Genomic DNA, 437,207 nt, shown 5'->3' with positions numbered 1-437,207 from the left:
ATTTCAAAATAACTTAGTCCACATAAGAACATAAGAACGGCCATACTGGGTCAGACCAAAGGTCCATCTAGCCCAGTATCCTGTCTGCCGACAGTGGCCAGCACCAAGTGCCCCAGAGAGGGTGGACCGAAGGCAATGATCAAGCAATTTGTCTCTTGCCATCCCTCTCCAGCCTCTGACAAACAGAGGCCAAGGACACCATTTTATCCCCTGGCTAATAGCCTTTTATGGACCTAACCTCCATGAAATTATTTAGCTTCTCTTTAAACTCTATTATAGTCCTAGTCCTCACAGCCTCCTCTGGCAAGGAGTTCCACAGGTTGACTACACGCTGTGTAAAGAAGAACTTTCTTTTATTAGTTTTAAACCTGCTCCCCATTAATTTCATTTAGGGTGTGTCTAGACTACATGCCTCCTTCGACGGAGGCATGTAGATTAGCCAGATCGGAAGAGGGAAATGAAGCCGCGATTAAAATAATCGCGGCTTCATTTAAATTTAAATGGCTGCCCCGATCTGCCGATCAGCTGTTTGTCGGCAGATCGGGGGAGTCTGGATGCGATGCCCCGACAAAGAAGCCTTTCTTCATCGACACAGGTAAGCCTCGTGAAACCAGGTTTACCTGTGTCGATGAAGAAAGGCTTCTTTGTCGGGGCATCGCGTCCAGACTCCCCCAATCTGCCGACAAACAGCTGATCGGCAGATCGGGGCAGCCATTTAAATTTAAATGAAGCCGCGATTATTTTAATCGCGGCTTCATTTCCCTCTTCCGATCTGGCTAATCTACATGCCTCCGTCGAAGGAGGCATGTAGTCTAGACACACCCTTGGTGTCCTCTAGTTCTTCTATTTAGGGAACTAATAAATAACTTTTCTTTATCGGCCCTCTCCACACCACTCATGATTTTATAGACCTCTATCATATCCCCCCTCAGTCTCCTCTTTTCTAAACTGAAAGTCCCAGTCTCTTTAACCTCTCCTCATATGGGACCCGTTCCAAACCCCTAATCATTTTAGTTGCCCTTTTCTGAACCCTTTCCAAGGCCAAAATATCTTTTTTGAGGTGAGGAGACCACGTCTACACAGCAGGCAGTTATTTTGAAATCGTGTCAAAACACTGTCAAGCTGGAGGACGTCTTACTCAAACTCCTGTACCCTCATTAAGGAATAAGGGCAGTTGGAGGAAGAGTCCTCTATTTCGAAGTAAGTGCTGTGTAGACGCTCCCTATTTTGAAATAAGCTTTCAAAAAAGAGCTAGATGGGTTCATGGAGGTTAGGTCCATCGATGGCTCTTAGCCAAGAGGGGTAGCAATGGTGTCCCTGGCCTCTGTTTGCCTGGAGGTGGGTGATAGCAGAGGGATCACATGAGGGTTCTCTGTTCTGTTCACTCCCTCTGGGGCACCTCGCATTGGCCACTGTCGGCAGACAGGACACTGCGCTGGATGGGCCTTTGGTCTGACCCCATCTGGCCGCTCTTGTGCTCTTAAGAGACGCAGTTGCCGTAGCTCCATATGTGTAACTTATTTCGAGCTAAGCCCTGCAGGGTAGATGCCCCCACAATGTGTGTTGGCCATTTCCCCTTATGCCGTGTGATCGAGGGGAGTAAAGTCGTTCTGTGCAAGCGTTCCCAGCTCTCGCTATTTTATTGAGAGTCTTCCAGGCGTGGGTATTTCTCTCCAAGCCCTGGCACCCGGAGTCACCTTTCTCGCAACAATTGGGTTCCATTTTAAAAACTTCCTGGCCCTGTCCGTTAAAAATACGAACCCTTAAAGGTCCAACGAAGCCCAGAAGGCAAAGAGGAAGAAGTGCAGCTCTCCAGTTGCTGATGGCGGGGAGTTAGGCCTGGAACCCTTTGGGGCCAGTCACACCCGTCCAAGGCTTCTAGACGCTTTCATTCTGGCTGGATAGCACGAGAAAACCCTGTGCAGCTCCTCTAGATAGAGGCTAATTACCCTTAGGCAGAGGGGTCGGAACTGAGCTTGTTTCAAGAGCCGAGAGCAGTATTTTCTCATGCAGTGTTAAACAGAGTGAATTAACTAACTCCCCAGATGCTGAGGACTGAGTCGATTCCAAGCAGCCTAAAGCTAGCAAGGGTGTTTCTATCAACAGGTAATCTCTGCAGGCCAGGAAAAAGAAATGGGTCCCAGCATTTGTCCCTCCCTCCTCCGACTGGCTAACTTTCTGGGATCCCTCTTGCTTATCCCTCTGGATATGAATTCAGCCGCTGTAGCCAGACGTGAGAAGGTCAGTGAAATCATACTTAGTAAAGAAAGCCCCACATTCCGAAATGGATTCTGTCGATCTGACCTTAAAAAAAGGTTGTAAAATACCAAAATTTGCACATTTGCAAGTGATTCACTCCAATTATGCCCGGGGGAGAGGGAAGTTATTTTGCATGGGGCCATGGCTGGGAAGGAGCCAGATCAGAGAAACCAATCTGAGATGCGGCTCCGGTACCCAACTCCAGAGGCAGTGCCCGTGTGACATTCATTGCAGCATCGAGGCCTTTATCTGTACCCAGGCTTACTCAAGAAAGAACAATAAAAACAAAAAACAAGGCTTGCCGGGAACGCTGAATAAATCCCCCAATGACACGATCAGCCAACGTCTGGCTTCTCCTCTACTAGCGATGCCTTTTTGAGATCGGACTAAGGGCTCGGAGACAAGTGCTGATCCTAGAATCATTGGTCTTTTTACTGGAAGGCCTTAAAGCATCTAGTGCAACGCGATGCCTTGGCATGTCCCTGCTCACGGCAATAAGGGGCCACGTGCGCCAAGTTTCACGTGCCATTTCGTGACTTTCTCTGTTTCCGGAAAAAGGGGCGGGGCTGTGGTTTGGAGACCATGTGATTGATGCCTGAGCATCTGTGGCGCACTATGGCACCAACCCTACAGAGCTTGGGACTCCTTGCCCGGCATCCAAGGGGTCCCTGCTCAGCCCCTTCTCACGTGGCTTGATGCTGCCAAACATGACACGGTGTGGAATTGCCAGGTGACCGTGTCTCCTTGGGAGCCCCACTCCCCGACACCTCGGGAACGCCAGCTCCACAGGGAGAAGTTGGCTTAGACTGCAGCACCTGCATTGGACGGGGCACTATGGGTAAGAGCTGCCCACCAGCTGGAGGGGAGAGGGTACAACTGTCCCAAGGCTCAATGATCCAAAAGTGCCCAGGGCTCCTGGCCGCCGCCCCCCGTGTGGAAGCAGCAGCAGGAGCCGAAGCCCTGGGCAGCACATTCTGGGTGGCTCTGAGGGCTGGCTGAGGGAGAGGCAGGCATGGCACAGCTTGGTCTGGGAGGGGCTGAGGGCTGGCTGCCCCCGACCCCCCCCCCCTTTCAGGAGCATGGAACAACCCTCATTCTCACACACACACACTGTGCCCAGGGGTCTGGCAATTCTGTCACATCCCCCCCCGCCCCCCCATATCTGGGGAAAAGTCATTCTGTTTGGATGCAAACTGCCGCATTTCTGGTAACCGTCCTCTTCCCGAATAGCCGGTTTAGTTTTAAACCCATGGAGTCCTCCTCTTGGTACCCAGCACACAGGGGATGAAACATGGACAATGTATTCAGCATGCCACTGGGGTCAGATGTGTTTCTTTGAGCCTGAATTCCCCAGGGGAGTACCCCTGGCCACCCGAGCTTTGCTCAGACCTTACTCCTTGATGTACTGTTGAAATACAAGCTACTTTTCCATGACCAACCTTCCACGGATGTTGCCCATGAAGAAACAGCCTCTCACACGAAGGACTGCGCACCACGCTGGCAGGTCCCCTACCCCAGTCACTCTGCCCCGTTTTGCCGGGCTTTTGTTAGCCCTCCGCATTCCTCCCGGCTTTTATCCCAGGGTGTGTTTGTGACAGACCGGGCCGTGTCTGGGCACAGCTGAGTGCGTCCGCTCAGGGCGGATTGCTCAAATCCGGGGCTCTTTACAGTCCCCCTGACTGGCGACCTCTCCAAACAGGCCACAAACCAGTCCCACAGAGCGCTTCAGCTGCCTGCCTGAAGCCTCCCGAGCAAAACCCCTCTGACACCCCAGCAATATCCGTGCCCCAGATGGCCCCGGGCCTATACACAGGTGGGGGGTCCTAGCACCCAATCCCACCTACCCCGAACAAGTTCTGTCCGGTTCCAAGAAACCAGCCACAGATCCCTGGTCAATTTACCCTCTGGATCTTACCCACAAATCACGCTGGGCCAATCCTTTAGAATCTAAAACTAAAGGTTTATTATTACAAGAAAGAAAAGCCTGAGAGTAAGGTTATTAAAGTACAGTACGTTACATGCACCGAATCTCCCAGTTCTCGATGCAGGCTCTAGCAGAGATGTTGCAGCTGCTGGTTAAAAGTCCTTGTTGCGCATCCTAGCATCAGGATGGGTTCACAGGTCTTCCGGGCTCTTCAATCCCTGCAGTGCTGCCTCTGGGATGAAGTGCTGAGCTGAGAACAAAATGGCATCGACCACATGGCCTCTTTATACTCCTTCCTGGCCTCTTCTAGTCTGCAGCAAGTCACCTGGTCAGAGGCCAACCTCTGTGTTTCCTGCTGGCTGCCCTCAGGTGACAAATCCCATTCTTTGGGTGTGTCCATAGCCTATTGAGAGTCATTGTTCCACAGGGCTTTGCTACTCAGCCTGTCCATAGCAATGCTTAACCACATTCACAGAAATATTCAGCTTCCACACAGATTACAGATTCCTACCTACACGCACAGACATTATATACTCACATAAATATTGTACATAAGATTAACAAACAATAATCTCCCATTCAATACCCCACATGGCTCCCCCCATACCAATTTCTGGGGCCAACATCCCCACCTAGGGGTGCAGCAGCGATCTGGCTGCTTCCCTCCAATTCAGCAACGTGACACCCCCAACGCAAAATTGATGCAGGAAGTGATGCCAGTAACATCACTGAGGGCATCACAGGCCTCCCCAACCAAAATGGTGGTGTGCCTCAGTTTCCCTTCTTACACAGGACCTTCTGGCTGGAACCCTTTTTGTCCTGTAAGAAGTTCCAAGACCAGTTACAAGTGTTAACCACGAAATATCAATATCACAAGGTCCCCTTACATACCGTCTGTCGTTTGGTACATCTCCAGACAGATTGCATGGTATTTCCATAAGCTCATGCACACTGTATACCGTTACAATTCTCTGCAACAATAATACATTGGTTACAAGAATTAACATCAGTAACAAGAACAATCCTATATCAGATGTATATTGACATTCTCCGTCAGGCCCCTTCTCTGGCCCCACACCATTGCAGTTTTGGCCCTTCAGGTTTAAACTGCAAATCTTCTTGGCCAAAACAAGTCCTGTCCCTCCCCCTTGTCCTCTGGGCTCCAGGCCTGAAACCTCTGGCCAGACCAAGACAAAGGGCTGGCTGGGTGTGACTCCCTGGCTCACAATGGCCCTGGAATTCTCCTCCTTCCCCCACTCAGTGGGGTAACAGCAGTAAGCTGTAGACTCCCAAGTCTCTCCTCTGTCCCTCTCTAACCTCTGTTTCCACATGGAACCAGATATCAACCTCCCTGATTGATTATGAGTGTCCACAGTGTCCAGAGATGGGAGCATAACTGCCATCTCCTGCATCCTAGGGAGAGTGACCACACAGCTGTTCTGCTCTGCATACTTGGCTACCCAGCCCTTCTCCTGAATCTGAGACACTAACTTCCCACTCTCCACATTCACCTGGGAACAATCCTGTCCCACACACACTGACTTCCCAGCAAGCTGGTCACACACAGTCACTGGGTTAGCAGCCTGCTCCAGTTCTCTGGATGTTCCTGCCTCATCTGGAACAACCCTCAGTCCCTCTGAGACCTCTCCAACACCATCCACACTGGGTTTCCCTAAACCCAAGTCAGTGGAGTCACTGTTAACAGACAAATTCTGTCTGTCAGGCACCAAAACAAGTGCCTCACACAAGAAGCTGCTGCCGTTTACAGGCAGAGCTTTCTCCTGAATGCCTTCTCCCAGCAAGGCCCTGTCACCTCCCTCAGTCACAGCAAACTGCTTGCTACAAGCACTGCCAGGACTCTCCTCCCTATGAGCTTCCTTAGGCAGCAGTTCACCCTTCCCTGGCTCTGCAGCAGCCTTGCCCTGCTGAGCCACAACCAACTCCTCCTGCAATTCCCTTACTCCCTGAGTCATCTCTGGCCCCTCAGGTGGATTCACTGATAATCCCCTCTCAGGCACATAGACAGACTCACAAGAGACAGGGTCAGAGGCATCTTCACTCCCTGTGCAACTCTCTAGATGGCTGTAAACATCCACACCATCATTAGGCACCAGAGTTAACACACCCTCATTCTCTCCTTGTGCCCGGGCTAAGGGGTCTCCCTGCTCCCACCGAGCAGCTCCCCCCTCTGCCAGCAACACAGCAGCATCAGGCACAATATCAGGGTCACCACTGTCTGGTCTCTGGGGTTCTGGTAAAACACTGACTGACTCTACCTGAGTCACCTCATCCCTCTTCCCAGCAGACACAAACCTTGGGCCACCCCCTTCCTGGGCCTTAGCCATATCCAGACCCAACTCTGGGACAACACCACTGCTCTCAGCCTTCACAGGCTGTGGGGCACTTTCCTCAGACAAAGGAAGAAACTCTTCCCCACACACAGCCAGACCACCAGAGACAGCTTCTCCCTTGTCCCAACACCCCTGGCTAATCTCAGGCATACAGCTAGCCACTGGGACAGCTTCCTTCCCTTCCCCATAGCTACTTCCACCCTCCAAATTGCCAGCTTGCACACACTGTGCTTCTTCACACAAATCACTTTCAGCTTGTGCAGGTTCAATTCCACAAACCTCACCAGCCACCAGCTCCTCAACTAAAACTTCACTCTGGCCAGCCACTCCAGGCTGCCCCAGAGAAACATTTCCCTGATTTCTGGGCTCTCCTTGCCCTGGTTCTGATTCCAGCCTCACCTCTGAGGCATCAGACGGGCCCTCACCCACAGGCTCACTGCCCCCCTGAACAGACACACAGCTATCTGCCACAGGTACACATTTAGAGACACTTTCCCCTTGGTTACAGGGAGACTGACCAGCTCCAGGAAACTTTTCATACCCACATGCACCCCCTTCCCAAACCTCCCTGCTAGCTACAGGTAACACAAAAGGTTTGCATTTACACATGCTTTGGGGTTGGGTCATCACATCAGCTGGGTAAAATACGTCTGCCATACCATAAGCATACCCCATACCCACAGAGTTATACATTGAACCTTCAGGAGGATACAGTCTCTCTTGTTCTTTTAGTCTCTTAAGCTGGAGGTCAAGTCTAGCATTTTCCTCCCTGGCTAGGGCCATCTTCTTTGCATGCTCTGCCCTTCTCTCTGCATACTCTGCCATTCTCTCTGCATGTTCTGCTTTTCTCATCTCAAGTTCCCGATCCATCTCCTGCTTTCTCTTAGCAATTTCTTCATCTGCCTTCCGCCTTCTTTCAGCAGCCTCCTTGGCTTGCTTCTGCTCCTTTTCATCCACATCTCTGGTTAATAACAGCACTACCAGATCTAGTTTAGAGGCCCTTTTCCTAAAGGCAATGCCTCTCCCCAAGCACAAATCCTTCAGAGCACTTTTGCTCAGACTCTCATATAATTCCGGGTTCATCGCAGCGGCTCTTTAATCAACCAAACTCTCAACACCAAAAATCAAATTTAGACAGCGTGGGGTCCTGATCCCAAAGCTCAATTGACCAGGATCTGTGGATCCTGCCGACTACGCCACTGTGACAGACCGGGCCGTGTCTGGGCACAGCTGAGTGCGTCCGCTCAGGGCGGATTGCTCAAATCCGGGGCTCTTTACAGTCCCCCTGACTGGCGACCTCTCCAAACAGGCCACAAACCAGTCCCACAGAGCGCTTCAGCTGCCTGCCTGAAGCCTCCCGAGCAAAACCCCTCTGACACCCCAGCAATATCCGTGCCCCAGATGGCCCCGGGCCTATACACAGGTGGGGGGTCCTAGCACCCAATCCCACCTACCCCGAACAAGTTCTGTCCGGTTCCAAGAAACCAGCCACAGATCCCTGGTCAATTTACCCTCTGGATCTTACCCACAAATCACGCTGGGCCAATCCTTTAGAATCTAAAACTAAAGGTTTATTATTACAAGAAAGAAAAGCCTGAGAGTGAGGTTATTAAAGTACAGTACGTTACATGCACCGAATCTCCCAGTCCTCGATGCAGGCTCTAGCAGAGATGTTGCAGCTGCTGGTTAAAAGTCCTTGTTGCGCATCCTAGCATCAGGATGGGTTCACAGGTCTTCCGGGCTCTTCAATCCCTGCACTGCTGCCTCCGGGATGAAGTGCTGAGCTGAGAACAAAATGGCATCGACCACATGGCCTCTTTATACTCCTTCCTGGCCTCTTCTAGTCTGCAGCAAGTCACCTGGTCAGAGGCCAACCTCTGTGTTTCCTGCTGGCTGCCCTCAGGTGACAAATCCCATTCTTTGGGTGTGTCCATAGCCTATTGAGAGTCATTGTTCCACAGGGCTTTGCTACTCAGCCTGTCCATAGCAATGCTTAACCACATTCACAGAAATATTCAGCTTCCACACAGATTACAGATTCCTACCTACACGCACAGACATTATATACTCACATAAATATTGTACATAAGATTAACAAACAATAATCTCCCATTCAATACCCCACATGGCTCCCCCCATACCAATTTCTGGGGCCAACATCCCCACCTAGGGGTGCAGCAGCGATCTGGCTGCTTCCCTCCAATTCAGCAACGTGACAGTGTTGCAGAGAATCTCTGTGCGCTGGGACGTCTCTCCCACCAAGGGCTGAATGGAGAGAAGGTTCCATGAACCGCAAGACACGCTGCACCGGGAGGAGAGTCACAGCTGGTAATGGCTAATGAAATCCGGCTGGGGAAGAGGCTGAGACAGGCATGAGGAGGAGGTGCTGGAAAGAGAGGAGAGAGGCGCTCTGGAGTCACTCCCTAGAGAGGAATGGGGCAGTAAGTCCTGGGACGTCCTGCCTAGGAACACAGACTCAGACGAGAACCCGAAAAACGGTGACCTGGATGAGGGGATGGGTTGCACCCTCAGCAAGTTTGCAGATGACACTAAGCTAGGGGGAGAGGTAGATACGCTGGAGGGCAGGGAGAGGGGGCAGAGTGACTTAGACAAATTAGGGGATTGGGCCAAAAGAAATCTGATGAGGTTCAACGAGGACAAGTGCAGAGTCCTGCCCTTGGGACAGAAGAACCCCAAGCATTGGTACAGGCTGGGGACCGACTGGCTAAGTAGCAGTTCAGCAGAAAAGGACCTGGGGGTTACAGTGGATGAGAAGCTGGCTATGAGCCAACAGGGCGCCCTTGCAGCCAAGAAAGTTAATGGCATATTGGGCTGCATTAGCAGATCTAAGGAAGTGACTATTCCCCTTTATTTGGCTCTGGTGCGGCCACATCTAGGGTATTCTGTCCAGCTCTGGGCCCCCCTTACAGAGAGGATGTGGACGCATTGAAGTTCTATGTCAATGTCTAAATTTCCCATTGTAGAGCGTGTGTGGGGGCCATTCCCTCTGCTTAACCGTGTCCCCCTGTTGTGGGGTAGACCCCCCCCACCACGGTCTCTGGGTTTCAAGTACCCAGGTGTGTGGCTGCTGTCCAGTTGGCAGCAGCATCCCACGTGGTCCCTGGGTTTTCTGGTTACCCAGCAGCTGCTTCTCTCTGGGACTGTGTGGCTGCCGTCTCCTGAGTGTCTGGGTCGCTGGCTGGAGCAGCTCTGACTGTCCTTCTCCTTCAGTGGCCAGCCCAGACTGAGCTGCTCTCCTGCCTTTTATGCTGCCCCAGCATTTGGAGCATGCCCAGTCTGGGCGAAGGGGCGGGACTTCCTCTGCCCACAAGGTTTTCACCCCCCCTGCTTCAGTGCAGGGTGCACACGCCCCGTCGCAGCCCCAGTACAAACATACATCTGGATGAAGTGGCATTAGCTTAGCAAGGAGGATTTTTAAGAGGGTTTGTTCATTCCTACCCGTGACGGGGAACGTTCATTGTGCCAATGCGTGTCGTTGCCCCGGGAAGAGCCGTGCATTAGGCTATTGTGCCCAGTATGTAGTGGCTCCTAGAGAGAGAGAGATGCATTTTATCACCTTGAACCTGGGCCCACCTGCAGGTAGATCAGATTATTGGAGTACTTGATGGTGTGAGAGGCTGTAATGGCTTTCTCGGAAACGCGCCCTTCTGCATGTAAGCGCCTGTAATGTCACCCCCTGCAGGGAAATGTTCTGGCGCCGCTAGGAGAGAGGGAACCTTCCTGAAGGCCAACCGTGGGAGAGAGGATTGACTTCTCTCTTTAAAAAAAAAAAGCAGCGGAGTGAATCTGCAGAGTCACACTAGGGACGTGAACGATCCGACAAGCCAGTGCTTATCCATCGCTCGACTAGTCGCTTCCCTGCCCCCCTGGCTGCCTCGATCAGAAAGAGGCAGCAATGGGGGAAGAAGAGGGGGTCCTTCAAAGAGGCAGCCCCGCATGGGGCCCAGGGCCAACTGGGGACTCCCCCACAGACCCCTGACTCCATGCGGCGCTGCTGCTTTGAAATGCGACAGGGAGCCCAGGGTGAGTGAGAGGGCTGCTCGAGTCTCCTGCTGCCCTTTGCTCCTGCAGCGCTTTCGCCTTTGGAGTGGAATGGCGCTGGGGCTGCGGCTACACTTCAAAGGCGGAGGCGCCCTTATCGGCCAGTCGATGCAAATGGCATCAACTATTCGAGTAGCCAGTGGAGTGAAATTTTACATCCCAAAGTCACTGGGGGAATGTCTACACTACAGAGTTAGTTCGAACTAACTTTCATAGGCGCTACACTAGCGCTCCGCTAGTTCGAACTTAATTCAAACTAGCGGAGCGCTTAGTTCGAACTAGGAAAACCTCATTTTACGAGGATTAAGCCTAGTTCGAACTAGCTAGTTCGAATTAAGGGGTGTGTAGCCCCTTAATTCGAACTAGTGGGAGGCTAGCCCTCCCCAGGTTTCCCTGGTGGCCACTCTGGGCACCACCAGGGAAACTCTATTGCCCCCCTCCTGGCCCCGGACCCCTTAAAGGGGTATGGGCTGGCTACAGTGCCCGTGCCAGGTGCAAGCCTGCCAGCACCCAGCCAGCAGACCCTGCACCTGGCACAGCTTGAGCCAGCCACCCGATGCCCCCCAGCCCTCCCCCTCTTCCCGGGACCAGGCTGGCGGCTCCCGGGAGCTTGCCCGGGACCGCAAGAGGCGGGCACCCGCCTGGTCTAGTGCGGACATCATGGACCTCGTCCACGATCTCCGCACTAGGCACAGGAAAGTGGCCGTCTAGGGCAGGAGAGCTGCCAGCCTGGCCACCCAGGAGCAGGTGTGCATGAAAATCAAGGGGGTCTACTGAGACCCCCGACCCTGAGCCCTGAGCTTACAATGGCCGTCCTGGGTCAGACCAAAGGTCCATCTAGCCCAGTAGCCTGTCTGCCGACAGCGGCCAACCCTAGGGACCCTGGAGGGGATGGACCGAAGACAGTGACCAAGCCATTTGTCTCGTGCCATCCCTCTCCAGCCTTCCACAAACCTTGGGCAGGGACACCACTCCTACCCCCTGGCTAATACCACTCCATGGACCCAGCCTCCATGACTTGATCTCACGTCCCTTTAAACTCTGTTCTAGTTCTAGCCTTCACAGCCTCCTGCAGCAAGGAGTTCCACAGGTTGACTCTTTGCTTTGTGAAGAAGAACTTTCTGTTACTAGTTTGAAGCCTGCTACCCATTCCTTTCCTTTGGTGTCCTCTAGTCCTTCTTTATGGGAACTAATGAAGAACTTTTCTGTATGCACCCTCTCCACCCAACTCCTGCTTTTAGAGACCTCTATCCTGTCCCCCCTCCGTCTCCTCTTTTCTAAGCTGAAAAGTCCCAGTCTCTTTAGCCTCTCTTCATATGGGACCTGTTCCCAACCCCTGATCATTGTAGTTGCCCTCCCCTCTCCCACCCTCTCTCTTCCCCCTCCCACCTCCTTTTCCCAGTCTCCCCCAGTTTTGTTCAATAAAGACAGATTCCATTTTTGAACACAATTGTCCTTTATTTTGTACATCAAGAAAAGGGGCTAGGTAAGGGTAAGTGGAAGGAGGTGAGGGAGGAATGGGGTACGAGCCCCCGATGGGGAGCACTGGGCTGGCTCTGCGGGCTTCTGGGGGTGGAAGCTCTCCTGCAGCCCCCCAATTACCCCCTCTCCCCAGATGGCAGCCTGTGGCAAGTGCAGCCGGTCTGATGGCCGAGTGCTGTGATGTGCCCAGTGTGGGCACTCCGGGCATTCCAAGCCAGGACTGCTTTGCAAGCAGGGCACCCCTGAGAACTGTCTGTCCGGGGTGGGGGTCGGGTCCCTTTAAGCACAGCCCTCGGCTAGCCTGAGACAGCAGCTCCACGCTCTAAGTCCTCATCTGATGCCCTGCCGGCACTGCTTCCGGCCATCCTTAAGCCCAGTTCAGGGTCCACTTAATGTGGACATGCTAGTTCGAATTAGCAAAACACTAATTCGAACTAGTTTTTAGTTCTAGATGCGTTAGTTCGAATTAGCTTAGTTCGAATTAACTAATTCGAACTAAATTAGTTCGAATTAGCGCTGTAGTGTAGACGTGCCCTGGCTGGGGGGAGTGCCAGGCTAGCGTACTCCGCTAACGCGCGTGACACAAAGGCTCCACCTCTTCTTTAAAAGCAACTACCTGGCGACGGTTTTAGAACTAACCAACACTGAGAAAAGCACAGAGCGTCCCGCTCGAACGCCGGCTCCACCCGCCGCAGCGGGACGGAAGGCGCCTGAAACCCTTCGCGCCCCCAGCGAGACGTGTGTGGCAGTACCACAGGACACATCCATACGCTGAGCTGGGGTAAACTGGCTTCTTGACCTCACTGCTCCTGCGGTTTGCACCAGCCACGGGTCTGGCCCAGGGAACGGGACTCAAGGCCTTGCAGGTGGAACTGTACAAAGAGCCTCCCTGTGTCAGGAATAAGGCCTCCGCTGAACCGGCTCAGGACTCCGGGTGCCCTACGAGCCAGCTAAGCTGCCTGTGGCCAGGCTGAGAGAGCTAGCAAGATGACTGTTAGTAATAGCAGCTGCTTGGCACATACCCGGGGACTCGCGGCCTTCCTGCAGCCCTGCACTGCAGGGGTGGGCAGTGATTTTTGGAGGGGGGCCACTTGCAGAATTGTGGTAAGAATAGTGACTGCCCGCACTTTTCTGTTCTATCAATGGAGGGGGTGCAGGGTCTGGGAGGGAGTGTGGGTGCAGGAGGGGTGCTGACCTGGGGAGGGGGTGGGGTGCGGGGTGTGGGAGGGAGTGTGGGTGCAGGAGGGGTGCTGACCTGGGGAAGGGGTGGGGTGCAGGGTGTGGGAGGGAGTGTGGGTGCAAGAGGGGTGCTGACCTGGGGAAGGGGTGGGGTGCGGGGTGTGGGAGGGAGTGTGGGTGCAGGAGGGGTGCTGACCTGGGGAGGGGGTGGGGTGCGGGGTGTGGGAGGGCGTGTGGGTGCAGGAGGGGTGCTGACCTGGGGAGGGGGTGGGGTGCAGAAGGGGGTGCTAGGTGCAGCCTTTGGCCCTGGCCCACAGGCGCTCAGCACAGGCAGCTTCCAGTCAGCAGTGCAGTGGGGCACTCGGGCAGCAGGCTGCCTGCATGCCATGGTGGCCCCATGCCCTCAAAGCTGCCCCCCCCCCACACCAGCTCCATCCTCACATCTCTGATTGGCTGGAAAGCAGCCAATGGGAGCTGTGAGGATGGAGCTGAGGAGGGGCAGCGTGTAGAGACCCTCTGGCCCCTTTTCCCTCGGGGCGTGCGGAGACTCGCTTGCTAGCGGCGGCCGGCTGCTTCTAGGAGCTGTAGGGCAGGGGCTGCAGCAGGCAGGCAGACTGCCCAGGCGCCCCACTGCGCTGGGGGCCATTTTCCTGGAGGGTCGTGGCAGGCCAGGGGAAAAGATGTGGAGGCTGAATCTGGTCCGCAGGCTCTCTCCACTCTGTGCTCTCCAAGCCCTGGTCCTGCTTTGCTTCTCCAGACGGCCCTGCCCCGGCCTTGTTCCCATCCCGTCCCAGCCACGCTCCGGTTTCTGCCTTCCTGACTTCTGGTCATCTGGTTCCAGGGCTCAGCTCAGACTCCCGCATCACACGCTGCTTTGGCCCTTGGCTCTGACATTTGGATTCTGACCACTAGGCCTGACTCCTGGCCCAACTACTAGGCACAACCACCTACAACCAGGTCCCCTGACCCCACTGCCTAAACAACCCTCCCTCCCCCCCAAAACAGGAAACAATTGTTGCAGAGTGAATCAAAATTAAAATGTGTCATTTTTTCAGCAAATCAAAAAAAATTCTTTTAAAGTCGAACAAAACGTGTAGTTTGACTCACCATATTTCATTGTGTTTTGAAAACAGAATTCAGGGAAATTCTGAAAAGAAATGCTTTTCCAAAACAAAAATTCCCCAGGCTTCACTTTTGGAAATGCTGAAGTGAACTGTTTTGACATTTATATGAAAAAAAATCAGCCTAATAATTTTATCAATCCACCCAAATGCGCAAAATATTTTGGTTGACCCAAATCTGCATTTTTCCAGAAAAAAAAAAGGTTTTACACAAATATTTCATCCTGCTCCGCTCAGAATACATGTTCCTGGCATGCAGATGCTATTGCTTTGATATTTTCTTTTGACTTCTTAGAGAAGAAAACAACAAAAGAAATTCACATCCATTGGCTTTTATTCACTTTTCTCTTGATACGTTCTACGAAGATTTCCCAAACAAGAGTGAACATGGGAAGCCGATTTGTGTTTGATTAACTTCTTGAAATAAGCCACCTCCGCTTAACTGACATGACTGTGTTTCTGAGTGTAAAGCATAACTTCAAACAGCTTTGATTTTAAAGGCTAAAAAGAAATCTGGCAACTATTTTATTGCTTGTATTTCCCTCTTGCTTAGCAGCCTTAGCCACAACCCTCATTGTGCTACCTGCTGCGCAATCACAGAACAAAACGACAATTTTTGCCCCAAGGCTGCATCTAGACTGGCATGATTTTGTGCAAATACTTTTAACGGAAAAGTTTTTCTGTTAAAAGTATTTGCACAAGAGAGCGTCTATACTGGCATGTGCCTTTGCGCAAAAGATTTGCTTTTGCGCCAAAGCATCCGTGCCCAGAGTAGACGCTCTCTTGCGCAAGAAATCTCCGATGGCCATTTTAGCCATTGGGCTTTCTTGCGCAAGAAATTAACGTTGCTGTCTACACTGGCCCCCTTGTGCAAGATTACTTGCACAAGAGGGCTTATCCCTGAGCGGGAGCATCAGAGTATTTGCGCAAGAACCACTGATTTTGTACAGTACAACGTCAGTTTTCTTGCGCAAATACTCGCGGCCGGTCTAGACGCAGCCCAAGAGTTTACAGTCTCCCAGAATACAAGAGCTGGAAACAGATGATCAGGATGAACATTACCAAATTCTCAGTGATCAAACAAATTGGAGATTGTGATGAGGCATCTGTCCACAGGGGCCCTATAAGGGTTCAAACCCAGCCCTGGGAAAGGGCTGAGAGAGCAAAGCCTAGCAGCTGAGGTGGTTACAGCCAATGAGGGCCCAGCTGGGGCTGTATAAATAAGGGCTCCTGGAGGGAGGAGAACACACACTCTTGCTAGGTGCCCTGGCTTCACCTGACCTCACTCCCAAGCTGCAGGACCTGAGGCAAGGCCTGAGGCTACTAGGGCTGCAGGGAAGCAGCCATGGTTGGCAAAGGCAGCAGGTCCACACCTGTTTGCCAGTGCTGAGTGGCCATGTCAGGCTGCAGTTTGCCCTGGAGGCAGGGGCTAGACGGAGACTGGCCGTGGGTCACTGAGGCAAGGCAGGTCTAGGGGAGTTGGAGGTTCCCTGGGAGGGGAGGGGCCCTGACCTAGGACAGTCTGAGGAGAGGGCATCCTATCGAGGACGGGACACAGGGCTGGACCTGCGCCAGAGGCTGGGCCAGCGGCCAGCAGAGGGCGCTCTGAGGCAGGCGCGCTGATTCCCGGAGCGACTAGCGGGAGGCGCTGTGGGGGTGAGTGTTCACCCCGCCACAGAGATGCAAAAACTACTTATTCCTACTCCTTGCTGTTTTACCCGCCATGTCTTTTTTTATCAGCTCTCCATAACAGATGGAATGCAAACCAGCCAAGTGACTCTCTGCAGAAGCATTGACTTGCATGGGACTGCTCATGATGTACACATGTAAACCTGAGCATATAAAATTGCAGGATCTGGGGCTGTTGTGGTAACCTCACCTCATAGTACAGTGATTCCATGTAGCTCAGTTGTGTGAGGCTAAATTTATCAGGTGCACTGAGAAACACCAATGAAAACCAGTATAGGAGCACAACGAATAATGTAAAACAAAAATCGAACTCTCGTCTTTCACCGACTCTTATGTCTCCAGTCCTGTACTGGATTCACCAAACAAGCTGTTGTGTTCTGGCAGTCAGAATTTTTGGGTAGGCACCAATGCACGAAGCCTGTCGAGAGAAGATGCGTTTAAAGGAAGAGCTGTTAGCTGAGAACATGAAGATGAATCATCCACCTTCAGAACAGCAGTTCTCAAGTTACCAAGCAGGCAGGTTTTTCAAAATAATGTTGATCTTTGTTTCATGTTGTGTTATTAAACGTACAATGCAAGAGCGCGCAAAAGAGACCCAAAATCTTTGAGTAAATTGTCATTTACTGTCTCTAATTCTGACGAGAAGACTGAGTCGTGACCCTGAACTTTTGAGGAACGGAGAGTGAATAGCGAGAGAGGCACTGACCCTCCCCTGCCTGGCTAGGGCCGGTCAAGAAATTTCCACTGACGGTTTCTCTCAGCTGAAAACAAGGCATCTGCTACACTGGAGTTTTCCAGTGGAAAGTTTCAGTTGCACTGAAATGGTTCAGTTTTCCAGCAGGAAATAAGAATGTTTCAGATGGGGCCGTCCTGACAGTGCTTTTTTCTTAATGGAACCAAGTCAGAGCATTTAATGTGTGGTCTCCCCTGTGTCTGAACTGCATGACACACCATAGGGTGCGGTGATGCTAGTACATCAAGGGCCCGTACTCTAGCCAAGTCATTTGACGTGCAGAAGTGGGGGCATGCATGACACACCCAAAGGGCATCTCCAAGGAGGCATTGCCACAGTGTAGACAGAGGCAGTTCGATGCTGAACCGACCTAAAACGAAATGGTTTCACCTTTCCAAATGGAATTTGTTTTTCAACTTTCTGCTCTTCGAAAAAAGGGATGTTTTGACTTTCTGCCCTGATTCAGGACAAAAACAAGTGCTGAAATTTTGGCCTGCTGACATTTGATCAGCGCTGCTACTGACCAAAGACCTGGTCCTGAACCAAAGGCGAGCACAAAGCTTTTCAGTTCCTCCTTGCAATGGGGTAAACCAACGCACTGGGCCCGAAGGCGTCAACCCAGCTCAGGTGACTGAGGAGGCCCCGCCCCCATGGCCCCATGGGGCATGCTCCAGCTGGAGGCCAGCTATAAAGGCCAGTGGAGCTGCTCAATCCGGGCTGGCTGCCGCCAGGGAAGGAGGTGCTGGTGGAGCTCCTGAGGAGGAGCCATAAATGGACCGAGACGAGGAGGCCAGTCAGTGGGAGACTGCAGACGAGGCACCCAGTCCAGGGTAATCTCTGCGGGTATGTCTACACTGCCACCCTAGTTCGAACGCGGCACGGAGTAGGTAGTTCGAATTAGGATATCTAATTTGAACTACCGTTACTCCTTGTGGAACGAGGTGTACCAGTAGTTCGAATTAGATATCCTAATTCAAACGACCTACTCTGTGCTGCGTGTAGCCGCGGGCACGGAGTCCGCACTAAGGGGGATTTAAAAATGGTGGCGCCCGGGTTTCATTCGCAACTTCGAATGCCTACATGAGCCACCCTAGTTCGAACTAGGGTGGCAGTGTAGACATACCCTGTCTCCCCTCTGAAGACCTTGGTAGGGCAAGGAATTGTTCCCTGGACGCTCAGGCTATGTCTACATTAGCATGATTTTGCGCAAAAGTGGGTGCTTTTGCACAAAAGCACGCTGCCTGTCTACACTGGCGGGGAGTTCTTGCGCAAGAACACTGACAATGTGAACAATGTGTGAAATCAGGGCTTCTTGCGCAAGAGCTATGATGCTCCCGCTCAGGAATAAGCCCTCTTCTACAAGTGTTCTTGCGCAAGAGGCCAGTGTAGAGAGGCACCATGAATTTCTTGCGCAAGAAAGCCCTTTGGTTAAAATGGCCATCGGAGCTTTCTTGCGCAAGAGAGCGTCTACACTGGCACGGATGCTCTTGCGCAAAGGCACATGCCAGTGCAGACGCGCTCTTGCGCAAATACTTTAACGCAAAAACTCTCGCATTAAAAATATTTGTGCAAAATCTTGCCAATGTAGACGTAGCCTGTGTGTGTTGTGGTGGGATTTCCCACCCAGCTACTGATGGTCCACTCCACTACTGACAGGGCCCTGGATTGGGACTTGGTGGAGCAGGTGGGCCACACTCCTGTGGTTATAGACTCTGGCTGTTAGACTCTGTGGCTATAGACTCTGCCCTGAAAGAAGGGGGGGCATATGGACTCCAGCTACTAGGCCACGCTGCCCTGTGAGAGCAGAGTGACATTACAGACTTTGGCTATTAGGCCGCACTACCCTGAGAAAGGGGCATTACTGTAGACTTTGGCCACTAGGCTGCACTGTCTTGGGGGGGGGGGAGGCATTGTCACAGACTCTAGTTATTAGGCCATGCTGCCCCAAGAGAGAGAGGGGCATTGTTACTGACTCTGGCTGCTAGGCCACGCTGCCCCAAGAGAGAGAGGGGCTTTGTTACTGACTCTGGCTGCTAGATGTCATGGCCCTGAGAAAAAGGGGTCTTCTTATGGATTCTGGTCACTAGGCCACACTGCCCTGAGAGAGAAGCATTGTTCTAGACTCTGCCAGGTCATGGTACCCAGCGAGAGGGCAGAACTGACGTCAGTGGGTTGGAATGCCGTTTAAACAGCCACAAGACGACCCGCGACCCTCCTTAAGGATGGAAGGCAGCTGTTGTAAGGAGCGGCTGTGCAGACAGACCAAGCATCCCAGATTGGCACAAGAGAATCAGCGCACCTGGGCGTGTGGAGAAAATGAGCTCCTCCCGCCCTCCCAGCTTCTGTGCACTTCACTGTGCTCCAGGGGCCCAGGCTCTCGCTTGGCTTGGTGGGCTGCAGGGCTACCAAACCAGGCGCAATCCCCCGCAGGACGATCGGCTGGTCCCACGTGTGTCCGCTTTCTGCACAGTTACTTCAAACCCGGCAATGCAGCTATGTTGCAGAACCAACTTGTCTCTGTTTCAATGCACTTTTCGGGGGGGGGGGGGGGCGGTGCTTCGGTTCCATGGCGGAAATGCTAATGCGGCTCTTTTTGGCCTGTCACGTTCCTTTTTCCAGCCAGGATCTTTTGTCTTCTCTGTCTACGTGCAGCAGCAAGCCCACGAACCAGATCTGTAATGCACTCTGACTGTAAACGCTGCATTGTAATTGGGCTGCCTGCCCTCAGCTCGATAGGACGTGATATCTGCTCTGTCGAAATGTCTGGGGATGTCAATTCAGGCACTTTCCAGCCTCGGGGTAGTGCAGATAGGGACTCCAAGCAGATTTCCCCATTTCACATTTGTGGCGAGTGTTATGTCCGTAGAAATCAGCGTAAAATATGGGAGGAGTCCCAGGGCGAGCCAGGATAGCTGCTCGTTAGATCTAATCCATTACAATAGGGGGAATAAAACAAGCATGATGGGCTGAATAGGAAATCAGAGGTAAGTGGGTTAGATTACAGTGGGTGTGGAATCGCCAGGAGCTGAGGGCCAGATGCATCCGTCAGACTTGGGCGCGCAGTGTGTCCTGAAGCACCTCGCTTCCTGGCTCCTGTCTCAGTCGCCCAATGCCGAGAAATCCAGTCGGGCCCCATCCATGTTCCGCTTTATCCCTGAGCCGCCGCTCAGCTGGAATTTGTCAGCGCTAATGTTGGTCCCGCGATAGAACGAGACTCCAGCGCCGCCAGCAGAGGAGAGAACATGTGAGGCAGGGGCTAGCGCTGGGCTGTGGGGCTCTCAAGACCTGGGTTCTCAGCCAGACTCGGGCGCTAGCCTCGTACATCCTCAGACAGGCCACTCCACCGCCCTGCAGGCATCTCCTTGGTACAGCGCTTTGAGCCCTGCTCTGAAAAGACCGAGGGCTTGTCTGCTGTTACCTGTAGGCTGGCCTGCCAAGCTGCTCACTGAACAGGCAACAGGCGAGAGGGGCTTGATTCAAATCCGAGACCATCTCTGGATGGCACATGTGCTCGGCAGGAAGAGCGTGGGACTTCCCCTGGCGCTCCATGCACCCGCGGTCCATGCTGGAGGCAGTCGCTGCGATGGTTTCCGCGGGGGGCTGCTCCAGCAATGCCCTCGGTGCAGAACGCGCACGGCTGCTTCGCCCAGAGCGTGCGTCACCTCTGCTCCAGTTCAGAACTCTCCGCGCCGCTCACCGGACACTGGACCCGAGCCGTGAATCTCCAGACCGGCCCCTCCCCTTGCTTTCCACCCCAGGCTCTGAGTTCCACAGAGAGGCCTGCTGGGGCGTGCCTAGACTGGCACGTCTGGGACGGGGATGAGGGTTTGCACCAGTCTCGCCTGATGCCCAGTGGCTTTCAGCTGGCCGCAGATATCCCAGGAGTTTGGCTGGTAACGGCTTAGGAAAGGAAAATAATTTCAGCTCCGCTTCCAGCAGGAACGCCGCCACTGACTTGGTCCCTGAGCACCCGTGTAGCTAGGCCCGGCTCCCCACCCCGCCCCCTCACGTCCTTCCTGTGGGGTTCCCTCGCACTCGATTGGCCAGCCCGCTTGTGTGCTACACAAATAATACATGTGGTAAGTCCTGGCTGAATTCTGGGCTGGGGCGAGGCCGGGCTGGGTTGGAACTGCACGCAGCTGCGGGCTCGCTCTTGGGGCGGACTCCGGGCGCGGGGAAGCCGGCTGGGCACGGTGCTAGCTGGAGACCGGCAGAGCGCAGGCTCAGTGTAAACCGCTGCACGTTGCGCTGTCAGTGCAGCCAGCCACGAGCTCCCGCGCCTCTTTGCAGGTCCGCAGGGGCCGCTGGGGACTCCGGCTGGCTGCTTCAGCTGGCTGTGGCGCCGGTGTTTGTAATGCCGAGGGAATGTCCCTTGTGGGCTGGGTGGATTTCAGCCGGGTAGGTGGACTCGCACCAGGGCTAAGGGAGTGCGAGTGGCCGGGCTGTCAGGACTCACCACTCACAGCAGCTGGCTCCCACCTGGTACAAGGTGTCAACTGCTCTGTGGCTTGCAGGGAGACCCGGCTCCCAGCTGCCACCTTCTCCCCACAGCTTTGCCCATGCCCCCTCTGCGGAAAAGCTGCAAGAAGAGTGAGATAATGGGACGGGCGCCTGGGGAGGCTTCGAAAGGAGGCCGGAGCCATCTCTCTGGCGTGGTTCAGACACGACAACTCCTGCCGGTCGGCGGGGCAGACGAGATGACTCTGGGGCTCCGGCCGAACCCCGGGGCTCCAGGATCCTGTGACCGCTAGTCCCTGTTGCTCCCCGGCAGGTCAGGCTTGAGCGATTGAGCGGGGCGGTGGGAACCTGGCCATGCCCAGCTGCCGCATTCTGCCTGTGGCTGGGAGCTCTGGGTCTGGCACAGGCTGCACAGGTGCGGGCGTGGCAGAGGTGTCTGCTGCCTCCGACCCCCTAGGGAGGTGAGCCCCCAGGAGCTAACCAGAGAGACTCTCGCTGTGGTGGGGTAGCACCCCCTGCGAGGGCCAGCCCGGCTCAGTCTGAGCCAGCTGGGCAGAGGGCAGGCAGTCCCCGAAAGGAGCGCTCTGCGGGAGGGAGGGCGAAGGCTCGGATGGTGCAGTTGGTGCTAGGGAAGGGAAGGGCCTAGGAGCGAAGGGCACGAGGCTGAGTTCTCGGGGCTGGTAGGGAACCCGCCGGCCTACACTGGCACCGGGATGGGGCCAGCAATGGAGGACAATTAACCCTTCACCATCCCCGAGTCACACCGGACCCCTCCGGGGCGAAGGGTGGGCGGCTGGCCGGACAAACGAGCTCTTCCAGGGCGGCGCTCTGGGCGGAGGCAGCGACCGGCTGAGGGACGGAGGGCCTGGAAAGGGGGGTCCTGAGGGAGACGATGGACGTGCAGGGATGGCAGGACGTGCTTGCTTGGCAGAGGGGGCCTCTGAGGGCAGGACGTGCTGAGGAAGAAGGACACACGCAGCAAAGGAGAGAGAGTCCAAGGTCTGGAGGCGAAGGCATAAGCTGTGGTGGGGGTGGGGGTGTCCTGACCCCCGCCCAAGGAATGTTCCGGAGTGATGAGGGAAACGAGGCATGTCCCTCGTGGCGGGGTTGTCGAGGCCTGTCTCACCCTGGTGCTGTCTGGAAGGAAGAGGTTTGGGGACTATGCTAGCTGCACGGTGTACCCCAAGGCTGGCGCTCTGGAGAAGGGTGTGCGTGAACAACTGGGGGTCTGGGGGGCAGGTGCTGGGGACTAGGGCAGCTGGACAGGCTGGACTAGGAGGTTCCATTGCCAGGAAGGGAGAACAGCCTGTGCCCCCGAGAGGCCAAGGGAAGAAGCTGCGCCGTGTCCGAGGGAGGCGTAAGGTGAGCCCAAACCAGCAGATGGGCAAGCGTCCCAGCGGAGGAGCTGGACCAGGGCTGTGACAGCCGGACGCAGCATCCTCCTCGGGAGAGCGCCGTTCCGGGCCTGTCTCGTCGACAGGGGGTGAGTTAAAGCACAAACTCCTTGGCAGCAGTGGCTGGAGCTGCTGCAGCCGCGCAGAGCGGGGAAGAGCAAGGCCTGCGTTGCTGCCCGGACTCCCCGCGGGAATTAAAGATGCCCAGGGCATGTGTGTTCCTGCACAGAAATCCACGAGGGGCTGCCACACCGCTCCCGCCTGCCACGGCTCAGCGGCCCGGCCTGAGGGGAAGGCGGCGGAGTCCGGGCAGAACCCTGCCGCGGGGTCGTGTCTGGCCGGCGTCCGTCTCCCGCTGCAGCGTCCGTCTCTGGCGCGCCACAGCAAGCGCCCTCCTCTGCCCTCTCACGTGCAGCGTGGGTTGGCGTGGCCACCCACTGACCCCAAAGGGGAGCGCCCCTCCCAGAGCCTTGGTGGGCTGCACCTGGCCAGAAGCCAAGGGGCAGGGCCAGAGAGGTAAAAAGCCGCCAGCCAGGCCCGTGAGACCCCGACCACTGAAGAGGCCAGAGGACTGCCCTGCACCTCGACGACGGGAGCGAGCCGTGGTGCAGGGGAGAGCTGCCGTGGGCCACCGGGCCCCCTGCTGCACAGCGGCCCAGAGGAACGGCAGAGGCCAGAGTACCCCGCCGTACACCGCGGAGCGGAGCAAGCGCCTGGGGAGGTGGGGAGCTGGTGTGGAGCCCCGGACGACCTGCAGGAACCACCGACTTCCCCGGACGTCCCAAACACCCGGCAAAGCAATGAGGAGTGGCCCATGGACCTAGATCCCCCTGACGCCGCGGGAGACCCACGCGACTGTCAGGGACGCGCCACAGGGGAGGAGGGATGTGGCCCAGGGGACAGCATGGACGTAGACATGCCCGGATCAGCGTGTTTCAGGGTGAAGCCCCCGCTGGTCCAGCAGCAGTAACCTACTGCTTCTAGGGCCCTGGCCGGGGCACAGTGGAGTGGGCGGGCCTGTGCCCCGCCCCCCCATTTGGGTGGTAGCGTTCCCCTCTCCGCCATTGCCAGCGAGCTGCCTGCAACTCTCCTGAGCAAGGAGACCTCCCTTGTGTACTAGGCCTTGATAAACTGCTGGGCCTTACAAACCGCTCCCTGCGGCCCCACCCTGAGCCAGGGCTGGGCCTCGATTGACTGTCGGGGGCTTATAAACTGCTTTGCCTGCCGCCCCACCCTGACCAAGGGCTGGGCTTAGAGACGGTTTACAGGTGGCCCCCACCCTGAATTAGGGCCGAGCCTGCCTCACCATCCACTTGGCGGCCCGCCCTGAACTAAGGCCAGGCCTCTGCCTCTCATTTGTTGGCCTGCCCAAACCCAGGCCGCCTTAATGGGGAAGCACTGGGCTGGGTTCCCCAGGGAGGGGGTGGAATCTCCATCCCGAGGGGTGTTTAAGTCCCGGCTTGACCAAGCCCTGGCTGGGCTGATTGAGTTGGGTGGGTCCTGCCTTGGGCGGGGGGCTGGACTCGATGGCTCCTGAGGTCTCTGCCCGACCTGGGATTCTATGAGCAACTCCTTGAGCAGGCGCCATGAACTCTCACCTTGCTGTGCTGTCCAATCCGCTGGGGATGCAGCAGGGCAATTCGGTGCAGAACAGCCCCGGTTCTCCACACAGCAGCATCACGTAGTGGTGAGACTGGACAGGTCGGCCAAGCCAGGTAAGCGTGGGGGAGATGCCGACCAGCCTCTGGGCACATCCTGCCGAGGAGGAACTGAGTCACGCCTGTCTCGCTGTAACCCAAAACGCCCCACTGATTCTGTGGCCATTCACTCAGCTACTGCTGGGGGTTTGAGCAGGGGTGCTCGCGTCTCGGGTGTGTCGCCTTGGCTGGCTGGCAGCATGAGCCCAACAAACCAGCATGCACGCGTACGCCTCACTCTCCCCGGGAGAAAGCGATTTGTGCGTTTTAACGAGCACAGCAGGTTTATGTCTTCACGCAGCGGAATTGTTGGTGTCATGATGCCCTAGAGTAGAAAAGGAAACTGTCTCTCTGGGGTTCTTTAGGAAACTGGTCGCAGTGCCCTGTGCTAGATTTTGAATCTGGACTCCGAACATTTGGTCTTGGGTGGCTGGCGCAGTTGCTTCTCAGCATAAAGATTCTGTCTGGTTAAATAAAGCTGCCTCGGAGATGTTTGGGACGGTGTGTCCCCACCTCTCCACCCCCGGCTGTCACTGTTTGCCTTTCCACTGCCTGGAGGGACACCATGTAGTTTCTGAATGGTGCTTCTGAGCCCGCGTGTAAACCAGCCTCCTGAAAGGTGCAGTGAACATTCAAGGGCTGACTTCTGCAATGCTCTGGAACTTCCTGTTTCACATCATTGCTCCACGATGAACGTTCCCACGAGCTGCCCCGCCCCGGGCAGCAATGGGCTCTCAGGGCAGGCGTTTTCTGCTCTCAGCGATGCCCAGACCTCAGTGGTTCAGGAGCCACATTCGCGATGGACGTTACCCACAAACGCCGCCGTCCTGTGAATTCATTTCCCACCGGCTGTAGGTCCACACTGAGCCGTAGGCCGGGGGAATAGTCCGTCTACATACGTGTGTGTTATTCTCACAGCACACTGACTAACTCCTATTATTTTATCAACTACAGTCAGGTCGCTGGCAGGGAGGGAGTAGAGGGAGCAATTGCCTGGGCCCTTTAAATCCCCACCGGAGCGCCGCACGCTACAGGCAGCTCTGAGGGCTGGGGGGCACCGCGTGCCAAGTGGCATGAAGGCCCCACCCCTTCCAGAAGTGCAGAGGGGGCCCCCTACACACACCTTGGCCAGGGGCCCACAGAGGCTGCCAGCTCCCCCGACTCCCACAGAGTAACGGCACCCTGGCTGGTTAATCGCTGAGCTGGGCTAATAATGAAAACCACCAGGTGTTCAAAGAGACACATGGGAGCAGCTTGCAAGTCTCCGGCTGAGTACGACGGGCCTGGCGTTGTGGCTGTTCCGACCTGGCCTGGACAAGGCTGCACCGGCGGGCTTGGTAGACTCAGACCTTCGTTCTCTTGCGGTACAGACCAATTAGAGCGCGGGATGTGCTACGGAGGGTGAGCACATCCCCCTTAGCTTTTCCCCCGTCCAGGGTCCACGCGCATCTACAGGCCTGGCACTGCGGGGGCAGACAATGACCCTGGATCGCTGCAGGGACAACAGACTGGAGCAACCTCTCTCCGTGCATTAGTGCCTGAGCCGGGCCAGCCCGGGGGGAGGAGAACCCCTCTCGCTGTGGAAGGGGGCAGCGGGGCCCTTCCTGAGGGGTAAGTCTAACTGGAGGGGGGGTGGAGCTAGAGGAGGGAGGGGCTCGCCTTGTCAGGGCAGCTGGCCCGTCCCTCGCAGTGCAGATCCATCGCCCAGAGCTAGCTCGGCGCTGCTTCTGTGAGTTGGCACCTGCACATTCCTGCTCCACATGGACAAACCCTGTGTGCTCCCTCATCCCCGCTAGAGCGCGTATCGCCTGAGGCCCCGCCTACTCATGGCCTCCCGCCTACGGCCGCGCCACCCGTCTCCTGTGGCATTGCTGGGCAATCTTGCCCTTGAGTCTGGTGTTCCGGGGGAGGCGATGGGGCAGGTACTGTCTGCAAGGCAGTAGTCAAATGTCTACAGGAGTCCTGACCCCTAGTGGACAGTGGCCATTGAAGGTCACACTCGCTATGACTTGTAACGTGATGTAAACTAAATGGCCAGCTCGGTCAGCCCCCACCCCCTGCTCTCGCATACGGCAGTGCAGGCGGCCCCTGGTCATGCTGGATTGCCTCTCGTTCGTTCTGCTTCCAAACACCCAGCGCTAACCCAGCTCTGAGCTTGGGTGCGAGTGTAGCACTGACAGGTGCAACCCAGCCTGGGACCTCTGGAGGGGTATGTCTACACTACCACCCTAGTTCGAACTAGGGTGGTTAATGTAGGCAACTGGAGTTGCAAATGAAGCCCGGGATTTGAATTTTCCGGGCTTCATTTGCATGTTGCTGGGCGCTGCCATTTTTAAATGCCCGCTAGTGCGGACTCCGTGCCCGCGGCTACACGCGGCACGAACTAGGTAGTTCGGATTAGACTTCCTATTCCGAACTACCTGTACTCCTCATGGAACGAGGTGTACAGATAGTTCGGAATAGGAAGCCTATTCCGAACTACCTAGTTCGTGCCACGTGTAGCTGCGGGCACGGAGTCCACACTAGCGGGCATTTAAAAATGGCAGCGCCCAGCAACATGCAAATGAAGCCCGGAAAATTCAAATCCCGGGCTTCATTTGCAACTCCAGTTGCCTACATTAACCACCCTAGTTCGAACTAGGGTGGTAGTGTAGACATACCCGAGCTTAGTGCACGAGCCTCTACAGCACTGATTCCCAACCTTTTTTCCACGGAGGAACCTTTAAAATAGTTTTTCATATCCCAAGGAACACTTACCTATGAAAACATTTGCTTGGCCAGAAAAAGTTGACAGTGGGGAGCACAATTCAATTCCTGCTAAATTGTTTCAAGAAAATGTATTTGTAAAGAGCTTTTCTCTCTCTCTCTCTCTCTCTCTCTCTCTCTCTCTCTCTCTCTCTGTATATATATATATATATATATATAATCAGCTTACATTGTAAGAAAAAAAATCGGAGCATTTTTCCTGTCTTTTTTTGTATTATCTAAACTTTTTTTCAAATATCAAATCTCCTCCCCCTCCTGCCTCACTCTCTCTTTCTCTTTTCCTCCCCCTCCTGTCTCTCACTCGTGGAGCCCAAATGGCCGCTTGCTCCTGCACGGTGGCCCGGCTGAGTGGCACAGAAGTCAGCCAAGCGCCGGGGCTGGAGGCGGAGGCCGTGACAGAGGCTCCAGTCCCCGCCCAGCATTATTTATTCCACGATTTCTCGTGGAACCCCTGATGATGGTCTGTGGATCCCCGGTTGGGAAATACTGGTCTACAGCCTGGGCTACAAGCCAGCAGGCTCCCAGCTAAGGCTGTGGAGCAAACTCCGTCTCTCTCTTCAAGTGGTCTAAGTGCCGTTCCATGGGCCAGTGACCCGCCCCCCAGCAAGTGCCTGGGTTACAGAAACAGTGCAGGGGGGGCCCAGGTTGCATCGGAATGCTTTTAAATGGGATGCATGTGTGCACTGTGAGTTATTCTGCTCCTCTAGTCTCATCTCTATGACCAGCGATCGCAGCCCTGCCATGAGGCTGCCGTTTGTGTAGAGGCTGACTCAGCACCTTGGCAGACGATGTTCCATTGCCATTTCTGAACATCCTGTCACGCCTTTCCATGGCACTCAGACCCCCGCCACGCCTAGTTCTAGTGCACGGGGATGTCTTCTCAGAAAAACCACGTTAATGTGCATCTCATATGCTTTCCCATGAATGGTGAGGTTTTAAGCCTGGTGATGGATGGGAAGGGTACTACCCTTTTCTAGACTGCCCATTCAGTAACTAAATTGCCAGTAAATGGTTAAACCCAAAGTCAGTGGGTATCCAGGAAGTGTTGGCAGGGAGCCAGGAGAGCCAATGTGAGATTTGACTGAAACGGGTTCTGCCTGCTTCACTCCTTTTGTGTGAGCTCAGAGCAAGAGCTTGGGGAGAGAATGACTGAACCAGGAACCAAGCATGGAATTTTCAGCAATACCCATGTCTAGAAAGGACTGAACCGTGGAACAAGGGATATGTAAGTGAACGGGGAATGTTTAGTTAGATGCAATCAGGTTATTTTCTTTATTTTCTGGTCTGTGAAGTCTGCAAGCACAGGTAACTCTCCCCCTCCCCCCATACACTGAATCTGAATCCCAGGGAAGCAATTCTCTGTGCATTTAATCGGCCATTTTTCAGTTGCTCTGTAACACCTCGCAATCAGGTAAGCTTTACCAAATGTATATTCTTTTATGTTAACAAAATCGCCTTTTTGAGACTGTGATCTGATTCCTGTGTCCCGCAAGGCAGGAAGTTCTGCGTGTACGTGTCTGAGACTGAAGGGCAGCTATTAAGAGATTACCGCTTGTTTTCAAGTTCTCTCCTAAGGGAGAGTTAAAGAGCTTGGAGTTACCCCACAGGAAGAAATTCCCAAGTGCATCTTCCTGGCTCTCAAGGGAGGGTTGCATTTGAGTGGTGTCAACGTATCACCCAAGGTCAGGGAATCTGTGATCTGGGGGAGTATTTTAAACAGAAGCCATTAGTGGCAGAGTAGTTAAGGTCTCTTGCAGGCCCCCACCGTCAGCACTCAAAATGCCAGAGTGGGAAACTGCCTTGACAAACCTCAACTATGGTTTTTTCCTTGTGTCCTAGAATTCAAAGTAGAGCTGTCGATTAATCACAATTAACTCACATGATTAACTCCAATTAATTGTGATTGAAAAATTAATCATGATTCATCACCATTTTAATCACACCACTCAACAATAGAATAGAAATTTATTAAATATTTTGGATGTTTTTCGGCATTTTCAAATATATTGATTTCAGTTACAACACAGAATACAAAGTGCACAGGGCTCGCTTTATATTATTATTTTTATTACAAATATTTGCACTGTAAAAATGATCAGTAAAAGAAATGCCATTTTTAATTCACCTCACACAAGTACTGAAATTCAATCTTTTTATTGTGAAAGTGCAACTTAACACATGGTTACATAACTGCGCTTGAAAACAAAACTAATATGAAACTTCAGTGCGTTCAAGTCAATTTTAGTTCTATTCCTCATTCAGCTGATTGCTAAGACAAACAAATGTACTTACATTTACGGGAGATAATGCTGCTAGCTCCTTATTTACGTCACCTGAATGTGAGAACAGGCGTTTGAGTCACCCACACTCCTTCTGGGTGTGATTCACTGTCCCATGGAGTGGCACTTAGACCACTTACAGAGAGACAGAATGCATGTGCTATACAGCCTGAGCTGAGAGCCAGCTGGTTTTAGTTCAAGCTATACAGGCTCATGCACTAAGTTTCAGAGGTTCCAAGTTTGGTTCTGCTTGTTGGTGTTACATTTGCATGCACTTTTGTAGCCCGCATTGCAAAGTATTTACAGGTCAGATATGCTAAATGCCATGGACGGTGGGTGAAGGTAAGGCTGGGGGAGACAAGCCCCCATCCTCGCCTCTTCTGCCCAGGCCCCACCCCATAGGAGCCAGGCTACTGCCCCACCCCCCCATACACAGCACCACAGGGAGGGCGGGCCGCATGCAGCCCCAACCTCCTGGCCCCAGAGCACAGAGAGGGAGGATGGCACTTGGCTCCAGCCTCCCCGGCCTGGAACGCAGGAAGGGCAGGTGCTCTAGGGCAGCAACATTCTGCCCCCAGTAGGCATACAGCAGGCAGTCTGGGGGCAGAGTGCAGGCAGGGCCTGGATGGCAATGCCTTCCCCTGCCTAGTATACTCAGCGCCCATGCTGAATAGTCGTATGCCCTTCATGCGTCAGCCACCATTCCAGGGGACATGCTTCCATGCTAATGGCACTCGTTAAAAAATAATGCATTCATTAAATGTTGACTGAACTCCTTGGGGGAGAACACGCTGTCTCCTGCTCTGTTTCATCCACATTCTGCCTTGTATTTTGTATTATAACCATCTCAGATAATGACCCGGCACATGCTGCTCATTTTAAGGATCCTTTTACTGCAGACTTGGCAAAACACAAAGAAGGTAGCAATGTGAGATTTCTAAAGATCGCTACAGCACTCAACTCAAATCTGAAGCGCCGTCCGAGTTCTGAGAGGGACGAGGTGTGGAACTTGTTTTCAGAAGTCTTACAAAAGCAACATTCCAATGTGGACACTACAGAGCCACCAAAACAGAAAATCAACCTGCTGCTGGTGGCTTCTGATTCCCATGAGGAAAGTGAGCATGCCCCAGGCTTCACTGCTTTGGGTCGTTACTGAGCAGAAACCATCATCCGCATTGACGCATGTTCTCTAGAATGGTGGTTGAAGCATGAAGGGACACGTGAATCTTTCACACATCTGGCACATAAATATCTTACAATGCTGGCTACAACAGTGCCATGCAAACGCCTGCTCTCACTTTCTGGGGACATTGTAAACAAGAAGCAGGCAGCATTATCTCCTGCAAATGTAACCAAACTTGTTTGTCTGAGTGACTGGCTGAACTAGAAATAGGACTGAGTGGACTTATAGGCCGTACATTTTTACACTGTTCTATTTTTGAATTCATTTATTTTTTGTACATAATTCTGCACTTGTACATTCAACTTTCATGATACAGAGAACGCACTACTGTGCTTGTAGAAGATTAATTTAAAAACATTTCCCTTTGTTTTTACAGCACAAATATTTGTAATAAAAAATAGTGATCACTGTACTCTTTATGGTCCATGCTATAATTGAAATCAATACATTTGAAAATGTAGAATACATCCACAATATTTACATACATGGTATTCTATTATTGCTTATCAGTGCAATTAGTCGTGATTAACTTTCGTAATGGTTTGGCAGCCCTAATTCACAGTTTAAATGTAGGTTTGCTCAAGGATATCTTCTTCATGTCATCGTTGTGACTGTGATAGATCATAAGGCTTGCATGGGGTTGGAAATAGCAGTACTTTACAGTCAGAGTTTGCTTTTTTTTCTTCAGCGTTGCTAATATAACCCATGAAAACTCTGGTGCCCTTGGGAGTTTTTTCCTGTTGTCACTAAGTTTCCTTTGAAAAACCTGTGTGTAATTATAAGCATAAGGCCAGAGCACCACCCTCTGGCACTGCACTGAAAAGCAAGCGCTCGAGGCGCAGACTCTGAAGTTTTCCATGTATCCCCTTAATCCCTGTGCGCCCTGGAGCAGTTTCCCTCTCAGAAACAGACCCCCTTCCCGTGCAAGTTGGAGTCTCGGCCCCCCTCCCCACAGTGCTCGGGAACCTGCCCTTGTGCAGCTGTCGGTTTGCTCTGGCTAGGGCCGGGGGCAGGGGGTAAGCCAGGGGCTTGCTGGAGTTGTGAGGGGAGATATTAACTGTTTGCCTTGTGGCTGTGGTTTGGTCTATCCCCGGGGCAGGTGCCTAGTGGGAGCAGGGTGCCGTTGTTGTACGTGTTGTACTAGCACTGTCCCTTCCCTGGCCTCTGGGTCTGAGAGCAAAGCCCTTCAGGCAGACAGCCGGCCTGGTCTAATCAGCAGCCATCTTGGGCTGCCTGGCAATTAACCCCTAATGCTCTGGCCCGACGTCCGCTGCCAGGGGCCTCCCCAGAGGCTGCAGGGCTCCGAACCCCCCGTCAGATGCTGCTAGTGAGTCATGTCTTTGGGACCCTTTCCCAGAGGTGCAGGCTGCTGTTACTACATCCATGACAACAGGCTTCCTTCGCACCAGAGCCTCCGCAGAGATGGCCCCTTCACCCAGGCGAGCTGCCCAGCCCACCATATTCCCCCCAGCATGCAGCGTGCGTAGCGCACAGCCTGGGGAGGCAGGTGTCTCCCACACCTGCTGAGTGATGGTGGGAGGCAGCGAGGCGGCTCTGGAAAGTTGTTTCGGAAAGACCCTGGGCAGGAGGGGAGGGTGTGGCTCTTCAGGGGACTAGCCATGCGGAAAGGCAGTAATCCCTAGTGGAGAGGCATAGCTGGCTCTGTAGTCTATTCCATTTTGGTTTAGCTGCTAACTACACTGGTGACAACGGAGACTTGTTGTGAGTCCTCGTGCTGGGTCTTGTCTTTAAACCCTTCATCACCGATTCATGGCGATACTAGTCAGGCCCGGGCAGCGGGTAATGCAGGCGAGGGAAGGCATTGCCTTTCCAAAGCTGCCTATGCACCCCAGCTGCCGGGAAAGGCTGAGGCTGTAGCCCGGCAGCGTCAGCCCTCCAGGTGGCCAGGAAGGATCGGGCTGGGGATGGGCGGGGCTTGGCTCCACGGGGGAGGCGGGGAGAGGTTGCTGAAGCGGGGGCCTTCCACAGCTGGGCCTTCCCCGGCCGGCCATGTGCTCAGGCCATCTCAGAGGTCCGCTTCCAGCTTTTGAGGCCCCTTGCCCTAAGAAAACTAAAAACTAACGCCAGTGATCCAGCACCACCAGCTCCGAGCAGTGGTCTGTTTACACCCTCAGCTGATCTGAGAGGACACGTTCCCCACGGTCTCATCTTCTGCCATCAGAACCGATCGATTGTTATTCGAAGTTATGAACATGTTTAACTTCTTCATGACGAACTCTGTGTCCGTTCACAAAGCAGGACGTCTTTTACCAAATCCCGTCTCTTAGTTGCTTAAACGTGCAGCTCTCAGCCGAGAGAGTGGGTCACATTTTGGTCCCAAAGGGATGCGCATAAAAACAAGTGAAACTTATCAAATGCCAAAAAATTAACAAGTGTCTGAACGTGAGGCTTCCTTTGAGCATGAGGCCCAGGCCAAATGGCCCTCCGAGCCCCTCCTCTTGCTACAGCAGCCTAATGCAAAGGGGGACTGTAATAGAGCTAGGCCCTAAGGCCAAAAGAGCCATAGAGAAGTCCTCCAGGAGGCTAGAGAGGCTCTGGAGGAACCAGCCACTCAGGGGCCAGGGAGGACTACAAAAGGAGCTGCAGAACTAGAGGCAGCTCAGTTGCAGTCCAGACCTGAAGGAAGAAGGTCAAGGGGGCTGGCTGGCAAGACCAGGGACATCTCAGAGTGGAGATCTGTTCTGGACACTGTCTCCAGGAGAGGAAGCCTTGGAGGCACCATTCTCCTACTGAGTGGGTAAACAGTCTGAGACTCGACTCAGAGAGACACTCTACAGAGAGCTCCGGGATGGGCCCCAGTTAGGCGCGTCCCCCACAAGGGTGTTGTGAATTCACGCGAGGCTGTGTGGCTCGGCCAGAGGGCTGCGTAGCCACAAGGCTTTTAAATGACTGAGGCAGCGCAGGAACCTGCGCTCGGCCAAGGGGGGGCGCTTGCGTGAGGTGAGTGCCGACCCTGTTACAGGGACTTTTAGAAACGCTGTGGGGGAAGGGGAGCTCCCTTCTGCCTCCCCTTCTCTGAGACTGGATAAACTGACGGCTTCTTAAGCCGACGGGGTGGCTAACGGCAAACGTTATGGGGCAGGCCCATCCACCGCCATGAGAGTGGCTGGATAAGCACGAGCTTTTTCACAATAAATTGGGGGCTATTTTTGTTTGCTTCCTGACTCTCACTGTCAAGGCACTCAGTCTCCTGCATGCAGTTGGCTCCAGTGATTAAAACGTCTATGTACATTTTGTTGGGAGGGGGAGATAAGTTCCCTTCAAATTTTTTTTCCCACGGCAAATACTGACCATTTTCTGACCAGCTCTGGGGAGAAGAAATAATCCGCAGAACAAGTGACAGGGCGGCAGACTCTGTCAAAGGAGTTCTCAGGGGGTGGGGAAGGGGCTGAGCTATTCAGGAGGGAAGGTCTATTCAAGCATTATTGTAGCAGGCTTGTTTGTGTGTGCGCACCTGCATGTGTATCGCCACCAGGCAGAACCAAACCCAGGACCTCTGGAGCTTGGTGTATAAGCCTCTACAGCAGGAGTGGGGAACCTAAGGACCAGCGGCCAGACACCGCCCTTGACTTGCCTGGATCTGGCCCCCGAGTCTCAGGGCTCCCCCCAGCCTCCCTTCCATGGGGCTGGAACACACAAAATCTATGAATCTGGGCCCCTCGAGGCTCTGGCATGCAAGGGGTGTGGGGTGTGTCTTTCTCCTTCTCAGTTGGGGGCCACGTGGGTGAGGGTTTGGTTTAGTTTTTGTTTGGGCTTTTTTGTTGTTGTTGCTTCTCATTTGTGTGCGGCCCCCGACTGATTTTTCTGTAGGTCAGCAGGTCCCGGCCCATAAAACATTCCCCACTCCTGCTCTACAGCATAAGCTAAAAGCCAGCTGGCTCTCAGCTAAGACCTAAAGCAAACTCATTCTTTTTCCCTGTAAGTGGTCTAAGGCCACGTCTTCACTTGCCGCGCCAGAGATCGATCTTCTGGCGTTTGATTTAGCAGATCTACTTAAGACCAGCTAAATGGAACATCGAGGGCAGCGCTGATCAGCCTTTGATCCCGTCGGCCTCCCTTTGTGAGGACCGCGCCAAGCCCTGCTGAAGATAAGCTGACTCTAGCTATGTGTTTTACGTAGCTGGAGTTGTGTACACTAGACCAGCCTTTCAGGTCTAGTTTAAACCTGGCCTAAGTGCCACTGGAGGGGACAGTGAACCACACCCAGCAGGTGTGTGGGTTGCACTTGCTTTATATCTACTTGGAAAAGCTCCGATGGTTCTTTATCGTCCTTTTAAGAGGCAGCTGAAGAAAGGAAGGGGAATTTCATCGCGTCCTGAATACGGCGCAGAGGACAAGAAAAAACGTAAAGGCAGTTTGAGAACTGCAGACTTGCCGGCTGGCTCTCTGAGTGCATCAAGCTGCAGAAAAGAGCCGCTCACAGGCCACGTCTATAGGCAGCCCTCCCCCGGTGATACAGCTCAACGCGTCCATTGAAGCAGGTGGAAGGAGGCGCAGTCGGCTCTGATAACGTGCCCGTGCGCCAGGCAGCCAGCTGGCTCTGAGGGTCAGACCGTTCTCGGCTAGTGGCCGGGTGAGGCTGGCCTGGTTGGATTCAAGTTGAGAAGGAATCCAGGCTTCAAACGAAACCAAAACTCGAAGCAGGTCCAGGGAGGTAGCCAGTGGAGAGAGGAGGGGAGGGGGGTTATCCCTGATCTGTCCTCACTGCCAGCCATGCCAGCCCCCAGTTCTAAACCCAGTGCAGAGGTACAACCGGCAGGGCGAGAGACAATGCCACAGGTGCAGCTACATTGTATGGAGGTTAGACACCCGACTCGTGTGCTCATCACCCTGAAATGGCACAACGAACGTGTGTATTGTGTATCCTCTCACCTCCTGTCCTGCATGCTGGGCGGTGGCTTCATTTGCTGTCTAGAGCCGCTTTCCTATTCTTGGTGTTACGGCATGACACCGAACAAGGCCGGGCCTCTTTATCCTCGACCGGCACAGTCTCTGCCCCAAAGAGCTTCCAGCCTCATTAGACAAGCTAGACGGTGTCCAAGTTCATATAGGTCAAGGCAGCGTCAAAGAGAACTTAGACTCCTGGCCAGGATTCTGCACTATCCACTAGGCTGCACTGCCCCCAATAGCTCTTGTGCTGTCCATGGCAGAACCCAGATGTGCATTCAACCCCATGGGCACCACCGTCCCTCTGAGGTGTCCCCCAAGTGGGGAGAGGAGCCTGACAGCAGCAGGGGGCCTTAACGATACTCGCCTTTTCCTTCTCTTCTCCCCAGGTGTTTTTCCCCCAGGGCAGCGCCCGCATTGAGGAACACTGGTGTATTCACCCACATGTGGCTGAGGCTCCTCCAAAGCAGCCACCCTCGTGCGTCTCCTCTCCCTGTGTGGACGGGGTTTCGAACAGTCGCAGACCATGGGTTGGCTCGGCTCCCTTTTCTGTGCTTGGTCAATGCTTACTGACACTCGGATCCTGCTGTGCAGGCTGCCACAGTCAGTCACGGCTGGGGAGTGAACCCGGCAGCTCCCCGACCCAGAACGTGAGCTCCTAAAAGACCCAGGGCCAGATTTGTAAAGGGCTCCCGGGGGAGTCTTCCAGCTGGGAGCTGTAGCAGCATCCACGCCTCTGGAGATCACGTACCATGTGCACCACGCACTAAGTGGTGCCTTGCACTAGCATGAACCCCTACGCCTGGGCAGCAGCCCCGTGGTGCTCTGCACAGCAATGGGAGTCCACACGGATACAGCCCAGGGCACTATTGGGAGCTATTCGTTCTCTTACCTCCCACAGCTCGGCCTGCCGTCACCGACAGCATTTCAATGGGGTCTCGGCTTCGGTCTTTACAAGCGGGACTGTTGCTGTCCCTAGTGTCAGTCGTGCCCCCGGACGCAATATCCGGCTAATTCTGGCTCTGCTGCTACTGTAGCACATGCAAACGGTGCTTTCTCAGCCCATGACGAAGGCAGAAACCCTTCATTGAATTCCACTCCGGCGCGGTTCAGCTCGGAGTGTGACATTTAAATTAGTTAATAATACAGCACTGAGTTAACTTTGAGCTGCACATGGCTAAAATTAAACCAGCAGGCAGGCGCCTGGCATCCAAGTAACCATGGGGAGCTGATTTAAAATAGGCGCATTCAGTAGGAAGCCTGAAACACCAATCTTAGCCCATCCCCTTGTACTTCAGCTTCAGAACGGGTTCTGCCCACACGTTTCTTCAGTGCACATCTGCTTCTTTCTCTGGTTCAGCGGTGCGCCTGACAATGACTCTGGAGCCTAGGGGTTAGCACCTCGCTGTGGGGGTGACCCCCGGATCCAGTCCCCCTGCTCCAACCGCTCTGTCATTATTTCTCCTCCATGCATCAGGCTGCATAGCGCTCGGAGGCCATGCTGTATACAAGAGGTAGTTAGTTATAGTTACTGACATTATTGTCTGCTCTTGATGTCGCCTTGAAGATAAAGCTAATTTGTTCCATAGAGCTTTGTATAGGGATGGGGATGGGAAGAGCTCCCTCCGAGGCTGACAGGGAGGGGCGGCCAGGCACTCAGACGCACACCCGTCCCCTTCCACCAGCGCATTCACAACAATGAGCGGCATTTTGATGAAATTCTTGGGGGTTTTGCCAATTTTTGCTTTGAAGATGTAACATTTTTCCACCTAAAATTTTGGAATTTTTTGCAGAAGAAAAATCAGATTTTTGTTTTCAGGCATTCTCCACGTGCTGTCTCTCTGGTTCTGCCGCCTTTCTCAGGGGCGTTTCCCTTTTCCGTGTATTGGGGCAGCCGAATGCCTTCACGTTGCGTTCTCTGTCTAGGGCAGGTTCCCCAAGGGCCCAGTGCGACTGGCACTGACGTCACTGGCAATTTTTGCCAGGCTGACCCTCACTCTCCGACCGGGAGCGGAAACTGCTTTGCACCGACAGCAGTCGTAGGCCCCGTTTCAACAGGCTGCTGCCGACGTGCCTCGCTGGAAGCATGAGAGCGATGTAACTACTAACGTGTGGCTCGTGCTTTGGGAAGAGATGTTTTCGAATGGGGAACAATCACTTTTAATGGGAGGCCACGCCGAGATTTTGGGAAGTGACCAAGGGCTGCTCTTCTATTGAGGCAGGCAGACTCTGCACAGAAACGCGCCTGCATGTCGGGAGGACAGCTGAGGTGGCAGATGGGCAGCACCAAGGGGAGTTTTCTCAGCTGCTTGATTGCCTGCCTCACCGAAAGCTCGGCACGGGGCCGTGTGGACCCTCCCCTCGGCGGCTGCGCCGTGGGCCGTGCTAATGCTGGTGCCGTTCCTTGCTGAAGGAAACAAACATATTTCTCTCCCGACAAAGCAGTCGGGTTCACAAGTGGGATCAGTCTGGGGAAACCTCAGCCGTTTGCCCCAGACGCCGCTGAGTCGCGCCCGAGCCTGTTGTGTCTTCCAGAGAGGAACCAGAGCCACAAAGCGCAGCCCTACAGTGTCCCCAAGCAGGCGGCCGTGCAGCAGTGGCCAGGATGGGACGTGGATGGGCCCTGATTTAAAGTGGTCAGACAATGTGAGGCCACCTCTCCCCACCCTCCAGCTGGCCATGGGGAAGGGAGGATGATACACTGGCCATGAGCCCCGTAAAAATGGGGGGGCCATAAACGTGTGCCTCACACTCCCACCAGGCAGTCGGGGCGTGGCCTGCACAGCCCACAGGGCATTTCCAATGGGGATCGGGGGCTTGCAAGGCCCTGGCTGCCTGGCTGGCTCTGGCCAGTGGGGAGCAGGGTGGGGCCACTGCGGCTTGCCCCGGCTCCAATGATCCAGCCACGAAGCAGGATCGGGGGCTGGGGATTTGCCCTGTTTCCCCTGCCCACCCCATGCTCCTGCTGGGGAGCAGACTTACAAGCCCCCAGCTCCACTCCCCGGGCCTGTTAGTGATTGTGAGGGGCCCAGCAGCTACTGTGCGGGGGCTGCTTAGTCTAGGGACGTGAGTGTCTAACCCGTTAACCAATCAAAGAGGAGTTTACATCCCTCGTTTAGACAGACAGCCGGACCCGTCCCTCTCTCCAGGGTGCCTGCTCCGCCCGCAGTACCCCCTGGGCTGATAGGCAAGGCACCTCTCCATGGCCCTCTTCCCACAGCGCTTTGCCCGCCCCCGCTCTGGGCTATTAAAGGCAGGAAGGCCTGCCCGGGGCCCACCCCGGTGTCTGCATGTTGACTGTGGCGACTGTAAACTCTTTGGGCAGGGCTCTGACTAGAGGCTTTGGATACATTTATACAGCACCAAGCACAGCCTGGGGCATGAGAGAAACCATCGTCCTTTAACTGCAGGACCTCACAAAGACTCCACAGCCCATGGGAAGCCCAGTGACATTATATGTTAGCAGGGCCAAGGGGCTCTTTCTTTACCATGACGTTCAATAAGGACAAATGCAAAGTGCTCCCCTTAGGAAGGAGCAATCCGTGTCTCACACACAGAACGGGAAGTGACTGACTAGGAAGGAGCCCTGCAGAAAGGGATCTAAGGGTCAGAGTGGACCACAAGCTAAATGAGTCAACCGTGTGACACTGTTGACAAAAAAGCAAAAAACATGATTCTGGGCTGTTAACAGGAGAGTTGTGAGCAAGACACGAGAAGTCATTCTTCCGCTCTGCGCTGGTTAGGCCTCAGTTGGAGTCTTGTGTCCAGTTCTGGGCACCGCAGTTCAAGAAAGATTTGAAGAAGGTCCAGAGAAGAGCAACAAGAATGATGAAATTTCTAGAAAACATGAGCTATGTGGGAAGGCTGAAAGAGCTGGGCCTGTTTAGTTTGGAAAAGAGAAGACTGAGAGGGGACATGAGAGCAGCTTTCAAGTATCCAAAAGGGTGTTCCAAGGAGGAGGGAGAAAAATTGTTCCCCTCGGCCTCTGATGGCAGGACAAGAAGCAATGGGCTTAAACTGCAGCAAGGGAGGTTTAGGTTGGACATTAGGAAAAAATTCCTGCCTGTCAGGGTGGTTAAACACTGGAATAAATTGCCCAGGGAGGTTGTGGAGTCTCCATCACTGGGGATATTTAAGAGCAGGCTGGACAGACACCTGGCAGGGATGGTCTACATGGTGCTGGGTCCTGCCGTGAGGGCAGGGGACTGGATTTGACGATCTCTTGAGGTCCCTGCTGGTTCTAGTTCTATAATTCTACAGTTGGCCACTGACACCCTCCCTCTCCCCAGATAGGAACTACATGCACCAAAGCAGCAGGGCCCCCTTCTAGACATGCAGTGAGGGATTAAGTGCAGTGCCCAGGGACGTGGCTGATGGGAGGCAGAGGGGCTGCCCAGCAATAGCAAGGCGGGGAGGGAGGGATCCCGAGGCAAGACACTGGCAGGGGCTGGTTGTGAGCGCCTGACAAATGTGGCTCATGGCTGGTGACACCAGGAAGGCAAAGTCAGCCCTGGGGCGAGCTGGTGCAACACCTGTTCATGCTAATGGGAATTGCACCTGCTAACGCCAGGCCTGAGGGTGCAGAAACTGCAGGCCGGGCTTCCTGAGTCCTGCTGAGCTGTGCTGGCTCCAGGCCTGGGCGGGCCAAGGGCGGTGCCATGTTAAGTGTAGGGCTCCCTGAGCCAGAGGGTGACTGGGGAGAGTTTGGGCCTTTGCACGACCTGGAGTAGACCCCGGGCTGCCCGAGGTTATGCCCAAGAGAGCTGGGGATCACAGCAGCACTCCCATCGCTCTCCCGTTGACCTGGCCATAGGCCCTGGGCCTGAGCGGGGGGACGGGAGGGAAGTGGGCAGCGCGGTAGGGCCACCGCTCTGCCTCTGTCCCCCCGGGGGGGGGGGGACCAGTCCCGCCTGCGTGAGGAGCAGCTTGCACATGGCTGGGAAGAGCTGGCGCTGGCGTCCACACCCCCCTTGTGTTCTAACGAGCCAGGAAACATGCACGCAAAGGCGTGTGCCGGTTGTTCACACCCCACCCGGCGGCAGCTCCAGCCCACCCAGACACGGGGCCGCACCCCGGTGGGATTTCCCGGGGCGGCGAAGGCGGCGAGACTGATTTCTTCCCTTCTCCTTGGCCCAAGAGGTCAGCCCGCCGCCGCGGGGACCTCTGGCAGGCGGGACAGGGAAGCCAGGGCTGGACGGCTAGTCACGTCTTGTGTGCTCAGCACTTACCACAAAACCTGGTTTGTGTTTCCTCCGCCCGGGCTCTGCCTTCGGCTTGCCGCCCCGCCACGCAGCCACGCGAGAGCTGGCTGGTCCGGGCCAGCGTGAACGTCGCCGCAGCCACTTCCACCGTGCTACTAACCTTGTGCTTTTACATTTTTGTCTGCGGGGACCGTTGCTTTGAGCACGCAGGTTTCCAGCTTCACTCGCTCCAGATTCACCCCTGGCCTGGCTGCAGTGAGGGCCACTCCCTGGCCCTCGGTGAGTGTACAATGTGCTTTGCACCAGGGCCCTGTGACCACGTGCTGCAGCCAGACGGCTGGGAAAGGACCATCAGGGGTACCGGCTGGACCCCTCAGGACCTGACCGGTCCCGGACAAGGGGAGGTCAGGGAGGTGGGACTGTGCCAGCCTCCCTGCGGGGCGCCTCTCTCCCACCTCCCCCCCCCCACGAGCTGCAGCAGCCCTGCCACCTCGCCAGGGCTCACAGCAGTCCCGCCGATTTGCTGGCGTGTGCGGAAGCCCGCCCAGAGCTCGCGGCACTCTCGTGGTGGCACCCAGCCTCTGTGCTGGTGCTCGTGGCAGCCCTGCTGGAGCTCACGGGAGCCCTGCCGCCCTGCTGGAGCTCACGGGAGCCCTGCCGCCCTGCTGGAGCTCACGGGAGCCCTGCCGCCCTGCTGGAGCTCACGGGAGCCCTGCCGCCCCGCTGGAGCTCACGGGAGCCCTGCCACCCCGCTGGAGCTCACGGGAGCCCTGCCGCCCTGCTGGAGCTCACGGGAGCCCTGCCGCCCTGCTGGAGCTCACGGGAGCCCTGCCGCCCCGCTGGAGCTCACGGGAGCCCTGCCGCCCTGCTGGAGCTCACGGGAGCCCTGCCACCCCGCTGGAGCTCACGGGAGCCCTGCCACCCCGCTGGAGCTCACGGGAGCCCTGCCGCCCTGCTGGAGCTCACGGGAGCCCTGCCACCCCGCTGGAGCTCACGGGAGCCCTGCCGCCCTGCTGGAGCTTACGGGAGTCCTGCCGCCCTGCTTGAGCTTGTAGCAGTCTCATGGTGGCCGCTCCAGAGCTTGTGGCACCCAGGCACTCCGCCGGAGCTCCCATCAGCTCTGCTGGCTATGGGCTCTGCTGCCCCATGAGCTCCACCCCTTCCGCCTCCAGCTTCCTTGCCCCTCCAGCTGTAGGCTCTGATGCCCCCCAGGCTCCCCTTTGAGCGACCGGCAACCCCTGCTGCTGGGGCTCTCTAGTCCTACAACATCCGTGGCCCATCCCAGCGGTTCAGCCTGTATCATTATTCTCCTTCCTGGTTGTCAAAGCATTTCGCACAACAATGAGCCACTCCAGTCGGAATTGGCAACGGTTTGCTTAGGTTGGGGGGGAAAGGCTGAATACTTTATACTAGTCTCCAACCACCCACTATATTTCTGCGACACCCAAACCATGCTGTTCTGCTTGGCTGGGAACAGGAAGGTTAACAAGATTCACTCCGTAGAGCAAACTGAAAACACCTGACCGCACCCTGCAACGACAGGAGTGAGATTAAAGCCAGAAGACATGTTGCTATTTTGCCCCTGTGAACTTGGCACAAATATAGCATTGAGGTGGTGAAACCCTGTGCACACCTCCCTTTCTAGCCTCTTCTCCTCAGCAGCCAGCTTTGCTGATGCTTAAGGACATCTCTAAATAATCCGTCACAATATGCAACCTTGTAAGTGTCCAAGCTGTCACAGGAAATGCGGCTTCCTGCTAGTTAGTGCTGTGCTGACAATCTTACTGATTTCCTGTAGCATCTTGCAATTGCTGTGACTCTACTCAGATATATACAGGGGGACTGTTTTCCGAATGGGAGGGCAAAGATGTAGGAACTGGGGCATGATTCTGATCTTTACTTGTGCTTGGAGTAAATGGAGTGACACGAGTGCAATCCAGCTGTGGGCTCTGGGTGATCCTTAAGATGTGAATTTTAGTGAGATCATAGACTCACAGGAGTGGAAGGGACCTGAAGAGGAGTCTGGCCCCATGAAATTTCATTTCTCTCGGTAACAATATACTCAGCCTTTTCATTTCTCTCCGCCACTGGCAAAGCGCTAAATTCAAGAAGCTCTTCATGGTTTGGTTTTTTTCCAACTCCTACGGAAGTCTGCCTTTCCCATTAAGATGACATCATTGGCTTTAATAATTTAGAGACCACTCTCTATTGTCCTTAATGCAATCTGTGGGCCATGCAAGCTGCCAGAATAAAAGCACGAGCTATCTATTAAACACAGGGTCATTAGTCAGTAATTTGCAGTCAGATATTTTGCCCTATTGTTTTCTGCATAAAAGTGCAAGGTGCCAGTCAAGTCCCCCCTTATCTATTTATTAGGAGAAGCACAAAACTGCCTCAGGATGTGCCAGGCATTTTCTGCCCATTCCCCTTGACCATCATCACCAGCTTGGCTGCTACTCCTGACATCACCCTGTGGTCACTTGTACACCCACAGAGAATGAGGACCTACCAGGTGTGTCCTTTGGCTCCCGTGCTAGAGGTGTGTGGTTGTGGAGCTCAAGGCTCACATCTGCCTCTGAAGGTATGCTGTGAGTATGCCAGGCAGCCTCCAGCGTCGACTGGCCTCACCCCACAGGCTGTGGGGAGCACTCCACTTTTTCTACTCTGGATTTCAAATTCTAGGCCTTTGTTCCAAGTAACGTCGTTTCTGAAGGCCGGTGGTCTGTGCTTTCCCCACGCTATCCTCCCCACTGAGTGATGGGTTACAGTCAAGTCCAGTGTGTCTTAAACTTTTTCAGACTGAGGAGCACCAAACAGTATTTCTTTTATGAAGAACACCAAGGATCTTTTTGTTGAGCAAGAAAAAAAAAAAGAAGTCAGGGGAAAGTAATTGAGCAAAAAAAAAAAAAAGTGGCCATTTTGAACTCGGTTGTTCTCCGTGGCACACCACTGATCCCCGGAACGCAGTTTAAGAAACACTGGTCAAGTCTGAACTAGATTCTTGAGCACCTGGGGCCTCATTAGAAGAAATGTTTCTCTTTCTATGTAGTACCAAAGAGATTTCCATAGAGATTACTTTGATCGCTTCTGCCTCCCCCCAGACCTTCTGACCACCAGGGGCCTCCCCAGTGCTGCAGCTAGGAGCTGGGGAGGGGGGGAACGGGTTTGGAACAGGGGAGCTACATAGCCGGTTGGGTGGCAGGCGAGAGGTGCTACTCCAGCCTTGCTGGCTACTCTCTTTGGTGCAACTTCCTCCAATGGTCACACTGCAGTATAACTACCCCTCTGGGCTCGCTGCCCCAGTGGTCACTCTGAATGTCACGTCCCTCCTCTCTGTGCCCCTCCCTGTTAGGGAAAACAGTCCCATTCCCCACACTTCCCATTTTCCAGGCACAACCAATCCCTGACCTTGCTTTAAGTTCGAAGAAAAGGAAGCTGCTTCCCAAATTGGGTGGTCCTAGCTCTCACCATTTAGGAGGAGTTCTTAAACAGATGGACTCACAGACAAATACAGAAACAGACTCCTAGACAGATGCACAAATTTCATATCCAAAATGGAACTAAAGAATTTGTGTGTCAGCTGTTATTCATCGGTCATGTACCTCAGGATCATGGGACTCTGAAACAGAGCTTTGTGGATCTTCTCTGTGTAATCACTGCCCTTCCTATAAAAGCTGTATGCACAAGCCACTGAAGAACCCTCCAAAAAACACAAAAACCAGAGAAACAAGTAGCTGAGTCATTCAACAGCCCCATTTATCAATGTCATGACACTCTTTGGTTCTCTTTTTAATGGTTGCTGCTTACCTTCCTCTTTCATAACACACCTAGCTCCACCCTCCGCCTGCCCAGCTAACCACATTTATGGGTTCTAGAGCCATATGCTTCAAGAATCAATCTAGGGCAGAAGTGGGGCTGTCCTGCATTATCCTCCACACATTTCTGTCCATGCTCTTGCACTGGCATTCACCAGCCAGTGGGAGCGGGAGCTGCAAGACGTTTTCGTACGAATGGATAATCCAGGAGAGCAACGGTCGAGCTGAGCTGGGTAGTAACTGTGGGAGAGAAATGGCCGCGGTGCACCCTCCAGGCTGTTTGTTCGGGATGTGGAGGGGGCTGTGTGGGCTGTGGTAGTTGGGAGGGAGGCAGCGTGGGGCTGAGGAGAATGGACGAGTGGAGGGCTGACTGATTTAACTCTTACTTTCCTTTTGTGGGTCCTTGTACTTACTTTGAGTCATGCCCATGTCACTGAGGCAGGGCTGCAACTAGCCACTTGACGGGCCAATAACGGTGCAATCAAGAGAAACCTGTCAGCCTAGGAACAAAGTTAAAAAGTCTCAGTGGAGTTGCCATGTTAGTCTGTAACTTTAAAAACAAGTAGTCCTGTGGCTTTTTGCTAGTCTCTTAGGAGGTGTCTACACAGCAGCATTATTTTGGGACCGGCTCTGTTCAATATCTTCGTCAACGATTTAGTTATTGGCATAGAGAGGACGCTTATTAAGTTTGCAGATGATACCAAGCTGGAGGGGTTGCAACTGCTGTGACGGACCGGGCCGTGTCTGGGCACAGCTGAGGGCGTCCGCTCAGGGCGAATTGCTCAAATCTGGGGCTCTTTACAGTCCCCCTGACTGGCGACCTCTCCAAACAGGCCACAAACCAGTCCCACAGAGCGCTTCAGCAGCCTGCCTGAAGCCTCCCGAGCAAAACCCCTCCGACACCCCAGCAATATCCGTGCCCCAGATGGCCCCGGGCCTATACACGGGTGGGGGGTCCTAGCACCCAATCCCACCTACCCCGAACCAGTTCTGTCCGGTTCCAAGAAACCAGCCACAGATCCCTGGTCAATTTACCCTCTGGACCTTGCCCACAAATCACGCTGGGCCAATCCTTTAGAATCTATACCTAAAGGTTTATTATTACAAGAAAGAAAAGCCTGAGAGTAAGGTTGTTAAAGTACAGTACGTTACATGCACCGAATCTCCCAGTTCTCGATGCAGGCTCTAGCAGAGATGTTGCAGCTGCTGGTTTAAAAGTTATTATTGCACATCCTACGATCAGGATGGGTTCACAGGTCTTCCGGGCTCTTCAATCCCTGCAATGCTGCCTCTGGGATGAAGTGCTGAGCTGAGAACAAAATGGCATCGACCGCATGGCCTCTTTATACCTCCTTCCTGGCCTCTTCTTGTATGCAGCAAGTCACTTGGTCAGAGGCCAATCTCTGTTCCCTGCTGGCTGCCCTCAGGTGACAAACCCCATTCTTCGGGTGTATCCATAGCCTACTGAGAGCCATTGTTCCACAGGGCTTTGCTACTCAGCCTGTCCATAGCCATGCTTAACCACATTCACAGAAATATTCAGCTTCCACACAGATTACAGATTCCTACCTACACACACAGACATTATACACTCACATAAATAGCGTACATAAGATTAACAAACAATAAGCTCCCATTCAATACCCCATATGGCTCCCTTTCATACCAATTTCTGGGGCCAACACCCCCACCTAGGGGTGCAGCAGCGATTTGGCTGCTTCCCTCCAATTCAGCAACGTGACAACTGCTTTGGAGGATAGGGTCATAATTCAACATGATCTGGACAAACTGGAGAAATGGTCTGAGGTAAACAGGGTGAAGTTTTAATAAGGAAAAATACAAAGTGCTCCACTTAGGAAGGAACAATCAGTTTCACACACAGAGAATGGGAAGTGACTGTCTGGGAAGGAGTCCTGCAGAAAGGGGCATAGGGGGCATAGTGGATTACCAGCTAAATGACAAATATCAGAGGAGTAGCCATGTTAGTCTGAATCTGCATAAACAACGGGAAGTCCTGTGGCACCTTATAGAGTAACAGATTTACTGGAGCATAAGCTTTCGTGGGCAAAGACCCACTTCATCAGATGCATGTCATGCTGTTTACACAAGCTAAATATGAGTCAACAGTGTGACCCGGTTGCAAAAAAGCAAACATGATTCTGGAATGCATTAGCAGGAGGGTTGGGAGTAAGACACGAGAAGTCGTTCTTCTGCTTTACTCTGCGCTGGTTAGGCCTCAGCTGGAGTATTGTGTCCAGTTCTGGGCACCGCATTTCAAGAAAGATGTGGAGAAATTGGAGCAGGTCCAGAGAAGAGCATCAAGAATGATGAAAGATCTAGAGAACATGAGCTATGAGGCAAGGCTGAAAGAATTGGGCTTGTTTAGTTTGGAAAAAGAGAAGACTGAGAAAGGATATAACTGTTTTCAGGTATCTAAATGGCATTACAAGGAGGAGGAGAAGAATTGTTCTCCTTGGCCTCTGATGACAGGACAAGAAGCAATAGGATTGAATTGCAGCAAAAAAAGTTTAGGTAGGACATTAGGAAAACTTCCCAACTGTCTGGGGCTATGCCTATACTACAGAGTTTTTGCGGAAAAACGACTGTTTTCCCACAAAAACCCGTGGAGCGTCCACACCTCAAGCGTGTTTTTGCACAAGTAAATCGAAAGATCAGAGGGGGTTTTTGTGCAATTAGTAATCCTCATTCTACAAGGAAGAACACCTTTTTGCACAAGAGCTCTTGCACAAAAAGACCTGTGTGGACAGGGCAGTGGGGTTTTTTTGCACAGGAACAGGGAAGAGGAAAAAGCACAGGTGCCCTGGCGGCCATTCTGTCTATAGCTATCACTGCTTACTTGTGAGAGACCATCCAGGCAGTCTGGATGCTCTCTTGCGCAAAAGCACATTGCTTTTTCGATGTCCTTTTCCAGTGAGGACGCACTCTTGCTCAAGAGTTTTTGCGGAGGATCGCTTCCGACAAAAGCTTCTTGCGCAAAAAGCGTGCAGTCTAGATGTAGCTAGGGTGGTTAAAGTCTGGAATAAATTACCTAGGGAGGTTGTGGAATCTCCATCACTGGAGATATTCAATAGCAGGTTAGATAGACACCTGTCAGGTATGGTCTAGAGAAGATGCTTGATCCTGCCATGAGGGCAGGGGACTGGACTCTTCCAGTTCCAATGTTCTGTGATTCTATGATTCAATGATTTGGGAATAACTGATCTTATTTCAAAATAATGGCGAGCTGGAGGACTTTTTCCTCTGACTCCTGTAACCCTCATTTCCCAAGGAGTAAAAGGAGCTGGAGGAAGAGAGCTCTTCCTTTGACTTCCTGCTGTGTAGACAGCATCGAAAGCTGAATTAAGCTATTTCGACTTCGACTGACGTCGCTGAAGTTACACATCTTGGTGTAGACATGCGCTAGGGTGCCACGGGACTACTCTTTAATCACATAAGGCGTCAGGTGCTTTAGGGCAAGGGCTGCCTGTCCCCTAGCTATTCCTACAGGCTGCGTCTAGATTGGCATGATTTTCTGGAAATGCTTTTAACGGAAAAGTTTTCCGTTAAAAGCATTTTCGGAACAGAGCGTCTAGATTGGCACGGATTCTTTTCCGCAAAAAGTGCTTTTGCAGAAAAGCGTCCGTGCCAATCTAGACGCACTTTTCCGCAAAAAAGCCCCGATCGCCATTTTCGCGATCGGGGCTTTTTTGCAGAAAACAAAGCTGAGCTGTCTACACTGGCCCTTTTGGGCAAAAGGGACTTTTGCCTGAATGGGAGCAGCGTAGTATTTCCGCCAGAAGCACTGATTTCTCCCAGTAGGAAGTCCGTGCTCTTGCGGAAATTCAAGCGGCCAGTGTAGACAGCTGGCAAGTTTTTCCGGAAAAGCAGGCGAGTCTGGACCCAGCCCCAGTGAGCTGCACAGCGCCCCGTGTGGGACAGCGCTGGCCCAGGGGAGCCCCCACATCCAGGCTGCGGCCCTGCCCCCCCTTGCCGCAGCTGGGCAGGCTCTGTGCCCCGGGCTGCAGGGGCCCCGCCCCCCACTTCTCCCCGGCCAGCCCGGCTCCCCGCGCGCCAAGGCAGCGAGCAGCCCGCAGCTCCCGGCCCGGCCGGCAGGGGGCGATCGGGGCCCGGCTCCGCTCCGCCGCCAGGGGGCGCCCGCCCGCCGCGCAACCCCGCCCGCCCCGCCCGGCGCCTCCGCCCCGCCCCCGCCGGCAGGGGGCGGAGCCTGCGCGCGCCCGCCCCTTCCCCGCTGCCCTCGCGAGAGCTGGGCGGCCCCGCCGCTGCCCCAGCCCCGCGCCGCCCGGCCCATGGCGTCCGACAGCGACACCGAGGAGTTCTACGACGCGCCCGAGGACGTGGCCCCGGGGGGCGCCTCCCCCGCGCCGTGAGTACCGCCCCCCCCCGCGAGTACCGGCCCCCCTCTCCCCCCCCTCGCGAGTACCGGCCCCCCTCTCCCCCCCCCGCGAGTACCGGCCCCCCTCGCCCCCCCCCGTGAGTACCGGCCCCCCCCGCGAGTACCGGCCCCCCTCTCCCCCCCCCGCGAGTACCGGCCCCCCCCCCCGCGAGTACCGGCCCCCCTCGCCCCCCCCCGCGAGTACCGGCCCCCCCCCGCGAGTACCGGCCCCCCTCTCCCCCCCCCCCGCGAGTACCGGCCCCCCCCCGCGCCGTGAGTACCGGCCCCCCCCCGCGAGTACCGGCCCCCCCCTCCCCCCCCCGCGAGTACCGGCCCCCCCCCGCGAGTACCGGCCCCCCCCCGCGAGTACGGCCCCCCCCCGCGCCGTGAGTACCGGCCCCCCCGCGAGTACCGGCTCCCCCTCCCCCCCGTGCTGTGAGTACCCCCCTTCTCTTCCCCCCCGCGAATACCGGCCCCTCCCTTCTCTCCCCCCCCCGCCCGCGAGAACCGCTCCCCGCCCCCTGCTCTTCTCCCACCCGCGCCGTGAGTACCCCCCCCCCCGCGAGTACCGGTCCCCGCCTGCACCGTGAGTACCAGCTCCCCCCCCCCCCCGCGAGTACCGCTCTGCGCCCCACCCCGCCCTCCGAGTACTGGCCCCCCCTCCGCCCTGTCCACTCTGTGGACCCCCCCTGCGTCCCGAGTACTCCCCAGTGCTGCTTCCCTCAGCGCCCCCCTCCCTTCCCTGCTGCTGTCCCTGCCCCTTGGGTCTTTCCAAGGAGGGGTGCCCCTGCCCCTCCCCCTCCCCCAGGCCCGCCTGGCACCCCTCATTCTACAGGCGGGGGGCTGAGCTCAGGGGCACATTCAGAGCAAGAGATGTTGTGAGGAAGCTGCACTTCCCCTCTCCCCAGAGTAGGGCCTCCCCCTCCCCCTCCCCCTCCCATGGGCAGTGCCCTTCCCTACCCTGCACCTCCTCTAGGCACTGCCCTTCCCTACCCTGCACCTTCTCTGGGCGCTACCTGTTCGTCCTACCCCTTCTCTGGGCACTGCCCTTCCCTAACCTGCCCCTCCCTAACCTCAGCTGCCTCAGGTTGCCCCAAGTCTTATTGGTCTGTTAGTGAGTAGGACTCCCCTCCCCAGTTATTGGGAATATGGGGTGCATACAGCTGGATGGCATTGGAGTAATAAGAGAACGATTGAGGCTGCTTCCAAACTCTTGTCACAAGGTGCTGTGTTCCTTGAAGAATTATACGTTTGCTTGGGTATCTCAGATATATGTAATAATAAAAACATACATGGAATAGAAATGGCTTCCTACAATATAAAAACATGTAAAATTAGGTCTTTAAAATAAAATTACCTTGCTGTGTTTGCCAAGGTCCTGCGACATGACCTCCTGAAAATGACACTGACTGTCTGTGTTAATTGACCATACTGAGGAAATCTGTTGTGAAAAGCCAATTTGATATTTATAAATAGGGAAGTGTTAACCAAGTAAGAATTAACATGAATGTGCACCATTTTGAACTTGATAGTGTTCAGTTTGAGGCCACCTTATGAGTTGAGATGCAGAAAGTAAATACAGTTTCATATGTATTGACATGACATACAGCATTCCTAAGCTGATTTACAGGTTTTGTAGACCAGCTTCAAAATCCTATTTTATGCTAGGGATATAAGCCACTAGTCGACAGTCCGATAAGCACAGTCTAGGACTAGTGACATGACTAGTCACTTCTCCCCAGGTGCTGGAAGATTCCCCCGCTTATCAACTAGTTGATGAAATTCCATCGACTAGTCGATTAGTTGATTAAACACAATTTAACATCCTTATTTTATGCTTGTATGTTACTGTACTTTTATTTCATGAGACTGCTTGTAGAAGTACCAAGCCACACAAGACCCTGCAATATAGATGATGTCATCTTTCATGCTAATGTATTTGTGATACATCATTTAGTTATTCATTTCATAGGACATACTCTTGCTGATCTAGTTTAATGCCTTTTGTTTTGAATTAGAGAGGATACCATTATCAATGTTCAAGCCAAACCATTACTGTTTAGTAAAGCCAGATTGTCTACAGCTGTAATCTGTTTGTTTTGGCATTTTTTTTAAAAATGGCTACAGCTGGATAACATTTGAAAAGCCTAGGTCTCCTAGGATTTCTCTGCTTCAGAAACAATTCTCTGTTACTGAAAACTAACTATACATTTTTGTTTTACAAAAATCTAAAGTTTTAGTTTTTATTTCCAATATAAAAAAAGCCTTTTAATTGGCTGTGCTTGATGACACAACTGCTGTTGGAGAGAAAAATATCAGAGATGACAAATGGGAAATCAAAAAAATTTTAACCCTATTTTTAGTAGCCATTACAATTTTTTTATATATAATGTCTTTATAAAATCATATTTGTATGTCCTGGCCAAATAAGGACAAAAATATTTTTATGGCATGCAGTAGAAATTGGTAGAGACATTACTTCTATATATAATCTAGGAAACCTACATTAGTGAACCACAGAAGTAAAGCAAAATCAATTCTGTAGAAATTGAGGCTTTTTTTTTATGAAGTTAATTTTACCCTGTGTGAACAACAATGTGTATGGTGCTTCATACCACTAATGTATACCAAATCTTTTTATAAACTAGTATAGTACTTTTCAGGCTGAGCTTTCATAGGCAAAACTCACTTCCTCAGATGAGCACAAGTGAGGAAGTGGATTTTTCCCAGGAAAGCTAATGATATTATATACAGGGCTTGACAAACGACGGCAAAAGCCGCTCGCCAGCCCTGCACTGCGCATGCACAAGAGCCGCATTGCGCATGTGTGCACTGCTGGTAAACAGGGCGTGCGGCTGGAATCTACTCGTCACGGGCGAGTAGATTCTATAGTTTGTCAAGTCCTATATGTATATGTATATGTATATATCAACTAATTGAGTAGTCGATGGAATTTCCATTGACTATTCAATTAGTTGATAAGGGGGGTGCTCGCTATCCTGCTGCACCTCTGCCTTTGAAATGTACAAAGATGCCGCCCGCATCTCTTGTATATTTCGGAGGAAGGGGGAAACCAGAGCAGTTCCCCTTTGCGCCTCTCCCATTGAAATGTACAAGAGCCATGGTTGGCTGCTTCCGTCTCCTCTGGTGCCGTTTCCATGCTGTGCCTCTGCTTCCCCTGCCCCCTCCCCCTCCTGTGAAAATGGTGCTGGGAGGAACCGGCTTCTAAGCTAGCTCCCCCCAGCACCAGTTCCTGCACCCTGCCTTGCTGCCTCTCTCTGATTGCTTATCAGATAGTCAATTAGTCGCTTACATTCCTATATAGGACTACTGATTGTTTTTAAAGGTACAGACTAACATAGCTACCCCTCTGAAACTTTCTTCCTTGCTGTATATTTTAAACTGTTACTAGCTGGATCAGTTATGTTTTGGCCACAGTCAGAACGAAAAGCAATACTCCTTTTGATCTTCCAGTGGGGGAGACAGTATGTAGCTGTTGAAAGAGCAGTAAGATATGAATTATGGGATCCATTCCATTTTTAACATTTTGAGTTAGCTTTAGTTGTGATAATCTATATGTCAACAAGAAGCCAGTGTCTAAAGCAAAGCAACAGACACAACACAGTCTGCACCTCTTCTACACTGAATTTTTGACAAAGCTAGTATATTCTGCACTATCAACTTTTTACATGCACTGGGCTATCTTAATATCACAAAGATGTATTAGTATTACTAGATCTAGTATGTCACTTACCCTGATCATGCCTAGGCTGGATGTATAATTTAGAGGCCACATTCAGAAAGTCCCACAGAATAACTGAGAGAGATCTAGAGAATTATTGATATTACCCAGGGATAGACAATAAGCTGCCTGTGATTCACCGGACTTAGCCCAGGTGGGCTGCCGGCATTTTATTTGGCTGCTTGTCCACAGGTACAGCCACTTGCACCTCCTACTGGCTGCAGATTGCTGTTCCCTACCAATGGGAGCAGCAGGAAGCAGCGCTGACGGGGATGCTGCTTCCTGCAGCCCCTAACTGGCCAGGAATGGCAAGCCACAGTCAATGAGAGTGGACACACAGGTAAATGAAGTGCCGGTGGCCTGCCAAGGGCTAATTCTAACAAACTGCATCCAGCCTGCTGATCGCCTACTGCTGACCCTTAGTCTTACCCCATCTTGCACCTGACACAGCAACTCTAATATTTAAATTAGCTGGATGACTTCCATCTAGAGCTGGTTGGAATTTTTTTTGACAAAGTGGGTTTTCATTGGAAAATGCTGATTGTTCGTACTAAAGGGTTTTTGCAGGAAAGGTTTGATGATGAAACTTTCATTGGCAAGGTTTCTCTGGCCCAGGTTGGATTTGAGAGAGTGACCAATTTACAGCCCAGAATAGGCCACACACTGGTAATCAGGGAATCACTGGGAAAGTGGTAGACCCAGGTTCAAGTCTTTGTCTACATTTTTTTTTAAAGGCTAAGGCATAGCAGAGGGCCTAGTGAGTCTGAAATGCTGCTTTCCTCATTGAAGAATGTTTCTTCCAAGTTAGTTTTGAGGGTATTTGAGAGCTGACTTCACTGAGAGTTCCAGGCACTTAGTAGTACTTGGTGATAGACCAGGGGGTGGCCAGTGTGGCCTGCAGGCTGGATGTGGTTCACCACGGTTAACTCCTGGTGGGCTTCTCAGCTCATGTTGGTTGTGGATCGCTGTTCCTGGCTAACGAGAGCCGTGGGAAGCTGTGTCCCAGTCCTTGCCAGTTCCTGCAATTCCTGTTGGCCTGAAGGGAAATCCATGGCCAACAAAAGCTGCAAGTGGCCATCCATGTGGACACGCAGGTAAATGAAGCGTCCGGCGGCCTGCGAAGAGCTAACCTGGGCAAACCATATATGGTCCATGGGCCAATTATTGTCCACCCCTGGGTAGATGCATAGGTTGTAGTTATTTTGTAATGTGTAGGATCCTACCAAATTCATAGCCATTCAAAACACGTCATGGACTGTGAAATCTGGTCTTTTGTGTGCTTTTACCCTATACCAGGCAGATTTCACAGCGGAGACCACTGTTTCTCAATAGGGGGTCCTGACCCAAGAGGGAGTTGCAGAGGAAGTGCAAGGTTATTTTAGGAGGGTCACAGTATTGCTACTGTTACTTGTGCACTGTCTTCAGATCTGGACAGCTAGAGAGCAGTGGTTGTAATGTTGACTGGATGCCCAGCTCTGAAGGCAGCACGCCACCAGGAGCACCGCAGAAGTAAGGGTGGTAAAACCCTACATGTTGCCCTTACTTCTCTACTGCTGCTGTCGGAGCTGGCTGGCCAGAGAGTGGTGGCTTATGACTAAGAGCCCAGCTCTGCAAGCCCCACACCATGCCAACCTTACTGCTGCTGGCGTTAACTCTGCCTTCAGAGTTCAGTTCCTGGCCAGCAGCCCCGCTTTGAAGACAATGCTGCTGCCAACAGCTACACAGAATAAACTTAAAAGACAACAAATGGTCTGGTAGCACTTTATAGACTAACAAAACATGTAGATGGTTTCGTGAGCTTTCATGGTCACAGCCCACTTGTTCAGATGACCGGAGTTTGAGTTTTGGTTGTGCAAACCCAGAATAGGGGAAGAAGGGAGAGGGAGGAAAGGAAAAAAATGGAAGGGGGTGGGAAACAAGGAGCAGGTATTAAAATATCAGAGGGAAAACCAACTAGGCAGAACTGGTAACCTATAAGCATCTGAAGATTGAATATTTAAAAGAAGCAGAAGTAAGAGTAGCCAAGTGGCTGACGATATAATATTTATCATTTACAAAAAATCATATGACTGTGAAATTGAACAAAATGGACCATAAATTTGGTAGGGCTCTAGTAAGGTAGTATTGTGATTGGTATCTGTTTTAGGGATGTGGAAGGTTAACTGGTAAGCATCACCCTTAATGGGTGATGCTTGTTGTTTCAGCTTAACCGGTGGGGGCTGGAGTCTCCCCCTGCCCATCTCCTCTAACCCTAATCATAGCAGTTTGATCAGAAGAAAAGGTTAGCAGAGCCATTCAGTCCAAACATATAGTGCTCTGGTAGTTTGTCTGACATGTTGTTGGGAGTTCTCTCCTCAGCATAATGAGTCTTGTGAGAGCCTCTGAAGACTGGTACTTCCCAGTATTTTTCTTGCTAATTTTTGCAGAAAGTCATGAAAAAATTTAGTTCATTTGATTCTTGGAAAGAAGTTGATTGCACTTCGAGAAAAAAAGAAAAAAATATTCTTCAGTGAATTACAGATCTAATTATATAATCTTTTAGCATAGTGAATACTATATGCAGCTGTAGTCCCTTTTATCTAAAAAAAAGATATCTTGGCAATGGAAAAAGTACAGAAAAGGGCAACAAAAATGATTAGGGGTTTGGAATAGCTGACATGAGGAGAGTGTAATAATAGCTAGCAGATTTAAAACAAAGAAAAGGAAGTATTTCTTCACACAGCACACATCCAACTTCTGGAACTCCTTGCCAGAGGATTTTGTGAAGACTAGGACTTTAAATGGGTTCAAAAAGAACTAGACAAATTCATGGAGGATAAATCCATCACTGACCATTAGCCAGGTTGAGTAGGAATGGTGTCCCTAGCCTCTGTCAGAGGTTGGGAATGGGTGGCAGGGGAGGGAACACTTTTTCAATCTGTTGAGTTCTAAATCTTAGTGGAATTCAAGGGCTGTTGTATTGCCTAGAATGCCTTGTGTAGCTTTTTAAAAACTAGTTTGGACTTAAGTATAAACAGAATAGCTTTGAGGAATAGCAAAGATGCTGTTTTATTTTTGAAAATATCTGATTAGTTATTTTCAAGCTGTTTTGTTTAAGCAGCTGTTGAGCTTTTAACTACATTACTAGATAGGAACAGTTGGTATTTTAGAGAATGGAAAACGTGTTTTTTCATATCTAGCAGTGCTATTGGAAAGGCTGTATTTAAACACTCCATGCTGCTGCTGTTATTGATAGGCCAACTTTTCTGCAGATGTCTTCGCTTACGATTTGGGAGGAGCAGTGAACAAAGCCAGTAATTGGGATGTATGACTCTGAAGCACAAAGCCAGCATTTCAAGGAAAGCAAAAATACAAGATGAGTCAGAGTATGTCGGGCCATCGTTACACTGTAAACTCTTCAAAATAGTGACTTGATTTGGTATTTTTATCCATTGCATAGTGATACTCATAGTAATGGCATAAGTGATTTTAACAGGCATTAGAATTAGCAGTGAGGGTTTTGTATGACTACGCTGTTGTGCTTAGAATCAGTCGACTCTCTCTTATGGGCTGCATACAGTGCAGGTTACAGTGTTACTCAAAAACTCTACTTGTTGCTCATGAAAGAATATTGTGACTAGGGATGTGAAGGGTTAACCATCTAACTCAGTGTTTCTTTAACTTTTTAAGACTGAGGAACACCAAACCATTTTTCATATGAGGAACACCAAGGATTTTTTGTTGAGGGGAGGAAAAAAAAAGTCGGGGGGGGGGTGAAGGGTCAGGGGAAAATTATTGAGCAAATAAATAAATAATTTCAGCTGCCCCTTTAAGGGCGGCCATTTTGAATTCTGTTGTTCTCCGCGGCACACCTCCGACTGCCTCGCAGCACACCGCTGTGCAGTGGAACACAGTTTAAGAAACACTCATCGAGCTGGAGCAGCTCACTGCCTACCCGGCAGGGGACAACTGTGGACAGGCGCTGCTCCAGCGCAGTCCCTGCCTCTGGGGTGTGTTTGGTGGGCGGTGTTCCAGCCCAGCAGCAGTCTGCTTTAATTAACTGGTTAAACAATATGTTTAATGGATTAGCCAATCAAACGGGATGTTACATCTCTAATTGTGACTCATAACTTTAAAATCTAGTGGTTGTATTCTGTTTAACTCCGCTTCACTTTTGAGTGAAGCCGGATATTAAGCCATGCCCTTAAAGAAATGTTTACGCCAATATTACTAAGACTTTGTCCGTATGGGGATATCTTTCAACAATTTCCCATTAGCAATGATAGTGGTACAGTTCTTCTGGTGTCAACAACAAACGCAACTGCTGCTGTTTTAAGGACTACATTGTCTAACACTCACCCGGAGGTCATCCTAAATCTCATTTTGCTTTGATTGCAGCTGTATCTATCTTAAACAATGTCCACTCTGAGTTACGTGGCAGAGTATAGTAACCTAAGAGTAAGGATAGACTGTGGTTCATATCTGCAGCCTCAGGAAGCCTAGCCACTCTGGCAAATAATGAGTTAACATGGCTATGAAATTTCTCATTCTCTATGTGAGAAGTGAGATGAGTTTTCAAGTGTCTGGTCTAAGGATGTAAAGGAGTAGTCGATGACACAATAAGCAGGAGGTTATCGGATAGCACTTCCTTATTTCCCTCTACCCTTCCCCCTCTCTGCTTCCCTATAAAAATGCAGTCAGGAGAGGATGCTGATTGAATCCCTGTTCCTGAGTCTCAGCGCGCGCACACACACATGTCCCGCTGCTTTGCATTTTTAAAGGAAAGCTGGCAAGAGAGGACACTGGCTGAATCCCTGGTCCCGGGTTTCAACACTCGTGCCGGCTTCCCTTTAAAAATGCAGCACGGCAGGGGGCAGGAGTTATAAGTGTGTTTGTGCTGAGACCGAGGAATACGGATTCAACCAGTGTCCTGTCCTGCAGGCTTCTCTTCAGAAATTCAAAGCGGCAGTGGGAGGTTGTGCTGACACTGCCCGCCCGTATCAACTGATCAATGGAAATTCCATTGACTCCTCGATTAGCCAATTAACCACTACTTTACATGCCTAGGCTGGCCTGCATACAATGTGTAATATTTGTGATTCTGTATTCTAATGGCAAAAATCGGTTTCTCTCCCTACATGCCCATGAGATATATTATCTCCATTTTACAGACAAGAAGACTGAAGGATAGAGTAAGGGATTTGCTCCAAATTGTTTCCACCTCTCTTGCTGTGTTCTGAACACTTTTCAGGCCTTGTTGCTCCCTTGGTTGCCTCTTCCCACTCTGGCCTTTGTGCTTCTTGACACGTTGCTCCTTATGTCTGGAATGGCATGTACAAGTGTATCAATTTGTAATTTTCTCACTATATAATTACTCATTGTTCTTTTAACCTTTGATTCTCCTTTCCCTTGACCCTCCCTTCGTCTGTCACCTTGCTGAGACCTAACTTCTATGACGAGACTGACCTTTTCCAAGGAGGCTTTGGCTCCCAACTCCCATTGCAAGTCAGTAGGCGTTGGATGCATAAGGCCCGTTTGAGAATCACAGCCTCAACTGCTTTGGGGAGCATCATGCAAAACTGTGGTCCTATGTTTAGTATGGATAAAAATCCATAGAAGTAACTGCAAAGATCACAATTTATCCCGAGGATTAAGAGCTGAGCTTGCCCTTCCAGATTGGGGACTTCAGTAAGATTAAATACTCTAAACCAGATGTTTAGGGAGCTACGGCATCCCCTCTGGCTGAGCCTATGTGCTTCATTGCTAAAGTGTATCATCTTTGATATTTATTTGTAACTGTGCTCCTGGGCAGGACATACGGAGAGAGTCAGTCTGTCAGATAACTGGATCCTGGACCACGTCAGCCTTAATTAGCTTCCTATACGTCATCATGGGGTGGGGGAGGGAACCATAGGTGGTGTTACGGACTGATCACCAAGAACAGCTGCTCTGTGTGAAGCTAGGATCAAAATGCATTCTAGATGATAGGCTGTATTAATAGAGAATAAAACTGAAAATGCTGTCACGACCCTCTCTGAACTGATTAAATGTCTTATTTGGGCTTCTTGTTTTAGATTTTTGTCACCCCATTTCTAAAAGGGCATAGTGATAGAAAGGGGTCCTAGAAAGATCATTAGGATTAATAGAGGCATGAAGATTTTCCTAAGGGGAAAGTGATTTGGGCTTTTTACTTCAGAGAAGCGGCAAGTGAGATGGTAGAGTTAGGATAAATGTATTCCTGAGAGTAACCTTTTCTTATATGACAAGAAGAAAGAAGGGCACCCAATGAAATGAAACTGTAGCAGACATCCTATTGGTAAGGGGATTAGGGGTGTTAAGGGTTGGTTGGTTAACTGATCGAGTAGTCGATGAAACTGCGTTGACTGCTCAGTCGGGGGCACTCCCATTGTGGCTCTGCACTGTACATGTCGTAAGTGCCCGGTGAGCTCATACTGCTTAAGTGCAGAGCCTCAGCAGTCCCAGGGGCGGTGTGAGCTGGGAGCTAACCCTGCTCAGGCTCTGGGGCAGGGTTAGCTCCGGGGGGCAGCTCTGCCTCTCCTACCCCCCCCCATGCACTGCGGAGACAGTGCTGAAGGGAACCTGCTTTTAAGCTGGCTCCCTCTAGCTCCTGCTTCCCCTGCTTCCCTTACTGCCTCTGATACAGAGGCAGCGGGGCGGGTGGAGCAACTAGTCAAGTAGTTACTTGACTATCTGATGAGCCTGTGTTTATTGGGTAGTTAGCTACTCCACTAGTCGCTTACATCCCTAAAGGGGATACTTTCTGTCAATTACGCAGGAAACCTTGGAACTTCTTGTTACAAGAAATTGGGGTGGAGCAAGATAGGATTCAAAAAAGGACTAGACTTTGCATGGACTGTATAAAATCCTTAGTTACATTAACTTGGTAGGGTAAATATTTGAGGGTTTCATCTCATGTTTGTGGATGTTAGCCAACCCCTAGTTTTCTGTGGTTACTGTCTGACTTCACCAAGACTATTAAATTATTGGAATTTTAAACTTTGAAGCATCCCATACTGGTTACTAGTGCAAACTAGATAAGACACAATATGATATGTATGATGATTCCTTTGCTCCGATACTTATTTTAATCAATATCAAAAACTGCACTCAGGCTGCACTGCACTTATAGCAGCAAGTCAACTTAAACTGTGCAACTCCAGCTATGTGAACATCATGGCTGGAGTCGTTGCACCTTAAGTCTAGTTACCAGGACTCTACGCTGCAGGTGGTCAATGAAAAAACTCTCCTGTTGACTTCCCTTACTTTTCTTGTCAGGGACAGAGGAGAGTCATCTTCGGTCACTTTCACAGGTCTTCACTAAATCTACTGCCAGTAGATTGATTTCACAACATCTGTGTGGGTTGTAGTGTAGATGTAGCATCAGAGTGGATTGGAAGTCTGTGCAGTGCATGGAGCATTAATTACATCCTGGTGATGGCTCCCCCCTCCTGACTAATGATGTGAAATTGCAGTTATATGGCTAATTGTGTAGTCGATACACGATTAGTCGATAAGAACCGCTCTGCAGAGGTGCAGCAGAGGTAGCTTCAGGAGCCATCTCAAGCTGGGAGTGAGCAGTCCCGGCTTGTACTGCCTCTGCATTTTAAATGTGGTGATGATGGCAGAGATATGGTAATCCAGACAAATTACCCTCTGGGCATTTCACCTGGGTTCAACTGAAAATCATTGAATAATAGAAAATTAAGGTTGGAAGAGAGCTCGGGGTCCTCTTGTTCAACCCCCTGCCAAAGCAGGCCCAGCCCCAACTAAAGGAAAGGATTTTTATGATCTGCAGGGATCATCTTCTAACTGCTAGTTAGCAGATAATGGGATTATAGAGCTGATACATTTGCTGGATGAATATCCGATTATATTCAGCCATACATTCATAACTAATAACATCTAGCGACTTCGTTTGCCTTACGTTTTTGTTTAGTATGTTACATTTTATTGTTCCTATAACATTAAGAAACTTCTGATAGAAGTTTGTCTGCATGAAAAATTCAATAATTAATATTGTACCAAATATATTTGTCTTCTGTATACTTATTTATAGAACAAACTGCTTCTGTTCAGATACACTATGTATAAAATCATGTCTGAAATGAAACTGATAGATCATTTCAGGGGCTGGGAAAGAAAAGGAAACTGTTGGAGTAATATTAAAAAAGCCTCTTATGGGTAAAAGTGCCTACTAGCAAGTTGTTCTGTGATATGCTTGTTATCTTGAGTTATAAAGGCATGTGAATTACTCATACTTTGGAGGGACAAGTAGTGACATTTATGAATAATTGAAGTGCACACTAGTCTAATGAACAGGTTTTGTTTTTTGTTCTTGGGGAACCATTGAATGATCTCAGAGAATTATGCCACCACAATCAAGATTAATTTGGCAGATAATGTGAATGCCCTATTATGTGGAATAGTTGCCATATCAACAAAAAACTTTCATCTTTAATGTGACTTTTATTCAACAGCCTTTTCAAATACTTGTATCGTTACACCTTGTGATATCCTTGACATTCTTATTGTATTAGTCTCAGTATTCTCTTGGTAAGCATTCTGTGCTCTCCAGTAATATCACAGAAGTTGAAAATAATTAAAGATCCAGGACTGGTGAGGCCTGAGCCCTGCCTGGGGGGGTGGATGGGAAGAGAGCTCGGGCTGGCGTGGCCCCATGGCCGGGGGAGAGCCAGGGCTGCCTGCTCCCAGAGAGAGTTGTGCAGGGGCACAGCCTCCTAGCACAGGGGTCTCCAACCTTTTTAAGCATGAGATCACTTTTTGAATTTAAGTGCAATCTAGGATCTACCTCAGACCCAAATACCCTGGCCCCTCCTCCTTCCTGCCCCTTCTCCGAGGCCCCGCCCCTGCTCACTCCATCCTCCCCCATTCTTCCTCCCTTTCACCAGCCAGGGCCAGTGGGTTGGGACCCAGTCTCTGGTCTTGGGCTAATGGATTAGGAGTGTGAGAGGGGTTCTGAGCTGAGACTGGGGCAGGGAATTGGGGTGCAGGAGGGGTTCATGACTGGGCAGGGGTTTTGGATTCTGGCTACAGCTGGACACTACTTACCTCTGCCCTGGCCCTGTACCACTCTCCCTTCCCTGCCCTGCATAGCAAGCAGGAGGCTCGCAAGGTGGGGCAGCTCCAAGGCAGAGGGCAGGAGGTGCGCAGCAGTGGGGGAAAGGGCAGCTGAAGTGCCGGCACTTGACAGCCTCTTGGACATACCTGTCAGGATCCCCTGTCAGAAGCTCAACGAGAAATCCTGTGGCACCTTATAGACTAGCATAAGCTTTCCTGGGCAAAGACCCATTTCGTCAGATTCAAGTGGGTCTTTGCCCACGAAAGCTTATGCTCCAATAAACTTGTTAGTCTATAAGGTGCCACAGGACTCCCCGTTGTTCTTGCAGATTCAAACTAACACGGCTACCCCTCTGATATTTGTCAAACTCCAAGATCTACCAGTAGATCCCGATCTACTGGTTGGTGACCCCTGTCCTTGCAATACTAAGGAATGAAGTGCTTGTAAGATTTGTGGCCATAGTGACGTGATACTGTGTGCATCAGTGCTGCTTTCTCCTTTTCAAAGTGTTTGTGGGTAGCGGCTGGGGCGGATGAGAGTTTTGCAGGGCCCATTGAAGCGCAGGGCTCAGGGCAGCACAATTTCGCGCATGCGCCACAGCCAACAGGTAGTAGCGCGTGCGCAGGGCCTATTCAAGCGTGGGGCCCGGGGCAGCCACCCCACTCACCATGCCCTATATCCACCGCTGGGTAGCGGCTGGGAAGAGGAATGAGGGAGGGAAAGCGTGATAGGTCATCTTCCCGAACAGCAGTAAGAGACACACACTGGTTTTTTAGTTGAGAACTGATTTATTGATCTGAGCACCTTGTACAGTTACTCACAGTAAATGTTGATCATCAGCAGTTGCTGAACTAAGTTACTATTTGTATTACAAATATTTTACCTATCTTGGGCGTAAAAACCTGGAAATCTCTCTCCGGTGTATTGATGAATTTCAAAAGCATAGTGATTTCTTATGAAAGAGATGCTGTCAACTTGAAATCTAGTCAATTTTTAAAAAGAGCTAAAAGCAGTTTTGGATACTACACTCAAAGCAGAAATCTCACTCCGTTCTTTGAAGGGCCTTAATGAACAAGCAAAAACTTGATTGAAGTAAACAAAGTAAATATTTTTCTCGAACCTTTGAGTGTATTTTTTTTAGTTGTCTGTGGTGTACCAATCGTAGTCTTTTTAAAAAGCAAACTAAAAAAGATGGCAATTACCTGTTTTTCAAGTTGAAATTGTCCCTTGAAACTGTCATACTTGAAAAAAGATGAAGAGGGCTGGAAAAAACTATTCTCTTAGGCCTGTCTACACTAGAAGGGGTTTGCTGATATGGCTGTATGAAGTTGCAGCTTATATTGCCAAGAGTTCTTTTGAAGGTGGCATGTTAATTTCCTGAATTAAATGAGCTATTACTGTCAAAATAACTTTTTTTGCATGTATAACTCTGTTTACAATAAGACTTTTGCTGGCACAGCTATATTGGCTAAGTGATTATTTTTTCATACTCCTGACACAGTTATGGAGGCCAAACTTTTACGTTTGTAGTAGCACTACTCAGTTAGGAAGTAAAGATTTTAATTTTGTATGTGTCTCATCAAAGGTGTAGTCACTGTCCTCTGCAGCAGTAAAAATGCTTGAGTAATCTGTTCAACTTAGTTTCAGATTTTGATACTCTCATTGGAGGATACAAACTGTGGGCACACAGCACAAAACAGACAGAGGTTATGGTGGGTTTTTTGCATGGAAGTAACTTTAAAGGCCCCAAATCAAAACATTGATGCAGCACTCTTCAGTATAAGAATACCTTCTAGAAAAGCAAAAATCAAAAACAGGTTCCGGAATTTGGGTTCATTGCTGAAGTAAAATAAACCAGTGAACCTGCTCTTGCTGTCAGTCTAACGTATGGTTTAACCAGTAACGTGAAGATGAAGAACTCGCTAGGGCCCATCCCCTGAGGTATCTTGTCCCTTTCTCTAATTAGGTCTATTAGAGGCTGCCCTTCAGGGTGGATGCCAGTGCAGCTCTCTGGCTCTGGAACAAGCTTCTGAAGGCCAGGTGTACAAGTGGCTTGTGTCATTCCTCTGGGAGGTGCATCGGTGTCTTTATCACATCACAGTCCATGCAAGTGGGACCTCTGGTTGCAGCCTTTCTGGAGAGGCTGGGGATTGAATGGATGTGCTAGAGAGGAGACACTCTGTCAGGGCTGTGGCACTTGACTGCTCTTGGAGTCTGCACTGCTTTTCCTTTCAGTGAGGGCTTCAGTTTCTTAAAACCCCTCTGGTTAGAAATGAGAAGTGGCCACAGAGATGGGGTAGCATCCCATAGAAGGATGAGGTACAGGAGAGTCCTAGTACTTAGGTGCTTAGAAACAGTTTGGGGCTGGGGTTTTCAAAGGAGATTTAGGGACTTCTTTTCCCAGCTCCTGTCAAATTTCAGTGACATTTGAGCATTGAACTCCCTTCAGCTTCTCTGAGAAATCTTTATTGTAAGTGCTGAGGAACTTGTGGTACAATCGTGTGTCTGTGTAGAAGACAGACACAATCTTTTTAAACTGGAAATTCAAAGTAAACCACCAGTTTAGAGAGATCCTTTGTCATTGTTCATTTTGTACAATGGGAAACATGCATTTAATAATCAAGGGAAGGATTAATTTTTGGAGCTTTGGGATTCTTTTGCATACTTTGATCTAAATCTTTTTTTTTTCTTTTGTCCAGCAGGTCACCGACAAAAGTTGGGTCCCATGTATTAAAGGTGTGTCTCTCTCTATATATAATCTTAAATGTTTGTAATTTGACAAATGCTTATTTAACAGGTTGGGTCTAAAGTCCATAATATTGGGTCATGATATATAGCTGCACATGTAGGCAGAAAATGGCAAATTAAAGATGGAACTTTGCCCAAATCAGACTTTCCTTGTTGTGGGTTTGTTGCTTTTTTTTTTTTTTTTAATGCTTCCACTGTTTTTGAAGTTTAACCTCTTCTTTTAAGCCCAAGGAAACAAAGAAAATGGACTCACATTGTTTGATCAAAGAGCTTATACATGATATCTTTAAGTTGGCAGAATTTTTAATTACTGTATTCAGACAGAATGTAGAGATACTGGACCCATTGATTTTGTGTTCTATTCAGATATAAGACTATGTTGAAGAGTTTTGGACACCCTGGTTATGTTGACTTATTTCAAATAATTGACTTTCCTGAAATTTCTGTTTGTATTTTGGTGACAGAAGGCAGTAAAGTGTTTATACTTCAGAAGCTACTGCTTCATGTTAAATGACACAAAACTCTAAATTTAGCTTATTCAGGAAGCGTCACCACTTCCCACGCAAGTAATTAGTATGCTGCTTCTATGCACAGTGACAGTGCAGCTGAACCTCTGGCATTTATTATGTGGGTCTGGAATTGGTATATGTACAGGTGCAGTTCATTTCATGAGTTGGGAGAAGGGCTAAAGGCGGTGTTTTCTGTCCCAGAAGTGTTGGATAATCGGTTGTGAAAATAGCAATATTTTGATTAATCATTTGTACAGTCAACAGCAGATCTTCATTCATTCCACTGTAATGTGATTTCAGAGAAAAGATTTAGAAGAGTCGGTGACTTCATTCTGTTACACTGATAGATGTCTTGCCTGTTAGCCTGCTTTTATTTCAAGGTCTCCTTGACAGGTGGTATTAAAGGTCTAAACTTTTCAGAAAATGTACTTCTGTTTAATCCTGATAAAAAGTAGTATGCAGACATGGATTGAGTTGGATTCCAAGTATCACTGCTAACTTTTGTGAATTTTTGGCTATAAACTACTTTTTTACATATCTGCAGTGGCTGGGCACTAATGCTTGTTGCTTATGGGGTCCTCGCTATGTTACTATTTTTAATTTTTCGTTAAAGAGCATCTTCCTTAAATCACTTCACCTTCAAAAATCAGTCTTTCATAAAAACACACTATCAGCTTCGCTGCTTGGTACCATTATCAGTTTATTAAACTTGTGACTAATCATATAGTTGGAGCAGTTTGGGATCTTTCACAAGTCCAAAGTCTAATGTTTTAATGTCAACACGAGTGGAAATCAATACAGTAAGCTTATTCAGGCAAGGACTACAGTGGAATGTATTTGTGTCAAAATGTGTTTGCTTCTTATCATCTTGTCAGTAATTTAGGATATTCTTCAAAGGCATAAAATGTTGTATGAATTCATTATATGATGTCTTCTCACCAAGAGCAATTAGAAACAGTACATTAAAATACACAAGAATTTTTCTTGTGGGGAAAATGCATATATAGTCTCCTGTTGAATAATTTTGCTTGTTAATTAGTCCTTTGATAGAATAACTGAAGGTATTTGTTTGTTTTAAGCTGGTGTACGTTTCTGAGCCAGCACTTTAAAAAACGTGTACCTAGAGTTAGGCTTTCAAAAGACAACTGAATTCCACTTCTGGATGCTCAGCTCGGTTAAAAATCAGGCTTCTGATTTAGGTGCCTGCATATGGATTTGGGTACCTGAAATCAACTACCTACTTTTCACGAACTTGCCCTTATTTTCTGACTTTTCAGTTTTAATTGTTGGGATGTATTATAGATCAAACTCCTTCCCCTCCCTTTCCTTCTCAGGCCCTAAATATGTTGTCTGCTGATTTTTTTAACTGATATTAAAATATTTAATTGTAAACCAAACTGGATCCCATTCAGCTTTTAAAACTTGGACCAATTTTTTGACAAGCTTGATATTACTAGGTTACTAAAAGATCTACAAAATATAGACCAGCGGTTCACAGACTGGCTTGGGACCCCAGAGTGGGTCATGATAACCCCATTATAATGGAGTTGCCGGGGCTACAGTTAGAATTGCTGAGACCTGGAGCAAAAGCCTTACCCATGCCACCCAGGGCAGAGGCTCAAGGGCTTCAGCCTAGGATGGTGAGGTTCATGTTACAGGTCCATCAGCCCAGAGAGGTAGTGCTTGGGCTTCAGCTCTCCCACCTTGGGCAGTGGGGTTCTGGCTTTGAGGCGGGGCTTAGACTAAGTTCCCTCCCCCTAGCCCGATCCCATAGTAATTTTTATTGTCAGAAGGTGTCTGTAGTGCAGTAAAGTTAGAAAGCCTCTGACATAAAACACAGCGGCTTGCAAATTCGTACCAGGATGGTCGTCCTTTAACATTTCTATCAAGATGCAACAATCTGCAAAGTAAAGAGTCTCAGCCTCTGTCAGAAACAATAAATATTGAGCTGCAGTAAAATGCAAAAGTGCATGTATTATTAATATATACAGCATGTCAAATCTTTTCACTTTGGCTGTAAATTTCAGATTAAAACTGCCAACATATTGGCACTTTAATGAAGTAAGAGTTTTTTGTTCCCTTAGCAGAGTGAGGAAAAGGGGAAAGTGAATTTCTACTAAGTAAATTGCGATAGCAGATATGTAAGGAACACTTTCCACTGATGAGTGACATCAGTTTTCCAGTGCAGATTTTTTTTCTTTTCCCGAAAAATGTTCATTTTTACTCCCAGGGTTAAACTTGATCAAATGGAGGTGGTGGTTTCCTGAAAATACCCCACAGAACGCCATGCCTGTACAGCCAGTAACTATTAGAAATGCTATTCAGAAAGGAACAGGCATAACTCTAACTAAAATAACGTATTTCAGTCGCCCAGTTATAGAAATACTTTTTCTTTTGAAAAAATTTGTTGCCTTTTGAAATTCCACACTTTTAATGTGCAGTTGTAGATCTTCCCACAATCTCTAAAATGTTCACAATTATATTTAGTTACTTGACCTAAGTAAATGGCTAAAGTGTTAAAGCTGGATTCTAAAAGCTACCGTTAGGTCTTAGTGTATTGCATACACTTAATATAAAACATCATTGGATCACTGCTTTCCTGGAGTTGCTATGTTCACTTGTTAAAATGTATCTTACTTGATACATTCTTGGCTAATGGAGACAGGTGGTGAAAGAGAATGCTCTAAGAGTCTAAGGATTGCATTGCTCGCTTGAGACTTTCTCATAAAGTTAAAACATGCTCAGTGGAAATACTATTCAGATAAATGGTGTAAGGTGTAAACTGCCTTGGATGTGAAATATTTTCTGATTACAACATTTCTTTTATTTGTAACATGGAAATAACTGACAAAGATGACATCTAGTGATTCTCAGTTTAGGGTGGAACAGTTTTGACTGTTTAAGTGGTAAACAATTGCTTAAGTGTTGTCTTGTTTATGATGATTGAACCTCACTATGAAAGGGGTTTAGTATACTGTGTTTCAGTTACATTCTATTCCAAAAATGTATGAGTGAACAAATTTTTGTATTTAGTTGTATTAAATAGTGTTGCTTTGCCAGGTGTTAAGCTGTGATAATTAGTTAGGACGGAATATGAGGTTGTGAATTTTCAGGAGCTCAGAGATCTATTTGTGATTGTCCAATGTGACTAACCTGATTTAACCTGGCAACTACTAATCACATTACACTTGCTATTGTGGGTGAGGGAGTACTAGGTTTTTCCAATGTGAAAATACTGCAAGTACCCTAAGAACACTTGTACTGAGCTAGTTTTGCATAATCAAAACAAACTTCATGTGAACTACTATACGTTTTTGTAGTAGTTCGCAGTTTTGTAGCTGTGTTGGTCCCAGGTTAATCTTACCTTGTTAGAAACAAGAAGATAAGATGGTGTCTGTTATTGAACCAACATGACAAATGACTATCTACAAGAAACCCATGGATCGCCAAACTTAGCTTTGCACATCCAGCAACCACCCCAGAGACACCACAAAATGTTATCTATAGCCAGGGACTCAGCTACCACTAAATTTGCTCTAGAGCAGCGGTTCCCAACCTTTTCCAGATGGGGGCCCATTTTGACAATTCAGGAAGACTTGGTGACCCAGGGCAACTCAAAAACGGGGGGGGGGGGGCAGAGCCCCCTGGGGAGACACTTGGAGAACCTTTTGAAATATAATAGCGACCCATATTTGGGTCACAGCCCATAGGTTGGGAAACACTGCTCTAGAGAGAGTCAGGAATACACACAACTCAACACAGTTAAAACTACCTGCACCAGGCAAGGATGGCCTACCAGAGAAGTAGATCACAAAATGGAGAAGGCAACCTAAGTATCTTGGAAGAATCTATTTCAGTATTGGGGGCAGGGGAGGGTGAAGCCACTGACTGCTCACTCCTAGTTTTCATCTATAACCCCACACTGGAACTGATTGAGGGTATCATCAGACAGTTAGAATACAAATTTGATGGGGACCACATCCAGAAAAATCTTTCCTGAACCCCCTTCTCTGGTTTTCAGCCAACTCCCGAACATTAGCATGCTCCCCACAGACCAAGATACAGCACATCAAAATCTCTCCAGGCTCTGCCATAACAATGGATACAACAAATCTAGACAAGTCTCCACAGCTAGGAAGATAAATACCTCTCATAATGCCCCTTTGTGAAGATTTTATGGATCCTGTACATGCATGTTGCAACTTGTACTGCACCTCATCTGGTGCACCAGAAGCCCCAATAACTGTGTGGGTGAAAGCAGACTCATTGCGCTCCAAATGAGCTCACAGACAGATAAAACAAAAACCCCATTTCGTCTGTCAGCGAACACTTCACAAAATGATTGCTTTTATATCACCTCGCATTCCTCATTCTCAAGGACACCTGCCAAACTACTTCAAAAGCAAGACTGGGAGCATAAATTCATAACACTGCTAGATACTACAAACCATGGACCTCACAGGGAGACCGGTTTCCTGGCTCATTATGACAATCTGTAGTGCACACCTGCCTGCTAGCCCTTAATGGCCCACTTCAAACCTCTCTTGCTTAACAATCTAATCCTTATCGCCCTCTCCTCCCAAGAGACCTGCAGCATGTTACCTCTTGCACTTAGCTATCTATCTCATTATGATTTTTTTTCCTCTTAGACCTAAAGAACTCTGCTTTAAAAGCTGTACCTTCCACCAACAGAGGTTGGCTCAGTAAAAGAGAACACCTTGCCTACCTTCCCTCTTTTATAAATGGTTAATTTTTCCTCCTTTTCATTTGCAGAGTATTAAATGTGCTTTCGTGTATTTCTCATAACTCAACATTCTCTCCAATTGGGTTATTTTAGCAGTGAAGTCAAAGTGGTGTTTTTGTGACATTAGAATGGTAAAACAGTTTCATAAGCATGAGAGCCCAATTTCTGGGTAGGATCATTGAGATCAGTGGTCCCCAACCTTTTGGGGCTGCCGGGCGCCCGGGGGCGGGGCCACTCACATGCCAGGCGCCTGGGGGTGCGGCCACCCATACGCTGGGTGCCTGGTGCCGGCACCGTCCATACACCGCACGCCCAGGGGCGGGGCTGGCCCCAATCACTCGGCAGGCGCACAGAAATGGCCCAACGGGCGCCATGGTGCCCGCGGGCACTGTGTTGGAGACCACTGATTTAGATGGAAGAAAGGTTATTTTGTGATAGGCAGAGTTTTATCAAGCACTCCTAAAATATCAAGAGAAATGAAATGACAGGAGTTTTCTATTATTTCTCAGTGTGTTGTATGTTTATTTCTTTGATTACCCCAGTGTGACACACCTTTTTCAGTGTGTCCTATGAACTAGTCCTTAAACTTCTCTGTGGCAGCAGTAAAACCAGTCTTCAAATGTAGCAGACTGGATTAACTCTTGGGATATTTGGCTGCTTTTCTATGTAGCTTGTATCATTGTAAAATTATCTTTGTGATGAATGTCTTATTTCTTGCCTTATTTATTATTGATGGTGCTTTTTACAGGAAACAGACAGCAGTATACACAGAGTAGCAAATGAGGCCCTGATACAAGAAGTAAAACAAGATGACTCTAAAGAGGTTGGTCAAAACTTAGATTTATTTTTCTAGTTTAATTAAAATCTTTTTAAAATATTTTAAATATTTTAGCAATAAATTGAAATTAATAAAAGTTGTAAAGTTGTCTTAATACAAAGTTTCTAAAAATAATTATTGTAAACAACCCAAGTGCTGTCATTTTGTGGTGGAAGGGGTGAGAATTAAGCAAAGTATGTTCAAAATAAGGATTCAGGAGCTGTGCACTCTAAATCATTTGGCTACTTTATAGCATAATAGGTGAAGTGAAGGAGATTACACATGTCCAAGAGTTAATCCAATTTGATTTTTCTGTGTTTTGTTAAATCTAATTTTTAAAAAGAGACAGCACTAAAAAGCAAGAAAATTCCATCTACATTTTCTTAAATCTCTTACCCTTATTACCTCTCAATTTGTTCTTCCGACTTCAAGCCCCGAAGATTTAGTTAAAAAATGCTGGAGGGTAATATTTACTGTTCTTGTGTCCTTGTTTTCATTATAAAAGCAAGATAACTTTTCCACGGAAGCTGAGACATATCTTATTCTGTGCCATGACAAGTATGTTCTAAGAATTCTTCCTTCCTATATTTGTATGTACAGGCAGTCCCCGAGTTACGCGGATCCGACTTATGTCGGATCCGCAGTTACGAACTGGGCCCTTCCTCTCCCTGGTCTCCAGCAGACCAGGGAGAGGAAGCAAAGTGGCGGAACATGCGGCAAGCTGACAGCCCAGACGCATCTGGGCTGTCAGCTGGCCGCGTGCTCCGCTCTGCTCCCCCTCCCCCTGGTCTGCAGACCAGGGGGAGGGGGAGCAGAGCAGAGCAAAGCTGTGGAGCCCGAGGGCAGCAGGATAGCCACGGTGCGTCTGGGCTGTCCCGCTGCCCCCGTGCTCCGCGGCTTTGCTCCGGACGCCTGTGGTACAGCAGCTGGGGCGCTGCCGGTTGGTCCCGTAGCGCCGCTCTGGGCGCCACTGAACCAACCCAGCAGCACCCCAGCTGCTCTGCCCCAGGTGTCCCCAAGTCAGTAGCTGCTGAAAATGACCAGTGGCTGACTACAGGAAGCCCCTGCCCCGGGCTTCCTGGAATCAGCCGCTGATCAGTTTCAGCAGCGGCTGAATCTGGACGCCAGTTCCGACTTACATACAGATTCAACTTAAGAACAAACCTACAGTCCCTATCTTGTACGTAACCCGGGGACTGCCTGTATTGGAATTTTTTGTTTTTTGTTTTTTAGATTATTGACAGTATTATAGAAGAAAGCCAAAAGGTACAACTAGAAGATGATCCTTTGGCATCCAAAGGAAAAGAAGTAACTGATCAAACTTCAGATGCAAGTACTTGGATTCCTGGAGCAGATATCCTTAGTAATATTCCTGAATTACTAGCTACAGAATCAGCATTACAAGAAGATACTCATGAACTTGTGTGTCAAAGAGCATGGAAGGAGACAGAATTGGAGTCCAGAAGGGGTTTTTTTCCTTCTGACCATACCATCGAACATCAAGAAGGTGAAACCACTAAAAAACTAGCAGAAAAAATAAATGCAACCGAAGAGCTTAAAATCACTGAAACTGAAGTACCAAAAGAAACATCTAAAAATGAGGAAATCAGAGAAGGGAAACAGACAGATATTTTAGAACAGGTGACTTCAGACCTCTTATCTACCAAAGATCTTACAACAGAAGAAATGCCTCCGGCCAAACCCCCAAGGCAAGCTAGTGTTGAACCTGATATAGTTGCTAGCACTAAGAAATCTGTTCCGGCACGCCCACCGCCTCCAACAAACGTTCCTCCTCCTAGACCACCACCACCGGCGCGGCCTGCTCCACCACCGCGGAAGAAGAAGAGTGAACTGGAGTTCGAGGGGCAAAAATTATCTGGTTTAGAAGGCAAGTAGATACTTTGCTCTGGGGTATTCTGCCTGGATTGTGAGTCAACTTTCTGTCAGTAGTTGCCATTTTTCTGCTTTTCACTCAAACTGGAAGTTAGTGAGCCTCTGAGTTCCTCTGATCTTCAGCTAACCTTGAATTGAAGAGGCTCAATCAACTGAATATTCACATGGGATTTTCAGATGCCTATGTGAGTTAGGAGCCTGAGACCCTGTGAAAGTTGTCAAGATTTGGGCTGTTAACTCACAAATTATTGCACATGGTTTTAGTTCCTGCTGATGCTAAAATTATAAATGACCTGTAAAATAGTCTGTAATAAATATTGATTTTCAGAGGTTAGTGTGGGGAAAACAGTTCGAGTTGGCAATTTTAAAAAATGATATTAAGGGCACAAAAAGAGCAAATAATCCTACAGTGTTGGAAGGATACGAAATCCGGCTTAACCAAGAGGTCTTCAATGACCTGAAACTTAAAGTCCTGCAAAAAGTGGAAACTAGATCAAATTACAGAAAATGACACTTACCACCACAAATATGTAGGAACAGAATCAGAAAGGCAAAGGCGCAACACAAAGTGAATTTAGCTAGAGACTTAAAGGTAACAAGAAAGCATTCTACAAGTATCTAAGAAGCTAGAACAGGGCAGGCAAAATGCCGTATGTGGGCTGCATTGGACCCATAGCCCAGTAGGAGCTTCAGCTAGGCTCCCTGCCTGCCCTGCCCCCACACGCCAATCAGAGCAGCTTCTGAAAGCGAAAAGGCTTTGTGAACTGCCCCCACCCCCAGCACAATCTCACAGCTGTTTGCAGACCTGGGAGCGTGAAGTACCCCTCCCTCTCCGCGCTGGCCGCATTCAGAGCATCACATGGCCCCTGCAGCCAGCCAGCCGCTCTCGTGTGCAGGGGCATGAAAGTCAGGGGGCCTGGCTAAGGAACCAGCTAAGTGCCTCCTGACTCAGCCTGCCCCTGGCACCCCAGCCCCGATCCTATTGCCTGCCAGTCCCTATACCTCAATATCCTGCACACCAGCCCCAGGTCACAGTCCCTTCCCAGACTCTGCACCCCCTTCTGCACTGCATTCACCTGTCCTGATCATGATCTCTTCCTTCACCCAAGCTCCGTTCCAGATCTCTCACCCCCTCCTGCACCACAGTCCTTTACCCCAAGCGTTGTTCTGTAATCCATCTCCAGTAGATGTGGTATATAAGTTTTGATACTGTCTTGCATGATCTTCTCATAAACCAACTAGAGAAATACAAGCTAGTTGGAGCTACTATAAAATGGGAGCATCACTGGTTGGAAAACCTTTCCCAGAGAAGTTTGTGAGGTAGTTGTCTGTGTTTGTTTTAGCAAAAACAACAGAATTCTGTGGCACCTTAAATCCCAACAAATGTATTGAGGTATGAGCTTTTGTGTGTTGGAGCCCACTTCATTGGATGCATGAAGTGGAATCTGCAGTTTGGCACACATGCAGAGATGGGAGTGTGACATTACCATGTGGAGGACCAGCTCTAAAGAGGCCAGGCCAGTTAGGCTGGATGTGGCTTACTGCCAACAGTTGAAAAGAAGGTAAGAATACCCAAAGGGGGGAGAACACTTTGTAGTGATCTAGCCACTCCCAATCTTTATTCAAACCCAGTCCTACAGTGCCAAGCACGTCAACCTCCCTGGACACTCAGAAACAGACTTGCAAGCTGCCATTCTTGAGCGAAAAGCCATCAGCAACACAAAAGCTCATCACCTAATAAACCATCTTGTTAGTCTTTAAAGTGCTACATAGTCCTGTTTTTTGATTAATCAAAAACAGACTGCAGCATAAAACTGCTGAGCTGGAGCTCATATGCAAACCTGATACCATCAGACAAACAACAAGGACAAATGCAAAGTACTCCACGTAGGAAGGAACAATCAGTTATACACACACAAAATGGGACATGACAGCCTAGCAAGGAGTACTGCAGAAAGGGATTTAGAGGTCATAGTGGATCAGACTAAATAAAAGTCAGCAAAGAGACACTTGGAATAAACAAAACATCATTCTGGGGTGCAGTGTTGTAAGCAAGATGTGAGAAGTAGTTCTTTGATTCTGTTCTCTGCTGATTAGGCCTCAGCTGGAGTATTGTGTCTAGGTCTGGGTGCCACATTTCAGGAAAGATGTGGACAAATTCGAGAAGTCCAGGAAAGAGCAAACAAAATTATTAAAAATGTAGAAAACATGATTGAAAATATTAGGTTTGTTTAGAGAAGAGAAAGATGAGAGGACATAACAGTTTTCGGTACATAAAAGGATGCTACAAGGAAGAGGAGGAAAAAATGTTCTTTTATCACTGAGAATAGGACAAGAAGCAATGGGCTTAAATTTCAGCAAGGGTGGTTTGTGTGACATTTTAAAAGAAAACTTCTTGATAGGGTGGCTAAGGACTAGAATAAATTGCCTAGGGAGATTTTGGGATCTCCGTAACTGGAGATTTTTCAGAACAGGTTAGACAAACACCTGTCATGCATGGGCTAAATGATACTTAGGCTTTGTCTTCACTACAGAGTTTTTAGTGGCACGGCTGTGTTGACAAAAGTCAGGCTCTATGGCCGCTGTTCGTTGGCTCTTTTGCCCACCCCAAATGAGCACTGGCATTTGCTGTGGCAAAACTTTTGTGTTTCAGAGGGGTTGGAGGTGGGTTAGCGCCTCCGAATGATGAGTGCAGGGATCTGGGTTAATGACTTTTGGATGTCCCTTCCCGTCCTAGGATTCTGTGTTTTACAAAGCTACTATATTTTTTTCACCAAAGTACAGCATTTGTGCTGCCTGTCTGAACTCTTTCTGCTGATCAGTAGAAATAGTTACCTAACGAAGTCTAGCCCAAGGAACAGAACAATGAATAGTATATACAGCAGGTTTCCCAGAATTGTGCAAGTCACAGCTGAAGCATGCATAAGCTATATCTCCGTGCTGCTATATAGAAGTAAACAAAAGCGAATGCTTCTGGGATCCGGGGGGGAAAACAGAAACATACGCACTTGCTGAATGGAATGGAAGTTAGTAGCAAAACTTACTCTCAGGCTTAAACGGTCACCTTAACTGTGATGTTGGAGTCATGTGCATAAAAAATCTAATTGGCAATAGAGAATATTAATAGTCTTTGGTATTTATTTCTGTTTGGAAAATGTGGTTTATCAATGCAACTTTGACTAAATGATGTCTATTTTGGTATTGCATATAATAATATCCAACCTGCAGTTGCTTTACAATTCCTAAAGAGAATTTAACAGCTGGTGGTCTCTTTGCTTTGAATACAGTGACAGAATGCATGGCCAAAGATTCTCAGCCTTCTTTGGACCTGGCAAGCGCAACCAGTGGAGATAAAATAGTTACAGCACAGGTTAGTGAACTGTTATATCATTCTGCGCTGTGGTTATCCTATGGAGTCCGCAGCCATGCATCAGGACCCCATGAACAACATTAAGAGAGTCCTTGCCACAAAAAGCATACAAAGGGAGCCAAACTTTTGGCCAGCTTTAATAAAATATTTAGAAATCTTACCAAATGGATTAATTTCAATAGATACTTTCACATCATAACAAACTTGGAGTAGCTAATACTATGTATAGCTAAAACTGTATAAAACACAGCTCAGCAAAAGGAAAATAAAAATAATAGTGACAGCAGGTTTTTAATTCTTGGCAGTACTTTAATGCAGATAGAGCCTCCTACAACTGACTATGTGTAGCAGTACACTTAAATGCTTTCTTTTCCTTCTCCAGGTTCTCCTTAACCCCACTTACCTGTGTCCCAGCTAGTCCTGGGTGTGGAGAGCCCAAAACAATAGAAAAGACATTTACTTTTCAGTGAAGATTTTTTTGTCTGAATAATATTTTTCTCTCTCCCAATGCATCTTTTGTTTGATTGTACAGTAGGTTTTGACAAGCTTGTTGAAATTATTGTGGCCAAATGCATTTCCGGGTTAACTCCACTATAGCCAATGGAGTTGCGCATGGATTTGTTCAATCCTGAATTTTCATCACAGGATGTCACAAGAAAAAATGAGATAATCGAAAGGTCACTTAAATATAAGCCAATCACACTTGGTTGGGATAGAGGCCAGGGGAGCTATGTAAAATCTGGCAAAAGTGTCAGTAGATCTTGGGGGCTCAATCTTTTACAAATGCTCAGCACCTACAACTCTTAAACAGAAGTCAGCTGGAGCTGCAGGTGCTCAGCTCTCGCACATACCAGGCCCATAGGTTTAAAGTATTGTGTATGGCTGGTCGGTCTATCTAGCTATTTGTTCAGTGTTTGGTTAATTTCAGAGTACTCAAACCTAATCGTAAACATGAAATGTACATTTGTCAATTGGAAAATGGCTAATGTCTCTTCTGGAAATCTTGTGTCATGTAATTGGCAATTTGCTCTTCTGGATTATAGGGAAACTAATATGCTTAAAGGATGTTTGCAGTAAATGCATGTATTAATGTATCTCTGCACACCTACAATTGCAGGAAAATGGAAAAGCTGCTGATGGACAAATAATACCAAGTGAAGTGCTTGGACCACAGAGACCCAGATCTAACTCTGGAAGAGAACTCACAGATGAGGTATTACTAGAACTTGTACCTCATTCTTTCTCGTGCATACTTTTTATTGGCAGTTGGAGAGAGGTGGGTTAGAATAGTCGTGCCCATCACCCCTGCTTGTGTGTTGTCAAACCATGATATAGTGAGGCGGGGAAAAGGAAGGCACGGTGGGGAATGTTGTAGAGCAGCATTATTTTTCTGTGCAAGTTATGTGTTCAAGTGAGTCGGGGGCTGTGAATGGCTCCCCAAATACATTAAATGCCTCTGTGTTGAGCGTACTCAAGTTCCAAGAGCGATTGGCTCCATATTATATTAGAACAGCATTTCTCAATCTTTTTTTATAAATTACCCCCGTTAAAAAAAAAAAAAAAAAGTACCCCATGTACCTACAGTTTTCTGACACAATTTTTTCTACAATTGCAACACATTTGTTTAAACAACTTAATCGTAGCTGGGCGGGCGATGAAATTTTTTGGGTGTAAAAAGTACAAAAATAATAAAATGCTGTAAAACTTAAAACAAATTCAGTTTTCTCTAAATTTCAGTAGTGTTGATGTACCCCCCAGACTTCTCTCGAGTACCCCCACGAGTACTCACACCACTGGTTGAGAAACACTGTATTAAAACATAGAGTATTTTCTGTTATACTTGTGACTTGTATTCTTGCAGATGCTTCAGAGGGAATGAACGCAGTTGGGCAATACATTGAGGCTGTGCCTAGACTGGCCAGTTTTTCCGGAAAATCAGCTGCTTTTCCGGAAAAACTTGCCAGCTGTCTACACTGGCCGCTTGAATTTCCACAAAAGCACTCACTTCCTACTGTAAGAAATCAGTGCTTCTTGCAGAAATACTATTCTGCTCCCGTTCAGGCAAAAGTCCCTTTTGCGCAGAAGGGCCAGTGTAGACAGCTCAGCTTTGTGTTCCGCAAAAAAGCCCTGATCGCGAAAATGGCGATCACGGCTTTTTTGCGGAAAAGCCCTTCTAGATTGGCACGGACGCTTTTCTGCAAAAAGTGCTTTTGCGGAAAAGCGTCCATGCCAATCTATATGCTCTGTTCTGAAATGCTTTTAACGGAAAACTTTTCCGTTAAAAGCATTTCTGGAAAATAATGCCAGTCTAGACGTAGCCTGAGAGATCCAGCCTGTTGTCCAGTCCCCGGTTTAGGGACATCCAGACATGGGGTTGCATCCTTGATTATCTTGGCTAATAAGGATAGGTGGACCTGTCTTTAAAATTATTCTTTCTTGGATTGCTTTCCCCCACTCTGTTCTCAACCCAAGTAGCATCTTGAGTGGGAATTCTAGCAAATTTAACTTGTCATGCATCTAAAAAGAACAGAGGAAAACCGTTCTTCGGATGTCATGAATGGCTTCCTAGAGTCATTAGGAAACAGATGGCTTATTAATAAAGTAAAGAAATGAATGGTAGCATGAATAAGCCAGCCTAGGACTTAATCATTGCTATCGTGAGCTGGCAGGCCATGTTGACTGTCTGGGACATCAGTAGGTTAAACTGTCTTTCAAAAGCTGTCCTTGTGTTGTCCTGGTTCAGACTCCTGGTTGTAGCCCACAGTGCCCCCTGCTGAATAGAGATTGGCAGTTGGCAAATAAGATGGTAATCTCTCCCTTGCTTTTGGACATAAATCTAAAGTAAATTTTGAAGAGAAGGATTTTGGAATTCTCCAATCTGCATCTTCTCCAATATGCTCAATTATCCAGTTTTCTAATTGTATCATAGTGCTGTTGACTATTAAATAAGACAGTAGTCGTTACCAAGTATCAGTTCAGAAATCTGAAAATAATTTTGTTTGCATGTTGTAAAACAGAAGGCAAGTTAGGTTGAGTTCTGCAGAAATCGTTATGAATGCATCCCTTCACACATCTAAAATGTGTAACTCTATATTTCAGTTAGTTGTCATTCTAAAAAAAAGCTATCCATATTCTGTGTGTTGTCTAAATTAAAACAATTTTTGAAAAAAATTCTAAAACAGTATTGTAAGGCATAGAGCATATTGCAGAGTTTCCTACTAAAAAAATGCAAAATATTCTAGTGTATATGGTGTTCTTTGTTTAGAATTTTCTAAAATCATTCTTTTAAGTCTCAGAACTTAAGGAAGACCCATTATGTTAGGTTCTTCATATTTTTCTTTGCCACAGGAAATTTTAGCAAGTGTAATGATAAAGAACCTGGATACAGGTGAAGAAATACCACTGAGCTTGGCAGAAGAAAAATTACCAACAGGCATTAACCCCTTGACGTTGCATATCATGAGAAGAACTAAGGAGTATGTCAGGTATGAGTGAAAATGGCTTCTAGTTGTTTCTCTGATAGCTTGCGATATATTGCTCTGGTTCCTTACTCTAGTATTGCTCTTTTGTTTCTTTACTCATTATTTTGTTGAAAGCCTTTTTTTAACAGACGCAAGAAAGTGTATTTCAACCCATCCATCTGTTCCTGACTTATTTAATTTGGTCCTATTACCCGCCTCTCTCTGGTGTTAGCTTATTTAATTAGGTAACAGAGGATGTCTGTTGAAGTACTGTATTGGAGGATATTTGACTGTTGGACAATATATGTCTGACTGGATCTGCAGGTGTTCTGCATCTTTGAAAATCAGCCCCAACTTCAAACCACACAGCAGTAAATATATGCAATGCTCTGTTGCTTCTGATTAAACCAAATGTATTTTATTACAGCACAATATGGGTGCCGAAGAAGTAATTACAATATATTTATGGGAGAATATACATTATCAATTCGCAAATTTAAGAAATCATTTATGCTTTGAAATTCTACATATTTAATATATACAGTCATAACCAAAGTACGATCATGGAACGGAAAATGTTACATTACAAATAATTTGTTTGCCAATTAATGTACTTGGTCTGCTTCAGACGTTCTTTTTTTTTCTCTTGTGGTTTGAAAACTGTGGCCTTTCACGGTATTTGAATGTCCAGAAGGTGACAGATAACATGTACCTTTGGTTGGTTACTTTAGAGAGAAGTATATATTGTTTTAGTCTTAACATACCTCATGCATTGTATCTGCTGACTAAAATTGTTACTTGCTGAATCCGGTGGTGAACGTTTTTGGAGGCTCTTGAACTTATTAATGAGAGTCCTAAATCAAGAAGTAACAAGACATCAAGTTTGAATCTAAAGATACGGTTTATAATGCTTCATAGAATGATGCTAGGACCTTAATTTGTGGTGTGATGGTATTGTATATTTCACAGCAATGATGCAGCACAATCTGACGATGAAGACAAAATGCAGACACAGCAAACTGATTCTGATGGCGGAAGGTTAAAACAGAAAACGTAAGTGTTTAGACTTCTTTGTTTCCATATGTTTTATGTAAACTACCGGTATCTGTAGGAGTACAAATATTTTATTATGTAATAATCTGCTGTCTGGTCACAACCTGTCCCCCCTCCTTATGTTTAAGAATGACTTAAAATCAGTTATGTCTATTTCTAGATATTAAAAAAAGGAGCTTTATATTACTCTAATTATTGAACCAGCAGGTTTAAAACAAACAGAAGGAAGTCCCTCTTCACACCATGCACCGTTAACCTCTGTTACTCATTGCCAGGAGATATTGTGAAGGTCAATAGTATAACTGGGTTAAAAAAAGAATTGAATCAATTTGTGGAGGATCGATCCATCAGTGACTATTGGCCAAGATGGTCAGACATGTAACCCCTCGCTCTGGGTGTCCCCAAGCTCCTGGCTGCTAGAAGCTGGGACTGGACATCAGAGGATGGATCACTAGACAGTTGCACTGTTCAGTTCATGCCCTCTGTATCAGGCACCAGCACTGTTGTAAGACAGGGTACTAAGCCCGCTGGGACATTGGTCTAACTTAGTATGGCCATTCTTATATTAAGATGTAAAGTTGCAAATGGAAAGAAAACACAATTTCAAATCCCAGGTATTTGGAGAGCCATGCATTGCAAATACTCTATGTGACTGGGCGTTTTCTTGTTTTTTAAGGACTCAGCTGAAAAAGTTCTTCGGCAAATCAGTAAAGAGGGCAAAGCATCTCGCCGAAGAATATGGTGAACGTGCTGTAAATAAAGTTAAAAGCGTTCGAGATGAAGGTCAGTGAAATAGAATCATTATCTACTAGAGTCGAGTCTAAAAGCCAGCTCTCCAAGAGATCGAGGATCTTCCTTTGCGGGGGGGGGAAATTAAAAATGAATTATGCTTTCACCAAAATGCTTCACTATAGTACAGGATCTTTAGACCAGTGTTTCTCAACTTTTTTTTTAAATAAAGTACCCCTTTTTCAAAAAAAAAAAAAAAAAAAAGTATCCCCCAGTACCTGCAGTTTTCAGACACACAACATTTTTTTCTACCATTGCAACACATTTGTTTATACAACTTAATCATAGCTGGGCGGGAGATGAAATTTTTGGGTGTAAAAAGTACAAAAATAATGAAGCGCTGTAAAATTTAAAACAAAAATTCAGTTTTCTCCCAGTTTCAGTTGTTGATGTAAACCCCGGACTTCTCTCGCGTATCCCTGAAGGTACTCGCACTACTGGTTGGGAAACACTGCTTTAGACTAAGGTCTGTTTTGCAGCTCTCTGTGCCATGACATGCTAACTATGGCAAACCGTTTCCCCACACCTGGTTTATGAAGTATCATTTGAAAACTTGAGAGCTGCTGGACATCATTATCTTTTGAATATGTGTCATTGCGTATGCTGTTATGAGATTTTGTGGTAGTTTGTTACTGAACTATGCAAATCTGGGGAACGCTCACCAACAAGGTCTTTAAAGATAACAAAAGGACTGTAAACAAAGGCCTTCCCTATTGTCCGGGATGGTAACTCAGAAGTCAGGTACACAGAAGGTGAGAGTGAGAGAAAGTCACAGTTCATCTGAAAGACACCCTGAATCTCATACACCACAGATTGTCTGCATCTGGCGGGGGGGGGAGGGGGGAGTTCCTTAAGGAAAGGAGGAGTGTGTAAAGTAAGAGGGGCAGAGAAGCCATTGTCTATCTCAACACATGAAAAAGCAAGATTGTTTGGAAGAAGAAAAAGCATCATTCAACTGTGGGAGGGGTCGTCCCAGCCTGTGGGAATGTATTGCAGTGTGGGGCAGCCTAAAGTTTAGGAATTAGATTGGGATTTTATCATTTTTATAGCCAGTTGTGACTTTGATGCCGTTATCACTGACAATCAGTCTGTTCCTCTTTAATACGCTGGTTTCAGTGTTTTAATCTTAATCCAGTGTTTGGACTGAAATGTCAGCTGTTGGGGACACTGCAGTCTAATGTGCATGCTTCTGCTGTCTTCTGCTTAGTGTTCCATACGGATCAGGACGATCCCTCTTCGAGCGATGATGAAGGAATGCCATATACCAGGCCAGTTAAATTTAAAGCCGCACATGGCTTCAAGGGGCCTTATGACTTCGAACAAGTAAAAGTGGTTCAGGATCTCAGTGGTGAGCACATGGTAAGTTTACCTTTGATGTCAAGCTCCACTTGAACTTAAAAGAAGGAGAATACGCTGCTTGCTGAGTAGGTCCGTCTGGAATCCAAGTGTTTTCAGAATCTCCCTGCTCATTTACTTCATAGACTCGTTTCTTCCGTCTGGGCGAGATCCTGCAAGTGAATTGCTCTGGATTCATTCCTAACCCCCCAAGGAGCAGCTTGCAGGGTGTAGCCCTGTACGCAGCAGGGCAGTGTTCTGCTGTTTCCTCATACTTTTGACTTAAGTGTCCCTATGGGAGCTGAAAGGCAAATCTCACCTTGCTGGAGAGTCTTCATGCCTAACTTCGATGTTCTGTCTGAGTGCCACTGCATTAAGTCTTGAGCTAGGCATAGCCGGGCATTGATACTGGCGTGGTCCTTCTAGGTGGTGTACTACAGCATAGGTTGCCCAACTCTTCCCTTTTAAAGACCCTGCTTTCGGTTGCTTGTAACTTTTGCTAAATGTTAACCAGGCTGCAGGATTCCTTGCTGGGTGTCGGTGTAAGGTTTGCCACTTTTTTTAAAAGAAAATCTTAGCCAATAAGGCGAGGTTCAAACTACTTGGAAAACATGTTTTACCCACGTTTTACCTCTACTGCTGAAAAGCTCCAGCACCTTATGTTTGCATTCAGCGGGAGTGGGGCGTGACTTTTCTGTTGGATGTGCCTTTTGCCATCCCTGTGAAAATCAACACACATTTGGCCATATTACAAGCCTTTGCAAACTTGCATTTTGCCCCTTCCATAGAGATTTGCTAGCACTTCAGCCATGTTCCTCAATCATTCTCCCTCGGATGCTCCAGCCAGAGGTTGAGCAGGACTGGGGCTGCAATCGTAGCTCTGGGCCGATGCACACCAGGGCCTGGGCACAAGGACTGATCAGGCAACCTCTGCCTTGCTGTGCTGTCAATGGCTGCTCACCCTAAGCAGACTCCCAGGCAGCACGAAGAAGCTGCCTGATTCAAATGCAGAGGAGACAAAGGCTTAACTATGGCAGAGAGGACCAGATTGGAAGCCAGTGCAGAGAAGGATTAGTGGGATGATCGGAACCGAAAAGGGAGAACCTGCCTTACAAGAGGAGACTCGAGGAGTTTAGCCTAAGCCTGAGGGGCGATATGATCGCTTTCTGGCCACACATCCGAGGGAGAGGAATTATTTAAATGATGGGCCATTGTTGGCACAAGGACAAGTGAGCATGAACTGACCATCAGTAAGTTTAGGTTTGAAATGAAACCAACATTTCTAACCATCAAGCAATGGTACGGCTTCCCAAGAGGAGTAGGGGGGTCCAGAAACCAAACTTGTTTCTTGCCCCCTCAGGACCCCCCCCCCCAGCATCAGGGACCCTGCACTGACGCTCCAGCCCCCCGCTGTCCCACCATGGAACAGGAGGCACAAGATCTTCTAGCCTGGGCCCCCTGAGCTCTGGTGTGCAAAGGGGATTTGGGGCGCGTCTTTCTCCTCATTTTGGGGGTCACTCAGCCCCCAATTGATCTTTCTGTGGGTCAGCGGCTCCTGGCCTATAAACAGCTTCAGCCCTTCTTTTCCAGGTGAGGAGCTTAGAACTGGGAGTGGAGGCCTGGACTCTTAGGGGTGGAGCCTGGGACTCCTGGGGGAGGAGTCTGGAGGGGGAGGAGGTGATGCACAGAAGATGGGCCTTGGGAAGGGAATGGGCAGAAGTCTGCCCTCTAGAACAGGTGCCGGAGTTTGGCAAGGAACAATTCCCAAGTCTCACCAGCCTCAGCGGTCAGCAGCTGTCTGAGATACCTATGACAAAGGGTGTGTCTGAGCCCCCTGCAGTGCTCCGTCACCCAAGTGATGAGAACCTATTTCTGTTTGCCGTGACTCCCTCAGCTCTGCAGTGGAGCTAACGGTTTCAGACCAGCTGATGCACCATATGGACGCCAGTACAGTGCTGCATGATAGAAGTGCCTTTTTAAAAGCCTAGGGCAAGGACATGCAAACTGTGTTTCAAGAAAATTAAGATTGCAAAGTCAAGCCTGCAAAGAGAGAGAACGGCAGAACTAAGGTTGCCTCCCCAACCCTAATTCAGCTCCTTTGTCTGCCTGCATTAATATACGGTTGCTAATTATGGGGCCATATAGTATTTTTTCCCTGCAGACCCCCGCCCCGGTCTCATTTAATGCTCAGGATGGAGCTGCTCTGGAGATGAAGAGGGTTGTGTAGTGAAGGAGGCTGTCGTCTGTAACAATGAAGCAAAAGTCTTAAAAACGAGGGGTGCACTGGGGCTTACAGAAAGAGAAAGGAGGGTCTCATAAAGGCAGTTGAATGGTGCCCTGAGGAACTGGATTCTAGCCTTTCCTCTGCCACAGAGTAGTTCTGCTGTACAAGTCAAGTCACTTAAAGCAAACTTTTCAGAAGGTCACTAGTTGGTAGTTTTCATGTTCTGGGTTCCTGACTTGAGCCCCAGAGGTCTGATTTGCAGAAATGCTTAGATCAGGAGGAGCTGTGCTTTGAACATAGCAAGTGCTGTGTAACACTTCGTATTCTGAAGCAGCGAGTGGTAGGTAGCTCAAATTAGTGGATGCTTTTGACCCTTAACCCGTCTGTGCTCTGTAAAATGTGTATAATCACCCACTCATCTCACAGAGGTGTAACAATTTCACTAATGTTTATGAAGCACTCAGTGCAGTGAGTGCCATAGGCAAGCTGACGAGAAGTTGTTAATTCTGTCCCTTTCACGGGGTTGGAATAGTGTGCAGTAAAGAAGGCCCAGGGCTGTATACTGAATAATAAGGAGAAAGAAAAATCGAATAGCTGCACTTTAAGTGAAGACTGCCCGTCTGTGCACTGAATGAAGCCAGGGGTCCTATGTCAAAAGTAGCATGTGATATAATTAGACTATCACAAGGTGTGTGCTCAGGGGGAACACATTAAGATTGCACTGTTCTGGGATTTCCTAACTTTTTGATGCTTAACTTCACAGTCTTAATGTTCTTTTGACATGGTGTGTCAATATATGCCAATTCATGTAATGATGTTTCTGGTATGGGAAAAGGTACTTATATTGTTTTATTGTGATGTCTTCTTTATTTTGACAGGGTGCTGTTTGGACAATGAAGTTTTCTCACTGTGGTCGATTACTTGCATCAGCTGGACAGGACAATGTAGTGAGAATATGGGTTTTAAAGAATGCTTTTGACTATTTCAATAACATGCGACTGAAATACAATACAGAAGGTACTTCTCCAGATCTCACTGATACTTTAAAGACATTAGAAATGTCTCGCGTTTTTCCTGTATTTAAAAACAATCTATTTAAATAGTTTCTAACTTTCTGGGTTTTAATCTGTGTTCTAGGTCGTGTGTCTCCCTCCCCATCTCAGGAGAGCCTGAATTCTTCCAAGTCAGACACTGATGGAGGGGTATGTGTACCAGATCACGTAGGAGTTGTCAGAATGTGCCCTGTTTCTGTCATGCTGTAGATTTGGACTGCTGTAATCCAAAAACAGGCTTCAACTCTTGATGGGTTCAGACTCAGAAGTCTCAGTTCTGCAGTCTAATTCTTTGTTGTCTTCTAAGTTAGTTTCCCCTCGATAAGAAAGCAGGTTTGGATCCTGTGAAATATGAGTCAAATCTTTATTCACTCATTCCAAAGCTAGGATCTGACTGATGTTGTTTAGCCAATGTATGCATCTGACATAGGCAGGAAATAAGTTTGAGCAAACTAGAGAAGGGGGGCTATGTCTCTACTGCACTCTTCTTGCACAAAAGTTTATGCATTCACCTTCCCCGCCCCCCTACCCCCACATCCCCCTTCTGTTCTGTAAGGAAGGTGAATGCCAGTGAGTTAATGATATTAGAGGTGGGGAAGGGGAAATGTCTGTGAGTTAATAGAATTAGAGGTGATAATTGGGGAAGCTATCTTTGTAATATGTAAGATAGCTGGGGTCTTTGTTAAGTCCCGTGCGGAGAGTGTCGAATTTTAGCATGAATGCCAGTTCAGATGATTCCCTTTCAAGTGCAGATTTGAATGTCTTCTGACCTCTGAACTGGCATTCATGCTAAAATTCGACACTCTCCGCACGGGACTTAACAAAGACCCCAGCTATCTTACATATTACAAAGATAGCTTCCCCAATTATCACCTCTAATTCTATTAACTCACAGACATTTCCCCTTCCCCACCTCTAATATCATTAACTCACTGGCATTCACCTTCCTTCCCCCCCCCCCCACATCCCCCTTCTGTTGTGTAATGTGATTTGTCCTTTTCATGTGTGTTCATTTTTTTTAAATTGTATCCTTTGGTATATATGGTTGTGACTATTTTCTTCCACTATTTGATCTGAGGAAGTGGGTCTGGCCCACGAAAGCTCATCATCTAATAAACCATCTTGTTAGTCTTTAAAGTGCTACATAGTCCTTTATTTTGTTTCAGCTACACCAGACTAACACGGCTACATCTCTATCACTATTCCTCATGTAGATGTTCATTCTAAGACCTAGTTTTTTAATCAAATGTCCTATGCAGAACCTAGCTATTTTCCTTTCATTTTATTTGTTTACAGCAGAAAAGCTCATGCATCTCTGCAGTTTCTAAGTGCCCATTCCCAAGAAGTTCTAGGAACCTTCATGGTTTTTTTAGAACTTTTCTCTTTGGGTGTGTTTAGACTACACACTTCTTTTGAAAGAAGCTTTTTCAAATTTCAAAAAAGCTTCTTTCGAGAGTGATCATCTAGACAGCGACAACTTTTTTCAAAAAAGCCATTTGTTTTTTTTTTTTTGAAAGAGAGCATCCAGGCAATCTGGATGCTCTTTCAAAAAAAACCCTGTTTGCGGTCAAGAGCGCCTGTTTTCAAAAGAGCTCTTTTGAAAAAAGGTGTTCTTCCTCGTAAAATGAGATTTACCACTGTTGAAAAAACCACTGCAGCCTTTCAATTTAATTTCAAAAGACAGCATCGGTAGTCTAGATGCAGGTGAAGTTTTAAAAAAAAAAAAAGCCCACTTTTTTTTGAAAATACCCTGGAATCTAGACATAGCCTTTGAGTGGTAATGAAAAAAAAATCCAACATCTGAAACCTAGGTTATGCATTGTAGCAAGGTGTTTGATTAATGGAATTGCTGACCTGCCTTCTCCCTTTCTGTAATGAAAAATGCTATAGTGTTTGACACTTCAGAATAATTTATTTTGAAAGTTCAAGTAACTGACATAAATCACTTATTTCTCTGATACTTGGCACTTAAGTTTTATGTCTGTGATAAGATCATCTGGGGCACATCTGCAAATCAGAAAGCCATACCAACGTGTTCTGCTACCCTGGTTTCTTTCTGTTGTGTTGATTGATTCTGATCTATTTATATCTGATAGGTTTGCAGTGCAGCTGATGAAGATCCCGATGATAAAAATGCACCATTTCGGCAGCGGCCTTTTTGCAAATACAAAGGTCATACAGCAGATCTCCTTGATCTCTCATGGTCTAAAGTAAGACCGCTTTGATGCAGACTATACAGAACTTCCTTATTTCTCCCCATGTTCTACTTTGTTCCTTTTCTTCCACCTGCCCCTGACACTTTATGTAAGCGAACAACTGCACTGATTAGGCCTCAACTGGAGTGTTGTGTCCAATTCGGGACTTCACATTTCAAGAAAGATGAAACTGGAGAAGGTCCAGAAAAGAGCAACAAGAATTATTAAAGGTCTAGAGAACATGAGCTCTGAGGAAAGACTGAAAGAACTGGGCTTGTTTAGTTTGGAAAAGAGAAGATCGGGAGGGGACATGATAGTGGTTTTCAGGTACCTAAAAGGGTGTCACAAGGAGGAGGGAGAAAACTTGTTCTTCGTGGCCTCTGAGGATAGAACAAGCAGCAATGGGCTTCAACTGCAGCAAGGGAGGTTTAGGTTGGACATTAGGAAAAAGTTCCTAACTGTCAGGGTGGTTAAACACTGGAATAAATTGCCTTCGGATGTTGTGGAATGTCCATCATTGGAGATGTTTAAGAGCAGGTTGGATAGGCATCTATCAGACATGGTCTAGAGCATGCTTGTTTCCCGCTGAGGGCAGGGGACTGGACTTGACCTCTTGAGGTCCTTTCCAGTTCTAGTATTCTAGGATTCTGATTGCTCTTTATGGATATAGGTTCAGCCCATTCATGGATTGGCTGATAACTGTCTAAAATGCTTTCAGTAGAGTATACAGCATAAGAAAACAATCATTCATTCTAGCTCCACTACCGTTTTCAGGGGGCTAGATTCTGACCTGGTTTTAAATTGGCATAGTGTCATTGGACTCACTGAAGCTGTGCTAGGTTACTCTAGCTGAGGATCCGATCACAAAATATCCAGTTCTTTCAGACTGGCCATTTCCCTGAGCTCCAGTTGTGTTGTCTGTTGTGTAAATGTGATCTTAGCTGTTGGTCCGTGAAGAGCTTATTTTATTTCACCCTTTTAGCCGTTGCTTAGTCTGTATTGGCAGGACGCCGAGTCCACGTGAAGTTTTCCATCTTTCATGTGATTACATCATGTCCTGCCCCTACTCGCTGCAGTTTAATTATCTGAAAATGTTGCTCATTCGTAGTCTCCCCTACTTTTAAAAGATGAAGAAAACTCAAACTGGCTGTTTCAAACCTTTTTGACTATTGAATGAAGAATAAGCTACATAGAGGAGAGGCAGGATTGATTGTTAATATTACCGGAGTGTCGTGTGGTTCAATTGTTAGATCCAAGGGAAACCAGGACACTCCAGAGAAACTTCACCACTTATTTATTACTTTAAGCAATTAACATAGTTGTTTAAATTTTACAAGCCTTAAAAACAATTACTATACAATTTAAAATGTGAGGTTTAAAATGTAAAGCAATTAATAAAATGCAACGCAATGCAAAAGCAATTAATAGAAAATTATTCTAATACAATAATTAAGCCTAGTTCACGTACACCACCCATATGCTACCTACAGTAGCAGGCGGGAGGTCGTAGTTCCTTTGATTCCCGTGTGTAGGAACGCCATGCCCTGGGGTCGCCGGCATGAAGGGGTCCATTACTTCTAGTTACGTCAAAAGCAGGACCTGCTCATTCCCGCCCACTGATTATCTTTTCTACGCCTGTATTTATACTCGCCTTGGTCTTTCTAGTCATATCTACCAAACAGCTGCATGTTGTGTGCGAGACGTAGTATACCATTATTTAGGATACATTTTGCTGCGCCAAAATATTGCAAAAGCACGTACTTAATAGGTTTTTTTGGCTGTCTCTGGAATTTTTCTCCTATCAAAAATGGGATGTACTAATACCAGGTTGTTTCTGGTCATCTGGGCCTGTACAAGTTATGCATAATTGGGCAAGTGCTCCTGACTCTCTCGCCCTTTTTGGCCTAGCCTGCATGTGTGCACCAGTCTCGAGACACGTCTAGGGTTTGCTTGGTTAGAGATCCGTACTTCGGACAAGGCTGGGACGAGGCCTAGCACTGCAGACGTCGTTGTTCTGGTCAAGGGAAGGCCATCCTGGCTCCTCTACACGGAGGTTACCTGGCACTGGTTGAATGAGTGTGGTTGAATGACAGCTAATTTAAAAAAAATCACGTTTTCAATTCTTGCAGTTAATTGTACAACCCTACTGACTTGTCTTGATGAGATCTTACTTATCACACGGCTAATTGTGGTAAAATTTCCTTTACTCACGTGGTCCTTCACAGAGCGCACAAGTAAAAACTAAAGGATACAATAGAATTTTCAGCTGGTAAAAGGCCCTAAATAGAACCAAGTGAATTATGTATTCAGTACTGAAATAACTCTGAAACACTCTGAATTTGAGGTGGGAGGGAAGGGGAATTTCCACTGATCTATTAAGTGGTTTCTAGTTCCTCAGCAGTGTTGCTATTTTTGTCTTCCATCCATTCCACTGTTCTTGTGCAAATTGCGTAGTCCTTGAAGCCGCTGCTGTATGTCAGCAGTTAAAATGAGAAAAAGTACCTTATATCGCATTTTAAAACTATTAGCTTTTTTCTCAGTTATTTGTATCGAAATAAAGAGCAGAGCAGTTTCTTAATCAATGCAGATAAAGGAGACCCAGGCAGTAGTGTCTCTGCCGTCCCTGGGGTTTTTTTCTTACACCCATGCATTTTTCTACAAATACTTTTTAAGAATGAATTGTTAAAACCAGTTCACTGCCACTTTCCTTGATTTTTTTTCCTTAAAAAAGGGAATTCTGCCTAGCTTTCTTTTAAGTATTGAAAATACAATAGAGAGAATATTATTTTCCTCTTATTTCCATGAAAAAGGACAGTTTGTTTCTGAGGAGTTAATTTTCTCCTGTTGATTGTTTCTGTTCTGCTACACAACTTTTGCAGTTAATTTCTACTGGAAATCTTGTTATAATATGAACTGGAAGTATTAGATACCAAACTGCATTTGTGCCGTGTATTATTATATTTGATAAATCTTTGAATTATTTCATGCAATTTCTTCCACAGAATTACTTCTTGCTTTCTTCTTCAATGGATAAAACAGTCAGATTATGGCACATATCCAGAAGAGAGTGTCTCTGCTGTTTCCAGCATATAGATTTTGTCACTGCGATAGCTTTCCATCCAAGAGTAAGTAGCTGTCTGCTTTCATATACATAGAGGGGAATAGTTTTGAAAGGGGGGTTAAGCACCTTCCATTGTTATCAAACTTCAAAATTGAGTCTCTGTAAAAGTTGGGTTCATGAGTGTGCTTTGTGCCTCTTGGAAATATTCCCCGTGCCCTTAAAATTTGGTTCTGAACACTATTGCTAAACCCTGATCTCAGCTGAGTTTAACCATGACTCGCTGACATGATATAGAACATGAATTGTTCTTGTCTGCACTGGCCACAAAGAATATGGCAAGTATTACGTTATCTAACTGGATTGTAAAATCATGTTTCAACATGATAAAACTTCCTAATGTTGACAACCAAGGGGGAACGTTTTGCATCATGCTCTGGAAATTCATCCCAACCACTTGGGAGAGTGTTGTCACAGACTCCAGAAGAACCTGTGTCCAACCAGTCAGGAAAACATCAGTCCTTGCAGGCTCCGATTGGACAGTAAAGAACCCCAAGTAACACGTGGTGCCTCTCAGAGGAATTGTGAAGTTAGACCATCTTTCAATAGAAGATCTTGATGATGATGCTTAATTTTAAAAAACCCACTAGAGATGTTGCATTGTACATTAAATGATTTTTCAGATGGTGATTTTTCATTTGGGATGAATGCTGCGGGTGGGGTTTCCGGTATGTATTTCGGACCATACACATCTTTTTACACCCCAGCTAATGGTTTCTGCTCTTTTAGGATGACAGGTACTTTTTAAGTGGCTCGCTAGATGGGAAACTCCGACTCTGGAACATTCCTGACAAAAAAGTGGCATTATGGAATGAAGTGGACGGGCAGACAAAGCTGATAACAGCAGCAAACTTCTGTCAGAACGGCAAATATGCAGTGATTGGCACATATGATGGCAGATGCATTTTCTATGACACAGAGGTAAAAATTAGTTTTGTATGTGGGTTATTTATGGATATGACTTCCATTTGTTGATGGAACAGTTGTGCTTCTAATTTACATTATATCGGGTAAACAACTTAGTTTAGCCTTTTTTTGCCATTTGTTTACAAAAATATAAGCTTTTACAAACAGTTGCTATTTTTCAAATTCTAGCAGACTTACTTATGCTGCCTGCAGTTTTATCGAACGCTTTCCAATCATTAAGAATCAGTGTCATTTCCCTCTAGCACTTGAAGTACCATACCCAGATACATGTGCGTTCTACCAGAGGACGGAACAGAGTTGGAAGAAAAATTACCGGCATTGAACCCTTGCCTGGAGAAAACAAGGTACCGTAACGTAGGCCTAATAATCTCTCTCCTGCATGTTCAGCGAGGCGTTCGTCTCCGGTGCTTGGCGCTCTTCCCAGGTCTATTCTAATAGCTATTTTTCAGAGGCTCTGGACACCCTGGCCCCTCTGATTTCTGAATGACCCTTTCTGGGCACTATCGCCGTGTAAACGTTTGCGAAGATGCTGTTCAGTTGATAAGATGGTACCACAGTCGTAGCAGAGACATGAATGCCATTTTTAATATTAATATTGGAGCAATCTGACTGCAGCTCACTGCTGGTGCTTCCCCAGTGCGTGTTTGTCTTACCTTTCAAATGACTAACTTACTTCCTATTCATTGGGTTTATTTTTGGAAAATGTGTTCAAGTTGCCAATTCGTACAGTTAACCATAGCACGTCCCCTTGTTCAGCACAAGGAACAAATGATCAGGAATCAAAGAACACGTCTTGAAATATAGTACAGCACCCTGAACTTCAAATGTGAATTCTCAGCTGCCACTAACATCTGCTCTGTCAGGGCTCTGCTGCTCTGCTGTCTGCACTCCTGGCTCTTGCTTAACTGCGGGTCACCAGCTGCTCTGTCGCTTCTGTGGTTCTACTCCAGATCATTCTGGAGCTGTAAGCTGCACTGGCCCAACTCAAGGCAGTGCAGAAATCTCCGAAGTCTTTGGCTCTGGAATGAGCCATGCTGTGTTGTGTGACTTACAACATAGTTGAGGGCTTTTGGGGATACGTTGTGCGTGACCCTCCTTGTTTCTGTGCAGCAGTGGGTGCGCATGGTAGGATTAGGGAAGTGGAGGTGAGGCGCTGGGGGGAAGAAGCAATGGGGAAGGAAGAGGTGTATGTAAAAGGCAGGAGAGGGGAATGTGGGAATGAGGGGAAGGGATGGAGAAGAAAAGGGGGCAGGGGAATCGCGGGGGGAGTGGTATCCCCTCAGCAACAGCTGGGTGGCCTCTTCTCTCCTACCGCTGCTAAGCAGGCCCATTGAACCTTCACCTGACAAGCCCTACACCCTGACCCTCACCCCACTGGTCCCCAAGCAACTGCACCTGGCCCCCCACTCCATGAGGCCCTGCACCCCTATCCTGGGCATCCCCCACCACTGCCTGCTGAGCCTCAGCCACATTCACCTGGATCCCTGCTGGAGTCTCATTGCACCAGCACTTGGAACCTCCCTCCCTCCCCTCTCCCAAGCTGCATTGCTTCAGGATTTCACTGAGCGGCCCGCTCCCAGATTGCCCCATACCTGGGTCCCCTCACCAAGCCGTGCCCCCTCCATCTTGCTGCGCTAGGCCTGCCTGTCTACACCTGGTGCAAAGGGGCAGGGCCCTGGGGGGTTTCTGGAGAGGCCCAGCCCTTGCACCGTGTCAGGTTCCGGTGCAGCCTCACTGCCGAGTCCTTGCCCTGAGGTAGGTGGGAGCTTTGGGGTGATTTCCCATCTCCATGCAGCCAGTGGCCTGTGCTCCCCTGGAGCCCCACTTACTGGCAAATACAATTGGGCAGACTATGGAGACATTGTGCACGTCGCTTAATTGTTTGGTGCAGAGCTCCACAGGAGGGTCTCGCTCGATACTGAGCCATTGACTCCCTCCTCCACGCAGCCGAGAGAGCCAGCCTCGGGCGCCTGTGTGCTTTCTCCCACGCTGCCCCTCGTGTCTGGGAATAGCCATCCCCGTAGACCTCTGCAGAGCTACCTCATCAGCCTCCTGTAGATCTCGCCTGAAAACTCCCCTTTGACACCGGTTAGGCCACTGGTAATGCTGAGACTGCTGTCTGTCCTGCTGACTGATACTGTCTCGGTTCCACTGTCTCCCGGGGCTGCTTCAGCGGGAAGCTCTTTAAAGCAGGGATTGTCTCTCTTCCGTGTTTGTACAGCCCCTAGCGCAGTGGGGGTCCTGGTCCACGACGGGGGCTCGTAGGTGCTAGAGTAGCAGCACTCATGTATTTGGCTCAGTCCATAACTAACACGGGTGGGGTGTCCTGTATCTGCCATGTGACATAAGACCAGAAAGTGGAAATGGGATTATCCCAGTTCTTCTGGGACAAAGGCAGGTGACACAGGGAGAGCCTGGAAATGCTGCTGCTTTGTGGTTTGTCTTGGCCCGATCTATCGTCTGTGTGCGTTGCTCGTGCTAACGGTGCTAATCGTTCATTGGAAAGCGGTTTCTAAACCCCTGCTACGTGTTTGTCACCTAGATACTAGTGACCTCCAACGACTCCAGAATCCGACTCTACGACCTAAGAGATTTGTCCTTGTCCATGAAGTACAAAGGTTACGTCAACAGCAGCAGCCAGATCAAAGCCAGCTTCAGGTGAGCCGCGGGAATCTGCAGCGTGCTCCAGCTACACGCGCGGCGACTCTCCCAGAAACCGGTGCCCGAGAATGCACCAGTTCTGTGTGCAACCTCCTCTGCCATGGAGCAGCTGGTGCCGGTTGGCTGGGACTCCCGAGTGGGCGGCAGGGAGGGGCGGCAGCGCTGCTCAGGGACGAAGCGGTCGTGTGCGTAGGCTGATCTCTCCGCGGCACCGTTACTCCCGGCCCCCGAGCCCCAGCTCATCAGGGCTTCCACAGCTGCATGCCAGGGACACGCCCAGCCGCTGGAAGGCTGCGGTAAGCACTGGGCCTCGTTCAGGGGAGGAGGAAGAGGCTCTTTAATGAAGAAAGTCTCTTGATGGCTGCGGATGTCTTGGCCCTTCCTTCCCCATCACTTGTAGGGCAGCACAAAGGCTCTTGATTCCTGCTGGTGGTGCTGCCCCTGCGAGCACAGGAGGGGAGGGTTCTCCTTTTCTTCCCATGCCTCACATGGGGGAGGGGAGGAATAGTTGGCCACTGTGCACAGAGTAGTCCCCCTAACGGAGCTTCCTTGGGCTCCTGGCTCCCCTCTGCAACAGTGGTGCCTGCTTAACAGCCTGGGGGGCTTGAAGGGCGAGGGGGGGTTCTGACGTGGTGAGTGCCCTGTTGTGTCCATTCCCCATGTAGCATCCGGCTCCTGGGCTAGAAGGACCTTTGGTCTGACCGGGTATGGCTGCTCTTGGGCCCTTTTCCTTCAGACGCGGGCGGGCTTGAATAGCTGCTTGCCCCAAAATCTCCATTGGGATTCGTTTCTGCCCCAGAGGAACAAAATCCTAGGTACCCTGTGGCGGTGAGAGTGGGGGAGGGGAGGGGTGAATCAGGTCCCCCGGCGTTCATGCTAACAAGCCTGTACGTTGTGTCAAGTTCAAATACACTTGGATTTAAAACCCAAAACCATGCAAGCTTTCGTACCCAGCTTTGTGCTGCGAGGTCCAGGTCTGAGACAGACCATGAATATCGCCGGTGTACGATGGCTGCACAGTCACTGTCCCGTGCAGCCCGGAGCAGAAATCACACTGGCCTGGCCTGGAGTGTGTGAGTGTAGCAGACTAGGATAGTGTCCTGCCCTGCAGTAGCAGCCGGAGAGTAACTTCTTTGCAGCTGCTCCTGTCAGCATTGGGGGAGCATTTTGGGAGGATTGGGCTGGCTAGACCGTCGGTCACTGGGTATCTAAGCGGGCTGCTGATTTAGAGCAGGACTACGCTGAAAATCTGCAGTGGCATAGCTGTGGGGCTTTAGGGAACACAGTACCATGCCAGTGGGGGAGTTCTCGCGCTGGTCCCTCGGCGAGAAGGGCTGCTTCCCCTCGACAGAACGCTGTGTGCACCGGGGCTAGGTCGCTGTAATTGTGTTGCTCAGGGGGGTGGATTTTTCCCACCCTAAATGATGTAGCTGTATTTTTTGTTTGCAGCACAGACCTGACCTGAGGCTGGGTTTCTTGCTTTGGATGGCTGTTGTGCAGCCACGGAAGCAAAAGAGCTACTTTGATTGTAACTTCCTCGCTGTCTAGTGTCCAAATCCTTTTCTAGGTTCAGATCTAATCACTTGGTGCATTCCAATTGCTGAACTGATGCATTTCCTAGGGTTTGACTGGTAACTATCCTTATATATGGGATGCAGTAACTTCCAGTTTCTGCTCTTTAAGGATTAAACGGCAGGTGTATGCTTTTCTGTGATTTCGTGTCCTTTTAATGAAAGCAGTGCAGTGTGCTGAGTGGAAGAGCCAAAGTTTACGGTAATAAGTCTTTCTCTTTTGTATCTTTAGCCATGATTTTACATACATTGTAAGTGGCTCAGAAGATAAATATGTTTACATCTGGAGCACTTACCATGACTTAAGCAAGTTTACTTCAGTAAGGAGAGATCGTAATGATTTCTGGGAAGGCATTAAAGGTGAGTTACTTGATCGTTTATATATTTCGTTTTTAATCTATGCTTGTACAGTTTTAGGAATTGCTGGCTTTTACTGTCTTTTGGCTTTTTTACTTTCGCCAGCAACAATTTAAAACTGTAAGGAAGGTCATGCAGATTCATTAAGCTAATGTAACATGCGTTGCGTTAATAGAAGCAAGATGTAATCTGTAAACTTGAGCTTTGCTCGTAACGGAACGTCACTGGAAGAGCAGAGGCGATCATTCAGTTGTGCTTAGTCAAACAGCCTGCAGAAGAGGGATGATTAAAGATCGAGTTAGTTTTCAAATAATCCTTATGGGTTAATGCAGCTTCAGTCAGGATGTGGGCCTAGGCTTCTAGAAGCTATAATAATTTATAATAATAATTATAATATTTACGCAGGTCAGCAGAACTTTCCAGCTAAGTTGTAGAGCTCTAGGGTAGTCCATATTGAAGAGTATGTTGCTTGGTGTCTTATTTGTTTAAAATTTCCAGGGGGTTCTAATGGATGAAAATAGTAATTTGACTGAGAAAACACAATGAATTGCTTAAACTTTGCAACTTTCCTCTCCTTAAAATAAGAAACCATGGCATCAGTATAGAGAAAATAAGAACAGCAAAACACCCCCCCCCCCCCACCCTCCTCCACGGAGCTAAAGTGGAGTTTCTCGTGTGTGTGTGTGTTTTTTCTTGTCTGAGCACTTACTCATATAGTGTCTCACAACATGCACCCGTAGTGACATTTACTTTCCTCCAATTTTTAAGATGGCAATAATACTTCCTGCCTACCTCCAGAATTTCCAGAAAATGCAGGTGTTGACTTAGCCCAGCCTACATCAAGTTACTGTAGCACCTTGGCTCTTGAGGTTTTTTACTATATTTATACATATGCTGTAATTTATTGATGTTCCTTTAAATGAATTAATCTCAAACTGTATTTTTCCCTCTTAATTTAGCGCACAATGCGGTTGTCACATCAGCAATCTTTGCCCCCAATCCCAGTTTGATGGTATCATTGGAAACCTCTGAAAAACAAGAATCTGAAAGCAAGGGAGATGATCCTGAAGCAGCAGACACTATACCTTCTGGTAGGTTGCTGAAGCCCACCTGTGTTTGATACCAATGGAGAAGATCAGGGGCATGAATTGATCCGTAGTATATAAATGTCTCGTCTGAATGCTCTTGAGGAAGATTGTAGTTCATCCCTTGGCACAAGCACTTTTGAATGAGGTGCTTTAATAGATCTAAAAATACCCAACTGTTACTCTGTGGCAAGTTTGGAAATGTGCAAATGAAAGGCAGCCCACGGTTCTCATTGGGAATAGCTCACTGGCATCCGGTCCCATTACAGAGATGTGTTTTTCCATTCGGACTGAGGCCAGTGCGACCCATTTGGTGATAGAAGGGCATAACAAGTGGGTTTCACAGGGGTCTGGTTCTGGGACCAGTTCTGTTCAATATCATCATCAGTGATTTAGATATTGGCATAGAGAGGACGCTTATTAAGTTTGCAGATGATACCAAGCTGGGAGGGGTTGCACGTGCTTTAGAAGATATGGTCAAAATTCAAAACTATCTGGACACAATAGAGAAATGGTCTGAGGTAAACAGGATGAAGTTTTTAATAAAGACAAATGCAAAGTGCTCCACTTAGAAAGAAACAATCAGTTTCTCACACACAGAATGGGAAGTGACTGTCTAGGAAGGAGTACGGCAGAAAGGGATCCAGGAGCGGACCACAAGCTAAATATGAGTCAGCAGTGTGACGCTGTTGCAAAAAAACCAAATCTGATTCTGGGCTGCGTGAACAGGAGTGTTGTGAGCAAGACACGAGAAGTCATTCTTCCGCTCTGCTCTGCGCTGGTTAGGCCTCAGTTGGAGTATTGTGTCCAATACTGGGCACCACATTTTAAGAAAGATGTGGAGAAATTGGAGAGGGTCCAGAGAAGAGCAACAAGAATGATGAAAGGTCTAGAGAACATGAGCTATGAGGCAAGGCTGAAAGAATTGGGCTTGTTTTGTTTGGAAAAGAGAAGACTGAGAGGGGACATGATTACGGTTTTCAGGTATCTAAAAGGGTGTCACAAGGAGGAGGGGGGAAATTGTTTTCCTTGGCCTCTGAGGATAGAACAAGCAGCAATGGGCTTAAACTGCAGCAAGGGAGGTTTAGGTTGGACATTAGGAAAAATTTTCTAACTGTCAGGGTGGTGAAACACTGGAATAAATTGCCCAGGGAGGTTGTGGAATCTCCATCCCTGGAGATATTTAAGAGCAGGTTAAACACACACACCTGTCAGGGATGGTCTAGAAGGTGCTTGGTCCTGCCGTGAGGGCAGGGTTTGGATTTGACCTCTCGAGGTCCCTTCCAGCTCTAGTGTTCTGTGATTCTATAGGTGCTATACAAAACCCAAAGGCAGCCTATGATCTTGGCAAATAAGAGGCAACTGCTGACTAACAAATGGGGCTTATGGAGAGGGCACAGTCTGTTGTACCTGCTCTTCAGCTGAAAACTGCACTGGGAGCTTTCTTTCAAGAAGCACTTCTCTTTTAAATCAACTAAATACTTTCTCTTCCCTAAGGTGCTTTGAAGACAGACCACACAGAAGTACTTTTATCTGCTGACTTCACTGGAGCAATCAAAGTCTTCAGCAACAAAAAGAAAAATGTATCTTAACTCTTTGTACCCTGCAAGTAAAATTCCATAGAGGACATGGACCGAAGCAAAGTATCTAATGTAATAGCATCACAGGCTGATTTAGTTTTAAATCATTATTTTAAAGCTACTCATCAGCCCTCTTGGGAAGCAGTCTCACTCTGTTAACAGCCGGGCTTGTAGAATAGACGGGAATGTGTAAGACTAACTTAGCCAAACAAATAGGCTCTGTTTTCTAACTACCATTACTTTGCTACATAATTGTGAACATGCACAGATTTCTGCATGACAACATGTTAATATATTCACACATGTGTGTGCCTTTTGGGTTACATGTACTAAATTGAACATATATCAAGAGTTAATTTATTTAGTGGTGCTTATGCCACTTGCTGGGAGAGGGGAAAATAAATTAAAAAAATGTTAAATGGTCTAGCTTGAAAAGAAAATGCAATCTCTTTGCACAAAGTTCCATTTCTAAGGGAGGTAATCTATTTTGAATTTGTGGTCGTTATGGTTCAGAATATCTAAGTTATGCAAGTTTCTGATGGGTCAGCAACCATGTGTTAAATGTTTTTATAAATTTGTCAACTTTCAGGACATGTGAAAATTTTTGTTGTCTTTTAATTGTGGATTTCGATTCCTTTCTATATATGTGTATATATATATATTTTGCACACTGGAGCACAATATTTCTATATAAAGAATTCTCTCATTCCTTATTCACGAGCACCGTGCTATGCTCACCTAAAAATAAATTAAGCTGCATTAGAACCAATTCTTATATTTTACAACAATGTAAAATAAACTGTTTACATATTTTTTTTAAGCATTGCAGTTTAAACAAGGTTTCAGTTGTCTAGTTGTTGAGAGCTACTGATTTGAAAGCCTTTGTAAATATTCATATAATGGACCAATGAAATAACTTTCTGGGCAATATAATCCTTGAAACGTTATTGATGGTTAAAATTGTTTCAGAGAACAAGGATGTATCATTAAAAATTGTCACAGATACTTGGAAAATATCATTCATGTTCAGATGTTTTTTATGTTTGCTTCTTTGCTCTAATTGTTTTTTTCTCAGATCAGTGTTTGTTTGGTGTGGGTTTTTTCCTCCTCTCTCTCCCCCCCCCCCATACTGTTGTTCTCTTGACCACTTCACTGTCCCTGTTGGTTTTCCTTACCTGATTTTAAAATAATTTCAGTTTTCTTGAAAGAAGCAGTAGGGGACTGGGAGTGGGTATTAATTAGGTGGAGATGCTGGCATTACTGCATGATACTACACATGCAAATCTCTTCTGAGAAATGCATGAAGTCTTGACGTTTGTAGCAGCATAGGGAAAGAAATGGGAAAGCCATGAAGAAAAGCAAAGTTAGGCAAACTTTCGTTGCTCTGATTTCTTATTTCTGCTTTGCCGCTGCTGGGGCTGTGAGATGAGTGTGATCCCAGTGGGAGTGGAGTTAATATCGGAGGAAGTGTCGTAAGCAAGAAAACGGATAGTTGAAAAGAACCAGAGTAAAGAAATCCCTGCCTGTGACACTCGATTAGTAAATGCTAATATGGGAGTTGTGCTATGGAATATCTGGTTCACCTTCAAGACCCTGTCACTTGGGATAGGCCTGCCTTGGGTAATGTAGAGCAGCTGACAACCACCTGCAGTTCGGATGTTCTTAGTAGGTTTATGTATTCTGTTCTTTGCCACTGCAGTGTCTCACTCATTGGAGTAGAAACCTGAAGAACATGAAGAAAAGCACGGCTTGTGATGAAATGAAGAGGGTGAATACACACTGGCTGCGTCTAGACTGGCAAGTTTTTCCACAAAAGCGGCTGCTTTTGCGCAAAAACTTGCCAGCTGTCTACACTGGCCGCTTGATTTTGCGCAAAAGCACTGACGTTCTACTGTCCGAAATCAGTGCTTCTTGCGCAAATGCTGTGACGTTCCCGTTTGGGCAAAAGCCCTTTTCCAGAAATGTTTTTGCACAAGAGGGCCAGTGTAGACAACTAAGAACTGTTGTGCACAAAAAAGCCCCAATGGTGAAAATGGCGATCGGGGCTTTCTTGCGCAAAACTGCGTCTAGATTGGCACGGACGCTTTTCTGCAAAAAGTACTTTTGCGGAAAAGCGTCCCTGCCAATCTAGACTCTCTTTTCCGCAAATGCTTTTAATGGAAAAACTTTTCCTTTAAAAGCATTTGCGGAAAATCATGACAGTCTAGACGTAGCCACTGTCTTATACTAGACCAGTTTGCTTCCTGGAGCTAGATCCTGGATTTTGTGAATCTGTCACCGCATAGGCTAAGTCTACGTGCCACTTGACTGTCCTACAACTTTCTGGCTCGGGTGTGAAATTGTAAAGCTGCAAAGCGCCAGTGTAAACGGGCTCCCAGCGCTGGTAGGAACGCCCCTGCTGGAGGTGGTTTACATAGCGCACGGGGAGAACTCTCTCTCTGTGCTCCTGCTGTGGCCACACTTCCACTTGAGTGCTACCACGACTGCGCTTTAATGTTAGAACAGACAAAGCATCTGATTCCAGAAGATTGTTTTCATAGCTTGTGTGTTTTGGCAGTATGGGTTGAACCCCTCTAATCCAGCGCACTCTGATTTCGCCACACCCATGGGCCGGCAGGATTTCAGTTCGCCGGATGTCCACTTACTATGTTTGTGGCTACGTTTCCTGTGGTCCCATAAAGTTTGTTTCCAGCCACCAGTTCTGGCTCTGTTCTGTGCTGCTGTTTAGCTCCAATTTACCCCCTAAATGGCTTCTCAGAGCCCAGTAAGCAGCGGCAGTGTTGGTAATGCCACTAGACCATATCGACCTCCTGTGATTCGGCAAATTCTCTCACTCAGCACTGGTCAGGTCCCGAGGATGCCGGTCTAGAGAGGTCCAACCTGTACATGAATACCAAAAATCCGCTGTCTCGCTTCTCGCTGTTGTGCTGTGCGCCATCAGCGTGTTACTTAGCTGTGATCACCCTAGGAATAAGAAGGCACCATCAACAAGGTCTCTTAGGGAGCCTGTCCTTGCTACGTTGCTGCAGGTTCTAATTCAAGTGGCTTTATTGGACCCCAGGGGAGGAATGGTCCATGTGGGGGAGCTCATTCATGTACCTTCCGCTGAGCTGCAAGCAAAACCCCGTCTAGTCAAAGGCTGACTGTAGTCCTTACAGGTAAGTGAAACAAGGGCGAGGTGCTACTTCAGTCCGTGTGTCAGGATTGCTCAAAGACTAGACTGAGCAGGAAACAAATTCTTGTCCTGCAAGAGTTTTTGACATTTTGAAAACTGTTCTTGTCCTGAATCAGAGGGGAAAACCAGTATCCTGAAAACATTCACATGCTGGAAACCCCCCCCCCCCCCCCCCCCCCCAAAAAAATCAGATTGGGTCAAATGAAAAATCAGCTTGTTGCCATTTTGATAGTTTTTTAAATGCAACCGTATTTGTACATGTTAATTAACATTTCAAAACACAACCATGTTTTGAAAGAGTCTCAACATGCCAGTTTCATTTTTAAAATGTTTTGAAATATTTTAATCAGGACACTTGAGAACTGACCTTTTCTCACCACCAGTTTGTTTAGACAAATCCTCATTTTTGACCAAAAAACCCATTAATCAGAAAATTCCCAACCAGCTCTGTTGAACAGCTCCTACCTGAAACTGTAGCTAACTTTATTTTTAAACATCTACTTAGAGAACTTCATTTCCTATAATTGGTTTAAAAAAAAAAACACATGCTGCAATTTAGGGGAAATAAATTTTCAGTCTACCACAGTCCAGCAGCTGAGGTGAACTGGCTTCTTGCAAGTACAAGTCATCAGTACAATCGCTGACCTTTGCATGTACAATCCCACCAGTGAGCAAGAAGCGAGGAATTGATTCCTTACAAGTTACTTATTCTCACGCCTGAGAGCCAGAGCTGTTGTGCACAAGCCACCTCACACCTAACCCTGTAAGTCTCCCATCTTTCCTTAAAGACCTGGAGGATTTTCACGTGTTTGGGTTGTAGTGAAAACCTCCCCTCTCCTTTGGAATTTGATGAATAAAACATTTTTTTCTTCAGCTGCTGAAGACATTTAAGTTTGGCGTGCTCCGATTCACTAAAGTATTCAATACTCCTTCATAAAAATCACTGGTTACAGCCATCTTCAATTATTTGGCTCCTTTTGCAGTATCTAGCAATGAACAAAGCACTAACAGACAATTTCCAGTTGACCGCCTCGTACACTAAACACATTTTAATTTGGCATTTGTGTATCTAAGCAGCAATCTATTAAATACAGGGAAAGACCCATGTGAAATTGGATCCATAGGCTGGAGGCACCAAAGGGCTATTCATGTGTCTTTTGATGTGTGTGCCTTGCAGAAGGAAAACAGACTGATGGTGTGTCTCTTGAGCATCTCTTTAAATGAGATTCAGAGGTGGGGTTCAGAGCCAGACAAAATTACTAGTAGCTTGTGTGCTCAAGCTTTAGAAGGTGTATTTTGTGAACACTGATGCTCTGTATAAGGTGGTGGGAATCTGAGCATAATTTAGTAGAGAAACTTCAAGAAACAGCACAGTGAGATATTTGACCATCTAACATTACTGCAGAAGGTTGAATAACTAAATTATTTGGCAAGTTTCACGAAGCTTTGTAAAAAATTATGCACTGATTAGGTTTGCTCGAACACAGAGACTCCTTCCACGAGCTGGTGGGACTAGCTAATTTGTTTTATACAGCTGGTAACCAGCGGTAGGGACAGAGAATCCTGGAGATACAATCCTTGTTTCCAGCAGATGGCGCTCAGTGCCCGGACTCTAATGAAGCTGCTTTGCCAGGCTTCATATTACTGGAGCCAAGGGTTAGATTGCTTGCTAGGCAGGGAAGGAGTTTTAGATTTGTTACACACAACTTGGGGCTTCTGCATGGCCTTAGCTTGCACCCCTGCTGCTACTGAGACTTGCAGCCCATCCCGTTCCTCACCAAAATGTAACTTCTCCATTTGTGCTGGGATCTGCTGTGACGACAATTGTGCGGGTAGGACCTTGCTCGCGCCAGGCAGCTGCTCCCCAAATAGGTGCTGGGCTGTAGAGTTGGTAGTTTCAGGGATTTTTCAGGAATAAACTCATCTGGCAGTTGGGGGGGAGGGGTGTTGGGGGTCCTCCAGGAAGCACGTGGGCAGGCCAGGTACAGACTCTGGCGCCCGGCAGCCCCACTCCAGGCGGGAGCCATCCTGGTATTTGTTAAACATGAGCCCTAAGGGGCCACCCCTGCCCAGCTCCATGCCTGACCTCCTTTCCCCAAGGCCCTGCCTCATCCCCCCCAGTTCTGCCCCCTCCCTCCAGTGCACCCCAGTCCTGCTCCGCTCCACGGTCTCCTGCATGCCACTGAACAGCTGATTGCAGGGCACTGTGGGGCAGGAGGCGGGAAGCTGGGTGCTAAGCACCCATTCAATTTTTGCCAAGGAGTCGGTGCGTTTGCTGCTGGAAGAATTTTCAATGCTGAAGATTTGCCAGACAGACGTTCGCCATCCCCCCCTCAATAATTTCTACATCTGAGGAGGTTAAAAAGCAAAGGCCATTTCTCCTTGGAGAGGTGCGGCCCACTCGGTGCCCTGCTCCGCAGGTGAGGGCAGCCCGGTGCCATGGGTCAGATTGTTGGGGTAGCGTCCGACAACCCCACGTGTGCTCCGGAGCCGTCTTGCTGGTGGCTGGACCTGTGGCCGCACAACTCGGCCGCCTCGCTTCCCCCTCAACTGGCCTCAGCCTTACAAGGAGCCTCCGCAGCTGTGTCCAAAACCACCTAGGAAAAAGAGCCCGACGTAACTCGCACCAGGTTTTCACCGTTTCGATGGGCCGCATCTTTTTGTTCCCCTTTAAGTAAAACGACCTCTTTTGTTTGTTCCGTTTTAAAATAAACGCCTGGCGCACCACTCAGCCTTGTGCAAGGAGGCGAGGCCGATCCCTGGCGGCCACTCAGCCTGCGTCTGTTGCATGGGTGAGTTGCGAGGATCCCAAAAGTGCGCTCCCTGCAGTAACGTCACGGCTACAGCCAGTCTGGAGAGAGTGACGCGGTCGCAAGGGGAAGCCGCTTCCGTCAGCTTCTCGCCCCAGAGCAGAGCCCTTCGCCAGGGACTCTCCGGCCACGTTGGCGTTGAGAACGAGAAGTTCTCGCTCCTCCAAGAAAGCCAGGAGGGGAACCAGCTCAGCAGAGACCCGTTGACAAGCAAGGCGTCCCAGGGGCCCGGCCATGCCGAGAGCGAGTTCCTCCGATGCTCCAGGAATCCCCGGCACCCTTTGCAGCGGGGGAGGTAGGCAGTCTGGGGGCAAACACAAGCCAAACTCCTGCATGGCACAGGCAGTGCCGGAGAGATCTACGGCAGCACCACCGGCATCAGCCAAGACGCCACATGAACAATCAGCCCTGGTCAGTTACTGCTTCAGGTGAGTAACTTCCGCCTCTGCCAACAGGCCACCGAACTACCTCCCTGTGTGCCTGAGCTGCACGTGCCATCTCTTGGAGAATCAGCAAACAGCCGCCTGCCTCGACACGCCTCCCAGAGGCTCCAGGCCCAGAACAGCAACTTTAACTATGACGTAACAAACCGCTTCAAAGCCGAAAGGGAATGGGCAGCTGTGCTTGAAAAATCACAAGTACTGATTGAAATAATTTTAAACATACTGGCTGCACTTTTGACCTCTACAGTTAATCTAAATAACTCCCTAGAACCTCGAGGGGCTGGTTATCTGAATCCAGTACCAGAGAAAGTCCTCTTGAGTTGTTTAAATAACAGTATTGCATCAATCATGTGAGCTCTTACAGTGCAATTATAGCAAAGCCACTATTTAGTGTGGATATTTATATGCTTTCACTAATTACAGATACGTAGAGTCTTAGCTCTAGGCCACAACACAACAAACTATAAATATTAAAATCAACCCAGCTTGGTAAAAAAATACAAATGTTTAAGACATGCCACCAGCCCAATCCTTCTCCGGGGATCAATTACACTTTTACAATCACAACCCACAACACCTGAGGTGCCAGTCCTAATTTCTAACCAGTTCTGTTCTATTACAGCCTGGGTCCCTGCTAGCTCTTTAAATAGCTCCCTGCTGGCTTTTGCTGCTGCTCAGCCGGCTCTTGCCAGAGCTGCGCACCAGCGTGTCCCCGCTTACTGTCACCTCTGCGTAACACAATACACAAACCTAGAACAATGGGGAGCAGCACAGTATTGCAGGGCGCTCACAAGGAGTCTTTCCCCTACTTTTTTGTGTGGCCTACCAACCAAACTGGACAATAGCCCATATTCCCAAAGCATTGTGGTTACACGACACACGTTGCTCTGCTCTAGGCCGGTGGTTTCACTGCCAACCAGCTCTGTCACTGGAAGCAGCTTTTGGAGCCAATGGCTGAATGTAATAAGCAAGTGCAGCACTTTAGAGAGTTCTACCAGGGCTCAGATGGGGTGAGTTGAGCAAGCTGGTGGCATCTGATGAGACAGCTCTATAACAGCGTGTTCATTCACTGTTCCCTGTGGCCCGGGAACCTGCGTTCCCACAGCTGCGTTCCATCACCATCCTGATTTAAAACCAGTGAGGAGTCCTGTGGCACCTTAGAGACTCACCAAAATATCCAGAAGCATGAGCAAAACCCATTTCCTCAGATGAATTGGAGTGGAGATAATAAAACCAAGAGATCCAACAGCAGCAGAAATACCTGTCAATTGTAGGACCCATGTTCATGAGGCTAATCAAGTGGGCTGGCTGTGTCCCCTACAGATTTATTTGAGCACAAATTTTTGTCGGTAAGAAACACTTCATCAGATGCATGGAGTGGGAATCACAGGTAGGGATATAGAGAGAGAGAGACTGACTCACGGGCATATGGAAAGAAGGGAGTAAGGGTAACACAGCTACCCCCTGCGACTCATCCTAATTCAGTAGCTGCAGTGAGGGGCTGATGGAAACGCTTGGGCTGTGTCTACACTGGCCACTTATTCCGGAAAATCAGCCGCTTTTCTGGAATAACTTGCCAGCTGTCTACACTGGCCCCTTGAATTTCCGGAAAAGCACTAACGATCTACTGTAAAATCATCAGTGCTTTTCTGGAAAAACTATGCTGCTCCCATTCGGGCAAAAGTCCTTTTCCGGAAAACTGTTCCGGAAAAGGGCCAGTGTAGACAGCACAGATTTCTTTTCCGCAAAAAAGCCCCGATAGCGAAAATGACGATCAGGACTTTTTTGTGGAAAAGCGCGTCTACATTGGCCACGGACGTTTTTCCGGAAAAAGTGCTTTTCCAGAAAAGCATCCTGCCAATGTAGACGCGCTTTTTCCGGAAATACTTATAACTATTTCCGGAAAATCATGCCGGTGTAGACGTAGCCTTGGTGTGGAGCCGAACAGCCGTCTGGAATATGCAGCAGACTCTGGGGCATTGTCTGGTTGGCTCAGTCTAGTGACTCTCTGGCAGCTGGCCGGGTTGGGCAAGAAGCGGGTGGTTTGGTCTGGTTATTGATCCGGCCAGAATTAGGTCCCTGGCCCTTCCTCTAAAGCAGCCTGGGGCTCAGTGTGACCTTGTATGACCCCGTGCCGAAGGGCAGCGCTGGAGGTAGCCCAGAAGCATGGGGGAAAGTGGGGGCTGTTTCCATAGGGCAGCTGCTGCCAGGCTCGGTGTGACTCTGGTACTTTCCCCCCTTAGCAGGAAATCAAACCCAGCCTCCCCCCCACCATGTGTGAGCCGGGTTGCACCAGCAGGGCTGTGAGCAGATGTCCTGCTCCTACCCCCGGGGGCCTGCCCCAGGAATCTCCTAAGGACCCCTTGCGGCTGAATGGGGAGAGCTGCCCCGTGGGGGAGGGGCTAGCCGGGCTTAGCCCCCCCCCCCCCCGTTTTGGGACCAGGGTTCCCTGCCACCCGGCTGATTAGCAAGGCTGCAGCCTGCGCACGTAACATTTATTCCGCACAGGGATGGGCAACATTCGAGGGGGCCCGGGACTCCCAGGGGTACAGCCCCACGGCAGGTGCCCTAGAGGCAGGCCGGGGAGGCTCTTGAGCACAGGAGCCCGCTCTCCTCCTCCCCCTCCCGGCGCCCCTGCTCCGAGCGGCTGGGGCCGGGAAGCCCAGCCCGCCCCAGGGAGGGACAAAGGCCCGGCCAGGCGCAGGGGAGGAGCGAGCTGGGGCTGGGCCGCGCAGCATCCCCGCTGCTCCGGAGACGGGACAGGACCAGGAACAAGGGGCTGGCACCGGCCCCAGCCGCTCCGCCAGCATCTCCGCCCGGGGCGCCCGCCCCCCCGGGTCGGGGCAAGGGGGCGTCTCCTGCCCGGCTGCGGAGCTCGCCCCCTCCCCGCCTCCCTCGTGACCCCGCCCGTGCCGGGGCGGGGCCGGCGGCGGGAGCGCAGGGCTGGGGGGAGCCTGCGGGGCCGAGCCGCGCACCATGGCCGAGGTGCGGAAATTCACCAAGCGGCTCAGCAAGCCGGGCACGGCGGCCGAGCTCCGGCAGAGCGTCTCGGAGGCGGTGCGCAGCTCGCTGCTGCTGGTGAGCGCGGGGCGCCCGGGCGGGGCGCGTGGGGAGGCGCAGGGCGCACGGGCAGAGGCCGGGGGCGCACGGGGAGGCGCAGGGCGCACGGGGAGAGGCCGGGGGCGCACGGGGCGCGCCCAGGGCGCACGGGGAGAGGCCGGGGGCGCACGGGGCGCGCCCAGGGCGCACGGGGAGAGGCCGGGGGCGCACGGGGCGCGCCCAGGGCGCACGGGGAGAGGCCGAGGGCGCGGCCGGGGCGCACGGGCAGGGGGCGCCTTACTGGGCTGGGGGACCTAGCCTGCTGCCCGGGCGCTGCCCCAGCCCCTCCCGGGGATGCCCGGCGCTGGCCCCGCAGCGGGGGCTGTTCGGGGAGCCCCTCCCCGGCACGTGGGCGGCTCCCCGCGGGTGTGATGGGAGGGGAAGAGCCGCGCCCCGCTCGGCCGCTCTGACAGCGCCGGGCGGGAGGGGAACTGGCGCTTCCTGCTGCGGGCGCCGTGATCCGCTTAGCGAGCCGCCCTGGTTGCCCTCGGCCCGGAGCCAGGCGTGCCCCGGCTCTCACAGTTGGGTTCCCCTGCCGGGTGGGTCCCTGCTCCCCCGGGATCCCAGCCTTGTGCTGGCCCGGGCCCAGAGCCAGGAGCGCGGTGCCCTGGGCACTCGGCCGAGCCCGCGGAGCTGGCGGTGGGGTCCCGGGCAGAGCTCGGCCTTTGCCATCCAGTGGCGGAGCGCGGGGCTGAGCCTGGGACGAGCTGCTGCGCGGGGTGAAGGGTGTTTCTTTGCCGCCGTGGGGCAGGGGAGGTTTTGGGGGGGGCTTGTGTGGCACGTGGGCAGATGGCTCCAGACTGGCAGGGCCGAGGACTGGCTGCTGATCTCGGTCCTTTTCTGCCGCGCCCCCTCTCGCCCGGGAATGGACAGACCGGGTCGGACCGGGGCCCAGGCCAGCCAGCCCAGCGTCCCGCTGAGACTGGGCCGGTGCTTAGAGGAAGGTGGGAGAAACCTCTGGTGAGGCAGGCCTGGGGCTCTGTGCCCCCACCTTGCCTGTCTAGGTTCTGAGCCCAGCGGGGCCGTGATCTCCCAGTCGGGTTTCTTGCACCGCGTGGCCGGAGAGCTCGGGCATCAGGCTGTTCAGCCGTCTGACCCTCCTCTCGTCCCGACACCCGCGCCCGTCGCCCTCCCCACCGTCCAGCCGCCCGTTGACACCCGCGTCCCTCTGCGGATCCCTCCAGGGCGTCAGCCGCACCCTGCCTGGGCGCTCCGGGGGGCAGAGCCTGGTGCAGCGGGGTCCCGCTCCCCGATGGGGGCCTTGGATGTTGCCTCAGTGCACCCAGACCTCAATGGGGGCCCCCTGCTGCCCCAGCGTGCGGCGCGGGCTCGTCCCGGTGTCAGTCACCCGGCTCTGCACATGGCTCAGGCAGGGCTGTTTGTGTCCTTCTGCCGGGTGATGCTGGGGGGGCAGGGCCGGGTGTGGGTCGAGGGTCTTTATCCCTCGGGATGGAGGGAGCTGGTCGGGGGTGCTGCCCTTTGGGGCTCTAGTGCTAAATACTTTCCAGGGGACTCTGTGTTTGTGCCTCCAGCCCCGCTGGGCGAACCCAAGAATCCCAGCTCCTGCCCGCTACAGCCCTTCCCCTCCCTGAGCCAGGGGAGGACCTGGGAGTTCTTGCTTTGCGCCGCCCATCCCAGCTCTCCCCACTCCACCGGCTGGGACAGACCCTGGGAGTCCTGGCTACCAGCCGCTCAGGGGGGCCGGGCTCAGTTCTCGGCAGGGGGCTGCACACGCATCCCCGGAGCCAGCTGGCTGCCCTGGGCCGGGCATGGGCGGGGCGCGCGGCGTGAACGTCCCCGTTCCGTATGGAGGCCGGGGAGCGAACGTCGGCCGCGGGGCCGGGGCCGAGCCGGCATTTGACGTTAGGATCAGATCCCAGCTCCCCGGGGCCTGCGTTGGCTTTGCTGCCCTCTCCCCTGCTGAATGGCCTTAGGAGGCAGCAAGCTGTGGCCTTGCGCGGGGCGGCCTATTACCCGCACCTACGTCCAGCCACACGCACGGTTCATGCAGGCGCTTTCCAGGGCCGATTGTCCCTCCCAGCCCTGACCTGGCAGCCGGCGTCTCTGGCAGACCTGAGGACTTGGAGACAAACCTTTGAAAAGGAAGGCGGCCGAGATTCGGATCTCTTAATGGGACGGCTTTCTTGCCTGACGCTCCGCTCTGAAGGCCCGACGGGGGGATTCGAATAATGGAGCCTCGTTCCCCGCCGCACGCGGCCAGGGCGTTTCCCCAGATCACCTGGGTCTCTCGGCCGGCTCGGCTCGCGCTGTTTCTCTGGCAGTGCGCACGACGCTGCGTTGGAGCGGCTGGCCCCTTTCTCCTTCCACTTGTGATGCTCGCTCCCGGCCCGGGTCTGCTGGGCACCTGAGGGCCCGATAGGGACACGGCCCCTGCGCTCGGGGACTTGCGGACCAAGCAGACGCTGGCTGGGAGGAAACCCAAGTCCCTGAGCCGGGGCCGCTCTGCCCCCATCTGGCATGTTCTTTGTGTGCCCCCCCCACGCTCTCCTCTGTCCGTGGCGTGAACACGCGTGTGCTCCGGTGCCCATTGGTGGCTGGGTGTGCACAGCCCAGAGCCGGGGGCAGGCGGGGCGATTCCACGGGTTGGGCTGTGCAGTCTCCGCAGAGCCCCCAGCTCCTGCCAGCGGAGCAAACCGTGTGTCCCTTGATGCTGCTCCGCCCCGGGTCGGCTGTCGGCAGCCACCTTCCCCCTGGGACCTTGTGCTCTGGTTCCGGCCGGGAGCGGGGGCAGGGGCTAGAGTATCCCCCCTCTGCCAGATACCACCGAGCCTGGGAGGGGCTGTGCCCTGGGCATCCAGGGGGAGGAGTGGCCGGATCGGACACGGCGCGGGGGTGGCCTGCAGGGCGCCGAGGAGGCAGGAGAATCATCCCGCGGGGGGGCCATAAAACCTCCCGGGGGGCTGCCCCCGGCGGGTTGCAAAGGCAAAGCACAGTGCGGGCGGTTCCTGCCCTGGCCGGGCGCTCAGCAGCCATGCCAGGCGCAGCGATGGCAGCTCTGAGCGCTGCTGTCTTGGGCACGGAGTAACTCCAGCATGGCCAGGGCAGTGCCTGCTTCCCCGCGCCGCCCTCTTCCCGGGGCCGTCGGGCACCTCACTGCCTGGGCCCGAGGCTGGCAGCCCAGTGCCAGGGGAGCGGAGGAGCTCGGCACGTCGACCCCTGCCCTTAGGAACTGGCCTGTCCCAGCCACCTGTATGGCTGCTCCGAACCGCGCCGGGGTCAGCCTGGTGCCCACGGAGTGAAAACCTCCACGGCTTGTGGCCGGCGCCAGCAGTGCCGGGCAGTGCGCAGGCAGGAGGGCAGGTTCAGCCGGCCAGAGCGCGCCGTGGAGGTCCGTGCTGCCCACCGCACAGCTGAGCGACGCCTCTTCCGCCGGCTGCCGGGACGTGTGAGATCCGGTCTCAGAATCCCCGCCTGGCTCCCAGCTGCTTAGACCAGCGAGGGATCTCCCCATCCGCCTTAGCCTTCCCCTAAAAACAGCCAGGCATCCTGTGGCTCCCTGCAGATGAACAGATTTCTCAGGGCATCAGCTTTCGTGGGTGGGAATCCGCTTGGCCGGTGACAGCTGACACCCAAGGGGCCACGGGACACCCCGTTGTTGAGGACACAGACTATCCTGGCTTCCCCTCTCGTACTCTCATGAACCACCATAAGGGACAGTCCTACGTAGGCACTTGGCCAATTGTCCACGGAAGTGGACGGGAGTCTTCAGGGAGCTCAGATGGGCCCAGCAATAGGAAACTCACCGAGCCTTTGAGTTAGTTTCTCTGCCCAGAGGGCGCGCCAGGAAGAGCCGCATCTGCCTCCAGAGCGGGGCGCCGTGTCTTTGTACCGTGGCCTGTGCACATCGCTTGACATGCCAGCGTCTGCCTCGAGGCCCCGGCGCTTTGAGCTGCGGGGGAACGGCCTGGTGTTACTGCGGGGCCGCTCCAGCTCGACGGGCTGCGGGCGGGTCCTGGGGGCTGGTTAAACAGCACTGGCCGCGTTCCCGGCGTGGCTGGGCCTTACGGCGGCTTAGTTCCCGCTGTCGGGTTTCCCGTGAAGCTGAGCTCGGCGGGCGATTCTCAGCCTGGTGGCTTTTGGTTTGTGTGGGTCTCCTGCTGTTCTACAGCCAGTGAGCTCTGGGCCCCTGCCGTCAGCTGTGTCCCCGTGTCTGTGGGAAGCTGCACCAGCCTCCTCCCACAGCTCGCTCAGGGTGGAGGCACGATCCAGCGCTCGGGATCCCGCTGCTGCAGCCCGGGGCTCCTCCACGTGCAATATGCTAGTAGCTCTAGTCTGGGGGGCAAGTAAGGGATTTTGCCCTTTTGACTAGACACTAGATTGGGCCCCCAAAGTGGATTCTACTTGTGCTGTGAAATGGGGTGTCCCCGTGTTCCCTTGAAGCTGGGCGGCCGCTCAGGAGAGATTCAAATGCCACCTGGCTGATTCGCAGAGGGAGGTTTGTGTTTCTGCTGGTGGTGCACATCCGCACCTGCCTTGGTGCATGTCACATTATTCCGCACATGGGTGGAAACGATTATCGGGGCCATTGGTTGTCATCCCTGTCTCTAGCGGCGTAAGGGCTGCTTGCGGCCCAGCCTGGGCGTTCCTCGCCAGGAAAGGTGGAACGGAGCTCTCAACCCGCACCGTTGCGCCTCCTCCGGCCCTTAGCCCACCGTGGGATCCGTCAGCCTGGCTTCTCCGCGTCCCTCCCCTCCCAGGAGAGGAAACCGGCCGTGAGCGGCGGCGCGAGAGGGAGGCTCGGGGAAGCCGTCGAGAATCCTTGAGCACAAACCCAAAGAGCCATGGATACTGCGCAGGGATTTTCGTTCCTGCTGCAGGCTTGAGGTTTCCCACGCCGCTGCAGGGGCAGATGGGGTCGGTTGCAGGCTCCTCTGTTCCCCGGGGCTGCCGGGTCGTACGTGAGCAGCTGCCGGCTTGGCAGGAGAGCAGCTAAACAAAGTGGCTATTGAAATAGAGAGGGAGGGCGGTGAGCGGCCGGCTGCGGCGCACGATGGCCGTCGGGCTGCTCCGAGAACAGGACTCGGAGAGCTCCGTGGTTCCAAGGGCTCCGTGGTTCCAAGGGCTGCAGAGTGACTCTTGGGGGGCCCTCAGGGTAAGATGCTGCCGTCTGATCTCCCGCTTCACGCCCAGGTGTAATGGGGGAGTCCCTGCCGACGGATCCACGGACCCTTGTGGCCTAGAGAGCACAGCAGGAAGCCTGGGAGAACGGTAGAGTTTGGGTGTTGCTGCTGGCGGCGCGGTGGCGTAGGGAGCCGTGGCTCAGGCTGGCCCCGCGTGGCCTGCAGCTCGGTGCTTGCTGGCCGTGGCAGTGCGCCTCCCCCCCTTTGGCTCCCGCGAGTCTCTGCTTCCCCCGGGACTCATGGAAAGAGCCTCCCGCGTAGTTTAATGCCGTAAAAATCCCCAGGCGGCGTAGGCTCCCAAATGCCACGTCTGGCACAGGCAGGAAAGCAAACGGGCTGCACCCGGGCAGTCGATCCCGCCGTGCGAGGCAGCCCAGCGCGATTCCAGCGCCGTGGCGCCAGGTTCCTGCTGCCCGGTGCCCTGGCGAGGCCTGATGGCATCCGAAGGAGCAGAGCTGCTCCCGCTGCAGGATGTCGAGCAGGTGGCTGCTTCGGAAGCATGTTTCTTGCCTTCCAAAGCTGCTGGCCCCGGAGGGGGAAGCGGAAGCCAAGTGCATGGAAGCAGGTAGATCAGGAAAGTAGGAATGTGGGGTCGAATAGAAGCAATTTCCCCGGTGGTGGCCAAAATAGCCAGTGGCGGCCGTTTGAATTCAGAGTTAGGCCAACTTTTCTGTCGTTGACGTCGTGGGATCGTCAAACTGGAAGGGAGGTTGAGAGGTCGTTGAGTCCCGTCCCCGCCCGCACGGCAGGCGAAGGGCTATCTGGCCCCCCCGACAGGTGTCTGTCAAACCTGCTGTTAAAACTCCCCAGCGATGGAGATTCCACAACCCTCCGGGTGATTCCTCGCTCCGCAGGAGGAGCGGACGTTATCGTAAGGAGTGAAACGTGTTGTCTTAAGGACTGGCAAAGTAACTAGGTCAGGGAGGTAATTCAGCCTCTTCGCTGAAAGCCCACAGCTGCACCCGCACCTTCAGAAACTTCAGCCAGCCACCTTCTCGGAGTCTGGGGCCGTGCTTTCCTGCGCACGCCTGGGTGGTCGTGCACAGGCGTGCATGCACGCTCACACGTAGTGCTTCCGGGATGTGAACATCTCTGCTGCTTTTGCCGTGTTACACTAAGGCATCTCCCCCCTCGGGTGTTCTGACGCTGATGGAGAGGCGCTGCCTGACCCCTGGCCCCTAGAGAACTGGCAGAAAGCCAAAGGGAGGCCGAGTGGGCCACGTTGGTGCGTGTGGCTTAGTTTCCAGCCGAACCAAAGCAGGAGAAGAGCGACTGAGGCAGGGAAAGGGGGAGACTCGACACCAGCGGGAGCTGAGAAGAGACTCAGCCGGGAGCCCGGTGGAAAGGGAGCGCTGGTTTGTGTCTCTGACGTAGGACGTGCAGGGTGGCCAGAGCAGGCCAACAGCCTCCCCCGCTTTCTGAAAAGGCAGCCGATCCCAGGCAGGCCTGCGAGTCTGCTCCCGCGGTCTCCAGAGCACGAGGGGCCAGGTTAAGCCAGGGGCTGGAAGCCATTCGCCCTTGGTCGCTGTCCAGAAGCGTCTCGCCCTGGTGCCAAGCCGTGTCCCGAGGAGGATCACGAGGGGGCCGTTGGCAGCCCGGCGAGCTCACGGAGCGGCGCGTTTGGCTTTGAGGGAAACGCTGGGAAAGCTGCCACGGCTCAGAGCAGCAGGTGGGTCTGAGCACGCTCCAGCCCTGGCAGGATTCCACCAACGGCCCCGCGTTGGTCCACGGGCTGAGCCGACGCCCCCCTTCTCCTCGGGGCGCGGGGCAGGAGTCAGCCCTTGGCCTCTCCTCCTCAGCCTGTGTCCTGGCACGAGGGCCCCCGCGCGCCTTCTCCTGCGAGGGGCCCCCGGCAGGCCACGGGGTCGCCCCTGGAGCCCGGCGTTACTCCGAGAGAGGCGGGAGGCAAAGCCTGGCCCTCGTCAGTTTGGTGTGGGGGATGGGTGAGATCTTGGCCACGCTGCCAGGCCTGGCAAACGCCCGGCGATTTCAAGGGGTGCAGGTTTGCACTCCTGGTCTGTCACACACACCAGTTCGTGGCCAGGCCGGGGCCGCTCTGAGCCTCAATCCAGCCAGGCAGGTTCCACGCTCGCTCGCCTGCCTCGCTGCCCCGCCCCGGCCGCACCCTCTGAGTTGTGATGGTTTTGGTTAGTTTATGAACCCCCGGGCGTTAGTTAATCACAGGGGCTTAGGCCCTCGGCAGGCTGGTTCCTTGGCAGACAGGCGCTCTCAGGCGCTCCCTGCGGGGGCCCAATCCCACAGCCCGTCTCAGTGACGACACCGACCGAGAGGCGAACCGAAAACAACAGAACGTCCCCTCCAGGCACCATTTGGGTGCCATAAAACAAGGCAGAACAGTGATCAGAGGGGTGGCCGTGTGAGGCTGAATCCGCAAAAGCGGCGAGGAGTCCTCTGGCAGTGAGCAGCCCCCAGCCCTGCCTCTGTGTGTGTCAGAAACGTCGTCCGGTGGAGCTCGCTAGACCTGGGGGGATGCAGCTTCCGGAGGGAGACTCCCCCAGGCGTGTCAATAGCGAGCGAGCTGAACGAGCGAGTAGCAGGCGGTGATTCTCTCTCTCCGTGTGGCCTGCTGAACCACAGCTGGCCACGGCGGGATCCCTGCAGTAACTGTCCCTCCGCCGCATTCGGTGTCTTCAGGAGCCCAAGTCGCTCACCGTTTTCCAGCCCGTTAAAGCCAATTCCGTTGGCGAGTTAAGCCCCTGACGTGGTGCCATAGAGGTCGATGACAAAACTCCGATCAGTGGCAGCAGGAGCGGGCTGGGAGTCCCCGGGAAAATGAGAAATCCGGAGCAAGCGGGGAAAGGTGGTAATCGCGGCAGACGTCGGTGCGCGGTCGGGTGGGGCAGGCGTGCCGAGGGGCTCGGGAGGAGCCTGCCCCGCGACGCGAAGGTGCATCTAGATGCTGAGGATCATGGGCTGTGCTTAAAGAGCCGGCAGAATGCGGTGACAGTCGGAAGCAAACCGAGAATGAATCAGTGAGGGCCCTGCCGCAGTCACGGGCTGTTGGTCAGTTTCACAGTCAAAGGACTTAACCGATGATCAGTGTCGTGATTTCAGCCGTTGACAGCTGAGCGGGGCTGGTGATGTCATCACGGGAATTCCCACCCCTGGAGGCGTGGTGGGGTCACAGGGTTATTGTGGGCGGGGGGCGTGTTTCTACACTGCCTTGGGCGGCAGGGGAGGGATGTCTGCGGCCAGCCCCCCAGCTCTGAAAGAGCCGCTGTCCGTATCGGCGCAGGCGGAGGGGCGCAAGGTGAGGTATTGCCACTCTGACGTCTGTGCCGCTGCCGGCAGCGGCGATACCTTGAGAGCTGGGCGCCCTGCCCGCAGACCCCTTTCCCCAACCGCCCAGCTCTGAAGGCGGCGCCGAAATAATGGTGGCAATTCCTCCATCCCCTCGACAATAACCTTGCGACCTCCCCCCAGCAATTCCCTTTTGGGTCAGGACCCTCCATTTGAGAAACACCCGTCTCCCCTGTGAAAGCCACATAGCCTAGTCACAGCTGGAAAGGGCCAGATTTCCAGACCAGGTTGCTCCATCTGGGCGTGCGTTCGTGGTTGTGAATTTAGTAGGACCCTCCCTGTCTTGTAATAGGACTTTCCTTTTTCACCGTGTTGCACGAGGATCGGTCCACACCGCGCCCGGAGGGCAGGGTTCTAATCCCCTCGGGAGAGCTGCGGAAACGGAGACACAAAGGACCAAGCGCTGTTGGCCCAGCTCTTAGACTCAGAGAATCCCGGGGCTGGAAGAGACCACAGGAGGCACCAAGTCCAGCCCCCTGCCCAAGGCAGGACCCACCCAACTCAATCAGCCCAGCCAGGGCTTGGTCAAGCCGGGACTTAAACACCTCTAGGGATGGAGATTCCACCCCCTCCCTAGGGAACCCAGGAATAGTTTTTCCTCATCTCCAACCCAGACCTCCCCCACTGTAACTTGAGCCCATTGCTCCTCCTTCTGTCATCTGCCACCACAGAGAACAGCCTCTCTCCAGCCTCTTAGGAACCCCCCTGCAGGGAGTTGTGGTGAGGAGGTGAAAACAGGCTCCTTCCTCGCAGCCTCTTTCTGCCCTCGACTTCCAGGCTTTCCACACGTCCAGCTGCTCCTGTCTTTCATCTTTCAGCTTGTTGGTCAGGCCTGCCCCAGGAGCAGCCAGCGAGGTGCATGGACCAGTACCGATGTCCCTTCCAGTTCCATCTGTGATTCTGAACGACCTTAGCTCCATCAGGGGTGGACGTCCCATCACCGGGCCTGACCTGGCTCCTGTGAACAAGAGTGGGAAAACGAGGCATGGGTACTTGACTCAGAGCAGTCCTCTGCCTCGTTACTGCCCCACCCGTGCATCTCCTCCTGCACCGTGGTGCGTTCACCCTACGCTTCATCGTGTCCTGGCCCCGAGTACTTCCCTTTGCAGTTCGCACCTTTCGGGTGGAGTTTGTTCAGATTGGAGCCTCGCGGGCCAGCCCCGGACGGGATGTTCACAAGCGCCCGGTGGGGACAGAAAAGAGAGGACCATTGTTGCAACTACTTTTCCACCTGCACCTGGGTTAATTCAGGCTGGGCAGGCCAAGCCGCAGCTGGCACGTGCAGCTTCCTGAGGCCGGGTACGCTGCTAGTGCTTCTGGGACTCTTGTGCTGCGGTTGGGTGGCTCTTAGGCGTGATTGAGCCAACCCGAGGGGTCTGTCGATTTCCCGGCATCTGCCTCAGACTTGTGTATAACGCTGGGAAGTCACTTCGCTGCGCCCTGCTTCGGTTGGCACAGCTGCCCGGTAGGTCGGTATCGTCTCCCTACCTCCCGGGGCGTTCGGCCCCTTCGAAGAGCTTCCGTGCCGGGGGCGTGGCCCGGTGGAGAAACGGGGTTGGTCTGTCAGCACGCGGCGGGTCGATGTGTCGTTGATTGTTTTGTTGTCCGGGGTCCTGCTGCTTCAGCGCGAGATGCCAAATGTCAATTCCAATCAATGGACGCTGAGGCGTCATGGACGTCCGTAGCGCGTCGGGGGCCGGAGACAGAGGCGCGCGCAGAGTGCTCCGACTTCTATTCATTTTCATTTCCCTTCTGCGTGTACAAAACCAGGCTGAGAAGTGAGCTCTGGCAGATCCCTGAGTCCCACGGAAACAAGCCGCCGCCTGCCAATTTCTAATCCTGGGCCCGCTGGTTCCCGAGGAGAAAATCAAACAGCGTTTTGTTTACATTCCTCCTGGCTCCAAAGCGCCGGGGCTCCGTTCTCACCAGGGCCGATGTGTCCAAGCTGGAAAGCTCCGTTTGGATCTCGCCTGGGAGGGGCCGCACCGGGCTGCCAGGCGCCGGTCCGAGGGCAGAGGATGCCCTAGCAACTGTTCGCTATTCTGTGGAATGCCACGGTGGCCAGTGACCCGGGTAGGATCTGAGCTGCGTCGTGCCACGTGCAGCACAAACACGCAAGCAGGCCTGGGAGAACAAGCCAGTGGGGTCGACAAGAGGGTGAGGGTAACGGGAGTAAGGTCAGGGGTGGCGGGACAGCGTGAGGTTCCACGTCCTCTTGGATACGCGTTGAAAACCGTGGCCTTGTCTGGCTCAGGGCTTTGCACGTTCCATGGCGGGGTGCCTGCCCTGTGTAGCGATGGCAGCTCAGACCTAACCTCCGCCTGGTTCACCGTTGCACTTGTGCGATCCTTTTCACTAGTGCACCTCTGTGCACACGAGTGTTTGAATTCCCATTGCCCAGCTCACAGCTTCGCCGGTGTAGCTTGAGTCCCTCGTTATCTGGTGTTGGCCTTAAAGCCCCAGCTCCCGGAGTCTGGGGATTGGGTGAGACTCGCTGCGTGCATTTCCAAACCAGGGCGGCCCCGGCTTGTGGGGGAGAGCCCCCAAACCACAAGGGAAACAGAGAGAGCCCTACGCGTGCTCTTCTAAAGCTCCTGACTCGAAGCCAGGCTCAGGATGCTGAGAGTGTGAATGCCGGGGCTTCGCAGAGGTGCACGGCGCAGAGAGCCCAGCTGCTAGTGTAGACGGGCAAGAGGTTATTTGCAGGGAAGGAGCTTAGCCCTGCTCGGAACTGGAGTGAAGACTGATTGTGTGCAAGGCTGCACGGGGTAGATGCACAGTGGCTGCCATTTATGTCTACACGGGGGGATCCGCTCTGGTTACAGGCCAGGCCTGAACGATCCGCTCTGCTCCTCAGCCGGCCCCCATCGGCCGGTGGATTGTGTGGCAGGCAGGAGGAGAGATTCTTTGGGAGGCACTACGGAGGAGAGCCGTAGGATCGGCCCCTCTGCCATTCGTGCGGCTTTGCGGTTTCCAGTGGAGCGCTCTTTCCGAAGTTTGGGGGCGAAGGCCGGGGCCGCAGAGCCAGGCGGGAGCACTGCAGGTGAAGCCCTGCGACCCCGGGTTTCCCGCTTCCCCCCTCTCTTCTCCAGAGTCGCTTTGTGGCCTGGTGTCCCCTCGGACAGCCCTGCCGGGAACCCTCGCTCGGGCTCTGCCTGGGCCACCCCCACACGCCCGCTGCCGCTCGGCTCAGCCGCTGAGGTCAGGCAGCCGCCGAAGCCCCGTTCCGCTCCCGCTCGGCGGAGTCGGGGCTCGTTCCCAGACCGGCTCCACGGGGCACCCGCCACAAGAGCGCGTCACTCTCTGTCCGCGGCGCGGCCTGCGGGGCAGCTGCAGGGAAATTATTTCCAGCAGCCATTGAAACCGTGACTTAAGTGACCAAGCGGGAAACCTCGGTGACATCGTGTGAGAGGGCGCGGTGGGGTCTGGAACCTAGACACAGCGGGGAGTCCTGTGGCCTTGGAGACCAAGAGAGAGAGATTGACGTAGTACCGGAGCGTTCCTGGGCAAACCCGCTTCCTCCAGTGGGGAGCGATTGAACGTCGCTTATTCACTAAGGAAAGCTGCAGTCTCGTTGCTTGATGGAAACATTCAAACAGGCTGCTTTGCAATTCAATAGACTCCTCAGGCCGCTTCTGGCTACCTGGCAGGGTCCCCGTCACCATGCGTGTGTATTTAAGCAGTAGCAGCGCTTAATATTGTTTCTTATTAAGTGTCCGTTTTAGCAGGTGGCAAATGCTCTATTGCTTGTTGGCTAGACAGCTAACTTTGTGCTCAGGATTTGTCAGGATAAATCTATTTTCATTAAGCATCACCAGCCCTCAGTCCAGTACCTGCCCTGTTGCGCCATATTTATAAAACTGGACGTCAAAAGTTAGATCCCCCCCTCCCCAGTTTTGTCTTTGAATAAGCAAAAGTTGTTGAACTCCAAGTTAACTCAAATATAGTCGTGGATTCTGCATATTTATTTGAACTGTTACGAGATTATAAGAGGTTGGGGCCCTGAGATACTTTGTGTTGAATCCCGGTTTCATTTCACAGGTTTTTTTAAAAGAGGAAGTCTCTGGGTGATTGATCATTTTACAAGAATTATTCCTTGTCACGTAAATGACAAAATCAACCCGGGTTTAAATGGAAACAAATCTTGATTTCAGAGCCGCCCCCGGTGTCTCCCGGGACGGCCTTTCTGCTCGCTGAACTCTGGGCAGGTTTTCCCACCGTCCCAGCCAGCGGGATGCTGATCGGAGGCAGCTGCACCTGTTGCTGTCCTCCCCACCGCTGCTGCGGAGCTGTGCTGCCCAGCCCCTGGCAATGCTTCTGGCAGCATAGCGCCTGCCCTCCTCTTACTCCGGGGCCGTCCGGGTCCGCCCAGTGCAGCTCCCGAGCCCTGCCCAGGCGACAGTGACTGCCAGCAGGCCTGCCCACCTGGGACCTTTAAATCACTGTCCGAGTGCCACGCGGTGCATTCCAGGCAGCATTAAGACGGGGGAGCTGCTGTGGTGCATTCGCTGCCTCACCACTTCTGGGAGTATGCCCCCCCCCCACCTTGCTTAGGGGCCCGGTGTGGCTCTCGGCTGCCCTGTCGGACAGTCCTTTTGTGCCACCAGGGCTGCACACGGAGCAGGCCCAGCCTCTCTGGGCGTGCCTGCACCTCGTTTAAAAACCCGCAGCTGGTCCGTGCTGGCTCGGGCTCGCAGGGCGCAGGCCAGGGGCCCTTGGATTGCAGTGGGGATGGTCCAGCCAAGGCTCGAACGCCTGCACCGCGGTTAATCAGCCCTTAGCCCCAATCAGCTGGCGCAGGCCGCAGGGGTCCAATTGCAGGGTAAACACGAGGCTCTTTTCCATCACCCCTGGAGTGGAACAGAAGAGCAGCCAGGCTGGGTCAGTCCAAAGGTCCATCTAGCCCAGCGACAGTGCCAATGCCAGCTGCCCCGGGGGAGGGGGGAACAGAACAGGGAATCATCACGTGACCCCTCCCCTGTCGCCCATTTCCAGCCTCTGACACACAGAGGCCAGGAACACCATTCCCACCCATACTGGCTAATACCCATTGATGGACTGAACCTCCATGGATGTATCTAGCTTTTTTTTTTGAACCCTGTTAAAGTCCTGGTCTTCACAACACCATCTGGCAAGGAGTTCCACAGGTTGACTATGCGCTGCGTGACGAAATGCTGCCTTTGGTTTGTTTTAAACCTGCTACCTGTTAATTTCATTGGGTGACCCCTAGTCCCTGTATTATGGGAGTGTGTTGCTCCCAGCAGTGTATGTGCGAAAGAAAAGGGGTGGGAATGGTTGTAGGTCTTTAGAAGATGTCCCAGAAAAGAGATCCTGTGAATGGCTGGTCTGAGATGACCACATGGAAAGCAGGAGTTATGGCCCACGTCGGAGAGTCACTATTACCAACCCCAAAAGTGCAGAAGTCCTGAGCCCTGCCCCAAAGATCATGGAGATTTTTTTTAAATGCATTTGGATTGTTCTTATTTGGGTCTGTAAGTCACATCTGGTCAAATCCTCTGCAGACGTGAGGGCCAGAAAGGGACTTTTTGGTGAAAGGCGGGATTCGCCTGGTGGGGTGGTCATGGCGCAACTATCAGTACCTCGGGGCTGGCTTATGGTTTAACAGCTGACTTCTCAGTGCTCTAAAATCCACCTTTAACCCGATTTTTCTTGCACGTTGTTCTGCTTCACGGGGCCCCGGGCTCGTGGGAGGGATCCAGTGTGATGTCCTTCGAGAATGACCCTGCGGGGGGCTCCTGCTGCCGGGAGCCCCGCACACGGGGGGCAGGATCAGGATCAATGACCCCTAAGGTTTAACCGGTTAGCTGGGATTTTCTTCCCGAGTCCGGCTGGGAGTGCTCTCCCTTGCTGGAGCAGTGCAAAGCTGTTCGAGTGCGGGGGGGGGGGGGGGGAATCATCGAGCCCACAGCAGAAGCACCCTGGAGTCTCTGACCCGCGGGGCGTGATCATGGCAGTGACGAGCTGCTTTTCAAACCCCCCGCCAGGAAAACCCTGCGGCTGTGCCTAAGCTCCAAGGCCCACAGCTGTGCCAGTTTCCCGGGCACGCAGCCGAAAGTCAGCGACCTGGCCGAGTACGGCCCCCGTACGGGGAGCCCACGTGCTCGCCAGCAAGCCCTGGCAGTGCTCTGAAAGGGAAAAGCTCCAGTGTCTAGGATCCCCTTTGCGGGGTGGTTCTGAGCAAGGCAACACTGGCTGGTACAGGCTGAACCGCTCCAGTCCGGCACCCTCGGGACCTGACTGGGCCCGAACCAGAGAATTTGCCAGCCCAGGAGGGCTCAATGTTGTCTAGCAGCATCGCCAACGCTTCCACTGCCTGCTGGGCTCTGAGAAGACGTTGAGGGGTGAATTGGAGCTAAATCACAGCCCAGAGCACTGAGAGCCGGGCCTGGGGGCTCTAAACAGACTTTATGGGACCGCGGGAAACTCTGCCACAGCCAGGATAAGGGGCCATCTAACATCCTGCCGGCCCGTGGGTGTGGCCAGGCCAGGGAGAGCCGGACGAGGGAGCTTCAACCTGCAGCTTGTGGGCTGCTTCCCAGTCTGCTCACCAGGATGTTCCTGCCCTGGGAGGTCTGCTCAGCTGCTGGGAACGGGCCGCCGGACGGGTCAGGTGGGGGTGAAAATGCCCCGACTCCCCTCCGCCCTGAGCTTGTTGAAGGGGCTTTCGGCCTGGACCCCTGGGGATGTTTCCAAGTGGACTGCGGGATCGGAGGGCTGCTGGCTGCTGTTGCTCTGGGCTGGGGCTGGCAGGGATCACTGGGCGGAGGGGTGAGGGGGGCTGGGTGGATATTGTCCGGGCTGCTGCTGCAGCGTTTGTTCCCGTAATCGACCCTGGCTGCTGGTGCTGCTGCAGCTGCCTGACCACGTCATTGTCCTTGGAGCTGCCCCCTCCCCCCAAAGTAGGGACTTTCCGTCCTCTGGCCAGGCCTGCCGCTCGCACCCCCTGGCCAGCAGCCGCGGCGGAGAACAGGGAAGCCGCTGTGTTAACTCTGCTTCCCAGGAACGTCCGGGCCTGAGCAGACTGACCCGGCCGCCTGGGAGCGGGGGGCTGCGTTGGCAACCCTGCCAAGCTTGGCCCTCGGCTGCCGGTGGGTTGTGCAGCACCGCCACAGGCAGGGACGGGCTACAGGCGGCAGGGCTACAGGCGGCAGGGCTACAGGCAGTCAGGCCCAGGCCCTGGGTAGGCCAGAAGGAGGCAGCAAGTGGTGACAGACCCGTGTGGGAGAAAAGGACTGGGCGGGGGGGTTATGTCTGCCTGAGCCACGGCTGGGGGAGGGCGGAGAGGGCCCAGAGCTGACACTGCGGGGATGGGATGTGTCCGGTCTGGGGCAGCAGGGCACGGTTGCCGTCTGGCTGTGTCTGCTTTGGCTGGCGGGGAGAGCCCCCCCCCCCCCACGGTGACAGGGCAGAGACCCTTGGCTTAGGCGGCAGGTCCCCAGAGCCACGTTTTTGCTGCCGGCGGGGCCACAGGTGGCTGCTGTGACAGTGAAATGAACGCTGGTCTGAGCTCTGAGCTGTCTGCAGCCCCTCCCCCTGTCCTCCCCTCCCCCCGGGCCACTCTGCCCCGGCCACTTCATCGAGAGCCTGGACCACGGCCCGTATGGAGGAGTCTGTGCATCAATACGGGCCCTTCGCTCCGCTCCACACCGTCCCGATTCAGGGGGAGCCTGGTGCGCTGGGCTCTCTGGAGGTTTGGGGCTGGGGGGGACAGGAATGGAGCAATCCCAGGGAGCAGGGGATTTGGTAGCCACAATTGCCTGGCTTACGAGGCCCGGCTCTGCACAGCTGCCCGGATACTCGTCACGTCCTTAGGCCACTTGGGTTCCACTGAGTGGAGTTAAACGAGGTGCTTCTGGGGGCCGGGGAGGGGAAGGGGAAGGGGAGGTCTTCTGTGGGACCAACAGCTGCTGGGGAGGGAGACGCGCTTCCGAGCTGCACAGAAGCTCTTCTGCAGGCCCGGGAAAGGAGCTGCCGCGTCGCAGCAAACGGGGGGAGGGGGCATATTTACGAGACAGAGCCAGGCCCCCGAGCTCCTTTGCAACCCGAGGACAGACAGGGGGTGAGCGGGTTGCAGATGGTGCGATCAGCCGTCCCTGCGGCCTCGCTGGTCGCTCTGGTTTGTGCCTGGCAGAGTGAGGCGTTTCTGGAAGGTGTTGGGCAGGCGTCCTTTGGGGATGAGGACAGAGAAGGCAGCCGGCGAGCGATCGCCTGCGCGGACCCCTGGGCAAGGTGAGGGGGTGTATCTCCATGTTCCCAGAATGGGCGGGGCCTCTGGAGAAGGGGTGGGGCTTAAGACAGGCAGCTCTCCACGCCTCCCCTAGCCCTCAGAGCTGCACAGAGCACACAGTGCGGGCTCCAGCGGCAATTTAAAGGGCCCAAAGCTCCAGCCATCACTGCCCCAGTAGCAGCGACAGAGGCTGAGCGCCCTGGGCCTCAGGCAAGTTCCCTTTTGGCCCCCACCTGTCGGTGGGCCAGCCCACAGATGCTTTTTGCCTGTTAGCGTTGCCCTCTGCTTCGGGGATGGGGGGGGGAGTCCATAAAATATCTAGAGCATATACATCAGGAAGGGATGCAATGTTCCCTTGATTTTTTTCCCAGCCATGTGCAGAATAAATGCTATTGTGTGCACTCAGGTATGAGCAGATGTGCACCACTGGTAGAAACACATGCAGCTGGCTGTGGGCACTTTGCCAATCTGCTGGGTGGCATTTGAATCTCTCCTGGGCAGCCGCCCAAGCACTCAGCTCACAGGGGGAACCCTGATTGGCGGGGTCCTATTTCAAGAGGATCCCTCTCTCCGAATCCCCCGTTCCCTCTTCTAGAATGTACAGTCCCTGAGTCGGAAGACCGACTCTGTACTCCGGGCACAGGGCTTGATGGTTTTCTTTACGCCCCAGCTCCTGCTGTCGGGAATTACATGAGAATCTCAACTCGGTGGGTTTGATTTTTTGCTAATGAGAAGTTGTAGCTCCTACGGCAGCAGCGAGAAGCACGACAACGTGGCAAAGAGACTCCAAGCTGGCTGAGGATGCAGAACGCAAAAGAATCTAAAAGTTAGTGTGTGTGTAAAACAAGCAAAACTTGTGACTTTTAATCCAATCTCATGTAATTGGCCGGGGGGAGGGACTGATGGTTTCTGGGTGTTTGGTGCTGGAAATGCTTTCCTTTCGCGTGGGTTATTTGCTGGTGGAAATTCCTCACTTCTCCATATTGTATTAATTTGAAGGTCGATTTCCCCAGTTCTCGAGTAAACGGTAACGCTTTCCTTTCCTAACACATGGCATGGACGACAGCTGAGATGTGATGCGACCTCTGTGGTTTTTATAGGCTTATGTAGCTGGGTTAATTTCCCTTCTGGGAAGTTGTTTCCCTTCTGAAATTAGAGGTTGCAAGTTTCAAACCCCGGGTGAGTGTCTTACACATGCACACGCCTGTTCTGTCTTCAGTGTCCCTCACAGGGCCGCTGTGGTGAGCCTGTCCAAAACGTGTAATTACACGTTGTCGTTTTCATGTATCCAAACACACCCTTTTCAGTCCGTTCCTCAGCTTAACGCCTGCTTCCTGTTCTTGATTGCTTCTAGTTGAGATCTATTTTTAAATTTCATTGGCACTGGGTTGTGTCAGATGCCCCCTGTAAGCGATTTCCTCCATAACATGATGCAGCATGGACTTACAGTGGAGAAAACAGAAGAAGATACACCGTAAAAAGCTGATTGGTTTGCGAGCAACATTGACAGGCCTGGAGCCTATTTTTAGCTGTGTGTGTGATCCGTGCTATTTCCCCTTTTTTGTCTGGCGCGCTTCGCAGCTGTCAGTCTTTATACTCAGATGATTGGTCTGTCCATTCAGCAGGCAGTCCTCCTTTTTTTTTTCCTGCGATCTGTCACTGCTTAGTTGAGTCTCATGTCAGATCTTTCTTCAGAAGTCACAGGCAGGAAATAGAACGTCTCTTGTTCACAGGCTCATCACCAACCAAAGGAGTTTGGTGTGAGGTTTGGCGATGAAGCCGCAGTAAAGCTGACTTGAACTGGGGGAGAATTGTCTACGGACAAACGCTTTTGGTGTGAACAGGTTGGCACGTGCGCATCAGAAAGTGGGTCTGATCTAGTGCCGTTCCTACGCTCGGCGGTGGGTTACAGAAAGGCCCGCTTCCGCTCTGGCACAGGAAATGGGAGTTGACGGTTACTGACAAGTCTTTCGCTTGCTGTGTAAACACACTGAATTGATGGATGGCAAAGCAAAAGCCAGCTTCTTGGTCAGGGTGTTACAGCTGCAGGCGGACAACAGGCAATTACTCTTCTGGGGGTTTTGTTTTTAAACCTGAGGCACCCTGGCATGCCTGGCGTTGAGGGGGCTTGTTATATTGGTTCCCTTGGCATATTATTTTGAAAACCCTCAAATTTGTCCTTCTGGTTATGCTGTAACTTTGTTCACGTGCAGGGTGGTTTGGAAAGCAAAGGGTTCTGAGGAAGAGGCCTTGGGATACGTTTCAGTTAGGGAGCGCGTGTTTGTAGAAACTCAGCAGGCTCGGAAGGGAGGCAAGAAAAAAGCTGAGGGGTTTTGTACGGCTGCCATGTGAAAAGAGATTAAAAAAAGACTGGGACTTTTCATCATAGAAAAAAAGGAGACTTGGGGGGATAGGATAGAGGTCTATAAAATCATGACAGGAGTGGAGAAAATGAATAAGGAAAAGTTATTTACTTCTTCCCATAACATAGGAACGAGGGGTCACCAAATGAAATTAATAGGCAGCAGCTTTAAAACAAACAAAAGGAATTTTTTCTTCATGCTGCACAGTCAACCTGTGGAACTCCTCGCCAGAGGATGTGGTGAAGGCTAGAACTTTAACAGGGTTAAAAACAAAACCTAGATACATTCATGGAGGTTAGGTCCATCAGTGACCATTAGCCAGGCTGGGTAGGGATGATGTCCCTAGCCTCTCTTGGCCAGACGCTGGGAATGGGTGACAGAGGATGGATCACTTGATGATTCCCTGTTCTGTTCCCTCCCTCTGGGGCACCTGGCATCGGCCACTGTGGGCAGACGGGACACTGGGCTGGGTGGTCCTTGGGTCTGACCCAGTCTGGCTGGTCTTCTGAGGCCAGTAGGGAGAGGTTATTGTACTGGTCTGCAAAGTCAGAAATGGTTCTCCTCTCCTGTTCTCAAGCCCCTGGACTTCCCAATGATCGAGATCGGGTGGCTCATGAAAGCTGGGCTGGTAGCATTTTCTGGAAAAGTGCCAGATACCTCGCTCTGAAAATCCATTCCATTGATATTTGCAAATGGCTACGGCTCAGGTCTGTCTGACTCCTCCTCAGCCTGCGGGTCCCTCAGTCTGTCCGCCTGATGTATCTGCAATTCACCCACCTAGCCTGTAAGGCCTCTGCGACTGTTTCCCGTGGCTACGTAGCTTGGTGTCCGTAAGCTACATGCAGGGGAGCGGACAGCCCCTGGGTAAGGGGAGGTGCAGCTGACGGCGCAGGCCGGCGTATCTGAAGGCCGGTTGGTCCCTGGGGCGCTCCCTAGCCTATAATAAGGTGCCCGCCTCTTGCTTGTACCCCCCCCCCGTCTGTGAGTGGCCAAACAAGCCACCTGCTTGGTGCTGCCAGGAGCTGCCAGTGCAGCAGGCCGGTGGGTGGCTCTGCCCCTCCCGAGCTGCCAGGGAAGAGGGGGTGAGCCCGAAGCTGGCCTAGGCTATCCCCTGCTGTGATGAGGGGCTCAGGCGCTTGGGTTTTTCAGCAGCGCTTCGAAATATCCTATTGGTGCACACTAGCCACCATCCCCCTCCCTGCACGGCATGGGCATCGGGGCAAGGGAGCGGCCAGCAGGCGGTGGGGCATCCGGAGGCCAGTGGGGGACGGGGGCTGGCTCCCACAGCAAGGGTCTGCCCCACCCCCACGCTCACTGCCGCAGCAGTGGGGGAAGCGGAGTGAGAGGGGGCTGCCTTGTTCCACTTCCTCCGCCGGTGAGTGCAGGGGGACCCTGGCTCTGCTAGTCTGGGGCTGAATGGGTTGGGGGAAGGGGCGGAGCCAGGGTGGGGAGGAGGCGGAGCCTGGCCAGGGAGAAGTGGGGCCTGGAGCGGAGGAGGATTGATCCGGCCCCTTTCCCAGACTGGGGGGGTCTCACGTGGCAGGAACCCCCCATCACCTCTCATCTCTCTGCTGAGCGCTGCGCACGAGGGCGGCGGCCAGAGACGGTCCCGCTTCCCGCTGCTGGCCGGCCTGGCCTTCTCCCCGCGGGCAGCCCCAGGCGCTCCCTGGCGAAGCGAGAGCGGCTCCGCGTGTTGCAGGAACTGCCGAAACCTACGGCTGGCAGGGCTGTGCCGGGCGGGGCCAGCGCCGGGCCAGGGAGGACGCGTCCCCTTGCGATCGGCGCAGGAGGGGCGGTCCAGCCGGGGAACCGTCCCTGCCTGGAGCCGTGCGGCCCAGTGTGAACGCCTGCCTGCGACCCGCCCTCTGTTTCAGTGGGACTGTCTGGACGGTTCCTGGCGGAGCACCGTGATCAGGGTTGGGACCCGGCCTGCCTAACGCTTGGATCCAGCCGCTGACTGAGTCTGGCTGTTTTCTGTGTATATCCGGCTGCTCCTGCCACCCAATTTCCAGGCGCTGGCTCAGGCAGTAAGATCCTATTTAAACGACTCGCGGCTCCCAGCCCGGCACTCCCAGGCAGGCAACACGGCAGCGGCAGAGCTGGAATCCGGCAGCCCTTGACTGTGTGTTTAATTCAAAGCCTCCAGCGCCAGACAACTCTGGGGGAAGGCTAGTCCTTTGCCCCGCCCCTGCTGCCTCAGACTCCGCCCCTACTGGGGTGGATTCGATGCAGGACCAAGTACCAAAATTCATCACGTGGCCTCCCCCACAGAAATGATTGCCCACCCGCCATGTCATTGCATGCAACAGTGTCAGCTGACTGCAGAGGAACATGTGGCTTCTAATTGAATAATTGCTTGATGCCATTGGTCTCTTCCACTTTCACAGCTGGATTAGTGGCTGCCATCTGCTGCTGTACTAGCAAAAGCTGACTCATTCACACCGGTAGGTGGCTGTGGGCTGCAGATCCACAGAGCTCAGCAAAAAACCCCAAAGACATTTGAAATCTTCCAGTCAGGGCTTAAAAAGCTCTGCCGCCAGCCCTGTTAGACCAGCACGCTCTGCCGTGAGCACAGGGGTATTTTTCACACTGGTCGTGCCCCCGAACGGTTTGCAGTTATCACTTGCATCCAGCACATAAAACCACCGCGCTCTGACAGGGTGATGGTTTGTCGTTTCGGGTCTAATGGGGGGGGGAGGGGGCGGAGGAATTCAGGTTCTCCCGGATCGTACCGTGCTGGGAGCGAACAGCCAGCTCTGTTTGCATCTCTCAGTCTCCCGTTGCTGGAAATGCTGTCTTGACTGGTGGCAGCCGGTTGCTTGGTGTGTCGGTGATAAGTCGAGCTAGTGTCATGTGGCTTTGCCAGCGCTGGCTGGAGCTTTCTCCCCAACGGGACCTAATGTCGTTTTCTTCAGCTGTCCTAGTCCCGGGAGCGGTGTCTCTTCTGGGAGACTACCGGCAGCTCGGGTGAGGTGACGCTGCCACGTGATCCGATGTGGTTATTCAGCCCAAAGGGTTCCCGGGCCAATGGGGGTGCAGGGAAGGCAGGGCGGGGGGGATGGAGGGTGATTTGAGGCCCTGGAAGGAGCTGTGGTGTTATCCTTCCCGGAACAAAGGGTAAACTGGCCTCAGACCTGGGGACCTTGTGTCAGCTTCACGCATGTGGCTGAGCAGCTTTCAAGCTTCCGGCCTTAGGGCAGGGGTGGGCAGTTACATGTTGGCGTTCATCAGAGTTAGCCCTGGCGAGCCACCACCGCTGTATCGCAGGTACTGGTGATCACAGCTCTCATCGGCAACGGATCGCCGTTCTCAGCCAACGGGAGTGGCGCAGACCGGGGCACCACTTCCTGCTGCTCCCATTGGCCGGGAATGGTGATGTGCAGCCAATGGGAGCCGCGATCGCTGGTAGGCATGGCAGCGCAGGTAAATATAGCGGTGGGGGCCTGCCAGGAGCTACCCCAATGGACCAGTTCCGGCCCGTGGGCCTGTATGTGCCCACCCCTGCTTTAGGCACTGCTGTTCTGGGACTGCTGAAGAGCAAACGCAAGTGCCCTCTCCCGCCTCCACGGGTAGGTTCTGGCTCCCATCTCCCGGGCTGGCATGGCAGAGCCTGTGGCTAACGGATCCCGCTTTTCAGAGCTCTGGGGAACATGAACCACCCTTGGCTCTTGGTATTGAATGGCACCACCTGGCAAACCCTTGGGAGTTCCTTGCAGGGGGCTGGACGAGACAGCTAATGGCTCATTGCCACAGGCCTGTGCCGGTTCCCCACACACAAGGTCTGTTCCCGAAAGGCGCTGGCAGGAGCGGCCCCAGGCGGGCTGCGGCAGCTGGCGCCCCAGGCGGAACGCGCGATCGGCGCCCCCGCCTGCAGGGCCGCCAATGGACTGACATCATCGCCGGGCACCCCCGTGACGACATCATCGGGCACCCCAGGCATCGTCGTCCTAGGCAGCGGCCGAGTCCGCCTGTAGCCACAGGCTGCTCCTGGGTGCTGGGTGTCCTCAGCTCTCCCTGAATCCTCCTGGCAGGCCTGAGCCCTGGCAGGGACTATCGGAGGACGTGTGTCACATCAAGCGCTTTGTGGTGAGTCAGGAACAGTGGAAGAGCTGAGGAACCACTGGGGTATTTTTAGGAGCTTGGTGACCCCAATTCCTATGACTTTACAGGCAGAAAAGCCTCCCAGGGGAAGGACCGAGGCTCGTTTTCAGGCATTCACGTCTTCGTCATGTAATCGTCACCCGTACCGGTAAAGGTGCCCATGGTGGGATGCGGCCTGGAAACTCTCATTTCTACCTCATGGTCCGGCACAGAGCGGGAGAGAAGAATTTGTCTGTGGTAGAAGGAGTGTGGGGGAGGAGGGGTTTGAAATAGCTTTGGAATGCCAGGATCTTTTTTCCTTTTGACTTGGAAAATAGAAAAGGGTTTAAAAAAAACCCAGCCAAAGCTTAAGTCTGAATTCTCCGGACACGGCAGCCTCTTTCCACAGCCTCCCCAGTAGAAAAGACCCAGAGTGGCTCGGATTTGCGGCCATCCCTGGCGTCCGAGCAGCAGAAAGAGGCCTCCGTGCGAAAGAGAACGCAGGCTCTTGGATGTCATGTAGGATCTGATGTACTGAGTGACTGGAATTGGTGCTGTAGCCAACGTTGCCTGTTCAGAGGGTTGGGTCAGAGCTCCGAGAAAGCCGGCTTCTATTTTTGTGCGTGCAGGATGTCGAGCTGCAAGCCAGGAAAGTGCCTTTGAGTACGCGTCTGCCAAGCGCGAGCAAGGATTTGGCGCATTGTCAGACTGAAAGGAGAGAGCTGGTTGGGGATGCGAACCAGCCGCTACATGGACGGCCTCTTCCTGCCCCTGTGCTGGATCCCATCTCGGGCAGTGGGTCCTAGCCCCTTTCGGCGCCCGTCCCCTCATTTCACACAGCTGCGAGGCCGCGGCGGGAGTGGGAGAGTGGAGGAGTGGGAGGCGGGGTTGGCTTTCATCCCCTCGGCATTGCTGTGGTGTAAGTACGGCCAAATCCAAGCAGTCAGAAAGCATGAGACTGGCTCGAAAGCCACGAGACATGAGCTGCAGGAAATCTCCGGTTCTTCTTATTTGCTTGCTTGTTTTTGCGCTTTCGGGGTCCCATTTTCAGGCTTGTCTCTGCAATCATGAAAGCTAGACACTGTCTTGTTAAAATGTTAATTAAGAGTCTCCAGGAGGCAGGGTCTTACAGAGAGGAGCAGCTGTAACCCACGTGCCTAGTGTGTTAATGAGCAAAGAAGTGGTATCTAGACCACAGCAACCGTTAAGATTAAAAGACCTCTACAGCATGGGCTGGGAGCCAGCTGGCTTCTAGCTTTGAGGGTAGAGGCTCCAAGACTTAGCTCCAGAGGTCCCAGGTTCAAATCCACCTGGTGGTGGTTACACAGCTATCACAAGACTAGCAATAAAACAAACAGAAGGACTAGGGGTTACCAAATGAAATTAATGAGCAGCAAATTTAAAACAAACTGAAGGAAGCGCTCCTTCCCACAATTCTGTCAACCCATGGAACTCCTTGCCAGAGGATGTTGTGAAGGCCAAGATTCTGACAGGGTTCAAAAGAAAACTGAATAAGTTTGGATACATTCATGGAGGATAGGTCCAGAAAGGGGGAGGAATGGTGCCCCCAGCCTGTTGGAACGGGTGACGGGGAGGGATCACTTGATGATTCCCTGTTCGGTTCCCTCCCTCTGGGGCTCCTGGCACTAGCCACTGTGGGCAGACAGGACACCGGGCAAGATGGACCTTTGGTCTGTCCCAGCCTGGCCGTTCTTATGCTCTTATGGTGGTGTTGGCAGTTGGTGGTTGGTGCAAGTGCCAATTTGAGGAAGCTCGAAGTGGAAAGTGGGTATTTTGAAAGAGCTGCGGGTAACAGTTAAGATCTCCTTGTTTTGTTACTTATCACATTTAAAAGTGATCCTGCATGACTTCCTGACTGAGCCTTCCCTAGACCATGTGACAGCCCGCGCTATGGGCGTTGTTCATCTTCTCACCATCTTAAAGCCAACCCGACGTGGCCCCAAAGGTACAATTTGTGCAAACCAATTGGAGGCCGATAGAAACATCTCCCTTTGTTTGGTTTCTAAAACCGAGCGAGCACTGTTGTGGGTAATTAAATGCAAAACCTCATGGGGATATGGCAGCCCTTTAAAAATGAAACTAACTTTAAAGCAGCGTGACAGGCACTTAATTGATTTCAGTTGTGCACAGCGAGGAAAATTGGGGGAAAAAAGTAAATTAGGAGCAGTAAACGATGATTTTCACGTTGGATAGTTAAAAATATTTCATTTTAATAATCAGACTTCTTAGGACTAAGTAAACTCCATCCCTGGAGATATTTAAGAGCAGGTTAAACAGACATCTCTCAGGGATACTCAAGCTGCAGCCTGTTTGCGGCCCACGGTGCAGTGTGGGTTTACACGGGGCTCAACACACGGCGTGGGCAGGATCCTTTGAATGTGGCCTCCCCGGGAACATGCCCCACAGCGGCGAGGTGTCTCCCAGGCGGGGTGAGCACTGAAAGATGCAAGCGGATGGGCTGGCTGGAACAGGCGGGTGCAGGGTGTCGGTGTTTCCAGCCCCCAGGAAGGAGGTGACGGGAGCGCCGGGGCATTGTGGGAAGTGCCGGCTGCTCTAGCTTTGTGGGCAGAGCCAGAGAGGTGCCGACTGGCTCACATTGGCCGCGTTTGGGTCCAGTGCTGCAGCTTAATCTTTGTATTCATGCCCATCAGTGTGAAAGAAGCTATTTGCATATATTTGCATATATATTTGCATATTTATGCAACCACACTTAAGTTGTGGCCCTCAGCATGTGCTGCGAGTATCACTGTGGCCCCTGGGGCTTCCAACGTTGAGTAGCCCTGCTCTAGACGGTGCTTGGTCCTGCCATGAGGGCAGGGGACCGGACTCGATGACCTTTCGTGGTCAGTTCTAGTGCTCTAGGATTCTATGAAACACATTTTTATTTATAACACTCAGTGTAAGTTATCAGCAGCTCAGTCATATCTGGAACAAGTTGGAGTCTTGTGTCCCGTTCTGGGCACCGCATTTCAAGGAAGATGTGGAGAAATTGGAGAGGGTCCAGAGAAGAGAAACAAGAATGATGAAAGGTCTAGAGAACATGAGCTATGAGGGAAGGCTGAAATAACTGGGCTTGTTTAGTTTAGAAAAGAGAAGATTGAGAGGGGACATGAGAGCAGTTTTCAGGTATCTGAAAGGGTGTCATAAGGAGGAGGGAGAAAACTTGTTCATCTTGGCCTCTGAGGATAGAACAAGAAGCAATGGGCTTCAACTGCAGCAAGGGAGGTTTAGGTTGAACATTAGGAAAAAGTTCCTAACTGTTAGGGTGGTGAAACACTGGAATAAATTGCCCAGGGCAATCGTGGAATCCCCATCTCTGGAGATATTTAAGAGTAGGTTAGATAAATGTCTCTCAGGGATGGTCTAGACAGTGCTGGGTCCTGTCATGAGGGCAGGGGACTGGACTCGATGACCTCTCGAGGTCCCTTCCAGTCCTAGTATTCTATGATTCTATTAACAAAAAAAGATGATAAAGCAATATAAAAAAGCAGTATTTTATAGCCCTGTTTTATATACATAATAAAGCATGTTTTACACTGTAAAATCTCATCTAAAACTTAGTTCCCCTGGAAATAAATTGATACTGCTGAATTTGAGTGTGCTTTTTTACCTCAACCATACTAGAACAATTCAAGGGTCGGTTTTCATCTTACTGGACACATGGTCCATCCAGTAATGTGAACTGGAGTTATCCGCAGGTGTTAAAAGGAAATAATATCACCTTTTAGTCAAGCTGATGAGATTTTATATGTAAGGGGACTGTTACCCCTTACTAAAACTCTGTGGGAGTTTTTTGGTTTACCAACTTCAGAAGGGGAAGGGTTCATGAGACTGACAGACCCCAGAGACAATGGAAAGCAGTCAACACTCCAGCACAGCCTGACTGACAGGTTGTAAGTGGGGATTGTTCTGGCTCTCTCTGAACAAACAAGCTGTGTGCAGAAGAGGTCCTGCAAAGACAGAGAGCTGAAAGAGGAGTACAAGAAGAAGTCCAGCAGCGACAGAACCAGACACAGACAGGCCAAGCAGTGCAGACCCTGTGTTGAGCAGCAGACTGGCAGTGCTCAGAAAGCCAAAAGGAACAGAGAAACAACACAAGGAGCTGGAACTGGCCAAGCAGCACAGCCTGCAGCTGGATGTGGTGAGCTACTGGGACCTGCAAAGTGTGGGGAAAGGCTCTGGACTGGGAGAGGGGTCTGGCCACTTAGAGACTGAGGCTGTGTGGTCACTGCCAGTGCAAGCGTGTCCAGCCTGCAGCCCCTTGCAGCACATCCAGGGCTTCTAAGGAAGAGACTGTGAACTGTCCTTACACTCTGCAGACTGCTGTGTTGATGTCCCTGTGCTACAGAGCAGGGCTGTGTGTTCTCATTTAACCATTCTCATTGTTTCTTATTCTTTTCTCTTTAATCAGTTGATGTTTAATAAATTGTATTTGCTTTGAACCTTATGAAGTGATCACTGGGCCAAGAAGGCCTGCAGTGTAAAGAGAGCACCTCGGAGTGGGGACACCCTAACTCCTGCCCCTAGTGACTACAAGGTCAGGGATTAAGCCCCAGGAAACCTGGGCCCAGCCTTGCTGGGGTTTCAAGGGCTCTGCTACTCAGGAGAGTGGAGGGGGAGCCCTCAGGATCAGGGAGCCGTGGGGTAAAGGAAGTGGGAGCGGGGACTCAGATCCTTTCGCTGCTTCATTTCACCGGGGTGTATAGAAGCCAGGAAAGTTCCCCACAAGAGCGGGATCATTCCCCCGCTTACATATAGATGGAGGTTAGTTAAAATGAGTAAAGAAAAACCTAAATTATAGCACATTTGTCCTTAAAATAACATCATCAGAGGTATTCAATCTGTGAGAGCATAGAGAAAAGTTAACGAAAATAAGTTTCTTAATACTTTGGTTTTTATAAAGGGAATGGAATAGTGTACTAATTTTCTAGTATCACAGTTAGCAAAATAGTTTTCCACAGCACTTTGCACTGTTGCAGAAGAATATGCAAATCCTATCGAGTGTATTTCAGTTTTAATCAGATGATACCACTTCCTTTTTTGCGCGTAAGTGGTATGGCCACAGCATTCCGCTGAAGCAAAATGGCATTTCTGCCTCTTTGGTTGCAGATGCGGGGCCGTACCCTTTTGTGGGCTAACAGATCAGATATACAGGCTGACACAAAATTATCCTCAAAGGCACAAAGCCAGATTCTTTCATAGTGTCGTCAGGGGCAACTCCGTGAGGTGGCAGAGAAGAAAATCCTCGGGGGTCACAGGCCAAAGGACAGGGTACCTCCGAAACCACAGAGATGGGTACAGCATGTGACCCAAAAGAGAGACCCAGAGAAGCAGCATCTCCTTCTGCCAGAGAGCGAGGCCAGAAACAACGGTTGAGCTGGTCAGCAGAGGGAATTCTGGGCCAGATCCATCAGTCTTTACTGGGATCAAATTCCCCTTCACCTCCGAGGAGTTCTGCTTGAGTACAGCTGGCAGATGTTGGCCTTTTGCTACGCACGTGGCTACTGCCTTATGGACACAGGAACAAAATCCTGCATAGGCCGGAGGGCAGGGTTTGGCCTGGTCAGCCCCTCAGCTATAACGTTACTGAACACGTCAGTGCGGGCTCGGGAGAGTCTTGGGTGTTTGTTTTAGCTGCCCCCCTTCCTGCCTGTGTCCTGGCATCTCTCTCTGGCTACTTAACACCCCTCCCCAAAATCTTAACGGGAGCGTGTTTATTTTAGAAACCAAATAGTGGCACGTAAAAATGGTGCTTGCCCACGAGGACAGTGAATTGGATCTGTCAGCCGATTGGAATTTACACTGATTGTGCAGTCCTGCCCTGGTGCAATGTGGCGACAGGCAGCTTAGAAAAGAGGAGACTAAGGGGGGATAGGATACAGGCTGGTGTGGAGAAAGTGAATCAGGAAAAGTTATTTACTGGTTCCCATAATATAAGAATTAGGGGTCACCAAATGAAATGAATGGGTAGCAGATTTAAAACAAACAAAAGGAAGTCAACCTGTGGAACTCCTTGCCAGAGGATGTTGTGAAGACCAGGACTTTAACAGGGTTCAAAAGAGAACTAAATAGATTCATGGAGGTTAGGTCCATCAATGGCTGTTTGCCAGGATGGGTAGGAATGGTGTCCCTAGTTCCTGTTTGTCTAGAAATGGATGACGGGAAGGATCATGTGAGGATTACCGGTTGTGTTTGCTCCATCTGGAGCACCTGGCATTGGCCACTGTCAGCAGACAGGACACTAGGCTAGATGGACCTTTTGTCTGACCCAGTCTAGCCCACTATTATGTTCTTAGGGCGGTCTGTCTGAAACAGCTGGCGTTCCAGTTTCTCAAAAGCAGAAAGTCTCTTTGCGGTAGTTCGGAACCATTCCTGCATTGCCCCAATGTCAGGTAGATAAGTAATGTGGTCATTCCAGTATGGCTAACTTTCACTAGCAGTGGTGTTTTCCTTCAAGCCCCAGCTGCTGGAGTCCCGTGATTATGTGAGACCCACATCCACTCTGATTTGATTAGCGCGGAAGCTTATGCTCTGATACCCTAATAAATGTGTTTGCCGTTGAAGTGCCACCAGACTCCACAGTTGTTTTAGCATTTGGTAAGAAAAAGGTCAGTCTCTAGCCTGACGGGCTGTAGAGGAAAGCTTGAAAATACAACCCCAGCCTACTCAAAGGTCCCAGAAACCGGAAGGCCAAGAAAAAAGAACGTAATAATTTATTATTTAAAACACAAACCCTGGCAATATTTAGGGTCAAGGCTCTTTTAGCATTGGGGTTGCCAGTCCTGCTGTTTGGGTAGCACTCTCAGGGTGTTTTGTGGGGCACTTCAGAAAGGCATTTGGGTCTGATCTGGTGCGGTGCTCCGCACCCCCGGCCCTGTGTCTGAAAGCCAGATGGGGAGCGGTGGGTGCTAGGAACCACTCTTGCTCAGGCTATTGGTCTTGCAAGCACGGGCTGTTATCTGGGGGGGCTTGTCCCAGGACAGTTGTTGGACTGTTGATGGTCGTAGGCAAAATATAAGCTGCTGAATGCTTCACCTCGTGTTCTTTGAAACAATTCTTCTCTGGGCCTGGCTTGAGAGAAACTGCCTCGAACCTCAGCAGGGCAATTTTCAAGTTGCCAGGCATCCCGTTTTTGACCAGAAGACCCACTCGAAAAGGGACCCTCGTGGCTCTGCTCAGCGCTGCTGGCCAGGCCACTAAAAGCCCGGTTGGTTGCCTATAGCAGGCGCCTGCCAAGTTCTGCGTAGCTCCCGGGAGGCTGCCGGCATCTCCCTCGCGGGGGTTCCACGCTCTAGGGTCCGCAGCTCCCATTGGCCAGGAGCTGCAGCCAATGGGAGCAGCGTCTGCAGACAAGGGTAGTGGATGGAGCTGCCTGGCCACACCTCTGCCTTTGAGCCAGAGGAAAATGCCAGTAGCATCCTGGGAGATGCCTGAGGTGAGCTCTGCACCCCAGCCTCTTCCCATACACAGACCCCTCATCTCAGATCTGCACCAGAGCTTGCACCCCCAGCCAGAGTCCTTACCCCCTCCTAGACCCCGAGCCCCCGCGTTACCACGGCACAGCTGCCGGGCCAGCGCCAAGCTGCTCTAGTGTATAGAACATAGGCAAGCCAGTAATCCCAGTGCAAAATCTCTGGGTCTGATTTTTGTTCTCCATCACTCTTGCCAGAAACTGTTGCTGTAGACTGCATCTGGCGGAGTGATTTATTGCCAGGCCTTTGGGCTTCAAGTGTTGAAAGAGGCTATTGTGTTGCTCTTCCTTTCCCTCCTGCAAGATTCCCAGCTAGAGCGCGGCACAGCTGCTTGGCTTTCATCCTGCCAAATGGCCGGCTTCCCAAGGGGATCAATCTTGTCAGCAACATGTAGAAAGGCTGAAACAGAGATGGCTCCAGCAAAACAGAGATGGCTCCAGCAACGCCAGGAGCCGGCGCGTCCCTCCAGTGGGATTGTGTTAGACTCACGCCGATGAACTGCTGCTAAGTGCCAGCAACGCCCCTCTGCCGCGTCCGCTGGCCAAGCGGAGAAATGGACACCCGTCAGACCTCGGGAATGCACCGAAACCTGCGAGGAGAAGGACCTCGGAGTCCTGGTTGATTATAGAATGACTATGAGCCGCCATTGTGACATGGCCGTGAAAAAGGCTAATACGATCTTGGGATGTATTAGGCGAGGTATTTCCAGTAGGGATAAGGAGGTGTTAGTGCCATTATACAAGGCATTGGTGAGACCCCATTTGGAATACTGTGTGCAGTTCTGGTCTCCCATGTTTAAGAAGGATGAATTCAAACTGGAACAGGTACAAAGAAGGGCCACTAGGATGATCCGAGGAATGGAAAACCTGTCTTCTGAAAGGAGACTCAAGGAGCTTGGCTTGTTTACTTTAACCAAAAGAAGGTTGAGGGGGGACATGATTGCACTTTTTAAATATATTAGAGGGATAAATGCCAGGGAGGGAGAGGAATTATTTAAGCTTAATGCCAGTGTGGACACAAGAACAAATGGATATAAGCTGGCTAGTAGGAAGTTTAGACTTGAGATTAGACGAAGGTTTCTAGCCATTAGAGGAGTGAGGTTCTGGAACAGCCTTCCAAGGGAAGTAGTGGGGGCAAAAGATCTATCTGGTTTCAAGATAAAACTAGATGGGTTTATGAAGGGGATGGTTTGATGGGATAACAGATCTTGGTATCTAATTGACCATTCATTATCAGTTGGAAATAGGTCAATGGAGGGATGATAGGAGTTACTATAGAGAACTTTCTGGGTGTCTGGCTGGTGAGTCTTGCCCACATGCTCAGGGTTCAGCTGATCGCCATATTTGGGGTTGGGAAGGAATTTTCCTCCAGGGTAGATTGGCAGAGGCCCTGGAGGTTTTTTGCCTTCCTCTGTAGCATGGGGCACAGATCACAGCTGGAGGATTCTCTGCATCTTGGGGTCTTCAAAGTATTTGAAGGCTTCAATATCTGAGATACAGGTGAGAGGATTATTCTAGGACGGGTGGGTGAGATTCTGTGGCCTGCACTGTGCAGGGGGTCGGACTAGATGATCATAATGGTCCCTTCTGACCCTGGAGTCTATGAGTCTATGAGTCTATAACCTGCCTGGCCACTCGATCGTGGATTTAAAAGTAGCCGTCCTGCTACAAAGGGCTTTCCCCAGCCAGTCACGGAGAGGGTGGAACTGGCATCTATCTGCAAATTTGACACTGCTTCCCTGGGCTTGAACAAAGACATTAACTGGACGTCCCATTATAAAGCCAGTCTCCCCGGCCTTTAACACCAAAGGCGAAGCATGGGACACGCCCAGCCCGTTCGTTGGCCTCGTTAGCACCGGTCCTACAATTGGTTTTTTTTCTTCCTGTTATAAAATATCCGGTTTCTGTTATTTCTGCTCATCTGAGGAAGCAGGTTGTGCCCACCACTGCTCATGGTACTGTCCATGGTTTTGTCGGTCTCTCGGGTGCCACAGGACTACTCGTTGTTTTCACTGCTCCTGGCAAAGCCAGCCGCTTTAGCACCACAACAGCTGTCCTGGCCAGGCAGGGCGTGTGAAATGGGCCGGCTGCCGCGAAGAGCAGGCGGGATGCTGAGATTTGATTCTATAGTCCTGTGTCGCCATGGGCGTGTCACTGGGCCTCTGGTTTTCCTCCCTGTGGCGTGTGCGTAGTCCTGGCCCCCTACACGGCAGGAGTATAGGGGAATTAGTAAATCGCTGGTACCGGGCTTGGAAATCCTCAGGGGCACCCAGCGAGAGCAGGGCCGAGGGCTTAGAGTCCCTCGTGTGATTTGCAAAGGGTTCCCGGCGCAGCCTCTGGGCGCAAGGGGAACTGAGGCCTCGTGCTGCAGAAGCGAATCTCGGCTCCAGCCGGCATGCCTCAGAGGCCGGGTGCGTCACATCTTCGTCTCACTCTCTGTTTTGTGGTTTTGCTTTTCTTTGCCTCCAGGAAAAAACCAAAGTGGTGGAGCCCCTGGACTACGAGAATGAGGTTCTGCAACGGAGAGCCCAGATCTACAGCGACCCGCTCCGCGACCTGCTCATGTTTCCCATGGAGGACGTGTCTGTGAGTGTGTGGCCGGCCTGTTGTCATGCACAAGGCCTGGCTCCTGCCCCCCGCAGTGCTGGGGAACTCCCTCCCCTTTCGGCATGGACGTCGCGCGGATTTCTGAGGCGTTACAGCCGGGGCCCGGCCTTGAATCCAGCCCGTCGGCTTTTCGCTGTCGGTGTGGAAGGTCCCAGGTAACGTGACATGGCTTTGTCCGTCCTGCTCCCCACAGATCTCGGTCATCAGGCGCCAGCAGAGGACGGTCCAGTCGACGGTGCCCGAAGATGCCCAGAGAAAGGCTCAGAGTCTCTTCGTCAGAGAGGTAGAGCGCCACCCGCCGTCGCAGCCCCTCGCCCCTTAGGGGAAGCAGAGAGGCCGCCAGCCTCCATGGGCCCGTGGGCAGAGGGAGGGGGCGACACAGCTCCGTGCTCCCAGAAGGGGCGGCCCTTGGGTGGAAGGGGCGGGGCCAGGGCCACCAGCCTGGAGCATGGCGTGTCCCCCCCACACCTCCCCGCCCTCAGAGCTGCACAGAGCACACAGCACTCCGGTGGCGATTTAAAGAGCAGTTGATTAGCCCCCCCACCCTGTGCTGTCCCCCCCCCGATGTGGGGTGCAGGATGCCCCCCAGGCCTTAAATGGCAAAGGGGGATGGCGGGGGCTTCACTGCTTCTGCCTGGCATGGCCCAGCGCCGCTGGAGAGGCCCCCATGCGGGTTGGCAGGAACAAGACAGGGAAGGGGGAGGCCTGAGAGCAAGTGGAAACTGAGCTGTGGGGGCTGCTGCCCTGGACGGATTCCCCTGGAGGGCGGTTCCTGGGCGCGGCAGGTGGGACCGATGGGGAGCGTGGCGCCAGGGCTTTGGGGTGCCGTGGGGGGGGGCTGTTTTGAGACCCCTTTGGAGGAGCCCGGCTCTCGGAGGCAGGTGCCACAGAGGTGCCTCAGGCTGGACGCTCAGCGTGAGTGCAGATCCCGGCAGCTGGCGTGGGGCGAGCTGTGCCCTGCGAGTCGGGCCCAGCTCTCCTGCGCAGTCCGGGCGCACCTCGTTTGGGTGGCGCGGGCCTGGGGAGTCCTACATGGGACAGGGCCTGGAGGCAGGGAGCCCAGGGACCGGAGCCCGGGCGGAGGGAGCACCAAGAGGTCCCTCGTCGAGCTGAGGAGCCAGATCTGGCTGGGGAGAGGAGCAGGCCGTCGTGGGCCACCCCCAAAGCTCCCCAGCCAGAGAGGCCTGGAGACGGTGTCAGAGGGAGAGGACTCCCGGCTCTGAGGCAGGGCTCCAGGCCAGGGAGCGGTGAGGCCTGAGTCTGTCCGTGTCTCTGGGCAGGAGCGAGAGGCAGCCCCAGGACAGAAACAGGGAGGAGAAGGCCCCCCAGGTAGAGAAACTGGCTGAGGCACGGGACGGTGGCTGCCCCAGGAGGGCTCACCTGGAGACTGTGTGCAGGTCACCAGCCCCTTAGAAGAAGGAAACTGAGGCAAGGTGCCACTTGCAGAGACAGGCGGAGGCCACGAGGGGTGTATGGAAGCCGCCACCCTGTCTCTTGTGTATTAGATTCCCAAGGGTTTACCCGCATCATGGAGTCTCTCTGTGCAGCCTGTCGTGCATGCGCCTTACCTTCCGGCCAGCCTCCGCTTCTCACGGGGAGCGCTCCATTCTCCGGCGCTGAGCGTGGGTTTGCTTAGCGTGCGGTGATTTCGAAGCACACGTGTCGTTGTTCTTGCAGTGCATTAAAACCTACCACTCAGACTGGCACGTGGTGAACTATAAATACGAAGACTACTCGGGTGACTTCCGATCGTTGCCGTGGTAAGTGTCCTCTTCCGGAGTGCCTTCAGCTCGGAAAAGAGGAGACCAAGGGAGGGTAGGACAGAGGTCTATCAAATCATGTCAGGTATGGAGAAAGTGAATAAGGACAAGTTATTTGCTTGTTCCCATAACATAAGACCTAATTGATAGGCAGCAGGTTTAAAACAAACCAAAGGAAGTTTTTCTTCACGCTGTACACAGTCAACCTGTGGAACTCCTTGCCAGAGGATGTAGCGAAGGCCAAAAGTATAAGTGGATTCTAAAGGGAATTAGATAAGTTCATTGGAGATAGGTCACCAGTGGCTATTGGCCAAGATGGTCAGGGATGCAACTTCCTGCTCTGGGTGCCAGAAGCTGGGAGCAAACATCCTGATGGATCACTCGAGAATGTCTCTCGAGAATGTGTCTGTTCTGTTCATTCCTTCTGAAGCACCTGGCACTGCCACTGTCAGCAGACAGGGCACTGGGCAGGCTGGGCCATTGGTCTGACCCAGTCTGGCCATTCTTAGGAAGTAGTGTTATTGGTCCAACCATGTGCTAACATTGCCCACCGGGCTTGCCCCGTGCCCAGTATATTTGAGTGAGATTTACTTGCCCTTTATTTAGGGTTTGCTCGTCAGAGGACTTGGGGCACCTTAGTGTGGCCCAGACTGTATCGGGGAGTGCAGGAGATGTCGCAGGGGTTTATGCCTTACTTCCCATCATATCTGTTACTGTGCAAACACTTTCTTTCTGTAAGACAGGAAAGGATTGTTCCAGACGCGTGGTAGAATAGATAGCTTCAGTGTAGCCTGCTCATCCTCAGGTCAGGTTGCAAGGGAGTCCTGCATTCAAATCCTGGTTTTCACAACATCCTCCAGCAAGGAGTTCCACAGGTGGTTCCATGTCAGTTTTTGCAAATATCTGTTGTTGAGCCTACTCGTGTGTTCCCAGCAGGGACAAGGTAGACCGGTACCTTGCTTGGCTATTGTCCTGGCTTCTTCTCTCTTATGGCTATCTTATATGCTCTGTTCTATTTTCAGCAAATCCTTTCGGCCGGAGAAGATTCCAAGCCATGTATTTGAGATAGATGAAGACTTTGAGAAGGACGAGGTAAGGGGAAGATGTGTGGTTCTGTAGCACTGCGCAGGCGGTGGGGCAGGAAAAACTCGCACCAGGGGATGCCTTTGCTGGGGAATCGTTCACTGATGGCCCATTCCCTTCTGAGCCGCTGGGACAAGGCTGCAATCACCCACCCACTGCTGTTACAAGATAAGCTTCTTGGCTTTCAGAGATGATCAGTTAGAAGGCAGGTGCCTCCTTTCAATGAACCCGGCTGCGTTCTCTGGCTTTCCCGCTGGTCCCGTGCAGCAGTCCGAAACGGGGGCTAAGGAAATGACACAGCAGATCTTCGTGGGAGGGTTGGAATCACTTCTGTCTTCAGCAGAGTTCAACAGGTCACGTGCCGCGTGCCAAGCCATCTTGCAAAGTGGTGTTGCTGCTCATTTAGGCGACGTCTGGCTAGCGGGGCTATCTGGGGACACCGGAAGTCTCCTGAAATAGCACTGCCACGCCCTTCAGTGCGCCCGCTATTGTAAAATATAGTTTGAAATAAAGGGTGCGCTATCCCGGAACCCTCGTTCCGTCGCACTAAGGGACTGGCTGGGATAGTGCTTTGTTTTCAAACTAGCCAATTAGCCCAGCATGAGATGGGATTTTCAGGTCTTCTTTCCTGAGCTCTCTGCCTCCCCCCCCAGCTCTCCTCCTCCTGCCTCTCTCTCCCCTCCGTCTCTCCCTGCCCCCCTTCCCCTCCCTCTCGCCGTGCGCTTGGCTGAGTGCTGCCTGCTCAGCCGGGCTGCCGCGAGGGAGGGGGGCGGGGCGGTGACATACATGGCCAGGGGGCGGGGCCATGTATGTCCCCTCCCTCTTTCTCCCACCCCGGGGGAGCCCAAACAGCCCCTTGCGATGCTGGCTCCCCGGCGGCCCGGCTGAAGGGCGCAGCAGGAGGGGAAGGGGGCGGTGACGTACATGGCCCCGCCCCCTGGCCATGTACATCACTGCCCCGCCCCCCTTCCTGTCCCACCCGGGCTCAGCTGAGCAGCGCAGCGCCAGTGCCACTCAGCTGGGCCTTGGCCAGGCAGCAAGAGGCTGTTTGGGGTCCAGCTGGGCCAGTGGCTGCACCCTCCCCCCCACCAGGTCTGCTTCCCACCCCCCTCCTCCCGTCCAGCCCCACGGCCTCCAATCCCCCCCCAGCTCTGCTTTCCGCCCCCTCTTCCCGCCGGCCGGTCCCCCGGACACCCCCCCACCTACTCCCCACCAGCTCTTCTTCCCTCCCCTTTTCCTCCAGGCCCCCCCCATCCTCCCCTCCAGCCCCACAGCCCTCAATCTGCCCCCAGCTCTGCTTCCTGCCCCCCTTCCGGCCAGCTCCGCCCCCTTCCCCTCCTTCTGTGGCACGCTGGGCCCAGCTGAGCGGCGCTCCCGCCGGGGGAGCAAGCGGTGGCAAGTGGCTGTTTGGGGTCCACGCTGCACCCCCCCCCCAGGTCTGCTTCCCGCCCCCCTTCCAGCCAGCCCCTCCCCATTCCCCTCCCTCTGTGGCACACTGCACCGCTCAGCTGAGCGGTGCTCCCCCCGGGGCCCAGCTGAGCACTGTGGGGCTGGAGGGGAGGATGGGGGGGCCCTGAGGAAGGGGGGAGGGAAGCAGCGATGGCTGGGTCTGGGTGTGTGTGTGTGTGTGTGTCCAGGGGGCCAGGGGGCTGGCCGAACCGCCACGGAGGGAGGGGAAGGAGGGCGGGGCGCTGATATACATGGCCAGGGGGCGTGGCCGTGGCCGTGTACGTCAGCGTTACAGACTCTCAAACAATGGGCTACTAAATATATGAAGACTTCGAAATAAGCTGCGCGATTTCCGCAGTGCAAATTGTGTAGCTTATTTGGAGGAAAGGTTGCAGTGTAGACACACCCATAAAGTCCAGGGTCTGACTCTGCTTTGCCTTGCGATTTGTGCTAGTCACGTACGCCTGCCCACGGGTAGAACGCTGCCTTACGTCATAACGCATCAAATCCAGTTTAATGTGCAGATTGGGGGAGGTAGAGTATGTGTGGGCCCCTGGGGCTCGATTGCCTTACCGGGCCGGGGCTAGACGGCTGCACCCAGGATAATGGCAGCTGGAGTGTGGCTTACTCTCCTACCCCTGCGGTGGGGGCTGGAGGGAGCTGCTGGCCCTTCCAGCAGCCAGCAGGGTCGGGGGCCCCACTGGGTGCAGAAGGTCTGGTCAGGTGAAGAGAGTTAGGGTCCTGGTGGAAGAGTGTATGTGTGGGGGGGGTGGGTATGGGCACACTACCTCCTGATGCTCCCATTGACCACATCTTGGCCAATGGGAGCTGCAGGGCAGGCCTCCAGACGCTGCTCTGCTGTTCCCCAGGGGCTTTCTCTCCCCACCAGCGGGAGGCTCCCGAGGCTGATGCCTTATCCATTAGGCACTGTGTGAGCCACGGGTGGAAAAACGTGGCCTGCGACATGCTGGGCAGAGGCGAAGGCCCGGCTGATGCTGGAAAGCTTTACGGGTGTGGGATGGGGCTGTGATTTTGTGTCTGCACAATATTATACCAGGAAAAGCTCTCAAGTGCACTCCTTATACCAGTGAAAGGGTGAGCCGGACCCTTTCTGCACAGGAAAATCAGGGCCATTACAAAACTCCCATGTATCAATATAGCTCCCCCACACACACACCCCCCTCGGGGTCGTGAATGCGAATTTGGTGCAACTTTCTGATGTAAACGAGCCCTGATGTTCCCCTGACGTTCCTCCACGGAGCTGTCTGCATGTGACCCGGGGCAGGGGTACGGGTCTGGCTAGCGCTGACGTCGCCTTTCTAACCTCCGGTTTCGTTCCAGGACTCCTCCTCGCTGTGCTCTCAGAAGGGTGGTATCATCAGACAGGGCTGGCTGCACAAAGCCAACGTCAACAGCACCATCACGGTTACCATGAAGGTGAGCTGAATGCCAGACGGGGCCCTATCAGAGCAGTGATGGGGGAATGGGGTGGAGCCATGTCACTGAGGGTCTCAGTCCAAATCCAGGTTTCCGAGAACTAGGGGCCATCAGATAAAATGAATAGGCAGCAGGTTTAAAACAAACCAAAGGCAGTTTTTCTTCATGCAGACCACAGTCAACCTGTGGAACTCCTTGCCAGAGGAAGTGGTTAAGACCAGGACATTAACAGGGTTCAAAAAAGAGCTAGATAGATTCCTGGAGGTCAGGTCCATCAATGGCTATTGGCCAGGATGGGTAGGAATGGTGTCCTAACCTCTGTCAGAGGCTGGGAATGGGCGACAGGGGAGGGATCACTTGATGATTCCCTGTTCTATTCACTCCCTCTGGGGCACCTGGCACTGGCCACTGTGGGCCGACAGGACACCGGCCTGGATGGACCTTTGGTCTGACCCAGTCTGGCTGCTCTGATGTTCTTATGGGTCTGGTCTGGGCCCCTCTGTGGCTCTCACGGCACCTCGCTCTGGAAGAGTTCCTTTCTGTGGGGTGGTGTCTGCTGCTTTGAATCCCCAAGGGCAGGCTAGGCGAAGAGGCCGTGCGTGTGCAAGCCAGCCCACGACCGCTTTCTGGATCCGCGTCGGAGGACAATTGAATTAAGCAGACCAGCTGTTCTCCAGAAGGGGGGGCGCCTCTTGAATGCTGCTTGGCTTGTGGAAGGAGAAGAAGCGCTCGGCCAGCCTTGCTGCCTCTAAGCAGCGAGTGTCCGTGCGGGACGCAGCCCTCGCCACTCAGCCTCCCCTGCGGCGCCTTTGCCCAGTCTGGGATCCGCTTGTCACGCCAGCAAACAGCTGCGTTCGGTGCTGGAGGAGAGACTGAGCCGGTGACAGCCCGCAGAGGGGCGTCCAGTCCCAGTGGCTGCAGGACTCGGGAGAGAAGACCCCCCCCCCCGTCTTTGGCTGGGCAACTCCACACGCTCACAAGCGTTGGGTGCCTGGCGTTCCCCCGTCCAGCCAGGTGCAGAAGCAGCGGCCTGACTGCCAGCCCAAGCTGCGATCACCTTGTCTGACCTCCGGCGGCCGACAGGCCAGCGGGCCAGTCACTGCGGCAGTCAGCCCCTAACGCCTGCTTGCGCCACAGCGTGTCAAGAGACAGCCTTTGGTGGGAGGCACGTGCTGCGGGAGGCCTAAATGCTCAGCACCTCGGGGCTGAAATTCAGGTGCTGAGCAGCTGCAGTCCCATGGACATAGCTGGAGTTGAGGGGGTGTGCCTAACCCACACTGGGTCAGTGCAGGGAGGAAGCCCCACCCCCCGGCTGCACTGGGCATGCTCCAAGGGCTAGGGTGGTATAAAAGGGAGCAGCTCGGCTCAGCCTGGGCTGGACGCCGGAGGAGAAGGACCTGCTGTAAGAGCTCCAGAAGTGGACCAGCCAGAAGGCCTGGACAATGGGAACTAGAGACTACATGGAGCGTCCCCAGGCTGACTCCGGTAGGAAGTGCCCCATGGAGGGTGCATGAGTGGTATCTCCCACCCGAGTGAGCTCCGTGTGTTGCGGTTGGATTCCCCACTGAGCAAGTAGTGGGGCAGTCTGCCACTCACAGGGCCCTGGGTTGGGGCACAGTGGAGTAGGGTGGGCCTGGACCCCCCTACTGGGGCTGCTGCCCCAAACTACTGACTCTAGCCATTAGGCTGTGCTGCCCTGACCCAAGGGCCATCATTACGACTGACTTTAGCCATTAGGCTGTGCTGCCCTGGGCTTAGGGCCGTTGCTATTGACTCTAGCCATTGGGCTGTGCTGCCTCGGGATGAGGTGTGCTTGTAATGCGACAGTGTGCAACACCCCTACAGATCAGGCTCATGTTATTTATGGGTTGACTCAAAAATGAAGGCACCCAAATCTAGTGTCCACTGGTGGAAACTTTGGTTCTCATCACGACCCATCTCTGATGCCTGAGGCTCGAGTTCTGAGAGAGCAGCAGTGCCAGGACGGTCTGATGCCCTCCAGACCGGCCCGTTGAATTATCATTGAAATGCTGCAGAAGATTTGCCGTGATCTCACTTCCAGGCTCCTCCCTTACAGCGACGTGCCAGGCAGCGGGGACTGCAGGCTGTTGCTAAGCTTGTACAGAATGTTTTCCATGGTGAGCCAGTTTAGGAACAAAACTTAATTAGGCTCCAGTGGACTGCGTTTGCTTCAGAGTAATCTTATTCCTTGCAGTGCACAAGCAGCAATGGGCTGAAACTGCAGCAAGGGAAGTTTAGGGTGGACGTTAGGAAAAACTTTCTACCTGTCGGGATGGTTACGCACTGGAATAAGTTGCCCAGGGGGGTTGTGGAATCTCCATCCCTGGAGATATTGAAGAGCAGGTTAGACAGACACCTGTCAGGGATGATCTAGACGGTGCTTGGTCCTGGACTTGATGACCTCGCGAGGTCCCTTCCAGTCCTAGTGTTCTAGGATTCTGTGATTCTGGCAGATGCATTGTCCAGCCTGACTCCGGTTAGTTTGGATTCTGGTGCTCCCCGATCCAGTTTAACTCATGGCATTCACTTTCTTTTTTTCCTTTTGGATCTCCCCGGTTCTCTGGCTAGCCCTGTACAATTGTTTTGGCTGCATCTGAAACTGCCCCAACTCCCCCCGCCTCTCCCCCCCCACACTCACACGGGTGGGATCCTGAACCAGCTGTCTCATCTGATGTGGCATTCGCACTGTACCTCAGTTCCTGCCATTCATTCCAAGAGCAGTACGGCATTCCTAACAATTGTTTGTACCCAGAAGACCTGCAAAGGAAAAATCCACATAAATAATGCAGCATATTTGTGCATGCTTCTTGCTTCTGCACTTTTCCATTGGAAGGCTGTTAAATGTTTGAAATGCTTTGCATGAAATCAAGCATCCCATGAGAGAAACCTCATCAGACTCGCTTTCCTGTCTTCTGAACATGAGTTAAATGCACATCTATTTTGGCAAAGATTTGCTATCGCACCAAGCCCAGACGTGTGTATCTAAGGGCCCATTCTGCAAGGCGCTGAAGTGGTGCTTGACTCGGAGTTCCTGCTTAAGTCCACACATGCCAAGTGCTTTCTTGAAGCAGGGCCAAAGCGTTCTCACTATTCTCTCATCTTAAAATTCATTGGCATAAAGTCCTCAGCACTCACATCTAATCCCTTACAAAGTGTTACGTTTTAATGGGTTAGATTGAATTCACTTGTCCTGGTCTCAGCCGTAAGCGAATAGCTGATCAAATATGTGATGGATTCACAATTCGCGGCGACACAAAATCACTGGTAGAACCTGATCTGGGCAGTTCAAATGCTGCATTGACCCATGTTTGTTCAAGGCCATCATTACAACGAGAATATTTTCAAAGTCTCAAAATGGGAATGCGAGCAGCGTTTCTCTTTTCCCTGTGTTGGCCTCCTGGGCCTGCCCTTCTTTCTTCATGCAGCGCACAGTCAACCTGTGGAACTCCTTGCCAAAGGATGTTGTGAAGACTAGGACTTGAACAAGATTCAAAAAAGAACTAGATAAATTCATGGAGGTTAGGTCCACCGATACTTATTAGCCAGGATGGGTAGCAATGGTGTCCTTAGCCTCTGTTTGTCAGAAGCTGGGGATGGGTGACGGGAGGGATCACTGGATGATTCTCTGTTCTGTCCACTCCCTCTGGGGCATCTGGCATTGGCCGCTGTCGGCAGACAGGACACTGGGCTGGATGAACCTTTGGTCTGACCCAGTCTGGCCGTTCTTATGTTCTTACTCCTTGGTCTCTTCCAGCCCTAGGAGTCTGGGAAGCACCTTCTGTGGGGTGGAGGGATCGCTGGATGCGAGTGCAGTGGGATGGCCCAGACTCTAATGTAACCACCTGGCTTGTTTTTCAGAGGTGTTGGGGACAGGCGCGCGCGGCGTGGCGGGTGGAAGGGAGGCCCCGCCTGTCACGTGCACAGCTCCCTCACTCCCCTAATCCAGGGCTTCCTCCTGAAGCACGCTCAGCGCTTGGCTTCCAACCCGGCAGGTGCTTCGTGTCGCCAGCTGTAGTGGGACCGTGGCCGGACCAAAGTGCTTTGCTAGGTCGGCTCAGTGCAGCGCCTTGCAGCCGGAGCCATCGTGGGAGGGGGTGCAGAGGGACAGAGCCGGGTCCGAAGGGACCATCACGCTCCAGGGCTCCTCGGGGCAGAATTTTGGGTGGCCTCAAGGTGCAGTAACCCCCTCTTGTGGGTGGCTGCCCTCACACTTCCCCCAAAGTCCTCAGTTGTCGTTCCCTCTAACGCTTCAACCTGCATGTTCCCACGGACGGAGCCGCACCATGGCCTGACTGCTAGTCCCCCCTTCCACCATCCCTGCCTCACTTTACCCAGCCCGGGTAAGAGGGCTGGAGCCTGAAGTCCTGTGCCCCAAGCCTGCCACCCCAGGGCTGCACCCCACAGGGCCCAGCTCCTCCTGGCGGCCCCGGCAACCGACACCATGGCGGGGCATCCAGGTGCAACGGGGAGGGGCTGCTATTCCCCTTCCCCTCCCCCAGCCTAGCAGCTTGTGGCCACAAGAAATGTCCTGTGAGAAACCCTGATCTCGGCTGACCTCTCCGGCCACCGCCCCTCCCCCGCCCAGTGACTGCCCCGTAGCCTCCAGCTGAGTGACCGGCCTCCAGACTTCACGTTCCAGACAGCCCGCCGCTTGCACGACTTGAAATCTGCAGGCCACCCAGATCGGGGCGGGGGGAAATGCCTCCGTTTGCCAGTGCGGGGGGGACAGCATCACTTGTGGACTCTGTCCCTGCTGCGGGGTTGGAGCTGCCACCTGAGGATGGGTCTCAAATTGCCAAGGGGCGGGCGGAGGGTCTCGGGAGCTCGTCCGGCACTTAGCGTGTGGGGCACAGGAGCGCTGGGGGGCTGTGGGCATGCTGACTTGTGGCACGTGCTTCCCGCCTTCCTTCCTTCCAACACCCGAGGGGGAGCGTTTTTAATCCACCTCGGGAAGCGTGTGGCACTAAGGGGGCGCCCGGTTTCGTGCAGTGACGGAGAAGTGCAATGCCGAAGCGGCGTATGATGCAGAGCGACCTTTGTACACAGCCAGCCTTCTGCTCTTGCAGGTCTTCAAGCGACGGTATTTTTACCTCACGCAACTCCCGGACGGTTCCTACATTCTGAATTCCTACAAAGACGAGAAAATTTCAAAAGAATCCAAAGGCTGCATCTTCTTGGATGCTTGCATTGACGTTGTTCAGGTAGGTTGGTGAGGGGGGAGTCCTGTCGGCCCCGGCTGTGAGTTCCAGCACTTTCTGCCTGTTCCGTCTGCCTGCTCAGGCTCGGACAGCCGTGCTGTCCTTCCGCTAGCGGGGGGGCGGGCGGCAGAGCCTCCGCTGACAGGGCAAAAACTGGGCCTTAAATTGCAAGCCTTTCTGGGCAGGTGGCGTCTCTCACTGTGTATTTGTACACCGCCTTGCACTGGGGGACTACGACAGATTGAACCTCTGTAGTCCGGCACCCTGGGGACCTGACCGGGGCCGAACCAGAGAATTTTCTGGATGACAGGAGGTCAATATTGTCTAGCAGCATCACCAACACTTCCACTGCTTACTGGGCTGTTAGAAGACGTTGCAGGGTAAATTAGAGCTAAATAACAGCACAGAACACTGAGAGCCGGGACTGGGGGCTGTAAACAAACTTTGTGGGACCGCAGGAAACTTGGCCACAAACGTAAGTGAACCCCCAGTGAACGAACACCCTAGCCAGACGAGACTAGAGAGGTTCAGCTTTTATTATACAGGTAAGAGAATGCCCACGAGCTGTGTTTGCTGTCTGTTGCTCTTGTGAAAGAAGAGGAAGAGGAATGAAAGTGAGCATGGAAAATGTCCCCAAACTGCAACAGCGTAGAGTCTTTTGTGGGAAGCAGTTTCTATCAAGGAATTGGATAACGTAAAAACCCCTGCTTTGAAAAGGCCCCATCAGGCATTCGTTGCAGGCACTAGTAGTGGTGGATGGAAAAACACAGCTTCTGGAGACTGTGTGTGTGTTTAGTCCTGCACTTGTGCTGTCTCTAGTGAAGCTGTTTTCATGTGGGTTTGGGTGAATTCTCAGGTGCACACAGCAGAAATTCCATGAAGATTCCTACACGAGTTTTCATAGATGTCTTTGTAGCCTCCGTGACTCTGGGCCGTGTAGTCTGTACTTTACATGTTGCATTATGGGATTTAACAGGAGTGTTGTGAGCAAGACATGAGAAGTCATTCTTCCGCTCTACTCTGCACTGGTTAGGCCTCAGTTGGAGGATTGTGTCCAGTTCTGGGCACCACATTTCAGGAAAGCTGTGGAGAAATTGGAGAGGGTCCAGAGAAGAGCAACAAGAACGATGAAAGGTCGAGAGAACATGAGTGATGAGGGAGGACTGAAAGAATTGGGCTTTGGAAAAGAAGACTGAGAGGGGACATGAGAGCAGTTTTCAAGTATCTAAAAGGGTGTCATAAGGAGGAGGGTTAAACATTGTTCCCCTTGGCCTCTGAGGATAGAACAAGAAGCAATGGGCTTAAACTGCAGCAAGGGGGGGTTAGGTAGGACATTAGGCCCACTATATTTTGGCACCTGAGATTGGGAGTTCAAATGACGCCCCCGTGCCCCCTCGCTTGGGCCAAAGCTTTGAAAAGTCTCAATTCTGCCTCCTTCCTGTTCTACTCCTCTCATGGTACCACTCTGCTGCCTACCCCAGTGAAGGAGAGAATACATATGCAGGAGCAGCAGACATAATTTTCTACACTCTGGGTCCTAGTGGTGCCTTTCCACAGTCTCTCACCTGAGGCGGCCGCCTCAGTTCGCCTCATGGTAAGGCCAGTCCTGACATTAGGGAAAACTTCCTGCCTGTCAGGGTGGTGAAACACTGGAATAAATTGCCTAGGGAGGTTGTGGAGTCTCCATCTCGGGAGATAGTTAAGAGCAGGTTGGACAGACACCTGTCAGGGATGCTCTAGATGATACTGGGTCCTGCCGTGAGGGCAGGGGACTGGACTCAACGACCTCTCGAGGTCCCTTCCAGTTCTTGTGCTCTAGGATTCTATGACGTGCCTGGATTTCTCACTGCAATATTCTACTACTGGAGAAGCAGAGGTTGGAAAAGAGAGAGATCGTTCAAGCTTTGGGGTTTGATTAATGCTCCTCACTAGAGGGTCAAGCTGCAGGTTTTGGTCGGTTAGTTGGCCGAGTCTTTAAAATCAAGCTCCTGGGTTTGCTTTAGAACGTTCCGTGGCACTCGGGTATAACGGGAGGAATTTGTTCTTGTGACTTGGGCTCAAGTGTCCCCCGGTGCTGGTGTAACCCACGTGCCTGCTGGGGGTGGGGCACTGGCCCGTGGAGCGGCAGCAAGGCCACTTACAGACAGAGAGACGGGAGCCAGCTGGCTTGTAGCTCACGTTGTAGAGCAAGGGTGGGCAATACTTTTTGACGGGGACCACTCCGAGATGGTGGAACGTGGTTGAGGGCCGCACTCTTCCATGATATTAATGGAGGAGGTGCGGAGTCTGGGGTGGAGGTTGGGTGCAGAAAGGAGCTTGGGATAAGGGATTGGGGTGCAGGAGGGAGAGTGGGGTCTGGGAGGGAGTTTGGGTGGAGGAGGTGGTTGTGACCTAGGGCAGGGGCCTGGGGTGCGGGGGTTGGGGTTGTGACCTGGGGCAGGGGCCTGGGGTGCTGAATCTGGGAGGGAGTCTGGGTGCAGGAGGGGAGGGTTTGTGTTATGTGGAGTAGGGGAGCAGGAATGGCGGGGGAGCTGAGGGGAGGGGGAGGGGAGTGGCTGGGGTGCCAGAGGCAGGCTCTGGCTGGGAGACTTACGTGGGTGACTCCTGGCCAGCAGCCCAGCAAGGTTCTCCGGCAGCCTGCCCGCCCTGCCCCATGCAGGCTGCAGGGCCGTGTGCGTATGTGAATAACTACGAGCTGGAAGGGCGGAGAGGATGCTTCATGTGCTGCCTGTTTTTCAAACAGGAGCTCCCATTGGCCAGAAATTAGCCAATGGGATTTTTCTGGGGGCGGGGGCAGCTCATGAAGCCTTTTCCTGGGCTCACAGTTTGGAAAGCCGCTTTTCTCAGTGGTGTGCGGGGAGGGAGAGCACGTAGGGAGCCTGCGTTGAGCTGCCCGCTGCGTCTGTGGTCCGGATCAGGTGGCTTGGCGGGCCAGATCTGGCCCATGGGCCGTGTTAGGCCCAGGCCTGCTGTAGAGGCTCATGCACTAAGCTCCAGAGGTCCCAGGTTCGGTTCCACTTGTCAGCACAACTACTTGCTACACTGCACCCCAGAGCTAGCTGCATGTCGGGGGGCTGAGCAGTGCATGTCTGCGGTTTGGGATTCCTGTTGGGAATGAAAGGTGCGATGGCGCGTAAGGCATTTGTGTCCCTGTTGTTTTTGTCTAATGGGATTTACAAGGGGGAAACATCCTACTCGTCGTCTGCGGAGCTGAGCTGTCCAGCAGAGACCGTATCAATAAGCTGGAACACCGGTCCCGCTCTCTTCTCCCTTTGTGCAGTGCCCCAAGATGCGGCGCTACGCATTTGAACTCAAGATGCTGGATAAGTACAGCCACTACCTGGCAGCCGAAAGCGAACCAGAAATGGAAGAGTGGCTGGTCACGCTGAAAAAAATTATTCAGGTCAATACGGAGAGTTTGGTGCAGGAGAAGAAAGAGGCGGTGGAATCGGGACAAGGTCAGTTCATGCGGGCAGCCAGACTTCCTTCCCCTGTCCCCGTCCTGCGCGGAGGCCTGTCCCAGCACTGACATTTTTCCTGCCTTAAAAATAAGTGCAGTAGCAAGCCGGCGCGGGCGCTGAGGTGAGGCAACTAAACGATAGTCGGGGGATACACGCGCGCTTGAAACTCGGCTGTGCTGTTGGCCGGGGACCCCGCTGCCGCGTTGCCAGAGTCCCCGCACGTGGTCCTTGCGCCCCGGTGAGTGAGGGCCCAGCTGCCGAGCCAGAGGGCCTGGCGGGATTAGCCGGCGCCGGGGCTGCCGTTGGGAACATCTGCTTTTTGTGCCTTGACAGAGGATGACGCGAGCAGCCAAGGGAAGCCGGAAAACATGCTGGAGAGCTTGGAGCGCAGCATGCATCCCGAGCTGATGAAGGTATCGTGTCTGCCGCCGTCACATCCTCCCCTCTCGCCGCAGCCACTGGCTGGGCCTGTCCTCTGGACGCTGGCAAGGGGCAGTGGTTACGGCCCCTACCGCAGACGTCCCTATGCTGTGCTCTGGCGGGAGCTGGGCCGGGACAGAAGGAGGAACACAGGGAGGGGGGAGCTGAATCGGGGAAGGGCACGGGGGGAGGACCGGTGTCTTTGGGGGTGCCAGGGCAGGCGCAGACTGGGCCTGGAAGGAGCAGCAGACAGGAGGGAGACAGGGCCATAGTCTGAGAATTTGGGTTGAGCTGATGCTCTGGACCCTTCCTGAGAACCCTTTGTGGGCTTTGCCAAGGCGGGTTGGTCCTACAGACCCGTGTGCATGCCCGGCAGCTTGGCACAGAGCGGGACGGGCTAGCAGGCTCCAAAAGGCAGGGAGGGCCGAGGGGGACGCGCACCCAAGGCGCTAGGCTACAGCCTTCGGCGTCCGCATGAGGCATCTGAAATCCATGCAGAAAGAGACGATGGGGTCTGGGCAGGCTGTGGGGAGCAGGGTCAGAGCAGGGAAGGGCGTTTTGGCTGCAGCACATGGACTGTACAGGGGCAGCCTGTGCCGGGCTGTTTGGAGAAGAGGTCCCGAGGGCTGGGAGAAAAGAGTTTTGTTGGGGGGAACAGGACAGTCTTGGAGGGAGCAGTGGCCGGATTTGGTGAGGAGAGGGGAAGGGTCAGGCAGCCGCGAGGGAGTGACTGGGGGAGAACGTTGTCGGCGGTGATGGAGGAAGGGGAGGAGGAAAGGCACGTGGGGAGCAGGCCGAGAAGCTCCGGTCTGGACATGCTGAACCTCCCAGAAGACGCGGTCTGAGGTGGGAGATGGGAGAGGGGAACGGGCGACACCAGCCTCTGTCATGGCGGTGCAAGGTGCAGCCTGTGCTACAAAGGAGGAGCAGTTCACCGGGAGGGAGCATAGTGCCGGGGGAGTGGATACATCTGGGGATAGAGGTCCTCAGATTACCTCACAGACGTGTAGTGCAGAGCGGGAGGAGGAGAGTTCGCCCTCCAAAGCAGGGCGATATCGACAGCCCCACGCCCGTCGGGCAGGGCGGGGATGGCGTGCCATCTCTGGGCCCGTGCTGGGTAGGCCGGGCCTGTATCTGGCTTCCCACTGGTTGTGTAACCCCGAGTGACACTCACTGAGCAAGGCCACGGGACTCCGATCTCCTGGGGCTGAATCCGTTGGTGCGAGGGGCGGCTCTGTGCCCGTCCTCACTCCGCCCTGAACAATATCGATGGCTTTATTTGTGCACCCCTCCCTCCCCGCGACATTGTCGCTTCTCGCGTGGCCGGTCCCCGTAACCTCCGTGCTCTCCTTGTCCCTAGTACGGGAGAGAAACCGAGCAGCTGAATAAGCTAAGCAGAAACGACGGCCGACAGAACCTCTTCTCCTTTGACTCGGAAGTCCAGGTAATTTCTCCCACCCCCCTCCCGTTCAGAGCATTTTAGGGCTTGTGTGTTTGGAAAAGTCCACTTGGTGCCACCTGCTTCCTTCCTTGGCTGGCTGTGGTTCCCTGCAGCAACAGCGGGGCTTGTGGGCAGACGGCAGAACGGCTGGCTGTCCAGTCGCCTCAGCCCATAAGAAGGATGAGCGAAGCTGTGAGCAGGTGTGCGCCTGATGGGCCAGCCCCTCTGGTTCCTGGTGTCCCAGGAACGTGGCTGGAGAGGCCAGAAAGTGTCTTGCACAAAGGAAGCGTTCACGGCTGCTGGCACAGAGGCTGGTCCCCGTTCGAACGCCTGCTGGACAGCTGCAGAACGCCGAATGTGGTCCCCCCACTGCTCCTTTCCAAGGACTTCGCCTGGTTCCAGGAGAGCCCTGAATGTTCCGGTGTAGGCAGCTGCCCTGCTGTAGCTAGGCCGCTTTTCGAAGTGCCACGTCAGTAGGGCTCCGAATTGGTTCTTTACGAACGCCCACGTTTTGGCCTCGGAAAGGCGGCGAGAATCCCCCCTCTCTTCGCATTGCTGGGAACGCGTCCCTAGCGATGTCACGCCAAGCGCCGGGGTAATGCGGCTTGAGCTCAGCGTCGTGGGCATAGGAAGAACCAACTTACCCATTGCACGGCCATCACGGGAGGGTTTTCCAGGCAGCCTCCGGGTCTCCAAAGCGATTTGAAGCGGGGGTTGACTGGGAGTGGCGAGACACGGCCGGATGAGGGCAGGGAGCTCTCCAGGGGATGGCCCACGGATGGTGCGTCGATGGCTTTGGCATTCCTTCTCCCTTGCCGAGGCCAGTGCTGTGGAGGTGGCGGCCAGTCGACGACGACGTTTACACGGAATAAGCTGCGGGGCTCTAGAAAACGGAGCCGTTTATTTCCTGGGTTCTGATTGATTCTAGCTTGAGCCCAGGAGAGTGACCATGCTGATTGAAGAAGGAAAAGGCAGGCGCCCGCGAGTCTCTTTCCCAGATAGGGATGGGAATGTTTAACTGCGTAACTAGTTCACCAGGAAGCCTCACTCTAAGGGGTGCAGCTTACCAGTTAAGGTTAACCAGTGGGGGCTGGCACAGCCCCCTGCCTGCCGTGGGCAGGGGGCTTCTCCAGCCCTGTGGGAGGCCCACCGCAGACAGGGGCAGCTCCAGTCATCCAGAGCAGCCCCAGTCCGCAGCGGGACCGGGCACCCCTCAGGCGGGCTGCTCTGACCAGGCTGGTGCAGCCCCTGCCTGTGGTGAGTGGCCCCCCTCTGCCCCCCCTTTTGTTAATGGGTTACCCAGTGGAATGGGATTTTCCATCTCTTGTGCCAAACCAAACTTCCCTCTGGGCCCATTTGTGGGCTGATGGCACCGGGGTCAGTATCTCCCTTGTGGGAGCCACGAGGTCTGTTTGTAAAACGGGCAGTTGGCAGCTCTCCCAACGCGAGTCCTGTGATTCAGAAGGGAGCATCCTTGAAAACCGCGTCTCCAGTCTCCCTGTGCCCCGAGCGGCTGGGCTGGAACGGAGCTCCCCGGGGACACAAAGGAGCCCGTTGAGTCTGGCTCCCAGCAGCCCCCCCGTGCTCTGCGGCTGGGTGCGCCTGCCACTGTGGGCACAGCTCGGTTTCGGGGCGTGTGTTTGCGCGCCTGTCCGGCTGATGGGATTGCGGCAGGAGGTCGGCGAGAGGGCAGCTTTCCTGTCGGCTCCAGAGCCATCAGAGCCTTGGAGACGATGGAGAGTTCTCCAGACCAGGTTGGCGATGGCCGCCTGTGTGCGCTTAGATAATTCACAGCGGGGAAAAGCCCTCCCCGGGCTATACCACTGGCCAACTACATCAGTGGTTTTCAAACGTTTTTCTCATGACCCATTTGAAGAAAATGGTTGATGCTGCCACCTCACACAATGTGACTGGAGTGTGGGTTCCAGGATGGGGCTGAGGATGCAGCTTTGGGCTGTGGGAGGGGGTTCCAGCTTGTGGGGGCAGGGCAGGGATAGGAGGGGCTTACCTCGAGCGGCTCCCGGGCAGCGAGGGGGCTAAGGCAGCTACCTGCCCCCTCCCCTCCCAGAGCCAAGCCTGCTGCGACCGCTTCTGGTGCGCAGCACAGGCTATGGTGCCAGGACAGGCAGGAAACTGCCTTAGCCCCCCACCACTGCTCACCTAATCCCCCTGTAGCCACCAGACCCAGTGCCTGACATCCACTGCCCAGCACTGGGTTGTGAGCCCTAGTCTGAAAACGGCTGGTCTACATAACCCTTCAGCAGGCCCTTCTAGTGAGGTTGTGGGTAGAATCCTACGTCGGGGGCACCGGTGAGGTAGGGCCGGTGAAGGGAGCTGGAGGGGGTTGTTCCCTGGCTTTAGGGGTTTGGCTTAAGTTTGTCTTGTCTGTTTCTTCCCAGTGCGGTAGGCAAGGGCCAGCCATGCCTGACAGGTTATGGCAGAGGTGGCTGGATTCGAGGTGGTTTGGTTTTATTACAGCAAACCCAAATTGATTGCTGATAACCACACTGCTCCTTGTCGGCCGGGTTGCAAGCGGCTGCTGCCTCCGGCCACGGGACGATCTCTCCGACCGAGCGAAGCCTGCCCAATGGCAGAAACTCTTCCAGCATCCCCGCTGCACGTACGCTGGTTTCACCTCCCCACTGCCTGTGTCCGGGCCTGTGGGTGGATCCTGCAGGCTGCAAATGAAAGGCTGAGAGCGGAACTGCAATCTTGGGGAGGTTTAGTGCTCAGTGCTGATTTTTACCTGTCTGGTTTAAACAGCACCGGGTTCTGAATTCCTGTGCGTAATGCGTGTGCATAACGGGCACCCAGTGGGCTCCCCTTGTATGCAAGTGCTGCATTTTTTGTCCCATTTTTTGATGCCAGGAGATGGAGTGCGATCCCTTGCATTGGTGTGTGTGACGTCCTGTGTTAAAGAGCGTGTCATTTGTTTTCCAGAGGCTGGATTTCTCTGGAATTGAGCCAGACGTTAAGCCCTTCGAGGAGAAATGCAGCAGGCGCTTTTTGGTGAATTGTCACGATTTAACCTTCAACCTCCTGGCTCATACCTGTGACCGATCCGAGGGCTCCCCCACAAACGTATGCATTTTCACTGGGCACGCGCATTGCGTCTGCGGAAACGGTGCTTAGACGTAGACTGTTACCAGCCCATGTTGCCTGATCACCAACAGAAACCTACGGGGGAAAAGAAATAAGGCCCCAATCTGTGCTCCCTCTAATTTTGCGCCTATGTGCAAAATAAATTTTGTTCTGTGCACCAAGGCATGTGCAGATGTGCACCACCAGTAGAAAAACAGCCTGCCAGCTGAAATGTTGCAATACTCAAATGCCGCCCAGCTAATTAGCAAAGCGTCCACAGTGGTGTGGGCTCTTTGCCAATCAGCTGGGTAGCATTTGAATCTCTCCTGAGTGGCCGCCCAAGTGCTCAGCGTTTAGGGAACACTGGCCCCGGCCCTGCTTCTAGTGACCTGTGGACAGACACGGGTGACTGGCACAGAGCTCATTGCAGGCCCGGGGCCTCAATTTGCATCCATCCTTCACAGTGTTTCACCAACGCGAGAGGCATGGAAGCACGTCTCTGTCATAGAATCCTTGGGCCTGATGCACCTGGGGCCAGTGGGGATTTCAGATTTGAGGCGGCAGAGTCAGGGCTGGAGACAGCAGATTTGTCCCTCACTGGGCCGTTGAGGGTGGGTTTACAGGCTGCCTGCTGCCGCCCTGCCTTCGCAGCTACCTTTGCCTTTTACCATCGTTCCCAACCAAAAACATGTACGTGGAATTGTTGCGATGTGGCAAGGCGGGTAGCTGCAAAGCCTTCCCAGAAGTCTGAGATAGCCACCTTCTGGGGGAACTCGTGTCACACGGTTCACGTGCAAGGCGCAACAGGCTAGTAACAGGTGGCTAGTTTATGCTGGGAGATTTCTGTGCGGGACTCTGCCTGATGCGACCCAGAAATACGTAGTCTCTGGCGAGAATGCAGCTGATGTCCAACTCAGAACTGAGTTCTTTGGGACTTGGTGAGATGTGAGGTAACTTGCTAACAATCTGCATGCGTAGGCTCCGTGTAGACTACAGGTCTTCCGGCAGGGTGAGGTCTCCCATGCAGCCGCTCTAGGCCAGCAGGGGAGAGCTCCCTGCTGGCGTTAGTTACCGCTGCTCACAGGCAAAGGTTTATTATGTTGGTGAGAGAGTTGGTGAGAGAGTATCTCCCGCTAGGACTGGACTGTCCACACTAGTGTTCCCTCTAAGCTGGGGGGGCAGCCCAGCTTCACAGGTGATTAATCAGCCCCGCCCAGTCAGTCACCCATGAAATTGCTGCAGAGCAGTTTAGAGGGAACACTGGTCCACACAAATGTTCCCCCTAATTTTTTGCATCCATGTGTGGAATACATTTTGTAACATGCCCCAAGGAATGTGCAGATGTGCACCACCTGTAAAAACACATGGTGCTGGCTGAACTCTCTGCTAATCAGCTGGGTGGCATTTGAAATTCTCTTGAATTTCTCTTGCTCAGCGTACAGGGAACACTGGTCCACACCAGCATTTCTGTTGCAGACACTTAGGTTCTTTACACACCCCCGACAAACAAAAATGCTAGTGAAGACACAGCTGTGTGCTGAGCTTGCGTCCTTTCTCGCCCTACCAGACAAACCGCTCCTGCTGACTAATCAGCATCTTCATCTGTCCCTGACCGTTGTGTTCCGCCACGTGTAGAAACAACCCGTTTCTCTTCCTTCTGTGTGATAGGGCTGTGATTTTCAAGTGGCACTATTCATCTTTGCTGGGCCATCTTGCGTTTTTATTGAGTGAAGTGGTCTCTGTGGATAGCTAAAAGCAAATCAATGATTGCTTCTGTACTTTCTCGGTGAAATTCAGCCTGCGTAGCTGGGCTCTGTAGCTCCTCAGTGGTGCATGGTCCTTGTGAAAGGGTGAATTTCATCATAAGCACTGACCCGCAACTCAAAGAAGCAGAGGTCACGCTCGAGTGTCTGGCAGTGAATTCCAAGTACACCTAGACGTTAGCCCCCGGACCATGATGTTTTAACAAGAGCATTATTTCCAATTCCCAGGTTGAGCCGTTTTTCGTCAGCCTGGCATTGTTTGACCTAAAAAACAACTGCAAGATTTCAGCTGATTTCCACGTGGACTTGAATCCTCCCTCCATACGGGAGATGCTGGCGGACAGCTCCAGCCAAGCCGCGGGGGACAGTCAGACCAAGGGGGCGTCGCCCAGCGAGCACCTGGTTCCCAGGGTTGCTGAATCTCGCCTGCGCTACGTAAAGCAGGTGAGGCCCTGCCGGGGGCTTTCTTACCTTGTGGTCACTGTCCATGCAAGGAAGAAGTGGCGAGGGTTTGGCAGCACCTCAGAAAACGTTGAGCACGTGAGCGATTGATTGTGGCATCCGGGGACACCTTAGTCCTGGGCCGGGGCCCAGCTGTGCTGTGCGCTGCTGGGCGGACACAGCACAGGAAGATGGTCCCACGCACGCAGCCCTCGCTCGCCTGTGGCCTGAATGTTCACCAACAAAACTTGCAAACACAATGGGCTGGCGCTTTCCCTTGGAGTTAACCAAAAGTGTCCTCAGCTCTGCCTGAAATGGGATTCACGGAGGAGCCAGTGGAGGCAACTGGGAGAAGGGAATCTCCTTGCCGGGTGGGGGGGGGGGTCTTGGACACTCCCAGCTCATCGCTTTAAGCCAGGGGCAGGGAACCTATGGCCCAGGGGCTGGATGCGGCCCTCGGCTTGCCTGGATCTAGCCCCGAGCTCCAGCCCCTCTGCTGTCCCTCCATGGGGCTGGAGCACACAGAATTGACTAGCCTGGACCCCTCCTTTTTCCTTCTGTCGGGGGCCACATGAGTGAAGGTGGGTTTTTTGGAGGGGTGGGGGGGTGGCTTCTCTCTTATGTGCAGCCCCCAATTGATTTTTCCGTGGGTCAGCAACCCCCAATCCATAAAAAGGTCCCTCCCCCTGGTTTAAGCATACGCGGTAGCTTTACTTTGAGTGGGAGGCAGGTTTTGTTCCCAAACCCCTTCCGCCCAGCTCTGCGTTCTGCCGTGAACCCAAACGTCCTGGGCTCGTAGAGCGAGCTGATCAGCCATTTCACCCTCCACGCCCCGCGGCTGGTGCCGCGCCCCGAGAAGTACTGAGGGAGGGCTGGCCCTGTCCAGTTGCCTCTCTCAGGTGTGGCCTCACTCAGACCAGGAAAACCAGATGGAACCTGGCGCATGGCCCCGGAGCCATGTCAATAGGTGGCATGAGCCAGGAGCCCATGTGGTACCAACATGGTGAACTAGCAGCATGGGCGGCGAGGCGGGTGAGGGCCCAGCTAGGGAAGACAAGCCCCAGCCCCACCCCTTCTGCCTGAGGCCCTGCCCCTGGAACCAAGCTCCACCCACTCCCAGCCCGATCCTTCCTGGCCACCTGGAGGGCTGGTATTACTGTGGGGCTGGGGAAGCCGGGCTGTCATGTGGTGGCCCCAGCCTTCCTGGTGGCCGGGGTGTGTAGGCAGTGTTGGGGAGGCTGAGCCTCCCCTTGCCTGCTCTACCAGCCGCCCATGACTAGCAGGCTCCCTTCTGATTGGAGCTGGAGGAACGCGTGGCCGGGGGAACGGTTGTGGCCTCTGACTCGGTGCTGTTCATTGACTTCCAGGGAGTTTTCTCCGTGGCGAACCCCCACGTGGAGATCTTTCTTGTGGCCCGTGTGGAGAAGGTGCTGCAGGGCAGCATCACGCACTGCGCGGACCCGTACATCAAGAACTCAGACCCGGGGAAGGTAATCGATAACGCTGTGCACGGAGTGGTCTCCTAAAGAGCACTGCAAAACCGCTCCTCTGGTAACCTGGAGCTGGCCCGGCTCCGTTGGCTCAGGAGCATCTTACAAGCAGGAAAATACAGAGGGAGTGTTCTTTCTTGCCCCGTTTGACAAACCGTGGGCTTTCCCTGATCAGTTTAGATGGCCGCTGCTCTTGGTGTTTCTGGCCTAGTGGTGGTCACTGGGATCCCGGCTGATGTCAGCTCAGCTCTCAGAACAGAGCGTGGTCCTTGTTTCCCCAGCACATTAGAACTGTGCCAGGCCTGAGACTGGATGTGGAGCTGTTATGCACAACAGAGATGCAGCCCTGCATGCAACCCGCTGCCTCGGGTTGTCTTTGGGTTTGGGCCTGCAGGTGGGAAGAGTGATTGTTTAATGCAGATGGCTCCTGCCCCGCAGTTTGCAGGGTTCAGAACCATGCAGAATACAGCCTCCCTGATAGCCACGCCCACCCTAAGCAGAGCTCCACCCCCTTGTGTTCAGCTGGGGTGCACAATGAGCATGGTGGCCCATGGATTCAAAAGGCAGCAGGGCTTGGGGGCCCTCTAGTGGCAGCTGCCGTAAGCTGTGTGTAGTCGAGCTGGGATGTGACCCTTCCACTGAATTCAACGAGAAGAGTCGATTTGACTTTGGAGTAAGTTGGGTGAGGCTCAGGGTGGGGAATGTCTTAGCTGCTTGGACTCTTACCTGGCTGTACGTTGCTAGAAAGTGGAGGGCTTTCTTTCCCCAGAACTGTCGCAGCGTAACTCCGGCCCTAGGAAGCGTGACCCCATGGATCCTTTCTCTTGGTTTATTTTGTTTTTCTCTTTTCTCCAGACTGCCCAGAAGGTTCATAAGTTGGCTAAGCAGGTGTGTGGTCGGCTTGGGCGGTACAGGATGCCCTTTGCTTGGGCTGCCAGGTCAGTTGACTTGAAACTCTGCCCTGTCCTTCTGAAGTTGTTGTTGTCTGTGCTGTTTGCAAACAAGGCCCCGTGGTGATGGTTAAGGGCCAAATTCCGTAAGCCAGGGAAGCTGCACAAATGCGACGAAGGGCAGAATTTGGTGATACCAATTGTTTTTGTGAGCCAGAATCAGAACAGGAAAGATTAGAAAATAAACAAGCATTTAGGGGAAAACTATAAATAGAGCTCGTTGAAATGTGAAATTTCTGTTTCATGGGAAATATCAACATTTTGAAATGTTAGTCTTCCCTATCAAACCAAAAACAATAGAAATTTCCTAAGAAACAAAATTTCTGTAAAATTTCTGTATGGGAAAATTTTTGTTTTGGAATTCTGAAATTCCAAATTTGTTCTTGCTTTAGAATTTTTTTCCACTTTTATATTTATTTTAGCATTCTTTCATAACGTGATAACAGTAGCAGGGTCAGATTGTTCATGGCTACAAGCAGAAGACACTCTGATCTGGAAATGAAAATGTTTCCATTGTGGTTATGTCGCATTTGCTTCAGTGATTTTTAAAACAAAATTGAATATTTTAGCTCTCAGATGAGGTCCTATTGTGCACCACTAGTGCTGGCATGTTAAGGAGTATTGTGAAAATAATTTTTAAAAGTGAAAACCCTGAAGCAAAATAAAATCTGAAACAAACCTTCCCCAAAATAAAAAATTCAAAACTAAACAAGGGCATTTTTCTTCCCACGGGAATTTTCAACATATCCACACATTTGTTGGGCTGTCTAGATTTCAGCAGTACTGGTGTGTTTCACCGAAAACACATGGGTGAATCATTTCCAACCAGTTGTAGTGATTAAATCCTCCTGCTTCAGGGTCTGAGCTGACTGAAGACCATGGGCTGATCCTCCAAAAGTTCTTGGGTTGAGAGTAAAAATACACTGAGCCAAGCTGGCTCTGAGTGCGTCTCCCTTGAAAACATCATCACTGAGTTATAAATTCATCCCACTGTCTCCCGTTCCCTCTCTGGGCTGCTCTTGGTCCCAAGCCAAGATGGTAACGACTCTGGGATGTCAGCGTGGCCTGTGGCTGCTTGCATCCACCGAGGTTCCATGAGCAGTGTGGCTATTGCAAGGACAAGCTGGTGAGCCCGCAGGCTGGCCGTGGGATGCCGTTCATTCCGGTGTGCAGAGGATGAGCTGGTTTGAGTGTGCGTGTGGCGTAGCCCTGGTGTGTGTTCTGCACAGGAGTGAATCTCACCCTTTGAGCTTGGCCCCACACCCACTGAAGTCAATGAAAAGGTTCCCCTGATACCGATGGGCTTTGGGTCTCTTCCTTCTCCCTACGCTGTTAGTCCTAGCACACTACAACTGGAAGGGCCCTCGGGAGGTCATCGAGTCCAGTCCCCTGCCCTCCTAGCAGGACCAAACACCAGCTAGCCCAGTGTTTCTGGCCGCCCTGATGTGCTTACTTACCGGCGCCACGGCCACAGAGCCTCGTGGTGCCCATTGGCTCTGTTTCATCCTTTGCAGCCAAGGGAAGCTGTGAGAAGCGGCGTGGGTTGGGCCACCACTTCCGCAGCTCCACTTGGCTGCAAAGAGCGAACCGGAGCCAATGGGAACCGCGAGGCTCCGTGGCCGCGGCGCCGGTAAGTAAACACACTGGGGTGGTCAGTTAACGTGTTTCTCTAAATGTTCCCGCAGAACACGTTCAGAAACACTGGGCTAGACCATCCCTGACAGATTCTATACAACCTGCTCTTCAGTATCTCCAGAGATGGGGATTCCACAACCCCCTCAGGCAACTTATTCTAGTGCTTCACCACGCTGATAGGCAGGAAGTTTTTCCTAATGTCCAACCTAAATCTCCCCCTGGCTGCAATTCAAGCCCATTGCTTCTTATCCTATCCTCAGAGGCCAAGGGGAACAATTTTTCTCCCTCCTTCCTGAATCACCCTTTTGGATACTTGAAAATCGTTATCATGTCCCTTCTCTGTCTTCTCTCTTCCAAACTAAACTATCCCAATCCCTTCAGCCTTCCTTCCTAGGTCATGTTCTCTAGACCTCAAATCATTCTTCTTGCTCTTCTCTGGACCCTCTCCAATTTCTCCACATCTTTCTTGAAATGTGGTGCCCAGAACTGGACACAATACTCCAACTGAGGCCTAATCAGCACAGAGCAGAGCGGAAGAATGACTTCTCGTGTCTTGCTCACAACACTTCCGTTCACGCAGCCCAGCATCATGTGTGAATCATAACAGAGGCAGAGCACAGCACCTGGGAGATGCCGACGAGGAGTGTGTCCCAGGCCGGCGTGGGAGCTCCGCTGCTCCTGGGCTGTACTGATTGGGAGCTGTGGTCACTTCTGTGTTTTGCAGGCCGGTTTTCAAAGACTCTCAGGGCGCGCTGGATCACAACGGGAAATTCTCTCCTCTCTACAAACAAGACAGCGGCAAACTCTCCAGCGAGGACCTTCTGAAGCTGCTGGCCGAGTATAAAAAGTGAGTGTGAAGAATGGCGGCAGCAGCTCATCGGGCATTTGAATGGTCTTTCCACTAGGATGTGTGGCCACGAGAGAGTTCTTACCCCACCCCGAGAAGCTCAGCTCTTTGGGGCTCACTTGTTCAGTGTTTGAATGATCAGGATTGAGGCATTTGTTCTTGCTTTCTGTCGCAGGCCAGAGAAGACAAAACTCCAGGTTATCCCGGGCCACTTAAATGTCACCATCGAGGGCATCCCTCTGGAATTCTCAAGTAAGAAACCCACATCTGACCGTCAGCTGGGCTGTTAACATTTCATTGTGTGCAGCGTTTCTTGTGGGGGTGGTATCGTTGCCCTCCTTTCACTGGTAGGGAAACTGAGGCACAGAGCGTAAAGGGGTTTGCCCTGGATTATCCAGCAGGCTGGGAATAGACAGAACCTACATCTTCTTACTCAAGGTGTTCTTTAGTTGTATGAAAAGCCACTTTAGTCACACTAAGGTTAAGATAATTGAAGATAAAATCTTCCCCTATATGCATGTCGGGAGCTATCCTTAGAATCTGTGGGAATTGCATGTGAAGGCACATAACAAACAACAAACAGAGGTTACCCTGATCATGAGGATGAAAAGCGACTTTTTCATCCTCCGGGAGAGAGGCGCTAAGCCAGTGTTAGATTCCTAAAATACTGACTTAACAATGGGCCAAATTCCCATCAGTCAACCAGGTACAATTCCATCCAAGGGACTGTATCACGTGTGTGACTGGAGACATTGGCCCACTAACATGGAATGCCAAGGAGCCAAATTCTGCTGTGGGGCTAGAGTTCCCTGCGAGCTGAGCGCTTGTGCCCCTGCTTAGGAGAAATTCAGGTGTGATCCATCTGACTAGCAAGAGCGCCCACAGCCAGGTTTTTTGTTTATACTGATGGTGCACAGTCACACTTGCCTCAGCGCATGTAAAAACATTATTCCACACAATGGATGGAAAAAATCTGCACACGGAAAATACACGTGAGGGAACATTGTTTGGGGTGTATACACACGCGTCTCTGCAGTGTGAGCACTCTATGTGATGGCCAAGGTGGAATTTCAGGTGTGAAATGGTACGTTGCAGTTGTGGTCTTTCCCATGGCTGTCAGACACCTGCTTATCTCAGTATTTCCTCCTCCTTTAGACTGTGTTACTGCGTCTTACATCCCTATAAAGCCTTTTGAGCGGGACCAGGAGACAGTTGCCGTTGAGGTGGAAGAGTTTGTCCCTGAAGTGGCGAAATACTGTTATCCTTTCACTATTTACAATAACCATCTCTACGTCTACCCCTTGCACTTGAAGTATGACAGCCAGAAAACATTTGCAAAGGTGAGTCGCAGGGCACCTGGGCTGTTCGGACAATGTAACCCTAGTAGCTCACTGCCCCGTTCTTCCTGTCTCCAGGCAAGGAATATTGCCGTCTGCATGGAGTTCAAGGACTCGGATGAAGCTGATGCCCAAGCCTTGAAGGTTGGTTCATAGTCTACTTCTGAAACAGGAAATACACGTATGTAGAATGGGCACTTTGTTAGGTCAATATCACTGGCTTGTAAGAACGGCCAGAAGGGGTCAGACCAAAGTCCATCTAGCCCAGTGTCCTGTCTGCCCACGGTGGCCAATGCCAGATGCCTCAGAGGGAGGGAACAGAGCAGCGAATCATCACGTGATCCGCCTCCTGTCACCCATTCCCAGCTTCTGGCAAACAGAGGCCAGGGAACCATTCCTGCCCATTCTGGCTAACAGTCCTTGATGGATTTATTCTCCAGTCAAATGGTCTCTCTGAGCTGGAGAAGAGAATTTAGGAAAATGTCCGTTTTCCCTAGTTCCGAGGTATTTCATCATTGTGGTGGGCATGTTTGGGTGGGAGCTGCCTTGGATCCGACATGTCCCTTACCTTCGTTCCAGTGTATCTATGGCAAACCCGGTGGTCCCATCCTGACAGCAAATGCCTATGCAGTGGTGTTGCATCATAACCAAAGTCCCGAATTCTACGATGAGGTAAACACTTGACCCTAGAACAACTGTGGGAAGTAATGGCCTTCCATGGGCGTGGCAAAGCCACGGAGAAGCCCAGCGCCTCTCTGTGGACTGAGGGGGGAGAATTGTTATTGGCCCCTCTGCACAATGATTTTTCTGGTTTAATGTCCGTTTGTTTTCTGGTGTCTTGCTTTCCTCGTATGTGGTCAGGTATGGTCACAACTAGGGCTGTCAATTGATCTGTGTTAATGTCTGCAATTAACTCAAGGCAGGATTAACGTGTTCATTTCTTTTAACGCATTAATTGCAGGCATTAATGTTGCGCTGCTCCTTTGAAGGGACAGGGACTCCAGCTGATCCTGGGGTCCTGCAGTGCTGCCCCTTTGAAACACCGCCACTGCGTTTCAAAGGGGCAGCACATGCGATTAATCATGTGATTAATCGCGATTAATTTTTTTAATCGCTTGCCATCCCTAGTCACAACGTATAAGTAACAGGCAATGAATCTGGTTCCTCAGTGGAGTTCTAACTGCGTAGGAATACCTGTGACCCAATGTGTGATTCTGAAACTGATGGTGAAATGTCAGTCGATACGAGCACCCGCAGTAAAACTTGGCAATTAGAAATCCAGTGTCCTGTGTCATGGTGTCATTTTAGATTAAAATTGAGCTGCCGATTCACCTCCACCAAAAGCATCATTTGCTTTTCACCTTCTGTCACGTCAGCTGTGAAATCAACACCAAGGCATCGATGAAAAAGCAGGATGCCGTTGAAACTCCAGGTATGTTGGCTGCTTAAATTACAAGCCCTTAAAATCGACAGCGCGGCGGTGGGAATACATGTAAAGACACAAATAAATAGAAGATGCTGGCTGTGATTTGAGATACGGGTCTGTTTGCATCTTCTTATGAGCCAATGAATCCTTGTGGGCAGGAAGCAACACAAGGGCTTAGTGTGTACCCCACAGGCCCACTGAGGGGAGGGGGTGCAAAGGGAACAACTGCCTCAGGGCCTGACAATTCAAAAGGGGCTAGGTCTCTCAGTCACTGCAACTGTGGCAGTGGAGGGGGCTGGAGCCCTTGGCCCTCTAAATCGCCGCGGGAGCCCCATGCAGCATGTTCCAGGCAGTACTAAGGGCTGGTGAGGTGGGGAGGGGCACAGAGTGGTCTGGACAGTGCTACTGCTGGCTGCCCCGGCCCCGCCCCTTCTGCTCGAGGCTCCGCCCTCCTCCACCTTGCCCAGGGGCCCAGCAAGTCTGTCGGCCCCACTGCTACTGCAATACGACGGCTGCCTCACTCCTGCAGCCTCTCGTGCAGAGTCTGGCCTTTGCAGTTCCGTTGGCTGCAATGGGACCGCCCATGGGAGTGCAGTGCCGGGTTGGAGCAGGATCGGGGTGCACATGTAACGTTCCGTGCTGAGGTCCACTGAGCGCTGGGGCCGACAGTCCTCCCTCAGGCCAAGCTGGTTGAGGGTGAGCCATGGTTCCAGGGACGTCTGATGGGAAACTGCTGAACGCATCCTGCTGCAGGGGCCGTGACCTCTGCTCGTTGGCTGTTCCACAGTGGGCTTTGCCTGGCTGCCTTTGCTGAGGGATGGCCGAATTATCACCTTGGAGCAGCATTTGCCCGTTTCGGCCAATCTTCCACCCGGCTACCTGGGCCTTGGGGACATGGAGTCGCGCAAGGTAGGAAAAGAGTTTAAATCCCTTGACTTTGGAGCGAGGAGGAGACGAACGCTGTGTCTGTCACCGTGTCCAGCCTCGGGTTTGCCTTTGGTCCACAGATCTTAGCCCCCCCGTCCATCCAACAAGCCTGGCTCTCCCCATCACCACCACAGTACAGCCAGAAAAGGCCCTCGTGCTCTGTGGCGTTACTGCCTGGGCGTCAGACAAGTCCCGGCTTTATAGGGGACTCCATGTGCTATGTCTGTCTGTCTGGGCCTTTCTTCCCTGCTCACCCGAATGGGGTGTGACTCCCTGCGCATCTCCCCAATGGGCAGTTGTATGGGGCTTGGGGATTAGTAGAGCCCTGCAAATCCGCAGATATCCGCTTCATATCCACAGGTATCTGGATATAGATGCAGATATCCCCAGCTTATTTTTGCAGATGCAAATTTCGTATGGAGAACCCTGCAGATTTGCAGAGTCACGTTCTATCCACAAGTAACCGCATCCACAGATGTAGATGTGGATAGCCCGGGCTCATTTTTGCAGATATGGATGCGGATGCAAATGTTGTATCGAGAACCCAGCAAGTTTGCCGATATCTGCTCTACAGCTGTGGGTATCTGCTGCCCTGGGTGTAGCTGCAGGTGCCCGTGGCTCCTTTTGTGGCAACGGCTGCGGATATGGATGCAAATGTTGTATCCACACAGGGCTATGTGTATTACGTGGGCTCAGTGAGGCTGGCTGGAAACAGCCCAGCTGGAGGGGGCTCTCCGTGATGGAGGACGACTCCATGCAAAGCCCTTTTCATCGGACTCTGTGCAGTCAGTGAGCATTTAACTAACAGGGCTGGGCATAAGATCCAGCTGCAGAAAGCCTCGTTCTCGTCTGCCGGTGCCTGCAGCCACACAGCTGAGTATCTTCTGTTCGCAGCAGCCAAGCGTTGATGCGAAATGGGTGGACGGAGCAAAGCCGCTGTTTAAGATCAAAATCCACTTGGAGTCAACCATTTACACTCAGGTAAACGGGCTGTCTCGTTCCTTGTCCGGGGAACAGGGGTAGTAAAACCTTATAGCACAGGCCTGGAGGACGTGGGGTAGAATGATGTGACCTGCCCCCTGCCGTAGGAAAGGGATTGGTGCTCTGCAGAGCAAGCCAGAGAGTCTGGGGAATAACAGCTCGTGGCTTTCCCCAACAACCTGCAGTCAGTCGCCTGCGCCGCTGTGCAGAGACATTTACGTGGAAAACCTTCACCCGGCCCTGCTGAATAGGGCAAACCCGCGGCAACGCATTTCGTAGTCCCAGGGCGTGACCCTGAGGCCATCCTTGTGACTGAGTGGGCCACAGGAGCCACGGGTCTGAGCAGCAATGCCGTGGCATGGTGGGCCATGTCGGCACCACGAGAGCTGTTGCACCAGAGCTGTGCCAGCAAAACCTCCCTGGTCCAGCATCCTCGGGTCCTGAGCAGTACCAGACCGGGGAGTTTTCCAGACCAAGGGAGTCAATGCACCCCTCCTGGCTGCCTGCTCCTCTCTCTGGAGCTCCCAAAGCTGGGACTCCCTGCTTTGCCGCTGGCCCTGCTGGGACTGCCTGCCCCACTGCTGCTGGGGTTTCCCCAGGATTCCCCTGCTGAAGCCACCGCCAGCCCCATTCAGCTGCTGCCTGCCCCACTACCTCTGGGGGTTCCCTGGCCCAGCTGGGACTCCCCAGCTCCCACGTTCTCCCACCTGGATCCTGCTCCCGGTCTCTGGAGTCTCTGGTCCAGCAACATCGTGGCCCTGCTGGACCAGAGATGTTGCCGGACCAGAGCGTCCTGGATTTGGGAGGTCCGACCTATGTTTCGCACCTGAGTGCCGAAGTGATGCCAGCCTGATGAGTTCGTGGGGCTCAGGCCCCGGCGTGCAGCTGCCGTATTTAGCGTAGGCTTTTCGGGGACGGCGGAGCCTACTTCCTGCTCTGAATCGTGCCGTGGTGTCGGTAGCAACCGCCCAAGCCCATCTGTGCTGCGCCCGGCACGCAACCTGCGTCACCGCCCCCACTCAGCAGTGAATAACCCAGTGATAAAATGTGAGCGCAGCGGGGGAGGTGACGCGAGGCAGGCAGGGGAGAGAGGAAGACATTTCGGAGGGGGTCAGCGAGGCAGACGAGCACAGAAATGCCGGTTCAAATGCCAGGAGCTAGGAGAAGAGAGCATTTGTCCCTCCCCCCAGTGGCGGGGCCTGGAAGGGGCAGGAGGAGGTCGACACTGAGCAGACTGTGTGGGGTGGGCTAGCCACAGGGACCCAGTTGGGGGGCAGGTCGGCAAGCTTCCTGAGACAGCTATTCAGTGCAGAACGCTGCAGTGAACAGGGAGCCAGAGGGAAGAGGGTCTAATGAGGGAGGTTTGCCGAAATGTGGGGTCAAGGCTGCTGCACTGACATCGGTTGGTTTTCGTCTCTCTCTTCAGGACTTGCACCTGCACAAATTCTTCCAGCACTGCCAGCTGGTCCAGGCGGGAGCTAAAGAGGTGCCAGGCGAGCTTGTGAAATACCTAAAGGTGAACAGTGTCCACCCCTGACCCTTGTTATGGCCTGTCCGTGGCTTGTCCGCCCGCACCGGCGCCCCTAAGTATTCCACGGGGAGGGTGCCAACGGGGCGGGGTGTGCGAGTGTGGTACAGCGACAGCGTTATCGATCTGTGCAGCCGCACCTCAGGGTCCCTGAGACTCTCAGCCCCAGAGCCCGGAGAGTGAACCTCTTGCCCTGGGCGCTTCGAGCCAGATACACGCACTTATCAGTATTCAGGGAAGCAGGGCCTGGTCCTTCCCAGGGCTCCCGGAAACACCTCCCACGGCTCTGATTTTCGTTCCTGCACGGCCCTCGCCCCACACTGTAAACACCTAGAGGCGGGAACCCTGGGCGACTGGTATTGTAGGCACAGGAAGGCACGGCCTTCCCAAACCTGCCAGTACGGCAACACCAGCCCTCCAGGTGGCCAGGAAGGATCAGGCTGGGGGTGGGCGGGGCTTGGCTCCAGGGGCGGAGCCTCAGGCAGAAGGGGCGGGGCTGAGGATTGCCTTCCCCAGCTGGGCCTTCACCCACTGCCCATACAGGGACCTGAGAGCTGCAAACTGCCACGTCTCATGGCGCAGCACAGACTATTGGTTTCGCTCAGTAGTTTTCAAATGACGGGTCATGCCCCAGCACTGGGGGTGGGATGTCGGGCGCTGGGGCTCGTGGCTGCAGGGGGATCAGGTGACCAGTGTGGGCAGGGGGGCTAAGGCAGCTCCTGCCTGGCCTGGCACCATAGACAGCGCTGCACCCCAGAAGCAGTCGCAGCAGGCCTGGTTCCTAGATTGAGGAAGGGGGGGGCACACGCAGGGCTCCCCGCACTGCCCCTGCCCTGAGCACTAGCCCCTCTCCCATGGGCTGGGAACCTGCTGCTGGCTGCGTGTGGGGGCAGCCTGGTCTGTGGTGCCAAGAGAGCCAGGAAGCTGCCTTAGCCCCCCCCACTGCACCGCTGCCTGGGAGCCACTCGAGATAAGCCCTCCTGCCCCAGCCCTGCCCCCTCCTACAGCTCAAAGCTCTAGCCTCAGCTCCCTCCCCCCCCCTGCAGCCCACACTCCAGTCACAGTCTGTTGGGTGGCGTCATCAACGATTTTCTTCAGCTGGGTTATGAGGAAAAAAGTTTGAAACCCCCTGGGCTAGTTTGGTGAGACCGCAGAGCCCCTAGGAGAAAGGACCCTCCCCGTCACCGTCTGTCCCAGCTCCCATTGATGTTGACAGGAGTCTTCCATCTACCGCAGTGGGAAATCGAGTCACGACCTTCAGCGCCTCAAGAGAGGACAGGGGCATGTGTCCTTGTGAGCGCCTGACCCGCAGGTGTTAAATATAATGCCCTGCTTCCCCGGCGTGAATGTTCCCGGTGCCTGCCCTTTCCTCTCTTGTTACCAGCTTTGCTCAGAAACTCGCCCTGCTGTTTTCTCTTTTCGTTTCATTTTTACGAGGGTGGGAACCTAGTGGCATCTGTGCAGCGTCTGAGCACCCCCTGCTGGTAAAGGCCCAGTGGTACCCATTCATTTCCCCTTGTTCAGACTTCTTTAAGGGAAGGAGTAATTCTCTCGACTGTCTTAAATGGGTTGGCTACTTTGAACCTAGCTGGTGCCAATGATTTCCTGACCTGGGATGCTATTTTACATTGCATTAATATTCTTGTGCTGCTGTTGATACTGAGCATGCCTTTGGATTCGCAGAGTTTCTTATTGCAGGGATTTATAACCTGAGTGCAGTATTTTTTTTGCCAGTCTAAAATTTGGTCGATGCGGCCAATAGCCTGCAATTGAATTTCAATTTTAAAGGAGTCCTGGGCCTGGCAGAGGAGAGTCATTCCACTGAAATCTAAAGGCGAGTTGTAGGACCAGGGCCAAGTTTTTATAACCAGTAACTTCTGACCAGGACAGAACCGTTCCGTTCACCGTTTCTGGTAGCTTTGGTAGCAACTTGTCTTCAAGTGTGATTCTGTAGCCACCGAGTAGATCATGTAGAATTAAAAATCATTGGGTCTCTTGCATGGAGCTAAATACCGTTTTAAGGAGTAAAAATAATCGCATCTTTACTATTAAGAGTGGGCACTTGTAAATCGCAGTTTGCATGTTGAAACCATTTTACAAACATAACCTGATGTTGGGTCTCCTGAGAGAGGCAAGTGGCGATTGTGAGCCCTGTTTCATAGATGGGGAAACTGAGGCACGGAAGTTGTTACATTACAAGGCCGTGGAGGGCATGCTCTATGTCATAATAAAGGCTCAGCACCTCTGAAAATGAGGCCCCTTATTTTAGCTCTGGGGAATGGGCGAGTGAGATCAGTTCATATTTAAACTCACAGAGTTGAACTTTCAAAAGCTCCTACATCCCATGTACAAAAGCAGAGCGAGGCCCGTGGGTTATTACACGTCGCTGGGAGCTGCATGATGAAGGGCCCAGATCCCTTTGGAAATTTTCCCACTGGTCACAAAAAGAGAGTTATGAACAAAACTTAAGCACTAACCTTTGGGAAAAATCCGGCAGTTCGGAGCAGTCATGTGACTTCTTGTAAAAGCGGCTGACTCGTTCCTGGACCATGTTTGCTGTCGGGGCACATCCGAGGGCAGTATGTCTGAGCCCTGGGGAGTTATTTATGCTCACTGGCATGATGAGCTGGCCGGGTAATTCCAAACACGCCTCCTATGAATGCCTGCATGGATGCAAACTTCTCTGGGCAAAGTATAAACACTTGACAACATCTGTAACGTGTCAGGCTACAAACTGTCTTCTGAACATCTGTTCCAGTGTTTGCATGCCATGGAGATCCAAGGGATGATACAGTTTCTGCCAATAATTCTTATGCAGCTGTTCAGAGTCCTCACCAACGTGACCCAGGAGGATGAAGTAGCTGTCAACTGCACCATGTAAGAGCTTTTTAACTGATGCTGCTTTCTTCCGCGGTGCATGGAAGGCTGTAATCCAGCTTTTTGCTAAGGAATGCTGACATTGCATCCCCCAAAATAGAGAGAAACTTGGCCTCCCTCCCAGCTGATATTGCAGTTAAAAGTCGTACTGACCTCCCCAGATGGAGGTGGAGTCAACTTGCCTTCCAACAAAGGGTTTGGAGATGAGATCAGCCATTAGGGGAATGTGATTCTCCTCCTTCTCTTATTTTCCTTCTTGGCTTCGAAACTTTGTTTTTGGTGGGCCAGGCTCTCCCTGGGCAGGGCGGGACGGGTTCGCTCTTGCACGTGGTCTGTGTTACTCAGAAGGAGTAAAGGTTGCAGACTCTGACGCTTGTTGTCTTGGGGATTGGGAGTGAGGCCAGAGTTACTTGCCGCTCCGCACTGTCACTTCCCATCAGACACGGGAGCCTGCCTTAGAACTGGATCGTCCTCTAGTATTGTGAAAAATCAGCTATATACAGAGGAGCTGACTGTGCCTATGGGCCCCCGGGCAAGGTGCTTGGGGGTCCAGCTCTGTGCTCCCAGAAGGGGCGGGGCCAAGGCCAATAGTACTAGCAGCCAGGAGCCCCAGGCCCCTTGGAATCTCTAGGTCCCGAGTCACTGGGGGCCTGTATACATAGCTCCGACTGCTGTGGCTGCGGATGAGGGTGGTCAAATCTCGAGGGCCAAGTAGGAGTCAAGAGCCAGGAAACAGAGACGAGGTTGAGAACCAGAGTCTGAGCTGAGGGCCAGCACTGGAGGTGGAGTCAGAAGACCAGGGACCGGAGCCAGGAGTTGGTTGGAGGGAGGAACGAGGCAGGGCCACGGGGCTCAGGAGTCAGGCAGGCCTGAGAGGTAGGTGCCATGCAGCAGCCAGCCAGGAGATGGCCAGTTGCACAGCCCGTTGCCTGTCTCTCTCTGGCATGAGCAGAGCAGCTGGGACCGTCGGTGGGGTCAGACGCCTCTTCAGTTGGAGCTCCTAGGGCAGTGCCGGTGGTGGCAGAAGTGGGATTCCATTAGCTGCTCAACCCGCCAGCTGCTGGAGGGTTGCTGGAATACGAGGGTTGTCTAGAGACCTGGGGTCCCTGGTTCCAGACCCATGGCCCCTCACAGCCATGTACAAAGCCTCACACCACGTAGGGCAGCGCTTATGCTCAAAGAGGTCAAGCGTCCCTCAGGAGGAAAGGGCTGGGGAGCTGCCTGGGGAGCCGAGAACTGGGAAAGAATTCCTGGCAGAAGGCTTCAGAGGAGAAGGCACAGTGAAAGGAAGAACGAGGATGGGTCCTGGTTGGCTCTCGGCGAGGGGGTGAGGGCCAGAGCACAGTTGGCAGGGCTGCCCTGCTCCCTTGCCCCAGCTGAGAGGAAACCCCAGGCCTAGTGACTAGTAAACTTGCTTTTTGAAACCCTTTTGCTCCTGGTCATGTGAGGCACTGGCAGAACTCAGGCAAACAAACTGGGGGTGGGAGGCAGAGGGGCCTCTGCTCGGCTGTAGGGCCCTCTCTTCCTCAGCGGAGTCTGAGGAGGCCCAGTCAGGCGAGAACGCCTCAGGCCCAGTTGGGAGCCTGTCTGATCACCCCAGCCCCGGGGCTGGCGGCTGGGCTGTACTGCAGTAGGGCCCACGCCCGGATGCTCACCCTTGCGTATCACTGAGGTGCAGTGTGCTCAGTCGCACCCTGCACCCTCAGTTGGTTGTTGGTTTGTTTTGTAGGGTTCTTCTCCACATTGTGTCCAAGTGCCATGAAGAAGGCCTAGATCATTACTTACGGTCCTTCGTAAAGGTCAGTCGGGACATGAGAACGGACGGGCCGGGTCACCCAAAGGGCCATCTTGCCCAGCGTCCTGTCTGCCCATAGTGGCCCGTGCCAGCTGCCCTAGAGGGATGGAACAGATGGGCCATGCTCTGGTCTGGTGAATTCCTCACCGCGAGCAAGCCCCTCGCTGGCCTGACAGTCTCCTTGTCCCTTTGCAGTTTGGCTTCCGAGCAGAGAAGCCCAGTGCCCCACAGGCGAAGGCCACTCACGAAATCCTGGCCATCACAATGGCCACCGTGCTGAAGCAGTCGGCGGATTTCCTAGCCATCAATAAGCTGCTCAAGGTAAAAGGGCAACTGGGCCGGGCCCATGAAGGGTCAGAGCAGAAAGGGGGGAAGGTCGGGGCTCCGTGTTACACATCCAAGCTGCTTCTGTCCGCTCATACCCATTCACGGGACCAGAGTCTCGGCGTAATCTTCCCAGGCTCCCTTGGTCCCAGCTCTCTCTGCACGAGGCACAGCTGTGTGTGATTCCTAGAACATAAGAGCAGCCAGGCTGGGTCAGAGCAAAGGTCCATCTAGCCCAGTGTCCTGTCTGCCGATAGTGGCAATACCAGGTGCCCCAGAGGGAGTGAACAGAACAGGGAATCATCGAGCGATCCCTCCCCTGTCGCCCATTTCCAGCCCCTGACAAACAGAGGCGAGGGACACCCTCCCTGCCCATCCTGGCTAATAAGTATTGATGGACCTAATCTCCATGAATTTATCTAGTTCTTTTTTTTTAATCCTGTTCAAGTCCTGGTCTTCACAACATCCTTTGGCAAGGAGTTCCACAGGTTGACTGTGCACTGTATGAAGAAAAAACTTCCTTTTGTTTGTTTTAAATCTGCTCCCTATTTATTTCATCTAGGGGTCACCAAATGAAATTAATAGGGAGCAGATTTAAAACAAACAAAAGGAAGTTTTTTCTTCACACAGTGCACAGTCAACCTGTGGAACTCCTTGCCAAAGGATGTTGTGAAGACCAGGACTTGAACAGGATTTAAAAAAAAAGAACTAGATAAATTCATGGAGGTTAGGTCCATCAATACTTATTAGCCAGGATGGGCAGGGAGGGTGTCCCTCACCTCTGTTTGTCAGGGGCTGGGAATGGGCGACAGGGGAGGGATCGCTCGATGATTCCCTGTTCTGTTCCCTCCCTCTGGGGCACCTGGTATTGCCACTATCGGCAGACAGGACATGTTATGGGAACAAGTCAATAACTTTTTCATATTCGCTTTCTCCATTCCTGTCATGATTTTATAGACCTCTAGCATATCCCCCCCCCCTTAGTCTCCTCTTTTCTAAGCTGAAAAGTCCCAGTCTTTTTAAGCTCTCTTCAGATGGCACCCTTTCCAAACCCCTCATCATTTGTGTTGTCCTCGTATGATGCACCTTGGGGATGTTTCCACGTCATTCATTCGACATACAACCACGGACCGTTCAGGAGAGAGAAGTGGTCTGATTTGGCATTTCTGCCTAGGAAGGCGTCCCTTTCTGTGTCCTCCCTCGGCCCATGCGTAATGTTCTTTGGGCCCAGTCGTGCTACCTTACCCCCCATGTCAGCACCAGTGGTGTCACCTGGCCCTTTCTGCATGCCTTTGCATGATCAAAGCCCCCGGTCCTGCAAGTGGATCCTTTCCAGGCAGACCCTTGCTCCTGCTGGAGGCCCATTGATTTCATGGGGACTCCATCCCAGGGCCAGGATGGGCTGCCTGGATCCAAGTTCCACAAGGCAGAGGGTGTCCTGACGAGCCTTTTCAAGAGGCAGTCTACTCGCCTTCAGTCTGTGTCTCAGAATCGGTTTAAAAGGCGTATTTCAGACACGCGTGAAAGGGCGCTCTCGGTTCAAACTGCTGTCCGTGTGGCTCCTCTGGCCATTGCAATGCTGCCTTTTCGGAGTCGGAGCCATGCGCTCGGTCTGTCCGGGAGAAGGACTGATCTCCGTGTGTTTGTTCTAGTACTCCTGGTTTTTCTTCGAAGCACTGGCAAAGTCCATGGCAATGTACCTGATAGAAGAGAACAAAATCAAGGTAAGCGTGCCTGCCCAGGGCCCCAGGCACACACGAGATGTCACAACATCAGCCTCCTTCAGGCAGCTGTTCTGCAAACTTTACCTCCCCAGAAAATGTGCCGCCCGTGCTCAACACACCAGAAAAGCCCAGCCAGAATTTATTTTTACTTCTCTCCCCCCACTTCCCCTGCCTTGTACTTCTGTCGCTGTAATTTGTGGTCTTTTTCTTAGGCTCAGTTCAGCACAGACCTCCTGTATTTGAGCTGCAGGGTTACTCCATGAGCTGGTAGCAGTAGTAGGCTGTTCCCTTCCCGTGTTCCAGCCTCGTGAGGGACACATATTACCCCAGGGTGTGGTGTGTAACTGAGTATTCATTTGTGCGGCTGCTTCAAGGAAGCCTGCACATTAATCCCTTGGCCCTGATTGGACGTCCGAGTCTGTGTTTGATTTCAGCTGCCCCGAGCCCAGCGGTTTCCTGACTCCTACCATCACGTTTTGCATTCGCTGCTTCTCGCCATAATTCCCCATGTGACCATCCGCTACAGCGAAATCCCCGAGGAGTCCAGGAATGTCAACTTCAGCTTGGCCAACTTCCTGAAGGTCAGTGGCTTTCTCCTCTCTCCCAGGCTCAATGCATGCAAGGCAGCTAGCGCCGAACATGCTGTGAATTCACCAGCTGGGGCTTTGCTGCATAGCTTTCGGAGCAGGTAAGAAAAGAGGACTCTGCATGGTTCAGAGGGGGCCCGCCATCCTGCCTAGCAGCTGTGCTGTGGCCGGGTTTAGTGGTGCGCTCTCATTGCGCTCTCGTCCCCTGGAGGTGGATCACTCCAAACGCTTCCACAAAGCAAGTTTATAGAGCAAGTTTATCCAGCAGGACATGGTGTGACTCTTGGCAGGGCTGTGGGCGAACTGACTCTTGGGCCATAGAGACAACGTAGGACAGTGACACACTGTTCTGGGGATGCTAATGTGCTTCTCCCTCTGCAGCGCTGCCTGACGCTTATGGACAGAGGGTTCATTTTTAACCTGATCAATGACTACATGTCTGGATTCGGTCGCAAAGACCCGAAGGTGAGCGCTGGATCCGTCGCAGCAGCCTGTCAGGGGAAGGGAGGGAGTTATATTTGTCTATGTCAAACAGAGCTTGCAATTGGCTGCCGCAGCAACATGTCTGCGATATCCGCTCCGCGGAGAGGTGTCTCCGTGTGCTTGGAGAACGCCGATTCTGTTCTCATTTTAAAACCACCTGAGAGATCAGGAGCAACCAAGCTCATGAGGCGCTAGGGAGTGTCAGAGGCCCATGTTAGTTGGCCCGGTGAGTATTTGGTGAGACAGAGAGTGGGGCAGAGATGACAGGAGGTCGCTGTGGCTTATAAAGGCTGCAGAGAAGAGACAAAGCAGTAGATAAACCAGCCCCAAAGGGTTACTGACGTGATGGACCAAGTCCTCCTCATGCAAGCCCCAGCCCGGGGGTAACTCCACCAGCAGTGAACAAGCAGTACAATCCATGCCAGCTAGCAACGAGCTAGTCACACTAACATCTTGTGTCTTTTATCCAGATCCTGCTTGAATTAAAGTTTGAATTCCTGCAAACAATTTGCAACCATGAGCATTACATCCCTTTAAATTTACCGATGCCCTTTGCCAAACCGAAACTTCAGAGGGTTCAAGGTACGTCTCCTCGCATTGAATTGGTTCGACAGCCCCACCGAGTCGGCCTCGAGGGGCTCCCTCACTGGCATCGGGTGGTAGGTTTTGGTGAGTGCCCTTGGGGAGTCCCCCTTGGGCTATCCACTGGAAAGTTATATGGATATATGCTGCTTCTGTGTGACCGGGTCCCCAAACAACCTCTGGGGCAACACTTTCTGGGTTTCCTATGTTTAAATAATCACACTGAGCTGCTCTAGAGAAATTCTCTAGCGTGTGGGCAAGGTTCAGGAAATATGTCGTAGATGGTGAATCAGCTGCCCTTTCCCACAACCTCCGATGTTGGCCCCCAGAGTGGACGGCTTTCTGCTGGGACACAGGAGACCTGGTTTAGCTCTCCGCTATGCTGCTGGCTCAGCGGGTGACCGGGTTGCTGCCTCAGGGTGTGTCTACGCTGAAAAAAGAAATTTAAACCCCTCCACGGTGGCGAGTCTCAGAGCTCAGCTCGATGGCCACGGGCTTACAGGACAGTGCTAAAGTAGCTGTGCACACGCTCAGGCACCGAACTCCACATCCATGAGAGGGCTCCAAGCCAGAGTGAAAACAGCTGCATGGCGCTTGGTGCCTCTGCGTGAGCCCCACAAGCCTAAGTCAGCAGCCTCTGAGACAGTTGTCACAGGATTTTCTGTCATGTAGCTGTGTCCTGTCAGTTCCCCATCCGTACCGTGCGGAGACCAGCACTGCTCGATCTCAGAGGTGTGCCTGAAGGGTGTCACAGGGAGGAGGGGGGGAAATGGTTCTCCTTGGCCTCTGAGAATGGGACAAGAAGCAACGGGCTTAAACTGCAGCAAGGGAGGTTTAGGTTGGACATTAGGAAAAACTTCCTGCCTGTCAGGGTGGTGAAACACTGGAATAAATTGCCCAGGGAGGTTGTGGAGTCTCTATCATTGGAGATATTTAAGAGCAGGTCAGACGGGTCAGCAGCCTCTGGGTCTCGAGCCAGACATGGCTCAGTGCAGGACCAAATCTGGCTCTTCTGGCGTTCCCAAAATACACACCACTTTTAACATTAAAATGAAACATTAATTCAAAATTCTCAAAGCGCGTCATGCCGCATGGCAAGCTGGTCTGGCTGTGTCTCTTTCACCTGCACCCAGAGGTGAAAGGAGGGCGCTGCATCTCCCTGCCTGTTTTCTCACGTTACTTACTTCTCTGAGCTGCCCAGCCCAGACTAATCTGCATCATGCTCACGTAAACAGGCCACCGGTCTGCCTGGCCCAGGGTAGCAGCAGGCACTGCTGGGAGTGGCTGGGAAAGAGGCGATGTTAAGCCCGGGGCCTACAGTTAAGGCAACCAGGCAGGGATGCTCTGGCTTGAATGGCAAACCTCTCTGTACTGGCAGCCTTCAGACTGAAACCCTAAAAGCCCCCGAGCTGCCTCCTTGTAGTTCAGCACTGACAACTAAATGGTTTTCCTTCCTTCTCACAAAGCAACATGGCCGGATCGGTTCACCCCAGTCTGGCTGCCGGGCACAAGCCTCACGTGGGCCTGCAGAGATGTGGCATTGTCGTGTGCACTGGGACATGTCCGTGGGGCAGTGGGGGAGACTGTAGGGGTAGTTCACAGCATCTGGAGTTGTCTGAACCCGGAGAAGTTCCCTTCCCCCCCCTCCAACCTTTGAGTGCCCAGTTCCCACTAGAGGCGGGATCGTTGGCAGGGGGCTGGCAACGGGGCACAGTGTGAGCGCGCAAGACCGTCCCTGTGGTGGGCCATGCCCCATTATGAACCCGAGGCATCCCTAAGCAATTTCCCTGTGGCTTTCCAGAGAAATCCTTCTCTACATTCCCCCCATTCCCTCCCCCATAGTTTTCCTGAAGGCCATCGGTGTTTCACCAGCAGCTCAAATTTGGCCGCGCTCTTGTGAGCACAACTCACCCTAGCCAGTCCTTGCAGGTCGCTGCCACCCAGCTCAATGTCGATTCGTCGACACAAAAACATGCTAACCGCGCGTTAACAATGCCACCAATGCTGCTCAGGCGAGGGCGGGGCAACGATGCTTGAAGTTTTGCTGTGTTTTTATTTGTTCCTTTTCTTTTTTTACGCATGACTTAGATTTTTTTTCATTTGCTGTGGAACGGTTCACTTCAGTAGGTAGGTTGGACCGGGACCATTGAACCATCTAATGTCAAATTAAATACGCCACTTTGAATTGGCTTCCTTGCTTGTGTCCAACTAACCGAAATAACCCTGGTGGGGAATAGAGGTAGACGTCTATTAAAACAGCTAAAACTCTGCACTGGGTGGCTTCTGCAGCTTGCTTCCTGTTTGCCCCTGAATTCGCACCTCGATTCACCTTGGATCAGACTTGGACCAGCAGCATTTCAAACAGCTGTTATGTTTGTCATCAACATGTCAGGGCTGCTGGGAAACTTAGGCCAAGTCTGGCTCTTTGCCGCACTGTCACTTCCTGGCTCTGGGGTGTGCAAAATCACGCCCACGCCCCGAGGGCCGCGAGTTACAGTGCTGTAAAGCGCCAGTGTAAACCAGGCTCCGGCACTGGGGGCTACTCCCCTTGTGGCAATCAACTGTTCAGTGTCGACAGAGCTGGAGGCTGGGATTTTCACAGCTGTCTAGCTTCCCGGCCTAAGGGGAGCTTTCCCTAAGCATGGGAGTTTCCAAACAGCTGGGAACAGGGTGGCGGCCAGCTGAGGGGGGAGGCCACCTGGCTTGCAGCTCATCCCTGAGGCTGATAGGGGAGAGCCCAGCAGCTGGGTGCGGGGAAGTGTTGCTCCTTGGGGCTGTGCTACAGAGGCCGTGGGTCAGGAAGAGCAAAAGAGGGCTGCTGGTAGAGCTGCGGCCATGACAGCTCCCATCCTGGTGAGCTCCCCGTCCCTAGGGGGCCTGGTTTGAAGCCTGGTGTTCGGAACCAGCCACAGGGCCAGAGCTGGGCGGTGACGGGGCATCCCCATTTGCCTCCTGTACTTTTTAGCTCTTCCTGCAGCTCGATCTCATTGTGTAGTTGCAAGAGGCTGTCCCCTGTGTGCTGGGACTCGGTATTATAACTCTGGCCTTCGCTGCCGGACCAGGGCTGAAGGGGGCAGCACTGCCATGACAGATGCAAAATAAACCAGTGGCCGGACGCAGGATGTGGATTCCTTCCCACCCTGCTGCACCCAGCGGCCTATTGCCACTAGGCATCACTGCCATGCATCTCTCATTCTCTCTATGCTCAGGGCTCGAGCTTCTCACCGGCTTGTTAGCTCACACAAGCATAAACCGCCCCAGAAAGATGCCACGTCATGGTGTGTTATAACCCCTCCCCCCAGTGGTTATAATAGTCCCCGGGGGCTCGCATTGGGGGTTAGCAGCTCTCGTCCCTCTCCGCTCTCTGTGATGCTAGGACGTCAGTCAAACTCTGCTGTGCCGGCCCGTGGAGCAGTACAGTGAACAAGGCCTCTCGGGGGACTCCTAGGTCCAACCTTGTCACCAAAGAGAGGCGTACCTTTCAACATGAAACCCAAACAGGAAGCACTAGAGAAGGGGCGGGGAACTTTTTTTGGGTCAGGGGTTGCTGACCCACAGTAAAACCAATCAGGGGCTGCACACAAGTGAGAAGCCAAAAGGAAAATCACAACCCCACCCAACTCTCACTGCGGTGGCCACCGACTGAGAAGCAGAAAGACCCTCCCCACCTTCCCTTTGCACACCGGAGTCTGGAAGGGGCCCAGCCTGGTAGAGTGTGTGCCTTCCAGCCCTGTGGGAAGGCAGCTGGGGGGGGCTGGAGCACCAGTGTGGGTTCCCCAATACTGGGGGAGAGCCCTGAGCCTCAGAGGCCAGATCAAAGCAAGCCGGGGGCTGCATCCAAGCCCCCAGGCCTTAGGTTCCTCGCTCCTGGGGTGTCTGTCCTTGGATGTGATTGAAGTTGGTGGGCAAAGCCAGTGGTCCATTCCATCTGAATCAGAAAGCAGCTGCCTTGAATGATGGGTGCAAAAGATACAGGGCTGTTCCGGGTCCCTGAAGCACCCCGCATGCAAACGCTTTACAGAGGGGGCGGTATCTGTATTAGGAATAAATCCCGACTCCTTGCTTTCTCCAGAGTGAAATCCTGCAAGCCCCGCTCAATGGTTTGCTGTGTGTTGCAGATGTAAACCTGGAGTACAGTTTAACCGATGACTATTGCAAGCATCACTTCCTGGTGGGACTGCTGCTGCGGGAAACCGCCGTGGCTCTGCAGGACAATTACGATATCAGATTCACAGCCATTGCTAGCTTGAAGAATCTCTTCATAAAGCATGCGTTCGACAACCGATACCAGCACAAGGTAAGGCCTGGCTTGAAGGGCAGCGCGCAGCGTGTCGTTGGGGGGTCGCTGCAAAGACACACGAGGCGTTTGCCTTTGAGCGTTCGTTAGCATCGTGTTCCTTTTTTGAGACTGATTGTGGATAATTGGCAGGCACTTCCCTACGCTGTGGGGAAAATTCAAGATGGAAACAGCTTCGTCTTCTGCTAGTCATTCCCGTTGGTTTTAGCCATAGTGAGCAGTCGGGTGATGACGCCCTGATCCAACGAGGAATGGAAGCACATGATTAGCCCCCTGGAGACTTAAGCACGTGCTTTCCTGGGCTAGGAGTGTATTTCATATGCTGTGATCTGGAGAGAGATGCGATCTTTAGTACACAAAGATAAACTGATGTTTTTCTAGCTAGTCAGTGTCGCCCGCAGGGAAAAGGGTTTGGGGGAGGTTTGGTTTGAAAGGCCCACGTTGTGTTTCTGGTGCCTCTCTTCCAGAGTTGTTGACTTGAGTGCCATGACTTGAACTCGAGTCCGACGTAAGTCGCCGAGGTGACTCGACTTGAGACTTGACTCCAGTTCATTGTTTGTGACTTTAGACACGACTTGCTAATTTTGTTAAATCGACTTGGTGAAAAAATTGTCCGAAAATGCTGATATTGATGGCTTGTACAAAAGTGACTTGACATTTTTTAAATTAAGACTTGGGACTTGACTCGAAAGTGACTTTAGGGACTCAAGACTCGACTTGAACTGTAGTGACTTGAGACTCGACTTGGACTTGACAATGACTTGAAGACAACACCGCTCTCTTCCTCCAGCTGTTTATGGCAACATATTGTTAACGGTTGGAAGGGTTCTGCTATCCCTGGACTTCCCTGTCAGCGATTTCTGCCAGCGCAACCCCTCTCTCTTTCCTAGAGAGCTAGGCAGGCAGGATTCGGTAGCAGGTTCATTGTGCTTCCCGCTGATCTCTGCTGACTTCTGCCGCTTAGAAACCCCGAGGTGCCATGCTCAGCGTTTGGCGGGTTGAGACAGAGGAGAGCTCTGTGTCCCTAATGGACAAAGGGATCACAGCCACAACTGGTTCATTCAGCTGGGCACTCGGCGCTGTTGCAAACCAGGCTGGTTATTTAAAAGAAGGGTGGCCTCATGCGTAGGGTGCAGCTGGAGACTCTGGAGGGCTGGGGACAATAGCACATTCTGCCACAGACTTCCTGTGTGATGTTGGGCATGTCATTTAGCCCAGCTGCTTGCCATCTATCAAATGGGGATATTTCCTACCTCAGAGGGGGGGGAGGCGGGGAGATCGCAAAACTCCTATGGAAGAGAGCTGATGGAGTTACTAGCTACGTCTTTCTAGGCTGGAGCCATGAGCAGGGATCATCTTTGAGAAGTTCAGGGGCTTCTCCTACATGTGAAGTTGTGGGTGGTTCCCTGCAAAGTGTGTGTCACCGATTGTCTTTCAGAACATGCAGGCAAAAATAGCCCAGCTGTATCTGCCCCTGGTCGGGCTGCTCTTGGAGAACATCCAGCGACTGGCTGGCCGGGACACCCTCTACTCCTGCACTGCCATGTCTAACTCGGTGAGTCTCACTGCACGGGCCAGGCACTGGCGGGTCTCTTCCTGCTAGCTCGAATAGCGGCATTTCCCTCTGCTGTCCCCTCCTCGCCAGGCAGACCCCCCTCGCACTCCCTGGGCAGGCGCCGCTCGGGGCTCTCCCCTTCTCCACAGAGCAGGGCTGCCAGACCAGCCTCCTGGGAGCAGGTGTATGTGCGTGGACACAAGCAGTTCCTCAGCTCGTCCTTTGTCCTAGTGTTTCACCACCTCCCATCTGGGGGTCTCTAGTAATCCTGCTCCTACAGTTTCCAGGCCCAGCTAGCGTCTCTTCTCACAGCCCGCTCTCGGCTCTATCCCTTCCGGTTTCCTTCCAGCCCCAAAGCTACTTTCTCCAGCACCTGGCTGCTTCTTCCATAGACCCACCACCAATGCTGCCTCGAATCTTTTCCATTCACGAGTGGGATTTTTCCAACTGTGTGCAGAATAAATTTTTCTATGTGCACCAAGGCATGTGCGAATGTGCACCACCAGTAGGTACACAAAATCTACCTGGGAGCGCTCTGCTAATCAGCCGGGCAGCATTGGATTCTCTCCTGAGTGGCCGCACAAGTGCCCAGCTTCCAGGGAGTACTGCCCACCACCCAAGCCAGCCCCGCTCCCTTGTGGTTCCTCTCTCCAGCTTGCCCACGCCCCTCTCGCTCCTTTAGCCCTGCAGCAGGTCTTCCCACTCCCGTCAGATCCCCGCTCCCTGGAATTGGCTCAGTTGGATTTATCTGCTGTGATGTACGAGCCACGGGCCTGGTCTTCCCGCAGGGTCCTACCCACACGCACTGCTCTGTCCCCCTGCCCGCTGGTAGCCTGCCCCAGTTTGCTCTGCAGACAAACACATGCGTGTGCTTGTCCGTAGCCTAGCTGGATCTCGCTTGTTTTGTTCATTTCGCATCCCTTCTGACTCCGCTCCAAATCTCTCTGTGCGGCGACGTGCGATTGCTTTGCCCTTTCATTTGCAGTCTCGAACACGCTCTTTTCCAATCTCCCCTACGTATGCGTTGTCGTCCGAGCAAAGCCCGTGGGTGTGTTAATGTCCCACCCAGCCCTGCTCTCGCACACGGATGTGCATTTACAGGTGGAGTTGCGTGTTCGTATCTGAATTTGGCCTGGCCCATTTATTCTGGGCAAGTAGTTTTTTGGGACTGGAAAGTAAAATATCAAATTTTTGGAGCTGGTCAATGTTTCAACAGAAATCTTGGGGGAGACTGGGGAGAAAAAAATGGACAAAACTTTTGTTACAAAGTTGTATTGTTCTTTGAACAGCTTGGCTAGTGGATTCCTCCTCTTCCTCCTGATAGAAGTGGGTGAGGAGAGAGATTTTTTTCTTTAATCGCATTAGATATTTTTCATCCCAAATTTGCAGCGCTGACTAGTGGGTAGTCACTGCTATGCTTGTATATCCCATACACCTGCTGGGTGTGACATATCAAGACCACTTCCAGAGAAAATAATACAAGAGCTTCCTTGTAGCTCAGGCAGTAGTGGCTCATGCACTAAGATCCAGAGGTCCCGAGTTCGGTTCTGCCTGTTGGTGGTATTTGACACTGCTTTTCCATCTCTCACATCTGTTGTCTTGCAGGCATCCAGAGAGGAATTTTTGTGTAATTTTACATCCCCTTCAAACAGATCGAGTCTGATTGTGGAGAAAGAAACAGGTAAATGAGCTAACTGAAGCATAATGAAAAGGTCACTAGTGCAAACTAAAAGCACTTTCCGTATATTATTCAAAACATGTAGCAAGAAAGGAGAGAAGAGAACAATACAGCAAATGCAGGATGCCCGCCTAATCTTCCATGGGTCAGAAATTTAAATGATTAAAAATGGCAGAATTCTGCTCCATTCCTTGCCCAACCCACCCAATGTGAGGGACTTCATGTCCTTAATGGTACCCAGGGCTAACTTCAGCCATGCTTCTGCTGAGTAGCTCTGAAATCAGTAGAACTGCTCAGATATATTAGAAGCAAGAAGAGGACCAAGGAAAGGGTAGGCTGATTGCTCAGCGAAGAGGGAAAAACAGTAACAGAAAATGTGGAAATGGCAGAGGTGCTTAATGACGACTGTGTGTCAGTTTTCACCAAGGAGGTTGGTGACGATTGGACCACCTACCATAGACAATGCCAGTGAAAATCAGATAGGTTCAGAAGTTAAAATAGGAAGGAAAAGAATAAGTTAAAAATTACTCTGAAAAATTAGATGTCTTTAAGTCACCAGGGCTGGATGAAATGTATCCTAGAACACTCAAGGAGCTGATTGAGGAGGTATCTGAGACCAAAAGTTAAATATGAGTCAACAGCAGGACACTGTTGCCAAAAAAAGCAAACCTGAATCTGGGAGGCATTAACAGGAGAGTTGCGAGCAACATACACGAAGTCATTCTTCTGCTCTACTCTGCGCTGATTAGGCCTCAGTTGGAGTATTGTGTTCAGTTCTGGGCACCGCTTTTCAAAAAAGAAGTGGAGAAACTGGAGAAGGTCCAGAGAAGAGCAACAAGAATGGTGAAAGGTCTAGAGAACATGAGCGATGAGGGAAGACTGAAGGAATGGGGCTTGTTTAGTTTGGAAAGGAGAAGACTGAGAGGGGACATGATAGTAGCTTTCAGGTATCTAAAAGGGTGTTACAAGGGGGAGGGGGATGGAATTGTTCTCCTTGGCCTCTGATGACAGGACAAGAAGCAATGGGCTTAAACTGCAGCAAGGGAGGTTTAGGCTGGACATTAGGAAAAACTTCCTGTCAGGGTGGTGAAGCACTGGAATAAATTGCTTAGGAGGGTTGTGGAATCTCTATCACTGGGGATATTTAAGAGCAGGTTAGACAGATACTTGTCAGGGATGATCTAGACAGCGCTGGGTCCTGCCATGAGGGCAGGGGACTGGACTCGATGACCTCTTGAGGTCCCTTCCAGTTCAAGTGTTCTAGGATTCTGATAGCAAGTGCCACCCTCGGTAGAGCCAGGGTCTGTCCATATTGCATTTGGGGGAGCGGGGAGGAAGGGGGGTGCAGCTCACAGACAGTTACCCACCCAAAACTCCATCTAGCTAGTCCTGTTGAAAGCCTCAGTGAAGATCTGGTGCACAAACGAGGAATGCATGTGTGTCCTTAGGGTCCCAGTGGGTTTGAACAGCCCTCCCTGCAGGCCAAAGGCTTACCGTGGCTTCCCTGCCCTCTCAGTGGTGCTAGATCACAGCTAGAGGAGCCCTGTCTCTGGACTGGAATCACGTCCTTAGCTGTAGTGTAGACATACCTACAAGCCTCAGTCTCGTAACCGATGAGATGATTCCAGGGCGTGATTATTGCTGGATGAAAACTTTTCTTGAGTGTTTATAAAGAACTTTGTTCTTGGGGGGCGGGGAGCCACGAGACGTGTTAAAAGCTGTATTAAAAGTCAGGAGAGGATTTCCTCAGGTAGGCATGGGAGACAGTCTGCCTCTTTCCCCAGGTAAATGCAGTGGGAGCTGAGTAAGAGCGGGTGGAACAGATCCATGGTGAATATTCAACACATGGAGTATCAGTTATCAAATCAGCTGTCAAAAGGCACCATCTGAGGCCCTTACTTACACTGAAATCAATAGGAGTACTGGTGGCAGGGCTGCAAATGGGGCAGGTGTGGGGCAGTTATCCTGGGACCCAGGTCTGGGGCTCCTGGCTGCCACTACCACAGTAGCAGCCAAAGCCCTGGGTCCTTTAAATTGCTGGCAGAGCCCTTGGCGATGCACCAGCCCCGCCCCTTCTACCCAAGGCCCCTCCCCTTGAAGCCTCGTCAGCCCTGGCGAGTGGAATCACGTGTTAGCGTGAGTAAGTGGAACTGAATCGGGACCAGAACATGAGGCTACTACTCTGAGTGAGCTCGGCGCGCTTTGGGCCTCTTCGTCTGAACGCCGCAGGACCCGAGTTCCTTGCTCCAGTGGAGCTGCTCCACTTGGCATTTGCTCTCCACAAGCCACGCAGCCGTCTCTTCAGGCGTCTTCCCTGCAGCCCCTTCCCTGCGCAGCACAGGGCTAACTGCGCCTCTGTGGGCATGCTCTTTTCCCTTAGGCTACGGGACAGCACTCCTGAATGGCCACGCCATGAAGAGAGAGGACTCGAAAGGATCTCTGAGTTCAGAAGGGGCCACGGGTTCACCCGATCAGCACACCGGCGAAAACGTAATGCGGGGGGCTGCCAGAAGGCAATCACACCCTTGGGCCAGTTAAAAAATAATCACCGTGCTGCTCACTCCTTGGCAAGCCGCTGTAAAGCAGAAGAAAGCGAGACTAGTGTTTTACAGAGGTCAGGCTAGAAGACCTACTTGTGCCTTAATCTCTTAATCTAAATACTGTGCCTTATTTATCCGAGACCAAAGTCCGGATTCATAGGGAATGTGTCTGCTTCCTGGCTGCACATGGGCTGTGCCTGACACACATGTGCACTCACAGCCCCATTGCTTCCAGGGGTCACTGGAGTTCTGGGGGGGATGGAAACAGAGCACCGTGGGGCCTGCCTGCCAGGGAGCAGCACTGTCGGGACAAGGCGCTGAGAGGACGCAGCTATAGGAAAAGCTGCCGCCACCTCAGCTTGCGGAAAATCACGCGGCTCAAATGGCCCAGGGAAGAATCTGGCCCCAGATTTTAGGCCCAAGTGGAGCCCGAGTTGGGTGCACACAGGCTGGGAGGTGCCCCAGCTCCCTGTGAGTGCCAGGCATGTTGCACGAGGAGAGGGGACGGAGGCGACGTTGTCACACACTCTTCTCACAACGTTGCCCTCGGCAACGAAAGCGGCCACGGGGTGAGCTCTGAGCGGCCACCTGGGCTGCCCGTGCAGCCTACAGATCATCTCGGTGGGAGAGGCCGGGCCTAGGGAAGGGCCAGTGTCCCACCAAGAGTCCTGAGGCCCCTGTATTGCCAGGTCCCCGGGCCCGGTGCCCTTCCCAGGCAGCCGAGCACGCGGCGTGTTCATACGCCCCATTGGAGAGAGCATCCGGCTGTGCTTGGCAGCCAGTCAGGCTGGGCTTAGCCCAGTTCTTGTCAAGGGACCCTCATGAGCCAGGAATCCTCTTCCAAGGGGCAGGAGGCTGGTTTGTCAGAGTCCCCCCCCCCAACTAGTTCTCTGTTCATGGACGGGGGCACACTGGGGTTCGGTGTCACAGCAGCAGAGGGGACACGTGGCTGGAGCCGCACCTCCTGGTTTCCAGCATGTAGGGGGGTGCAGTACGAGGGAATTTGGTGCATACCAACAGCAGGAGGCTCAGTCTGTGCTGTGCAGTGACGTGTGGCCTCGCCTCTTCCAGAATAAATACTACACTAAAAATGTCCGTCTGTCCTGTCTGAACATGGGGCCCAGCTTAAAATACCCACCTGTGTGGGGCTCAGCCAGACCCAGGGGGCTGAGCGGGCGCATGTGTTTCTCTCTGGCGCTCGCTCCGTGGCCATTGTTGCCTTCAGTGGCTGAGACGCCAGCCAGTGCCACTTCCTGCCTGTTCTGACGGTGGCATGGGAGACATGGCAGCATCCTGCCCCTCACACGCGGATTGCAGCCACCGGCATATTTCCTGGAAGCAGCGTGAGGTGGGGGGCCGCCCAGGCGACATTCGGAGCAGGGTCCGGCAAGCTGGGCACCAGCCTGGGTTTCTAATCCGTATTTTTGTGATGGTTAGAGCCGGAGAAGTTCCACGAGGAGCAACATGTCCCACCACGCGAGGCTGGACCAGTATGAGATCCGGAACCTCCTCATGTGTTACCTCTATGTCATTAAAATGGTCTCTGAAGGTTAGTGATGCTTTCCGGACAGTGCTTAGGGCGGTGGGGCTGGTCCCCTCCACAGCCGCTGGATGCCAGGCAATGTCCTCCAGGACAGGAGCAATGCGGGGCCACCAGGAACAGCCATACTCTTCCTCACCTGCCAGGCCCCAGTGTGAGACCCTGGAGAGGCTGCTCTGTGCCCCTACCCCCAGGCTTTGCCACTCAGGCACCAGTGTGGGCCCAAGTCTGGCATAGCCCCGCCAGTCCAGTGGTCTCCAGACTGTGCATTGCACCTGGTGCGCTGGCGCACTGCAGGACTGGGGGCGCTCCTCTTGCTAGGCCCAGCCATCTCCCCCAGCCAGCCAGGGCTGCAGAGGGCCAGGACAGCTGGATATGAGTCAACAGGGTGCCCTTGTAGCTAAGAAGGCTAATGGCATATTAGGTTGCATTAAGAGGAGCATTGCCAGCAGATCCAGAGATGTCATTATTCCCCTTTATTTGGCATTGGTGAGGCCACATCTGGAGTATTGTGTCCAGTTCTGGGCCCCCCACTACAAAAAGGATGTGGACGCATTGGAGAGGGTCCAGCGGAGGGCAACCAAAATGATTAGGGGGCTGGAGCACATGACTTATGAGGAGAGGCTGAGGGAGTTGGGTCTGTTTAGTCAGCAGAAGTGAAGAGTGAGGGGGGATTTGAGAGCAGCCTTCAACTTCCTGAAGGGAGGTTCCAAAGAGGATGGAGAGAGGCTGTTCTCAGTAGTGACAGATGGCAGAACAAGGAGCAATGGTCTCAAGCTGTGGTGGGAGAGGTCCAGGCTGGATATTAGGAAAAACTATTTCCCTAGGAGGGTGGTGAAGCACTGGAATGGGTTACCTAGGGAAGTAGTGGAGTCTCCATCCCTAGAGGTGTTTAAGTCTCGGCTTGAGAAAGCCCTGGCCGGGTTGATTTAGATGGGATTGGTCCTGCCTAGAGCAGGGGGCAGGACTTGATGACCTTCTGATGTCTCTTCCAGTTCTATGATAAGGGGATGGTTTGAGAACATGATCTTGGTAACTAATTGACCATTCATTATCAGTGGGAAATAGGTCAGTGGAGTTACTATAGAGAACTTTCTGGGTGTCTGGCTGGTGAGTCTTGCCCACATGCTCAGGGTTTAGCTGATCACCATTTTTGGGGTTGGGAAGGAATTTTCCTCCAGGTAGATTGGCAGAGGCCCTGGAGGTTTTTTGCCTACCTCTGTAGCATGGGGCACAGATCGCAGCTGGAGGATTCTCTGCATCTTGGGGCCTTCAAAGTATTTGAAGGCTTCAATATCTGAGATATAGGAGAGAGGATTATTCTGAGAGGGGTGGGTGAGATTCTGTGGCCTGCACTGTGCAGGGGGTCAGACTAGATGATCAGAATGGTCCCTTCTGACCTTAAAGTCTGAGTATGAGTCTATGAGGACTAGAATCGTGGAACCCCAGCCCTTCCTGCAGGGCTGAACGGAGAAGGGAGGGGAGGGAGCCGCATTAGATAGAGGAGGTCCTGTCCTGGGAAAGGGGGTGAGACGGCGGGTAGGGCCTTGCTCAGCTGTCCAATGGCATCTTTTTCAAAAACCCGTCTGCGGGGACGGGGAGCCTCTGGCCCCTGACGGCTGGGGCAGGGCAGCTGGGGGCTGTTTGCCTGCATGGCTGGACACATGCTTCCGCGTGCGGGGCTGCAAAAATCCATTTCCACGGGCCACCGGGCATGGCTGCTGTAGCCTGCAAAGAGCCCTGGGGCAGCCTGACGGGTCCCTGCTACGTCCTTAGTGGGATTGTTTCATTTTCAGATACGCTGCGCACCTATTGGAACAAAATCTCACCCCAGGAGCTGATCAACGCCCTCGTGTTGCTGGAGTAAGTAGCGGGGAGCTTCTCCGTGTCCAACAACGCGCGCTACGGTTGTTATGGAGCCGAGGGCGGGAAAATGGAACCCGGCCGCTCCCCGGGGGCCGCGAAGCGGCTTGACAGAACCGTGCTGTGCCTGAGGAAGAATCCCTGAGCAGCCCTGCAGGAGCCCCCCCCGAGGAGCAGCGAGAGGCACATGTGGCCGCGCTGGCAGGCTTCCTGCGTTCGGCCTCGCGTGGGGGGGTGTTGCCGAGCGCTGGAAACGCCCAGCTGCTCCTGTGGCCCATTGCGTCTGGCGGCGCAGACAGGGCGGCGGGAATGGGGGCTGAGTGCAGGCGCCAATCCCGACACCCAGTCCCACGTATGCAGCCATGCTCTGGTGAAAGGGAAACCGCTCCGTCCCCCCTGACTGTTCCTACATGTTTTCCTTTCTAGAGTCTGTTTGTTCCACTTCAGATACGTGGGGAAGAGAAATATAGCCAGGTACTGCGCTCTTTTTGCTCACGGCTTCTCCCCCCAACCCCGCCCAGGCCCACTGATAGGGGAGGGGGCAATTGCCCTGGGTCCCAGCTAGTCAAAGGGGCATCACTGCTGCTATTTCAGCAGCCGAGCCCTGGGCCCCTTAAAGCAAGGGGGGTGCCAGCATGGCGCAGTGTGGGTGGCACAGAGGGCTGGGGGGCACACTGGGCTGGGGGGTGCCAGCATGGCGTGCTCCAGGCAACGTGGAGGGCTGGCTGCCCAGGCCTCACCCCTCAATCCCAAGCCCCCCCCCCTCCAGGAGTGTGGAGCTGGGCTCCCCACACCTTGCCCAGAGGCCAGGGAGGCCGGCGTTGCCCTGCCCTTCCTCCCCGAGGAGCGCACGTGTCCAGCGAGGGCCCTGGAAGCTTCACTTCTCTCTGCGCCCTGCGTTGCTGCGGCTCAGCCAAGGGTAGTGTCCACTCTCGCTAGTAAAGCTCCACGTCCCGGCCGTTTCTCTGACCCGCCGCCCCTTCCCCAGGGCTGTGTGTCCATTTCCTGCTGGCGCAGGGCTGCACACAGGGAAACGCTAGCAGTGGCGCTCGGTTCACATGACCGGCTCAGGACCTGCTTCTCCAGGGTGCCCCTTCGTTGCTGGCTCTGAGGGAAAGGCCTGTTGCCGGGGCTGACTGGCCTGGTGCTCCAATGGGTGCCCCGGACAGGCGTGGGACCTGGCCTGGCCTGTTTTGTTGCCTGGCCCAGGTGAAAAGCCCTGGGTGGTGCTGGCATGAGCCAGATACATGCTTCAGACGTGGGTCTCCCTGCCTGGCCCTGGGCCCACCCCCATCTACAGCTTGGGTTCTCGTTGCAGGGTTCACGACGCCTGGTTATTAAAGTACGTGGGAGCTGACAGGAAATCCCAGACCATGCCTGCCCTGCGCAGCCGAGCGGGCCTGATGCAGGCCCGGCTGCAGCACCTCAGCAGCCTGGAGAGTTCCTTTACGCTCAATCACAGTACGTACAGAGCCACAGGGTCGGCAACACCCGGATCGCGCCTGCTGCTGCTTGTGATGTCGCTTCCCTTCTGTGGCTTCGGGTGGCTTGGCTTTGTGCAGTTACGCAGATCACCTCTCTCCCTGGCGGCCCTTAGCGAGGTGGGGAGGGGTTGGGGCTTCATGCCAAAGGGTTTGTTAAGTCACCCATTCCGTATGGAGACGGAATTTCCCTCTTCCGATCTCGCTCCCGCTTCTGGGTGGCAGGGAGGGACGGGCAGTGTTCTGGGGTTAGTGAGAGAGCAGGAGACACCTGGCCCCACGTCGGCTCCGGGGAGCCATCTTGGAGAGGCAGCTATGGACTGGGATGTCCTGCTGCGTCCGATTTGGGGGCCGAGGGAAGTGGCGAGAGGACACTCACACGCTTCCCTCCGTGTGGTGGCGATGCTGCCCTCGCCTGCCATGGGTAAAGCGGGTCCTTCCTGCGTGTAGGTCTCAGGAGAGCTGGAGTTAGCCCCCTTGTGTGTGCTGAGCTCCATGCGGGCCCATGTTCTGCCGGGCTCCATCACTTGCCTTTTCCTTCCTGCTCCTAGGTGCGGGCACTTCCGAAGCAGACATTGTACACCAGGCCTTACTAGAAGGCAACACAGCCACCGAAGTTTCCCTCACAGTCCTGGACACCATTTCTTTTTTCACCGAGTGTTTCAAGGTGAGCATTGAAACCAGCATTGTCCTTTGTGTAGCTCAGATCCCCACCCCCAAAACAATGCCCGTTTGCAAAGCCTGTGTTGGGCCCATTCGATTGGGAGAGTGCTCGGTCCAATAGCCTAAAGTCACACCACACGGAAGTATGATGCAAAGAAAGAAAACCGCAGCTGGGCCTTGAGCATGTATAGGTTTATTGACAGACTGATTTCAATAAAATAAGTAAATATATCCAGCCAGCGGGTGTGTTTAGGAATTCAAACAAATGCAAAAAGCCAAGAAGTCACGCACGGTGTTGCTCGTGCTTTGTGCCATGTTGTTTTAAGAGCTGTGGTGAGAGTTGTGACGGTTAGTAACATGGCTCAGCTTCTGAAATGACTTCTGCAAACGTGGTTATAGCTTTTGACTTTTTGGTTGGTACAGAAAATACAATCGCTGAGCAAACTGTACGGCTTTGTTGTGGGTCTTGCTGATTTTCCTACCATCGTTTGTCTGTACTTATTTACCCAACTCACTTTAGAACTCCTGTTTCTCTGGTTTAAGAAATGTATGTTCTGCTGTGCCCGGGTGTGCTAGTCATGTACAGTTCAAGTGCTTGCTCATGTCGATCCCATCCTGCGCCCTCTCAGTTCTGGTAGAGGCCCTGGAGGTTTTTTGCCTTACTCTGTAGCATGGGGCACAGATCACTTGCTGGAGGATTCTCTGCATCTTGGGGTCTTCAAACCATCATTTGAGGACTTCAATATCTGAGACATAGGTGAGAGGATTATTCCAGGAGTGGGTGGGTGAGATTCTGTGGCCTGCACTGTGCAGGGGGGTCAGACTAGATGATCATAATGGTCCCTTCTGATCTTAGTCTATGAGTATGAGTTCCTACTGCCGTGGTCCCCAACACAGTGCCCGCGGGCACATGGCGCGGTGCTTGCGGGGAGCGTCGGCCCCGGGCGCGCAGCGCTTGCGGGGGGGAGGGGGGAAAGCGCCGGCCCCAGACGCGAGGCGCTTGCGGGGGGGAGGGGGGAGCGGCGGCCCCGGGCGCGCGGCTATGGGGGGGGAGCGGCGGCCCCAGGCGCGCGGCTATGAGGGGGAAGCGGCGGCCCCGGGCGCGCGGCTATGGGGGGGGGGAGCGGCGGCCCCGGGCGCGCGGCTATGGGGGGGGGGAGCGGCGGCCCCGGGCATGCGGCTATGGGGGGGCCCCGGGCATGCGGCTATGGGGGGGCTGCCCCTGGGCATGCGGCTATGGGGGGGCGCCCCCGGGCGCGCAAGTGTCCCCACCCCCTGGCGCCCGGCGGGCGAACGGCCACGCCCCCTGGCGCCCGACAACCTCAAAAGGTTGGGGACCACTGTCCTATTGCCTGGGGCGGTTAGCCAGTGCGCCTTTCCTTCACCTAGCCAGAGTCTGCTGTTGGTCACTTCAGCGGCTGAGACCAGCAGGTCTTGTTGGGTAGCAGGCAGCCCTCCACCACAGCGACCTGTTTCACTAAGTAGAAAGAGGTTTACATGCTGGGCCCTGGACCAGGCTGAGCAGACCATGCTGCAGGGCGGTTCCTGAACTATCTTCTGCACCCCATGCTCCAGGGCGCGTCCCTGTCATCAGAGTCCCCTTGGCCGCTATTCCAGCCTTCCACCTGCCGCTCCAGGGCAACCCTCCTGACATGACAGTCCTGTTTTGGAAAGGTCTGAAGAGTCTCTACTAGCACGTCAGGGATCCTGTCCCTCCCTGGCACCTTCCGCCTGGTGCCATTGTGGCTGATAGGTCCTCCCTTCAAGCCTCTGGCTTCCTGCTCTCTTCCTCTTCTCTCCTGGTTTGTGCCTGCTGGTGACAGTGTCTGTCCACTGGCTCTCTGAGATCAGGGCGCTGGCCAATGTTCTGCGAGAACAAGGTCTAGCTGTGGCCGCATTCATTGTTCCTGTGCAAGGTATTTTCACAGTTTCGGACCAGCCAGGACATGCGCTTACTGATCTTCTTTCTGGGGCATCGTAAATTGGAAGAAGGGCACAAGTTGCGCGCTCTGGGCTCAGGAGGGCACTTCCCTTGATACCGACAGAATGAAGCCGTTTCACGGGTCAGTGCAATTATTCCTTGTGGTGGGGCAGGATGAAAGGTTCCCTGGCGTCTGTGCAGAGGGTTTCATCCTGGATCGCAGCCTGCTTCTGTCAATGCTAAGAGCTGGCAAAATTTTCTTCACCGGTGACTATCCCCGCTGTACTAGCCCAAGTACCCATTCAGGTTATCTGTGGGGCTGCTGCTTGGTCGTCCATCCACATATTTGCATCTCATTATGCACTTACCCAGCAGGTCTGTGACGATGCTGGCTTTGGGAGAGCAGTGTTGCAAGCCGCACGTCCGTGAGCACTGAGCCCACCTCCTCGGACGCGGCTTGTGAATCCCCGAGAATGGAATGGACGTGAGCAAGCACTCGAAGGAGAAAAATGGTTCCCTGCCTTGCGGAACTGGTGTTCTTCGAGATGTGTTGCTCCTGGCCATTCCGTGGCCCATACCCCTGCTAGCAAGAAGGAACTGAGAGGGTGCCAAAGGGTGCCACAGCTGACCCTTCCGATACCGCTAAGGCAAACAAATCTGACAGCCGCGCAGGCAGGCACGCATGCACCTCAAATGGAATGGGCATGAGCAACGCTCTCGGAGAACATCCATTCCCAAAGGTACGTCCCCCTACGCCGGGTGTTTCTGCCGCCTGACTTCTCGCCTTGCTTTCCAGACCCAGCTCGCGAACAACGACGGCCATAACCCACTGATGAAAAAGGTTTTTGATATTCATCTCGCCTTTCTCAAGAACGGGCAGTCGGAGGCAGCTTTGAAGCACGTCTTTGCTTCCCTGAGAGCGTTCATTAGCAAGGTAAGCGCAGAAGCAACACATGAAGCAGTCAGGAGCCCCCCGACCGTGAGCGCAAGGTACTGATGCTCCTTGGGGCTGGGTACAGGCTCTCACTGAATGCACAGGCGAGACTCAGAAGTCACTGCCCTGACATGCCTGGTGTCAGTATGTATTGCCCCCTTCCCCCTCCAATGCTGCTCTTTGAAGCATTTGTGCAAACCGGCAGCATTAAAATGAGCTTGCCCAACGCCTAAGGCCTGCTGCGTCTATGGGAGGTAGCACCATACGCAGCTTTTCCAACATTCAGGTGGTTCCTTTTGGCTCAAGGTGCATTTTTGAACCGGCCTCCCTCCCCAGCCAATCGCGAGGCAGTTCACGTGCTCAGGCAAACTCACGCCCGCCCTGCTGGATCTCTGTGCAAGATTCCCAGAGCCAGAGCTCCTGGAGGGGTGCCCCAGAGCTTAGTCCTTACACCCATTGGGCTGCAAAGCGAGGGGTGAGTTAAGCTCCTGGCTGGTGCCAACGGGGCAACTCGGCTTCAGTGGAGTCTCGGCCATCCCCAGCAGCTGTGCTGGATTTGGCTGAGACATTTTCAGGGGCTTGAAAAATGATCTGAGTTCAGTTTTCTCATCTCCCCCTCCCCCCGTGACACACTGCTTCTGTAAAACGAGACAGGCCCAGTAGATGGTATCTGCAAGGAAGTGCTTTCTCTGCCCGCTGTAACCACATGGGTTCTAACCAGCCTTCCCCTACTTGTGTGAGACTTTAAAGGGCATTTCTAGCAGCAGAGTGAGACTAACGCAGCCAGGGCAACCAGCTCTCAAAGACAGCTGCAAGGCTGGCTTCTTTGTTTGCAAACTGGCTCTGGGATTTGAAAGTCCCAGCCAGTTGATTTTGGTTTGCACCAGCAACCTTGATCCAGCAACAGTGAATTCTGGGTGTTGCTCAGCTGCAGTTTGGGTGCATTATGATAACACACCTCCTTAAGCACAGAGGGAATGGGAATAAAGCAGGGAAGAGCCTAAATCATGGTGAGTTGGTAAAGCCAGCGGTTAGGGGAGGAAATCTTTTAATTTCACCCACATTAGATCCATTTTATCACTGGTCTCAATATCTTCCCTTTTATACTGAACTCTAATTGGCAACCCACCAGGGAGGAGACAGAACTGGCACGAGAAAACTGAGGTCACACTGTGCTTAATTGTTTAAAAAAAGAGGAAGAAAAAGTTCTGGTTCGTTCCCTAGTGGAAACAGTCAGAAATCCATTATTTTTAATTGTTTACTCACATGGTTGCTGCCAGCCCCAAGTTGCTGGGGAGAAGGCTGCCATAACACGCCTTGCTCATGGGCAGGAGTGGTCCTGAAATGAAGAATTATGACGGGTGCGTATTTTGAGGGTCCAGCTCACTTGATCCGCGTCGGGCTGGAATCTGCAATGTCCAAGTGGAACCGAGAGGTGGGATGATGGGCGCTGGGTGCAGATCCCTACGCCTTGTCCACTGGCCTTGCTGCAGATTAAAGCTACAGGGGGGGCAACTTTCACTTTTGTCACAGGCAAAGGTCCATGAGAACTTCCTGCCAGTGGAGATCAGGAGTAGCAGGGCTCCGCTCCACCATACCCACTCTCCATCTCTCTCGCCTCCCTGGCCTGCCAGCTCTCCTCCCTCGCCTTATGCTAGGGGAGGCAGCTGGCACAGGAATCTTTTCCCATAGTCAGAGGTGACAGTAAGTGTGGGCATCCTGGTGTGCAGCTCTGGCAGAAGCCAGCGGGGAGCTATGTGAAGAGCTGGCAGGGCCCTGGGTTGCTATAGGACAGAACTGGTAAGAAACTTTAAATGACTTTCTCCGCTGCCCATAGCACAGGGAAAGTCTCTGGCTGCGTTAAGGGCACGAGGGCTACTTGTCTATTCAGGCACTTTCTGTGCTGTATGGCTGCTGCTCAGACGTCCCTGGGACCCTTTGCACTTCTTCAGCTTTTCCAGATACAAGGCTCTGGAGGCTGCTCTGCCACCAGGTGGTGGGGCATTCCCAACTCTTGGGGGCAGAAGATCTAGGACTGTTTACACCCAGGGAGGATTTGCCCCATAGACAGGAACAGGCAAGTTACCCCTTCTCTTGGGCATGGAATGACTTCTCCTTGCACGGCCGAGAGCTGCCTTCCCACAGCTGGCACGCTGCAGGAGCGGCTGAGTTTTAGAGACCTGGGGAAGAGTCTCTGAACGTGCTGGGGCAGCCGCAGTCTTGCAGGTCTAAGACTTGTGCGTGGTGCAGTGCCCGGCCTGCAGGCCAGAACCAAACCCTACCATAAATCCATGGCCCACCAACCTCAGCCCAGCTTGACTAGCCTGCACCCTCGGCCAGCTGCCTGTGTGTGGCTCACCTCCTGCCTTTTCTGCTGCAAGAGGGCAATGCTACAGTAAGCAGCAGTTAATCTTTAATCATCGGTGTCTTCTGTGCACACTTTGTGAGCTCCTTCCTAGTACACTGAGCTTTGTTTTCTTTTTCCCAGTTTTTTTCCAGAAAATGTTCATTTTGGCCAAAGACCAAGACTTAGCTGCTGTCTCGCTCGTTCTAAGCTGCTGCTACTAATATTTCTATTACCAATTCAATGTCAGAGTCCTGCCCCACACATCGGAGCCCTGGGGGGCGGGCTCATGCAGCAGCCGTGCTGGCAGTTGTATTGCCCAGCAGCCTTCCAGACACACCCTCGCGGGGCAAACCCCCTGACACTCTGTGACCTCGTACGGCGTGGTTAGCATGTCTGGGGGAATGCCACCCCCAAACACACAGCCACGCACCAGGGAAGCCGCCCGGGCCATGGGGCGAAGAATTGCAGTGCAGACATTTGGGCTCAGGCTGGATTCGAGGCGCTGGGAGTCTCTATCCCAAGCCTGGACATCTATCCTGCAGATCTTGGCCCTGCTGCTCCACCTCCTTCTCAGTGCATAAAGGCTGCGAGGCTGGTCTTGGATTGCACCATAAGTGCGCCCTGAGCGTTGGTGTGTGTTCCAGGCCCACGGGCCCGGCTCGCCCTTCTTCTCTTGTCTCGACCTCACCACAGCCACAAGAAGTGTCCTTGGGCCACCCCCAGGCTCTCCCTGGCTGAGGTTCCCTTGTGGTGGGCTGGAAGGTAGCTTGCTTCCCCCATCCACCTCCTTCCTTGTCATTCCCCGGCTGCTCTGGCTTCCCTGCCCCACCATGAGGCCCAGTGAGTTCTGGGAGGAAGCAGATTGCAACACCAGGCAGCTGGCAGAGGGAGCTTCAGCCACAATCACTATTTTCAGAGTAGCTTGGGTTCCAGATTTCCTAGCTGCTGCCATTCCACTCCTGCTGCTCTTCCTCCCTCCCATGCCTACTGCTTCCTTGGCTGCAGGGAGCTGACTGAAATCCCAAGCTCCCTAGGACAGGATGTGCCTCGTTTGTGACTCTGGAGCTCCATGAAAAGTGAGGGCCTTTTATAAACATCCAGCAATTAACAATCAGACCCTGAAATGCTTCCCACGAGTAGTTACAGGACCCAAACATCAGCCAAGGCTCATTTGCATCCTGATGCGAAGACGAATACGGTCCTGGGTGCACGTCTGGGGTGTAGTTGTGCGTGCGTGTCCATGCTGGGGTTAAAGGGTGTTGGATTAACTTGGGCTCATTTCTTGTGAAGTTCCCCGCAGCATTTTTTAAAGGGAGGGTGACCATGTGTGCAGCCTTGTGCTACGAGGTCCTGAAGTGCTGCACCTCCAAGCTGGCCTCCACCAGGAACGAGGCATCAGCCCTCTTGTATCTGCTGATGAGGAGCAACTTTGAGTTCACGAAAAGGAAAAGCTTTCTGCGAACACACCTGCAGGTCAGTGAGAGGTGGCCTGCGGTGCATCTCCGGCCTTAATCTCCTGCTTTCCCTCCTGCAAAGACAGGGACTATGACACTGAACTGCAGCCTGGCGATCAAAATATTAACGCCAGGACTCAGCTGTCGTCTGGCATTAGCGATCTCAAAGCACTTTACCAAGGAGGCTGGTGTTGTCCCTTTCTATTTGGTCACTGGAGGAAGTAAGGTATGGAACAGGGCAGTGACTTGTCCACGGTTGCGTAACAGGCAGGGCCAGGAATAGCACCCAGAACTCCTAGGCTTTATGGGGATTTATTGACCTCTGTCCTATTCCTCAGGGAGTCTGAGAAGGGAGACTTTTTTTTTCTGTCTTGCAATCCTTATTTGGTTAGAAATCCCACCGGTTCCAGTAACTTCCCTGGGCGTTTGGTCTAAGTCGTGCTTTCAGGATTTGGCCCAGAATCCTTATGGTGAAATACATTTACCATTAAATAGGGATTTTTAGAGGGTGCTTGGAAGGCCCACCTCTTTGTCAAGAGATGGGTAAAGAGAATGGGGGTGGTAGTCTATTTTATTTTTAAGCTTTTAATTATTTGGTCTCAGTGTGAATGCACCGAGAAGGTCCTGGGTATATTCTCTGCAACCTGATTCTGGGACAAGAACCTTGTTATCTTCTGACCAGTTCAACTGGCGCGCCTACAACCCAAACTATCCAAATTAATATTTACCATCCTTATATCAGGCCACAGGAATCGGGTGGGAAGAGCCTGCCTGTTTGATTGAGGGAGGAATTCTCCTGGGAGGTTGCTTCTGGCTTCTGTTGTATAGTTTTCAGTAACTGTTAAGAGCACCAGAGTAGCAGATGAGCTTTGAGTTGTTATAAATCACAAAAGAGGGGAATATGATGAAATGTTTGATAAATATGGCTGCCAAATTTGTATTTTGACTGCTCTTGGCCTAAGAGTTTGTTGTTTTAATAAGTGGAATCATACTCATCCGATTGTGGTGGTGTAAACGAGGAAACGAGAGAGGCCTATGATCAAATGTATTCAATCTGTATGAAAGATCTCAAACATCTTCTTATACAGTTGTGATGATAAAGCCCAGGTATGAAACCCTGCCCCTTTTCCCACAGATAATAATTGCAGTGAGCCAGTTAATTGCTGATGTGGCACTCAGTGGAGGATCACGGTTCCAGGAGTCCCTATTCATTATTAATAACTTTGCAAACAGCGACAGGCCTATGAAGGTAAGTTGGATTCATGAAAGCAAATAATAAGTTGTCATGACCCACCACCAAGTACATGGCTTGGGAAATGTAAACAGAGGTCTCATTTAAAACCTGAATGTTGTGGATTTATGCTAATTACTTCTGTAACCAGCTGCTGAACCATGTTTATCCAGTCAGAGGAAGCAGGCATTTGGGAGCTCTCCTGGCTGTTTGACTTGCTGTGTTTATTGCAGTTGGTGGGAATGAGAACCGCAGCTGAGCTTACAGCTTTGTGAAGCATCACTCTCTGGGCGGCCGAAGACCTTTCAAAGAAAGGGAGGGAAGAGAGAGCCTGATGTCTCGTGTAATAAAGCCGGCCATTAAAAATAAAAATCTGAGATAGTTGCTCTCAGTAAAAGAGGTTGCAATGGTTATTATTTTAATTTTGCTTTGCAGTCTGTCTCTTTTGGAAAGCAATTGCATGCCTGTGTGCTAAAGTAGCAGGAATACATTCTGTCTGCTTCATTAAACTTCAAGAGACAATGCTTGCAATCTGGTTACATTTTACAGAATGTAGCTGTCCGTCTAGGAAAGGAAAAGCCTGGGTAAAGGTTCATAAGACCATCATTTTATTTAAAGGCAGGGGAGGAGGAGAACCTCTGTAAAATTTTGCCCTCTGATAGAATGAAACTGACGGTTGGAATTGGTAGATAACAGAGGAAGATCTGTAGTTCTGTTTTGCACAGGAATGTTTCTGCGCATTTGAGGTTCACAGAGTCATGCTTTACTGGCTGTATTTTATACATGTGGACCTTTAAATAATACTTTTCAGGGAAGGGAGTGTGTCTATTAATTTCTAGGTTTTTATGTACATGTTGTACAGTACTATGCTCACTTTTAGTACAATATAAAAAATGAACCACACTAGACAAGAAACAACTGAGGCGAGTGTCGACACAAGTGAAAAATACTTCAGGAACTAGTGCAGGCCCAGTTCTGTAGCCCACACTCACGTTAAGAAGCACTTGTGTAATCCACACAGCTGCTGGGTGTGGGTCACTGTCCCATCTAGTGGCACTTAAACTGCTTACACAGGGAGAATGAGTCTCCTCTACAGCCTTAGCTGAGAGCCAGCTGGCTTTTAGCTCCTACAGTAGAGACTCATGCATGAAGCTCCAGAGGTCCAAGGTTCCGTTTTGCCTGCATTACACTTGCTCGCGGTACGTAGGCACAGGAAGCGCCACTGAAGTCAATTTGGCTACTGTTTGCATGAGCACACGCTATTCAACTGAAGCAGGAGTGGTAAAATTTGACCCTGAACAAGAGGACTTGCAAACCCCCAAGTGCAACGCACTGTTTGCATAGCAAATGACACTGTAGGATGAATGTATTAAAAGTCCAGTCAATATATCTCCTGTACCTTGTATGTGAAAATTGCTAGTAATTAAACTGCATATTGAGTAACTTGAAAGGCAGAGGTGTCGGACAGAACCTCGAATATCTTTATTTCTGTGTTTGCTTCTAATTAGATTTGTTTTGTGTCAGGCAACTGCTTTCCCCTCAGAAGTGAAAGATTTGACCAAGAGAATCCGTACTGTGCTTATGGCTACCGCTCAAATGAAAGAGCACGAAAAGGACCCTGAAATGTTGGTCGATTTGCAGTACAGCTTGGCCAAGTCCTATGCTAGTACCCCAGAGCTCAGGAAAACGTGGCTGGACAGCATGGCAAAGATTCATGTCAAAAACGGAGATTTTTCAGAGGTAATCAGTCAAAATCAATTGCAAGCAGGTGGTGGAGAGAGGCAGAGATTCCTGCGAACTCCTGTAATAGCTCCTGTTTTGTTTTATTTTACAGGCTGCCATGTGTTACGTCCATGTAGCAGCCCTCGTTGCTGAGTTTCTTCACAGAAAAAGTAAGAGTTTTGGGGAGGAGAATGCTGCTTTTTCTGTTCATCTTTGAGCTTACAAGTCGTCACAATGTTTTCAAGATCAAATTGACCTTTTTTGGTAAAGGGTTGTTTTCAGGATACACCGGGTTTGTCTGAAAAAGTGAACTAAAAGGAAAACTGCAGAATAGGAAGGTACACATCTAAAGGCCAGTCAGTGTTTTCAGACCCAGGACTGACAGCTCCTAATTGCCTCCCCGATATTTTGATCGTTCTGTGAGTGTCATTGCGGAGTTCAAAGTCATGTGTTCCTTCGCAGCGCCGTGAAAGAGGAATTGCTTTATGTCCTGTACAACTAGATAAAGAGCCAGTGGTGGCAGAGGACTTTGTGGCTTTGTGCAGAACAGGAAGTGGGGGGCAGACTGGTTGGTTTTAAAATATCACCATTCTGCAAGGGAAAACAAGTTTGTCTTTTGAATAAGTCCCTCCTCCGACAGCGACTGTGTTGCAGTCCAGCGATCGGCTCCCTCTGACCTTTTCTAAAGGGTGCCATTGAAACGGTAGCTTGAATATCGCTGCCTGCAGTGGATCTGCAAAAACTAGTTAGAATGGAGCAGAGACCAGGGTACCCTGGTTTTCAGTGGTAGTGTGCAAAGCTGATTGACGGCTCCTTATCACCATGCTCTGGGGGCCATAGTCCCTGTCAAAAGTTTTGCAGAGCTCTGGAGGTGTCTGTGGCCAAAACTCTGTGGGTCCTGCCCTTCTGGCAGACAGTAGTCAGCCTCAGAGGCTCACCGTGCCCCACCACACAGCCTCTCTCCGTACTAGAAGCAGGGGTCACAGCCTGCTGAGCCATCCTCATCACAGGCTAGTCCATAATATGGGCGATGAAACCCCTCTATAGTCCTGGCCTCCTTACCCAGGGACAGACACTGTAGTGGTGTGGGAAGGGTTGGGGGAACCCGGGCTCACCCACTATTCCAGGTTCTGGCCCAGGGACCCTAAGGCAGTGACTATAAACGGGGTTTGTTCTATTCCCCATCTGGCCACTTTCTCCCAGTAACTTTTCTCTGGTACCTGAGCAGCCTCTCCTGCTCCTCCACCGCACTCTGCCTGACTCGCAGTTCTCAGCTCTTACTCAGACTCCTCTCATTCTTGGATCCTTGGCTCCTTCCTTCCTCTGTGCGTGCCCCTGAACTAACAGAAGAAGAGTAACCCTTTTAAACCAGTCTCAACTGGTTCTCGATTGGCCTCAGCCTGTCGTTTAGCCTGTCTCCCTTGGCTATGGAAGGTTCCTAATTGGCTCCAGGTGTCCCAACTGGCCTGATTGTCCTGCCTGATTCTGGAAAGTTCCTGCTGGTTCTAGGCCAGCACTGGCCAGATTACCCAGAGAACAGAGACCTTAATCTAAAGCTCACGTACCTCCCTTCAAGAACTCTCCTGTAGCCAGATTGCCTGACCCAGTCACAATGTATTGTGTTCATCAAAAACTCTTCTGGTTATGTATACAAAATGTACAACGTTGCCAATGCATGAGTCATGACAAATCTTGGGTACACTCTGTTCCTGTGACTGGAGAGTAAGGGAGGCTGCAGCCAGCGGAAAAAGAAGAGGAACTGATCCATAGAGTGCATGAGTGAGCAATGCTCCTGGAGAGCTTTGCTTGTCCATCACACACGCAAGGCAACAAAAGCAGAATTACTGATGCTTTTGCGATGTCCAAGGAAGAGTCCTGTTTCAGAATCTCTGCCACTAGGAACTGGCAGCCCTGCACATCTACTCCCTTGTGCGCCAGCGCTGACTGTCACTCAGCATGCACGTTCAGAGCACACGCACACCCTGCGGCTCCTCTCTTCCCCCCGTGCCTTGCCACCCGTTCTGTGGTTCACGACTGACTCTGTGCAGCATGCTGGACACCATTTGGTAGTTGCCAAGTAGGACGTGTGTTCACTGTTTTGTTGTAGAAGAAACCAGGGCTATGGAGGAAGGAGGAGGGTGTTCTTCCAAGAAGTGGGACCCTGCCCAGCTGGAACAGGCTGGAGAAGAAAGGAATTAATTGGATCCAAAGGAAATAGCTCATGTCCATGAGAAGGCACAATCCAGCTGGCCCTGCTGTCAAACAAACCAAGGCAGTTGGAGCAAGCCCGTGTCTCGGCGGATATGTAGACCAATCGTCTCTTAAGCAGTGTGACTGACTCAAGGGGCAATGTGTCCATGCCTGAGTTATTAGTTGCCATTCCCTCCAATTCCTTGCAGCTGCAGAGGGGTCATTTGGAGGCCACACACTAAGGTGCCGATTTATCTGTTTAGACTCTGTTCCTCTCTTTGAGATACAAAGTCAGGGCACCCTTGAGACCTTGCGTGTCCCTTACAGGTTGCAACTGACTACTGAAGTGCTTTTCGACATCAATCTTTTTATTGCAGTAGCAACTAGAGACCACCCCCCGCCCGAGATTGGAGTGCAGTTGTGCCAGGTGCTGGACATGCCCAGACAGTCTGGGCAGGGCCGGCCTTAGGGAAAATTGCACCCCCGGGAGAACTTGTACTGTGGTGCCTCTGATCCCTTCTGGCTCCTAAGGGCTCCTGGGCTTCCACGGCACATCCCCTCTGGGCCTCGCTGCCTCCTCCCATGTTTAATTTGCATTGAAAGAGATGCCAGAGTGAGCCCGGCACAAATTAAGCCATGACAGGGCAGCCTGATACCAGTGTGTGCTGCCCAGGGGCACAGTGCTGAAGGCAATGCCACCGCTGGCAGCAGCGCAGAAGGAAGGATGGCCTGATATATGGCGTATTGTCACCCTTCCTTCTGCGTGGCTGCGGAGGCTTGTGGTGCCTGGTCCGTGCTTCATGGCATGCTTTGCACCGTCTTGCCAGAGCTCCTGGCAACCCCACAGCCTTCTGGCTACTTGGCTCACCAGTGGTGCCACTTCAGATTTTGCGGGGAGGAGAGGGAGGCAAAACTTTAGGTCTGTTTGTTTGTTTGTTTGTTTGTTTGTTTGTTTGTTTGCAGATAACTTAGATGCAAGCTCTAGATTTCACCGTACACAACAAATCCACAAACTTATTTCCATCAATAATAATTGAAATGTACAGATAGGGAAAGCAAGAAAAATGCTGCTTAAGAACTTGTCAGACTCTAAATTCAATGATCTAAACGTCTAAACGGGACTTGTTGCAAACGGACTAGTGAACGAAGAATGAAACCAGCAAATTGTGCCTGGCGTTAGGATCTTTCTTTATGTAATAGAGGCTGTGGGCTTTGCTGTTTTGGTGTAGTCATGTTGGTATCGGGATGAGAGCAATAAGGTGGGGGAGGGGGTATTTTTCATTGCTGCAAATGTTGTTGGTGAAAGAGACCAGCTTTGGAATTGGACAGAGCTTGTCTGTGGCACTCAAATGGGCTGACCTTTCACCACCCAAAGTCGGCCCCAAACCAAAAGAGTTCTTACCTCACTGGCCCGCCTTGTCTGTGTTTTAACCGCTTTAAAGCTTGAACTCTGAGTCTCGACTTCTACTGTCATTCAAAAACGATCTGACCTCCCCTTCATAATATCCCATAACTGTGAGAATTAAATATTATAAACTTACAAAAAGCTTTTAAACCAAACAATTTATATTACACTTTAATGTTAGGAAAAATAAAAAGTGCCTTTTCCAAGCCTATGAATAAGCCAGAGCAGCAGGACTGCAGCACGAGGGGTGGGCAGGGGCAGAGCCTAGATCCCCACTAGCGTTCTCTCTCCATGTAAGGAAACTGTAAGTCAGGACAATTGCACATTCTCGGTTCCTCACACCCCCAGCAGGGCCCCCGTGACGTCCAGAGGATGAATGAGGTTTGCAGGAGATGGGAGTAAAGAACGGAGCATAGAAACATGCACAGCAGCTTGGACCAGGCCTCCTGCCCCGAGGAATTTCAGCCTCCTGCTAAGTTCAGCACGGAGCAGGAGCAGTGAGAACAAGCGAGCCTGAGGCCCAGCAGTAGGAATCAGGGACTGAATGAGCGGTCCCGGCAGGCAGGCAGGCAGACAGACAGACAGACACTACCCTTTCCCACTCCTGTTCAGATCCGTGCAGGTGCAGTTTGTTTACCTTGCCTGTCCTGGTCCCAGGCTGCCTCCAGCAAATGGGAGGGGAGCTTGGCAGGCAAGCCTTGGCAGAAAACTAGGGCATGTAATGGGACCTCGAGTATTTCCTACCCCACCCCTCCACATTGTCATCTCTCTGCAGGGGAGGGATGGGATGGGAAGGGAGCAGACAGGTTAGCTGTGCTCAGTGTGCGCTCCAGTGGCAGTGCCAGGAAAGGAGCTAGCTCTTTCCTGGACAAGTGGGGCTCTTAGGGGGCAGGGGAAGAGAAGGGATGTAGACCTGGATCTGCTACACTAACACATACACAGAGAGCAGGGCTGCTCCAAGCCCCCAGCCAGCCAGAACACACAGAAACACCCTGCCAGCAGGGGAGAGGGGAGGGAAATGGGGCATTTTCCCTGGGGCCTAGTGATTCAAAGGGTCTTGGGGCTCTGGCAGCGACAGTGCCCCAAGGCCTGTGCCCTTTAAAGTGCCACCGTGGCACAGGGCGCATCTCTTAGGGCTGCCTGGCTCCAGGCATTGCCCCCTCCGCCCCCCGCTGCTGCCGCTGCTCCCAGCAGAGGTGTTATCTGAGTGAGTGCCTTCCAGCGCAGCTTGGCTGTGTGGTTTTGTTCTCTCCCCAGCCCCTGCTGGGCTGGCTGCAGCGCCTCTCCTCCGTAAGCCCAGCTGGCTGGCTGCAGCTAAGGGCACGTGGGACTGTTCAGATGTGCCCCAGTCAGCTCCTCGCCAGGGCTACAGCCCCGGTCGCCCTGGTCAAAGGCTGCCAGTGAGTCTGGGCCCAAAGGGCCCAACAGTTCAAAGGCTGGGAGGGGAAAGTAAGGCACAGAGAGTGGAAGTGACTCCCCCGAATCCCCTGCGTGGCCAGTGGCAGCACTGGAAAGAGAACCTGTGTCTCATGACATGCACACAAGTGCCCTATTTGCAGAACCACAATGCCTCTCACTCCGAGGTATGATGTGTCTTCACGATGCTTAAGTATACGCCCTGCTACCGGCTGGGGGCCGACTGGCTGAGTAGCAGTTTGGCAGAAAAGGACCTGGGGATTATAGTGGATGAGAAGCTGGCTATGAGCCAACAGGGCGCCCTTGTAGCCAAGAAGGCTAATGGCATATTGGGGGGCATTAGGAGGAGCATTGCCAGCAGATCCAAAGTTGTGATTATTCCCCTTTCTTCGGCTCTGGTGGGGCCACCTCTGGAGTATTGGGGCCACTTCTGGGCCCCCCACTACAGAAAGGATGTGGGCGCACTGGAGAGGGTCCAGAGGAGGGCAACCAAAATGATGAGGGGGCTGGAGCACATGGCCTATGAGGAGAGACTGAGAGATTTGGGCTTATTTAGTCTGCAGAAGAGAAGAGTGAGGGGGGATTTGAGAGCAGCCTGCAACGCCCTGAAGGGAGGTTCCTAAGAGGATGGAGAGGGGCTGTTCTCAGTGGTGGCAGAAGACAGAACGAGGAGCAATGGGCTCAAGTTACCATGGGGGAGATCTGTGTTGGAGATTAGGAAAAATGATTTCCCCAGAAGGGTGGGGAAGCACTGGGATGGGTTCCCTAGGGAGGGGGTGGAATCTCCATCACTAGAGCATTTATGTCCTGGCTTGACAAAGCCCTGGCTGGGATGATTGAGTTGGGGTTGGGGTTGGTCCTGCCTTGGGCAGGGGTGACTCCTGAAGTCTCTGCCTGCCCTAGGATTGTATATGTCTAAGGCATTGTATATAACAGATAACATGAAAGCAATGGGAATCTGCATTACAGAGCTGTCGTACAGGTAACCATAGCATGGTATTCCATACTCCGCATTAGCCTGTTGAACGGTATTTTAATTTGTTCGTATTTTTCTTCTTGCTGCCCATAGAATTGTTCCCTAGTGGATGCACAGCCTTCAGGAAAATCACGCCCAATACTGACGAAGAGGGAGCAATGAAAGAAGATGCCGGGATGATGGATGTTCACTATAGCGAGGTGGGATTCCCTCAGATTGATTAAGAAAAATGCGTTAAGATTGAGCCGCCCTGGTGTGGCAGAATTGCCATTCTGATGGCTTTCGCGAGGCCTCCTCTCCCCCAGAGAACAGCCTCCCCTTTGTGCTTCATACAGGAGGTCCTGCTGGAGCTGCTGGAGCAATGTGTAGATGGCCTGTGGAAGGCGGAGCGCTACGAAGCCATTTCGGAGGTTTCCAAACTGATCATTCCGATCTATGAGAAGCGCCGGGAGTTTGAGGTAGCTATTTGGAGCTTGCCTTTGTCTTGGTGAGAAGTCCCCAGGCTGCCTGGGAAAGACGTTCTTGATTTGAGAGTGAACAGCAGGTGTGATGGGCTGTTTTATTTCTTCTGTAGACTAGCGACGTCAAATCTCGTTGAATTGGTTAAGTGGTTAACTGCAGAGCTAAGACTTTAACTGACTAAAGGGGGTGCCCCCTGCCCACTGGGGCTGGGCTTGAGCGGCCCCTGCTGCAGCTCCTGGCCCCCACATGGGGGTTGCTGGCTCCCAGCCTGTGCGGGATGGGAGTCAGCAGCACCACGTGTGAGGTCTAGCAGTGCTGAAGCAGCCCTCCATCTGCAGCTAGGCCACAGGCAGGGGGCTGCTCCCAGGTACCAGGTAACCGTTTAACCCGTTATTGTAGACTCTATATTACTGATGAATATTGAACAAAACAAATTAAAGCAAAACTCTAATAGTTCCCATGAGACACCCTCGACACATCAATAGGGGCCCAACTGAGCAAAGATTATAGCTACCATCCACATTACAGACTCCCATAGAACCCCCTGTTTCTGGACGCCCTTAGACTTGGGAACGTGTTGAGGGTTTTTTGAAGCAGATTGTGTCCCTTCCTTTGACACGAGGGGTAATTGGGGCTAAGTGGAACCTAGAGCTACCAGAGCATGAGCTGCCTCTAGGCAAACATTTCCTTCCATTCCCCAATGGATACGTGTCTCTCCCGAGCCTGGATCTTTCTTCCAAGAGGCAATGCAGCCCAATGTGTCCAAGCTTAGCTCAGCAGGACCCCTGTCAGGAAAAATTAGTTGTGCCCTACACAATCGCCTGCTGCAGACCATGGGCCCTAAATGATTAAAAGCAGATAACCAGAAATGACAACTACCGCTGCAGCACATACTGTCTTGCTTAATGCACAGTGGTTGCATGTCTTTATGATAAACCAGCTCGAAGTCCTGTACAGGCATGTTCCAAAATGTGTCATGTCTGGCTGATCCCCAGACTGACAACATGTGAGCTATGCTCCAGCACGCAGTCATGTTTGTTAATTTTCCTCAGAACAGGCACAATACACATAAGAATATAAGAACGGACGTACTGGGTCAGACCAAAGGTCCTTCTAGCCCAGTATCCTGTCTGCCGACAGTGGCCAGCACCAGGTGCCCCAGAGAGGGTGGACCAAAGACAATGATCAAGCGATTTGTCTCCTGCCATCCCTCTCCAGCCTCTGACAAACAGAGGCCAAGGACACCATTTTATCCCCTGGCTAACAGCCTTTTATGGATCTAACCTCCATGAAATTATCTAGCTTCTCTTTAAACTCTATTATAGTCCTAGCCCTCACAGCCTCCTCTGGCAAGGAGTTCCACAGGTTGACTACATGTTGTGTGAAGAACTTTCTTTTATTAGTTTTAAACCTGCTACCCATTCATTTCATTTGGTGTCCTCTAGTTCTTCTATTTTGGGAACTAATAAATAACTTTTCTTTATCGGCCCTCTCCACACCACTCATGATTTTATAGACCTCTATCATATCCCCCCTCAGTCGCCTCTTTTCTAAACTGAGAAGTCCCAGTTGCTTTAACCTCTCCTCATATGGGACCCGTTCCAAACCCCTAATCATTTTAGTTGCCCTTTTCTGAACCCTTTCCAAGGCCAAAATATCTTTTTTGAGGTGAGGAGACCACATCTGTACACAGTATTCAAGATGTGGGCATACCATAGTTTTATACAGGGGCAGTAAGATATTCTGGGTCTTATTTTGTATCCCTTTCTTAATAATTCCTAGCATCCTATTTGCCTTTTTGACCGCTGCTGCACACTGTGTGGAAGTTTTCAGAGAACTATCCACGATAACTCCAAGATCTCTTTCCTGATTTGTCGTAGCCAAATTAGCCCCCATCATACTGTACGTATAGTTGCGGTTATTTTTCCCTATGTGCATTACTTTACACTTATCCACATTAAATTTCATTTGCCATTTTGTTGCCCAATCACTCAGTTTGGTGAGATCTTCTTGGAGTCCCTCACAGTCTGCTTCTGTCTTGACTATCCTAAACAGTTTTGTATCATCTGCAAACTTTACTACCTCAATGCTTACCCCTTTCTCCAGATCATTTATGAATAAGTTGAAAAGGATTGGTCCCAGGACTGACCCTTGGAGTACACCACTAGTTACCCCTCTCCAATCTGAAAATTTACCGTTTATTCCTACCCTTTGTTTCCTGTCTTTTAACCAGTTCTCAATCCAAGAAAGAACCTTCCCTCTTATCCCATGGCCGTGTAAATTACACAAGAGCCTTTGGTGAGGGACCTTGTCAAAGGCTTTCTGAAAATCCAAGTATACTATATCTACTGGATCCCCTTTGTCCGCATGTTTGTTAACCCCTTCAAAGAACTCTAACAGATTAGTAAGACAGGATTTCCCTTTACATAAACCATGTTGACTTTTGTCCAATATATTATGTTCTTCTACATGCTTCACGATTTTATTCTTTACTATTGTTTCGACTAATTTGCCCGGTACTGAAGTTAGACTTACCGGTCTGTAATTGCCAGGATCGCCTCTAGAGCCCTTTTTAAATATTGGTGTCACGTTGGCTACCTTCCAGTCATCAGGTACGGAAGCCGATTTAAAGGATAGGTTACAAACCACAGATAAGAGCTCAGCAATTTCCCATTTTAGTTCTTTTAGAACCCACATGCCTCTGGCTTTTACCAGAGATGGCTGGTGTTTTTCTGTACCCGAAGGGCCGCAGGCTGTCCTTGGAGGAGCCAGCTGGCCTTACTGAGAGCGTGCCTGCGTGGCTGCAGACTGAATTTGGTTCTATGTGTGAGTAACCTCACAGGGGACGTTCAGGGATAGCTTTCCATTCCAAGGACTTTAGGAAAGTTGGAGTGAAAGTGCATTGCAGTATGTCAAAAAAGTGTTTCTCGGGGGGACTTCAGAGCTTTGCTTCATAGGATTTGAAGTGGATCCATTTTCTGCTTTTCCTGAACGTTTCTACGATATTTTGTCACCACTTTCATACCAGAATTTGTACTGAATTCTTGTATAGGAATTGTTAGAACATAAGAACAGTCAGACCAAAGGTCCATCTAGCTCAGTGTCCTGTCTGCAAACAGTGGCCAATGCCAGATGCCCCAGAGGGAGTGAACAGAACAAGGAATCATCAAGTGATCCCTCTTCTGTCACCCATTTCCAGCCTCTGACAAACAGAGACTAGGGACACCATCCCTACCCATTCTGGCTAATAAGTATTGATTGATCTAATTTCCATGAATTGATCTAGTTCTGTTTTGAATGCTGTTAAAGTCCTGGTCTTCACAACATCCTCTGGCAAGGAGTTCCACAAGTTAACTGTGCTCTGTGTGAAGAAAAATTTTCCTTTGTTTGTTTTAAATCTGCTGTCAATTACTTTCATTTGGTGACCCCTAGTTTTTATATTATGGGAACAAGTAAGTAACTTTTCCTTACTCACTTTCTCTATACTTGTCATGATTTTATAGATCTTTAGCATATGCCTCCTTAGTCTCCTCTTTTCTAAGCTGAAAAGTCCATCTTTTTAATCCTTCTTCATATGGGGCCCATTCCAAACCCCTAATCATTTGTGTTGCCCTTTTCTGAATCTTTTCCAAAGGCAATATATCTTTTTTGAAATGAGGCAGCCACATCTGTACGCAATATTTAAGACGTGGGGGTGTGGCGTATGCGTGACCGTGCCCCCGGGTGCGCGAGTGGCCCCGCCCTCTGGTGCCCGGCAGGCGAACAGCCACGCCCCCTGGCGCCCGGCAGCTTCAAATGGTTGGGGACCACTGGTTTAAACTATCTTGAGCAGTTTAGTATCATCTGCAAATTTTGCCACCTCACTGTTTACCCCTTTCTCCAGATCATTTATAAATAGGTTGAACAGGACTGGTCCTAGTATGGATCCTTGGGGAACACCACTAGTTATATCTCTCCATTCTGAAAACTGACCATTTATTCCTACCCTGTGTTTCCTGTCTTTTAAGCAGTTCTCAGTCCATGAGAGTACCTTCCCTCTTATCCCATGGCAACTTACTTTACTTGGTTTTTGTTTCCTGGAATCCTGATCTTGGACAAATAAAAATGTTGGACAAAGATTTTGAATATTATTTCAATAAATATTCTGATTTAAAACATCACCAAAACTTTCAGGAAAAACAGAGTGTTTCAAATATGTCAAAAAGTTCAGTTTTTAGAAAAAGGTCAGTTTTCACCAGAAAAATTTGGAGCGGGAAGTATTTTAAGCAGCTCCTCTTTCACAAGATGTCCTGCAATGAATGGTCTGAGCTCTGAACCCAGCAAGGCATTTAGCAGTGTGCTAAAATTTACCAAGAGTAATCCCATGAACGGGACTATGCTTGTGCTTAATGTTAAGCATGTGCTTAAGTTGTGCATTTTCTAAGGTGCCTCTGTGCTTTGCTGCATTGGATCAGCCCTGAGACCCTTTTCATGTGATTTTACCTGAGTAATGTTGAGACACACCTGGCTTTTTTCTGCTTTCTAGAAACTTACTCAGCTGTACAGAACACTTCATGGAGCTTACACTAAAATACTGGAGGTGATGCACACGAGAAAAAGACTTCTAGGAACCTTTTTCCGAGTGGCCTTTTATGGACAAGTAAGTACATAGATCATCAGCCTGTCAACTAACCTGCCCCAATACTCTCTCTTTGCAAAGTCATCTCATCCAAGAAGCATTCTAGTTGCCTTCACTACTGGTTGCTTTGAGATGGTTCTGCATTTTGCGCTCTCGTGCTCTTTTATATAGTTAATTCTTCAGTACAGGGCATCTGTGCCTTGTTAGTGTGTTATTACAGAGCTTTATGACAGTGGCTGGGGTCCTCAAACACAGCTGGCTCATTTACACTACAAGTCCCATTGATTTTTTTTTTAACTGAGATTTCACCTCTGAAGTGATTTAGAAATGTTGGAAAATCCCACCCTCTAAAAGTATTACTGCAATAAGATAAAGTTTTAAATCACTTTGGACTACTCAAGCAATACCGAACCAACAGCAACCAGGTATCTTTCCCTCTGCTGAAAACCATTGACTTTTCCAGGTATTAACACTGGTCTGTTCTGGGGCAAGGTCGGCTGAAAACCAGATGGCACAAAATGACCCAGTGTTGTTGCAGGTTTGACATACTCAGGCAGGGGCTGCCTGCAATGCATATAGTCTGATGTCTCTCCCATTGGACTTCTATAAAACAAAGGACAAAATCCCTTTTAATAAAATGGGCTTTAATTTTCTATACACTGGGATCATTCTAACTCAGGCATGTCCAAAGTCCGGCCCGGGGGCCAATTGCGGCCCGTGTTCCGGTTTAATACGGCCCCACAGGTAATTTGGCAATATCTATCTTTTATGGCCCCCAACGAATCCATATGTATTGAGATGAATACATTGTAAAATCTCAGTTAATGTCAGTTGGTCTAAATCAGTTATAAATATATTTGGACACAACATGTATACTTGGTGTTATGTTCCTGTTCATAATTTTTGAACTTAAAAGTTGACAGACAACCTTTATTACCAATAATATGTAATGTACTTTACAATGTTCCTGACATATAGTTCAGCTTCCTGGATTTTTTTTCATCTGGCCTTCAGATATGAAAGGCAGAGTGCTTTAACACCTGTTTAGATTTGTCATCCATGTGACGAAATGAAAAGTATGCCGTTTGCAATAAACTTTGCATAAAATAGTTAATTTGCATTTAATTTTAATGGTTCAAAGAATGTCAGGCAAAATGGTCGGCCCTCACGCATGTTCACTTCATCAAATCTGGCCCTCTTTGAAAAAAGTTTGGGCACCCCTGTTCTAACTGCACTTACAGCGATGACACTAAATGATGCTCAGCTTTATTCCCAGCACAGAGTCCAGATTTTCACTGTGAAAGTGTCACAGCTTTGTAGTGATCATGTCACAGGTGCTCTCTTACCAAATAGCCCTATCTTATCGGAGCAGGGTTTTAAAAAAACATTTTTAAATGAACTTTGTAAAATAAAATGTTTAATGACCCGAAATCTCTCCATTCACCACCTACATCTTTCTGATCAATGCTAGACTTTCTTTGAAGAGGAGGATGGCAAGGAATACATCTACAAGGAACCCAAGCTGACTGGCCTTTCAGAGATATCCCTGAGGCTTCTTAAACTTTATGGAGAAAAATTCGGAGCAGAGAATGTAAAAATGATCCAGGATTCCAATAAGGTGGAGTTAAACGGCCTGTGGTATCGCTGAGTCTGATGGCTCTGCTAAATGCTTTGAAGAGTGAGCGCTAGGCTGCAGAGCAGATAGAAGGAATGGTAGGACTGTCAGAAGCGAAGGAGATCGAAGCTACCTTGTCCTCCTCATTCCTATAGACCCCCCCACCCCATGCAAACATCACAGCTGGGGCCCTGTGAGGTTGGAGGGAGGCAGGTCTCAGATCAGACAGAGATGGATCTGGAGGGCTTCAGGGGACATGATCTACACCCTCTCCACACTGAGCCACACAGCCAGAGGCAGGGATCCGCATGGAAGGACTGATGCCCATATAGCCGGGGACAGAGTTGGCTGTGACTCCTCAGCACCTGCCCATCAGGGCTGAAATGCCCCTTGCCCCTTTTGCAAACTCTTCCCTTTTATTAGGACAGTGCCTTGGGATTCCCCGCATCCCTGGGCCTGCTTGTTCTGCTCAGATCGAGCGCCCCTCTGGCAGTAGAGTGTGATTCTCGCTGGGCGTAACCCCGAGAGTGTTCGGAACATGTGGACTTGCTTTGAAATTCTGTTACCATCATGGACTGTGACTGTGTCTTTATAGCACTGCGTGGCGGGGGTAAAGGTGCTGTGGGAGCAGCTCGTTGCATAAGCAACCTGATGCTATCTGGCAGAAGTCCAAAGAAATTCCTGTGGGTGATAATCAGCCAAGGCAGCAGGGCCATGTTATTTCAACCCTTGAAATAATGTGCAAATGGGACTACAGTGTTGTCTAGGCCTCGGGCTGGTCTTCTGCCTGGGGTAAATGAACCCCTGATGGATAAATACATGAACATCTAAACTAGTCAGTCATATAGTTTGTGCCTCTTTCCTGCTCTAGTATCTAACTCTCTCCTCACATAGGTAAATGTCAAAGATCTCGATCCCAAATATGCTCATATTCAAGTGACGTACGTGAAGCCTTACTTTGAAGACAAAGAGCTCTCTGAAAGAAAGACTGAGTTTGAAAGAAACCACAACATTGGCAAATTTGTGTTTGAAACTCCTTATACCTTATCTGGGAAAAAACATGGCTGTGTGGAAGAGCAGTGCAAAAAACGGACTGTTTTAACTAGTGAGTACAATCTTCTAAATAGTAGGGAATAGGAATCGGCAAATATTGTTTTAACATTCAAATCACAGCTGAGTAACCGCCAAAAATGGCAGGAATGTCCCCTATCTCTCACTCAGACCCATGCAGACGTGTTCATTTTGCTATGTTACATTTTATTTCCATGTTTAAAGTGTCTGCTAATTATAGCATTAAACCCTGGCTCTCTCGTTGCTCTAGGGGAATTCTGTGCTACTGTGGGGGCGCAGAATTCATGTCGCCCACAGATTTCTTTGCTTCCCCGCAGAAAAAATTACCTTCTGCTGGGGAAGCAAAGGGAAGCCGTTAGAATGGTCACATGCTCCTCCCCAGGAGCGTGGGCGCTTCCTTGCAAGCTCCCAGAGCAGCTGGCACAGAGAGGTAAATCACTGCAGGGGCAGAGGGCTGGGGACGCCACAGCCAGTGCTGTCAGACCCACCTGGGCCTGGGTCAGACTCACTCCGCACACCCACCTAACCCCCATAAGTCTATGTCCGGCCCATTGAGCCTCGACCCCACCAGATCCAGAATCCTCTTACCAAGCCCCCGGTACCCAGGCTCCCACTCTCCAAGCCCCCCACCCATGCACCCGGTTCTCTCCCATCTCACTGGGGCTGGGGACACCCTGGCTGGGTAGCTCCTTTTCTGTGCCAGGCTCAGCTGCTCGCCTCTGCTGGGCTGCGGGTGGGGGAGGAGTGCATTTCCCTTGCACAGAGCATCTGGGGACTGGAAGAGCTGCTCACCTGTCCTCCTAACGCTCCTATATCCAGAATACTTATACCCAGAACCCTCCCCCCACCGAGCCTCACTCCCCACACCTAGAACCTGTGTTCCCTGTAAGTTGGGTGCTTCTGCAGCCACTCACGAGAGATTCCTATGCCTAGCCCATTAGCAGAGGGCCCACAGCTAGGTTTTCATTTCTACTGCTGGTGCACGGCCGCACAAGCCTTGGTGCACATAACAAAATGTATTCCACACATGGATGGAAAAGATTAGTGGGAACATTACCTAGAATCCTAAGCCCCCGCCTGCCAAGTCCCTCCCCCTGCATGCAACCTCCTACCCCTCTAGTCAGAACATCCCCAGCATCCAGCCTCCCCACCACTGCACCCAGACTGCCCCCACACTCAACCCCCCGTCTCAGTGTACTTCCTGTGCACCCGAATGACCCCAGTTGAACCATCTGCAGATGGATCCCCCCCATCCCTCTGAGCTCCACACCCCCTGCACCTGGACCTAGGACCCTGTGCATTGCATCCAGACCCTCCTGCATTTGTACCCCCACTGAGCCACCCATACCCAGACTGCCCCACACAGAACCCTCTCACCCTACATCTGGCTCCCTATCCAAGCCTCTCCACCATGGGGCCTTGCTGGGCTGAGCCTGCCTGCCCCACACCTGGCGCAAAGGGGCAGGTCCCCAGGGTGTTTCTGGGACAGGCCGAGCCCTTGCCCTGTGTCAGACTCAGGTGCAGCCTCACTGCCGAGTCCTTGCCCTGGGAGTGGAGGGATCTGCAGGGTGGTCTCCATCTCCATGCAGCCACTGGCCTGTGCTCCCCACTGCCAGGCTGGAGCCTCCCCGTTTATTTTTTCACAAACAAAATGTGCAGAAGTTTAAAGTACTGTGCGCGGAATGTGTATTTTGCTGTGTGTGCAGAATTCCCTCGGGAGTCTCCAATACGAGGACGTGGGCCAGTCTCCATACTGTGTTAGATCTGATTTATTCAACCTCCGCCCTCCGGCCCCTCTTGCTTGTGACCGTGGCATGTCTAAACACCATGGACAGGCCTGCCGACTGGGGGCAGAGAAGGCCCAAAGGGAGCAATAGTTCCGGTCCCTGGCGATTCAAAGCTGCTACCATTGTAGCAGTGCCTGGCGCCCCGGGCCCTTTAAATTGCTGCCAGAGTGCCATGCCACACGCTCTGGGTGGCTCGGAGGACTGGATGGGGGGCAGCAGTGCACTCCTCTCCTGACTCCTCTCGAAACTCGGTGGTAGAACAATCGCTCACTTCAGCACAGCCCGGAAAGCTCGCTGAGGTTCCCAGGGCAGGGACCTGTTCCAGGAGCCCTTGGGAGAGGGGTCTATGGAGAAGACCTTTCAGACCGTCCATTCTCTTTGATATGTTTAACAGCTTCAAACTTGTTTCCCTACGTGAAGAAGAGAATTCCGGTAAATTACGAACAGCAAGTTAATCTCAAGCCAATCGATGTGGCTACTGACGAGATCAAAGACAAGACAGCAGAGCTGCAGAAGCTCTGCTCTTCCAATGAGGTGGACATGATCCAGCTACAGCTCAAGCTGCAGGGCTGCGTTTCTGTACAGGTAAGGCCCGTCAGGAGCATAGCCGGGGTTTGTGCACCTCTTGAAACATTACTGCTGAGCAGCGTATTTACTTTCCAGAAATCATTAACTAGCTCCCTGGAGCGCGGCAGGCCAGCCCCTGCCAGCAACCCTGAGTGCTTTCCAGGTAAGCCAATGGGACTACTCAGGGGAGGACACACCATGCTCAGGTGCTGGTTACATTTAACGGCTTTGATCTGGAAGTGGCAGACAGAAACAGCTTCACGAATCCTAACTTGTCCCCAGTCTCGGACACAGCCTTTGAGTCTTGAGTGGGCAAGAGGTCACGCACCAACATGGAAATGAAGGAATGTTTGTTTCCTCATTTATCTTTTTGTATGTAAAGATCATAAATTGAAAAAGGAAAGGCTAGCACAACCCTTAAAGCAAACTGTTGTAGCTGCTTCACTCACAGAATGCAAAATATGAATGTACAGTGATGGCTGTAATGGCAAACTCTGCATACATTTTTATAATACGATAGTTTTATTGGTGCTTTTCTCCTCTGAAAGTGATTTTTAATAAAGGAAGCAGCAATCAGAATTATGTCCAGAGTGTGTAATCTAATGAGACTGTCAATGTGAAATAACAGCAAAATAATGGAATGAGATGACGCAGACAACGAATATTGATTCTAATATTAATGCAGCGTGAGCTCACTCATTTTTAGCTTACAGAGTGTATGTTTCTCCCTGTCTATATGATAAAATACATGATATTGGCCCAAATAGCCATATGAAATGCAAAACAGCTAGGGCCTCTTTCATGCACATGATATGGGACTTCAGGATGATAATAATGAAAAACTTTGAAAAACTTCCTGTAACAAATAAAACAAGTATTAGCAAGAGGTTGAAGAGACCTGAAACGTGTATATTGGGAGCTGGCAGGAGCGGCCCAAGGCGGGCTGCTGCAGCTGGTGCCCCAGGTGGAACATTCGATTGGGGCCCCCACCTGCATGGCCGTCAATGGAATGACATCATCGGGTGCCCCGGGCACCCCGTAACATCATCATCAGGCGCCCTGTTGAAGGCAGCACCCTAGGTGACAGCCGAGTTGGCCTATAGTCACAGATTCAAACCAGAAATATATATAATATAATGTCTTTAAACAATTTCGTGGGAAGGGAAGGAAATGTTAATCACAACATTCAGTTGTTTATTCTGCAATAAGATATATTTGTCAAGACTATCATCATAATGTCTTATTGTAAATGACTTTGAATATCAGGAAATAAATTTTTTCCACACCCCCCCCTCCCCCCAAAAAATTTAAAGCCTAACATTTTTAACTACAGGTGTCTTCTGTTATATAATCAGTAGTGTAGCATTGCTACCCCGTACAGAAATACACATCCTGTGGCATGAAGTAATATCATAATATTACCAGGAAAGCAAACTCATTACCCTCTGAAATTAGCCAAAAAGCTGTAGCATGCATGAGTTTTTATATTTTGGGTTTTAGGTAAATGCTGGTCCGCTGGCCTATGCGAGAGCTTTCCTGAATGACAGTCAGTCCAACAAATATTCCTCCAAGAAGGTGAATGAGCTAAAAGAAATGTTCAGGTGGGTTCCTAGTGGATTGAATTGGCCTGCTGGCCACAATGGAACATATGATTTGTCTTGCCGTTTTCATGATCCAAGTTAAGATTGGAAACACAAATTCCAGGGTTTGGCAGAGACCATCTCATTTGGAAGGAGAGCAGTTTCCCCTTTCCTGGCCCAAAAGGATTCTCCTCATGACGACGTTATACTGAGAGCATCTTGCCACCTCCTAACCCTGAGACCACACCCATTACCGTGTGACCTCTTTGGTTTTTATGCTCCCCCATCATAGGTCTGTCTGTCTCCATCCCTTTGTTTCTAGTATTACATGATAAGCTCTTTGGGGCAGGGACTCTCTCTTCCTTCTGGGTTTATACAGCACCTAGCAGAATTTTTGGACCAGGGCTCCTTGGTGCTACAATAATACAAACACTAATAAGTACACCAACAGTTGCTGCATGCCAATGCTGGTTCTGTTTTTAAAGCTAGAGCGTTCCTGAGCAGTCAGGTGCTCAGTCTCAACACTTATCTGACACTGGGTAAGGCCAGCTGAGAACCAAAGCCTTGGTGTGTTTGTGCATTTTTTAAAAAATTGGGCTTCATTTCCCAAACTTTCAAGAGAGATTTCTCTAGGGGGACTGCCCAACTAGAAAGAACTTTAAAATATTTAAATAAATCCATGGACTTCCACGTGGGTCCATCACTCTTGCTTCCATGGCTAATTTTCCAAAGTGTTTGAATTTGAACTAGAATTTGACTTGGACCTGCCTCACTCTGCAGTCTTAGAATTGTGCCCAATTCTTTGCCTCCCAAGAGGTAACTAAAGCCACTAAACAGCTAACTTCCCATCCTCCTTCTGGTAAGGGCCAGTGTAGTTTTCTCCCACTTTTGTGTCTCCCTCCTCCTTTCTTCCAGTCTGCCTTTAGTAGCCAGAATTCCTCCTTGAGCAACAAGACAGGCTCAAACTGCTCACCTGCCGCTGCTGTCCCCTTCCTTGGGTGCAGCTGCCTGCCACTCCGCACAGCTGGCCGGCAATGGGGAAGGGGGCAGGCTGTCGACACTTCTTTCCTATCCCCTTTGGGGCACTGGGCATGCCAGGGAAGGAGTGCGGGATCAGCCCCTTCAGCTCTGCCGGGCACTTACGCTGGCCATGAAAGAAAAAGGGAAGATATCTCATACTCCCAGCCCTGCTGCACGGTCTGGAGGTCCCAGCAGACTCTCTCCCTTTCACAATAACAGCCCTTGAAAGTCAGACGCACATGGTTATAATTTCACCACCACCTCAGACAGAGGGAGAAGTGGGTCTGCGAAAGAGAGAACTTAATCCCAGAGTGATAGTAAGAGCCAAGAACAGAACAGAAACATTCTGTTCAGTGCCTCCAAAGAATCACCAGTGGGTTGGGTTCTTGGATTAGCTGGTGCCTTTTGTTTGCCCATGGAGCAAATTGTAAACATATATAGCTGTGTTTTTTTGGCCCAAATCTGAATGGGAAATAATAATGCCCAGTGTCTATTTCTTTTATCTCCAGAAAGTTTATTCAGGCCTGTGGACTTGCTCTGGAGCTCAACGAGCAGCTCATTAAAGAGGACCAAATAGAGTACCATGAAGGGCTAAAATCAAACTTCAGAGACATGGTGAAAGAACTTTCTGACATCCTCCACGAACAGGCATGTATTAAAGAGACTCCAAAAACTATGCTGCACTATTATCTATAGCTTTGGAGCACAAGGTAGTGAAATCACATTCTGTAGGCAACTTAGCGATAGAAAGGTAAGTCATCAGATTTGAATGATAGCTTCAGTGGAGAGACTCGCTTCCGTCTTTCCACCCAACAGCCAGCTCCAGGTTCTCTGGTTGGTGGAAATTGTGATAATACCCAACTCGACCCATTTCTGAAGACACTGTATCATCTATGCAAGACCTTTTTTCCACGAATGCAGTGGTGACAAACACAGGAAACATAAAACAACTATATAGATATAGATTCAAGAAAATGTTGAAAAAACAATGTCTTTTTTTTAATTCTACTTTAACACAAGGATGCATTGCTTACATAAAAAAGGACATTGATCTTGGGCAATCATAAGGAAGTTATCCTTGATGTGTAGGACTGAAAATCTTTATTCATCCAAGTCAGCTCCATCTAGGGCATCAATGCTAGGCCTATTGTTATCCTGATCCTCGTCCACATCACACTTGGACTTCTTTGTACAGGGAAGGCAACTGGCCAAACATTTGCATGTTGGTGAGCACCTGGTCTTTGCACATGAGCATTTGATTAGCTGAAGGATTGATTCAGGAGCGGCTGGTATCTCATACTTGCCTAGTGTGATCAGTCCATCTTCTGACACCTCTTCATGCTTGAAAGGAGATGATAGTTTTGGGTATGTTCAGGCATCCTGGAGCGATTCCATTGGTTGATCATTTGCCCTCTAGACAGCACCCCTTGGTGTCACAATTGCATAGAGCACTAGAACATCTGAGTCTTGCTGCAAAAATCTGGAGTTCCCTTGCACTTCTCTTTGTGGCACTGATGGCATGCAAGATAATTTTAGTATCAGTCTCTTCATAAGAGCTATGAAGAAAAGTCACTGAGCAGTGCAAGGCAACAGCTTCATAATGCCATATCTCTCATGTTGAAACTGTGCATAACAAATGCCGTTTGGCTCACCACAGAAGAAGCAGGTGTTCTTCTCTAAATATATGCCATGGGACTTAGTATAAAGCAAATCTCGCCCACAACTGGCATTTGTCTCATCAGTTTTGCTGTCGCTCAGCGTACCTTCTCTCCAACCTTGCCACGTTCAGTTTATGTGCATTTCTTATAGCCTATATGATGCCACAAGAGTTATGTTTAACTGGGTCCTCAGTGGGGGGGAATCCTCCAAAGATGCGACACTGATCGGTACTCTGTCCCCCTATTGATGTCTAAAAATGATCTAGACTAAAGTAAACACAGTAATTTGTGTACGTAATGCACGTTCTATACGTTGCTGTACAACTATCTGTTTGTGGATAGATTCTGACTTCTCAATCGGTGCCTCATTGCAACTCTTCTGGCACAATAAACCAAGCTGATAATCAATATCACTGAGCTGCTGCTTTTTTGCCAATGACGTCAAATCAGCTTGAGGACCTCCTTTCATTTACATTGACCTGGAATGTTAAAAAGTGATTCAGGTGTCATGTTCTGAGCATTAGCTATTAACACATCCTGTCAATTGGGGGCCACTGTGAGACGGTAGGAGGGCTGCATGTTTCCTATGCTTGCAGTGAAGTAGAGTTACAAAAACATTACTTTTTTTTTTTTTAAAGCATTTGGTACCATTGTATTAATGGCAGAAAGGGCCTTTTAATTAGATCCATTTCTGATGACATTGTATTACCAAAATTCACACCAGCCAGAGGACATCGAGTTGGATGTGGGGGGAGCAAGTCCCCCCTGCCATGCTGTAGAGGGTGACACCTTTGAAATTATGAATCTGTAGATTTTTACAATTCAAATTACACCTCCCTATCATTAATTTGTCCACATAATTGCACATGTTCCCAGTCTGCCCCCCAACATGCATGTGGCAAGGACTTCACTGGATTGTTTTTCTTTGTGACTGAAAACAGGCTCAAATTTTCCTTTCATTATTTAACTGCATTATAAAAACCCATGTGCCTGAGTATGGAAATGTGGACGATCCAGTAGGTAGAGCTCTACCCTGTGAGTTTGTACTGAGCATGTGCCTTATTGTGGAGTTGTAGCAGACTGCTTCTGGGTACTACAGGCAGTCCCCGGGTTACGTACAAGATAGGGACTGTAGGTTGGTTCTTAAGTTGAATCTGTATGTAAGTCGGAACTGGCCTCCAGATTCAGCCGCTGTTGAAACTGATCAGTTTCAACAGCGGCTGAATCTGGACGCCAGTTCTGACTTACATACAGATTCAACTTAAGAATCCCAGGCATCCCCAAGTCAGCTGCTGCTGAAACTGATCAGCAGCTGATTCCAGGAAGCCCGGGGCAGGGGCTTCCTGTAGTCAGCCACTGGTCAGTTTCAGCAGCGGCTGACTTGGGGACGCCTGGGGCAGAGCAGCTGGGGTGCTGCTGGGTTGGTCCAGTAGCGCCGCTGCTCCTCGGCGCTACTGGACCAACCCAGCAGCACCCAAGCTACTCTGCCCCAGGCGTCCTGATTCAGCCGCTGCTGAAACTGACCAGCAGTGGCTGAATTAGGACGCCTGGGGCAGAGCAGCTGGGGTGCTGCCCGGTTGGTCCATTAGCGCCCAGAGCGGCGCTACGGGACCAACTGGCAGTGCCCCAGCTGCTGTACCACAGGTGTCCGGAGCAAAGCCGCGGAGCACGGGGGCAGCGGGACAGCCCAGACGCGCCGTGGCTGTCCTGCTGCCCTCGGGCTCCGTGGCTTTGCTCTGCTTTGCCCCCCCCCCCCCCGTCCCCCTGGTCTGCAGACCAGGGGGACGGGGGGCAAAGCAGAGCCAAGCCGCGGAGCGCGTGGGCAGCGGACAGCCCTGTCCGCTGCCCGCGTGTTCCGCCGCTTTGCTTCCTCTCCCTGGTCTGCTGGAGACCAGGGAGAGGAAGGGCCCCGTTCGTAACTGCGGATCTGACGTAAGTCGGATCCACGTAACTTGGGGACTGCCTGTATCTTCACAGATGCAAACAGCTAGGGTACTGACCATGTATAGTCATGAGAAACTTTGGTAGTTTTGGCAAGAGTAAAGTAATAAGCCTTGGTTTGCTGATAACTTCATTAGTTACATCTTGCCTATATACATTCCTTTCCTATCTTTCTAATTAATGTTCCCTGCTTCTTGGCCCAAACAGCTATGTTATGGTCTGCACTGTTAAACTGCATGTATAAAAACCCAGAAGGGAAAGAAATGGTTGTGATACCAGTAGATCCACATGCACCGTAAACACACTTGGGGACTCTTTTGGTTGAAAGATGTTGTATTGATGTACAGTTAATAAAAGCATAGTGTTAACAGTGCAGAAAAATAACATGTACCCACCCATCCGTTAGCATGTGCAGCGGGTTCACTCACTTTCCACACGGCTTCTTCCCTCAGGGTGGCTTGTGGGGAAGTAACCAGCTGCTCTGACGCCAACGTGCCCCCTTTGGGTGAGGTGTTCTCTTCAGGGCACTAAACTAAGTAGTGTTTGTAATTTCTGATTAAACAAGATGTTCTTGGAATTTCCTAGTTATGTTTACACAAAGCAATTGCATCTCTGTCAATTTAGAATACTATATATAGTTCGACCTGAACCTGTGAAATCAAAATTATTTTATCTTAAAATAACTGAGGGTATGTCTACACTACCCCCCCTAGTTCGAACTAGGGGGGGTAATGTAGTCATACGGAGTTGCAAATGAAGCCCGGGATTTGAATTTCCCGGGCTTCATTTGCATAAAGCCGGCCGGCGCCGTTTTTAAATGCCGGCTAGGTTGGACCCTGTGCCGCGCGGCTACATGCGGCACAGACTAGCTAGTTTGGATTAGGCTTCCTAATCCGAACTAGCTGTACACCTCATTCCACAAGGAAGCCTAATCCGAACTAGCTAGTCCGTGCCGCGTATAGCCGCGCGGCACGGGGAGCGACCTAGCCGGCATTTAAAAACGGCGCTGGCTGGCTTTATGCAAATGAAGCCCGGGAAATTCAAATCCCGGGCTTCATTTGCAACTCCGTATGACTACATTACCCCCCCTAGTTCGAACAAGGGAGGTAGTGTAGACATACCCTGAGGCTCTGCACACAATACATAATGATTTTTGTTAAACAGTTCCACTCACTTGTATTATAACCCTACCATTTTACTGTCACTGTCAGTTCTCTTGTAAAATATTTCATTCAGTTCAGTGGTAGCACAAACAGTTGTGTAAACTGTTAGGGGAAGGCAGGTAATGGACAAAGGATAACTTGTATCCATTTGGCATTTGCAAACGAAGTGCAATTTACACCAGTATGGTGTCTTGGGAAGCCAAATAGAACTTGGATATAAGTGACTGTAACTTTGGTTCAGGTAAAGGAGACCTTCCCTCTCTTGTGCTAGGATCAAATTTGGCCCTGGCAGTGTTGGGGATGAGGAAAGCATGTGGGGAGGGAGAAAGCTGGTGTCTGCTTTATCTTACACCTTCTTGTAGTTGCTTTTTCTGCTACCTGCCCCCTGCTGCATTTTTTCTACCTATTACCAGCTTAACCCTATTTACTTTACTTCTGCACTTTGCCCAGAAATGTCCATAGGAGTTACACCTGCTTACTTCCGTCGTTTTGCAAGTAAACCTGACCTAGCCATTTAATTTACCTGCAGCTGCCAGAATCTGAGGGTTTTTACATTTTGCAGTATTCAAATTGAAACCAAATTAGCCAGTACCGCACCTTAGCTCTTAGAACAGAGGTGCATGGTTTATATACTCCCTATTATCTGTACACATTTAAAAATCTACCATCTTGTTGACTGATGAATGGGGTAACAATGCATTATCTGCTGTTTTCAGGTTACATGCTAACTAAGAATATTACACTTTTCAGTAATGAAGTTTCCACATTTTGCATTGTATAGAATGAATGGCTCAAGGTGTCACATACAGAGTTGATCTTCACGTATTACTTATTACATGTAGATAATAGTTGACTTTGAACCTTTTATCTATTTAAATGTCTTTACCAGTTTTACCGTAATGAAGCTCTTCTGAAAACTTCCTCAGTTAAACACAGAGGAAGAAATTGGGTTGGTTCAGAGGCCCAATTTAATTTTTTTTTTTAAAATGGTTGCTCTAGATTTTTAAAAAATCAACCTACAGACAAATATTGCATCCTATTTTGATGTAGGAGGGAGAAGGGCAGCCCATTAGGTGTCCCCTGAGGCCTGCTTTCAGATCACTTGAGAGAGGAAAGGAACACTCCCAAGAGGGTAAGCTAGAAGAGAAAGGCAGAAGTAGACGGAGACCTGCAATTGGAAGGACACAGGAATCCAATGAGAGAAGCAGAATGCTAGATGTCCCCAGAAGGCCAGATTCTGAGCCTGGCTCCATCAGTGTGTAACCCCAGAGTAATTCCTTTGGTTTGCCAGTGCTCCTTAGCATGTACACCGAGGCTATAGGGTATACATTATAGGGTTTTTCCGGGATACTGGTATCCTGGAAAAACTCTGCAGAGTCCAGGGAACATGTCTGCTCTTTCGCAAGCCCTGTCTTCCTCCTCCCACTGGGAAGAAGGGCTCTTCTGAAAGAGGAGGCTTTTCCGAAATTTGGCCCAGTGTAGACGGGCCACATTTCAGAAAAGCTTCTGGTGAAAAAACTATTGGAAAAAGTTATGCAAATTGCAGAGCGCAATCTGTGTACCTTTTTCCGATAGATCCCTATAGTGTAGACATAGCTGGAGCCTGCAGTTCCCTCCCGCAGGAAGAACTCTGAGAAATGAAGGTATAGCAGATATCTAGGCTGGCATAGTATCCACCACGCCCTGACCTTTTTTTGGCAATAAATGCAAGACTGTTGACACACATTTTTATGAATTGGTGTTGTCAAATTGCTTTTCAGAAGGGAAAATAAGTTTTGGGGTTTTTTTTTATTGAAACAGACTTTCCTTCAGAATCTCCTTTTAATTATATGCTATTTAAAAACACCCTGCTCACAGTCTAAACACAACATTTCACATAGAGTAGTATATCTCCACAGACCCTCTCTGAGAGAGCTGCTAACTGGCCACTCCAGACTGGCTACTTACCGGCTCCTCAGCTACAGAGCCTCGTGGCTCCCATTGGCTGTGGTTCACCATTTGCGGCTAAGTGGAGTCACAGGCAGCAGCAGCCCAGTTCCTGCGGCTCCCCTTGGCTGCAAATGGCAAACCGCAGCCAATGGGACCCGGAAGGCTAACTGGCAGCAGCCAGTTAGCAGCTTTTTCAGAGTGGATCCGCGGATCACTTGCAGAAACACGGATGGAGTGTCACACACATCATTCAACTCGAAGCAAATCTTTACTTTTGAATTTTCCAAAAATGTTCATTTTCAATCTGACCCAGACCTTTTTTCACGTTTTTTTTCCCCTAAATTGCCAGTATAGGGGAAAAAAATCCATTGTTCACCTAGCTCCACAACCATGTTCTCTAAGGGTATCTACACCAGTTTCATCATTTCTACACCTGCAATTATGCTGTGTACACCACCCTGACTGACACCCATTGTCAGCAGTGGGTCAGTTTGCATGTGTAGAGAAGGCTCAGAGCTTCTCCCACCTATTTAAATGGAGACTGAGCACCTAGAATTTTTCTATCATAAGGTTGTACAAGAAGGTATGTCGGTCCCTATTTGTATTTACTTCTCATCCTGACAATTGCGTCACAAAATTTAGGGTTGTTTTCTAAAGTAGAGAAGTCTGCAAAGCTATAAAGCTATATCTACAGAAATCAGACTGAGAAATATCAGTTCTGAGCTATGGCTAAATATAGGAATATAGCAGTAAGGAATTCTTAGTCTTGTTTTTAAGCTGCACGGTTTCTTCTCCTGAAATCTGCCTAATAACATATCTGTATTCGTGTTCTAGTTACTGAATAACCATTTTTTCTCATTTCGTTGTTATGCTGCCTTTGCAACCCAGCTATGAAGACAAGATTGGGTAATACTATGCCACTTTGCTTTGTGTACTTTTAAAATAATGATGATATGAGTGACTAATGAGTTGAAATTTGACTTAATTACTACGTTGTTTTTGTTTAGATGTATCAAGAAGATACTATGCGTTCTCCTTGGATGCATGACTCCTTACATGTTTTTTGCGCAATCAGCGGAACATCTAGTGATGGAGGTTATGGCTCGCTTAGATCCACTGCCGAAATATAAGGAGGTGTACAGTAAAAGTAACACTTTACAGATATTTCTCAGGAATACTCGGAGCTGTGCAAAGGATGTTAAAATTCAAATGAATTACTAGTATACATTCAGTATTTTTTTCCAAAAATTAACATTCTTTCAAACAGGGTTCTTACTTATTTTGCTGAGCAACACTGAAAGTGCCCAGACAATTGCACCACTGTGCTTGTTTTGTACTTTTTTAGTTAAATATATACAGTACACTGAAAGGCATTTATCAAAGTATGTATTGAATTGCTTAATTATGAGCGGCTGTTGTAATGGTACTCTGTAAAGTTGTTACATGGAACATAATAAAGTGTAAAACTGCTTTGTAAGTAGAAAGTGGAGTACAGTGTATAACAAATACCCCTGTGCAATATTTGCTGCTATATTCCCAGTCTCTTGTGGGCATGGGATATGCAGGTCGATGAGATAGCAAACCTGCCCTCAATACTTATAAGCAGCAGCAGTGCTAACTGTTTTGCCTGCCATGGTGGAAAATGTTTTCACTGCATCCCCCACCCCAGAAGTCAAGCCTAAACTATATTTTTGAAAGGCTACACGGTGCAGTAGCATAGACCCCTGGGAGCTCTCACCCAGGGCAAGAGCCTGCTTGCCCATCCCTGGAACTCTCTCTGCTCATGAGAGATCCTGCCCTGCTAGTAAGCTGTATTTGCTGCCTGTGCACCAAGAGGCATTGCTATGCAGTAGCTAGACTTGCCTAATTGGAATCCTGCATATATTACAAAGACCTAATGCAGACACATACAATCCATAAATAGATACTCTATCTGGTGAACCAAAAAGAATCCTGGTTGAGCCTCTGGCAGACTCCTCAGTTGGCTTTTTGCTTCTCTTACACTGTCTGATAGAGGAACCGTCATTATCACTAAACAAGATATCTGAGAACATAATCCTTTGCCATCTCACTCTTCTTCTTTATCGTTCATGGGCTACAAGTTAAATATAGCTTGAGATGATGGGTGATGGAGTTATACATTTTATGTATGAGATAAATAAATTAGGGACCTTCTTAAAGTGGGCCTGGGAGTTTAAAGTGCTTTAGTGTCTTTCAGAAAATGCTAATGTTGTACAAGATGTATTGTAAAGAAAGGAGGGGTTTTTCCAGTGGAAATTTCTCAGCCTGAAATAACTTTTATTAACTAGACTTTTTATATCTTGTGACAAACTTTGATGTTTATTCCTATGTGCGGGGCAGATCTCCTAGACTTGTGTCCCTCAACACAAATGGGAGAACATTTTTCAGACAACATGTTGCTTTTTCTAGCAGATGGCAGAGGATTTTATTCTTTACTGACTCTTACGGGCCCTCATATAGCATCTCTGTCTCTTTCATATCAGTGGAACTTAGTCATATGTGAGAAGAAGAAAATGAATCCACAAAATACTCAGTAATTCCTTCATGCATTAACTTTTATCCAACCACATATGTATTATCTTTACTTTCAAATAACTCCAACTATTCATACAATTCCATGCATCCAACAGTGACTATCAAGCTTTTAATTCTGAGATTAATAAAAGCAGATGCATAGCAAAACCCATATAAATATACACAAGACTTTAGCTAAGTTTTTGACAGAGACAAGGTGTCTGAGCACATTCAACCCTACAAAATGCTAAATTTCTAATCTCTATAATAAAAATAGTCATTAACTAGCAGATAGTCCATGCTCTACGTAGGGTGACTGTCATGGGATAGCTTCCAGTTATGGAGAGCTAGGCCCTAGTCTTCCCATAACTGGCCCGGGTTAGGTGGCTGACTAGTAAGTAAAGGTTACCTAAGCTCAGTTAGAAGGAAGCCCTCCATGGGTGACAGGAAGCTAGAGAGGGAACCTCCCATATGGAGGACTGCAGTCAGCCAGCCTCAAAGAAGAGCTGGTCTCAGTCAGGAGTCTCTTAGACAGAGGCCAGAAGCCAAGCCCAGTCCAGCAAAGGATCACCTGCAGTTCCTGCAGAAGTGTGGATGGATGGACCTCTGATTCCAGAGAAGCGTCTTAATCCAGTGAGACCAGAGGCCTGGACTAGACTCTAGGGACCCCAGAGCAAAGCTGGGCTGAGGTGTGGGGACGGGGGGAAACGAGATTGACCTAGTCTCCCAGCTGAGATGTAATGAAGTGACCATTTTGGTCATGTCCTCTTGGCTTTTCTGTCAACACAAGGAAGTGTTCTTGTACCTTATGATCTGTTTGATACCCTGAGTGAGGGGAGGGCTCACCTGCAGTCCCATGTGTGCCTGCAAGGGGCATACCCTGCTGGTCAACCTATAATGACAAAATGGCAAATGGTACAAATTAGCCTCCTGGGAAAGAGATTGAGAGGTCCATTATTTTTAGTAGTAAGCAAAATATACACACTCCTATTTCACAAACAAATCATGTTTCTGCTTCTATGTGCTTATGTTCCAGCCAGGATCCAAATTTAGTTTCACAGAAAGAGGAAGAGAGATTAGTACATTTAAGCTATAATCATTACCATCTTGGTCATCAGCTTTCTTTAAAGAATGTTTAAGGACAAATAGTGGGAACTTTCCAAATTATGCTTTGAAAGGATAAAGCTGTTTATTGGGGACTGCAATAAATGGCTTTATCTGTCTGTTAAAAGCACCCAGCAGTACAGCAGATACGTTCTGAGTACACGCAGACAGAAAGCAATAGCGAACTAATTTCCAAGTTACATGCATTAATGCTTTCTGAAATGCCATCGCCACTCTACTAGTTATTGCTGATGCTGTTCATGGCAATGACAGCGTGATTGTTCTTCATCTCTGCATACAGCCTTGTACAGCCAACTGACATTCTGGAATGAGTTTTCAGCAATATATATTGTAGCAGCAACATACACGTGCATGTACAAACAGGTAACCATGCAGACAGCTGTTTACAGGCAAACTAAATATTGTGCCCACTGCCATATTTTACAGTCACAACATGCACTTAAGGCAGGTGGGGGGAGGAATACAACACGCAGGCCAGATCTGGCCTGTCTAACATTTCTGTCTGGCCATGGCCTCACCACTCCTTGGAGTGGCTGGGTGCTGCTGCTATGTCTGTGTGTGTCCCTTAAGAGGAAGGGGGCTGCCAGTCGCTGTGCACTACCCCCACTTACCAGCACCATCTTGCCAGTTCCCATTGGCCTGTTTCCAGCTAATGGAAGCTGTGGGGGTGGCGCTTGTGAGGGCAGGGCAGTGCACAGAGACATGGCAGGAGCAGCCAGCTGTTTCCAGGAGCAGTGTGGCACTGTGTTGTACGGAGCCATGGCAGGTAGGTAGCCAGCCTGCCTGCTGCACTTTATACTGCAATCCCCTGTCTCAGATCAGAACCACCTCCTGCACCCAAACTCCCTCCCAGGCCATGCATCCCCTCCATAACAGAAATGTGCAGCTCGTGACATTTTATCAACGTTAATAGAGTGGCTCCCCACTGCAAAAATTATTGCCTACCCCTGACCAATGTTCCCTCTAATTTTTTTCCATCTGTGTACAGAATAAATGTTATGTGTACTAAGGCATGTGCAGATGTGCACCACCAAAAGAAACATATGGTGCTGGCTGTGGATTCTGTGGACGCTCTGCTAATTAGCTGGATGACATTGAAATCTCTCCTGGGAGGCTGCCCAAGCGCTCAGTTTACTCTGTCCCGTCTTAGGCTATGACTAGACTGCCGGCTTCTTTTGGAAGAACCTTTTTCCAGAAGAGATCTTCCGATAAAATTTCTTCCCCAAGAGAGCAACCATACACAAACGCGCATCAAAAAAGCAATCTGCTTTTTCAAAAGATAGCATCCACATTGAACGGACACTCTCTCGCATTTAAGCTGTGATTACTATGGGCGGAATGGCCACCAGGGCACCTGTGCTTTTTCCTCTTTCTTCTTCTTCTGAAAGAACTCCCTTTTCCATGTCCACACATGCCTTTTTGCAGAAGAGCTCTTTTGGAAAAAGGCTTCCTCCTTGTAGAAAGAGGATTACCAACGCCGGAAAAAACCCTCTGTTCTTTTGATTTACTTTTGGAAGAACGTGATTGCAGTGTGGACGTAACTCAGGTTTTGTTGGAAAAACAGCCGTTTTTCTGACAAAACTCTGTAGTGTAAACATACCCTCAGGGTCAGAGAGAGCAGAGTGCAGAATGCGGTCATGAAGCGTTGAAGGCACTCAGCTTCTCACAACACAGAACCCTGGAACACTAGAACTGGAAGGGACCTCGAGGGACCATCAAGTCCAGTCCCCTGCTCTCATGGCAGGACCTAGTACCATCAGATTATCAGGAACCATTTAGCTGCTTTGTATTGTGAGTCAAAAAGATAAAGCACAGAAGCTGTAGGAAGATCACATCTGCCAGCACTTTTTTGTGAAAGTATGCCTGCTTGGACCAGTGTTGTTATGCATGTGAAACAAAGACCAACATGTTTTCCTCTGAAACATACCACTGGCGTCTGTCTGTCTCTGAGGCTAATTTAGAAGCTAATCATTTCAAGCCAACTATCTTCAGAATTATACTTTTTCACAAGTGTGAATTCATCCGGTGCCAAATAATTCAAGATTTCTTTTCATATGTTGCTCAATATCGTAAATTGCCACGTCAAGGTTAGGAGATATGTTTACTGGCCATGTCGGCAAATGGAAATATGAACATGAGGCCCTCCATAGTCTGATATGTTTGCTTTGCTCTAGAAGCTGTTGGAGTATATAATACATAAAGTTTCAGATGCATTTTCTAATCTACAGAGCACCTTCCATCTCAAAGAATCACAAAGCACATTGCAGACTGGGGGGTCTACCTCTTGTAGACCTTACACATGCAAATAGTCTCACTGGTTTCAGTAAGACAGCCCACAAGAGAAAGGGCCTTCTCCTATGACCCTATCATAGGGGCATAGGGATGACCATACCAAGTCAAACCAAAGGTCCATCTAGCCCAGTGTCCTGACAGAGGCCAATGCCAGATGCCCCAGAAGGAATGGAACAGAACAGGGAATCATCAAGTGATCCCTTTCCCATCACCCATTCCCAGCTTCTGACAAACAGAGGCCAGGGACACCATTCCTACCCATCTTGGCTCATAGCCATTGATGGACCTAACCTCCATGAATGTATCTAGTTCTTTTTTGAACCTTGTTATCACTTTGGCCTTCAAAACATACTCTGGCAAGGAGTTCCAGGTTGACTGTGCGCTGTGTGAATAAATACTTACTTTTCTTTGTTTTTAAACTGCTGCCTATTAATTTAATGCAGAGATTCCTAGTTCTTGTGTTATAAGAAGGAATAAATAACACTTCTATATTTATTTTCTCCAAAGGATGTAAAATTCCTGTTTAATTGGTTAACCAGTTAAACACTGCATTTAACTGGTTAACGGATTAAAGAGAGAGCAAGTGGAGGGAGGCCGCTCCAGGTTGCTCCAGCCTGGCCATAGTAGCTCCTGCCTGCGGTGAGGGGGGACTGCTCCAACTGGTGTCTGGGGGGGGGCTGCTGACTCCCAGCCCTGCATGGGGCTAGAACAGGGATGGGCAATAATTTTTATCCGGGGGCCACTTCAAACATTTTTGAAGTAGCCCGGGGCTGGGGTCACCCCAGAAGGGGCAGGGCCTAAACAGGAAGGGGCAGGGCCTAAATGGGAAGGGGTGTGGCTACCCACCCCCAGACCATGACTGGTGTGAGGGTGGGGTGCCCCTTTGCCCCCCCTTCCCACTAGGCACCCATGCCTTGGAAGAGGCTTGGCACGCTCCCCCACTCCCAGGCCAATCAGGATCTAGGGGCAGGGGAGCACGGGAAGCCTCCTCCTGCCATAGGGTTGCCAGGTGTCTGGTTTTGAACTGGACAGTCCAATATTTGAGCTTTCTGTTCAGGAAACAAATTGAGAAAATAGAACTGTCCGGTATTTTCTAAATAAGATGTAATGTAGATTGTGATATAATGTCAAGTGGGGCTGGTATTTTTATTGAAACCATCTGGCCACCCTATCCTGCCCTGCAAAGAGCAAGCAGCACTTTGAAGCGCCGCGGGCTCCTTGCAGGGCTGGGGCAGGGTGAGGGAAGCTTCACGCAGCTGCCCTGCCCCCAGACCCTGATTGGCCTGGGGAGTGCACGAAGTTTCCTCCGCTCTCCCCCCCTTCAGAGGGTGGGAGGAGGCTTCACACTTCCTCCCACCCCCAGGCCCTAATTGGCCTGGGGGATGGGGAGAGCAGCAGGACCTCCGCAGGCCGGATCTACTCGCTTGGTGGGCTGGATCCAGCCCATGGAGGCACTTTTGCCCACCCCGGGCTAGAAGCTGGCAGCCCTGCACATGGCCTGGCAGGACTAGAGCAGCCCTCTGCCTGCAACTGGCCGTGAGTGGGGGGGCTGCTCCCGGGTACCAATTAACCGTTACCTTATCTTACCTGGTAACCAATTAACCCAGCACATCCCTACTCCAGAACAGTGATGGTTGTATAATTTCTATTATATCCCCCCTTTGTTCCCCAATGTTGGAGTGGGAGCTTCGGGAGCTGGATCCAGGCAAGCCGGGGCTTGGGGCTTTCTCCCTCCTCACTTCACAGCAGGATGAACACGCCCACCAGCTACTGCCTCAACTCCACCACCTTGGGCAGCAGCTCTGGCTCAGGGCGCTGCAGTGGCCCGCCTGCAAGCAGATGCCAGGGCCACTTCTGGCAGGGGTAAGCGGTGAGGGGGAGGGAAGCAGCAGGCCCCACGCCACCTGGGGCTTGGTGCTATAGTGTGACAGGGTGGAGAGACAGGACAATCCCAATCCTGATCTGCTCGGCTCAGGCCCAGAACAGCCGCTTGCTGAAGGGGTGCTTCTTGGCACTGCCAGAGCTGCTCACCCAGGACAGGGGAGGATCCACCGGTTTCTCTGGTCTCCCCTCACCTGGCCACTGGGGAGGAGGGCGGAGGGGAAGCCACGTAGCTAAGGGCAGAGGGGGCAGCAGGATGAAAACTTTTCCTGTAGGACACAGGGCACTGTGCTGATGTTACACTGTCGTCCTGCAGGAAAAGGGGTTTTTTTAAATGTATAGAGAGATTAGTTTGTGGCTGAAGATTATAAAATCATATCTCTAAAAAACCCATGCATAGATATTTAGATACACAACTGAGTATTCAGCTTTAGCCTTACATGCTTAGATCTTCAAAAGACCACCCTTATCTAAAATGCACATTTTAATTTTAATTACTATAGTACAAAAACTTGCTTCCAAAGTTTTTCTCTCCTTTCTATCCATCCCTACTCTCTTTTCACCCTCTGTTCAAGAGAAGCCTTATAGGGACAATATTCCTTTCTTCCAGATAGTTGGACAAATGAGTTTCCCTTTTACTTCTGACTATCTAATGAACTAGTTTTAAGAGAACTCTAAATCTTTGGAAATATTTTAACAAACATATAGTGACATTTCATAAACATGAAATCACACAAAATAAATCAGTTTCTTTTTTTCTAAAAGCTATGAGCTTTCTTATGAACACACTAAACTACACTGACCAATTAATTTTAGATAATATCTTTGTTTCAGTGACTTTAAATATGTAGTAATCTGGAATGATTACTTTATGAAGGCGTAAGAGTATATTTAAAACAAAATCAGTTTAGAAATATTGATGAAGAAAATGTAAAACAAAGAAGAAAACTTCAAACAAAGAAGGGCTGCAGCATAATATTTAATGTTGTATGCATCAGGGCAACTGACTTGCCCTTACTACAGAGTTTTTTGCAAATAAATCTCTGGCAAATTGAGGATATATATAAAAAATCTGTGACTGACATTTTTCATTCCCAGATTTAGTGCTTTTAATTATGTACATTCTGCATGACCAGTCGTCACAATCAGGCATGCAGTGGAAAATGTGCACCGTTTTCTTAGGAAAAAAACTAACATTTCTTTCTAAACTGTAATTTACTGCGTTTGGGTTCAGAGATTTGGCTGGAATGGGTGAGCAGAGAGAAGAGAGGGGCAGTGGGGAGGAACAGGACCTGTGAGGAGCAGGAGTGGAGTATGGGTGGGGCCACAGCCCAAGCAGCAGCTTCACCCACTGCCTATGAATGGGGGGGTGATACCTAGTAACATATGAAAGCTACCCCCAGAGAATGCTAAAAACTAGTTTTGCAACAAGTACATTGCCTGTTCTTGGTTCCTCCTCCTTGGAATCCATAATCCAGCACTGGAACTGGGAGGAAACTCACACCTTCGGTAACCCAGAGAGGACACTCCATGAAGGCTCACTAAAAGGATTATAGGCTGAAGACAGGAAAAATTAGTGGTACACTCCACACTACAGTGGAATCTTTTACTTACTGGGCCGAATTCTGTTCTTGTTTATACCAAGAGAGCGCCAAAATACTGTGTTAAAGTAAACAGCTACACTGCTGTAAAACTTGTAAGAGCAGAATTAGGCCACATGTGGACTTGTCTATACCACCAACAATTCTAGATTACTATGTCAAAATGCCCCATTCCCCGATGTCTAGGCATAATACTAAGGCATTTACTGGGGGTGCAGGCCGGTGTAGCTGACTCTCAGCTCCAAATGAACACACATGCCCTACATGCGATTGCTAGTATCACAGAAGTACCACTCACCAAGGAACTACCTGAGTAAAATGAGGCAATAGCTCAGACTAGAGGAAATATTGTACAGCTCCTCTAGAAAAGAGATCATGACAAAAAAATGACCCGCCTCCTCTCCTGGAGGGGATTCAGCAGGGTGGTGATCCAATTATTGCTCCATCTTGTAGTTGTGGATCCTATGCTCAGAAGTCTATTGTCTTGGGATGAATTTACTCTGACTGCCCAGTTACTTAAAGGCAAAGGGCTAGATTCTGTTCTCTGCAACTCCAGGGTATATCTGAGATGCATGTCATTATCCTGGCTTTACAATTAGCATAGCTGTGATCACAATGAAATCCCATCCTAACAGGTGATTTGCAAGTTTGGAACAGCTAATAAATTCACAGCATTTCCTGCGAGGAGAGCCTGGAGAAATGGATCCAGCTGCCAAGGGGTTAAGAAGCAAAGCCTGATATTGACAGGGCTTGTTGAGATGGACAGCATTCAGCCACTGCAGCAACCTTCTGGCTGGCTGTGTCTACACTGGCATGAATTTCCGGAAATGCTTAACACAGAATAGTTTTCGTTATAAGTATTTCCGGAAAAAGGGCGTCTACATTGGCAGGCTGCTTTTCCGGAAAAGCCCTTTTTCCGGAAAAGCATCTATGGCCAATGTAGACGCGCTTTTCCGGAAAAGAGCCCTGATCGTCATTTTCGCGATCGGGGCTTTTTTCCGGAAAAGACTACTGGGCTGTCTACACTGGCCCTTTTCCGGAACAGTGTTCCGGAATAAGGACTTATGCCCGAGCAGGAGCAGCGTAGCTTTTCCGGAATAGCAGCTGATTTTGTACAGTAGAGCGTCGTTGCTTTTCCGGAAATTCAAGGGCCAGTGTAGACAGCTCGCAGCTTATTCTGGAAAAGCGGCTGATTTTCCGGAATAAGTGGCCCAGTGTAGACACAGCCGCAATGTTTCTATTGGCAGAAATTGCTGGAATTAATTAAACAAGAGATTACTATAAATCAATGTACTAAAGCCAAATGACATGTATAAATCATTCTAAATACAGCTAGAAAGCCAAAATAATAGTGTGTGGCTGTAGAAAATTGCTTAAGAAAGCATTTGTAATATGTGACCAAAACACTTACAACCCAGCTAAACCCAGAGATATGTAGATTGCTCCTATTGGGTCATATGCTATTGCTGGTTCATATGCACCATTCTTTCTTACTATAAACTTTCCCTGTCAATTGCAGCCTCTATTTCTGTCTTACAAGTTACCTTTCAGGTCCAGCTTTTTCAATTAAGCAATAGTCTTTCAAGGCTTTCCCACAAAGGCTAACAAACATGCACTTTACATGGCTTACAAAAATGTGTATTTTTTTTGTCTAAACTAATTTAACCCTTTATCTCACAGTAAGCTTTTATTTTTCACTCCTCACTTAGATGGTACATGGTTTCCTCAGGGCCCTCCAATTGCTGTCATTCGTCAGGTAGGTCTGTTTGTGTGCCTCTTGGAGAAAGAGCGGCATTCAAGACCTGCATTCTCTCCGTTAATTGCCATAGAACCTCCAGGCCCCAACATTCCATCACATGGCTCCCTAAATGCCATCTCTCTATATAAAGCACCTCAAGTTCTGTTTAACCAGTGGAGGATGAACACTATTATCCTTTTCCCCCTCACTAGCTAGTCTCCTGCAGTCCACAAGCAAAGAAGGGAACGTGACTAACTGGCTCTGCAGAGATCTCCACGTCTCGCAAAGATCCAGACATAAGCAACTTCTTCAGGGAGGATACTACAACTTTGTAATGTATTTTATGGTCATGGGCATTCACAAAGCACCAATTATTTGTACCAAATAATATCTATCAAGTGTTACTGAAAAATGAATTCAATGATACTATATTTTCATCTGGAAACCATACCAATATAAATTATATAAGGCTATATAGGAAAAATGGTGTTCTCCCTCAGCCCTCATCCTGCAAAGACGTGCTTAAAGGACCAGGACCTAGACTAGTAATTGATAACAACTCTACTCTCATTCCATGTCTGATTTCTATTGCAAAAACAATGGGGAGTGGTGTGGCACCTTACTGATAGATTTACGTGGGCTTAAGATTTCATGGGTAAAAACTGAAGTTGTATCGCAAAGTGATTTTTACCTTCAAAAGTTTATGTCCAAATAAATCTGTTAGTCTATAAGGTGCCACAGAACTCCTCATTGTTTATGGCTACCCCTCTGAAGCTCAATTTCCATTATGTTATTTTCTCTTAAGTATCTCTGAATTCCAGCTGAAGGATATAAAGGAGATCCCCAGGCCCCAGGGGAGCTGATAGGATGTTTATCTGCGGTTGTGGTAGCTGGCTGGGAGGAAGTAAGCTAAAGCAGCCCCCATAAGCTTTTTAGACTGGGTAAAAATCAGACTCTTGAGCTACTAAAAGGCCCCACAATCTCACTTGATAATGGGACTTTATTTAGTCTTTTGTTTGTTTGTTGAGGAATAAACTGAACCCTGAGAAATGGGCTACAAACTGAACTGTATATTGCTGATGATTCTTTGTCTTAGATTAGTGATTCAGTTCACTAGCCTATAAACTTCAGTAATGCAGAGCAGTATAGCCATAGTGAGTACTTCAGTACAAATAAGGTTTATTCATAACTTGAAAACCACAACAGAAGAAACTACACTATGCATTGCTTAAGTCAGATATTTGATCTCTGAATCTACACCTTTGAAATCCATGGCAGTTTTGCTGTTGAATTGCATGACAATAGAATAAGACACATAGGCTACGTCTAGACTGGCATGATTTTCCGGAAATGCTTTTAACGGAAAAGTTTTCCGTTAAAAGCATTTCCGGAAAAGAGCATCTAGATTGGCACGGACGCTTTTCCGCAAAAGCACTTTTTGCAGAAAAGTGTCCATGGTCAATCTAGATGTGCTTTTGCGCAAAAAAGCCCCAATCGCCATTTTTGCGATCGGGGCTTTTTTGCGCAAAATAAATCTCAATTGTCTACACTGGCCCTTTTGTGCAAAAGTTTTGCGCAAAAGGGACTTTTGCCCGAACGGGAGCAGCATAGTATTTCCGCAAAAAGCACTGATTTCTTACAGTAGGAAGTCAGTGCTTTTGCGGAAATTCAAGCGGCCAGTGTAGACAGCTGGCAAGTTTTTCCAGAAAAGCGGCTGATTATCCAGAAAAACTGGCCAGTCTAGACACAGCCATGGGCTATAAGTTTGTACTCTTGCAAAATTAGTTCTTGGAGTAAGGAGAACAAGGTGAATCCCTAGAAAGAAGATCAATGGGTAAAATATTTGAAATTAGTCTTGGTTCATATGAAATTGTTCAGTCTGACTTGAACTCCTTGACTTTGCTTAAGGAAAACAATGTGGTTCAATTCTGCTATTTTTATCCACCAAGACCTGATGTAGTATATTTAGCTCCATATATTTTTTTCTCCAGGAAGATTACTCGCCATAAGTAAGAATGGTGGAATTAGTCTTTAGTAACATCTTTATTATCTTACTGAAACCCAAACTATTACTTTTTTCAGGGCATCTAATCCAATCAAAACATTTTCATATCCTGAATTCTTCTTCTTCGGGATGTATCCTACTTTTGTGCTTGGCATTCTTGCTAAGATTTACACGTCTTGTACAATGAGGAGAAACAATAGGTAGTGCCACCAGCCCCACCTTTAAAACTATGGCTGCCCCATCTTTAACCTTATTAGATCCTGGTTTGGGCTCCAAACTTACAGGCAGGATGACGTGAAAAACATAGTTAAGTGATCACTTAATTGAAGATTGTATCAAAAGGTATATTGACAAGGGAGCTGAGTTAAAACTGCACAGGCAACCTCACATTAGCATTTATTCTCTTTTAATGCTTGGCTTTGCAGTCTTAATAGTATTGTTTTAAAGTGGGGGCAGTGGCAGTTTTTTACACATGCTTCACACTAATGATTATACATTCTGTCTCTTTTTGGAATCATATCCTGGTATATATACAAGTAAATGAAATACAGCTCTTAATTTGAAACATCAGTTGGGCTTGGAAAAGGAATGTAAAAGCATATGGAGCTAAATTAATTGCTTTTGTACATCCACTGAGGACAACAGTGCTATGGGATGATTTAAATCACTGTGCCTGGAAAGAGATACAACAGAAAGACAGGGAAAAAATAAACAGTAATAGAAAAAAATCCAAACTGAGGGGAGAGGATCTAGAAAACAAAAGAGGAAAAATATAGCCTGCTAGGAATAGTGTTTTATAGTAGTCACCCGAAAGGCAGCACTGCTTCCAGCAGAGCTTATAAATGTGTTCCAGGAGACTGTAAGCAGTAAGATAGAAGGCTGGGAAGGGAAGTAAGGGGATTAATTATTCCAGCAGTTGGAATGGAAAGAGGCAGGACACCAAAGAGTTAGAAAGCTGAAGTCTCACTGAAAGAAATGCACTAGGGAAGGGACCAATATGAGGGAGAATGGTATGTTACTGGAGCAGAAGGGTATGCAATGTACTGAGAGCTGGGTTGAGAAAACAGATGCAACAAACATCTGGGAGGCAGAGTCAAGGAAGGACAGGAGCCATCTCTGAAATTGTTGCTCCTCAGAGGGAAAGAGACTGGATGAAAAAGAAAGCAGGTGTGAAAAATATATAGTGCAGTGCTCAATAAGAGTGGAGACTGCGAGGACTGCATATATCTCAGGAGCAAGATTATGCATTGTAGTTCCAGAAACTCAGCACTAGCAGGCACAGCCTTGTCTTAAACCTAGCAATGAAAGCCCGATTCATGTTTTCACACATTAGAACTTTAAACTACAGCATTTCTGTTTTGCTTGTGTCTATACAGATATCATTTTAGAGAACTTCAGATGTTCCCTAGAGACTCTTTTTCTTGCCCCAGGATGATTTAAAAAAAAAGAGAGAGAGAAAATGCTACAGGATATCCCATACCCAAGGGCTGTGTCTAGACTGGCCAGTTTTTCTGGAAAATCAGCCACTTTTCCGGAAAAACTTGCCAGCTGTCTACACTGGCCGCTTGAATTTCCGCAAAAGCACTGACTTCCTACTGTAAGAAATCAGTGCTTTTTGTGGAAATACTATGCTGCTCCCGTTCGGGCAAAAGTCCCTTTTGCACAAAACTTTTGTGCAAAAGGGCCAGTGTAGACAGCTGAGATTTGTTTTGCGCAAAAAAGCCCCGATCGCGAAAATGGCGATCGGGGCTTTTTTGCGCAAAAGCGCGTCTAGATTGGCCACGGACGCTTTTCCGCAAAATGTGCTTTTGCGGAAAAGCGTCCGTGCCAATCTAGACGCTCTTTTCCGGAAATGCTTTTAACGGAAAACTTTTCCGTTAAAAGCATTTCCAGAAAATTGTGCCAGTCTAGACGTAGCCTAGCAGAAAAGGGTCAGCTTCCCTTTTCCCAAAATGGGAATGAACTGTAATGAATGCTTGCAAAACTTTTCAATTAGAGTTAAGAAAGTTAGACTATAGAATGTTAATTTTATAGGCTTAGGAACAAGGTGAATTTTAGCTAATTTACTCTTGGGTCCATCAGAAGTTCAAAATTATTAGCCAAAGTTCTCTATGTATGCTAGCTTTCTATCATTATTTGTATCGTGGCAGCATCTTACACATTGGACTATTCATTACTGTACAAACAACACAACAAAATGGTTCTTATCCCATAGGATTTACATTCCCCTTTAAATCTAAATTCATGTACATGCAAGGTGTAAATCAGGAATAACCCTACTGAAGTAAAAAACGAGGAGTCTGACAAAATGTGTTTTACCCATGAAAGCTTATGCCCAAATAAATCCATTAGTCTCTAAGGTGCCACAAGACTCCTTGTTGTTTTTGCAGATACAGACTACAGCAGGGTTTCCCAGACTATGGGTTGGGGCTTTCTTGCGCAAAACTGCATCTAGATTGGCACGGACGCTTTTCCGCAAAAAGTGCTTTTGCGGAAAAACGTCCATGCCAACCTAGATGCTCTTTTCCGCAAATGCTTTTAACGGAAAACTTTTGCGGAAAATCATGCCAGTCTACACGTAGCCAATCTGTTTAGTCTATAGGGTGCCACAGGACTCCTTGTCACTTTTATCAGCATGAGGATTAACTAGTTAATCCTTGAATAAATTTATATAAGATGTTTTAATTTATGTGGATTGACGTCACACCTTTAGTTGATTCTCAAATTTCCTGACTGTAGAACTGAACTAGGAGTTTGAAAAAACAAATGGTCTGGTTGCACTTTATAGACCCGTGGTCACCAACAGGTCGATCGCGATCGACTGGTCGATTGCGAGGTCTCGACCAGTCGATTGCGAGGCATCCTGTCTGCCCCACCCTCATTTCCCTCCCACCCCCGAGAAGCCCCACTACCTATCTCCAGTGAAAATGGAGGTAGTATAGGCTTCTTGGGGATGGTCAGAAGTCCAACAGCTTAGCGCCACTTCCGGCAATTCCGGAAGTAGCGCTAGCTGCTCTGCCGGGTATACTGCGGGAGTCAGCCCCGGGGAAGGCACGTGAGCGGGGTTTCCCTGGCTGGGGGGCGGTCAACCCCGGGGCAGGCACGCGCAGGGTTTTCCTGCGCCGGGGGGTCGGCCCCGGGGCAAGCAAGTGCGCGCAGGGCTTCCCTGCGTCTGGGGGGGTCGGCCCTGGGGCAGGCGCGCACGGGGCTTCCCTGCGCCGGTCGGTCCCCAGGGCAGGCACGCGTGCGCGGGTGGGCTTCCCTGCGCGGGGTCAGCCCCGGAGCAGGCATGCGTGCGCGGGGCTTCCCTGCGCCGCGGGTGGGTCAGCCCCGGGGCAGGCACACGCTGGTTTCCCTGTGGGGGCGGGGGGATCCTGGAAGGAGGCAGATACAGGGGACTCACTGGCACCCCGCTCCCCAGCCCCCACTCCCTAGCCACAGAAAGCTGTCCCCACTCCCCTAACTCTGTCCCCACTCCCCTGTCCCCAGCCACAGAATGCTGTCCCCACTGTCCTGTCCCCAGCTACAGAACTCTGTCCCCACTCCCCAAACTCTGTCCCCACTCCCCTGCCTCCACTCCCCGAACTCTGTCCCCACTCTCCTGTCCCCAGCAACGGAACTCTGTTCCCACTCCCCTGTTCCCAGCTACAGAACTCTGTCCCTATTCCTGTCCCCACTGGCACCCTGTCCCCAGCTGCAGAAACCTGTCCTCTGCCCTCCTAGCACCCTGTTCCCTCTCCCCTGTCCCCAGCCCCACAACTCTGTCCCCACAAAATGTATAATTATAAATGCTTCATTTTAGATTTCAATAGCATGAATTAAAAAACAGACCATTTATTTCATAACTATAAACACGTGATCGCATAATTTAAAAATAAACTGTTTATCAGAGTGTGTAAGTAAGGGCTGGGGATAACAAATGATGGACAGGAGACTAGAGAGGGCGGGGCTTTAAGAATGGAGCAGGGCATCAAGGAAGGGGCAGGGCGATAGATCTTCAGAGATTTAAAAAGTGATCTTGGGTGTACAAAGGTTGGAGACCACTGTTACAGACTAACAAAACATGCAGATGGTATCATGAGCTTGCCACTTCTTCAGATGACTGGAGTTAGGAGTTTAGGAAGTGCACGCCCAAGATAAATAGAAGGGGAGGGGGAAAAAGGAAGGCGGGTGGGAGAGAGGGAATCAGTCAGTATCTGCAGACCGGGTAGTTAAAATGAAGCCGTTTGCAGTGTGGGGAAAAGCCTGGAGCACCAAGTGAGGCGTGCGAAGGGGTAGGAGCGCTGGGGATGCTCGGGGAAGCAGGGGGGGGGGGGGGGTTCTATCTCCAGCCGGGAGTGCAGCAGCAGCGGTCGGTGACCCCCTTTGCTGACCCGACAGCCCGGGGAAACCACGTGAAAAGTAAAGGCCCCCTGGGCTGTATTTTAAAAGCTTTGCGAGGAAACACCCTTTCCCCCGCCGCACGCTGCCAGCGCCGGTGTACCGGCCCTCCGCGGGGCCCTGCTTCCACCGCCTCCCTGCCGCTCACAGCTGGGGGCCGGGCGCTGAGGGGGGGCCGGCTTGTAAGGAGCGGGCGCTGGGGGGGGGGGAGACGGGCTGTGAGGGGCCGGGCGCTGGGGGGGGGCGGGCTGTGAGGAGCGGGCGCTGGGGGGGCGGGTTGTGAGGGGCCGGGCGCTGGGGGGGGGGCGGGCTGTGAGGAGCGGGCGCTGGGGGGGGGGCTGTGAGGAGCGGGCCCTGGGGGGGGGGGGCGGGCGCTGAGGGGACCCGAGCTGTGAGGGGCCGGGCGCTGGGGGGGGGGACCGGGCTGTGAGGGGCCGGGCGCTGGGGGGGGGGCCGGGTTGTGAGGGGCCGGGCGCTGAGGGGGGCCGGGCTGGGAGGGGCCAGGCGCTGGGGGGGGGCCGGGCTGTGAGGGGCCGGGCGCTGAGGGGGGCCGGGCTGTGAGGAGCGGGCGCTGGGGGGGGCCGGGCTGTGAGGAGCGGGCGCTGGGGGGGGCCGGGCTGTGAGGAGCGGGCGCTGGGGGGGGCGGGCTGTGAGGGGCCGGGCGCTGGGGGGGGCGGGCTGTGAGGGGCCGGGTTGTGAGGGGGGCCGGGCGCTGGGGGGGGGCCGGGCTGTGAGGGGCGCCGGGCGCTGGGGGGGGCCGGGCTGTGAGGGGCGCCGGGCGCTGGGGGGGGCCGGGCTGTGAGGGGCTGGGCGCTGGGAGGGGCCGGGCTGGGAGGGGCCGGGTTGTGAGGGGGGCCGGGCGCTGGGGGGGGGCCGGGCTGTGAGGGGCCGGGCGCTGAGGGGGGCCGGGCTGTGAGGGGCCGGGCGCTGAGGGGGGCCGGGCTGTGAGGGGCCGGGCGCTGGGGGGGGCCGGGCTGTGAGGGGCCGGGCGCTGGGGGGGGCCGGGCTGTGAGGGGCCGGGCGCTGGGGGGGGGCCGGGCTGTGAGGGGCCGGGCGCTGAGGGGGGCCGGGCTGTGAGGGGCCGGGCGCTGGGGGGGGCCGGGCTGTGAGGGGCCGGGCGCTGGGGGGGGGCCGGGCTGTGAGGGGCCGGGCGCTGAGGGGGGCCGGGCTGTGAGGGGCCGGGCGCTGGGGGGGCCGGGCTGTGAGGGGGGCGGGCTGCGAGGGGCCGGGCGCTGGGGGGGGCCGGGCTGTGAGGAGCGGGCGCTGGGGGGGGCCGGGCTGTGAGGGGCCGGGCGCTGAGGGGGGCCGGGCGCTGGGGGGGGCCGGGCTGTGAGGGGCCGGGCGCTGAGGGGGGCCGGGCTGTGAGGGGTCGGCGCTAGGCCCCCGGCCGGGCGCTCCCTCGGGCCGAGGTGGCCAGGCCAGCGGCCCGCCCCTCCCCCGCGGAGGCCGCTCCCTCCCGGCTCGGGTTACCTGGGCGGGCCGCCGAGCGCCTCTTCCCGTCTGGCCCGTCCCCGCCGCGCCGGGAACTGGCGGGGTCGGAGAGCGGCGGCGGACATGGGCGCTGCGGGGCGCGCGGGAGCCCGGCTCCTCCTCGCCGCGACCCTCTGCCTGGCGGCCGCGGAGCCCCACGCGCGGGCGGCAGGTGCGGTGCGACGGGGGCGGGCAGGTGAGGGGTGGGGGGGGGGGGACTCCGCTCAGCTCGCGCTTCCCCTCGCGGCCCCCCCAGAGCCCCCCGCCCCCTCCCTGCGCGGCCCGTCGGGGGACTGACCCCGCTCCCTGCGCCCAGCCCGCCTGCCCGGGATCCGCTCGAAGCGGCGCTGGGGAGACTAGCGGCACCGTGCGCTCCCCGGGCCGGCCTGCCCGCACTGGCTCTGCCCCCGGGTGTCACAGGGACCCTCTGAGATTCTCCACGTCGCTGGTGGCTTCACATTGCAGCGGCACAATCGCCTGCGGCCACAGCCACCTTCACAATAAAACCACCGGCTTCTGCACCTCGCACGCTGCCTCGGAAAGAATGACAGTCCCAATCCCCGCAGCTGTGCCTCCCGACACCGCATTGAGCACCTCCATGAGCGACGTGGTGCCTTTCATGCGACTTTTGCTACGATCCGTTCCCCATCGCTTTTTCAGAGGCAAGACAGCTCACACGGCAAGGGGGAGAGCACGTCATTTTTTTTTGTTTGTTTTAGATTTTTTCGAATAAATAGGAAAATACCTTTGTAAACCCACAACATCAGCCAAAAGCAAGTTGGGAACAAATGTCTGAATCAACCTGTAATTTGGGGAGTTTTTTAAGTGTCTAGATTTTCATGTTGACTGTGTGTTTAACTAAAGAAGTTCTGTGGAAAAACATTAATATAACATGGCTGAAAATTTAAATGAAAACTAATCTCTATTTTAAAGGATTCCCTATTTACAGAAGATTAATGTAAAAAGACCATGTACCTAAATGTATGTAGAGACTACCTTAGATCCCAGTGATTTTGATGTTCCTTGTATTTGTTAATAAGAACAAGGAAAAAAATGGATGGAAAAACAATCTGAAAAGCGTGCATGTGCATCTGTCCTGTGGGGGGGGGGGGGGAGGCAAGTATAAAGGAGTAAAATTCAGAACTAGTTATATCATATAATTTAATGCTAAATAACTTACTTCTTATCAGTCTATAACACAAACTATCTATAAGGCTAACTCCAGCTTCTGCAAGTTTTTTGTCAATGCAGACTGTATGCTAGTGTAGAGTCCAGCAGAAATCATGAGAGGCTCAGATGTTAGATGAGGATAATTTTGGTGGAGCTCTGGGGGAGGAGAGGCAGAGGTTCAATATTTAATCAAGTTGTATTTTGTATAACTGGTGGTAGTATTTCTGATACTGGAAAGTTTGGCATTGAAATCAAGGTTAATTCACTGATGTAATCTTGGCTACTGTTAATCTTGGAAATCTTACTGATGATGTATCTTGGACCGAAATAAAATATTACTTTTTTTAGGTTTTTTAAATGAAAAAAATCTTAGGCTTTGAATTAAACCATTGATTTTCTTTCCCTGTTTTTATAAATAATAAGATTGTGGAATCTCCTTCACTGGAGATATTACATAGAAGGTTAGATAGACATCTATTAAGGATGATCTAGATCAGTGTTTCTTAATAAGCGGTGCAAGTACCCTTAGGGTACTCGAGAGGAGTCTGGGGGGTACATCAACACAACTGAAATTTGGAGAAAACTGATTTTTTTTAAAAAGTTTTCCAGCGCTTTATTATTTTTGTACTTTTTACACCCAAAGATTTCATCTCCCGCCCGGCTACGATTAAGTTGTTTAAACAAATGTGTTGCAATGGTAGAAAAAAAAAAAGTGTGTGTCTGAAAACTGTAGGTACTGGGGGTACTTATACATGTTTTTGTTTTGTTTAAAAAGGGGTACTCTATTAAAAAAAAGGTTGAGAAACACTGATCTAGATGGTGCTTGCAAGGGACTTGGTGAGCTCTTGAGGTCCCTTCCTATTCTAATATTCTGTGATTCTATTCTATGATTCTATACATTTTTCATCTTAAAGGAGTGTCACTACATCACTGTGCACACCTTTAGAAGAGTTGGAATAATGATTCATATATATAAATGTATTGTTCTCCTTCAGAGAAAGTTGGAGTCCCCTCATAGTTATTGATAAGTTCTATCTTTGATCTACTTCTTCTTTCACTTTCATAATTACTGTTGAGGTGCCATTACCAGCTCATCTAATATTCTGTCAAACTTTCTAACGCTATAATAATTTACTTAAATTAGATATCTTAATTGTATCAAATATTTAAATCATGGCTTGCAAAACAAATATTAAAGTAGAAAGCTTCTTAAATTGGGTGCTAACTGTGTGGATTTAATAGTATATATGTATTGAATCATTTTGGAAAATGAGAAGGGAAAAAAATGTGGAACATAGGCTCACATGTTAAGCAACGATCCGCCTGAAAGAGCCATCTTCTAGTGGGGCCCCTTTCAGGGCCAGCACTGCAAACTCTAGTGCACTTCTCAGTATACTGCAGTTTAATATTGACCAAATATCGACAACAAAATTACAAACTCCACCCACATCTAATCTTGCTCTAGGAGATGCACTCTACTACTGACGTGCAAATATCAGTTCCAGGCTTATTCAAATTGCAGTCAGTATGCGATCTTATGTTAGAGAAGAGCTGTCCTCTGTCACTGTACTGACATCTGGCCCAAATACCATTGTAGAATGGCAGGTAATCAAGATGAATGAGTTTGCACTAATTAATATCAATAGATCTCCATCAGCCAGCTAGCCAGCCTCTCTACTCCACCCACCTTTCCGGGTCTTTCCATCTACTCTAGTGACTTCTGTTTCCATCAAGTCTGTTGGTGTTACTTTAAACCCATAGCTGGAGCGAATCTAATGGTGTGGGCATCAGTCACTGACCTATAACTCCTCTATGGCCCAAGACAAACTCCCAGCTTTCATAGTAGCAGATGGGCTACAGGTTCTTCGCCCAGCATCACTTTTTCACCTTCTAGACATCTGCCTTCAGTGGTCACAGAGGAAATTACTTGAAGCTTTTCTGAATTCTCAGCATCTGCTGTATTTGATCACCAGGGCATGCAGCTATTAACAATGGCTGACAGAAGGTCTCATGGAATTTTCTGAAAGCTTGGTGTGAGGTCTTTCAGGCAGAACTAGATACATTTATAAGCAAACTGGCTGATTGGATTTACATAAGAACATAAGAACGGCCGTACTGGGTCAGACCAAAGGTCCTTCTAGCCCAGTATCCTGTCTGCCGACAGTGGCCAGCACCAGGTGCCCCAGAGAGTGTGGACCGAAGACAATGATCAAGTGATTTGTCTCCTGCCATCTCTCTCCAGCCTCTGACAAACAGAGGCCAAGGACACCATTTTATCTCATGGCTAACAGCCTTTTATGGACCTAACCTCCATGAAATTATCTAGCTTCTCTTTAAACTCTATTATAGTCCTAGCCTTCACAGCCTCCTCTGGCAAGGAGTTCCACAGGTTGACTACACGCTGTGTGAAGAAGAACTTTCTTTTATTAGTTTTAAACCTGCTACCCATTAATTTCATTTGGTGTCCTCTAGTTCTTCTATTTAGGGAACTAATAAATAACTTTTCTTTATCGGCCCTCTCCACACCACTCATGATTTTATAGACCTCTATCATATCCCCCCTCGGTCTCCTCTTTTCTAAACTGATTTGACATGCTCAACCAATATAAATGACTCCCAACAAACTTTCTGCCATGAGTGCCATTTCAGGGGTTTTTTTTCTTTCTTTTTTTTTTTTTAGGGGGAGGCAACTTAATTGTCATCTTAGGGGCCACTTAGGCACTTAAATGCTAGGCTTTTGGCAGATAATGTAGCAGTCAGTTGACAGGAACCTTGTATCTGATTCCTATATAAAAGAAAAATAAAGAAATATTAGACCCACTAGGCTCTAATAATAACATATTCTGACATCTTGTGGCAGGTCACTTAAGGGACACTGTTAAGTTTAAAACTTTAATATATATATTCTTACCTTGTTACTAACTCTGTGGAGGGAGAGCAAGACCCATCAGAACTCCTGGTGTCTGTCTCAGCTCTAGGAGAGGAGTGGGGTCTATTGGGATATAGTGGGGGCAAATATATCTGGATTCCATGTAAGAACATCACAACAGCCATACTGAGGGAAAACAAAGGTCCATCTAGCCCCGTATGCTGTCTGCCAACAGTAGCAAATGCCATGTTCATAGGAAATGAATATAACAGGCAACCAGTGGGTGATTCATCCCATCACCCATCCCCACCGGCAAGCAGAGGTGAGAGACAAACAGAACATGATGTTGGATCTCTGTCCACCATGTCTTATAGCCATCAAAGGACCTATGCTCCATGAATGTATCTTGGTTTTGGTTTTTAGTCCTGTTAGAGTCTTGACCTTCACTTCTCTTGCACAGAGTAGCACAGGTTTACTATGAAGAAATACTGTATATATTTGTTCATTAGCCCATTTGTTTATACTATACTAACACTATATTTTAGCAGTTGGCAAACTTCAGTTTGTGACTTGTCAAGGCAAGTTGCTGGCATGTCAGGATGTTTTATTTACCTGGAGCCCCGCAGCTCCCTGTGTCTGCGATTCATGGCTCCTGGCCAACAGGAGCGGTGGGAAATGGTAGCTAGCACATGCTTCAGCCTGCGCCGCTTCTTGCAGCTCCCATTGACTGGGAATGGCAAATTGCAGCCACTACGAGATGAAGGGCACTATACCTGTGAACACTCCAGGTAAACAACACAACCCAGTGCACCACCAGCTTATCCCTGATGGGTTGGGAGTTACAGTTTGCTCAGCCCTGTTGAAGATCACCATGATGGAAAGTCCATTCTGGATTCGCTTTTTTAGAAAAATGCTAAAAAATTTTTTAAAAATTATGTAAATGTTATATTTGTTATGTTATAATTGATATAAATGTCTGGATATTGATAATATCATTTTTCTCATTATGCCCATGTAAATGATTTAAAAACGTGCTTCTCTAAAGTTCAATTTTCCTAGTCCTAGTTTGTTTTTTCTAGTATTGTTCTTCTAAAGGATTATATTATAATTATCTGTATTTTTATAGCACATACTTACATTGCTCGTAAAATATTTCGATGTCAATACTTCATACATTTAAAGTTGCAAACTTTTTTTTAGTGGAATAGATTGCTTTTAAATTAATGCCAAAGAGCAGTGCTGTAGACCTGCATGACATTTGACCCATCCGTTTCACAAAATGCTAGACCTTACAAGTCAATCAGAAAAATACAGTGAATAATACTGCTATGGCTCTGATGTCGGTCTGCTATTGTATAATTTGATCTCTTTATGCACGTTGACTACTGGATCTCTTACATCTCTAGCCAGTCTGAAAATATAATGCACAGAATCCATTAAATCTGTAATAAAATTTAAATAGCCTGTTATCGCATAGACATGCCAATCTACAGGACTGCTTTGAAATAAACAATGAACAATTATAATTTGACAATGATAAAGCAGGTGACATTCCTTTCTAATGTCCTATAAAATCTATAACTAAATTATTTTTTAAGATTTTTATACTAGTATTTAAAATGAGCAATTCTGAAATCAAAAGAAAACTGCTCATCATGCAGTGTTCAAACTTAAATTGTTGAATACACAGAAGCAAACAATAATTGTGCTGCTGCTCACGAGTTCTATATCAATGAGAAGCATGTAAAAGAATGGCAAAAAAATAAAACAACACAAAGACACGCAAAGAAACAAGAAAAAATGTCCAGTGATGTGACTTCATTTCCTGGGCTGGAAAAAGAGCTCAGTGATCAAGGTTTTGAATGTTAACAAAATGGGCACCTCGGCACTAGAACTGGATTTCATCTGTGTGCTCTGAAAATGAAGTCAGTAAAGTCATCAATGTTTGTCACATCGGTGAATCGGAGTACTCGCTTCATGAATCGTCATGGTTTCTGTCTTCATCAGCACACAAAAATAGCACAAAAGCTGCTGAGTGACTTGGAAGAAAAAAATCAAATCTTTCAAAACGTTTATTATAAAATATTGAAAGGAATAGCATTTGAGCTGTCTCAAATAGAAAATATGGATGAAACGCCACTGACATTCAATCTCCCAAACAACAGGACGGTAACTGGTGTTGGTGAAAAAACAGTTTTAATTAAAACCACTGGCCATGAAAAAAAATCCAGTGATTTTTAGCTTGTTTGGCCAATGGATCAAAACTTCCTCCTGTTATTGTTTTTAAAAGAAAACCTGTCTAAAAATATGAAATTTCCCGGGGTGTGTCATATGCTCACATGAAAGAGGATGGATGGATGAAAGTGAATGGCTGGAAAAAGCGTGGAATGAGAAACCATGAGAACATCTCAAGAAACCTGCTATGCTTGTCTGGGACATAGTCAAGGCACACAAGATGGATGAGGTAAAACAGGTAGCAAACAAAACAAAACTACTTTGGCTGTAATGCCTAGAGGCTTACCTTCTGTTCTACAACCACAGGATGTCTGCCTGAACAAATCCTTTAAGACAGGCTACGCAAAATGTGGTCTGACTAGATGTGCTCAGGCATGACGAAGTTGACAAAAAGCGTGAATCTTATGAAGCCTGAAATCAATCTGGTTGTTCAGTGGATCAAGCATACATGGGAGTTCATTCCCTTGGAAATTATAGAAAAGTCATTTTGGACATGCTGTATCAGCAGTGCACTTGATGGCTCAGAGGACAATGCCATATTTGCTGACCACACAATGGAGGATGATGAGTCTCAGGACCATACTGCCGGCATCTATATTGACAATGCAGGAGCAGCTATGACTGAAGCTGAGTTTCATGAACAGTTTGGTGAATTGGAGCCTTTGGAGGATTTTAAAAGGGCAAATCTAGTGCCCATCTATAAAAAGGGAAATAAAAACAACCCAGGAAACTACAGACCAGTCAGTTTAACTTCTGTGCCAGGAAAGATAATGGAGGAAGTAATTAAGGAAACCATCTGCAAACACTTGGAAGGTGGGAAGGTGAGAGGGAACAGCCAGCATGGATTTGTAAAGAACAAATCATGTCAAACCAATCTGATAGCTTTCTTTGATAGGATAACGAGCCTTGTGGATAAGGGAGAAGCGGTGGATGTGGTATACCTAGACTTTAGTAAGGCATTTGATACAGTCTTGCATGACATTCTTATCAATAAACTAGGCAAATACAACTTAGATGGGGCTACTATAAGGTGGGTGAATAACTGGCTGGATAACCGTTCCCAGAGAGTAGTTATTAATGGTTCACAATCCTGGTGGAAAGGTATAACAAGTGGGGTTCCGCAGGGGTCTGTTTTGAGACTGGTTCTGTCTTCATCAACAATTTAGATACCAGCATAAAGAGGACGCTTATTAAGTTTGCAGATGATACCAAGCTAGGAGGGGTTGCAACTGCTGTGGAGGATAGGGTCAAAATGATCAGGACAAATTGGAGAAATAGTCTGCAGTAAACAGGATGAAGTTTAAGAAGGAGAAATGCAAAGTGCTCCACTTAGGAAGGAACAATCAGTTTCACACATACAGAATGGGAAGTGACTGTCTAGGAAGAAGTACGGCAGAAAGGTATCTAGGGGTTATAGTGGACCACAAGCTAAATATGAGTCAACAGTGTGTCGCTGTTGCAAAAAAAGCAAACATGATTCTGGGATGCATTAACAGAAGTGTTGTGAGCAAGGCAAGAGAAGTCATTCTAACACTCTACTCTGCACTGATTAGGCCTCAGTTGGAGTATTGTGTCCAGTTCTGGGCACCGCATTTCAAGAAGGATGTGGAGAAATTGGAGAGGATCCAGAGAACAATGATTAAAGGTCTAGAAAACATGACCTATGAAGGAAGACTGAAAGATCTGGGCTTGTTTAGTTTGGAAAAGAGAAGATTGAGGGGGGACATGATAGCCATTTTCAGGTCTCTAAAAGAGTGTCATAAGGAGGAGGGAGAAAACTTGTTCATCTTGGCCTCTGAGGATAGACCAAGAAGCAATGGGCTTAAACTGCAGCAAGGGAGGTTTAGGTTGGACATTAGGAAAAAGTTCCTACCTGTCAGGGTAGTTAAACACTGGAATTAATTGCCTAGGGAGGTTGTGGACTCTCCATCTCTGGAGATATTTAAGAGCAGTTTAGATAAATGTCTATCAGGGATGGTCTAGACCAGTGGTCACCAACCAGTAGATTGGGATCCTCTGACAACTGATCCTGACTGGGTTGGCTAAGAAACTGTCAAGCACTGGAGTAGCCCCTCCACCCACTGTCTTGCTGCTCCTGCTCTCTGCCTTGGAGCTGCTCCCCTGGGAGACTTCTGCTTGCTGTGCAGGGCATGGGAGTGAGAAGATGGAGGCGCTAATGTCAGGGTGTCCTTGCTGCCCCCCCACTTCTGTACCCTCTCTCCACAGAGGAAGAATGGGATGGCGGGAGCTTGGCAGTGCAACTTTCTGTCACTCTCACACACTGTGTGTGTGTGTGTGTCATTCTCACAAACACCCACTTACTGTCCTTCTCTCTCATCTCCCAACCCAACACATACGTGGAGGTTTGTTGTTGTTACTGCTTTTACTGCTTGCAAAATGGGTTATTTTTGAGTTTTGACTGGTCTGTGCATTTCATCATTTTCATTTCTCTCTTACACTTAAATATAGTAGGGAGTTCTAAAATAACTAACCTGTTGTGGCTGGAGTAATTATCCCTGTAGTAATTGCTGCTCCTGGACATGGCTGGCATGTCCCTGTAGTCCCTGAGAAATGCAGAGGAGGCAGTCTCCACATGCTGTCCTGGCCTGCAGACACGACACCTGCAGCTCCCATTGATCAATAATGGGGAGCTTTGGCCAGTAGAAGCTGTGAGCTCAGTACCTGTAGATGAGGAGGTAGCACATGGCACCATGGAACCGTTGCTGTACATGCCAGCTGCTTTCAAGAGTGGTGCAGGGCCAAGGAAGGAATAAACCTACCTTAACCCTACTGCTCCACCACCAAGAAGCTGTCTCAGTTAAACGACGCCCAGCCAGGAGCCTGCTTCCTGAACTCCTGTCCCAGCCCTGAACCTCCTCATATACCCAACCTCCTGCCCCAGGCATGAGTCCCCCTTCACCCAAGCTCCTTCCTAGAGCTTGCACCTTGAACCCCATCCTGGGCTTAGCCCTGAGCCCCTCCCACACTCCAAACTTCTTGGGCCAAGACCAGAGCTTGCACCCAAACCCCTACCACAGCCTGGTGAAAGTAAATGAGGAGAGGGAGGAAGGGGGAATGGAGTGAGCAGGATAAGACCTTGGAGAAGGAGTTGAGCAGGGGCAGGACCTCAAAAAAGGGGTGGGAAGGAAGTGGGGAAAAGGGTATTTGGGTCTGAGGTAAATCTTACATTGCACTTATTGAAAAAGCGATTTTGTGGTTAAAAAGGTTGAAGACCCCTGATCTAGACAGTACTGGGTCCTGCCTTGAGGTCAGAGGACTGGACTCGATGAGCTCTTGAGGTCCCTTCCAGTCCTAGTATTCTATGATTTAATAAATAAATTCATTAGAATGATATGAGACTTTAAAAACATGGACTGTAATTTTGAAGGTATGTGAATACAAATTTTATTAGCTATTCTAACAGGTTTCTTTTAGATTATATTAAAATAACTTAGATAAACCTTTTGCGTGTTTCTTGTGACTCCAACTTTTAAAATACTTTTAAAGCTGGGTCAGCAGACTTTAGCTCTTGGCTCCTTAGGGCAAGCCATGGGTGCGCCGGGATGTTTTGTGTACTTGGAGCGTCCGCAGACGGCACAGAGTCCCTCAGTTCCCAGGGGCAGCTGTTCACCATTCCCGGCCAATGGGAGTTGCGGGAAGCTGTGCGGACCAATCAACGTACTGGCTGCCATTCCCGTTGGCCAGGAATGGCGAACTGCTGCCACTGAAAGCTGAGAGGTTCCAAGCCTGCAGATGCTCTAGGAACACACAACTTCCTGGTGAGCCAACGGCCTACCCTGAGGGACCAAGAGCAGAAGTTTGCCAACTCCTGATCTACAATGACAGTATAGCCTGTTCATAAGCCAACCCCCGTTCTTTGATGCTTCACATTATAACCAAAAAAATTGGCTCGCGAACGGGTATATTTGGTACTTTCTTTTATTTGTTTTTATATCTACTGCTTATTAATTTTGTTGAGTAACTCCTAGTTCCTATAACAAAAGGAAAACCCATGTAGCACTTTAAAGACTAACAAGATGGTTTATTAGGTGATGAGCTTTCGTGGGCCAGACCCACTTCCTCAGATCATATTCTGAAGGAGAATTGGCATGACCATATATACCAAAGGAATACAATGAAAAAAGTGATATATTCCTGTTCGTCCAGAAATATAATTTATGCCATCATGTGCCAACAGTGTCCTTCTGCTATCTATATCGGACAGACTTCTCAGACACTTTGCCAAAGAATTAATGCCCACAAATCAGACATCAGACATCTTCACAAGGAAAAACCTGTCAGTTTGCATTTCAACCTACCTGGACATAGTCTTAATGACCTTACTACATGCATCTTACTTCAAAGAGACTTTAACACGAAAATACAGAGCGAAACTTCAGAACTTTCATTCATGCTTAAATTTGACACTTTCCGAATGGGCCTTAACAAAGATGCTAATTACCTTACACATTACAAAGACAGCTTCCCCACTTATCACCCCTGATTAGCCACTCATTGACTTATAAACAGCTATTCCCTCTCTCCCTCTTCCTCCCCCACTTTCTGTTCTAAATCCAATTTGTCAGTTTAATAATGTGTTCACTTTTTTCATTGTATTCCTTTGGTATATATGGTCATGCCAATTCTCTTCCAGAATATGATCTGAGGAAGTGGGTCTGGCCCACAAAAGCTCATCACCTATTAAACCATCTTGTTAGTCTTTAAAGTGCTGCATAGTTTTTCCTTTTGTTTTATCAAGATCAGACTAACACGGCTACCTCTCTATTCCTAGTTCCTATGTTATTTGAAGGAGTAAATGACACTTCTTTATTCAATTTTTCCTCACCATTCATGATTTCATAGCTCTGTCGTATCCTCCTTTTAGTCATATCTTTTCTGAGCTAAAAAGTCCCAGGCTTTTTAACCTCTCCTCATATGGAATGTGTTCAATACTCCTAATAATTTCCTTGCTCCTCTGTGTCTTTCCAAATCCAGTGTATCTTTTTTGAGATGGAGTGATTAAATCTGCACATAGTATTCAAAGTTTGGGCATGCCATAGATTTATATAGAGGCCATATGGCATTGTTTATCTTATTAGCTATCTCTTTCCTAGTAAGTCACAAGATTCCGTTAGGTGTTGTTGGGCTGTTGGGGGTTTTTTGTTGTTTTTTTTGATTGCCACTAGACATGGAGCCAATATTTTCAGACAGCTATCCACAGTGACTCCAAGATCTCTTTACTGATGGGTTCAGCTAATTTAGACCCCATTATTTTGTATATTTGGGGTTATATTTTGCCATGTGCATTACTCTGTATTTATGAACATTGAATTTCATCTGCCATTGGGTTACCTAGTCACCCAGTTTTGTGAATTCCCCATGTAACTCTTTGCAATCTTAAATAAATTTTGTATCATCTGCAACTTTTGCCAACTCACTGTTCACCCTTTTTTCCAGATCATTTATATATGACTGTGTTGAGCAGCACTGGTCTCCAGTACAGACACTGCACATCATGATGTATTTATTTCCATTCTCACCATTTATTCCTACCCTTTGTTTCTTATCTTTTAATTGGAAGTGCCTGGCAATGCTTTCCAGATCATCTAATGATCCTTAATTTACTGTAATGACTGTTTAGAAATAAATTCCCGGTCACAAAGGCAGTGCTGTTGCCAGCTTCCAAGTTGCTCACATACCACACTCAGGCTGTGTTGCAGTTAAGATAGCTCTGTCTGGAGCTAGGCTGAGTAGACCCCAGTACAAAATACAGGGGAACACTAGAGCCCTTCAACCCCCTGATGGCACCCCTGCTTTCTGCTAATTATTCCAGGCAGCTGATAAGAAATCCGTCCGTAGAGGCCATTAAGCTTTGCCAGCATTCAGATCTGCTAGTAACAACACAGAAAGCGATTAATAAGAATAAGGATCTCATTCAAGTACTGGATCAAACCCGACATGATCGATGGGGGAAGAGAATCCCAAAGCTGGATTTTCTCATTCTAGTCAGAAAACTTGGCAGACAATTAAAATCAGTTGTATCCTCAGCAAAAAGGAATTACTGCAATTCTTTCACCTCCCAGCTCGTAGCTAAGGACATGCTTAGAACCTGGAGAAGGCTTTCAGCTGTGTGCTCACATTGAAGATGAGACATTCCTCGTATGGATTCAAATGTGATGGTTCCTGTGATGGGGGGGAAGGGAGGAAGGTTGAGATGGCTAGGTAGGCCAATTAACTCCACAGGCTTCTCCCAGAGGAAGAGCAGGGAGGTCTATACATCAGCAACAGAAGGGGCCAGCTGTTGGAAAAAGTCAGCCTTTCCTTGGGAAGAGGAAGGAGGATTTGGAGGCTGAAGACACTCCTGGGAGGAAGGTTTAGAGCTAATACAGAGAGAGGTGAGGGGAGCCGACGTGGTCAGAAGCAGCCCAAAGAAGGCACCATGAGTGGAAAGACCAGAGTTGCTGGATTGAGGGTCCCCGGACTGGCACCCAGAGAAGAGTGGGGGCCTGGGTTTTCCTACTAGCCAGTAAACTAGAAGTGTGGGAGTGCCAGAGGGTTCAGAGGACTGCACCATAGAAGAGGGAGCACTGGGTGACGAAGTCAGAGGGCTAAGTTGAAGAGCGGATGCTGCAGTTCCTGGAGTGAGAGGGGCTGCAGTCCAGAGGGAGGGTCGGAGCAGTGGTGTGCAAACCGCAGAAGACAGCATCTGCCTCATGCACATAGGCAGCATATGGGGGGCAACCAGGGCACCTAACCTAAATGACATGGGCAGGAGGGGCAAGGGGCCAGCCAACAGGGCCAGAGTCCCCGGGAACAACTGGCAGGGGGGAAGAGCTGGTGCCTGCAGCAGGGGTTTCTCCTGGGTGCTCACTGACAGCAGCCGGGAAAGCAACGCAATGCAGTCCCAGTTCCCTCCGCTCCTCTGGCCTCGTTATTCAGGGGAGGAGGCGGGACTGCACTTGGACTCACCATCAGGAAGCAGAGCCATGTGGCTGGGAGAGGAGAGCAAGCTGGGGCAGTGCTGGACCACTTCCCCATCCTGTTGCTAGGCGGATTGGACCGTCGCTGCCAGCACCAGACCCCTGGCCCTGGGCCACATCGTTGGGGGGAGGAGAATGAGATGGGATGGGGACAGAGCAAGGACAGGGAAGAGGAGAAGGTCAAGAGAGGCACAGCCTAGGGTGGAGGGGCCCTTCCCCAGGTTGGGGGGGAGGGGTTCACATGGCCATTGGCCTCACCGTGTCACCCCTCACCAGTCGTCCTTGCTCACGAGCTAATCTCCAAGAGACCTGGAGGTGACAGCTGTGAGCGGTGTACCCTGTGACTGCTCCTTTTTTGGACAAAGAGCTGGACCAGACCATAAAACTTACTGACACTGGAAAGGCTCCGGGTCTGGATTATGGAGTCCCTTCTTCAAACGTTGGCTGTTTCGTTTCTGCCTCCAGTGTTTCCAGGACAACTACATCCCAAAAATATGGTGCAGAGTGAAGATCGTCAGCGTTCCAAAACTAGAGCCAACGGATGATCCCAAGAACTAATGACCCACCTCTCTCCTTTGTGTCAGGTAGGAGCTTGTGGAGAAACAGAGGCACCTCATAACCAACATGACTCTCTGATCACTACCGTCCTTCATTCAGGCTGGCTATGTATGAGGATGGTGTATCCAAGCTCAAGTCATGCACCTTACATAGGGCACCAAAGATGCCTGCGAGAGAGGCCAAGCACCAGTTTTCTCTTTGGTGGATCATTCAGCTACGTATGATGTGGCCTGGCGTGTAGAACTGTTCGCCAAGTTGTAGATTATCCCTATGAAGCCAAGATGTGGTTTTGGAACTGGGAACAAAGTCAGTCAGCTTAGGCCACTCAGCTCTTGCCAACATGGATAACTCTGCAGGAAATGGAAGAACCATTCAGACACGACACATATGCTCTGGCCACTTCCCTTGGTTTGTGGAGATTTCCAGTCAACGAGTCTAAGATGGCAGCCACAATCTTCTAGCTGAACAGCCTTGCTAATCGACCCTTTGCAGTCTGCACTGAAGACCATCTACTCCCTTTTCCAGACAGCTGTTACTTATGTAAAGGTCAGCCGTCCCATCTAACACCCACCACACCTCCTTCACACAGCAGGATCCCCGTGGTCACGACACCATGACATTTCAGATTTAAATGTCTGAAAATGTGAAATTTACCAGTTTTCAAATCCTATGGCTTGAAACTGACCAGAATGGACCTTGACTTTGGTAAGGACCTAATTGTGATACCATTTTATCTACCCCTCCTCTTCCCTCAGCCATCTTAATGCTGGTGTTGCTTATTCAGCTGACATCATGATGGCTAATTTCCATGTAGAAACCAATCTCATTGGGCCTTTTTAATGCCTGTTCTATTGGATATAATAAAGAATTGCCTTATACAAAAAGACCTCCCTGCCCCTGGATAATTGGGTTGATGACTCTTGAGACTCTGAGTGCGGCATAGTTTGTGCTCTTGATCATCTTCCAAGTCATTTTTCTTGATGAACCAGGTTTTCCCCTCTTTGTCCTTGCTTGCTTGTACTGTTAGATGCCATAGCTTGTTTCTTTTCCTTTCGTACACTTGTTAGCACGTGTTTGTAGTAATCGTAATCGCCTCACAGGGAAGTATTTGTGTAATTGCCCACGGTTTTGTTTAATGCTTAATTAGGTGGCTGGATGGGGGATGGGCAGACCTGTGAGGGTGATGACAGAGAATAGTTCGTCTTTCAGCCGCTGTGCACAAACTTACATCAGCAGCCATCTGCAAGCCTTCGGCTGATGCTGGATAAAACCTGACCAAAAATGTAGTTCCTGAAGGAGGTGTTGTGTGTGCCTGCCCACCTGATCAGTCAGGCTTGTATGAAACTCACTCCCTAGCCCCTGAAAATCAGATTTGCATGTGGTTTGGGGAGGTAAGAGGAAGCATTGGTTGGGCAAGTATGTCAGTTGTGTTATTTTACAATCTAGTCTGAACCATTGTAAAGGGAGAATTTTGTCAAATGTTTAAAGAGCAATACAAAAATATAGTGGGTTTTATTTATTTATCCCTTATTTAAATAGGATTATGAAGCTGAAGCGGATTATATTTTTAAATCGTTGTAATATAAACGTCCGTAGGATCTTAGCATCAGTACATGAAATTTAGAACATTTTCTGATCAGCTTTAATTTTTATTTTTCAGACTTTGGGGGAGGAGGGTCAAAATATGTAAGTTTCCTCCTGACAACTTTGGGTTTTCATTGTTTTGACCAGAAAGGGGGGTTCGTTTTCCAGAAAACTGCCTGCTTTTGTTGGGAAATTTCATTGTTAAAATGAAATTTCTGTCGAAATAGACTTTATGGACAATTTTTACCAGCACTAATTAAATTATTTACAGCATGCATTATGTATGTATTTAAAGCTTTTTCCTTTGCTTTTATAGGAAAAAAAGTTCTCCCGCCTCCATCCAACCTACATTATTCATATGTCCCGCTCTGTAAACTGAAATGGACGTGGAGTCATCCAGAGGGCATTAGTAGTGACTGTGATCTAGAATATTGCAGTGAAATTTTGATTAATGAGATCCCACAAGAAAATACAGTAAGTTTTGCTTTCAGCTCTTTGAATTCCACAGTGTTCCTGTAAATATTTATCCTTGCATTTCCTTATGAAAGGAAATACAATGACCTGTAACTGTTCTCGGAAGGTATATACTTATAATGGATCTACATACTTAGCAATCCTGTGCACGACCGGTCATCTGATGAAGTGGGTTGTGCCCACGAAAGCTCATTATACCATCTACATGTTTTGCTAGTCTTTAAGGTGATACTAGACTATTTGTTGTTTTTTAAGTTTTTCCTGTTACAAACTAACTTGGCTACCTCTCTGAAGTTTAAGTTTGGTGGACAAAGAAGAGGGGACAGAATTATCTTTAGCTGACCACAAACGAAATGATTTTTTTGACAAAACAATTACAAATTATTACGTTCTTTTGCCTTTTTGAACAAAATGAAAGCAAATTTTGAAATGAAAAACTCAATTTGAAAATGTTAAATATTTTTGTTTGAAACAACATACTGACTCTTTGGAGTCTTTTTCACTGAAATAATTTGGTGAAATCTGCACAATTTTAAAATATTTTGGTTGAACCAAACGTACTTTTTGGTGTGGGAAAGGAGTTGTTTGCTCTTAAAAAATCTCACCTCTTTAAGTTGTGATGCCATGCTTTGTGGTACAATGCGCAGAGCTCAAAAGCAGCAGCCAGCCTCATTCCGGCATTGGATAGTTTGTGATTATCAGAACCACTGACTAGGGAGGGGGAGCAACGGAGGCAGCTGCCCCAGGACCCAGCGATTCAAAAGGGCTCAGTGCCCCCACCCGCTGCCGCAGCCAGAGCCCTTTAATTCCTCATCGGAGCACTCCAGGCAGATATAAGGGCTGGGAGGACTAGCATGGCACACTCCAGGCAGCGCTGACAGCAGCCTGCCTCCGGCCCCTCCCCTTCCACCCGAGACCCCGCCCCTTCCAGGATCACAGAGCCTGGCGCGGCTGTCGGTTCCTCTACTGATAATTAACAAACAGCATGATAGCAAAGACTCCTGTCTCCATTATATTAAGTATTCCTTTTAAAGGTATTCTAACCTATCCACACTAGGGATGTCAAATCCCGTGTAATCAGTTAACGGATTAAACATTGGGGTTAACCGATTAAGCGAGATTCCAGGTGAGGGACTGCACTCGCCTGGCTGGAGCCACCCCCTGAGCTCCTTCAGCTCTGCTGGCCTCATGTGAGGTTGCTGAATCCCAGCGGGGTGGGCCCGGCAGACCTGGAGCACCCCTCGGCACCGTGGCAGAGGGCTGCTCTTAGGCATGGGTTAACAGTTAAATGGTAAGCATTACCAGTAAGCATGATGCTTACCCAGTAACTGATTACCCATGCACACCCCTAATACATACCACTATCTGCATCTTCAAGCTACATAAAACTGAGCTTCAAAGTGGGATCCCAGTCCAGAAGTTTAGCTAGTCATATACTTTCACATTTACATAAGAACGGCCGTACTGGGTCAGACCAAAGGTCCATCTAGCCCAGTGTCCTGTCTGTTGACAGTGGCCAGCACCAGGTGCCCCAGAGAGGGTGGACCGAAGACAATGATCAAGCGATTTGTCTCTTGCCATCCCTCTCCAGCCTCTGACAAACAGAGGCCAAGGACACCATTTTACCCCCTGGCTAATAGCCTTTTATGGACCTAACCTCCATGAGATTATCTAGCTTCTCTTTAAACTCGGTTATAGTCCTAGGCTTCACAGTTAAAGATTTTAACAATCTTTTTGTCCTGAACTGCCCCCACGTCATGGTGTCTTGGATGCTGCCCAACCAGATGTGATGCAAGTCCTCCAGGCTCTGAAAGGACACCTCGTGGGGACACTCTGTGGTTACTGACCACTATGGTGGTCATATGGCCTGATGTTTACAGCACGGTCCAGCTGTGATTGCAGTATTCTTCCTGCCAAATCCAGGATATCCTGGTGCTTTTAAGGGAAACCAGTTCCTAAGTTTGTTTTGTGGCTGCAGTTTTTGCATTCAAATCTGCTGTATTTGGAATGTTGATGTTTGTTTGGCTCCCATCTCGGTTCCGTGATTGTTTGCTTCTCGGTTCCGTGATTGTTTGCTTATGTGTACATTTCTTCTGCTGTTTGTTTCTCTCACATGTGATTTGAATTCTCTTTCTTACGTTAATGCTTTGTGTGACTGTGGAGTAGTGAAAGGTGCTGGATTGACATCCCTTTTTTTAAACTCCTCCATTTAGGCAGAGGCAGTGAACATTTCCTGACTTTGCCTTATCACATCTGGAAGACTGCCTTTAGGATGAAAAGTCTCCTCTGTAGTGCATTCTGGATTTCTATATGTTGCCAATCCATGTCCACAAGAAATTGGATTTTGACTGTGACACTCTCTTCTTGTATGTTACGTTGGCATATGCCTACTGAAAGATCATCATCTTTTGTTTTTGTGGAATGACTTTAATTTGGATTTTTAAGCATCGTCAGTTGTTCCTGTTTCTAGAACCTTTTGATTTGTTCTCGGATGTTTTTACATTAACGATGGTGTCTTTGCATCTTCGGTGTTTAATCTACTTGGCATTTAAAAGTTTTCTTTTTCTTCACATTTAGGAATGGTCTAGGAAACTGTTTCGGGAGGAAGATGTATCCTTGAATGAGATGGTTCATTTCAAAGTGAGAAGTGAATGCAAAGCTGAAAATGCTAGTGAACCAAGCGACTGGGTGATGATTTCTACTTCACCAAAAGGTACCAAACTAATACCCAACCTTGAGCTCGTTTTGTTATCTTCTCTATCGCTGACTGAAAACACATCATCCTGCTTTCTGTGAGGTAGCACAAGAAAGCTGAATCTCAAGAAAGGCTATGGTAAAATACTAACATAACTGAAAGTGTCTGCATCTGTGTACATCCCAATATACTTTAAAAGTAAACTGTACAGTTCTCACCTCCCATCGTTTACATTATTAGCTCTTACAGGAGACGCGGGAAATCCTAAATTAGCAAAAAAAAATAAGAGGGACAAGGTGGGTGAGGGAATGTCTTTCATTTGACCCACTTCTGTTGAATAGAGACACACACTTTGGAGTAAGGGTTATTTAAACTTGAAACTTGTTTCTCTCACCAACAGAAGTGGGTCCAATCAAAGACATTTGCTCACCACCTTGTCTCTCTGGGATCAGCAAGATGCAATCACACTGCTTACAACAGGGAAATGATTGTCATACGTTTTGTTCTTAAAGCGTGTGTGCCTCTGTAATGATGAATCCTGCCCTGTATGCCAGTGATAGGCAACCAAGACTAGTGGGTGGGCCGCATAAGTGGCTATCCTTCATCTCAGTGGGCCGCATGAGCCAGCAGTAGGCAACGTGCGACCCACGGCCCCCTGGGCAGCTGTCTCGCAGAGCTCATATCAGCTGATTCATGGTGCTTCAAAAGTGCTGGGGTGGAGAAGGAGTGGGAATAGAGCTCCGGCGCCCCCCTGTGTGAGAGGCGTGGGGGGGGGAGGGCAGACGGGGGGCATGGGCCAGCGGTGGAGCTCCAGTGGGTATATGCGGCCCATGGGCCACAGGTTGCCCACCACTGCTGCCCTGCAAACACACTAAGATCTAAACTTCTCCCCTCTGAATCCGAGGAGAACACAAGTGATTGGGTGGGGGGCGGAAAGGCAAAGGGAAACGTGCATTCTGGGTAGTGTCAGAGAAGACAAAGGTGTAAGGAGAACTGAGAGGTAATAGACCGTATGGCAGAGCTCAGGCTGGGGCTGGAAATAGAGAGAGCTACAGGGAGAAGGGCAGGACAGCAAGTGACCCTAATGCAGGGCTGGGCAAAATATGGCCCAGGGGCCGGATCCAGCCGATGGACTCCCCTGCCGGGACCCTCCAGCACATGCTGCTGCCGTGGTTGAAAACCCAGACCTGCTCTCTGCTCTGCAGGGAGGGGGAAGGCGCCATGCGCTCTCCCCAGCCCAATTCTCAGCTCTGATTGGCCAGGAACAACCGGCCAATAAGAATTGACCTCAGCAATCTCTCCGCGCCAGTTGGCTGGAAACAGCCAGCCAATCGGAGCTGAGAGATCGGCCTGAGCGACTGGGGCAGCGCAAGCCTCTTGCCCCCTGTCGCCGGAGCTGAGTCGTGGAGGGAGCAGGCTGCGTTTCCAAGCGTGCTGGGGCTGCAGCAGGCAGGGCGCCCAGCCTGCCGGCCCGGAGACACTTAGGTACACTCCTCCCAGCCAGCGCCTGCCTCTGGCGCCCCTGCCCCTCCCGCACCTGGGTAACCATCCAACCCTCTGCACCCCCTGTGCCAGGTGACAGCTCCCTCCCAGACCCTGCACCCCTCCCCCAGGCCAGAATCCTCTCCTGCACCCACGCCCCAATCCACTGACCCAACCCCCTTCTCCACACCATCTCCTGCACCCCAGTCCCTGGCCCCGTGTGCCCCTCTGCACACAACCGCCATCCTAGGCCCCAAGCCCCCGTGACCACTTACAAAATCTGGGAGTGGCCCCCCACCAAAAATGATTGCTCCCCCCCACCCTAATGGAAGGCAAAAAGCATGTGACTGCTGCTGGCCAGCCAAGGGAGAAGCAAGGCGAGGCTGCAGGGCGACACTGAGACACTGGAGCTTTCGGCAAGTAAAGGGATTTAGTGTTTGAGGAGCGCGGTCTAGGCATTGTTCTGGCGCACTGCACAAGTGAGCCACCGGGGCTGAGTGCGCTCACCAGGTTTGGTGTTGAAGACGCTGGCAGCATAGGCACCTGTCCCCTCCGCACAATTCTGATTTCCCGGTAATAAGCCTTCAAGCAGTTGCTGCCTCAGAAGAAACCAGTTGAGGAACAGAAGGGGGTTTCCAGTCTGGGCTTTTGATGAAAGTAATGTGTATATGTAGTGCCTGAGGATTGTTGTGGGCTCACAGGCACCGTTAGTTCTTCTCTGAGGTGTGGTAAGTTAATGCTGTGGGAGACAGCAGTGGCTGGTGCAAATGAAGAAACTGGGTTTCAACTCTTCAGCCTATGCAATTGTGCCACTTCTTGTGTGTGAGATGGGAAGTGACACATGAACAGCCTGGTTCTGTAGCTGCTCCGCCTACCCAGGATATTCCAGTAACATCCCGGTTCGCTGTGGCTGTGGAATTGTTCGTTTTTACCATTCAGTGACTTTTCTGATGTTTTGAATACAGTAAAATGCTTAGAAGTGCAGCCGTCGTGATGAAAAGTTGACTTGAGCCCATGTTTGCTGTGTTCTAGACTAGAGCCAGTTATTTCCATATTCAAAGTACATGGAAAGAACTGTGATATCCCAGTCACCATGGGTAAACATTGGTGGCTTCAAATAGCAGCAGCTGGGATGCCGTTGCAGTAGGATTCCTTTAATTGCCAAGGATTTTAACTCCTCCTAAAGTGCCTACCCTTTATTGGAATCGTTTTTACTGTTTCACCAGCACATTCTGCATGTACAATGTTGAGTGGTCGTTCAGACTCAGTGAGAGCCACAGTTTACGTGTTGGTGGGTCCCCTGCACTTAGAAGGAGCTGTGCTCCGGTATCAGGCAGGCCATGCTGTACAAGGGAATGACTTGCACTTGCTGAGTATTAAAGGCATTCACTGTAGCCCATCCTCTGCTTGCCAGGTGGGGAAGGGGAAGGTGGCCAATGGCACCAGCTAAGAACTTCACTGAGCAAAGGGGCGCTCTGATATTTGAGACTGAAAGGCATGTGCTGGTAGAAACATCTTTCTAAGAGGCTGTGAAACTTGCATTGCAGGTGCTGAAGGTACTGCTGCTGTTGACATAAACTGCACGTGGCACAACTTGGAGTACATGGTCTGTACGTGGCTTCCTGGCCAGAATGCAAGCGCTCACACCAACTACACGCTGCACTACTGGTTTGTATCGACCGAGAGCTTTTCTGCTTTCATAGTACGCGGCATGCTTCTGACTTTGCACTCAGTTACTCTGATTTTTACTATTCCCCGTTGCTGTGAAGGATCCCAAAGCTCTGAGACAGAGACGGTCACTGAGAGTCCCGTGTAACAGAAACATTGCCACACCCTAAAGCTATGTCTACACTGCAGGCTTCTTGTGCAAGAACAGCTGTTCTTGCACAAAAACTTGTGGAGTGTCCACACTGCATGCACATTCTTGTGCAAGTAAATTTACAGTACAGCGTCGGAACAGAGGGCTTCTTGCGCAAGGGTTATTCCTCTCCCCATGAGGAATAAGCCCTCTTGTGCAAGCGCTCTTGCACAAGAAGGCAGTGTGGACGGGCAACAGGGGTTTCTTGCGCAAGAAACCCCTATGGCTAAAATGGCTATCAGAGCTTTCTTGTGCAAGAGAGCATCCACACTGCCATGGACGCTGTTGTGCAAAAGCACATGGCCGTGTGGACACGCTCTTGTGCAAGACCTTTTGAACAAGAACTCTTGCGCAAAACAGTTCTTGCGCAAGAAGCCTGCAGTGTAGACGTAGCCTAAGCGTAGACACCCCAGAAGACTGCTGACGTTGGCTCTTTGGGAGATTTTTTGCTGATCTGAAGCATTTGCCCTGCCCCAGCAACTTCTTTAAAAAAAAGTCTTTTGGTTTTATCTTCCATCTTTAAGGAACTGGTTTATTCCTGAAAGTTAGAGCAAGGTGCCACCTTTTTTGCATCTCCTGCCCATCACGTGCCAGCTGTCTTCGATAAATAGTCTCCTGTTACAAGACAGCAGAGTTGTGGAGAGAGGAAAAATTTGGCACCAGCATTTATACACACTATCCAGTGCACGCTCCCGGATATTGATGTCTTTCCTGAAATGCTCGACTGCGTTTGTTTCTGCAGAGAGATTTTTGAAAGCTTTCGAAGTTCGTGTCAGGGTTAAATTGACATTAAATTTACATCTTGCTTTCTGTTGACTACAAAAGAAAAGTCGTCTTTCTCACCCCAGATGTCTGATATTAAGCTCACCACGTTTTCTACAGCTGTGTTTGGACAGCAAATACCAAAAAGTTTGTGCAGCTTGTGAAGGTAAACACAAGCACAAATGACCTTTATGTTGGCCTAAACGGTTCACCTCAGCCCCTCCTTACTTATAGCAATGGAAATCTAGCCCGGGGCCTGATTGGAAAAAAGAATTTAAATTTCTAGATGGCTATGCATCTTCCACCCCTCTTCCACGGTCCTTTCCTGCACAGGCCGTGTGGGGATAGAGGATGAATGTGACTATAAGGCCTTCCAGCTGCTTACGTTGTTGCTATTAGCTGGCAACAAGTTTGTACCAGTGCAGAGAGTGATTAGCTGCAGTAGAGTCCGGCTGGAAGGAAGGCACCCAGTATAAATAGATCTCTGTATTCCTCTGTACTTTAACTTCCCTGAAAATTCAAGGGTGGCTGCAGGAGAGAGGCATGCCACAGGAAGGTGGATCATGTGGCATGTGACAGCATGTGTGAGAGAGACTACATACACACCTTGTATGCACAGGGGTGGGCAGAGCATGGACACTGCTTTCCTGTCATGGTGCCAGAGGCTGTGACAGTTTTTCCTTGCTACGGGGGGACAGAAGGGAACGCGTCTACAGTAGCAGTACCCAGCTCCTGTGGAAGTCCCCTGGGGTCTGTGCTGGGATTGTTTCCCCATCTCATGGTGTAGGCATGTAAAATCCTTTTGAATTGGCAGGGGTGGGCACAGGGAGAGCAGTCCCTGGCTGCAGCAGGCCTTGCAGGACTAGAGCAGCCCCTTTCCTGCAGTGGGGTTAACTGGAACTGGTAAACATCATCCTTCACACCCCTAGTGTGGTAGCTTCTCTGCGCGTGGTGGCAGGTGGGGTAGGAGGGAAATTAGTATGGTGGGTGGGACACTTGGCTGGATCAGGCAAACACTGGATGACTATAACAGTGGTGCCCACACTGTGGGGCATGTCCTCCTAAGGAGGTGCAGGGGAACGGTAAGAAGGGCACAGTGGGGCCAAGGCCAGCCCTCGTTGGGGGCAAGAAAGGAGCGGCGCCCAGCTCTGTCTAGTCCAAACCCCGCCCTTGGCCTATGGGTCTGCCCTTCTCCCAGCCCCCACCCTCAGTCTTGGCTCTGGATCATGGCTGTGGAGAGGAGGGGCATGGGTGTGCACTTTGATTATATTAGGAGTAAGGGCGTTGTGTCTTAAAAAGGGTGGGGGCCTGTGTAACATCTAGTATATTGCAGGACTAGGACTAGCTACTGTCAGTCGGACCGTGGACTAACTTCCCTTGTGGGGATGGGGGAAAGTCAAAGGGAATTCATCGGAGGTGGAATTCTTTTTCCCGGGAGATGTTTGCCCTCCTAGAACAAACGATTTTCAACATATAATTTATTTTTTTACAGATTTAAGTTATCCGGTAGAGGCAGCAGATTTGTCTGTACTGCTCAAAGTTAAAACTGTACGTTTAAACTGTATTCTTATAGGCATGAGGAGCTGAAAAACCAAGAGCAATGTCAGAATTACATCTCCGGGGATACCTTTGGCTGCAACTTCAGTTTCTCCATTTCAAATACCACATCCATGTATTCACCTATCAATATTTTGATCAGAGGCAACTCGGAAGAAATTCGGCCTGTCTGCGAAAACAGGAATCCCACAACAATTGGTAAGTGTAAAATTATGTCACTTGGTGACGCATGTTAGGTATAAATATCATTCAACGAAAAGGACATGGAGCTTGTTTGGATTATGTATTGCTCAGTGCGAAATGGAACAGCTGGTTTAACCTGATAAGAACAAACCCAGTGTGCTTATCTGTATGTGCTTATCTGTATGTGTTCTAATAAGAGCATGATGTAACTTTCAGAAATGAAGCATGAACACTGGGCATGCAACTGATTCATCGATAAGCAGGGCTTGACAATTTAGGTAATCTACTCGCCACGGGCGCGTAGGTTATAGCCCGGCACAGTGCCGCAGCACGATCACTGCATGTGCAGCGCAGTCTGCTCATGCGCAGCGTGCTGAACCGCGCGGCTGGCAGTGGGGCTCTCTGCGGCTTGGCGAGCCATGCCAATAAGCATTATCTTTAATGGGTGATGCTTACTGGTAACTGGTTAACTAGTGGCCCAGCTGCCCTCCCACCCCCACCCCATGGCTTCCTGGTTAAGCAGTTAACTGGTTAAATGTAAAGTTTAACCAGTTAACTAGTTAAAGGGGACTTTACATCCCTATGAACACACAAGATGTTCTTATAACAGGCAAGGTAAAATTGTAGGTAAAATCGTATAAGCGATGGCTGTGGAAAACTCAGCACTAAACCACTTTACACCAGCTAAAGATCTGACCCTTCATTAAAAGGAATCGCCCCACTTTATTCTCTGTATGTTACTTACCCATGGGGTCTGAGCTCTTCCGGGAGTTGGAAATGGGAGAGTAGATCTGACTAGCACTGGAGCCATTTAAATCCATTCTCTTCGATCTTGAATCCAAAGTTTTGGATTCCCTTGGGTTTAAGTCACGGGCCATTGTTGAGAACAGCAGATGCCTCTTTTTATCAATAAGTTTGCAGTTAAGACTCATAGCAGATACAGGACATCTCCACTGTAAGTCGCCCCGGTATCCATACGGTCTGCACTAAAGCCATTGACGCTTGTAGGAACTGATGCTTTATAAGTCCTCCCATTCCCTGCTCTTAAGTCACGCACAAAAAAAAAAAATTGAGGGGCGCAAATGGAAGTCAGCCGCGGGGGAAAACTTCCCCGCTTTAAGTTGTTTCTCTATAAGGCCAAGTTTTTTGGAACATATCTTGGACTTACAGCGAGGGCAGCCTGTACCTGATTTTTTCAGTGAAAGGATTTGAGGTAATTTTTCCCTTGAGTATGTTATCATTCACCTAAACTACACAGTCCCCGGTCCTTAAGGAGCTGATCTTTCAACCTTCTTGCCGGTCAACCTGTGGCATTTGAAACTCCTCAGAGGCCCAGGATTTGTACACAGCTTCCTGTAAATGGTAATTGTAAAGTAGCTAATCATTTCTGACAAATTAAGGGCATTCCTTGGTGTGTCTTAGGCCACCTTTTCTGGCTTTGGAATGCAGTGGCTAATCCTAGCTCTCTGTGGTGTGATGACTTACTTCTGAGAGGCCTCGTTCCATTGCAGAGCAAACGAGCTCCTTCAGCATGTTCCTTCTTGGCAGAATAGCCTCATTAGTTTGACTTCCTGTTGTGAGAAATCGCACTCTGTTTTGAAATACCAGTGACTAGTGCAGAAGTGGTGTAACTTACGCAATTTTGCAGATTGCCTTCTCATTGTCACATTAACATTTCCCAAAATTGAGAGCATTGTTTTAGTGATGGACTTATGATTGACATACGACTCTCTACTCCGGCACGCTTCGGTCCGGCAACATCCGGGGTCCAGCATGATTTGAATTTGCCAGATGTCCACTTCTCATGGGTGTGGCCAAGTTTCCCGTAGTCCCATAAAGTTTGTTTCCAGCCACCAGGCCTGGCTCTCAGTGTTCTGTGTTGTTTTTTAGCTCTGATTTTTACCCCTAAATGTCTTCTCAGAGCCCAGCAAGCAGTGGCAGTGCTGGTAATGCTGATAGACAATATTGACCTCCTGTGGTCCGGCAAATTCTCTGGCTCAGCACCGGTCACACCCCCTGGATGCTGAACTAGAGATATTCAACCTGTATTAGCAAGTGCTTCCATTTACATAGAACTTCTGCTCTATGCTCCAGAAGAAATGACTAAGATGCAGAAGATTACAACGATTGTATCTTATTTGCTACTTACGTTTCCTGAGACTTAATTTTGGAATTCATATGTCTCGTGTAACCTGATAGCAAGTGTGAAAATCAGGGCAGGGGGAGGGGTAATAGGCACCAAGCTCTAAATACAGGTGGGACCTCTCTGGACTGGCATGCTTGGTCCTGAACCAGGGAGTTTGTGGGCCAGAAAGGTAAATGACGGCCCCTCTACTGTCACAGGCCCCCCCTCCCAGCTGGTTAAGCCCCTACCCTGGGCACCAGGCTCCACCGCTGGACTCCAGGCTCTGCTCTGAGCTGCTGCCCTGGCTCTCTGGTCCAGCAACATCCCTTGTCCTGCTGCACTAGTTTTTCCCCTTGAGTTCTTCAGACCTGGAGCATCTGCAGGGCCACGACAGTGCTGGTCCAGCAACATCTGTGGTCCAGATTGTCCAGGACTAGAGAGGTTTAACCTGTATCAGGACTTTCCCTCTAAAATCAGGACATCTGGTCACCCTGTTCTGATACTGAATCCATCAAGCTCTTCCATCACTTTCCAGCATCTTAACTGGTATGTGTGCATTCTGCTGTGTACTTCCAGTGACTTTCTGTAAGTCCGTACATAATGTTAATGATATTGTAAATGTCAACATAAACTCGGTTTGACAATTTGGATTTCTTTCTATTTCAGTAAAACCTGGCCCGCCAAGGATTGTGTCAGTATCGAAGAGCAAAGATGGACTACATGTAGAATGGCAGAAGCCGGGCACCTTTGCGCCACATTGCTTGGCTTACGACCTAGAACTGAAAGACAGCAAATCACACACCAATCATTCTTTTGAAGTAACTTTTTTTTATTCATTAGTTACAATGGAACTGAAATGTGTCATGTGGGTTTTTTTGTTTTGTTTGGGGGTTTTCATGGCAGGGGATGTATGGTATCTTCTTCAAACTCTGAATAGGAACTCAAAGGCTGTGTCTAGTCTGGCCAGTTTTTCCGGAAAATCAGCCGCTTTTCCGGAAAAACTTGCCAGCTGTCTACACTGGCCGCTTGAATTTCTGGAAAAGCACTGACGATCTCATGTAAGATTGTCAGTGCTTTTCCGCAAATACTATGCTGCTCCCGTTCAGGCAAAAGTCTTTTTCAGAAAGACTTTTGCACAAAAGGGCCAGTGTAGACAGCAGAGATTTGTTTTCCGCAAAAAAGCCCCGATCGCAAAAATGGCGATCGGGGCTTTTTTGTGGAAAAGCGCATCTAGATTGGCCACGGACGCTTTTCCACAAAAAGTGCTTTTGCGGGAAAGCGTCCTGCCAATCTAGACGCTCTTTTCCGAAAATGCTTTTAACAGAAAACTTTTCCGTTAAAAGCATTTCCGGAAAATCATGCCAGTTTAGACGTAGCCAAAGGTTGCAATTTAAGAACTATAACTGTATGCAGAGCAGAAATGTGTGGGATTATTACCTGACTTGAAACTGCGTATGTGGACAGAACTGTCATGAAATAGGGCTCTGTAATGTGACCATGCATTGAAACAAGGGTGTTTGTTAGAGTTTAACCAACTAACCGCTGAGCTGGTTAAACTCAGCCAGCTCCCGGGAAAGCAGCTTTGCTGTGGCTGGGAGTTGGGCATATAAGAGCAAGTGAAACTCCTACCGCAGGGAAGGGCTTCCCACTCCGTTCCCAGGGAAGAGGCTTTGCTATAGGCTCTGCAGTATAAAGCCATGATTTATACTACAGAGTCTGCAGCACGGGTAGCCATGTAACTGCTGAGATTTTTAGCAGCTACACAGTTACCGTATGAAATGCTTTTTAACGTCCTTAATTGAAACGAGTCAGTTTTCTGAATCTCTTGTTTGTGCTACCCATTTACAATAGCAAAGGGTTGCTATGGACACAGTGTACTCAGCAGAATGGGCCCCCTTTTGAGTGAGGTAACAGCGTTTTGGAACCACGCTGGAGGGTCGTGTAATTATGCTGTCTCCCTGTCAGAGCCATATATTCATGTATCCTTGTTGCTGCTGCCTTGGGTACTCGGGTTTCAAGGCTTGATTATCACAAAGACAGTTAACATGCTGATTTGTGGGTCAGTGCCTGTCCTAAGCAAGGAGATTTGAGGGTAAGGAAAAGGGGAAGTAATCACGTACTGACACAAATACAGCTGCACATATTTCAGTATGCAGATATGTACTTGCTTATGCACGTCTGTGTCAATAACCATTAACTATGCCATTAAGTCAGTAAGGAAACAGCTTAGCATGCTGCATGCTAGTTTCAGTGTTTTACAACTTGGCAAAGTCGGTCCTCCTGAGGACTGTGTACACAATATGGTATAAACAAGATTGAGTGATCCACATACCAAAAAAGGCACTAGATGAAATTGTTCAGTGCTCCCTTTATTTCTCCCAGAGGAAAAATGAGAGCAAGAGTTTTGGTTCCCAAATGTCATTGCACAATGCCTGCCTTCTAAAAACATGATCCCCGGAGGCGGGACTGAAGCCTGAACCCTGGTGTCCTGGGTGGGGTGAGACCAGCCAAACCCCAAGTGCTTCAGCCCTATGTCAAACCCTGAGACTTGCTGCAAGTGCTGAAATCCTTGGGCTTTGGCTATGACCCGGGGAGTAGGGTTTGGGCTTTGGCTCTGGGCCCCAGCAAGTCTAACACCAGCTCTGGTGAGCCCATTAAAATGGAGAACCGCAGAGATAAGACAAGGGCCCAAACTGCAGTTTCTGTCAAACTTCCCTGGAGAAACTGGTCTTTTGCGCTCAGAATACACGTGATTGTTCTCAGGCATATCAGCCTCCACTTCACTTCTCACAGGGACGCGGGGTAGGGATGCCAATTGGTGTGGTAGAAACACTAGAGCCAGCCACTTTGAGCCGCGAGCCCTCGGCAGTTTGGACAGTTGTTTTGTTAAAGGCAGGGAAAATCTAGTTGTCTCATCTTTTACCACTTTATTTTATGGAGTTCAAAAATAAAAAAGGGAAATGGGCAGCAGTCACCACATTCAGACTGCTTGTTAAAGCTACACGATGAAGACACGTTTGTACATGTCATGCATCTTGATAAAGGAAACAAGTCAATATCCTTTTTTAAATTGTAGGTCCTCAAGAGCACTGCCATGCAGATTCCGAATGTTGACCCTAACACTATGTACACTGTCAAAGTGAGAGCAAAGGTCCAAAATAAATGTTACAGCAGCTATCACTTGGGTGACTGGAGTGAGGAAAGGAGCATTGGTAAGAGCAATCTTTCTGTGAACCAGTCTGAACTTTTTTTCTAACTTCAGCTTCTAGCCATTAGCCCTCTTATGCTTTGGTCTGCTCAATTAAAGGGCCCCAGAATTATCACATGATTTCTTCCTGCATATGTACTTCTAGTTATGGCCAAGTTCCCTCTTAATCATCTGCTGGAAGACAGTCAGCTTTACTATGTGACTTTTCGTAGCTGTTGTATTTCATCTGTCACGTTTTGAGAAGTTGGTCATTTTCATTGCTTATAAAAGCTTTTATGAATTTGTAATTTGAATATATTTATCTGTCATGTACCTCAAAAAGAAGTTTTGCATTAAACATTGTTCTTCTTCAAGTGCTTGCTCATGTCCATTCCAATCAGGTGTGTGCACGCCACGTGCAGAGAGTTCCGGAGCCTTTTCCCTAGCAGTATCCATAGGGCCAGCATGGGGATCCCCCTGGAGAGGCGCCGGCATATATACCCCTGCTGGCCCCTCACCCCCTCAGTTCCTTCTGACCACCCGTGACAGTAGCTGTAGCGCTCGAGACAATGAGTCTACCCTTTCCACTGATACAGGACACCCTCCTCAGAATCAGACAATTCAAGGCAAAGGTGATTATGATAGCACCAATGTGGCCGAGGCAACACTGGTTCTCCACCCTGTGGGAGTTGTCAATACAGGAACCAGTACACCTGCCTCTAGTCCCGAACCTGATCACACAAGATCTGGGGCAAGGAACCTTATGCCATCCCAACCTGACAGCCCTCCATCTCACAGCTTGGTGCCCGAGTGGCTCTCTGCACTAGAGCGAGGTCCAGTGGCTCTCTGCACTAGAGCGAGGTTTGGCGGAGGTCCAGAAAGTGTTACTGGAAAGTAGGAAACCATCTCCAAGGGCCTTATATGAAGCCAAATGGAGGAAATTCACGGCATGGTTGCTAAGAAGGGGAATCGAACCAACCACGGCCAGTATTCTGCTCATTTTGGACTATCTATTATACCTCAGGAATCAGGGCCTTGCTACTTCCTCCCTGAGGGTATACCTCGCAGCAGTCATGGCATTTCACATGCTGAGGGCGGAAGGTCAGTTTTCACCAACCACATGGTAAAGAAGTTTCTGAAGGGGATTGACAGACTATTACCATACACACGCCCCCCGGTTCTGCCATGGGACCTCAATGTGGTCCTTAAGGGGCTCATGTGACCACCATTTGAGCCTCTAGCCACTTGTTCATTGAAGCATCTTTCGTGGAAAGTAGCGTTCTTGGTAGCAATAACCTCGGCTAGAAGAGCATCAGAGCTTTGGGCGCTGACCTCAGAGCCACCATATACGGTCTTTTCAAAGATAAAGTCTGACTACGACCTCACCCAGCCTTCCTTCCCAAAGTAGTTTCCCACTTCCATACATCCCAAGACATTTTCCTTCCTGTGTTTTTCCCTAAGCCTCATTCGTCAGCTAGAGAGCAGAATTTGCACTGCCTTGATGTGAGGAGGGCCATAGCTTTTTACATTCAATGGACAAAAGACTTCCATAAATCGGTATAGCTTTTTATTTTCATCGCGGAAAGAATGAAAAGATCCCCTATTTCAGCCCAGGGCCTATCCTCAGGGATTACCTCCTGTATTAGAGAATGCTACCAAGGGGCGGGTAAAGACACCCCCCCCCCCAATAAGGGCGCACTCCACAAGGGCACGGGCGGCGTCACTGGCGTTCTTGGCTCGGGTGCCGATTGTTGAGATACGTAGGGCAGCTACATGGTCCTCAGTCCATACCTTTTCAGAACATTATGCGATTACACAGCACGCCAAGGATGATGCAGCAAGGATGGGCAGGGCGGTGTTGCAATGTGTGGACAAATAGACACTGTTATTCTCTGACCCCGTCGCCAGGGATATGGTTTGGGAATCGCCTGATTGGAATGGACACGAGCAAGCACTCGAAGAAGAAGACAAGGTTACTCACCTTGTAACTGTTGTTCTTCGAGATGTGTTGCTCATGTCCATTCCAATCCCACCCACCTCCCCTTCGTCGGAGACATTAGGCAAGAAGGAACTGAGGGGATGAGGGGCCGGCAGGGGTATATATGCACCGATATGCCGGTGCCACTCCAGGGGGCTCCCCATGCTGGCCCTATGGATACTGCTAGGGAAAAGCGACAAGGAGTCCTGTGGCACCTTATAGACTAACAGATGTATTGGAGCATAAGCTTTTGTGGGCAAAGACCCATTTCGTCACATGCATGTAGTGGAAATTTCCAGAGGCAGGAATAAATATGCAGGCCAAAATAAGGCTAGAGATAACGAGATTAATTCAGTCAGGGAGGATGAGGCCCACTTCTAACCGCTGATGTGGAGGTGTGAACACCAAGAGAGGAGAAACTGCTTTTGCACTTGGCTAGCCATTCACAGTCTTTGTTTATTCCTAAACTGAAGGTGTCAAATTTGCAGATGAACTGTAGCTCAGCAGTTTCCCATCTGCAAATTTGACACCATCGGTTTAGGATTAAACAAAGACTGAATGGCTAGCCAAGTACAAAAGCAGTTTCTCCTCTCTTGGTGTTCACACCTTCACATCAGCTGCTAGAAGTGGGCCTCACCCTTCCTGACTGAATTAACCTCCTTATCTCTAGCCTTATTCTGGCCTGCATATTTATACCTTCCTCTGGAAATTTCCACTGCATGCATCTCACGAAGTGGGTCTTTGCGCACGAAAACTTATGCTCCAGTCAATCTGTTTAAGCCTGTAAGGTGCCACAGGACTCCTTGTCGCTTTTGCAGATCCAGACTAACACGGCTACCCCTCTGATGCTAGGGAAAAGGCTCCGGAATTCCGTGCACGTGGCGCATACACACCTGTTTGGAATGGACATGAGCAACACATCTCGAAGAACAACAGTTACAAGGTAAGTAACCTTTTCTTCTCCTTATTCCTGAAGCATTTCCAGCTCTGCATTCTTTGTGTTTTTGTTTGTTTTTTCCAGGTGAAAACACGGACTTCACAATATATATCGTTTTAATGCTCGCTATTCCATTAACAGTTGCATTAGCTATTATAATTCTACTGGTGTACCTGAAAAGGTAAATATCCATGTCGCTTTTATCGTAAAATCTGTTAAGTACTGACTTACCTTTAGAGCTACATTGCAGTGCTCCTTTGCTTAAGTTGACCTTTCATATGCCATATATATGCTTTTGACAGTGGCTATTTTCCCTTTATACTTCTGCATGCCGTATTAATATGGAGATGTCCAGGGCTCGCCGAACCGCGGTGAGCCCCGCTCGCCAGCTGTGCTGTCCGGCGAGCTGCGCATGCACAGATTGCCTGAACCCGGCTCTTCTGGGTTGCAATCTACTCGCCACGGGGCGAGTAGATTGCATTATTTGTTGAGCCCTGGAGAGGTCAGTCGGAGCTCTAGAGTTGAGTATGAGTTGAGGTTTTTGTATGGAACAAATAAGTCCGTGTAGCTTCTCTGCCTCAGAAAAGGCAGTTCCTCTCTGTGGCTGCAGATGCATTAGCGGTAGATGAAGTCCCAATGCAAAGTAGAGTGCCTACATTCAATATTATGGGCCATTCTCTTCCCTCTGGTCTGCACTTGCAGCTCCCATTGATTTTAGTGGAAGTTGCTCAGTGCTATCCAAAGACAAAACGTTGGCTTGTATGTAAAACTCCTTTCCCATGCATTGCTGGGAATGAAAGTGGGACACGAAGGTGGACTAGGGAGAATAGGGCATCACATGGGAGGATGAAAGATGGCCAGAGAAGACGGAGTCCAGTTGTATTTACAATGCTCTAGTGAAATTCAGCTTTGAAATGTTGTTCCTTTGGTTAATCAGTTGTTTTCATCCAAAGCTTTTATTTCTCTGTTCTAAAGGCTCAAGATACTAATTTACCCACAAATTCCTGACCCTAGAAAAATCATTAAACGTATGTTTGGAGAGCAAACCGAGGACCTCCAGGTTAGTATCTGCCCGCTAGCTATCAAGTGGTCTCTCCAAATTAGAAGAAGTCTCTACATTCTCATCTTCTGTATTAATATTTCGCCTTTACAATTCTTGTAGATTATGTAAAGAGAATTTTACAGTATACATAGACCAAGTGCTCAGTACAATGAGAATTATACAAAAACAAGTACAGTCTAAAACCAAGAGTTGTATGTCCTCAGTTATATAGTTGGGATTATTTTTTCCAATGTGCATTACTTTAAATTTATCAACATTAAATTTCATTTACCATTTTGTTGCCCAATCACTTAGTTTGGTGAGATTGTTTGAAGCTCTTCACAGTCTACTTTGGTCTTAACTATCTTGAACTGTTTGGTATCATCTTGCAATTTTGCCACCTTACTGTTTATCCCTTTCTCCAGATCATTTATAAATTGAATAGGATTGGTCCCAGTACGGACCCTTGGGGGACCCTAGTAGGTACCTTTCTCCACTCTGAAAACTGACCATTTATTCCTACCCTTTATTTCCTGACTTTTAGCCAGTTATCAGTCCACGAAAGGACCTTCCCTCTTATCCCATGACAACTTACTTCAGAGCCTTTGGTGAGGGACTTTGTCAAAGGCTTTCTGGAAATCTAAGTACACTATATCCACTGGATCCCCCTTGTCCACATGTTTGTTGACCTCAGAGAAACTCTAGCAGATGAGTCAGGCAGGATTTCCCTTTACAGAATCCATGTTGATTCCCCCCCCCCCCAACAAATTATGTTCATCCACGTGTCTGACAATTTTATTCTTTACTATAGTTTCGACTAATTTGCCCGGTGCTAACGTTAGTCTTACTGGCCTGTAATTGCCAGGATCGCCTGTAGAGTGTTTTGTCACTTAAAAGGCCACTACAGCAGTGAGAGCTCTCCTCCGCCTCTGGCCAATCTTTGGTGCCATCGGCAGCCCCGTCGCTTTCCCAGGACGAGCGGTTCCCTTCCTACCAGAGTGATTGCTCCCACATACCCCTTCGAAAGTCCCAAGGTGACTCTGCTGCCCCCTCTGAACTGTATGCTGCATACCTTGTAGAACTGACTGTCGGAGTGAGCCTGCACACCCGGACGAGGTTCTGCGAAATAAAGCCTTGTGTTCTCTTTCAGGGGTTTCCGGGAGATGACTTTCTCAATGCCTGTAAACCAGCTAAGGAAGAGGAAATCCTCTCGTTAGTTTGTATAGAGACTCTCGAGAGCGTCTCATCTGCAGAGGAGGAACGAGAAAGACACGCTTTGCAAGTGAAAGCCTTGTGAGCGAGACTTCTTTTGTTGCTGTTTGTTTACCTCAGAAGACTTCTGAATATCAGCCATGACTGGTCTGCAAGGCAGACGCCCACATTCCATTTCGGCGCGTCCCCGCTGAGCACTCACCTGCCTGGTGACACAAGATAAGCCGCTGACCTTTGCTACCTTCCGTCTCTGCCAAAACCGCTCCCCAGAGCCAACCCGATGTACATAAGCCACGTGACTGACAGTGCTGTCAGCTCAGCCTTTCCGACGGCTTGTCCTCCTCCTTCTGCTCAGGCCTCCCATGTAAACGGTTAGCTGTTTGGAGCAGGAACTGGCTCTTCTGAGAAGCACCTTGCCCAGCGTGGTGAGAAGTAAAACAACAGTTTGTTTACAGTTTATCCCTGCGGAAAGATAGGAGCCGCCAAGAGACTGGGTGACCCCTCCAGTCCAGCATTGTTTCTCTAACAGTGGCCAATTCCAGATGCTTGAGAGAAAGGTGCAATAAATCTTCAAGTGTATTTTTGGAACAACAGCCTGTCTAATACCCCAGTCAGTGGCTGCCTAAACCTAGGAGGAAGGCTTAGATCCCTGCTTTAAAACATATGTTTATGCACAAGTTTCCTCCCATAACAGTGGCTGTTCTCACTAATCACCCAGGTGTTTAATCCTTTTTGAATTCTACAAAGCTCTTGGCCGCTACATTTTTTTTTTTTTTGGACAGAGTTTTTAAAACAGCTTTTGTTTCTCTGTTTCTCAATCGCTGTTTCTCAATTTCTTCACAGTCCCGGCTTCTGGGTCTAGTTCTCTCCGTCTCTCCCGCATAACCTCCCATGCTGGTGAGATGGTGGAAGCCCACTGCTTAGGAGTGAGTCTTGCCCCTGTCCTTGGCGGTCTCCTCTGAGAATTTGAAAGCTATTTCAAGAAGCAAGGGCTGACTTTATTTCACCCCCCTCTCTGATGATATTTATCTTTAGTACATCATCAGCTTTAAGGTCAGAAGGTCACTGTAGTGATCATAAGTTGATAGTTCATAATATTCTCCTTAGCTACGTTTGAGGTTGTTGTTGCTGGCTTTCCTGCTATGAATTCTTACCTTCGCCTCGAATGCACTTTTATGCGTCAAGGAGGGTTACTCCCCCGCCAGTATAATTCCGCCTCAAGGTAAGCAGAAAGAACTACAGAAAACCAACCTCCGCTGGCCTGAGGTGGTAGGCTGGGATTGTCTATCTCCTCTCAATTCCTTTGGCAGCTTCTGCTATGATGTTGTGAGGGTGTGTTGGGGACCCCCCCCCCGCTCCGATCTTACACCCCCGTAGCAGCAAGATGAGACTCTGCCAGCCAGTAGAATAGAGGGTTATTGCTTCTCCGGGATACAGCCCAGCACAGACGTGATGTGGCTACAGGAGTCAGGGCCAGGCAGCCTCAGACTCCTTGGGGTAGCCCCCCCCTCTCCCCCCGAGCTCCCAGCACTCTCCTTAGTTTCATGTCATCTCAGCCAAAAACGATCCAGCTCCCAGGCCCTGTCCCCCAGCCAGGTGGCCATCCCCACCTCCCTCCCTTTGTCTCTCCCTCTGGGAAGCGCCTTGTTATCTGCTCGGCTGGGACTGGGTGAGTCAGTGGAAATCACACATCACAGCGTAGGGGAACCCCGGGTTACAGAGCAGCCCCCACCACATCACAGTTGTGCAGTCCAGTTAGCTGCTAAGAAACAGCTTGACATAAATTGGAAGTAGCCACCTTAAAAGCTTCATTGGCAGACATTAGGACTGGAAGGGACCTCATCGATCAGTAACTCCTGATCTCCCCTACTATCCTAGGCTACGCTTTCATACCATCCTATTCATACATTTATCAGGACCCAAAATGAGGATATGCTGTCTCAGGGATTTTAATACAAGATGCAGCAAAACATGCCACCTTCAGAAACCAGTATGAAATCCGCTAACAAAATTAGGCGGTTCCAGAGACTACCCTGTCTGTTAAAATCCCTTTCCAAATTTCACTCATTCTCCCCAAAATACACTGTATATAACCTAAAGATAGTCCATGTACTTCACACATCTTCCCACAGTAAAAATGATCTACCTCAACTCGAACGGTATTAGTTCTGGCATCACTGCGCGATCAGGAATGGAAGACAAAATTATAAGGGAGGACAATAGAAAGCTTTTCTGTAAAGGTTGAATTTTTTCTTACCAATCAAGGAAGACAATTATTGGCACTTTGCCACAAATTCTTTTGAATTCGCTTATGTGGAGTTTCTGGCAAAATTGAAGCTTATTAAAGAGAAAAAAATATTTGTTTTTTTTTTAAGCAATGGGGTAATGCTAGGCCAAAAATAACGTTTTTTTAATGATGAGATAAATATAGGTCCTGATGAGGAGGTTGTGAATAATTTGTTTCCTGACAATGAATAGTTGAGACACTTCCTGGTGAATGAATTTCTTCTGTCTATTACTGTACATACCATGATGTAATGTGAGTACACTTGAATTGCTGTTTTTTACTTTTTGTCCATATGCCATTTTTAGTAGATTTCTTTACAAGGTTGGGATTTTTTTTTCAGCTCTTGTAATGGTGAGAATCTTCTAACATTTTGTTTTCCTTTATTACAACTACTTGATTGTATTTTTCTTAAAAGCATCAATAAAAATATGTTTTAATAATTGTTGCCTTTCAATTTGAATTGCTCCTTGTATTTTAATGAATGTGTAAATCAAGAGACTGAAAAAATGGGGGGCTGTTCAGTTTAGAGAGAAAATAAGTAAAAGATGACCCGGAGGAATACAAAACAGAGAATATCCTACAGATTTCTTCAAACTTACATATGTATGTAGTATTGTTGAGAAAATCAAGCTGGCTGTAAGACATTTAAACCTTGTTTTGTTTTGTTTTTTATTACTGCCCCATATTTGCAGTAATTTGGGTTTCGTGTTTGGTTACTAGGAACTTGCTAAAGTCTGATCATGTTTCTTATGTAGGCACAAAAAGCAAGCACACAATAGGGATGAGATGGAGGGGGGGAATTAAAAATAGGAAAATACAGCTTCTGCCTGATGCTTGCACTTCAGTAACCAGAAAACTACAGACACGTGATCCACAACTGGACCCTCACAAATTTCAACCAGAAAAATCAGACTGCTTAGGGACTGAGGAACAAAAACCCTAATTGGCCACAGCAATGTTGCAAGATTAGATTTGTCCTCGTTGGCTACGTTGCACATGACAGTGAGTATGGCACAGTGAGGATCATCAGCTTCACTGTTGGGAATTCAGCCACATTCTTAAAAGATAGCGAAGGAAACATTTCCAAAAGTTAGCAGTGACTTAAATCACGGGTCAGAGACTAGTTTAAATGTAGCAGCTAGAACTTGTCTGATAACAAAAGCGACAGACCGTGGGTATTGCAGGTTAGAAAGAAATTGATACATAAAATGAGCATCCTTTATAAGAAGTCGAGAGAGAGAATCTCTGTGCACATGTGGCAACAGAATCCTGTACAGCTTGAAATACTGTAACCTGATCCTCCTGAAGGACTCTAACCATGTAAACGCTCCTTCCCGTCTCTTTGACATTGATTTGAGATGAAATGAGTCACTCCTTGACACTAGCATTAGGTGGCAGTGCAGACCCTTTTCATTCACGTTACAGCTGGTGCATTCTACCCACTTGCTAGGGTAGCAGACCTGCACTTTCTCCTTGTACAAAATGTCAAAATGTGCCGCAAACTTTTAGAAAATGCCATGTAGGGTTTCTGTAAAAGCGCACTGCTCCCTACCTCTTTAAATGACAAGACTTATGATGTACCTTACCTTTTTTAGAATTAGCTTCAGCCGCTTTGGCAGTGCATGACGATAAACCAAAAAAAATAAATAAAAATTTTTGACCTGGGTTAAGCAAGTCCATGCAGAGTTATTGCGGAATTACTCTCCTTTAAATTCTACATCCTGTTTTATAGAGCAGTAACTTCCATGTAGAGGCATTTCCCCCAGAGTGTAGGGAATTTTAAAAGCACAGAGCGACAGACGAGCAGTTAGTTAATGCTTACTCATAACGAAGGAGACGATTTACTCACGGACGTCATGGAAGGAACAGATTCCATGATTTTACTAGACCCCTGTGACTTCTTTGGCTTCAGCTGTCAGCATTGCCAGCAGCTCTAGGGAAGAGATTATTCTCTTTTATTCAGCACTGGTGAGGCCACATCTGGAGTATTGCGTCCAGTTCTGGCTGGAGGGATTCGGGCTTGTTCAGTCTGCAGAAGAGAAGAGCGAGGGGGGAATTGAGAGCAGCCTGCAACTTCCTGAAGGGGGGTTCCAAAGAGGCTGGAGAGAGGCTGTTCTCAGTGGGGGCAGATGGCAGAACAAGGAGCAATGGGCTCAAGTTGCAGTGGGGGAGGTCTAGGTTGTATATTAGGAAAAACTATTTCCCTAGGAAGGGGGGGAAGCGCTGGGCTGGGTTCCCTAGGGAGGTTTTTAGGTCCTGGCTTGACCAAGCCCTGGCTGGGCTGATTGAGTTGGGATTGGTCCTGCTTCAGGCAGGGAGCTGGACCCGATGACTCCTGAGATCTCTGCCCACCCGAGGGTTCTATAGCTGGAGCTGAGACTGTGCACCCTGGGGCAGGGGCCATGCACCCCCTTGTGGCCAAAGACGGGGCTGTTTCCACACCCACCCTCCTTGCAGGAGGGCTCTTCCCCCTTCCCCGCGTTATTTTTAGTAACAGTCACAGACAGGTCATGGTCCTGGTGAATTTTGGTTGATGTCTGTGACTTTTACTAAACTTAACCGTGACAAAATCTGAACCTAACTCAGAACCGCGTTTCCGTGTCCTTTCCTTCCATCGGAGACCTTATCTGTGCTGCGGGGACTTTTCCTTCGAAGACACAGTAAGTAGAAAACTAAGACCCTACTGTATGTCACTTAGTCTCTCGGCTTCAAAAGGTCACATTCCCCGTAGCTCACGTTCAAAATCTTGATTGGTTGGTTGGTGGGTTTTTTTTTTTAATGAACCATAATCTGACCAGCACTGGCTTATTAATTTACTTAACAATTCTTTGCAGTGTTATGAGCTCAACCATTCCAGGGGTGTGCTAGAGAACCACAGGCTAGCTACGGTATCGGGCCAGATGCCAGCCTGCTCCGGGCAAGTCACTTTATCTGGAGTCAGCGGGAGCTGCAAGGGATCAGTCCCTGGGAGAATGTTATTTCAGACTTTGTAGGCACGCTGGGTTTTAACCTTGTCGTCGAGGAGCATAAAATACAATATTGATTTTCCCTTTACTAGTACGTGGTGCTTTTCCATAGCGAGATGAAGTGTGCACCTTTTTCTGTCTCCCCTTGGGTGCCGACTTCCCCCCGGCAAACCTGTCCTGTAGAGTCAGTTAAATGTGAGTGCAAGATCCTAATGTGTTTGATTTTCAGTTACTGCAGAACATAAGGCATCTGCTGACATGCCTTTCCATACACCTAGCTTGACTCACTCCCCTGCTTGCGAGCCAGCATGTGGGGCGGCTATGTAATCTAAGCGTAGAGGTGGGGAGCTAGTCTATGAACACTGTGAGACCTGCTTCATGAAGCAAAGTTGCTCTGTAGTTACAGCAGGTTGTGCTGTCTGGTCTCAACGAGCAGGGAGGCAACGCAGGTTTAAGAACACTCCAGCGCACACTTGAAAGACAGCAAGGAAAGTTTTTTAGCTCTGAGGATCCTACATCCCACCTCTGACAGAGGTTAGGTCATGAGGGATTTGGAACAGGTCCCATATGAAAGACAGGTCCCAGTTAAAAAGCCCCTTTTGGGAGACGGGGCGGGGGGGTGTTTGGAGGAACAGGCAGGGCAGAGGAACTGTGAAGAAGCTGGGTGTATGAGGCTGGCCTCAGGAACGGGGACGCTCCGTGGAGACCAGCATGCTAGGTCTGTCTCCTCTGCGTGCTGTTGTGCTGATAAATACGCTTGGCTTTCAGGAGGGGCCAGACTGCGGGTACTGCACCGATATCGGGCCTGCTGAGGTAGGTCCCGGAGGAGAGATTTCAGTCCTGCGCGTCGCATGATTTCACCCCTGGGGAGGGGACAGCGTGAGGCCGGGGAGGGGCATGGTCTCAGAGACCAAGGGGCCTGGTAGCTGTGACCAGGCATTATTTTCCTGTGGTTGCTAAGCCAAGACTTTTGGCTGCTCTGTCTCCCCTCCAAATTACTCTACCAAATATAGTAATGGGAGAGCACAAAGTGGTGCGGAGGAACAAGAATTGAGGCCCGCGGAGAGGCAGGGCGCAGTAATTTATCGCTCTTGAGAGTTCTCCCAAAGGCCATTATTACAGAATGCTGTTTACTTTTGCCACATGTTAACATCATAATTTACGCCAGGGGCTTTCAGACCTTGGATCAGGGCTTGTAAGAGGAAGCCGCTAGCTGGTCACGAGATGCTTTGTTTACCTGAGTGTCCATAGGTACGGCCACTGGTCGCTCCCATTGGCTGTGCGTCGCCATTCCTGGCCAATGGGAGCTGCAGGCAGTGGCCACGGGGAGCTGCGAGCGGCCATGCTTGCAGACGCCGAGGTAAACAAAGCGCCTCGCGGACAGCTACAAGCCCCGCCCCCAAGCGTGAAACCCCCTGATCTAAGCGCTGCTTCTGTCTACGGCACGCCTAGAAAGGCCACTGTGCCACGTGCACTTTGGTGCAAGAATCGGAATGGAAATGGGAAGCGGCTCCTGAGAGCGAAGCCAGTGACGGGGCTAATGCCAGTTCGGGGAAGGGGGGTAGGGCCCGCGGAACTGAGCTCAGGGCTGCTGATTAATGACCATGACCCGTATTTGGACGTTTGTAAAACACCATGGACGTGGCCCAAATTATGAACGGGGGGGGGGGTGTCTCCAAAAGCCCTTAAGACCTAACAGGGAAGGGCACAACCGAACAGGAGTGTGGAATCATCCTGGCACTCGAGCACTTCTGCAATCCCCCCCCCGTACCCCCCGCCCGTAAGCATTTCCTTTGCTGCTCGTGCATCTCTATGTGAGTGTGTGTCTGTCTGTGAGTCCGTTTGACCAAGCACTCCTCCTAAGCAGTGAGAGCTTGGGCCTCCAAATTCAGCACGTGGCGTCCTCTTATCCCGACTTAAAGCAAGATCGGGGTTTGGCTGCGCCAGGACAGCCGGAGGGCCCGGGAAAGGACAGTTTCCCGTAACCTGCAAAGGGAGGAGCTGCTGTTCCGAGGACGCGACAGGAGAGTGGCCACTGGGGGCAGCGAGCCCGCAGGGGAGCGCCATCCGGCAGGGCATCCCCTGGGGCAGACGCACCACCCAGGCCGTGCCACAGGGCTGGGGCTCGGCCATCTTGCCTGCCACCAGGAAAGGGAAGTGGGGACCCCTACCCGAGAGACAGCCCTCGATGGCTGCCCCGTCCCAGGAGCAGCCGGGGAGGGGAAAAGTGTCCCCCATCCCGGGCTGGGCCAGGGGGAGGAAAGAGAAAGACTCCCCCTGCTCCGGGAGAGAGCCCCCAATCCTGAGCCGGGTTGGGGGGAGGGAGAGAGCCCCCACTGGCCTCCAGGGACAAGCTGGCAAGTGGGATGCCCAGTCCCTACTGCCCTGGGCTGCCCCTGGAAGAAGCCAGCAGCCACCCCCTGCCCTGAGCCCCCCATTACTCCCAAACCCCACTCTCACACACGCCTCCTGTCCTGAGCTCCCCACATCCCTACGCCAGCCCTGCCCCCATGCTCCTGCCCCCAAGGGCCTGGCAGCACCAGGTAAGTCTGCTCCTTTCCTACGATAGGACCGTTGGAGCCGGTGCGGGGGTTAGGGATTTTGGCACTGTGGTGAAAGGGGTCTCGGGGGCGCTATTTATGGGGTCTGTGGGGCTGTAGCCCCCCCCAACTTGTACCAGGGGCCTACTCGCCCTCGCCCCAGGCAGAGCCCTTAACTGCAACCCACAGGCAAATGCTGCGCCGTTGCTCTCTCAGAAGTTGTGCGGGCAGTGCCGGCTGCCGCCGTGAGAACACGGTTCTCCGGGAGGTCCCGCCTGCCACAGAGACACCGCCGCCTGCCTAGCAGTCTGCCAAAGGCGCATCCCACAGCCAGCGGCATCGGCTTAGCCTGCGGTGGAACCGCTCCTCCCTGCTGTCCCGGGGAGCCGCGCCACCTCCAATCCCCACGGGCACCGGCACGGCCCCCACTGCGCTCGTCTGTGGAAAGGCCGGCCCGGCCTGCAGCTTTCTGGTGCATCGTGCACCTTCGCCGACCACCCCGCAGGTGTGTCTGTGGAACACCCCCGGTGAGTCGCCAGCGCTGGCAGCGCCGGGAGACGCCCCCCTTCCGACTGACGGACTCGGAGGCCGGGCCGGGGGAGGGGGCGCTGGAACGGGAACGCGTGCGCCATCGATTGCCCCGCCAGTTTGGGACGCCCATGGCAGCCACGATGCCGTCCGCATTTCCCAGAGTCTGGGTCCTGGGCGGCACAGTGTGATTAACTGCCCGGAAGGGCTGCCCCGGGGTAGACTTCTCTACCTCCGACGGTAGCAAGCGGGATCTGGCGTGGGAGGGGCATGTGGGGAGTTTCTCAGGCCCCTCCCTCGGGCTCTGGGGTGGGAGGGGCATGTGGGGAGTGTCTCAGGTCCCCCCCAGGCTCTGGGGTGGGAGGGGCATGTGGGGAGTGTCTCAGGTCCCCCCAGGCTCTGGGGTGGGAGGGGCATGTGGGGAGTGTCTCAGGTCCCCCCCAGGCTCTGGGGTGGGAGGGGCATGTGGGGAGTGTCTCAGGTCCCCCCCAGGCTCTGGTGTGGGAGGGGCATGTGGGGAGTGTATCAGGTCCCCCCAGGCTCTGGGGTGGGAGGGGCATGTGGGGAGTGTCTCAGGTCCCCCCCCAGGCTCTGGTGTGGGAGGGGCATGTGGGGAGTGTCTCAGGTCCCCCCCAGGCTCTGGGGTGGGAGGGGCATGTGGGGAGTGTCTCAGGTCCCCCCCAGGCTCTGGGGTGGGAGGGGCATGTGGGGAGTGTTTAATCCCCAGCCGGGTTTAGACCCTGAACCTGGGTCAGTTTGTCTGTGTTACGGGGGGGGGGGGGGGGGGGGGGGGTTATCACGAGGATGTCCAGGGCCCCCCCCCCCCGCAATGTGTTTACGGCCTGCGCCTGGTCGCTGCGTGTTCCTGCCCCCTCCTGGGAGCCGGGCCCGCCTCTCCCTCTCGGCTCAGCCCTGCTTCTCCGCAACATTTCACCGCTGGGCCTCGGCCCAGGGCCCCCAGCCTGGCACACGGGCTGGGGTCAGGCCCTTATTGAACCCCGGCGACGCTGGTGCCAACTCCCCAGTGCAGCCTCCGGCCCTGGCGGTTCACACGGACACAGCTCAGCTCGCGAGGGAAATGCAGGGCGTCCCGCCCGCCTCCGGGGCCGGTGTGTCCGTGCGCCTCTCTGCGCCGGGAGGCAGATTTCTCCCTGGATCGGTCTCGGCCCAGCCCTCTGGGCCGTTGCAGACAGGTCTGCAGCAGCAAAGGGCTGACGTCCAGCGGGGTTTGGGCCCCCCCGGCCCGGAGCAGGAAGAGTTGCTGAAAGGCTACAGCCCGGACAAGGGCATGGTAAACAAGCCGATTGCTGCGGGAGAGTGACACCGAACAGGCCAGCTCCGCACTGGCACCAGAGTTGAATCGGAGAGGGGAGAGAGAACGACGCTTACGCAGTCCAGGAGGCATCGGGGCCGGGACACAGAGAGGAGCTGTAACGAACGCTGGAGGAATAGAAAAGGACCTCTCTAAACCTGTGCTGCCATCCTCCCCTCTGGAGGTGAAGGAATATTTCTGAGACCCCTGTCTTCAGCGGGCTGTTGGAAAGGCTGATCAGCAGAGTACCCACAGCCAGCAGCATGTGCGTCTCTTGGTGGTGCACATCCACCTATGCCTTGGTGCATGTGATAAAATTTATTCCGCACAGGCTGGAAAAAATTCGAGGGACACTGCTGTAGGGTTCTTTTTCCTCGCCTGCTGGTTCCTGCGCCTTCCTGGTGTCCCCAGGCCATGTTGCCACATTTCTCCCGTGCCATGGGCCACAAATGTTTTTTTAAAAAGGAAAATCTCTTTCCTTCGGGAGCTGGCACATTCCGAAACCCACCGCACGCTGCCAGGCTCACAAGGACAGGGAAGAGCCGCACCGTGTTGGTACTTGCTCTGTGTGTAGGCAGCTTTTGGAACCCGGGCCAGCCCTGCGGCGAACGCTGGGAGAACCATGCCCGGCCCAGCCCTGAGCTTGGAATCCTGATCTGCATCTCTTCAGCTAGCGCGGCGCTTCGCAAACGTTCTGGCCCGCGGCCCAGCCTGCTCAACAGCAGCCTCTCCGCAGCCCGTCACCCGTGACGACAAAATGGGTGCGGGAAGGGGTGGGGAAGGGCAGGGTCTGGCTGTGAGAGAGGGTGCAGGAGCAGGCTGGGGGTGGGGGGAGGTCTGGCCAGGAGGGAGGGAGGGGGTGGTGGTCTGTGTGGGAGGGAGGGTGTAAGACCAGGCTGGAGGTGTAGGGGGGTTTAGTCAGGAGGGAGGGTGCAGGAGCAGGCTGGGGTGGGGAATCTGGCTGGGAGGGAAGGGCAGGAGGAGGGGGTGGGGGTGGTGGTGTGGGTGGGAGGGAGGGGGCAGGAGCAGGCTGGAGGTGTAGGGGGGTCTAGTCAGGATGCCGGAGGGAGGGGACAGGGTGGGGGGGTCTGTGTGGGTGGGAGGGAGGGAGCAGGAGCAGGCTGGAGCTCCAACCTAGTGGGGGGGCTCCCTGCTGCGGGGGAGGGAGGACCCGGAGCCCACGGCCCCCCTGCAGGCCACTAGCGATCCGCAGAGCACACTTGGGGAACCGCTGAGCTAGGGGGTCAGATTAGAACAATCCCGGGGCAATGGAAATGGGGCCAGACTGCCCCCCGGCACCACGCAGCCTGATGCACGGCGGCACCGTTCTGGGCCGAGGGCTCGGCTGTTACAAAGCCACAGGACCAGGTGCCTGGCCTTGGCCTGGCCTCGGGGGGCAGCCGGAGGGTGGTGCGATGGGGCGGGGAGTCTGGAATCCCTGGGCACGCCCGCCGGAAGGGCCCACATTCGGGGGGCAGACCGGGGGATGTTTTGGGGCCAATCGGTGTTTGTTTCGACTCCTTTCCGGGCGGTTTCTGCCCAGCCAGGATGGCCCCGGGGAGGGCGTCGGGGGTGCGGAGGGCGGTGGAGTCGGAGTGACGGTGCGATGAAGTCGTGTCCCCGGCTGCGACTGGAGCGGGGCCAAAGCCGCCGAGGGAACGTGTCAGAAGCGGGGGCGGCAGCCAGACGCAAGCCCTGGCTTGGCACAGGAAGAGCTGCGCCTGTCGAGAGGAGACGCTAGGGGACAGGGTTCTCCCACCCAGCCGGGGCTGCTCGGCTGAGGAGTTCATCCCCAGTGCATGGCCAGAGCGGCTCTCCTGAGGTACCACAGCCTGCACGTCCAGTAAATCACCCGCCGCAGGCTCAGCGTGCCTGGCCCGGTGAACGCTGGGGACTGCCGGCCAAGCCTGGCTGTGGCCCGCAGGCCCATGGCTGGGCTCAGTTACCCAGCCGCTGCTTAAACGAGGCCGGGGTGGGCAGTAATTGTCGATGGGAGGGCACACCAAGATTTTGGCAAGTGGTCAAGGGCCACGTTTTTCTATGGAAGGCAAGCGGAGTCCAGGAGAGAGGGTTTTTCGACAGATACTGGCCACCAGGGCACCGGTGCTTTTTCCTCTTGCCTCTTCTTCCGCCAGAACGCCCTCCTCTCCGCCCACACGCCGTTTTCCGAAGGAGCTCTTCCGCAAAAAGGCTTCTTCGGGCTCGTCTAGCCTGCATGCCTCTCTCGAAAGGGGAATGCAGATGAAGCAGATCGAACATTCAAATGAAGCGCGGATTTACACATCTTGTGCTTCATTTGCAAAATTCCGTCCGAGCACTTTTTCAAAAAAGGGTTTTTCGGGAAAAAAAACCAACCCTGCAGTCCAGATGAGGTTCTTTAAAATAAAAAACCCCTTTTTCGAAAGAACCCATGCACCTCATTTTTTGCAGTCTAGACATAGCCTTTCTCATAGAAGGAGGATTACCAACGCCAGAAAACCCCCTCTGGTCTTTCGATTTACTTTCGGAAGAATGCAATTGCAGTGTGGACGTAACTCGGGTTTTGTCCAAAAAACAGCTGTTTTCCCGACAAAACTCTGTAGTGTAGACGTGCCCTGAGAGGGAGTTTGGCTGAAGGAGGGGGTTTTGAGGTGCAGGGCTTTGGGGTGCAGGGTCTGGGGGAGGGTCTGGGTGCAGGAGAGGAGTCTGGCCTGGGGAAGGATTCTGGGAGGGAGCTATGACCTGCGGGGAGGGGTGTACAGAGGGTTTGGGTGATGACCTGGGGCAGGAGGAGGTGGTGGTCTGAGTCAGAAAGTTGGGGTGCAGGAGGGGCTGGGGAGGCAGCTCCTGGCCAGCAGCCCTGCAGGACGCTGGGGCAGGCTCCCTGTCTTCTGCAGCCTCAGGCTGCTCAAAATGGCTGGCTGCTCCCTGTGGCTCTCTGCTCCAGGCACGGCGGGGGCGGGGGGGGGGGGAGGACGAGGCTTTGAATGCTGCCTCATCCCCAGCAAAATCTCTCAGCTCCCATTTCCCGGTTTCCAGGATCCCATTGACCAGTTTCCAAGCTAAGCGAGTTTGCTGAGGGGGCTGGGGCAGTGCATAAAACCTCTTCCTCCTCCCCCCCCCCACGGTGCCCGGAGCAGAGAGCCCCAAGGAGCAGCCAGCCTCTTAAAGCGGCATGGGGCTGCTCCAGTGTGGCTGACTGCTCTGGGCCTGAGGATCCGGGAGGAGGGTTGGCCCGTGGGCCATATCTCGCCTATCCCGCCTTAGTGAGTGCCCGCTGCCAGCTGTTTGTTCCGTCCACGCGGCGCCAACCTGGTGGCAGGGGATCCGTGTGTCCCTCCTCCCCCGCTTTCATGTTTCTGATTCCCCCCCAAATCTATCAGCCCAGAACGTGGCCTTTTGCTGTGACGCCGGCCGGGCCTTCCCCTGCCCTGAGCTCTGTGTGGCTCCGAAGATCAGCTCGCTCTCCAGGAGACGCTGGCCCAGTACGAGAGCGTCTCCCCCTCTGGGCTCCGCCGGCTGCCAGGGACCAACTGGGAGGCCTCTGCCCCCAGGCAAAGGGATGTGGGGAAACTGGTCCTGCCTCCCCAGTTCCTGATGGTAGGATCTCACTTGCACTGGCATTGTTACCTCCTGGGGGTGTCAGACTGCCCTGGCCTGGGGTCCCACAGCTCCTCTGCGCTGGCCAGCAGCGCCCTTTCCCGGGGTTTGTTTGTTCCCAGGGCGAGACTACTGGCCAGGGGCGGCTCCAGGCCTCGGAGAGACCAAGGGCAGGACGAGAAGCCAAGGCACAAACAGAGGAAGTGACTTGCCAGAAGCCTCTCTCAGCAGGTTAGTAGCAGGGGTGGGAACAGCCCCTGCGTCACCTGATTGCATTGCCCTGACTGCGGGGAGCTGCCTTTGGGTGTGTGTGTGTGCGTGTGTGCGTGTGTGTGTGTGTGTGTGTGCGTGAGTGTGTGCGTGTGCGCGCGCGTGTGTGTGTGTGTGTGCGTGCGTGTGTGTGTGTGTGCGTGTGTGTGTGTGTGTGCGTGTGTGTGTGTGCGTGCGTGTGTGCGTGTGTGTGCGTGTGTGTGAGTGTGTGCATGTGCGTGTGTGCGTGTGCGCGTGTGTGCGTGTGTGCGTGCGTGCGTGTGCGTGTGCGTGTGTGTGTGTGTGTGTGCGTGTGTGTGTGTGTGTGTGTGTGTGCGTGTGCGTGTGTGTGTGTGTGTGTGTGTGAACGTGGGGGGCGGGGTCCTGGCTCCTAGTTGCAGCTGGACTCCCCAAAGCAGGTGCTGCGCGTTGGGGAGGGATCGCTGGAGGGGGAACCCCCCAAGGACGCCAGTGCCTGTTTTCCCTTCTGCACCTCTGGCTTTTGCAGCAGGCCCGGTGCCTGGCCTCACCGCTCCCCTCGTGTCCCACGCCGGGGGTGGCTCCTGGTGAAGTGGATCGGGGGCCGGCAGTGAGACGTGACTCCGTGGGTCCGTCTGGACAGAGGCGCATGGGAGCCGGAACTCTGGGGGCACAGGCAGGACTGCGCGGGCTCGCTAACCGCTCGTCAGCCGTGAGCAGCTGCATTGTATTAATAACCAGCCCCACTTCCTGCAAACCGAACATGTTGCTTTCTGTTGCCTTTTGTTCAGCGCTCGCTCTGATGTCAGCATCCAGAAATCCTGCCAAACCTGCCTCGTTGCACACAGGGAACCCGAGCCACCCGGACGGGTTCTCGCTTCCGTCTTTGTCCACTTCAAGCATCAGCAGGAAGGCAATGGACTTTCGAGTTTCTTCCTAGCAGATCCTCATGGGATGACTCTGTTATATAGCTGAACCTCTCTGGTCTGGCACTCTCTGGTCCAGCAACATCCGTGCGCCGGCAGGAGTTTAGTTCGCCGGATGGCCACTTACGAGTGTAGCCAAGTTTCCCGCAGTCCCATAAAGTTTGTTTCCAGCCACCAGTCCTGGCTCTGTGTTCTGTGCTGTTCTTTAGCTCTAAAATACCCCTACCTGTTTTCTCAGAGCCCAGCAAGCAGTGGCAGTGTTGGTGATGCTGCTAGACAATCTCAACCTCCCGTCGTTCAACAAATTCTCTGGTTCGGCACCAGTCAGGCCCCAAGGGTGCCGGACTAGAGAGGTTCAAACTGTACTACCAACCAAGCTGGCAACGGTAAGTAGCAGGGTGATTTCAAATCTGGGGCTTCTACGAAAGCTCCCTTGCTGTAGGAGCAATGAGGTAAGGTGAGGGAGTTCCGTGTTTCATTATGATTAGTGTCTGTTACGCTAACAAGAGGGGCTGCCTTTGTAACCACCACCAGGTGGATTTGAACCTGGGATTTCTGAAGGGCTGTGTCTACACTGGCATGAATTTCCGGAACTGCTTAAAACGCAATACTATTCCGTTTTCAGTTTTTCCGGAAAAGGAGCGTCTACATTGGCAGGCTGCTTTTCCGGAAAAGCGTCTGTGGCCAATGTAGACGCGCTTTTCCGGAAAAGAGCTCCGATCGCCATTTTCGTGATTGGGGCTTTTTTCCGGAAAAGACTACTGGGCTGTCTACACTGGCCCTTTTCCGGAACAGTGTTCCGGAATAAGGACTTATGCCCGAGCGGGAGCAGAATAGTTTTTCCGGAATAGCAGCTGATTTTGTACAGTTGAGCATTTTGATTTTGTACAGTAGGGCCAGTGTAGACAGCTCGCAGCTTATTCCGGAAAAGCGGCTGATTTTCCGGAATAAGTGGCCCAGTGTAGACACAGCCAAGCAGAATATAGGAGCCTCTACCCTCTGAGCTAAAAGCCAGCTGGCTCCCAGCCCCTGCTGTAGAGGTCTCTTGGTCTTAGCTCTTGCTGTGGTCTAGGGGCCACTTGCATTGCTCAGTAACCACACTAAGGCTCCGTCTACACTGGCAGCTTCTTGCGCAAGAACTCTTTTGCGGAAGAGTTCTTGTGCAAAAACGCTTCCACAAAAGAGCATCTACGCTGCCATGTGCCTTTGTGCAAGAGATGTGCTTTTGCACAAGAGCATCCATGCCAGTGTAGACACTCTCTTGTGCAAGAAAGCTCTGACGGCCATTTTAACCAGAGGGGCTTCTTGCACAAGAAATTCACGTTGCCTGTCTACACTGCCCTCTTGTGGAAGAGCTCTTGCGCCAGAGGGCTTATTCCTCGTGGGGAGAGGAATAACTCTTCCAGAAGAAGCCCTGTTTTCCGACGCTAGACTGTAAATTTACTTCCAGAAGAACGCTCGTTCAGTGTAGACAGCCGGCACGTTTTTGCGGAAGAACGGCTGTTCTTGCGCAAGAGGCTGCCAGTGTAGACGGAGCCCTCGTGTGTGGGTTACACTTTGATTCTCCAGTGACTCACATCTCGTTTGAAAAGACCTGTCTTCTCATTAGGTCGCTCCATTGTGTCGAACAGGGCAGGTAGTCACTAGGAAGAATTCTCCAGTCCCTCAGGCGATCAGACGAGAGAGAAGTCAGTCAGGGCGTCCCAAACTTTTTGCCTGTGGGACCCTAGTTTGCCACTCACTGGTTCCTGTGACCCAGACAGCACAAAGCGACGCAGGAGGAATCCAAAGATCGCATATGTTGGTTTTTAATGAGCTTTCATGTGACCCAGGGGCTTGCCACGCCCTCTGGCAGTCGGGCGGCCGGGGTCAAAATGGGCCTCCCGTCCTGGGTGTGCCATCGGCCATCCGGAGAGACGATGGGAAACGATGGCAGGACGTTTTGGCGAGCTGTTGGATTTCAGCTGCCCGCAGCAGGCTTGCCTAGGAAAGTGCGTCCGGGGGGCGGGGCTTGCTGGAGCGCCCCCCCCCTTAATTGGTTAACCGGATAAACGTCACCTGAGGCCACTTGTCAAAGTGATCGTGGTGAGCTGTGGGGGTGGCGGGGTGCACCCTAAGGCAGGTGAGGGCTCAGGGACTGAGGCCGGGGTGGAGGGGGACCCTCAGGGAGGCCATGAAGTGATGAGCAGGGCATTTGCCGTGGGAGCGGAGACATGAGGAATTCCCAAACTTCGGGGGGGGGGGGGGGTTAGCGGCAAGATTCCATAGGCCAGGGGGTTTCAAATGTCAGGACCCAGCACTGGGGGGTGGGATGTCGGGCGCTGGGGCTCGTGGCTGCAGGGGGATCAGGTGAGCAGTGTGGGCGGGGAGGCTAAGGCAGCTCCTGCCTGGCCTGGCCCCACAGACTGCGCTGCACCCCAGAAGCGGTCGCAGCAGGCCTGGTTCCTAGGTTGAGGAAGGGGGGGGCACACGTGGGGCTCCCCGCACTGCCCTTCCCTGAGCACTAAGTCCTCACTCCCATGGGCTGGGAACCTGCTGCCGGCGGCTTCTGGGGGCAGCCTGGTCTGCGGGGCCAGGAGAGGCAGGAAGCTGCCTTAGCCCCTCCCCCCCTTCCTCCCCACACTGCTGACCGGGAGCCGCTTCCACCTCAGCCCTGACACCCCCAAAGCCGGAGCCCCCTCGGCCACCCCAAAGCTCCTCCTCGGCCCCACCCCGGAGCCCACACGCCAGTCACATGATCTCAGGTCGCAGCATCAACAATTTTCTTTAGCTGGGTCATGAGAAAAAAAAAAGTGACAATCCCTGCCAGGGCTGGCTTGAGAAAATTCTCGAGCCTGTTTCCTCCTTGCGCTGTAGCCAGCGCGGCTGCCCCGGGCCTCCACTTCCCCCACACTCCCGCTCAAACCCGGCGGCCCCGTTTAAATAAGAGGAGGTGAAGGATGGCGGGAAGCAAAGCACGTGCAGCACGGTGTGGGTCCGCCTGGTGCGATCGGAAGCAGCCACGGCCTGCTCCATGCCGCCCCCCCACCCGCCGGAAAAGAGACTGTTGCAAGAACTCCCAGATTAGCCATGTTCATTTCAGCAGCAGCGTTACGAAAGACGCTCCCTGGGCCCAGCCTGCAGTCCTGCGGCGGGGACGCACCCGGCACTCAGGCCTGGCGCCAGCGAGCGTTAAAAACCAATCGGCCATCACCCGCACAGATGAAAGGCAAGAGCTCAGGTGTGTGTGTGTGTGTGTGTGTGTGTGTGTGTGTGTGGTCTCTCGTGAACAATCGACACACTCCTGCCATGCAACGGCAGTGTATGCAACAGTCCCAGGACTTCCTGTCTGGAGAGCTCAGAAACACGCTTTCCTCACTTCCCTTTTGTGAAAGCTGCACTCTGCTCCGCGAAGCCGGCTGCCTCTCCCCACTCCAACCCCGACCCCCGTTACCCGCTCCGTCAGCCTAACACTGATGTGCTCCTTGGGAGCCTTGGGGTGTGGACACACCTCTCGGGTTTTCTTCCTCGCTCTCCGGGAAGATACCGCGCTGAGGGAGAGGGACCCACTAGCCCATCTATTCAGCAGTGAACCGTGCTGGGGGGCTCCTCTGCCTCTGTCCCCACGGCCCTCGGCACCCGTATTTGCCATGTAGCTTGATCTTTGCCGTGACAGTGCCCTGGATTCAGGGGCGGCCCGTGAGTATAGGCCGACTTGGCCGTCGCCTAGGGCGCCACCTTCAATGGGGCGCCCGGGGTACCCAATGATGACGTCACGCCATTGAGGGCCGTGCAGGTGGGGGCGCCGATCGTGCGTTCCACTTGGGGCACCAGCTGCCGCAGCCGGCCTCTAGCCGCCCCTTCCTGGATTGAGTGTTCAGAGCTCAACACTTGCCTGCTTAGGAGCATGCTCGTCTAGATGTCTAGATGTCCACGTGTCTCCTATAGGTGTTAGACACGTGCATCTGTCTTTGTCCGTCTGTCTGCAAACCTGTTTGTTCAAGAACTCCCTCCTAAACGGTAAGTGCGAGGATCACCAAATTTGAGAGGCAGCGTCCTCTGATCAGAACTTACAGCAAGGTCAGGGTTTGGCTGTGCCGGGACAATGGGATGTGGCTGGAATCGATTGCGTCTCATAAAACGGAAAGGGAGGGGTCTGGTAGGAGGGAGTTATGCTGTAGAATGACCACAGGGGGGCAGCAAGGGGCCAGAAATTGGGACTGAGACAGCTATGCCCAGCAGGGGGCGGGGATGGAGAAAGGGACAGCTATCTACTATATATTTTAGAGTTCATCTGTATATCTGTTTGTCTCGGGCCGGGAGACATGTGCTCCTCCCCCATCTGTGCCCCCGGCAGCAGCCATGGACAGATGCTTCTCACCCGGCCCCAATCTGCTGCGGTGAGAGGGGGCTGGGTTTGTCCTCTCTCCCTAGGGCAGCCTGCCTACTGAACCCCTCGCCCCCAATCCCAGCACAGAACAATGCTTTAAATGAGGAAAACAAAATTGATTTGAATTAAGGACCCACGCAACGCCGGGCAAAGCTTCTGTTTACATGTATTTGAATGACAATGTGTCAGCCTTTCCTGGAAACCAAGCTTTTCAAGCACTAATCCAAACAGAAATTGCATCAAGATTTGCATATTTTATTGATAGTCTTCTAGTGTGCGGCTCGGTAGTCTTCCTGGCATTTATAGGCTTCCTATCAGCTTTCTGGCCTTGATCCCTGTATTTATGTCCAGCTTCCTCATCAGCACGAAGGAATCAGATGAAGGCGTGTACCAGCTGGACCTGCTAGGAGCACACTCCCAGAGCAAAGCCAGCATGTTAACGGGGCAATCGTCTGCGCTCTGGTGTTCTGCGTCTTGCCCACAGCCGGATTCTTAGCCTTCTGCTGGGCCCTGTGGACTGATTCTCTCTTCCATGTTAATAACCTCAGGAAATCGGACACGCCACTCAATCCCGGCTCGCAGCCTGGGAGCTCTTCTCTTTTCTCCTTTCTCTGTTCCTCTGAGTCAGGGTGGGAAACCTTTTGTCTTCGCAAGAGAGGCCACATGCCTTCAGTTTGAGCCCAGCAAGTCTGGGGCTCCCTTTTACCGCCGTACCCCTGGCTCACCCCGATCCTGGCGGGGTGGATCCTGGCTCTTCTGTGGAGGCCTCTCGAAGCGATAGGTCACCAGGCTCGTACAGGGGGCTGCCCACATGCCTTTGCACAATAGGGGCCTAGGACAACAAGCCCTCCCTTCACACCCCACATGGCTTCTTTGCTAACAGCCGGAATAGGATGGGGTCACCGCCTTGACGATTTATCCTCAGCGTCCTTGCAGAGGCAAGGAAATCCTCTAGTTGTAATCATGGGCATTGGGTGTACCTAGGGTGTACCTGCCTCTTCCACCTGAGGCCCCGCCCCTTCAGGAGCCACGCCCCCCACCACCGCTGGGGCAGGGCTCCAGCTCCCTCTCCCCCCTCCCCGCACACCACCCTCCACTGCAGGGACAGTCCCCCCGCAAAGCCAACCCAGTCCCAGGCCTATTGTCCCTTATTCTGAAATACTCTGACTGCTTTTGGGTGGCCCAATTTCCTCTACTTTGTTGTTAAGCTGCAAATATGCAACAGCTCCTCTCTTCTCAGCCGTGTGGCTCAGCTCATCCCTCCCCATGTCCCTCTCGCTCCTTTTTGTCGCTCCTGAGGCCTTGCACGACCTCCATGGCCCTTGCAGCCCTGCGTCATGGCCAGCCTCTGGACATCTGCTTTCCTCTCCGCCTGCCCGCCCAGTGAATCGGAGGGACAGACATAAAACCCTACTCTCCCTCAAAGCAGAGCCTGCGGGTCATTTTCCTGTGAGATTCGCTTAGGTTCCACATTAACAGAGAACCCGTAATCTGGTCTTCGGTTAAAAAAACGTGGCCTCCTTGCAGACCGCCGAAGAATGATTGTTTTGCTCTTGATTACTGCCTCTTCCCCGTCCCAAGAAAGCATCCGTTTCCTTCCTGACGCTACCTGTGAATTTAGACGGGGCTTTAAAAGCCACACTGCCTTCTTCCCACCTGTACCACTAACACCAGCAAGAGCGAGACAGGGTGAGCTCTCGGTTGCGCCCAAGGGATTCCAGTGGGTGTAACTTATCAGAACTCAATGACCAGTTTTGCTTCCTGTCTCTTACTTGTGTTGACGCTATCGTGAAATGGGAATAAAAAACAAGAAATGCCATCTAGACTAGGGGTCTAGATTTATGAATAGATGGCTGAATGCACAAAACATCCAGACTGGTTCAATACAAAGATGCTCATTTTTAATTAGTCATCTTTTTCACAGCAAAAGCACTCACTAACCAATCTATTTGCTTGCTTCCTACCTTCCTCTTAAGTGGGGGGAATCCCCAGTTCAGCGTGAAGTTTACTTCCCCATGGATAGTTTGGAAGAATTGGATTTAGGATAGTCTAGGCCTCTCTTTGCGTCTTTTCAGGGAAAGCAATTGTTCTTCCAAGTCAAGTATCATTTTATTTCTATCGTTTGGCCAAAATTTTAGTTTCTGCTCTTCCTTCTCCACACTCCTCTCCCCCTGCCTCTCTCTACACCCCCCTTCCTCTGGCAGTGACTGCTTTGTCAGCTTGTTTTCAACAGGTACTGATAGCTGTGATTCGCCAGGCAGCCCTTGGAGTTCTGCCCGTACTTTTTGTGAGCACTGTTGCCACGATACCAAACGTAGAGCAGATGTTTATTTCAACAGAGATGCCTTTAATTCCTTCTCAACCTTTTTCTCCGGCTGCCCTCGTGTGTGTGAAAGCTGCTTTCTAGGAGCCACGTCCAACGAAGGCCCAAGAGGCAGGCGCAAATTACAGAGGATTCAGAAGCAAGAGGGGCTGAGACCAAGGACATGCAAAGAAAGAAAAGTGCCCGTGTTGAGCCCGAACACTCGGTAGGGTGGTGAGAGTGCAGTGCCCATCCCACCCACCCAAAATGTTTTTTAAAAGACTAACCACATTTGAATGACTTTAGAGTTTCTTCCGTTCTTTTACCTCCCGTAATTTGCTTCCCCCTACTCCCCTCTCTGCTTTTTTCTCTTCATCCATATTTCCTCTCTCCTTCACGCCGTTGCCTCTCATTACCCGTCCTTTCCCAAGCTGGCCCTCTCTGGTTTCTGTTTTGCAGGTGTGGATTCGCATTCCCACTCTGTAGGCCAAGGATGAGCTGCCTACAAAAATACCAGCGCTCTCCTCCCCACTGGATGCTTGGCGAGGCAAGCTGGACAAATCCCGCTTGGAAATTCACCTGGGCACTGGCATACTTCTTGGAGCAGTTGCCTTGTTAGCCTAGGGATTCTCTTTAGAGACAACTTCCTGGTGTTGCTCCCTGCCACAGGGCGCCTGCCCCGCACTGGCCCTTTAAGGGCAAAGCCCAGTCCTTGGAGAGGGCTCAGAGAGCAAAGCCAGGCAGCTGAGGCAGTTTCAGCCAATGAGGGCCCAGCTGGGGCTGTATAAATAAGGGCTCCTGGAGGGAGGGGAACACACACTGTTGCTCCAGCTGGGGTGCAGGAGGGGCCTGGCTGCTAGGGGAGCAGGGGGCTTCCTGAGGCAGGGCAGACTAGACTAGACTAGACTAGACCAGACCAAGCTGGGGAGCCTGGCCTGACCTTACTCCCAGGCTGCAGGGCCTGTGACAGAGGCCTGAGGGTCCTAGGGCAGCAGGGAGGCAGCCAGGATAGGAAAAGGCAGCAGGTCCACCCCCTTGCCAGTGCTGAGTGGCCATGTCAGGCTGCAGTTTGCCCCTGAGGCAGGGGCTAGATGGAGACTGGCCGTGGGTCACTGAGGCAAGGGGGGGATAGGGAAATGGGGGCGATCCCTGAGAGGGGAGGACCCCATAGTGCCAGGACCTTGGCCTAGGACAGTCTGAGGAGAGGGCATCCTATCGAGGACAGGACACAGGGCTGGACCTGCGCCAGAGGGTGGGCCAGCGGCCAGCAGAGGGCGCTCTGAGGCAGGAGCGCTGATTCCCGGAGCGACCAGCGGGAGGCGCCGTGGGGGTGTGTCTGCCCCCGTGACACTCCCATTTATCGAAATGTTTTTAATTCGATAAGTACAGTGGGTGTTTTATTTAAAAAAGTGACAGACCTGGATATGCTGAAATAAAACCAGTGCCTGGGCTGGAGAAATGAGAGAACAGCAGTAGGGCCTCTCTCTGAATTCCTTCACTCATGCTATGGTGTATTCTCACCGGTTCCCTAGCCCAAGGGAGAGCTTTGGTGAAATTTCAGTTTCTTTCTAAAAGAGAAATTAGACGAGGAGAAGAGGCTCTTAATAAGCGGTTGTGCTAGCAGAGATGTGGATCCTTGAAAACTTTACTTGGAGAAAGCTCTGTAACAAACTCACCTTCCATTGACGTGGACTTGGTACAGAATCGGGCCTGAATTAACTAACACTTCCAGTGCCCTGCGAGGTAGGTGAATAGCCTCTTCGTTGTACAGATGAATATCTGGTACTAAGAGAAGTGACTTCCAAAGGCCATATGGCTAGTCGGGGTAGAGCCAAGAGCAGAAATATGGAGTCTTGGCTTTCAGTACAGTGCAGAATAGCTTGTGTGTAGAACTGTTGCAGAGGGAACCATAGGTCAAAACAAAAAAAGACAACTTTTCTTTTCAGGGAATTTTGTAAATATTTTGTATTGTATTTTACCTCACTCGAATGTTTGGATTGGATGTGTTTTTAGTGCAGGGTAGCACAGATTGTCTGGTACACAGCATGCACAATACTGTGTAGCTATATTAATGAACCCTTTTGGAGAACTCTACTTAGTGTGGAGTAATCCTTATTGGGAACAGGTTGGACCTCCTTGGTCTAAGACTCTCTGGTCCGGCAACATCTGCGATCCAGAAGGAACATGGATGTTTCAGGACTAGAGAGCCCCGCAGTAGAGGCTGCCAGCAACTCGGAGCACAGCCGGCTAGCAGGGGCCGAGAATCCGTGGGACACCAGAGCCCACAGCTAGCGGGGCAGAGATGCTGGTGAGGCCGCTGGGTGCTCTGGTGGGGCGTTGGAGCAGCTGCAGCTCACAGGACAAGGAGTGCTGGACGAGGGGGAGGGGGTCCAACTTTACTAGCTTCTGTAGGTTGACGTTAGATCCTGAGCACTCTGCAATCTGTTTTGACTGGAACAATTATTTGTGGGAAGAAGTCAGTTCACATCTGAGACCGGCCTTTGGAAGCCAGCAGTTTGTCCATCGGTTCCCCTCCGAGGGGGAGTGACTATTTCATTGCTCAAATCACACTCAGCACAGCCTTTCCCTACCAAAGCTGGGGAGAGAATGAGACCTAGGTATGAATACTGTGCTTTCCGCAGCAAGATTAGCTAGTTTCTGACCTTTTCAGAATGAATTTAATCTACAGAAGATTGACTTGTTTAAACCAGATAGCGTGTTAAAATACATAACTCACTTCAGTAAGTATATCTATTTTGTGAAGGTGAACAGTATACCTTGAACTGCTGATCAAGTAGTTCAGTTTGTTCCTCTTAGTCATTGTACTGAGTCACCACTGTTTTTCCCTATCCACCCTCCTTGTATCTAATATAGAACACCTGAATCAAGTCAACTCACAGCTTTTTGTTCCTACTAAAAAAGATTATAGTGTGCGTCAAAGAAAAGCTCTCAGGAGAAAGATCTGAGAATTAAAGCCAAGTGCATTAAGGTCAAGGGCATAGCAGCAGCTTTTCTCTTACAGAAATTCATCTGCTCATCCTCTTGGAGGGGTTTCCTTGGTCGTTGTATCTCGTGTCCTGTGTGTGAGGGGCCTGTTTTTGAGAAGCTCGTATGGAGACACAACAGGACCAGGGACCAACCAGGCCTTTTATATAGAGACATCAGGAATAGGTAGGGCCCTACCAAATTCACAGCCATGCAAAACGTGTTACGGAGCGTGAAATCTGGCCATCGGTGTGCTTTCACCCTGGACTATACAGATTTCATGGGGGGAAGCCAGTATTTCTCAAATTGCAGGTCCTGACCCAAAAGGGAGCTGCAGAGGGACCAAAAAGTTATTTCAGAGGGTCATGGTACGGGGCCTGCAGAGCGGGGCTGCTGGAGAGCAGGGATTGTAGTGTTGACCACGTGCTCCGCTCTGAAGGCAGCACCCTGCCAGCAGCAGCGCAGAAGTAAGGGTGGTCACACCGTACCCATCTCACCCGTACTGCTGCCCTGCTGCTGTCAGAGCTGGGTGGCCAGAGAGTGGTGGCTTCTGACTAGGAGCAGCGCAGATGTAAGGGTGGTCACACGGTAGCATGCCATTGTTATTTCTGCGCAGCTGCTGGTGGTAGCTCTGCCTTCAGAGCTCGATTCCTGGCCAGCAGCCACCACTGTCCAGCTGCCCAGCTCTGACGACAATGCTGCTTCCAACAGCTGTGCAGAAGTATGAGTAGAAGTCCAGTAACTCCCTTGCAACCCGCCCCCCCACAACTCCTCTAGAATCACACCACCTCAAAAGTCCATATTTCAATAACTAAAGTATTTACATTTGACATTTTAAAAATCCTATGACCGTGAAACTTACCAAAACGGACCATGAATTTGGTAGGGTCCTAGTAATAAGCCACCGGAGCCCTGTTTATCAGCAGAGGCATTAGTATTAGTTAAATACGGGTTGGTAAATAACACTAACAATTTTCTTGGTTCGCCTGGTAAGATTCCTCCTCTCCACAGCCTGGCTTGACTGTTCAGTCATTACACAAACGGCTGTTTTGTCATAATTCCCTCCTGGGTTTTTCCTGCCGACTCCACCTACCACGTCCTGGAGACTTCTAACTGAATGTGACTGCTACATTCTACTAGAACCTTCTACTTACAGCTCTGTGGCTGCAACAATCCACAAACCTGTCATGTCTGGGACCAAGCTCTGAATTGCAGTGGAAAATATGCTTCTCATCCGCACCCAAGTCACCCTTCCCTTCCGTGTAGTCCAGTCAAGAAGTTTGCCACAAGATTTCATAGTATAGTCAGGAATCGATAAAGGAAGATGGAAATTTTTATTGATAAGTTTTTGGCTTGATACCTGCAGAATTTGAAATTCACATCATCTGGAAATTTTAGCAACTCCCCCTCTGCAGTGACTCTAGATAGCATTGGGGTAGGCTGTACCATGTAATACCACAGGCTGAATACATTTTTAGACCCTGGTACCACAAACCAGCTAGCAGTAGTGGTATAGTGTCTGCACTAGTGACTGAGTTTTGTGTACCTTAAAGGGTTTTCAACTTGACAGGTGACGGGTGCACCCCAGTACAACTCGTCGACTGACGTACTTGCATTCAGGAAATGCGAAGACTGCAGCTTTCAGGGCATTGTGAGTGGCAAAATCTCCAGATGGTGCATCATTATGATGAACATACTTTGCTACTTGAGTTTTCCTTTAATAGAAAACCAGTCAGTTCTTATAATGGAGTCTGCCCCTTTGTTTCAGCTTTCTATGCAGAATGTATTCTTTGTGTAAAGTCTTGGTATACTTTATTTCTTTTAGTCTTCAGTATCCACGCTGGAAACCCTCCTTGTCAATATTCCTCAGGGAAAGGTTGCAGAGTTGCAATGTTCTTGGTGCTTTTACACAAGATAAAAGGGTGGGTGGGGAGGAGGGAGTGAGGATGGACAGCAAGTTCAAAATTACATGAGAACTTCACTCTCACTTGTCATTTGGCACAAAATGGAGCGGAACACACTTTTCCTTGTTTTTTTTATCATCTATAGAGATGCAGGTACAGTGTCATTTAGCAAAGAGCAAGCTCCTCTCTTCGTACATCAAATACTGTAGTGATATTTCCTTTGCGTACATTGGGAGAAAAGGGCTTTTTCTGAGATTTTTAGTTATGGGTGGAGGGAAAACCGAAAGACTCAATATGTGGTCACTACCCACATGTCGATTTTTTTGAAGTTAAAAGGTTATTTTGATACTATCGTACAATTAAAGGGGTGTATGGGATGTAGGGGTGGGTTTTGGAAGGGACTATGTGAGAGAAAGGAATAAATCTAAAGCATGCTGGGACCACTAGCATCTAGGGCTCCAAGGAAGAACATTGGGGGCTGGGGGGTGGGGGGAAGTACTGCAGAAAAATCAGTTGTGAATAGCAGACTTACTTAAAAGAGGAACAGAATGGAGACTGTGCAGTAATGAATGAGCAGACCGAAGAAATTTCAGCCCCTATCACTAATGTTGGGATTTTTCCAAAGTCATTATGAGTTATGGCTGGACCAATGAAATATAAAAATAGAGATAACATGAAGTATTAATGAGCAGAATGAATCTGCAGGATTTGGAAATCTGATACATAGGTTTTATAAAATATTATTGCAATACTGTATGCTGTAGTTGTGGCTGGGTCAAGTCCTTGATTGAGAAAGTCTCCTATTTCTCAAAGGTTTCATTACTCAGCCAAAAAAAATTATCCTGGAGCTTAGCATCTAGTACAAGCTCCCAGGAACTACCCACCTTACATAACCTACCCATGAGATTGGAGTCCTTACTGGCTTCCAGGTAACTAACATGTATTTTATAACTTTCACTAAGAGGGCTTTTAAAATACATATTTTAAAGAGGTGAGTAGGCAAGTAAATATTTTAATGTTAAAATTTTAACAAACCAAGACAGAAAGCTCCGGTGTTAGCCACATGTCCTATCCTCCACTGAAATCATTGTGGGGTTTTGTTTGATTTTAAACCACAGTCAGTTACAGATGGACCATCTACCTGAATGTTGAATTTCTAGGCTTAGATGGCTTTAGCCCAACCTTAACCTAAACAGATGTGTTTTGTATTTAGTATCATACTGAATGTTGCAAGCACTTCTTCGTGCAGAAGAAATAAGAACAACTTTAAAAACTGCCTTTAAATGAATCCTGCATAAAGAAATTTCCTTTAAATAATTATGTTGGAGTAGGTCTGAGCTATATAATTATCCAACCTAATGGCGGCAGGGTGGCCTAGATGAATGAAAAGGCTGCCTTCTCAACACTGGATGTTTCCTTATGGTTATCAGGCTGACCCCAATTAAGTCAATGGCTAGATTCCTATTGAATTCAGTAGGGCCAGCAGGTAACTCTCTCTCTCCAGTTGTGTAAGGGCTTTCTAGAATGATAATGGGCCCCATTGGAACGTTTGAGGAGGAGAAAGGGTACTATCCAAGAGCAAGGGCCTGCATGCTGGCTACAGTTAATTTTGCACAAAAACCTGTGGAGCATCCATACCTCAAGTGCATTTTTGTGCAAGAAAATGTACAGCAGAAGGGCAGAACAGAGGGCTTTTTGTGGTGTAGGTATACCTCTTTCTACGAGGAATAACTCCTTTTTGCACAAGAGTTCTTGTGAATGGCCATCAGAGATTTCTTGCGTAAGAGTGTTCCTACAGTGTGGATGCTCTCTTGCGCAACGGCACATCGCTTTGCGATGTGCTTTTGAGGTGTGGACGTGCTTTTGCACAGGAAGTTTTTGCAGAAGATCTCTTCTGCAAAAAGCTTCTTGCGCAAAAACTCTGCAGTGTAGACAAAGCCAAAAAGTACTGCCTAATTCATATGAGCTCAGTTCTCTAGATCTGAGCAAATTTGGGTTATGGAGGTGTCAGACAATGGAGTAAATTTTCAGAGCAACTGATACATCACAAGAAAGAACCATTTTGGATAAAAAGGCATTTTAGACCTACTGTAGATATGCACTGTCATAGGTTTTACCCATAACTATACATGAGTGCAGGGTACTAAGTACAGAGGAAAGTCACCTGAAATACTATTTTTCCTTCCTTTCAAACATGAAGCAGAATTGCCCATCACAGAAGGGAGGTAAAGTAAGGTCAGGAGGTTCTGTGGCAGCTAAGAGAAATAACTGGAGCTGGACAATTGAAAAATCATCCTCAAGAGGGGAAAATCATCGCTAAGGAAGACTAAACCCAGGAGCAGGCTCATATCTTAGGGGATGGAATAACTGTAAAAAGAAAAAACATCACTGTGTCTGGGTGTTTACCAAGGGGGACACAGTGGAGATCAGCCAAGTGTTAAGTTCGAACAGAAGAACGAAAGCTGGGGGTGATCGTTATGTTGGAGGCAACTGGTCAAGTGGAGAAACTGAGCCACAAGAAGGTGAACAGTGGCTTCCCCATACCAGCAATGCAGCCGGTGAAAAGAGAGGACGTTGCCAACTTTGTATCCTCCTCAAAGGAGGCTATGGAAGAACTGTGGACTACTAGATGAACAAATCAAAACATAAGACTTGCTTCGTTAGATGTTTCCAGGATGTCAAATTATAAACCCACCAAACTGAGTTGAATACAGTGATGCCTGTACAAAAGGCCACAATTCCTAAGCAATTTCTGTCTCAAGAGGATCTCCAATAGCTATTGCAGACATCTCCTCCTTCATTAAGAGAGCAAATGCCACGGAAGAGCAGAACACAGTGTCCTCCTTGTTGATAAACAGCATCCTTGGGGAAGGACAAGTGGGTTGCCGCCCGGGGCCCCCACATGGTGGGGAGGGGAGAAGGGTACACTTCACTGAGGCCCAGAGGTCCAGGCTGCAAATTGTCATACATATGGGAGGGAGGCCTGTGTTATAAGTTTGTACTAGGCCCCAAAAAATTATGCTTGGCAAGCAGCATGGGAGAGCGGTGCTAGCACACTGCAGTGACCCCCATCAGGTGAGCTTGGGGAGGGAAGCTGAGCCGAGCCTCATCCATGGGCCTGGCCAAGGAACCCCTGAGCCTTGGTCAAGTATGAAGGAACACAGGCCCTCATCCATGGGCCTGCCAAGCAAAGGGCCCACAGACTTGGTTCCTGCAGGGGGAGGCCCACTTTGGCAGAGGGGCACCAGGTGGGTGTGAAGGTCTGGGCCCTGTTCTGAGGCCCCCGGCAGTAAGGAGTATGGGGGGAGGGCACATTGAGAGCCGGGGGATCCATCTCCTGTTCCGCCCCAGCGATCCCCAGCTCCACACTGCAGGCTCCATCCCCCGTGCCCTGCAGAGACCCCCAGGTCCATCCCCCGTGCCCTGCAGAGACCCCGAACTCTATCCCCACAGGCTCCCCCGTGCCCTGCAGAGACCCCCAGGTCCATCCCCCGTGCCCTGCAGAGATCCCGAACTCTATCCCCACAGGCTCCCCCGTGCCCTGCAGAGACCCCCAGGTCCATCCCCCGTGCCCTGCAGAGATCCCGAACTCTATCCCCACAGGCTCCCCCGTGCCCTGCAGCGACCCCCAACTCCATCCCCACAGGCTCCCCCTCCACCGTGCCCTGCAGAGACCCCCCCTCCATCCCCACAGGCTCCCCCCCACCCTGCAGAGACCCCCCCTCCATCCCCACAGGCTCCCCCTCCACCGTGCCCTGCAGAGACCCCCCCTCCATCCCCACAGGCTCCCCCTCCACCGTGCCCTGCAGAGACCCCCCCTCCATCCCCACAGGCTCCCCCCCACCCTGCAGAGACCCCCCCCCTCCATCATAGAATCATAGAATAATAGGACTGGAAGGGACCTCAAAAGGGCATCGAGTCCAGCCCCCCGCCCTCAAGGCAGGACCAAGCTCCACCTACACCACAGGCTCCCCCCCTGCCGTGCAGAGACCCCCCCCTCCATCCCCACAGGCTCCCCCCCTGCCCTGCAGAGACCCCCAGGTCCATCCCCCATGCCCTGCAGAGACCCCGAACTCTATCCCCACAGGCTCCCCCGTGCCCTGCAGCGACCCCCAACTCCATCCCCACAGGCTCCTCCTCCACCGTGCCCTGCAGAGACCCCCCCCTCCATCCCCACAGGCTCCCCCCCTGCCCTGCAGAGACCCCCCCCTCGATCCCCACAGGCCCCGCCCCGCAGAGACCCCCCTCGATCCCCACAAGCTCCCCCCCGCCCTGCAGAGACCCCCTCGATCCCCACAAGCTCCCCCCCGCCCTGCAGAGACCCCCTCGATCCCCACAAGCGCCCCCCCCACCCTGCAGAGACCCCCCCTCGATCCCCACAAGCTCCCCCCCACCCTGCAGAGACCCCCCCTCGATCCCCACAGGCCCCGCCCCGCCCTGCAGAGACCCCCCTCGATCCCCACAAGCGCCCCCCCCGCCCTGCAGAGACCTCCCTCGATCCCCACAAGCGCCCCCCCGCCCTGCAGAGACCTCCCTCGATCCCCACAAGCGCCCCCCCGCCCTGCAGAGACCCCCCTCGATCCCCACAGGCTCCCCCCCCGCCCTGCAGAGACCCCCCGTCGATCCCCACAAGCGCCCCCCCCGCCCTGCAGAGACCCCCCGTCGATCCCCACAAGCGCCCCCACCGCCCTGCAGAGACCCCCCGTCGATCCCCACAAGCGCCCCCCCCGCCCTGCAGAGACCCCCCTCGATCCCCACAGGCCCCGCCCCGCAGAGACCTCCCTCGATCCCCACAAGCGCCCCCCCCGCCCTGCAGAGACCCCCCTCGATCTCCACAGGCCCCGCCCTGCAGAGACCCCCCTCGATCCCCACAAGCGCCCCCCCTGCCCTGCAGAGACCCCCCGTCGATCCCCACAAGCGCCCCCCCGCCCTGCAGAGACCCCCCTCGATCCCCACAAGCGCCCCCCCTGCCCTGCAGAGACCCCCCTCGATCCCCACAAGCGCCCCCCCGCCCTGCAGAGACCCCCCTCGATCCCCACAGGCTCCCCTCCCCCCCTGCCCTGCAGAGACCCCGCTCGATCCCCACAGGCTCCCCTCCCCCCCCGCCCTGCAGAGACCCCCCTCGATCCCCACAAGCGCCCCCCCCGCCCTGCAGAGACCCCCCCTCGATCCCCACAAGCGCCCCCCCCGCCCTGCAGAGACCCCCCTCGATCCCCACAGGCCCCGCCCTGCAGAGACCCCCCTCGATCCCCACAAGCGCCCCCCCTGCCCTGCAGAGACCCCCCGTCGATCCCCACAAGCGCCCCCCCGCCCTGCAGAGACCCCCCTCGATCCCCACAAGCGCCCCCCCTGCCCTGCAGAGACCCCCCTCGATCCCCACAAGCGCCCCCCCTGCCCTGCAGAGACCCCCCTCGATCCCCACAAGCGCCCCCCCTGCCCTGCAGAGACCCCCCTCGATCCCCACAAGCGCCCCCCCGCCCTGCAGAGACCCCCCTCGATCCCCACAGGCTCCCCTCCCCCCCTGCCCTGCAGAGACCCCCCTCGATCCCCACAAGCGCCCCCCCCGCCCTGCAGAGACCCCCCCACAGGCCCCGCCCCGCCCTGCAGAGACCCCCCCTCGATCCCCACAGGCCCCGCCCTGCAGAGACCCCCCCACAGGCCCCGCCCCGCCCTGCAGAGACCCCCCCCCCCGATCCCCCAGGCCCCGCCCCCCGTGGGCGGTCCCGGCTCCACCCCGCGCCCCGCCGAGCGGACGGAAGGACGGAGCCGCCGCAGCCTCCCGAGCCCAACATGGCGCCGGCCGCCGCGGCGCCCTGAGCCCCTCCCGCCATGGGCAGCGCGCGCCGCAGCCGCCGGGACCGGGCCGCGCGCTAGGGAGCGGGCCTCTCGCCCCGCCTGGAGCCCGCAGCGCTCGGGCCCGGCCGCCATGGCCCACTCGCCCGTGGCCGTGCAGGTGCCCGGCATGCAGGTGAGCGGGCCTGCGCCGGGCCGGGGCCGCGCGGGGGGGAGATGAGCGATTCCTGGCTCTGGCGGGGGGGCCTGGGCTGTGGCTGGGGGGGAGCAGGGCTGGGGGGGGAGATGAGCAGTTCCTGGCTCTGGCGGGGGGGGGCAGACACAAGTGGGGGGGTTGAGGGGGCCAGACACTGGTGGGGGGAGCGGGGGGGTTGGGGGGGCCAGACACTGGTGGGGGGAGCGGGGGGGTTGGGGGGGCCAGACACTGGTGGGGGGAGCGGGGGGGTTGGGGGGGCCAGACACTGGTGGGGGGAGCGGGGGGGTTTGAGGGGGCCAGACACTGGTGGGGGGAGCGGGGGGGTTTGAGGGGGCCAGACACTGGTGGGGGGAGCGGGGGGGTTTGAGGGGGCCAGACACTGGTGGGGGGAGCGGGGGCCTGGGCTGTGGCTGGGGGGGAGCAGGGCTGGGGGGGGAGATGAGCAGTTCCTGGCTCTGGCGGGGGGGCAGACACAAGTGGGGGGATTGAGGGGGCCAGACACTGGTGGGGGGAGCGGGGGCCTGGGCTGTGGCTGGGCCCCCCATAGCACTACAGGGGCTTTGTTTGGAAGCCACCTTTCATCCCGCAGCACCCAAGTGCGTTTGAAGGGTTAAAAGAGGCCTTGCTATGTCACCTGCTGCATGGGTGTGTCTGCAATGACAGGCCATGTCAGCCCAGCTGGCCCGGGTACACTGCCTGGCGCCAGCCTGTGTGGAGGGTTCCCCGGGGGGCGCGTGGTGCATGGAAAGAGATGGGGAAGGTGAAGCCCCGCCAGCTTACAGCGAGTTTGCTGCTGTTCAGAGTGGTCCTTCTGTTGAGAGTCTTGTGGCTGGCACCAGACTGGGAGCCCCATTTACAAATGGGCTTCTGTGTGTATTTGTTGCTGCTGTTGACAGTTTTTGCTTTTTGGATACACTGAAGTACCTCTGACATGGTTCCTCTTTCTAAGGTCCTCAAGCAGATTTAGGGTGGGGTTCTCACCTAATTCTAAAGAATTAGGCACCAGATGCCCATTTCAGTGGCATTTGGGCATCAAACTCCTTAAGTCTTGTATACATTGGGAAATTAGGTTGATGTGACTAATATCTGTTAGGGGTATTACACAGCCACGCCCCAGAGCATTTCAGTTAACCATTCGAATGCCCCTGGTAGACAGCAGGAGGCCAAGGGCAGCTGTGTCTGCCTAGCTGCCATCTGTTAGGGAGGGTGGAGCACCTCTACCCACAGAGAACCTCCCCTGTTGGTGAAGATAGCGTCTTCACTCAGTTTGTGTAGACATATGCTATTTTCCTTTGAAAACGAGTCTTGTAACTTTTCCCAATGAGAGTGATGATCCAGAATGTTTTCAAGACAAGTCATTTCAGCCCTGCACTGCGATGTCCTATTTTTAGCATATCTCAGTTCTTGTAAAAAAGCTTGGGTTTTGTAAAATAAACAAAACAAATTTGTGCATTCCTAGTTATCTAATTTTTCTAGTAATATCTGTTCCTCTTTTTTCCTCTACCTAGTTTAAATGTCAATTACTTTTTTACACACCACTCTACAAATTAAATAAAAATAAAAAAAGCAAATGAATTTTTCTGAGACCGTGTATGTCCATAAACTCTGGAGGGCTTTGTGCCAGAATCCTAGGAGGCACAGCTACAACTAAAAGTACCAAACTCTAAAAAATAGAAAATACAATTTCTGTTTGAGTTTTTTTTTCTTCATTTTGCAGTCATGCCTGTGAAATCAAGGAAGAAATTAATACAACAGCTTTTAGGATGAAAATTGGAGAATTCTGTGTAGAGTAAAGGGAGATTTCAAAACTCCTAGTAACAATATTTTGAGTGTGATTAGATGCAGCTTGTAAGTATTTATGGAATGTTTACCCAAACACTATAATTGTGCCCTTTCCAAAAATGGTGAAGGCTAATGAACTTTCAGCAAAGTGGGCCGGGCTAATGATAACATTTGTAAGGCTAAAGTTAGTACCGTTATTTCTAAAGATCTGCACCATTTCTGTACTTCTTCTGAAATCTCTTGAATTTGTCCTTTCAAAGTAATTGCATCATCAGTTTTCTATTGTGCAAACAGACATCAAACCCACACTTTGCTATATCGTTTTAACTTGACAATACACTTTATTTCCACATTATATCAATGTTGATGATGGTACATTTTTAAAAATTAGAAGCAAGTGAACTTTTTTGGAAAATGACTGAGAAATCTTAGTCTAAGCCTTGTTTTTTTAGTTACATCCCTGGTGTGACTTCTCTTCAGAGAATTTTCCTGTATTGCTTTGATAAGTATTTTGAACACTTTCTGTGTGTAAATTCCATAATCTGGTTGTCCATTTCTTCATCTTAAAAGTTGCTCTGCTATTCATTTTCTTGAGCTGCCGTCTACTCTAGGGATGTGAGCAACTAGTCGACTATCCGATAAGCAAATGCTTATCCAACAGTCAACATGCTAGTCAACTAGTCGCTCCCCCCCCCCCCCCCCCCTTCCCCTCTTGCTGCCTCTATCAGAAAGAGGCAGAAAGGAGGGAGGAAGAGAACAGGGTGGTTCAAAATGGCAGTGCCCTAGGGCTGTTGCTACATTTCAAAGGTGGAGGTGCTCTTATCGACTAATCGAATAGTTGATGCAAATTGCATTGACTATTCAATTAGCCAATTAATCTAAATTTAACATCCCTAGTGTAGTCCAGACAGGACTCTGACATTATTTAGAGCACCATTTTCCAATATTTACCTTTACCTTTCACTTCTGCATTTTTAGTTTAACCCAGACCTTGTTGTGCACATGTAGACTTAAAGCACGCTTTCCTAAAGTATTAATAAGTACATTTGCATAGGATTGAGGTTTTCTGCTTGAGACTATTTTTTGTGAAGATAAGTATATGAAAGACGAAAAGCTCTTCTTGAATGCAAAAGATTCGAGTTTAGTGCAGAATTATTCTGTGTTTATTTCCCTTTGCACAGTTTACTGTTCTGTGACTCATTAAAAGAAGCTATGAAAAGTCAGTAATGATTAGGAGATAGGAATGTTTTTCATCAATTTTTAAAATTGGCGCTTAATTGCTCCGTTAACCTTGATTTATAAAAATATTCTCTACTTCTGGTCAGTGTTAAAATAAATGCATGAGGTTTGATTCAAGAAAGTGTAAACAGCTCTGAGTTTGGTGGAACAAGATCCAAAAGTTATGTTAAAATTAGCACTGTGGGAAAGTTTGTCTGTAATCTCAAACCATCATCTACCATGTAATGTGGGAAGGATTTTTTTGTTTTTGTTGTAGTGTAGGAGTTGGAAACAGAATTTATGGTAGGGAATGTACTGTAGCTATAACGTTTTCAGCTGTATTATGACCATAATTTTCCCTTTCTCTTATTCAATTATATATAAAAGCAAAATAACATTCCATGAACAAAAACAATATGATAATCTATTGTATTGCTTTTATGCTAATTGTCAGAAACTTTATTAACGTAGTGTTGTGGTTACGCTGGTATTTCTTCTATTCTTACTGGAAAAAAATTTAGATGTTGGAAACTATGGAAAGTCCACACGAAGGTCACCAAAGTAATCCTAACTCTGCCCTTATAGGACCACCCTGACCGCAATAGGAGGCTCTGAAACAATCTTATTACACAGGTTTCTCTCATGAGTAGCTACAAAAACACTTTAATTACAGAGTGGATGCATAGACTCCAATATTTTATACAGCTTGCACTCAGTTAATGAAAAAACATGTAATCAGGAATTACTAAGTACAAAGAGCCTGCTAAGTACATTCTCTTCTGTAGGTTCCATATGCACAGACACAATGCTGTTAGATTATGTATTCAAACTTCTAAGAAAAGCTCATAAAATTATAGCACATGAATGAGAAAAGTAAAGGCTAGCATGGTGATGAAGCATCATCCTTAATACTGAAAGCATATGTGTAATACCAATGCTCAGATGTTCAGATTGTCCATGTTTTACCTGCAGATTATATAAATGCTATTTTTTACAAAATTTAAGAAAGTAAGAGGTTAATGGAACTACAGGAGCATGGTTAACGTCATTTATCTGAACCATAGTTTTCCATGGCTTCCAATGTGTGTTTGGAATTTCTTATAATGTAATCCTAACTTTGAAGTTAGTGGAAGGAATAGTTCAAAATGGCTTCCTACTGCTAGAATAATTTAGTGTAACTCTATGAAATCCTGCTTCACAGAGGACCCTGAAGGGGAATTCTTCTAGGCATAGATTGTAGGAGGTCTCTGGCTGGATGGGTTTATGAAGGGGATGGTTTGAGATAACATGATCTTGGTAACTAATTGACCTTTCACACTCAGTGGTAAATAGGCCAATGGAGGGATGATAGGAGAACTTTTTCCAGGGTGTCTAGCTGGTGAGTCTTGCCCACATGCTCAGGGTTCAGCTGATCGCCATATTTGGGGTTGGGAAGGAATTTTCCTCCAGGTAGATTGGCAGAGGCCCTGGAGGTTTTTCGCCTTCCTCTGTAGCATGGGGCACAGATCACTTGCTGGAGGATTCTCTGCATCTTGGGGTCTTTAAACCATTTGAGGACTTCAGTATCTGAGATATAGGTGAGAGGATTATTCTGACCTTTCTGACCTTAAAGTCTATGAGTCTTGCTGGTCTGGGTGGCTCCCCCTTCCTCCACCAATGGAAGATTACTTGAGAAATAACATCTTTTAATTGGAGGAGTGGTTGGTGAACTTTTTCTTTCCTGATTCTAATTTGTATGTTAAATGAATTCATCTAATATTCAACACTAGTGCAAATGTCTTGAACGATTCTGTGTATTGGGTGCAAGTTGTAGTAGAATTATGTGGTGGTGAGGATATTCCGTGAATTATTTGACTGAATTTGAAGTCTTCACCTCTGTCTCAGATGGGAGAAGTGTACTGGAAAATATTTGGCCGACTGAATTTCTCATCCCATGTATTATTAGACAGTGCTTAATTATCTACCTCCAAATTTAACTTCTGATGGTAAACACATTAGAGGTGTGTCTCTCTTATTGCTAGGTATATGGGTGTGTTGCATATAATAGTAAACACCAATAAAGCAAAAAAAAAATCGATATTAAGAACAGAGATGCATTAGAGTAGACCAAGGACTCTCAAACTTTTACATACAGTGGATTCACATCTTAAAAGATTACATTGTGGGTAACTTCTTCTAATCCCAGTCATGTAGTTGGTGATCTTACATCCTCATTTGGCAAGAAAGGCAATTGTTCATGTGCAAAACTAATATTAGGCAAGTAGTCTCTTTCTACCACTTTGTTACAGTCTTTCTTTCCCTGTATATTGTCTGGTTTTCCCACCTGCCACGTGCTGCTTGGTTTCCTTATTCCAGGGGTGGGGAACCTTTTTTGGGTCAGGGGTTGCTGACTCATAGAAAAATCAGTCGTGCATAGGCTAGTAGATTTTGTGTGCTGAGTGGGGGGGTGTCATCTAGAGTACTAGCACGGGCTCCCAAATTCTGAGCGGGGAGCCCTGAACCTCGGGGGACGGATCCTGGCAAGTCTTAGGATCCCCACCCCTGTCTTATACCATAAACATTCTTCTTTCTGGTGGCTCCTTTGACATCATCTGGTAGTTCTGTTCATCTTGTGTATTAGCAGCCTTTGGTGAAGGCTGCTAGGTCGGCTTCCCCAGTTTCCATCTGTCTTTTTACTGGCATATAGGTTTTCTTGCAATGAAAAGCCTAACTTCCTGTAGAAGCAGGGAGGAGCTGTTAGCTCCATGTGACCTGTCAGCTACTACACTGTGGTCCACCATTTGAGGACTACTTGATTAATCAGAAGCTTGGCTGAAAAGATGAGCTTTGCTTTCTCTGCTTTGAAAATTAACAAATTGGCACAGCTGGACTACCAAGGCAAAGTATTCTGTAGCTGGGAGCTAGGGAGCCTCCAATGGGAACACACTTCTGCTAGACCTTGAGTGCCTGGCTTGGGGACTACTCAGAAGTAGTTCAGATCTCAGGATGGGTACAGGAAGAGAAGGAGATAGATGGTGTCTCTGTTTTGCAAACTACGACCGAGTGGTATAGGTTAAAATTAACACCTTGAACCCAGGAGCATATGGGAACCTGATCTATTGCATAAAGAATGGGTGAAATGGGAATTAAAGTAATTTTCCCCCATTTACTCATTACCAAATGTAAACATATTAAGTTGGTACACCTGCAAAAAACAGATTTCTTATTAGGCTTAGGCACAGTATATTTGGAAATGTGTCAAACTCTCAGCAACTGTAATGCAACTTGTAGTGTCCTTATACATTTCAATTATGGGAACGTTATCTCACTGCCTGAGTAATGTGGGATATAAAGTACTTCAGTGTTTAAAGGAAGGCATTGTACGAACTTAACATTATGGGGAAGGATCCAATCAAATATCTATTAATTTATTCCTGTTCTCAGAAGTGAATTGCATAGTGAATGGTTGCACAGTGATTTTTGAAGCAGCTTTAAGCTGCTATTGCTTCAGCTGATAGTGAGAGCTGTAGAAATTAGACATTTTTCTAGTGAAAACTGATAAGTCTAACCCTTTAGGACATTTGATTTTTTGTTTTTAACTGATTTGTGTGGTCACTCAAAGTCTCTCCAATACTATACTGATGAGTGCCATGATGAGTTGAGTTCCTTGTTTTCTGTGTAACATGATTTTGGGATATAAAAAAATGCATAGCTAAACATTGAAAAACTACTCAGTGCTGTGAAGGACTATGGAAAATTTGGCTCTTAATTTAAAGTGCTTCTGCTTTGAAAAGCAATTTGTGGGATTCCATATTCATTCTTTCAGCAGTTTGTTTCAGATGTGCTTAGTGTGCAAATAAAATTTTCCCCTATTTGCTAGCCCTGCAAACTTAACTTAAGTTCTAATAGGCAGGCTGGATTCCTGCCATCTTGTGCATTACCAGTAATAAAAGTTCTGAGACATGTTAGGCTTAGTAATAACTATACTGTCTTCAAATTATGCTCTGTGACCTTCTGTGCAAGTTATTTGCCTACTCAGGTGTGGTACCAGGGTAGCTGATTGGAACTGAACAGACATGCAGTTTATGATGCATGAGATGGGAAAGAATCTAAAGCACTCCTCCTACCTGTGGTACTTTTCAGATGTAACAATTAAGCTGTGAATACTGACATTGTTAGAAACAGATCTGCCTTTGAATTCAGATGGGGAATCTGGTCTGCTAAGATGGTGGTGTTGGTATAGTAATTTTTCAGAATGCCTGCAGCACTAGTGGTTCTTGGTTGAGTTGGCTCAAAATGTATATTTTGAAAAAAATGTAAATGGATAGAAATGTTTTCATTTCAGTTTCAAAATATAACCATAAAGGATTTTTAACCAAAGCTGTCCCAAAACATTGCATGTATGTTACATGAGAACCTGGAAGTACAGCTGAATACAAGTCTGAGGGGTAGCCATGTTGATCTATAACTGAAAAAACTTAAACAGTGATTGATCCTGCACCACTTTAGAGACTAACAAAAAATGTAGATGGTCTCATGAGCTTTCATTGGCACAACCCACTTCTTCATTCACAGAAAGGGATCTAGGGGTTATAGTGAACCACAAGCTGAATATGAGTCAGCAGTGTGATACTGTTGTAAAAAAACAAACGTGATTCTGGGATGCATTAACAGGTGTGTTGTGAGCAAGACATGAGAAGTCATTCTTCTGCTCTACTCTGTGCTGGTTAGGCCTCAGTTGGAGGATTGTGTCCAGTTCCGGGCACCGCATTTCAAGAAAGATGTGGAGATAGTGGAGAGGGTCCAGAGAAGAGAAACAAGAATGATGAAAGGTCTAGAGAACATGACCTATGAAAGAAAGCTGGAAGAATTGGGTTTGTTTAGTTTAGAAAAGAGAAGATTGAGGGGGGACATGATAGCAGTTTTCAGGTGTCATGAGGAGGGAGAAAACTTGTTCATCTTGGCCTCTGAGGATAGAACGAGAAGCAATGGGCTTAAACTGCAGCAAGGGAGGTTTAGGTTGGACATTAGGAAAAAGTTCCTAACTGTCAGGGTGGTTAAATCCTGGAATAAATTGCCCAGGGAGGTTGCGGAATCCCCATCTCTGGAGATATTTGAGAGTAGGTTAGATAAATGTCTATCAGGGATGGTCTAGACAGTATTTTGTCCTGTCATGAGGGCAGGGGACTGGACTCGATGAGCTTGCGAGGTCCCTTCCAGTCCTAGTATTCTATGATTCTTATGTATGGAGCAAGGGATCTAAGGTACAAATAAATAGCAGAGAAAAAGAGCAATTTATTTGCTCTCTGCTATTTATTTGTGCCCGGGACCCCTTATGACTCGATTCATTTGAAGAAGTGGGTTGTGCCCACAAAAGTTCATACCATCTATATTTTTTGTTAATTGCTAAGGTGCTTCAGGGCCATTTGCTGTTTTTTAAGTTTTTACAACTGAACAGTTACACATCTTATTCATGAGATGAGAGAAAAAAGCAAAAATTTTGCAACATAAATAGTAGAAACTAATTTAGGCTATATAGTAAATTATTTCAATGTCTCCTTATGAAGTAATTAAAATAGCCACATATCTAACCTTAAAATCTCTAGACTGTCTTTAATGAAGTATAAAAATGTCTCTCTCTTGTGGAATTGGAAAAAGTGAGGCAATCTTAAGTTAGCCCAGTAAAGAGAAGATTTTAAACACAGGTATCAGTTTCTTTCTCTTAACAACTGTAGTTTTTGTGTGTCTGTTTGGGTAGTTACCAAATTTCTGTCTAGAAGAAGCTCTAGAGAAATAAGCTACATGAATCAAAAGAACATTTGACTTGGCATGTGCATGGTAAATCAAATAATCTATATAAAAATGTTTCCTATCCATGGCATTGTAGTGAAAAAGGAAATTTTCTCACTTAAACTGGGGTATGTACACAGATGTGCTCTTCAGTTTGTTAGATCTCTGTGCACATTAACTCTATGGAAGGTATTCTGTCACATATTTACCTACCATTTGGTTAGTACTTAATATATTCTTTGACACTTACAGATCTTTACATCTTTTATATCTCATTTTGATCGGTAAAGCCAGTACAGGCTTTTAGGTCATACAAATTCTGATTTAGGAAGGCTACTTCAGAAAATGCTTAAATGCTTTCTAGAATGGGGCCCCTATTTAATAGATATGAGAGCCTTGCATATTAGTCAATTTTAAATATGAAATGAATTTTCAGCTATTAATTAGATTCCAATTGCTTACTCAAAATATGAATAACTAAGGAATGCCAAAAAACATTAATTTGTTCCTATATATTTAAAACATGTAACTTTAATTTATTGACTGAAGCTAGTTTTCATCAAAGGTCTTTGATCGACAGCCTTGATGCTGAAAATGTTTATACATGGAACAGATGCCACAAAAGCTTTGCTTCAATCTTGACACAGAGCAACCCTCTCTAGAGGTGTGAAGGAAGTGTGGTGCCTAATCTCTTATTATCATGGCATTGTTTGTACCATCTTTCTTTTATCAGTTTAAGCCAAGGGATAATTGCCTATTTGAATTAGGTTTCCCACTTTGGGAATTACTCCTGGGGGAAGATTGTGCCATTGTGTCATTTTTCCTGCAGCAAAATGACTTTCCGAAAGGGAAGCCGCAGGAGTGGTGTCACACACACCTCCCTCCCTCCTCCCCTGCCCCAGCAGTGCAGTTTGGTGCCCTTGGAGTAGCCGCGGAGTGGTAAATCACTATTGGAGGTGGGGGGAAGAGAGTAGGGGTAGGCGGGGTCAGGTAAGACCCTCTTCCATCTGCCCAACCCCCATGTATCTGGACCTCCCTACCCCACTGCACCCACTGTCTCTTTTCTGTGACTGGCTCAGCTGCTAGTCCCAACTGGACTTGGAGAGGAGTTCACTCTCTTCCCCTGCGCAGAGTGGCCAGGGCTAGCTCAGATCCACCCTGGAAATACCCCTTCCCTTCTTCCTGCCCCCATCTCTCCTATGCTGGGGAGAGGGGTTTCTGTGCAGGGAGCTGCTCCCCCATCGGCGCAGCCTCTGTGTATCTGGACCCCCATTTCTGCACCCAGGCCACTCCCCCAACTGAGTCCCCTGTGAACTCCCAACCTAATGAGCCCCACTCCTTATGCACATGGGCCATCCCATGAGGCACGTGGAACCGACCCCCCCAACCCAGTGAGCCCTAACCAGTAGCACCCCAATCATTCTCTGGATGAGTTACTGAGGAGTCTACCATTGACGCTAGTTTAAACCTGCAAGTGATCCATGCCCCATGTTGCTAAGGAAGGTGAAAGGCTCCCAGGGTCGCTGCCAAATTGGTTGGGGGAAGTTTCCTTCCTCACCCCAAATATGCTGCTCTGTTTTTGTTTGTTTGTCTGCATAGACTGTAAAAGGACAGTGAATGGATTTTACTATATATAGCCAGGCAGGTGCCTTTCAAAAGGAGTGGTGCTCTGCTCAGGTTTCTCTTTCAGTGCTAACACTTGGGCTTCTACAGGGATCTGAAAGATGGGTTCCTTAAGTCAGCGAAGCTGCTAACAGAAGGAACCTGAAAAACATGACCATTTAAACAACAAATAGTCCTCTAAATACATGCATTAATCTAGAAAGCCAATGAAGCAAAGAACTCAGACCTCACCGACTGGCATTTGGAAAGAAGTAACAGCACTTGGAGCTGCAGCTCCTTACGTAATACTTCACCAACTGTTTTGCTGATGAGAGCATGCATGAAACTCTAGGCGTGTCTTTCCAGAAGATTCTGCCTGTATGGCACGAAAGACCCACAACTGTGGATTTGTACAAAACAAATTCTGAAGAAAAACATCCCCAAATATTCAGGTATCTTTCTGACCATTCAGATTCCATCTTTAACTAGAATTAAAGCAAATTAATGAAACAGTAGACCATTGTTTTCTCTGTTATTTGAAGAGCATATTGAACATACAATAAGTTTTACAATTCATTTTTTTTATATTCAGAGATGTGAGGTTGAAAGATTTAACTTCAAGACAGAACCCTGGAAATAACGAAAGTTGGGGAATTATTTATTAACTAGATATGTACAGTATTGCTTACGTATTTCAGAGTTATTGATCAAAATATAACAAGTGTTTGAGTGGCTAGAGACCTATCCAATTATAAACATTGCACCATGTGCCACAAATTAGCAAGTACTGAGATAGGTTAGAAATCATTGAGATGGAAGCAGAGATATTTTTAAAAGCACACCATACTAAAGATAATGCACATGTATTATTCAATCATGTAGAAGATGAAACATGGCAAAAATCCAGCCAGAAAAGCACTACATAAAGTAAGCTAAAATACTGGCTTTTTATAGATACCACAGAAATTTAGCTTACTATTTTCCACAGATGGTTACCAAAATTAGACCTCTAGAAACAAATTTCAGTGGCTAAAAATAAGATAAGTAATGACAGAATTATCCAGTAAATCAAAAATGTACACAAACTTATTTGCCAGTTCAGAAAATATTACTAGTTAACAATAATTTTATTTTTTTCCTCATAAAGAGAAGGGGGGGAAAAGGACATCTGTAAAGATTTTGACTACTGTAACATCTGCTGTAAGGAAAGATCTCACTAGACCCTCCACCCCAGCTGCCATGTTGAACTTCCAACAGACTTGAGTTACTGGCACAGAGCAGCTACTGCTGTTTCCTGACATTTCGCAATATGCCAAAAGCAGGAGTTCAGAGGTTAAGAGAACCAGGAAGGATTCATATCTAAATGAATATTGAACTACCCTCTTAAAAGAGATGACAAAAGTTATATAAAATAAAGCAACAAAATTACTTGGGTTCATCGCAAAACAACATTCATCCTAGTAATAGCTGTGGGACGATATTGCTTGTTTAATGGTCAACTTTTAAACCAAATGAAAGATTTTTCCAGTCTATTACTGAGCAGCACTTATTGCATGTTCCCTCCCTTTAAAGGAAAAATGAAAAAGTTATAGGAAAAAACTACTCATTATAATCAGTAAAACACAGGTTAAACATATTTGCCATAGATTCAAAAAACAGCTAGTGTCAATCATCTTATTTTATATTAGAAATGTGTGTGTCTGAGTCTTTTTGTTCAGACGGTAAGAGCTAGGACTACCAAATTTGCATAACTTACAGCAAGGTCAGGGTTTGGCTGTGCCAGGACAATGGGATGTGCCTGGAATTCTATTGTTTCTCATAAAATGGAAAGGGAGGGGTCTGGTAGGGGAAGCTATACTGTAGAATGACCACAGGGAGGGGCAGCAAAGGGCCAGGGACAGCTAATAACCATGTTGGGAAACTGGGGGTGGAGAAAGGGCCAGCTATTAACTATACATTTCAGAGAGTGTGTCTCTGTCCCCCAGCCAGGGAACATGCAACACTCCCCTGGCTGTGCCCCCTGCAGCTGCAGTGGACAGGCACTTCTCACTTGGCCCCAAGCTACTGCGGTGAGAGGGTGCTGGGTTTGTCCTCTCTCCCTAGGGCAGCCTGCCTACTAACCCCCCCCCCCCATCCCCGTCCCAGAGCAATGATTTCAGTGAAGGAAAACAAAACTTATTTGAGTTAAAGACCAAGCAATGCCAGGTAAATCTTCTAGTACAGGAAGAGTCATGAGATGGGCCACTAGAGAATATCCCAACAACAATAATAGTGCATTCTTTGCTCCCAAGGGAATTCCGCACCAAACTAGTAAAAGATTCTGAGCCAAAAATAAAAATTCTGCAAACAATATTTTAAAATTCCGAAAATTTTGTTGTCAAATGAACATTGTGGCTCCAGCAAGGCAATGAAGAGTAGGGGTGTTAAATATCAATTAATTAACTAATCGAATAGTCAATGAGCTGTCCATCGACTACTCAAGTAGTCAGTAAGGACTAGCGGCATTCTGCCTTTGAAAAGTACACGAACCCAGTAGGGGCGCTTGTGCATTTCAAAGAGGAAGCGCCGCTGCTGTGCCCCTGCCCCGTCCCACAGAGCTGGGGGGAACCCACCTCTTCCTCCTCTCCCCCCCACCCTCTCCATTGCTGTCTTTGTGATAGAGGCAGCAATGGGAGGGAAGTGACTAGTCGATCAGTCATTTACATCCCTAATAGAGAGCACAGGTGACTGACCCGGATGCGGGAAATCCACCCAGTAGCTCCTTCCCCCCATCCCTGGATACAGACTCAGTGGTGGGGCTGCACCCGACCCTGACACAATGCAAAGTCCAGGACTGTCCTAGAGGGTCATGTCCCTGGGAGGATGGGGACTGCAGGGTGGGCTGCCACCTCTACAACTATTGGCCTGTGGTCCCCATTGCCATGGTAGAGTCGCCACATTTATTTATTGACAAATAAAAATTGAAAAAAAATTTGCTGTATTTTAAAATATTGTGCACAGAATTTTTAATGTTTGGTGCAGAATTCTGTCAGGAGTAGCAGATGAAGCAACTCAACAGAATTAGTAGCTCCACATTATGAGGGCTCAGCCCAGCAGGATCCAAATATGGAGTAATTTAGGTGTGGACGGCTTAGTAGGGAGGTGGGGTGTGTGGTTCCAGATGTAAGGGCAATAGGACTCTGCAGGGAGGTTCAGGTGAAGGTCTTTGCCACTTGGCAGGGGAGGTTTGAGTGACTCAGGGCAGGAGCCCTGGTTCTGGGGAGTGCAGGAGGTCAGACTGCGTCACGAGGGTCCCTGCTGACCTTCAAGTCTGAGTCTTTCAGTTGCTCATAAGGAAGAATTGGTGAAAGAACAAGATGCCAGCAGCTGACCTCTATACATCGTACCATGAGTGCCTGTGAGTCTGTACTTTTTCAGAAAGACACTACCTGTTTCTCTGTCTGTACTAAGGAAGGGCAGGGGGTTCTGCTGCGATTCCTCATGGGAGTTTTAAGATTTGTGAAGTTGACACTGTGGTTGAGGCCATGTTTGGTATTTCCAGTTCCCGGTGCTGTGACAAGTCAAAACCTGGATCTGGGGTCAGAAGAGTCTCCAGGAGGGACTTGGCTCAGATCTGCCTGGATTCCATTTGCCGAAGCGTAGTAGAGAGAGGCAGGAAAGGATCTCTCTTTTCTTCTGGGCCCCACAAGCATGTGGTAGTATTACTTTGATCAGTCGGTTTTGGAGACGTGTCACGGGGGAAGTGGTTGTGACAGCCAATATATCTGTGTGCAGTGGTGGTGTAACGTGCAGGTTCTGAGATGGTAGAGTGACAAGATGGGCGAGGTTAGATCTTTTTCTTGTTGGAAGAGATACACTGAGCTCTTTTTCAGGTCTGGGAATGACACTAAGGCTCAGTGTACACTGGGACTTTACAGCACTAACTTTCTGTGATGCCCTTGCCCTCCCCCGAGCATAAGAAGTTAAAAGTGACAGGGTGACGCAGGATGCAGCGCTTAGTAACTCCTCTTGAAAAGGTGGTTTACATAGAGCACTGAGAGCGCTGTGGCCATGCTTTCAGTTTAAAGTGCTGTTGCGGTTAAGTACAGACAAAGCCTAGAGTGTCACAAGTCGGTACCCCTTCAATACAACTTTACTTGGGCTATATACTTTGATACTATGTTAGTTGGCAGGAAGGAGCTCAGTGGAGTTTCCTGTGTCAGGAGTGAAAAATCATATGCACACCTTGAAATAACAGTGTTGTGCTTATGAAATGACCCCAAATAAACACTCAGGAAAAAAAAATTAAAATTCTCACTAAAATGCTGCCGTAGCGTTTGAAAATACATTGGAAAACATACTATTTCGATTGTCTTGTCTTAAATCTCTGAAAGGAAATGGCGATCTTGTCTGTCTTTTCGATTCTTGTGTCTCTCTCCTCTTCCTAAGTGATACAAATTCTCATTGTCTGATACACAGGGCTGTCTCCCCACTATACTTGAAGCACGTCTCTGAGCTGTGAAAATGCCACAGAGCAGCTTCTGTTTAACCCCACTTCAGGGTTTGGGGCTGGTAGGTCACATTTACTCAGTCTCCCCTCTGATAGTTAACTCAACTTATATGGTTTTACAATGTTTAAAAAAAAAAAGTCAAATTGATTTTGGTCAATTACACCTGGTAATGGACTTTTCAAGGGGGGGGGGGAGGGGGCATAGATTAATATTCACATGGCATTCCTCATCAGTGCCTGGGCCAGCAAGCCAATGGTCCAACCAGCTGACCAAATTCTGTGATGAATTCTGGTCACCTGCCATGTGAGGCACATAGCCCATCTTAAAATACATGCATTTCAATTCTGAGAACCAATAAAGAGAGTTATGATTCTACTCCTATAGTCTCACGGCCACAGTTTAGATTTTGAACTGTTAAACGACAAAGCTGATTTTGTTCTAACTGGATTCCAAGGCATGCACTAAATTTTGTGAGGATGAAAATCTGTCTAATAATTTAAAAAGAGCAATAAAATGTTTTCTAAAGTAACGTGTGTCTGCCTGCAGAGATGCTTTTGTTCATGTAGCAATAGCCATTTTATTGCTGAAATTTAAACCTCATAAGTATTCAGAAAATATTGCATAAATGTCATGACTGTGTAGTTTTTTTTCTTATTGGCAAGGCTTCAGTGCTGCTGTCTCTTGGATTTGAAGCCATTTAAGAGGGTGTGGTAAAAATAAAAATCCCTCTTGTGAACCGATAAGCACAGTCTGCCAGCTAAAAGGAAATGAGTTAAAAGTAAAAGGCAGGCTTACTGTTCCATACATTTTTTCCTTTTTATCTCCCTTTGCTAGTAGAAGTGGCTTCTGTATTCTCTCAGTACAGTGGGATTTTGAAAGTAGTGCATAAAACAGAGCAATAATTATAGATAGCACTTCTCATATCTTTGGACTTCTGATCTGGCTATATAGTGTTTAGGTACCTCGATGAACTCTGTTACTTTGTTGAAACATGCTTTTGTCCATTCAGGAAATGAGATGAATTTGTTTTGGAAGAGAGCAGTTTGCTGAATGCTGAGAGCTATGTTTGAATGCTGGTGTGAAGGAGTCTGTCAGTGGATAAAGGCCAGTCTAAAATAATGAAGGGCAGTTAGCTTTTCTTTTTTTTTTTAAAGCTGTACAATGTTGTTACTAAATGAACCCATTCCAAATCATGGTACGGATCCAACAGTATCATTTGCATGTTCTTTATTCCATTGGTCCAGCTACCATCACTCTTCTTAAAATACAAATTTTCAAGGTCAACGATGACCCCAGTTTGCAGCCAGTAGCATGTATCAGCACTAGAAAGGTTAGAAAAGTTCTGTCTTCCCTTGAAGTTCTGAGAGCTGCTCATTTTAAGAAGGCAATAGGTAGGGTGTCATCAGTAGAGCTTTTCTGCGCGTCTTCTCCAGTATGCAGAGCCTCTTTATTGCCAGAAGAGACCGAAAAGCAAGGAACCCCACTGCATCTGCAGGGGAATCCAAAAGTCAGAGATCATACCTCTGAGTGTGTTGGACTGTGTCTACACTGGCATGAATTTCCGGAACTGCTTAAAACGGAATACTATTCCGTTTTCAGTTTTTCCGGAAAAGGAGCGTCTACATTGGCAGGCTGCTTTTCCGGAAAAGCGTCTGTGGCCAATGTAGACGTGCTTTTCCGGAAAAGACTACTGGGCTGTCTACACTGGCCCTTTTCCGGAACACTGTTCCGGAATAAGGACTTGTGCCCGAGTGGGAGCAGAATAGTTTTTCCGGAAAAGCGGCTGATTTTCCGGAATAAGTGGCCCAGTGTAGACACAGCCTTGGAGTTTAGATCTGGTTGCCTTTCAGCCATCTGTGTCTCTTTGAAGCAGAAGTAGGGTGGGAAGCCAGAAACCCTGGCTAGGCCATGTTTACTGTGGAACGTGTATGTTACTTTAAAAACACCAGCTTTTGGAAGAAGATGACATGAACCTAGAATATGAGAGGTTGTTTACCCTAAGATGGTCAGTGTTTAACACTATCTTTAAAAATTAGAAAATTACAAAAAACCAACATTAAATGAATGTTATGAGTTTGCTGAGTTGAGCACTTGAAAGGTAGAAGTGCCAGAGTTACTATTGGCCATGCAACCTTCAGTTCTGCTCCGTGGTGCATCAGTGCTGTGGAAACATTAAACAGGGCAGTGGTCCTGTGGAAACATGCCCTTTAAAGAGTGTTTTACAGCATATACAAAATCAAAGAGAATCGGGGAGCTCCTGGCCTATGTGGTGTCCTCAGAAAAGAGGATGGCTGTTGGGTCTGGAAGCTAGTTGGGGCATGGGTGGGGGAGAGATCAGCTTGACTTTCCTCCCTGCTCTTTCCCATTGCCTCCAGCTTGTTTCTCCAGCTTTCTGCCTTTGGACTGGGTTCTAAGTAGTATGTACCTAACGGGTGGTTGTTTTTCCCTGTGGTTACACGCTGTTGATTTGAATAACTTTCTCTGGAACACTTCAAATAGACAACAGTAAAGCCCTTGTGTTTTCCTCAGAGGGGCATTGTCTTTACCTTTTCTGCTGCTCCTTGCTAGAATAACTTGATATGGTGAAGGATCAGTTTAATTTATAACACAAGGATGCTAACAGCTAAAACCCTAATCTCTCTTATCTGTTAATTGGCAATTATGGCCTGAAAGGTGACTTTAATATCTAGTGTGTATTATTTACAAGAAAAATCTGCAACTTTTACTCTGGTTTGGCTGGGTTATTGACAGGTTTTGATGTAGGAAAGCAATCTTAGACTTATACCTTCAAATCATGCATTCAATGACATGTGGAGTGTCATTGCACAATGTGTTTGCACAGCTGTAATTAATTGTAACTTAGTAAACATTTTTGAAAGGGATTGAATCTGTCTTTTAGGTGTGTTAGCTGAGTGGTGCAAAGAGAAGTAAAAAGTAGTAAAACCCCCTTAGTACATCTAAAAGTCTGATTTTACACGCGCATGGAACAGATATTCTGAGTAAGATTTAGAACCATTCTTCATGGTAGAATTGCACTATGTTTTTTTCTCTACTTGGATTCTTTTTTGGACCTGAATATTGCTGTTTGCTTTCATTTAGAGCAATATTGTTCATTTTGACACTCGTCTCATCATTTTTTACCTTTATTCAAAGGTGTGGATATGCTTAACTGGGTCTTAGGAGTTCTTGCTGGTATTTTCAAAATCAAATAGGCACTTAAAATGGATTGTAGTGATTTGATAATCTATATTCAGTTTATGCTTGCTTTACTAATACTTCAAGGCAGATAGTTACTTTCTGAGATGTGGCTTAATTTCTATATTACAATATTTAAAAATGCTCTAGCTATGAAGTACTCAAGATATTTTAAGCATTAATAAACGAAACCTCCCAATGACCCTGTAACATGGGCATTCTCTCCAATTCGGACAGGTAATGGAGGCACAAGCCAATGGGCATGTGCATGTCTACATGAGGTTAAAGTCCCACACCTGGCCTGGGTCAGCAGACTCAGGCCCAGGGGACTCGTGTTCCAGAGCTGAAAGGGTGTGATGTAGATATTCAGGGTAGAGGGTTTTTTAGGCTTGGGCAAGAGCCCAAACCCGAATACTTACACAGCAATTTTTAGTCTGGCAGCCTAAACCTAAACCAGCTAATCCCACCTGCTGCAGCTGTGCAGTGGGGCCATTAGCCCTAAGTAAACATACCCTCTATCTACGAGGTCTGGGTTCTAGGCTTGACACTGCTGTGAATCTCATGGTGGTGTGCTTTAGCTCCAGACTGTCCTTCTCTGGCTTGTTGTAGGAAACAGACAATTGCCACCACTTCACTAAACATTCAGCTTTGGTGCTCTCTGAGAGAGATTTCTTTTGGTTTCGAGATGTTGGTTTTATCAGTGGCTTGCTGTATTGGGAACTGTCTATTAGGTAGCCGCAGAGGAATCTCATAGTGACTTCTTATAGCAGCACCCAAAGTTCCCAATTTCTGCTTGGGTTCTGTTGTATCAGGCACTTCACAAACATAGGCAATTGAGTTATTTAACCAAACTGACACAGCTTTTTGTGCTTCTGGAAGCATTTACTCAAAAACAAAGCTTAAAATATTTTAGAAATGTGTCAATGTAGGTGAACTACAATGCTCTAGTAGTTGAACCACTCCTACATTAGAAGGTGCTTTCTGGTTCAAATAAATCCCAGGAGACATCTACAAATCCATAAAATGGAATAGCTTCTCTGGGTGTAGTGTGGGAAGTATTGTCAAGTCAACAGAGTGAACGAGGTAGTGTTTGGACGCCATTCTTGGAAAGAATCCCAAGGGAAGCTAAGATACCCGGTTTTTGTAAGACTTAGAAAATACATCGAACTTTTGCTTTCATTAGATCAGCCTGTATTGGAGACATTTTGGAATGCTTATTTTCTTGCATTTCAGTTTGCGAGCCTTCCATGATATTGATTTGAAGCCTGTCTTTGGAGGAGGGGTCAGTGACAAAAGACAATTTCAGGATGGTTCTGCTTTGGAGGATCTGCAAAGTGGCCAGACTTTTGTTCTCATGTGTTCTGAGCACAGGTTTAGCTTTCTCCTGCTGTCTGTGTGTGGACTTGGTAGTTTATGATTAGTTAACTCATGTTCTATAAAATGTATATCCTTCCCCTTTTCGTATCTCACAAATACAGGTTACCTTTTTTAATAAAGGGCGGCTGATATTCCATGACCTGCTTCTTTTTAAGAGCAAGAATACAATATATTGGTAAGGTGCTGGAAGAAGAGAGATTGCAAGACTAGCTGGTCAAGGCCGTGGAACAGATTAGGACCTGGTCCACACTTGTTTTGCCAACATTGCTAGGTCTGTTTAGAATATGAAAAAAAATTCACAACCCCACCTGTCCTAACTCTTCTGGCAAAAGCCTGAGTATAGCTAAAGTTGTATTGACAAAAAGTTATTTAGCCAGAACAGTGTTTCATTCAGGGAACTGGCATGAGCTATACCAACAAAATCATTCCTTTGTCAGATAAGTTGTATCTACACTAGGAAGCTTTGTTGGCATAACGCTGATGACAAACTGTTTCTTCCTCTTACTCACAACCCCCCTGGGCAGATGGTTATCAGAAAAGGTGATGGAGTGTTTGAACTCTGACCACCATACACTCATTTCATTCACTGGTATGGTTCTTCAGTGTCATCATTTTCTTCTTTTTTTTTAACATACTTCTATGGAAAACTTTGAAGCTTGCTAATTTTTTTATTTGCATAAAGAGATATGAAAGAACATACCAATTGAATTACAGCCTAGCAGTGTTAGTACTGTTGGAATTTTCCTTTTGGGTAGCAATTATACCTTTGTGAAAACTTAGTTGGCAGTATTTTGCTATGCAAATAAAGCTTTGTAGCATTGCACTGGAACGCTTTGTGTAGCAAAGATTTTTATGAACTTCTCTTGACTAAAATACTCTCCCTCCAGGGGATAGGGAAATTGAGAACAAGGAAAGGCAAAAGCAAGGCCATAGCTGCATGTTGCTGAGATGAATACAACCGGTGATTGATGACTGTACCTCAAATAATACAAACAGGCATGGTAATAAATGTTCTATGGAAAGGCTTACCTTGTTATATCTCAATGCCTGGCCATTGCCCTAAAGTTGGAGAGATACTCTCATGGACAGCTGCCCCAGTATGGGGAAATCCTTGGATTGTCCCTTAGCCGTGCCACTGAAATTGTGTGTGCCCATGAACACTCTGGGTGCATGTGTGGGGGTGGGAATGGCTGGGAGAAACCGGACATGACTGGAACTTCCTTGAACACTAGCCATCCCCAGCTACTGTATCCCCCTGCTGCTGGCTTTGGTATCTGGTGCAAGTTAGACCAGTCTCTCGGATTGGTCTGGCTCACATGAGGGAATGAGACCCGAGCCCATGTTTGAAGGGTTGGGGAAGTGCAGTGGTGGGCTAGTGACCTTTGTCCACACAACTTCCCACCCTTCCTCACCTGGAGCTGCTCTTTGGACTTCTTAGTCACATACAGAAACCTGGGCCCATGACCGCAGGCATTTAGCTCCTATTTTGTCAGGCTACGTCTAGACTACATCCCTTTTTTTGATAAAGGGATGTAAATTAGGCATGTCGATATTGTAGATGAAGCCGTATTTGAATTTCCTGCATTTTGTTTGCATAATGGCGGCCACTGCTTTTTTCGAAACTCCCCCCCCCCCCCCCCCCCCCGGCAGTTTAGACTGGGCACTTTCAACAGAAATGCCCTGTTTCGAAAGATCCTGTACTCCTCACTTTTTGGAGTACAGGATCTTTCGAAACGGGGCATTTCTGTCAAAAATGGCCCGTCTAAACTACCTTTTTTTTTTTTTTTTTTTTTTTTAAAGCCCCATTTTAGGAGGTAAAGTGGCAGCCACCGTTATGCAAACGAAGCACAGGAAATTCAAATCCTGCTTCATTTGCAATATCAATGTGCCTAATTTACATCCCTTTATCGAAAAAGGGATGTAGCCTCAGATCTTGTGAATACAGGATGTACCTCCCTGGTCTGGCAATGTTGGGACCTTATTGGTCCTGAATGAGGATTTTTCGGACCAGGGGTGGTATCCCCTATCACGAGCCCCGATCCAGCCAGCCCCCGGCCTCTGGCCCCTCTGTTTCCCCTGGACTGTCATGGGTGTCTGAGGTTCTCCAGCCCCTGGTCCCACGCTGCTGTGGGTGGCCAGATTTCCCTGGCTCTGCGCTGCCGTGAGCTGTCAGGATTCTGTGTCCCCATGCTGCTGTGGGTAGCCAAACTTCTTCCTCTAGCCCCTCGCTGCTAGGGTTCTCTGGCCTGGCCCCAGCACTTCTGTGAGACTCTGGCCCTGCTGCCTTTGGCTATACTGCTGGCCCTCCTGCCATTAGGCTCCCTGGCTCTCTGGTCCAGGAGCAGGACCACAGACATTGCTGGACCAGAGTGTGTTGGTTTTCAGAGGTTCAGCCTGTAGTGAGGTGCCCTCAACTCCTGTGAATTGGAATTGGGAGTAGCAGGCGCTCTGCTCTGCATGTTTCAGAGTTGAGCTCATCTTGCTGAAGTTGAAGGCCAGCGTTTATCAACTTTACCATTTACATATTCCAGCTTGTGCTTGGAAATGTTCAAGCCACTTCAGAATGACTGTTAGGTTACATTTTCATTTTGTTCTTCCTGGATTGTTTGAGGTGATAGCTGAGATATTTGCATACAGCTGCTTTCTGCTTTTAAAGGGGTTATTTTAAGTGATTGACTCTGAAAATATATGAAAATACCCTCCGCTAGGAGATGTAGACTTAAATAACTTAAGTCTAGAAACAAGTGCTTTTCTGTTACCAAAGAACCTATACATTTGAGCAGACTTGAGAACATCCAGCATTTGTTTTTCACAAATTTTTGCAATGTCTACTTCTGCTTATGACTTCACTTTGTCATCACAAATTCAGTGTTGTGAGCTTTCTGAAAGGAAAGCGAGAACTTTGGATCTCTAGTAATGGTGTGAATGTAAGCCCCTTGTGGTAAGGGAGTGTCTTCTGTGTTTGCACAGCATCTAGCGCATTGGTGTCCTGAGCCATGACTAGGACTCCTAGGAACTAAAATAGAAATAATAACATCATCTGACATACTTTACTGGAAACTTCTTTGTCCTGCAAGGCTTTTTGGCAACGTCACAGCTGCTAACTTATGACAAGAATTTTAGGTTGTACTCCTTTACAAACTGTCCTCCTTTGCTAAATGGACTTTATGTGCAGAACTTTAGTGGCAAACCTGTATCCTTAACTTTAAGGTGATTTTGAGGGGGGAAGGAATTCACTTTGCTGATGGAACGGAGTAGCCTATTCAGAAGTCAATATTTATGGCACATAAATAGTGATACCTTGTTACATAGGTGGCCTGGCTAACCCACAAAACGGTAGTGAAGTGAGGTGAGCAGGAAGGGCCTTAGCACTTAGCGTGGAACAGGCCCTGGAAGATGTGGAACAAGCACCAGCAAGCCCATATTTCACTGCCACAGTGCACAGGAACTGGGATGTCCTCTGTAGTTTGCTTATAGCAATATTATCAGGGCTGCACAAAGAACAAATGGACAGCTATGTAGCTGTGTTGGTCAGGATGTAATGAGGTATGATTTCAAGACATGGTTGTGCTGGCCAACCCCCCTAGTATACACACGGCTATGCTGGCATAGTAGTCTGGCATATTTAACCAGCAAAGCCTTTCAAGTATAGACCTAGTAGTTAGTGGAAAGTGGTCCTGTGGACTTGTGCCCCAATCAGTGATAAGGAATACAGTGACCAAGATGGACCTAAGCAGCAGAACTATTTGGCAGTTTGACCTCTTCCAGTGACTTAGGTTCTTATGGTATTCTCTCTGTATGCATGCTCCTCTTGCTCCAGATGTGACGAGAAGGCATGTAATAAGAGCAGCCTTTCATTTTATACCTGTGACTCTGCCATATTCCAGAGCGCCCAGATCCTGGGGAAGATTTGACAGCGAGATTGAAAGCTGGAAAATTCCACCAGGATTTCTAGCCTTTTAGATCCAGAGAAAACAAAGATGCATGACTATCTGCTTTTTCTTATAGGAGGAGTACTGTTTAAAAAAAAAAAAAAAAAGAAGAAGAAGCTCAGAACTTGTGATCTGTGTATTCAGGGTTTGAGAGTCATGGTAACCAGAGAATTTAAGAAACTAACCTTAAATTTTTGACATGTTAGCTCCTCTTCTGTCTTCTGTCACAGCACAATTGTTCTGTTTATATTGACATGGACTGAAAATGTCATAAATGTCCTATACCAGGATCGGCACCCTTTAAGGAGTAGCCTGCCAAGATTTAACTTACTCACTTCTATTTACAGTTCTGTGTGTTGGGCCTGGGCCAGGCTGGGTATGGTGGCCATATTTTCTGAACCAGCTGCAGCTAGGGAGAGTGGTTTAATTTAAACTATTAAACTTCATTAAATGAAGTAAAATATTAATTTGTCTAGCACAAAAGGTTTCAATATTTTCTTTATTTCTGGAAGGGGTGGGGAAACATTTTTGGGTTGGGGGGCCACTGGCTCACAGAAAAATCAGTTGGGAACCACCAAGTGAGAGGTGCAAAAACTTAACCCCTCCCCTAAATCCTCACCGATGTGGCCCCCAACTGAGACACCTCACTTGGGCACTCTAGCCCCACAGGACAAGGGAAAGGAGCAGGGAAGACTGAGGTTCAGGGCTTCCCATAGGCCAGATTTTCTCTTCTGGGGTTCCGGAGTTAGTGGATTTTATGGGCTCCCTTAGTCTCTCGGGTGGAGACAAAAATGAGGGGTTCAGTATGCAGGACAGGGCTGCCAGTGTGTGGGATAGGGATGGGGTGCAGAAAAGGGAGAGGTTGCGAAGTCTGGGTGGGAGGTAGGCTGCAGAAGCAGGCTGGGAGTAGGGTGTCTGGCCCAGGGGTGGGTGCCAGGCGCAAGGGAGGGTGCAGTGTGTGGCCAGGGGTGAGGGTGCAGGAGGAATGGTGGATGCAGGAGCAGGGTGGGGGTAGGTGTCTGGCCAGGGGGGAGGTACAAGAGCAAAGGAGGGTGCAGTGTGTGTCCGGGAGGAGGTACAGGAGCAAGGGAGTGTGCAGGAGCAGGCTCGGGTTGTGGGCTCTTGGCGGGGCGGGGTGAGGTGAGGGGGATTGAGGTGTGGGGGTCTGGGCATGAGGGGGAACGCTTACCTTGCCGTGTGGAAAGCTTCCGAACAGCGCGTTGCCTTTCCCCCAGCCGGTGGGAAGGGGAGGGAGCTCAGCTCCCTCCTCTCCCCCCCACCCCTAATCTATGCAGTGGGGATCCCGGTGCAGTGGAGGGGAGGTGAAGAAGCCCCCACCAGACCTGGCTCGCTGTCGCTCCCCCTGTGGCGGGCGGGGGGGGAGGGGGAAGAGAGCGGCAGTGCAGAGAGCTCACCTGCTGAGCTGGAGCACGCCTCGCTCCGCAGCGCCCCAGCCAGGCTCTGCCCAGCTCCTGCCGGGGCTGAAGTGACAGCTCCAAGGTGTGGAGGTCTGGGACTGGCTCCACCAGGTTTTGCCTTGGACTGCCTGGCCCTCTTGGCAGTGGTGGCAGCCGCTGTGCCAGCAAGCAGCCTGGAGGAGGGGGCGGCGTGGCTGGGCCTGGGCCCCATGTGCCAGAGGCAATCCCAAGGGGGGGGGGAAGGGGCCGTGCAGCACGAGGTGGTGGGGCAGGGAGTGATAGAATGGCCAGAAAATGAGTGCCGCTGGAAGCCAGCCTGGCTGCCCCCTGGCAAAGCTCCAGTGGAGCTGCCTATCTGCCCTGCGGGGAGAAAGAGAGGAGGCTGCTGCACCACGTGAGGAGCAATGGTGGTTAAAATTGGGACAGTCCTGTATGGTCAGTGTACAGATCTGGCCGTAGGTTGCCGACCCCTGTCCTATGCTTTATTCATTGGTCCTGGTGATCGGAGGAGCTGATTTCCTGACACACGGTGCTTATGCAAAATGCACTGCTGGCTAGAGGCCTTGGGGTAATTGATTTTCAGTGTTTAGAACCATCTTGTGAAAGAATAATGATATATTGATTATAGAACTGTTTCCAAATATATTGCATGTATAATCTAGCATGAATCCATTTCATTCTAGCCTGAAATTTAGAAGTCACATCTCACATCCTGTGAGCATACGTTAAATCTAGCATTTTAGTAGCTGTCAGTTTTCAAGGACATGCAATGTTCTGAATTTTAGAATGCTTTAGAAAGTACCCCATCTAGGGACTGCTTTAATATCTGGGATTAATGAGGTTAACATGGCGGGGAAACTGTTGCCCCGCTCCTTTGCATGTGTTTTCTGGATAAGTATATTGGTGTGGATTTACTTTTGGCAGGGAGAGTAGCTAGTTGTTTACTGACAACTGTTTATGTTGCTTGGAGAGACTAAGAGCTTGAATTCCTTTGGAGCTTGTCAAGAAGGTGACAGTGTGCATAACCATGCATCTGGAAGCATTGTGTAACAGCAAGGAGGAGTGAGGCGTGGAAATACAATTTGAGAAGTAAATAGAAAAGATTGCAGCATGGAAGCGCATTTACTTCACATCTTGAGGCATTTGACTTTTTTCAGAAATCTCCTCTAAAGCTAGAAGCTGCTCTTGCTAATAGGGCTTTTTTCTTGCTTTTATCAAGCTGAGGGGGAAAGGTTGCTACCTTCATCTAGCCATAGAATGGGTCACAGATCTCTTTCAAGAAGCCTTGTAGGGGCAGATATCTTACCTTCTTTCAACTCTTGGCCACCCACTGAAGACAGTCAATTTCAATTCATTGAGACTGCTTCCTTTTTAAGATTTGCTGCTGTAGGTTGTCTTCCACACTATGCTTCTGTGTTCGGCCAAAGGAAACGTATCCACCATTTGTTCTCTGGCATGCTACATACTGTATTGAAATAGCTGAGTGAAGAACTCCATGGTTCCAAGCACTGAAGACTGAACCTGTACTATCTCCAGCTGTTACCTTGTCTGGTCTCATGAGCACAGCAGGGTCCAGCCTGGTCAACTGTAGATTGATTGGCGTTCCCCCTCCTCCACCCACAAGAAGTAACACTAAAGTATTTCAGGAAATGCTATTGGTGATTCAATAGATCACAAACTCAAAGCCAAACAGATTTTCTAGCATGATTAAAGCTATGGGCAGGTCTTTTTGACACACAAAGTAGAAGTCTTGACTAAGTGTGGTCAATCAGATGATTCTGAGGAATATTGGTGTTTTGTAGCTATCCACATTCTATGAATTGTCTGGTAGAATATTATTATAACCTTCCAAGTAGTCACTTCCCTATTTCATCCTCACAGATTACCATAGTATGCAGGTGACCTGACCATAATACGCATGGGAAGGCAGCTGGTGTGCCCGTGGAAGGAAGTCATATTCAGAGTCTGAGTGGTTGTGATGGAGAAATATTGGAAGTTTTATGCCATGACTGTACTGGAGGCGAAGGAAGGACTTCTTCGCTTCAGCCCTGGCAAATGCAAAGTGAGGCTCAGCTGAACTGTTCCAGATGGTGGCTTGTAGCCTTGTTAATCCAGCTTGTCTTTGCATAGTAATAGCCAAGTATTCCACATGATTGGAAGTTTTTGAATTGCTTCACCCGCAGAGTGAATTATCTGTCTTTGTAGTAGCAGAACCATACTGAGGAAAGGGGAAAACAGCCAGCGATGCTCACAGAGAACTGGGAAAGGGCCAGGGGAGTTTCAGGAAGATTAGCTTCTGTCTTTTTTGGGGTGGTGCTGATGTTGAAGAGGATTTTTGTTCTCTCCTTTTGTGAGGGCATTGAATAAGTATTCTTCATGTCGCTGGGGAATAAGAACAACCCAGGAAACTACAGACGGGTCAGTTTAGTCTGTCCCAGGGAAGATAATGGAGCAGGTAATTAAGGAAATCATATGCAAACACTTGGAAGGTAATAAAGTGATAGGGAATAGCCAGCATGGGTTTGTGAAGAACAAGTCATGCCAAACTAATCTGATAGCTTTCTTTGATAGGATAACGAGCCTTGTGGATAAGGGAGAAGCGGTGGATGTCATATACCTAGACTTTAGTAAGGCATTTGATACGGTCTCGCATGATATTCTTATTGATAAACTAGGCAAATATAACTTAGATAGGACCACGATAAGGTGGGTGCATAATTGGCTGGATAACCGTAGTCAGAGAGTGGTTGTTAACGGTTCTAAATCCTGCTGGAAAGGGATAACAAGTGGAGTTCCTCAAGGGTCTGTTTTGGGACCCGTACTGTTCAATATCTTCATCAATGATGTAGATATTGGGATAGAGAGTACGCTTATTAAGTTTGCAGATGATACCAAACTGGGTGGGGTTGCAACTTCTTTGGAGGATAGGGACATAATTCAAAATGACCTTAGCAAGTTAGAGAAATGGTCAGAGGTAAACAGGATGAGGTTTAATAAAGAGAAATGCAAAGTGCTCCACTTAGGAAGGAACAATCAGTTCCATACATACAAGATGGGAAGCGACTGTCTAGGAAGGAGCATGGCAGAAAGAGATCTAGGGGTCATAGTGGACCACAAGTTGAATATGAGTCAACAGTGTGATGCTGTTGCAAAAAAAGCAAATATGATTCTAGGTTGTATCAACAGGTGTGTTGTAAGCAAAACTCGTGAAGTCATTCTGCCGCTCTACTCTGCACTAGTTAGGCCTCAGCTGGAGCACTGTGTCCAGTTCTGGGCACCACATTTCAAGAAAGATGTGGAGAAATTGGAAAGGGTACAGAGAAGAGCGACAAGAATGATTAAAGGTTTAGAGAACATGACCTATGAAGCCAGGCTTCATGAACTGGGCTTGTTTAGTTTGGAAAAAAGAAGATTAAGGGGGGGACATGATAGCGGTTTTCAAATATCTAAAAGGGTGTCACAAGGAGGAAGGAGAAAATTTGTTCCTCTTGGTTTCTGAGGACAGGACAAGGAGTAATGGGCTTAAAGTGCAGCAGGGGAGGTTTAGATTGGACATTAGGAAAAAATTCCTAACTGTCAGGGTGGTCAAATATTGGAATACATTGCCAAGGGAGGTGGTGGAATCTCCCTCTCTGGAGGTATTTAAGAACAGGTTAGATAGACATCTGTCAGGGATGGTGTAGATGGAGCTTGGTCCTGCCTTGAGGGCGGGGGGCTGGACTCGATGACCTCTCGAGGTCCCTTCCAGTCCTATTATTCTATGATTCTATGGCCTAGGTGCCCCCAGCTCGGTCTCTGTTTTATCAGATTCTGCAGTTGAATGCCTTAGGGGGGGATGGAGACCCCAATCCTGCATTTTGGTCAGTGGGGTGTACTGTTCCACCCCCACAGAGCCCCATTCACCTTTTGCTTCACCTGTGTGGATCATAACGCAAGACTGGGACTCTTGGTATGTAATTGCAGCACAGATCTGGATGGCAGAGATTATCTGACAGCGGTTCAGCCCAGGCAAGTAGTTGGAATTGGATATGAAGTCAGGAGTTGGTAATATGTATGCAGCGTTTTCCCTCCCTGGGTCACAGAAGAGGTCAGCATGGTTTTACAGACAGGAAGTGGAAGTATAGAGGTGCAGTGACTTGTGAAGACTGCTTTATTATAGAAGGAGTTAATCTGCTGTCTGTTTGGATGAACCTGAAGTTGCACTGGTGGGAATCTCTCTAACTTCTAAAGTAGTGTCCACACTAGGGATCTTGGACATCTGGTGAATCTTTTTAAATACGTCTAGTTATGTTGTGTGCTAGAGTTCTGTTTGAACTCTATGTTGGGTCTCCTTCCAGCTGGTGGAGTCAGAGAAATGGCTTTTGCCACTGTAAAGGACTTGCTATCAGCCATTCTCTCGTGGGCAAAAGAAAACTTGTGCAAATTGCTCTGAGGCTTGTGCTATTTCCTTTCTCTTTCAGATTCTAAAACTTGCTATGTTAACTCTATTCCTACAAAATATCTAAGTATTTACATGAGAGCGATCGTCTGCCAAAAGCTGCCTTTGAGTTACTGGAGTACAACGCAAGCAAATGAGACTCAGATATTCCTGTGAAAAACACATCTTTTGTAGCTTAGACATTAGCCCCTAGAAACAGAAATATGAATAGAACCTTAAGTATAAAATAGAGCACATTTGCATTGTGAACGGTGAAATAAGATTGCTGGCTTGCCTTGACCTCCAGTGTTCGCTGCTAGAGATGAGTCGGCAATTCATTCTTCTTGATCCTTTCATCTTAGAATCTGGGTAGCTTTATACTCATTGGCACCTGCCTGTCTGGGTACTGGGCAGACACCAGAGCCTTTTTCATCTAAATTATCCAAGATCCATTAGACTCAATTGCATGGAGCAGACTGTGCACAGCTGTGCTCCTATGGTAGGGACTATGGCACTTTGAAGTGCTTCTCTTACAGTGAAATGCCTTCAAGGTGGCTTGATGCCTTCTCCCACTATTGTCTCTGCCTCCTGCTATGCAAGTGAAGGAAGATCCCAGCTCCTGCTATTGGCACTTTTCCTTCTGAGGCTCCTCTTCTCCCTTTGTGTTCCTGCTACAACCAGGAAAACAAGTGAAGAGAGTTCAGGGAAGGGAAAAAAAGTTAATGGGGAGCTATAGCAAAAACCAAACCACATGGAAAGCTAACGTGTTCCGGTTCCTTTGTTAAAAACAAAATGTAGTTCATTTCTCATGTCACCAGTCTCTGGGCTGGCAGGAGTGCACTGCACTAGCTCACTCAAAGCCAGGGCTCTACAAAAATACATGGTAATTGCCAAATTAAATCGGTCTGTCAACGAGAATGCCACTGTTTGTATTTGAACATACCAAACAGAGAGGTTATTCCAGCATGGAACTAGTTACTGTGGTTCACCTATGTGTTTTACCATACTGACAAGAACAAATAATGATGTGCAATGGGGAGACAAACAGAACAGTTTCCATTGGAATAGGGATTATGGGCATCTTCAGCAGCGGTGACTGGGCACGTGAGGTTTTGATGCTGTTAGCGGAATGTATATGTAAATGCCTTTTACTCGCTCTAGTTTTCTCTCTACGTTTTCGATTCACCTGTCTGCGAGCCATGGATTAGTGTTGACAGGCTTTGAAGAAGTAAGTTTTTCAGGAGGCATGTGAATGAAAGGAGGATGGTGCCTTGGTGCAGAAATGGAGATGGCACCAAGTAAAAGGGGTAAAAGTGACACTAGTGTGAGCGAACAACAAGCCAAGGTCTCGATGCGCCGCTTGTCCAGAGCATTTTCCACGTTGGCACCTTCATTCTTGCTCTCTGGTTTAGGGTTTCTTCTGCAACAAGGGTGATGTGATATTCACACCTAAAGAGGTTTTGAGTTGGAAGAAATGGGGCCTCCTTTCACCTTTGCGTTCTCCATATTATAGTATTCTGATAACTGATAAAAAACATGCACTGGGAGACATTGGACTTTGGAAACACTGCACTAAAAAGTGAACCAGGAATGTAGCAAGATTCAAAAAGGGTTTGAACATATTTATGGGGATATTACACATATCCACAGTTGTCATTAGCATCCCTTCCAAAAGTTTTGCCATTAAATCTCCTGCTTTCGGTCTTACCCTAGTAGTTGGAAATCGGCTTCTGTTCACACTACCGCTGCAGGTGAGCCCCCCAACCCAGGTAAACAAGCTTGTGTTCATGTGGCTTGCACTGGCAAGCGGAAAATCATGATGTGGATGTTGTGGCATTGGCAGAGGCCCTGGCTAGCCACCCACGCTTGGACCTAGAGCTTGGGATGGGCGTGAGCTCGGGTGGCGCTCTTGAGCCTCCACTGATCCTACAAAATCTGCACAGCTCTTGTTAGCATGCTAGCTTGCACTCCGCTAGCATGAGTCTCACTGTCCTGGTTGCATCCTTACAGACCAGGCAGAAACCTGTTGTGGGGGCAGATTATCCGACATCTGCCTACTGCAGGTTTTTTCACCTCCCTCTGAGTGCTGCTGCTCACTGTCAGACAGGGTGGTGGACTAGATGTTACTTGGAGCAGGGGCCATCTTCTGAGTTTGTTCAGCCCCTAACACGGTGGGTTCATGACTAGGGCTACTGGGTTGTGCGGTAATGAATAATAATAGACAGGCCCTGAGCGTGATCCACTATGGCAATTTCTGTGCTTGCCAAAGACAGTCTCCCCGCTTCGTGATCCCAGCTAAATACTTTCATGTCAGGCCTACTGCCAGCAGTTCTGGGCAGAACAGTCTATCGGGTCCCTATGCGTGCACAAGCCACGCCCATGCCGCCTGACAGGTGGGTGGTCTTGTGCTGGCTGTCCAGCAGGCTGCTGGTGCGCTGCTCCTGCAATGCCAGCGCTACTGCGAGCCTGCCTGGTAGGATTGTCAACCATCTACTCCTGCAAACCCAGACACCCTTACCATGCCCCTGCCACACCCATTCTTTACAGCACTACCCCCCCCCCCCCCCCACGTATCCCCCTCTGCTTGCTCTCCCACCCTCTCTCATTTTCACCAGGCTGGAGCCAGGAGAGGGGTTATGGGAGGGGGCGTGGCGTGCAAGCTCTGAGAGGGGATTTAGTGCAGGAGGAGGTGAAGGATCAGGCCCTGGGAGGGGGTCGGGGTGTGGGAGTGGGTTAGGGGGTCAGTGCTTACCTTGGGTAGCCCCCAAAAGCTGTTGACATGGTGTCCAGGAGGGTCTCTGCTTGCCTGTAGGCGCTACCCCTGCAGCTCCCATGTGCTGCAGTGGGTGCTCTGGGCATGTGGCATTGAGTGAGGATCCCCTCCCCTACTAGGGGGCCTTAGGAACTGTGGGACACTTTGGGGAGCTTCACAGAGGAAAAGCGGTCAGGAAGCTTGCCTTGGCGGCTGGCAGCCCAGCCGGGCTGTGTCCAGGCGCCCCCCCCCCCCCCCCCCCGGCTCTTTTAAATCAGCCGGGCCCCTTGGCAATTGCCGCCTTAGCCATCAAAGCCTGTTCAAAGTCGGCAGGATAAATTTTCAGACCTAAAGCCTGGATTGTGCTTTGTGTTCATAATCATGCTTTATCGCTTCCGCGAACCTCTACGCAGTCCTGTACTCTGAAGAGACTTTGGTCACCATGCGAGTGAGGTCTGACCTGAAATAGCGTGCCCACAAATGTGCTTTGATCTCTTAGGTGGTGGTCTAACTCAGGCTTACCTCCGCCCACCCACTCTCTTCTGCAGTGTGTTGTAAATTAATGAGTAACATGGTTATTGAGCATCGCCCTCATATACTGCCTTACAAATCCAGTGTAGGTTCTGGATTCCTTTGGTAAAAAGTAAATTGTATCAAAAGCATCAGCTGAAGTGTGATGTTGCAGCCCTTTTCTAAGATCTAAAATAGTAATCTTTTGAAGGATTTTTTTACCATTCAGAATACAGATTGGTCAAAGGCAGCATTGTTGCAGCACATTGTTGTGTGTCTTGTTTAAATACAACTTGCATGTTGTTTGAACAACTCCTATTTACTGATGTACTCTCTACATTGTAGCTAGTAAATATTTAGCTCTTCTGAGCCAACTTCCTGCCTCTGCTCTAAGCTTACTTTGTCCCAGTTTTTCAGTATCAGTAGAGTACGCGGCTTGCCATCTTTCTGAATCTGACGTACTCTCACTCTTGGTCACCTACACACAGGGGAATTTTCCTGACTGCCCTGCTCCTTCCTGTCTGTTCTTTATGGGAGTTGATGATCAGGCCCTTGCGTTTATTGCACAACATACACGATCTATAAGTACAAGCTGAGCAGAAGTTTATCTGAATTATCTGGTGATAATGTAGTAATGTTAGCACTGCCATATAACTTTACCAGTGCTTGCATGGGGAGGGAGTGGGTTATTCCTTTGGCAATAAGTAAAACAACTTGTTTACAATCTTTCTTTTCCCTTTTTTAATAGAACCACAGAGCAGACCCAGAAGAACTATTCACAAAACTAGAACGCATTGGAAAAGGCTCCTTTGGTGAAGTCTTTAAAGGAATTGATAATCGAACTCAGCAAGTGGTTGCTATAAAAATCATAGACCTTGAGGAAGCGGAAGATGAAATAGAGGACATACAGCAAGAGATAACTGTCCTAAGTCAGTGTGATAGTCCTTATGTAACAAAATACTATGGATCATATTTAAAGGTAATGTATACCGTTGCTCCATGTTCTCCGAGAAATTCCTATCCTGTCGATTGGAAGCAGCAAAATTAACAACATTCAAGAGTAATGGAGCAACTGTCCTGTCAACTTGAATTTTTTGGGAAAAGAGCTAATGCAGTTTCTGGCAGTGGATAGAGCACCATATCAACATTGTATTGTCTGGCTTTTTTCAAGTCAGGTTTTCTGTCCTGCTGCCAGTTTGGCTGGTTGGTTGGTTTTGTGTGGTGGTCTATTTTTAAGGATCTTTTTGGAATATGCTAAAGCCAAAGTTAAAATTGTGCTAGGGCAGAGGTGGGGAACGTTTTTTGGATCAGGGGTCGCTGACCCACAGAAATCAGTTAGGGGCCACACACAAGTGAGAAGCTCCTCCCCCCCCCAAAGAAACACCCCACCCAAATCTCACTAATGTGGGTGGCCCTTGACTAAGCAGGAAAGACTCCCCACATTCCCCTTGCGCACCAGAGCCTAGTGGGGCCCAGGCTAGTAGACTGTGTACTCCTGTCCCTCAATAGGCACGGGCTCCCCGATGCTAGGAGGTGAGCCTTGAGTTTCGGGGGCCGGATCCAGGCAAGCCAGGGCCGAATCCAGCTCCCAGGCCTGAGGTTCCCCATGCCCTTCTCTGTAGTCTTAGGTTGTGTATGGGTGTCTCCCCTTGGCAAGCAGCACCGTCACATTAACACCTGTGGTCCTCCCCACTTTTTTTTCAGTATCTCAGAGTGATGCTCCTGTTCCCATCTATGCTTGTGTCTGCGTGACTACTCTTGCTGCAGGAGTTGACTTTGAGACCGGAGCACTCTACTGTCTCACTTAGACCAGGATAGATTCTGGCTCTGGTGAAGGGAGCTGGACAGAGGATTTCTTCTGCCTCTACTGTTGCACTTGGCCCCTAGTATTCTTTTCCTGGCCCTGTAGGGCCGTGGTCCCCAACACAGTGCCCGCGGGCGCCATGGCGCCCGCGGGGGCATTTCGATGCGCCCGCCAGGTGCTCGGGGCTGGCCTGGCACCGGGCGCTGGGCGGGGGGAGCGCCGGCCCCGGGCGCGCGGCGCTGGGCGGGGGGAGTGCCGGCCCTGGGCACAAGTGTCCCCACGGGCGAACGGCCACGCCCCCTGGCGCCTGACAACCTCGAAAGGTTGGGGACCACTGCTGTAGGGGTTCTCTCAGATGCATCCCTTCTCTCTTCAAGCAGTTTGGCCTTTGCTCAGGAAGAAGAGATGCCCTGGTCAGCAAACTGTTTCAGAAGCTCTGCTGTGTTACCACTCGTAAAGGTTTTAAGAAGTGTGTGTCTGCGAAGTGTGTAGGTGCTGTCTTCAGCTAGTGCATGAGACAGGAAGTAACCATCAGCAAATCACTGGAACTGCCTATACATGGTGCACAAAGTTTAAAAAAAAAAACAAAAAAACTAGAGGAAATCTCGGGAAATCTCTCGTCTGCTTATTTTTCAGCTTAGTGACCTGTGAATCTGTCAAAGTTAGTCTTCTGAGGCTGACACACCCAAAAGGCCATAAGTTTGCCCCGAAGAGCAAACAGAGAAAGCGAAGTGTATTGGTGAAAATTCTCTACTTTTGAGTCCTGACAGAAATCTCTGTGATGCATTGTTTTCATGAATTCTAAAGCATAGACATTATTTACTTTTAAAGAGCCAGTTTTGTAAGACATGGATGTACAGAGAGATGGGGAGAAGTATCTTTTTGTACTAATGCTATTAAAAGTGTAGGTAGCAGCATACCCAAATATAAAAAAGCTAAATGAGTTATATTACTTATTCATGAGCGTGCTTGCTCTCTCTCTCTCCTTTTTTTAAGTGTAAACAAATCCATCATTGTTGCATTAGTTGTGAAGGGTCTAACTCAAACTTGTCTTAGGCATTGTTAAACAAGTCACATGTCAGTACCTTCTTCTTATGGGGGGCGGCGGGGTTTGGAGAGTGGAATCTTCCCTCAGTCTTCTAGAAATTATAAACCTTTGGCTGGAATTAACTTCATGTGTTTATTCCAGAAACTCCTAGCAAATACAGAACCACTATTGCAGCAACTTTTTCCTTTCCAGCAGGAGTACCTTCAGTTTTGACATTACTATAAGCACCCAGTAATTTTTGAAGTCTTTAAAGGTTAATCCTAGCCTTATAATTGCTTTTCAGACTTCCTAAATTCTCTGTGTGGGGGGGGGGGAAATAAACTTCCCTGTATTGTATGGGTTTTTTTTTTTTTTGGTCACTTAGCTACTGTCTAGCTGCTTCTTGAGAAATTCCTTTATGAACGTGCTCTAGAAGGATTTCTCTCATCCAGCTTGACTAGCATGATCATGACTTCACTGACTGAACGCTTCCTTCAGTTAGATGAGTCAGACAGATGTCAGTCATAGACTGGTACCTTAAAGGGACACTTACAATTTAATTTTCTTTTAAAGTTAACACATTTCATAAACAATTTGGATAGGGCCATTTAAATAATGGCTTGGGTTTTTTTGGGGGGGGGGAGTAAAGGTTTTGTTGCTCCCCAACTACTAATTATAACGGGGCCGTCAGCCTTTTCAAACCAAATTCAAAACAGATGCTCAGGTCAATAAAGAGCCATCTAAGAATGTCCAGTTGCATGACTGAAGATATACAACTTAATATTATTAATTAACATAATGATTAATAGCAGCATAAATGAAACTTTGTACTCACAGGCATTATTTAATGGGACTTCTGCTGCATCTTTTCGCACATTTCTTTGAAGTTTATATCATAACTGGTCAAATCCAGCGTCATGCACAGATTCAGGTTGTCTTCTGTCAATCTTATAGTGGGGGCTGGAGATGTGGAGGGGCAGGAATTTGGGGATATGAGGGGCTCAGGGCAGGGGGTTCACGTGAATGGTGGATTCAGGGTTGGGGTGTGGGAGGGTGCAGGAGTCTCATGATGCTGCAGCCAGATGGGGGCTGGGCCTCAGCTGGGGGCTGGTTGGCCAGGCTTAATTTTAAATAAAGTAAAATCTTATGTCCAACATGCAAGGTTTGTCCCCCACAGGGAAGGATAGCTCAGTGGTTTGAGCATTGGCCTGCTAAACCCAGGGTTGTGAGTTCAATCCTTGCGGAGGCCATTTAGGGATTTGGGGCAAAAATTCATCGGGGATGGTACTTGGTCCTGCTGTGAGGGCAGGGGACTGGACTCAATGACCTTTCAAGGTCCCTTCCAGTTCTAGGAGATAGGCAATCTCCATTGTCTTTATGGCAGGGGCAGGAAACCTTTTTTGGGTCGGGGCCACTATCCCACAGGAAAATCAGTTGGGGGCCGCACAAGTGAGAACCAAGGGGGGGAGCCAAACCTCCAGGAACCTCCAACCCTCACTGATGTGGCCCCCAAGTGAGACATCTCACTCCCCTGATGCTCCAGCCCTGTGGGGGGTAGGAAGGAAGGACAGGGAAGACTGAGGTTCAAGGCTTCAGGCCAGATTAACTCCTCTGGCACTTCAGGGTTAGTGGATTTTATGGGTCCCCCCCATAGGCTCTGGGGTGAGGCCCAAAAAGGAGGGGTCCAGTGAATGGGATATAGGGATGGGGGTGCAGAATCTGGGTGGGAGATAGGGTGCCAGGAGCAAGAGCAGGGTGTGGGTGGGTGTCTGGCCAGGGGAGAGGGAGCAGGAGTAGCTCAGCCAGTATCTGGGGGTCTCCAGGGAAGAGCATTTCTCGGGCAGGGTCCACCGGCAGGCTGGAAGTAGCGCATGTGCCGCTCCTTTAGGAAATCCAGCCTCTCCTCATCTCCAAAGTCCGGTTTCTCCACTGCCACCTTAGCTGCCCGCCCCCCACACCCACCCAGTGCCTGCTTGCTCAATGTGCATCACCCCCGCATCCAGCGCAGGAAGCCAGCACTGGCCCCATTCTTGAGGGGGGTGTGATGCTGGATCACCAGCACGGGGTCCCCACTGCAGAGAGGGGGGACTGAGCTCAAGCCGCGAGCCATATTTGGCTCCTAAGTGAGCCATAGGTTTGCTGACTCCTGAATTCTAAGGATCTTTTCAGCTGAACAAAGTTACTGACTACCTAAGGAAACGGAAGCAAAATACAGGACTATGTAGCACTTTAAAGACTAACAAGATGGTTTATTAGATGATGAGCTTTCGTGGGCCAGACCCACTTCCTCAGATCAAGTAGTGGAAGAAAAGAGTTGCCAAATGCATGGAGTACATTTTTTTGTTACTTTTTTAATTTTAGTAATTATAGGTGTTATTTAGAAGGAAATGGAACTTTTGTGCTGATACCTTTTTAATGACTTGGTACCTGCTATAAATCATGGTCTTATTCCAACAATGGCTGTTGTTCCAGAAAAATCTGAGTGCTTTTCTGACTTGTTGGACAGCTATGCAAGGAAACTGATGCATAGTAAAATCTTTGAGGTTGTAAACTAAAAGGATTTTAAATGTAAAGGGTTAGACAAACCTTAAAGCAACATAAATATGTTTTAAAATTTCTTGTTGCAACTGAGGTGGAATACTGGCTCAATGGAAAACAGTGAAGCAAGGATATTTTTAATCACAAGAATCTATGTTGAGGAAAACTGTATTTGTTTTGTATGCAGTGATCAGCAGAAATAATCCTGCAAATAAAAGTTTTATTTTGAATCTTGAGTTTTAGGACTTAAAAGGTTGAATTCCCCTCATCTCCAAGCTTGCTGTTTTCTTCTATATCTAGAAAAAAAGGACTAAATTAAGCATTATCCGAGTTCCTTAATAAAGAGAACAATGCCATAGTGTATCTAATCTCTGACTAGTAAAAGTTCTGAATACACAAGTATCGAGTAGAATCTTAGGGTACGTCTAGACTACATGCCTCTGGCGCCAGAGGCATGTAGATTAGGCTACCCGACACAGTAAAATGAAGCGGCGATTTAAATAATCGCCGCTTCATTTAAATTTACATGGCTGCCGCGCTGAGCCGACAAACAGCTGATCAGCTGTTTGTCGGCTCAGCGCGGCAGCCATGTAAATTTAAATGAAGCGGCGATTATTTAAATCGCCGCTTCATGTTACTATGTCGGGTAGCCTAATCTACATGCCTCTGGCGACAGAGGCATGTAGTCTAGACGTACCCTTAGAGAGTAGGATCTTTCTAGCCAGACTGCCTTCTTTCAAATTATGCCTATGAAATAGATGGTTTCTGTTTGTAAATATTCTATTCCTTTCTAAAGGTGAAAACTTTTGAGATTAGAAGCCTCTTTTATGTTGGGATTGTCTCTATTAAAAGCTTGCACCGATGAAACTGAAATGTTTTTAAAAACGATGTAATGAACACTCCTAAAGTAAATGCATTTAAACTGGCTTTGTTCCCACTTTAACTGGTTCATCTTAGTTCAGTAATATAAGCCAGGTCTTGATCCCTACATGCTATTTGAAAAATGTTGTCAGTGAGATAAGCAAGTGTCCTAACAGTTCATGGGCTGGCTGTCATTTCTATCCCTATAGGAAAAAGGGAATTGAATCTGAGCGACTGGGATTAAGGGTGGGAGAACTAACTGCAGATGAGTTCCCTTTTTCTTTGAAAACACTGAATTTTCCCCCCTCTGCCACAGACTTGTGTGGTTGTTTATAATAAACCGATGTGACTTAAATGGCTTTTTCAAAAGGAGCCTTAAAACTGAATCGGCACATCATTTTGGCATGCCAGCAAATAGTTATTCCCTTGAAACACAGCATATTTGGACTGTTAATTAAGTTTTGCATAAAAACAAAACATAAACATTGTGAAATTAAAAAGATGTGCACTAAGTATTGGGTTTTTTAAAAAATCCTTACACCTCTTATCCTCTGTGTATCTAGATTTTAAGCTTTTCAAAACAAGCATCTTCTGCATTGGTTCCTTTACAGTGTGGTGGCCTTTTGTTCTTTTATTGTTGTTTTTGGGGGGGATTTTCTTTTTCGGTTTTGTTTTGTTTTTTGTGTTTTGCAGCTATAGAGGCAGAACCAGATCTGTGACTGGCAGGAAGGGAGTGGCCCAGCCTCTGACGGGGCTGCTGGTTTTATCTTGCTAGCTGCAATTAGCTTTTTCCAGACTTTCTGCTGCTGAGCAGAAACTGAAACAAAAATGGGCGTATTTATTCATACCGTTTGACTTAGTGTATTTTAAACTTGGGGGGAGGGGCTAGGGGGTAGGTAGAATTTCTCTATAAGCTCCTCCTTTTTTACTGAATTAATTTACTTCATATAGTCCACAGCTTGCAGATCTAACTGAAAATAGGTAACCACCACGAGTACTCCTTGTCTGGGTTTTAAACTTGTTTCACTGAGAAATTTTACTCTTTAAAACTATCATGAGTATGAGATTAACTCTACTTCCTTTAGTGTCTCTTGTGGTGAAATTGTATCCAGTTTTCAGACACTGACAAAGGAGTAGGCTTTGAAAGCTGCATGCAGCCTGAGGCCTCCCGTGGGCAGCGCCGCATGGAGCTGCCGCTTTGAAGCACCCCTCCTCTCCACGCCCCAAGCGGGCTGCGCCCATGATTGCTCATGTGCCCATCGACATGTTTTGTTAGACTGTAAAGTGCTACCAGACGATTTGTTGTTTTTTCAGTTTACCTGGACAGACTAACTCGGATACCCCCTGAAGCTTCTTTCTGATGGTGCGGGTAGGAGGGGGAACGGCTAGTCAACAAGTGTTGGCTATCGGATAAGCATTTGAAAAAACCCAACCCTCACTGATAGGGCCCCCAGCTGAGAAGGAGAAACGCTCCCCACGTTCCTGTCACACACCAGGGCCTAGGCTAGTAGATTTTGTGGGCTCCAGCCCTGTGGGGGGATGGGGGAGGGAGGAGGAGAGGCTGGAGCACTGGTGCAGGCTTCTTAATGTTGTGGGGGAGCCCTGAGCCTTGGGGGCCAGATCTAGGCAAGCTGGGGGGGCGCATTTGGCCCCCAGGCCTGAGGCTCCCCACCCCGGTGTAAAGCAAGGGAGTGAAGTCTGCCTGAATCTGAAGGCAGTGGAGAAGAGAGCTAAAAAGGTGTCTTTCCTCTTAGTGAGTCTCTTCCTGAAGCCTAACAATCCCAATGTCCTTCTAAATGTTGACTTCTAACCGAAATGTGCAAGAGAAGAAGGGTAATAGACTGTAAGAGCTGCAAGCCTCCACATGCATCTTTTTAGCTATGCAAACAGGCCATGTTCAGAAGAGTGCCACCACTTGATTTTCAGTCTGATCTTTGTAGATGGAAATCTTTTCTGGAGCTGGATGGCTACAAAGTATTGGCTGTTTCTCCTCCTCACCAGCCTGCAAACTTAAAAAGCACATGGTTTGATTGTATAACTTCTTCTATGCTAACACTCATTTTTACTCGAGACTAAGACCAGTGCTAAGTTACCTGCAGTTAGTACTGGCTAACTTTTTGGCATTATTATTTACACTTCTTGTAGCACCCAGAGACTCCAGGCACAATTGAGGCCTGCTTTCTATATTTATACATTTTCGTGACCTAAAATAGCTGGAAAAAAGGGGTCTCGCATGCCAGGGTGAAAATGAGACATGCTCAGTTATATTGGGTAGTAGAGATTACTTTGAGACCATATTTTAAAAACACAGCTTTTATTCATTTTCACTATACAGTGTTTTCAGATAATAGTAAAATCCCTCCAAATGTATCTGTGAGACCACAGTGTTTGCCTGAAATTTGACTTCATTGCAAGGTTTTCCCAACTTACAAGGTTGGGCTTTATGAAAAGTGCTAAAATTAGCAAACCCTTCCCTGCTGATCTCATAATATTGGAATAGACTGGAAACATAAATTCTGGGTTTTTTTAAATTTAGTATGTCTTAACAAAGTGTACCCTGTTCCGTCACTGAACATGGTGCATTCAAAAACTGCACCTTTATTTGCTTGTTGGGTTTCCTTTACATGTTTATCTATATTCAGGAAATGGAGTAAGGGAAAAGCCTAGATAGAGCATAGAAAGGCTTTTGAAAGTAATGATACCATAAGCTGGAACTGCATTGGGCTAGCGCTAATAAAGGAATGGCTTTGAGATCTACTCAGCATACTAGAATGTTGTAAATTGACATATTTTTGTTGTTTCTTACTAATGGCATAGTTTTTCAGTCAGAATGCAGGGGGTATCTTTCTTCGCCCCCCACTCCTCATCCCTTCCCCTCCCCCCCCGAGTTTTTACAAGATCTGCAGCTCATAGGATTGGCTCCTGTGCTAACACTTGAGCCTTCTTGGAAATGAAGGAAAAGATGGTGTAATATGTGTTCGCAATTGTATATTCGTAGACCTGACATCCAGATGGTACTGTTAACGTGAACTGATTCTCTTCTGAAACTACACACTAAGACAGCGGTCTCCTACCTTTTTAAGTACACTTTTTGAATTTGTCGGTCCAAGATCTGCCTCAAACCCAAGTACCCCTGCCCTGCCCCTGCCCCACCTCTTGGCTGAGGCCCCGCCCCCCTCTTACTCTGTGAAGAGTGACATCAGTGCCCCCTGCCTCTGTCTCCCCCACCCTACACAGCAAGCAGGAGCAGCAGGGCAGTGGGGGGAAGGGCATTTGAAGTGCTGGCGCTTGAGAGCCTCCCAGCCAAACTGGTCAGGATCCCCTGCCAGAGGCTCCAGGATCTCCCGGTAGGTCCTGCTCTAGTGGTTGGTGACCACTGGGCTACGGGCTACGTCCGCATCCACAAGTGATTGTTTTAAGAACTTCCGAGTTACTGTGCCCGGGACTCCAGAGCGGAAGGGTCTGGGTCCTGTCATTTGGGGATCTCTCCAGACATTAAATAACAAGAATTTCTCGGCTGTCCAGGCCTGCCGCTGGGGGGGAAGGGGAAGGTGCAGTGGAGGGGGCAGTTGCCCTGAGGCCCAGCGATTAGCAATTCTAAAGGCCCCAGGGCTCCTGGCTGCTGCTACTGTGGCAGCTGGAGCCCTGGGCCCTTTCAAGTCTCTGGGGGTGCAGCCTGTGCACCAGCTGCGCCTTCTGCCTGAGGCCCCGCCCCTCCACACAGACACACACTGCTTAGGACACCGGCCGTCCTGTTGGCTCCCCTGAGGCTATTGCCTATATTCACACACTGGCTTTAACAGGCCTTCAGCAGGTGCTGGTGAGGTCTGCTCGCTTGATGAGATGCAAGTTCCCTAGAGTTGAAAGATGCATCTCAGCATTCTTGTACTTGACCTCAGCAATTACTTACCTTGGTCTAAGGTCTTCTGCGGATGTAGGATTGCTTTGCATTACACTAGCGGAGCCCCTCATTGGGCTCCAGGGTGACTTTCCTGTGGGATTGTCTCAGATGCACTAAGCGCTATATAGACTAGGCATGTTAAATATCTGTTAATTGAATAGTTGATTAACTGAATCAATTCTTACCGGTTACTAGACTATTCTGTAGTCCCCAGGGCTGCGGCCATCAGCCCGTGTGCTTCTGGCCTCTTCTGAGGCGCACCTTGCCATTCTGCGCTGCTGCCTCTGGATCAGAAGCAACATCGCAGGGTGCCAGGCAGGAGCTGGTCTGCGAGGGGAGCCAGTTTAATAACCAGCTCCCCTCGTGGACCGGCTGCCTGTCGCCCTGCGCTGCTGCCGCTGATGCTGAGTCAGCAGCATGGGGTGGTGGCAGCAGCCTCTTTCTGGGAGGGTGGGGGCTGAGCTCCCAGACCTAGTGCAAACTGAAACTGAGTCAGGCTGCCTGCTCACCTGGCTGCTAATGCACTTGAAATGCAGAGCTGCAGTTTACTGGCAAGGGGTGGGTGGAAAATGTGTCGTATGTAGCATAAATGGATAAGCTTAGATGCCTATATACAAATGCGAGAAGTATGGGTAATAAGCAGGAAGAACTGGAATTGCTAACCAATAAATACAACTATGATATCATTGGTATTACAGAAACCTGGTGGGATGGGACGCATGATTGGAATATTGGTATGGAAGGGTACGGCTTGCTCAGGAAGGACAGACAGGGAAAAAAGGGAGGAGGGGTTGCCTTGTATATTAAAAATGTACACACTTGGACTGAAGTGGAGATGAACGTAGGAGATAGCTGTGTAGAGAGTCTCTGGGTTAAGCTAAAAGGGGTAAAAAACGAAGGTGATATCATGCTAGGAGTCTACTACAGGCCACCTAGCCAGGTGGAAGAGGTGGATGAGGCCTTTTTTAAACAATTAACAAAACTATCCAAAGCCCAAGATTTGGTGGTGATGGGAGACTTCAACTATCCAGACATATGTTGGGAAACTAACACAGCGAGGCACAGGCTATCCAATAAGTTTCTGGACTGCATTGGAGACAACTTTCTGTTTCAGAAGGTTGAAAAAGCTACCAGAGGAGAAGCTGTTCTGGATTTGGTTTTAACAAATAGGGAGGAACTAGTTGAGAACTTGAAAGTGGAAGACAGTATAGGGGACAGTGATCACGAAATAATAGAGTTCATGATCTTAAGGAAAGGTAGAAGGGAGACCAGCACAATTGAGGTTATGGATTTCAGGAAGGCAGATTTTGATAAGCTCAGAGAACTTGTAGGTAAGGTCCCATGGGAAGCAAGACTGAAGGGAAAAACAACTGAGGAGAGTTGGAAGTATTTCAAAGGGACGTTGTTAAGGGCCCAAAAGCAAACAATTCCGCTGTGTAGGAAAGATAGAAAATATGGCAAAAGACCAGCTTGGCTTAACAAGGAGATCTTGCATGATCTCAAAATAAAAAAGGAGTCATATAAAAAATGGAAACTAGGACAACTAACAAAGGATGAATATAGGCAAGCAACACGCGAATGCAGGGGCAAGATTAGAAAGGCAAAGGCACAAAATGAGATCAAACTAGCTACAGGCATAAAGGGAAACAAGAAGACCTTTTATAAATACATTAAAAGCAAGAGGAAGACCAAGGACAGGGTAGGCCCACTGCTTAGCGAGGAGGGAGAAGCAGTAACAGGGAACTTGGAAATGGCGGAGATGCTCAATGACTTCTTTGTTTCGGTCTTCACCGAGAAGTGTGGAGGTGTGCCTAACGTAGTGAATACAAGCAGAGAGAGGGTAAGTTTAGAAGATAGGATACACAAAGAACAAGTTAAAAATCACTTAGGAAAGTTAGATGTCAGCAAGTCACCAGGTCCTGATGAAATGCATCCCAGGATACTCAAGGAGCTGATAGAGGAGGTATCTGAGCCTTTAGCTATGATCTTTGAAAAATCATGGCAGACAGGGGAGATTCCAGAAGACTGGAAAAGGGCAAATATTGTGCCCATCTATAAAAAGGGGAATAAGAACAACCCAGGAAATTATAGACCGGTCAGTTTAACGTCTGTCCCAGGGAAGATAATGGAGCAGGTAATTAAGGAAATCGTATGCAAACACTTGGAAAGTAATAAAGTGATAGGGAATAGCCAGCATGGGTTTGTGAAGAACAAGTCATGCCAAACTAATCTGATAGCTTTCTTTGATAAGATAACGAGCCTTGTGGATAAGGGAGAAGCGGTGGATGTCATATACCTAGACTTTAGTAAGGCATTTGATACGGTCTCGCATGATATTCTTATTGATAAACTAGGCAAATATAACTTAGATAGGGCCACGATAAGGTGGGTGCATAATTGGCTGGATAACCGTAGTCAGAGAGTTGTTGTTAACGGTTCTAAATCCTGCTGGAAAGGGATAACAAGTGGAGTTCCTCAAGGGTCTGTTTTGGGACCCGTACTATTCAATATCTTCATCAATGATGTAGATATTGGGATAGAGAGTACTCTTATTAAGTTTGCAGATGATACCAAACTGGGTGGGGTTGCAACTTCTTTGGAGGATAGGGACATAATTCAAAATGACCTTAGCAAGTTAGAGAAATGGTCAGAGGTAAACAGGATGAGGTTTAATAAAGAGAAATGCAAAGTGCTCCACTTAGGAAGGAACAATCAGTTCCATACATACAAGATGGGAAGCGACTGTCTAGGAAGGAGCATGGCGGAAAGGGATCTAGGGGTCATAGTGGACCACAAGTTGAATATGAGTCAACAGTGTGATGCTGTTGCAAAAAAAGCAAATATGATTCTAGGTTGTATCAACAGGTGTGTTGTAAGCAAAACTTGTGAAGTCATTCTGCCGCTCTACTCTGCACTAGTTAGGCCTCAGCTGGAGTACTGTGTCCAGTTCTGGGCGCCACATTTCAAGAAAGATGTGGAGAAATTGGAAAGGGTACAGAGAAGAGCGACAAGAATGATTAAAGGTCTAGAGAACATGACCTATGAAGCCAGGCTTCATGAACTGGGCTTGTTTAGTTTGGAAAAAAGAAGATTAAGGGGGGACATGACAGCGGTTTTCAAATATCTAAAAGGGTGTCACAAGGAGGAAGGCGAAAATTTGTTCCTCTTGGTTTCTGAGGACAGGACAAGGAGTAATGGGCTTAAAGTGCAGCAGGGGAGGTTTAGATTGGACATTAGGAAAAAATTCCTAACTGTCAGGGTGGTCAAATATTGGAATAAATTGCCAAGGGAGGTGGTGGAATCTCCCTCTCTGGAGATATTTAAGAACAGGTTAGATAGACATCTGTCAGGGATGGTGTAGACGGAGCTTGATCCTGCCTTGAGGGCGGGGGGCTGGACTCGATGACCTCTCGAGGTCCCTTCCAGTCCTATTATTCTATGATTCTATGATTCTATGAAGCTTTTGCTAATCGGTTAATTGACTACGCTATTAGATCCCTAATCGAGACATGTAGGAAGAGATGTGCTCTTCTTCGAGAGCTTTCTGCCCTGGTAATTGGGTGTAAACAGTGCTTGCTCCTAGCGGGACAAACAGTATTTACACAGTCGCTAAAAGTGGTGTAGCGTAGACACAGCCTTATTTAGCAACTGGTGTGTCTCTGTTTGAAGGCCATGCAGCAGTAGCCACGTAATGCACAAGAATATTTTTTTTCTAGTTGAGCCTGTTTCAAATGGCACCAATAATGTTTAGCTGCTGAGGATTAAGAGATCTTATTTGGGCCAAACCTGACCCCACAAATTGGAGCACAGAAGGCTTTGTGGTCCCATTTGCTTTGTAGATGACTGGATCCTCTGAAGCTGCCATTTAGTATGTATCTTCCTGGTACCTGCATTTGGCAGCTTCCTCCAGCTCTTGTTGCTGTTTGCAAGCGTTTTCCAGGGCTGGCTCAATCTCTCAGCTTCTGTGGAATGGGCTTAGTCATACAGGGCACTGACTGAATGTATACCAAACCCACGTTGCTTGAATCTAATCTGAGTAAGAGTAACAATGTCAGAGTTGCAAAAATGCCCAATCCTTACAATTCCGTGTGTGGTTTTTGACCCAAGTGATGCTTAAATGAAATGTATTGAAGTAGATGTGTTGGAAAAAAATGTGCGGTCCTTTTATTGTCATAAGTCACTAAGTGTTTTCCTGTTTATTTAAACCACATTGCTAATCAAGCCAGGGTGGATGTGACTTGATTAGCCTCATTAGCACAGTTCCTACACTTGATAAGTCACTTTTTCGGGGGGGGGGGGGGGGTGTATACACACACCCTGCCTCTGTAATTTCCCCTTCATCAGATGAATTGAAGTGGGTTTTATCCACAAAAGCTTATGCCCTACTAAATCTGTTAGTCTCTAAGGTGCCACAGGACTCCTTGTTGGTTTTGCAGCTACAGACTAACAAGCACCCCCTCTGAGACTTTGTAGTTACTTGATTGTTGCATGTGGGGAGGGTGATGTTATTTAAGTACAACATGTTAATATGATAATTTATTTTAAGGTACTGTTTTTCAGTGCAGTAAAAATTATTCTTTGCAATGGTTAAACCATTTTATGTGCATAGTTTCACACCATATTTCTTTATTTATAGGGCACAAAGTTATGGATAATAATGGAATACTTGGGTGGAGGATCAGCTTTAGACCTTGTAAGTATTGTAATTTAGTGTTGGTTTCTTCAAGTAGCACTTAAACTATTTTTCTTATTAAGCAGAAGAACATAATAATACTTGAAGAGTGCAGTCCCTCTTGGAAAAAGTAATCTATTGTCATCTAAATTCCAGAGTGGCGTGTTAATGGAGAAAAATGTGTCTGAATTAAAGATTATTTAGATGGTGGCTGTTCATGGTCATCTTTGTGTTCATATCCACTCTGTCTGTTCGAGCAGTCAGGTTTTGTTTATTCCGTTGTGCGTGTGTGTATCTTACGAAGTTTGTACTCTGGGGGTAGTTAATGTTGTTTTAGTCCTGCTGCATGCTAGTCATGCAATGGTTATGCTAAACAACTTTTCCTACTCAATGAGTTTGATTTAAGGTTTGTTATTTCACTGTCTCGAAATGTTGTGAAATTGTGGACGTTTTCCTAACTTGTCGTGTAATTATAAAGAGTGGTTTTATTAGGAAAAAATATTCTTCCATTTTTCAAAGGAGTGTATGTATTGCGTGTCAGTACATAAACTGTTTGCTTTGGGAGTGGGTCTCAGGAAATGTTGTGTGCACACAGGGTATAGTTAATATTTAATGGTAAAACTGAGTTGGGTTTTCAGTTTTGAGCAGTTTAAATTTAAACATCAGAAGTGCCTTTGTCTTAAGATAGATGTAGCATTCATAAAAGATGCTGCTTAGAAGGTGCTAGAAGAGCGTAATCCTCTGTGTGGCAACGTGTGGTTTCCTCCTCAGAGCTGTACCGCATCTGTGACTTAGAAGGCCTACCCTTTCCTGGAAGAGAATAGAGCCTCAGTACTTTTGCTTCTTGGTACAGGAATTTAAGGACCAATTCTGTAGTTCCACAAATTTTTTTTTTCAGATGTTCCTTACAAACTGAATGTGTTTTTGCTTTTCACAAGAGGCCCCTGTGACTTCATTTAAACTTGTTTATTGGAATTTTGAGGCAATAACTCACACACAAACAAACCCAAACAAATACAACAAAAAAGCATAGTGAAAGTGTCAGTGAACAATTGTCAAGAGTGCTGGAATGACTTCTCTATGTACTTATGTGTTTAGTACTTAATTAATCAAAAGGCACTTTTAGCCCTTGTCATTGTGAGAGAAGCCTTTCAAAAGTGTGAACCCAGTGTAAATGGATTTGTTTGTTTGTGGAATTTGCAAAAATCATGAAACAGCTTCTCCGTTTCCCAGCTGGCAAAATCTCCACTTACTCTTTACAACCTTTTCTATGATAAGGTTGAAATGTAAATTAAAACCCCCCCACTGCAACAGATTAAAAATATTGGGACAATGAAATTAGTGGAATTGAATATCAATGTCAAGTGTATATTAGTTGTTCGTGTTTAAGTGAATTGAAAAAGGTAGAACCTCAGTTTCTCTGCTTGGGTGCAGAATTTCTGGTCTGGCGCACTGAAGTGCTGCAGAAACCATGGATTTTTGCATTAAACTCTTGTTTTCCATGTAATGCATGGTTTGGTGGGGAGAGGCTTATATACTGTGCATATTACCTTTCAAACATCCTTCAAGTTGTATAGCAGTAATCCCTGAGAGCTTTACTAAAAGTGCTAGTATCCACATCTGCCGTAGCTGTTTCTTTGAGGAAAGTATTGTGAATCTACAGGTAGAGTGAATCTTTTCATTTTGTGCTCTGTTATAAGAAACTTTTTATAGCAAAAAAGATAAGTTTCAAATGTACTGGAACCTCACTTTAAGGCAAGGATTAGACATAAGGTAGGGATGTTGTTTTAATTGTACTGTTTCCCTCTAAAGCTGCGGGCTGGTCCATTTGATGAATTCCAGATTGCTACTATGCTAAAGGAGATCTTGAAAGGTCTAGACTACCTACACTCGGAGAAGAAAATTCACAGGGATATAAAAGGTGCATAAAGCTCATTTAATAATGCCCTTTACAGTGATTGTAGCAGTGTGATAAACTACATTTTACTTCACCTCTCCCTCTCTCTCTCTCTCCACCCCTTAGCTGCCAATGTCTTGTTGTCAGAGCAAGGAGATGTTAAACTTGCCGATTTTGGGGTTGCTGGGCAGCTGACAGATACACAGATTAAGAGGAATACCTTTGTAGGCACACCATTTTGGATGGCTCCTGAAGTTATTCAGCAGTCGGCTTATGACTCAAAAGTAAGTATCATATGAATGGTTCTCTTATAACTGCAGCTTCAGAAGAAAGGAGCTTGACTTTGGCTTTCTGGCCAAGTTGGTCCCAGTAAAGTGTACTTTAAGCTACAGAGAGATTTGAATTTATGTACATTACAAATAGTTTATTCATTTATACTTTACTATAGAACTGCAATAGTTACTTGACTGACTTCAATTTTATTTCCACACACCAGAATCACAAGTATTTGTGTAAGCACTTAATTCACATTTGTTGTAGCATCAGTGATAGACATACACAGGTATGTAAGTTTGCCAGTGACTAACTTAAATAATATTCTCAGAAGCAGATCTCCAAGTAAACTCAATTCTACCTCTGCCAAAGTGCGAGTGCTCTAGTAGGTGTCATGAAAAGCCACAAGTGAGTTTGAAACTGTCGTTTTATATTAATTTCTTTGGTGCAAATGCCCCTAGGATGCTGTCAAGGTGTCAAGATGTTTTTGTTTCATTTCTTGCTCTGTTATTGCTATTGCCATCAAAAGGGAAAATTTTTAAAGATTAAAAAAAAAAAAAAAAAGAGAGACCAGGAGGGAACCTGCTTTTGAAAAGGAGCAAAGTAAATAATGGTGACTGAGAATTTACTGCTCCCATTGGTTTCTCACAGTATTGCATTCTTTGCAGGGTGCGAGTATATATCCATGTGTACTGATTAGATTACATAGAGCTCTTCTGTCTCTATTTGTGGTTCTGTGTCTATATCACTGTGCCCAGGACATTCTGGAGTTAATATGTAAGCAGAAACATAAAATAGTTTATAAACATTTTTAAAAGCATCTCCTTAGGGAAGTGGTTTTCAGCCTTTTTTTTTCAAAATATTAAGAGCGCAGAGAGGGAGGGTGGCCCTAGCTTTCCCCGGCCCTGGGAGCACTAGTGGCATGGCCCTAGCCTTGGTGGGGCTGGAGCCACGCTGAATGGGGGGAGGAGGCTGGTGTGGAGTATAGTTGGGGCCAGTCTGGCCCATATGTATCACCCACAGGTTGAAAACCATTGTTCTATGGTATTGATAACCTGCCACTATGTTCCTAGCAGGGCAGAACAGGAGCATTGCAATGACTTGTTCTTTGTTTGCTCCCCAAACAGAGCAGCTCACTCAGCTGTCAGAGACTTCCTGGATCTTTGAAAAGGGAGGGGCGCATGCCTACAGGGCAGCAGAGATCATAATCACTGAGCACAGCCATAAGGGCAGGCATTGTGGGATACTGGTGGAAGTCCGTTCTAACAGCAAAGTCCACACTGGCTCGTTGTTGACAATAAAGGTGGAGGGGGGCAAGGAAGTCTCTAGTAAGGGTGGAAATTTTTCCTAACAGTTGCATTGCAGAGTGGATGTTGCTGTTTTGTTGCCAAAAGGCAGTTTTTAATATAAATATTATGGATAAGAGTGGCCAGGAGAATGGTTTCAGTTTTGTCCCGATTTGAATAACAAGAGACATAAGTATGCAATATGAACTCAGAGGGTAAGAAATCTGCAGTGGACTACAATTCTTTTCCTAGGAAAATGTCAAGGCTTCTATCAAAAGGTTACATTTTGTTACCAGATCAATACAGGTAGAAATGCTTTGGTTGCTAGACTGAAGTAACCCCTCAAAATGACAGAGGATATAATTCAATAAATCTGGTCTCCATAGATTATTTTACAGCTCCCCCTGCTCAAAATTGCAGTGGGGCCCCTTGTTGATTTTCTGTTGCTGAAACGTATAAACTAGTTTTTATATTCAGATTTAATATCACAGCAGAATGGCTGATGCATGGAATAAGGATGTTAGAAGTGGGTAATTGACTAATCCTGTAGTCGATACAATATCTTTTGACTACCATGATAAGGGGAGGCAGAGTCCAGGAGCAACCCCCACTGCGGCTCTGCAGTTTAAATGCAGTAGGAGCCAGGCGCACAGGCAGCCTGGCTCCAATTTAAATTGTAGAGCTGCAGCAGGGTTCAGTCCTGACTCTCAGCGGGTCTCAGACCTCTGCACCAGACCTCTGCCTCCCCCCTGCACTACAGGGATGGTGCTGGGGAGAACCCAAGGGGTCCCCTCAATCTGCTAACCTCAAACCCCTAGGAGAGTTCCTCCAGGGCTGGATTAAGCCCTGAGCCTCCCTGCCTACTCCCCTCCGCACCTCTGAGGTAAAGCGTGCAGGGAGTGAAGGAAATGTCTGTTTTTTCTGTTTCTCACTTGGGGGCCACATCTGTGAGGGGTGTGTTCTCCTCCTGACTTGGGGACCCAGGTCAGTGAAGTGTGGTGTGTGGTTTTTGTTTTGCTTCTCACTTGTGCAACCCCCGACTGATTTGGGTCAATAGCCCCTGACCCAAAAATTTCCCAACACTTGTGGGTTTTATATTCATCACTTTTATGCTACGTTAACACTGTATAACGTGTGTACTAAGAGCCTGTTTAATACAGTCTGTGTAATTATTGTGCTGTCAGGAATTTTTACCAAACTTTTTTTGTTTCCTCTAGTATGAAATTCAAATAAACTGTGGCACCTCGTGGTTGGCTTTGTATTCAGCGGGAATAAAATAATTCTTTTTCACCCCCTCCCAGGCTGACATTTGGTCATTGGGGATCACTGCTATTGAACTCGCCAAAGGAGAGCCACCCAACTCGGACATGCATCCAATGAGAGTTCTCTTTCTTATTCCAAAAAACAATCCTCCAACTCTTTTAGGAGAATTCAGCAAACCTTTCAAAGAATTTATTGATGCGTGTCTGAATAAGGACCCAACATTTGTGAGTATTTCTTCTCCGAGTCTCTTAATAGCTGCATAGCTCTTTCTCTGAGAGAGGGAGTACCGTATATACTCTATCATAAGCCCATTCATTCATAAGCTGACCTCCCCCAAGTTTAAAAAAAGGTGTTAAAATTGCAGTGATGCGTACGTAAGCCGATTCCATATTGGCAATTTGCAAACTTCCAGTTGCAGTTCGTCAGTGTAAGCCGCTGGCAGCTTGGGACGTTTTGTTTACTTGGAGCATCTGCGGGCATGAAGTTCTGCAGCTCCTGGTGTCTGTGATTTGCTTTTTGGACAACAGGAGTGGCAGGAAGTGGCCACATCCCTTAGCTCGTGCCACTTCCTGCGGCTCCCATTGGCTGGGAACAGCGGACAGCAGTCAAAGGGAGCTGAGGGGCTCCGTGCCTGCCTATGCTCCAGCTACATAAAATGTCCTGGTGCACCTGCAGTTTGCCCTGCTGGGCTGGGAACTGAAGTTGGCCGACCTTCACCCTAGTTTAAAAAAATAAAAGGTAAAACTCCATAAGCCGCCCCGCGCTTTACTCTGTCACTTCATCCGATTGTGAAGGTAACATGAGTCTACAGCTTTTTATGCTTTTCCATTGGCACTACTTAGACATCCTCCTCCTCCTCCTCATCTGAGGATGTTGAGATGACTAAAGAGAAATAGTGATGAGCTGCAGAGACAGCTTCCTCTAGCAGAGAAAGAAATAGCGTAATCCAGTGTTTCCCAGTTGGTGCTCCGAGGAACTCATGGGTTCCACAAAGCGAAAGTAAGGGTTCCGCGAGATTTACATTACAAATATTTTATATTTATCCAGCTTACTCTGGATTGCAAACCTCCATGAATAGGAGAAGTACCAGTCAGTTTTGTCAAGGTACCTTATTGAATGCAGAAATCACCATTGGATAAAATTCTGTAGCTGAGGTGTGAAGCTATCGTGTTCTTAGAGGGTTAGAAATGTCAATTATTTTGAAATAGCATTTCCAATCACAACATGGTGATGCAGGGTCAACGTAACTATCGTCGTATTTGTTGTAGCGCCCCACTGCAAAGGAACTCTTGAAGCACAAATTCATTCTGAAAAATGCCAAGAAGACTTCCTACCTGACAGAACTTATTGATAGGTTTAAGAGATGGAAGGCAGAAGGGCACAGCAGTGATGAAACGGATTCCGATGGTTCCGACTCGTAAGTGGCTTCTCTGACAACTCTGAATGCAGTTGTGGGTGACCCGTGTTTTGTGTTACAACCCACCGCTCTTGGTCTGTGCTAGAACCATTCTCTAGATCGGGGGGCGGGGGGGCAAACTGTCTTTTATTGTTACATAGCAGCTTGCAGAGCGCACCCCCTCATTTTCGGCCTTGCAGGGGGGTCTCAAGGCTTCTACTGAACCCCCAGTCCTCAGCAGGTACCTCCTGTGGGGCTGACCCCCTGAACCCTGGCAGGTATGCCCCAGATCTTGTGCTGTATGTGGCTCAGAGGGTCAGGAGGTTTGGCCACCCCACACTCGCTCTTGCACTAGCAGCAGCCTTGCATGGAATTCTGCTTCCAAACTGGAGCCTATAATGAATGGGACTTGCTTGTGTACTTGCATTTTTATCTGCAACCAAGAGCATCGTCGAATGAGTCTAGCCCCTTGTGTACACTTTGCTCTTGCTGCCAAAGTACCACACGGTTTGGTGGGCCAGAATTGCGCTGTGGCTGAGACCTGCACGGCCCTCACCTCTGCAATGTCTGTAAGCTTCCGTTTCCTGCACATCAGCTCATGGTCTCAAACTGTGAAGCACTGCCCACATTCACTGGGCCACGCAGAGCAACGCCTGGTCCCACAAAGCTTGCCGTTTGAGTTACATCATGAGAGAGAAACATGGTGTTGGGGGGGAGAGTTCTCAAAGTTTGCTTTATTTATTTAATAAAGGTTCAAGAGAGATGCACTTTCATTTGCATGCTCATGACCTATGCTGGGTTACTTTGTGTGTTTGACCACTAGTGCTGTAGAAGGTATTATAATTTTCTTTAGGGAGTCCAGCAACAAGGAGAATTATTCTCATCCCGAATGGAGTTTTACTACAGTTCGAAAGAAGCCAGACACACACAAACTGCAGAATGGAACGGTATGCACAGTCTGAATAGCTCGTTATTGTTAGTGCTGATTTGAAGTTGTTGTAAAGAATGTAATGTTTAGTAACCCCGTTGACTTTTGGCTCCCATTCTTAATTTTATTTTTCATAAGACAACACAAAACAAGTCAAACCCCGGATTGATTAATGGTGAAATCCAGTGACTATGGATTTCTTGACTTAGTCATAAAGATGTGTATGATTCTATGTAATTCTTTACAGTTAAGATATCTATAGACAAACATTGTCATGAACTCAATCTGACAATCATCATGTGCAGGGGCGTTGCTTCAGAAATGTAATCCAGTGTTTATTTCCAAACCACATTAGGTTTGTTGAAGTAAGGTACGTTTTTGTGATGTATTGCAGAGGTCCTATTAAATATGAAGTCTTTTTAAAAATGATGATGCCAGCCTGAAAGATTGCTAATATTTCAGTATATGCTTGCTAACTTTTAGGATCAAGACCTTGTGAAAACCTTGAGTTGCTTAACTATGATAATCACACCTGTGTTTGCTGAGGTGAGTGGTTGATTCAAAGATCCCTTTGAAATTTGCTCAAGCATTTTAGAAATCTTTAATGTACATATGGGTTGGTCTCTCTCAGCTTAAACAGCAGGACATCAATAATGCTAGCAGGAAGAAAGCAATTGAAGAGCTTGAGAAGAGCATCACTATGGCAGAATCTACATGTCCAGGGATCACAGATAAGATGGTGAAGAAACTTATGGAGAAATTTCAGAAGTAAGATTTTTTTTTTGAAGGCCTTCCGCCTCCCCAAGCCTTCTGCCCTGTGAGCTGGAGAAACTTGTATCCCAGTGGGTGCCCCTCAAGGGAGGGATGGGCCATTTGTGCTGGCTGTTGGGGGTGTGCTAGTCACGGAATCAGTTTGGCTCACTCTCCTAATCAACCTGGTGAAGCTGGATGCAATTCAGGGGCAGCAGTGTGCCTCTCTTGCATGCTTGTGACTGGGTGGTGGTTGGTCAAGCTACAAAAAAATCTTCCCGGGGAATGCAAGTACCAGACAAGAACTGGTGACTTTCAGCAGTTTTTCCCTTGCCCAGACATGTTCAGAATAGCAAGAAAAGAGATGTCTGAACCCAGCATTCCCTGTAAGCTGGGCACTTGTGCAGCTGCTCAGGAGAGATTCTAAGTGCTCCCCAGCTGATTAGCAGAGCGCTCGTAGCTGTGTTTGTGTTTCTGCTGGTGGTGCACATTCAGACATGCACATACAATTATTCCGCATGTAAATGAAAAAGATTAGAGGGACATTGTAACCTGAGGACCCTGTGAAGGTGTTATGTCCCCACTGATTTTTTTTTGGGGGGGGGGGGGTAAGGTAACCTAATAGGCAGTAGCATCTGCATGTTACAATAGCTACTGTGTTTTAACAGACATTGTTTAAGGTGGAATCATAGAAGCTGGCTCAAGTGTGTGGTCCTGTCCTGTTTTATGTAACTTGTTAGATGCATTGCATGAGAGACAATCTCTAGGCTGCAGTAAAAATGTGCTGTTTATTCCCTTTCTCTGCCAAGCACCTCTCTGCAAGCCGCCTCACAGCGATCAATGGTGCCACCCGTGTTTGGAGAGTCTGCTCAGCATGAGCAGCAGTGGCAAAATAAAGGGAGAATTGATTTGAACACGTCTGTGTAGAAAACATTTTAGCTTTTGTAGTTATAAGTAGCACTTTGGGTTCCTATAAATGCAAAGTGAATGGAAAAACAATTCTTTGTTCTTAATTTACCCTGCAGTTTTAATGTAGACAGTTCCTGTTGTTAGAGACTTTGATAAACCTAAAGAGGGGAGCAAATAAACCTTTGACTACTTCAAAAAATAAATAAAAGAAAATTCCCTTCATATTAATTATTTCAAGGGTCTTGTGTCAAACACTGCCCCTTGGCTTTGTTTTCTTTCATATGTGTAGGCAGTCAGGTTGTAAGCCAACACTGTTGAGTTAAGATTAATGCACTTGTGTAGTAGCTTTATACACTGAAGTGTGATGAATTCATGTGCTGCATACCAAGTTGGAATAAAGTGAATATAATTCTTGTGTATTTTTATGCTCAGGTTTTCTGTTAATGACTCATCCTAAGAAACTTCCGATAAGCGACTGCTGTTTCATATGGACCCAGTGAAACCCACCAAAACTACTTCAAGCTTGGCAGTGCTTAGCTCATGAGCTCCTTGTGCCTTTTGGATCTTTGCAACATGATGATGATGATGATGATCAAGGATTTGAAAGAACCTACTTAACTATTTTGTGATGGTGTATATGGTTTTATATTTTCAGGAAATTATTTTGTAAAGAACAACTTTTAATATTGTAGTTTCACCTGTTGAATCAGATACATGTTGAGGTGCCGTTTTGCTTTTAGATGTGGCCATTACTTTAGTTAATAGGAAGTGCAAGTACAGTATGTGTGGATTCTATTTTGTTACTGGACATCGATGGGAACGTACAGGTCTTTTGTATTCATCAGTTAAACTTTTGTAAATCACTAACAAGCTTCAGAAATAGCCTTTTCTCACGCATTCAAAATATGTAATGTAATGGGTAGGATGTGGCTGTAGCACCTGCTTGGATCACCATCGTTTTATCATACCCTAAAACTAAACCTGCGACAATATCTCTTAGACTTCTAAATTGGTACAGCATTTTAGGCAGCTCTATGATTATACATATTTGAGAGCAATATGTCAGTAGTTTGCAGGTGATATGTAGCAGCAGGTATAACCTGATGTACAGTAGATGTTACCTTTTAGAACAGATTTAGAAGTAGTAATTAAATCTATTCATCATGGTAGGAAATGTAAAGCAATACACTTGCGGGGTGGGGGGCGGCTTTTGGCAATAATGGACAGAAATCGAAGTCCAATTTAATTTAACATTTTCTTTTGAATATAAAAACAGCGCATTGTATGGTTGGGTGGGAGAGAACCAGAGAGAAGTCAGGTGACATGTGACACATACCTCACATGCAGGTATCGGTAGAACACCAGCGTTTTGTGTGGTGGTGATGTTTTCCTGTAAAATATTTATACACTTCTGTTCTGAAAGTACTTAAATGCAGTACGTCAACATCATTTGTTTATACTTTTCTGAAAGTGTATTTTAAATATGTATTTACCAGTCAATATGCAAATAATTGAGTTATAGATATTCTTTCACAAAAAAGTAGTTCTGTGCAGTACAGAGTGATTTTTTTCATAAAGTAGGTAAAAGTATACAATTGCTTTCAATGATATATTTATGGTACTGCTAGATGGGTAAGATCCTTTTTCTTTTCAACCCAGTATGTATATTATGCTGAAGTTTTGAACTGGGATTGTATTTCAGTACTTAGCTGTGGAACTGTTGTTGTAAATTTATTTTTGATAAAGGCTGGATGTGTTTATTTTATGGTTCCTGCACATTTTGTTTTTGCACAAACGTCATTTTAAAGAACCTGAAATATATCTGCCAAATATTGAAAAGTAATGGTGTGCAAACAAATCCTGCATTTTTAGTCAAAAGTTGCCATTACATCGTTTTTATATAAAGGACACTTGTTGAGAGATGGTGGTTAGACATGCCAAGGACAATTATTTTCAATGGTGCCTACACTGTAAAAATTACTTTTAGCTCCTTATTTTAATTTTAAATAAATATCTCTGTTTAAAACTTTCATCTGCTATGTAACTGAAACTCAATTAGAATTTATATCTGAGAAAAAAGTCTGGAAATAGTTTTGAAAACAATAATGTTATGGATTAAATAAATATTTTTATAAGTGTAAAAGCAGCAAAAGTTGTATATACAGTTGATCTGAGGCTTTACAAAATAACTGCAACACAGATGCAAATTGTAGTGCTCCTATAGCTGATGTAGTCGTTAGCCCTGTAAATCTGTTCATAGATGTAGCTTATTTCAATGTTTTGGGGTTTAAAAATAAATATTTAAGTTCTGTAAACTTTCATGACCCAACTTTGTTGTGCATTTTATTTTGGATTTAGCTAAATTTGCACAAGTATTGTTTTATTATGGTTTCCAGGTTAAATGTTTCCATGTAAACTGAAAGAGAAAATGGCTTTTCCCATATTGTCCTTGTCCAAAGAATACCTATTGGAATTTAGACAGTCAGGCATGTGGAGCAACTCCAGTGCTCAATTTGATCTCATTCTTGAAGCATAATCTGTCAGTACATGTATGTGTGTTTGCTGACGTATATATATGGTACCATGGACTGTTCTAAGTGCTGCAGCATATCAAAAGTGCACTGTGAACTCCTTTTTCTGATTGACGATACAGAAAGCACTGTGCCACAGTTAACTCTGATTTTATACTTCTCCAGTCTCAACACCAAAAATCTCCCTAAACTACTCCATACTCATTTCTCAGAATTCAAAACTCCATGTTTTTAATTCCATAATCACTTTCCCTCTAGATGCTCTCTACTTCGGGAGTGTGTGATATCCTTTCTGAATTTAGTAATTGAAGGCTACAATCCCTCATCTTGATGCCTGGGGCTTTATTCTACGCAACGTAAATGAAACCTGTTCTGAGTGGCTCGAGCAGTGGGCTCCGTGTCAGGGAAGTAGAAATTCTGTTCCTGGCCCTGCCCACTCCTTGCTTGTGTGTGACCTCAACCAAGTCACAGAACTACTGTGCCTCTTTCCTTGTAAAATGGGTATAACACTTACCTACCTCAGGGGGGTGTTGTGGGGCTAAAATCATTGTAGGCTGTGAAGAGCCACAGTCTTCTCTAGTGCTGTGCAGTGGAGGAGCTGAAAGTACTGCACTGCAAATAGGATTTGCTCGGCTGAAGTCCTGTACATCACGATGGGAATATATTCTACTTTTTAGTACAGATGGTTTATTAGGGAAGAATCCTCTGGCTTGTGTATTTTCCCTATTGCGTTAAGGAGAATTGACATTTTAGTCACTTATGGAAATAGAATTGTAGTAAAAAAATGTATTGTATTAGTCATACTTGGGTATCAGTCCTTTGTCAATGGAATCATTTCGGGACCCTATTAATTCTGCTTGTCTCAGATTCTGCCACGGTTTTGTACAGTATACATGTAGTAATCGTTAAATCTGTTCTTACATTCAAGTGACTGCTTAGTGACCAGAAAGCCTGGATTCTTAATGTGTTTGCACAAGTTTAGCCATTGTTAAAGGTCTGGCTTTTTCACGCTGTTTTAACTCAACACTGGAATAAATTCTTTTTTCCCCCCTTTTGCAAAGCCTTAGTGGTATGTATGTTGGTTTGCTCACTTCGTGTTCTTCTGAAAAATGAAATTAAGCTTCCCATGCAGAGGCAAAGGGTCTGCATTCTAGACGACAAGGTGATCACTAAAACCAAAAACATCCCTTACATGTTTAAAAATGTGCCAAGTTGTATCTTGTGTGTGTGTTTTTTTTTTTTTTTTGGCCGTGACAAGGAGCTGCTGTGGTTCATGCTGCTCATCTTGAAAGTTAGACTCAAAATATTGCCTGCTGTTCAGATATCACTAATTTCCTCGGAGACGGGGCGTCGCTATTAATTCCGTTTTAGTCTCCTGCCCTTAAAGCACGACATATATCGTTTGATTAATCCTGTTTTGTTTAGTCCTGCCCTGAGTGCAGGGGACTGGACTTCGGAAACCTCTTCAGCTCCTGTGCGGTCCGACAGTCCTATGTGAATGATGTGCTCACTAGTATTTCCCTTCTCTTACCCTTCTCAATGTAACTAGATTAAAAAAAGGAAAAGAAAAGTCGCCAGCTGAGGAGTCGATTCTGCCTTGGGAGGGCGGGACAATTCATCCATGGGGCAGAGTTGACCAAAAGCGTGTGAATACTGGCATGGCAGCACGGAGGGTGTGGGTGCCAGAACCAAGCCCCACAATTCTCTCTGTGTTGGGTCTGTCAAGGCTAGTGACAGGATCACTCCATTTCCTGGAATAGTCAGGGAGACCCCATCTAAAGCGAATTAGAAAAGGTTCAGAGAAGGGCAACTAAAATGCTGAGGGGTTGGGAACGGGTCCCCGTATGAGGAGAGATTAAAGAGACTGGGACTTTTCATCTTGGAAAAGAGGAGACTGAGGGGGGTTAGGACAGAGGTCTATAAAATCATGAGTGGTTGGAGAAAGTGAATAACTTTTCCTTATTTACTTGTTCCCATAATATAAGAACTAGGGGCCACCAAATGAAACTAATGGGCAGCAGGTTTAAAACAAAAGGAAGTTCTTCACACAGCGCACAGTCAACCTGTGGAACTCCTTGCCTGAGGAGGTTGTGAAGGCTAAGATTATAACAGGGTTTAAAAGAGAACTAGATAAATTCATGGACCTTTGGTCTGACCCAGTATGGCTGTTCTTATAAATGCTGCCCTCTAGCACCCACATTAATAATACCAACTATTGTTAACAGGTAGTCGCGTGGCACCTAATAGACTAACAAATATGTAGTATCCTGAGCTTTCGTGGGCAAAGCCCACTTCTTCAGATGAGATGAACTTGAGTGTCCACTCACTCCTCTCTGAAGATGTGGGTTTTGCTCACATCCATCTAGACATGTTAGCCTCTAAGGTGCCACAGGACTACCCAGTGTTAGTCTAACTTTAAAAACACAGCGACTGCTCTGGATCTGTCGTGAATGGTCTTTAAAATACTTCAAGGGCATGCTGATGTCAGCACATCCCTTTTGTTTGCCTGGAGTTTCCTGGATCTCCGTTTGGTTGGCACCGATATGCTGGCGTCGTGTGCCAGGAGCAGGAAGCCTTTTGTAGAAGTGCTTTGTCATTCTGTGGTGGTGTAATGCCTGAATGAGTGTTTGCACACCCCTGTGTGTAATGAGTGGACGGACAGGTAATCTAGGCGGAGGGCCAGATACGATTAAAGAAACTGATTTGATTTGGCAGCAATATCCCTGTTTTCTCATTTGCCAAGAGTGATTTGTTTCTGGTTGGAACCTTCTGCTTGCTCCTGTGCAGAGCGTTACTCACAACATACACCAAGAGGAAAGTCTGAAATGAGTGTGGTGGTGAAGCACCCTTCATCTCGGTGCAGTTAATCCAGGGACCCCACTCCATTTCCTCTTGTTTTCCGGGATTGCCTTGTCTTCCTCCTGGCAGTCCTTGCTGTTGCTGGCAGCCCGTTCTTCCTCCTTGGAGGTTGATGGGATATGGACGGTTGCAGTGTGCACGCTTGGCCTGGGTCCTGTGTATTGTATGGATAAAACTGGCCTAGTGCAGCCCCTCTGCCAATACCCCACCCCCCCCCCCCCCCCCATGGGCTAGAAGAGATTTCAGGTTTGCCTACCCATGTTCAGGTGCCTCCACTGAAGATGGTTCCCCCTGAGCTTGGCTGGTAGGTTTTTAAAAACACGGCTTCTCCCCCTCAGAACTCCAGCTGGGGCTTTGGTGTCATGGCAGAATGGTGCATTGTGGGAGCAGAGGACAGAAAGGAGGGCTGGGGTGTGGAGTCGGAACAGCCCCGGGGCCTGGCACTGATGTCACAAGTTGGAGCAGCCCTGCAGCTGCTCTAAATGTGTGTGAGGTGGGGGGGGGGGAGTGGCAGAACACAATCCAGGCACCTCAGAACTTGGCCCTAGAGCTGGGACAGCAGTGACCCATCCTCTGCCAGTCCCAGCAGGGGCCTCCAGTGAAGGGGGGTGCTGGAGCCGGTGAGCAGCGCCTGTAGCTGATGAAGGGGGAGACACTAGCTCTCCTCGCCCAGTCCAGTCCCCTTTGTAAACCGTTCACACCCTGGGCGAGGCTGCCTTAACTGCATGGCCTTGAATGCCGCTGATGGGACATGCTCAGCCTCCTGTTTGCGCCCACGCTCGCCTCGCAGCTCTGCCGCAGAACCACCCGGGACCTCACGGGGACGCAGGAGAAGCTGCCTGGTGTAGCCGGGCGCATTGGGGCTGTTCCAGTGTGAGGGGCCATCTGCCAGCAGAGCCGAGCCCCCACCCTGACCGTCGGCAGCTAAAACCTCACACTTGGGCCACCTGGAAACCTGCTCTGCCCAGCACCAGGCCTTCGGACAAACCGGGAAATGGGGTGAGGACGCCAGCTTCCTCCCTCTTGTTCTGGGCCCAGCACCGCTCCGCATCGTGGCACCTATAGTCATGCGCTGGCCACGCCTGGCTCGCACCTGGCTCCCCGCTAGCACCCGGGCCCATGGCTGTTCTAGGCCCGGGAGACGTGCCCCATGCAGTGGGGGCTGGAGTAACCGGGTGTAGAACTGGTGTCACCTCTTCCGTCCTGCCCAACAGCACCACCCTGCCCACGCCATCACACTCGTCCAGAGTCCCGGCTCCTGACGGGCTGGGGCCAGCTGCTTCCAAGGCAATTACAGACCAGAGCAGTGAGATTGACCCATGGGGGCCGGGGGGCCGGAATTGAAGGCAGAGGGCAGGGTGTGGGCGAACAAGGACACTGTAGCCACTTCCATTTCCTGTATGGGTACAGGTCTTGGCTGGCCCGTTCCTGGTAGGGACTGCCCACGTGCTAACGGCCCCCACCCACAGGATGTGGGCAGCACCGATCTGTGCCCTCGCTGAGGGGTGAGCTCACGCCCTCCCCTGAGGGGCAGGGGGAGGGAGAGGCCCATGGAGTGGCACCCGGAGTGTTGACTGACGGGGGCTGAGCAGTGGTCGATGGGGGGAGACTCCGTTCCCGCGTGGCTGAGGCTCGTGGCCTGGCTGCGGGAGGGTACTTCTGGGGTGTGACCAGCTCCTTTGCTGTGGGGGTCTTGCGGCCCAGCAACCTTCAAACCTTGCCACGGAGACTTGTTAACCCACGGCCCTTGTTTGCTGAGGGAAGTGTGTGTGCGGGGGGGCCATGCCAGAGGGGCTTTGCTACCTCTCAGTGCCCCTGCACCTGGCCCTTTGTGCCCGGCAAGGCGTGGCACAGCCATGAGGGGCTGGCAGCCGGGAAGCGAGGGCAGCAGCCCGGCCATTGGGAGGGGCCTGGCAGGTTATGAGCGGGGGGAGCCAGTGGCTTGGCCGGGCGTTGGGAAGTGGCTGCCGGGCAGGCGAGCTGGGTTCATCCACCCAGTGGTTGGCAGCTCGTTACACCCCACGGGCTGCACATGCAGGGGGGCCTTACCATGAGGGGACTGAGGCGGCCGCCTCCGGTGCCAGACTGTGTGTGGGGGGGGGCGGGGGGGTCACCACTAGGCCCAGAGTGTAGAAAATTGTCTGTGCTGGTGCACTGGTGTATCTCTGCTCTACATGCACGGGGGGGGGGAAGGGGGGGGATGAGCGGCTAGAACAGGAAGGAGGCGGAATCGAGACCTCTCAACGTTTTGGCCCAAGCGAGGGGCCACGGGGGCGTCATTTGAGCTCCCCGCCTCAGGTGCCAAAATGTTGTGGGCCGGCCCCGTGCATATGGGCCACGTGTGTTCCCTGAGCCGCAGGAGCCCAGACCCTGCTGCCTGCCCGGACCCCGTGGGGCCGCGTGGGGTGCGGTGGGACCCAGAGCTGGCGCTTAGCAGGCAGCTGAGCCGGGTGCTGCTGGGGCTGCATGAGGCCGGGGCTCAGCTCACGGGGCTCCGGCTTGTCCCGGGGGGGGGGGGGGTCTAGGCACTGGGACCCGGGGAGGGGAGGGGCCCGGCATTCGGGCTGAGCGTCACCTGCCTGAGTCAGTGTCAGGGCGGCCTCGGCCTGGCTGCGTGAGGGGCCACATCCCCCATCGCCCTTCGGGGCCCAGCGGTGGGCACCCTGGGTGGGGCGGGGGTATGGGGGGCTCTCAGCGCTACCCTGAAGGGGAGGCAGGCGCTCAGAGCTCCCCAGCCACCTTGGGGCTGGAGGGTGGATAGGACGGGGAGGCGGGGGGGGGGGGTCCAGTTTGCCTGGGCTCTGGCCTGAGGCAGCCCACGGCTGCAGCTGTGCCCTATGGGGCATCTGCCGTGGCTGGGACATGCACTGAGCTGGCCCACGGCTCTACCCGCCCCCCAGTGCTGCCCCGAGCCATTCGCCCAGACCCTCCCCTCCCCCCACAGCGCTCACCTGAGGGGCCCCTCCCGAACCCCCTTTGGGCGTTTCCCCCTCGCTCCTGCCAATCTTGGCACCAGCGTGGCAAATGCCCAGTGTTGCCACCAAAAGTCAGGGCGGCAGGGGCCAAATCTTGTTGGCCATGCCCCCCACGTGGCACCCCCCATTCCAGGAGCAGGGAGGGGGAGCCAGGGGCCACGGTGGGGCCGGGGGCAGCAGTCGGGCATGGGGCTGGAGGGGAGGCGGGGGCCGCGGCGAGGCACAGGACCAGGTGGGGGGACTGCAGTGGGGATGGGGGCAGAGCCCTTGTGGGGTCTGACCGTGTCCCCCTGGGGCCCACCCCCCAGCCTGCAGCAAGAGCCACCCAGGCAGCTGTGGCGAGCCCTGGGCCTCCGCGTGCCCTGGGAGGGAAGAGCAGCCCCAGCCTGCGTCCTGGCCCCCATGGTGCCATGCTGTGCTGGGGCCCCGGGGCTCCCCACTGCAGCCTTGGGGGAGCGGGAGGTGCAGGGGGAAGGGCCCCAAGGCAGAGGAGGGGGGGGACTTTCTTTGTGCTCAGGGGCCCAGTAAATCTCAATCCACCTCTGCCCGGAGTGAGCCGCTGGCTGGGCGGCCATGGGACCTGAGCTCACGGGGGGTAGGAGACGGCTCCGTCCAGGGCCTGTCCCCCGTGAGCGGGAGGATGGGGGGGGGCTGTCGCTATCCACCTGGCATGTAGCTGTGCAGGCAGCGACCCAGCGAGGGTGCGGCGGGCAGCAAGGGGCAGGGCTGCCATAGATTTACCCCTCCCCACGGGGCGTGACCCTGGCTGGTGCTAACCTGCCTGGCGATTCCCACAACGGCAGGGGTGCCGGGGCGGCCGCCAGGCCCGCAGCAGGAAAACAAGGCCACGGGGAGCCGCGGGGGTGGTTGGTTTTATTGCCCGGGTTCCAAAGGAAGAGGAGCGCTCCAGGGACGCCGGGCGGGGCAGCCGCCTGCTCACCCCAGCAGTCTCGGCTTTGTACTTGAGTTCTGGGCCTTTCCCCACCCAACCAAGCCACGCCAGCGTGTGGGCAGGTAGCCTGGCTTGCCCGCTCCTCGCCAGGCAAGGGTGTGACCCCAGGGCACCCCGCTGGGCACGTGCCAGCCTTCCCTTCCAGCAGCGGCCTCCAACCGGCTAGAGACAGGGTCCTGTGCTGCCTGGTCACTGCTTCCGGACACGTTCTCTGTCCCCACCTGCTTTGGGCCGGGGCGGGACTCGCTGCCCTCCTGCCAGGCCGGTGAGTCTATGAGGCTGCTCGGGTCTCCTCTAGGGGGCGAGATGCCAGGGGTCTGGGCATGTGTCCCCTCAGGTTTGGCCCCACGCTGGGTCGTGCTGGCTCTCAACGGCAGGCCGGAGCGAGCTGGACATGAGAGGTTTTCACCCTCCGGGCTAATGGGACGAGCCTTTCCCATGGCAGACGGGGGACGCCGGAGGGGCTGCTGCTAGACACACTTTCCAAACAGCTGTACGAGAGGTGTCTTCGGCTGACGGCGCTGTGGCCGGGGAAGAGGCGGCGCTGGCTCCTGGCACAAATCTTGAGTGGCGTTGGCCAGCCCACGGGCCGAATGCAAGCCACCCTCGTGGTAGTGAAGTGGGCGAGGCTGCGGTAGGCAGCATCTCAAGGAGGCGCGCCTGGCTGGTGGTAGCCACAGCAACGGCCACATGGCTGCCGGCCTGGCCCCCTTCCCGACCGGCCTGGGAACGCGCTCGCTGGCCTTCCCAAACGGGCGCCAGCGGCCCCTGTGCCCACGGTCTCGCTCGCTCGCCCGCTGAAAGAGCATTCACTGAGTGGGGGGGGGCGCGGTGCCCCTGGGGGAGGAGCCTGGAGGGCCTGACTCCGCCCCTGGAGGGCCTGACTCCGCCCCTGGAGGCTGCCCACGTTCGGGGGCCATGCTGTCGGATAGTAGTTCCCAAGTAGCCAGGACCTGGCAGGGGCTTGCGTCCCCTTTAGCAATTCGGGGTGAGGCCTGGGGGCACGCCTAGCTGACCCCATTTCTTGAGAGCCTCCGTGCAGGGCATGTTGCTGGGTTGCCCACCGTTGGCTACGTTTTCGTGCCTGGTGCCTAGGACGTGATGCCCGAGTGCGCCCCCGTCATCCGTTCACACAGTTTCTACAGCTAATTGGACTCACGCCGCACGAACCCGTCCCAACGCGTCGCACGGAGAAGGGAGCCGCTGCCCACGGCTTCACAGGGCCCGCCAGCTCCCCTCCCGCCGGCGCGGGGAAGTCTGCGCCTCCAAGCCGACGGGGCACGGTTACGTGAAGTAATTGGACACGCCCAGCGACGTCCTCGCTTCCGCGCCACGCGTGGCGCCGGACACCTCTTCGTCCTCTTCGTCCAGCTGGAGGCTGCCTGAGGAGAGGCGCACCCTGGCCAGGGGCGACTTTCCCGCCCGGCCGTACAGCGCGTAGTAATCCGCGGGGAGCAGGTCCGAGTCGGAGTCGCTGGACTCCGTCCCGCTGCCCTTGCAGTGCTCCCCTGGGCGCGGGGCCGGGGCGGGCGTGGGCTGGGCCAGCGCGGCCCGCAGGATACCTGCTTTTCTACTGCTCAGAGCCGGGCGCGGGCCCAGCGGCCTGAACTCCGACCCGTATGGGAAATAGAGGGTCTTCATGTCAGACTGGCTCCAGGATCTTTTGGGCGGCTGCTCTTGAGCGCTGTAGTCAAAAGCCCCAGCCAGGGGCCAGCTCTCTTCCTCCAGGGGCCTGCTAACGCCGCAAGGCCAGGGCAGGGCCTCGGGCGACAGCCCCTTCATGCGAGCTGGGCCTGGGCTTCTCTTGGCCGGTTTCATGGGCCCGGGCCCTCTCCCCGTCTCCTCGGCGCTGGCCGGCGTGTGGCGTGGCACCGGGGGCGGCCTGTCCACGTAAAAGAACACCTGCGGGGCCGCCGGCTCCGGTGGCTGGCTGGCAGCCGGGAAGTAGGGCACGTCCGTGTAGCTTAGCTGCCTGGGGGCCCCCTCCCGCACGTTGCCGGCCGAGGTGCTCTTGCTGTTGGCTGCGAGCGCGGGGCAGGGCCGGAAGGAGGTCAGCGGGCTCCGCGGCCCGAAGCCGGCGGCCGGCTCCCACTCCAGCTCCAGCTCGGCGTAGGCCAGGGGGAAGGCGGAGCTGCTTTTGGAAAGGGGCAGGAGCCGGGGGTCGGCCTCTGGCTTGGAGCGCTCCAGCTCGGCGGCGAAGGTCACCTCCACGGAGGAATTGCGCCTCCTGCTGTCCAGCATGGGCTCCGATGCATGGACGCCGTTGCTGTTCCGGTAACAGCCTCTGCTGCCATAGGCCAGGCGCAGGTCTTCAACCTGGGGAGACAGCAGGTCCCGTGAGGGCAGGGCAGGGCAGGGCCGGGAGACGGGGTGGGAGGCGGGGGGGGGGGGGTCTCTCTCGTTTTCCGTTCTGCTTTCGAATCGTTACAGCCCCCCCACGGAGCAAACGGTTTCATAAAGGCTGCGCCGTAGCCCGTCGGGCGGGACACCCCTGCCCCCTTCCCGCCAGCGCCCCAGCCACCAGCCACCATGGCAGCCAGGCAGCGAAGCCTCGCGCCCTCGCTCTCTGGGGAAGATGGAAGGGTGAGCCAGGGCACCAAGGGCCACCTCCCCCCCACCCCCAAGGGAGACGCCCTCACCCCTGGGGTGCTGGCCAGCGATGGGTGGGGCTGTCACACACCTGCACTGGGGCGGGGGGCTGGGAGTGCAGCTGCGAGGGCTGGCGAGGCTACCTCAGGGGTGCCGCGTCTCTGCCCCGCCGCCGGGAGCCCCCTCGGTTCTAGCTCCAGGCTGCACACACGCGGTTAGCCCCGGTCGGGTGGCCTCGGACGGTGGCTCCCAGCACAGCCACAGTCCCCAGCGCTCCCCTGGCCCATGTGCGGGCTGTGCACCAGCCCTTCCCCCTTCCCCAGCTCCCAGGGCGCTGGACACGCTCCCCGGGTGCGAACTGGCCAGGCCCCGGAGTGCCCGGCCCCTGGCCCAAGGCGGGCTCCCGCTGGCTGCTTTCCCTCCGGCCCGCACAGCAAAGGCTGCGGTGGAGCCAGGCGCCGCGCAACGGCCGCGTCCCCCGCGCAGGAAGCCGGCACCTGTCTGGACACGTCGGTGAGCAGGTCGGGGGAGGAGCGGCACTGCCGGTCATGGTACCGAGCCGTGTAGCGCTTCCTGCAAAGCAAGAGGCCCCCGTCAGCCCCGTGGCGAGCCGCCCCGCCGCGCCGCCCGGCCCCTCCCGCCCCGCAGGTACCTCTCGAACGGCGCGCTCTTCGCCTTGCCCTTGCGCCCGTGCTCCAGCAGCTGCCGCTGGGTCCTGCCGCTGCAGAGAAAGGACAGAGAAACGCCGGGAACAGCCAGGCCCAAGGGGCTGGGCCGCTTGTACAGCACGTGACTGTTACCGTCGCGTGGAGCCAGCACCGAGGCCCGGGCTGACTCCTGCCCTGCCCTAGGGCAGCAGGTGAAGGTGGGGCCAGAGGAGCCCCGCCCCCTAGCCCTGCCCCTCCTACCCAGGCTCCGCCTCCTCACAGGAGACAAGCCCCTCCCCACAGCATCATGGGCAGGTGGAGCGGCGTGTGGCCCCAATTTCCTCAGCCCCAGCACCACAGCGCAGAATTGTTGACTCGAGTCCCGCGACTTGAACTCGAGTCCCACGTAAGTTGCCCGAGATGACTCGACTTGAGGCTCGACTCGGGGTCACTGTTTGGGACTTGGGACTCGACTCGAGACTCGACTCGGGGTCACTGTTTGGGACTTGGGACTCGACTCGAGACTCGACTCGGGGTCACTGTTTGGGACTTGGGACTCGACTTGAGGCTCGACTCGGGGTCACTGTTTGGGACTTGGGAGTCGACTTGAGGCTCGACTCGGGGTCACTGTTTGGGACTTGGGACTCGACTTGAGGCTCGACTCGGGGTCACTGTTTGGGACTTGGGACTCGACTCGAGACTCGACTCGGGGTCACTGTTTGGGACTTGGGACTCGACTCGAGACTCGACTCGGGGTCACTGTTTGGGACTTGGGACTCGACTTGAGGCTCGACTCGGGGTCACTGTTTGGGACTTGGGACTCGACTTGAGGCTCGACTCGGGGTCACTGTTTGGGACTTGGGACTCGACTTGAGGCTCGACTCGGGGTCACTGTTTGGAACTTGGGACTCGACTTGAGGCTCGACTCGGGGTCACTGTTTGGGACTTGGGACTCGACTCGAGACTCGACTCGGGGTCACTGTTTGGGACTTGGGACTCGACTTGAGACTCGACTCGGGGTCACTGTTTGGGACTTGGGACTCGACTCGAGACTCGACTCGGGGTCACTGTTTGGGACTTGGGACTCGACTCGAGACTCGACTCGGGGTCACTGTTTGGGACTTGGGACTCGACTCGAGACTCGACTCGGGGTCACTGTTTGGGACTTGGGACTCGACTCGAGACTCGACTCGGGGTCACTGTTTGGGACTTGGGACTCGACTCGAGACTCGACTCGGGGTCACTGTTTGGGACTTGGGACTCGACTTGAGACTCGACTCGGGGTCACTGTTTGGGACTTGGGACTCGACTCGAGGCTCGACTCGGGGTCACTGTTTGGGACTTGGGACTCGACTTGAGGCTCGACTCGGGGTCACTGTTTGGGACTTGGGACTCGACTTGAGGCTCGACTCGGGGTCACTGTTTGGGACTTGGGACTCGACTTGAGACTCGACTCGGGGTCACTGTTTGGGACTTGGGACTCGACTTGAGACTTGCTAATTTTGTTATATCGACTTGGTGAAACAATGGTCCGAAAATGCCGCTGTCGATGGCTTGTACAAAAGTGACTTGAGCCTTGACTTGGGACTCGCCTTGAAAGTGACTTTAGGGACTCGAGACTCGACTTGGACTTGACAATGACGACATGAAGACAACACTGCCACAGGGAGATGGGGGCGCGGGCCCAGCCCCAGAGCAGGGAGGAGGAGGGTGTGTGGCCCCAGCCTCCCCGGCCCTGTAGCATGGGGGAGGGTGAGCGCTCCAGGGCAGTGATGTTCCATAGGCGCTCTGGGGGCGGAGTCTGGGCGGGGCCAGGCTGGTGGTTTGGGAAGGCAACACCCTCTCCTGCCTATGACGCCCGCCGCCCGTGGGCCTGCTCAAAGGAGCGAGGGGGGCCAGGCAGGCGGGACCGGCCCTGCTGTGCCGCTCGTGCCAGGCGGGCGGGTTGTGAGGTGGGGGCAGGATGATGGGTCGGGGGAGGTGCTCGGGGAGAAAAGCCTGGGGGCACGAGTGTCCGCACAGCCCTCGCTCAGCCCTCAGAGCGCACCCCGGGCCAGCCGCATGGTCGCAGCCTCGCTCCCATTGCCGCCCCCCCAGGGCTGTGGCTGCTGGCGTAACCCACACACCTGCGGGGGCGGGGCACTGCCCCCGAGTGGCCCCGAGCGAGAGAGGATGAGTTTGCTCTACACCGGGGGGTTTCGAACGACAGGGGGTGGCCCAGCACTGGGGGCGGGATGTGAGGCGCTGGGGCTCGGTGCTGCAGAGCGATCAGGTGAGCAGTGGGGGGCTAAGGCAGCTCTCTGCCTGGCCTGGCACCGCAGACTGTGCTGCACCCCAGAAGCGGTCGCAGCAGGCCCGGGTCTTAGGTGCGGAGGGGAGCGCACTGCCCCTGCCCTGAGCACTAGCTCCGCACTCCCGTCAGCTGGGAACGTGCTGCTGGCTGCTACTTGGGGCAGCCTGGTCTGCCAGGAGAGACGGGAAGCCACCTTAGCCCCCCTCACTGCACCACTGACTGGGAGCCGCTTGAGGTAAGCGCCTCCTGCCCCTGCCCTGCCCGCCCCCCCAGTTGGAGCCCCCTCGGAGATCCTCAGCCCCCCCCCAGATCCCACACTCCAGTCCCATGATCTCGGGCCGCAGTGTCAACAATTGGGTCATGAGAGAAGTTTGGAAGCCGCGGGGGAGTTTGGGAGCCGGCTGGCTGGGAGCGCCCAGAGGCCGATGCGCTAAGCTCCCGAGGTCCCGGGCGCGGTCTCGCCTGTCGGCGCTACGCTCGCCCTGCCGTGCCTCGATGCCACACGGCCCTGCCTCCAGCGCTCCGGGCGCGGCGCCGGCGCCTTACCTGTAGCGGAAGCTCGAGCCTTTGCTGCAGAGAAGGGCTTTGGGCTTGGACTGCGGCTCTTCGGAGAGTCTGAAAAAGGCGTGGTACTCCACACAGGTCTTCCAGAAGGTTTTGCAGGCGTCCCGGCTCGCCATGGTGAACTCTAAGGTGTCCTTGCACAAGGCCTGTGTGAGAACCCGACCTTGGCAACGGGCCCTGAAGGGAAGCCCCAGCGCCAATCCGTTTCCCGTCGTCGTGAGAACACAAGCCCCATGTCTCACCAGGAGCGCCGCCCACGTGGGCTGGGCGTTCTGCACGCCTGGCCCGTGAGCCCTGCCCCAGGCCACGCCCGCGCTGACTGTGGGTGTGGGGCTCATGGTGCGCAGGGCTCTCTGTTCGGACGCCTGCCACGCACGGCTCCGTGGCACGTGTCAGTAGGGGGTGGCGGGAAGGCCCCCGGGGCCCCGCCAGCTTTGGCCAGACACGACTTGTGGAGGCCCGAACTGGCTCTGCCCCACGGTGCTCACGCCCCTTTCACCAGGGTGAGGAGAACCACTGCGGGGGCAGGTCAGTGAGTGGAACGGGGGACACGAGAGCCCCCCCCAGGCCAGCAGTGACGCAGGCGAAGGGAACAGATTCTATGTCAAGGACGTGAGCTTTGAGGCAGAGCCGTGGACCAGAAAGGGACATGGCTTCCTGACACTTGTAAAAGGGGGTGCGAGGGCCAGACCTTGAGGGAGAGGGGAGCTGGGGAAAAAGGGGGGGCTGGGGCCGTGTTTCAGGTGCCAGGGCATCCCCCCCCACACACACACACTTTTAGGGCACTTTCACCAGTCCTGCTTTGGGGCCTGCCAGCCTTGACAGCCCTCCCGACTGTCCCTAGCGCGTGCCCTGTGCCCCGGCCGGCGGCGCGAGGGGCCACTTACAGAGAGATTTGCATGGAGCTTGATGAGAAAATGTTTCCTCTTAAAGCTCAGTTTGCGAATGGTGGCCCAGTTGAAGGTGTTGATCTTGGTGTTCCCCTGCAACGACAGACACTGGGGCTGTAGCGCGGCGGAGCAGGTGGGCGCGTCAGATCCTCACAGGCCACGGCCCTCAGCTGACACGATGCCCTGAGCAGCTCCTGCCTGCAGCCCGGGGAGGGTCCCCCATCCTGCGCCCCTCGCCGGCGGACCACCAGGGGCTTACCCCGACGGCCAGGGGCCGGCGTACGCCAAGGCTGGCTCCGACTGGCACGGCCTCGGCGCACGGCAAAGGCAGCTGCTTAGTTCAGCGGGCTCCGGGTTAGACCCCGGGCGGTTCAGCGGGGCCGGCCCAGGCCCTCAGAGAGCGGGTGCTGTGTCCTCTGGCCGCTGGGCTGAGCTCGGTCATTGTGGTCAGGAACCTAATTAGGACGTGCTGCAGGCGGCTGTAGCAGCATCCTGTCGGGGCAGCACCCTGCACAGCGCCCCGGCACCCCTGCGGTAGTGCCACAGCCACGACACCAGGCACTGGGGGCAAAACGGGGGGATTTACAGGAGCCCTTTGCGCACCAGTAACGAGAGTGTGTGTGTGTGTGTGTGTGTGTGTGAGAGAGAGAGAGAGAGAGCGAGAGAGAGAATGTATGTGTCTGAGTGTATGTGTGTGTATGTGTGAGAGAGCGATTGTATTTGTGTGTGAGTATGTGTGTGAGCGAGAGAGAGATTGTATGTGTATTTGTGTGTGTGTGTGTGTGAGAGAGAGTGTATAGGTGTGTGTGTGTGTGTATGTGTGTGTGTGAGAGAGAGAGAGTGTAGTGGTGTGTGTGTGTGTGTGTCTGAGAGACTGTATGTGTGTGTGAGAGAGAGCGAGATTCTGTGTATTTGTGTGTGTGTGTGTGTGTGTGTGAGATTGTATGTGTATGTGTGTGAGAGAGTGTGTGTGTGTGTCTGAGAGACTGTATATGTGTGTGTGTGAGAGAGAGAGCGATTTTGTGTGTGTGACAGAGAGTGTGTGTGTGAGAGAATGTATGTATATGTGTGTAAGAGAGAGAGAGAGTGTATGTGTGGGTGTGTGTCAGACACACAGAGTGAGAGAGTGTGTGTCTCTCTCTGAATAAACAGCCGGGCATAGCGTTGCTGTTCTTTGAATACCACACTCACTTTAGCGTGCGCCGCACAGGCTGCTAGTTATTGCCAACGAGCCAATCACTATGATTTTCTTTCCCCACAAGCGGCTGTGCAGGTTGGCCTGAGGCCAGGCGTGGCAGCCCCACTCGTGCAGGAAGCACAGGGGGCGTATTTAGGCTGCACATGTGCGGGGGCTGTTGGACTGCGGAATGCTACAGACATTCGGTGGCTGTACTTGCTTGGAGATGATATGGGGAACGTGGAGCTGTCGTGGCCCGTGAACGCCTGACTTCTCAACCGGGTTAGTCACAAGGGGCAGCCAGCAAGAGTTTTCAAAGAGGCGCCATCCCACGTTAGTGAAAAGCCGTGGTCGGAGGGGCAGGGTGTGATTTGTCACTCAGCTCCCGTGGGACACTGCCAGGCTGCCCAGCACATCACTGGAGTCAGACTAGCAGGAAAGTGGCGTAAGGCAGAAAGCCATCGGGGGAGAGCTACTTGGGAACTTAAAAAAACCACTACTTTTAAAAATGGAAATTCGGTGACCCCCCACACAAACACACACAGTTAAGAACCAGCCGAGAGTTCGGCAGCTCGCACAAATGCAGAGGATGCTTTGTTCTGACATTGGCAAAAAGAAAAATTCCAATTTTTTCCGTTCAAAACAATGTTTCATCTAGAAACGTGAGCTAATTTATCTGAAAAGAAAAAAAAAGATTGAAATAGAAACAAAACATTTCAATTGACCGGAAATGAAATGTGAATCTTTATGGTTTTTGGTCCGTGACTGTTTTTGAGGTTTTGACCTTTCAGGACAGGAAGCAAATTCCAGCTCTCAAAAGCGTTGGTACTAAGACAGGAAAGCCATTTCTCCCCCCAGCTTGTAACAAGCTGGTTAGCGTTCAAGCTGCAAAGTGCCTGGAGTTCAGAAAGGGGCCTATAATGGAAAATGGTTATTTTCTTTGTCAGCTCGCTACAGCTCCTATCTACTGAGTGTTTCCCGTCACTCAATGATTTCTTGGCGCAGAAGGTGGGCACATGAGGTCTGGCACAGCTAAAAGGCCTTTGAAGAGAAAGGAAAGAAAAAACTCTTCCAGAAAGGGTCCATTGCATTGTATAATAGGAATTTAAAAGGGAACTGTTACCCGTAAAACCAGCACTCCCATGTGCGTGACAGCCAGATTGATCTGCGTCCCTTCCCCATCGCTTGCAGGGTGCGGTCTAATCCCGTACATTTCTAACTTCCTGGCTATATCCAACAGGTGAGCGTCTGACTCAGCTGGCGTCTTCCCACTAGGGAAAGAAGAGGGTTATGAGACTAATGACATTAGAATCAACAGCCCCCGCTAACGGCCTCTGCCAGTTCCTCCCCACACAAAGTATCAAACTCTTTGGCTGTGTCTAGACTGGCCAGTTTTTCCGGAAAATCAGCCACTTTTCTGGAAAAACTTGCCAGCTGTCTACACTGGCTGCTTGAATTTCCGCAAAAGTACTGACTTCCTACTGTAAGAAATCAGTGCTTTTTGCGGAAATACTATGCTGCTCCCGTTTGGGCAAAAGTCCCTTTTGTGCAAAACTTTTGCGCAAAAGGGCCAGTGTAGACAGCTGAGATTTGTTTTGCGCAAAAAAGCCCCGCTGGCGAAAATGGCGATCGGGGCTTTTTATGCAGAAAAGCGCGTCTAGATTGGCACAGACGCTTTTCCGCAAAAAGTGCTTTTTCGGAAAAGCATCCCTGCCAATCTAGACGCTCTTTTCCGAAAATGCTTTTAACGGAAAACTTTTCCGTTAAAAGCATTTCCGGAAAATCATGCCAGTCTAGACGTAGCCTTTCTGTTACAGGCAATTAACATCCGTGCAATGAAAGGCGTGTAGCCGTCACGAGCCGAGGAGGGCAGGAGTGAAGTGCTCACGCATGCTTCTGGTGATAATGCATGATCTTGTTATCTAAATATTTCTGGTTGGGTAAATACTGGTGGCTCTCTAGGTGCCTTGTATCGGTTTCTTCGTGGAAGTCCCCCAGCTCAGCTGTATGGAGAGAAACGCAGAGCAGCCGTTAGCAATTCCCCTGAGGAGACGACAGCAAGCCAACCGAGCAGGGATCCAGAGACCTGGGCCTAGGACAACGCTCGGGAGGGTGAGGGATGGAAACCACTCAGAGAGCGCCAGCCCCCAGCTCTTCCTCAACATGGCGTCTGACGTACTCTCTCTCACGGACGTCCTGCTCCTGCCTGCTGGCAGCGAGAGCTTTGCTCTTAGCTTCCACAGGAGCAGGCCCGGACGTTAGACCATGGTGCCAGGGCAGGCAGGTTCTGCTGCTGCACCCAGCTCTGGGCAAGGACCCGGCAACCAGACGCTGTTTGTCATCCATTGCTTTGGCTGAAGGGAGAAGGGGAGGTCCTCAGGTGGCAAGGGCGGGGCTGAAGGGAGAAGGGGAGGTCCTCAGGTGGCAAGGGCGGGGCTGAAGGGAGAAGGGGAGGGCCTCAGGTGGCAAGGGCGGGGCTGAAGGGAGAAGGGGAGGGCCTCAGGTGGAAAGGGCGGGGCTGAAGGGAGAAGGGGAGGTCCTCAGGTGGAAAGGGCGGGGCTGAAGGGAGAAGGGGAGGGCCTCAGGTGGAAAGGGCGGGGCTGAAGGGAGAAGGGGAGGGCCTCAGGTGGAAAGGGCGGGGCTGAAGGGAGAAGGGGAGGGCCTCAGGTGGAAAGGGCGGGGCTGAAGGGAGAAGGGGCGGGGCCCAGGGAAGCTGGTCTTAAGCGCTGTCTGCAGCCTGCCACATGATGCACCCCCCCAGGCAGCCCTAAGAGCCGCCCGGAGCACTGTGGCAGAACTCCAGCGGCACTTTAAAGTGCTCCACGCCCCTTTGAGTCACCGGGCCCTGGGGAATGCCCCCGTTGCCCCTCACCCACCGGCCGTGCACCATTTTTCTCTCTGCAGAGCGCTCCAGGCGAGGAGGCCAATTGTGATCACCGAGCCCAACACAGGCCAGATTATGCCCCCCGGGCTGCCCCGCTGGTTGACCCAGAGCAGGTCTCTCCTTACACTGCAAGAGGTGCGACACCAGCAGAGCCGCGCTGTTATCGCTGCAGGGCAGCCTCCCCACTGCCAGGTCCTTCTTGATCTGGAGGGTGAAGAGGTACCTGCGGAGGCAGAGAGAGCGGTGCCGGCCAGGCAGCAAACCTTCCCAGCCAGCGCCGACTCGCGAGCAATCCGCACAGCCGGCTCCCCTCCACAGTGGGGGCTTTGCTAGCCCACTAGTCACTGGGAGCCACTGCTAGACACTGATCCTTTGCCAACTGCCTGGCCTAGGGTGGTGCCGGGCAGAGCAGCTGTTTGGAAATCCCCTGGCGATGCTCAGATGGGAGGCAGGACGCACGGGGCGGGCGAGAGGAAATGTTGGTCTTCCGCCCGTTTCATGGTGACGTCAGGGCGACGTAGCCACGAAACTGGCTTGTGGCCACAGCCGGGTAAAGCAGAGGGCAAGAGGGAATGGGACCAGCCCCCCCACCTATCCCCCAACGAGGTACACGAACAAGGAACACCCGAGCCACCAAAAACCAGGCCAGCCAGGTGAATAGCCACCTAATGGAAGGTAGGGTAAGGGGGCAACAGGAGGCAGCTAAGCAAAGGGGGTAAGTTTAGCTCGGGGGTCGTGCCAGAAGGGCGTGGAGATGGGGAAACAGAGTCAGTGAAGTTACAGAAGTGAGGCTAGAAGCTGAATGCCTGGCCCCAAGAGACTGGGGAGAACCCGGTGGCGAGCAGAGCCCGGAAAAAGCTGCCCCGTCCACCGGAAAGGCCGTCCCCTCGCCGGCAGTCCTTGCCGTAGCTGGGCCTGCACGTGGTATGGTGCGGCGCTGACGGCACTGCGGTGAAACCCCCGGAATAAAGGCCAACGGGAACCGTGCCCGCCTCAGTTGAAGTGGTTTGTGTTTACCCCCGACGGTCCTCGCCTTACCGCCCTGGAGAGGGACTGCGCCTCAGCAGTGAACTTTGCCGCTAGCCTGACGGTGAAACCAAGGCGGGTAGGCCCGGGGCAGGCGTCAATGCCTGCGAGGCTCCCAGCTTCCCCAGAAGGAGGGGAGAAGTTAAAAGGGATGAAGAGAAAAGGGTTGGGGGGGGGGGGGGGGGGGCTCGTCTTTGGGCCGGGCTGGGAGCTGCAGCTGCCTGACACAGGTAGGAGGGGACCCTGCTTTACCAGGTGCTAGTGCAGGTGATAGTCTGGCACCTCCCCCGTCCACAGTAACCAGACTTTGAACACCCAATCAGTAGTTCCGACCAGACCCCATCAGATCCCCTTGGCTACCGGACTTTCTGACCGAAAACTGGCCACCTGGCCACCTTACAGACCAGTCCCCTGCTACGGCGAGCAACCCTGACATGTGACCCCATTCAGAAATGTGTCAAGCTCCATCTTAGACCAAGACAATCAGCCCAGTACTTTGCATGAGCTTTGGATTTTAAATTCAGACACGCTGTACAGACACGGGTGGGTTTAGCAGCAGGGTTGGGAACAACTGAAACTTTTGACACTCAGCGTGTGATAAGCAATTGGGGATTGTGAGAAGAGGTGTGTCGCTTGGGTATTTATCAGCAAAACAACACAGACAGTCGAATGGTCATCTGTAGGGTTCAGAGTTAACACCATGCATCAAACTAAGGGGAATTCACACTTCTCAGAGCTATTGTCTCAGCGTGGCTAAAGAATCAGGATAAAGCCACTGATTGGTTTTACATTTGGGTCAAGTCTGGCTACGTCTAGACTGCACTGTTAAATTGGAAAAAGATGAGCCAATTGCGTATCTTTTTTCGGTTGACTTTTGAAAGAGGCTCTTTTGAAATTTGGCGCATCGACACGGCACCAAATTGCAGAAGAATGTGCTCTTTCAAGCCATCCCTTATTCCTCGTAGAATGAGGTTAACCGGGATGACGAACGAGCACGTCCATCCTTTTGAATTTTTTTTTGAAAAAGCGGATGCATTCCTTGGATGCAGCATCGCTTTTTGGGGATACCAGAGGTGTCCCAAAAATGCATTGCAGTCTAGACATAGCCTCTGTAATGGTTTCTGCAAAGTGTCAGTGTTTTTGAAAGAAAAGCTTAAATTCTACAGCGTATTGTTTCAAATCATGAGGCTCCCCCAATCTGTGCCTAGCAGATAAAGATCTATATGGCTGTGGCTAATAGGCAAAACCAGATGTTGGTGCGGGGTGAATTTGGCTGTGTTTCTAAACAGAGGGTCAAAGAACTAGAGTTATGAAGTTGCACTGCTAGACTGTTGCTAGAGGGCGTCTTTGGGCTGCAGATACGGCATTATTTGTACAACAAAGATTGCGTTACAAAGCCCCTAGTAGCAAGTAAAAACGCAGGCCATGATAAAAGCGATCACCATACCTTGTCAGCTCTTCTCGCAGATGTCCAGGGTCCACTGGGAAAAATTTCACCATAAATTTGAAAAGAACCTCCTTAGGATCTTAAAACACAACATCTTCATAAGTTTTATTTCACAGGTCTGTTGAGCACATTCACAATTCTCTTCACGCACACTGCACCCACGTGAGTCCAGCACTTGGATTCCTTACAAACTAGGACCGGGGGGGGGCGGGGAGGAGGGGGTGTTGAGCATCTGGAATTCGATCCTGCAGGGTGCTGAGCAAAGGGGCTTCAAGCCAGCCACGTACGTAAGCAGAAGCTCAACTTTAATCGCGTGACCGGTGCTATGGCAGTCCGTGGGAAATAGCCCCGTGCTAGTATACAAGAGCACCCCGGCGACTCGAATGAAAAAGGGGTTTGCGTGCTGCCCTGGATTGGGGATGGAGTGCTCAGTCCTTAGCTGGACTGAGCAAGTGCACTTCTCATGCGATGGCAGTCACCTCACAAGATTGGGCCCATTGGGCTGCTCTCTCGCCAATGTTCCTGCACATTCTTTTGTCCAGCCGTGTGTGGAATAAATTTTGTTACATGCACCCAGCTATGTGATGATGTGCACCACCCATAGAAACACATGCTGCCAGCTGTGGGAGGCTGTGGGCACGCTGCTAATCAGCTGGACACTTTTGAATCGCACCCAAGAGCTCAGCTTCTACCCACTGCATTCAAGAGGACGAGCACGCCTGAAGCTAAAACAACTGTGGTTAGCATTTCTCGCTGTGGCCATCACAGTGGGGCCTAGCCTGCCATCTGTTCTGGACCAGACCTTCCCTCGGCAGCTGGGACAACACAGCACAGCGCCAGCGGGCCTGACCTGGAAAATACTAGCGTGCAATTAAACCCCACACGGGCCAGCCCCGGCTACAGGGCCCCGAGGAGGTGAAAGGAAGCAGCAATCCCCCCCCAAGGCTAGCTGGCGCCGTGTGAGCAGAAACCGCTGCAGGAGCGACGCAGAGACATGTAATTGCAGGGTTGCTTTCGGCAGGGAGGGGCTGGTGGCGTGCGCCAGAAGTGGGACCCCAATGGCGTGGGGGCCCCCCCCATGTGCCTTTTTGTGGAATAACGGACACGCTGCTGGTGGGGGAGGCGCATGATAACGGCGCTTTCCCGTCGACTTCATTATTCCTACCCCGCGAGGGGCGGTTGCCACGGCAACAGCAGCTCTCCCGGCCTAGGCTGGGGTAACTTACACTGCTAAGGGGTGTGTGTGTGGGGGGGGGTGCGTGTGTGTGTGTGTGTGTGTGCGTGTGTGCGCGCGCGTGATCTATTCACCCCCCCAAGCGCCATAACTTGGCCCTGAGGTTCTCAAAGTCCCGAAGCTGGAGAAAGGCCACAACCCGCCGTTCCCTCAGAGCCGGGGCTGGGCCCTTGAATAGCCGCCAGGAACCGCCCCGGAGCCAGGCAAAGCGGAGCCATTCTCAGGCCGGGTGACTTGGCTGTAGGCTCTGAACTGGCAGAGGAGGGGGGCCGGGGCAGGTCGGGGCACCACCCCGCGGACAGGCGGGCGTCGGGCCCTTCTGGCTGGCATGCAGGACGAAACCCGCCAAGGGGCTGCTGCGTTGTCCAGCCCGAGGCTTGTGAGTGAGCTGCGGCAAAGCCCGGGGTGGAGTGTCCAGGCTTTGCCCAGCAGCCTGGCCCCGGCACCCAGCCACCGGCACCCAGCCACCGGCACCCAGCCACCGGCATGCCACCCCGCGCTCCGGGCAGCAGAGACCTGACATGGAGCTGGCAGACAGTGGATCCTCCAGGCCCATGGGGCGATGGGAGAGCTGGCTGGGCCTGGGGTCAGCTCATGCTGAGGTGCTCAGATGGAATGCAGCTCTCTGCAGAAACCGGCGCCAGACCTGGTGCCACCTCGTGCTTAATTGTCATTAAAGAGGTGCCGGGCTCTGAGCTGCCAGGCCTGGAGGTGCCGGGCTCTGAGCTGCCGGGCTCTCCGGGCCTGGAGGTGCCAGGCTCTGAGCTGCCGGGCTCTGAGCTGCCGGGCTTTCCGGGCCTGGAGGTGCCAGGCTCTGAGCTGCCGGGCCTGGAGGTGCCGGGCTCTGAGCCGCCGGGCTCTCCGGGCCTGGAGGTGCCGGGCTCTGAGCTGCCGGGCCAGGAGGTGCCGGGCTTTGAGCTGCCGGGCCGGGAGGTGCCGGGCTCTGAGCTGCCGGGCCGGGAGGTGCCGGGCTCTGAGCTGCTGGCTCTGTTGCAGAGGAAGCACTGCCATCGCTCCGGTGCGCGCCGATCCTCGGGAGTGAATTTTTACAGCTACAGCCCGACTGGGATGTGACTGCGGGTGCAGGAGTTGCCGAGGCCAACCTACCGCTCTGCCGTGAGCCGGTGAGACTCGGCCTGCGGCTCGCGGGCCCCAAGGGGCTCTTGGCAGCGTGTGCTAGCGAAGCACCATGGGAGTCACCGGTAACCAAGCCGGGTGCTTTTGCTGTGTCATGGACAGATTCCGTTATCACCTCGCACACCCCTACCAGCCTGCGTGCTGGGAGACTAACACGCCTGTGCAGGAAATGTGGCTGTCGGTGCTGTACGGAGCGACACTCCAGCCACAAGGGGGCTTTTGGCCGAACACTGGCGGAGCATGGAAGCTGCTGAGGCCTGGTAGCGCGAGTGTCGCTACAGTCAGAGACCCAGAGCATCACAGGTCGAGCTCCTACAGCCGCATCACTTTCCCGGGGGGTAAAATGAACCCTGACGATTTGACAAACAGCCCTCCCTCCGAACCCAGATAAACACCAGAACCTGAAACCCTGTGTCCCCGAGCATCAGCCAGCGCATGCAAATGCCGGTGAGCCTTCGGTGACTAGCCGCCGCTCGCCAGCACCGGGTTAGTCCTGCGCCAGACACTTACTTTTCGTCTGTTTTGTGATGGGTTTTAGAAGTTCCAGCCAAACCTGCCAAAACAGCAAGGAAGAGGTTGGTGAGGACACGGCATGAAGAGCTGGGTTTGCACAAACAAGCAGTGGAGCGTGGTGGGGGAGCAGGTAGCCGGGACCCAGGCTGGCCGATGCTGAGGAAAAACGAAGTTGTGACCTGCCAGTAACAGGGGGGCGAAGCACGAACCCCCGGGGGGGCCCATATTCCCACTGCAGGGTGCGAAGAAGTCACCTGAGCATGCTAAAGTCAGCGGCACTTTGATCCCGAGGGCAAGAATTAGGGCCAGCGCATTCAAGAACGCCGAGTGGCCACCCTCACTTCTGCTTTTTCGCCCTGCCTCTTCTGCAGGCACCACCTTGGTGCAAGAAGACATGGGGGTGTGGGGATCCCGGCTGAGGCTCCAAGCCCTTTTAAACAGCAGGAGCAGGCTCTGCGTGAGCCAGGAAGCACCCGGGGAAGTCCCTAGCCCGATAACATTCATGTTTGCCCCCAGCAGCTGCTCCAACAGGGCTTCGCTGCAGGCTAATGGAACGTTATTCTATGAAAGCAGGGTGGCAAAAGCACCGTCCACGACCCCCTGCTCCCCACTGCTCTCCATGCAGCTGTTCTCTCCCTTCCCGCCCCAGACGGTGCCTAGAAGGGACCCTAACGCGTCCCAGTACCCTGTTACCTATTTAGGCTGCTGTCACAGAACAATCCACCATGCCCCCCAGCTCTCGCTCTGGCGTGGTAACGGCTCCTTTAGCCTCCTTTTATACACCGAGCGGGGATGGTATTTGCCCATGTGCCTCACTTTGCATTTAGCAACCCTGAATCCCAGCTGCCCTTGTGGTGCCCAGTCGCCCCGTTTCGTGAGGCCCCTTTGCAAGCAGCTTTGGCAGTAACTCGTGTGAATAATTTGGTATCGTGAGCCAGTGCTGCCCCCTGCTTACGCCTCTTTTCAGACTCATTTCTGAATCGAACAGCTCTGCTCCCACGAGCACGCGACTGACCGCTACTGGCAGTGGAGGGCCTGGCCGTGTTTTCGTAATAATGGACCGGCCCGTCAATGACTTGATTGACAGGCCTTTTGCTACCTTAATCATCCCCCTCCCTCTGCCTATGCACAAACTCCCTGTCCCCACGGAAAACTGGAAGCTGCACAAGCTCTGATGCAGGGAAAGCTCACGCATGAACCCCAGACACAGCTCTTAAGCAGACTTCAAATAAGAAATTCAGACGATCAAACTTTGGGGAGGGCGCGACAGCCCCCCCTAAAAGTCACCCCGGCAGTGGCGATCTCTCATTGTGTGTGTTCAGAGCCTGGTCCAGCTGGCTCCCATCCGGCCTGGCCTCCAGGCGCTGGCTAAGACAGATAGGCAGGGTGGTAGAATAGGGGCAGAGGGGGCAGGCTGCAGAGGGTGGTGGTGGGGAGCTGGGAAGGCACTGGGGACAGGGGCACGTGTCAGGAAAGGGAAGCGGGCCCAGCAATGTGATGTGTGTGATCACAGCACTGAAGACCGTATCAAGGTGGCAGCATTCCCGTGGCCCAGTGGCCTGGCTTCGGACATTTCCAAACTGCCAGTGCTTTATTTTACAACCTTAACTTTGGTTGAATGTAGCTTTGAAACATGCGAGCACCCAGGGACTGCTGGGTGCTGCCTCTCCCGGGTGCCGTTTCAGTCAGAGGGAGCTTGGGCTTGCTGAAGAACATCACTTACACTGTGCCCGGCCTGGCTCTGGAACTCCAGCCCGAAATATTCCTTCTCCGCCAGGTGCAGGTGGCTGCAACTCAGGTGGAACAGCCCTTTGCCGGAGGACTTTTGCTAGCAAAGAAAAAGATGGTGAGATGCAGCGCAGCAGGCAACGGCCGGTGCAAGAGCCAACATGTTCCATAAGAAACGAGCACCCAGTCTTGGGAGCTATTTACAGGCACCTGGTCTAAGGTGTCTTGCTCGCACAGCAGCCAGCACGTTTTTGAGCTGGGACAAATACAAATTAAATAAAACTATCCACACCAATCAAACAGGCATACTGAGCCCAGCAGATCTGCAGAGATCTGCTTTATAGCCGTGGTAGCCGCAGCCGCGCATGTGGAGCTCTGCAGCTCATCTTGTGCAGATACGGATGCAGAGGCGGATACAAATTTTGTACGTAGAACCCTGCAACTGCAGAGAGCCTCTTTATATCCGCGGGGCTGCGCACCCAGCCATGTCCATGTGGATAGCTGCGGCTCATTTGTGCGGCTGCAGAGATCCATTTTGTATCCGCACAGGGCTCTGCAAACATACATGTCCTGTATACAAACGGCTCATCATTACTGAATTCTTCTGCAGGCCTCACTCTGCCCCGCACGCCTCCATGGTTTCCTTCCTCTTCACAGGTGCACTCAGGCAAGGTCTACACTACAGAGTTTTTGCCGAAAAACTCGCCAAATGTCCACACCTCAAGTGAGTTTTTGTGCAAGTAAAGTGAAAAACCAGAGGGATTTTTTCCTGTGGCGGTATTCATCCTTCTACGCGGAATAACTCCTTTTTGAACAAGAGCTCTTGTGCAAAAAAGTGTGTGTGGTCGGGGAACGGGTTTTTTGGGTGCAAAAAAAAGAGCCAATCGAAAAAAGCACAGGTGTCCTGGTGGCCATTCTGTACATAGCAATCAGAGCTTCCTTTCGAGAGAGCGTCCGTGCAATGTGGACTCACTCTTGTGCAAGAAATTTTTGTGGAAGACCGCTTCCGCAAAAAGCTTCTCGTGCAAAAAACCTGAAGCGTAAACATAGCTTCAGTGTGTAACGTGCCCAGCAGGGAACCAGGGTTAGAATCTTTCTACACTGCCGGGGGTTTGCCTCAGATCTCACGCTGGTGAGACCCAGGGCTAACCCTACTGAAGGCAGAAGAATGTCAAAGCGTTACCGCTAGAGTGCACATGCACCCGCTTGCACAAGCACACACAGTGTGAGTGAAACGGGCGCACGCAAGGTTCACTAGCAAAACAGTCCCATAGAATTCGAATGGGAAGGGACCTCGCGAGGTCATCGAGTCCAGTGTCGTGCACTGTGCAAAGTTTTTATAATACAGTAAAACTCCACTTGTCCGGCATCCAGCGGTCCGGCACTCCTGATAGTCTGGCACCAACTGGAACCCGGAAGTGCTCTGGCAGTTGCTTCAAGAAGTTGTTAGTTAATGACACTACCGCCGGGTGGATCCGCAGGTGACAGGCTCACAATTTATCTTTTCTCTACTGCCTCGGGCAGGGGCGGGGCGGGGGAGAGGGTGGGGGTCGCTGGGGAACAGCTTCTTGAAGCAGCTGCCTGCCTTTTCCCCCTCTCTGCCGCTTCCGCTTGGACTCATAGACTCATAGACTTTAAGGTCAGAAGGGACCATTCTGATCATCTAGTCTGACCCCCTGCACAGTGCAGGCCACAGAATCTCACCCACCCCTCCTAGAATAATCCTCTCACCTATATCTCAGATATTGAAGCCTTCAAATACTTCGAAGACCCCAAGATGCAGAGAATCCTCCAGCTGTGATCTGTGCCCCATGCTACAGAGGAAGGCGAAAAACCTCCAGGGCCTCTGCCAATCTACCCTGGAGGAAAATTCCTTCCCAACCCCAAATATCAGCTGAACCCTGAGCATGTGGGCAAGACTCTCAAACCCCCCCTCACTCTTCTCTTCTGCAGACTAAACAAACCCAAATCCCTCAGCCTCTCCTCACAGGTCACGTGCTCCAGCCCCCTCAGCATTTTGGTTGTCTCCGCTGGCCCCTCTCCAATGCGCCCACATCCTTTCTGTACTGGGGAGGCCCCAAGCTGGATGCAGTCCTCCAGATATAGCCTCACTGGGGCTGGCTTAAGGGGAACAATCCCTTCTCTGGATCTGCTGGCAACGCTCCTCCTAATGCCCCCTACTACGCCATTCGCCTTCCCGGCTACAAGGGCCCACGGGTGCCTCATCTCCAGCTTCTCATCCACTGTCACCCCAGGGCCTTTTCTGCCGAACTGCTGCTTAGCCGTGTCCGGGGATCTGACGCCGACTCCGTGTAGCTTGCAAGCGTGTCCCTCGCCTCTGCACACGTTGGTCCAGCCAGCAACATCCTCTCCCCCTTACAAACTGGGAAAGGAGGAGCGGGGTGGGCGGGAGCGCGTGGAACGCAGGGCAGCGATCAGCCGCACCTTCCCTGTGACTCTCCTGCGTTCAAAGCTGGGCCCAGGTAACAGCCCAGCTAGCAAAGGGACATGCTCGCTCCTCCTTCGCCGCGTTCTCCCCGGAGGCCAGGGGCCGTGACTTGAAAAGTGCCACTGGTTCCGAGCCAGGCGGCCCTGCGCCCCGCAAGTCACCCCCCTTGGCAGCGCCGGGCGGGTGGAAATTGCTAGCTCCGTGGGCTGCGCCTGCTGCAAAGTGACAGCGTAATCACAGCCTGCCTGCTCCAGCGCGTCTCGCTCGCGGCGAAATGACTAGCTGGCGAGGGTAATTAAAACACTCACAATGGTTTATTTCCAGGCTGGAGACGTTTCGCTTATGGCCCTTGGTGGGAAGCCGGAAGAGCTACGCGCTGGCTGTGTTCTCCCAGGCGTATTGCTCACTGTCAGGCGGCAGGGAGAATGCACGTCTGGGGGAGGAAAGAGGAACTTTGGGGTCCCTGTGTCTCCTGCCTCTGCTCTCCTGGCTGATCCGGCCGCCGTCCTCTCCCTTCTTCCACCCCCCAATCATGCCTTTCCCTGGGCCAGCCTCACCCTCTCTGGAAAGGGCTGGAAGCGGCAGGGCCCCAAGCAAAAAAAATTTTGGCCACCTCCTCCCCCTTTTTTTTTGTTGGCACTTTTACATGTTTGCACTTTGTTGCGGTATACGAGGGGCTTGGGAGAGGGTGTTGGGGTGCGTGGAGGGGGCGGGGCGGGGGTCAGGGTCGGGGTGTACGAGGGGCTCGGGAGAGGGTGTCGGGGTGCGTGGAGGGGGAGGGGCGGGGGTCGGGGTGTACGAGGGGCTCGGGAGAGGGTGTTGGGGTGCGTGGAGGGGGAGGGGCGGGGGTCAGGGTCGGGGTGTACGAGGGGCTCGGGAGAGGGTGTTGGGGTGCGTGGAGGGGGAGGGGCGGGGGTCGGGGTGTACGAGGGGCTCGGGAGAGGGTGTTGGGGTGCGTGGAGGGGGAGGGGCAGGGGTCAGGGTCAGGGTGTACGAGGGGCTCAGGGAAGGGGTTGGGTTGTGGGATCGGCGGAGGCAGGGGATTGCAGTGTGGGCGGCGAGTAGGGGAGCAGGTTGTGGCCAGGACCCGGGCACTGCAGCCTATTCCACTTCCCCTCCTACCCCCGCCAAGCAGGGGTAGGCCCAGACCGCAGGCAGAAGAGGCCCCTCCTGCGGCAGATCGGGGCGGGGGCTGGACCAGGCATGAGGCAGAGACAACAGGGAAATAACCGAGTGACCCATCCCTCATCGTCCACTCGCAGCTTCTGGCGGTCAGAGGGTTAGGGACACCCAGAGTATGGGGTTGTATCTTGGACCATCTTGGCCAATAGCCATTGCCCTATCCTCCATGAACTCATCTACTCTCTTTTTTAACCCAGTTATACTTTTGGTCTTGATAACATCCCCTGGCAAGGAGTTCCACAGGTTGACTGTGCCTTGACTGAAGAAATACTTCCTTTTGTTTGTTTTAAACCTGCTGCTTATTCATGCCACTGTGTGACCCCCTGGTTCTTGTGTTATGCAAAGGGGTAAACAACACTTCCTCATTTACTTTCTTCACACCTGTCATGATGTTAGAGACGTCTGTCATCTCCCTGCTTCATCATCTCTTCTCCAAGATGAACAGTTCCGGTCTGATTAATCTCGTCTCATGTGGAAGCTGCCCCATACGCTGAATCATCTGTGTTGCCCTTCTCTGCACCGTTTCCATTTCTAATGTATCTTTTTAAGAGGAGGTGACCAGCCCTGCAAGCAGTTTTCAAGGTGTGGCCATATAGTAGATTCATACAGCGCCGTTATGGTATTATCTATGCCTTTCCTACTGGTTCCTAACACTCTGACTGCCACTTGCACATCGAGCAGGTGGCTTCACAGGACTAGCTACAATGACTCCAAGATTTCTCTCTTGACTGGTCACTGCTCATTTTGACCCCACCGTTTTGTATCGATAACCGGGATTATCATTTCCAATGTCCATTATTTTGCATTTATCAACACTTGCATCGGCCTTTTTGTTACCAAGTCACCCCGTTCCGTGTGAGCGCCGTGTAGCGCTCCGCGGTCAGATTTGGATTTATTCTCTGGGGTAATTTTACATCGTCTGCAAATTTGTCACCTGCCTGTTTACCCCCTTTTCCGCATCATTTATGACTGTGTTGAACAGCACCGGTCCCAGGACAGATCCTTGGGGGAATCCTGCTTTTACCTCGCTCCCTTCTGAAAACTGACCGTTTATTTCTACAGGCAGTCCCCGGGTTACGTATGAGATAGGGACTGTAGGTTTGTTCTTAAGTTGAATTTGTACTTAAGTCGGAACTGGCGTCCAGATTCAGCCGCTGCTGAAACTGACCAGCGCTGACTACAGGAAGCCCGAGGCAGAGCTTCTCTGCCCCAGGGTTCCTGGAATCAGCCGCTGGTCAGTTTCAACAGCGGCTGAATCTGGACGCCTGGAACAGAGCAGCTGGGGCACTGCTGGGTAGGTCCCCGCAGCGCCGCACCCCGGCACTGTGGGGACCAACCCGGCAGCACCCCAGCTGCTCTACCCCAGGCATCCCCAAGTCAGCTGCTGCTGAAACTGATCAGCGGCTGATTCCAGGAAGCCCGGGGCAGAGCAACTCTGCCTCTGGCTTCCTGTAGTCAGCGCTGGTCAGTTTCAGCAGCGGCTGACTTGGGGACGCCTGGGGCAGAGCAGCTGGGGTGCTGCTGGGTTGCTCCAGTAGCGCCGCTCCTAGTCGCTATTGGACCAACCCAGCAGCACCCCAGCTGCTCTGCCCCAGGTGTCCTAATTCAGCCGCTGTTGAAACTGACCAGCAGCGGCTGAATCAGGATGCCTGGGGCAGAGCAGCTGGGGTGCTGCCGGGTTGGTCCAGTAGCGCCGAGGAGCGGCGCTGCGGGACCAACCGGCAGTGCCCCAGCTGCTCTACCACAGGCATCCGCGAGAAAAGCCTGGTCTGCTGGGGGGGGGGGGGCGCACTAGCTGCACCCCCCCCCCCAGCAGACCATGGAGACGTGGGCGGTGGGACCGAGATGCACCGCGGTCCCGCCGCCCAGGTCCTCTGCGGCATTGCTCCGCGTCTGCCTGGTCTGCTGGGCCGCCCCACCCCCCAGCAGATCAGGGAGACGTGGAGCAGCTTTTCTCGCCCCGGAGGACGCGGGCGGCGGGACTGCGGTGCGTCTGGGCTGTCCCACCGCCCGCATCCCCCGGGGCGAGAAAAGCCCCGTACGTAAGTACGGATCCGACATAGGTCGGATCCGCGTAACTCGGGGACTGCCTGTACCCTTTGGTTTTTGGTCTTTTACCCAGTTCCCGATCCAGGCGAGACCCTTCCCTCTGATCCCAGGCCAGCTTCCTTGGCTTAAGAGCCTTTGGGGAGGGACTGTGTTAAGGCAGCGCTGCAAATCCAAACACACTGGCTCGCCCCTGACCACATGCACGTGCGCCTGCTCACAATGGCAGGGTAGCCAGCTCAATTTAACCCCTCTCCGTGCATCCCTGCCTTGACTCGTGCTAAAGGCCAGGAGGATGCAGTGAAATCGTGGCCTTCAGCGACTCAGCCTGGTAACTAGGGGTGCGAGCGCTCAGGCACAGCCTGCCCTGCAGCAAACGACACGCGCAAAGCAGCCAGCTCTGCAAACTCCAGCCCTTTGTGTGTCCCAGAAAGCAACAAAGCCCTTTGCGCTCCTTCGCCGCCCGCCCGCCCGGGGAGAGTCTCCCACTGCTGCATGCCGCCTGCTTTGTTCAAGCGCCAGTGCCTGGGGGGTGCCCCACATGACGTTACATAAGGGGCCACGTGCTGGAGAGCTCGGACAGGGAAAGGGGGAAAGGGAAGGATGCTGCCGGGCTGCAAATAGCGCTGCAAGCTCCCACGCCGTGCAAGAGGCTGCCTTCCGTCTGGCCCGCCCACGGGCAGTGGGGAGAGAAGGCAAAGGAGCACGGGGGATGGGTGACAACCCCAGCGGGGAAGCGCCGCCCCTTCTGTCACCGCCCTGTGGGGCCAAGTGAGGCACCACGCCAGGTAGCTGCCCCCTGCCCTCTTTGTGTCCTCTGTCCCAGCGGGGCACGTGATTCTTTCCGGCCAGCTGGAGGGCCGGGCTGCCACGCCGCAGCCCCAGTCCTCCCGGGCAGCCAGCGGAGAGCGTGGGCAGCTTCCCTTGCCTGCGCTACCCGCTGCCGGTGCAAAGTGGTTCCCATGCGCAGGCAGCAGCCCTGGAGTTCCAGGGGGGAGTGTAGGGCCGGACTGGGCTGAGCCCGTCCACTCAGCCAGGCCGGCTGGGCCCTGCTAGGCAAAAGGCAAAGACGTCCTGGGGCCGAGCACGATTCTCTGGCTTCGCCGGCGGCCCTAAGGAAGAGTTTAGCCAGGCGACGGCACTGGGCCACAGCAGGGATATGAAGGTTTAATGGGTGCGGCTTACCGGTTCGGGTTAACCAGTGGGGGCTCCTCACCTACCCTCCCCTTTAATCGGTCGACCGGTTAACCGATTTAATGGGACCTAGTCACCATTAAGGAGCCTCACAAACTTAGGGCTGACGCGGAGGCTAGAAGAGACGGCACATTCATTGCGGCCTCCGAGGGGCCCACACTGGGAGCTGTTGTGAACGTTGGGCAGGGCAGAGAGCTGGCACGGAGGGGCCAGGAGAGCTTAGAAGCTGAGCCGGAGCACGCAGGCCAAATCGAAGCAAGTGGAAGGGGAATCTAGGGAGATCCTTGGAGAGGGGAGCTGCCAGCACAGAGCGAGTCGTGACGGCCAACCCCACCCCCCGAAAAAAGCAACAGCCCCTTCCTGGCATGGCTGTGGGGACAGGGCCCCCCTCAGTTCTGGGCACCTCGGGAGTCCCAGGGAAGCCACACAAATGTGGAAGGGGCTGGTGGGTCTGGCCAGTGAGGAAAGGGAAGGGTGAATCACCAGCGGAAGCGGGTGACGCTCTCGGTGAGCTTGTGACAAGGCCGGACTGCATGCTGGGGACGCAGGCGGCCCAGCGGGGGGGAATGAAGCACAAGGGGATGCAATGAAGTGGCACATGGCTATTCCTGAACGGCACCGTCCATTAGAAAGTGAAGCTGCCTCTCTGGGAACTGGTGGGCGCCTTGTCTCTGGGCTACAGAACAGAGCGACTGTCTGGGAAGGAGTCCGGCAGAAAGGGATCCAGGGGTCAGAGTGGACCACGAGCTAAACAGGCGCCAACAGTGGGACGCTGTGGCAAAAAAAGCAAATGTGATTCTGGGAGGCATGAACAGGTGTGTTGTGAGCAAGACACGAGAAGTCATTCTTCCGCTCTGCTCTGCGCTGGTTAGGCCTCAGTTGGGCTGTGTCTAGACTGGCAAGGTTTTCCGGAAAATCAGCCGCTTTTCTGGAAAAACTTGCCAGCTGTCTACACTGGCCGCTTGAATTTCCAGAAAAGCACTGACGATCTCATGTAAAATCATCAGTGCTTTTCCGGAAAAACTATGCTGCTCCCGTTTGGGCAAAAGTCTTTTCCCGAAAGACTTTTGCGCAAAAGGGCCAGTGTAGACAGCACAGTACTGTTTTCCGCAAAAAAGCCCCGATTGTGAAAAAGGCCATCGGGGCTTTTTTGCAGAAAACCACATCTAGATTGGCCACGGACGCTTTTCTGCAAAAAGTGCTTGTGCGGAAAAGCATCCTGCCAATCTAGACGCGCTTTTCCGTTAAAAGCATTTTCAGAAATTCATGCCAGTGTAGACATAGCCTTGGAGTACTGGGTCCAGTTCTGGGCACCACATTTCAAGAAAGATGTGGAGAAATTGGAGAAGGTCCAGAGAAGCACAAGGATGCTGAAAGGTCTAGAGAACATGAGCGATGAGGGAAGACTGAAAGAATTGAGCTTGTTTAGTTTGGAAAGGAGAAGACTGAGAGGGGACATGAGAGCAGTTTTCAAGTATCTAAAAGGGTGTCACAAGGAGGAGGGAGAGAATTTGTTCTCCTTGGCCGCTGAGGACAGGACAAGAAGCAATGGGCTTAAACTGCAGCAGGGGTGGTTTAGGTTGGACATTAGGGTAAAACTTCCTGTTGGGGTGGGTAAGCACTGGAAAAAAGTGGCCTGGGGGGTTGTGGACTCTCCATCCCTGGAGATATTTAAGAGCAGGTTGGACAGACACCTGGCAGGGATGGTCTAGACGGTGCTTGGTCCTGCTGTGAGGGCAGGGGACTGGACTTGGTGTCCTCTCGAGGTCCCTTCCCAGTCTAGTGTTCTAGGATTCTGTGAAAAGCGCCGGGCATGGCCCAGGCTGCTCGTGGGGAAATGAAGAGGGCCAGCTCTCCTTCACCGCTCATTTCTACGGGCACTGCGCTCTGCTGTCCGAGGGGAAGGAGCGGAGCCGGGACCAAGGTGGGGAGCAAGAGAGCAAGGACTGAGCATGCAGAGGGGAGCCCGACAGCTTCCCTCAGGGCCTAGCGATCTCGTCCAGGCGAAGCCCTGGGCAAGCCAGCTCTGGACAAGGGGCAGCTCCCAGATGTAGCTGCCCCCCTTACACAAGGGGTAAAACTCCGCAGCAGACAGCAGGGGAGGCGGATGCTGGTGGGAGCTGCACTTACTCCCCCCTGCAGCCGGAGCTGGCCTAGCCCTGGGGGTGGGGAGCCAACAGTCTCCCTGTTTCTTTGGAGACGGATGGGGAAAGGCTTGCTGGAGGATCTGCCAAGAGGCGCCCGCTCGGCTGTTCTGGTGCTGTGTCACCGAGCCCCGGCCTGGCTGCTTTGGGGGTTGGGGCGCCTCATTTGGCACCCACAGGATCTCTTCCCCTCCAGGGGATGCTGCTGGACGGGGTACGGCGCATCACCCCTGACCTGTCCGGCCCCTCCAGTTGGGGCAGGTGCAAGGTACCATCCAGTGGGAAGGGAAGCCCTTGGATTTGGTCTCGTTTGTATGTCTCCCTCCCACGACACCGACACCCTCTGCGATTGAGGGCCCCCCCCCGAGTCAGTGAGGCTTAGGAAGAGTCACGTTTGTGCGGCTTGAAATCTCTGTTCCAAGCTTAGCCTCCAGCAGGCTTTTTATTCTGGAGAACGCGCTAATTCAACTCCTCATTTATCGTACGCACAGAGCGGCAAATGCAGCAAATGCCCGCAAGGGGTTTCCAAGCCTGTTCCCCGGGAAAAGAAAGGACACGAGGGGCAGTTGCTCTAATGGAGGCTATTTGCTGCAATAACATGTCATGCAGGGCAGTGATGCTATAAATGGCTTGTTACACAGAGCTGCACAAACCGCGGCGATGTTGTACACTGGACGCTCACCTTACTGCCCCCGGTCGCCTAATGACCCAAACCACCACTTTAAAAACACCGCCTTTGCAAGCCCATCCCATGCGTCGCCTTTACTGGTGCAACTCAATAAGAGCAAAAAAACCCAACCCAACCCAACCCAACCCAACCCAAAACCCCTTCCTATGTATTCAGAGTATGGAATTACCTGATTCAAAACTGCACTCGCAAAGGAACTAAATTGCACCGAAACCCAAATACAAATTCTCTCTGGTGATGTTATAAAATGGGCGCAATTATTTCCTAGAACTGAATGATCCTGGGACTAAAATAACTTGATATAAAATAACATGGTCCCTGGGGAGAGAGAACTCAGGAGGCATGAGATCTGGCTCAAAAGGTGTTTGAATGGGGTGGCAGCAGGCTGTCCTACCGCATATGCTCAGTCCCTCCTACAAGGCGCTGGACAGTGATATCTGTTTGGATTTAGCTACATACAAAGCTTTAACTCTGCACACTTTAAAGGCGAATGGTTTAAAGCGAATGTGACAGGTTACTAGTCAAGGGTCACACGCATTCATGGCGCATAATTAAAACCTAGCGCTAGTCCGGGGCATGTTAGAGACTGAATACAACTCGATACTTGGCTGTGCTCGGAGATGCTCGGTTGGCAGCCTGTTCGCTCTCCTCCCCAGCCTGGTACCCATGCAGACAAGCGTGCAGCGCTCCCCCGGGGGCATCGGGTTAACTATGGCATGTCTGTCCTGGCCCCAGGCTTTTCTTCCTGGCCCAGGTCTGCATCCCGCCGACGAAGCGAGTCTGTCCGCCCCATGCCCGCGGGTCTCAGCCTGGTGACCCGATGAGTAAACCCGCCTCCCCCACTTTTAAAAGGCGGGGGGGGGGGGGGGGGCGCTGGCCCGGGACCCTGCGAGGCTGAACCCCGGCGGGGCTCTGCGGGAAGCCCGCAGCGCACGACCCGCGGCGATCGCCACTTACATCCACCACGAAGATCTTCTGCGAGTCGTCCAGGAACTGGACTTTCAAATGCAGCATCCTGGAGCGCGCCGCTGAGCCGGGCGTCCCGGGACTCGGCGCTGCGGGCCCCGCTCGCCGCGCTCCCGCACCGGCTCCCCGCAGCCGGCTCCTCGGCGGGCGGGCTGGCTGGCAGCGCAAGGAACGCGCGCCTCGGCACAAGCGCGCAGCCGGCGCGCCGCGCTCCCCGCCGCCTGTTCCGCACCGCAGCCCGGCCTCGCCGCGGCCCCCTGAGCCGCCCCGACCCGCTTTCAAGGGGGCTGCTCGGGAGGGGGGGGGGGGGGCGGCAACAGCGAAGCTTTCCCCTTCCTCGCTGGGACTCCGGGGGCTCAGTCAGTGCCAGAGCCTGGGGGGAATCAGCCGCGGTCTCCGGCTCCTCTCAGTTGCCAGGCGGGGATGCTGTCGCCCTTTGCATAGAAACTAGGACTGGCAGGGACCTCGAGAGGGCATCGGTCCAGTCCCTGCCCTCTCGGCAGGACCCAGCACTGTCTAGACTGTGGGGTCTCAAACTGGGGGGGGCATGAAGAAATTCCAGGGGAGGCACGAGGCAACCCAGCCCCGATTCGTCAATTCCCCCCCCCCCCCAAGTTTTGCTGTTATTTTTTTTTTTTTTTTTTTTTGCTCAATAAGTTTTGGTGCAATGGGGTGTGTGTGCGTGAGGGCTTCTCAAAAATCGAAAAGGTGGCCTGATGCCGAAAAGTTTGGGAATCACTGGTCTAGAGCCTATTCCTGATAGACATTTATCTACCCTGCCCTTAAATATCTCCAGAGATGGGGATTCCACGACCGCCCTGGGCAATTTATTCCAGTGTTTCACCACCCTGACAGGTAGGAAGTTTTTCCCAATGTCCAACCTCAACCTCCCTTGCTGCAGTTGAAGCCCATTGCTTCTTGTCCTGTCCTCAGAGGCCAAGATGAACAAGTTTTCTTCCTCCTCATGACACCCTTTTAGATACCTGAAAACTGCTCTCATGTCCCCCCTCAAGCTTCTCTTTTCTAAACTAAAGCCCAATTCTTTCAGCCTTCCTTCATAGCTCATGTTCTCTAGACCTTTCATCATTCTCGTTGCTCTTCTCTGGACCCTCTCCAATTTCTCCACATCTTCCTTGAAATGCGGTGCCCAGAGCAGGACACAACACTCCAACCAAGGCCCAATCAGCGCAGAGCAGAGTGTTAGAATGACTTCTCATGTCCTGCTCACAACACTCCTGTTAACGCCGCCCAGACTCATGTTTGCTTTTTTTTGCAACAGCGTCACACTGCTGACTCACATTCAGCTTGTGGTCCACTCTGACCCCTAGATCCCTTTCTGCCGGACTCCTTCCCAGACAGTCACTTCCCATTCTGCGTGTGTGAAACGGATTGTTCCTTCCTAAGTGGAGCACTTTGCGTTTGTCCTTATGAGGGGAAACTCTTACATTCCTGTGAAACAGCAGCTTAGCAAACTGGCCCCGTGGCGCGTGTGGAACCAGACGCATTCTGGCCATTTCTGTGACTCACGCCGAGGGATCGGTGAGTAGCTTCTGGACAGCTTTGTATGACGCCGCCGGGCCGCAGATCTCCCTCATGGGAGCCTGGTGAATTGGTCCCAGTGGAACCCGGAAACCACAGACCAGCTGTGTTCTGGGGGGGTTGTTCCAATGTGCACCGGACCCCACGTTTGCTGAAAGATTAGCAGAGGAGCCCAGTTAGCGGAGGAGCCCAAACCTGGCTCCAGGATTCAGCCCCTCCCTTCCCCCCCCCCAAGATGCCAGCTGCTCTGGCTCCAAGGATCAGCTGGGAAACAGTGGAGATTGGCATTTCAGGCCTCAGCGCTGGCTGCCCCAGACACTCAGCCGGCGGGTCCCCTCCCCATTTTCCCACGTGTACCCATCCCGGCGCACTTGCTTGCAGCAGGAGGGAAATCTCGACAACCACACGGCGCCGTTGGCTGTACAGCAGCGGTCACACACTCCCACTAGACGCTGCTCCTGAGCAGGCAGGCTGTCATGGCTGGAGAGCTACTGGCAGGGCTGCAGGGGTTTCTGGCTCTCGGACCAGGGTTCCCTGGGAGCTGGGTGCTCCTGTGGCTGCTCAGGAGAGATTCAGTGGATGAGCAGAGCACCCACTGCCAGGGTTGTGTTGCTACCAGTGGTGCACATCAGCACATAAAAAAATATTCCGCACACAGCTGGAATGGACTAGAGGGCACACTGGATGGGACCCAGAGGAAACAATTCCTTCCAGTCACCTTCCTAGCATCAAATGCAGCACATGTGCTGCAAGGGACCTTTGGGGCCTGTCAGGGATGTGAGCGACATGATGGGAGGAGAGCGCAATGGACTGGTATTGAGGAGGCATAGCTCTGACACTGACCTGCTAGGTAACCTTGGTCACATCACTTCACCTCTTTGGACGGGTGGCCTCTTTCCCCGTTTTGTCCAGTTAGCCTGTGAGCACCGGAGCCATCTCCCACATGCATCACCTTGTGCAGGGCACGTCCAGGCTTAGTGGGCCCTGGCGGTGCTGTCACACAAACCAACGGATGACACAAACGAGGCAGAGGAAGGGAAAAAGACTCAGTAAGAACCGGGTGTCCCAGCCTCAATATGGTTCTCGTTGCCTCTGGACAGTGTCTCCTACAGCCTGACCCGCCTTGCCCGACCTCGCCTCTGCCATCCCCACCAGCCAAACGAGTCCCCTCCAGGTCAGCACAGTCTGTCTGCTATGGCTGTCGGGGTCACACCTGCTCCCAGCCCCGGCCATCAGCCCTGGCTTCCCGCAGCCACCCACGGCTACCAGCCCCGGCTTCCTGCAGCCACCCACGGCTACCAGCCCCGGCTTCCTGCAGCCACCCACGGCCACCAGCCCCGGCTTCCCGCAGCCACCCACGGCCACAGCCCCGGCTTCCCACAGCCACCCACGGCCACCAGCCCCGGCTTCCCGCAGCCACCCACGGCCACAGCCCCGGCTACCCACAGCCACCCACGGCCACCAGCCCCGGCTTCCCGCAGCCACCCACGGCCACCAGCCCCGGCTACCCACAGCCACCCACGGCTACCAGCCCCGGCTTCCCGCAGCCACCCACGGCTACCAGCTCCGGCTTCCCGCAGTCACCCACGGCCACCAGCTCCGGCTTCCCGCAGTCACCCACGGCCACCAGCCCCGGCTTCCCGCAGCCACCCACGGCCACAGCCCCGGCTTCCCACAGCCACCCACGGCCACCAGCCCCGGCTTCCCGCAGCCACCCACGGCCACAGCCCCGGCTACCCACAGCCACCCACGGCTACCAGCCCCGGCTTCCTGCAGCCACCCACGGCCACCAGCCCCGGCTTCCCGCAGCCACCCACGGCCACAGCCCCGGCTTCCCGCAGCCACCCACGGCCACCAGCCCTGGCTTCCCGCAGCCACCCACGGCCACCAGCCCTGGCTTCCCGCAGCCACCCACGGCCACCAGCCCCGGCTTCCCGCAGCCACCCACGGCCACCAGCCCCGGCTTCCTGCAGCCACCCACGGCCACCAGCCCCGGCTTCCCGCAGCCACCCACGGCCACCAGCCCTGGCTTCCCATAGCCAACCCCAGCATCCTGTACAGCTCTCTCTGCCGCTGGGGGTGCTCTGTATTTGCCAGCCCCTCGCTATGGTGGCCCAGCCCCTCAGGGACACCTCCAACAATCTCCTGGGACCCAGTGCACTACGCCCCGCTCTCTCCACTAGCCCAGACTCTCCTTTGACACCCAGCTCCACACAGCCCCCTCCCGTGCAGGCCCCACACCAGCTCCAAGCTCTTACCCAGCAATGAGGCTGGAAGATCCCCAACCCCACCAGGGGACAGCCATCCCCCACCCCCAACTCCTCCCTCCCCTTCCCCAAGACCCCCAGGAACCAGACCCAGCCCTCCCCCACTCGCAGGCCTGGTTCCCGGGGCACCCTGCTCTGCTTCTCGCCAGTGGCTGGGTGCAAAGGCAGGGCTGGCACATGGGTCGCAGCCCCACCCGCCTGACGGAGGAGCAGCCGGACACATTTCCAGCACCGGTCAGGGAGGCTGCCCCTCCGCCCACAGTGCTTCTGCCCCCACGCCCCCGCTGCGAACTCCGCAGCAGCTGCAGTCTGGGCCGCTCTGGCTCCAGCCCCCTGCTCTTTCCAAAGGGGATTTCCACGTGTGGGGGCTGCACTCACTCTGCTGCAGGGGAGACCTGGCGGCCCACGGGCCTCTGGCGAAGAACTGAGGCCCCAGGGGACGGGACGGAAGAGTCTCCTCAACATCCCGCTGCCAGAGAGCTGGCCAATGTCCGATGCAGCTGAGCCAGGCTCTTCCCAGAAGTGTTCCCGGGATGTGCCAAGTGGGGACGCTAGTCGACTGCGGTATCGGCTACTCGCTTCCCCCTCCCTCCAGGAGAGGCAGCAAAGGGGGTGGGGGGGAACAGGAGCCTGTGCTGGGGAAGGGTTGGCTTAAAAGCCGTATTCCCCCAGCCCTGGCTCCACAGTGCAGCCTGCCCCCCTCTGATCGAGGCAGCAGCGGGGGGGATGGAGAGGCTGCTGCAAAGCAGCCTCTGCCCACGGCAGGCTAAGGTTCGCTGTGGGCAGAGGCTGCTCCGGCAGCAGCCGCTGTTCGCGGTGGTCTGGGCTGCACGCCATGTACAGGGGCTGCTGGACTCAGTGTGGGTCTGTCTACACTACCCCGCTAGTTCGAACTAGGAGGGTAATGTAGGCATACCGCACTTGCAAATGAAGCCCGGGATTTGAATTTCCCGGGCTTCATTTGCATAAGCGGGGAGCCGCCATTTTTAAAACCCCGCTGGTTCGAACCCCGTGCAGCACGGCTACACGGACCACGAACTAGGCTTCCTAGTTCGAACTACGTAGTTCGTGCCCCGTGTAGCCGCGCTGCACGGGGTTCGAATGAGGGGGGTTTTAAAAATGGCGGCGCCCCGCTTATGCAAATGAAGCCCGGGAAATTCAAATCCCGGGCTTCATTTGCAAGTGCGGTATGCCTACATTACCACCCTAGTTCGAACTAGCGGGGTAGTGTAGACATACCCTGTGAGCTGGAACCGAGCCGTCCCGGCTTGCACTGGTCCAGGACGCTGCGCCTCTGCGCCCGGCGGCTCTTCCTGCATTTCATATGCAGAGCCATAACAAGGATGGCTCCGGAGCCAGCAAAGTCCCGGCTCGAGCCGGCGCCGGGAACTCCCCCCGCAGCAGCTCCGCAGCACGGTCCTATCGGCTATTCGTATTCAGATAACCGCAATTTCACATCCCTAATGCCAACCCGTCAGCCTTTCTTTGGGGCTGGGAAAACTACCCAGTTCCACAGCCACTGCTCCTAGAGCGCAAAGTAGCTGTCCCGGAAAACGGAGCGTGGCCAGGTGGTACTATCATCCATCCTGCTCGGCACATCCATGTGCAGGGAGCTTTTTGGTGGCAGTGTAAAGGGTGCACGCCCCGCTCCCCGGCCTAGCTCTGTAACGGCTGCAGGGACGGCTGCTCTCTGTCGGCCTGTTATCGTGTTGCTGGGTTGGATGGTTGGTAACTATTCTTGTTTCAGAGAGCGAGGGAGCACGTCAGGAACCGCCGGCAGCACGAATCCATCTGAAATCAGCACTTTCACTTTCCACCACTTTCACTTATCTCCACTTTCACTTACCTCCACTTTCACTTTTCACCACTTTCGCTTTCCACCACTTTCGCTTTCGTTTTCATGAACCCTACAACTGAAATTGAAAGCAGAGGGTGGGTTTTGCTTGCTGTTGGAATGAGGCTCACGGGTTCGGCTGGATCTGGTGCCTGTTCTGCCTGAGATTATCTATGGGTCTGATTTATATGCTGCTCTGCATCTGCTAAAGACGGACCCTTCCAGCGGGGCGCTCTTTCCTTCCTGAAAACGCTCTCCAGTGATTTCAAACACTCCCCTGGCCCCTGCTCCCATGCCTTTCACCCCGACTGTAGAGGACACATGGGCAGGGGAATGGACCAGAGACCATGGTTGTGTTCCTGGGTCTGCCTCTAACTCACTGAGCTTAGGCAAGTCACTTACCAGCCCTGTGCCTCAGTTTCTCCTCCTGTAAACTCTTACCCAGGTCTCTGTATGAAGAGGACAGTACAGAATGTTGTGTATTATTTTCAGAGAGACCTCACCTGCTTCTTTGGGTATGTTTCAACCATCATTTTCATGCAAAGTGGATACAAATTGATGACTGTTTTGTTTTAGAGGAAAAAAAGGATGTTTTATTGTAATTTACATTATAGTAAATTTCTCGTTTTAATAATAAAACTGTTCAAATATTTAAATTTAACAAAATCCACCAAGACCTATAGATCTTATAATCACTTACAATTTTTTTTAAATGCTCTATCTGTGAACCTCTATCAAAAACAGAGGCTGCGTTTCTACAGAGAGAAAAACTTCCGGGAAAAACCACTAGCGTGGGAGGCCAAGCTTTATAAAGATGGCTCAATCCGGCTAGAACCTTTGGGGAACCCAGGGACGGCCAAGAAATTGACCCTAGGAGACACCATCATGGATCACGTTAGGGTCGTGCGCCGAGCCCCTCCCTGGGTGTGCTCATCCATTTATTTTATAGTTTGAGTTCTGGGCAGCCTTTAGTGTTGCTTTCAACACTTGGCAACTGCAGAAAACCTGCCGTGGCTGCAGGTGATCAAGAGACGCTATCTGGGAATATGTTCAAGAAATTCTTGTTCTGGGTGAAAAAGGAACGGGCAGCAAATGGAAACAATGCGACTAGAAGATGTAAGGCCCGCCTGCCAGAAAGATACAGCATTACGGAAAACGGTCCTCACACGGCCGTGCCTTTGAATATGATGGGGACACGCCTGGCTCAATGGGTTAGTAAATGTAGTTTTGCGCCCTTGGTCTGGGCTGCCTGCCATGCCTCACTAGGCTAGTAAGTGGTAACCTGGGCTCCGAACAGAAGTTTGTGTTTTGAGTGGACTGATTGCTTCTGAATTTCAAAATGTGTGTGTTCAAAATACAGCCGGCATGTTCGTTCCGCACGGGAGTGTTTCCTGTTGCTGCTGGACTTCTGGAACCATTTTTTAAAATTGCTGAATCTAATCAAACCGCCTTGGTGAAGGTAACCCGTTTAAAAGTAAAGTTAGGAATTTTAACGTGTAAAAACGTCTTTTTCTGGCTCTCTGGTATGTTGCTGGAAATAAGGGTTGAAGTAGATTCCGATTATCTTCAGGATTTATTATTTCCCCTGTGGATTTGGGATTAGCCTACATGATATCATTTAAACAGCGGGACAAACAGCTGTGGTAGGAGGAGTTTTTCATTTCCAACCTCATTGTTTCAAGGCAGCGCACTGAGTAATGCTCAGTATTACATGAGAACGTAAGAGTGGCCAGACTGGGTCAGACCAAAGGCCCATCTCGCCCAGTGTCCTGTCTTCCCACAGTGGCCAATGCCAGATGCCCCAGAGGGAGGGAACACACCAGGTAATCCTCACATGATCCCTCTCCTGTCACCCATTTCCAGACAAACAGAGGCTAGGGACACCATTCCTACCCATCCTGGCTAATAGCCATTGATGGACCTAATCACCATGAACTTATCTAGCTCTTTTTTGAACCCTGTTAAAGTCCTGGTCTTCACCACCTCCTTTGGCAAGGAGTTCCGCAGGTTGACTATGCGCTGCATGAAGAAAAACTTCCTTTTGTTTGTTTTAAACCTGCTGCCCATTAATTTCATTTGGTGGCCCCTATTATGGGAACAAGTCAATCATTTTTCCTTATTCACTTCTTCCTACACCAGCCATGATTTTATAGACCTCTGTCATATCCCCTCTCAGTCTCCTCTTTTTTTCCATGGTTGTGAGAGAGTGACTGGGTTTGAAGATTTTGTTTCAGCCTAGACAGAAGAGCTGTGAACATCCAATATCTGCAGCAATCCTCAGTGCTACCACTAAACATGCGTCAGATAGTAAATCATCTGTGTCCAAAATGAACAAAACAAGCCCCACCTTTCTTCACTGCCCAATCAGAAGACGGCTGAGGTCATAACCAGGACCAGCCGGTTCCAGGCAGACCCTATCGATGCAAAGGATACTTGGTTGATTTATGCAACAAATTCTAGAACAAACATTTCATTGGCAGGCACAATCCTGATCAGGCTACGCTGTCCACCCGGCGGAGCAGACATTGCTGGAAGGTGGCTGGATACAGGATCTGAGAAGAAATATGAGCTGCATGCAAAAACCATGGCTGGGAATGTTGTTAATCTGTGGCTAGAAGGGTGGAGCAAAGTACACAACAATCCAGCCATAAGTGCTGGTGTGGCGATGGAAGGTGGGCCGGGTCGCCTGTCTTCCAGAAACCAGTGATGTAACAGGAAATGCCCAGGCAGCAGGATACTTAAAAGCTGACACAGACTGGGAGCAAAAATCCAAATGTCGGGTGTTTAGTTTCGTCACGGTCAATACCGCAAATGTGGCAACGATGACAACTACAGAAGAAGCTAACAAGGGGAAGCTGAAACTGGAACATGTGGCTGCATGGTTCATTTGATGCATCTCTTAGCCAGATTCAAGTGCCACTCTGGGAATAAAACCAATGTGCCGAAATCACAACCGACCTACATGACAACCACATGGCTCCAGCTTCGCCGCAGAGAGGAGGCGGAGCCAGATGAATTCTCCCCCTGGATCGACCGTGGAATTCAGGGGTGGACGGTGTGAGGCTGTGGGTGCAGAACTGGCCTGTTACACTGTTGGTGTGGGAAGAGAACGGTGACCAACTAGATGGATCTTCCCCGGCTGAAGCACTTCGTTAAAAGAAGTTTATGGATTCAAAACATTTAACGTTTTGTTTAGCAACGATAAATTGCATGTACTCTTTTGTGCTCAAATTCCAGTTCCCATTCTAATCCCACTTGACCCAAATCATGAGCAAAAAAGTGAATTATCTAGTACGTAAGCAATATATCACTCCCCATTTTCTAACATCCTAAAATGTACAATTAATAAGAATCTGAATATACTGTCATATATTGCTTAAAGAAATACATATCATTACAGTGTACCTTCTTAGGTAGCTAACAGATGTATCTAATGTAGAGTAAACCCTCTATTTAATTCCAAATCAACGTTTTAATGCTGGTATCGGACAATGAGAATGCACCTTTTTTTCAAGCAAATAACTGAAGTACAAATAAACAAGTTGATTTATTTCATTTGAGGTTTTCCACTTGGTGGATAATTTACTTTGCTTATTTAAATCAATCCACCCTGTTTTCATGCCTCCATCAATTACAATTGCTTGGTGTGGTCATCATACTACAGGCTTCTCTTGTGTTGTACTTTATTTGAAAATATTTTCTCCATTTGCTAGGAACAACCAGGTGTTCTGCCTTAAAGAACCCGGTCTCAGAACCTGGTCACTTAATATAATCATCAATAATGCGACACGCTTCTACAGTATTTTGCTTCTGATGCTCTCCACAGGCTTCCCAAACATTAACTAAGGCCATGTCTCCACTTGCAGGAAGAGCGATGCTACAGCGGTTGATTTTCTGGCATTTGATTTAGCGGATCTAGTAAAGACCCACTAAATCAAATGCTGAGGGCGCCTCCATTGGTGCCAGTACTCCTATTCCTCGCAAGGAGTAAGGGAAGTCGATGGGAGCATTTCTCCCATCAATGTCTCATTGTGAGGGCAAGCTACATTGACGCCAGCTTTTTACATAGATGGAATTGCCTATCTAAAGCCGACTTTCCCCCGTAGCGTGAACCTGGCCTAAGATACATGACATGCCCATGATATGGCTTAATAACATTATGGCCAATATTCTGCCAGGGAAGCTGAAGTGAGTTATTGTTCTGGCTCCGTGTTGCCAGGGTCTTGTTTCCAATTCATTCTCCTCTGCTTTACTTACAGGTGCATCCAAGCTGCACGCTGTTTGGGGACTAGATCAGATTATTTCTGTTTCTTTGCCATGTCTGCCCCATTCTTATCTGAGAAGGCCTTTTGCATTTCACACCCGCGGGCCCACGTCCTCCAAAGTATTTCGGTGGGAGCGAGGCCCCTCAGTACCTTTGAAGATCTGGGTTTTGGTGTCTGATCCTCACACAAGCTTTCTTGTTTGGAATCACATCCAGTTAGCTTGATGTCTCCGTAACTTATCGTCTCCACCATGTGAAACTTACACGCTGGCATAAATCAATGCTGGCGAGTGGTGAATTGCAGGGTTTGCAGGGCTTGTTGGAGACACGAGGGCTGGCTGCCATGCCTGGAAGCTGGCAGAGAGTCTCATTCCAACACAGCTTTTATTTGGGGTGTGAAATCTATAGTAAAGCAGGTGGGAAACCATTTGACAATCTGGCAGCAGGGCGTCATTGCTCCAGATGGCATGGCTTTGATGATGCAGGGATCCGAATAGGTAACCAGTTTACCTGGTAAGCATCACCCTTAGCAGTGATGTTTACAGGAACTAGTGCCCGGGGGCAGCCCCTTGCCTATGGATCCCGCTTAATCGGTTAATCAGTTAACTGATTAAACGGGATTTTACATCCCTAGATCAGAGACACGGGCAGGCAGCAATCAACAGGTTAAGGTTAGCACTGGTACAAATGCTGTGCTCAAGTTCTAGTGTTCTAGGATTCTATGATTGGTTTAAACCCTAGAGAAGTTACAATCAACTCAGAACGAACCTTTCCACTTGCTCATTTGGCAACATGCGAAAGTCAATTCTATAGGGTCACTTGCTTCTGAGACGCAACCACCATCTCCACAAGGGAGTGTGTTTTGTGCCTTGGCTGCTTAATTTTCATGACAATTTGGCTGTTGTAACAAGTCACAAAACCATCTTTGGAGCCATGTACTCTCCTTAAGTCCTGCACACAACTCCTAGTGATCCCAGCTGGCATTGCTGACACAGAGCGGATAGCACAAGACACTTAAAAAAGCTGATAACCAGAAGAATTAACCTTGGGATCAAACCTCTTTGAAGAGGATGGAGATAATCCCCGTTATATACGGCCCACCTTGCATCTGGGCTGGATACCGCAAAGCAGGCTATGCTACCTCAATCCTAAAACATAACATTATTCTAAAATGCCTTACAACTGGGTTTTTGTTTTTCCAGGATAAAGCAACTTTGCGGTCCCCAAAGCTGTTAGGCCAGTGCAGAACACAAGAAACGTTCCGAGAAAACTCCTCTGGAAAAACCACTAGGAAAAAAAGACTTCTGCTTCAAAACGCTGCCATCTTGTGGACATTGTGCTCAGGAATCAGTGAGGGCCAATTTACAGTAGTTTGTAGGCTTGAGCGTAGCCAGGTACAATTATAATACAAGCTCACAGGCACAGAGTAATGTTGTCTGCTTTTCTCTAAATAGCAGAAATTAATTGTGCATATTGACTAAGGAAGTCAGGGTTAATACTAGGCATCTAACCGAGCACAGAATAAATGCCATTGGCTGTGAACAAACACAAAGGCCATAGAAATTACTTCCATGGACCTAATTAACAGTATGGGTTCCCGCTATTATCCAAACTGATAACTCAACAGTGGTGAGCAGTGTATCGCTGCACTTACCAAAGGAAAACTGCAACAAGGCAAGAGCTGAAGCTAGTGCATGTCACTCGAACAGACCAGTTGAGCTATCAAGCAAACCAAGAAAACAGACCCTCATCCAGGTCTGCTCTGGTGCCCCCAAAGATGTGGGTTTCTCCCTGCACCCTGCCACTTTTAGCCAAGGAGGTGTGATTGCAACAAATCTGTTCTGCCACACAAGTAAGTGCACTTCTGGTCTGAGCGTCCTGTTTCAATTTGAGTATCTGCGGTTCCTGGTTTCAGTTGTGAGCTTGCATCTTCCTGTTTGCAAGAAAAGCTGACCAACTGCCATCCGACCGGTAATCTGGATAGCTCCACAACGCAGCTCAGAGACAATGCGGACACAGACTTTCCATCCTGACGGGAATTGGCAGGAAGACTGACTATCAAAGAGCTAGGCCTGATCTCTCCAGGTCCACTGGGATTCAGGCATCAAAACGTCCCAAGGCAGAACCAAGCCAGACACGTGTTAGAAACCGACATCGATTTCAAAACCCACCAGGGATGGTGCCCGGAACTCTTTATCCACATCCCATTTACAGTGATGGCAACAGCTCCCTTTCTAGCCATGCAGGGCCAGCAAGAGAGGCCCCGGACTATAATCAGTCACAACCATTTAATGAAAGGGAATTAGGGAAGCGATGGAGAAACCTTTTCTGAACATCAGCATGATGGGTCCTATAGCAAGGCTTATTCGAAGGAAACTGATATAGCCAGTCTGTAACGCTCAGTGAACAGACAGAACCCCAAAGGAAAGGAAAGTATTTAAAAGACTGTTCCAAGGAGGAGGGAGAAAAATTGTTCTCCTTGGCCTCTGAGGACAGGACAAGAAGCAATGGGCTTAAACTGCAGCAAGGGAGGTTGAGGTTGGACATTAGGAAAAGTTCCTACCTGTCAGGGTGGTTACACACTGGAATAAATTGCCTGGGGAGGTTGTGGAATGAGCTAGTCTCTTTCCTGCCTCCCTTTGGGACACAGCTGCAGCAGCCGTTGCCTTCTCTGGCGCTCCACTGCAAAAAGAAAGCCGCAGGAACGTGGAAAGCAGGCAAGGAGTGAATCAGCAGTGATTCCACCACAACGGACCCATGGAAGAAACCCCTTTTGGCAAGTCCTCGTCCGGTGATCCCCAAATCCTCAGTATGGATAAAAGGGATCACCCATCTCCCCTTTACAAGTGGCGCGTTTGTCTTCTGACACGGAGTATTCCCTTATCAGAGATCAGCCCTGATCCTTCAGTGTTTATCCAGGCAAAAAAGGAAGCCGTGAAGCCGTGACAATTGCCCTCTTACAACCAATTAACAGCTTTCCCAGGGGCACACCTGCACCATCACCCCCTCAGGTATGTTACATGCCTTTCGGGGCTTCCCCTTCTGCCTCGGGGTGCTGATGTTTTCCTGATGCAGTTGGCACAGCCACCAAGTCCCGCCTGAGCGTGGAGAGCTCACTTCAGTAGGGCTCTGCTTCAGCACGGGGAGTTTGCCTGCAGGGAGGGAATTCCAGGATCAGGGCCTCAGCACAGACACGGTCAAGTCTGCGACTAGAGGAGAGTCCCTGCTGGTAAGTTTGTGTGAGCCTCCACTCATGTGGCATAGAAATCATGGGCCATGGCAGCTTTGGCTTTGGAGCCTGATAATTTGACCAGAAAAGTCAATCAGCGAAAGTCGTCTCTGTTTTCAAACAGACGTCGTTTTTATCCCATCCGGGTGAACGGCCCTGTACGCGGACTTTGTCTAATTCAAAGTTTTGTTGCTTTAAAATCTAGTTGGGAAGCGCGAAGGGAAAAGGTAACCGCCCGCTTGCGTCCAGACAGCTGTGGCTGGTGCGTCACACATTTCCTGCTGGGATACGTCACTGCCGTGTTCGCAGCCACATGGAAAGTCCTTTCGGTGTCCTCAGCTTGCAGGAGCTGCTCTCGCTCGTGTCTCACTGCGACATCTGAGAACAGGGCCCGTGGCTCTTTGTACTGCTAGAAATTGAGCTAGTCTGGTTTTTTCCCAGTGAATTGTGGGGGATCTTGTTTGTCCTTCTGGGCACACAGGGGGATTATGAGGAGGCCCTGGAGGACTCTCAGCACTCAGGGTGAGGCTATGTCCTCACTGCAAAGTGAGTGGGATACCCGCTCTAGCCTGTACCCCTAGCTGCAAGCTAGCCCGGGGCCTTCTCTGTCCTACCACGGGCCATCGATGAAAATTACACAACTTCAGCCATGTAACATAGCTGAAGTCGATGTACTTCGGTCTGCCCACTGCAGTAAGTCTGCCAACTCCACTTACTCTTCTCGTTCCGATGGAGTCCGAGTCAACGGGAGAATGCTCTACCGGCGATTGATCATGTCTGTACTAGATGAGATAAATCAACCTCTGCTGGACTGATCACAGGCAGTCAATCTAGCTCGTAGCGAAGACATGCTCTGGTTTAAAGCAGTATGGGGCAACCTGCGTCCCATGGCCCACATGCAGCCGAGCAGGGTTCTATGTGCGGCCCATGAGACATTTAGTTTACCCCTGCCCATGGGCAGGCTTGCCAGATTCCGCTGCTTTCTGGGTGCGTAGTTTTTTTTCTACCAGTATTGCTGAAGTGACATGCATACAGTCAGGGCAGGTGAAGGGAGGTGTGGACTGATTGCACACAACGTTGACAGAGCGCCATGTGTTCCCTCTAGAGATCATAGAATCATAGAGCACTAGGACTGGAAGGGACCTTGAGAGGTCACCGAGTCCAGTCCCCTGCCCTCATGGCAGGACCCAGTACTGTCTAGACCATCCCTGACAGACATTTATCTAACCTACTCTTCAATATCTCCAGAGATGGGGATTCCACAGCCTCCCTGGGCAATTTATTCCAGTGTTTCACCACCCTGACAGTTAGGAACTTTTTCCTAATGTCCAACCTAAACCTCCCTTGCTGCAGTTTAATCCCATTGCTTCCTGTTCTATCCTCAGAGGCCAAGATGAACTAGTTTCCTCCCTTCTCCTTATGACACCCTTTTAGATACCTGAAAACTGCTCTCATGTCCCCCCTCGGTCTTTTCTTTTCCACACTCAACAAGCCCAATTCTTTCAGCCTTCCCTCCTAGCTCAAGTTCTCTAGACCTTTCATCATTCTTGTTGCTCTTCTCTGGACCCTCTCCAATTTCTCCACATCTTTCTTGATGCCCAGAACTGGACACAATATTCCAACTGAGGCCTAACCAGCACAGAGTAGAGCAGAAGAATGACTTCTCGTGTCTTGCTCACAACACACCTGTTAATGCATCCCAGAATCATGTTGGCTTTTTTTGCAACAGCATCACACTGCTGACTCATTCAGCTTGTGGTTCACTATAACCCCTAGATCCCTTTCTGCCGTACTCCTTCCTAGACAATCGCTTCCCATTCTGTGTGTGTGAAACTGATTGTTCCTTCCTAAGTGGAGCACTTTACATTTGTCTTTATTAAACTTCATCCTGTTTACCTCAGACCATTTCTCCAATTTGTCCGGATCATTTTGAATTCTGACCCTTCCTCCAGAGCAGTCGCAACCCCTCCCAGCTTGGTATCATCTGCAAACTTAATAAGCATACTTTCTACGCCAATATTTAAATCGATGATGAAGATATTTAACAGAGCCAGTCCCAAAACACACCCCTGCGGAGCCCCACAGATGTAACAGTGTAGTCCATTAACTGATAAGCGAAAGCTCATTGGTTAATGCTGTAGACTACACACATTCCCCTCCCCACCAACGCTACATTTTTTAGCAGGCTGGCCAGCAGTGCTCAGCCCTGACTCACGCTGGGTCCAGGACCTACTTCTGCTGCGGCTCTGCATTTAAAGCACGTTAGGAGCTGGGTGGACAGGCTGCCTGGCTCACAGCAGGTCTGGGGGCTCAGTCCCCATCCCCACACCCGAGAAAGGGGCTGCTGCCACCCTGTGCTGCTACCTCTGTCTGAGGCAGTCGCGCGAGGCAACAGGCAGCCGGTCCACAAGGGCAGCTGGTCTTTAAACTGGCTCCCCTTGCGGACCAGCTCCCGCCTGGCACCCCGTGCTGTTGCCTCTGTATCTGAGGCAGCAGCATGGAATGGCAGGGGGCTCTTCGGAGTGGGGCCAAAGCACAGTAGCTGCCGGCCCCACCCGCGGGGACTATCGAACAGTCCAGTAACTTATAAGAATTCATGAGGTTAATCGGCTATTCGATGAACCGATATTTAACATTCCGAACTCCCTCTGCATCCAAAACGCTGCCTCGGTTCCTTGGGCACGCCCTGCAAATCCTAGGAGTGCAAGTGTAAAACTACCCTATCCTGGGAGACTGGCTTGGCTCCGACAAACTTGTGGCCCACTTCCTAGCCTAGGTGGCCCATTGCTGATTTAAAGCCTCACCCAACTCCAGCGAGACGACTGTGCCAGGGTGTGGAGGGAGGGGGCCATTCCTGCCAGCACCCAAGGAAGAGGCAGAGTTAACGTGACACAGCCTTGTGTGCGCTGGCCCTCACACTTACTAATACCGAATGTTCCCCACGAGCCTGCAGCCTGGACTACCGCCGTCTCTCCCCTCCCCTTTGGTTCAATCCAGTTGGTACCCCTCCTGTTTGGTATCATCCACCCGCTTACTCATGCTGCATTTCTAGAGGAGAAGGAAAGACAGGAAGCAGCCGCAAAGGGCAAGCTGCTTGTTTCCTTAGTCAGCAGAGGCTGCAGGAAGGAACAGATCAGTCACGACCTGCGGAGGGACACGCGTCTTCCCTCTCACAGCGCAGAAGCAACACAAGGCTTTGTCTCCACGGCTAAGTTTAAAGCAGAGGCATGGCAGCGCTTTAACGCCGATGGAGGGCAAAGAGGGCAGTTGCCCCGATGATTCACAAGGGCCAGCTGCTACCGCAGCAGCAACTGGAAACCTGGCCCCTTTAAATCGCCGCCGGAGTGCTGGGCAACACGCTCTGGGCAATGCTGAGGGCTGGCTGCCCCTGGGCCCACCCCTTTTGGGAGCAAGGAGCCAGCCCCCTCCAATCCTTGCCAAGGGGCCCAGCGAGTTCCCTGGAGTGTGCTCCCAGCACCAGCTTTGGGAGAGAGCTCTCGATAAACCATCTCCGTGAGGGGAGCAGCTAAGTGTAGCCGGGAGCCGTGTTACACTGGCACTTTACAGCGCTGTAACTGCGACACACCCACCGCGTATGCCGGGACAGCCAAGGTGCACCCCTCCGGGAAGGCGAATATCTAATAGCTTCACGGCTAACAAATATCCAAGCATGCCATTGTAAATAAACGTGTCTAAGGTTCTCCCTGGGCTCTCTCCCATGCAGTTTACACCAGGTCTCCATGAAATAAAGAGACCGTAGGCAGAGCAGGTTGAAGTGAATTCTTTCCATTTCTCTCACCACAGTTCCCTGCTAGGGGATGGGCAGCATTTCCTCCCCCTCACTAACGGGGAGCCGCTGAAGATGAAGGGTACATAGGCCTGTAGCCTTATCCATGCTAAAACTCCTAGCAGGAAAGGATGATGGCGCAAGTTAGTACCACAGGCCATTTTGAATGGCCTACAGAAGTCACTGCAGGGGAAGCCACCAAGATGCTAAATGTCTGTAGGTTCCCAAAGCTTTATGTATTCAGATTGAAAGCTGGGTTGGATTTCAAGTGACAATGTAAATGGCATCACAACACTCTAGCCACTTGCAAACAGTTGCCCTTTGATGCTCTGTGGCCAGAAGACTTCGGTTGGCCAGTGATATGGGCAGTGTTTTGGCGGGAAATGGAGGAGGCTGGGCTTCTTCCACCTATTCTTGACCAGCACCCATGCTTCTGAGCCAAGAGGCTACCCTGTCAAGACTCCCTCCCCTCCTGAGGGATGAGCGCCATCATGCTGATGTAGCCTAAACCATGGCAAAGGCAATGCCACTACAGAGCTTGTGACCATCAGCAGCTATAGCAGTGGCCATCCATTGGGCGTAGGGCTTGAAAACTAGACCACTCCCCTCACAGGAAGCATGCGTTTCTACTGGCGGAGCGCACCTGCATGTACCTCGGTGCACATAACATTTATTCCACATATGGATGGAAAAAAATTAATGGGAACATAGCCTAGCACCCAGCCCTATGTCAGCCAAAATATTCTTCCTCCGTAGGAATACACAGTGCTTTACCTCTTCTGTCATTTACAGACAGGCAAAAAGTACTTGGACCATGGTAGAGTACCGGCGTACCCCCATTTTAAAGGCAGGGACATAAAGCCACTTGCCATAGGCTACCCCATCAGTCAATAGATAAGCTATACTGAGGTACCAAAGCAGTCTCTATAAGTAGTACACCGTAAAGAATATTTTGAACCCCAAGTATGAGAATATCTTATATGCACCCAGCCCTGCAGAACAGCAAGTTGTAAAAATCAAACAGAAAGCCCAGGTTGGTAATACAGATATCTATTTTATTAAAAAAGTTACAAACAGGTGGACTGTAGGGTTGTCTTACAAAATGACAAGAATGAAATCTATTGGAAAATCTTTTTACAAAGCATAATAAGTAACTTCAATTTTTGCATTTGTTATTCCAGATTTCACCTCACTGATAAAGATACAGTACATTAGATACATGACGTTAGGTTACATTTCATTTGTAGAGCCCTACTGCAGTGATTTGAACAACTCCTAAACAGATGCCATAGTAGAGACTATACATATATTGCATTTATTATTAGCTTCTTATTCTAATAAGCAACTTCACATGCAATCTATTGAGGAAGCCTAAAACAACTTTTGGTCCCTTTTTTCAAAGTGTGCTGAAGAAACCATCTTTATCTCATAGTTTCCCATCCTTATCACTCTAAATCAGTTCAAGTCAAGTTTTTTGCTGAGGTCAGTGAAAACGAATACTTGTGTTTGATAAACCACCCATAGGAATGAACCACCAACTGATATCAACCCACCTTTTTCCCCCCTTAGACAATGGAAAACTAAGATCTTAATGATTTATGTTTATTTTCTATTACTTGGTGTATCTACTAAAAGATCAACAATTACCACTTTAATCTACTTTGAATACAGGGTTTGGTTTAATTCCGGTATTAAAGTGCAAACCTAAATATTAGCCTGGGCCTGTTTATAAAAGTTTGTACAAACAGGGAAAAGTGTTTTAAGGAACCACACAGCAAAGTTAGGTGTCCTGATATCCAAGCAGAAACTTTAGAGAATTTATTCTCACTTGAATTAAAATTTAAAACTAAGAACATAGTCAATAAAACCTTAATTTGTTAAATACTGTAAGTGTTAAGGTCCTGTGTTCTACTGACCCAATAAACCACATGAAGATTGGGTGACTTCCTTTGCAGTTTTTTTTAATGTCATCATCCACAATACGTTTACTGAATTTAATTTGCTTCACCTCGCATATCCATCACTGCTTTGCCTGGAGCTTTCCTTGTCAAAGGCAGTTAGCTATTGTGGGGGAAAACGTACACTTATCTTTATCAGAAGCATGTTCAAATGACTAAAGTTGGGCTCCTAAAAACCTAGAACTTTGGTGCAGTAGGTGAGCTGCAGTTATTAAACTTCTGCAAAACAAATTACATGTTTTAAATCACCACTAGAAAAAGCTCGTGTATGCAATAATTGTTAATAAAACTGAACAAAGATTTCATCTGCTCTTTATACATTTTCATTCTGCTTTAATACCTGTGTTATTGTTAAAATTTTCAAGTATTCAGACAAAATGTTGATTAGGTAAACAACATGGAAGGCAATGGCTGTTTAAAGCACACTTACAGTTAGTATCACTGAAACCTGGTGCTTTTCCCCTTGTTACACCAACTATGTCTCTAAGCTAACTTGTTTATCCGGGGGAGCAGGGGGGAGGAGGAGTACAACTAAAAAAGCTATTTGTGACAGTGCAAGAAAAATGTTACCAAATATTGCTTTAAAACATTATTCAGAAAGACAATTAAGGAACTATAAAACGTAAGATCATTTTATTTGCGTTAGATTTACAAGTGCAGAGGTCCACTAGATATCACTTAATGTGCTGGGCAAACTTGAGCTAACTCTGATTAGGCATACAAACCAGTCTGGAGGATACATTATCCCTTTTCAAAGGCAAACCGAAGGAGATCATAAACTAGACCATTCAGGAACCTAACAGAATGGAAAAACATGCTGCTGCAGTTCAATGCCTCAATTATCATTAATAAAAGAAGTTGAAAACCCACAGCATGGTGAAGTAAGAACACATTAGCTGGATGCTTGATAGGCCAATTACAAATACACTGACGGGACAATAGGAATGATTTGAAATAGGCTCTCTCAAACTCCCTATGCCTGAGAAAAGGGATACTACATCCGTACAACATAAGAGGTGTCTCAGTGTCTTTTCATGACACTGTCACACGTAAACATAAAGTCTCAAAGTATTGACCAACTACGCTGTAGGAGAAAACTTTGCCAACAGAATTAAGCACTGATGCGAGGTAATATACAGAAGTAACCATTTGTTTAAGGCTCAATTTATTCTCCATTAAATCTTTTTTTTTAAAAGGCATTGAGTAGGTAATACTGAGTTTATGTATTTAATAAATACAAGATCAGACATTGATTAAAGAAATCAATTAAAATATTAAAAATGAATTCTTGCATATTAGCCATTAATATGAACTTAGAAAGCTATAAAAGGAAGATAAAGAATAGCAGTTAACGTATGGTAAACATGCTAAGCATTCCTGTTTAAGGTCCGTGGATCTTGAAGGCCACTGACCTTATGCACTTAGACGTACGGCGGCAATGTGCTGTAATAGAGACAGGTTTACCAAGGCTCAGCTCTGCAACCTGGGCTGAAAGAGTTCTCCAAAGCAGCATCTGTGCAAGTTTCCTCTGAGTTTTATCTGCAATTTAAACCAAATTACAGAAGAGTGAATGAATGCGAGAGTCAGATTTACACATGCACAAAGTTAACTTCACTTCACCTGTTAATGAAAAGCTGGTGGAAATTTTCTAACAGCTGGACCAAGAGGATCAATTTTTCCACAGACTTTGGTGAACAGTAGTTTTGTTTTGTTTTTCAAAACCTCCCTATTGTCAATGGAAGCCAGGCTAGCAGGCATTGCCTAGGTTTGTGTACTATGCACTGCCAGAGTGCCTTACGAAGATCTAAAGGAATAACTGAAGAATCTGAATTATTCTCTACAGTGGTGACATACACTGGATTCAACCCAGAACATGTCAAGATAATATGAAGCAGCTATGTTCTCGGTAAATACTCCTGGGGAAATTCTGTGGCACTGTGCACATGCAGAATTTGTGTCCGGCACAGCACTGGTTTTTACCCACTGCAGAAAACATTTTGCCCAAGAAGTGCTGCAGTTGCTCTTTTCACCCACCCGAGGTCCCTCTGGCAACAGAACAGCTGGCTGACCAGCAGTAACAGCTAGCAGCCAACTGCGGTCATCATAGCAGCGTACCTATGTAACCAGGTTAGGAGGCAGAGTGGGGGGGACAGACTGGGGCATAGGCTCAGGAGCTAGTGAGGTGACTGTGTTAAGCCAGGGGCTGGATGGGAGGGGGCCACATGAGCAGATGCGCCTGACTAAAAGGGAGACACTACGGGTCAGCCAGGGTCTGCATATGGGAGGCTCCCCACCTTCCTAATACTGTGACACTGTTGCAAAAAAAACCCAAAAAAACAAAAAAACCACGTCATTCTGAGATGTAAAAGCAGGAATGTTGTAAGCAAGACACAAGGAATAATTCTGCTGTACTCTGCTCATTAGGCCTCGGTTGGAGTACTGTGTCCAGGTGTGGGTGCCATATTTCAGGAAAGATGTGGACAATCTGCAGAAGGTCCAGAGAAGAGCAACGAAAATGATTAAAGGTTTAGAAAACATGACCTTTGAGGGAAGACTGAAAGAATTGGGATTGTTTAGTCTGGAAAAGCGAAGACAGAGGGGACATGATAGTTTTCAGTATCTAAGTGGTTGTTACGAGGCGGGAGAAAAATTGTTCTCCTTGACCACTGATGAGACGCAATGTGCTTAAGCTGCAGCAAGGGAGGTTTAGTTTGGTCCTTAGGAAAAATGTCCCGACTCTCAGGGCGGAAATGTAAGCACTGGAATAAATTTCCAAGGGAGATTGTGGAATCTCCACCATTGGAAATTTAAGAGCAGGGTGGACAGACACCTGTTAGGGATGATCTAGACGGCGCTTGGTCCAGCCGTGAGCGTGTGGGACTGGACTTGATGACCTCTCGAGATTCCTTGCATTTTATTATTCTATGATTCCTAATAATCTCTCTCCTCTCCTCAAACTAAAAACTGTTCCATCCTTCTTTCACGCTTATTCAACAGCCCTCCAGCTTCACTCCCAGGCTCCTTCCCCCTCCCTCAGCTCCTCCATTTTGCTGTGTTTAAGCAGTGCAGGAAATACATTTCTGTACTCAATTTTAAATAAATTACTCAATTCTGTATTAGGAATTTGTGAGAAAAAAAATCCAGATTTTTTTGTGGTATGTATTTTTACAGATATACTTACTGACTGGTATTTTGAAACAAATTACCAAAATAACTAAAACTGTCATAATTATGTTGTGTCATTTTGACAAATAAAATATGCAGTATTTTAAAATACTGTGCACAGAATTCCCTCAGGAGTAAACACTGCCAAACAGGAAGCACTAGCTTGTTCATTTCCCCAGCAGAAAGGCTGCACAGTATCACAACATGGTACTTATTCCAGTGATGTTAGAGAGGCCGTATACCAGAAAGTTGAAACCATCTCATTTTCAATACTAGGACCCTCTGAGCAATACTTAAAAAAAGCTCATAAACCATCAGAGATTAGGCTGTTTCTTTGTACGTAGGAGTACATGCGTAGCTTGTCTGTGTCACAAGTACAAACAGAGTCTAATAATTCTGTCAATGCAAGAGATGCAGCCAGCAATTCCATAATATCCAACACCTAACTGCTATGTCTTTGTAGCCCTGATGACCTGTAATTTAGACAACCACCTGTTGGGGTGGTCTAGATAATTCTTAGTCCTGCCATGAGTGCAGGGGACTGGACTAGGAGACCTCTCAAGGTCCTTTCCAGTCTACAATTCAAGGATTCTATTTAATGTCTTAGAAAGAAAAGTCTTAAAAATACAGTCACAGTTACAGAGACTGAGCCTTCCTTTGAAAGGATCCAGGAAACAATCTATCGTATAACACAACAGGAAAATACTATTTGAAGTTTTCATGGCATTTTCAACATGAAAAAGTGTTTCCTGTTTTGAATGATGTTTCTCTCTAGGGTGTCATGACCTTTCAAATTTCCTTTATCAATTCATCTGACAGTTGCAAAAGAAGAAAACACATCAGAGACTGCGTTCTATAATAGGAAAGTGATACAGAGTTTTCTGTTCCGAGCTTTAACAGCTCAACTTGCAAGGAAACTCAAGTGACCAACATTAACAGCAGGGCTCTTTTGGAGTTGAAAGTTTACTCCGCCCAGGGACTAAAAAAAGTGAATCAGGCAAGTGCTGGCACCCAGCCTCGATCTTCATTAGGAAAGTTTTCCAGACGGTTCCTTACTGTTGCTTACAACTCCTTTTCGCAATGCTGAGAACCGTACTGCTATCTGTTGGACCGGCTCTGAGCAGGGACACAGGACACGCTAAGAATGCCAGTTATGAGCCATTTACAAATAGGGCTCCTGATGCCAAGAGCTGAAGTGCTGATAGCCCCAGAGGGAGGTTTTCAGAAAGCAGCCCTAGCATAGACAGGGCTCCAGAGCGGTGTCCCCTGTAAGCTGCGCACATGCATACCCGCCCAGGAGAGCTTCTGTTTCTTTGGTGGTGCACAACAGCACACGTCCATGCACATAACGGATTCTGCACATGGATGGAGAAAAGCCCTGATACAGTATTTACAAAGTACCAGTCATTTAATGAGCAAATAGAACCATTAAGATTTTCTAAGATCTGCATAGCAAAGGCAAGTTGTGAGAGCCTGACAGTTTTGCAAAGCTGCATCAGCCAGAGGACTACTGTCCTCAAGGAGAATAAAAGTGGACACTTGCAAATTCAAACTTCAGTAAGATGCTTTCCCCTCACATCTGGATATGCACAAAGCT

The 437,207-nt window shown here is 50.6% G+C and overlaps 5 protein-coding genes and 4 long non-coding RNA genes across 21 annotated transcripts; 5 read left to right on the top strand and 4 right to left on the bottom strand.

Annotated features, from left to right (window-relative positions):
• The first annotated feature begins 48,746 nt into the window (after positions 1-48,746).
• WDR44 (WD repeat domain 44) lies at positions 48,747-100,223 on the top strand. Of its 3 annotated transcripts, none has more exons than XM_075941166.1 (20): positions 48,747-48,885; positions 64,418-64,451; positions 70,465-70,539; positions 71,767-72,421; positions 75,714-75,796; positions 76,914-77,009; positions 79,145-79,281; positions 80,227-80,310; positions 80,987-81,093; positions 82,307-82,458; positions 85,537-85,675; positions 85,796-85,860; positions 87,807-87,920; positions 90,908-91,030; positions 91,753-91,944; positions 92,193-92,294; positions 94,493-94,608; positions 96,415-96,542; positions 97,499-97,630; positions 99,122-100,223. In XM_075941166.1, exons 1-20 carry the CDS (start codon positions 48,809-48,811, stop codon positions 99,214-99,216), a joined length of 2,706 nt encoding a protein of 901 aa, XP_075797281.1. In that variant the 5' UTR covers positions 48,747-48,808; the 3' UTR covers positions 99,217-100,223. The 3 variants fall into 3 exon arrangements, with proteins under 3 accessions (XP_075797281.1, XP_075797279.1, XP_075797280.1); XM_075941164.1 differs by having other exon boundaries at positions 48,760-48,885; positions 64,415-64,451; XM_075941165.1 differs by lacking the exon at positions 48,747-48,885 and adding an exon at positions 63,461-63,949.
• An 8,191-nt stretch (positions 100,224-108,414) lies between these two features.
• On the top strand, positions 108,415-235,139 carry DOCK11 (dedicator of cytokinesis 11). 5 transcript variants are annotated; one of them, XM_075941156.1, is made up of 54 exons: positions 108,415-108,710; positions 141,846-141,962; positions 142,177-142,266; positions 143,661-143,743; positions 144,766-144,835; positions 147,617-147,712; positions 152,800-152,934; positions 156,212-156,389; positions 156,726-156,805; positions 158,173-158,256; positions 161,194-161,334; positions 163,326-163,541; positions 164,906-165,028; positions 165,884-165,966; positions 168,338-168,460; positions 168,636-168,712; positions 169,616-169,800; positions 169,876-169,941; positions 170,377-170,469; positions 171,106-171,229; positions 172,011-172,132; positions 173,045-173,131; positions 174,558-174,647; positions 177,418-177,536; positions 179,266-179,335; positions 179,527-179,652; positions 181,308-181,379; positions 181,814-181,960; positions 182,348-182,431; positions 182,920-183,031; positions 185,120-185,158; positions 187,150-187,328; positions 188,767-188,883; positions 190,489-190,564; positions 192,942-193,051; positions 194,539-194,650; positions 196,438-196,504; positions 196,931-196,978; positions 197,823-197,965; positions 198,537-198,652; positions 201,366-201,503; positions 205,141-205,323; positions 206,440-206,553; positions 208,060-208,275; positions 208,370-208,427; positions 214,338-214,444; positions 214,580-214,702; positions 219,232-219,345; positions 220,796-220,942; positions 221,834-222,044; positions 224,192-224,382; positions 225,865-225,965; positions 227,474-227,612; positions 234,663-235,139. In XM_075941156.1, the coding sequence occupies exons 1-54, from the start codon at positions 108,609-108,611 to the stop codon at positions 234,783-234,785; spliced, it is 6,267 nt and encodes a 2,088-aa protein (XP_075797271.1). In that variant the 5' UTR covers positions 108,415-108,608; the 3' UTR covers positions 234,786-235,139. The 5 variants fall into 5 exon arrangements, with proteins under 5 accessions (XP_075797271.1, XP_075797273.1, XP_075797269.1 ...); XM_075941154.1 differs by lacking the exon at positions 108,415-108,710 and adding an exon at positions 112,754-119,350 and having other exon boundaries at positions 173,048-173,131; XM_075941153.1 differs by lacking the exon at positions 108,415-108,710 and adding an exon at positions 113,776-119,350.
• On the bottom strand, positions 225,960-252,818 carry LOC142831266 (uncharacterized). 2 transcript variants are annotated; one of them, XR_012906969.1, is made up of 3 exons: positions 252,683-252,818; positions 237,037-237,082; positions 225,960-227,088 (listed from the first exon to the last, which is right to left on the bottom strand). It is a non-coding gene; the product is annotated as an uncharacterized LOC142831266 (long non-coding RNA). The 2 variants fall into 2 exon arrangements; XR_012906970.1 differs by lacking the exon at positions 225,960-227,088 and adding an exon at positions 228,722-229,101.
• IL13RA1 (interleukin 13 receptor subunit alpha 1) lies at positions 250,998-290,297 on the top strand. 5 transcript variants are annotated; one of them, XM_075941162.1, is made up of 10 exons: positions 250,998-251,106; positions 268,395-268,552; positions 271,130-271,265; positions 274,277-274,397; positions 276,923-277,104; positions 279,881-280,032; positions 282,291-282,426; positions 285,401-285,497; positions 286,292-286,376; positions 287,509-290,297. In XM_075941162.1, the coding sequence occupies exons 3-10, from the start codon at positions 271,178-271,180 to the stop codon at positions 287,653-287,655; spliced, it is 1,008 nt and encodes a 335-aa protein (XP_075797277.1). In that variant the 5' UTR covers positions 250,998-251,106; positions 268,395-268,552; positions 271,130-271,177; the 3' UTR covers positions 287,656-290,297. The 5 variants fall into 5 exon arrangements, with proteins under 5 accessions (XP_075797277.1, XP_075797276.1, XP_075797274.1 ...); XM_075941159.1 differs by lacking the exon at positions 250,998-251,106 and adding an exon at positions 252,553-252,878; XM_075941160.1 differs by lacking the exon at positions 250,998-251,106 and adding an exon at positions 252,554-252,854.
• LOC112547791 (uncharacterized) lies at positions 256,491-259,677 on the bottom strand. Its single transcript, XR_012906968.1, has 2 exons — positions 259,243-259,677; positions 256,491-256,637 (listed from the first exon to the last, which is right to left on the bottom strand). It is a non-coding gene; the product is annotated as an uncharacterized LOC112547791 (long non-coding RNA).
• Positions 290,298-298,320: 8,023 nt separating the features above from the next.
• Positions 298,321-302,507, top strand: LOC112547793 (uncharacterized). The gene is made up of 3 exons (XR_012906967.1): positions 298,321-300,782; positions 300,905-301,013; positions 301,802-302,507. It is a non-coding gene; the product is annotated as an uncharacterized LOC112547793 (long non-coding RNA).
• Positions 302,508-319,289: 16,782 nt separating this feature from the next.
• STK26 (serine/threonine kinase 26) lies at positions 319,290-377,776 on the top strand. Of its 2 annotated transcripts, none has more exons than XM_075941152.1 (11): positions 319,290-319,464; positions 352,696-352,926; positions 366,715-366,771; positions 368,563-368,671; positions 368,774-368,931; positions 371,508-371,693; positions 372,738-372,886; positions 373,719-373,812; positions 374,277-374,339; positions 374,425-374,561; positions 375,885-377,776. In XM_075941152.1, the coding sequence occupies exons 1-11, from the start codon at positions 319,423-319,425 to the stop codon at positions 375,907-375,909; spliced, it is 1,251 nt and encodes a 416-aa protein (XP_075797267.1). In that variant the 5' UTR covers positions 319,290-319,422; the 3' UTR covers positions 375,910-377,776. The 2 variants fall into 2 exon arrangements, with proteins under 2 accessions (XP_075797267.1, XP_006135377.1); XM_006135315.4 differs by lacking the exon at positions 319,290-319,464 and adding an exon at positions 321,310-321,333.
• A 6,913-nt stretch (positions 377,777-384,689) lies between these two features.
• FRMD7 (FERM domain containing 7) lies at positions 384,690-414,009 on the bottom strand. The gene is made up of 13 exons (XM_075941204.1): positions 413,982-414,009; positions 413,559-413,719; positions 402,894-402,998; positions 401,168-401,210; positions 398,287-398,365; positions 395,939-396,036; positions 394,818-394,932; positions 394,053-394,200; positions 391,750-391,845; positions 390,845-391,008; positions 388,011-388,079; positions 387,856-387,931; positions 384,690-387,085 (listed from the first exon to the last, which is right to left on the bottom strand). Exons 1-13 carry the CDS (start codon positions 414,007-414,009, stop codon positions 386,054-386,056), a joined length of 2,214 nt encoding a protein of 737 aa, XP_075797319.1. The 3' UTR covers positions 384,690-386,053.
• Positions 414,010-414,608: 599 nt separating this feature from the next.
• Positions 414,609-428,020, bottom strand: LOC142831265 (uncharacterized). The gene is made up of 3 exons (XR_012906966.1): positions 419,220-428,020; positions 415,950-416,099; positions 414,609-415,257 (listed from the first exon to the last, which is right to left on the bottom strand). It is a non-coding gene; the product is annotated as an uncharacterized LOC142831265 (long non-coding RNA).
• Positions 428,021-437,207: the final 9,187 nt, after the last annotated feature.

Source organism: Pelodiscus sinensis, chromosome 13 (genome assembly GCF_049634645.1).
Source record: "Pelodiscus sinensis isolate JC-2024 chromosome 13, ASM4963464v1, whole genome shotgun sequence".
NCBI classification, from domain to species: domain Eukaryota; kingdom Metazoa; phylum Chordata; order Testudines; family Trionychidae; genus Pelodiscus; species Pelodiscus sinensis.
This window is presented reverse-complemented; position numbering and strand designations above follow the sequence as displayed.

What these genes read in the sequence shown, in the direction of transcription:
- WDR44 (XM_075941164.1), top strand. Translation starts at nt 48,809, where the DNA reads ATGGCGTCCGACAGCGACACCGAGGAGTTCTACGACGCGCCCGAGGAC. An exon ending in AGTCAGACACTGATGGAGGG is followed by an intron (nt 85,861 to 87,806) that starts GTATGTGTACCA and finishes TATATCTGATAG; the next exon opens with GTTTGCAGTGCAGCTGATGA. An exon ending in TTTCTGGGAAGGCATTAAAG is followed by an intron (nt 96,543 to 97,498) that starts GTGAGTTACTTG and finishes CTCTTAATTTAG; the next exon opens with CGCACAATGCGGTTGTCACA.
- DOCK11 (XM_075941153.1), top strand. Translation starts at nt 119,243, where the DNA reads ATGCCACGGTGGCCAGTGACCCGGGTAGGATCTGAGCTGCGTCGTGCC. An exon ending in TGAGTTTCTTCACAGAAAAA is followed by an intron (nt 208,428 to 214,337) that starts GTAAGAGTTTTG and finishes TGCTGCCCATAG; the next exon opens with AATTGTTCCCTAGTGGATGC. An exon ending in GAGTGGCCTTTTATGGACAA is followed by an intron (nt 219,346 to 220,795) that starts GTAAGTACATAG and finishes GATCAATGCTAG; the next exon opens with ACTTTCTTTGAAGAGGAGGA.
- IL13RA1 (XM_075941159.1), top strand. Translation starts at nt 252,767, where the DNA reads ATGGGCGCTGCGGGGCGCGCGGGAGCCCGGCTCCTCCTCGCCGCGACC. An exon ending in GATTTCTACTTCACCAAAAG is followed by an intron (nt 271,266 to 274,276) that starts GTACCAAACTAA and finishes CTTGCATTGCAG; the next exon opens with GTGCTGAAGGTACTGCTGCT. An exon ending in GAGTGAGGAAAGGAGCATTG is followed by an intron (nt 282,427 to 285,400) that starts GTAAGAGCAATC and finishes TGTTTTTTCCAG; the next exon opens with GTGAAAACACGGACTTCACA.
- STK26 (XM_075941152.1), top strand. Translation starts at nt 319,423, where the DNA reads ATGGCCCACTCGCCCGTGGCCGTGCAGGTGCCCGGCATGCAG. An exon ending in TGCAGGTGCCCGGCATGCAG is followed by an intron (nt 319,465 to 352,695) that starts GTGAGCGGGCCT and finishes CTTTTTTAATAG; the next exon opens with AACCACAGAGCAGACCCAGA. An exon ending in ACAAACTGCAGAATGGAACG is followed by an intron (nt 373,813 to 374,276) that starts GTATGCACAGTC and finishes GCTAACTTTTAG; the next exon opens with GATCAAGACCTTGTGAAAAC.
- FRMD7 (XM_075941204.1), bottom strand. Translation starts at nt 414,009, where the DNA reads ATGCAAAGGGCGACAGCATCCCCGCCTG. An exon ending in GGCGACAGCATCCCCGCCTG is followed by an intron (nt 413,720 to 413,981) that starts GCAACTGAGAGG and finishes GCTGCCAGCCAG; the next exon opens with CCCGCCCGCCGAGGAGCCGG. An exon ending in CATTATCACCAGAAGCATGC is followed by an intron (nt 394,201 to 394,817) that starts GTGAGCACTTCA and finishes TTCTTTCCCTAG; the next exon opens with TGGGAAGACGCCAGCTGAGT.